At 37.1% G+C, this 486,702-nt stretch overlaps 10 protein-coding genes and 2 long non-coding RNA genes across 50 annotated transcripts; 6 read left to right on the top strand and 6 right to left on the bottom strand.

Moving 5' to 3' along the window:
- Nucleotides 1-3,591: 3,591 nt before the first annotated feature.
- LOC114872007 lies at nt 3,592-5,844 on the top strand. Its single transcript, XR_006829301.1, has 3 exons — nt 3,592-3,867; nt 4,369-4,459; nt 5,395-5,844. It is a non-coding gene; the product is annotated as an uncharacterized LOC114872007 (long non-coding RNA).
- A 663-nt stretch (nt 5,845-6,507) lies between these two features.
- Nucleotides 6,508-13,987, bottom strand: LOC114871996 (putative sodium/calcium exchanger 7). Its single transcript, XM_046285127.1, has 7 exons — nt 13,943-13,987; nt 13,529-13,749; nt 11,722-12,047; nt 9,159-9,278; nt 8,673-8,965; nt 7,639-7,792; nt 6,508-6,872 (listed from the first exon to the last, which is right to left on the bottom strand). Exons 1-7 carry the CDS (start codon nt 13,985-13,987, stop codon nt 6,508-6,510), a joined length of 1,524 nt encoding a protein of 507 aa, XP_046141083.1.
- A 51,704-nt stretch (nt 13,988-65,691) lies between these two features.
- Nucleotides 65,692-329,031, bottom strand: LOC114872008 (mucin-19-like). 6 transcript variants are annotated; one of them, XM_046285261.1, is made up of 9 exons: nt 325,631-329,029; nt 152,015-152,138; nt 90,639-90,858; nt 84,920-85,071; nt 79,893-84,782; nt 79,222-79,386; nt 77,470-77,617; nt 74,214-74,460; nt 65,692-72,672 (listed from the first exon to the last, which is right to left on the bottom strand). In XM_046285261.1, the coding sequence occupies exons 1-9, from the start codon at nt 327,046-327,048 to the stop codon at nt 72,441-72,443; spliced, it is 7,596 nt and encodes a 2,531-aa protein (XP_046141217.1). In that variant the 5' UTR covers nt 327,049-329,029; the 3' UTR covers nt 65,692-72,440. The 6 variants fall into 6 exon arrangements, with proteins under 6 accessions (XP_046141217.1, XP_046141218.1, XP_046141219.1 ...); XM_046285262.1 differs by having other exon boundaries at nt 74,214-74,457; XM_046285263.1 differs by lacking the exon at nt 74,214-74,460 and having other exon boundaries at nt 72,570-72,672; nt 325,631-329,028.
- LOC114871602 lies at nt 175,019-179,830 on the top strand. The gene is made up of 2 exons (XR_003788600.2): nt 175,019-175,346; nt 175,837-179,830. It is a non-coding gene; the product is annotated as an uncharacterized LOC114871602 (long non-coding RNA).
- A 348-nt stretch (nt 329,032-329,379) lies between the features above and the next one.
- On the bottom strand, nt 329,380-334,180 carry LOC114871455 (dnaJ homolog subfamily A member 1). Of its 3 annotated transcripts, none has more exons than XM_046285124.1 (5): nt 334,009-334,180; nt 332,078-332,284; nt 331,699-331,993; nt 331,285-331,624; nt 329,380-331,204 (listed from the first exon to the last, which is right to left on the bottom strand). In XM_046285124.1, exons 2-5 carry the CDS (start codon nt 332,207-332,209, stop codon nt 330,775-330,777), a joined length of 1,197 nt encoding a protein of 398 aa, XP_046141080.1. In that variant the 5' UTR covers nt 332,210-332,284; nt 334,009-334,180; the 3' UTR covers nt 329,380-330,774. The 3 variants fall into 3 exon arrangements, with proteins under 3 accessions (XP_046141080.1, XP_029033210.1, XP_029033220.1); XM_029177377.2 differs by having other exon boundaries at nt 332,078-332,267; XM_029177387.2 differs by having other exon boundaries at nt 332,078-332,264.
- Nucleotides 334,181-334,717: 537 nt separating this feature from the next.
- Nucleotides 334,718-338,001, top strand: LOC114871083 (40S ribosomal protein S24). Of its 2 annotated transcripts, XR_003788492.2 has the most exons (5): nt 334,718-334,816; nt 335,182-335,250; nt 335,392-335,715; nt 336,877-336,951; nt 337,777-338,001. XR_003788492.2 is itself a non-coding variant. In XM_029176550.2 (4 exons), exons 1-4 carry the CDS (start codon nt 334,814-334,816, stop codon nt 337,777-337,779), a joined length of 399 nt encoding a protein of 132 aa, XP_029032383.1. In that variant the 5' UTR covers nt 334,719-334,813; the 3' UTR covers nt 337,780-338,001. The 2 variants fall into 2 exon arrangements, 1 of the variants encoding a protein (XP_029032383.1); XM_029176550.2 differs by lacking the exon at nt 336,877-336,951 and having other exon boundaries at nt 334,719-334,816.
- A 91-nt stretch (nt 338,002-338,092) lies between these two features.
- Nucleotides 338,093-339,764, bottom strand: LOC114871079. Its single transcript, XM_029176532.2, has 3 exons — nt 339,518-339,764; nt 338,616-338,843; nt 338,093-338,501 (listed from the first exon to the last, which is right to left on the bottom strand). Exons 1-3 carry the CDS (start codon nt 339,588-339,590, stop codon nt 338,113-338,115), a joined length of 690 nt encoding a protein of 229 aa, XP_029032365.2. The 5' UTR covers nt 339,591-339,764; the 3' UTR covers nt 338,093-338,112.
- Nucleotides 339,765-339,773: 9 nt separating this feature from the next.
- On the top strand, nt 339,774-346,063 carry LOC114872344. 9 transcript variants are annotated; one of them, XM_046284956.1, is made up of 4 exons: nt 339,774-340,395; nt 340,630-341,109; nt 342,134-342,316; nt 342,634-346,063. In XM_046284956.1, the coding sequence occupies exons 3-4, from the start codon at nt 342,155-342,157 to the stop codon at nt 345,193-345,195; spliced, it is 2,724 nt and encodes a 907-aa protein (XP_046140912.1). In that variant the 5' UTR covers nt 339,774-340,395; nt 340,630-341,109; nt 342,134-342,154; the 3' UTR covers nt 345,196-346,063. The 9 variants fall into 9 exon arrangements, with proteins under 9 accessions (XP_046140912.1, XP_046140917.1, XP_046140915.1 ...); XM_046284961.1 differs by having other exon boundaries at nt 339,774-340,906; nt 341,011-341,109; XM_046284959.1 differs by having other exon boundaries at nt 339,774-340,906; nt 341,001-341,109.
- Nucleotides 346,064-346,583: 520 nt separating this feature from the next.
- Nucleotides 346,584-433,200, top strand: LOC114871038 (ankyrin-3-like). 18 transcript variants are annotated; one of them, XM_029176450.2, is made up of 37 exons: nt 346,588-346,786; nt 348,726-349,076; nt 371,020-371,121; nt 371,918-372,050; nt 372,308-372,471; nt 372,676-372,831; nt 372,926-373,054; nt 373,199-373,396; nt 373,477-373,773; nt 373,993-374,190; nt 374,315-374,461; nt 374,556-374,705; nt 374,777-374,917; nt 375,004-375,159; nt 375,226-375,324; nt 375,433-375,630; nt 375,714-375,897; nt 378,527-378,631; nt 388,173-388,301; nt 389,228-389,333; nt 392,875-392,952; nt 396,828-397,052; nt 397,127-397,287; nt 397,381-397,592; nt 397,873-398,077; nt 400,143-400,332; nt 400,642-400,777; nt 400,897-401,227; nt 401,298-401,501; nt 403,750-403,991; nt 404,085-404,136; nt 405,529-405,756; nt 408,324-421,955; nt 422,829-422,897; nt 423,754-424,851; nt 430,994-431,072; nt 431,429-433,200. In XM_029176450.2, exons 2-37 carry the CDS (start codon nt 348,852-348,854, stop codon nt 431,550-431,552), a joined length of 20,283 nt encoding a protein of 6,760 aa, XP_029032283.2. In that variant the 5' UTR covers nt 346,588-346,786; nt 348,726-348,851; the 3' UTR covers nt 431,553-433,200. The 18 variants fall into 18 exon arrangements, with proteins under 18 accessions (XP_046140908.1, XP_046140909.1, XP_029032343.1 ...); XM_029176439.2 differs by having other exon boundaries at nt 423,754-424,878; XM_046284943.1 differs by lacking the exons at nt 392,875-392,952; nt 431,429-433,200 and adding exons at nt 394,372-394,389; nt 426,555-426,780 and having other exon boundaries at nt 423,754-424,878.
- A 416-nt stretch (nt 433,201-433,616) lies between these two features.
- Nucleotides 433,617-435,513, top strand: LOC114872337. Its single transcript, XM_029179430.2, has 2 exons — nt 433,617-434,863; nt 435,065-435,513. Exons 1-2 carry the CDS (start codon nt 434,590-434,592, stop codon nt 435,511-435,513), a joined length of 723 nt encoding a protein of 240 aa, XP_029035263.2. The 5' UTR covers nt 433,617-434,589.
- A 13,597-nt stretch (nt 435,514-449,110) lies between these two features.
- On the bottom strand, nt 449,111-450,747 carry LOC114871448. The gene has a single exon (XM_029177364.2). It carries the CDS (start codon nt 450,736-450,738, stop codon nt 450,442-450,444), a length of 297 nt encoding a protein of 98 aa, XP_029033197.1. The 5' UTR covers nt 450,739-450,747; the 3' UTR covers nt 449,111-450,441.
- Nucleotides 450,748-450,965: 218 nt separating this feature from the next.
- Nucleotides 450,966-483,671, bottom strand: LOC114871428 (pituitary homeobox 2). Of its 6 annotated transcripts, none has more exons than XM_029177312.2 (4): nt 481,765-483,671; nt 467,996-468,193; nt 464,805-465,040; nt 450,966-451,776 (listed from the first exon to the last, which is right to left on the bottom strand). In XM_029177312.2, exons 1-4 carry the CDS (start codon nt 482,048-482,050, stop codon nt 450,979-450,981), a joined length of 1,518 nt encoding a protein of 505 aa, XP_029033145.1. In that variant the 5' UTR covers nt 482,051-483,671; the 3' UTR covers nt 450,966-450,978. The 6 variants fall into 6 exon arrangements, with proteins under 6 accessions (XP_029033145.1, XP_029033136.1, XP_029033156.1 ...); XM_029177303.2 differs by having other exon boundaries at nt 464,805-465,058; nt 481,765-483,670; XM_029177323.2 differs by lacking the exon at nt 467,996-468,193 and having other exon boundaries at nt 464,805-465,058; nt 481,762-483,667.
- Between the last annotated feature and the right edge of the window lie 3,031 nt (nt 483,672-486,702).

Here is a 486,702-nt window from a genome sequence, read left to right as displayed (position 1 = left end):
CGTGTTACATCATCGTTTCGTTGAAACAACAATTTTAAAAAAAGAAAATGAAAAAATTCACAAGAATATCAATTTCGTTAGATACAGCACGAAAGGTTCAAACAGGAAAAGTAAAGCAAAATTTATGCTACGTTTCAAGGATTACTATGAAAGGACAGGAAGCGCGAGTAAAAAATGTAAGATTTCCTGGGTCGGTTAGACATCCCGTCGTATACATTTGAAAATAAAGGGATCGAACTAAAGGAAGTTTTTGGCTAGGTCGAGAGAAAACGTAGATTTGCCTATAAAATGGCCGACGCGCGGGCAACGATCCAGTATTCGGCCGCGATGTACGGAACATAGCGCAATCGATTCGACGCGAATCTCCAGCGTGGTTTTCGGTCGCTGCCGAAATTGCCAATTTAATGCAGTTAGGAAAATATATTTTCATGCTACGTCTGGCTGAGCGTAACGTATCACGTGGAGTATTTTATATATAATTAAATTCAATTGAACGTAATGGCATGGTACCGGGCTCCCAGCGACCGCCACATTTTTCGACCGATTCCACCATGTTGCGCGAGGGGGGTTGCAATTAATTGCGGCCCATGAGCTAACGTTTTATGCACTCGCGACACAAAATTATTCATTCTGCTTGCATCTCTGCGCGCTATCGATGCGGGAAATGCAATAGATTCGCAGTCGACTGCTGCGAATTTATTTGCCTGATATTCGGAAAGTGTTATTTTCTGTTTACGTCATGCGTGAAATAATAGAACACTCGGTAGTTCCGACATCGAAAAATGTCGTCACCTGTAAGCAAAATTCTACATAGAACTCGTTTTTCTCTTGGAAATCATTTCAAATGGAATGAAATTGTTATTTCACTATATATTTTCTAGTCATATGATTTTTGAAACTAACGTTTTATTAAGTTAAGTTTTAAGGAAGTTAATAAATTCGATAGATATCAAGTTCATTAACATTGCATTAATTTTAAGTTTAATTCGCAACATTTTCGTGTATCTTGATTCAAAACCGTCCGAATTCTGGATCAAAGGATCACCAAAAATATGGTAGAAAATTATTAATTTGAATGGTCCTTGCTTTGATATTTATTAGGTATAGGTTCTATACATACTTATGCAATTAACTAGCAACCAGTTTCCCTATAAATAACTTCTGCCCGTGTTCCTGAATAATATCATGAATTTTAATTATGAACAATATCATGGCTTATCTGTTATCCTTTCTATTATATTAATTATTACCTGTCTGAATTATCAATATCTGTGAAATCACGAGCACATAAACATGCATGGGTTGTATAAAGCAGAAAAGGAAACATTTTTAGTTATTTAAATAAAACTAAAAATTAAAGACATCCTTTTTAAAATACTCTCAATGTCTGAAGAAATGGCATTCATTAGAAAGTACAATCTCCTTCAACAGAAAAGACTGCTTCTTAAGATTCGAATGACAGAAAGCCCCTGGTTGGAGGGGTTGTAATAAAAACTAGGCAGCATCATCGAGGATTTCTGTGGTAACGAAACCTCACTGCTAACAAGTCATCTTGGTTCATTGTCCTATCGGCATTCTGGCAGGTCGGAAGAATGGAATGGATGGCAGAGGTGGTTGGGAATTAAACTTTTGGCCGGAGACAATGAGGGGCTCTGTTGGCACACGCGTTGAACAGCCTGGCTGGGAACAATGCCTTGGCAATATCTCTATACATATACCATAAAAGATAAAATGTCTAGGCCTATGAAAGCGGTGAATCAGCGTTAATGTTACCGTCTATTTCCAGAATTCTGCGCCGCCGGAGACCATTCCGTACGTGTCTTTTACATGTGTAAACGGCCATATTCGCAGCCATTTCCCTCTTCGAATACTTTAAAAGAGATATAGAGAACTGTAAATTTCTAGTATTGCAATAAACTGTCGTTCGGAAAGCACCTCGATATCTCAAGGTGTTTACCGATGAAAATTTATCGCTACATTTCTTGCTCCCTGTTGACACTCTGGGGATTATAAAATATTTTCAAGTTTATGGTTATCGAATGCTTTATTTTTGTGTACTCGCTCACCATCGAATCCAATCACGTATGAAATAGTGAATGCACTTTAAGAATTGAATTCACGAATAAAACAATACAAAATTAATCAGTGAAATGTTCCTCCAAATAACGAGCATAAAAATTTCAGGAACAATTAGTTCACTTTTATTTATACTCAAAATTTACCAAATTTGATCAATTCTGAATGAGACATTTTTAAAACTGGCTTTTGCCTCTATATTCGTCGACAAATTTGTAATTCTTGTCATTAAAAAAGTGTCTGTGATTTTTATTAAAGATCATAAGTATCCTAAGACTTTTGAATGATAATGTACCCTGCCATTGAATATTTATCAGTCGCCTTGAACGCTAAGCTCCGGTTTCCATATTCATCAAAATGTTCATTATCAAGGACGCGACCAATTTATGATAAGTTTTAACGAACCACCAACCTCAGGAGGAAGAAGCGAATAAAATGATTCACTGATAATGGTTCGACATTACGGAGAGATAGGTGCACGCAATACGCCTTATCAAATGGTAGAATCAAAGCTGTTTGACGTGGTGCCTAATGGATCTGCAAGCACGATGTTATCGCAAGGACTAAAATTGAACGAATGACAAACAGCAGCGGTCTTGGCCGATAAGGGTCAAAGGACGGGATTAACCTTTACTTCAGTCGGGAGCTGTCGGTGAAATTGTTTGCGAATGAGAGGGAGATGCAGATAACGCATCGGTGAATATTTACGATCAAACGAACGTGGTTCATCGAACTTCAATGTAACACGTGAACGCAATTTAATTTGTTGAATTTTGTTTGGAAAATGATATTCTATTTGATTTGCACAACTTGGTGTTTCGTTGAATTTAATTGTAACAAAAGTTTAATCTGCTTGATTTGTACAACTTAATATAGGGTGGTGTTGTAAATCATGAAATGTGAAATTTACGATGGTGTGCCATTTTTCCATCGTAGATTTAACTTCGCTTGCTTTACCTTTGTGAAATTAAATGTAGAAAAAAATGTAAATGATTATGAGTATGATTCGAGGACGGCTGGAGACACGAGTGTTTGATCATTTATGGGATGAACCGATAAAAGACAGAGAAGCGTGCCAACTTTCAACGGTGTAGCCCAGCGTGGGCGGAAAACCCTAGAGTTTTCTGTGGCCGTTAAGCACTCCGCGTGCTAGGGTTGACGCAGGTGTCGATCTGAGGCCGTTTCCGACCTCGCCAGGAGCAGATTCCTGAGTTCATGAAGGTTAATGCGTGTACGGAAAGAGAAATCTTTCCGAGGCCGCTAGGCTACCGGCGAAACCGGCAGAGTTGGCATTGTACTTGAGGCAGGGATAATCCCTTAGCCCAAACATTCGGATTAATAGCGAGCGGCGGTAGCCATGTCGAAGCGCGACGATACATTCATTCGTGCTTGAGCTTTCCTCGAGACAGTATCGAGAATAAAGAGATTCACCAGACAAACGACTAAATTATTTAACCCACCGACGATAGCCCAGACCGTAACATTCAACGTCTGCTAACGCCAGAAATATTTAACTATGCGAGCTGGTTTCCGAAACTTTGATAGAAAAACTTTCGATCCGTATGTAAACAGTTGCCGGGACATGTCAATAATAGGCAACTGAACTGCTCTTGTTATTATAACACCACTTGAACTTCAGTCGGTCGAAATTAATCAGTCTCGTAACAACCGCCTCGGAGTTGGCATCAACTTGCTAATCGCATAACGGTACAAGTTAATAACTCGTTTCTTGTCTTATGTGGTTGTGTGTTACCGAGGTGTCGGTGTATTATTACATATATACATACGAGGGTGTGTTAATATTTTTATGGTGTGGCTTCTCATAAGTGTTTTGCATATGTATGAAAATATGTTATGAGACTTTATGAGACAGTTATGTACGTACAGTGAGTGTAAAAGGTGTTTGGATACCGTTTAAAACAGAATACCTAAATGACTTGAGGTTTTTTGAGAATATACAAATTAATTTACTAAGATATGTGTTTTTGTCGTTTCAAAAAATTACAATTTGTTGAAATCGTGAAATATGTCTTTCGTAGATTCAAATAAGTTATGTGTAATGCACTTAGAAGTTACAAGTAATTAAAATTTTCAAAAATCGCGACTTTTCATCTAAGAATATACACTTTTTACACTCACTGTATTTGCTAATATGATTATAATTTTCTTATATCAGTGTATTTCACACATCATTTTGCATGAACGTATTCTAATTGTCTCATATAATTATGTTGACTTTCTTATGATAAACAAGAAGTGGTGTCATTTGAATTATGGCTTTTTGATTTTCAGTGGAAAGGTGATGTAAAGGAGAGTAGTGAACTGTCGGTCAATGTTGATGCAATCTTCAAGATGCAACTGCAGTAGTGCAAGTCAACGATCGGTGAGTCGCATGTTTTATGTTTTCTCCAGCCCCTATTGTGTAAAACAAATGGACTGAAACGATACGGGGTTGTTTGTATTTTTATGCGCTAACTCCTTTGCATTTATGTTAACAATTTTATTGCATAAAATATTTAAATATGAAAGATCACTTTTTATTTGAAAATAGTTTATTTCAAATTTTTTGCGAATGGTTTTAATGAAGCTTATTTGCTGAAAGGACTCGACAAGTTTTGTTCTAAAAGAGTGCGAATACAAGTTAACGTAACTGTGCTCCTTGTTATGCTCGTTTTTTCACACGTTTTGTTTCAAAATTCCACACGGTACGAACAGTACTGCTGAAATTAAGCTCGAAATTTTCCAAGCACACTGATCATAGCGTTCAAATTTACTTTTTTCTCCTTTCCATTCGCTCTTCAATTACATGAATTGTTCTTTTCCTATCGATTTTCGATATTAATTATGTTTGAAATGTTTCAAGCATTTTACGATGTTAATTACGTGTTTTATTTTCTGGATATTATTTCAATCAAATTGTTATTCTATTTACTCATTTTGATTTGATTGATTGTTATTATTTTTTTAACGAAAGGAAATGATTTGTTTTTAAATATTTATCATAAACATTAAATTTCAAGCGATACTGGATATGTCACATTTTTAGATATTAAAAATTCACACGATAAATATCGGGTATAAGAGCAGAGCGTAGAAATACTCGGAGTCCTTTGACTGATCATAGAACACTTGTGCATATGTCATATTCGGTAATTAGCTGGTGGCATTCAGAGCGGAACTCGCACACTAGTCCGAGACGTCGAAATTCTCGGCATAGACGGAAATGAAGGGGTTAACGACGGAACAATACAAGCTTGCTTCAAGCTATCCATAATGAGGTCGTCCGCTCGCGAAATATGGTTAATTATCTGGTTGCAGGCTTGCCTGACATCGACTCGAACAGGGAGACGTTTCCTTAATTTCACGGATAATTAGTGGAATAGAAGCGTTCCTGTGCTCTTTCACAGCCAAGAACGAATGCAAAAGTACGCGCGAAATGTGCTGATTGCATTAGCGGAAAGACGAATAGCCGTTTCGGTGAATGGGTTCGTTAACTTGCACGCTTACAAATTGCCCACCATTTTGGTCGACCGTTCTACCCCTTCAACGCGGTTTTTTCTCTTTTCTTTTTTTCTTCCTCTTTCGCGCTCTGGAAAATCCACTGAGGCTAGATAAGACGACCAGAGATTAGACGTTAATACCAGTGCTGATCTCGACGTTACCTATCTCGCATTTTAAGTCTCGTATCCATACAAGAAAACGTATCTAGTAAATACTGTTGCTTAATTAGCAGGAGTGCACAAAAGTAAAACATGGAGCTCTTTGCTGTTTTTATGAAATACATGGCATGAAATATAATAAATACTAAAATATAGTTTTATCGTGTACAGAAAAATTCTGGACTTCAATTATTAACCTAACTGAATAAAAATATTGGAAAAATTTCTATTAATTAGTTTCAAAATATAGAACAAATGGATTCTACAATTTGAACTTTTATATCATTTTTGTTTTTTCATTATTACTCGTTCGTGTTACTAATTCGGAAGTACCTTATTCTAAAATTTTATATAACAAGCGACGTTGGGAAAAAGAATGTTCTATTATTCGGAAAATCCATTATTCGAACAGTCATGCTTCTTTATTATTTCGGATAATAGGAATTCCACTGTATTCAATGTACATGATAAAGTAACAATAAGAGGCAAGGTAGAGAAGGCTTTTTTCTGACAATGAGTATTTCTACGTACAAGAAAAATAAGGTTATTCGCTCGCTAAGAATAAATGAAGCTCATTTTCGTAGGAAATATGAAGAATGTTGACATAATTGAATTACATTATTATTTGTGATATTTATTGTTGGTTTAAATCTCGTTCTCTGAACTGACATGAACCATTATAAATTATACAATACAAATCCAAATCATTAAAATCACGTTATTAATGTGGAAACGAATTATATTTAGTCTTTCATCTCTGAAAAAATTGAATTCAATCTTCTGTCGGACGATGATCAGTACCGAGAGGATGAATCACTTTAAATTCACTAAGAAATTGAATCATCATAAACGAGAAATAAATGCAATACAATGTATAACCGTATGATCTTCGTGCGATAGCTCCAGTAATATTTAAATAAATAATAGTTACTAATAATGAACATAGAAGGAAAGCTATGCAACCAGGTGCCATGTCGCTCATTCTCATTTTTGTATAAAAGTTTGGATGATTAAAGGCAGCTCTTCCGTATGTTAGACCCAATCCCAATAGTGTATTGAACATTGGACCACCGAAACAAGCTGCGTATCCCATCCGAGGAAATCCTCGTTTAGCTATGGCGAGGTTTGATATCATATCTATAAAGAAATTTCCAGTGATATTAGTGATGGTTAACAGTAAGATGAATTGCCTGGATGAATGGTACCGAAGCAGGGGTTGCTCCCTTCTCATAATTCCCTTTTAAATTATTCGCGACGGGATGAGTGGTATAAAGCCTCCTTCTTTCATTTATCTTTAATAAAACGATCTCGTGTGCTAGGCAGAAATGATGGGAGCGTGCAAGGGAGGAATTGAACAATTGAATTAGCCGAGGGTTCGAGGATCGTCAGAGATGTAATATTTAGAAATATGAGTCTGATATTTTAATATGAAACAAATATGTAAAAATATATATACAATTATTTGATATTATTTAATTTCTAATAAATGCTATTAATATAGCCATCTTCATCAAACATCATAAGTGGTATTTTGCGGTGCCTCTGTATCATCGAATTATGTCAAGCTTTCTATGTTTAGAAATGCAATTGACCATTTGAAATGCAATAACCTGATAGAAGGAGGCTTCGTAACAAAGTACAGATTACATTCGAATTATGCAGCAGCAGCAGTTAATCCTTTCGTCACTAAAGGCGACCATGGTCGATTTCCATGAAGTGATTATAGTATACTGCAGGTGACCATAAGCAAAGGGGTTTAGGGTTGCAAATGGTATAAATGCAATGCGATCATTAATAAACATGTTGTCTAAAGATGTTATATATTAAATTAGATATTTAATATACAAACGTACGGAAATATTGTCTAACATAAAGGAGTGTATTGAAAGAGTTAATTATTTACCTCCTACACTGTTACCCCATGCAAGAAGTGTAATACCTAACATGGCATCCGATATACTGAAAGCGTATCCTACACATTGAAGAACAGCCACCACTTCGCCAGCTATCAAATAAACCATCAGCATGGCAGTCAAGAAGCCGAGAAATGCAAAAACCTGCAATTAATTTGTCGCCAGCAGTTACAAGCAAACGACTGTAGAGAGGGGGGAAAAAAGGAGAACACCACCGAGTAGGAACGGTTGCTGTAAATCGCAGAAAAAACAGAAAAAGTACTCACGTTATGATACTTTGGTATGCGATCCTTGTGGGTCGTTAGAAATACAATTACGCCAATTACAGTGCCGGTACCGAGGAATATCGGGATAATTGAAACGGGGCCAAAATGTGTGTGCCAAACTACGAAGTAAGGGTGAAAATGAGACGGGGTCGTGCTGACTGGACCGCTGTTTCGGCCCATTAACCGAACTTAGGAAACTTTTTATTGGAGTGCATAACAACTGCATTCAGCAACGAAAAGATACTTTGAATAAAATATTGGGTAAATTATAGAATAATTGGCACTTTAAATTGAAACTTTATTTCAAAGGACCAGCTGCATTTAGTAAATGTGTACTTTACGTAAAACAAAATTGATAAATAAAATTGAAGACAGAGGGAACAGAGTCTAAGTCCGGACAGTCTTAATACTTAATGAATCCCATGTCGCATGTATTCGTATTTTGCAAACGACCTTTCTAGTCTTTGGAAAATTTCATGAAAGATGTACACAGTATATCAACACGTTCATTAAGGTTCAGCAAAATAAATAACACGAAAGTCGTGTAAAAATCTGTGCCAGTTTGTTTTAATTTTGCCTAAAAAAGGGCAATTTGTACGTTACAAAAAGTACCAGCTTATATTTCACCGCGTCTGAAAATATTTTCTGGGAAAGCTGGAGCTTTTATTAGAGCGGACAATTTATAACGGCTACCGTAGAAGTCGCGACAATTAATACGACTAACCGTTTAATAGAAACAACGCAAAGGTCGGTGTCACACACAGCTGGAAGCAATTTAGCAGCTTGGACCAGCCCCTCATCGTCGCAGTGGTGTTCACAAGCGGGATAAATAATTGAAGTAGCAGCATGACAGGTGATCGTATAATTAAAATGATTTTAAAAACCCAGTTAGCGCTCGTCCAATCATCTTTGCTTATTGGATTGATATCGTATAGAAATTCTTTGAAAAGCCCCTTTGGTCTGTTTGGGTCTTCTATCTCTTCAGGTTCCTCTGGTAACAACAGATTTCCACGAATTTGTTCACTTTGTAATTCGGTTGCAACTGCAACATCTGAAATATAAAAACACATTATAAAACTTTGAAAAAAGAAAAAGTTTTCGCAACAAATGCCACGCAAGGACCAATATGTCATCTACAAAGCACTTTCGCAAGTGCAAATCAAACATTCATGAAAACAGTTGCTATTCTAATTTGATACAGTTATAGGAGAGCGCTTGGTCAATCGTGAAAGCAACATTCGTACCGAGCTTTGTTCGCAAACCAAAAGCACGTTTCCTCATGGGAATCCTAGGAATACTGGCAGTGTCCTTGTTCGCCAAGTAAGTGCGCAGAATATTTGGATCTGACACATTTGGGATTCTAGCTGTAAAAGCACACAAAGAAAAATTTTAAACACAAAGAATCAGTGATTGCGATGATAGAAAGGAAATGAAAATTTTTCGAACTGGTCAAGATGATTGAACCCTTTAGTACCACAGAAGGAACTTTTCTCTCGCGTTCAGTTCAGAAACAGGTCATTCCGTACGATTATCCTTTATCGAAAGTTTCCTTCTTCTCCGATTACAACGCGTAATTGCAATCAAATGATACCGTTTCCTTAATTAAACCGTGACTTCGCGCAGTTCCTCGAATTTATAGCTCCTTCCATACTTCCCGTTTTCAAGAATAACATTACGCCGCGGTCGCATTAAGCTCGCCGCAGGTTTAAATAGCAGGCACAAAGTTATTCTTTTAAATGGATTCACTTGAGATTCAATGAGAAACTCTCCGGAATCTTTCGGGTCCAGTTTCGAGCGTGCTAGAGTTGATACGTTTCGAGAGAGACTTTCAAGACGGAAAACGCACTTTTCAGCTTCTCTTCGCGGGTTTCGTGCATCTGCATTAATATCACCGTCGCGATGAACAGTCCGTAGCATAAAATAAGGCCTGAAATTAAAATGCATAAGCATTAAAAAGCGTTAGCCTAGCTAGGGTCTGCAGGTGCACGCAAAAGTCAGCGTAATTAATCGTCACACAAAAGCACGATACGACGAAAGAAAAACTTGCAGGTGCATTGTAAATCTCGGCTTAAATTATGAAATGGCATCAAAGAGGCTTATTAATTTTGTTCCTTTTTACGTCACACAATGAAACAGAATTCTAAGAAATAAGGACAAAATTCAGTGCCACGTTTTCTTCATTCAAAATTCAGAATTTTGTTAAGTTCTCTACTTTTAATTAATTATTTGAGGTATTTAATTTTTCCTAAGATGTAGACAAATTCTCATAGCTTTTGAATTTTAACTTCTTAGAATTCTGCATCACTCTCATAAGAGAATTCATTTGAATCACAGTTCTTCTTCGAACGAATAGTTTTCAGGAACGAAAAACGCGTTTAATTGGCGGTGATTTAAAAGGGGTATCTTAATTGTTTCGTGAGGAAGCTTCAATTGTTTCCTTCTGAAGAATTTTACTGTTTTCTTCTATCGATTTCGTTAGCTTCAACAATAGTCCCGTTTTTTCTCTCTCTCTCTCTTTCCACTCTGCTTCTCTTTTCCTCTTTCCGCTGTTAAAAAACTCATCGCGAAACGCTGGAGAAATTCGTCGGTGGCCAGATTGCGAGGAAACCAACGGTAGAAAGATCGTGGCTGTGCTTAATTAAATTCACCCTCGAGTTATCGTTATTACTGAGATAAAGTTTCTACTTATTAGTCCCCGTAGATAAACTTTTGCACTTCCATGACACGTAGCTCATTTGATCTCCATACGCTCTTTGTTTTAATTTAAATGGAAATACGATCGCTCGCCATATACATATATGTATTTATTTCTGACCTACATGCTATGCGTGAGATAGTTTTCTTGAAAATAAAAATGAATCATTATTTATTTTTCTGTACTCTATTTTTGAATTTTTCATTAAAAATTTTCGTTTGAAATTCCTATAATATATCAATTCTACAAACAAATTATCGTGTTTATTAATGTTTCCCATACTGCAAGGAATCGTTCTCGTTTTATACAATTAAAAATAGCAGTTTTTCACGTATCTACCAAAGTTGCTCCAGTAAACCTGGTAGCGTTGCATATAACTTTACAAGAAACTTTCTACAATTCCCTAAAGTTCACTGCTTCTCGGAATATGCAATGTTCGGGCTATACATGGAAGTACTCCTACGTAGGAGTTACGCGAACTACGAATTCAACGTTCGAGTTAGATAACAATGCAACGAAATAAAAGCCGCGATTAGAGTCTATGTGTTAGTTTGCTGAAAACGGAGCGGCCGACTTATTTAAACAATACCTGTCATCCATACGTAACTTTATTACAAATATTATTTATTAATCGACACGTGCTAATTGGAAGATTTTAAATTCCTGTACTTACGACATTCAGGGGCAGTAGGCATTTTTTCGGGTCAAAAACTCGTCTTTTATTATTTGATAGGAGACAATATTCGGAATCAGAAAAATCTTTGACTTAAGTACGTATCACCCTTAATAGTAAGAGCACACCAAATTTCAATTCGATCAATCAAATGGTTACTGAGAAAAAGGAATATGAGTGCCGAAAAATGTGATTTTACAACAGAAGTATTTTTCTAAAATCTTGTCCTTATCAATTCATAAATCAGACCCAACTTTGTAACCATTTTTCGCCCATTTATAGTATATCCAAGAAATTGTTTTAATTATAGATTTTGATTCCAAATACTATCTATTATCAAATAAAAAAATATTAAAAATTTCGATTTTTTTATTCCTAAAAATGTCCACTACCCTTAAACGGGTAGTACTTAAGTACTTAAAGTGAACCGTATACGTACTGACAGCTTCCCAAATGTAAACAGTTTCATCATTCACGACGTAGCTGATCCAACATATCGACATCATATAAAAACAAGCATCCCTCATAAGGAGTTTCAAGGGGACTCGAAAGGGTTTGACCACGGCGATCGATCCAGCGATCATTGTCGTAACAAAGACACCGGCGCCAATTAATTCTGTAAACATTATTATCCCCTCTTCGCTAGTCGATACGAGAGACGTGAAGATGTCAGGTGCACCGTTTCCGAATGCCAATATCGTCACCCCGGCTATACTGTCCGATAGCTGCATTATACTGGCTATCACCGCCAGTGACGGGCAAAAGCTGCACAGATAGACAGAATAAAAAAAAGATGAGCCCAAGTTGGGTGTCGAGGATCAAGTGGAGGGAATTGTAACCCCAAACCGTATATGGTAGTATCCTTCGAATGACCCACCCTAAGCTGATAAATGATGTTTTGTAACATAAAAGATGATCTGGTTATTTTGATACTATTTTCTAAAATATTATTGTCTACTTATTTTTCACAAGCTATAATCCTTCATTTTTTTTTTTCTTTTAATTGGCTCAGGCTGTTCAATAGGAAAATCGAATTTTTTATCATACTATATTCTACCCTAATTAAAATTTCTAATAATTAGATTTTTTATCTACCTACATATAATTATTATAGGTAGATCTACCCAGCCATCATTAGTGTCACATATTCGTAATTTTGAAAACCATCAAGAATATGGTTACTTATTACTCAGGTTCTTAGACGAGTTGAGAATTGTTAAAAATTTTTATCAGACACAAAAAGGAGAAATAGAGAAGGGGGAGGAGATTGTTAGGATTAATCTGCGGTGATCGGTCCTGTTCGATGTTTGATTTCCGGACAGGGAACGGTATCGAACTTGCTCCTCATCGTTGGCTCCGGTTGATATTTTATTTCCGGTCGTATGAGCGAATGTCGAGTACGTTCGCCGACGTTCTCCCCCTCGATAGAGGGAATCGAATTTCGATGCGTCTGCGTTTGTAAATGCAACTGCTGGGTAAATGAATCGAATTAGGTGCTGATTCAGACTTCGTTTAAAGACGAATTTCGTTTGGGATTGAAACTTGAGTGAAAATTCAGCATTCATCTTTTTTTGTAAAAGAAAAAATGGATGTGACCATTCGGTATGTTAAAAATTGTTAAAGAATAAAATGTAAAGCAATAAATCCTTATGCTACGAGCAAATGGTATAAGTCATGTTCAAGATGTTATGGTAGAATTATTGTTACTATCGTGGTGGAATTTTATTACGGTAGAAAGTTGCAGGGTGTCACGTAACAGAGGTGAATCTTGCCTTCTTAATGGTGGAACATAAACCTTCCTCGAGTGTCTGGATTAAAATTGAATCAGTTTCCGCGTGAAAATACGTCGATTCGCACGCACACGATCAGCTATAATTCACCCTTTACTGAACACAATGTGTCGTGAAAGACTTTACGCGGCGCGTGTCCAGTAGTTTTATGGAAAATCGGGGAAACTTTATTTCTGTCGTTACGATTTTATTAACTATCGTTCTGTAATTCTTCTGTGCTTTATTGAACTTGTGTGCAGAAATGGGAGGGTAAAAAAACGTGGACATTAAGACAATGGGAGTAATAAATAGGTTATAAAAATTAATTGTTGGCACTCTTAGCATGATGATTGAAATTTTGTAATTTGACGTGTAATTAATTATGAATTCTTGCTGAAGTTAAGGGTGTCAATAATTAGCGTAGCTTATCCTAACTACCCTTTATTTAACGTGTTTTACATTTAATAAGGAAGTACTTACAAATCGTCTGCTGTGCTCCCTAACATCAGAAACAGATATAAAAGCCATAGTACTAAGAATATCAATCCAAAGCTGAACAAAAATGTATTCTCCGATCTAAAAGTACAAAATAGGACTTCCGTATATTGAATGACGGAATCAGTGTTACAGTCTTCAGTTTTTATAACCCATTCACAACGTTTTTCAGCGGGAATTTGCCAAACGTATGAACAATCATCCTAAATAAAATTAAAAATTCGATAAATTTCGTTCAAATTGAATTTAACGAAACAAAATTATTTGATATTAATATTAATATTTTTGAAATGCAATAAAAAGCGAAAAATATTTGAAGCGATGAAATCATTCTGTTATTAATAATTACATAAAAGAACATAGATTTACAAATTTATTTGGTGATTTTAATCGTACCTCACGTATTGGTAAATATCCATGTCTATAATATCTACGACCCATACCAAACTCGTATCAATCCTTGTTTTTTCGCTGAAACGTCAATACAATTTTTAACCTGTTTTTATTCAATTGAAAACCATGCTGTCATGAATTCCCGTATAAATAAAATGATATACAATACACTGAATTCAATTGTTTAGTGGAAAGTGTAGATTAATACGGATGGTGAATAAAAATGAAACTATAGGAATCAAATTTCTATTAACCCTTCGTCTGCAATTTTATTTTCACTAACACCGTCTACATACTGGGTCACTTAAATTCGTGACTAATTTTTTTACTTTCTTCAGTTTTAAATAGTCTGCAAAAATTCTGGGATACTTTTAGTGAAGTTAGATATTCAAAGGATTAAGTGGGAAAAAGAAATATTTGGAAGGAAATTCAGAGAAACTTGGAACTCGCTTCGGACGTAAACGACCCAGTGTGTCTATAGACTCTACAGTGTAGAGGGTCAATTATGATGAAGCTTAGATTATTGTAAAATTTTATTTTATATTTTTAATCCTTCCTCGTTTATATAATGAATACTAAGGCAATCTCTACATAGGTTAGCAGTTAAAAGTGCATTTTCAGTAATGAACCATTACATTTATTGGGTTAAATTATTGTTTTTGTTATCGAATCACCTGTGAATTGTTCATTATCAATTGTGACTACCGGTTAACGTTAGACTGGAGCGCAGAGATTTGTTCGGTTACCACAATTGGTGCTGTTACATTTGTAAATCTTTCCCCGCGCAATTCAACGCAAACCGGTACATTTATCTAAGTACAATCAACAAAGGCCGATCAATTTGTTACTGTAGCCGAAATAAATAGCGTAGCCGGTGACCATATGCCGCGCAAGCTTGGATCATTTGTAACATTGAAAATAGCAGAGTTCATTTTTCCTTTGGCACGCGTTCTGAATCCAAAAAGCTTCCGCGATCAAGATGTACGACACGATGTTCACACTTTTAACATTCGGATTTATTCGTTCGCGAATGCGACTTTACCTCCGATGTTCAGGTGAAACTGAAAGGGAGTAGCCATCAACGGTTGAATGAAAACAAGAGGCTCATTAGGCAAAGTCCACCCTCTTCCTATTGTTTCTTGTTGTCGAGGAACGATGAAACCGGAAGTTCAGTTAATGAGCACGACACAAAGCAAACCTGTCCACTTTTCGTGGACTTTCATAAAAATAACCCTTCGAGTACTGTCCAGCAATTAAAGTCGAATGATTAATTAAGGTCTCGGTCGCGATTGAACTTATATTATCAGTACGATTAATACTGATAAAAATTTAATATTAAAGAGACTGAAAAAAAATGTTCTTTCATTTTTAAAAGCTAAATCACCCTTTGTGAAAAGATATTATTAAAATACAATTAAAATCTGGAAAATTGTTATACTATTCGGACGAGTAAAATAAAAATTACAAACTCACTTGAATCGTGCTAGCGAGGATAGGTACGTTGAATTCTTTAATCGAGTAAAGTTTTAATTAAAAATATTGAAACTGCATGCCTGGTGCTCGTTCCGAAACAATTCTATTGTCGCACTCGAAAATTAAAATTTCATCGAATTCCTGTTCATAACATCGCCGGAAGAAATTAGGTCGATCGGAGTGAAAGAAACATGGTGAAAGCTCGCATTTATAGAACGGTAGATACGATTTTTCTTTGCTCCGTTCCGCTTTGCTTCCACCTTTCAAAGCAATTCCTTGCTACAATAAATTATTTTAACATCGGCTCCTTTCAGCTCTTTGATTACCTTTCTGTAAGTTCGGTTTGCCAGTTGATGAATTTAAACGTTTCACAGTGGAAATCTATTAAAGCGAAGAGGGTCACTCGGTGCTTGCTACTTTTATATTTTCCATTGATACAATACATTTAAATCTATTAATTCAAGCATGAATAAGTAAATACATAATGGATAGAATCGACTGGAAACAATGGAAATGCTTTGAAACGAGAAATGCTAAATCGTGTCTTTATTAAAGCAGAAAGTATGCTTTTTGTTTTATTTCATTCCTGCAGGTATTTATTTGAAATTCTCCCGTTAAAGCATTTTATTTTAAAATTTAACTGATATTATGCAAATTAAACATTTACAAGATGAAAGGTATCGCAATTGAAATGAATTTTTTTATCGCATTCCTTTGAAAATGCTCGTTGCCAGATTTATCGGACACCGTAAAAGTCTAAACACTTTATTGGATTGCATTTGGAATCGTAAAAGAGACACGGTTTCCCCCCCAATTTATAACTGAGCTTTTATTCTCTCGACGAGAGTCGCGGCCGACTTTTCCGGCTTCCTGTTTTGCTACTCCGCGTCCGTGTATTATATAAAACGCGAGTGATATAATGTCGGAATATGCAAAAGCTTCTTTTCGCTGGATAAAGCAGTTCTTGTAACTAATATAACGACGTTCTCCTCGTCTTTGTTAGAGCAACTGAAGTTCTGCAGTCACGGCTTTTGTTGTATTTAATACAGGGCTTATGCAGTGGTGCAAGAAGTCAATTTGTCACAAGAATCTCTCGAAACGAATGATCATTGCCTCTAATAATAATTTACATTCTTAATGACTGCAGTTATTTCAAGAAATAAAAGTACTTCTCTCGGTTGTTGTTAAAAATATATCTCGCTCATTATTATAGGAGAATAAATATGAAAAATATTCTTATAAATGGTCATTTAATTTCAGTTAATAAACAAGTGTATATTCCATTGAATATTAGCAGTTCTTCAGAAATTTCATCAATTTCGTAATTTACAATCGTGCTTTAATATGCGAAGAGCAGCGCGTAACGTGACGCTGAATGAAATTTCTTACGCATCGATGCTCATCTATCACGCTGCAATTGGAATTAATTTTCCAAGTTTAATAGACACTCGAACGGTCGTACCGGTGACAATTTACCGTGAGATTGGAATACATTCACTTAGAATTGCAAACTGAAACCTGGTGACGAGCAAAATTATCACCATCTATTCGATGCTAAATGGCAATTATGCCTTCTATTTCCACTAAAACAAGAAACAATTAATTTTCTTGTTACTTTCAAGTATTTTATGCATAATATATGTGATCGTGCAATCACTTTCCATACAAAAGGTTAATATAAATTTGTAACGGGACAAACGGTTATTCGGGGCTGGTAATTCACGTACGACCGATTCGAAAATCGACGTTGAAACTCGATTCGGGTGGTACGCTTATCGCGAGTCGATTGTCATCCGCTCCACGCATCCTGCCAATGCAATTGCAGCGCAAAAATATTTCCATGATGGTACCTTTATCTGAAGGGGGGGCGAGAACGTTTAATCTCCATGTTCATAATTTCTGGTCGACGAAGCGTGTATATTGAATATTTTACATCGGACCGTTTGTACAGCATTCTTTGATATTTTATTAAAGTATTGCCTTCAAAATTGTTCTACTCTTTTAGTCGGTTAAAAATACAATTTTGCACTTTTTTAATTTGATTTTTATTTTGAAACATTTTCGATGGAGCCATATTTCCAAAGTATTTGTTAGAATTAAAGTAAAATGTATAGTGATTATCAGAATTATTTCAAAATGGGGGTACACGTTTAAAATTCAATGCAAACATCAGCGTGGTTATCGGCCTGGTACTATTGCTCGGCAAACACAGATAGCCGGTGTAAACGAGCCAACGCAGAAATCTCTCTCTCCGTTTCAACCCTTCGTTTCCTTTTCTATCTCTACCACGAAATTCCCATTTGCACGAAGAACGGAGATTCTAATTACCTCTTGTTCACGAGCAGTTCGTTCGATTCTAGCCCGTATGAAAGTCGACGGTAATCCAACTGCACAGGCCACGTCCCTTTTTCGCGAACTAGGTCATGTTCAAGTGCTGATCCTCAGACAGAATAAGAATCGTTACTTTGCAATAAACCGCTTTCTCCCTTCTATAAAATCTACATTTTATGCGTGGTAAATAATCATATAAAATTGGTACTTTAACCTAATTTAACCTATCCTTGAATTACTTTCAAAAAATAATATCAATTCTGTTCCATAAGCGAATTAATCCTTGAATCGCGGACCAGGGAGAGAGACACAATTTCATATTATTTTCATTTTATAAATTTTACATTCTTCTTTTAAAAATTATTCTTTTTCGTTTAATAATTTCACACTTAACTTTAGAAATGGGAAATATTTTTGTAGATGTTTTGTTCAAATGACTAATTAACATAAAAAGAGTAGAGAATTGTAAGAATGATGAATGGAAATTGTACAACAATAATGCAGTGCATTACAATTCACTTCGAAATAGGAACGAAGGAATAATTTGACGATATTCGACAAGTATAAGCACATTTGTCAACAATGTTCCGGAGCCCGCTTGTGCATCTGAATCAATTACTTCAGTTGCGATCGTTTGCATACAAAGCGATCTGATTGCTAACAGTATATGACATGGAACGTGCGGGTAACTCGCGTGCAAATTTGGATCTATCCCAAGATTTAACCTAGACCTAGCCTAAATTCAACCCCGATTCGCACATTATTCTCCTCGTCTCGTAATTCACCCCCTCTATTTACGACGCGGTGCACCCTTGAATCATATGGGATTCCGTAACGTTTCGAACGTGACGCGCAACTCGAATCGTACGACGCAGTAAAACACACTTCTGCTTTCAGAAACTTCGAAAACAATTTGTAAACTCTCGTTATCTAACGCAAATTGATATTGAACGAACGTTGATTTTCTCAACTGAGCTGTTTATCCATTTATAACTTCTAAATCTTCTTTCCTGAAAGGATATTTGTACAGAACATTTCATGTAACTTTGACACTGATATTACATTTTGAAAAATATTAAAAATTCTTCCTTTGAAATTTTTATGAGATAATTTAAAAAATCGAAAATCTTTTATTTTCACTTATCCACTTCAATTGTAAATAATGCATAAGTTTATCAAATTTTCTAATAATCTATTAATTAGTCTATAATTGAGCCTAAAAATTCGTAATTTCATCGAATAACATTAAGAACAAATGCGATCTAAATTCTGCATTTGAGAAGATCAATTTGCTCGTTTTTCTTACTTTCAGTTCTTCTGTATGGGAAACGAAGTAATTTTCAGGAGGTAACCTCAGAGGAAATAAAGTTCCAACCTACGTTTGGAGTTTTATTTCTCGACCACAGTGGTGCACTTAACCCGATTTTTCGAAGTTCGGAAATTAATTCGTTCTTACACATGGCACACCTGTGTATATTTTCTTTCAACGATGTGTGTACGTAGAAACTGTTCCATTTAATTTTATTACCTAAAATATCTCTATCCTTTCAATGACACAAGAAAAATGTCTGAAAGAAGAAATACACAAGTACTTGTTGTGAGGATACAAATAATGAATACTTCAAAACAGTGCTTTTCTTTTCAAGATTAAAGTTTTTTAAATTCATGAAATTTCTTAAACAGAATCTGTACCAATTTTAAGAATTCAATCCAAAATAGCATAAAGGATGAGTTTCTATTTAATTATGTTTTGTAAGATTTTATCTAAATAATATTATGGTTAAAAGGGTTTCGCTGTCAAGAAAATTAATCTCATACAAGTAATATCGTTCAGGAAGTTCAAAATCCCTGTGCACTTTAATTTCGAGTACGTATAGGGTTTGATAGAACAGGTCCTTTAAATGACACATGAGGGTAAAAGCACGATATTCCTTTCTAAATTATGAAGAAAATTTACTGCTGAAATTGAAATACTCTACCTGATGTGTCATTAATGTAACATTTCAAGTAGAGTAAAATGAAAAATTAATCGACTGTCAGAATTTTCTATGATACATCTAAACCCTCGGAAATTCATTTTTAATATCAATCACATTAAATATTATAAAGGAATAAATTTTAAAAATATTTTAAAGTTTAAAAATATCACTTTTATGGCAATTAATATAAAAAGCTAAATAATTTTCAAATTGAAACCAAATATTTTATATCACTGAATACATATTCATATTATTTGAAAGCACTGTAGAAAATTAAAAAAATTATATCAAAAGTATTTACCATCAATCAAAGAGAATTTCTGAACGCCTGTGTGTTTTATAAAATCAAATAAAAGGGAATAGTATTAACAAATATAGGTTACCATTTTTCCAATATTTGATTTTATACTTTCGATACTTCAACAATTATTTTCTCTATGAAATATTTCCTTTACGTTTTTCATGTCAAAAGCATTGCAAACTACTTTGCGATCGTTATTTCCATTCCATTAGATTTCGTTTACATTCAACACACGTTATTATTAAAATTAATTGTTACGTTCAAAATAGAATCATGTTTCTACGAAAACAAATATGTGTATTACTACAGCGAATTATTATTGTACAATTATTCGTCAGCTACTTGTTTCAACATCAAAGAGAGCAATGTTTCATCAAATATGAAATTTCTGGTATCAGATATCCCGTTGATATGTTGTATCGCATAATAATCTACAAATCAGCAATATAAATTTACATAATTTGCATTATTTTGCTTCTGTCAAAATTGATCCGTAGCTGTGATTTATGAATTCTGCAAGCGCCTTCAAATAAAATTAATAGGTATACAGAGAGATCCAATTAAGGTATCAGTTACGTTTCTCTTCTTCCATATTCGTATCAAGTTAAATTAAAATCTACGTAGCGATCGAATCATAAATATTCAATTCCATGAAACGAGAACAATTTTTTTTTGCTACAGATTTGATATCACGTCGGACGTGAAACAGTAGAAAACGAATTGTAACAGCCGAGATTCTCGGAAATTACCTTTTATTTTTATGCATCTTACTTCACCGTAAGAAAACAACTTACTTCTTTTCTTTCCTTACCAACAGGTTCGCTCTTCCATATCCTTTTTATACGTATAACCAAAAGCGTATCCCTTAAGCCATGAGATTTTAGATACGAAGATTGCAATTTAAGATAGCATTTTTCATAATGAATAAAATGCTAAAATCTACAATTGAACAAAAATGGTTTACGTTTTAGATGAAAGAATGAATTGGGCTTGTAAAACTTCAAATAGTAAAAATTTTGGAATAATCTAACACTTTGACTGCCATAGTAAAAATTCAATTTTTTACCTTATGTTATTAGTTTAATATAAATTGAACAATTAAAATAATAGGAAAGTTGATTTTTTTTGCAATTATGCAATTGTCGAGGTAGAAGACTTTTTGAGCCCAATCTTGAAGCATTCATAGAATTTTTGCCATTGTTATCGAATAATGTTCAGTCAATAGTGAAATTTTGTGGGTACCAATAAAACATGTGAATGATATGGCGAACTGGCTATGCTTATTCGATGCACTTAACGCTCTTGAGTATTTTCCCTCTGAAGCACTTTCACGGTATTTGCTCGAATGCTCTGTAGAAAGCTAGGAGCACCTGTTTCAGAAGGGTGAACAAGTCTATTTGCGATCCTAGACTAAAAGTAAATAACCCCATCCTCGCCACGGAGAATCCTGAATACCACCTAGTTCTTTAGATTCTGATGCCAAGATTCTCGAGTATCGAATATCTCTTCGCTAAGATCAAAGATATGCTTGATCCTCGGATGTCTGTTCAGGTAGATCGTCACTGAGATGTTTCCTTGCTATTTCACGACTCGAGTTAAATCAGTTTTTGAGGAGAAATGAATTAAACTTGCTTATAGTTTTATTTTTAACCATTTCACTTGCTGTTCAATAGAAATGTTACTACTAAATAGAAGTAGATAGTAGACAACAGTTTGATTTTATTTTTCCAGAAAAACGTGCTTGACCATTGACTATTGTATTTTTTAACGATTTTTCAATTCAATGTTATATCGCTTAAAACGGTCACGTATTCAGGCTTTATTTAAAATTTTCGAACGATTTTTGGCGAGGATTGAAATCTAAAATGCGAGCAGCAACAGAATGTATTTACAGCATTTCATGGAAAATATGGAGAACGGTAATGGCTCTTACTTTTATCGACATCGGAATTTTGTTTAAAAATGATATTCTGCAATAAATTATTAGATCAATTAAAAGGAAATTAAAATGTTAATATTATTGAATTATTTATCCGCATTCTTTAGCACACATGATATTAAAATTTATTTCATAGTGATCGTGAACTTATATATGAAATCTGATTTCAAAAGTTATTCAAAAAGTAAGTACATAATACGGTTCACTTGCTTATATCTCCAATGAAAGTTATGATTGGTCGTAGTAAAAGAAAAAATAAAAGTTTATCCAGCATTAAAATTACGTTAGAAGAACTCCAATTTCGAAAAACTTGGCAAGTTTCATTCGCTGCTTATTAATGCTGTTGAACTTCGCGCCAACTTTATTTGCTTCACTAATCTTATACCAATACTTGTACCTTCTGTGCAAAGTTTTCCAAAATAATTAAACCGTCTTTGAGATTTATGCTTTTTTAAGTAGAAGAGGTTCTTTCGAAATGAAGACATTTTAAATGTTTTGAGAACATTAAATCTTAATATAATACATAGCTGCTTTACTTTTTAAATAATTTTATAAATAGGTCATTCGTTTTTTATGCAAGTAAAAAGTAGATTTTAGATGTTAAATACGTACAATTTCTTTTAAATTCCTTATACATAATGAAAAAGTATAAGGTACGAAGTGAAGTATGTTTAAAAAAAAAGTAGTTCAATTCAGCAAATGTTAATTCTTAGTGGCAAAACAAATAAAAAGTAAGTGATAAATAATAGAGGTGTGCGAGTACTCGAATTTCGAGTCAAACAATGATCGGTCGAGTAATTTGGCAAATTCAAGCGCTCGACTCGACTCGAACAATCGAAGCGAGTTCAGCTCGGCTTGTAAATTACGAGTACTCGCACACCTCTAATAAATAAACTGTTTATTAATTCTACCACCGTTAAAAATAATTATTATAATCTGGATGAAGATGAACCACCGTGAAAGAGGCTTTCAGAAAAGGGTCACGAGGTCGTCTTTGTGACGCACTTTCCTCACAAGGCAGCCTTATCTAATTTTACGGACGTGGATGTCACCTCGAGTCTGGCAAGTGCGCTCGACGCTATGAGACTCGAGGACATGACTAAATGAATAAAACTGAAAGTACCATTGAAACATGACGCGCAAATGTGCAATCCGGTGTTAAATCCTCTGAGATAAAAGTGATTGTACAATTCAAAGAGAGCTTTTCGTCGGCCACTTTGCACCTACTTGTTTCATTCACATCACGTATTATTCGAAGACAATGACTCGAGGAAGTAACGTCATGTGATACACTCTAACTTCCATAATTGATTTGAAATAATATTTAGCAATTTTTGAAGCATCCAATCCTTTCGATACAGTTAAAATAGTTAATTTAGTGTAATTAAATTTCGTTTCTAGTTTTTCAGTATAATACAATGAAATTGGACGACGTGTAACGCGAGGATGAAAGGTTGTCAAATAATTTCACGGTCGTGATACTGATTAATCGTCTCGTTTCACCGGCAAAGTTGAGAACGCGAATTACAAGCGGCTCGTACTTTCTCGTGCGCTAGATTAAAATGGTTCATTATTAAGAAATGCACCGGGGAATAAGAATGGTATGGCAAAGAGGTTGGAAAGGAAGAAATGAAAGGAAACGCAGGGTGGAAAAGAATCTGCTATTTAATCCATTTATTCTCGCGTTTAATTCGACTGGAAAATACGCCGATTTCAGATTGTGTTTGCGATATCGTTCGGAAAATTTCTTCGATAAGATATAAATGATTCTTTCATGATACGAATACACAAAGATCTTTTAAGCTTTCTCTTTGATTCAGAGGTCGATATATTAGTTTAGTGGAATATTTATTTGTCTCAATTATAATTAAAACAAGTAACTTTAAAATAAGGATATATCACAATTTCTAGTTTTTATTGTAATAGAAAGGAGGATTCTATTTATCGTGAAACATCGTACTCTCTTGGCAGAATAGAATTACATAAAGCTCAGCGCACCCGTAAAAAAGTCATTAGCTTTTCAATTCTCCAAACGCGAGCTTCATAAAAACAAATCGTCCGTAAAATTAAGGGTTTATTTTACTCTTCCAGTATTATGGATCAAGTTCGTTTTCAGCTGACTGCCAATCGACTCAAAATATTCAACGATACGTTAGCTTCATTTCTATTAATGATACGATGATTTGATAATATTATATTTGCAACAAAAACATTTGCAAAACAGGAATAGGGATTTGTGCAACTTTTCGATTTTTCGAAAACTGTATCTAATATTAAAATATTAAAATAAAATATTTTAAATTTATTTCATCACGAAGAATCTTATCATTTATAATTGTACACTTAGGTGCAATGTGGATGCCTCTTTGGTCTTTAGAAAACTTTAGGAAGAGCTTAAGGAGAACTTAAGGGGAGTCTAATTTAGAACCTCTTATCCTCACACCTAAAGAACGTAGATAAATAGTGCAAGTGGTAGAATACTTTTACTATTACATTTTCTCTTAACCAAGATGCACCACCATTAAAAAATCAATTTTGACTCTTTATAATTCCAAAATCCTTCAAACCTAACATCATGATATTTCACTATACATACCATGGTTATTATAAGGTTCAAGGTCAAAATTTTCTATAAATTTAATCAGCGTATTCTTCCTGAATTATATATTTTTTTAAGAAAAGAGAATCAGGATTATAGAGAAACTTATGCAAATATGTATATACATAAAGCGGTCAGAAGATCTACTTCCTCCTCTAACCGTGTCTTAAATCGGTCTACAAAATTAAGTGGAACCGCCCTGGTAATTGCTCCCTCTTATTCTGTGCTTTAATTAGTCGTCGACGATATCGCGAAACTTTGCTGCAACGCTGGTGCGAGAAACCCCTGGGAGACAAGGAGCACAACATTCTTCTTACAGGGTAGCACTTGAAATTCAGATAAGAAAGGCTTTACCGTCATTTTCGCTGCTCGCCGCATCTTACCCTCTTTTTGCTCCTTCCGTCTGTAAATGCTTCGGGTTGTTCCTTTGTTATTGTTTCAACCCACTGTATTTGCGAACTTCTTTAACGTTTCGATTGTGAGTGTGCGTTTCACGTATTATGAATAAAAACTTCTATCTTCTTGGAATGAAAGATTGAAGCTGGGAATATTTCGAGGTAATTTATGACAGTGTACAGTATCGAGCATGGTGGTTTTCCTTAAGGAAAATGGCGATGTCCCAAATTTTACTTCATCAGAATTCCACTCGTCCACATAGACGGTCCATGAGAGGATGACAAAAAAAATTATATTATTTTCTTTCTAAACCACTTTTAATATTAACATCGTTAAAATTACAATTTTGAAAATGTCTGCTTCCCCAGTAACGCCATTTTCCCTAAGGGAGCCTACTTTTCTTGCTGCTATACAATATTTGGTAAAAAAGAAGATAATAAATAAAAGCTCTTTAAAATCTAAGAATCATAATTGATTTTTGTTAATTTTTATGAAACAAGAAAGTTGCACTTCATTATTGCAACGTACGTTCGAAAATTTTTACTTATTCAGGTGAAATTGTCTCATATTTCGGTGAAGATATACGTAACATCTTTCAATCTTGAAATAGTCGAAGAAACCAAAGTGCATCTATATCCATAAAACAAGCTCGTGCAAATCTCTCAGGTGTCTCAAGGCTTGGGAAGGAAGAATTCCAGAATGTAGTACGAAGAATGCGAAACGATGCAATACTTTCGTCAAAAAGCAAGCTGAGAAAAAGACGAGGAAAATGATGAAGCGCATGGGAAGCTGCAGTCAAAAGATATATTGCATTCCGTGATCTGTTCTCTCAAAAGAGCTCACCGATTTCATGTCTTTAGAAATTGTTGTCGTTTCTGATACTATCACCCAGCAGATAATTAGATATATTTAAAACTGCAATAATTTTCATTTCAATTATAGTACAATTGTACAAAAGAATCCTCTTATTAAAAAATACAAAATTAACATAAAATGATTCAGTAACAAATATAAAAATAATGTAAAAGCGCACTTTCTTATCACTCTAATGAGATACTGAATTATCTAAAAGAAGCTATTTTTAAAATTTTAGAAATTTCAAAAATTATCTAAAATTAAATACAGCAATTTTTAGAAAAACTTGTTGAATCCAATTCGAAATGTAATTACTTTCTCTAATAAGTGTCTAATACGTTTGAAAACATTTGGAAAATTCTGTAGAAGGTAAAGTTCGTTTAAAAAACAAGAGCCTAATGGTACAGTACTAGTGAAACACAAAAGTAACTGTAACGTAGAGACATGGTTAAACATGGCACATGTTTTCAGAACATTTTTCATTGTTTTCATGTCCTCCGTCTACCACTGAAGTAGAATCTTCATGTTATGAAACAACGTGTAGGTCTTTGCAGGTTCTTGCTCGAATTTCACGGAAGAGAAGTCTCGCGGTCTTTACCTCGTAGTTTTTATTACATGATACACTCTACCAGAGTTCCTTCGCGCCATTGCAAACAGTAACCGCGTACTAAATGCAACACGTTCGTGCTCGGTGTACTAAAAATGATCATTTCCTTCTCGTGCAACCACCGTCGAAAAGAAAACTTACATTAACACGACATTTGCATACGCGGCGCGGTGGAAATCTAAAAATACATGGACCGTAATGTTATTCTTTCCAAGTAACAGTTTCATTAACGATCACTTCTTTTTATCATGCTTGTGTTTCAACGAAGCGTAAATGAAAAATGACTCTTACATTTCTGATTCCTGGAATACGCGGGTTATACGCGGTTTAAAAAGTTCATTCGAGTGCATTAATCATGCTGCAAAAAAAAACACATCAGTGCATTAGACTGTTGCATATGAAATGAGGAATTAAAAAATATAGAAATGTGACATGGTTGGTAATACAAAAGTACTGAATTATTTTTAATTTAAAAGTTTAAATTTGAAAATTAATCAACCACATCCATAGTAATTATAGTTTTAATGTGACTGATTAGATATGATCATTTGCACTTTGCCAATTAACGTGTTTAACGACAGTTGTCACTTATTTCTCATTTTCATGTTTAATGTTTCACATTTTTATCCTTCGAAGTATTCTTATGTATTTATTAACCTTTAGTTGCAATTTGAATGGCCAGCAGACCTAATTGAAAATTAATGAGAGCTCAAGGATGGACGAGTGCTCATTATGACATAAGTGGTACCGTAATCGGTGCGCAAGCTAGCAAATTAATTTGATTGCTAATAGATGAATAAAAGTAATAATAATTGCAATTTGAAAATTATTGTAATAATTTTACAGCGTACGCTAAACGAATCATTCAATTCTTAAAGAATTGAAATAATAATTTGATTAAAGTTCAGAATAAGGTGTTTTCTTTCAACACTTGGTGTAAAAGTTATAGAACATCATTTCCACGAGGAAAATTTCTGGGTAAACTTTCATTCCCAGAGAATCATATTTACCTAAAAAGGAAAGTCGTCATCCTAAAATCCTCAGTTTCCTTCCTCTGTAGTTTTTCACTTTAGACAGTACAGTTCTCGAATTCTATTGCATGCACATAGATACATATATACCAGTAATTACCCCTCGACGACAGTGGAAATGTTTCTCCCAGTAGATTTACCGTGGAAACCGAAAGGGCAAGGAACCGTATACCCTTTTTACCGGTTGGCAGGTGAAATTCGAATAAAAAAAACAACTACAAGCTTCTTCGTTTTTGCTCGATAGGGTGGTGGTTGGACTACACGGGTCTAACTTCCTTCTCGTGTACATAGCGCGTTGAACGAACGACTTTCTTCGGCTAAAGTTTCCTGTGACACGTCCCAATGAATCTCTGCCTTTGTCTCTTGAATATCTATGAAACACCGTGTTCCAGAAGACGGTGGATACCTTTTAACTTCCATAAATTATTTACGAGATTGAACCCTGTCCTTTATAGATTCCCTGCTTCCTGAAAGTCTCCATGCGAGCGAGTGAACTTTTACTTCAAGCAGTCGGAGGCTAACCATGTAGAACGAGCGTTATAAAAAAGAAATTAAATATTGATTTAAATATTGTTTAACACGTTGACAAGCCACAAGTGAATGAATGATATAAAAATTTCTTAAATTCTAACACATGATAAAGTAAAATTTTAATGTTGATTTGAAATGAAGTATAAATGCTTTTCTCTTGAAAATTCAGATTGGAGACGATCGACGATAAGTAATCTGTAAGTTTCATAGAAATACCGAGGATGGAATGAATGATTTTCGAAAGATTCTTTGTCTCTCACTTCACTCTTGTGCCTTTCAATTATGATGGCTATTAATTACGGGACGTTTGTTACGGGAGAAAAGGGAGCTTGAAAGTGGCAAAGTCACCGAGCAAGCTTTTCCACAGAGGAAAAACAAGAAAAGCTTCTCCCTGAGAAAGAGTTACAAAGGGAATCAGCTGCGCATTTTTACTGTCGGTAATCAACGAAAATCTTGACTTATCGCTGAACGTTGATTTTAATAAGAAAAGTATCACAAAGGAATAGCGAGTAACGTTTATTTACAACATTTCTGTTCTGCGTCAATAAATTGTCGAGAGTTATACACGAATCGGAATGTTCGTTGAAATTAAAAAGCGAAACATTATTTTTAATTAACGTCACTCGGTAATTTGAAGTGGTAATTTTCTCTCGTCAGCACAGTATTTCGCTTAATTTCTCTTCAATAGAACGCAATTAAATGACCAGCTGATTTACAGGTTGTAATGAATCATGTTCAAACATGGCTGCCTAAAATTACACTGCATTGTGGGTTCAAATTGTAGTGAAATAATTACATTATTACAGATACTTACATACACTCTATACAACCATCCATATTTTTCTAACAACAAATTAATGAAAATTGGAAATTGCAAATGAACGATTTAGTCAAAAAATTCCACATAATCATGCTTCGATACAAGCATTGGTTACCTACCCTTGTTTTAAACGCCCTAGTATCTCTAAACACACATTTACCACACGCTTTCCGCTACATTCATTCGACTAGATCTCGTCGTCAATTGCGTTCGTAGGTGAACCGTAAAAGCAAAGGAAAAAAGAAAAAAACATCGAGTTCGTTTTAATGAAACGTTTACGGATGCAGCGTGAGGTTGGTGATCAAGTAGGATCCCGCAGACAAATCTCTGCCGTTGATGCGCAATCGAGTGACCTTATCCGAGAAAAATCACGGAACGACGGGCTCTCGTGTTAACCGAACGAAAGCACACGGTCCTCGTTCCGTGGTAAATTAACCGGGAAAGCCGAATAGCGAGGAGCAAGTAGGGGGGATGACGAGGGTGTGCAGTACTATTTGCGATGAAACGCGAGTCATGGGCAAGGCTCGTTAGAGTTTCGTCGGTCGCTCGTTACACGCCCGTCACGGGGAATTGCAAAAGGGCTTTCGAGGAAAAGGCATGCTCGTTTTTCTCCCCCTATGCCACGTCCGAGAACGCTGGCCTTCCAACATCCGGAAGCGTCCGATCTGTCCATTTCCAAGCGGGCCGGTTTCATCCCTCTCGAGTGTCGTGCGTCGCTCATTACCAGCGTCGAACAAAAGCCGAGACCCCACTTCTGTCTTCGGCCGGTCCTTTTCCCCGAGGGACATCTAAAAATACACGTGTACCTCACTGTCACCTTCGTCCGCCGTCCTGTGGCTAGAACCTGGTCATGCGAACAGCCTGTTGTACCGAAGCAAGAATTTCTATTGTTCGGATGGAATGTCGTTCTTAATTAATGGCAACGCCAGGAATCTTGGGAACGTATTTGTTCCCTTTGTCGGTGCCGCCTGTGTCGTCGAAGTTGAATGTACACGATAGACGTGAAGTTTGATAGACAGCTTTTATCTTGGAATTCGAGCACGTGTAATAGAGATTTTGGGGAGGAATATGGGAGGCATTATCGATAAAATTATTTCGCTATTGGTTATAATCAGGGGGTATAATATTGTTTTTGGAAATTATAAAATGAACAACAAGATATTGTATAAAAATTTGTATAATGGGATATTTATAAATATGCAGAAACTAAACATTTTGTAGTGAATTAGAGAGTACGGTATCCAGTGCGTAGAAAGCGAACTATTTTCCGGTCAATTTAAGAGAAATCGATGGAAAATTTAGAGGTGTCTGGTCGTTCACACAGAATGGACCTAATGAAATTGACCATGATACCGTGCGCGTGGAGGTGTTCCTTTGATTTTAGGGCGGTAATCGAGGAAAGTGCTAGCCGAAGGGTCGTGGTAACGTTGTAAACGAGGGTGAATCTCCGCAGAGAAAGGGTGGAAATGACTGGTTCTTTGATTATTCGATATTTTATTTTTACACGTAAATATTCAGTATTGTCAATAAAAATGATATACCTCTGCAAATTAACCCTTTCGTTATTAGAGGTTGATTATAATCATTAAAGACTAATAGCTCGTTATTACATGGAAGAAATAATAAATGAAGAAAAACGGCAATGGAATAAAACTGAATAAAACGTGTAAAGTAAAATGAATTGAAGTATGATTATTAAATGAAATGTAGCTTTTATCATACAATATTTACGACATTTCGATTAGATATTGGAAAATATGGAACATAATTTGAATTAAAATACGTTTGCAATAAATTCAAATAGATTTTTATTCAGACACGACCGCAGCCAATTACTTTTATCTTTATTTCCGTTCATTTTCATTTTGTTCGGGAAAACAATTTTCACCATAAACACTTGTTTCCTACGCAATATCCAATATCACTCCCGCTAATTGAATTTTTATAAATTCAATGTTGACCGGCTCCATTAAACCTTATCGAACGAATCGATTGCTGGTCAAATCGAAAAATAATATCTGACAAGCTTTATTCGATTTCGAGTGCATTTTATTGTCATGATAATTGTCGTTGCGAAACACAAAGTTATGTTTAAAGAAAATGTTTCATGAAACAACTATTTTCATGCCAATTATTCTGTTTGTATCATTCACTATTGAGTTGATAATTGATTAATAAAAAATTAATACAAAAATTCCATTATCGAATGGAAAAGTTCCATAACATCTGGAAACAGTAAAAATTTAATTACAAATAAAATAGAGAAAAAATTGTTAAATCAAATCCCAATTACCCTTTAACATCGCAATACGTCCTTTGCAGTCTTTAGTAGTTTCATAAAAATTTGTTATTGATTAAACTTTTCATAAAGCGCGTTCGTTTTTAAAGGTAATAATGTACAATAACGTCCTTTCATATTTTCTGTCAACATTTTATTTTTTCAAACAAAGCTTGTTCTGAAATATTCGTTATTTTCAAAGGCATCCAAAGTAATTAAACTATCGCCAAAAGTTGTCGAGCATAAATTCATAGAAATAACGAATTCAATCCAAGCAACTGAAACATTTTCGTCTGCGAAGCACAGTTTCTGCTCGTTTCACAGTTGAAAGAGGGGCAAGCAATCCGGCAAGAAATTGTCAGAAAATAATTCATCAGTACAGCTCTTTGAAGCAGGACGAAGGACAGTCGGAAAATCCCTGGCAGGCGTTTTCCATTCGCGGGGCTGGTAGGTGTCCTGGCCGGCGGCGGGACGTACATAATGAAATTGGCCGGACGAGCGACCAACAACGGGGTGTCCCTTTGATTTTAGGAGCGTATACGAGGGAGGCAGCGGGATAAAAGGAACCCCAAGATAATTCGGCGAACGAGGGTGAATCCTATGGAACCCTAACCGGCGACGAATGGAAAAGAGAGGTAACGGCGGTGAGAGAGTTTTCGGTCCTGCCATTCACTCGTAATTCCACGCGTGCCCACTTGAGATAAGTCTTGTTAAGCAAGCATTAATGACGCCCCATCCGGTTGAACGGCGCTGGAGAAACCCCGATAACCACGTACAGCCTTCTACGTCCGATGAAGACGCTTCGATGAGACCCTGGCTATCCACCTTGCTGACTGCACACGTTTTCCAAACGCTCGCCTTCCCTTCTCTATTCCAGCAATAAATCCCGTTCAGCTGGAAGCAGAATAATCTCGATATAATCTTTCAAAGTTTCTCGGCAACAGACCTCGTGAAAATTTCGTTTGAAGTCGTAGTATCTTGCCGATATTACACGCGTTCCAGTTGCAAGCATAAAGAACCCTCGATCGGGCTGCTTCGAGTGAGGTTCTTGAAATACGCTCAAAGATTCTGGAGATTGTGAGGAGATTTGAGGTTACTTCTTTCTTCAACATTGATTCCGCTTTGGAAATATAATACATAGAAGCCAGTAGAATGGAATTCTCTAAAATGTCGGATTTTTTGAACTGGCAAGGGTGTTCAATGTACGTTGACTTTTAAATTGAAAATGAAATAAGAAAATAAATAAATAAAGAATGAAACATAAACTCAGTAATTCTTTATCTGAACAAAAGTCAATGTATATTTCGATAACAGCACTTGAATAAATTTTATAATTTAAAATAAGAAACTAGGAATGAATTTTTTGACTCTTAGGTAGTTCTATTGTTAAATACAAAAATTGAGGCAGTGATAAAAAAATTAATTTATGAAAATCTAAAAACAATATTATTATGTACGATAATCGCATCAATTTGGAAGAACGAAGGGGAATTTGTATAAAATTTGAGCAGCCGGCGCGATCAAAGAGAGATTTCCAATTTGCTAGTGTTCAAAGCCGCGTTTCATATACCCGTTGACCTTTCCGCAATTGAATTCAATTAGTGTTGCTCGAGTGAAAGAAGAAAGGTACCGGGCGAAAGTTTCTTTTCTGCCAGGCTTACTTTTCCCTCTTTGTTCTTGGCTTGCCCTCCGGGGGAATGTTCTTGAAATTAGTTCGCATTGGCGTGATGCACGGTGCCGGATCGTTTCGAGAAGAACTCTTCTTCCAGCTGACAACGGGATTTAATTCGACTTTGGCTCACGACCCTCCTACGACTCTGCCAGCCTTCAGACGAGATGGAGGGGTACTTTTAATTCTCTTTTAATTACACCAATTAATTTTCCGCCAGCCGAACGAACAGTGGCGTATGCCGCTCGTTAAGCAATCTTTATCGAATAAATAATTTAACGCGACTACTACACAGTTTCCCTTTGACCGAACAAAAAACGTCGCGTCCTTTCCTCGCTTCAGACGACCATCCTCGAAACGCGACCGGTTATAGTTAACCATCCTCGTTATTATCTTTAACGCGTAGCTTGTACCGTAAAATAACGAACCGCCGCGCCGGTAGGGGATGTACTTTTAATAACAGCACACGTCGAGTAAAGTTTAATCGTTATTTTCTCGAGTGACTGTTATCTTCTTAAGCAAGTGATTAATAATAAATGCACCGTTAGAGAAAACAGTAAAAAGCAATCGAATTATTAATGTAATTAATTCAGCTCTTACTTGGTTAGATGGTTTCCTGGAGCAATTTTTAAATAATTACATCAACACATAAGTCCACATAAATCCAAGAAGGATTAAATAAAAATTATTTTACGTAATTACAAAGAAAGGAAAATAATACGTTCTTAAAATTATTTTGCACCGTGTTTAAATTATATACACAAATTTCGTACTTATAACAAAAGTGAAGGGGTGCAGAATCAACTGGCTCGATGCCCATCAATTTCCAGCCGGCTCATCGAGCGGAGACGAGCACGATTTATGTATATTTGCGATGCACCGGGTCCGATCTGCAATATCTACGCGTATCTCGATCGTGATCGAGTTCACCATCCTTCGATAGACACGAAAAACAGGGGACGCTGGCAATTTAGCGTTGCCCGGCGCGTCTGGTTTCCAGCTGCAAAGTCAGGCAACGAGGGGGTAGAGGGTTGCGTTCGGTCGGCCTCTCCTCGTGGATCGGCCGCGTATCGCGGCGAAACAATCGGAAGCGGGGGAGGTAAACGTTCAATCGCGAAACAATGCGCGGCCTAGCGGGCTTTCCGCGGCCCCGAAAACTGCTTTTATCAGCCATTTGACAATTCGCGGCGGAGATTTATCTGATCGCAGCGTCCAGGCACAATTTAGTTTTTACCGGTAAATTGTCGCCATTCCCCGAATTCGATATGCTTTATGACGATTCCCATGAAATAAAAAACAAAAAATGTCAATCACGTCGATCTTGACTAATTTCGTGCATCGTTCAGCGAAACGCACAACTGATTTACCTAATGCATCGCTTCTATTAGATTGCTGCACTATTAATGACGAATCGCGAAATATAGAAAGCTTGACGTTATTCGATGACATAAAATTGCACTTACGAAATACCACTTTAGAGTCTGTATTTTGATAAAAATCAATACGTAAAGAGAATATACAGATTGCAATTAAACGCACTCTTCAAATCAAAATGTTTTCTAAAAAAGAGAAACGTGATATAGGTGGAAATTGGGTATGAATAGCAGTAGATATACTAGATGAATAGCAAACTTAAAAAGTAAACAATTGAAGCAGTATGGCGTACAGATTGCAAGTGGCAATTATATTTTTTAATAACTTACTTTCCTTCATAGAAGAAACAGTTTTAGTATTGAAAAATTACTTTTTTTCAATAAAAACGACCTCATTTATAAAACTGACGATATCTAATTAGCTTTGATGATTAATACCTGAAAGATAAGCCTGTAGAAGCATGTAAGAACGACCATACGAAAGTTGTTCCAGTTTTATTCCTCCATCCGGCGTAAATAAAGTTTTCCAGTAACGCGATTCAATTTAGCAGGTATGAAGAATCGCGGGAAACCTTTGAAACTTGTTTTACAACTCCTTTAGAAATATCCGTGGTGCTTTTACCTGCTCGTGACTCAAGTTAAATCGCGAACTTCAGCGATTTTTACTAATAAGCTCGTCCCAGTTACGTAAGAGCGGCACTTCTATTCTCTCGTAACCGGGCAAACTTTTCGTCCGATTTTTACAAGACCCAGAGACGTCTGTAAATTTTCATCTATAGGGTCCCACTTCCGGCCTAGTAAACTTTTCCCAGGATATAATGGATATTAGACGTCGCTTCGTCGATGCTTTTTAATAAACCACCTCGAACGAATAATCCTTTTCCGTACGGTTTTTCAATTTCATATTCAAGCTCACTGATCAAAATATATGCAAGGTAATTTTACATTAATTAACTACCGTTAATTAACACGTTGAACCTCGCAGAAGCCGTCGATGATCGCCACCGTAAATTTGATATAGTTGGATAATTAATATAAATTAAAGAAAATTTTAAATAACAGTGATATTACTCTAATTTTATAAGATACCAAATATAATACAAAATTCAAGATGAATTCAAGCATTATGGTCCATCCTGTTCAAGCATGATATAGATAACGTAACCCTGAATTTCAACTAATTTATCTCGAAGACTCGAGTTCTTTCAACGATTTCATCGTGGGCAAATTTCCATTTTCGAGTTGAATTGTTAAACGTGCGAAACGATCGTGAACGTTCACAGTGGGAGCGTAAGAAATACGGTTTAATCAATGGGACGTGCGGACAATCTCGAGATTGTCACGAGGAAAGTTGCGTGCTATCGGTGAAGATATTCTACAAGAGTTTGCCCGTAATGGTGGTGGTGGTGATGGTGGATCGAAACGTTGAAGGAGAAGAGACAGAAGTTTGGAGACAGGGGCTGCGAATACAAGGGAGATGATATCGTTGCCCAAGCCAATTAGCCCGGATTTACTAGACGTTAGCCAACAAGCACGTGGACCTTTTTCTCGTCCGTCGGCACTTTTGATTGTTCTTGCCGAAAACAATCCCGAAAATCGCCTGGAAAACTCGGGGGCCAAAGTTTCGCGACTCGTCGAGATTCGGTAATGGTGTGTGGTTTGTGAACGAGATCGGTTTTCTTTGATTCGACTCTGCTTTCCGACTTCTATGCGTTTTACCATGACGCTTTGTACCTCGAATCTTTAAATACGCCAAATTACATTTAGAGCTCTTATTATTCATGTTCCAACCAATCGATGTCCTTAGAATATTATATTTCTACTGTTCCCTAGCCACTGTTTGGTCTTTATATTAATCCTTGAATAGCGGAGCCTGGGTCAATCGTGACTCAGATTTACAAAATATATACAAAGATACTAACCTGAAGTTGAATATATAATTTTTAGAAACAGTGGAAAATTTGGAGAATTAAAATAACATGAAATACAAAATTAAATTAAAATGTGGCTCTCTCCCTAGTTCGCCGTCGAAAGGTTACTTTACAACAATTTGAGAGAATAATTTTTAAAGAAACAGTGTTAAATTTAAACAATGAAAATAATATGATATACAAAATTAAATTAAAATTTAGGCTTTCTCCATGATCCGCCGTCCGAGGGATAATAACTGGTTATCCAACGTTTCAATGGTAAACTGTAGTAATTGTGATGCACTAAATGAGAAAATCAGATCCAATTATCGAAACAAATCTGTGTTATCGATTTCAGCTCACGAATTATGATACCCTGTTGAATGGTATCAAACACATGGGTACCAAATAGAACCATTTGATTCGTCTATAATGCTATTAACATCCATTTACTACTTTTAGGAAAGTATCGACATTGATTTAATACTTCATAATACCTATTCGATAGTTCTACGAAATTATTAACACTACACAAATGCATCAATATCTGTTTGCCGCTTAACCAAAGTATCAATATTCAATCGATACCTTTTGTAATTATAAATACTCCTTTGTTGCATCAAACTGAATGTATCTAATTACCGTCAGCTCGTGCTATTTCGTAAAATTCATAATGGTCCTCTTAATCACTCCAATTATAGGATAAGTTGAATTTTACAACAGGCGAGGAGAATGTTCACCGTTGTACAAACTCGTAAAGTGTTATTATATAACTACGTAAACTGAGAATCAATTTGTCAGCATGATAATGAAAGGCAAACATGACGATTATGACATAATCGACCATTCAACAACAATGAACAGCTTGTTTGATCAGAGAAATTTCCATTCCAAGCAACACTCCTATGATAATCGCTCGTAAATTACTCTACAAGCGATATTACAAGGTTCTCGATTATCTACGTATCCTCCGTTTGATTCTATATTCCATATACAGTTAGCCTTATTACTCTATCAATTAATACATAGACGTAGATGGTATTTTCTTGAAAGAAATAATACGAAGTGCTGATTAACAAAAATATATGAGCAACTTGGTATAATATGCCACTTTTCAATTATTAATTGAAATTGAAATTTATTGGCGATAATTTTATGTTTAATTTGTATTATTTAATGCAACCACCTGCTCAACAGTAAATATTTATTTTTATTTTTGTTGATTTCTTTAAAATTTAGGGTAAGTTATTACTGAAAAACAATATATTACCTACAGTGGCATCTTACATTGAGTTACCTTAACAAAATAATTGACAAGGATATTAACACGTTTGATACCGTGCCAATTACACACGCCTGAATAATTAAAGAAAAACATTGGTTTAAATAATATTGCTATTGTACAAATAATATAAAATAGTAATTAAAAATCTTGAAATTAGAAAATTAACTATTTCTATTAATAATTACAACTTTAATATATTCCGTAACAAATGTCCAACGTGATAATCAATTTTATTGAGAAAAATTTTAATTTTAATTAACTTTTACCAAACTAGCCTCACCAAAGCATTTATGACTAACTAAATACAACTATTTCTATTGTTGCAGTCGACGTACTAAATTCCATAAATCGAATACCTTTCAGCAAAATATTCAAGCCCTGTGAGGGAAACGCAGACGCGTAAATTTTGCTAAACAAATACGCGGCTGATTAACAGGAACACAGACGGGGGTGAATTTAGCCGATCTCGTCCCGTCGAATGTAAAACGATTGGCCAGCACGCGGTTCAAATAAAAAAGGGGGGATCGATGCAAATTCGCGAATATTCCGCTAGGCTATTCGTAGTATCCGCGTCCAACGAGAGATCGATCGACCGATGTGACATCATACGCTGCTACACAATGGGAAACAAATTACGAAATTACCATACTAAGCGACTTCCTGCAACGACACAATAGAACCCAAACCGTAGAGCAGATTGAACGCGATCCACCGACGGAAGATCGCGGCTCGGATACATTATTTGCATCTAGCCAGAATGTTATGGTGATTACTCGGTCGATCCGCCAATCGGATTATATAATGTGCCCCTTTCTTTCTGCAAATTACCGATTGCACCCGCCATTTGCTATCGTCGTGCAAAATTATTCCATGAGGCAACGTGTAACTGCTGGTTCAAATTGGACAGCAGAAACTTCTTTTCACATGAGTCATTCTTTTCAATAAAATTAATTTGCAAAATTCGTCTGGCAGTATAAACATCAATGAAATTCATTTTCCATCTAATTCAATTAATTTGACAATCAACATGTTAAAAAAGTATTATACAAGTTGTGCAAATTTAAATAATAAGCTGGTGAATCAAAAAACAAATAACATCATTATACGATTTTTATATCTACTCTGATTCTTTAAAATATGGGGATTAATGTTACAAAAGAATTATTCATATCCGTTCGCTTTGAAAATTAGCCGCCTTCTATCATTGTTCCTCGCAGTCGATCCGATCCGTTTCAGAATCGCAGGGTTTTACGTTACTGTATCGCTAACAAATCGTCCAACAAAATGAAACTTTTAATTATATTCCAATAATTGGACCGTGCAAATTGTCGGCCGGTTTCTTTTATTTCCATTCCAGTCACCGCTTCGTCCGCGAATATTAATAACACGGTCGTGGAACGTTTCAGCCGGAAATATCAAACTGGCAAGACATCTCGGACGAAATATAATCTTTAACGAAATTAATTAACGTAGCTCTCCGCGAGCCCATACAGAGACTCGTCTTCTCGTATTTTCTTTTGCCTTTAACAATAAAATTATACAAACTTTGGATTTCCATTGGAACGTTGGCGGTATTCTCGATTCATCTCGTTCCGTTTCATCCCCCTTCCCACCCGATTTGGCAACAATCACAAGCTAAGCGGATTATTTAAGGACTTTCCGTAGTGCATATTACGGGGTAGAAACCATCGTCGCCACTGTTCACCCTGATGCTCGGTTTTCTGCGGGAAAAGGCCGCTACGGTAGGGAAATACTTTCAGCAAAGTTTCAGACAAATCGCATTTCGCCGGATCGGGAGGAAGAGAGAAAAATAAAACGTGATTTTAATCGGCATTTTAATTGCACCCCCTAACCCCCACCTTCTATTAAATTTCGTTGACCTGCCGTTCAGTTTAATTAACGATCCGTAATCAGACGCTGACATTTTTCCTCTTTTTTAACTGAACTTGCTTATGGAATTATCATTTTTATTCAACCTGCAATGTATTCGTTTCATAATATTATTAAAAATGAACGTACGTTTGAATAATTTTATTGTTCTTTATTATAATAAGCAGAATTCTTATGGCTGTTTAATAAATAAGCACAGAGGTGTTCCGAGGACACTACCATAAAAACAACGTGCACGCGGTGCTTACTTACATCGTGACAGAACGTAAGTAAGAGGAATGGATACGACTGCAATGGCGGATCTAAGATGGCACGTAGACGTAGAAACAACATTTGTATTTCTATCTGCATCCGCGTCCTCGCGTCTGAAAGTCCTAAGTGCAGTCATTCCCGAGCACATCTGCTCCTTTGCTAACATTCTCCCCTTCGACAGACAGAGATTGCACCACGGTGCTTCTGTTCTTACCAACAGGAATTTCGTGTTCATTTATTTGCCAATTTATTCCATTATTAAAAAAGAAAGTAAAATAACATAAAGTAGTAAAGTAGAAACTGAAATGTAAAAATTAAACAATCCTATCTTTCAGAATAATTTTACTTTAATGTGTTTTATCACGCATAGCCATTTTCTCTCTGACATTCAATGGTGGAAAAATGATTCTGATAAAAAAAAAAAATGGGAAAAACAAGCTGCAAATAACTAAGTTTGAACCGTGATAAAAATAGTGTCTCTAACGAAACTGGAGCGAAACGAGAGACAAACAATAAAAGTAACGTTAACAAGAGTACCGGTAACAAACGAACCTACCAATAAAAAGGAAGCAAACGGGTCGACACCGAAGGGAGCAACTAATTGGCCCATTGAATGTAAAGCCTGCCGAGAAAAAGTAGTCGCCGCGCAAGAAATGCTTAAGAACGATGGCCCGAATAATATAGCACCCCTTTTTCTTATCCCACCCCGCATCTTCTTAGGCATTTCTTCCTTTTTTATTTCTATCCCTTCCCCGAGGACATGCTTGATAACGCTACGAAGAAGGAAGCGTCAGCACCGCGGCGTACGTCGTCTGGAGTGGAAAAACTGATTTATTGCTTCGCAGCGTCCCAACGCTTTCCCAACGGTGGGAAGAAGTAAAATAACTCGACCTCTGCGGAACGCGTGAGAATTCGGGAACGTTACCTTACTATGGAACAGTCGGATTCGCAAGGTGACTTTTTCCCGGAAGCACTTTGGAAGAAAGAAAGTGGATGCTTCACTAGTTCGAGGTTGCACACTAGTCTTCTGTATTAAATAATATTTTTTGAATACTTTTTGGAAGAGAAATGCTTAAATACGTGGGAGAAAAATTGAACATGTATCAAAATAATTTTATTTTGTGGATACTTCTGTTCAAATTATTAAATTTCAAGAGAGCTGTGGAGTAATTTTATGGATTATTTCAAATTATTCCACATTCTAGATCGTTTATAAAGTCGCTTGTAGAAGAGGGATTTGAAACATTGAACTTAGTTTGAACTTTCCAATGACCAAGGGAAAGATTTAGAAAGCATTTGCCCTGTTCCCACAGAGATTTAAAACGCTCTTCAGTCGGTATGCAATCGCTTCATTGTTTTAAAGTAACAGTCTACTGTAAAATTACGAAAGACCTGAATAGCTTGCTATTCTCATTCAATTTTCATCAAATGATGGTTTGTGTTTTGTAAAACTATTATTGTTACATGAACGGTAACTTAAATACGTAAAAATTAATTTCCCTTAAAAAATGAATTATCATTTTACCAAGTTTATAAATTATTCAATTTCATCTCCCAAATATTATTCTTATTGAAATCATAATTTTTCTATTATGATTTCTTTAATATGTCGATGATGACTTAATATATAAAAATAATTTTTATGAACCCCTATCAAAGTTAATTAGCTCAACCTATACATAGTACGGATGAACAGATTGACGCATCTTCACAATATCACTGTTCGTTATTGATTTATACCAAACTATCTCGTTTCTACATGGACGGTTGCTCATCTCCTTGATATTTTGCTGCTGCGAACAGGGGCAATATATGTCGCCAAAAGTATACCGCCCTAATGCATGAACTCTGACCCTCGCGATCTTGCTCATGCCACTGGAACATTCGTCTTCTTGAATGAATGGATCTAAGTACACGATTTTTCCAATGGCGGAAGTACATCCCACCATGAAACGGGCGTAAGTTGGGTCATTTTTTCTCTGTACATGATAAGTTAGTAGCTTTGAAGGATGACATGGATTCTATGCTACTCGGTTAGAAAATAAGCCCCTGCTTACAAGAGTGAAAAGAAAACTTGCAAAAATGTCGAATCAAAAGAAAAATTATAAAAAGTTAATAATTTTTTATATTTGAGTAATTATTTTAAATGTGTATCGAATATTGTTTTGTTTAGTTAATTATCATGATTAATATCCACGTAATAAAAGGCAGAAAAGTTAAGATTATTGCAATTTATTTCTATTGCAAAGTGAAAAAGGAAAGGAAAATTTAAACCCCTATTACATCGGTTTTCCTTATTTGGAAATATTATACATGTACGATAAAGCGGCTTATTCAGCTACTTCAAGCTAGTTCACGATACCTTGAACAGCAAAGGCGAACAAATAGATTGTTCGGAAAGTATGTCAGTTTATGTTACGATAGCTAAAAAAGAAAAATGAAGCATTTCCTGTATACGACATTATATTTTATACTGTACTGATTTCTTTTCTCCCAGTTCAAGCTCTTTTCTGAAAGGGCAGAGATAAAAAAGAATTTTACAATCGTGACACCATTATCTTTGAAGAATAATGAAATAACGTTATTCTTTCCTTTTGAAGTGAAACATTTTATGGAAAAGAATTTATTACAAAGAATTACAGAATGCACCGTAATAATGAAATGAACCAAAGTAAAATTAATTAACAGTTCTTTTGTAGAATAATTTATCGAGCTCCTTTGTTTTGAAATTTTGATGATGAAATTCATTTTCGTTTATTAAACTGTTACAACACCTACTGTTACAAGCGTCAAAAGTTATTAAACTTTTAGCATTAATATAAGCAAAATGAATGTTTATTAAACCTCCTTAAGACTCCAATCTTTCTCCTTAAGCATTCCAGAAGAGAATGACAATATAGGGGTGGAGGCCCCCTATACATATATATATATATATATATGTATAGGCCTGTCGCTTCCCACCCCTTGCGTGTAAATGTTTAAGCGGAAAGATTTGAATTAATATTTACTTTGTTATTCGCACTTTTCAGTTATATACCTTTATAATATTTGATTAAAAGTTGTGTTATTTTTTTTTAAATCTCTTTCATTATTGATATCATAAAAATTAAGATTTTGAGAATTTCTATTTCACACCTCTGCAATTGATTATTTACCCCTTTGAAAGTCAGTTCGAATAAAAAAAGAACACCGTCCGAGGTGGCTAAATTTCGCAGACCCACACGTCGAGTCGAACTTGAGACCTGAATAAAAAAGGGAGCGGAAGAAAAAACAGAAAGAGAAACAGAAAAGTAGCAGGGTAGTAAGAAAACGAAAGAGAACAAAGGGAACTGGTGTCAAGAAAGCGACTTGTAGTGTGGCTGTAAAAGAAAGGGTTGCAACTGGACACATAATAGAGCCGGGACGAGGCTGTTGAAACAAAGAACCTTCGCCCGGAAGCGTGCTTCTTTATGTATTTTACGTTTTTAAAGAACGATAGGATTAAAGGTCCGTGGTACTTGTTAAGAAAGGCAGCGTTTTCAAGGGGTTGTCATTGAGTTTGATCAAAAGCTGGCTATCTGAGTAGAATCGTCCAACAAAACACACATTACTTTCGAGAGGAAACAAGGAGACGGAAGCTTTGTTGACTTCGTCGATGCTGTTAATTGCTAAAGAGATCACTGCAGAAAATGGCTGGATCGTGATTTCTCATAGAGATCCACGTCAAAGGTAATTACAATACAAAGCATTCGTTCTTTCGTGAAACACGATCGATTACAAGAATTAATCGGTCAAAGTGACGGAAATTTACCGCAGGCAAATGGCTTCTCGAGCGGATCGGGGTTAGTTTTCCATGGAAAGTTTGCAACAATGCCGAAGGCACAAGTATCGAGGTTAAATTAGCACGTAGATAAGTTTCAGAGAAAGAAATTGGCATTCTCGGCCAGCCCCGTTCTTCCGGAAGATAGGAAAAGAAGCAAGAAAGAAAGTAGGATTCTTCTGTGGTATTAAAACGGCCGGAATATCCAATTAGGGGAAGCTTAAAAGATCTTCGGTGCAGTTTCCGCTTGATACGCGGGAAGGCGATTAGAGGTACGTCCGAAATAAATTGCAGAATAAAAATCGTTGACTCAGCTTTATCGACGGCCGCGATTAAAGAAGATGTTTAGAAAAAGACGGATTTAAATTCATGACGTTTTGCTAGCAGCCTCGTCAGCATTACCGTTTAAGCGATTCCTGAAGATCCTTCTTTTTTTTATATTTTCAATGTGAATATTTAAAGTGTTGTGTAATTTTTATAAATATCTAAAGTGATGTATATTATTGACCAGCAACCCTTTATACTTGAGATAACAGGATTCTGTTCAATTACCCGAACGAATTTATAACTCAACCTAATGTATCTCCTTGGAAAGAGAAGAATGTTTTCCACTGTAATTGTACTTATTTTTCTCTTTAATGAGATCACCGAGAGAAAAGCTTAAATGGTTCTTTTCTTACTCCGTCTCTCTTGCTCTCGTTTTTTTCAAACAACTTGATTTCTAGCAAGACGAATCCTTTTTTCCGTAATTCAAGAAAATTGTTGAACTGTAAAAATGTGAAACAAGCGAAATGCTGATAGCAGCAAGGTTCCATGGAATTAATGCTTCTCTCCTGTCTATGAAACGATTTTTACATAACTTTTTCACGAAATAGATTATTTTTCATGCAATCATTAACAAACATCATTAAACAAATTTATTGTAACATATAAAATGGAATAATTTTCTACTCTTTCCAAGTATTTTAATAGAATCTCTACACTGAAATTTTCAGTTGTACAAATTTATAACGAAGCTTGCTTTTCCATTATTTTTACATTCATTCAAATTTAAAAGTAAATTTGCATTAAAGTTGAAATATTTTTGAAAATTAAAGAGGTCTTTAGAAAAAGAGGATTCTCAATTTATCACCTTTCAAAAACGAAATTGTTCAACTGCGTGAAACAAAAGGAAAAGCAGTGAATAACATAGTAAATACTATAAAAATATACTCCAGTAAAGTTGGACAATTTATAGAAAAGCGTAGTTGATCGGTTTAACTTCTGACAGACTCAATTATTGCTTCAGTTGGTATAAAAGTAAATCGAAAAAGAAATCACGGAGCTACGATTTTCTCTCTTTCCCTCTTACATTCATTCATTCTCCCTCCCTCGTTATCAGCTATCTACTCGAATCCTTTTTATCCCACGCTTCAGAAAAATGTTCTTTTAATTAGGAGTCTTACGGTGAAAAGGAGCATAGGAGGTATAGCATTCGCGGCGATCGATCACGCGATTGGCTCTTTCAAGTGTGCCGTGAAAGCGCGGTAGAGAAGAAAGAGGAGAAAAAGGGTGGATGTTTTTCATTAATTGGCCGGTTCTCGGTTGTTTGCCGACCGAAAGACAAAGTTAAACAAGGGCACGGGGCAGCATCCCGAAGAAATTGAGAGGCTTCTATAATCAGACTCGTTATCGGATGAGGCTTGCCCATGTAAGCGTGCCCCTTCGACGCCCGTCGCTTCTTGCCCGTGAAATTAGTTCCACGCCCATTTAGTAATCACCTGCCGTTTCCCTTGATTAGCCAAAACTTATACTCTCCCTTTGCTCGCTTTGCCTTGCCACCCGGCCGCCTCCAACCCCTTACACTTCTCTACTTTAATGGACAATTTACTTGTGCCCCTTGACGTCCTGGAGTTTACGAATGAGCCATTACAAATAGGGAACCGCTCCTTCACCTAACACTTTACTCTCTAATCGATATGTAAATAAACATTTTCTGATGTAATAGTATTACATTCTACAGTATACTATTAAAAAATTGCACAACCCTCCAAATACACCCTTTTAAAACTTCAAAATTAAATGGTACTTTGTTTTTTATAATGGAAAATTAGCACTGATAAATTTGCTACGCTGAATAACACTATACGTTTCCATAATAAATCTCCCAAGTATACTTTAAAATTTCTGCAAACCAGAAAAGAAAGGAAAAAAGAAAATTTAGAGGAATTATGAATTTTTTCACCCCGTATTAAGGCTGAGGGTCCATTTTAACTATGACAGTTTTTATTTAAACAAAATCTTTTGAATCTAAACAAGAAAAGTTCAGCTGCTTCTCTAACGCAAGGGGTTGAAATGGGTAGCATGCGTTATGGAACATCCTGTACGTTCTTAACAAGAATTCCGCGAGTAGCGAAACCAAATTGAAGCGACGCCCTTGAGGAGAGGAGATAAGCCCATAGATGACCGAAACGTTTAGCGGAATTCGTTCGTGCCGATCGATGCTTTCCATCGTCGCCGCTGCGGTGGGGTAGAAACTTCTGCGACCCTCTCTACGTGACTCGAATCAACGATCACAATTAACGCAATAGGTACGTTGAGGTGTCCTGCATCCCGTCCAGCCGCCTCTCGCAAATCATTCGGCCTGTCGTCGTTCGACTACTATCCGAGCAAAAAGCGGAAATACTCACTGAACACGCCAGGGTTCGATGGTCACGTAGATTTTTCATGGACACACCACGTACGACTGAGTAATCGGGATTGAATGGTATCTGCTGGATTCTGTCAGCTCCTCTTACTTCCCTCGCTTATCATAAAAAATCCAAATGAAAATATCATTTCAAAGAAGCTATTTTTAAGGATATTTTGATATTCTTTCCCCTTCTTTCTATTATTTTTAGAGACACGGCAAAACGTTTTTTGTGTATAAGATATATGGTATCAGAGGGGGTTATAATATGCCAGTAATCATTTTTTCTCCGGATGTAGGCGTATTCAACGTCTGAAAGATCACCTCCATTTTTTTGAATGGCATATCATACTTTCCTCATTTTTCACGGAGGGGAAAGTTTGGCGAAACGCGATAGGTGGGTCAAACTGAGTTTTATTGTCTTTCTCTGATCATAACTGCAATATAGGATCAGTGTATAGTGTTATACAAGGTGGGGAAAAAGTCGCAAAATGATTGGAAAAATTCGTAATTCCTATAATTTTTCTTTTTCCTTTTATTTCTTTGCAGAAATTTTAAAGTACACCTGGAAAGTTGTTGAATTTTATTTTGAAAATCATCGCTCAGTGATACTATCACGAAAAGCTTATATGCGATATCCATCCTCTAAATTCCAGATATTTGAAAGGTCACCGTACTGTCGAAAACGTTGCACTAAGCATAGAATCATCGATTTAGAGGGTGAGGGTTTAAAAGGTTTTCACGTACTAAAATGATGACCGTAAGCTTTTTGGGTCAGCATCACTGAGCGATGATTTTCAAAATGAAATTCAACAATTTTGGTACATTGAATAATGCTGTACGTTTTCATAATAAATCTCCCAAGTGTACTTTAAAATTTCTACAAAGAAAAAAAGGAAAAAAATAAAATTTGAAGAAATTACGAATTTTTCCAATCGTTCCAAATTTTTCCAATTTTCCCAATCGCTTAACGTCCATTTTCACTGTAACAGTTAACGTATTGATAATCCATATTATCGTATGCCATACTAGACACGACTATTTCTGTTTCGCCAATGTATGTCATTTTTCGTGATTGGTTGAAACTAATTTTCACGCGAATTCGTCCGTTGTTAATATTCTACCGTGAACTTTATCGTTTTCCTCGTTGGCATTTGCACATGATGGGTGAATCACTTGAGCGATATAGACTTCAGCATTATCAGAATAACACAATTATCTTGACATTATACGCGTATACCTGAAATGGATTTGAATTGTTTCACGCTATAAAGTGTCTGTCCTATATTATCACCCTGAGCTGATTATCTCTGCAGCATCTGGATTGATCATTGGAGAAAAACAATATTCATTATCAATGCTGTAAATTTTATACGAATTAATTATTCATTAATTGAATTCAGATAAGTTCGAAATTGAAACGAAGTGAATATCGACCATTGTTATTTAACTTCGTGGCAGACGATAAGAAAAACGAAATCTAAAATTCCAGATTCATCGCCATTGTGATTCTTCTTTGTTTTTACACTAAAGTTGAAGTTATGCTTTCAGCAGTGACTTAGAAAGAACATCATTCGTGTGTAGCTTTGATAAACGTTGCACTCATACGTTATGGAATAATGCCGCGATCTGTTTGAGCACTTTTCCGTGTAGCAGGTGCAGCAGAATAAATAGTTCGATTACCTTCTTTTATTTTTTACGAGCGATCGATTTTGAGGATCTGTTTCGTTTTTTATTAATGAAAAACCGAGACAATGATTTACAGAAAGCTATAAATTAATGAAAATTAATGATGGACGCAAGGAATTGTGATTGTAAAATTTAGGAAAATTCAAACTGCATAGTACCATTCTTCATCTGGGTCCGAAAAGACCCAAACAGCACCTAACGGAGATTAACTCTTTATGAACAAGTAATTTTTTTACTGTTTTTGGCTTTTAAAAAATCTGAAAAAATTCTGAGGTATTTATTAAAGGCTCTACTTTATACAATCATTAATTGAGTCAAATGTTTAAAGTATTAATTGGGAAAAATAAATATTCAAAAGGAAGTTTCGAAAAATTGGAATTCGTTTCGGACATAAACGTCCCAGCTTATCCATGAAGGGTTAATATAACATAAATTTACATACATGGAAAGATCAGATACATAGCAAGAATTATTGCACCAGGTGGAATAGCTTCTGAGTAATATTAATGTTTTGATATACTGAATTGATGGAGCGTTAAAGATAAGCACTCAAGAAATCATTCATAGCAACACAATTATGACACAGTTATATAGCCATAACGATGCTTCAAGAAATATTTAGTAGCCTTACAACCCTATAAAACGTTTTATTCCCCAATTAGAGGCATGTAATAAAACTTCCTTGATTAAAATTTATCCTTCTATTATGTAATTCAATTCGTCTTCGAATTTTATGCTTTTTTCATGATTAGACTATCAGAATCAAGTAATTGTTCGATCATTTTTTTACAACACCATAAATAATCACATTTAACAGGATTCTTTTATATTTGCTCTTTGATGTGATTAATTGTTGAACATTTTATTTGCTGGCTCATTTAATATTGATGCTCCACTGTTCTAAAGGCGCCTGCATTATGAAAGAGCATAATTAAATGTTTATTAATTCTAAAGCAGAATAATATTACCCTTTGTCAAGTTTATTTCGCGTAAATTAAATATTAACCGCTTTTGTGTTTGTTAATAATTTATTTATACATTTAATATTAAACATGAATGATAATTCATTTTGAAGTTATTTACATTATAATAACTAGATCATTTGCACATGAAATTTGTAAATATAAATAATTTTATTGTTCCATCATTGAAACGCTGTATTTCTTTTTTGATATAGTATAAAATGATGGTTTAAACAAAACTCGAATGTCGTTGAAAGTCGAACAGTTGAGCTAACGCTTTAGATCAGGGTTCGAACGTACTGTGAGGGTTAATTAAATCTGCAACCGCCGGTTCAATTCGATGCCACTAATCCAGCGCCTTGTCATTGGGAGTCTTGATTACAAGACTAGTGCTAATAACTGGCAATGCCGTTCTAATAACTGCAGTCGACTGCTCCGTAATTGTAGCAAACTTTCAAAATCGAACGGCGACACGTTTTGCGAGCTACGTCTGTTCTGTTCTGTTCTAGTACAAGTTCGCTAAACTTGCCTGTTAAAATCAAATCAAAACTTATAATCAATATGACACTTTAATCATTATTGTTCGAAACCTTTTATCTACAATATTTAGTAGGACGACAGGAAAATTTTACAATCAATCGTTTACGCTAAAAATTTCTTTATGGAAGTAAAATTTGCAAGTAAAGCTTGAAATTATTTGAGTTAATAATGATAGTGAAATTACCATTATATTTATTTCATGATTGATTATTAAAAGTTCATGTTATATTAAAATTAGGATCACAGAGATTATTGCCATTAATATTAATATTTTGGACATCAGAGTTTATTTTATTAACAAGAACGAATTCCTGTGATCTAAATTTGAATATTAATACTCGATAGAGGCAGCTATTTTAAAGGTCCATGAATACATAATAGCAATAGTTGTATGAAAAAAAGGCAGAAAGAGGATTTCAATCGAAACTGTTTTCACATACTATACAAACTGATTCAATTAAAAGGTAGACACATATTCCACTAGAACATTTTTACAGATTGATTCAGCTACGAATGGTCGTTCATTGAAATCGCTATAACACTGTTATTACCCCCATAGAATGAACACTAATCCATTTTACGTTTTACAGATGTAATTCGTAAAAACTTCGTTTATTCGGTTTGGAGTTACGCTAAAATGATTTTATACGTAAAACCAGGAAAACAATATCCATCTCTCCTATCTGCTGAATAAAAATGAAAATATTTAACTAGCCAATTTGCATTAAAAATATTGGTGAAATATTTTTGTAGGCATTTTGTTAAAAATTTTTGCTGTAAATTAATATGTGTGTTACTGGCAATGTATAAAATGCCTAGGCAATACACATATAGAATGACAAATGCTATTTAAGCAAAGTATTAAAAGAGAGCCATGAAGAGGCTTTTATTGAAAAGACGTATATGAAGAAGAAAGAAATACAAAATAAAGTATAGAACTCTCTTATTGAAGAAAACAAGAGAAAATAAAATATGAACCTACTTGTTGCAACAAGGCAGGAAAGAATTTAATTTGGAATTGCACTTAATAGTCTTCCTCACAAAAAAGTAGAACTTGAAAAGGGAGTCATGAAAAGGCCTTCATTAAAAGCATATGAATGAAAAAAGAAAGTACCAGGTGACATTAGAAACGTCATTAATGGGAGTATTTTACTTTGCCAGTTTGTCTTTTGGCATTACCTGTGAAATATTAATCGTCTCATACTTTGCTCAAAAACGCCTGGCATTCTATACAATGCCTTTTCATACATTACTGATAACATGTGTATCATAAATGCTATTTTGAGGTAATTTTATGTCATACGAGTGATTATGTCGATGAAACAATGTTAAAATAATTATTTATTTTTTCCATTATTTTGTCCATCCTCGGCTAAATCATAATATGGGACAGGTGGTGATCGAAGATTTAAATTGTCCGGCAATGGTGCACCGGTCGAGCATGAAGTTGCAAATTGCAAATGACAATGATTACGCAACTCGAGCGTAATAATTCCTGCTTATAGGGTACAATCACCAGGCAGCATCTGGCTGGAGCTTGCGCAACGCAAACTTTCACAGCGCTCTTGTTGATCTTAACCCCGGGGTTCAATTCAACCATGTAAAATCTAAATTGCACGCAGGAGTTTCCAACGTTACCCCGTTACTCACTGACGGGCCAAGAATTCACGAAACTACAATTCTGTTGTTCTTTCATTAATGCCGCGTTAGCGGTATGACTGTACGTAATGTTGAGCGAAAACAAGTTAACAAGCTTGTACATATATGCACGAGAAATAACGGGATGCACGATACACTGGAAAACTTTCAAACGGTTATTTTCATTTAATTGTTCCGTTTTGCAATTGAAACGGCACTTGTCAAATCGTCGGTACGACTTGAAGAGTCCCCCCGGTAAGTGGGATACGAGTGCATGTAGTCAGATGATACTCGGCTTTGAGTACTATTACCCAGTCGAGTGCCGTTGTTACGAAGCGCTTTTATGCAACATATGTAATAAAAAAAAATAAAAGATGAATGAAAAAATCAAGAGAAACGTGGGAGGATAATAAACGAATAGCAAAAGGAACGTTTTTATAAAAGGAACCATGAATGATGAAGTGGCTGAATTTTCTTTGACATCAATCGACTGACTAATTGTTTTGCTACGATACTTCATTAAAGTATCGTTAGCAGCTTCATGAATTACAAAGTTTTTGTATTAAATTATTTCACATCAAATGATGCATTTCAAAGCTATCGAACTGTGAGGAATACAGACATTGATGGGATTTTATCAAAGAAATAAATGTTACTTTAGGCGTTCATTTAAAACCGACGCGTTAAATAGATAGGCAATTATGATTCATTCAGCATTTATCAGGATCCATAATGCGTGTCATGATTTATGACGATCCTCGGTTGTGTTCCATTTCGGGTATGATCCAACAATGTGTCAACTGGTTATTGTGAAGCAATGACAACGTTTAGACGTGGAAGACAAATTGTATCACTTGAGAACAATGATTGTAATTATGGCAATCGTATCGTGTTCACTGATCTGACGCAATTGATGAAGGCGTACGGTAACAGTCGGGATCAATAAGTTATTAATACCTGATTAATTGAAGTGATAACAATTTTACAATTTTTCCGGAGTCTATGTGAAATTTACTAACAAAATATGATTGATTTATGCCATAAATATAATTAAGGGTGTGCGGGTACTTGAAGATCGATCGGGTCGAGTCGAGCGAAACCTTGAAAGTTCGTCAGTAGATAAATTCATTCGGGTACCCGTAATTTCGGCACGTGAAATTGACTTGAGACTCGAAACTCAATTCGGAAGCCAACGTTATATTTTGGGCACAATTTTTCAGATCTATCTTAAATTTTTTAATTTAACAGTGTTTTCATATATTGTCGTGTATAATCGGATGTAATTGAGTTTCGGGTACCCGCACACTCCTCGATATAATATATATGTTGAGGTGAAATTTATTGAAAATCTCATATTATTGTTCATATTACATGTTTGAAACGTTAATGCCAAGGTTGATTATGTTAAGTCGATTGAGAGAATTGTTGAACAGTGATTGAGTTTATTTGAATGCAACCGGAGCAGTGTTTCTGTTTAGAATTCGCTTTTAGACTAACTCGACTTAGGTTTAATGTGGACTGGCAAGGAGTTCGGTTATGGACTGCTTCGAGTTTGATATTGTACCTCGTTCGGTAATGGACTGCTTCTACTAGCGCCGATTTACGATTTACTTGGATCGCATATAGGGTGTGCTATATTATATCGTACAACTTCGGTGGTGGATTGAAGTATGACATAGTGCACATGTAATTATAAATGATTTAAGTCAATATCTAGCTAGTTTCAAATTTGTTTAGAAAATATAACCCTTTCAATTTTTCAATTTTTATTATTTTCGCAAAAAGGGGTTGTAATTTTAAAGACACTAGACACTTAATGAAACCTGAACCACTTAAGGGGTTACATACCTTTGATATCGATTTTTAAAAATTGTATATTCCGTTAGTTCGATTCTTCTAGAATACTTTCCCAAACTTTCATTTATGAATTCGTAAAACTATCGAATTCATAGCTTTGAAAGTTGGAGCGTGTCGCATGTACTTGGAAGGCAATTGAAACTTTAAAGGTGTTTCACTCGAAATGCAGTTTCCAAAATCGGTACCAGAAATATATAAAGGACTATTGAACCAATTTGAATTAAACTTTATGGTAATATTCTTAAGACTAAAATCTCTGCATTGATTCAAGTGAATTTCTGCATTTTTTTCTCTTTTTATTAGCAAAAGAAGTTGAAAATTTATATCAGTTTCAAACAGTCACCATTTTGTGAAACATTGATATTTTCAAAATCGACTTCGACAAAAATATATCTGGTACCGAAAATGGTGTTTCGGTGACGGGGGTTAAAATTAAATGACAGTCATTTTCTTCTGTTGGTAGATAAATGGTTCAAATTTTCAGAAATTACTAAGGAAATATTGATTTTTTAATAAACAATAATTCCGAATCTACGAACAAATTTTTAATATTGCTTCTTATTTAGCCGCTCGAAGGTATGCAACCCCTTAAACAAAAATCTCAGTTACATCAATGACTACCTGTTCGGCTATTCTATGCTTCGGCACATACCACTATACTTCAAGGATTAAGCGATTAAATTCAGTTGCGTAATAACAATAAAGATGTGCGTGACGAGCGTCGTATCCGTCGTAATAATATGGCCGATGAGAATTCATCCTACCCCTTATGCACCTGGTACCGGTAAATCAATAGTAGATACCTGCTGTCGCGTAATTTCTGCGCGTGCCGGCTTGCACGTGTTCCCTCTCCCCCCTTATTCCATCCCCCTGTTGCAGATCGTGGCCTGTTCCCGTGCCCCTTCGACGGGCTGCAACCCCTGGTGGCGCCGTAAGATAAATTCTCTTTGGCACTAATAGGCGTTAAATATTGGTTATGTATCCCGTGGCTCGACAAACGTGGTCGCGTATACCGGGGCTCACATAATTCGGTAATCATATCGGGATGATCCGCTAGACGAACTCGTGGTTAAGCGATTCAGCCAGCGTGAACCAGCTTCGGCGAGTGAACAGCTTATCGAGTGTGCTCCATACGATAGCGGAGGATCAATTATTATTACTATTTGCTCCTATGTCACGTCATCCTATAAATAATAATGCTATTCATCTTAAATAAAATATCCTTTATAGTTTGAGAAAAAATTAATTGAAAGTATGAAAATTAATATTTGAGATAGGAGGGTTAATTAAGGGGAGTGGGCATGTTGCTTTCTCTCAGAATCTACTGTAGTTATCAAATTAAAATTTTTACAGCATCTCGTATTATACTAGATTTGTAGTTTGACCAAAGGGAATGTTGAAATACCGATTAGAAAAAATTATACAACCCTATTAATATGTAGACTTTTTTGTACTGTTACCTCCAACATAGAATATGCTGCCAATCTGGCTATAGATTGAATTTCAAAGAAGTCTTTGGCTAAAATCCGTATTAACCGTGGTAGTAAAGGCACACAAAAAATTCAATCAGTCGAATGGTTACTGAGAAAAAGGAGTATGATCACTTATAGCACCTGAAAAATTGTTTTAATCATAGATTCTGACTTTAAATATTGTCTCTTATCAAATAAAAATTTTTTAAAAATTCAATTTTTTATCCCCAAAAAATGCCCATCCCTCTTAAATTGAATAAATTGTATTAATTAAAAAAATACATAGAAGAGTGTGATTTGATATATTTTTTCAATCGTGTTCGTAAATGCGTTCCTCAATTCTCTTTGTCATACGCTTAGGGTTGTTATGGTGAAAGATAATAATCGACCATTCAGGACTTAATCCCTTTACGCTATGATCTAAATTCTCTTTCACAATATTAAGGTAAATATTCTGATCCGTAATCCTATTGATAAATTTCCAATGTTCCAATCCTCTGGCAATCATACACCCCCAATTGTGACTCAGCCATATACGCGGGTCGCACCCATTTGTAATTGACAAGTTCTGCCTACTACATGATATCGATGGAAAGGGATAGAGTGACAAGTCGAAGCGTCTAACTTCTATTACTATTCTGTGACCTAATTAGGTCACTGAGGTGAATTAATGATCCTTGGTTTATGACAAGCTACTAAGTCACTTTATAGGCTTATCGGCACTGAAAAGGAACTGGGATTAATGTATAGTCAGAGCTGATTATTAAATTAATGATGATGTGTCGTAACCGTAAATTGTTAACGAACTTTTCAAATTAATTAATTATTTTACTTCATTCTTCCATTCCTACGAATCAATTCTCAAGCTTCTTTAATACAAAATACAAATTCGCTAAATACATCTTTTTCAAATGATGGTTTCAGTCACCAGTGACCCCCGCGGCAACAGCGTTAATGACATTATTGTATAATTTTGTTATATATTTTTAACGTTAAGTCTGGAACCGAGTTTGTGAACAAAAGTTCCAAACAGTAGTTTGACCTAAAGTTAGCGAACTAGCTATCAAACTTTTGACGTAGTAATCGATATAGCATGGTAACTTTGACAAGCTTGCCTTATTCTATTGTATTTTCTAAATAGACAGTTGCTCGATCGAACACAAAAGCGAAAACGAATGGAAGTATTTTAAAAATACAGTGAAACTCTCTCATAGGTAATTAATGTAGTACATATTAAAATGGAAATATGGTTCTTGTTACATACAACCATTTAACTATGTACCTCCCTTTATCAGGCGACTGTAGCCGATGGAAAATCAATTTTTCGATAATCGACACTTCACCCGACAGGGTATTTAAACATAAATCAATCATTCAAGAGAAAATATATATGAAAAGATGATAACTTTGGTTTGCCAATAACTCATCGTCAGTGAAATACGTACACTGTAATTGTTAAGATTTATCAAGATTAAATGACAATCTTTCGTCATCTGGTTGTTAAATTTTTATATTATTTTATAATATTCCTGGCTAATGTGTAAGAAACGTGTAATTTAAAATTGTTAAAATTAAAAGAGTTTAATAATTATTTTAATGAAATTTCGTATCGATCATTAATTTGTACGAAAATGAGCAACAATTGATGTTTACCATAATAAAAGCTCTAGAGGAGGTAGTATTGAAATCTAATGTAGGTATACAAACGTCAAAGGGCGAATCTTCTTTCATGTTTGCTCGATCGTGATTTCAATGCTTTCGAGCGGAATTTTCCAAATTAAAAGCAGGAAGCAATTCAGCTTGGTCTACGGTTTGGTCCATTCAAGCAGTATAAGGTAAAAGCTTGTATAAGAGAACGGTGCGCCGCAGCTTGAAGACGAACCTCCTTGAAAAGTTGCTCTGGTGCTATAAAATGCCCAAAAGTGTTCGTGCATCCTTTCAACGGTATCTTCTTAACTGTCTGAATAAATCTATTCACTGCTCGTTAAGAAAGATTACCTTCATTTTAAACATATCATAGTTGTTGCTTCATCTATTCTAATTTCAATTAAAAAATTATATTTAAATTGTATTAAATGTTCCTAAATGACTTTATGAATGAAAAATTCATTGTATTTACTGCTGGAAATTATTTAAAAAAAGACACAACCTTGCTTAAATAAATTTAAACATTCCATTCATTAATATTCTATTAATTAATGCCTTTAATATATATCAAGATTATTTTATTGTATTTATATTATTATTCATTACTTATTTCAATAAAATACATATTGTAAATGTAACGTATTGTATAACCAAAAAAGTTTTTCCCTAACGAAATGAAACTTTTTTAGGAATCTCTGCTATCGAATATCAAATATTTGATGTATCACTAATTTAATTAACGAGAAAAAAGTATCGTTTCCCATGGGCAAACTATTATATTATTTCATTTTCCTTTCAATAAATGTACCCATAAAAATAGAATACAAAAATAGAATAAAAAAAATTCAATCGATTTCGAGGTACGCTAAAAAGTGTAAAATAATTTATATTTCATTTATACCAATACCCAACAGCTATTAATAAAATCTATTTAACCGTTAAATATTATACTAAACACTTTTTAACTTTTTCGGAGGAGGCGCAAAATAAAAAATTTTCTTCTATTAGGAAGATTCTAGTTCAGGCGTCACCAATTGGCCCATTTGATCTAAATTAAAATAATAATTATTAATAAATTAATAAAAATAGAAGCTACGGAAATTTATATATACAAGAATAAAATGATGAAAAAATGACGAAAGAATAAACAGATTATTAAGAATCATTGCAATAATTAATATAAAAATATAAAAGTTATAAAAATAATAAATTTTAATAAATATGTGAATAATCTAATTAATAAATAAATAAAATATAAAAAATTGTAATAAAATTAATTTCATCGTTAGAATATAACCAAGGTACCTCGGCGAAAGCAATCAAGCGGAACGTAACGCTTGATTGGACACCGCGGTTGTCTATTGTTAATTGTTAACGATTCGACCCTGATCAGGATCATTTCCTAGTCAGTCTTATCGCGACCGCCGAAGAGTGCAGATCAACTTTATACTGATCAAATTTATGTGTTAAATTTATACTGCTACAGGTTGACACCTTAGATATTCGAGCATGGGTTCATCTATGTGTTATCACATCGTTACAAATATTATTAATTTAAGAATCTTCTTTTTAATGTTTGGAATATTTTTTTCATTAAAATATCCAAGACTTTCTTCTTATCCAAGAGAGGAATAACAAAAATTCATCTGAAACTAAATATTCCCCAATCAAACGGTTTGTTGAAAATCAACGGTTAAAAAATGTGCACCTTTAATTAGTTTCCTCCATCGTTTGGTTCGACGATGGAGTACCGAGTGTATTTGTAGAACGTCTGGGTTCGCAGATGCACACGCAGCCGAGCTTTATTTGAAAATATATTACGTGCAGGGGTTGCGCAAGTCGAAACCTTTAAAATAGTTAGTCAAGTATTGTGCAAACCCTGACAAGTACAGTTATGTTTCTACGCACGAAATTTCCTCGATTAATTACCTCACAATTTTATTCGGATTTCAACGTTTCACCGTTTTTGCCCACTCGATTGATCGTAACGTTTCGAAAATTCATGGCTCTGTTATTTCTGTTTGGCAACCCTCGAATCGAGCTCTCCTCGTCAACAGAATTTTTCATGAATTCTTTTTTGTTAATTAAATACAATACGCATTTGAATAATTCAACGATGACACTCGGTCGCTACAACGATTTTATTTGTGATACAGCTTTTTCAAAATTGATACCTCCACGAAACGTTCAGGATAAAAATTGATCCAAAAATGATAATGAAATTAGCAGAGCAAAACAATTAAACAGAAACTAAAAATAATATTATCATTCTCAAATCAGTTCCTCATTAAATAGATCAAATAAATCATAATTAAACCGATATTGCATTATCAAAGGAATCGTAAATTTTCCACGTAATTATGCAAAATTCGATGTATAATAATATCTGATGAAGCTCTGTACACAGATATAACGCACGGAGCAATAAATATGACATCCAAAATGAATGTAATTTTAATGACATTTCAACTGATCTCGATTAACCAGTAAATCTTCATTTAACTGACCTGTTATAAAACTCGATTGAATCGATTTATCGAACTTCAATGTTAAATAATCATTATTCGATTACCTCGTGTGATATCTATATCTACATTAGATAGGTGCACACAGCTTGGTTATGGTTATTTATTAAAACTGCCAGATGTAATTTTGATTATTATCTTCTATTATTATTATTATTATTATCTATTATTATTAACACGTTGAATGCCGCATGGGTTACTAGTAACCGACATCGCAAATTACTCATACTTGAATAATTAAAAGAAAATAACAGAAAAATATTATTTTGAATAATATTGCTATTACATTAATAATGTAAAATAGCAAATTGAAAGCTTGCCATTTGAAATTAAACAATTAATTATTCCCATTCTTAATAATTAAAGCTTTAATACATCTCCTAACAAGTGCTCATTTTTACTGTGGCAATCAACGTGTCGATACTTGAAAAAGGGATTTTTAGTAAATCTATGTTACTTGAAAAATTGAGGGATCGATGTCGGGAATGTTCCGACTCGAAGATTAATTCGAGAGAATGGAAGATATCAGTAAAGCCGAGGGATTTGACAATATCGCGAGCATCTTTGTGATTTCTACTATCATGGCTGGAATTTTCTGGATTAACGCAATCGGGCTTGCCGGTCCCTCCATCCTGGAGTACCATCGAACCTCATTCAGAGTGCAAGAGGAGCAGAAGAGAGAGAAAAGGTAATTCAAGAGCCAAACTTCCGAAAGCCGCGTTTGCATTTAGCATCGGGCGACATTATTTATGCAGCGCTCGGATTGAATGATTCCGGCGCCGGTAGTATTAAAATTACAAAAGAGCTCTCGCATCCGTGAATGCGATGCATTTTGCCGCTTGGATTTCCATAAAAAAATAGAAACTCCTTCTTTGAGTCAATAAATGTTTCGGCTAACGAAATTTTCAAAATATTTGCCGAACTCCAGAGGCGTTTCTCTGTTAAACGTGTTTATGGAGTACGTTAAACGGAATAGCCGATAATGCTGTCCGTGCAAATGAAAAATATTTGCAGCTGTTATAAACTTTAGTCCAACGTGAATCAATATTTTTTAAACGTGATTCGTGAAACTGTTCCGTAATATAAATACATTGATACTATACAAATAAAGAATGTGAAAATAAAAAAAAATGTTATATACATCGCTTTATTATTCATTATTTGTGGGTAAGATTATTTAATTTTTTAATATGAATCAATATTTTTTAACGTGATTCGTGAAATTATTTTGCGTGAAAATAAATGACCTTATTATTCGTGCTGAATTCTATATAATTTATGTGTAAGATTATATAATTTTTGTTTATTAGGGTAGGCGAATGAAATTATTCCGTTGTTCTGTAAACAACCTTTCATGATTCCCTTCGTAGCGTTAACCAGTCGTTTACAGAATCCATCTCGACACCCTTGTGGCCATTTTAAAAACTGTTCGACGACCTTTTATCGAGCCCTCGATTCCCAAGGAGTAGGAACGTTCCACTAAACACCCTTCTTCCCCCACGTAACCAATTGTATAGCGGCGAAGGAATCTTGTTCGGATATCCTCGTTATCAGCGTAGAATCTCCTCTGTAGATGCATAAATTGGGGGACGAAGAAAGACACCCCTGCCACCTTTTGCGAATGGAATGGGAGCCACCTAGCCTTTTCCGCTCCGACGTTCATTAGGAAACTTGTAGGGATGCGACCGCGGTACACTCTGTCGAGATACGCTCGGCCTTGCGTTTATGAAGTAATTTCACCTTCTTGAAGAGGGGAAAGTTCTGCAGCTGGTAATAAATTTACGTTACAGTAGCAGCCTTCAGACATCGACGTCGACGTCGAGATGGGATAAAAAAATCAACGAATGAAATTCTTCCGAGAGGGGTGACTTTCGGTGGACGAAAATGTCGTTTGTATGTATTCCGTGAAACGTCGCGCAAATGATAGCGTTCAAACGAATATTTATAGCTACTTGTACGAGATTCTTATCAAAGTAGCCTCCGTGTAGGTTTAGCAATGTGTGGAATGGTCGAAGAGATTGAATATTCATGATTCGGTCTCGAGCATCTTAAATACAGACGAATGAATATTCCTCTTAATTAATATGCATGTATGTTAATGCAGAAGAAAAAACTGAATACACTTCATAAATTTTTCCGAAAATATTAATAAAATTTGTATAGCTGTAATATTGTATTACACATATTTGAAGGAACGTTTGAAAGACAAGAGTATGTTACCCCATTTGTTAACCCTTTCATTACTAAAGGTTTATAGCTATAATATTATGTTACAAACAGTTAAATGGATATCTAAAAGATTGTACGTTACCCCATTTGTTAACCCTTTCATTACCAAGGCTGATTATGGTCACTAAAGTACATTTTAAAGCTATAATATTATATTACAAACAGTTAAATGGATATCTGAAAGTTAACTGTATGTTACCCCATTTGTCAACCCCTTCGTTATTAAGGGTGGCTATAATCACTGAAGGTTTCAATTTTTCAATATTTCAAAATACATTACTATTTTATTTACATCTGCCATATTATCCTACAAATTCGAATAATTCACTCTACAAACATTCATCGAAGATATTATAAGAATTCAAGATTCCTCGAGTACTTACAAGTGCTATGCCACGTGCACAGTCAATTGAAACAAACGGAAGAGAAAATATGAGGTAATAAAAAAAATAAGTGCGCGAAGAACGTGACAAACAGACTCTGCTTTCGTTTCTCGTAAACGGAGCCAGAGAATGAAAAAGTTTCGAGTCGATAGCTCGAATGCAGCCGATATGCAACGAGGAGGGTAGGAAAGAGGGGGTGGAGCCGCTAATCGTATTGTTCGAATTCACGCGTCCCACAGTGTGGCACACACAGATTCACGTCCTCGGCACGGCATTATTACGAGTCTCGCAATCGTGACACGCCGCTATGTACTACCGATCCGCTCATTACGTTTCATTTGTCCGGGTCCGTGAGCACCATTTATGCACGCCAGGCATCATTAACCCTTTTAGCGACGGATGAGCGAGCTATCGATCGTTCGTAACGTACGCATATTCGTGTGCATCAAGGGTATCCATGTGCGCCGAAACGTGCAGCATCAGGATGTTTGGCAAGCTTCTAGGAAAAATATTGTAAATTCCTCTGGTGAAATAAACGGGGGCTGCAGTCGAACTTACGGAAAAAGCGTACGATGTGGGGTAAACTTTACGGAGGGAAGTTTGGCAACTTGGAAATTGTGGAAAATTTGGGACTTCGTAGAATTTTTGTTCAAATAATACTAATAATGATATCATTTGTTTATTCGAGAATGATAGAATTCTACAGATAAAAATACCCCTTTAATAGTGGGGGATTTAAATTATCACAAATATAAATTTAACGATGTCATATGAAAATGAAAAAAGAACATCATGTTATTATAACGTAATTAATTTTACAAGTTGAAAATGTTATGCAAGCATTGTATTTCTGTTCCATATTTTTAGTTCCATATTACTGGGTGCTTTGAAAGTGGAACCTTCGATGCCATCTAACAGTTAGCAGAGAGACTAATGAAACAGAAAGCAGTGACTACAGACACCGGGGTTAACACAGGGGTTGGCAGTCTTTAACAGTATCTCGTCGGTTTCCCCGTTCACAGTTAGATCTGCATGTACAGAACACAGTCGGTATGATAACCGTGCCTGTTTTACCAGTCCCTCTTTTACCGCACCTCACACAGACTATTGAAAAGACAGAAGTTAATCAAAATTAGTACAAGACCGAAACATTATTAAAATAATTGTAAGACAAACTTGTATTCATTTCGTGCACCTTGGTAAATAAATCATTTTAAAAAAGCAACTGAGTTAAAGTATCATTTAATTCACACAATTTCCTTTCTGCATCCCTGACATCCCTGCATCTCTTACATCTCTGCACTCCCTATAAACCCGCATTATTTACATCCCAGCATTCCTTACATCACTGCATCCTTTACATCCCTGCTTTCTTTATATCCTTGCATCCTTTATAGCTCTGTCACTCTTACACCCATGCATTCTTTACATCTCAGCATCCGTTACAACCCTGCTTTCTTCATATCCCAGCATCCCTAACATCTTCTCATTCCTCACATCCCTGCTTTCTTTATAACCCTGCATCCTATACAACTCTATTCCCTACAATCTGCGTTGCCTTACATCCCTTTATCACTTACATCCTTGAAATGACGCTTTCGGCGTTCATGACAGCGCCCTCTAGCGGCGAAAACTGGAACTACAATTCCGACCTCGAGTCAGCGCCATCTGGTTTTAAAAAAAGGAACTAAATCATGCGGAAATTTTGGCCCTCTAGCGGCAAAAATTTGAACTAAAATTCCGACCTCGGATCAGCGCCACCTGGTTTTTCAAAAAGGAACTAAATCATGCGGAAATTTTGGCCCTCTAGCGGCAAAAATTTGAACTAAAATTCCGACCTCGGATCAGCGCCATCTGGTTTTAAAAAAAGGAACTAAATCATGCGGAAATTTTGGCCCTCTAGCGGCAAAAATTTGAACTAAAATTCCGACCTCGGATCAGCGCCATCTGGTTTTTAAAAAAGGAACTAAATCATGCGGAAATTTTGGCCCTCTAGCGGCAAAATTTGAACTAAAATTCCGACCTCGGATCAGCGCCATCTGGTTTTTAAAAAAGGAACTAAATCATGCGGAAATTTTGGCCCTCTAGCGGCAAAAATTTGAACTAAAATTCCGACCTCGGATCAGCGCCATCTGGTTTTTAAAAAAGGAACCAAATTTTGCAGAAATTTTGGCCCTCTAGCGGCAAAAATTTGAACTAAAATTCCGATCTCGAGTCAGCGCCCTCTAGCGGTAAAAATCGGAACTACATTTGTAACGATTTCTTACTCAAAAAGAGTTTACAGGGGTATAAGGGATACAGGGATATAAGGGATACAGGGATATAAGGGATGCAGGGATATAAGGGATACAGGGATATAAGGGATACAGGGATATAAGGGATACAGGGATATAAGGGATACAGGGATATAAGGGATACAGGGATTCAAAGGATACGAGGATACAGTGATTTAGGAGTAGACCCTGCCAGGTCAATGAAAAGAATGAAAAAAATAAATAACTTCAAATGGAAGACTTGGTCCATAAAGGGTAGGAATAGGATAAATAATAAGTAGGAAGGGTGATCTCTGCGAATCCCATAATGAGAAATAAAATAATAAATAATTAAGAAGTATGGATTTGTCCCATAAAGGAGAATACAAAAAATAATAACTGAAGAGGGTGGACTTTAGTCCATAAGGAAGGATAAAATAATAAATAAAGCGTGTGGTCGGCCGAGGCTTAGAAAAGAGATCAAATCTTAAATTTTATTCCTCTTTAATGAGCTTGTTAATAAGCGGATAATAAATATAGCAATATATATAATAATATATAATATATAGTATAATATATATATATATTAGGGACCCCTTAGCACCGGCAACACTCTTTACATACCGACATTATGGCATCGGGGCATCAGGGACCCCGGTATACCGATGACGCTCTCTACATACCGACCTGAAATCATCTTGGGGTGTTAGGGACCCCGAAACACCAATGACACTCTTTACACATCGACATTATGGCATCCGGGGCGTCAGGGACCCCGATGCACCGGTAACTCTCTGCTTACCGACCTAACGTCATCCTGGGATGTTTGGGACCCCTTAGATCACGAGTCTTCGAAAACAAAAGCAAAAGCTGCATAGATGACACTAAGATCGAATTTTATAAATATTTAATTCATTGCGGTCTTTTTAAAATACAAGTTTGTCAAACGTTTATTTTGATAGTTCTTTGGTCTCGTGATAAATAAAAGAACAGTTAGGCGAGGTACAGAGAAGAAATAAAATTATCACAGGCATTCCTTTAATGAGTTTATTGATTAAGCTAAGAAGATGTATACAGCAAATTAAATACACACAGAAAATAGAATAAGGGTGTTTATATGTTTAACAGGAAGATCAGCACCCCTCGGTGGTCGCTGTAAGACTGAAGGAGTTTCTCTTTGCACGATGGTTGACAATGGTCCCCAATCAGCCATGACGTTCCCCTTCGCTACCGCGGGCAGCTACCTTTACTGCATTGTTTTCAAAAGACATCACTTGTGTTACAAAATTTAAAAATATAAAAGTATGTTTAAATTCATTCCTTCTTGGTAGTATGATTTTCTCTTCTAATGATACACAGATTAATTGAGAAAACACTATCACTGAACGGTGACGCAGACCGTCTGTGTTTAAACTAATGCTAATTACTGATAAATAAGTATTGCCTAGGAAGCCTGGCAATGTTTCTCAGTAGTGAGAATTATTATTGAGAATTATTATACGTTGCATTTGTATTTAAAAATTAAAAGCTTGTTGCATTTGAATTTTTCATCACGCTTCGATCATTTTTATAATGAACAAAATTCACTTCTTCTAGAAAACGATTTCATGTTCTATTGGAAATGAAGAAATGAAATAAGAGAATTCGAAATGATACTAAGAATAGCATACAGGAATTGTATATGTCACACTTTGTAATTATTTCATACAAAAAAGAATACAGTGGAACGGATAGAATAAATAATATTTAACAATGGTCGACGATATAACAATTCGAAACTTCACAAAATTTCAGCTTTCTTTTTTTCCTTCTTCTTCTCTAAGTCGTAATGACGAAAAGGCACAGCAGTACACATATTTCACAAATTATGTAACTTCACATGTTAATGATTTTATTAACTTATTTTTCACATACAATAGTATTATGCGTGAACGATCAAACATTGTATAAACAAAATTTACAAAATAAAGTATAAGTCTTTACAGCTAAAAGCTACTAGTAGTAGTGGATCACATAGCTTCATACTTTTCTTCTCGGTCAAGCAAATATTGCTGTACCGAGACTATTTCACTTGTATTTTTATTTGTTTTTTATTTTATGCTCTATCTCTCATTTATATTCATATTTATAATCATATTTATATGCAAATATACATACATATGTATACATTCGTATGGACATATACATATACATATATATTTTATTTTTTTATTTTTTTTTATGACAAATATTAAATAAGCTAGCTTCCCTAGTTCTTGTTCTAGAACGGAATTTTGGGAACATGAAGGATGGGAATGGAGGCGCAGAAAAAAGGTGTTTCGCAAGTGGATGGTGTACACATATTTTTTTGTGTATGTGTATCTAGGTGTATACGTGTGTATGTGTTTTCTTTTCCTCATAGTACAGACGTATATTACATTCATTTAGATTCGACGATCTTGTAAATATAAAATTATCATCTCTTATTGTAATACCACTGACAAAATGATATAATATGTATAGGTATTATCTGCATCAATAGTCATATTGTACACCAAGAAGTGCATTCGTCGCTGTTTCCTAAGCTTATTTATTCGGTAATCGTAATCACGGTTAAATCGTTTGTCCTACCAAGTTTAATTAGTTTTCAGTTTCACTTACATTCTTCTTTTTTTCTTTTTTCTTTTGGTGCCTCTTAAAACTATATGTTCGTTCGCCAGAAATTTGCATTTTCGTACGTTTCTTTTTCTCGTTCACATTCTGCCACTCTGTTTCTCTTACTTTTGTTTTCACTAACATCTTCACTCGCATCTATCACACGCAGTCTCTTTCACTGTACAATTACGCGACAATGAACAAAAGTCGCCGCGCGCATTTTTCTCTTAATCTCTTTGAAAATATAACAAGCGAACGAAACGTTCCGTTAAATATAACTACAATTTTTATTTTCGTCTTTGATAAATAATAATAAATATCTGTCGAAGAACTCGTGCCTCTTTCAGTCACACTTTCATAACTACCGATATAATAGAGTTCTCGAAATAATTTCTTTCCCGCGGTTAATAAAACGCGTATCAACGAACTGTTTTTTCATCGTACCCGTTCGCCAGTTGCAGAAGAACTAAAATTGATAACGATACACAGTGTCGATCAACATAGGCCTTTCTTTTCCCCAAATCACCGTGATGGCGATTCTTTTTTGCGTTCGTTAATTCGATGCTCGATTCGATTGAAGAAAAAGCAACGCGGGTCAAAAAAAGATTTCATTCCGATCGAAACGAATTCACGCGATACCCCGACGAACAACGATACGCCGAATAGAAATAAAATTACAACAGTTAATAATAATGTAGACCTGTGTGTTTATTGCATTTATTTTCCGCTAAAAATTGATCCTCCCTACGAAAGAAAAAAAAATAGAAAAACAAATTTCAAATCCAAGAAACACATATCGGACAATGATTAATTAATCGGATCAACTAACAGCTAACAAAACGATCAAATTAGACAAATTACAATAATATACAAACAATAGCTACGAACTACTCCAACCGTTTCAAGGTACCAACACGATAATGGATAAAAGAGAAACGTATTATGTACAAAATTGATGTTTGCAAAATTGACAATTCTCCGAAGCAATAGGAGAAAAGAAATTAATAATAAATTCATCCACAACGGAAGCACTCGCACACGCATCTTTCTCCAATGAAAGCTTCGTCCCCGACGCGCGTCGCTTTTTCCGCGATTAATATTTCTTTATCTCTCCGGGATCGCATAAATATTAAATAATGCGCAGGTCGACGGTTATCGTACAGCAATAATTACCGGATAAGGCGTTATGTATAATTATTTACAGTACGGAAAATATACAAAGGACGTTGGCTCTACATTTTATACGTACACTCGATTCATAAAGACGTTTGATTCTTGCGTACAATTACATTATATTGAGGTAAGTCTTTACTGGTTTCATTTTATATATAATATATATATAAATTTCGTGTTCAATCGATTCCGTTCGGGATCGATTTAACGAAACTAGCGAAGATACCACGAAACGGAATCATATCCCGCCACGTGGGCCACCGACTGGGCGAAGAAATCGAGTGATAAAATTAGAATTGTCTTATTTTTAAAACGGTCCCATTTTGTGTGTGTGTGTGTGTGTGTGTGTATGTATGTATGCATGTGTGTGTGTATAGCGATGCCAGCCGTTTCACTTTCAAACGATCCCGACAATTGCTTCGACAACTCTCCTTTCATCCCCTATTTTGCCATTTACTTGAAACCTTCACCCCCGAATCGTCATCCGCGGCCGGTGATATGTCTTTCGCCACTGATCTACGAATCTGACTCATGATGCTTTTGGTCATTTCCAAGGTTCTCTAATGGTAACCTCGGTGGTTATTTTGCACATTGCTCTTCTCGTCGTTTACGCCTTTTTGGGAACCTACTTTTGGATTTTAAACCTGCACGAGGAGTGGCCCGACGACACATCCGTCTTTGTCGCGAGCTTTTGATTTCATTTGATGTACCGTCGTTCGTTAGAGGCGCGTGAATAACTTATTCAGATAGGAAATTAAGAAGAAGAATGTGTGAATTTTTTGCGGATTCAAATCCTGACGATTACTCGTTGCTATGGGGAAAAGGGAACGCGGTTGCACTTTAACCCTTTCACTATTACAGTTTTAATAATAATCGCTTTTGTACGTTTATACAAGGTGTCCTGTGTGATTGAAATAAATTATAAAATGAAATTATTAAAATTATAGATTTGATTATTTTTAATTGATGATCCTGGAATTCTTAACTCCATACGAATGATAATTCAGACAGCGATATAATTAATGAAACTTAAAATTGATGTAACTTTTGAATTAATAGTTTTAAGGCACAAGTATTTTAGTAGTTGTTTTTATTAGAGTAGCCAGAAACATCTATAAGATTTTGTTTAAAGAAAAGCTGCAATTGCAGCATCGATGCATAGGAATGCATTTTGATTGGATATCGTTTCACTCTATCATGGGAAAACTTGTATATTAAATTATACTAATTTAACACGTGAATAAAATAATTTTGCTCGTACAATTTTATTTACAGTGAGGTATATTGTTACTGTACCCGTTATTTCTTTTTAATTGTAGTTTTAGAGATATTACATGTTTGCTATTTATCGAAATGTGATAATAGCGAAAGGGTTAAAACACATTCCAATTTTTTTTCATTTGTACAGCATAAACGTTAGTGGTCCTTGCATTTAGAATTTTAGTGGGCTTATAATGGAATAACTTAACTCATCGTGGAACTATTTGTGCAGGATAAAACTGAATCTACTATTGCTTGATTTTCCTAATTCTATTAACCATTGAAAGAAAAAAATTTGTATCTATAGATATTTTATATTCTGTTCATGTTATTCTGGTCATAATTGTACTGAACTATTTCGTCTAAAATATAATTTCGAATAATAATTCTCAAAGTTAATGAATATATTACCATTTTCTTTTTTACTATGAAAGCAACATTTGTCATTGAGTGATTGATTTTGGTCCTCTGTAGTTTCGAACATTTTATACGAGAATATTATATTCAGAAACCTTTCAGGTCCTTTCTATGATAAAATATTTCAAGCAGTTACAAAAGACAATCTGCAAAATACATATAAATTTTGTATAATGTACGCTTTCTTTCTTACAAAAGGTCAATTGTTCATTTCGCACATATTTATAGTATTAGCAACGAATAATCGACAGCATCTAAAAAACTGTTCGAAAATCCTTTGGATGTTAAATAAAATTCGCGCGAACCTCTTTGTCTTTTGATACTTGCATCATTTCTTATTGTCTGTCTGTTATCTGTTCGCTTTGAAAACACTGCTTACTAAATGTTAACAATTTTTAAGTAATTTTAATAGCAAAATGTTGTAACCAAAGTTATATAGATGCCATTACTGTTACTAATTTCAATTACTTGGTTATTTCGAATACTTTATTAACACTTTGGATACTTAACCCTTTCGCTGTGGAATATACTGAGTAATAATTGCATTTTATTTAATACCTGTTATGGTTCAACGTTAACTTATATTTTAAATAATATGAAACCAAAAATATTATTACTTTGAATGCGGTAAATGGGAAAAAGAATGCAAACAAAATTTTTTAATTAAAAGGGAAACAATTCACAGGAGCAGGGTTCTCCAAATCTCGATTTTGACGATATTAATATTAAATGTGATTTAAAAAAAAATCCTAATTTTTAATTATTAAACATTATAAAATTTAGTATACAACTTCAAATTCCGAATAATGTTCTCTGGGAGAGCCTGATCTGATCAGGAGTATACGTCGTCCGCAGTGAAGGGGTAAAAAATCTTGAAAATAAATCTGATTAGTAAGCAATGCGTTGATTAAAAAATTATCCAGGATCGAATATATCTTATCCTGGACAATGGGTTCCCGATCGGTCAAAAAAAAAAGAGGAAAAATATCTATTTGATATTCGTTACGTATATCCTACTATTTTTTAAAGATTTTCTCTGTATGCTTTTGTACATATTTATGCGTACATGCTTGCAAAGGAACATTTATCGCGTCTTGGAGCTAAATTGTGCGATGATTCACGCGGTGTAGTTTGAAATGTTACAAAAATAAGGGTGAATTACACGCTATCATACCTCTCGAAATACGCTAAAAAGAAAACGCGTTCGTAGTGAACGGGAAAGTAGGGTGTTTCCACGAAGGTTTCATTAACCTTCTATACTCATTCCTCCATTTTTTTTATCTTAAACAGAATTCACGTCAAAACGCATCGAAAAAGTGTCGTCTCGTTAAAAGTGAAGATTCACCGTGTGTTCGATTAAAATTCTCAATTAATTGGTTATTTCTTATGTACAAGAATCATTTTGCTTTCCCTTCGTTACGCTATTGTATCGTCTAAGAAGTATATTTTGTTAAAAAATAATTACGCGGATCAAAAAGGCCGAATCCATGATCGGCTACAAGGATTAAAAAGAATTTTAATTTGACGATAGTATTTAACCCCTTTGCTATAGTGTCTATTTTGTAATAATGCTAAGATTTGATGAATCATTTCTTTATCACTTTATCTTTGATGACCTTGAAGAAAATCTGTCTGTCGTTAATAGTTAACTTCTGATGTACAGCACTGAGCATGGTAGGCTTCCCTTTTGCTGGGCCCTCCATCCTCCTCCATAGGTGGCCCCAGGGAGAATGACAATACAGGGGAGAGGGCCCCCCACCACTTGCGTATAAGCATTTACGCATGAGGATTTGAATTGGTATTTATTTTATTATTCATATCTCTTAATTATATACTAATTTCTTATAATATTTAATAATTAAAAATGACATAATTTTTTTCTAAATTACTTTTAATATTAATATAGTCAAAATTAAAATTATGGAAATTTCTCCTTTCCCTATATCGTCATTTTGTCTAGGGAAACCTACTTCGTTGGATACTGTACATTTACGTTGATCATAGCAAAAGGGTTAAACATCCCCAATAAAAGAATTATTCCTCCTCGTACATTATGTATAGCCATCTAAAAAACGACCGTTTGGAAATGGTGATTCTCTGTAGGTACTCTGATGTCGCAAAAATATTTAAAGTACGTGTATCACACGTACTTAGTTTTGTATTATGGGTGCAAAAAGAAATACAGGATTCTGTTTTCGTCGTTTTGAAACGTAACACCCAATCGTAGACTCTAATTTGTTATGCAGGGTGATCCAGAAGTCGCACAACCCATATAGTAAATTATTATCATAGCACAGCAACAAACAATTCTAAGGGTTGCACGATTTTTGGATCATCTTGTAAATTACACGCAAACAAAGTCTTATTCCTCTTCTCATGCCTGTGAATGTTAATGTAACATTCAAAGCAACACCTCTACTTCGAGAGTTGTAATTGCTCGCATTATATACTTTTTCAAATCCAACAAAACTATCACAAAATCTGATCGACGAAGGGCTAAGGTCGACAAAATTTATAATCTGCTTTTTATGTTTACAAATGACTGAAAGCATATGTCGTTCTTTGAATAAAAATTTGTTATAGTCGCTTATTTTTTATATAAATTGAAATGTAAATAATGTAATGACGCCTAATTAATAGGTTCAATCCATTGACTTTTTCCCCTCCTCAATTGACAAGACCTTTCAGCATTCTACATACAAAGCTTTCTTTGCTGCTTTCACCGTTTATGTACAAGAAAAAATGAATGTCTATCTTACGGGGAAAGCGTGTCAGAAAAATTATTAACATTTACTTTCGAAGTTTTTTAATTCTATCGGAGCAACAGCAAATATATTTTTCTTTTTTAAGTCACAAATCCATTCTTCTAGATTTTTAATCAAACGGGTCACAATAAACAAATTTTCAAATATATTTCACTTAATGCCCTGTGCTTATAAATTTGATACATTTGCATTGCTCCAACAGAAGAGAATTTTTACAACAATTAGTTCAGTTTATTTTACATTTCTTTTTCTAATTAGATTTAATTCTAATTTCAGTAAAGCTTTAGGGAAACTTAGGAGTTTTACATTGAGTTCGATAAATATATTATTTTTCAATAATAATAAATAATAAATATTAAGATCATTTTTAAACCTACATGTAAGTTTCACCTAAAAGATATAAAAAAAATAATTTTAATAACAATAACATGCATCATAACTAATGACAAAATTGTTTCCTGATGAATTTAGCACGTTAATCAAAGAATCAAATCCTTTATCCATTTTTTATCAATTTTAGCGAACCCAATCTAAAACTTCTAGGCAAAGATTGTTTTATGGTCTCAAATTAGTACGGTCATTTGCTGCAACAAATCCAATAAAAACAATGTAAAACTCGATCACTAACGCAAATTTCTTCTTTCAAGGACAACCATCTTCAACACATTGACTGCCATAGTGGAAATAACGACAACTAAATACAGCATAGGATAATATAAACCATTAACCCCTCCAATTCAATGCACATGCGCTTTAATTTATAAAATTAATATCAGTTTGTAATAGTCATATCAAAATTTCTATTACGTATTTACTATTTTGAAATATACGACTATAGTCGTCCATAACACCCACTAATAATTTTACAATGGGCAACTATAATCGCCCATAGTAACAAAAGGGTAATTCATTTATTAATTACAACTAACAATAACGTAATTTTGATAGCATACAAAATGTTTCATTTTTTAAAATAATTTTATCACCATGACAATCAACGTGTTGGTATCAGCTCAACAATAACATGTCATCATGATCTAAGCTGGTTGGTTCAAAAATCGATCAACGTGGATCACCGACACTGCTTCTGTTCCGTCGTAACAGGATTCACAGATCCAACAGATTTCTTCGACGACCTCTTTCCTTCCGACTTCGATGCTCCGCCGCTTTCGGAACCCTTACTTCCGGTCACTTTGCAGGACCTACCAGTGGTCTTCTGCTCCTTTCTCGACTCCGTCATCTTGTCTAGCTCTGACATCGCCTCCTGTATGGCGTTCTCCAGTTGCATGTTCAATTTACGACTTCTAGAAGAGGAAACAGAGCAAACAAGAAAATAATCGGGTTAGTCGTGATGGAACAACGAACGTAACCGGATACGAATTCAATGAGCAACAGCAAAGCCGCGATACATCTAAGATGCGCTACGCAGCTACTTCACTACTTTGCTGATCGACGATTGGCTAAGGAGAATCAATAGCTACTGACCCCATCCAATCGATTTGCGATCAATCGAAACGAGAAAAGTAGCGGTAAAATCTTTGCACGTTAGTGAAAATCGCTTTCTACAGAAAACATATTTTTGGATATATTATCATTTTTGTTGGTTGCATCAACCTCTGTACGGGTTATTAGCAACCATAATTAAAAATTCAATTTTAATTCAATAATTACATATTAATTAATATAATGTATTCAAGCTTTAGTTTGTACATATTTATTTGAAAATTTCTTCTGCTTCGGTATTTGATGCAATCTGCTATTACTGTATTGGATATTTAAATTTGGAATACATCAAAATTGTAAGTAGTATAACAAAGTAGCATAATGAAAATTTTAATTTTCCAATTTATGTATCATATGTATTAGTCTAATGAAATAAAATAATATTATTTAAAACAGAAATTTTGTTTTTGATTAACAGTGAAAATTGTTAAGTTTTTAAATCGAAACAGAAGTAATCTGATAATATTTCACCATATAAAACGAACATTGCATCGTACCACGAAGGATTGAACATTAAAGAAAAATGCAGAAAGTTATATCTAAACAGAAATATATTAAGCGATTAAAAGTTGCACATACGTTTGCAAAGTGTAACGACTAAAACGCGCAACTGCGATCAAAGAGAGTCGGAGTAAAGGGATTTTCCAGTAAGGGTCTTTTTAAAAAAACGTACGTTAAAAGCTTTCTACGGTTAAACTGAAAATCGCGAGAGTAAAAATCGCAGCTACGCAGGGACTTTCTTAAATTTAACAGAGACTCGATATCATTGGCTGTTGGTTTGCTAATAAATGCTATACTAAACTGATCCATTAACAAATTTCTTAAACACAATATGTATTATAAATTGAAAGAAATATAAAGCAGAAAAATTGTTATGGATCAATTTTGTAAAGCATTTATCGATTTTAATTCTTGATACCTCTTATGTCTTTTGGGTATAGTTGGACTAATAATGATTATGTACGAAATAGAAATCACATTTAACCCTCCATTGGCCGGCAAACTGGGTCTTTTATTTTCGGGCCTGATTTTATATTGTTCTAAAAAGGTCTGAAAAAATTCTGAGATATTTATTAAAGCTCCTAATTTAACTTACAAGTGTCAATTAAGTGAAATGTTTAAACCTTCTTGGAATAAAAATAAAAACTAAAAGACAAGTTTTAGAACTCATCGATCCAGTATGTTGGTGGTGGTTTCAATTTTTATCATAAACTTTTAATATTTGTATTAATGTCGTACATTATCACGATTTGTCCATGGAATACCCATTGTCTGAAAGAGGCTAAACGAGATGACTCGTCTTTTGATACTTGGTATCCCTGTACGAGGTGATTCGACTCACTTCCTAAACTTTTTTCGAGCACGGTGGTGCGCCTCGAGACCTTCGGAGAGGGACTTGAGAGCCTTGACCTCGACCTGGCTCCGACCGCCCCCGCCCCCGTACCAACGGACCCAGACCGTCATGGTGCCCGGTGGGCCTAAAGACTCGACCTTGCCCGGCCATGCCGGACTTCCTCTTGCGGCGCCCCATACTAGCTCACCCACTTCCAGTTTCCTCTGGTTCTTCTCCTCTGACTTTGCCTCTGCTACTGAGGGTTTCAAACAAGGCACGGTGTTTTCTTTCGATTTCTCTATTCTCCTATCTCACGCTATCTTTCTTTTTTTTTTCTTAAGCACCAAAGGGTGATTTTGATTGCGTGTGAGGAAATCAAATTCCTTTTTTTTTTGGAAAGCAGGGCGAACGTCGCGGGATCGTGAGATGAATTTTTTAAAATCGTTTAAAGCAGTACTGTCCATTGGAATGCTTTTCTGTGTATTTTTATTTTATTTGACAATGAGATCCATCAATAGTTATCCGAATGATTTGATATACTGTCGACTTCCCCAGAGATAATAATAATATAGACGAAAAAAATCCTATCATTCATTTTAGTACTAGAGAATTACTATGCATTATTATTATTATTCATTTCAAAGTGAGTTGATTCATTTAGTAATTAATAAAATGGGTGATAGACTCGATTTGATACTATTATGTCAAACAATCTACTTGCTATTTGAAAATGTAAACGATTTGTGTTACAATTTAAAATATTATTTCAAGTGATTACCCTGATGTTCAACTCTAGTCTAAATGCTTTTTCCCGTGAACAGTACTGATTTAGAGTCTTAATTTTCTTTTCGTAAAAATATTCTTAACAACGTTCCTCAATTATGTAACATAATTTCTTATTAACTCTTGAACAGCGGAGCCTGAGCCAACCGTGAATTTATAAAACTCATAAGAATATTAAGTTAATATTAAATGTATAATTTGTAAACTAAAAGGTTTCATATATTGGAAAAATAATTTTTAAAACAATAATGTCAAATTTAAAAAATGAGAATAATATGAAATACAAAATTACATTAAAACTGAGGCTCTCTCCATGGTCCGCTGTTTAAGGGTTAAACTGATCAAAGGAGAGTTGAATATAATTAAGTCAAAAACATTATTAAATTACCACCACTATTGAATTAAATTTTATACAAAATTTCTTCTATTAAAATACCACAGATTAATGAATGATTCTATCAAATATCGAATCGGAATAATTGCACACGATCCCGCGAGCTTCTGTGTGGTTAATTTTGTGTGTTAATCTTGATCAACAGGTGCAACGTAATACAGCGAAACAGGTATGCTGTTGGTGCGTGCCTTACGAATTGGATTATCCTTAAATTTCCTAATTGATGATACCACTACGTCTGTATTTGTTCAGCTGTACGTTTTGAGATGTGCTTATTGCTCGCGCGTGTGCTCGTTAAAAAATGATTAGTAGCTTCATTCAAATGGTGGTAGGCGAGATCAGTGACAAAATGAGATATATCAGATGGTTCGAGCACATGCAATAACTTTGTCCGTTTCTCTTTTCTTCTTTATTAAATTTCATTCAAAGCGATAAACTTCATTTTGATATAATTCTCTCCCTTTCCTGGATTGAAATTTCAAATCGAACGAAAAGCTTTCGTTACCTCGACAATTTCCCAATAAAAATCGCAGGTTCTCGCGTTTAGGAATTCTTTCCTATTTCCAACGGATCCCTCTTCAAGATTATGCGCATGCGACACGACAAATCGTGAAGGTGATTATGTACAAGAGAAATGTCACGATAAATAAAATCGGTGAGCCACAACCGCGACGAAATGAACGTATGACTGATTGAAGCCCCCTGGACCCCGTTCGATGGTACGTGATAACTGCGTGGACAATGATATTAACAAACCTGACAGCCAATTAGTAGGAAAACAAAAAAAGTGGACGCAACAAATCCTTTCGGTTGTGAAATTATGTACAATTTATTAATTAAATGTCACCACCGTTACTTTTGTGTAGCAAAGCATCGAGTCTCCTGGATTTTTAACGAACATAAAGATGTTTAGTAGTGACATCACTTACCTGCTTCGGTCTCTTTTCTTCCCGATTTTGTCGTTCTTTCTTTTTTTTTTTAACATCGAAAAATTACGATTTGAAGATGAATATTTTTCTTGAGCTTGGTAATTTTTGAAAATAAATTTTAACAACGTATACAAAATTATATAAGATTTGCACAATAAGATATTATCTTTTAAAGTCTTCTTGGAAGGAAATGTATATTTGCATAAATATTCACAGTCTTAATGAAAAATCACGTGTAGTGTTCGTATTCGATTTTTGGGATAAATAAATCTTGCATATTGGTTAAAAAGCATCAACAAAGCGTATTCAATGCAACAAGCGATAATCAATCATGTAACTATGCCACTATTGCATGCAAAAGCACATAGACAAGAAAATAAGCAAACCATACACAAAAACACATATTGATAAGTTGATCGATGTCACAATATCATGCTTGTAGAAACGAACATGCAATATGAAGAGAAATAAAATGATAGTGTAAAAACGTGTATCCTTAAATTATAATTGATAGTGTTAAAGCCAGAAGCGTTTATAGTGCTAACAATCAGTACGTAGTAAATACCAACAAACTGCAATGCGAACTTCATTTAATTAATAAAAAAGAAATTGTGATATATCAAGTTCATTTTTCTGAATATTTTCGTTCGCATTGCTTCTTGTCGAAGTACCATCATTAGGTGCCATTTTGATAAAATAACTTTCATAATGATTATCTCATCAATGCAACAAATACTAATAGACAAAAATTTGTAATACAGAGTAGATTATAAGTCACGAAGAGATTTGGAAAGCTAATAAATTTATTTCTAATTTCTTTTTTCAAAATTTGATAAAGATCCTTGAGAAAATTCATCAATCGATAATTCCTGAATTAATTACTGATTAATTACTGAATTTACGTTCACCAATCATTTTCTTCGATCACTAAGAATCTACAAATTAACACTTGAGTAAAATTCTAAAACTTTGACAATGATTTAAAATTGACTTGGCCATCGTCGTTCAACAATTAAACCTTTTCGTAACCTTTATCCTACCCTGTATATAGATATATAAATAACAAGTTAATTATCAAAATGTGATTCGATAGTAAAGCCGAGCTAATTATATATAATTAATGTATAATTAACATCTAAGAATACCATACAATACTGACCATCTTGGTCTTCATGCAGGGTAGAATGCATGGAATCGATGGAGTCCAGCTTTCGCTTGATTCCGCGGCCGAGGGCATGTTCCCTGCCCTCGCACCTCACTGTGCTCACCACACCTTCCGCTTGCTTCAACGTCTCTGACGTATAGATCTGTCAAATACAACTCGATCAACTCAGGCACAAGCCTACCAAGTCACATGCTAATATTCATAACAATCTATTCGAACTTCCAAACCGCTCACTTTCGATTCAATAAATCCCTTTTTCTCTCTGCCTCTCGCGTATATCTCGCTTATCTTCCAGCGAGATCCTCATCATTCTTTCGATCGAGCATAACGTAACGTAAATTAAACCGAACGTTACGAGAATGAAAAGAAATAAACGAAAGGTTTTGAAAGAATGACGCGCGACGAGTATTCAGAGAGCAACTGGAAAACATACGTTTTCTACGCAATCGGTGGCCGAATCAAGTACAAGTCGAAAATTTCATTCTTCGAATGCATGCAAACGAGAAAAATGATATAATACCAAGGTGACAAAAAAAAAGTCCAAACTCTGATTACGCATGCTCATCGCAAGATTTTCATATTCTTTTCTTTTTCTCTTTCGAATATTTAGGAACATCAGATAATTTTTATCAAAGAATATGTATTGTTTAGCAAAAATTTATTTTTTCTCTGTTTGCCATTATAAAGAATTATAGTTATTATTATTTTTTTTTTTCTTCTTCTTAATTGACCCGTTAACACACGGTCGATCATACAAGTTACATTATTGCAATGTATACGTTATATAAATAATAACGCTAAAAGCGAGCTGAATGATCCGCTCGGCCCACGAATGTGTCGGCCACGCGAGCGTAAAACTCAATAACGTTAAATACAAACTAATTACAAACTTAATAGGTATCGATCAAAAAAACGCGTATCCAAGCCCTTGCCGAGCAAGGTTAATGCCACTGGTGTCCAATTGAAAAATGTACAAAAAATCAATGAATATCAACCCGTACGAAAGAAGGATGCTCATTCGTCCGATGATGAGTCTGTATCCTCACCCTCGTCAGCCTCTTGCGCGTACACGAATTGATTGTATACGTATGGATTTATATAGGTCTGTTTGCTGGGCGAGTAATTAACGACAGCAATGCCATTAGAATCAGACCTGTAATTATACAAATGCGGATAAAGACCAGCCGGCGCAGCTATATCGACGTTTACATATTTCTGATAATTCTCGTTCGTAGGACAATAAGAAACACCGACGTTCTGATTATCTAAAGATTTCTCTTCCAAATTCTGATCTATATCGTCCTGACCGACGACGTTGTGACCGATTTCCGCGTCAATCTGATCGGTAGTCTCTACGCAAAGCTTTGGATCATCGAATTTCGTTTGCTGTAACGTCGTGTAATGCGCATGGTCTGGCACTAAAGTTTGCTGTCGATAAACGTTTTCATTATGAACGTATTGCTGGCTATGATAGAGGATCGGCTGATAATGGCCGTGACCTAATACCGGCAACGTACTGACGTCCATCTCCGTATAAGAGACATCCGTCATTTCTTTAGTAACGCTTAGTTGATCTTCCACGAGGGAGTGGTCCATTGTGTCTGAATATATGGAATGATTTGGTGATGATGTGTCCATATGCTCCTGTGAGTCAGCGTATGTGTTTTCAGGGTGTGTCGTATCGGCTGGCTGGTGCATGTCTGTTAAGGTTAGATGACGGTTCGCTTGATCTACATGGGTACCAACCTGGATCCCAGTAGTCACCGTCGATTCCACATATGTTTTCCCATGAAGACCCGGCTGGCTAAGAGTGATTTCCTTCGTAGTGATACCTTGAATCCTCCAATCCTCCGAGGCGATTGGTACGTCGCCTGAATCCGGCTCGCTGCTCGACACGCAATGAACCATTGGCTGAAAAGTAATATGTCGTTGTATTCGATCAGACGCGATTTATTGTACCAAAGATGGCTAACTCTTGTCTCCTATCTCTACTATATCTATCTTGGTCCATCGAATTAGGAGAGGAACGACCACCGCCAAATATTTACTTGTGCTCTGACGAAATGACGAATGAATCTTCGATTTAACACAAGGTATACATGAAGTGGCGGCTAGGCAGATGAATTGGAGGGGGATAGAATGACGGATGGTGATGGGGCAGAGTCGCTGGTGAAGGGGACCGTACGGCTCCCGTCAGAGACGAAGTTAGCCATCCCTGGATCGGACAATTGTTTTCTTTTTTTAACACCTTATTCTGAATAAAATCAATTCTTATTATCACCATGTTAGAAATAATTACAAAAGTCTTCAGTAGTTTGTAATCTGGGGCTTTTTTTTCAATTTTTAAACTATTTAAAATGGTTGAAAAGGATGACAGTAATATAGGGATCAAAAGGTAGTTAGAAATTATATATTACCGTGGATGATGAATGATGTCTAGCAGGTGGTGCTGGTGAAGCCGCTCCATGCGTTGTGGTATCCACAGCAGGACTGTTTGATCTCTGACTGTTCCCTGGACTATGCGTGGTGGTGTCCGGTGGAGATCCTTGCCTCATCATCGCTGACTGGGCCATATTCGCTTGATTTCCAGCTGTCTGAGTGGATACCGAATGTCTCGCCATCAGCGGGCTGTGCTGGTCATTCTGTTGGGCTGTTTTCTCGACAACAGTCGTGCTACTGCTAGCAAGAACATACTGTTGTTGTTCAATATTCTGCTCCGAAGATGGAGAATTGACGCTGCTTTTTGGAGAGTTAGGCGGCTTTCCTTGAATCATTCCAGAACTTAAAATATACGACTGATTGTGATCGATGTTTAACGAAGGATCGACGGTCGTCCCGTTGGATGCTGCAGCTTGAAAGTTAGGTATCTGATTGTTGGATACCATCGTCGTTTGCTGTTGCACAATCGTGGTGTTTTGTTGAACGAAAGTTGTGTTTTGTTGATTGGGTGCCGACGATACAGCAATGTTTTGTGCAGTCCCACAAGGTACCATTAACGTTTGCCCGTTCATTTGGATGAATTCCTGTTGGCCCTGCATGTTAGTCGGCCTAACTTGCGAGGTATTGAAAGTCACTTGCTGATTAGGGCTAACGTTCGCCACTATCGGGCTCAATTGATTGCCAAACGATGTTGTTCCGTTTACCAGAAACTGGCCGCTGTTCGGCGATAGGAATTGTGCGCTTGGACTATGCTGTTGAATAATTTTTCCACCGGCCGTCTGCGGTGCACGGATGACCATTCCAGCAGGACCAGCTGCCAAAATGCTTTGACTCGGATTAAATATTCCGCTGTGACTTTGCACCGGAGTTAATACGTTCTGCCCGTTCACGTTTTGTATCTGCAACTGCATACCGATGTTGCCTGTGTCTTGTAGCAAGGTCGCTGTACCGTCAGCAGACATGACCATGCTTCCTATGCCAGGAACGATGAATTGCTGAATGGTAGGGAAATTCTGAACCATTCCGGTAGCTCCGTTCAACAGATTCACTGGCTGAAGAAGATTGATCTGCTGGGCCGGTTGAGGATTGGTGATAATTTGTTGAGCATTGAACTGTGCCGATGTTGTGCCAGCCTGCCCGTTCATTACCAATTGGGCGGGAGCTCCACCTTTCCCTGGCACGATGGTCAACGCCTGCAACATCGGACCGCCTATGCTCTGAGTCTGGAAATTTTGCTGGGCAAAGTTCGACTGCGACTGCATCAGCATGCCGGTGTTCTGTTGCGAGGAAGCAATGTGCAACATCGACGCTACTGTCTGCGGGTTTGCCTTTCGCTTTTTGTACGCTTTCTTTTTGCTCATCGCTGATTCGGGTGATAGCAGCGCTGGTTGTCGATTCACCATACCCTGGTTCGCGCTCACGTTTCTCGCGACATCCTGATTCGCATCCAGAATCGACTGGGCATTTTGTATCACGTTACCAGTCGCGACCGTTAGATGCGGTATCTGAACGTTCTGACCTATACTGTCCATCGTCATCACGCCAGGCTGTATAAGTACAGGAGTTTGAATGGTGTTGACCAGCACCGTAGGTTGCCCTATCACTTGTTGCGCTACACCAACAGCTGGGATGACTTGACTAACGGCGCCCGTAACACTGGTAACCATGGGCGAAACCGACAAAGGTGGCATCGAGTTGGAATTAGAAATAATTTTCGGAGGAGGAGGTGCCATTACTCCATTGATACCTGATCCCGTGCTAGCCATTATCAGTTGCCCACCGTTAGACACCAGTATATGACCAGGAGGTAAGGTCGATCCAGCAGGATGTTTTAGTATTCCACCAGACGTTAGAACGTTGTGAACTTGAACGTTGGACTGAGGATGCTGCTGCGTTTGTTGTTGCTGCTGTTGCTGATTCTGGGGCTGTACCGGTGAACTGGTACTGGCCTGAGGTACTTGGATGCTACTGACGACGCTCTGAACCATCTCTAACGGCGACTTCGAGACACTTACCGCTATCGATGGTTGACTACTCGGAAGCGAGGAAGTCGTAGTCACGGTAGTAGTTGGTACATTCGTCAGACCCGTCGACGATGCTTGATGCTGAGGTTTATTCGAAAGTATGTCTGGTATAGCGGGGTTCGGTATCCCGGAAGGCGTGTTGATCGAAACAGTGGCGGTATTTGCTCTTCCAGCTAACACGGACGTGATGGTATTACTGCTGACCGTGTGTCCACTCGCCATTGTGGTTATCACCGATGATGTACCATTGAAATGAGTCATCGGCATTCTGGAAACGGCGTTCACGGTATGAGGATGCGGCTGATAACCGTCCAAGGATGACTGTCTTGTAGTTTGCCGTTTCACCATTTGAGACGTCACATTGTCCGAGGTAGAAGTGGACGTTTGCGAGGACGACGTGCTAGAAGGAACTACGTTTGAGCTGGTTGTAGCGGAACAAGGCGTTTCGGAACGCTGTTCCTGTGCACCGGTACTCATCGAAGACTGCGATGGCTGTTGGGCCTGAGGCGTTAGAGGTTGAGATGGCACTTGACCAGACATAGAATGCGAATGAGGTGTTGGCGGTTGCGAGTAACTGTGCGGCGTCGAAGGCTGAGACGAAATGAGACTTTGCGGAGTGGCCGGTTGCGATATTCCAGGCGTAGACGAAGCTGGTGTATCCGAATTCGCTGGACTGTTCGTGCCGATAGGAGACCCATGACTGGTACTCACGGTACCGCCTTGAATGGGTCTTGAATCGGCTTGCTGCTGATTATTCTGATACTGTTCCCCGAACGTAGACGACGTGACAGGATCATCGCGTTGATCTGAATGTATCAGGTACTGGCGTTGCATTTGCTGTTTATACTGATCCTGCACGTAAGACTGAGTGTCAGCACTGGTAACGCAACCTTGGCAAGGACTACTTTCCGAATCTGTCCCTCCGCTGCTGGACGTTGGTGTCATGCTGCTGTGCACAACAACGGGGGAGGTCGCGTGATTTTTCACGGAGTTAAACGTTGACGTACTAGTCGGGCTGGTGCCGGAAGAAGGCTTTGGTTGTGGAAGATAAGAATTGTTAGGCAAGTGTGACCCGTGATTCGTCTGCGGTGGTTTCGAATTGTTAATCATTCCTACCTGAGAACTACTGACACCAGTCTGCCTCGATATCGTGCTGTTCAGCAGAGCAGTTTGCTGCGCGAGGTAACCACTAGGATCTTCTAAGAACGATGGACCACTGCTGTTAACAGTCGAACCTATCTGATTATTACTTTGTTGATTCTTCTCGTTGAACTCGTCGATCGGACTCGGCGCTGATTGATCCAAACTGTTGCTTCTGATATCCGTAACGCTATGCTGACGTTGTTTCTTCACCATTATCTTACTGGATTTCGCCTTCTTACGTGCCACCTCGTCGGTCCAGGTAGAAGCTTGTGGAATGTGATGATGCAGAGGTGGCACGCGATCGAAGGAATTACAAGTGATGTTCTGAACTGTTACGAGAGAAGGCTGATGAGAAGCCGAAGCAGATCGGTTCTGTTGCCAGGGCGGTGTTCTCGAATTGAAATGCATGTTACCGGGCTGCCCGTTTGGTCCCATTCCAGGTTGCGCTTCAACGGCATGATTGGTGTTCGGGCTCCTTCCCGTTAGATTAGACAAAGCGTATTGCTGCTGATGTTTAACATCGGCAACGGTTCCTTTCGAGGTGTCGAAATTCCTTACAGGATACTGAACCTGATTCTGCGTGTACATACGTTGCATATTGTCGTGCGAATTATTTGGTAAGTTTCCGTTTTGTACCACGTGATGCCGTTGTAGAGTATGATTGTGCAACAGAAGTTGTTGTTGCTGTTGTTGTTGCTGCATCTGCTTCGCGTTTAGATCCTCGTCGGTAACGGAGGGAGCACGATTGTGCCTGTTCTGAATATCAGCGGCGTTCATCACGGCACCCTGTTGTTGTTGCATCACATCTAACGAATGATGATTTAACTGTTGATTAGGATACTGAGGTTGCACGCACACCTGGGGTACTTGTTGCTGAAGCTGTTGCTGCTGCTGCTGTTGCAACTGCTGAATCTGCATTTGAAAATGATCTGCCGATTGAGCCTGCATCACGTGTTGATTCGGTTGATGTTGCTGGGCTTGCTGTTGCATCTGATGCTGATGCATCACTTGCGCGGACACTTGCGATGACTGCATGTGGTGTATGTAATTCTCCGACGAATGTTGAGGATTGTAGCTCCCTGACTGTTGTTCAACGTCTTGGGTCATGTGCTGTTGCGGTTGTTGCTGCTGCATCTTGTGTTTCTGCGTTTGCTGCATATGCATTTGTTGTTGCTGTTGCTGTTGATTCAAGTGCTCCTGTTGTTGCATCACGTGTAGCGATTGTTGATTCAATTGATTAACATAATGCGGGGCTTGTTGTTGCGTTAACTGATTGACAACGGTATTTTGATGTTGCTGCTGTTCGTGCTGATGTAGAATCTGCATATGTTGCATCTGCTGATGATGAGGTAACAACTGTTGCTGTTGTTGCTGCTGCTGCTGCTGCTGTTGGGATATATGCTGTTGCATAAGCTGTTGCTGTTGTTGTTGCTGCTGCTGCAGAATAAGCTGTTGATGTTGCTGTTGCAGCAGCTGTTGCTGCTGCTGAGTCATGTTGTTAAAATTAGCGCCCTGCTGATTCATGATCAGCGAATTTCCCATTAGCATCCCCGACATGTTATGCTGACCTAACCTTTGCTGAGGATTTCTCGTTGCACAGCCGTTTACGTCTTGATTCTGCAAGGGTGAGTTTAATGTCTGATGACAGATCTGCTGATTGCTCTGCTGAACTTGCAAATTCGGAATAGCGATTGGCCACACCTGAAATACAAATGATTTTTCTGTGTCAGTATTAATAATACAACATCATTTTCTTGTAGAAAAAGATTTCTGTAAACGAATATTATACTATCTCAATACGATATTTAATCTCAATTTATTATAAACTATAAAATTACCTGCGATCCATTTGGCACCGGTGACCCTTGCACTCCGGATGCCGCAACGATAGCCCTTTCGCGTTGTGCCATAAGTTGTGAGACCGAAACTCCGGAAAAAATGTTTCCTATTCCCCCCCCTATTTTTCTCTTCTTTTTCTTGTTGAGACCATCTGTCGGATAAAGGAAAATTCATGTTCGTTCAATCGTTCGAAAAACTCCAGTTTATTATGCGCTTAACGTACTAAGAAAATAGTTCTTAATGGAATGCCTGAGGCACGGTAACTCTTGGAGGTCGCGGAAAATTAAAATACAACTCATTTCCCTAACCCTAATTTTAACCCTCCACTTATTATTCAAGCGCTGCTTCAGCCTTCTTAATGAACAAGCGTTCCATTTGAAGTCCCACCGCAAGGTTAAATCCTATTTAGCGTAACAATTTCAGCATTCGTGTCCCTTTTATTCGCCAACCTTCGTTTTAGACAAATTTTTCTTACAAATTAATATTTTCTTTCTTGATCATTTAACTTTATGAATTTTGTTTTCAAATAATTAATTTAATTACTTAAAATTCAATACCTACAATATTTTTTAAACCAAGTAAAATTTTCACTGAACGCCAAATTAAAGTGAAACTAAATTTTATATATGACACAATATTATAAATCTTTGAATATATAATTAACAAATTGAAGCGTAACAAACGACTACAGAATATTTCGAGAGGTATATTGAAAAGAAGAAATAATTCATATACTTGAAATCGAGTAAAATTGTATGACCCTTTACGGTGAATGGTCGACAAGCTGCCATAACAAGCGTTCACACTGCGGAATTACCTTGATTTACGAGGATAGCAGAAAGCAGAATGGTGAAAGGGCGGCAAAGGGGATGATTTTCAATGGCGGTCTTTTATCCGTAAGCCTACAGCGGATAATTATTCTCCACGGTTACAACGGGGGTAGATAATTCGGAAGCGAGAGGAAGAAGACGAAGAGAGGTAGGGCGGAAGTAATAATGAATCTACCGAGAAGAAGGGCAGCTTGTCTGCAACGACGGTAGTTTAACCCGACTTCCAAGGGGGTGAAGATTTACGTAAAATCTTTGAAGCATTTCGTGGCTTTCGAAGGGAGGTTCGCGTGAACGCATCAAATCCTTCTCCCTCTTTAACCCTACCAAAAATCTGCAGTCAATGACTTATAACTATAAAGCTATAAACCTGACAAAGAAAGGATATCACAGCAATTGCGAAATATATCACAAGGAATTAAAGTATTTATATATATCTAAAAGTATTATAATACTTCACCATTCATAATATTCACCTGATTAGTCCCCGACTAATTATTTTCTATCTCCAAAACTAAAACTAAAACTGAAGTTAAAAGACACTCGTTTTAATACCTGATATTTTATACCATTGAAAAATCCTCTATCTACTATTTGAACATTTCGAATAAAAAACAAAGAATGTAAAAATCTCGAATTTATTTTATTTATAATTTCAACCGATTGCATTGACCTTCAAAGAGGCTACGTATTCGAATGAAACGTGCTAACCAAAAATTGTTCCCATCGCTTTCAAGCGTGTCTCGCGATACGGATCAAAGTTGCGGCCTTAATAGTTGCAGGTTTCGATACGGGGGCCAAAACGGCCGGGCCAACGACCATAATTATAGCAATCTTCTCGTGGAGTATCCCTTCTCGCAGAACTTCTCGCTACGATTGGACTAGCGAAACAAGCGGGGACTCCGAAGGCACTCGAATTACTCGAACCCAATTGAACCTCGGCCAACGACTAACTTCTTCCAGCTCCGTTCATGAGGATTCCGAGCCGTTGATCGTACGTAACGACGTGGCCGAGCCGTTGATGCGGACTAAAACGGAAACAGGGTAGAATGCGCTTGCGCGACCACAACAGGACGTCGGTCGAGGACGAGCCGAAGGGTGGTTTGCAACGGTATCGGCGGGGATGAACATCACTTCGGGGCAGGCGCAAGAATCACAACCGGACACGGTTCCTCTCTTGGACCGCAGCTTCCACTTCTCTCTCCCTCTTTACCCTATTTCAAGCGGCGTCTGCTGCTTCTTCGTACGAAATTAACCCTTATCAACTCTCTGTCTGCCACTACTACCACCGGTACAACTACCCCTTCCCGTACCTCGATCCCCCACCAAAAACGACCACCCACCCCGTTCAAACTAACATCGTCGCGTTGACGTAGATGGCAGCGAATAGTGAGCGAATTCTTTCCTCCTCCCCGGACTTATTGATCGACCCGACGATAAGAAGACACCAGCCGGCCGATTGGTTCCTCTTCCGGCCAGCTCGCGGCTTTTGCCGCAACCCTAACGCGCCGATGAAGGAGAGTGTCGTCCCGCGCCGGGGACTACTCTAGCGACAGGGATAGTTGAATGCAAATTTGTGGATCGTCTGAGGGTTCGACAGAGTGGGCTTTAAAACTGTCTGGGATTCGTGCGAGGAACGTGCTTGAAAGATCGCTGGCTTTTTAACCTTTCGCGATGGGATCACCTTTTCCAGATGTTATCATTTTCAAGAGTTAAATATCAATATACAATTTCTTAACCCTTTGAGGCGTACATTTTTGAAATCGAAGGTTATCTAAAGGTTCTCGGGGTCGCTGATTACGATTCTGACGTCAGAATTGCAAAATTCAAAAATTTTTTTCGAGGAAACTGGCATGGGAAAAATTCCAGGGTTAAGAGTGAACGAATGACTTGAAAAGTTAAATTATACATTTTAACATTTACTTCGTATCAAATAAAGAATTTTGAAGTATAAATTGTGATAATGGCGTATCAACTTGAAACTTAAAACTTGCTGCAAGTGATAAGATATTTTTTCATAAACAGCGATTCTGCAAAATTTTACAAGAAATGATTTTCTTATCTGTTGTACTACAAATTACGTTGCACCGTGCGTATATGTCAGCGGCAGTGTTTCCATGGAGGTTTATAGGGTCGTTTTAACATCGACTCGAGCGTTCACGGGCGCCGCTTCGATTCCAATTTTCCGGTGATATAAAACGACGCGGCCCGAGAAAACGTCACCCGTGCTTTCTCTCTTTCTTTCATTTTCCTCTTTCCTCCTCGCTCGCCGGGGGTATTTCACCGGCAGAGGTAATACGTTCGCGTGGTGTGCAAACACACGCCCCCGGAGTCGCGTACGTAGAAGGAAAATAAAAGGAATAAACCACGTAGGGGGAGTGGGAATCGAATGAATCTTTATCGTCGTCGCCGTTCCACGAATACGAGTCTCAATAAGGAAAGTCGATTTCATTTCTCTTCGGTTTTACTCGATTCTACGCGAGCCTGGAGCAGTTTTATACACCGAACGCTTGCCAACCCGACTCGGCTGAGAAACGGGAATTAATAGAGATTAATGAAATTCCAACGGCTCGTTACTTCCATCTGGATTTTACTTTCGTTTTTAATATCCAGTCGAATGGGAGAACGTTTGAATCGAGCAAACAACATTTCTCGCATTTATTCCGCAATTTCAGCTACCGACTGTTGACTTCTACGCTTTACAACGAGACACCCTACCGGCGAATTCGTTCACGCCTTGATAAATCTTCGCGTCAAATGCGATCCCGTCGGATCGGTGTAACCAACAGCGCGTATCGACGAATCGAGTCCCGATAACAAGATCAATTATTCGCCGCTATGTTATTATTGGGCTGTTAAACAATTTTCTTTTCAATAAACAAGTTCCTTACGTTGATGATATCAGAGGAGATAACGATTTTTTAAGAAGTGCGACCTGTTATCATCCATCTCATTATTCCTGCATATTATTACAAATCATAAATCATTAATAAAAAAAAAAGAATGTAAATTCTCAAAGTTAACCCTTACTGTACACTCCACATACCATGATAATTTCAAACAGCTATCACGTTTTAATTATTTATTATTTTGACAATTAAATTGTTGAATAATTTTTCTTTAGACAATTATAACTTACAGGTACCTAGTAAAAGAAAAATAAAACTTAAATTAATCTAAATTATTGAACCTAAACTTTCATTAGGGTTTCATACACCCTTAGAGTACAGTAAAGATTAAAAATTTTTTAAAAGTATTATGTAACTGCAGATTACAAAGAACGACCAAAAACAGCCAGAAACTCGAATAAGGAGATGATAAAAAATAACCGACCTTGTCCCTAAATTCCAGAAGCTCAGAAAGCAGAAAGAGCGACCAAAACAAGTCGACGATTTTCAATGCACCGCCGCGCTATTGTTTCTTAACTGGCCGGTTTCATTGGAGGGTGGTACGCGAAAACAGTAAGGCACCCCTTGCAAGCACGGTCGTTTAATTAGCGACGCAACGAAGAAAAGGGGATAAAGAAAGGGTAAGCAGAGGAAGAAAAACGGACGGTCTCGGTCGGTCGGTTATAGGATTTAGTAATGAAATCCGGACGGAGAGTTTAGCCGGGCACGGTGATACATCATTCCACCCTCAGCCGGTCGGTCCAACACCTTTCCACCGAGACTTCTTCCCAGCATTTGCCACCTCCGCCCATTTTTTTCTTTTTTCTCTTCACCGACATCGGGAAGTTTAATGCCGTCTCTTCTTAAGGAAAGAAGAGGGGTGGCCAACAGAGAGGCCGCTAATGTCGCAATTTCGTCGTTCCTTTTCTTCTTCCAAGAGACTTTTTTTTCCCGTTCGTTGCGCCCTAATGATCACCGTTGCCGCGAGGCCCGTTGCACGAGGAAAAACTTTTGGTCGTCCTCCAATAAAAGTTTCCGCCGCGTGTTTTCTGCTACGATGGTGAATAAACGTTCCTGGCGATTATGGCGCGCCGCTCTGACTACCGGCGGAACTTTGTTAATACGACGGATCGATGGGAAAACTTCTTCGGGGTATATATTGATGGGCGTGATGTGTACGTATGTACGTCTCCGTGGTACGCGTGTCTGTGTATGCGCGTGTACGTATGTGTGTGTAAGGAAGATTGATTGGCGAGTATGTATAATGCGATCGAGAGTTCGACGAGTTCGTGGCTCGTTTCAGCCTGCCAAGAAACTTTTCCCCCGGGGAAAATTCTGATTTTGATCGATCAACCGACCCAACTCGGTGATCATGATAGGATATAACTCTTGCCTGGAAAAATTCCTTCTCGGCGATTTCCCTGCTGAGGGAAGAATACCTTCCCTAATTGTGCCATTTGGTTGACAATTTCTGATCCTCTTTATGATATATCTTTTCGAAGTTGGAACCGAACTTTTTATTATCCATTTGTTGCAATCTTTGTCATTTTTATTACGAATTAATAACTGAGCTGATATCATACATTGAATGCTGATTTCACATAAATAGAAGGATTTATTTTTTTTTTAAATTATTAAATATTAGGTATCTGTGATTTTTCTTCTTTTTGTTTGAAGATTTATTTTTTTTAAATAATGGTAAATCAAATTATTATTCAAATTTAAAATATTAAATGTATTACATTAATTTGTGTACCTAATATTTTGGATCAATTTAATCAAAATAGATTATTAAAAAAAGGAGAGATATTCTCTATTTTCAGCATTCCCTCAGGCATCCCGTTCTCGCGCAAAACATACCTATGCAAACTTGAAAAATATGAAAATAAAAAAAGAACAGATCGTTGGCCCCAAGGTTATCGATACAAAAAGGATAGCAAGGAGAGCAATCCGATAAATTGAAATTAACCAAGAAGAATGAACAGTGAAGGTCACGTTCTTACCTTTCCTGGCTTTATCCGGCGAGGTGGGCGAGTCTGCGTTCACGTGGATCGCCGTGGCGGCCTGGCCAGAAGATAAAGCCGAAGAGGAAACGGTCGGTGTACAGGATGCGACAGAACTGCCGGCCGCCGTTGTTGGGAGCAAAAGTTTCCTCTTATGGTTGCACAGCTTGGTCATCTCCCGCGTCTTGCCCTGATCCGGACTCCAAGGTCGCGTTGCAACCTGAAACAAGAACAAAAATCTTTCGTTACTCACCGAAGTATCGTTACATTTAATTCCAAAAATATTTTATCATTTATTTTGACAAAAGATAAAAAATTTCTACTTATATATTATATATAAATTTCTATAAATTATATAAAAATTTCTATTATATATTTTAAAAATGATGGTTTCAATTTTTTAGGGGATAAACGAGTTAATTCAAACATCGATTGAATTCAAATGAGCCTGCGTTTCTTGTTAGTTACTCCTTACATTCTGAAGTATGACAAACTCACACATACAACTCGCAATCTAGAGATCCACGGTTCAAATCCTTGTTTCCCAACATTTTCTTTTTTTTAATGATAATTTGTCTCTTTTTGAATAACTATTACATAAAAATTATCATTAAAAAAAAAAAAAAAATTGTTGGGAACCAAGGATTTGAACCGAGGACCTTCAGATTGCGAGTCATGGATCCGCTCCGTGGTTAAACACATGACTCGTAATCTAAAGGTCCTCAGTTCGAATCCTTGGTTTCCATTTTTTTTAATTTTTTTTTAATAATAATTTGTCCCTTTTTGAATAATTAAAATTCTATATAATTCTAAACTAAAATTCACTTGGGTAGTTCTCCGTATAAGAACAAATTTTTAGAAACGCCGAAGAGTTTCGTCGATGACAATAAATTCGCGGGAGGAAAGAAAAAGAACAAGTTAGCCGAGTGTTTTAAACGTTACACATTTCGGTCGGTTTTATTGCGCGCCACGAAGTACACGTAATATCGATGCCAGCTTCATAATTCCGCGGTTTCGTCGTATCAGTTCGTAAAGAGCGGGACTCGACGGGAAAGAAGCATCGTAAAAGGCCGCGCTCCCACATTCGGGGTATAACGTAGCAAGTTTACGAGGGAATAACCTTTGGCATTTGTTCAAGCGGTCCCGGTACAACCCCCGAGACACGGATAATGGAGATTGACTATACGAGCGCGGACATTGAAATAAAGAGGCGGAATCACGTAATGAAACGGGTATTCCGCCTACGACCTACTTTTCCTAGCACGAAATGAACCCCCGTGCCGCATCGCGTGTTTTCCATGCGTTTTCCATCGGCGTTCCAACGACGACGTGTTACGCATTCGACGATTAAAATTCTGCTTACCGAAACAATTTCCACGAATCCTTCGATAATTATCCTATTATTGTGCGCCAGTTATCGGGCAATTCGATTCGATTCGCAAATTGTTTCCTGTTTATTCGCGCTAATTGAACGTTATCGAAAGATAACAAAACATGTGGTAAATTAAGATAATGTTGAACTTTGGAAGTGGCTCTCGAAGGCTTTATTATTTTATCAAATATTGTGTTTCACTTCGATCGATAAATATTTATAAATACGTATCATTTTTAATAAGCTGTTAAGGATCGCCACCCTTAGGTGTCGGTGAATGAAGTTTCAAAGAATAAGGTGTTTCTTCCAGGTCCGCGCTGCGAAAGGGGGCCAACAAAATGGCAGCGGTGTCGGATCGAAAATGAACGACGCCCACGCATAATGAGCGGTTAAAAAAATGATGAACTGCCGCGCGGCGTACGGTCTGTCCCAGGGCACGTCGAGCGGCATCGGCTTATTTACGGTGCGTGGTAATGGCACTGTGTACGCAGCCGTAAATTGCCACGGAACGTCTCACGAGCTGACACGTAACACGGTGAAGTCCTGAACGACCATTACCGGCCCATCGTACCGTGGCCTTCCAACTTGGACACGTTTTAACTCCGTGAGCCGAGCAAGCATCGTGCATCGATCATGAGATTCATGAGCATCGTCGAGCGAGGCCATTTCTTTTCTCCTGACCGCGCTCGTTTGCCCTCGTTCACCGGCCCTTTTCGACGTTCCGCGCCGGGACGACGCTGGCCCGACGGTTCGCCAATTACGGCGAGACAGCAGCGGCGAAATCGTCGAGCAAACGAGCGGATTATCTCAAGTTTTAGCCAGCCCGATGCTATGGTGGCCCATGGATTTTCGGGACACTTGCACAAGAGGATCGCTCGAAGTTGAGGATTGCGAGATTCTCGTGGATCCTTACGGATGGAGAGATTCTTTATTGGCGGTTTCGTTGCATACAATCGAATCGAAGATATAAAAACAGGATGATGATTGGGATTTATCTAATATCTGCCCGATTGTAGATTGATAATTTTGATTTGTGTTTACACGCAAAGTATTCGTTTGTAAAATTACTGCAATTTATTTAATCTCTCTTTTTGCTATTTAAGATTTAATTACAAATGTAGATTAAGAAAATTAGAATTTAAGTTTTCCACGTATTTAGAGGAAAAATAATTAATTGTCCACGAAGGGACATAGATATCGGTAATCAATCAAGCAATTTTTTTTCATTTAGGAGAGAAACGTATGTCATCAATAAAAAAATAAGACAGATATATTCGATTATTATTTTCATTCATATTTCAAGGTCTATGTTAAGTATGCAAAATATAAAAATTTAAAGAAAGTAGAAATTTTGAAATACCACATATTATCAGTGAAATTTATTTTAATGTTGAATAAAATTGAGGGTGATGTTGGTATAAAAAAAGGAATGACGCAGTGTCGCAATTCTAATGTGATGAACATAAAAAGCAGGAGACTTCCCTGGGGCTCTTTGTTTAATCGATAAGATCATACATCTGCATTTGCCTCTCAGATTTGCATCTGCTCAACCTCAATTTTACATAACTCCTCAGCGAACCATACCTATTACTTCATTCATAAATAAACCTAGCAGATTATCAGTCCTCCAAGAATTAACACTTTCAACAATACTTATTGTATTTGTAATTCCAAGTAACTTTAAAAAATGTCTCCAATTCAATTTCATCCTAAATATTATATAATTAAAAAATGATCCCTGCATAATACACTGTTGGGCAATACCGACTTTGAGGGGAGGGGGAGTTTGGGTTACCGCTCAGGGCGACGAACACCCAAGGGTTCCTTAAGTCTAATTATTAAAAAATGTACCATCTTCGAGCTAAACAATTTTTTATATGCATACACTATTATTGAGCAACTAGAGGGGGGATAGATACGTTAAAGGCAATCCCGCTGCTGGGATCAAAATGACCCACCCTCAATACACTATTGAGATAAAACAACCTTTTCTCATTTCATTTTTTATCCAAAACTTCTCGTACAAAAAACACAAAGTGCTAAAGAAGAAACAAATCAGAAAAAAAAATGATTCGTTAAAAGCAACCGTGAATGATCGACGGCGAAACATGTCGAAGTATGGATCGGAGAACATTGGCAGGTTAATTAAGAACGACCTGAATACGATGTCGAGATTATACGTACTCGCGGTAGTCGGCCTTGGCGTGGAGAACCGACTCGTCGGCGTATAATGACGTATGCCGACGGTTAACTCAATCAGAACGTGTTCCATCCGACCGGTCTATTATTCATTCTCCTTATGGCGAGCCGCTCTCATCAACAGTGATCACCTTAAATGCTACTCTTGTCCACTTACGCGACACGAAGCGCTACGATATTGAATAAAATTGCTGGCCGATCGGTTCGTTTGCCACTCTCTCGCGATTCTTTCGAAACCGGGTCACGCGATTCATCAGTGTTCAACGATTAAGGACACCCGTCGCGATCGCGCGACCCTCGAATCATACTCGATGAAATTTATTGGCCTCGCGTTGATCGGCTATGTAACACGAGAGACATCTTCAGTTACGGTGATATTAACCGCAAATGGTGCAACGAAATTGATATCGAGGTATAAGAGGAGTTGTCCGAGCTGTTATGTACGGAGTGGCCGTAAACGAAACGATTCTACCCTCCGAATAAACGTGTGCTTGTAAAAGAATTTTTCTTTTAAGGCATATCATCGTTAAGGTTTTACGTACAATACCGAGCTAACTAGATTCGGATAACTAAAAAATCTTCTCTTTTCTCTTTTTTATAGATCAGTTTAACACTAGATTGCCGGAGCGAGTCAATTTAACTCATTTATGATTTTATTGCTATAACATAGAAAAACTGAAATTATTTTTTTAAAACATATGTTGGTTTTTAATAGAATTATGAAATGTATACAAATACTAATTCCTTCCCCTCCCTTAGTTCCAAAAATCCATATGTGCTATATCTGTTTTGACGGATCTATTTGTCCGGCAACCTAGTGTTAATGTCGCATTAAATGGAAAGGTTGTTAGTATGCACTGTTACAATTAATCATAAATCAAATATTAATGAATTTGTATTTTTGTATTCTGTGAAGAATTTTAGGAAAATACGACAAAGTGCGAAGAGGCTCGATAATCCTGGTAAAACAGAGAGGTGGTAAATCGGGTCACGCTTTTCACAGAATTATTCCTCATCGCGCACCGTCCTTTGCAGCCGGTATAATCACGCCAGTGCGACGGAAACCACGATTTAATCCTTTTTCCCGACAAACTAGACATCGTTCCACGACAGAAACGACCTTAATACGACGGCTTTAACCGGTGTTGCCCACCGCTCGCCGAGGGACAAACGCCGCTCTTTTTTATTATCCTCCTTGCTTTTCGTTTCGTTCGTTCACGGTGCAGTGGATAATTGAAAGGCGAGATGCAAGATGGTTGCACAATGGAATTCATCGCCTTTTCACCTGGGTCCCCGGGTAAATGAAAAATAGTTAATTAAAAGAGACCATCTTTTCGCTCGGTCGTTGTTACATTAAAAAAATAAACGAATAACAGATAAATTCGTTCTTCCGATGAAACCTTTCTCATGTTTCTTCGATAACGTATAATTACACTGAATGATGGAAATAAAGTGGATTAAATAATTTACTGTGAACTGTAATTTTCCATTTTATTCTGCCTGTAGAGGAAACGAATTTTATTTATTGATTATTATAATCATTTTTACATTTGAAGAAAATGAAATGGTTGGAATAAAACTGATTACTCTTGCAATTTATTTATTTTCTTTTTATACATAATGGAAAAAATGTTTGAAAGCATTATTTTTTATTTATTATTACTGTAAATATATATTTACATTTGAAAGCAATATAATGGCTGAAATAAAATTTATCACATTTACAATTTTATTTTTATTATATTTAATAGAAAATATTATGTTTAAGAGTTTTATTTAACGTACCAATATATCAATTTTTTAACTGCAATTGGTATCTGAAGAACAATAGCCCAACAAATTAAAAATGGAAATAATGTATAATAATTAATATATGTACAGGAAACGTCTGAATTTTCAACTACATAAATTTATCTCCTTCCAACATGATTAGCATAGCCATGAAATTTTATGCAAATTCCAAAGCAAGTCTAATTGTCAAAAAATTTCCTCAATAAACTATTTGCATATTTCTTAGCCGGATCGGCATTCCTGATACGTCAAACACATGTCGAAGATGCAGCACCGCGATCAAGATTCACCACTTTTTATTTTCTTGAAATAAATCGTTCGCCAGACGGAAAGATTCAAGTTCGATCAACTCGCGTTGACTCGAATTATAATGTATCTGAATCTAATTATACCTACGCAAACATCTCAGAACGATTGCATATTATTAACACTAAATTCTACTTATCTCATTCGTTGAACACCTATTGGATACTCGCTACGCTTTCAAAAATAAAGTACAAATTTTTACGAATGTAACCTGGCAATATTACCAGCAAAAAGGGTACCCACGATAATTATCTCGTTGCGTTAATATCGCATCGGAGTTTCTTTTCGAAATAATCAGCGGGTATCACGAACTCGAAAGAGGCGGAGTGCAAACGATCAATTACGTTTACGTCAATTAACGTCCGCGAAGTGATCGTGAAATTAAAGATGCCCGTTTAACATGCTAATTCGACGCGTTTGCATTTGCAGTGCAACAAAAGCACGTAACACGCTTGATGCGTTTTCGTGCATATCCCGTCCGCTCCTTTTTTTTCCACCGATGCAACGGCTGGAATTAATGTAACGACGCCATTAGTCCGCGATTTTACGACTTTAATTGTGACAGCCGATCAGAGGGAGAATCCGCGCCGCAAATTGGAACGAACCTCTGTACAATGCTGTTTCGTACACGCGTGTGTTCGCTCTACAGTCAATTAAATTCTCGTATGCTCGATCGCAAAGAACGTTTTCGGTGGGTTGCATGCTGATCGAGTGCTCGGCAAGCCCGATTGTTTTTAGAGTTCCATGTTGGCTATGGCATTACGTAACGCGATTCGATCCGCACATGCCGTGGGAAATTTCGCATGCGACTACGGTTCTGTCCTTCGGCGAATCAAATTTTACGCACGTCCGTGATTTCGCGCGATAAAGATGCTTTCTGTGGACAGGAAACGTGATGACTCGTTATCGTACCATTTTGTACACTTTAATTTTTCATTCTGAATTACTAAATTGTTGACTGAATTATTTAATTTTATTTTTGATTTTATATAATCCTCCGTCGCCACACTGGATCGTTGAGTACCAGGTGAAATTTTTATTTTTTAAAACTTGTCTTCGAATTTTTATTTTTATCGTGAGAAGGTTTAAACATTTCACTTAAGTGTCGCTTGTTAGTTAAATTAGGAGCTTTAACAAATATCTCATTGGTTGGCTGCGTTAATAAAAGATATTGCCAATTGCAAATTTAAATTTAGATATTTGTTAATTTCTAAGTGGAAATTATTTGAGATAATTTAAATAATGATGTTTCGTATAATCATTTAATTTCTTTGATTACTTCAATGTTTAATCACGGAATACCGTATACAGTAATCAATGCCCGTAACCAAAGTTTCTCGTAGCAAAGCGTGAAACAACATTTATAGCTTCCAATTACCAGAATGGCCGTAACATTACGAAACTATTATCGAGAAACTACTATCATTACTATCAACCGTGGCGAGCGTTTAATGATCCTTCCCCGGAATGATTCGCTAGGTCGAATTTATTCACGGTCCCCGAGATAATTAAACACTGTCGTTTGCTCGTGACAGAGCCCGATCGATTACATTTTTTTTATTACCTTCGTCCGAGTAACGATTATTTGCATCCAGCGAGAAAGCTATCAATAACCGCTATCAGGTCCAGCGCAATGATACAATCGCGATCGTCGACGATAAATAATCGTTCCCGCCGAAAGGAATTACGACTAACGAGCCGCTGCCAACCAGTTCACCCACAACTTATTATACCAATTATCGAGCCATAAGTAACCGTCCGCAACAGTCAATCCCACGTTTCGCTTTCAAACTGCGGATCACCTTCTCTCGTCGATACGTATTCACTGGCTGATTGACCGGCAGGCAACCCTTTTTCTCTTTACCATCCCATCGTTTCGCTTTCTTAAGCTGCGTTCCCACTCAACCTTCTGCTGATGATCTAATTGGAGAATTTAGGAATTTCGGTTAAGGTGGGTCAACTCCTCTAACTTTCCTAAAAGTGTCAGGTGTCTAATATTGCCTAATATTTTCGAGCCCGATTTTGATTGGGTAGATTCACCCATATTCGAAATTTTTACTGATTAACCATCGATCGGCGGACCATAGAGAGCCATAATTTCAATTCAATTTTGTATCATATTATTATTATTTTCTACAATTTTTGTACGAAACTCTTTTGCTTGAAAATTATACATTTAACTTTAAGTTGATATCTTTGTATATATTTTATAAGCTCGGGTCACGATTAACCCGGACTCGAGACAATTTCCCATGACTCTAATACATCAAGCACGTCGTCTTATGATAACATCCATGCTGACAGCTTTTATTAGAGTCAATTCTCATTTTAAAGATAAAAGAAAAATATTTATAAGATTTCACTAATGATCTGAATTCAGTTATTCAAGAAAACCCGGGGAAGAGAAAATTCAGTGAGAACGTAGCTTTATGTTTCGCAAGGAGCTCCATCCTGGCGGCGTGCAATTAATTTCATCGGTTGCCTAAATTGCACTCGCTAACGAATAACATAAATATCGCGCAAGAGCAGCGCGAAACTCACGAGGTCGTCGTCTGCTCTGCTCGTTAATTATCCTGCGTTCGACTTGTTGAAGAACCGAACGGGCCGAAGCCACGAGGCGAAGTGCGTGCGAATCGGCGGAGGAAACTCGGTAATTCAGAAGTGATCGCGTGGGCGACGTTATTTTATCATCGGTACGATGAAGAGAGCAGCTGGGAATAAACGGGACGACGAAAAGAGTGTCATAATATTTTGCCGAGTTAACGATACTGGTTCGACCGGTCGAAACTGGTGCACTGTGTCAACGACTCGGATTTTTGTTGCTTCCAATGGTTTTCGTTGGTGAGAAAGAACGCATTACCAGAGGAGAAACTGAAGAGTTATAGTTTGGTAAATGTGCTCTGTGTGATATATTGGAGTGTTGTGAAATAAATGGCTGGTTGTGGAATAAAATAGAAAATGCTTTGGCACCAGTCGATGATATGAAAATATCGCGTAATATCATTTTCTTTTTAATAGAAAATTTTTAATTACCGAGATAATGAAAATTTGCATGTAATAAAGGAAGAATTATTTATGACAAGCTGTAGTATAATCGAATTCATTAAAATGATTGTATATGGAATAGATAATAGCATTACAAAATAAATGCTATTAATCTGCGACTAAAACCATCCATCAAAGAGCTGTTATTAAAACCATAATCGTTGTGTACCAACCTACTACAAAATAGCCATAGCAAGCGTTTCAATAGAATTACTCAACCTATTACCCTCTGATCAACAATAATTGATAGCTAATTAATGAACATCGACATACAAAATCACTCACGACTAATTTGCCCGCTCCTTCAATCGATTAATGAACAACCAACGTGGCAGTAATTCAATTTTATAACCTGTTCGGCTACCTGTCGAGCGATTAAATCTTCAAATCTTCGCCTTACGAAGAACAGCAACAAAAATTATAGATAAATATCTATAAAATGAACAAAGAAAAAGCTGCGACATACAGTGCGTTGAACGAGGAAGGTTCAGGGATACGAATCAAGTTTTCAGTGTTTATAATTCGTTTATACTTTAAAGGAAATAACGAAGTTCCAAGGATCGAGTGAAAAATTCATCGTCTCGAAATTGTTCGTTGCGATAATTTCATCTCGAGCGAAAAGCGCGCGAGCAAAACGACGGTGAAACGGTAAAAAAACGAAGGAAAAGATAACAAATGGGAACGCAGTACGTGCCATAATATTTTACGATTCTCATTTATAATGTCGGTAATGTTCCGCTCAGTATGCAGTATTCACCCCGTTGTAGAATAGGGAATGCAGTCGTCGTACGACCAAACGTCGCTTTCTTTTTCCTACCCCTGCCTTGGCGACATTAATTTTCGTATCTGGAATTTATCGCGAATTCTTGCTCTCCTCTTTCTTCTTTTCCCAGACGATTCGCATATCTGTTCAATTCAGAACATAAACGTCAATTTCATAATATGAATTTTTCTTTTATACAAAGTACAACTTCTTACTGTGATACGATATATTATAATGTTATTCAAATTGATCTAATATTAGAAATATGCAATTTTTGGATAACTTTTACTTCCTCTTCATTTGTTCTATTTTGCTGAAATAAAAATAACAAAAGTGATGGGTTAATCAACAAATGAATAATTAACTCTTGAACAGCGTATTCTGGGTCAAAACCCAACAATCATGACCTAAAATTAAATAATTAATCATTTTTAAGCGAAAGAGTTTCATATAAAAATTTAGAAAATGAAAATATGAGATTCAAAATTAAATTAAAAATGCGGCTCTCTCCATAGTCCGCCGTTGGAGGATTACTTTATAATAAGTAACTTACTACCGCTGGAAGGGTTTCATATATTTGAGAAAATAATTTTTAAAGGAACAGTGTAAAATTTTTAAAAATGAAAATGAAATAAAAATTGTGGCTCTCTCCATGGTCCGCTGTTCAAGAGTTATATAAAAAGTAGCTTATTATCGCTCAATCACGAAACGTCTTATTTAAAAGAACTTGTCGCTGATGAAATTATCGAGTTTCCTATAAAACCGCCCTCAGAGAAGTACCCCTATAATAGCTTCATTTCAATGCACTTCTTCTAGGCTGATTTGTAACAGGGAGCAAGAGAAAGAGCGGTTTTCTGTAGATTCAATAAAAGAAAGTTGAGCCAAGATGGTGTTCACTTTCATGACGTTATCGAACGACGGTCGGTAGAGACTTTCCTCTTTCCAGAGAAAAGATCGTAACGATAATACGGACCGTAAGTCATGCACGGCCAGGAAAAATGTCTCGGTTCTCCTCCTGTTTCTTACATTTCTTCTATTCCCTTTTTCTCCTTGGACGTTCAACGAACCTGAAGAAACGACTGCGATTTCATCCCGTCGAAAGAATTTTCCTCTTACGATCTTATCTTGAATTTCAACAATCACAGTCTCGTCGTCGGATTAATTTTTATTGATTTAATTCTCGTAGGTTTTTCCACTGCACTTTTCTTTTTCATTTTGAAAAAAAAAAATACAACTTTAAAATATATTCAAAATATGAATGATGGAAGGTTAAATAACGTACATTTCGTCATAGCAAAGAATGGAAAGAAACAACAATTGCCGAGTGTCAATATTTATGTATGGAAATTCTGCCGAAGGAAAAGAGTTTCGTAAGAATTTACGACGCCAAACGACGATGAAAATGTAAATGGACAAGCAGTTTCTGTGCCGAGACGTGTCCCGATGAATCGCGAGGAGTGTTTTCAAGCATGATAGAATCGAGCTTCGCGAGTGATTCACTCTCGGGCAGACCCTTATTTCGTACCGCCTTGGCACCAAGAAATAATGTATCTCGGTTGAAACTGCAGCCCGTTTTACGTCACGACCGATCTGATCTGGCTGAACGCCCGCATTTTATGGACACTTTTGCAGCTCACTGCGGCCGAGGCGTTGCATTGATTTACGATAAACGTAGAAGGAAAATCAATTTCTAGGTGAACCATAGGGGGGTATGTTTCGCGTAAATCTGTTCACTAATGTACCTATGTATAAAAATTTATCGTTTAGATATTCTTCTATCAACATTTGTGATTTTCAACAATTGTCTAAGTATAGTCTTCATTAACAATCAGAGCGAATCAATTTTACACCACAATAATGGTTTATTCATCTCTGGGTAAATTAAACAGCATATGCATTATGCAACGCGGTTCTCGTTACAGAGAACATAATTGTCAGGGTTGCACCTGTTTTCTTGTTGAACAGCAAACAGTTTCGATTACGTATTGAATAAAGGGAACAATGAAATCTCAATTATCGAGAATAACGTCAATATTGCCTGCTTGCATAGTTAATCACAGGCTATTGATTTCTAATTTATGTGGACGAATCTGAATGAACGCACGATGCATTATAAAACATTAATGAAGTATCATTTGTACTTGTGAATTGAAAAATATATAATGATACTTTCTATTCTAATCTATCCTTATTCAGTGTTTTTCTTTTTATTTTTTAATTATTAGATTATATAATATTACATTTGAGGCGTAACAATGCCTCGGTCATCAATGACCATCATTGCAATTAGTGTGCTTATTAATTAACAGAAAACAATAGAAAAATATTACTTTAAATAACATTGCTATTGGAAAGCTTGACATTTGAAAATTAACTATTCCTATGCTTCCACAACAAATGTTCATTTTCACCGTAGCAGTCAACGTGTTAAATGTGTAAGTAATAGCTATAAAAGAGGAAGATATGACGTGAAGATTTCTTTTCATTTAAAAATATCACCAAGGGGTTCAAGAAATAGAAAATAATCGCGTCAGTCACGCATCGTACGTAATCACCTATGAATGTTTTTATCGTGCAACGAATACTAGGCGTGCACCGTTAGAGATAAATGCTGGCAAATTGCAAGCCCCCGGCCTCGGCAATTTATTTCAGGAGATTGTTTGATGCAACGATGCCGCATTAATTTTCAGGAACGATCGGCAAAACACACGTCTCGATCGTGGTAATTCCACATCGCAGCGACAATAGCCACGCGGTTGTATTGTGCTCGCTCAGTTTTATCATTCGCATTACGCTGTCAGCGCATAAACCATATTGAGCCCGTTATAGAGGCCCGGAGGTGAACCATGCATTATCGTTCGTCCATTATCGATTACTTCGACTTTCCGTCGACATAGACTCGCGACAAAAAGCTACTTTCTACCGACTATGAGAACCGAACACGTCAAATATCCATCCATACGTCAAATATCAATTGAAAGTTTAGCTCGAACTTGTACATCAATTAACCTTTGGACGACGAACCATGGAGAGAGCCCAAACTTAATTTAATTTTTAATCTCATATTATTTTCATTTTTTACCTTTTTATATAAAACTTTTTAATTTAAAAATGATACACTTTAGGTTAATATCTAAATACATATTTTGTAAATTTGGGTCACGATTGACCCAGGCTCCGCTGTTCAAGGAATAATTATTTTCCAAAGACCTATAATTTCAATAAACGTCTACGCAATTTTTGGATCATCTAAAAATTAAAAATTTTTACATTTTTATATTTTTTCGAATAACGAAAACCCAAGGATTCTCGATTAAAACACGATTTCCTCCACCAATTTGCATCGATTCAGAAGAATTGCCAGTTTCGTGTACGACATACATGAACTTGGGTGTAAACAGTTTTATGACGTTCCGTTGTCTCGCAATTGCGAATTCCAACGCGGCAAACGCAATAAGACCCGGCGAACAAGCGTTCACCGTTGCAGACGCTAAAAGCCAAGCAAATGCGCTGAAAGCCGGCGCATCGACGGGTTAATTAAATTAAATCTAAAATCAATTACCCACGTACACGTCGCTTCCGTGCTGTCGTCTGATCACGTTGTACAGACTGAAGGAGGATAAGAAAGAGATGGTACGAAATACTTGGCTACGTGGCAAAAACATAAATCCTCGTAAAGCAACGCACGTGAGTCCATACCGGTTACGGGACGCCAGCAATTATGTAAGTATTCCGAGCCAATGGTCGACGATTAAATCTTCCACTAACTATGCGTGTGTTTCGTTGCCAACGTTTCTACACGTGTGTGTGTGAGCGCGCGAATGTTTCTACGTATTTGTGGGTCGTTAGTCCAGAAGATAGCGTGGGATCTCTCGAAATGCTTTTTATAGAACTGTTTAGAGAGACTGTCCGTGACACGAGATTTTTAACGGCAAATGATTCAGCTTAGCGTATAAATGATAATTTACAATGACGTTCTGCTATTAGAAACTAGAAGACTGCAGAGGAAAGCGGCTAAAAATGGAACAGTGTATCTAATATGGAGAAATTTCATAAATAAGTATAATGTGTCAAAAGGTATTCTTTAAATACCATCAGCTTGCAATGATATCGCATCATTTGATATTAAAAATGTTTCTATAAAATTCATTAGCGTTCACGTTGATTATTTCAATGTGCAACCGTTCCAAGTGGATCGCTTAATCCCAGAAAATCCCGTAATTAATCGCAATCCATGGAATAACGTAGTCGTTGTAATAGCACTTCCGTGGTAGACAAGAAGCGCTATTATTATCGTAAATCATGACTAACAGAAACACCGCGTCCCGTATTTAATTAAACGTAAAATCAATTACCGATCTGCCGTACTGTTTCCGAGGATCATACGATCGGCTGAAAGAGACGAGCAAGAAGAGTGGGCACCGATTGAACGGACTTCAACTCGACAGCAAAAAAACTTTGATCCTCGTATAAACCAGCACACGTGACTCTATATGGATGCCAGCAATTATGTAACTATTCCGCGGCGATACTCGACGATTAAATCTTCCAGCAACTATGCGAAACGCAGCACAAATATTTCTCTGTATACCGGGTGTTCCAGAATTTAAATTTGCTATATAGAAAGGTAATCATCGTGAATTACGTAGATTTTTCGCACTGGACGGACATTTATAAAAAAAAATTAAAAATTAATTAGACCTTCCAAATTGAAAGGCAAAGTATTCTTTTTAGCTCTATGTATTCGATTTATTAGCCTTTATAAAATATTATATAATTAAAATAAATTAAAGAAAATTTTAACGAATATTAATATGATAGATGGCAAATTATGAAATACACTTGCGATCAGATCGGCTTCCCCAGGAAAAATGGCGGTATCTTGGGCTCCCGCCCTTCCCCCTAGGTGAGCCGGGGAAGAATGACAATGTACGGAAGAGGCCTCTGTATATATAACCTGTGGCCCCCCACCACCTGCGTATGAACACTTACGCGGGAAAATCTGAACTGATATTAATTTATTATTCATATTTCTCAATAACAAGCAAAATTTTACAATATTTAATAATTGCAAATTAAATTATTTTTTTCTAAATCACTTTTAACATTAATATCATCAAAATTAAGATTATAAAAATTCCTGCTTCTCCTATATCGCCATATTTCCTCATGAAGCCTGATCCAATTCACTTATGATCGTCAGTGGGTTAATGCAACAAAATGATCACAAATTTTCGACCACTGAATCGGAAGATACCAGTAGAAAAAAAGAAACTAAACACCTCTCACTCGTTCGAGCAACGATAATTGCGAACATCCTTCCCGCCCGGTTTCGTAATGCTAAGAATAAACGAACGTCGGGCATGGTTTATTTATCCGGCGATTAAATCGATTCCGAATAAAACGGTCCACCCTTGGGTAGGCCGTTGATTGGCAAGAAATCGAGCGCTACCCCAAAAAACCAGTATTAGTTACGGCTGAACAGATAAAATCGTCTTTCGTTCGGGCCACGAATGAAACAGCGGAGGCCGCGAGCGTATGGACAGGTTTTTCTGCGAGTTATGGCAGCCAAGGCGACGCGGGCATTTATAGGTTTGCGATCAACGAACTATCTCGCGGCGATCGAGGTTGCACGCAAGAAATCCGCTTGTTTTCAGACACGCCGAAACAAACTTCTTTTTTAAAATTTCTACATACATTTGCCGACAAGAAAAATTTTTCTTAAAAAATAATTGCATTTTCTCTCTTTTTTATTTTTATTATATAAATTTTTAGATAGAACAAAAGCAGAAATATTAATATTAATTCTTTACATTTATGAGAGCCTAAAAATCATTTAACGTTGTTAATGTTTCACACTGGAATAAACAGCAGGAGGAATAACAAAACGGAACGGAAAACAAGACGGTCCGACACTTCCGTTCCGCGGCTCGAGTGGGATCATTTTAAGATCAATTTATCCCTGATCGTTTGCACGAAACCTTCAACTCGCCAGTTAACCGACTTTATAGAATACTTGAAAGCGCGACGTGCCTTTTGCAATCTACATTACGATTACGAGGTTGTCGGTTGTTCCAACGTTAACGTTATTACGGCTAAATGCGAGCAGCAACGTCGTGAACACTAATGGTCCCATAAAAATTATTTTAAGTGCGCTTTGGTAATTGTTCTGTCCACGCAGGCTGTATAATAAACTTTTACATACTTGTTCTCATGAACATGTGTCTTTTTGTGTAGAAGAAGTAAATAAATTTCCGGCGTGGTGGAAGATTATGATGAAAAGAGAAAAAATATTTATTTGAATTTTATATAAAAATTGAGAACATAATATTTTTATTTTCGTCGACTCCTATTATTGATTGGAAAGCAACCCCCCTCGTAGGGTTGGAGTTAAATATTTTCCGGGAATCACGTCACTGACTCTTCTGTTTTTATCGCAGCGTATCAAATTGTAACGATGCAGTGTGCTTGCAAAAACATCGGCGATGCGACTGTCGATGCGGAAGTTTTTGAAAACAAATGGAAATCGAGTAGTATCGCCGTTATTTGAAGCATCCTGCTAGTAGATATATTTGAAACAGGCGCGGTTGTATTTGTAAAAATTCCTGTAGAATTTTCTATTGGGCGTATACCGTGAGAAAAATATTTTCGAAATTGAGAGAAAAGTGAGCATTTAGAAATTGTTGTTTCGGAATGCTTTAAAAATCAAGAAAGATATTTCTGAAAAAATTATTAACCGTGAATAAACAGTAATGTTATTAAAAAAATTATTATACTTTTTATTGATATGATCTAAAAATGTTTAATAAAGAAAAGCTATATTACCATCCTTATAAACAGCACAGCAGGAGATAAACAAAATTTTAATATGTTTTGGAAAAAGTTATTGTAACAACATTGAAACGTGCCATGCCAATAAATGAAAATAGGAAATTTTAATTTCGTTTCCTGTTGACTGAAACAGCGAAAAATATTTGTATTTACTTTATCTTTTAAAAGCATCCTCGTCAATTAAAAATCGGTAAACATATTCCAGGGGAAAAAGTTGAACGATTACATTAAAAACAGAAAAAAATTAACATTTCGATTTTCAAATTACACTCTACTTATGATTACCTATATTCATTCCGTAATATGAATTTTTAACGATGAATGCTTTTAAGAAATTGCTTTTAAAGTTCAATTTCAATAACCATTTATGTTTAAGCACTGCACGCTTAATTGTACTCATTTAATTAATTGAAACCGTGCTATAAATAATTTTTATTCCCCCAGGCATGCAGTTAACATGCCCCTTGCATTTTGTACGAATTCTGCAGGATCCTTGAGTCTTTCAAGCACCTTTTTAATGTTTAATTATTAGGGATATGCAAAAGTTTCCATCGTTTTAAAGGCAGTGTTGTTTATTAGTATTTTATAGTAGAGAGAATATTTTCAATTAAAATGTTTTGCCATTTTCCAATTTAATTTTTCACAATTAAAGCGAACACAAGCATCGATGAACTGTCAATAAGTTAATCACTATAATTTTAATTATTACTGGCTCGATCATGCTTTGACTGAAATTAAGAGTTGAAATTTCGCAATAAACGTATTGGAAGAATATTTTAAAAAATAGTTCAAAGTTTAGAAAATGAAAAACAATCTGCGTTTTGCGAACGCAGAAATGATTGTCATTTTAATTTATCTCAATTATCATTGACAAGGAAAACAATATACAAATCAAAATTTTATGTTTTATTCAATTATGCTGAATATTCAAGATTGAAATAACTATTATGTTCATGGAAATATTATAGAGCTTTGTTCACGAGGACAATTTATTTCTCTCATAACTGATACACCTGAATTACAGGTAATAAGATTCGACCATGAAAGTATTTATCGCTTTGCAAACGAGGAACAATAACTCTCAATATCTCCATGCGTATCGATAAATTCAGCTGCAAATGAGGCTATAAACGAGGACCAAAGTAGCCTCGCTAATTTAAATAAAAACTTTATACCATACGTTATGAATACTTAACTACCTGTGAATGATATTAAGTTATAAAATCTTGAATGAATTATGCCGCAATAAATACATTTTTTAAGTACAAAAAAGCCATACATTAATTTCTTTATTTTTAACCATTCATTTAATTATTTCCTGAAAAAAAAAATTTCTAAATTTAATCCAGAACTACTATGGTACAGAAATGTATATAAGCAACATTTTATAATTTTATTATTTTTCTATCTTGACTAAGTTTTCGTTTATCAATGTAAAATTCTAGAATTCAATCGAATATGACGAATACTGAAAGTCTTTTGAGAGGCAGCGTATGTACATTCATCGTACCAAAAAGTTTCACGAGCGGATCAAACAGCCTCGAGACAGGGCATAATGGAGAGTTGCATTCAAATTGAAATGTCTGTGGACAGAACATGAACCGGCAGAGATACGGAACAGCTTCGTAGGCGCGTTAATAAATACGACGCTAAAAACGCGCGGGTCATTCTCGTGACCCTAGCGAAACGAAGATGATCGCGCGAATGTTCAAGAGCAGGCCAGTTATTGCATTCGTGCCAGCGAGATATTAAATGCATCGTTTATTTTAATCTGCGACGCCGCGGTATCGTGTTATATACAGGGTGTTAAGAAAATAATGATCTTGTTAAAGTAAATAGATCAATGAATTTTTTCAAATTCAAAAATTATCTGAAACTAATGATAAACGGTACTTTTCAGTTATACACTAAATGTTTTATCATACAATAATTAAAAACTGTATTACTCTGTTTCTAAATTACTTTTAATAAATTAATATCATCAAAATTAAACTTCTAAAAATTTTTACTTTCCCTATATCGCCATTTTCTTCATGGAAGCTTGATTTAATCACGAATGCTGTTTTACAATGCTTTTTATGTCATCAAATCATCTCTAGATATATTAAAACAAAATTCTAGAGTACACGAATCGAGAAGCATATCTCTGCCGCGTAAATAAATCGCTTGACCAAAGCGAACGTTGAAAAATCGTTGAAATCGGCTAATAAAGTTCGGCACGTCTGCATTCTTTTCCCCGCGGAACGCCGTTTATTTGCGACGGCTCAACTCTGCGAGCATTACGCAGCGCGTTCAGAGTAAAACAAACGGTGCAGTAAATATCCATCTGACACATCTATAAACCCAATAATTGCATCGGCCTTGAAGCTCGGCTGCGATCGTCGCGGTTCAAGCAACTCGCGGAACGAGTGCTCCCATCGAAACGTCAAATTTATCCCCGTGGAGTTGAAAGACGAGACGACCGCTGTTCGAACTGCAGCGAGTTCCTTCGCGCCGGGTGACAGCCAAAGTTAAAATTATAACGAGCTTTTTGCTGCTCGATTACTTTCGCGTTAGTAAGCGCGTCTACGCGCGAAACCGCTTCAAAATATTGCCCTGCGCGTAACAGTGTCGCACGCGGGAATTACACTGTTCAACAAACTTTAAAGGACGAGTAGCTTTTTTCATAACTTTTTATATTTTCCAGTTAAAACTTTCATACATGTGTCTGTTAAAATGTGAAAAATTGTAAAAAACCTTCGTTGAATGTAAATATAAAAATAATTCATATTTAATTTTAAATGGAGAATCTTTCGTAAAATTTCATAAGTCAAAGATGTTAAATATGGAAAGCTTACAATCATCAGATTATAAATACTTGGATATATTTTAACCCTTTCATTACGGCATGCTCGCGTGCATTATCCGTCCGATGAATCAGGCTAAAATAGAAACCGGCTCGTTAGCGGTTGCCTTTTAAATTGTAATTTTGATTAAACCAGACAGAAAACAATTTCCAAATACTTCCTAGCCTCGGTGTGTATTTATGGAAGTTCGTTTTGGAAGAGTAATTACATTGTAAAGATTTGCTGGAACGATTAATCCTCCGCGGATGAGGAAATAAACTTGGCACTGTGTACTCGTGGAATGGTCATCGTCTAACACGTGTGCAGCGTGAAATTTATGATTTATGGTAAATATATGAAAGTAGCTCCTTCGGACAATTATACTAAAGAACGATGTTCAATTATAAAAAAGCTATCATTATACATGGATAATTCAAGAAGTTCCCTCTATTTCTGATTACGATCACGGTAATTTAATTAAATTTCTTTTTTTTTAATTATCCTCCATTCAAAAATCCCATCAAATTAACCGAACAAAATTCACCATCATCAGCAAGCCTGCAAACCATCGCACCACCTCGATTTACCGCCCATCGAACCGTAACACCATTCACGAATTGAATCCACGCCGATATACGTGCGAAATAAAAAATAAAAAAAAAAACGTTATTCCATAAAACTCGCGACATTATCCTGCCATTATGAAAATCGGATAAAACTGTCGAATCGACATCTGCCGCCCAAGATCTCTCCGAAGCATCAGCGAATCGTACGAAGCTGGTGGAATCGAGGCCCAGTTCGCGGTGTCCGTGAGGGTATTTTTATTAATAATGTGACACAAAGGAGGAGGAAGAGTTTACGGGTGTCGTTAAGGGCCCACGGGGATCTCGAGGGGTAAAGTACGAGCGGTATAAATATCGACGATGCACGTCCCTGTGGAACGGGCGCAATTAGAGACAGAGACGCGAGTGAAGAAGCCACGAACTACGGTGGATGGGGGTGAGAAACAGAGGGGAACCAGTCAACACCGCGAACAGTACCACGAAGTCGTGACCCAACGTTGGAATGGAGTTATCGGCTATGAACCGGCTGCTAGAGAACCCATCCCGCGGCAGCGTGGATCTCGAAGGCGTAAATTGGTCGAGGAGGATCGTTTTATTATGAGAGGGAGGATGCTCAGATCGGAAGGGGGATGGAGAAGCAAGGAAAGGAAGGCTATGGGTCTTCGGGCACGAACTGGATGCTCACCATGTGCGCAAGCCTTTCCTTCTTCTCTCTCTTCCTCACGTTTTATTTGTCGTGCGTAGTACAAGGACGAGGAGGTGACCGGACACCGTACTGTACCATGGTATACCATGGTATACCATGGCAAACCGTAGCAAACCGTGCCTCCTCCGAGGAATCTCGCTCGCTTATGGGTTCTCATGGGTTCTCGTACGAAAATCCTGCGAATATCATGTTTTATGCTATCGATGGATTTTCTCATTTCATCTTTTATTTTTTGTATTTTGAAGTCGTAAATACATTCTATAATTCTTCTAAACTGGTAATTTTACTAAAGACTGTTGTCTTTTATTACGAAAGACAAGTGAAGATCCTGAAATGATTGATGTCAAACAGCGGATAATTAGCCTGTTCGTGTTTCAAGGCAATTTATCAATACTAATAAATGACAGCAACGTTGGAAATCTTCCAGTTATCCGCGACAAATCGTCCTCTGTCCTTCGTTTTCGATGAAACATTGTCTCAATTATTGGTCGACATTAATGACTTCAAAGTGTAATTCATTGTTTGATATAAAAGATGCCTTTGAATTCCTGGTATCGCATGAAATAAGTAAAAATGAACATGCACATATACATGTGTATATACATGGGAAGGAGGTGCATGGCTGCTTATGCGGCATAAATACTGCCCGGAATGGGCAAGCGCGGAGCTGCTGGTTATGGGAACTGGTTTTGATCATTAACCGCATTTAACAAACTAAATTCTATTAGAGAAACGATATTATTTAAATTCTGAATTGAAACATCATAATTTTTGTTAATTATATCAATTACTATGCATTAGCTTACTAATGAGCAAATGTATTCTGGATCACAATTGACTCTGCTATTTCCGTTTTATGAAGTAACGATAATTTTTTATTTTATTATTGCAAGATTTTCCAAACTCATCTTAATACTGTCTACTTATGCCAACAGCATAAAATTGAACTAAATATTCTCAATTTACAAGGGACGAACAAAGGGTATTACATGCAAACGTTTCCCATTGTCTGGCGTCAGAATTTTACCATCGAATTCATCGGGATTATTTAAGCGCTTAACAGAGTGTCGGGGAATCCAGCGAAGCGACGACACGTTTAACGAAATTAATTTCGCCTGCAGCAACGAAGCCGGGATTGGCCGCGAACGCAATTTGCAGCGCGTCGAAATAAGCGAGGCGGAAGCGGGAACACGTCGCGAAACACCTACCTATCGTCCCGCGAAACGCTGGGATCATTCGACGCGCGTAAACGTGACAAAAGAAGGTCCTCTATACCATTCCACCTTCAGCTTGGCCCATAAATATTCTCCAGGGGTTTCGTCCCAGTACGGCCACGCACGCATCGCTGAATCCGAGCTATGTGCAGACGTGCTAATAACGAGCCGATTCTGTTCCGCCGTGAATTCCCTCCTTCTATTACACGGCACGCTTGCCAAGCCAGAATTTATCGAGCCTGCTATACCGAGCCAGACATTCCGATACACCCGTACTTGGAAATCACGCTTTCCTGCATCTTCGCTTTTCCCCTCAAACAATCTTTCTACGAAGCTAGTTAACGCGTTGCCGGTGAAACGAGTGGACAAACTGAGCTAATTAAGGTGGTCCCCTTAAATTGGGGGTAAATTACAGGGGAAGGTTATTATTTAATAATTTTTCAATTTTTCAATTTTGCTGGCATTCTGAATCGCTAAATTCCGGGTGAAATTCTCATTTTTTTCGAGTTTTTATTTTTATAAAACTTCACAATTTTTTAAAACCTAGAACAATATAAAATCAGGCTCGAAAATGAAAGGCTCAGGCCTCGTTAGCGACAAAGAACATTGCCACCGGATGGTTAATAGTCCGTCGTTAGAAAAATAAAAGAATAGAAGAATAAATGTAAAGGTAAAAATTATCGATCGTTCTAAGAAAGAGATGCTGAACTAGAAATTACATTGATGAAGAGAAGGGTAAACGACGCGACACGTTGTTCACGATGCAAACGAGCGCAAACAAACAACGTAACTGTCCACTCGGCGACACGTTGTCGTTTAACTAAACTAATACATACGCGCGACTATTAGTATAATCAGGAACGATATCCATCGATAAACCGGACCACGGCTAGTCACAATTCAGTATACGAGTCAAACGTTTTCTGAACTTAACAAGTAGGACTCGTTAGAGGCGACGATAAGATAGCGTGAAAATTAATGCGCTGTTTAGTTTGCTCCCAGCGATGGTTTAATGTGAAATATAACAGTTCGCCTATCTCGCGACCATTAAACGGTTCAACGCTGATGTCGTGCTCGTAAAATATAGTTTCGAACGTTCAGCGTTTCTACTAACGATCCTATCCAACTATTTACCTGTATATTCAATACGAATGTTTTGTGCTAAGCGTTTAACTCGGTGAACGAGCGAATTTCCATCGGAAATATTATTACACGATTAAGTGATAACTAGGGTGTATTATCGGTTTTAATGCCTGCTTATTGTATCGCCATTGATTATTACAAATGGTGTCCATAAAGCTGGATCTTTCGTATTTTATATTCTCGAACACGTTTGTGGGCTATTCTTAGAGAATCATTGGTTGCACTTATAGTTTTTATGAACTGTGAAATTTTTTAAATAATTTATACTATTTAGGAGAATATGAATACACTTTCGATTTTATATCAGAGGTCGTTATTTTTGAGAGGTGAAAATGACCCTGCATTCAATTTAAGTGCAAGAGTCAGAGATACGAGTTCTAAATTGACTTTCATGGGAGTCGAACTTTGTAGAATTAGAAGCGACATCGTGGCATCGAAATCACCGAGATAACATGGAATGCAAGTCACAGAACATGTCGACTGTTCCTACTGTGTTTAACAAACGGAGCCATTATAATGACATTTAAACGGCACTGCCACAGATTGTACCACGACGGGCATAACCTTTCCTAACCGGCTGATTTATTTGGCACGATGTTGAGCCAACAACAGCATCGTGAAGAATTACGAGGGCGTGATGAATCTAATAAAATGCCTCTGCACTCTGGCCCCTAATTCGTGACGCTTTTCGACTCCCATCTGACAATACACTATTGTGTAAATTAATACCAACACAGTGATTAGTTTTTATTTCTGGAATTTATATTGAAGATAAAACAGTAATTTCATTATTGTTTTCTAATTATATCTTCCATTCACACGAATTATTCTTATGTAACAAAATGTATCCTTTTAATTGCAATTAAATGCATGTAATTTTCTAGAGAAACTGATTAAAATTAATTACCCGAAATAATAAATATTTATAAACTGCTGAAGATGAGACTGTAAATTTACAAAAATTGCAAAAATAAAAAAGGAAAGTTTAAATTTAAATTTTGTCTATTTTGTTTAAAATTAATGCGAATAAATTATCGTACGTTATCGCAGAGGTTGTTCAATCTTAAGAGATTAAAATCTTCAAATTCCTTTAGAATGGCAAATAAAACAGACTCGTGTAAACCTAATCACCACTTGCTGATTCTCCACTAATTCGTTTTCACTTTCTTCTACACGAGACGTACAACCGGAGAAAAAGGAAAAAAGGCAATATCCTGAAGCATCACGGTTTCAATTCTCTCTTTGTCTATCACATAAGTAATTAACACGATGCTTCTGCAGTGGCGTATTTAAACATCATCCAACCTGTTCTAGCTAATGATACCACGGTCATTTTTCACGTTTAACAAGTGAACGCTTGTCGACGGAGTTTTCTAATCCGGTTTCCGCTGAATGAGATTCATGAAAGGAACGAGAAGAAATCATTTTGTACCGGTACCTTTTTCTCAGAAACAAACTTAAAAAAATTTTCTCATTAAAATTAAACACTCAAATTTTTAACGAAAGATTTTTATGTATTAGAAAAATAATACTTTAAGGGATCAGAAAATAAAAATAATAAGGAATTTAAAATTAAATTCAAATTGTCGTACATTTTATAAATCTTTCGCGCCGTCTGAAGATTGAAAAGAATGATGAGGTCTCTTTTCCCCTAGAAAAGACTATCATCCTCAGCACCGTGATAAGTGCACCCTCGAGTAATAATCATTTTCCTCGATCCATCATATTTAAACATCATCAAACTTTAACGTTTAACCATCCAGAAAGTTCAATTTACACTTCCAACCCGCCACAACAATCCACACGGTCGATTATCGACGTTTCTCGCTGGGAACACTGATTCTACACGTTGACACACGCGTATTTCTTCAGGGGGACCAGCCGAGTACGAGGTTGCATGAGTCGGTGACCTTGAGTCACGCACGATGGAGCACTCGTTTGAGCGTTGAACGAGGAAAGCACGAGAGACCCCAGGGACGAAGGAAACGGGAAAGAAGAGTGGAAAGGTGAAGAATGGAAAGAAAGAGTTGAAGAATTCCGTGCGAGTACGAGGAGGATGAATTGAACTGGAGAAGAGGAAGAGGGTATAAAGGGGCCGAACAGAGGGGGATGAAAAGGATGTTGAAGAGGGAGGAGAATTTTATGGCGAAGAAGCCTAACTAACCCGCCTAAGTATCCTCGTGTGTACTCCAAGGTGCAGTTTCCTTTTTCCTGGCTCAGTTTGAGCGTGTTTGGTCGTGTTTGATCATCTTTATGTCTGGCTTGTATATGTGACTTGTTAAATTTTTTTAACAATTTTTAGTGAAAAATAATATACAATAAATAGGAAGAGAGGAACAAAGTCGAATAAAGTTGTTCGTCAAGAAACTATCGCATAGACTCTAGGACCTAGAGTCATCCAATGATGAGAGTTTACACTTGAAATTAACAATGACAATTAAAAATAAAAATACCTCCTTAGGTTCTTCTTGGATCCTCTCAAAATTCAAGGCAAACAGTAGAAGGTTTTCCTTCCCTTACACTTATTCTTAACCCTCGGACGAAGGACCATGAAGAGATCCACAATTTAAATTTAATATCTCATATTATTTTCATTCTCTAAATTTGTATATGAAACTCTTTCGTTCGAAACTTTAAATTAATACCCTTGATACATTTTATAAGTTTGATTCACGATTGACCCAGGATCCACTGTTCAAGGATTAACTACTAAAAAAATTCTACGCTGCACCCAAGTTTATCAATTAACTAGTCAATTAGTTAAGCTGATTAGTCCACTTTCCCAGGCTCGACCCTCCACTCTACCCGTGCAAATACTTTCCCATTCGGTTCACAGTGGGTTAGTAGCTATCTTGCAAGTAAGTGGTATAACTAACCCATTTGCTATAGCAATGCAAACCCGGTTTAACACGGCTGGGTAACGTTTCGTCTCGTCCACGTGAATCCGGCACGGTTCGTTGCATCGCAATATATGGAATGGCTTTTATCGAGATTCGACGTTTATTTGTTCGTCTTGGTTGAAAATGAAACTCTAGTTACAGCAGGCAAACGGAGTTTACGAACCGCGAAAGAGGTGGTCGGTTTCGTCGGAAAGTTAGCTTCTACCGTTCCACTCGGTTGCACTTCCATTCAAGATTACCCGTTGCTTTTTGCCGAATAAAAATCTAGAGACTGCAAGAACGTAACTTGGCCAAACGAGCCCGACTTCGTACTCGTTCTTTTTTTCCCTTCTCCCGCATTTTTGTGCGTTTCCCTTTGATGCAGCTGCGAGCTCATCTCGGGCCAGTCGTTTGGTTTTTGCTTTCGACATACGAGCTTGGTGTTAATTGAACGAGAGCACACACGCGAGAGCAATCGCGCGTGATTACGACCGAATAACGTCGCGATGGAGTGTAACGCGCGCTGACGAGTTGGAAACTGAGAAATCGCAAAGCTCTTTCTTCCGACGGACGTTCGTCGCGTAAAAGCCCGATGAATTATTCAAGCGACACGGGTTTGAGAACCTCTGCCGCTGGTGTTCCTTTGTAAAACGGGAAGCCAAACGTAATCCCAATCAGCTTTCGTAACTACAAGAGAGGATCTTCATTGTTGGCTAACAGTAATTCATCAATGGCTTCGGGGATTAGTAGGAAAACGAGGAAATCAAGTGTATAAACAGGAATGACTTCGTTCAACATGATTATATAAATTAGAGTATATGTAAATTTGATGTTTGTATTGTAATGAAATTAGAATTGTTATTATAGAATAAATTCAATTATATAATATTATAATAATATTCAATTTATTAACACTAGAACCACCAAAGGAGTCTGAATGACAGTTTTCAAGTTTCTTATTTTGAATCATGAAATTTTTAAAAGTATTTTTCTTGAAATAAAGAATTTTCAATTTAAAATTCGGTGAATATAAACTGGTAATAAAACGTTATCAAATATATGAAGGTTTAACAAATATTACTCAAACTCTGCATGAAGAAAATGATTTAAGAGTTGATAACATTTAAATCAATAATTCCCTAAATACTAAATACTTTTTCACCATCCCAATGCAATAACACAAAATGATTCTATGATGAAATTAAATTGAGAAACGCTGATCTAAGCAAACAAACGATCGAAAACCCCTGACCGTCTGTGTCACGAGGTTATCCTCGCTGTTTTACACGTGACACCATACACTCGTAACAAGTGCTAATCGTTGGACGGCCAGTACTCTTGCTTCTTCTCGTCCTTTGAAATGGAGAGTCCATCGACTGGAAGCGTGCAAAACCAGTCTCCGGGGGACGAAACTCCCTGAACGAATCGAAAGTGAGAGAAGGATGGAAAGAGGTTGAATTTCTTTAGGGAATCATGTTTTCCTGTGGCAACATGCTTTCGACAGATCGAGCCTAACCGTTTCGATCGACCGGTGATTGCGGTTAAACCGAGCCAACCGATCGCTGGACCGAAGAATGATTTCCAAATGGTTTAGAAAACGCATGGATGATTCGAGTAATTCTTGTTTGACTTCTTTCATTGGATTATTTCTAGCACGTGACACGTATTTACTGCTGAATCACGTACTCCTTGTAGCAAGTACCTTTTTTTTCTTTTAAATATTAGGTGTACAAATCATTCTTTAATAACTATTATTTGAATGCAAATTATGACTGCTGTAAATTTGACGATTAAATCAACCATTTCATTCGTAACAGATTATAATTACTCGTTGTGAATGAAAATATTAGCGCAATGAATTCCAGAATTATGCCTCGTAGTCGGTTGTAAAGCGTGTTAAGGTTTCAGTTTTAATTAATATAGGAACTACGGAATGAAAAGGGAGTATTATCGATAAAATCTTCGTTTGCCGTCAAGAGAAATGCTCGTACGGTGGTAAAGAGTATACGCGAGTCATAGTTTCTCGGTGCAACTCATTTTCAGAGGTATTTAACTGCATCCATGTTGTATAACACTCAACTTCTAATCCGGAGTCGACTAAATATCCTCGGCTAATTGAATGTACACGCTCTCGTCGTGATTAAAGTTACTTCGTCGACATAATCTGGCCGTACCAACTTCTCGTTATCTTTTTACCCTGGATAAACCGGTAAACGTGGCAACCCCTAATTAACGGGCGAAAACCATTAAGAATTCCAACGCGCTTTTTATTCACCTTTCCAGCATCAATTTGCGATAAACAGATGGAAAAATTAGTACGAATGATCGAAGGATGCGAAAGGGACGGCTAGCTGGTTAAAAAGGAAAAAATGAAAAATCTGCTTCACTTTGAAATTTTAAATCAGCATTCATGGATTCCTTTGATACCTTTTGTAAGATATACTAAAATTCTAATTATCAGATATAAGAATGATTATTTTTCAAATTTCAAACTTTCAATTTGCTTCATAGCAAAAAAATGGTAATTAAAAGATGAACGGTTTGTTATTTCATGTTCGATTAATTTTTGTTTGTACAGTAATGACGTTCGTTTTCCATTTCTATGTAAATCTCTTTACATTTCATTCGACAAGCGACGACATTCGGATGTTTAATGTGATAGAGTGAAGAATTAATGGTGTACCATCACTGTGGTACTTGCCCTTTGAAATGATTTATTGACGTCGCATAGAGAGAATGTCAAATGAAGTAACAGATGAAATAAGAGAAATGAAGGATCATAAAGTGTAAATAAGACAGGAAACCAACAAGGTAGACACTTTATTAAAAATATTAACGTGAAATTTCAAACGAAAAAGAAAGTAATAGAAAAATATTATTTTTTGAATAATTTGAAATTTGAAATTTGCAAATGAACTATTCCAACTTTTTGGTATTGAACGTATTAAGGGTAGAGTAAAATATGTAAAATAGAACCAATAGTATCGTATATTACAATATTTCTATTAAACGAGCATCTGTGAACAAAAAGAGAAATGCAATGGAATGATATACCGATATGAAATGCATCGTCCAATTGAAATCCCATTACACAGCAATCTTTTATTTCAAGCAGGATTTCTTCTTGAATGAACTCTGCTTTGAATAGAAAATACGACTCTGTGCCGATATTTTTATCGATTTCAAAAGAAAGATCGTCTCATGAATAAGGTATACACTCTTCGTTGACCACTTTGTACCAACAGCAAGGTCGTAGCGAGAGTTAAACTGTGAAACCATTATAAGAGACAACTGGTTTGAAGACATGATTTATCCTTGAACTTACACCTGCGAGCAAACCTACACACGAACGTTCAAAGCGACCAATGCTAATTTTGCTTTGTACAACAATGCTTATTCATCTCTTTTGAGACAGGTCGAATTCCATTTATTCAATGCGAAGATTTGCTGCGGAAGTTTAACGACACGGATATATGCAAATAATACAAATTAAAGGAAGATGTACAAGATGCTTCAATATTGATGGTACAACTAAAGATGGGATGATTATATACGAAAAACATCAGTCGAAAATATAGAATAAAATTTTCTCATGTGTGACTTCGTTTTTGAGAAAATTACATTTAAACATTCTTTAAATATATTAAATTTTATAATATTTAATAACCAAGAATTATATTATATTTTTCTAAAATGTTTTTAAGATTAATATCGTGAAAATTTTAATTTTGAAAATTCTTACTCTCCCTATATCGCCATTTTCCCTAAGAGAGCCTAATTTGATTTTGAATTTATTACCCAATTGACAATATATTATTTAAAAAATTTTTAAATGTAATTTTGTACACTCGCGATGAGGTCACATATAGGAAAAGCAGGAATTCTCAAAATCTTAATTTTGAAAAAATTAATATTAAAAGCGATTAATGATTAACTCCTTTCAATCGCAACTATTAATTAATCAATCAAATTCAAAGTTTTAATTATTCGATGGCAACACTGTATTAAAATTAATTATGCTGAAACAAAAGCCCAACAAATTTAAGGTAATCATAATTTTCCTCTAACATTTTGCAACAGAATGAAATTTCATCCAACGCAACGCGTATAAAATGCTGAACAGTTATTAAACTAAATAATTCAGTACGTATAATACCGTAGGTAACATAATAAATAAGAGGCGATCAACTGATTTTCCAGAAATATCTGATTTACACATGTGTTTAATTAAATACGCAGGAAATCGATTATCGAATTATACCAACACTTGTAGATAATTTCACTGGAAATCATTAAAATGCAATGGCATGGTTTCGACGATCAGCTTCGTTTAAACTTCCATGAAATATTTCCTGCTTCGGAATTAACCGAATTTTCCTCGGATAAATGTATTATTCGAACGGTTGCAGTATGTTTCATTAAAATTTTGCTTTGCGCTTCGCTACGCATAATACAACTCCAGAAATTATATCGCACTCCAACTACAGTAATGTTGTAAATATAACAACGACATTTGTAAGAGCCGAGAGTTGAGCGTGAACCAAGGAAAGAAGATACGTTTTAGCAAAGTGCAACAGATTTATTCTAATAATTACCGAGTGATGATTAATGGTGTAAAATGTAAAATGATAAACGGCGTGGTCTGTTACATTCGACCGACGCGTTTACACTAAGGAGAATAGATCGGCAGCTATACAACAGACGACTTTATTACACGATTACACGTATACAGAAGAAAAACGTGTTAACATCGCACAAAGGGAATCTTATACTATGCCTAACAACATTATTTCGTATCTATACGCATTCATCAAATAATATCAAACATTAATTAATTATAGAAGAATATAATATGAAAAGGACAAGAAAACTCTTCGACAATAACTTACATCCAACGATTAACAAAAAAAAATTTATTTTCTGCTTATTTTCCATCTTTGCTGTGTTTGCTTACTTTGTATCAAAATTGTATCATAAATTCTATTCTCCATAATGAAAATGTCCGACTGAAATTAATTTATTTGCCATATTTACTAATGTGTTAACTTTTAAGTTTGACTTTCGTCATACAACCACCTTAACTCGTTTTACACGAAGGAGTTTTGAAAGTGATGAATGGGCCAGGTAGTGATTTCAAATATTTGCCTTGAACGATCTGTGGCTCATTAACATTCCGATAGCCCAGGTAATTGGTAATATCAAGTTCTACGGAAAGTTAATGAATAAATACGACGGTATGAAAGGTTCGAAAGATCGCCAGTTCGTATTTCAACGAATCGTAAAACACGGGTAGCGCTAACGCGATAAATATGCATTATTTCGTGCGTTCCCGTATTTACGTTCCCGTACATACTCGGAATCTTGGCTGCACGTGCATGGACACCATGGATGCACACCATAGTTGCACACGATGGGGCTAACAGCAGCGTGGAATGTCGTCGTAGTGGCGCTCAACTCGCCTCTTTAATTCACACGTGCCTTTCGTGATTCGAACGAAACGTTTGCTCGATTAATTTAATCGTTTAAATAAAAAATATGAAAAACTCTCTCGAAATAATAAACGACCTTCCAAAAATCACGGAACATTTACTGATTTCAACTTTACATTTTAATTTATATTGGATTTCCCATTATATTATTTCTTTTCTAAATTCGTCAAAATTAAAATTAAAATTATGAAAATTCCTGTTCTCCCAAATTTCATCTAATGTCTTTTTGTTTCTTAGAAATTATTCAGTATAAAATTTATTGCACAAACACAAATTGATTTATTTCTACTATAGAACGTATCTTAAAAAAGTTGATTAATTCAAAGATAATTTGTTACTTTCTTAAACGCATCAGAAAGTTAATTAATTTCTATGTAATTATTCTTTGTTGGACAGGAAAAACTTTCTCTTTACGACATATCTCATTGTCCATTAAACATTCCAACCAACACTTGACATTAAAACATTTTGACGCGTCTACTATTTCACCGAGTCATAAAACCTTATACTACAGGGAATCATTAAGATGATCGTAAAAAAAGAAGAATCCTATTTTGCTAAAAAGTAGGGCAGGGTGAAAGGTTAACTATTATGGGTGCCATTCATGTGATATATGTATACCAGAAAACTACCTAAATAATTGGAAAAATCTAAATTGAACAACTCCTTGATATTGTATTCAAAAATTTAATTTCTTTGATACGATTTAACCCTTTCACTACTCTGGGCGATTATGGAAGAAAAATTTCAGAATAAAAACTAGAACAAGAAATTCATGGACCGATTGTCGGTGATAAAACGGATTTCTCCTTTGTTTCCCGAAAATTTGATCGTTTCTCTCTCAATCTTCGACAAATATCGTCGTCTGAAGAGGATGCTGATCGAGGATAGTTGAACGCGTCAGGGTAGTCACGGTGCCGACAGCGAACTGCTCTTCAATAAGATTCCAGGGATACAAGGATAGGAGCGGAAACGATTTGCCTGCCAGGCAGAACTCCCTTTCCACGTCGAGAAAATCGATTACTAGCCTTTCTTCTCCTCCGGGCTGTTTCAAGCCTGTTCCTCTACGGATAGATTGGCATCGAGTTCTGTCGCATAAATAGATAAGGTATCGATACATTATTCGCGAGCGATGGCTGCACGGTCGTCGATCGACGGGCATCGCCGAGAGACGAAGAGGAACGAGACTTCCAGCGAGTTTCTTGCACGCTAAAGATACGAGACATCTTGACAAGGAGAACTTTGTACGTTCTTGCGGGAATTTTTCAAACCGGGATCGATATCAAACCCTTCTCTGTGATGCCTTTCAATATTATTTTTACTCTTTCGCTTCGAGGGGAGGATGGAGTGGAGTTAATTGCAAAACTAGTTTCTTGTGAGATTGGTAACTTGTTTGAATTGAGCATTTAGATTTCAGTGGCAGTTGCATTTGCATTTTATGATTTTAATATGAGAATAATAATTTTCGAAGGAATTTTAAATCAGATACTAAGTTAAATTAAAAAGGGGGCTCTCTCCAGGGTCCGCCGTCCGAAAGTTAATTTCTAATAATATAACTTTTGAACAATAACGTGACTATGATCACGTTCGATGATGTAAAATTCATCGTCGAATTGAGAAGTTTCTGAACTGTAAGATAATTGTTTACTACGTTGACGTATCGATTCCATTTTTGAAACTGTTCTAAATTACATAAACGTCGGTTAAGTTGAAAAGTTGGAAGCGAAAAGCACTTTAGTCGAGTGGTCGCGCCAGAAGTGTTCACGCTAGTGAATGGACGAACAAAATTAACTCGGTTAAGTTTACAAGGGAATTCGGAACTCTAAATAGAATATGAATGCGTCTCTGCTATCAAGTAAGTCTACTAAATTATTACAGCCTACTAATATAAGTATCCAACCGAAAGAGAAAATTTAACCTCGCCATAATTAAAGGGTTAAAGATACCTTCAATAAATCACTAAAAGTGACTCGAAACTTTTCCAGTCCCAGCAACAAATCAAATCAACAGAATCTTTCGTTGAACACTAAAATGATAAAATTAAAAAGAGTTCTAATTTCCCTTAAAATTCATTTAACCACAAAGGTCTGTGGAGAAAAAAGCAGAAAGAATAGGTGACGGTAATCCGGAAATACACGGCGCGAACGCTACTGTTCCGGGTTGAATCTCGACGAAAGCAGAGAAGGCAGGACGATTTGAAAAATCAGGAAGTCCTGGTGTGCCGGAGGGTCGGCGACCGGGCGTTTGTCGCCGGTACAAATCTAATCCGTGCGTGGGCGGGAATTCATAGCGGGATTCCAAACTCCTGGTAACCTGTGGCGCATTGTTACAGCCGGTAGGAGCAGAGATTGTCCCCACGGACACAGAGAAGCGCCGGTTCTGTCGCCGGCCGAGATTAATTTCGCACGCCGTTGCAGCCTGACACCGTACTAATACCACGTAAATGGGATCACAATGGCGGACCGCAGTTTCCAATCATGTCTCGTCCGTGCCGCGTCTCACTCTCCTTGTATCCGAGTAATCGTGACCCGCCTCTCTATGTATGCCCGGCCAACTGCGTCGATATAATTAAGACTTGACTCGAACAGACTGCCGGACAAAATTAGTCTTCTCAGAGTCAGCCTACTTCTCGATGGATGTTCTGTCTCCTCTAACCAAATTTCGATATGATTATGATTTTTTTTTTCTTATAATTTTTTGGATGGGTGAGGCTTAAATTTTTAGAAGAATCCATTATCCAAATTATTAGGAATTCTTTCATTTATCTAATTAGAAACAGAATAGACTTTTGATAAGTTTTCACATTCGAGACTTTGCGAGAGGAAGTTTCTGGGAAACTGGAACTCAACAAATGCTATCTGCCCTCATCGGGTAGCCAGCGAAACAGTTTAGGGGCAAGATAATAAGCAATTCCTAAACAATTGAATGCTCAAACAAATCACACGCGTGGAATACAGGGTGCTAGGGAAATGCGAATAGTATTAGTAAAAATAGGTGGGGAGGGTAATAAGAAATTTTCCTATAATCCATACTAAAGAAATATCTACATTATTTCTCCTATCTTTTTAACAGACTTCGAAAAAGGAGGTTACTCAATTCGATCAGTATTTTTTTTTCCAGTAGACCATTTGAACAACTCTCGACCATTTCTCGAGGTGAAATAAAAATCCAAAATCTGCTAGGAGCATCGTTTTCTTAGCTCCGCACGAGAGAAGAAAGATCCAGCGTCGAATAAAAGACTGTCTGGTATCCCTTCAACACCTCGAAGTGCAGCTTATAAAAACAGCGTAGACGTTTGCTTTTGTCCTGGCGTTGCCCGAGGCCTCGCTCTGTAGAGCGATGAATAATAAAAGCACTTTGCCACATTACGTGCAAGCTCGCCTCACCCTCGGTCCTGCGCCAACGGGATCCGATCGAATCTGCATAATTTCGGATCAGCATTTTCGCCCTCCACGAAAGTGGATTTTTGTTCGAATACCGAGATCGTGCTCGTTCTCGCCTCTCCGGCTGCTTCCATTATTCGATTGATTTCGCATTTCATTAGCTGTCGACCGGTAACGAGGGGGACAAATATGAATTGAAAAATCGCAGCTGGATTATTCGTGCGAGCATTAGAAGCGTTCATTCTTGGCAGCGGTTTCAGATAAAATATCACTTGGAAGTGAAACTTTAATTTTATAATATTAACACTTGGACGACGACTCATTTCATAAAATTTATAATTTTTATAATCTTACATTCCCCTTTTTATCTGAAATGAAGTTATTGCAATTACAGGATTATCCTGTTTTACATAATTCCAATGCAAATATTATAATAAATATTTCTGTAATCACCCTTCTCATTTAACGCTGTATAATATATCTGAAAGTATTTCCTGTAATTGCCTGCAAATTAGTTTTGTTCGCTAATTTCTTGAAATATCATTTTTCCCCTTTATTACTTCGTCCCGTACGCTTTATGCATTAGTCAGAAAAATATTTCCACACGTTTTCAGGCAGACAGAAGTAATTACATGAGAAACTCGAGCGAACGTTTGGGAAACAACGTCGGAGCCACCCTTTTCCCTGAAGACATTCAGTGGCATCGTCGAGAGAGTGAAAATAAAACAGGCATCCGGCAACCGGCAAGGTGAACTGAATAATGGATGCTCGCACAAGAAGCCAGAAAACACGAGGTATACCTTCTTACTGACTGAGCATCGGTTCCGAGCGGCAAGAAAAAATAAAATAGGTGACGCGAAACAAGAAAACAGGAGGGAGCTGAAACGTGGAATTTCAGATCAGAAAAGGGTCGATGTTTATCGCGTATTCGACCAATGATCTTGATTTTTTTATTATTTTAACGTTCACGAATTAATGCGTAATGCTATACAACGATTCAAAAATACAACTTTCGAACGGCGGACCATGAAGAGAGCCCCAATTTGAACCTACTAAATTTTACACTTGTTCTTTCGAAAATTATTCTTCCAATATGTGAAAAATTATAAATTCAACTTTAGATTAATACCCTTGGTACGTTTTCCAAATTTGGGTTTCTATTGACCCAGATTTCATTGTTCAAAGATTAATAGTAAATCGCAAGGCAACGCTCAAGTAAATCAATCGAGTAGTAATTAACTGGTAGCAATTCTCTCAGCATACGAATTCGAACACGAGGCAGCAACGTAACATACAGACAGACAGATAATGAACGGATTTCGATAGAATCATATGGTTCGATTTCTGATTCGCTCCGCTGCCAATTGTTGTCCATTAATCAACAATTAATTGTAACAGAGGCTCGCGTGTCTATCCAGTTTATCGTTGCCGTTCCAATTAATCGATAATTATCACGGCACTGTTAGAAACACGAATTTTAAATTACTCGCCTCGCAAACGTACACCGACATAACGAACAATCGTAATTTGTTTCGGTATCGTGATAATACTTACGGTTTGCGTTCGAACAAGTCATTTAAATATTTAATTCTTCGTTTCGATTAAAAATTTTAATTAACCGAACGTTCTGCTTTCAAACGAATTTCCATGACCTCCGCACGTTATTACCTGTTTTTCAGTCTCCTTTTTTGTTCCATTTATTTCCCTTTTTTTATTTCATCGCGTATGAAACGGTGCTCGGTGAAAATCATGACAGCGGTGAAGCATGCGCGAGACGTTTAAATTATACAATTTTTCATTCGTACTTTTGTATGGATGAAAATTTCTGCCTCGGTTTTATAAACCGACTGTGTAAGATAATTTTGCACTCGGTTTTATCGACGTTTATTCCTATGTTTGCCTTCATGTGTTTCGTTTTGCCTTCATTTACAAGGTTTTATATTTCAAATGGCCATTTATTTGGTAAATTTAATTTGAATAATTTTTCAGAAAATTTTCAACATAAAATCGTCGAAAAAATAGTGATAATAATATTTTAAAAAATTAACTCTTGCAATTTTATAAAACACAGAATAGTAATACTACTCTATGTGAAAATTTCTTTGCTCTATCCTCTAGTATTTGATTATTCAACTATATTAAATTACTAATGCCAGTCACCGGCAATCTCCGTGACAATAAACGTCCTAACGAAAAAATCATTCACTTCATGGATAAACAAGAATTAAAAGTATTTATCACGTCGAGTAGTATAAATGCTGCCGTTTCCAATCTGGCCGCAATGAAACTGCATAATTCGACACGGAGTACAGTCTGCACCGATTTCCATCGATCCGCGACAATGGAGCGTTACTAACTGCCAGTAATTGTCCGTTCAACGATATAAATTGATGCATTTCCGCTGACGACTGACTCGTGACGATTGAACAAGTATGCGTGCACCGCAACGAGATTTTATTATCGATATTATTCTATGCCCGGGCAGACAGTTAATTTTATTATCCATACGTATAGGGTATACCTATGCAACGTTCATTCACTGCAGTTTCTCTCTAACGTTATCTCTGATGCAGATCTGCGTGATGCATCGTCTAGCTGCAAGCGTTCGCGTATGCACATTTTAGTGAATATAAACGTTTGCACGCGTTTCGATGAATTTCTATTAAGCGACGCTGTGCTTCGAGTCAGCGTTGATGGAAGGCTCGCGGAAGCGCCGTTGAAAATATGCGGAACAAAATTGCATCGTGATTCATGTTTATACAGACTGCCTGGCAATTTCGACATTTTTCTATTTTCTTTCCTAGTACGCGCGGAAAATTCGCGGATAGATTGTTAGCAGCGAGTTGAATTCTACAGCGTCGAGCAAAGTAGGCTTCTCTAGGGAAAATAGTTATATAGAGGAAGCAGGAATTTTCAAAACTTTAATTTTTATGATATTAACACTTAAACGACCGCTCACGATTTCTTGTGTTTAAGTATTAATATTAAAATCGTCACTCTCCCCGGGACCACCTATGAGGAGAAGTGGGAGTATCAGGAAGGAGAAGCCTGTAAGAAAAGGGGACACTACCATGCTCGACACTGTACACACTAATCAAACGGTGAAACTGAATTATAATTGATTAGATTGTTAGATATCTACTGGACGATTTCGAAACGTATAATAGAAAGTCTGCTACGATTTCATAACGTAAAAATATCATAAAATAGCACTTGTAATGTATCAATTTGAAGCTTGAACTTTGATCAAAATTACTATTCAAAAGTCTCATTAGTATTCATAATGTAAAATGACTAGTTGCTAAATGCAGTAAACAATGACCGATTTCGCAATGTATGAAGTCTGAAATAAATTAATGACATTACTATATTATTTCTATTTTTTATTGGGTGCAGGATCCTTTATCCCCTTCACGCTCAGTAACGCATACTTGTTTATTAATACTCTCCAACAAAAACAAACTACGAATTGCAGTTCGCAATGTGGATTACCATGAACTTGTTCCAAGAGTAAATTGACTCGGACCAATAACATGTCCGTACTGCGGAGACGTGGGAGGGTCATTATACTCTAGCCAGTTGTAACCACAACGTTCGAGAGGATGGCAGCAGTTGAAGACGTGGGATCAGGAATTGCAGAAGCTTCCCTAACCAGCTGTAACGTTTCTCTAATACCGTATTCAACTCTGTTCCGCCGTCCAGCGAATCGTTCCGGACGGAACTGAATGGAAAATCTATTTCGACGCGGTTATAACCAGACCGTGCCTCCAATACTAGTTCTACGGAACTGGATATCTTCGTGTGTAACACGGCCATTTAGGATCTCCCCGGGCTACGGAATTTCGTATTGTTTAACGAATCACTGGACACGGAGAAAGTATGCGGACAATGCGGCCAGAGTTTTGCTTTGAATTTCGCGCCACCCATCGGCTTCCGGTGACAATCTCCGCGAGTAATTTGCCGGGGAAAACAATGATCTCCGATGGAACACGGTTGAAAGGAATGTCAGGATACCGTACGAAATGAATTTTTCCGTAATTTCGACGGTTCGATTGTTCGACTTGTCCGCGGCTGACTTTTATGATTAATTTTCCGTTTTGTTTTCAAATGAAATCTCGATAAGTAAATTTTGGAAAATTCTATGCTAAGGGGAGTATGAAATTCTCTTTGATCCAATAAGACGCGAAGATTTAAACTTGACTCATGCGCGAGAAAATAGACGGTAAATCGAGAAGGGTAGGAAACTGGGGACAAAATAAGCTCTCGGTCTGGAAGTGTAAGGGATTAATGATAAGCAAAGTCGAGGAGGGACGGCCCTCGAAAGTAGACAAAGGGATGAAAATTCCAAGTGAAGTGTACGCATGGAGCCTAATCGTCTCGACTCGTGAGGCAAAGAACCGTAGGAAAAGACTGAAGAATGAGAAAGAGAGAAAGCCACTTGTGCCCATGGTCCTCGAGTGAACCCTGTGCTGGCAACCCCTGTACCACTAACCCTCCAATCCTACTAGGGATTTCATTGTCTCCCCTACGGAATTACTCTTTAAAGCTTCTTCATCGTATGTGCACATACCTTCGTAAAACTTCGTTCGACGTAAAATGGCGGATAACACTTACCTGTAACAAAAAAGGAATGATAATAATTAATGAGAGATGTACTAATTTATCTAATTAATCGTAATAAATTTTTCAACATGAAATTAAATTTTATTTTCAATACTAAGTACGTTATAATTGTCTATTGCAATAAAAATTTAATAATCATCATCCACCAATCCCAACCTCAACCCACCCCGGTTAAACGAGAAATCATATTTCTCCCTTTCCCAAATAATGAAACACGGTTGTTTAAGGGTATAGCATTCGTCGGCGTCGAAATCGCAATTAAATCGCGCGTGTTTTAGCTCGCCTCAAAAGTCCATCAAATTAATTCATTGAAACAGGCGGGCGCAACATCCTCGCGCGCTCCTCCAGTTGCCGCTATGTTTCCGGGATAAATTGCCGTCTACGCGTCCCCGGGGACGCTTAATGACAACGGGGAAAGTATAATTACCGGGAAGCACCGGCGCCAAATTGACACGCGTTCAAATTATCGCCGGACTCACGATGCTCGACTATCCCGCAGAGCGATCTTATTGTTCTGCTCGTACCCTCTTCATTTACAAGGAAAGCATCCCTGTAGCCTGGAACGTCTTCGAACAAACCCGTCCTCTTCCTTCGACCGATTAATCTTCACTCAATTGCACGGTTAATTAATGACGTTAAGACGTCCTCGCGCGCGCCCCTGCCCTCTCCACTTAGCTTATTGTCCTCCACCGGTTGAAATTATCCACCGTCTATGAATCAGTTTCTTGCCTTCCCCGTCTTCTTATCCTTATCCCCTACCCTCCTCGAATTCTGTTATTGGAGCCACGTATAATGATCGGCGGATTAAGTGCGCCATTACTCGACGCTCTGTTACCCTCGCGCGCTCGGTTTATTAAGCGAAGCTCTGATTGAATTCGGCGTTACCCTATTCGCCATGACTAATGCGAATAATCATTCTTCGAATACTCATTACGTCTAACATGATGTTGTTACGAATTTGTTTAAAAATATTATTTACAATATTTTAAAAATTATTCTTACCCTTGGCAGGTTGAAAAAATTAAAATAATTCGATGAATGAAAAAATAAAAGTTCAGGAGGATATTCTGTATCCAGGCACTTGTATCCTCGTTTTGATGTGTATGGCAATTCGCTCGCGTCTCGTCTCGCGTGAAATTAACCGCGCTCGAGGGACTAAACTAATTTGTCTATAATCGAATATTCGCGATATATCGTGCAAGTTTAATTAAATGCGGACTGACCGGATGGGGTAGAGTCCCTCCCCGTTGCGCCCCGTTCCTCGCGTATTTGCGCTTCCCACCAGCCACACAAACGCATCTACGCGCGAGCGAACCGAAGAGGATTCCAGCCGTATGCGACACGCGTAATCGACGTTGGAACGTCGATAATTAACACCGACACTTTTCTGTTTCATACGCCGAATCGTATGTCGAAATAGCGCGTGATAATTGCACCGCCCCTTAATAATCACGGCGATCGAATGATGCCGTTTAATGTTTCATCGGCGTCGCTAAATAATGAATAAGTCGAAACGATTAGTATAACTTAATCGGGATTATTCGAGCTCGAATATCGTGAAATTTGTCAGGGAATTTTATCTCTCATTGAATTTCAGGTTTTTGAGTGTATCGATTCTTTCGTGACGATTAAATATTGAAATTTCAGAATAGTATTTTAAGAGTGGTATTGAAATATTTTAATTAATTCTTGAACAGTGAAGTCTGGGTGAAGACGAAAGAGTTTCGTATATTAGAAGAATAATTTTTGAAGTAAAAACGAAAATAATATGAAATATCGAATCCGCCATCCGGAAATTAAAGATAACTTAATAATATTATTATTAAATCAAAGATTAAGCTTTAAATTGATACAATTGCTATTTTAAAATACTTTTATGCGATCAAATGACGAATTTTCTATGTTTCGAAATTGTCTGTTTGATATGCAACAATCCAATGCACTTAAATCCCATTTCCATTGAAGATACGCGAAGCAGCTGAACCGAGTCCGATAATCGGGTGACGGACTGTCACTGGCCATTTTCGCAGCAGTCGGTAGGTCAGAATGGTCCCTGGTGCAACGTGCCGACAGAAATTACACATGGCACAGGTGAATATATGCCGGGTAACAGATACGTCCGGATAAAGTCAGCTCTCGGTAGGCAAACTGTGAGAGAAGCGGGTTCGTCGTGACGCGTTTCAACTGTTTATGCGTGTAAGTACGACCAATCAGCCGGCTAGCTCGAATTGATTGGTCCGAGGAACGGAGGAATCGAATCGATATCGGGTCTGCGTCGACCCACCCACGCATCAATTCGTTCCATCCGTTTGTCCAACGTTTCTATCGGTCGATCTGGCCTATACTGGCAACCGTCACTCCTCTATCCGACTCCCAGGACAATTTCCACCGATAATTAGATCACCTGCTATCGCGTTTCGCCACGATGTACACAGAGGAAAATTTATCGTTTGCACGGCTAACGAATATCAACCATGAAAGGCAATCTTAGCTGCAGGCAAATTTGCGGGGAACTTTGTAAAATAAATTATTATTTCGCGTAACCCCGGGCAACCAGTTAATCCTATTTAATCATCGCGCAATCGGGAAACTTTGAAACATGAAATTGAGGATGATGTATCGGGGTGGATTGTATCCTGTGGATATCATAATATCTGCATGATTTTATATGATAATATATGTATTAAGTTCTTTTGCGTTTTTCAAGAAAAGAAAGGAACATGTTTCATTCACTTCAGCATCGAATTTATGGAAAGTAAAAAATTTGTGCAAGAAATTACTGCATCGAATCGCGCAATAAACCGTTCCGTCTACTTACATTCATTTGCCTAATGGTTGTATTAAAAAATTAATTAGCCATGACTAAAATACATTCACGCTTCGATTGTCGGCGTATATTCTACTTTTCCAATTCATGTTCCACGACGAATTAGCAGGTTGACTACGATAAAGATCACCGCTGCCTGGCGTTACGAATTTAATTAACTCGATAATTAACACATCGACTGTCGCAATAAAAATAAACGTGTTTGTATTTTTTTTAAACTTCCTACATATTCGCACGTTTAAATCTCAATTAAATAAGATGAACTTTCGCGTCGCGAGAAAAACGGTCCTCTAAGATATTTTTATCCGTCGTTTTTACTACCCCGGAAAGATGAAATTGCAATGCGACGTATGCGCGGTATGTGACATTCAGTCGAGTCTGAAATTCGCGACAACTGGCTCTTTTTAGAACGTTTTATTTTTGTCGAGGCAGCTTATTTTACAACATACTTTCACTCTCGCGTTGCGAAAAGTGTAAAATATGTTAACTATATTTCTTGCAATATGAGGAATTTTATTTAGCAACTCAGCTGCAAGTGTGTACGAGAAAAAATTAAATTAAAATTAGGACTATTTCCATGGTCCGTCGTCCGAGGATGAAATAACGGGCTTGAAATTTCATACAATTAATAAACAACAATTCATCTCTGTCCAAGATAACGGTACAACATTTTAAGTACAGAACTGCAGTGTACCATGTCGCAGCTGCAACTGCAACTGCAGTTCCAAACGGAACGAAATTGTTTCCTACGATTAATATCAGCTCAACGATCCGACTGGTCGATCCATATTTCCTCCGCGAAATTAACATTTCAATAAAGCCGATTTAACCAACCATCGCGGTGCAAAGAAATGATGGAAAAGCTGGATTAAACGGATCCAGATCAGCGCTGATAACGCGCTTCACCTCGCGATACAAATCTTTCTCTATATATATACGTTCATAGAAATAAGGGATCCGCGAGATGGGGGGAGAAACACGGATACAAGGAAGCCAGGAGGATAGGGAGCGTTGAATTAAATTGCTTTTCAGAGGTATGAAAGTGGTGTTTTACAAGGCGCACGAAGTAAGATCAAGCGCGCCCTGGCAGGCTGCCACGCAGTCTTACCCCGATAATAAATGCTCATTCAAGAAAAGGAAAGGAGCCGGAGGAATCGGTAAGGGACTAGGGAAAGGGTGGATAAAGAGGAGGAGGGATACCGGTTGGCCCTGAGACGTTTTTCTCCTATCGTGGTCAAGCTCGACCGTAAAGTGCAACGAGTCGGCCTCAGTGAGCCCTTGCACTTGGTGCTGGATCGCCGGTTTCTTCTTCTTTTTTAACTTCCTATCCCTTTCATCTCCTTCTTCGTCCTTTGCCTTCATTTCTTCTTGTTCTTCATCGATGAGCCTCGATTATTTCTGACCATGCGATTCAATCTTGTTACGACACACCTTCTTTTCGACTTTAACGAGTAATATGGCTCGTAATCCATTTCATTTTAAAAATTATACTGCTTCAGTCTTAAAAGTAATATTTGCATTTATTAATTGTCTGTAATTTAAAGGTTTTTTATTTGGACTGCAAATTGGTGAGATTCACTGTTCATTAAAAATCTCAATAAACTGCTTAAGAGATTTGTAAAATAATTATGATTAAATTGCTTCTTGTTAAATTGTATATTAAACAAAAGTTTAACTAATACTAGAGTTGGGCATTATTTCAAATAATCTTCTGATACATATTTTAAATAAGAAATAATTTTTTCTTTGATTGAAAATTTATTTATAGATCTTTGAATAAAAATCTCCAATAAAACCAAATTATTTTCAATTTAAAAACATTTTTATTTGAAATAAGCTGTTATTTCAAATAAAATTCCTGATAGTTTCAAATAATTAATTAAATGTTTAATTATTAATTAGTTTTAACCAAAATTTGTATCATAAAAAATTATTTGAAACAATGCCCAACTATGCCAAATACACCTACATGCCTGTTAATTACTCCTAAAAAAGCCCCACGCAGGTTCAGTTAATAATTAAAAGAATACAAGCACCGTGCACCCTTTCTCCCCATTCAACGGTTCGCTCGTTTTATTAGAACCAGCAGAAATTTTTAACATTCTTCCACTAATTGTGGAATGAAGAAACATTTATTTATCGAGCAGCCACCTTTCCGCCCCTTTGTCGTCCTCGACCTGATATCTACCGCAGCTTTTCATTCCACCACCGTCAACCCTCTGAGAACGCGACAACGACTATTATTAATCTCGCTGAGCACAATGTTACATTGTGCCCCAACACCGCCGGTACAGTTCAATTAATTCGAAATGTACGTGAATACCAGATCACGAGCAAGGAGGGGGGTTGGAAGCGAAGGGTGCTCGAGGACAAAGGGGACGTGGGTGAAAGTTACAAAAACTGGGAACGTGGTGCGCAGCTGCTGGAAAGCAAAAGGCGAACCTTGTTTCCATCCCAGTTACATTGCGATTTTTTTCTGTCGATTATCATTTTCCAGGGATTCGAAGTTACACGAAGCAGAATAAAGCTTAAAAAAGTGTAATGTGAATTTTTATTAAAGAATATTAAAGAACCGAATATTTTCGGAAATCATAAAGAAGTCTTGTTTCATAATTCAAGGGATCGTTAATTTCTGCCTCAGAACAGATATAAGATACGAGATGGCGTTGAACTTTGACAAACCTTCGACCATCAATTTTTCACTTAAACGCTCGCGAGACCCGGCCCCGCCGTTCGCAACCATAAATAACGCGTTCAAGGGGAAGAGGAAACTTCGTCTCGATATTCCGAAAGAAAAATGGGTCTCGCGAAAAAGTCGCAAGATTAACACCGATAAACTTGCACGGTCCGCGCTTAATCCTCTTCGCGGGGCAAACAAATCGCGCTGGCACGTGATAAAAGCATCGCCTCGTTCACAAAAGCGATACCACGTGGTGTCGGGACGTTTAAAGTGCCATTAGCCGTACACAGCCGGACGCGAACAGTCGAAAAAGAAGGGACGAAGAAAGGCTGATGACCCGACACCACCGCCACCCAATCCTGATACCCCATTCGCTGATGAAACTCGGCTTCCTCGCATTCGACTCTCCCGCTTGGCAATATTTCCGATACAATGAACTAGGCAAATATACAAACATATTGAAATATTCCGCGTCTCCTGCTTGGCAAATACGCCGAGGGGATTGTGGACCCTCTTTCATAGTATACTGGGTGGATCTGATGAGAAGCAGGATATTCTGGCTTCGAATGATTTGATTTTATGTTGATTTTAAGGATTAATTCATAGACTGTTAAAAAATTCAATATAAATCAATAATAAAAAAATAAAAAAATAAAAGAAAATTAAGGGTCCTTTCCTTAAATCTAATATTTACTTTCGTAAAATTAATATTTTAAACTTCTTTAAATTTCTGTCTTTATGATAATAAGAAAATTACCAAAGGGGGTCATACTTCTACCCTTTCAACTATCATATTAATTCTGAAAAGTATCATGTGAAAAATTTCAATTTAAAAATAGTATGATCGCAAATTAAATAATTGCAATTTAGAAATAAAGAAATTTTTGCAAAATATAGTAGCGCATAAACGATTGGAAACGCCTGAACCACCCCGTATGTAGGAGCCGACCATACGGAAAAACGGCGGCATCCTATCTGTTTTCTCCTTTTTTCCACGGTAGATATTGCGAAAGTACATGAAACGGAAAACGCATGCAAACGGTCTCGTACATTTCCCGGTATATAGGGAGGCGAGTGTTGCAACGCGTTTCGCAGGCGTAGCAAGCGAAAGACATTCGAAGAGAGCGACGTCTGCGCGGCGCTCGACAATACCGGATCTCGCTGAAAACAAAACGCAACGAAACAAAATATACAGGAACGAACGGCAAACAGGCGAACAGGATAGGGTGGCGGTGGTACACCGTGGCATTCTTTCGCCCTACCCCGTCCGCCAAGCTTCGCCCTTCTTATTCTGCGGGACCTTCGCGTTTACTCGACTCACAATGCGATGCACTCTTTTTCCCTGAGATACGACAGCCTGTTTCGAGCCAGTTCCGGATTACGGCCTTTACGATCCTCCCCGGTATGCCGCTCGAAAAGCCAGCTACGATCGACAGAAGCGAAGCGCGATAAAAACTCTCACCCCCTTACCGTGCAACGGAGATAAACTCGTCCCCCTCTGTTTTCTCTCTCGACTCGTGAGAGGGTGGGATTAGATTTTTCTGCGTACCTCTGCACGCCGACGGAACTGCTTTCATTATCAAACGAAAGATTGTCGTGTATTGGAAGTATAATGTTTAGAAAATCATATGCCGCGTCAGCGAAGATTCGAATCCTCGAGTTAAAGTTTAATAGAAAGGATGATAACAGATCCACAAATCCGACTTTTATTGATACTGCCAGATATTTCTCGAGGACAAATAATAATGGTCTATCTTCTTTTTATCAGATTACAGCAGGAAATAAAGTTTCTTAAATTTTTATTGGAATAAATTATAATTTCAATGGCAATATTAATATTTTATTAAAATAAAAAGATTTTATTTTAATAGCATTAATCAAGAAATTTATTATTGAGATCTTCAGTCGTCTTTTCCCAGCCCTATTTTACTGATATTTTATTAAACTTTTTTCTCATTGCAATCGTTGCTCCATGCTTCGTACCGATGCAATAAACTTTTGCAGGCAAGACAGGACAAGCTACTCCAATCTTTTCTCGAACGGCGCGCGTTCGACGATCTGCATTCAATTCGGGGAATAAAGCGAATCCGTTGTATTCTCGTAAATTTGTTTCGAAGGAAAAACAACGAAACGCGACAGAATGAAAAGATGCAATGGAAGAGAAAATGTATGCAGGTTGTCTCAAAAAAGATGCACACCAAAAGGTGTAAATGTTACATGAGAGAAGAAATAGAAGTAAACTTTGAACACCTAAGGGAGAAATGATTAAAAATAATTTAGAAACAAAATAATATAAGTTTTGATTAATTATTATCATAAAATTTAGTATATAGATAAATAAGAAATATTTTGAAAAATTTTTGCAATTAATTCATGTTCGTTGCTGAGGATGAAATTGTTGAATAAAGCATTAAAAATCAACGTATACATAAATTTGTTCATAAACATATTAAACATAAAAATTTATATTCCTGCAATGACCTATCGGTTTGCTTTTATAAATAACGATCACTCGTGTCGTACGATTTAAACGCGTTTCATATTTCAAAGGTGTTTCGCAAAGAACCAATATTCAAAATGAATATAAACTGAATGTGTAAATTAAAGCAGAGAGTGGGTGGTTGGAAAATATAGGTATACGCGTTTACCGTGAATTTTCCAGCGATATGAAAATATTTACTACGGACATGTAATTTCTCGACGTTATATCGTAAACAAGCAGCGCGAACAAATTATTCGAAATACAACACGCATTCTCGTCCGTTAAACTTTCATTATACGGGATTTAAACGTGATATCCGAGAAATTTATGCGGAAAATATCGATGAAATTTTATCGAACCTCATAGAGTTTCAACTGTCACGAGATACGACTGTTAATGTCCAATCGGCTGATGGGTATCATTGGATTATAAATCGGTTCGTTCGCGAGCTGGACAGTGACATCCTCGACAAAGCGATATTTAGAAATTGAGTACATAATGGATTATGCCTGTCACCTTTCATCTGGATCGATATGACAAATATTGTCGATTTAACGCGCAGCTTCCCAGTTTATTGCACACAACTTGTGTAAATTGCGTTTACTTTCATTATACTGACTTCTATCTTTTCTATTCTCCTGATATGTGAACGTATATTTTATAATAAATAAAATATTTTGTGTCATACGAAATTTAAATAGAAAACTATAAATTTCTGCAAATTGCCTTTAAAAAAATAATCAATGAGAACCTAGAATTAAAAATTAAATTTACCTGGAATAAATTATTATTTCAATGGCTAATAAAAATTCTATGGCTCGAATCACGATTAATTCCGTTTATTGGCAATTACCGATTTACCGAATACTAATGAACTCTATCAATTTTCCTTAACCACGAAAGTAAATCTTGAGGAACGATCGGCAGAACGAAAGCGAGAATAATCGATTGAACGCGTGTGCATGCTCTTTGAAATTTCATCCATTTCGTTCTAAATTTAGCCGAAACGCGGGACATCTACGACCCGTAGAGGGAGTAACTCCAGCGTGAAATCATTTGTCCAGGACGAAGGGGGCAGCGGGGCGCGAAACGGCCGCAAATTGAATAGCTGGCGGAAATACCGGTGGAACGAGCCAACGAATAACCCGTTGCACGCATCCCCCGTGTAGAATCGTGTATCCAGCTCGGTCTCCGGCTGATTTATTAGGGCCAGCAGCGTCAAAGAAAACTCGCATCGCCTCTGCCTCCACCCTATCCTCCCGTTCCCAGTTTCCGGCTGCTTGTGCCGCACGGATTTCACGAGCGATTCGGAAAAACGTGGAATTTTCAAGAATCGTCCGTTCCGTGCTCGTTGAACACCGGATTAAACGCGTTCGAATCAGACGGACCGTGAAAAATCGTTTCGTTCGCTGTATCTTTAATAAACGGAGGGTATGGAAAGTCGCGAATTCATATTCCACCCTGAAATTGCTTTACGTATTCAAATTTTCCGTTTCTCGAAAGAAAATACAGCAGGATGCAGAAAATTGTTACGGAACCTATCGCGGATGGTTTCGTGGTTTAATTTTTTATTTTTCGAATTCGTGGGTTTGAAATTCGAATTTGTAGAAAGGGGATCGATGCGAGGATATTAATGAAACGTCAGTCACATTTGCGTATCGCGATATCCAATTCCTGCGAAGAACAAGGGAGCCAAGGTGGAAGGAGCAGAAGTCGCGGTCGGCGGTCACGCGATAAAATAATTAAAACGTCCCTCCCTCGTTTCATTTGGCGTTGGTGGTGAAAAGGTAATTATTATTCCGTCCGGCAGAAGGGGAATTATACGGGAGGGCAAGAAAGTGAAAAAATATTCCGACCAGGGTCTCGAGAAATCTTGACTTTATATCATGATGGACGGTCGTGAAAGGGGCAAGATAAAAAAAATACAAAAATTAAAGAACAGTTCGAATTTGAAGTTATAAATAAATATTTATAATTATTAGACACCTGTACTAATGAAGAAAATAATAATAAAAACAAAAATCCCAATTGTGTTTCGTTTAATTTAAAAATAAAAAATTCAACCAAAGACAACCCTCGCTCACTTAATTAAAACCGTGGCTCTGATAAACGCCGTAAACCGGTGAAGGAGCGCGTTAAATAGAAGTCGAGCCGCACGGAAGTGGAGAAAAGGCAATCGGTGACAATGAGAAACAATCCCGAAGGAAAGCACGAGGAACGAGCCTGAATAAAACTGTCGGGTACAAACGTCAACCGAGACAAATCCGTGAAACGGAAGGTCGAAACTGTAGAAAGGGTAACAAGACGGTCCAGTCCGACCGAGAATTTAGGAAGCCGAATAAACTAGGCAGAAATGTACGGAAGAACGAGCAGCGGAAAGAAGTAGAGCACGTATAAAAAGAAAAGAAGAAAAGAGGTAGCGGAGAAACGAGGAGTAGCGGAGGCTAGTGGCAAGGAGAGAAGGAGAAGAAAAGGAAGGGCTTAATATCGTGTAACGTAATTTAAAAGTGTAATTGCTCTTGTCATGCTCGACGCTGAAGAGGAGAGCCACGGGAGAGAAGGGCCGACAATGGCTCGGCCCTGGCCGAGCTACCGGCAGCGTAATAAGTTTTCATGCAAAGCGAACGTGGATTATCCAACCGTGAATGTGCCTGGGAATTATATTTCACGGGAGGAAGCAGACTGTTACTGTTGCTATCCTCCTCCTTCTCTGCAACCCCTTTCGCTCACCCTCTTACCATGTGCCAACCCTCTCTTTTCCTCTCTGTCTCGGGCTTGTCATAAATTACACGGACAAACCGGGGGCCACCGGCAGGATTTAGCAGTATCCTATACGAGCTTGTACCTTTCTACCCTGTCCCGTTTTGTCCCGCTTCACGACGTTTCTGGTTTATGCCCGCTCATCTCCGCCAGTCCGACTACAGGTGAACCAACGAACAGCGTCTGTCGGCTGGAATCTGCCGACGATAGATCACAGCCGATTCGGCTGAATAACGATTCGTCGGGAAGTGAGCTATGAAAGGGGTAAAACCGCGTCCAAAGGGTGCGACACGAGAAAGATTTCATTAATTGATACGACGCGAGTCCTTCATTATCCTTTGTTTACTTCCTACCAGTTACAAATTGCCTGGCGATACCATTGCAACAAAATATCATAAATATCCAAATGTTATAACTAGAAAATTGAAATTTCTAATAATTGTTAATTACAACGCGATCAGAATATAAAACATCTGAAGCAGCCATCTGAAATCCCTCCTACCTTTCCTTAATCCGTGTCTCGGTTTCAATCCAACCGTCTAGCCGCATCGATATCCCGGAGAATTGAATCGCAGAAATGGCCCCACGTATCAGAACAGCCCGGAGCCGTTCTTCTTTGCTCGGAACGTAGGAATAAATCGAAGAGCCGAGGTGGCCGGGAAAGGGGCGTAAAGCCGGAGTGGCGCGGCGGTCAGGCTGGGCCAAGCAAGTCCCGGGAGTTTAAAGGAGAGACGTTCGGTTAGACGGGTCCTCGTACCGAGTCGTCGGAAGGGTGGCGAAGGAAAGAGCAAGCGGGACAAAGCGTGCTGGAGAAGTGAAAAGGGAAGAAACGGATCGCCGTAGGGTTTGCGGACGGAGCGACGGAGAGGACAAGGTGGGGGAGGAGAGGTGAGACATATGAAACGGACATGAACTTTGAGCGGTGCAAGAGCAAGCCTCTTGATGTCGGTGGCGGTGAAGGCGCGCGCTGGTGGTGGAATCACTCTGTTCCGGTGGTGAATCGTTGATGGTGTGCCAGCGGTGTCCGTGGTGGTGGTGGTGGTGGTGGAGAACAGTAGAGGGGGTCGAAGGCGGCGGCTCCAGACTCGAGACCCAGGTCGATATCAGCCTCGAGCAAACCAGACATCTACCGACCATTCGCAAAACATTCACCTCAAGTGTCCCCGGCGATACCCTCCTCCCCTCCTGCTCTCTCAATACGCTGCGATGCAACCCTGCCGGTGCAGCCGCGGGGGTGCAGTCGCGCCAGCTTCACCCTCTGCTCCGTGTCCCGGAGATAACCGCCGGACGCGACTGAAATCGCATTAACGATCGCTTCACGGCTCACTTGCTCGTCAACTCTTCCGACGCCGTTTTTTAATACCGTTTCGTAGGCAACATTTAATTGTCCATCTCCGCCCCCGTTCGTCGGGGTCGAACCCTTTAAACGAGTAATATCGCGATAATCCGACGAATCGTATTTACCGTTGCCCGTTCTCATGGAATACTTTCATCGGATCGGTTTCAATTAGATTTTCCAGCGACAGCATCCAGGGCGATAATGAAAATCAATCTGTTGTCCGGAAAGCTGTTCGGTAGACGTGATCGATGTCTAGAACCGGTGCAACTAGTCGGCTGACAAATCGCCCCGTTGCATTACTCAAGCGTAATAATGCTTTTTTAAACGTCTCAGCGTATCGGTTTTTATCGGCTTCTTTATTGCTGAATTATGTTTGACGGCTGTGTTGACACCTGTATACACTCCTGGACATAAACCATGGGACACTTACTGGTTTCATTGACACTGTTACCACGTTCACTGCCACGCCGAAGCTAATGAAATTTTCATCAGCTAATGGTTTTATTCGTACGATATTTCATTATATTTATTATCCATAATTTCAAGTATCTAATATCAAATTTCCTAAATTAGATTCATGGAAAAATTTTAATACTATGAGCGATGGACTTTTATGAAAATTGAAGTGTCACGCATTGGCGAGTAAACTTGGTGTCATTATTGTGCATAAAGATGAAATTATTATCAATAATTTTCTTCCTGGATGAAACAAGCAGATAACTAAAAAGGTTTCCTGTGATTTATGCACGAGAGTGTACATCGATGATCTAAGAATAGATAGGGTACACGGTTTTCTATATTGTTCGACTTTGTAAGAATGATTATATCTTATTGACACTTGTATGGTAGCTTATTAAAAGTGGCAAAAGGCAAGTGCAGGTTTCCAATGTAATTACGTAAGTTCAAGCCTGTCGTCGGTCAGAAAATGTGCTCAGCGTAATTGGCAAGTGAATACGGATGATTACGCGCAAATAGGTAACCTCTGTTAACTGGCTACATTTGCATATGAATGGAACCTCTGCGACCCCAGCCGTTTCGAAAGTGTTGATACTATTTATATTTATTCCATGAGCTTTTTTGAAACATGAACTATACACGAAGATCTAGATGTAGCGATAATAATATAATTATCATGTTTAATTACTGGAACTATTTTAAAACAAAATTCTGTAATAGCAAAATGATCCCAATGAGCTGTTCAAACAGCTAATACAATTACGATAACCCTTATGGGGATCCATGATAACCGTAATAACCCCCAAGTGAAGGGGTTAAATCCGATTACACATATTCAATTACACGCTCAATTCTAACACACTTCATTTCAAAACCACATCAATTCGCAATAGCCTAACTCAACAATATTGATTATTAACGCGTTTCCATTTATTTTTAATATTAATTTTTTGAAGAGGGAGTATCCCATTCTTCAATGCAAATATTATAAATCTTTACTTATAGCTGTGCTTTGTATCAATAATATAACGCAATATGTATAGAATTATAAATTATTATAACAATTATATTTGAACACGTAAAGAGTTAACAATCGCACACGCGATATCGCGTGATCGGCCCTTTAGCCGTTAATGCCATCAAATTATAAGACGAGGAAGGTATTAATCCTTCCAATTTTTAGAATTAGAAAACGAATTATAATTTTCGAGTTCATGCTCCTCAAAGGGCTGCTATGAATTATCGTATTGAAAAAGACAGAATTGAAAATCAATCACGCCCGTGACGACAATAGTTGAACGGAAGACCAACAGAAATAACACAGAGGATTAAGGAAAATATCATGGAATGGTTTCTCTTGTTAATGTCGCGGCTTGTTGTCGACGCTAACAAGAAGCCTGTAATCTCACCGGGAGCGATATTCCCGGCCGTCTTCCGCAGATCGGTCTTGTCAGATGGGATTTTCTCAGCGCGGCGGAGGAACAGAGCGGAGCGGAGCAAAGCGGAGCGGGAACGAGTCACCGTCGCGTGAGCGACGAGCGAACCGCGGTCTTATTCACTGCGCTCGCATTAACGTTCATAAACTTTGAGCGTACCCGATGCCATATTTCAAGCTAATGAGCGCAATAAATTTATACGTCCAGGTAGACTGGCAGGGAGACAGGGAGATTGAACGGCGAGGAGAGGGTGGCTGGGTTGACTTCGTGAAGAAGAAGAAGAAGAAGAGGAGGAGAGGACCGACTGCAAGTGGGCGTTCGGAGAAAAAGGAGAAAAGTTACGGTAGACAAGGGTAGAAGAGAAGCAGTCGGAAAACAGGGGGATACAGAGAGGTTGAAAAAAGAAAAGTGGAGGAAAGTGCACCGAGAAGCGGAGGTAGAAATTGGGAAAAGAGGATGTTGAAGAGGGTGAGGTAGTGAGTAAAAGTAATTTGAAATGAAGAAAGGCATTGTGCCGGTTGAAGGGAGAAGAAAGTTCAATTTAAAGAAACAACCGTGGAGAATGTTAGGGCGTGGAAGTAAGTGGAAATGTGAATATATGTGGTTATTAAAGAGATGAAAGTGGTAGATATAAATGAGAATGATTTAACCCTCGGATGGTGGATTACTAAGAGCTCGACAATTTAAATTTAATATTGAAATTCTTTGTTACTTTCAATTTCCAAGCTTTAAATTATTCGTACCCGAATCCTTCGTTAAAAGAATTTCCACGCCTAATTTAACAAAATTAATTTCTTCTTTCATCGAATTCAACGTGTTGACGTATCGAACGATGCATCAACCGTTTCGACGTTTCATACCGAAGGAATTAAGGTCGCTACGTTTTCATGCAACGAAATATCGTCGACTCTCATGCTGTGAACTGTGCTTGACGGGTAAAACGTGCTCCGGTTATAGACTACGTATACAGGTATATACACACGATGGTGGACGGATATCGTACGATCTCGATAATTCCGAGGATAATTCGATTTTCTCCGAATTGCCGAGCTTGTTCCACTCAAATTGAATTTCTATTAATAAAAACGGATATCGGTCGCTTGTATGCGCACCCACCCTTTTCCTTTCTCCTTAACTCGCAGTTTCTCCCTACTTCGCCAGTCGGAATACCTTTCCATCGTTTTCACTTTGCTGATGTCTGTTAGAAATCAACCTTTCATTTCCTTTTTATGAAAATTCTACAAAATTCTAAATTCTTTAATGTATAAAGCGCATTGTGCCATTGTATCTAACAAAAATAATTTTCCAAATTTCTATTTAAAACCAAAAATATAAAATATTTTTACACTTAAGCAGATAACTTTATTAGGGACCATTTCTTTTATATTAACCCTCCGTTGGCAGGGTTTTTTTAATTTTCTAGGTCTTTTATTTTATATTGTTTTAAAGCTTTTAATTTAAGAGAAACGTTTAACCTTCTTGCGATAAAAATAAAAAGCAGAAGACAATTTCTGAAAAATACAAATTTTACCTGGAACTCAGCGACGCGGTATGCCAGCGGAGGGTGAACATATATTTTTGAAATACATGGGTGAAGTAATTCTCCTAATATATCAGCGAGTAGATACACGATACAGATACGAACATGAATACAAACCGCTCTAAAGCAGCTACGAAGTGCAATCGAATGGGCAAGAATTCCAAAGACATTCCATCAAGGAAATTCCGAGAATACTTCATCTGTTCATCCCGAGTCGAGATCTAACAAAGACGCAAACGTACCCGATAGGATTCTCTATTCGCCTATGTGCTACGCGAACAGTCATAAAGTTCCTACTGAACTATCAAAGTCGAACGGACTTCTTCGCGGTGCTCTTCATCTGGAAGCAACCGTTTGCCAATTACAAAAGGGATCCGTCGCGAATTCCACCCTCCCGTTCCCGATAACTCTTCCTTTTTCTCCACGAAAACTTTGTGTGTTCGCCAGCCAGCGACCGGATCCTTTTCCACCGAGACACCGTACAAGATTACTTTCTTTGTACAAGCGAAGTTCGTTTCCCTGCCGATGGCTCCGGTCGATTACAAAGAACGCTCTTTGAGGTTGCCTCCCTTTTGTGTCGCGGCTTTTCGTCGTCTTATTCGCGAAAGTCATACCCAGTTTCCCGTTCGAGGGAAGGAGACGAATTCGCAGTCTCTACTTTGCGGGAATTAATCGGCAAAGGATGGTTGGGAAGCTCGATTGGAAATTTAAAAAATCGACTCGCCTAAAGGGCGTGGAACTCTGAAGAATCGAATTCGCAGAACGGTGCAAGAACAGTTCAATTGTCTCTTTGTCGAATTAATGATTTATTTCGCGTCTAACGCGTTGGATGCCATGGGAGTCATCGCAAATTACATATACAAGAATAATTAAAATAAAATAGTAGAAAAACATTATTTTAAATAATGTTAGCAAATAGAAAGTTTGAAATCTGAGATTTGAAATTTGAAAATTAATTATTCCTATTCTTAATAATTAAATCTTTAATACTCATTTTCACTGTGGTAATCAATTTGTTAATTTTCTATGAAAGAATTACAAGCTTTGAAGATATCAGTTTGATGATTTGAAAAGAAATCAATGAAATAATTAAGAATTCACGTATGATGTGGTAAGTGAAAGGGTTAACTAAATAGCACCAGAAATAAGAAAATTAACATGTACCAGTATATCAATCTTCGAGTCGATCATGAATGGAGGTTCGTTCGAGATGACCCGCGGCCTAAAGAGAAAGAGCCACGAGGGAGGATGGAAATTCATTAAAGCAAATTACTTACGCACCGGCTTAAACAAGACGAGCTGCATGTAATAAATGGGTACTCGCTTACCCTTTGTTAACGTAACGGTGTAACTCGTGCGTTCGTTTAAGCACTCGCTAATACATCCACCGAGACAGAGTCGAGCTATTCGAGCCCGTGGTGGTGATAATGAATAGCAACAACTCCATAAACTAACTCCTCTCGAGAGTAGGGAACCGTCGTGTTCGCGTTTGGCAACTATCTCTACACCGTCGAAACCTGGACTTGAGAAATTAAAATCCTCTATAAAGAGATAATATTTTTAATCAAAATATCGTTCATTCGTTATATCAATTTTCATTGTGTCGAGCACCATTGTCTACGGAACACCTTTCAGCAATTTGATTTCCTGGATGGAAAATAAAATCCCTGAGCGTTTCCGTGGAAAGAAAATCTATTTGCTCTATCGCGCGACGTGATTAGATTTGACCTACGATCTATTTCCTACGGGAAACCGAGAAATCGTTTCGTGGCTGGATGATTCCCGTACAGCGTACACGCAACAATAGGCGGAAACGTGAAGCGCTACAAAAGGAGCATCAGGAGGGAAAGAACGTCGGACAGGAACACCGGTGGTGGCTCGATAAAGAATCGGAACGAATCAAAGGTTCTCGTGGAAACGTTAAGGCTTGTCTCCTACGTACGTTGCTCAGATCGAAAGGATAGTTACGCTGTCTGACCATTGTAATTGGGTATTCGCGAACAGAAAGCCCGTTGCTGCTGCACCCGATACGATCGATTTGATTTTTCGGCGCGGCTGTGCATTTAGCTCTTCATTGCTGCACGTTCACGCGTTCCGTTTTAATTGGCTCGGTTCACTGCATTGTAAACGGATACAGTAAACGATTTAATTGTAAGCAAGAATCACGTGACAGATTAATTGATGCGGAAGAAAATTTAGTCAATTCGGATCGATAAATGTTTATTTTCTTTTTTTTTTTGTGGAAGAACTGAATTATTAAAATTTAAGAGGTTCACCATTCAACGCCGAGCATGGTAGGCTTCTACAGAGAAAATGGCGATGTCCCCTTTCCTAGGTTTTCCGGATCCCTGGGTGCCCTCGGGTTCCTGGACCTCCCCCTGGATATTCACGGGTTTCCAGATTCACGGCTACCTCGGGTTTCTGGCCCTTGCGATGGGTCTCCCCGTTCCCGGACTCCCACCTTTCCCCTTGGGCGCCTCCGCGCCCAATAGGAGAATGTAGGGGAGGAAACACCCTATATATAAGCCTGTGACCTCCCACCGCTTCGTCCAAACATTTTGTATTTTTCAATTATATATCAAATTTTATAATATACAATAACTAAAAGCTATATAATTTTGTTTCCAAATCACTTTAAATATTAATATCATCAAAATTAAGATTCATAGAATTCCTGCTTCTCTTATATCACGATTTTCCTCAGGGAAATCTGATTCGAACGTACAGTTAACTCACCTACTATAAAACTGAAACAATAAATTGCACCCTGAAGAGATAAAAAGTTGTGGAAGAAGAAAGGCAAGGGAACGGGTCAAAGATTAATCGAATAACCATTATCAATCCAAGGCATGTTCCTACGAGCGATCGTGTAGCAACGATTCAATTAAATCCGTCATATATCGTTGACCGAGGATAAATGTCTGACATGTTGGCGAAGGAACGAGCCTTACCACGATTATGGTAATCCGCTATCTTTCCCGCGGGCATTCGTACCTCAACTCTCCGAATGTTATTCAAAAGCGTCCAAAGGCGCACGAGACGAAGCCAAGAAATCTTTTTTTTTTTTATCCAACCACTGCCAATTTCACTCGACACACACCGAACTCTTATTCTTCTTTCATCCTTTTTCCTTCAAATCGTGCAATGTCCAGACTGACAGTCTCATTGTCCATGGCTAGATAGGAAGGTTTGCATTGCAGATTCGAGTCCGATACAATCTGGCCGGCCTGCTGCCAGAAACGAACAACCAACAGCCTTGGTTACCTGATTGTCGATGGGAATTCCTCCCGCAAAATGAATCGTCTATCTACTTTTACATACGTAACTGAAATTGTTTCGTTGACAGTTCTAATTTATGAAACTTACGTACGGTCAGAGCGGATAACGATGTTCGGACGTTCTAAACTAGAGCTCAGAAAAATAAGTATTTCAAATATGTACATAAAAAATGTTTTTCTATCTTTTATCATCCTTTCTCTTGAATGAAAAAATTATTGTAGTTACTTTAAATGTAATGTAATAATTAATAAAGAAGAGAGAAATAACATTTTGTACGAGTTTCAACTTAATATGAAAATCCTCCTATCCAAATTAAAATTTAAAAACTGCTGTTCCATAAACGATCCCTAAGATCCTTGAACACATGAAAGAGCGTTCAAACGTTGTAAAAGGTATCTTAACATGGTCATCTCGGTGACCGACATTACTAATTTAATTCGCTCAAATAATTAAGAAATGAAAGCGATAGAATAGTTCCAAATACTATAAAATTACTCGAATAATATAAAACAGCAAATTAAAGTACTCTATTAAAAAATTAATTTCTAGTATTTTAATAAACCATTCTTTTGTTCATAATTTCAAATGCCTAACTAGAAACACTACTATTAGGTAAGAAACTTGAAAGTTGAAAAACTCCAAATAATCTGAGTGATGGATAGCTATGGAAATTCAAGCGTCACCCGCATACGGAAAGATGTATCAACGTGTTAACACGTAAAAGCTCCCATAAAACGTCGACGCACCACGAAAATTTCGAACAACCATTTTTATCAGCAATCACGAGAACATACATAACGATCAATCCTGTTAACCACGATCCTATTAATCCGAATGATCGATAACTCGGTCGGATATATCGGTCGAAAATCATCAAGCAGGACAAGGATGAGAGGAGAGCTGCAGGCGATAATCGGTCGATAAAGTGATCTAAACTCGGCTCGGGATTATATTGTAAGCACCGCGTCGTGTCAGAGATATGCAAATGATTATTAATTATTAGTCGGTTGATCGGCGTGTCATCGACAAGGCGGATACAGTCGGATCGATGCTTCTATGAATTCCTGTCAACCGATGCCGGATGATAAAGTTTAATTAAGGAACGTATTAACGCATCGTAGGTAGAGGATATGGTAAGCAGCGGTTGAGTGAGTGGTTAGCAAGCAGGTGCACGGATAATTATACGTTTTCCTCGTATATCGTCGCATGCTACCGGAATAATTAAGCAAAACTGATGAGCTCGCGTTCGGTCGGGACGTTGGGACGCGGTCGCCTTCCCCTCCTTGTCCCCGCTGGTTTCGTGAATTTTTTATTTCAACACCACCGTGCACCCTCCAAATTAACGTTGTTAATGCTCGGCTTGCGCATTTTCTTCGGGCTTATTGGCGAGCCGATGATAATTACGCTCGGTTAACTCGGCGCTGCAGAGTAATCGTTCGTTGACGGGCCAATTCGTTCTTCTTTCCCTGCTCCTTTCTTTTGCGCCCCGACGAACAATCGTTAGACGCTTTTTCGCATGAATTATTAAAACGAGCCGGATAAAAAGCGGAGGCACTCTCTCTCCCTCTGAGAAATTTTTCATTATGCTCGTGCATGCATAATTTCGCGATCTTTCAACGAGTTCATCGATGCCGTGTCCGAGACAGTCCGCCACTTTAACCACAGGAATAACGATTGTTGCTAATGACACGGTGAATCTTTTCGTCGGGTTACACGATTTGCATGTGTATAGATTTAACCGAGAACTGTTGTGTTGAAATTTGACAAACCACATAATGATCTTTTCACAAATAGACTGTGACTTCAGTGAAGAGATACGTGTGGTTTTTTCTTTAGGGAAAGGAGACGCTGGTTTCTTTTTATTTTGCTCGTGTCGGGTAAACATTATGCAAATGATCGACTAACATTCATCAATAGGTATTAATTTGCATATGTATGTTCCAGTGGACGTGATATGATTATATTTGAGTGTTGCTTAATTTAGGAAATCGGAAATAAATATTAGTAATTTTTATATATTTCTTAGAGGGTGGACAAGTATCTGGAAATAAGGGTCGTGAATTTTTTTCGGGTTCGGGCAGGATCCTGAAAGTTTATACAGTATATTTTGTTATGGACCCAAAATTAATAATAACATTAAGAAATTAATTGATACGTGTACCGTAATGAATTTATGTGACGGACAAATTTCCGTGATCCTGCCTAATTCGACCCAATTACTATCCGATCGGCCTCGATTACTACTCACCTCGACCCGCTAATGAGCGGGCAATGACCCGACCCGACCCGAGTCCCGAATACCCAAATTTTCTGGTACCCGGTCATTACCCGACCCGACCCGACCCGACCCGAGGCTCGAGTATTCGAATTTTTTGGTACCCGCACCCCTCCCCAAATATTTATAATAAAATTCTCTACTTCTAAAAAATGAATGCACCCTTTCAATATACTAATTCAAAAATGAATTATCGAGCATAAATGAGGATTTCAATGATCGTACAGCGAATCCTGTTTATTCTATAGGATTTTCACGCGGCGTGGGATCATCTGGACAGAAAATGCAAAACGAATTCTAAACGAGCGACGTTGATTCGACATGCCTGCCGTTTTGTTCCTCCTCTATACGCTTCGCACGCTTTAAGTGCCTCTCCCTTTCGCTGGACATTGCATGTGCACGTTTGCTCAGCATCATCTCGGCCAACATATCCAGGTATTGACTCATTGCACGAGGAACGCCGGCCACGAAGATTTCTCAAGCCAGATTACGACAGGAACATCGTTGCTCTTTTTGCTACACGACCTACGATTTACTCGCGACCAGCTTTAAGCCTCGCTCGTTTCTCCGATTCGAATTTCTCGTTGCGGATTTATTGAATTCTTCGAACACTACGGCCGTGTATTCGCGTCCTACGAAAGACGTCGATTCCACAAGAATATATGGATCCGATGGAATTCCATCGTCATGAATCGTTCAATGGTATAATATTTTCATTGAGCCAAAAATTATAATGTTAGAAAATTATAATTAAAAAACATCGTATATAGAAACATTATTTTATAACTGAACCATACTGAACTATACAAAACTTAGTTCTTAAAATACTCCAAAAAAAAACACCAGAATTTACATTGAAAAAATAAATTTAAAAAATTGGTTCTTCATTTTAGTTTATTTGAACATTTTAAAGAGCCAAAGAAATGAGGATGTATGAAAACATAAAGAAACCGAATCCTTCTTTATGATCCAAGCTAAAGTTCACCGATTCTAAATATCATTTATCCAGCTTCTTTATGACAACATTCTTATGAACAATGCGCCGATGTTTGAAATGATTAACAGACGGCGCACACGCTCGTAGCGCAATAATTGCAGCAATTTAACGAACACGAAATACACGAAACGGTCGTGACTGAAGAACCACGATAAAAATGACGGTGAACATACCTTAGGGTCGAAGTTGAAGACCTGTTCAGGTCTTAACGGACACTCGAGACCGCATTTGCAGGTTCCCACTGTCGTCAGGTACTCCTTCAGCTGATCCAGCGAACCCAGCGCTGTGCTGCTTGGACTGTAACACAAAAAAGAAAGATAATTAAATTAAAGATTAATTAGAAAAGATAAGCAGTTGACTCGTTGTTTGATAAAGTATCTTTCAATTTTAGAAATGCTGCTAATTAAATTAATTATAACTGGTATATCGTTAGCACCGTCATTAATATTTATATCACCTGTTCCATAAAGGAAGCAGTTTCATTTGATGAATTTTATGAGCAGTGACAATTTTATGATCGAATGTGCTAGAGTATTAATTCTATAATTAACCAGAATAATTATTCAGCTTACGTATCTAAATTTGGAAAAATTGATGGATATTTAAAAAATTAGTCAAGTTTAATATAAATAATAGAAAGTTGAAAAGCACCCTGTATATCTTTCATGGTCAGCAAACTGACAACAAACAGACAGACGACGTTTTGTACATCAAGCAGATGATTAATAACGCATTTTCCTTGACTGAAAACGAAAACTAGTTTCCCTGCTTCATAATGTAAGGCAAAACGAGGATGCAAAGGTATTACTATAATCTTCAATCTCGACCACGACAGGAGGAACGACGATCATTAAACAGAGCTCCCTGTCGAAGGTTGTGTAAGTGAAGAAGAATATACCATGAAAATTAAAACGTCTCTTCTTCTTTTGTTTTTTAACGTGTTTACACATACCAGTGACGTTGCGAAGGATGCAGAAGATCGATATCAAAGATAAATTAACTGAAGAAACTATGGTTGAGAAAAAGGAAAGCACCAAATAGGCTTTCATAATTTCGCATCAATCAGGTTGAAAGAGATTGTTTATTACTCATCTATGTGGTTTATTTTCTGAGACCGAATGATAACAAGTTGATGACACTCGCATACTTTCTAAATGATGACAGAGCAGTCAATTCGAAAACCAAATTACTGTAATTATAAAAGTATTTTTGAAAAATACTACGAGATTCGTACACTTAACTTTTTAACTGGGGAACCAATTTATTAAAAGCGCATTCTGGTAAATTTTGACGAGTTAACTCGTCATATCCAATTAAATAATTAAAAATATATTGAATTTAAATTTACGTGGGTCACCTTTAAAGTCCTCATCGTTAAGGCGCGTCTCCATATAAGGGTCGATACATAACAGAAATATTTTCCACTGACCAGTTAACTCGTCACTCTCCGGTTAAAAGATCCATTAGATAATTTCTTCGAATTCCCCATGAACCTATAATTATTCACACCAGTATATCTATCTATCATCTATCGCTCTCTGACGTCGAACGGTTGCCAGAGCAGCGGCTCTGCTTTGCAAGCAACTAATTCGACGAAGGGATCTCCGTCGGTGGTTCAAGCTTGAATCAACGAGCTGAAACGGAGGCTGGATCGCCGCTTGTATATTGATTACCCTGCAGAGAGACAGAGAGACTTTGTTTCAGGGTACTTTGCAGCTTCCTAAACTAATAACCTCGGGCGCTTCATCCCGGCATTATAACCCCGAGGGAAGGAGGCTCGCCTTTCCCGTCCGATCCCCGTCCACAGGAATCCTCCTGGCAATTATTTCTCGTGACAACAAGACGAATTCGCACGCCCACGTTCCTGCTAATTTGCGCCGAATTCGATTTGTTCACGGTCCACCTGTTCTATTCCTCTTTCTCTCCTTTTGCTTTCTCTTTCTTTGCTTTCATATCAATTATGAAATATATTTTCACTCCACCCACTATTGCCTTTGAATTATTATTATTATCAGCATTCTATGGAAAACATTATAGACATTGTGATGTATGGTTTTCGAAAGCAAAGAATCAAATCTTTGTGGACAAAATATTTCTACTCATTTATTAATTCCTGGATAACATGTTACTGATTGTGAGACAGTAGTAAGTTAAATTTTATTTGAAATTCTATTTCAGTTCCATCTTCTAAATACTAGACAATCCTTTTAACCCTTCTACTGATTATGAAAACCATAGTAATCCCTTGATGTAATTATTTGAACATTTATATAATCTTCTATTGCTATAACAAATTTTTTACAATGCAAGGCAAATTCAATAAAATATTTAAGCGAAATAATGACTCTAAGAATAGATATTTGTAAAAAGAAATTTGTTTACCGCAAGGGAAATTATTATGGGATATAATTGGAATATCAAATTCTGCTCTAATTATGCAGAATTTCATAGAAATAAATTAGCACGTATTTTACTTTAGCTTGAATTAACGCTGCTTCACGAGGAAACGAAATGTTCGAGCGTAGTTTGGAATTTATAATGCACTGTATACCCAACTAGATTATAAATTAAACACTATGGGAAGCGACGAGATCGTGCGCGAAGCGAGTTTCTGTTGTTGCCGGTTATCTATGCGAATTATTTGATACAGTAATTGAGAATGCGGTTGAATAACTTCAGAAATCCTCGAAATAAAATTTATATTCTATCTTTGCACGACAATCTTCTACTACGATAACCGTAACAGTTTGTACTGTACCTAAAATGAACAAAAAATAAGAAAATGCGTGGAAAGTCTGTTCCAATGAATATTTCCTTTTTTTCACTTGGTTCTCGTACATATATTTTCAGGAATACCGACGGGAATCAAGCCATAACCAGGCGAAGCGTGCTTCGCAAAGCAGACTTTTCTATGCCACCCTCTTATCCCAGATTCGAAATGCAAAATTCTCCACTGTATATATATCAACATTCACGGGACCATAGACCCAGCTTGGAATCCCAACTGGCGTGCTCATGGGGAGAAAATAAGAATTCCAGGGTGGTTCTCCATGTGGTCGCATATTCGGTGTAACCTTCCCTCGTGCAAGGCTGGAGGGTTGCTTGTACCGCAGATAACGCCGCAACATTTTTAAGGAGAGCCAGGAAAAAACCGCGGCTGTATGCGAAAATGTGCATACGATTCGATAAATAATGCAAACGACGTGGATATCTGCGAGGGTTGAATATCTTGTAGCGAGAAAGTTTTTCCTCCAAGAATTTTGAAATACTTTCACCTTGAATTTTCTGAACCTGACAATTTTCTCCGAATATTTTATATTAAATGTACAATATTTTTCATATTTCAGTATCTTTTAATATTATGAATTGTATAATGAAATTTAAATCTTTATAAAAAATATTAGAACAAAAAATTTAGACGCGTTTTTGGGAAATATGAATTACTAGTCGGAGAGTCGATTGCGAACAACAGGTGCAGTGAAGTTTCGAAAACAAGAATGATCGCGCGATTCGACAAAGTATAAGGGGGTGGAGGTCGAAGGGCGGAAGTGTCGTAAAAGCTGAGGTCGGTTTCGTTGGCAGAATTCACTTTACGAGGGCAAGCAGCTTAACCAGGCCCTTCCAACCGTATAATTCATCTAGTGTACCTCTTTACTCTGTGCAACGTGTCTCGACGCACTTCACGTGCTAACTGAAAACAGGGAGGAAGTCCTCGCAACCCTTATTTATGGAATCACAGCTGTACCGTAGTCAGATACCTTCTGCGGTTTTGCTGCGACATAACTTATCATGCTCGTTGGAAATTTTGATACAATGTTTCCCAAATTATGCACATTTATAAAATTCTTGAATGTATCATACCATATGGTTGATTTTGAAACATAGAATATCTAACATTCGAATAAAATTTCTGTGCAACACTTCTCTTACTTTAAAATTCCGTTTCTAGTTAAATAAAATAATTGGCAAATAATCAGAAACGTACACTGGCTATCAAAGTAGACTTCCTCAGGGAAAATGGTGATACCTGATTTCCCACCTTTCTCCCTAGACATTCCTAATATTTAATCATTAAAAATCATATTAATTTATTTCTAAATTACTTTTAATCTTAATATCGTCATAATTTTGAGAATTCCTGTATAGAATTTCCAATATAGCCATTTTTCTTAGGAAAGCCTACTTTGATCGCACAATAGTTGCACAAAACAAAAATAACAACACCGTACAGGATGGTAAAGAAGGTGATAACTCGGAAGGAATTGCACACGTTTTCCATGTTAAGATCAAGTTGCACGCGTGCTGCTGACAAGGAGTGACATTAGAACGGTCAGCTTCCCATAACCCTTGACTCGTGTCCGTTCGAGTACCTGAAGCTGAGAATGTTGTCCGCGCGTGGACTATACTTATCTATGATCTATGAACAGTTTACCCTTCGCACACGCTTTTCCATGGTAATATGCACACTAACCAGAACGTGTCTTTACGTTCCTCGAAACCGCTGGTACCTGGACCTGAACGTGGGAAGGTGAAATAAATCGTTTCTTCAACTATGTTGTATTTCATGATTCGAAACCTCCTGTGTGGGATACGATAAATATAGTAATAAAACTTTGCTGTTAGTTAAATAAAAGATGTCGGAATATTATGTTTTATCTTAGGAAGAAAAGGATTCTCCTTGATGAAAATAAATGGTGATATAGCATAATAAAATTTTGTATTCAGCAGTATCTATTTTAGCCTTGGATTTTGAACCAAAATGTATTATTTAATTTTCTATTTTAGAATGAAATATCTGTTAAATTTTAAGAGAAATTGTAGTTGTTTAATTTTTCAATATAAAATTTTTCAAGCTCACAATATAAAAATCTTAAAAAAGAAAGTGCGTCAATTAATAGCACCATTCACGGATGACCACCAGCGTAGTCGACCGACTTCCGAGTCGTACATCAAAAAGAAAGCTTCGATTCCATAAATTTCAGTTTACAAAGGACTTACGTAACGCTCACCAACAGGAGAACGTTGAATCGAGATTATCGTACAGATTTATTCGGTTCTCCTTGGTCGTTTGTGCAATCGTTTCACTCGGCATTCCAGTCACCGGCGTAATTGTGCAGGCAAACAATCGCGAGCATCCGAGAGCGGAGTATCCGCAAAGCAATCGAAATTGTTAAGCGCGCACGAAGAGAGAAAGAGGCTGTATGTATATGTATATGTGCGAGAGAGAGAAGGAGAGAGAGAGAGTAGAAACGAAGATCACGGGTGATAAATCGTCGAAGGTAGACCGCAACGCTAGATGTACCGAGCCGTACCAATTGGAATTGGCTCGTAATTCGCGGCCATTCCGACGGATGGCTTCACCCCGATAATTACCGTTCCATGATAAATTTATGACAGCAATAATTTACGCGGAAACTGCGGCCGACTGGCTCGATAAAGAGCGATTAACTATAAAACGAAGCTACATCGAAACGATCCTCTGACGCGGTACACCGGGCCGCGACCATCACCCATCTCCATTATACGTGATCAAACTTTGAATCGCTGGTCGAAGTTTGTCCTTTACAGAAGCGAACAACGATATCCAGCTTCGTTTCAGAGCTGTAACGTTCAGAATCGTACGATAAAATTGCAAATTGGCTCTCACAAATAATTAGCAAAGTCGTTTATAATCGAATAAGACTGTCACTTGTAAACAGATGATTAAGAATTTGCGGAAATTCGTGTACTGAAGGTGCTAAATAAATCATCACCGCTGGACGTATACCAACGTCAATATGTCATCGCCTTCCTAATGAAACCAGTTGCAAATGCTGGCAAAATGTCAACGCGCTTTTCCAGAAGAATACAGCATACACCCGGAAGTCTGACACAATATTAATTACACCTGACCTTTCATTAACTCTAAAGTGCAATTAAATAAGCATGCAATTATACTGTCTGAAAATTATCTCATTTCTGCTGATAGTAATATTAAATTTAAATTGAATATTATAATAGACGAATTGAAAAACAAAGCAGTATGAATGCAATGCAATCACAATGCCAACGTGGAAATATAATACGAAGATTTATACACAACGTGCGGCAGTGAAGATAGTTAGCAAACATTCTGTTTACCAGTTAGCGACTGCTGAAGCGGTCGTCTATTAGAAACTTTGAACAATGCAGCATTTCCTGCATGTAAATTTACCATTTCCATCAGGTATATACAGCGGTGTATCATCTACGAAACTTGAATACGAACTGTCTACAAATTGTTACTTTAAAATTTCATATATTGTAGAAATAAAAATTTGTAAAAGTACACCTACGATCAAAGTGACGTTCGAGCTGCCACCCTTCCCCTTCGGTGGCCGGGAGAAGAATGGCAATGTGCCATTACCACTTGCGCGTAAATGTTCACGCGGGAAAATTTGAATCCAATTAATTTATACACCTAATTAAAGGGTTGAAAATCGGCGAGGATAACGCATAAACGAGTGAAACTCGTAATGAAACGGTGGTCCGGAAGCGTTCACGGTTTCCCATTGAGACGAAACGTGGCGAGGCTGCGTTTTGCCGCGGCACGAAAGCACCCGGCCCGAATACCGCCACAAATCAATAATCCCATTCGCAAGATCGTTCGTGCTCGATCAATTTCGGTGTCCATTACGCTTCGAAGAGAGCGAGCGGTCTCTATCCGCGGCCAGGCCTGCGGCACGATATTATCAGGCAGAACGCGCACAATCGTTCGTAGTCGAAGGAAGACGACGCGAGGGTAAAACGGACGAGGAAAGAGAAGGTCGAATAATTTTCGACCACGAAAAGTGAAACGTTAACGGCGCCCGATCACGAACCGCTCGTTTCCTTCGGCTGTTTTGCACTTTTGTGCATGCGAGTCGAAGCGATCAGCCGCGGGATCCTTAGCCAGACAGAACAGACCGATCGAGGAATCATTTCGCAAGGTTGGATCAGGCGCAGATTGCAGTCATTTGCCGACATAAATTGCACGGCCACGGGGTAATCGTCTCGCGCCGGAGAAACGACTCGAATCGAGAAAAAATCCCAACTACCCGACGGGAAACATCCCCTTCGTTCTCTTTACAAAATACCATTTGCCAAATAGTTTCCTCGACTGAAATTAAACTTTCTACCAAAAAAAAAGAAGAATTATTGATAATTAAACCCAACTTAAAACGAAGGTGATTTTAGGATAGATAAAGTATGCTAAGTTTGAAATAAATTTAATTTCTCAAAAAATAAAATTCGCTTTGTGAATTATTAATTCCCCCTATAATTTAATACATCGTTTGGTTCGTTTATTTCTGCCATAAATACAATTTTTCTTCTATTTTTTTATAATTGAACTTTGCGACAACTGAGCCACAACTATCAGCAACAATGTAGGTACGCATTAGCGGATAAGGTTATCAGGCTCGCGTTGCAACTCCGACTGATAACACGACATAGCATGAACTTTTACCGAACGTAGGCATACCGAGTGTGTAACACCGAAACCATAAACCCTTCTATGTAATCTGGAGCTTGAAACTGCATGGGAAAACTATTCGAATCATTTCCATGGAAGGAATAATTTAAAATATTCGACGACTGGTTCAGAACGTAACGTTATCAGAAATGACTTTTTATCTTTTTCCTTTCTTTCCCTTTGTTTTTTCTTGCGTGACAAAAGCTGAAATATATGCGCGTTTTACACTTGAGATCAAGATTAAATGTATGTAAACCGTTTAATAGCTAAAATACACGCACGAGATACAGCCGGTAATAGTTTTCGATGGGTGAGTTCATTTTGTAGATGTATCGATTGCACGTAAATTCCTGTTTATAATACAGATCAAACATAAATTTGCATATTTACGCGCACGAACTGTACGCTTTGTTTGATATAAAGAGCAGCAAATCGTCACGTTAAACAACTGTTTATTTGGATAGAAGAGAATGAAAGAGTTATCCGTCGAAATAAACAATGAGATAATGTTTCACGGATAATTTATTTAGGTCGTGATATTATTAAAATGAATTACCCGGGGAGAGCAAATTTAAACGTGGAATATGCTGTTCCAGGAATTATAAAGGTAGCATCGGTTAAATTTGTGAACCAGCTACGTGGAAAATATTTATTTCAAAGAATTGCTTAAAATTGCTACTAATGAAAATAAACGCGCCGAGTTTTAACCGTGAGAAAAAAACAGAGAATTTTGTATGAAAATTAGTTAAACAAGCAATATTTACGCATCGTATCGTGCAAAGCTCTTGCAAAATATTTGAAATGTTTCCTGAAACGTTTATTTAATTAATAAAAACATTCGGTGTATATGTATAATAAATGAAATTAAACGCAAACATGGGTGTTTATAATCGATAATTACTTTCAGTGTTTATATGTATAGTGACTGTTAACATTTCCGCAATTAACATTTCAAACGATTTAATTTTATACGAAAATTGAAAAGCGTTTAAATTTCAATAATTTTACAAATATATCAACCCCCTTATAATTATGGTTAAAAACTAAGTTTCTCTTTTTTGGTTTCAAATATGATCTCAAAATTGATAAAAGTTGACACACTGAGAGGGTGAAATTATTTTAATTAAATAGGCACTAATTATGGGAGTCCCTATATATAGACGAGCTACTAGTCAAAAGTATTTAGCATCGAAAGGGTTAATCGACGATGACAACATTGAAAGGAAATTACGTGATAGATGAATCCGCAAGAAACGGTATATCGGCGACAGAAGGATCGAAGTCGTTAGTTTGCAAGAGACGCAAAGGGAAGCGTCTGTAATTCGAATCGTTGTGATCGTTCGCGAGACGCGATTAAACTAATTTCAGGACACGCGAGCACGAGGTGTCGTATTTTATTCGTGAGATTCAATTACTGCACGCCACGGGGGTCGGGCTCGGCCTAGCCGGCCTACATAATTCTTCGGCGAACGGAAGGCGGAGTTGCTTAAGCGTGAAAACGGCATAATTCCTGCGACAATTTAGGGCTTTATTTACTCGCCGCAAATGGAATTTCCCTGGTTCCGTGCGCGGAAACGGGCGTGCTTCAAATAAAAGAGATTTTCCAGCGTCGGCCGAGCCAATAAATAAGGCTTACTACCAACTTTACGACTCAGAGCCCAGGTGCTTGAACCACCCACCCCCATCGCGCATCAGCCTCCCTTGTTCCAAGGAGCTTATCAATCGTTCGAGATGCAAACCACCGTGCCTGTTGGAATTACGACAAACGACCGTGCAAATCAGCCCTGATTCTCTCACCAGCTGACTTACTACCCCATCATAGGGGACCATTTTTATGGACTCTTTAACGATTTCATTAATGACTAATATACAGTACCCTTCGTAAGACGTGAGATACTTGAGTGGCATTTTATTATATTTTAAATATTTTTTCATAAACTTCTTAATATTGTATTATAAATAATTTATATTTATTATACAGTACCAACTGTACTATTTTTCGTTTTCTTTTTTATTTGTGGTTCTAGAAATAATTATATATTCTATCTTAAAATTTGTAATTCATAGTAATTAATATTATGTATGCAATATAAAAATTATTTCCATCACGAAACATAAAATAGACAATATAATTAGAATTACCCTACAATGGACGATTTTTTATATGATTTAGGAAGAAACAGACCAAGTCCAGCTGTCGGAAGATTCAAATCTAAGACACAATAATTAATTCAATTAGGAGAAACAGGAAATTGCGGTGTTCCATTTAGCTACGTTTCGACCGAATAAACAGGCTTCCTCGTGAATATAAATCACGCCTAGCATCTGTTGTTTCGCATCAATGATGGAAGACCCGGTTCTCGAATCGTCAGTCCGAAATATTGGGTCAAGAAAGGAAGATAATCGATCGCAAAATATTGGTAGCCCGCTAATTTCGCGTAATTACCGGCAACCTCGTCTACGAGCAGGGCTCGTATTCTACCCTCAACCCTCTTCCTTTCTTCTCCTTTCTTCCATTCTTCTTTTTCCCTTTTTTATTCAAAGGTTTCGCTGTGGATACCATGATTATGCTCGGATGAAAAATACGACCAAGGTAGGAAGACGATAAGGTATAATTATTGTCGAAAACGAGTAGCTAGCAGCGTATTAATTAACCGGTAACTTCTTGTTATCACGATACCCTTTTTCTTTCAAACAGAATTTCTATAAACTGTAATGAGATTATCAGACAGAATAGGCTTTCTTTGTATAATATTAAATATTATTTATAATATTAATTTATAGATTAATTTTTCTAAATTATTATTTTTTTAATTCTTAATAATTACAAATTATTAGTTTTTCTAGATTCATTTTAATATTAGATATTAACCATCAAAATTAGAATTTTGAAAACTATCATTTTTTTTTTAATTTGTCTCGAAATCACATATTATGAAACAGCCTGTATGAATAAAAATAATGAAAGAGGCAAGAAACGAAGAAAAGGAATCATTATCGAAGGCAAAGAAGCATACAAGCGCAGTGAACGAGACGAACGCTTCGTTTTTCACATTCAATCCCTTTTTCTGCTCGCTCGAGTATCTTTGTTTGTGAGTCTCGGTAAATCTGCGTATTATTAGCTAGCGTTATTGATTTATTATTTAATGGACGACGGTCGCGCAAGCGCGGGTTAAATCGAGGTTAAATGCTCATTTGCTGGAGGTGCATTATGGTTTCTGCGCTTATGGCCCTCGCGGGAAAGGAGCACGTGAAAGACGGGGGAAGAATGAAGTGCTCTCTGTGAGTAACGCCCTTCTAATGTCTTTTCTCTTACTATGCAAATAACACTGCATCGTTCGGAAAATGCTATATTGTTCGTTGCATTGTTATTGTACCGTTGTTTAATTTTACAATGGATAGAGAGGCATGTGCTTGTTACTCGTTTAAAAATTCACTACTAAAGATGAAGCCTCGTAACCATTTATTCTTTCACCCCCTGTCTAATAATATCCTTACTGAAACAAGATTTCTCGGTACTTGTATAGAGAATATAAATGAAAATAATTGATGAATAATTTTAAAAAAATTTGTTATGAGAAGTATATGTTTTTAATTAGGATAATTAATAACTCTGTTCTTCACCCTCATTCACAACCCTTTTATGAATTATTTATACCTCATATAATAGAAATAAAAATGGAAAAAGAATATCTTTTGCAACTATTAAGACTTGAAAAAATATTAAAAAATTACAAAATAACTTGTGAGAAGAAAATAAATAGATACCATGGCTGAATTAACCTTCACTCTGTTACCCTTTATCTTACATAATCTATACCGTGACATTTTTATATTATGAATATTATTGGTATTTTGTTGTACGCATTATTTACACCGTAACACGAGATTAAGAGCAATGTAAGACAAGGCTATGAAAGACGAGGGGAGAATCAAGGTCTTTACGAATAACTACGTCTACTCTTTCCCCTTATTACCTTTGCTAATTTACATATCTCGTAGCATTGCACTGAGACTATTATAGTAATCAACTGATCGCTTATTACAGTATCGAATTACATATAATTTATTATGCAATCAGCAGACACTTCCTGCGACCGGAGTTGTGCAAATGATTCTAGAATATCGTTTACAAATGTACATTAGTAAAGTGGTTATTAGAAAATAATGTCGCAAGGTAAATTGATTGTCGCCTATCTAAGAGATTGGCGAAGTTCATTTATATTCGCCACGAGAACCAGACTCCTGAAACCGATTAATGATAGGTTGACATCTATGCTATGCTGATCGTTTAGAATATTCTATCTTAATAAACTCGAGCTAAAGAATTCAATAGAAATTTAACCTTTAAATATTTTCAACATTGAATGCTATAATTATAGAAATTTTTTTACAAATACTTGAATACTGTGTCACTGCAATTGTAAAATATCTTTCCAATTAATCGTGATAATTTAACACTAGAACTACCAAAGGGATCAAAATGACAAGTTTCAAGTTTCTTATTTTAAATAATAAAATTTATACCTATACCTATATTAAACGCCAGTAATTCTAGTGTTAAATTTAATTTTAATTTTCTTCAATCTTTATAAAATTTCTTTAAGAATCTGAAACATCTAATTTTATTCGAAACATCTTTTTGTAGAATTTTCCATGTCTGAGCCAGGAATGTTCCAGGATCCGATTAAACCGAAGCTATCGATAGAAATCAAATTGTCATTCGTAAGTAAGAGGCCAGTAGAAAACGGAATTGCTCAGCAAATATCTGGAATGAAATTTTTCGTAAATGCACTCGTTCCACGACGCGATTCACATAGGAAGGTGGTATTAAGCCGAGTCACGTTCCAGCAGCTCGCTGCTATCGGGAGAGTTCACGATTCAGAAGGGAGAAAACGGTTTGTTAGCCGAACAGAGAACAATCGTCGTCGAGCGGCGATATATAGAACGGTTCGTCGGTTCGCAGAGTTAATGGGGATCTCGTCCCAATTCCGATACAATGTGCTCCGTCGAGCAAAGAGGGCAACTTCGATGATGCGAAACGTACTGGATTCTTTTCGCAATCTGTTCGTATCGGTTGGAAAAGAAAATTCGAAATAAGAGAACTCGTGATAAAGAGATTGCTGGCAAACAAAATGCTACCGTGGAAATAATCCATCACGTTTCCTGCACGATGGACTGATTTCAATAAAGAAAATGGATGCAACATGCTTCAGATTTTTTCCAAACAAATTATTTTATTTAAATCTCTCCTGATGAAATTCATTTATTTTTCATTTTGGAACTCCTATATATCTTCTATAATTTTAAAATGAAACCAGGTAAATTACTGAGTTGATAGCCACGTAAACCCTATTGAAAATTTAATTGCAGTATTTCAATTTTCAATAAATCTTATTTACTATTCTTCGAAATTTTTGTTATTCCTATTAGCTGTAATTTCAATACAAATATTTCCAATTAGATAAATAAAATAATTCCTAACAATATGGGTAATGGTTTTTAATGAAAATTCAAATGTCATCTAAATATAGGTGACACGGCAGTCGGCCTGTTAAAATTTAATTTCTTTTCTTGTTTCTCAACTTTGCATACTTCGAAACCCTCCACTTGATATGCAACGCCCTAATACAATAGCTTCCATGAATTCCGCATATCGAAACATAAGTCCAGCAAACAATCAAAATTACTTAATCGTACAACAATTTTTCCGTCATAAACGACTATAATCGTGATTAATATTCACAAGTCGTTTCACAGAGGACGGCTATGGCGAAGTTTAGCGAGGGAAAGGGTCAAGCGGACAAGACTCGACGACACAGTGACGGGTACACCTCGTGAATCACCGACGACCGACCGCCGCTTAATGGAAAATTCATTTTACACGCCACGCACGCTCGCGCGACACGCACACGGAACCCTAGTTATGATACCGCCGATTCAGATAAGCGGCTCCAAGGAACAGGTTTCCTTTTTCTTTCCTCCGTACATAAGGAGTCTCCTCGCAGAGGCTCTACCGGTTTAATTTATTGCTGGGCGCAACGTTATCGGGCGACGATTTGCCCTATTAATCGAAACGCGACCGTCGATCGAGCTGACAAGAGAAATCGGTGAATCTTTATCTCTTCGCAACCGCGTGCGTGTTCAATAAGTTGCCCATAATTTGAATAATTAATGGGCAACACTGAATTTTTCAGCAAAAACCATTAATGATTATTATCACAGATTAATTCTAAGAATGGTATTTGAATTATTAAAGTTTAATTTAATTAACTTTTAGATAATTATCATAACATTAAAATTTAGTTTAATTAAAATTTAATTAAAGTAAAATAATTACTTCGTAAAATTTTATTTTTAAATTTTCCATTAATAATTATACTGTTAAAATATTTTTTGGTTTATTTAACAATCACTAACGGTAACTTCTTTTATCTACTAATGGAGAAACGAAGGTTGATCGAGACGAAGAGGTTCATTAGTCATCGCGGTATATTATTAAACAGTAAACCAGGTTAACCTATTTACAGAGTATACCGGTAACGATACGATACGTTTTCTCCCGAGACGTGAAACTGGAGCGGTTTCTATTTTTTCTGCTCTCCAGAGTAGTCCAAAGTGCGTGCATTAGTTCTGTAATTTCATTGATCGTGCACCCAATAGAGTTGGCCTCGAGCGACATTATTACGTTTTCTCTTCTGCCATGCGAGTCGAGACGAATCGTTCGTGTTTTTATTGCAATTACACTTACGTAATCTGCGAGGCTGTTAGTCTAACGCTGAACAGAGCTAACTTGAATGGGAACATATTTGCTTTGAAAGGAGATTCGAAATTAGTCACCGTTTTCCATTTTCTCAAAAGAATGACAATTCGAAGAATTATTTTAATTTTAAGTACATAAATATCGAAGAAGCTTATTTTTAAAGAATTCTTTTTTAAAATAATTGTTGCAAACATTGGCATAAGTAAGTAGTAGTCCCTAAAATATGGACTAATCCCTCCCCATTAGAAATTATTAGAATAATAATACCACTGTTATAATTATTTAGAGTTTCCAGGTGTAAATGAAATATTTTGCAATTTATCACGAATGTGTTATAGAATGCAGGAAAATTAAAGATGAATTATATGGAAAATAAACAAATACCGAGTAACGTTCAGATACTATCCAGTTAATTCGAGCATATTTGATCGCATGGTATAAGTTAATATCAACATTAAATAGAGAGCTCGCATGCGAACAGATCAGATCGTATCAGGCTGCATAAATCGTGTGCAAAAGTGGCCGAAGTTATGAATAGGCACAATTGCTCGTTGAAATTGCGAACGACGAGCAAACATGAAGAGCCATCATCGATAGGAGGGGAACAGAAAATGGACAGAGATTTTTCAAACTGCGTATAAATAATGCAATGCCGTCGAAGACAAGTGAAGGCATGTAACGATAATTTGTCAAGCACGATTCTCCTAAAAATTACACAAAGTGGCAGACGAGCCGGTCGGCCTTGGGTGCTTCGCAATTACGCTTCCACCGCAAATAAGCCGAGATGACATCACGTTTTCATGTTTTCGCACGTTCCATGTGGAATTCGTGTGATCCTAACTCCGATAACACGGTTCTGGAAAATTCGAGAGCAATGGTCATTTGGTATTTTTTTTGCTAACTCGGTGCAATTTTATGAAATTTTTAATAGATTGCAAATTCTAGGATGATATTGTTATATTTTTCAAAACTACAAAAGCGTTAATATATTTTTTATATAATTAAAGTCAAGATCATTTTATTCGAGAAAAAAGGTACATATATTGTTCATCATTCAACTCCAAAATTCTTTCCAAAGTACTCTGAAGCAAGTAAAGAAATGACAACGAAGATTTATGAATCATAATTGAAACAGATCAACATCAATCACAAAGCAATTCGCAAGATGACTGGACACAAATGGTACAATAATTCCCAGACAGTAAGAAATTGGCAACGTCGAAATACCTCTTTACTCGACAAAAAAGGAAATCGTGGTACAAAGCTTGCAATTTGAAACACTTAGTCTAAATGATAAGTGTTTCAATAACAATACTCGATTGTCCACGGTACAAATATAAATTATCAAACCTTATTATGAAAATATAAATAACTTTGATAATAATAAAAATTCCTATGATTAGTTCCTCGAATTCACAACGTAATTACGAAAAGCAATTAAAAACTTTTCTTTTAATTAAAACGATGAGATAAAAATCGTATCTGAAACGACGCGATTCTGACGCGCAGCAGCTATTTTTAAAGCGCATCTTGCAAGGGAGAACGTAATTGTTACTTCGACCAGTCACAATTTCCAAGAAGACAAGGAAAATTAATCGGTGTATCGTGCGTCCGGACACGTAGTCCCTATAATATAAACTGCAATTATCAAAGAATTATTGAAATTCTGTATACTGTTGAACAAAATATATAAAAAGAAAAGATATTCTACAATAAATTCATAAAAATAATATTTTTAATATCGATGGCTTTTAAAGGATGTCTAGATTGCACGCGACTGTATTTATCCATGTCAGAGAAGATTGAATCAACTGTCTTATAATTTTGTCCATCAGTGTATTTAGAAGTTATCAGGAAGCAAAATAGGGGAGAAGGAGAGTAGCAATCACGCATCGATACGGGGAAGGAAAACAGGCCTAATTGTTGGTAAGTTAACGATGATCGATGATAACGGGTCGCGCTCCCCTTATCAGAAACGGTTGATGTTTCATGTAACAGGAGCTGTTGCGTGCAACGTCAAGTCTCTTATATCCTGACGTGTTTGCAAATTTTGAGAGGCAAATAATCATGGAACAGGTCTATCACCCTCTCTTATTCTGATCCAGCAAGAGAAATCCCAAGAAAATGAAATTCAGAATATACCAATTTTATTTATTTTAGATTTATTTTAAAATAGTAGTGTCCCAAAAATAATTATTACAACAAAGTTAATTTTTATTAATACATTTTTTCCTCCTGAACGAATAATTTTTTCATTACATACATCAAAGAACGTTTCTCGCAACAAAAGTTTTAATTTGTAGAATAAATAATATTGAAATAAATGATTCATTAAAAACCCAGCATTCTACAAATCACTGAGAAAGTTAATTACTAGCAATGAATATTCATAAAAGCATATAAATTTTGCAGGATATTAATAAACGTGAATTTTACCGTATTTCAATACCGTACGATCGTTCAAACAGGAAAAAGAATAAAATATATATAAAAAAAAAAAAAGTTTTTCGTTCGCAGATAGCGCGAGATTAAAAAGCGCTATCAATTTTCAGCAGTAAATTCAATAAACGAGGGAGTACGAGCGAAATGAAAATTTCCATACGTATTACGAGCACGACAATCACGTTGCAACGTCCCTGGTGCAACGAGCACTGTCACGATTATTCGATTATTTTATACAATTATCTTCGCGCGAAGTTTGAGGGCCGGTTAAATAACCGCCGACGAAAATGCGACCGTCCACTGCGATGTCAGAGAATTTTTCGTATAATCCGATTAAATTTTCACCGATTCGCCGTATCTATGCACGCGTAAAAGTTGTTGCATCGCGGATGCAGATATATGCAACGAGCAAATGCGATGAAACTTGATGCACGCCGCGATACAGCGAAGCGTAATAATTTTTAATCCTGTCGAGCGTCTCGTTGACGGGTAATAACCTGGATGCAAATGCAATAGCTGGTTGTAAAGTTCGCTTTTTTTTTCTCTTTTAACTATCAATTTCGGAAAACGATCAACTGACGGAGATCTTTAACGTTGAAACAACCGGCGTTCGATTTATATCTATTTTAATGTCGAAAATAAATTAATGAAGTGTAAAAGATAAACAACCATGATTATTCTTTATCTCGACAAGAGCAGCTCGATAATTGCTATAATTTAAAATAAAAACTTTGAAATCTTATCAAATTATATTTTAACTGAAATATATCGTGTTCCAGAAAGAAATCACCCGGAGATCATTTATTTAAGATACAGTGTTGAAAGAAATAAGAAAGAAAAAATATCTGGTCAAGGAAATATAATTTTCGTTAATTGCTTTCCGTTCGTATATTTAGTGTTAACATCTTGAGAAGCCTCGATCGATAAGAATTAACTTTCGAACAGGCTTTCCGAGGCCCATTTCCAGGCAGACTCGAATTAATTATCTTTCCAATCACGCATTAATGTCTCATGACGTAGGGAACGCAATTAAAATTACACTTTATCGTTCTCGATAGTCCTCCACGTTTAATTACAATGATCCAATATGATAAAAGTACAGATACGTAGCAAGTTACCCTAATATGTATATGTTTACCTTGAGACATTTTCAATGTTAAATTTGCCCCATTTTATTGATAATTAAATGGTGAACGAGGTACAGGAATATCGGATCAGGTTTTAGTACATGTAATTATAGTTAATGTTTGTTAGCTCATTTTGTAATTTTAACATATAAAAACTAATTAAAGTACTAACTCGTTATAGTAATCTTAACATTTGATTCAAATATTTCCTTAAATAGCTTGTCAAAAAAACGAGACAACATTTTTCCTTCGATGACTCGTTAAATCACGTAACATCAAAGTGGTAAATAAAAAAACGATCCTCCTCGGCGTAATTAAATTTACCACCGTCATTCCAACCACCGCAAAAATAAGGACGGTGTTTACCATTAATTAATCTTTTTCCAGGCCGAGAGCGTGGCGAGATGAAAGGAGTAGCGAGCATGAAAGTCTCCGGTCGGTTATTAAGAAGAAACGACGAAGAAAAAAGGAACATAATTAATAACCGAGAGAGCCCGTGGAAAAAAGCAGCATCCGGAAGAAAGTTCAAGCGAGATCCATTCGACTGAACCTAACAATCAGATCCGGAAGCGTATTTTTATAAGCGTTTCGATCGATCCGATCCATCACCAGTATATGTATCTACGCTAGTGATGTGCGGCCGTCCGAGCCCTCCCGATTTTTTCTGAGCCCGTAATATCGGGTACCCGCACACCCCTAATCTACACGCTTTTTCATGCGGTTAATGTAATTAAAGGGAAATCCTATTGGAGCCGGTCACGATTATATGAATCTCCATCGGTGAAACGTGAAAGGAGTAACGCTCGAAGTGCGTACTCGACAACGTTTGCTTCGCAAACATCCAGCGATAAAGCGCTTTAACGAGTGCGTCGAGTGCCTCGTGAGAGTTCCTTCTCCCTCTCTTTTTTTGCCCTCCCCTCGAACCAGAGATCATTAATTAGCTCCGTCGAATGAAAAACAGCCTCTCGCCTATTCGGGACCGCCGACTAGGCCGACAATAATAAAGCGGGGCAATTAGCCACTTTTAATAACATCGTTTCATCGGACGACTTGTTTGTACTTTCTTCCTTTTATAACGATCCAACCTCATCGGCATGCTTCTTCTTTTTTGGTCAATAACATCCTAATGATTTCGTGCACGTGTCGTTGCTCCGACGTTAATTGCCGCTTAATTGACCTAATTTTCGGAATGCTATCCAGCAACCAACGATAAAAGGATGAATTGAAATTTGCGAACAGAGCTGTTACAAATTGTTACAATGCTGTTTCCCTGATTAATCGAAGGGAATTGATGCGCTCCGGTTTGGGAGAATGGAAGAGGCAATATACCAGTCGTTAGAAACTGAAATTGACCGAGTCCGGGAACGAGGAGACCGAGGTAAATTCATTTAAACGGGACCCTTGCGGAGTAACTTCGATCGAGGAACGAGGATATTACTTTGGTTAGTTAGAATTGGATGATTACTTGAGGTGATACAAACAATCTTTGTGTTTAACTCTTGGAGAGCAGAACCTGGGTCGATCTTGTCCCAAACTTACAAAGCGGTATACAGGAATATTAAACTAAAGTTAAATATATAATTTTTAAACGAAAGGGTTTCATATAATTGGAAGAATAATTTTTAGAGCAACAGTGAAATGCGAAATTAAATTAAAAGTGGGTCTCTCTCCATGGTCCGCCGTCCGAATATAAATAACATTGTCATTCTGAAGGGTAGCTTTTGCTTTACAAAACGAATTTTTGCAAATAAATCAAATATTACCTATATCAGTGAGTGATTTACTATAAATTTTTAATGATATTTTGAGAAATAAATATTTTTCTCCAAATTGCCTTCACAATTCTGTGGCTACAATTACGCCTGCGGTTATTGAAAATCTATCACTCCATGAAATTTCATTAGGATCGATGAAGAACACATTCGGAGAGGCAATGGAAGAGCCTTCGATCGAGAAAGACTGTAATTGAGTAGCGACGTACGAAGGAGGGGCACGGCTTCCTTTGTACGAAGACAGTCGACTGCAAGCGTTGTAAAGTTGTGCCATGGATCCCGGCGAACAGCCGCTCGTAAATATGCACGTCGCTTCATGAATATGCATTGTTCGCGGTGCATACGCGCCTATACGACGTTGCGGTTCTCTACCTGTACTCCTTAAGACCCGACGAGTTTCGAACATCAAGCATACGAAATATGAGAGCCGCGTTCCGTAGTCCGTGGCCCGAAAAAAGGAGGCCACCGGCGTCAGACGGTTCGCCGGTTAATTAACCAGCGAATTATTATCGAGAAAAAGGAGAATAAAGGGGAAGATGTATTGCCTTATCAATCGCGAAACTGTCGGAAAGATAGGACGCCTTCCTCGTAGGCGAAGGCCACCCAGAGAAAGTCAACAGACGATCGGGCCCCTTGTGTAAATGAGAAATTTTTATCGGATCCCTCATCCGATCGGGCTTCCCAGGCGACGACGCCTGAAAATTCCAACCACGATGGAGAGAAGCATGTTAAACTATTAGCTCTGTAAACGCTAAAAGCTACGATGAAAGCTCCGTTTCGCGGGACCGGGAAATTTCATTAGACCCGCTGATTCCGTTCAAATGTTTAATCTGTCTGGATATAATCAGTCGGCTGATCGAAAAAGAGCAAAAGAAGGATGGTTTCGCTAAACGATCCTCCGATGAACTGGAACGGTGAATATAACAGATCTGATTTAGTTATTCTTATTATTTAATTTTGGATTCAAATTAATCGGGAAAAGAAGATATAATTATTCTTACGGCTTAGAGATACGTAAGTGTAACATATAAGACATGGCAGCTTTAAAATGAACCCTGAACCCAATTATGAGTTAATTTGTATTTGATTCATATTAGATTATCGAATAACTAAAAGGGAAAGGGTTAAAAAGATTTTAATTTAAATTATAATATTAGCTCCTTGAACTCTGGAGATGCCATTATAAATTATTTTGTGAATTTTTAAAAAGTTATAAGTAATAATGTTATACACCTGGATACAAATGATCCTATCGTTGCTTTTAAATTAACAACACCTTTTATCTTTCTACAGTGTTAAAATGATCTATTATCCTGAGACTTCCAAACTAGCTTTCCCCCTTAAGGTATTAGAATTCATTGATCCAAATTTTTGATCAATAACGTACACCTATATTATAGTTCCCTACACATAACGTTCACCTCTATTATTATACCATGTAGGTATACACGTTCCTGAATAAACATGATTTGCCCGCGCGCCACCAGGATTACATATCCTGCACCTTGACTCGGCGAGATGTGGAGCGTCTTAATCCATATGCATGCGAGTCCGAGGCGAGAATACCGACGTGGTCAATCGCTTCTTTTGTTCTTTTACACCGTTACGTGAAGAAACGTCCACGAGGTGTTCCCGCCGATCAGGGCACGTTTTATGGATAAACGCCGAATACGGAGGAACGAGTTGGTAGCTCGTTTTTTCGAAGCTGTTAATACCGTGCTCGAACGCATGAATCATTTATGAACGATTCGAAATAACTCGGCTCGATGGAAATAGATCGGGAGGCCGAAGAAGCGCGTGGAGGAATGGAAATGCGTTATATAACGCTAAGAGACTGTTCACCGGAAGTGAGTGTGTGTATGTACAATACGTACACACGCGAGTACGTATTTCGCGTTGGCACGTAATCAATCGTCAATTATAGGAAACAACCCTGTGAATGATTATAGTCCCGACCGAGACTAGAAACTCTGGCTACTGGTTGATTACGAGTGTATTTTCGTTGCTCCTTGACGAAATTGAGATACATGGTCGTTAAGATTCTCCTTTCGACACCTTTACCCCTTTGTTACGAGATGACTTTTTGGTTTGAAAAGAAACGTTTTGGTCAATGAAGAATATTTTTTTATCTAATGAAAAATGGCATAATGATAAAAATTGTTAATATTATATAAGATAAAGTTTATAATTACAAGTGACATTAAGACAAATTTAAATATTATCAAATAAAAATACACGCAATCAAACCAAGTTTCGCCAGGGTTCCCACTCATGGAGAGGAAGGACTCATACATATAGATCTTTGGTTTCCCACTACTTGCATATAAACTACGTGGGAAAATTTGAATTGATATTCATTTATTATTCATATTTCTCAGTTATATACTATATCATATAATTTTCTAAATCACTTTTAACATTAATGTTATGAAAATTAAAATTTTGAAAATTCCTATTTTCCCTAGTAAAGCTTGGTTTGATCACAAATGTACTTTTATTCGGTACCGATAAAAAATGATTATATGCGATAATTTATCCTCCATTTCAAACTTATCTTTCCAAATTATTTTTAATATACATTCTGATACTTCTGAAAATAGTCAGAAACCTACGAGCAACGCGATGAATCGAAGAAACTCGACGCTCTAAAAACATGCCACAAGCATCGGAGCTGATACAAATATATCCAGTCATGTGGATATTTAAGTGGCACGATGCATATTTATGTCCGAGCCGCGAAGACGAGGCAAGGAACGAAAGACAAACGGAACAGATTGGTTTCCGGCAGCACGGCGACCGAGGTGGCAGCTGCGAGGCTGGCCGTTTCGAGGCCTGGGTTTGTCACAGGAGGCAGGAAACGCTCGCACCCGTTAATAACCCAATTAAAATGGACAGGAAACGTACTCCTGTGCCGTTGGTCTGGCCGATGCCACACGACGCGACGCGTCGACAGCGTTACTATTATCACCGCTATTACTGCCACTACAGGTGCTGCCGCATCCAAAAAAGACTTGCAAATGAAACTAGTTCACTAGACTATATTTTCTCAATGACCTCTAAATAAACAGATAAGACTAACAAAAATACTATGTTCAAACACTAAGTTAATCGTCAATTAAAAAAATTTTTATAAATATTTATGTTACTTAATATGTATTGCAAATAATACAGATACTAATATCAAGGGATTATGATCGTTAAATTACCAGGAAATATGAGATAAAAGTTGAAACAATTATTACACAAAATAAATGAAATTCCATCACGATAAAAAAAAAAATGATAAATCTTTATCTACCTTTGGAAAGCTTGATTATTATGCGGAAGAGTTTCAACATTTCCAACGTGCTTGATCGGTAATCGAAAATCAATAACGGTTGAAAAATGAAACAGTCTAGAACCGGCAATCACGACTAATAGTTCGATCGAAATATTAACAGCGTTCGACGATACAGATACGATTCCCTGGACCAGTTCAAAGTCCGTGTATTTCGCATCGATTAGCAATTAATCAATTACGATAGTAGGCAGCCTTCGGACCCATCTCGTGGCCATAAATTCCCGATAATATCGGGAAGGATTAAAGCTCATCGTCAAAGCGAAGATAACTCGCGAAATATAATAGTCGGATCGATACGATCGGAATTCGAGGATCAAAACCTATCGCGTTTATAACGAACGACCGTGTAACCCGGGCCAGCTGGAACAACCAATTTCCTCCTTTAATCGAAAACGCGCAATTACACTCGATTACCTTTTTCCCGTGGAATAAACAATAATCGTGCAACCTGGGATTCGGTATCGGTCTTACCTGAAACAGAGAAACGAAGGAACAATTTAATACGATGATCAATCGGTTGAAACGAGGACGATACGAAAGGCGGACAACGGGTTAAAAGGATATCATAAAACGAACACGAATAATTCAAGGTACCAAGGAAATACAATAATAATAAATCAATTCGTTTCAACTTGCAATTTGTCGTTTGTGAAATAAGAAACACAGTGTCGTTGTGATATAATTTGATGACATAACAGTACGACCAAATGCCACTTATGGCACATCATTTTGAAGCTTAAAGTTCACTGAAAATAATCACACAAAGCTTTCATTAAAATTTTTAATTTAAATTAATTAATTGTCTAAAAATTATCTTATGGATTACTATATGATATACAATACGGTTCTCTATCAATCGTTCAATTTGTATTAAAATTATTAATAAAAGGAATATATAATTATTTTCAGCAATCTTTCAGCTGTAAATTGATATATCAGAAGTGCCATTTTGTAACACTTTTATGTCATCAAATTATGTCAGCTTTTGTATATTTTAAAATCAGTCATTGTTTGTTGTAACTGGTAATCAGCCATTTTATATTAAGAATATTAATGAATCATTTATATAATCATTTTCAGTGAACTTTAAGCTTCAGATTAGTATAGACTGAGTATTATTTTATGATACTTTTATGTCATCAAATCTTATCCGACTATTGATGTGTCCAAATCGAACATTTAATATTCAACGTAAAATGAAGTTCACCGTTACTAGAATGTCAAATGAAACGGCCATAAACGTTCGACAAATATGGACGAAGCAATTACCGATTTTCCAGTGAAACACGAGCAGGAATATCGGGAACGGAGAGCAAATCAGTTGCGCGTCATCCGGAACACGAACGGAGCGGATGAAAAGATGCAAACGTGTACGCAGGGAACCAGTAATTTGCCGTATCGATTGGCATCGATCTCGATCGCGTGAAATCGAAGGGATCGTAACCGTGGCCACGGTTAAATGAAAACAGCTACCGACGCCGTTGAAAATACACACTCTGTTACACGAAGGGGAGTTAGATCGTTTCGAAAAACCGACCCGTAAAGCATTAATTAGGTGACTTCCGCGCCGAAACTCGTCGGCCCTCGTATGCACCGAGGATACGCATAAATTTGTAAGCTGCGAGAAAGCAACGTGTACACCTCGATCGATCTCCCTTTCAGTACGAACAAGAATGATTCACGAAATTAATGTACCATACAATTACCTACTTGTACCATCAATAGACATGCGTCTTAATTACCCTCAAATAACGAACCATGGAGAGAGCCCCAATTTTAATTTCATTTTCTATTTCATATCACTTTTATTTTCTACATTTTACAATCCTCCAATATATGAAATTCTTTCGTTTAAGAATATTTGTCTTAAAATATTTATTATTAGTACGGTCGAGTGATAATTTCGAAGCGGAACAGTTACTCTGTAATCAAAATTTCATTCATAAATCAGATACTTCTTTTCTTAGATTTATTCCTCGATAAAATACAATGTAGACAATCTTTTTCTCGCAAGAAATTTTTTGTTTCAATCATATTTGCGGATTTATGCGAGCATAACATTTTAATTCCCGCTCGAACGAGGCATTTCATTAATTATAATACAATTTGAATTACAAAATGATCAGAAACGAAAGATTTAAAAATAAGCAATTTCAACATGATTATAATCTTATTATGTTTGAAAGAAATGTATAGAACAGAGAATATTCCACGTGCATTTGAAGGAATCTTTATCTTGGAATCTTTGTAATTATTCGCTTCCAAACACAGGGAGTCATTAATAAAGCTGTTCGCTATAATATACATCACAATCTCGTGGCCATTCTATTAAAGCTTTAATCGGACACAGTGAATTTATTGCGAGGCGAGAACGAGCAATCCGCGAGCAGTTTCACGAATAACTGTATAATTGCTGCGTAACGACGGTGTAATTGCCACTGGTTGTTAACTACGACACCGTGCGTCCATATAAATAACAAAGAAATCCCTTATCCGCACACCAGTTACAATCACGCGAACGCGGTGAGCGAAAAAGCTTTTGCCTCCTCTCGTTGGCAAATTATAATAATGGTTTAACCAACGGTTTACAGATTTCTGTCTCTCTAATGATACAATCTCTCAAAGGTATCAAGCAAAACACCCGAGGCTAAATAAAATAATGGAAATGATTACTATATCTGCAGGTGTTTCTAATTAACACGTTGAAAATAACAAGAAGCAATTATTCAAATTGATAAATAAAAACTTTTTAAATTCAGAAAACTTGCATCGTAAAGGTTTAATGAATCTATTATAATTTGTCTAAATTAATCATATTCAGACTGAAACATCTAGCAGAACTAAATAAAAGCAGGCATAATGTTTACCCATTAGGTCTGATGAAAGAACAGACAGTGAAAGAGGAGAATAAAAAAACGGAAACGTACGAAGCAAAAGGAAGGTGTTCGAAAATAAATGAGCACGCGTCGTCGGGCCAGGAAGAGATCGGCACCGGTGATACGATGTCTGGAATAAAACCATAATATTGGGAAAGAAAAATGTAAAACAGTGCCATTTAAATGCGTGTAACGAGAGGGTGTGCGTGGAAAAGAAAGGGTGACTCGTAGAAGGACAGGGGTATTCGCGAGATCAGGGGTCACCGGACACGAGGCGATCGCGTCAGATTAAACCCTTTCATGTGTGATTCATGCCGGCAGGGAAAGTAAATGAGTGCAACTGCACCGGTACTTCTCCTTCTCTCTTTTTTTTTTCTGCTCCTTCTTCTTCAACCTCCTATCGGCGACCATGTTTCCCCCTTATTGCACCAACCCTTTCACTTTTTTTCACGTGCAGCAATCGCGGCATTAACTTATCGCCGGTCACACGCATGCTGATCGAGTCAGGGGAACGCAAACCCGTAGCCTTTTCTTCAGGATAAATTAACCGACGCTTTGTCTGTCACGGCTATTCTATTGTTACAAAGCAGTCGTACTTTCACGAAATTGAATAACTAAAAATTTCTTTAAAATAGTCAATTTCTAAGGCTGTACGAAAATTCGGGTCTGACTTAGGTCTGGAATTCTTTCCAGATTTAGGGGGGATCCCGAAAATTTGTCTAGCGCCCAAAAATTCGGGTACCCGAGCCTCGAGACGGATCAAGCCTGATTGTGCAGGACTCGGAAAGTTCGTCCAACAGATATTTATTCGGATCCTGAAATCACGGGTACCCGAGTTGATATTCGCATCCCGAAATTACGGATAACAAAATACGTTGGATGAACTTTCGAGGACCCGTCTGACCCGACTCGAAGCTGGGGTACCCAAAAATTCGGGTACCAACACATTCCTATTAATATCAGTTAATATTCTATTTTTAATCGAAATTGATTTTTTACAATTTCAATGGCCAAATACCTAAAGAAACATGGCTCAACACTGAGAACGAAGACGATGTAAAATTAAACGGTTTATTGGCGGGTATCGAAGCATAACTGAAAGCCGAAGAGCCGGCTTGAAAAGGCACTGCAGGAAGGCCATATAGGAGAGGCTCATTAGCTGTAGACAGTTGACAGGACAAAGCTGAATTGTTCTTTCCCTCTCTTGTTACCGATCCCCCTATCACCCTTCAGTCATCTGTCATCTACGAATTAAGGATCTTGCTTCTCGAGCTCGATGTCAGACAACGATCCAAATCAGGTAAAAGACACTGTCATCGTGCTTTGCTACCGATGTTCTTCCCGTCCATCTCTTCTCCCTATTCTTATCTATTATTTTTTGTCCCTGATATATATATATAAAGACGGTCTTCAAAGAAAAATAGATGAGATCTTTTCTTGTTTCTCTCACTGTGCTTTTTGTTTCTCACCTGATCCGTAGAGATATTATGACACCTTTGGTCAAAGCCATTTTAGTGTTAAAATTTTCTACTTTACTAAATAGTTAAAAATGTATAGTAGGATTTATCAAAAATTTACATCTCATTAAAGTTTATTCGAGTCGAGAAATGTCTTTCGATCGAGTGGAATGTACCTGTCGCGGTTGAAACAACGTCGCATATCACGATTAAAATGTAAATCCGTGAAACAACACGAGCCATTGATAAAGCGTGACAATTTGCATTGTCAATAAACGGTAATGAACAATCTCGATCGTTTTCCATCCGTTAGAAAGCTATTTCATATAATATGGAACGATATGCTGCTCAACTTTTCAGTGAATTCGAGCCTCAAATTAGCATTATTACGAGTTCATTACTCTTTAAAATCTACTGCTGTTGTGGTGTAATTAAATTTCACAGCTTGATAACGATGACTTTAAAGATTGCACTGCTTGTTGCGCTGAATTAGTATTCGACCCAAATCTATTTTATTAATCAAAACAGCGATAATTCTGATATTTTATAGCATTAATGGAAATGCATTGTGTGGCCAATTTCACCGCTCCTCTATGTGTTAATTAATTTAATTTAATTAGTTAAATGAATAGAAATAAAGGAGAAAGGAGATTATAAATAATAATGGATTTATACTGAATTTATGTATCAAAAATTTAACATATAACAGTTTTTAATTAAAATAAATACCATTTAAATTAATGAACTTTCTTATAGTACAATTTGGTAAGTAATTAGTCGTGATTCCGAAGCAATTACTTATCACGAAGCACTAAAACACGATTGAATTTTACATTTTGAAATATTGAACAGATAACTTTCTAATTTATAACTGATCGACGTTCTCGTATTTATCGTGTACCATCGATATTCAACCACACCTGAACATTAATATATATCGTTCATTAACAGCTTCCAGCGCGTTCAAACATGCATATATTAATAAAATTTGCACGGCCATGTATCACCAACAACTGCAACGATTAAATTGCACCGTTTATCGAACGAGCCTTCCTTCAATTAATTACAGCATTAAACTTGACGTAATGGGATCAAATCTGTTCGATACGTTTGATTCATTACGTTTTCCTCATTATGTATTTTCCACTCAAGCGAAAAATGACGTCCATTCGGCAAACTAATTATTAAATCACACGAAGATACTAATTATAAGATCAAGTAGTTGGTTCACTTATGTAAATTACAGAAATTTAAAAAAATTATAAAAAAGGAATTATGACATTAACTTTTTATATTTTGTTTCAATTTGAATAGCAGTTTAATTATTATTCATTGATTTTGCGAAAATAATTCATTTTTTTATATAAAAGGCAACTAATCTTATAACTTGCAAATTTCGAAAAATGTTTAATTCTCACAAGAATGACACGTCTGCCGAATATTTATATCAAGTTTAAAATAAATATGCCCATTCATTCTTTTTTTCTTTTCAGATACCACGAAGAATGTTACTATTTTATAATATTTTTATGGACATTCTTAAATCAGACTTTCCAGAGGAGAAGGTAATATCCCGGGTTCTCGCTCTTCCCCATTGGGTTCCTCGGGTTCTGGGGTTCCAGAGTTCAAGGGTTGTGGGATTCCGGGGTCCCAGCAATCCTTGCCGTGGGCCTCCTCAATGAGGAATGAGAATGAAGGGGGAAAGGCCTCACATGTACATCTGTGCCCCTCCCGCCACTTGCGCGTAAATGTTTACGCGGGAAATTTGAACCAATATCTATTTACTATTCCTATTTCATTACATACTAAATTTTGTAATATTTAATAATTAGGAATCATATTATTTTGTTTCGAAATCACTTTTAATATTAATATCGAGTGTACGTCGTCAAATCGTGCAAGGCATTATCTAACATACAACATTTCAAACGCTACTTACTCGAAGGATACGAAACATTGTTCTCGTTAAACTCTCAGTATATTTCCATCCAAACAGCCAACTATAACACGGCTACTTCAAAGATCAGACAGAATGGCAGTAAAATCTGTGCACAGTAGTCGGGATAAATCTAAATGACCGAACGGTTATAAATAAGAGGGCAGAAGACAAGGAATTTAGTGATCCTTGAGCAAATAGAGACTGACGGAAATTGAACTGAAGGAGAAAGGATGAGCCAATTCGTTTTCGTCTAGACACGCCAGCACCGAACTCCTAAGATAACCGGTGTCCCGTCTAATTTATCGACATTTTTCTTTTTATTTCGTCGGATCGACTCGAAGGCAGCAGACTGGAAAGAAGATCGCAAACGTTAGTCGGTCGGCTCATAATTTGTTCACAGTTATTTTTAGGACCGTTTCCAATCCCATCTCGTCGTGTCGACGTGAAGAGTGAGTTCTCGACGCCAGTAGCACCGTCACTTGTAACAGCGAACAACAAAAACCGACCGTTCGACGACGAAACGAAAATAAATCCGTCGATGGTCCGCGCGAAGAGCCACGGAATTTCGAGACACGTGTGCAAACAGCACCGCTAACCTCGTTATTGTTCTTTTGCACGATTCCGCGTACAATGGATCCTTTATTGTCAACAGAATTCCCTCTCGCTAGATGATATGACATTTGTAAGCCGTCAGCTTTATGAAGATTAAAAGGAATTAAAATAATAATCCATAATTCTCTTGCTCAATATTCGTATCAGCAAAATAAAGAAAAACGATAAAAATTCCTACCTAAATGTTATTTTAACCCTTTCTTGTGTAATTTATTACAATTACACGAATCTACATAACTAAACAGCGTGTAATTATGATAGATTAATATAATTACAATAAATGATCGATGACCACCTGTCCGACCACCTTATCTACTCGTCTGACAATCACCAATCTCGTCCAATTACAAGATTGCCCCCCGAAGAAAGTTATATCCACGGGCAGCAAAAAAATGCTATTGCAGATGAGAAAAAGGGGAAAGAAAAAAAAAAAGGAGGTTGGTGAATGGAGAACGGTTTGGAAGAGGGTCGCGACTAGTCCGTCACGTGGCGCAAAAAAAGGCCAACTGTTTCTTTGAAGATGAATCGTTCGGGGACACTTGTCGAGTGGAACGTCTTCTCCCGTGAGATTAAACCTTGCTTTGCCCTTCTTCTTCTGTCCCGTCGCCGCCTCGTTCGGCACAAAGGACGGGAAACTCGTCCCGGCTGTGATAATGGTCCAGCGCATCTCACCGATAAATCTCATTGTATTAAGGCCTTCTGCTCGGCCGAAGTTTCTTCGGCCCTTCTGTGACCACGTCCTCCCTCGACACGTGTCTCCAGCTGCACCTTCACTCCTCTTGAGTTATTGCACATGTACGACAACCACGTCCTTATGCGACGTCATCCTCGATTCGATTGATTCAACGTACCTGTCACTTTCTTTTTTCCTTTTTTTGGGAATAATTTTTGGGACACAAAAAGAAATATTCCGCACTTTCATTAGTTAATTCATTTTACTCTCTCAACTACCTTTATCAGAATCTATCCTGATATCGCCCATACTTATCAAAGTCTGTGTAATTTTACCAGCTTTGCACAATAAAAAATTTGGCAAGATTGTCGGTTTATTTTTTTTAAATTTATGATATGAACCTCTAAATCGATATCATTTATTCTCATAAAAATCTGCCCCAATAACATGGGTATTCGAGCAATTGGATCGGATCGGATCGGGTCGGGTTAATTATTTATCAATCGACTTCAGTAATCTCATAAACAACCTAACTTACTATACAAAGAATTGGAAATAAATTTTTTCAAACAGCAAAAAGGTAGTAAAGTATCACTTCTGAAAGGAATAAAATAGATTCATCTTTTCGGAAGAATAATATTCATAGCTGAAGAAAAGGGAAGATAAACGACAGGTCTATATTGTACGAAGATGTTTTATGTACACAAAGAATCTGTCCCATGTGGACGGAAAAAGGAATTCTCTTAGAGGCGCAAAACCCTCCGATTTTCTTTGCTGAAAGTTTCACTGTGTGAAGAGCATCCCAAGGGTTCTGTAAAAGGTGGAAACTTCACCCCTTCTATCTGAACAATTGATACACACCGAAAAGGAAATCGCCCTCTTTTAAACTTTCCTTCAATACAATTGACCACGTCGAGAAGACGATTTGGAAAAATATCATGAATCACAGAGATCCTTTGTAATTTGTCAATAAATTTATAAACGATATTCGAATTTCTAATATAAATGAAACTGTATTGAAACTGACATAACACAATTTAACACATAATAAAAAATAATAAAATGTATAATATTTCTTATTTTAAACATTCTATGCTAATAGAGAGAATATTATAAACACAAAAAATTGCATTAATCATTAAATATTAAATGCAAAATTAATTCGAATCGTTAGAGTATCCATGCCTTATACAAACACGACAGGAAAGGGTTAAACTTACAATGAAACATCTAATAGTTGTGTACAAATAGACGAGTAGAACCGATAAGGGTGGTTATTCGGTGCTAGAACATCAATTCACCGTTAAAGTGTACACAGACAAGATAGAGACAGACAAGCCTAGCCAAGCCAAGCACTCCTGTCATTATGTCGTTTGTTCTCGTTTCAACAGCTAGCAATTTGCATCTCTGACATTCTATGTTTCGCAAATTACTAGAAAGAGCGTGGGAGAGTAGGAGGGAGGGGGGAATTGGTTTTTCGTTCGCTCGTAGCCCGGTCGGAAACAATTCATAACCCTGGTGCTGATCGACGCCAGGCGTCGGCGACGATAAGCACTGCCGACGGGCACTGATACAGCCACGGCTGATAGCACCGATAAGAACGACCAGTCCACGTGCGTTCGGTGCACAGTGCAGCCGGCAATGCGTCACGACAACTCACCCTCGTGCTTCTTTTCGCATTGTGTGGCCGGCCATAACGGCGTTGTCGCGTGAACTTTATTTCGATCGTGATACAGCCGCTTTTCGAAGAAAACCTTGCGGTACCCTCGACTATGATAAAGCAGAGTTGAGTATTTATTACCTCTGCTAAGCTGGCAGGACCAAACCAGCAGAATCAAATCGGAATTAGTGGAATATTTAGTATTTATTTTATACTAATTTGTACCACAAACAGTAATTTTCAAAAAAATCGTGGCGCTGCTAGCTTAATATTGAGCTAAATGAATAAATCAAAGCGGATACATTTAGTGCTGAATTTGTACTAATTTGTACCACCAAAAGAAAATGGCACGAGGTACAAAATTACTGTTTGTGGTACAAATTAGTACAAAATAAGTACTAAATATTCCACTAATTCCGATTTGATTCTGCTGGTTTGGTCCTGCCAGCTTAAGAGAGGTGTATTTATTCTTTGGATAGAACGTTTTGGAATAAAAATTTTGGATAAAAGCACTTGTCGCGATCGTGCTAAACGTTGCGATATATCGTCACGTGAAAACGTTACCCTTAGGTAGATAATACCATACACTTTGCGCTAGCGTCGATTAATCACGGCTAGCATCTCGCATTATTATGCTTAACAGCTTCTGTGCTCGTTAAAAAGCCCATTTTACGTGGCGGTCGTTGAACAGGGTGAAAAAGAAGGTGGTAGATGGGAAAAGCGGAAGACAGCTGGGTGCTAGGTGCGTGTCGCGTGCGGCAAAGCGCGCGACAACAGCTCGCGTCGCTTGGGTAAGCACATTAGTCCCGACAACCGTAATTAAAACTGTTACGTGACAACGCTTGCTCCTGCTATCGTACCGTTTCCATCGTTCTCTAATAACGATATTTTCTCGTGCGCGACACCGTCGCATCTGCAGTGCGATTTATGGGAAACGGCTACTGCTGACAGACAACCCTCCCGCGTACGCGATCGGAATCCTCTTAATGGCCAACAGGATTTCGCGAACGCGAAAAATACCCGTTTGGAAAACAGTAACTGCGTTGGAATACAAGCGAAGTCGATAAGTAACGTAGCGATTCGATCGTGCAACGATGGAAAAGCGAACCCCTTTGAAACTGATGCGCTTTTTCTCTTTTTTTTTTTTTTTTTTTTTTTGATATAGAACTCGACAGCTTTCGACGAAATGTATTTCCGATGGCTGGTCGGTTCAGGAATTCGGGAAATTTCGAGGAAAATATTGAAAGAGACACGGAAATTTTTACTCGATTCTGAAATTTTTGTATCCGATATTTGACTGTTGATTGATATAGTGAAGCTTTTAAATTTGGTAGTATTTCTGTCTTTAAATTATTCACCTCTTTTATGGCAATTAAACTAACCTTAAAATTTTCTATGCTCCAAAGTATACGATACCATATCTATTGTATCAAAGTTAAGCAATTAATTTTTTATTTTTGAATATCTTCGTTTTAGTCGAAATTTGCGCAGAAGATTATTTGAAATAATGTTTAACTTTGATACACTTTGGAGCATAGTAAATTTGGAAAAAGTTCCCAAGCCGTACGCACATTATCGTATAATATTAACGTAAGTTATGGCTCGAACCATAACAGTCACAACAGAATGAGCGCATGTGAGAGCTTTAAAGCGCATATTTTAACTGATTTAATCGTGATTCTTTATTGTGATCTAACCTAACCTAATCTAACTTAACGAATTACCGAAATTCGAATATTTTCTGGAATCGATAAAAATGTTGTATACAAATCGTAATTACTGTCATTACTAGTCTTATTCAGTCAGGAATTAATAAAATATGTGATTATTATTCATAAACGATGTGTTTCTATTTCTTTATAATATGCGTACGGCTTTGGAAGTTGTCCCTTTCTATCTACGATTTAACTTTGTTTGCGTTACCTTGTGCAATTAGATGAGAATGATTCGAGGGTAGCTGGTGACAGGGATGTTCGATCACTTATTGGATAAACCGATGCACAGAAGATAAAACACATCACAACGATTGTAGTCAAACCCCGTACGCGGAAAACTCCGGAGTTTTCTATGGCCGTCAAGCCCCGCACGTGCTCGAATCAACGCAGGTGTCGAACTGAAGTTGTTTCCGACCTCGACAGGAGCAGGCTCCTGAGTTTATGAAAGTAAACACGTACACGGGAAGATGTGCCGTTCCGGCGAAACCGGCAGAGTTGTTATTGCGCTCGAGATAGGGATAATCCCTTAGTCTAAACATTCGGATTAACGACAAGCGGCGGCAGCCATGTCGAAGCGCTACGATACTGTGCGTCAGCGAGAAGTTGTCGCTTTCTCGATACATCGACTGCCCCGCGAGAAGCTGTCCGCGAATCATGACGTAAAGCTATTCTCTTAGACAACCGCGCGTTATTTGAATATTGAGAAGGTGTCGAGAAACCGACGCGAACTGACCTATTGAATTGTGTTCTAAGAAATTGCCTTGTATTTCAAATATAAACAGTTTAATTTTGTTCGTTATTGTTGTTATTGCGAGCACTTTATTCTACGAAAGAAATACCTACGTAACATAGATTCAAGATAAAGATTGAAATTTCCGATTCTCCAAAGAATCCTCAGAGAAAAAAAGTGTTTCAAGGTGCAACAGTTTCCTTTACTGCAGAATAATTTTCCTTTAACAGTGGAACAGGAGGTTCTGTTGAACAACAGCAACACGCTAGCGTGATTCACGGCACCTGGGCTTTGCACCCTGTGCATTCGCCGCAAGCGTTAATGCCACATTAGCAGCTCACTTTTCCCGGAGTTAATGTACCAGCAAATTCGCATTTAAAGTATCCATTCACTGACGTAGACGCCGTAGTCGGTTCATGCTTGAATACTGTTTAAAACGACGCAATCTATGCAGACGTTCGAAGTGGAAAAAAAAAATCCCGACATTCGACGATTTGTTGCCGAGGAAATTGCCAATGGTAAATTCCTTTGCCACGTAATCAGCCGGCAAATTGTTGAACCGCGTTCCCGATTCAAAAGTTGCGATTGGTTTTCTACCTTTTTTTTTTCTCCGATTGAAAACTCAAAGCCGGGTTCTGATACACTCTGTTGCGTGGCTTTCTAGTTTGCTCTTTGTACGATCATGAAACTGGTACGGGAAAAAGGGTTTTCAAACTGTTAATTTCTTGATATTTTAATACTCTTTTAGAGAGAGAGAGGAACTTTCAGATGAAAGTCAAAAACTTGACACATAAATTGAGTTTTAGCTTTTAAAGCATTCTTTTGAGCTCGACTGCTATTTGTACTAATTGTAATTAATTAACGAAACTTTTTAATGAACCTTTTAATCTTCTCCTCTTTTTTATATTTGGATTTAAAATTAAAAATTCTGATGCAAAAAAGAAGTAATATTTACCAAAAGAGTTTATTTTGGTAGCTTTCATTTAATTTAGAAATGAAAAATGAACTGTGCAGAAATCTTCACTTCTATTATGTCATATTTTTTCTATCTCACAATAAAAGATTGCAAGTGGGAAGATATTGGGCGAAGAGATACAGATCCGAAATAATTAATAACAAATTCTGTAATGTATAAAAGCAACATAACTGACGTAACTGCAATATGATACAACCAGTTTCACGAATCATACAAAGTTTACTTTGCGATGCATGTTTCAAGCCACGTATACTGCGTAGATATATCTTATATAATACACCGTCACAATAATTAACGTGAGTACATACGGAACGGAATCATAGATGTAACGTTGAATCTCGATTATCCGACTAATTGGATGACGTGCAGCCGGAATGATCAAACATTTGATTAATCAGTTCCGTAATCAAGATTTTAACGTTTGCCCTGTTTGTCCTGTTACATAAATAAGAGATTATACGAGGGAATGACAGCATAAATGTTAAAAAATCTAGTGAGTTACGAAACTGTATTAGGGAAAATGTGGAAATGATTTTTTATCTTAATTTTCCTTAGAAAAATTTCAATTTTCGACTATATTTAGCTTCATCATTGTGAATTAGTTTTATAATTTACAGTTAATTAAAAAAAAATTTTCATATAAGGAAAAAGATGATGGCCTTGAAATGTCTTTAAAATAGGGGTGTGCGGTTACCCAAAAATTTCAGTCGGGATCGGGTCGGGGCGGAACTCGGAAAGTTTGAGTTTCGAATCCCAAATTAATATTCAGATCCCGAAATTACGGATACCCGAGTTGATATTCCGATCCCGAAATTACAGGTTCTCGGATTGATATTTGGGTCTTGAAATTGCGGATACCCGAATTAATATCCGAGTCCCGAAACTACGGGTACTCTAACGAATTTATCTGATGGACAAACTTCCGAGGTCCCACTCAACACAACCCGACCCGACCTGACCCGAGACTTGGGTACTCGCACACCCAATATGAAACCTTCACGTATAAGAAAATCCAATTAAGCCTAAAAGCTCATCTCATAAATTAATTAAATTTTTCATAAACACCTTTTCCTACAGTACCAATATTTTTCTGATAATATTTAATTGTCAGCCTGCACGAAAGAATCTCTTCGTTTTACAGCAAATATACTGATCGAATAAAGATTCTTGCAAACAGTATCATTTATATTCGATCCAGGCTCGTAATAAGATATAGCAAAAAAGGAAAATGAGAAGTGTACAGAGTAATAATTTATCCACGTAAAAGGCATCGCCTCTGGCGTTTGGTAAATGTTCGCCGATAGGTCACGCCTGTCCAAATGAGAGGCGAAAACATGGCGTAAGGCCACGTTCGCATGCAGCAGAGCCAGGTAAATTGATCGGAGACACGTTAAGCGACACGATCAAACGTCTGAGAAGCCGATATTTTCGCTCGTTACGAATTATGCGCCGATTGCGTTATACTGGGCCACTTTTGTTGCTTCAAATTACGAGGCCCGTACGTTAATTTCATTATTACCTACGGCCTGTTATTCGCGGGCAATTGCGGTTCGTGCAGCAATATTCGATCGGCTTGCATGAATCAGGGAGCAGCATGGCAGTGAGCGTGTGACTAAACCGGTACTAAAGAATTTTTCGTTCGTGGGAGACATTTTCTGCTGTCTGATCGAATTAACACGTTACCGTCTGTTACGGGTTTATTCGAGGACTCCCTCTGGGATCAGGTGAAAGGATAATGCTGGAAATTGACCAATATTGGACCTCGCGATCAGGGAAAGAATTTCAAAACGATATGTTTTTACAGATATGAAAAGTTGCGTAATTATTTACTTGGAAGACGATGAGAAAGTTGTAAAAAATACGTGTAATAAATTTAATTAAAAAAACTTACGATCATTTAATCCAAAATTGAAAGTAAATGCTTATTTTCAATTTTATTAATTACCTTTATACCGGCTTACGTATCCTGGATTTCAGAGTATCATTTCGAGAGGAGATTCACATGTTTATCCTCGAATAATCTTTCTCGTTAAATTGTTTAAGCTGTTCAAAGTTTGTAAATGAAATATGCAATCGAGCGATGGAATTTTGGGGCGGTGGCTACTTTCGATACGAGTTTGGAAGCCTTTCACTGATATATTACACAATGTTAATCGTACAGTTCGAACATAATGCAAATGGGCCGAGGCTGAAAAGGGTCGCTTAATTAGACATTTGTAAATCGAAGCTGATAAGGTTGTATAGCCGCTAATTAGCTGGGCTTGTGTAACAAGTTCGACCACCGAAACTCCATTTCACACCTTGTACTATTTGATTTGAAATCCCAAAACACGATCAATCTTTTGAAAACCAATATTTTATTAAAATGAAGATTTATTGGAACTGTAATTATTAAGAATAAGAGTAGCTAATTTTCAAATTTAAAATTAAAATCTTTTAATTAGCATAATAGCAATATTTTGTTTCTAAATCCCTTTTAATATCAACATCGTCAAAATAACAATTTCCAAAATTTCTTCTTTTCTTATGATGCCACTTTTCTTATAATTTCCCTAAGGAAGTCTACTTTGCTCGACACTGTACCTTGTCCATCAATCTGTCGTTCGAAAACAACACACGTTTAAGAATCCTGAAAACTGGCCATTATTAGTTCGAATTCGTGATTGAACGAAAAGACGAAGAAGAAGTAGATCAAAAAAGAGGGGACCTTCGAAATCCCAATTACACCTTCGGTCCCGAAGTAAGCGGGCCAAGAATCTTCGAATTTTATTGGCAGAATGCGGTGGTTCGCGAAGAAGGGAACTGCGAGAACCTGACGAAATAAAAAAAAGAAAATAAAAGAAAAATGGTCGCAGGAGGCGCTGCAACGGCGAATTGCTGTGCCCCACCTGTATAATGACGGTGTTCTCCGTTCCTGAAGAGAGGAATGTCGTGCAATTACGGTCGGTGGCCCTCCGCGATTGCTTGTACGTCGAATGACTTAAGCGGCATTTAGTGGTTTTCGGTGTCACAGCCGTGCTTCGCGGAAAAGAAAAAAGAAGTTACACGAGATAGTAATCGGTGAACGACGAGCAAATTGCTCCTTTCACGGCCTGTCTGATGGGATTACCTGATCCGCGAATAATCAGCATAGTTACGGAAGTCTTTGAGACCCGGTCGAAGGAACAATGCCATTTCGAAGTCGAACGAACGAGAGCGAAAAAGGATTCCAGATGACATTTTGATCAAGTCAAAGAATCCTTTTGCTCGTGTAACGTTAACGGGGAAAGTTGAGACGTTAATTGAAACGTTAGATTTGGAATTATTATTTGGAAATAATTACACGTGAAAATTTTGACAATTTTCTTTCTTTTAAAAGAGTTATTTTTCAACGAGCAATATTCATTATTCCTGAATATTAAAGAATAATCAATCTGTAAAGCAAATATGTGTATGAATTGCGATCTCCATTCAGCTGTACGGTATTCCGAAACTCTACATGAAATATCGGGGAATGGAAGTTATTTTAATCGAACCGCTACGTTGCAGCACGCAAAAATATTACTCTGTCTAAATGCTGGTGAAAAAAGATTATCGAAACTCGACACGTCCGACCGCCGATTGGATTTTTCATCAAAATATCACGGCATGATATTGAAGTCTGACAGAAAAATGACACCTCGACGTACAAATTGTAATTTATCGACAGGTACTAAATTTCAAAACGGTTTCATTTTTTGTATCAATTTTACGAATACATTTTCTACATTTCGACAGCTGAATTAAAATAAGCCTTCATCCACTATGCAAGAGTTAAATCAAGTGATTTGACGTGAAAACAATTTTTTTTTTAATTTAGTTCCTTTGTTGTCGAAAAGGAAACAAGACACATTCAGCAGACTTATAACAAAGATTTTATAATTTCCATAAAACGGAGCATGGCATTTGGGATTCAACCTAAATCATCACCGCCCACTAGCTGGTATCAAAGGAAAGATATCCAAGCATCGTCGTCCATTTCCTACGATAACTCAGTGGCCATCAGACAATATCCACGGCGGTATAAAATCGCAGGAAGTCGGATCTCTTCTCCGCGAGAGCAGTGGCTTTAAAGATAACGTCGGTATTCGAAATCATCGCTGGAATAATGAAGTCTTCTGGTCAAGTTCGTGTTATCCGGTGAAATGCGAGGTAGCTTAGCGTACAATGGCACGATAAATCTCTGGCCAGGCTCAATCATGCCACTAACGATCTTCTTGGACAATTTCCTGGGAGTACGTGAAACTCATTCGAACGTACGAGAGCGCGGGTTAAATCCGCCGCATAAATTACCAACGTCCGGCCCGTTGTACACCCTTTTACACCGCGCTACCTACGTTTTACAACGTCGAAAGGACGTAAAGTCTCCGCGGCGAAATAACTTCTCGAACGGGCTCCGGTACCGGTGTAATTAATGCCGGCCACGTCGATAAGTTTCGCTCCGAGTCTGCCGGAAGAAACGACCGCGAACGGTACCTGGGGGGGTATAGGGGATGGTGAAACGGGAGGAAGGTGCAATCGAGTTGGAAGAAGTATAATGCGAAAAACGTGCATTAAAAAGGGGAGAAAATAGCGGGAAAGAGAGAAAGTCCAGGGAGTAAGTAAATTAAGAAAGCTTCCAGGGATGGAGGAAACGAACGGAGAGTTCAATGGAGGGAAAACTGGAGACCGGTGTTTTTTAATCGTCTAATTGAACAGCTCTTTCGCTGATACTTGGGCAAACAGAGAACGATACTGGCGATTGATTCTACATTGGAAACGCTTTTAGATAATTTCTTTGTTTTCTTAATGAATGGGGTGGGAGGTGTTTCGTATCTTCTTATTTAATGATGATAGGTGAAATAAGAATATATTTTTTAACATTATTAAATAGGAAAATACAAATCTTCCTGAGATGTTTGAATTTTGGAGGCTTTTTTTTTTATCCCATCATTATAATCTGATAACATATGGTGCGTAATTAGTAATATGCGTTGATAAGTTTTATTTGATTATAATTAAAATATACGATCAAAGGGTTAAATTCCTCTTTTGTAATTTTCAATCCGGCCAGCTTCTTTCTTAATACTAGAACTACCGACGTTTGATGCATACTTGTTTTCAAATTGAAAATAATATAAAAAATTAAACATATGAAGGATGAAACCTAATTTAAGACATACATCCATCCTTTATTTCGACAACACCCAAAATACATTTCAGCAAAAATTCCTCGATAAAATTTGTAATTTAAAATAATGAACTAGAAACCAGTCATTTTGATAGTTCTAGTGTTAAATAATCCAAGTTCGAATTCATTTCAGAATATAATCAAACGAGCATCCGCGATGATGTACCGGTTGACCAGAGCGTAAAGTAAACTGGAACAAGCCCCAGTTCGATCATCGGCTACAGAAAGCCCTGTCCGCGAAGCGGAGGCAATAACGAAGGACCAGGCGAAGAATGATGAAAAAGAGAAGGAAGGAAAAACGAGGTAGAAAGACAATGAAAGATAGGAATGGAGAGCGTGTAGCATGCGAGTCAGTCAAAGTCAACGACCCACGTGCCGCGAGAGAAGCTGGCCAACGTGGGCAGAGACTAATGGGAAGATATATACCGGCGACCGAACGTGGATGGATAGACGTAGGTATTACCGGCATCAGTATCATCTGGCACATCGAACACTTACGGTAGAAAGAGAGAGAAATAGAGGCCACGTTACACACGCGTGGGTGTAGCTCGTTTCGCTTCCATAAAATAGCCTTCGAAGGCTCGCAGGCCGAATGTTTCTGCGGTTCAACCGCGTGGGCACACACGCCGCCAGAGAGAACTGTATTACTACCGATCCCTGTTACCTTAACACTGACAATGAAACCAGCACGTGTTGCTTCGACCAACACCATCAGAGACCCCCGCCAGAGATACGTGAGAGACACGTTGCGAAGTCGTTAATGTTTTACGAGCTTCTCGCCTATTAGCTATCTGGATACATTCTGATCGGTAGTAAAATTAAAAAAAATAAAAAATAAAAAACGATCTTGTGCGCTATTATAGTCAGGTTTACTGATTTTTAGACTTTCGAGTGAGGTAGCTGTATCGGTTTATTGATATTAGAAACGAGATACGTTGATTGATTTTATGGATACTGGTGTTGATAAATGGCGATTATAGTCACTTCATAACTAATCTTCGTAACTAAAAATCAGAGCTCTTCTATTTATAAATTTTTAAAATTCTAAATTTAGAAATCGAAGTCAATAGTAACGACAAATATTCTTTTCCACTGAAACCTGGGCAGATCCCTATTTTGTCTAGAAATAAACGCGGCTCTGTCATGATAATATTATTAATTTTTTTTTCTTTTTTAAATTCATAAGAATCATAGATTTCATGAAATGTTCAGTCGTCAAATTTGATCTAGATCTATTATATGCATATTATAATTATAATTAAATTTTAAGTAATATAATGATTGACAGTAAGATATCAAAGCAAATGAATACATCGTTACAATAAAACATTCACAAAAGCGTGATTATAAGGCTTTATGTATTTCTACCACGGATGTAATTGATTCATGGGAACTGATTAAACGATTCCACGAATCATTTACGTGCAACTAAACGCGAGCGTGCAATGAAGTAGTAACTAAACACAAAGCACAGGCAAACGATTGAAGAGTACTGTAAGGAAATTGTAGGGAACAATTTTTTCGAAGTTCAGAGATTAAACAAGCCTGGGCATTGTTTCCCATTCGATACCACCCACTGAATGGATGTTTCCATCCTGGTTTACAGGAAAAAATATCCACCCACGCGACACTAACAGGCACCGGGGTGCTAATCGAGCATGGTCTTGTGACAAGCCGACCGCGAATCAACCACTTCGCGTGTTTGATTCTTTATGGCTGAATCGGTTTCAAACATTCTCCAAAAAGCATTTGTCGCGAATAAAATACCGAAAAAAATAACGAAATGATTTGTAAATAATAAATTAATGTTACAGAGATTAAGTGAGAATTACTAATTATCAATTGATTTCATTAATGTTAGAGAATTAATAATTATTATTTCCAAAGAATGTAATGCTTATAAGTAAAATAATTAATTTTATTAAATAAAAAGACGAATCCCTTCAAATATCTCGTGCACCAAAAACAAGATATAAGTAATTGGTAAGTTAACGATAGGTTGTCGAGCAAAAGATTTTATTAAATGCCAAAAAACTATACTTAAATACACTAAAATTCATTAAAAGCCCACCAAAGCTGTAAGAGGTCATTATCCGAAAAATCTGGATACCCTATTACCTTGTATATCTTTATTTCTGTCCGTGACTCGAACAAATTGTGTAACAGGGACGTTTTGACAAGCAAGAGTCGTCAGAAGATTGCAGACGATTGGAGGGTACTCGACAATTATCGTCAGACCTCCGAGCTTCTCCTCGGAGCGGATTCTTCGAGCGGAGACGAGCCGAAAACGGAGCTACGAAATTACCAAGCGGTGTACATGGTAGAGCTAATTGAAAATAATTGGTCGTTTGGTTATGCGCGGCTTGAGACACGAAGCGAGCATAAATCTCTGATAATTTGTCGTATAAAGAGGATACGGATAATGACGTGTGTCTGGCTGCTCGTAGAAGGTCGAACAAAGCGAAGACGAATTAAAAGTGAGTCAAAGATGAAGGAAATCGAGAGAAATCGATTTGTTTAACGAGCGGAAATTGTATTTTCGTTTCGTAAACGAGCGACACCGTGACGATCAGTTTGAAGGCGTGAATAATTGAAAATGAGAAATGATTGATGATTCCGAACGATATCCGGTTGGAAATAATAATCGAGAATAATACAGAGACTTTCTTCCTTTGTGAATTCAATGAGAACATGTGCGATCAAATTAGACTTCCCCAGGGAAATGGCGATATAGAGAAAATTTTCAAAATTCTAATTTTAATTATTAATATTAAAAATAATTTACTCCTCCTTATTTTCTAAATTTAAGTTTCTTTGTTAATTATTCTTTTCTTCTGGCTTCAATTACTACTCTAATTATTATTAATTAATATTACCTTTTATCCATGGAATAGATAATCGAGCAATCATGTATCTGGGTATTTGAAATTCGGTATCGTTCTTACCTGAAACAGAAATAAATGAACAATTTAAATAAACAAATATAAAAAATATCAACATTTTGACTGGTTACCAGCTCTACTGTATACGATAATATTGCATGTTTCAATGAAATTAAAGTGGCTGTTAAATGCACGAGATTCATGCACTTAAAAAGGACAAGTAGATTTTTCATAGCAGAGTATTTATCTCTACACTGTTATCTTAACATGTAAGGTAACGAGGAAAAATTTATTATTATATGGAAAACAGATCATCACATTAATGCGGGAAAAAGATATAATCACAGGAAGTTACACGTTAACAAACCGTGCTACGTTTTTCTCAACCACTGTATTTTCATTTTCATACATGTATGTAAAGAGCAATAAAATTTATCGACCATTACAGTTGCGTGAATGCTTAGATTAGTTTATGTAAGAAATATAAATAAACAAATGTAAGAAATATTCGAATGCAGATTATATCAAAAAAGTAATATCACTTTACGATATCAAATAGTTAAAAAAAATTTCTTTTTCAGAATACTAATTTTCCTTTAATTATTCGAGTGCATCTAATTTAAAAAGAGCGATTTCCTCCTGCAACCCCACCTGGTAAACTTGCGATCAACATTCCCATACTCAAGAAAGTTGAAATCAACCACCATGGTTCGAATTCTGATGCGTATCAACCATGTATAATTTTATCATCCGGATACGGGACGAAGAAAAATGAGAATCCGCAAGAAAACCGCGATGTACCACCCGCACGACCTAAGGGTCGCGTTTCCCTTAAAACCGCGTTAGAAAAGGAAAAAAAAATCCCCGCTTCCCGTGTCGATGATAAACGATTATCCTCTTTGGTTTACTAGCTCGAATATTATTCGGCCGATTATCGTGGCAAGGATCCTGGTCGTGGAACTCGCGCCTTCATAAAGCAAGCTGCGAGAAAACGAGCAGACTGGATGGATTAAACGCGATAATCGGTCCGATAAGAATTTAATTAACGCGTTATATATCTGGCAACACGATACACACGAGCAACCGTAGTTCGCTTGTAACCGCTTAGAAAAGATACCACCGAGATTCTGCACGGCCTGGCATGCGTGTCCTGCGGCCGTGTAAAATATCACATGCTCTTGCTTTTCTACCGACCATCCTGTTCCCCGGCCTGTCTTTCTCTTTTCCTTGCCTCGCCTCTTATCGGGCGAAAGATATCGGACCTGGCATTACCATATTATCTTCAATTCACACCTCTCTCGCCTATGGACACCAACGGTAGCTGTGACCGATACCGATCGGTCCGCAAAAAGCATTTATAATAGCTGGCAATTAAAAACAGGCCCGTTTGTTCAACAGCGTCGCACCTCTCTTACTTTATGGACTCGTTACTCGATTATATTGCGCCATACCGGCTCTCTGCTCTCGGCTGTTCGATTTAAGAACGATCTCGACACTCGATACTCGAACTTATACTGACTACAGATTTGTTTACTGTTGAGAATACTTTTGCCTCAAATTGATTGAAAAATTCATTTTTAGAATTTTATTTAAAAAAAATGCAATACATTGGCAATAGAAAATTGTCGACATTTATTTATATATAAAAATATTTCATTTTATTTAGTATTTCTGTTTTAAATATAGTCATATGTTTTCGTTTATAGAATTTAATATCCATCTTACGATAGATTCGAATTATGTGCAAAACTTTCATTTCCTCGTTTTATTACTTAAACATATTACCCGTGTGAGGAATTTAACAGAGGTATAAAATGATCGTTTGAGAGCTATTTTATTACGTTAATAAATGATAATTGTTCGTGCTTACGTACAGTTGAGTAACGTTTATAGCAATCTGTCTCTTGAATTCTACAATCATAATGCATGTACATATGTATACTTCGGAAGAAGTACCTGTGTTTTGAGTGAAAATTTACATTCCAGGACTATAACTGCATTCTTAGAAAAGTGAATACATAGTGTAGAATCTAAAAGCCATACTTTGCTGAATATATTAAATTATATGATGAAATTATTCCTAACTTTACCTTTTGTTATATATTTTTTAAGAATATATAAAATGGAAGATTTATTATTGTTTTTTATTTTTATATTCAAGAATGTTAATTTCCATTAAGTTTGCTAATTTTACTTTTTTTAGAAGACAATATCTCAATAATTCAAAATTTAAATCTAGAATAAAAAATTCTGATTGAAGAAATAAGGAACAGAATTGTATCTGAAAAATGAATGATTTATTGCAATTTATCCCAGTAACTCAGCAAGAAAAGTTCAAAGATAAACGAAGAGTTGATCGTGTTTTAGACATGGAATTTCATCTCAATCAGACGGAATATGAATAACAGACGATGTGGGCTGTGCTCCAAGAATGAAGTTACCAGGCCGGATGTGCATGCAGTATGCAGAGATATATCATACGTACATTCATGCGTGACACGCAAATCATCGGGTTTATACAGATTATTTGGAATATGAATCATCATAACCACAGAAATTTCAGGAATTGATTATTAATGGATTGAATAAGTATACCTCAACCCATTGTTAATCAATTTGTAATCCATGTGTGTGGCCATTTCAATTGATACATTATTAGTGTCTGTAATTATCTCCATTTAAATATTTTTACTTTATCATTTTGGAGGAATTGAAACTATTTTGGACATTTCGAATTCAGAAAGCCTTTAATGTTTAATTGCAATCGATGCACCATTCTACACGTTTCATATATCTGGGTGATGATTAGAGGTGTGCAGTTACTAAAGATACAAAATTCGGGTACCCGAGCTAAACCGAGGTTCGATTCGAATTCGACCCGGAAAATTTATCTATGATATAAATTTATTCAAGTACCCGTAATTTCGGGTTCTGAATTGATATTCGGTTTCTGAAATGACGGGTACTCAAATAAATTCACGTGTTAGACAAACTTCCACGGTCTCGCTCAATCTTGAGAAAAATTTCCAACAAGAATAGTCGAGTATCTGCACACCCCTTATCATAATCGACCTGCTACCATCATTCGAAAATTAATTATTATAGTGTCACTCAAATGTCACAGTCTCGACTCGACGTAAAATTTAAAACTAGCTCCTTAATGATCCAGCATCCGTCGATTTAAAAGCGCCTACCAATTAGCCTGCAGGTTTTTATCAAATTCTTCATCTGTGAATGCATCATTGCATCGGCGAAGAAAAACCTTCTGCAACGACTTTATTGCAAGCTAAGCACGTATCTCCGGTGCTCCTTACAAATTACCGAACCGCTGGCAATCAGAACCCGTTCGTAGAACGCAAGCAAACATCCAAGATATTCGTATCTTCTCCTCGCTCGAACGTATTACATTATAATCAAGGAAGACGAAGTATCATCAGTGCATCAATGGCAATTTCGCATGATCAGCGGCAATACTCGCGACAGCTATTTATCATTTGAAAAAAGGAAACAATCCACGCTACCATTTACCGTGAGTGAATCTGAAAAGGCTCGGTTAAGGATCATTTTTGACGAAAGTACATACCTCGCGGACGATCGTTCGAGGCGAGCCTTGAACTGCTCAATTATCGAACACCTAAAACGGCTCGATCGTACTGAAGGCAAGGACAGAAAAGAATATACGGGCGACAATTCTCCGTAACGATAATTGAACTGAAGTAAACACGACGATCAGAAGGCAATTGGGGGACAAACAAGTGCCTGTTGTACGGCTACAATCTCGTGCAATTTAGACTTTAGTTACGGAGAACTGTCGGGGAACAAATGTCCCATCGCTTGTCTTATTTCTTCATATCCTTTACCTGTAAAGGTAGAAGGTACTCTGAAGTATCTGATACTCTACCTAACACTTTAAAGTAGCCTGATCTATACCTAATACTTTACCCAATATTTTAAAGTAGCCTAAGCTCTCCCAAAATCAAAAGGAAATCGAGAAACCTACAATAGACCTCTCTCACCTAGATAATCAATGAAACAAAGAAACTATTAAGAAGACACATATGTCAATCACGCTCGATGATTCCCCGTTTCTTAAAAATTTCCCTTTCTAAAAAATCTTCAGAGGCCAAAATACGAGGAATTATCGAGCGCTATTAAGCACCAGATATTTAACATTAATACGACGTACTTACAACGCACCTTATTCTATCAACACGGTTTCTGCGAACGTGTCCAATAAAAGAAACAGTTATCGTCCCGTGGATCCGGAATTAATTAGAATTCCAGTCGCGATGTGTGCGTGTTCGCCGTTTCGTGGTTTAAAAGAAAAAAAAAAAAAAAGAAAACGAAAAGAAGGAAGAGGCGTGCTCTGCGCCCTGTGGCACGATGTAACCCGTTGAATGCTATTTTCGTCGATCCTGAAGAGATTCTATCCATACATGAGGTGACTCATTATTACCGCAGAGGTCAAAGAGGAGAGAACAAGGAGGAATCATGTTTATTGAGAACCGCGGGGACGACGATGGCCCCTTTCGAATTATTGCTGCTTCACTACTATAGAAGCCGGGATACGTGTTTACAACCCTTTCAGTTTTTCTTTTTCATTCTTTCTTTTATCCGTAATAATTTGCCGATAGAAGTACTTGGGGTATAGAGTAACAATTAACAATTAGCTTTGTAGCAATTAATACAGGACGAAAAATTTCTTTTGTATGAAACTTATTGCTTTTTAATTATTATATCTTTAAGTCCTGCTTCCTTTGTAGCACCATTTACATTCGATTTGATAAAAACATATAATTAAAAGATAACGAGTGATCTTTATACCAACAATGATTTTCATTTTTATAAGATACCGAACAGATTTAAGATTGATAGGTACAAGATTTATCAATTATCTATATAATATTTTTTTAAAACTCGCGAATTTAATTGTCATAATTCTCATAATTATCACCAGGTGCCACAAATTATGCCAGTATGTAATTACTTGAGGTAATATCGTTAAATAATTATGAAAAAAGATAAATGAAGAAGATTTGAATAACATTACCAAGTTAACGAAATCAAATGATAAATTAAACAAATTAAATAAATGAAATGATAGCATCTTGCACAATTTCTCTTACATCGTGCTAATTGTTAGGCTATAAAATGCATCCATTTAGCCCCATTTTCTTTCAGTGCACGTGTAACTCGCTAAAAACTGAAAGCAAAGCTCGTCCAATCAGAATAATGATATTCAATTAACCCGAGGAAACGTGGTCTTGTCCGTAATTTTCCGTGGTAACGAGTTCCACGAACCATTTACATACGCACGTGCAACACTGCGCGACGAAATGAAGAACTTTTAGTACGCGTTTCCGGGACAGTTTAATTAATTTTGCCGTCTGAAAAAGACGATAACAACGTCTTCTAGAGAATCGTCATCCAGAAACTCTCGGAGGTTCGCCCGAGTCTGTCAGTTGATTGGTGCTTGACATCGAGACGCGTAGACGACGTCCCATCCATTTCACCCGTCGCGTGTCTCCCCGTCAACTTAATAGTCTATCCTCGATTCTTGGCACCGAATCGATAAAAGATCTTGACTAATTTCCTCGGCGACGCGACGCGAGCTAACGTGTACCAAGAATCGACGCATCTTCATTTTAATTAACTGCGGAGTCGCCTCTCCGCAGGCTCCGCGAAAGTGGTCGTTTGCTGTTTATATCTTCCACGTAACTGACGAGTCCATAAAATGATTAATAAAAATTTCCATTTTACATGATATTCTCGTTTACTACCATAAATTTTATAATATTCTATATTATAAGTGATATATCGTAATGAATGTACTATAAAGAAAATTAATGTATTAGGGGTGTAGAAAAATATTCATTTATTCTCTTAGTTTAGAGCTAATTTAATTTCCACAAATGCGATTGTCAATTCTCGCTATGCTGAAGGTATTTTTATCAGAAAAATATCAAAGTTTTATTCTTCACGGTGGAATGATCAATGAAACAGACCAGTGAGGTCGAGAATACCATAACAAGTCACGTAATCAGTCAGTTGGTGAATCAATGCTAATTCATAACTGTCGGTTCAACCGAAACAATACGCGCATTGTAAGCTTCACCTTGGTCGGGTTAGAAGGAAGCATTCAAGTGGCCGAGCAATAAAACGAGTACCAAGATTAAGTCATGTCAGCTCATCCTTGTAAATATGTATATGAAATTATCGAATTACAAAATGAATAATTTTCATGAATTACATAAAGTAATTTTCCTCGTGCTCGTCGAGTTACCCAACAGTTCAACACTGCCAAAATAACTGCTCCCAAAAATCAGTAAACAAGATGTATATATTTCCTTATTGATACTGTTGAATAATTCACAAGTGACAATTTGCTAATAGTTTTTAAACAGCACACGTTCTTCCTAATCTTACGTGTTTTCACTTCAAATATATTCCTTCCAGGTAAGTCTACCTGTAAACGGAGAAATTTAAGATGTTCCCAGGCTCGTGCTTTCATTATTCATTCGCATAAATATCTTCTTATCTGGTCTTGAGTCGTGTGTCTTCTATATCCTCGCGGAAATCATCCATTACGGAATTAATAAACGTTTTAAGAGTTTTCGCGTTATCAAACTGAGATAAATCATAACTGGTAGAGAAGTTTAGCCTTGACGAATCGAGAATCTCTTTCAATTATAAATGTTGCTGTTGTTGTGGCATTATGTAATTTATGTCTATCGTTGATAAGCAACAAAATAAGCGCCAGAGTTATCTTAATGGATCTATCGTTATTGGAACGATTACTTGGGAGATAAATAGCCTAACTCGAAGACAAGTTATAGAGATCATGTAGGATGAAGTCACTGTGAAAATTGTGGAACATTCAGTTATTAATAGGTTCCATGAAAATTTGTTGCGAAGTTTAACCCTTTCTCTACTATGGATGATTATACAGTAGACTCTTGATAATTGTCCGCTCGATAACTTTTCGGAAAAGCTTATTGTCCTTCACATATATTATACTTTAACCAATACTGGTGAAGTATTCAATTATTTTGGGAACATTTTGTTATGTATTAGTTTTGAGGTAGAGGCATTTGTTAAGCGCCCGTTTGCCAAAAATTTCATCCTCTACAGCCCCGAATGCGAAAAGTTATCGAGGCACTATAATCACCTGACATTTAATTGTGTTATGAAGATATTCCACCGTATCATTCATTAAGAATCTAACATTTCCCATAAATAAATTTACAAACCTGTTACTATTCGATGTTTGCTTAATTTTACGCCATGAATATTTAATTAATGAAACAGTTAGTGTAAAGTCAGATTTGTATAGCAAGATATACAAAATTGACGACTTCCTGGCAATTTATGATACAAGAAAATTTCATCCGATTGACAATTTCAATCAGCAATTAATTTGGAAACACTACGGTACGACAGAACGTTTCCTTATGTTTACTCCAAGCTATGAATATTAATATTACCTAATCAGAAGAGTGATTTGTATTCGTGTTTCAGAGATTGTACAAAATGTTCGCCGCAAAATTAAGTCTTTTAAATTCAAATTTTTCTTTCATTAAAAATTATAATATCATATTAAAATGAAATATTATCTAATAACAAGAAATACAAATAAAATAGGTCTGATTATTTACATATATTTATGGTTATTCTACTGGAAGGGTTAAACCTAAATCAATTGCAACAATGGAAAAAAAATATTCTATCTACACAACGTATGGTTATTAAACGAAAGAAAAGAAGAATGGAAATACTCCCCTTTTCACGAGCAAACAATCCCAGCACCGATATAAACATCAGATCAATCCTGCTACGAGAACACGTTTTCCACTGAAAACACTTTTCATTCTCAATTCCGTAACAAACAAAAGAGTGTCTATCACAGTGAAATATCGTCGTAGACATACACTTTGTACATAGGATGGCGGATGCAATCGGTGTTCCAAACTAACTGCCAATGTTCGCTTTCCATACAATCTGCCAGAAATTCGCGATTGAGTTTACGATCGACCAGCCCCGGCCCTACGGAAACTTTTATAAGTTCATTCATCGGTAAATGCACGCGGGAGGAACGATCGATCAGAGGAGTCCCGAAGGGTGTATTCGATACTTCCGGATGAATAAACTGGCGATGGAAAAAGAAAGAAAAAAAGAAGAAAAAAAGAAGAAAAACACAGAATCACGATCCTGAAAGGGCGTGTTCTGCTTTCAACAAAAGTTCAACCTCCAGATATCCATGGTGAATAGCTAACAATTTTTTTTCAACCCTCGAACAGCAGACCACGGAGAGAGCCCCAGTTTTAATTTAATTCTATATTTCGTATTATTCTTCCAACTTACGAAACTCTTTCGTTTGAAAATTATACGTTTAACTTTAGGTTAATATCCTGGTATATGTTTTGTAAGTTTGGATCACCATTGATCCACGCTCCGTTGCTTAACCCTTTGACTGATAAGTACTCTAAACTTAAACGTTTTGTGTGTACGAAATAAAAATTAAGTTTTTTTTTAAATTTTCATTTCTCAATTAATTTTTTTATCACATTATTATAATCTGATAACATATGGTGTGTAGTTTTTATTTCATTATGATTAAGATATACAAGAAACATATGTGCGTCCATAGTAGTCAAAGGGTTAAAGTATTAAACCAAACACTTCGAATAATTTCTATGAAATTTATAAAAACACAGCTCTCTCTAATTACTTTTCTAAAAATAGCCATCTTAATTATTCCTCCACCATAAAATAAAAAATCTGAAATTCGTCGTTCGGTGTTCCATCACCGTTGGTCCGGATCATTCGGCGCAAAAGTCGAAATCTTCCTGATACGCATGTCATTGAGAGGGAAGGGGAAAAAAATGAACGAAAGAGTCGTCTTCACCTTGGGTTGGCAAACGGCAGCGGACAGAAGGAGGAAAAAAGGAAGGAGGAAAAATTCTTTTACATGGTAACAGCGCGTCAAGATGACGCGTGGGGTTCCAATGAGAGGTCTTTCTTCGATTCCCTCGAAGTTGGTCCCTCTGTTCGACTTTAACGCGTGTGTCACCGCCACGTGGCACTTCTCCGGTCGACCTTGAATAGTCAACGAAACACACCGTCCCGATGGAGATGTACGTGTACACGTTTCGGAACGTGGATACGTATTAGCCGAGTGGAATATGCAAATCACCGAGTTCCACGAATTCGTCGATGCTAATGTTATGATAATGTATGACGAGACCCTTCAGCTATTTCGCCGAATAAAGATCGATGAATCCGAACAACCGAGTTACGGATATTATGCAGATGTTCCTTTTGCAGCCGACCGCGATTACGGCAGAGGTCGTGGCAAAGGTACCACTTCGTGTGACGTTTTACAGACACTTTATGTTATACCTGTTCCTACCGTGAGGAGTCAAATGACTGGTTTAAAAAAGATATTTCTTAATATAGAGTGAAGATCATGATTAAAATTATGATGAAGATTATTTAAAAATAAATAATGTTTATTTTATTCTTTTTCACCGCATCTTTTTTACAAATTATAGAATTCTTGATTGTATATTTTTCACATACGTATTTTAAAAACGGTCATTTGTCCGCACGTGGTAGATTTAGTGTTATAAGTCAACTTCTGACTATTGTGATACTGTACAGTAACGAGCATAGTCAAAATGGCAAAAATGACAATATAAAAGAAGAAGATAAAGAAAAGTCTAAAATGTATTTCAATAAACTTACAAAAAATTTCAAAGATACTAGAGAGACTCCATAAGACACATGCCTGGTTTCGCATAAAATGTGTTGAAATATAGGATTGGCAATCTTTCAAAGCTGATTTAGTCAGGATCCATTCCACGGCTGGTAGCGGAAATGAAATTCGAACGATAAAGTTCACGGGCGAAGAAATTACCTTGTCCTATCCAGCAATGATAAATAACCGAGTGGAACGGTTGGAAGGGAGAAGAAAGAGAAGCGGCGAAATCGAGGGAATAAAAATGTGGGAAACGAATCGCCGTCCGGGGAAGAATCAGACCGTGAACAAGTACGGACGGAGTACACGAAGAAGCAGGCACATTTGGCCGTCGTGGGTACTGACATTGCCGAGGCAGCCGAGCAGCACAACCATCTGATAGACACGACACCGTGCACCGTCTGGAGGTTAAACCGTGCGGCGAACCAGGGACGATGCAAACAGCAGGAGGGATTTACGGATACGGAACACAGTTAGGTCAAGGATTCCCTGCATTTTCATGAGAACTTGCTAGTCGAAGAAGACCAACATCGTAAAGAAATATTTCTGATCCTGATGGATTAAGATAATGTAGGAGGTGGTCTAAATAAATAGGTATACACTTCAATTCTAACTGTTCTTTTCGATCGCGCCGAAGGGTAAAAAATTTGGGCCCATTTCAAGGTACGTTGCCGAATCGGACATCCCTGCATTCGTCCTGTGATCCTACGAGGGTCTGGACTATCTCTAAGGTCCCAAAGAGGCTAATTGGAGGATAATGAATTAATAGCCTTCTCGATAGGAAGACTTATTAGATGCACAAAAATGTTACCACTTAGAAAGGCAGTGCCGTGTCAACGTTGAGTGCGAATTGGCCGAGAAAAAAGCATGCCGGTGACGTTAATTTATTCGCGACAAGTGACGCCGGGTCGTCTGGAGGTTGAACGGAGAAGCGTCGCGGCACCGGCTGGAACCTCGAGCGTCGTTCGCAGACATAAAATGCGGACCCCCGATGTCGAGTCAAGGGTACGAGAGAGTGATGCACGACTTCCATACGACCTGCGCTCGTGTTGGGTCCGTGATGTGCTCGCTCGCTCGCCTGTTTGCTTGAGGCCGCTTCACCTTGAACGATTCCGCGGAGTTTTATGCCTTACGAGCCACGCGTCGCGTTGGCGAGGAGTTTGCCTCTCGAACGCGTGGGAGTGGACCGGCAATCGGTGAGAGATCTCTCAAGGTCCGTTCTCGGAAATCATTTTTGAAAACACAACAGTCGCGTTTGCCTTCTTCGCGGAGGGCCCGTGGACGCACCTCCACCTCGCAGCTAAGTGGCGCAACAATAAAAAAGATAACGATTTATTCCTTTTCGAGCATTGTCTTCCCTCCATTCGACTCACGCCGGTGTATTAATTAATTTCCATGGGAAACGGACCGGTATCATAAACGACGTTTAAATAGAGTGCTCGAAAGGAACAACGTAATTCAGTGGCTCTGTCTCTTTCATTCGTATTTTTCCCCTCTTTTTCTAATGTAATTAAGGAGCTGACCGATCAAGATGGTATTTGTGTGTTTTACAAACTCGCGTACACGCGAGGCCGATCCGAGATGAAGATATATACAGTCGCATATGGTCTTCGCTGTTTTTGCCATGGACATTTTTCCCGTGGAGTAATATACTGAATTGAAAACACCGTGTTCCTTATTAACACGTTTAAGCCGCAGGTAACAGGCGGAAACCATTAGAATGCGACGCTCGTTTGACGGCGCCGGCACTCAGGGCTGTATGTACTATTATTTGTTTTAAGGTGCCATTTTGATACCTCGAATAAAGCACACCTACGCTCCAAAATTCTTGTCTTTCCTTCAAGGATTAAATTTTGTGTTCCTCCATGGTAGAGTAATTTTACGATCTTGAATTTTAATTTCATCGTTTTTCTGACGTGAGTAGATCTATCCAATTGGGCCTGAGGATATCAAACTTTAGGTTTGAGGTCCTTAAATTACATTAACCCTTTGGGGACAGATCATTCTGAACAGAGTATTATTAATTCAAAATAAAACAAGCAATAATTCCATTCTTCAAAGCATGTGTTATAAATTTTATAGCTGCATTTTGTATAAAAAATTTAAATATAGAATTATAAATTACTGTGACAATTATGTTTAGACACCCGTATGCATCGATCGTCCAAAGGGTTAATATAGAGTTCGATAAAAGACGAATTCGAAATTACCTCTTGAATAACCTAACCCCAAGGCTTAATCACGAAACTCTGTTACGCTAATTTCATAGCAATAAATCTCTGTCTGCGTGGTGCATAAAAATGATCAAGACACATTTGTACATACATAAAGTCTCGAGGAGAAGCCCGATTCTTCTCCGCTCCTCGTCCTCCTGTCTCTGTCCTTTCGACGATAATAAATTCATTTTTAATCCTTCTGATTCTCGGTTAATATATCAGTGCCCGAGTCAGGCCTGACCGTGGCGCACATTTGCGGTAAGAAACAAGCCACGAAGTCCTGTTCAAGCAACGCAGGATCGTTCGTTTTTCTACAAGCGTAACCGCACCGTGAAAACCATCGAAGAAGGAACGGGGATAGGAAAACTAAAGAGACCGCACGAGGGAGGTGAATTACACCGGATACTGGTCGGTCAACGCTTTGAGTTATGATCCCTAACGCTCTATAATCGTTAATTGAACACCACTATGATCCTGTTTCGTTCGTCCCTTCCGCCGCAAATAATTTTTTTCTTTTCCCGCCAGTTTTATAGAGGTAGTTTATTGGTGAAGGAATTCTCGACCCTTGGCGCTTCTGTGATTACTATTTTATAGAGATGCTGGGGAAGATTGAAAGCCTAACAAGATGAACTATAATGGAAGCGACCATGCTAGTCAGCAATGTTATAATTAGAATTTCATTTACTTTCAGCTGATAACTCACTGAAATCTACAAGAGATATTTTTAAAATTTTCATTAGACTCATTGTCAGATGAAAAGGTAACTATTTTTTTTTAAACAATGGGAAGAGATGATCTAATAAATTAATCAATATCTCTTGGTTCCTTAATTTTTCAAATGAAGGATAATATTTTGGGCATTAAGATGAGTGAGAACTGGGTCTTTACGAATGTCAGTTTGTAAAAGAGGAACTGGTAAAACAGGTACGATAATCATACCAGCTGGTGCTCCCTACATGCAGACCTAATCTCATCTGGGGGTGTCTGGGACCCCTGGAACAAAGGCATGTCCAGTTTTTTTGTATCTGTAGTTACTGGTATCACGAGATATACGACCTACGATTGGCATGCACTAAGCGTTACCAGTTACATGTACACCGTACATCCGCGATCTTCTTTTTCTCCTTCGGTCTCGACCCTTTCTAACCCTCTTTCTCTCGTCGAACGCGTTCTTCGTGGCCGCGACTTGATAAAAAGAGATCGGCCCCAAGGCGAAACGATAAAGAGCGATACGCCGGGGACGGTGTTCGGAATGCCGTGTGAAATCGTTGGGAAAAAGTCAACAACGATACGTTGCATTCGATAAAGCATCGGTTAGGGAAATCGTGATATCGAGACCGTTTGCTGACTTTTGCTCTTTGACTTCGAACACTTCCGCTTTGCTGCAATTTCCTTTCTTTCACTGATAGATACTAGCTTTTCTAAGTTGGTGCCTTTACTTATTGTTAGATATTATATTCTAAATTAGCAATGATGATATCGACTGCTCATTTTCAAATACGGTTAATTTATTTATTAGTCTTTGTACAGAAATATTTTTTGGTACCTTTTAGGAAGGTTCACCAAAAGAATTATTATTCCACGCCAATGAGACCGAATTAAACAGGTACGAAATGTGCGTGTATATCCAAATTAGTCACATGGTGTGACTCGTCACGGTCTCGAACGTGTATATACGCATTCTAATTAGATAGACGCGCCAGGGTGCCCTCGTCTATGAAAGATATCGCGCCGGTTGACGCATTCAGCTCGAAGAATTCTCAACACGCATTATTCAACGCAAAGACATTGCCTATCGCCGTGACAGCGGTGGATTAATTAAATTTATTAAGACTGCCCCTGCACTTCCGTAACGATCGTGTGAAAAATGAGACTTATACGAGCCTATAAAATGTCCAGTGGAACGTTGCTCGTTGGCACTATTGCGTGATCAGGTCGTGAAAATTCGTATCTGTTGGGTAACGGAAATATGTACAAAGGAATGCCTTTATTTAATCACTGTTTACGATGGAATCAATTACTTTGTCATTAGCAATTTTTGTGGAAATAATAAAAATCATGGAGTTAGCTTTTTTCTACAAAAGTTAATGAATATGTGTAGTATTTCTAAAATACTATATCTAAAAAATATTTCTAGTAGCAAGATTTAATAGATAATTAACCCCACCTAACCCTAATTTAATTAACCCTTAATTATTACCAACAAAGTAATATAGTAATTAGTAAATTCGCTAATATTAGCTAACCTTCGGACAGCGGACCATGTAGAGAGCCCCAATTTTACTTGGCCGACCCAGCTTGATGGTGACCCAGAAGAATAGTATTAGAAATACCAATAGTACTTCTACTAACATTAAACCTATCAATTTTTAACTAAATAAAAAACTATTATACACTAAAAAATAATATTTAAAGAAACAGTATAAATAGCTAGAATAGGAAACAAGGAAATGTGCACTGAAATTCTCCGATGATGTGGTAACTTTTGAAAAATTCATTTCAATTCTAACAAGTGCCATAATACTTATGAACGGCAGTGTATTACACGCCCTTCGTTAGCGAAAGGGTGAAAAGGCACCCTTGACGCGGCACGATAACGTGGCTCGTTTCGCTCGAGGCAGTACGGTGCTCGTGTCACGAAATTAACGTTGCACCTGGCCGAATGAAATTAACGCCCTACACACGATGTACGAAAAAAGAAGAACGATCGTAGGGAGGAAAGGGAAAGAACAACGACGACAGCACGCTCGATTCCATCTGCCCAGCCATAGTGGCTGGTCGGTGCAATACTGACGTTGACATTGGCGTCGTGTATGGTCGCCATGCAGAAACAAGGGAGAAATATCGCATAATATGATAAAATTGACGTCGTTAAAATTGACCGCCTTTAATACCTACCTATCGTTACCATGTCGCCTGTATTTTTCAACACTTACTCACAAAAAACGATTTATTAGTTTATTGAACAGCAAATTTAGTCTGAGATTATTTGATGACATAAAAGTTTCCTAAAATAGCACTTGTGGCACGTCAAATTCAAGCTTAGGGTTTAATAAAAATAGCTACCTAAACGATTCATCAATATTTTTAATACAAAACGACTGGTCCTTTTTTAAAACACATAATGTATCAATCGATACAGGGCATTCCAAAAAAAAATTGTATAATGCAAAAATTATAAATTTTCACACCAATGTCGTTATTTTATACTAATTTGCAAAAATTCCTTTGAACTGAATAGATTAGAAATTTTCTGTAATGGAAAACAATTGAAAGTATGTTAATTTTTAGCTGAAAATCTTTCGACCTCAAAGGGTTACACTATTAAGAAATTGATGGCACGAAAATAAGGTGGATATATTCAGCGTATCATTTAACGAGGCTGAATATAAACGCTCAACACACGATTAGCCTGTGCGTGTAACAAATAGCAAGCTTGTCCGCTCCTCTAATAATACGACGACCGAGATACAAACCCCTTTTCATTCAACTTCTTCGTTTGAGCTGCCACTCAGCCGTCACTATCAACGTTATCATTAAAAAGATCATCGGCTTTGATATTCTATAAGCAGCTATTCAATTTCTGGAACGAAACACGTTGCAAAAGGTGTTAATAGACACTTGTCGGAAGTAAATGCAGGTGCAGTACTTTGTTCGATGGCTACCTCTACCGTCTCATTTTTTCCACGATTTTCTTGTTTTTCATTAAACCTATCGCGAGACGTCGATCACACATCGAAAGGATGGAATTTATTCATCGACGTGAAAAGATCCTTGCGAATAACATTTATGCAATCGATGGTAATAAATAATTGAAATTTCAACAAGGAGAAATCAACTTTCTGTTGGATTATCTTGCATAATAATTTATTAACCATTGAACAGCGAAACCTGAATCAATCGTGACCCAAATTTACAAAACATAATTTAAATGTATAAAAATAATATGAAATAGAAAATTGAATTTAAAAGGGGGCTCTCTCCATGGCCCGCCATCTCAAGGTTGAATAACGATATTATTGAATTTGCAAATTGCTTATTTTGTTAATTTCTGTTTTATTTATATTTGCAGTTATGCAAGAGACGTATATTATTGTTTATAGGTGTTCAGATTTCTTCCTTCAGGGAAACACAGCGTTGATAAATCGTTCGTTTAATTAATTAATCACTGACAGCGCTGTTGGCCTTTTCACTACCGTCCTGCGGCGATTTGTTTCAGCTTGCTATTAAATTATTAATCTGGAAATATACTGGCGAATTGTCGAGCGAGGTTCGCATTTAAGCGAAGTTGAAAGTGAAAATACGTATACTGAAGATGAGTTTCGCCTTTGAGTTTTGCCTGATTTTAGGAGAAATGATGCGTTTATAAATTTTCTTTTTACAACTGAATGTCAAGAATTCGAAATAATGCACAGTGTAGACAAAAGTCAGGAAAAGGGGGAAAAAAGAAACGAACGCGTAGAATGTTTGCTCAACTGGTAAGCAGGATCGAAAGGGTTCCCGTGACGAGGAACGATTTCGACCCAGCCTCCTTTTCTTTTCGAGAACGGACAAAAAAGACCCGCGAAAGTGATTCCAGGCACGCGTCCGCCCCTTTTGTCGATTAATTTCGCTGCCACTGCAAGACGAAACGACAAGTTAGTCGACTTTTAACCGCTGTCTGGCCGACCTAACCGGGCAGGTGCGCGATCTTTCCTTTTTGAGGAATCTGAGGAAGCTACGAACCGGTGGACGAAAGAAAGAGATTGAAATCTGCGGTTTCGAGCCGCCTGCGCGAGAATGAAATCATCCGTTATGTCAGCGAACAGTATGCTGCTACCAAGGTGGTATAACCAAGTAACAAGATGTAACTCGTGAAAGTTTTGTACAGAGTGCCTCAAAAATAATGCATCACCTGTAGATTCTTTGTATCAAAAAGAAATCAAAAAATTTTCTACCATTTCTCAATAAGTCGATTCAATTGCAAAATGTAAGCAATTAAGAATTCAATGTAAAAAATTTTACATATAATATAGAAAATTCTGAAATACTATGAGATAGAAAAATATGTATTTTTCCGTACTGATTATGAGAATTAACGTTATTTCCTGTATCTTTTAACAAATTGAAAGCTACCCAATTTTTTAAACAAATATTAGGAAAAGAAACTAGAATATACTTGTGAAGAATTAGAAAAACTTTTGGAGCACTGCAGATATGAAGGCAAAATCGCTGAATTTTCGTCAACTAATTTTTAAAATTATCAAAATACTGCATAATACAATAATATGGGACAATTTTTATTTAATACAATGGTCCATTCTTCAAATCATCCATCATCTAACGAAAAAAGAGCCAAACTGCCCAATTGAATTATTTGACCGTATACACGGAGGTTCCAGAGAAGAAACGCAAAAAGGAAGTAATGGGCATCGATCGAGTGGCCATTTGGGAAGCGGAGGTCGATAATAACGGCGTAACAGGTTCTATCGTTTCATCGCAGTATTTACGTTCTATTATTCTTCGAGCTGACTCGTATATCGTTGGTCCGTGAAATTCCTGAACGTGTACGAACGGAGGACATTGTAGCATAGGCAGCCTCTCGGCGAAGTAATGGGCCATTTATTTTCACTGGTCGACCCCCGCCGAGACTAATGTGTCTCAGCAAGCTTTTTCGCGACCCTTTTGCCCACCTCACGAGTGCTCCTTACCAGGAAGGTGGCCACAAAGCTCTGAAATACCGACGCGGAAGCTCCGGGCCAAAACGAAACCGGAGAAAGTAACCGTCTAAGCGTCTACCCCCGTGCAGTCAGGAATCTCGCCGGTCGACGATTCAAAGTAAACGAATGGGAATCCGCTTTGAAGACGCGCGACCAACTTCCTCCCTCGACGACGAGGGCTGGACGACTCGTCGCGAGACGCTCGAAAGAAGTCGTCGGATAAAACGCCGGTGATAAATGAACGCTCGGAAACGAGCGTTCAACTCGCCTGGTATATACTTGAATCGCGTTCACCGAGAAAATTGGTACGTTCTCAGGGCAGACCTTTACGACCTAGTCGCCAGTTACGATCAATAGCCTTGTTGGAAAGTGTACTGAACAAGTTTCTTTAGAAATACGTAAAATTAATCAATACCAAAAATATTTACTTTGGAGTTAGGAGTGTGCGGGTATCCGAATATTCGGGTCGGTCTTGGGTCAAAAATTTTTCTCAAATTCGAGTGAAACTAAAAGTTTGTCCGGTGCATAAATTTATTCGAGTACCCGTTATTTTGGATCCGGAATTGATATTCGGTTTCCAAAATTATAAGTACCCGAATAAATTTAAGTGTTGGATAAACCTGTAGGATCCCACCTGACCGGATTTAATAATTAGTCGACTCAACTCGACCCGACCCGAGGGTCGAATACCCGAATTTTCTGGCACCCGTGCACCCCTATTCATGGCACACAAATTATGTGTAATCGCCAAAACAAGAAGTAATTTTTAAAAAAAGTTTGCAAGCCAGTGATAGGATGATGTGTAAAGGTAGACTCCCGCTGGATTCTGATAGAACGTTAAGTGCATTTGGCCAGCTTCCAGCCAAGCGACGACTTGCACGACTTTCTTCGACGTAAAATCACCGTGGCACACCCTTAACTCCACTCGTCTATCCCTTTTCTTTCCTCGATCCTTCCGGTACGTCTGTCGCTGTCCTACCAATGTCCGAACCCCTCCACAAGTTTTCCCGAAGCTTTTTCACCGGATCTCGTCTACTTGAATTCTCTCCGCCGGTCGTTGCTTCTTCGTGGTGGTATTCTCCCTTGCAGAAAGGGGTTGGGGATGTCTTTCAAGACGGCGAGAAGGTTTGTTGTAAAATCGTGTACCGTCGGCGATCAATGACCCAACGAGTTGGAGATTGGAAATTTATTCAATCGTTTTTATTAAAAAAGAAGAGTGGAAATTTAACACCATTTTTGTTAAAAAAGAAGATGATTTTATAAACCCTGAAGAGTCATAAATTATTATACATTTTTAATGACGAGACACTACTGAATTAAAAATCCTATTAAGACTATAGAAATGTTAATTTCATAATACATCCAAATTCTTAATTAAATTCCATTATAAAAACAATTCCGAGTGAACCGTGTTCAAACATACCGAATTCGAACAGATAAAAGAGCAACAAAAGAAGAGTTGCACAACACTGATCAACGTGGAACATCCGGGAACAGCAAAGTTTAGATAACCCTCGTATTTACCGCAAAGGGTGTCTAACATCCCTCGACTACTTCGAACGATTTCTCGTTTCGCGTAAATAGAAAAACAGAGATAGAATAGCGAAAGCATTCGTAGCCAACCCCCGAGGAGATCGAAGAGAAGGTCCACCCTCGAGTCAGGGTGTATACTTTACCACCTCTGACCGGCTGTTGGAAGCCACTTCGCAGAACAAAAAGACAGGGGCAAACAGGGATGACGTTTATCGATTTCAGCGGGACACAAGGTCGAGATAAAAGCGATTTCGAAAAAAGTCTGGGAAAGCGGAGGTGTGCTTTGATCATCCCTCGGATAGCGACGCGGTTATTTTTCTTTCCTCTGTTTATTCGGTCGATTTACGTGTTTACAGCGATGTGTTCCCGCTGGAAAGATACACAGATGTTTGAAGCGATACAGGAAACACGTTCCCTTGCTGGGAGGAAACAATAGTGGAGGATCTGGGGAGATTTGTAACTTTGAAAATGAGATTTTTCCAAACTCTTCGTGAAAATCGTCGAATAACAACATAAAATTGCAATTTGGAAATTAATAATTTTACGATATACATTAACGGAATTTTTTAAATATATTCCTATCAGCTTTGCTTAAATACGAAAAAGAGAAAATGAAAAAGATCATAGATTCCACGAAACATGTTGTCATCGAAGCGTTAAGACTAATTGACACGGAGATAAGGAAAAATCCATAAAAATGTTGATATGAAAGTAACACAAAATTCTGATAATAAGAGTGTTTGATATAGTAGTTGAGCAATCTAAAATATTTCAAGTAATTAAATAACTCTTATGTCATATATCACATGATAAATTTTTATCTACACGACACATGATACGTGTACACGTTATTATCATATTTGTTATTGATATATTAATCCCTCGAACAACTGTTTAAACAAACAGAGATATACAGTCTAAACTGCTTCAATATTCAATTAATACTTCACTCTTAATTTGAATGATTATCTTAATAATGTATGTTTATGTTTGAAATTATTCTGTTGGAAGTTGTTACAACCAGTTCAAAATATCACATATTTCTTTTACATTTATCGCATTACTGATAAAAGAAATATGACATACACGTTATTTAAGACCATTTAGAAGATTAGCTAATCAGTTTCTCATTAATACATACCATAGCAAATAAAAAAATAAATAAAATTGGCATTTGATATTCAATGTAAATGAGAAAATTATTCGTTAAAATCTTATTTTCAATCGCAAATTACTATCACCTGAAAGGTAGATACGCGAATTCTTTTTATCCGAGAACAGGTAAATTGGAATTCTCGTTTAATTACAGCCGAAGGTAGTTGTAAACGAATTTCGCGCGTAGTATCGACACGCGGAAGCTTTCCCGCCAATTTGGCTGGAATTTTAAAGAAACTGCTGCTTTTTTCACGGGCGATTTATTTAACGAGTCTTCGCGAAAATGAGCAGACAAGGAGGACCGAAGGACTTTGTTATGGATATTGCCTGGAGCTCGAGCTCGAGTCGAGCGTGAAAACCTCTTTGGATAAAACAGGAGAAGAGTGGTAAATGGGACGTGACACTTACAATCTTCCTTCCTCTTCGCTCCTTCCACACCGACTATTCTATCGTTTTAAATCACCGCCCCGCGATTTCCCTTCCACTCGTGAAACTTCGTTTCACCATGATTTCCTGCGTTGCGAAAATAGGGTATCAAACTGATAAGAGGATCGAATTTAACGAAACTAAGTAATAGCTATTCGACCTCTGGAAATTTTACGCGACGAAGAGGATCATTGAGAATCATTCAATTTATGGTTCTTCTAGAAGAATTTCAAAAGATCTTCGAGGAAAATTTTCATGAATTATTCTACGAACCCTGAGATTTATTTGAAGACCTTTCAATTGCATTCGAGTTTAATTTTATATTTATTTTGTAAAAACGATACTATGGAGTATTTATAATAAAATTCAGTTCCCCAATATTTGTTTCAATATAAAAAAGAAAAAATTAAAATGAATAAAAAATCATGTAGATGGTTGGAATCCTGTTATTCCAAAGAAGTTACGGCACAGACGCATATTTTCCCAGATCAGCAGGCTATAGGAAGAAATGAAATATGCGCATGATATTCGCGTAATAGGAGTAGAAAAGGATTGGAGCAACCGGGCTAGATGATCCGCGAATTTCGAGCGAACGAGAGACCGGCTGTATATGCAACAGCTTCATTCATTATTAATATCGACACACTGCACACGTGCAAAGATACATACGTGATCGTAGTGAGAATAGCACGATCGCCAGACTGTCTATATGTCGGCTCGCTGAGAAATGCACTGAACGTACCTGCAACAAAAAAAGAAAAGAACCGATAAAATGTGTTTATCTGTACGTGTGGAAGCAGTTTATATGTGATATTTTTAACACGTGTTATGTGGAACACCTGGTGGTCCGTGGGATTTAGTCAGAACTATTTTTGTCAATTATCACATTGTTTATTTATGAAAAGCTTTGTGTAGTAATTTTTATTGCGAAGAGAAGAAAACATTAAGTACAATTGAAATCAGGTTATTTTAATGGATGAAGTTTCTTTTTGAGTATAAATTCTCATACCTCCAGCATGGTTTATTATCAATAATAAATTTTTCTGAAGGATCATTAATAAAGATTTATATTTGGGTCTGTTTTTCCAAAAAGAACCTTGGCTATTTGTGTATTAAATGTGTTCTAATTTAAAGCTACGTTATTTTGCTTATAAAAATTCAGGTATTGAAAATTTCTACTACTGTCTGAATTTATTTTAAATAAACTTTGACAATGTCGCGCGCGTGCATCCTTGTACGAACATACACAATGATTTGAGGAACACGTATGCAGTGTATGCAATGTACACCGTGAATCAGGTGTCCGCGTGATTTAATCACTTCGCTTTGTCTGGCGGGAAGGCGTTTCCGGTATTGAATTATCCGTGGCTCGCGTACCGTGGTGTAATTGATTGTTGCGAAGAACGTGTTAACGTTTAGCGTTACAATCTTTTCTCTTTCACCGGGTGAAACGAGGCTGAAATAATTAACATTCCGTTGCACGCCGTATTTTCATTTCATTGTTCAACGTGAACTAAATATCCCCGAAAAAAGATAATTAAACATGGAGCATCTCTTTTCTTTCACAAGCATCCAAAAATGGTTATAAAATTAGATATTAATTGAAGCTGTAATTTTGTATCTTATAAATGTTTCAATTAAATAATTGTACAGGTATTACAGTAGAACAGATCTCTGTATTGCGTAACAATCTTACAAAATCCTTCACCTGAAGCAATTAAAATTGTATCACGTCTTAAATAAAGCTGCAATCAATAATAACACCTTCAGATTAAACGAGGCTATTTTTAGAATTCTGTAACAGACATTTTTAGAAGCTTCCACGATCAGAGAGATTGAGGCAAGTGAGAGATTGATAAAAGTGAAGCAAGTTTGTAGCAATCCGATCGGTTTGTTAAAATTTACAAACGATTTGCAAATAATTCAGCCGCGCAACAACGCTGATATTTCCTTCACGGTTTAGCGGAGTTGAAAAAAAAAAAGATATTTCCACGCGATTCGACGAGCGCGAAACTCTTTCAATTCGTTTCAACACGGGGCACAAAGAAAACAGGGGAACGCGAGCTGAAACGTAAAAGCCGATCGGGGAATCGGAGATCGCGAAATAATCGAATCGTCGACGGTTCGATCAACGATACTACGATACCAGCCAGTATACACAGAGGCACGCACGATTCTACGATGCTGAAAGCATGCACCAAAGTCCCTTTTAGCGTTGCTTTCAACGCTTTCCCCGCTCAAGCTGTTCCGGCTCGTTCAAATATTAAAATAAGCGAGCAGGAGAAGCGGAAACATGCTCCAGCTTACAAAAGAGATTTTCCACTTTGCCGTGACCCGAAGCTTGACGAGGGAAACGCAGCAAGGAAAAGGGGTTGAAAGATGGTTCCGCGTTCTTCCGACCGCCTTTACTTCTGCAGCAAAACAAATTTGCAAATAGGAAGAAATAATTCCGTTTAAGCGATCGCTGGTAATTTTGTTTATTTTAACAGATGAACCTCCGGCGTGCGTCAGAGTAGACGTTATAAATAGTTTAATGATCAACACGGTACTGATCATATTTTTTTAATTGATTTGTACCGTTTGAAAATTTAAAAAATTGAAGAAAGTTTAGATCATCATTTTGTTCACTTCGAAATTTGCAAGTTTCTTTTATTTTTATACAAATGGGTTGTAGATGGCTTTAGATTAACCCTAAAATTACTTACAATAGTGAAATCATCAAAACTTATTTTACATACTAAGATTGGTTTTGTATTTACTATCACAGATACACACACGATCATCGACACACGTCAATTCATCGATACTCTAAAAATGTCGATTCGTGGAATCACGTGGTTCCTTGAATCACCAAGTCAAATATAAAATGACGCAAAACGCGGTGTTGATCATTCGTAGCATTAAAATAGACTGAAAGTACGACCAACGTCTTCGAGAACACGCTACATCGCGTGTATCATTTTCTGAAATATTCGAGAAATTCTATTCAGTCTATTTTATGTAAATATTAAATATTATTCGTGATCTGGATATTTTGATAAACATGCAAATTTGGTTTTAATTAGCAGAAATAATGAACACGAAAAAATTTCAAATTAATTATAATCGTGGCTCTCTTCATGGTCCGTTGTCCATAGAATTAATCAAACCATTTACACGGCAAAGTGATTAACTTCACTTTTTTAATTTCAGTGTCGAAGCACTTGATTGATGCTTAACTTTATGTATTTTATCAGTTTCCCTACTTTTTGTTTGTTGAGAATTAATCAATTTGACAAATGGGCAGCTCAATTAAGCTTGAAAATTTGAGTTACAATTAAAAGGCATCATATTTAAAAAATAATTGCTACTATCCATTACGTGTGAAATTGTTTATAAATACTATCTTATAATATTTTTACGTTATCAAATCATATTTGTTCCCCCATTCATTTTGATATACAAGAAGCTAATAACAATAATTCATTCAACGTATCTTCACACGATACCGTACACGTGTGAATCAGGATGCACGAAACACCCCTCGATCAATTCCCACAAACGCACCCCAATTTCTCCAAACAGGTCCCCTACGACGCAAAACAAAACAAAACAAGGGTTGGAAGCGAAATACGAAGGAAGAAGAGCAGCAGGTTCCTTATTCAAGGAGGAAAACAAAGTTCGAGTAGAAATTAATCGCGCCAAGAAGCCGAGCGGAATTTCGACGTGAAACATCAGTAATGCGCGCTAAATTACGACCACTGAATTAAATTCGCCGAAGCTAACGATATTCAAAGAAGGCTATGGTTGGAAAGGAAGGGGACCCGGTGACTCAGCCAGTTCTCGCTTTCTTCCTGCGGCTCGATCCGCAGGAAACTCCGGCTTCGAAATACAAGATGCTAATTGCTAAACGGGGATGTACACCAGATTCTAGACGGCTTATCCCTCTTGCCTCTGGATTTCCTTCGCGCACCCCTTTCTCCACCCTATTCTACTTCACCCCCCAACGCGAAACCACTGAATATTCAAAGTTCGCCGTGGAAAGAGCGATAAACGCAACATCGTTCGTGCTACTTCGACTATGAACAGACCAGGTATATTTGCTTGGGTTCATTCGAAATCTTCTTGGATAAAAGATCTATAAATTGTATTTCTATTTGATTTTCTACTTTTCATTTTCAATAAATAAACTTCTGTATATTTTTCTCATAAATTTGTACAAACTCTTTTTCCTTCGATTTCTTTCCGTTCTACGTCACAAAATTTCATCTATAAAAACCAGCTCCCACCGAGCAAGAACGAAATCCCTTCTCACGTTAAATGACGTAGCCTGACCCCATTTCTTCTTGGCGGGTCGTGAATAATAGCGGCCGATTCACTTAGCTGACTTCCGGCAGCCGATTAATAGATCGATTTCTTTTAATAGCGCAAATAGAAAGGAAAGAAACAGATTATTCAGCTAGGATGGATAACATAAATCCTTCTAGTCGTACAGTGTTTCTTTTTATAAAGCGATGTTTTTATTAGATTTAAACTATAAGAATTTTCGTTGAACTTTTAGAAATATTTTATAAAGATAGAAAAATTCATATTACACTCTTTTAGATATGAAATCAACTTATTTTTACCGTTTCTTAAATCCAGCCTCGTTTTCTTTCAATAAAAATCCCATCGTCGAGAATTTTTTACGAAAAGCAAATCAATCGGCAAAATACGTCAGAAAGGAAAGCGACCAGAGGATAATTGATCGTACCTTTGACTGTTTCGCAAGCCCGAATCGTAATGCGAATCAACCTTTAATGTGCCGTATCTATTATATAATCTCGGGTATTCAAACAAACCCGTGGCTGGTCCCGTGGCACGCTGTCAGAATTGCAAAACACCGATCGTAAAGAAAGGGTTCGCTGCCTATATTCCCAGCGCGAGAACACGCATATCGTTAAGTGAGAACAAGCACCTGAAAAGGTACGTACGATTCTCCTTACGACCTTCGAGAATGAAGCCCTAAAAGAACTTATAGAAGGAAGGAAGAAAGGAAGAGTGTTTCGAAGAACGTAATTTCTTAACCAGGTACGACGACGTGGAAAGCCGTTTCTGACCTCTTGCTAGAATTTCTGCTGTAACGAAGTCGTTATTTCTTTGAACAAAGTAGCCAACAACTGGTTGGTTGTTACCTTACCGCCGCCGCTGGCGAATGGCCCCTTTTCTGCCTTTCGTCGATAATGGTAAACTGAACCCATTTGGTCGAAGAAGAGATTTAGTTAACATTCTTTGAAAGTTCGTTTGATCCTTTGAGTACCGAATAGAAATATTTTATTTCATTTTATAGCAGACGGAAAGGAAAGGGTGATATTACGTGTCCTTGCTGGTAATTTGGCCCCCAATGACATTTTTATTACAGTTACCCTTATTAATTTATTTATACGACACTCGTTTGACGACGTCGGCGTTTATGACCGTATGTACTACTATTTGTTTTAGGGTTCCATTTTGACACCTACGCTCCAAAGATTTTATCTCTATTTCAAGGATTCAATATCGTGTTTCTTGGTACTTGAATAATTTTACGACCTTTTTAAATTTCACCGCTTTTCACCCAAATGGACCTGAAGATGGCAACCCTTGAACTTGAGATGCTTGCACAGAGTATTATTAATTTAAAGTAAAAGAAATAATAATTCCATCCTGCAAAGCATATATTATAAATCTTTACAGTCTACACTTATAGCTGTATTTTGTACCAAAAATATAACACAATATATATGGAATTATAAATTACTGTGACAATCAGCAAAGGGTTAAGGAAATTTCAAAATAGTTTTAGGAAGGGTAAGATTCTCTGGGAACATATTATAACCCTTTTCTCTAATTACATTTTATATTCAAAATAACAACCTGCTCTAAAAGCAAACTGATATTTTCCTAGCCACACTGAACTGATATTTCAATCGCCATGTCTAAACAGTAATTGCACCCTATTAACTGAATGACACCAATCTGCCAATATAACGTTGTCGCTGGTACTGGTTTTCAATCAAGCTTTGTTCCATGTTGTTTCGATTTAATTTAGTCACCTATCAGCGTTACCCGATCGAACACGGCCACGGTGAATCAGTATTTTCTCTCGTAGAAGGCGTCGATCGATTTTCGCATAATCGCGTTCGATCGTGTTCCTCCAGCCGCGTCCTCGCAAATGATCGCTAATAGCCCGGTATAACTCGAACGAAGGTTCTCAACCGCGACGAACGCGTGGGAGAGCCACGTAGGCGTCGCATTACGCAAGCAAATTGGCTGATCGCAGAAACTACCGCTTCTGGTGATACAAGTCCGCCGATGAGTTTACCATCGAACAAACGAGAGGACACAAAATAGCTGTACGATCATTCCACTGTTCTCGCTAAAAAATCTACGATCTATGATCTAATTTTCATCCCATACATTGTTCAACAGCTCTTATCTTTTTCTATCTTCAGAAATAACGAAATAACGAAGGACGAGAGGAATGCGGAGAGGCGAGAACGTACAACACCGATCGCATTAAATGACACGCGTTCTAAGCCACTAATCTTTGGCGGGAATTGCATCGGAGACCGCGGACATAACAACGAGGGAGACCAAGAGAGATGTAGGTAACCGGGAAGCGAGAAAGATAAATAGTCAGAGATAGGAAGAGAAGACAAGGGAGAGTGAGAGAGTGAGAGAGGTGTACAGCAGATCGGTCACACACGAAGAGATTAGACGTAAACGCGTTTGTAATCCGCTGTAAATCCCGGCGATACAGTGCCGCAGAAACACGAGAACCGTCGTTGCAGCCGACAGAATACCATTATCAGAGCGGTAAACAAGTTTCTCTAGCGTGCTTCTCGACGAAATCGAGTTGTCCGACAGATTTCCAGGTATCGCTTTCTGGCTTCGCTCCAAATCCTTGCCACGGCATGTCCCTGTCCTCGCCTCCTTGCGGATACACCTTCTCAAACGACCTTTGCCGAACTGATCGAAGATCGTAATACAATGTATCCGAGAAGGTTGCAATCAAAAGCCACGAATATGTACCGTCCTCTTTAATCAAAATCTTCTACCTATCATTTTTTAAGATATTCTAAAATATTTACAGACATTTACAGATTGGCAATGTTAGAATATCACACGTGGTTAAAGATAACCCTCGAACACCAGAGTCTGGGTCAGTCGAAACCCAAACTTACAATGTAAAATTTTGAAAATAAAAATAATATAAAATGCAAAATTAAATTAAAACTGGGGCTTTTTTCGTGGCCCGCCATCCGAGAGTTAATTTTCCTCTGCTGAATTATTTATTTTTTATTATTTTTTACAAACTTTTATAACTCAAAATTCAAGATCCCATCACTTCTAAATTATTCTACATTATTCTGAAATTTATTTATTATTTTATTTCACGTGCTCGAAGTTCTATTTTAAAATTTATGAAACATCACAGCTAGAAAATATAACAGAAGGAGTTAAATACGAAGTCTGCAATTGCAAAATGTATTTTTCTACAAATCAAGCATGGAATTGTATAAAATTGATTTACCAAAAAGCACTTATTTTTGCAAATATTATCTGCAACAAGGAGAAAGTTGAATATTTCGTCATGCCTTATCCAGTAACAGCAGATTAAGAGCGTACTTTCAAAAGTGTTTTCACGATCTTTGATTCCACAAAATACTACCACAAACACCCGACGAGAAGTTGCTGAAAATATCGTGGAATCCTATCAACGTGGAAAAGTTCTGGCCAGGAGAAACATTTCGAGTTCGCGGAAAACTGATTCCGACAAGAGAGGTTACACGGTCTTCGGTAGCGTTCGCAATCGTGAAACTCGTTGCCGGCAATATCCGCAAAGGCTCGAGGATACAGTGGAAAACCGATATCTTGAAATCACTCGAGAAACTTCGTCAAAAGGCACTTTTGTTCCCGACAGAATTTCATCGGGCTCTGTTTCGCGCCGAACTTGATTCACCAACCTCGTTTCCATTCGCAATCGGAAACTACGGAATGGAAAATGTCTGCAAATAAAACTTTGCTTATAGCTTATCGTTTAAATTTATCCTTTGTGTGCCGTTTGATTTGAAATTCAAATAATAGAAGAAACGGAAGCAATTGATCAAGGTACAGAAATAAACTTGCTGGTCGTCGAACGACAGATTCTGGGTCGATTGTGATCCAAGTGTACAGTGTCGAGCAAAGTAGGCTTCCTTAGGGAAAATGGCATTGTAGGAAAAGGGGACGATCTACGAGAAAGGCGGAGAATTTAGGAACCGAAAACCCTGGGGAAGTCTACTGTAGGCGTTTAGTGGAGGAGGAGAAAGGTTTCGTCTCCCCGGACGTCTTTGGTTGGGGGTGGGGACCGCTAGGTGGCGGTGAGATGATCGCTGGATCAGTGTTCTCGCTGGCGGTCGTATGCAGTTCGAATATATGGGAGTTCCGAATTGCGGTATGTTGGGTGTCTGGGGCAAGGATCGTCTGTTATCAGCCCCACTGACGAGTCTGACAGACGATCCCGAGACGAAACGCCTTTATCTCCCCTCTCCTGCACTACGAAAGGGGTGGAGGATAACTCGTGGAAACATCTCCATTTTTTTCTGAGGAAACCTACCATGCTCGGTACTGTACAAAATATACAAAAGATTTTGTTTGCAATTAAGCATTTAAATTTTTTTAGCAAAAGTCTTTGCATTCAAAGAAATCGTTTCCAAAAATTTTTAATTAAATTTGGAGAGTTACTGTTTCAACGTTTGACCTACCAAAAAGGATCTCATTTCTCTGAAATTAATTCCTTTCTGCATTTCATTTTCGAGACAGACAAACAGTGATGGTTTATAAAATCGAATTCTTTGACCCATTCAATTTATTTACTCGAAACGCTTGTCCGGTTCGCAGCAAATTAACGACAAGAATCGGTCGGCAACGACCCCAGGCAAACATGAACTTTTACGCTGCCGTGTAATCGTTCAATTAAACGACGCTCAAATTATAGGTGGAACTCGATTAATTTCACGATACGGTTCATTTATCGTCGAGTCAAATAAACTTGATGAAAAATAACACGGTATAATAAAGGATGTTCAAGTATCGTTCAGATAATACAAATTATCAATAATAAGTTGTTTGTACGTTCGAAGCTCTTGTTTTAATTCGTCCAAGTTACTGTGATAACGTGCAAACAACACGAGAAAAATATGTACTATTTCTGTTGCGCTGACGAAGCGTAATTATCGGTCGAACGGTAATTTCAAATGTAATTATAAAATCGTTGCTGTTCGTGGAAGAAATTTTCTTATCGATTTCCGAGAAAACCGTACGACGTCAATTACGAATGCAAATAATTCATGTTTATAGGTGCAAATAAAGAACGACTTTTTCACTTAAAAATGAGTGTACTCGTTGCTCTTGTAACGCGTCGTGTATTTCAATTATTTTATAATTATAATAATGGAAAAAATGGAAGGCAGGAATAAATTACGATAGCAGAAATTGTCACGATTGGAGAAGTTGCGTGTTGCTTGCGAAATTAATTACAAACATTGTAATTTAAGTGTTACTGTTTGCTTTGTTACGAGCGTTGATGACAATTAATAATTAAAATTTCCATTAAATCGTTGTATATCAAATAACGAATTTCGAGACATAAAAGTGTTATAAAATAACACTTGTACCATATTAATTTAAACATTAAACTTCACTGAAAATAACTAAATAAAGATTTCATCTATATTCTTAAAACGAAATAGCTGAGTGTTCGTTGAAACAAACAATGAATTTACCAATTTACAGCTTAATCACTGTTTACTTTAACTGGTAACCAGTCATTCTATAATAAGAGCATTAATGAAGGGTTTGTATAGTCATTTCCTTCAGACTTAAAGCTTTAAATTGGTATGCCATGAAGGCTATTTAGCAATACTTCTATGTCATCAAATGAAATTTATATCTCCAAGAATTATATATCAAATCAAAAATAATCAGAAATTATTTAATTTATTTATTAAGACATATGTTTGATTTTCTTAATGCAAAAATATCAAAGAAACGTGACAACGTGATACACTTTCACAACAATCCTTGATTCTGCGATATCCAGGTATCGTGGAAGCCGCCAAGGCCAAAAGTGTCTCGAGTTACTTGGCGATTTTCCGCCATTATAGCGGACCTCCAAAGTAAATAGTGGTATAATTGCAGTCGTTATTAAACGAGCGAGTTAGCCGAAGAAAATCGACGAGGGGTGGCGAGCTCGTTTAAAGTTTCTCTTTCGTTGTCGACGATGACGTCGTTGTCGTCCTGGCAGGGGGATGAAGAGAGACGGGGGCTTAAGGTGTACACACACTCGGCCAGGAACGATGCAATTATCCGAGTAATGAAGGAAGTTTCCTAGGAAGGTTATCTTTCGTCGAGTCACGGCCGGTTGAGAGGCCAATGACAAGCAGGCTTTTGCCCCGTGTTCCAAGTTTCACGCCTTATCGGCACCGCATATCTCGTCTTTTGTACTGACAAGCTTTATTTTTACCGACATTTCACTCCCTTAAATCGATCCCTTCTTCTCTTCTATCTTCCACGGATTTAATATTGTACAGTATCGAGCAAAGTAGGCTTACATTGCTCCCCTAGGAACAATATAACGAGGGAAGCAGGAATTCTCAAAATCTTAATTTTAAAAAAATATTTATTTTTTGTCATTCTCCCCGGGCCACGTATAGAAAGGGGAGGGAATATAGGGAAGGGAAAGCTTACGCCGAAGGCCAAGAATCATGGAATTTATGAAAGCCCATGGGTGGAGAAAGTATCACCATTTTCCCTGAGGAAGCCTACTATGCTCGGTAGTGTACGTTGTTATACACCAACCCCTGATGACACATCGTGTTTCCAGGAAGCTTAATCAATGCCTTCTTCAAGGGGAGGAAACAGAAGAAAATTTCATTGGGTGTATTACAATATTCTTTTGTTATATTTATTCAGATATTAATTTTAATGAATCTAAGATTCCCTATTTCAAGAATTAAAATTTTCAGTATTCTATTTTTTGATTTATAAAATAAATCTCTTTATCCCTCCCCAAATATCACAATGCTGTAATTAACTTCCTATTAAAGCTAATATTTCCCATTGTATACAATGCATCAATAATTAGCAAGAATTCAATATTACTGAATTTAATTTAATTTGATCTTGAATCAACATCAATTTAATTCAAACCAACGGCAGTTTCTCAATGGAAATGTTATTTACAAGGAAAGCATAGAAATCGATTGATTCTATTAAAACGAATGTATTCGTGTTATTCATGAAACATTGAGAACCCCTGGCTGATTGGACGGATATAAATGGACAACAGAATGACAGTACGGAATGAGACTGACCTTGTGAATCAGACGGCAACCTGAATTTAATTCTTCAGGGCTATCAGAGTGTACCGGACGAGCGAATAACAGTAATAACACGGTAGCGGCCGTCGTGAGCCACGACATAATTACACGTATAGATTAATACCCGATAGGAGTAATCAAATGCTTCAGAATAGATTGCACACGTAAAGACAAGATTTCGTTCCATGTTCAAGCAACTTCAACGAATATCTATATAGAGAATTGATCTTAACTTGCGAAAGCAAATGATAAAAGTAATTATAAATATTTTATAATTTAATTTTGTAATTAAGCTTTGTATTTGATATCATCAATGGTTACGCAATATTTAATTATTGGAAATCGTCTGAAAATCATTTGATATCTATCGATCTGATTAGGAGATTAGAAAATTTATAAACCGTTTCGACGAAATGATTAGTTAAACGCAATTTGCTGATTCAACATCGCGTGCCTTACGTCGAACTTTGAGTAATTAATTAATCCTATGTCACTGTAACAATACGTGTCCTTCAACGTTTTCTTATTCATTTATTCACATACTTTTTTTTTTTTTTTTTTTTTTTAATTTAAAAATGTAACAAAGCCACTCTTAGATTATTTTTTCTTTAAACAGCTATTCAATCTTTCATCGACAAATGGAAAACACAGAATCCATTAAAACCACCAACGCATAACCATAGATGAAATCGATTAGATTAGTTAAACAATGAAACATTTAATCTGAATTTCATGAGTACCACCAGCATTTACTCGAGCATCATTACTGTTATTATAATTGTTAAATTCGCGTAAGATAATTACCGAATCAATTACATAAACATTAATTACATGTCTGCATAATAACACTGTTAGAGCGACGTTTGAATAACAGGTGCTTGAATAACTTACTATTGTACACTGCTGGTCTTTATAAAATAATCAGAGGAAAAGATAATCGTAACGATTTAATAGGCTTTTTAATCCTTTGAATAATCATGCTGTATAGTTGTTAATTAACTTTACTCTAAATTATAGAGTTGCTTGTAAAAATGGAAAAGATAATAAAACAGGTAATCAAGATGATATTAAATTTTTATTTCTTAATTAATATTTTTATTTCTGTGTATTTCTATTTATCAAAAGTATATGCGAATTTTGAAGTCACCATAATGACTTTCTAACAGAGTTAATTATTGATTATACCATCTGGAAAGAAAGAAGGAAAGTTAACTTTATTCAATTTACATTTATTAACTTTCTCCCTATGGACGACTAATTAATTTATAAAGAGCTGCATAAATACGTTTCGCGTTATCTTTCGATCAGATTCAAACGAGAAGGTTTTGTCGAACAATTTGCTCGCGACCGAGACGGTATAAATTAGGCCTGTAAATCCCTGGTACTTTGCTAACTCTGGCCACGGGATGCGGTTAACACGCTTCATTTACTGGCAATCACGACCGAGTTAAGAAATCGAGCAAGTACTCGGCTAATTAATACAAACGACCGTCTTCGCCAGCGAAGATAGGCATCTCGAACTATTATATCCAATTTTTGTCCCAACCCTCATGCAACCTATCTTGCCCCTTGATTATCCTTACTGACTCGTTCTCCAAACGAACGGAACAATAACGAAAGAGAGAAATTGTCACAATTAACTATTTTCTCCCTCGTTTGCTCGCAGTACTTTCGTGTCTCAATTCCTTTCCTTCTCAAATGAAAATATTATAATTAATTATAAAAAAAATTGATCATTTCTGTCTATTTTGCAACAGTATTATTAAAACATGTATAAGGATACAATTGTATTAATTATACAAATCAACTATTGACAATACATTAGCAATAATTGATTTTATCAGGCGACAAATTTTATTATACTAATATCGGTGGACAAAAGATTGGTCAAACAGCCCAGAGCTCGCTTAAATATCGCTGGTATTTCAACGCGCTCGAATGTTTAATTAATTAGCCGAATGTAAAATGAGAATTAGCATAATACGCCTTTAACTGTCCCGCGTATCAACACGACGCGACGGTATGTATCCGTTTTCAATCTGGTATCGCTGATAGAGAAATATGAAAATTTGCAAATTCCCAACGAGAGTTTCCCTCACGTTTCCCATTACGCTAATCATTTTCCGGCTCAAACAGAAATTTCGTGGTCGATTAACTGGTAATACGAAACATTACGCTGATGAACCTTCTTCGTTGCATTTTATGCACCTCAGAAATAATTACACCACGAGAAATTTTAAATAAGAGATTTCCTATCGAAAATAAAATAGAAATTTTAAAACTTCGAAAAATTTACAAGAGAATTTCTTCCGCATTTCGTGCGACAGAAATTCAATAGATTAATAAGGAACATCGTTTAAATGATTTTTCATCATTACCTATATAAGTACGGAGAGTGTATTTAACCGTACGGGGACCCGGAATTTTCTTCGATTGCGAAACGTGCTAGCAATTGAACAATTTAAATTCTTTCCATACCAGCACCAATGATCCCCGCCCCGACACACTGTAATTTATTCCCCCGTTCCGTTTTTTTTTCTCCCCCCCTCGATATTCACCGACACGGGCAAAGGTATAACTTTAATAACTACGTGTCCGTCGTCTAAACGAAAGACCACTTTCGAAATATTCAAATCAGCCTTCGTGGAAGCGACACGCACACGATCGTGGTAGAAATAATTACGCGAGTGACGAATAATTTATACGTAAACGCGCCGCCCGCGGCTAATCGAGCCACCACAGTCCGCTGCTGGCATCGGTATGATAATCAGATATTATTTGGATCGATCAGCCTCCTCTATTTTTATTCCTTCACCACGAAATACGGTCCATACGATCGGCGAAGACATTGTAATCGGCTCTTTAAACGGGTTGCGAAGGGGAAGGATGAAAAAATGAAAATTCGTCGCGAGATCGTATGATGGTGAATGAAATATGAACCTTCATTCTCATTCCTCTTAGGTGATACATTATTTAACCCTTTATCTTATGATCTTTTTAGTACGATCATCGATGTTAATCGAATTTTTATGAGACAAATGTTTAATGTTAAATTTTTATCTCATTTTCAGTTATATACGAAATTTTATAATATATAATAATTAAAAGTTGTATTAATTTGTTTCAAAATTACTTTCAATATTATCATCGTAAAAATGAAGATTTAAAAAATTCCTGTTTCCCTTATGTCGCTATTTTCCCCTTGGAAGCCTGATTTGATCGCGAGTATACATGCAAAACGAATGGACTTTATAAATATAAATAACACGTTATTAAAAGCTCATGTTGAATAACAGAATTATACCGACGTTCTGTTCGAATCACCATCTGGAATAATCGTACACGCGAATCATGAAATTATTATTGCAGCTCAAAAGTTGATGGCCGGTCTCGTTTATTCCGACGAATGCAAATTTGCCGCGAATTTGAACGTAACTTGGGCTAAATGGCGCGGCGTAGCTGCAAATTTTGTCGTCGGGGTATAATTAGAAAGTTCGCCAACAGCGAACCACGAAGCTATTAAACTATAGTTAAATTAGACTGTCACGTGTTGGTATCGATAAAAAGTTTTCGTGATTGTTAGATTACATGCAACGATAGCCCGAAACACGATAGTTTCCTTTTTTTTTTCAAACGTGAAATCAGGTCGTTGTGACTTTGAACGCAAACGTGTCATTTCATCCACGACACGTATTTTAATATTTTAATAAACTTGTAAACACGTTTGGGAAAGAAAGAAAGAAAAATCATATTCTGTCACGGGTTCTATTAAAAAAAGATTGATGGATACTCGAATAAATGTACGTAGCTTTTAACGTTGTTATCTTGAAATTCCTTTTACGATTACGTGTACCATGATTAAGCAGTGAATAGATTAAATCTTAAAACGCCTCGTAAAAAATTCAATTGTTTGAAGAAATTATGTGAAACTTCAATTATTTGCACTTTATTAACCATTGACCACACCAAATTTTAGTAAAGATTCATAATATTATTTTTTCAAATATTTAATTTATTTATTTTTTAATTAGCAACAGTGGCAAAAATATACAACAATAATATTTTATTTGTCAAATTATTATGACAAAATTAAATGGTGTCGAGCGATGCATATTCTGAAATTAAGTTTATGCATTTTTGTGCATCGGTGCATCGGGAAAGTGCAACTGCATCTTGCTTTTTAATAAAACCTTTTTGCCTACTTTTGAAAGCACTAATTGATAATTCTTCATCCTTAGGGTAACGTTAAATCCTTTCGATCAATTTTATACTTTTTCCTGTTTCCTTCACTGTTGAAGGAAGTCTGTGTTCAATGTAAAAATGGTGATTTATGTAAATAAGCTCGTTATGAAATCGTATTACAAGGTATTTCTCTCTCTTCTTTCATTCACCATACGATGTAAATGTGAATGTGTACAAATCTGTTGAATAAAACATTTTCATCGATTTCTTCCATTAATGCAAATCTTACATTCAATGGGACTAACAGAATTATACGAAACTCGACACCACATTCAAACTTAATATTCAACGATCTATCACGATCAGAATTCATTGCGAATTATTATTAAAATCTCTTTTTAAACGGTAATACAGAATTAATGTATTCTCAAATATGTAGAATCAGGATTTAAAAATCAATATTTAAAAATCGCTTTTCAAATTCTACATATGTAGTAGATCAAACCGTGAATTGTAAATAGAAATAAAATATGGGACATTAGCGCAAAATGTCGCATATCGAAGTGAAAGTATGTATTCAAATGTAAATGCTTTGCATCAGGGGCGACTCGAGTTGTCTATACCAGCGAAAGAGTTAAAAATTATTATGTATTTTGATCGCCTGTCGACTAGACTCAACCGTGAAGGAAAGGTTAATTCAATTATATTCAACAAGCTGTTATTCTATAGACTGACCATGTTTGTGGACCGCCCATGGCGTTTGTGACCCTACATAATTGATGAAGCAACGTAGAATTATCTAATGAGGATACTTAAACCAAACGAGTAGTCAGTTCGACACTCAGTAAAGATAAATACCTTGAGCCGTTTCCTTATATCGAGTTGTTAACCATTTCCACGCGCGTAGTTGGACATTTACTTGAAGATTTACAATGACATTCCCGATAATAACGTATGAAGCTCTTCTACATATGAAATCGTATACTTTCATCATTACGCCTTCGACGAGGACAACAATTCACTAATTTTACGAGCTGTTCCCCCATTCGATTTTCCCTTCTTCGTTTCACTATCGTTTTATGTACCGTCAACAACATTGTTTACCAAAGTCAACTCAAGACTTTCATAGGGAAAATAGGGAAAGTTGTAATTCTCGAAATCTTCATTTTAAAAATATTAATATTAAAAATAATTTAGAGAAGAAAATAATATAATTTTTAATTATTAAATATTATAAAATTTGGTGATATATGAGACCTTATCATCTGTATAAATTCAAGCCCAAAAAAAATTTTAAAAAAGAAACAAATATTTATCGTGTCACGATAAATATTTAAAATATAATTTTTAAAATTTTCTTGTAAAATATTTGCCTGCCCAAAAAATTTGCAATTAATCAGACCAGTAATTTTCCATTCACAAAATTATAAATAAGCCCCTAGAAAATATAATGAATTCATCTAAATCAATTTTCACAGTCGCTATAAATTTTATCAGTGCATAATTATCAGCCCGAGGGGTTAATTAACCGCATAATTCTCCTCTAGCAATGAAAGAGTTAAAAATCTCCGCAAGATACGCGTCACGAAGAAAAAAAGGTACAGGTAATTTTTAATCAATTTCACGATTGTCCGGTTAATAAGCGAATAACGTTTGAATCCAGTTTGTTTGATTTGCACGCGAAACGAATCGAGCGAACGATAATTTCAACGAGAATTTACTGCCGCCGGCTCGCGGATCGTGTAACAGTTGCTCTGTAACAATTTATTGCGACATTGGGTTACATTCGTTTCGCTTTTATGACGACAGTAGCGGGTAACGAGACCGTGATCAAGCATTCGGGTCAGAGAGCAAAGAGAATAACTTATCTGACGGTGTTTATAGTTTAAAACCGAGGCTGCTTCCACTGGAGCGTAGCTGTTGCTGTAAAATGCCGCTTAGGTCCCGTTCATTAAAACGGGCTTTAGTTTATGAATTACGCGCAGCGATACAGGCCGGCCAGCTAGGGCAGATCGGTTAACAAGATTAATAACAGAGTATCCATTCTGGTCGAAGCGCTAATGTCCATAATGGATAATTAATGTTCAATACTATCTTTCAACGGTATTACGTCTACGATCCATCGATCATTTATTTTCATAATACGCTTTGTTCGAGCGTGTACCGACCGATGCTTTCAACTTACTGGGGATCAATGATGCGAGTTGTAAATAATAGAAAATTCATTATTAAATCATCTGTGAATGAACGCTTGAAATTACTCGATTGTCTGATGATTTTCTATTAACAGTAACTCGTATTAATTATTGGGACACAAGAATATTTCAACATTTCACATGAAAATTAAATTAAAAATTAAATTTCCAAAATAAATATATTCCAAAGAAAATTAAAAATTAACCAAATATAAAATTCATTATTAAGTCGTCTGTGAATGAACGTTTGGAAATTACTCAATTATCTGATGATTTTCTATTAACAGTAACTCGTATTAATTATTGGAACACAAGAATATTTAAACATTTCCCATGAAAATTAAATTAAAAATTAAATTTCCAAAATAGCTATGGTCTAAAGAAAATTCAAAATGGATCAACTTTCCGAGGAAACATTCTGAAAAAAAGGAATAGGGTGAAAACGAGCTCACCTCGTGATTCGATAAAGCCGCATAGGCGATTGATTTTTCAACGAGCGTCAGCCAGTCTTGGGTCAATCGTGATAGGCGAACGGTCCTGAAAGGTCGTCTAACGAAGTTACGAGGGACGTCGAGGATTAGGCGAAGAGCTAAGCAGTTCTGTCGAAAGACGAGTTGCCACCAGGCTAGATTGTTCCGCACGGGGTTACAAGGAGGGAAACGAATGAAGTGGACAGGAACGGGTGGGGTTAGGTTTGAACCGATCCAATTATACCCCCTACAATAGGATTAGCCCTGGCCGACCTTCATCCTCGATCTAACCTGCGCAACAAAAAGCCGATATATATAGACAGCGAAGAGAAGCTGGAAATCGAGCCGAATGTCTTATCATCTTGTCCATTGGCTACCATTATGTCTTTGATCGGCTATCGGAGAGTTCTGTCTAGTGATCGATCGTCATGGGAGAAGCAAATCAACTGGTTGATTTCGTCGACCGCCTTGCCACCTTTCGGGATACCTCCTCGCCTAACTGGTTTCCTCTGCTACCGAATTGCTAACCGTGTCGGAATTAGGAGATAAACGATCGGAAGACAGCGAACCGCTTCTTCGGGGCCTGGAATTAACGAGGAAACGCGATCCGTATAATGCGAATCCTCTGATCATCGAAACAGGGCTAGGGGAATCGTCGGATCCGTGTAACAGCTTTGGCTAAAGGTTTTTCGATAGTCACCCTTGAAGGGATTAAACGAGACAAATCCAATTCACTAGGTTCGCGCATTTGAAATTACAAGAGGTCGGATCGAGATGCGATAAGAAAGCGAAAGCATTGTGGTAGCGATACGATAAAGGTAACCAGCAACGATATAGGAATCCATTATTTATAAACGAGTCAATCTTGTCGACAAAAGCAGCTTTCCTTCGAAACAGAAGCAACCGAGGCATCGAAAAACGCGAGAATCCTTCTTGATCTTCGGAACTGAATTTTTCAGATAGACCGAAGAAAAGGATCGGTGTAGGGTGGAAGGGGGATAAAGGGGAGGACTTTAATCTTCCCTGGTGAACGACGGGGAAACCTCAATTCCTTTTCGTGCCCTTCAATCCTGTACGTACCTTGTCACACCAGGCCGCGTGATTCAAGACATGTTGGAAGGGGCAGAAGAAGCCACTCCGACAGATGTTCCGCTCTTCTCGAGAGCCACTCGAGAAGAACTGGTAGCCATTTTAATGCCCATCTTACCTCGCTCTTCGCCTCTCGACGGAAAACAAACGTAAAAATAATTCTTCGGTATAATGCGATCCCGTCCCTTCGAACTGCATAAATAATGCTTCACCACTTTACCGTTACTGTTATCGATGTTGTACACTTGGAAATTTAATTTCGAGCTACTAAAAATGTATGTCTGACATTACTTCAAGAATCAATTATTGGTAAAGATTTGCGGGTACCCGAGCCTCGCGTCGGGTCGGCTAATGATCGAGTTGGGACGGGTAGCAATTTTGGGACCCGAACTCAACTCACCTCTCAAAACTCAATTCAGAAACCGACACTGAATTCAGGGCATGATTTTTCAGACCTACCTCAAATTTTTTGATTTGAAAGAGTTTTCATATTTTATTATGTAATTAAATTTCGGGTCCCAAAATTATGGATATTATCTGTTTACAACAAATCTTTGGAAAATTTTTCATATATAAATCACGACAATATAATTACAAGAGGCTGAATAGCAATTGAAAATGTAAACTATGAAACGTGTAAAAAATAATAAATTTTAAATCCGACTTGTAATCCATCTATCTCTCATTAAAAGTAATTATGCTCGAAGCTCATTGGCATCAACTCGTCAAAATCGAACTCTTTTTTCGCAAATGCATTAGAACGAAAGGTTTAGAAAAAAATCCGAAGTCGATTAACGTAAAATTTAATACCAGCCTCATCGTCGTTCGATCGCGGTTTCATTTCCTGTGATCCATTTAACGTGCTGGGTATGCGTTCGACCGTACAATGTAGCGTGGGTAATCCCGGGTCACATTATATAGTAGAGGTAGCTAATTACGGTGTAAAGCTCGATGATAGATACATGCATGCCAGCGTTGCATCTCGTTCCTTTCATCCGGACGGGCTGCATTCCCGAGAAAGGAACGAACTATGTACCTGCTCTCTCGATCTCCTTTTTATCCGAACCCCTTCGTTTCCCGCGGATTCTTCGACTTCGAACGAGACGGCCCGAGGAGAATTCTCAAACGGAGAAAAAAAGCTACGCATCTGTCGGGTTGTTTTCATAACGATATCGTCCCTGATTGCCCGCAATTTGTCGATTTATTAACGCTTCCATCGTGGAATTTTACGAGCAACCTCGAGAAAAACGAAATAACTTGGCGAACGATCGCTGAAGGATAGTTGCTCGAAGGAAAAGGTGAACGGCGCTACGAGCGAGTTTATTCGTCGGAAGGCACGGCAACTGGGAAATACGTGGTAATAACTTAATTGGAGGTAAATGGAAACGAGCCATTACGTTTTGCTCTCAGTATCGCGCCGCGTTACACGAATAAAAACTTCAGAATTTATAGAATTTTTATTAGATGAGAAAATAATTATTTCATCGCAGCGTTTTTTTCAAAATTAAAAGCGCGGACCAGATAGAGAAGCCAGCCTTCTCTTTCAATATAATACCTATTATTCCAAACAATTGTTCTAATATCCAGTCATGGATTAAAGATACCGATCTTCAAGTTTCCAACCGGAAACGTTCCAATCCAATAATTATCCAGGAACGACGCAGAACGAAATGAGAAACGACAAGGGAGGCGGAGAGGAAGTGGTTGGCGAAGAGTAAAAAGAAATGTGCATCTGCCAAGTCGCTCTCATAATGGCTACGGGTGTGATTACGTGCAATTACCGCGAAGAGTGGCCTCGAAGATCGATGAACGCTGTTTGGTGGAAGAACAAGAGACGTTCGAATGATGCAGGTGAACGAAGGAGAGCAGCCGCGGTGTGGATGAGGCAAAAGAAAAAAGCAGCGACGAGGGGAAGTGGAGTCGGTCGAAAGGTGGATATTTGCGCGATGCAAGAGTGGCTCCGCCGTAAAGACCATGACGGCTAAAACATTTTAAGCCCATTGACCTTAATAACAGGTCTACAGTTGCCGCTGCTTCGGCTACCAACCAATAGCGCTCATAACTGACATTTCCCTTTCTTTCTCTTTCGACATCGAAATTAACCCTTTAGCTATGGATTTTATAAAAAAAAAATAATAATATTCAAAGGAATGGTATGAAATTAAAAAGAAAAAAAAAAATGAATTGAAATTGAAATGTTCTTATCCGAAGGGTCCGCCGTCCAAGGGGTTAATTTTCGTCGAAGAGGAAAATTATAGAAGGTCGATAAAAAAAGAATGAATTCGTTTTATCTGGTCGCATGGTCCCGTAAGGGGTTAATTTACGATTGGCCGTCGAGATGCATGCGGAAAGATTGTTGGGACACGGTGGTGCTCGTAATTTTTCAGACGTCCACTCATTAGCATATCTTATTATTCGTCGGAAGTTTCGCTTATTGGACGCTCGCGTCGTAAAATTGTTTGTAGGCTGGTTCGCGTTGCACGCACGCGTGTAACGTCGAATTTTCGAACGGTTCCACCTGCCACTGCGAATCGACGATATACGCGTCCGGTAGGGCTTATCGTCGTTAATGGTGTCGAACAGCGTGGAACAACACGTGAGCAATGTTCGTGCCACGGTACGGGCCGACCACCCATTCGAGCGCTGTAATAATCCGAGCCGATAATAATTAATCTGCCAGCGAGACGGTAACCGTGCCAGGAGATGCTATAGCTAGAACCTAGACACCGATTGCTCATGCCCGTAATAATCTGCGGCGAATTAATTGTCGCCATCCCGAGGTCCACCTTCTGCTCGTTACATTCTCGTCGAGATATTCGCACCCGGAGAGTTGATCAACGAAAAATACTTAAGAAAGAAGGTTAATTAAGAAGTTGGTCATTTGAAAAGTTCTATGCAAACGGGTTTCAAAGTATACATAGTACTTGAAGTTCAATTAGGAAATGCAATGATCCATAAATTGTTTCAAAGTCTATAGAATCCAGGAAAGTTGTACGGGGCAAATAAATTGTTGCTATACAAATTGATCTATGCAATTTGCATAAGAGAATAGTTTCATAACTGAAGTTTGCATTCCATGAAACAAAGTTTCTTGTCTGGTAATTTGTTTACATTTGCCTACATTTGTTTTTGTATAATTAGAAAGAGTATAATAATGATTGGTCGTTAATGTAAAGAAATATACATGTATGTATATATTTTATAAGTCATAACTTTGTCGTTTTTATTACACCATTAAAATGGTAATTGGCATGGAGGGTGCTTGATATTTTATACTAATCCATCAACCACATCATTAACCCTTGGGTGGCGAACCATAAAAAGAGCTCCAATTTTAATTTAATCTTGTATTTCATTTTCTAAATTTTGTACTGTGTATATATTTTATAAGTTTGGTTCTTGATTGAACCAGACAAATAATTAATCAAATTAATTTTCTTTCTAATCAAAGTGTTAATCAGAGACCCAGAAAATTTCTTAAATTCAACTCCAAAAGAACTACCCTTAAATTAATATTCCCCCAAAGCGATGAAACCCTTTATAAACCACATTATTCACCACAGACCCTTCGTACCTTAAGGGACACCAAACAGCCACAATAGCAGCATCGAATAATCGAATGAAAGTCTTCTCAGACCCTAAACAAAATAAATCTAACCTTCGCCCTGTCTACCTTGGTCAGCCAACGTTTTTCTTCATTATCGTTGACGAAGGTGAAGCAGCCAGTTACATTGTCGACGGAACAATTAAGGAAGCCTGTTGTTAATGAACGGAATTGTCGGCGGAGTCGCGGATCGTTTCGCATGTAACCGAAAGGAAAACAGGACAAAATGACTGCTAAATGGGCCAATTATACGCGGAAACAACGAGGGTGCGAAAAGTGGACTCCACGGGGTGGTAATGTCTACCATCCCGTGCAAGACGAGGACAATTTCGGTTCAAACCACGGGGGCTACGAGTTTCTTGGCGAATTTCGGAGGACGAAAAGTTTCCTCGTCGTTTACCACACGCACCGTGGGCCTAGCGAGGAATCACGTAACTCGATTTCAACCCCTGTAACACGCGCATGCAAATACGAAACTTAGCAGGCAAACGCGGCAACACTATTTTAATTACCAACTTCTCGGACGGCACTTTCTTAACGCGAGTTACGTTACTATACGCGTAATTAGCGATATTAAAACAGCCGTCCTGCATCGGCTGGATGGCTTCTTGCCGTCTCGCTCAACTAATCTACCGATTAAATTTCAGTATTCAAACGCTTTTAAACGAGCGGAAAATCGAAAGCGTTTAAGCGGGCTTTTTAAATAATCGTCGGGTTTAACCCTTTCACCGCGAGAGACGTGAATAATATACAGGATATCTCATCTATCTCAGTCGTCCTTAATTAGATACAAATTTTTCCTAAAAGAAGCTACTGTATTTTAAGAAAGAAAATTTTAATTTTAACCCACAAATGGTGAAAATTTCTAAAATAAACCTTGGAAATCATTTTACAATTCGTTTAAACCCTTTTAAAATAGAATTTTTGGATTATAATTTCAATTCTTAATTGAAACGTGTTCTGTGGAAAATTAAAATGTATCTACACTTTTGTATTAACTTCAGAAATAAACTTCCTACATTTTACACATTTTATTTTCATACCTGAGACAAAATGAGCCTGCAATGATCGTGCGAGGATTAATGAGTATTTACCAACTGCAGGATAATCATTCTATCAAGAATTACAAGCATCCAACGGTATTAATTTCGCTGCTACCAAGAAGCAGGAAAGTCAAATCGAAAGTGGGTAGTATTAAATATAATCGTTTCCCTGTTCAGGAAATCGAACAAGCGTAAATTTTATCTGTTCCACTCTAATTTTCCCATAATTGCCGGGAAAGAACGGGAATATTTTTGAAATTTCATCGATTGATAATCGCTTCATCGTTGGGTAACCGTGTCTCTCTGTCCGCGCGACCGATCAACGAACGCTTCTTCTTCTTCTTCTTCTTCTTTCTCGGTTGGTACTTGATCGAGCTGGCTGAATTATAAAACAACCACGGTGCTCGCGTGTGAGCTTCGTTCAACAACGGCGTCCCAGCATCGTGACAAGCCTTGGGCGTTGATCGTCCGCCAGAAAACCAGTTCCCAGCTCTACTGGTTTTGTGCGTGGAGACTCTCTCCGTTTACGAAGATTAAAGCCTGATTCAGACTATAGGTACACTCCAACTCCAAACGAACTTCAAACCGTTCGAATAAATCTTTCTTGATCTGTATTCTCAATTGCAAAGGAACGTACCGAGGTGTCGCGCATCTCCAACTTTGGGGGTTGCATTTCTGCATTCACTCCTTCAAAGTGAATATCAGCAGCAATAACAGAAATATGTGTCGAATATTTTTATGAAAAGTATATTGTAGAGAAGTTTCATCAAAATTCTTTTGTTAGAAGCAACCCCTTTCTACAACCCCTTTGTATCTTTAGTATAAATGATACTCTATGGACACAATGTGTAGCAAATTTATTATTATGCTAAAGCTAATAGAGCTATCTGATATTTTATTGATGAATATATTCTTCGAATCCCTTTCAGTTTTTCATAAATAAAATATTTTGTTAAGAAACTATTACATATTAGATCTTGATTTTGGCTCAATTTCATTCAAACAAATTAATTGAAAAATTTTATACTAAATTAGAAAATGACAATAACTGTATTACTACAGAAGACTCGTTAAATTGCCACGTAGATTTTAAAGACTCCTGTCATCATTCTACTATCATAGTCTATCAAAATGATACATTTTTATCTACCCTTCTCTTTTTAAATGAAAATTTAGAAGCTTGAAAAATTTTTCACACCAGTCCCCTTGGTGGCAATATAACGAGAGTCTACTGTATTGTGATACTTTTATGTCATTAAATTGTATCTTTCTATGATTTGATATGTAAATACCTCAATACGAATATTATGTTGTATAAGAGAAAGGAAATCGATGAGATACCCCGTCGCTTTATTATGATAATGCCTGCTCAACGGACCATCGAAAACGTAGAAAGAAGAGACACGAACCGGTGCAACGACTTCGACGATATTCAAATCGTGATGAAATTCACGGGTAAAGAGAGAAGGAGACCCGTTGGACACTAAGCACGTTCATTGATTTACGATAAGAAGCAACGGTTGCACGAATGGTGCAAATTAGGAGGCATAAGTTATAATTCTGGCATTCGACAGAACGTGGAGTAGCAAGAAAATTGCATCCTTAAATGCGCGCACGAGTAATTTTCGTCCATTCGAATGTCGACTCGGAAGGATTCTCCCGGTGCTTTTCAGCGAGCTTAATGACCCGACGTTCTGCCACCGCTCGAAATGGAAATGGAATGCAAATCGGATTCATTGCGTTTGGAAATTGATGAGCTACTCGACTTCCGAGAAAAGGAATGCGCTCGATGTTTCTGAAGATGTGGAGCAACAGCTCTGGGTCAATTCTCATTCAAATATTCTGTCAGAATTACACGATAACACAATTTTAAAATGATTGAATCGCGATAATTAAATGAAAAAATTAATATAGTTATGATTACTGTAAAAATTATACTAATAATGTAAATTAGCAAACCAAAGCATGGTATTGAAAAATTAATTTTTAATATATTTAATAAATTAAGTATTATTATATTATATACATACTGTGGAATTTTCACCTTTCTGCACACTACACTCTACTCTTTGCATGTTCGTGCTTACCTGAGAACAAAAGAGAAAATGATCAGATTTAATAATGAGACCAAGGAGATAACAAGAATAAATATGCTTGTTCGTGAATCATACTTTTCAGTTTTTGAAAGAAAGCGAAAAGATATGAATCACTAATTTATTTAGGTGCTTAAATAATGATATGAAACATGACGGAAGAAAGAAGAAAATCAGCGAATTTCACAATTGTAAACCTTGAAACGTCGATACGGAAATCCGGCGCATAGTTTATTATTCTGCAGGCGGAAGTTGGTTCACGGTTCGCGTTTTAGGGACAATATAAATATTGATGTATGCATATAATAACTGTGAAATTCCATTGAAAAAAAAAAAGTTACTATATTATATATTATAATCTGTCAATCATTATTTTAAATATTTCAAACAGAACTAGATCTACTATTTGAAGGGGTACACTCCTCAAAATATGATATTAATATTAAAAGTAATTTAGAAAAAAATAATATAACTTTAATTATTAAATATTATAAAATTTGGTATATCACTGAAAATAATTAATAATCCAAATTTTCACGTGTAAATGTTTATACATAAGTGACCCTCTCTATGCCGTCCTTCATCCTGTGGCCACCCACGAAGGACAGGAATCCAATATATTACCATTTTCCCTAGGGAAAACTGATTTGATCGCGAGTGTATCTCGACATATTACAATCTCGAAGACTTCTCTAAAAATTCATCAGAATTTCAACTCTGATTGTATAAAGTCAGTCGTAAAGAATTTATTACCACGCATAATATAAAAATCCTAGATTCCACGAAGCCTGAAACCATCAAAGTATTAAAACCACCAACACCCACTTCTCTCGATGATGTCACTTGTCCGTCGATTGTCGGATGTTCCATGAAACGGAGATTCTATGAATCGTTCTTCTGACGAACTGAATTCTGGGCCGTGAGTCAAACATTCGCGTCGGAACACCATCACAGTGGTCGAAATTAAGCATCGACGATGATCCAGCAACTTCGGAATTTCTAGACTGTGACGCAGGCTGCACTTTCAGTCATGAAAGAGCTCCATTCTCGATTTTCTCCGTTCCATTAGAACAAGATTATACATACAGGCATAGATATGTACTTTAACAAATATGAAAAATAAAAATGAAGACACAAAGCTATTTATAAAAAGTAGACAAAAATCCAGGTACTATTTTAACAAAAATTATTTAATTCAATAGATGATGAAATAAAAAGCAGACAACCATGGATGTGAAAGGGTTAAGGCGAATGCTGACTTCATTTTAAAACCCTATTAACGATAATTCACCAATTACTACTGTGGCAATTTGTAAATAAATTATCTATGATTTCAATGGATTTTATTAAAATGGTACCCGACCTTTGGTCCATCCTGTACGTTAAAAATCGATGTAAAATACATCCTGTGTAATTCAGAGTCACGGTAGTTAATTGAATTTATCGCGAACGATGAAACGATGATCGGTCGAGGGGAATCCGGAAAATTGGCGAATCGCCGTTTAATGGCACCGTTAGAATCACTGAATTCGCAATCTGGGTCACGTGTCGTAGTTTCAAAGGTGAAAGGGCTTCGAGGAGGCTTGATCGTATAGCTCTATTAGAAGCACGCGATTACAGGGCCTCCTTCTCTAAAGGAAGGAGAAGCGGCAGGAGAATTAGGCCGGTCAGATCGTTGGGTATGTTGTCGGACGGGTTATCTTACAAATGTTCGGTCGAAAACCTGCCCGGCTAGGTTACAAACGTGTTTCTGTAACGTCCAGCCACAAATTCCTGCCTCACACGGCGCCGTATCCTCTGCTCCCTTTATAAGGACAATCGAAACTTTGAAGAAGCGCGTTCGAAATCAAACCTGTAATTTCGACGACGTTATACCTCACCGAGCGCATACAGTACCTAACAAAAGTATTCGACCATTTGTCAATAATAATATGCACTTTAATTAATTCATGGTTTAATCACTGATTTATCAAAAGTAACACTATATAATTCATTTATTTCATTTAACTCTTAAACAGTGGAGCCTGGGTCAGAGGTGACCCAAACTTAAAAAACATTTAATTTTTAAATGAGAAGGTTTTATATATTGGGAAGAATAATTTTAAAAGAACAGTGTAAAAGTTAGAAAATGAAAATAATGTGAAATATAAAGTTAATGTACGTTAAAATTGTGGCTCTCTCCATGGTCCGCCGTCCGAAAATTAATGAATTCAGATGTATCTTCCAAGGCGACCGTGAAAAACTGACCAGATTCACCCTGACAACTAATAAAATCAGCAAACACACGCAGGTTAAAGTCACAACAATACGCAACGGCTGTGTTTTGGTCCATAAAACATTTGCCGTGACAACGCTCGTGACCATTTGCATGCTATTTCCATGTAATCCAGCCCGCCGGCAAAAGTCAACAAGAGGAATAAAGAAGCTGGCAAACACGCGTTGTTGCCTAAGCGCTTACATTCTACTCCTGCCCCGAAACGATCCGTCCAAAGCATACCTCCAGCCACTTCAAAAGGAAGACAATCGTTTATTACATCTTCACGGCGAAGCCATCGCTACTCGTACGTTGACTCTTCTTCACGACTAAAACTCCGACCGCATGCTTCTCTAAACAAGTTATAAATATCGAACGAGACTTACTTCGGTATCTCGTGTATGTAACTTCATCTTACATATGCATACACCAGACACATTGTACACACATGCTTTCGCGCGGGATATACAACTTGTACTGTTAACTTAGTTCAACGAGCCTTCGGATTCGATTCAATTATTCACGATCGAAGATACCTATGGTAGCGCGACAAATGTGACTTGAAAGGGGCAAGCAAGTTCTATCGATTATCAGTGCTTTGATGTTAATACATTTTTTGTTTCGAAGAGGAATTATTTTAACAGTTGATATTTTAAAAGATGAAACTAACACGTTCGCTACCAGGGTCTGAAAATGGGTCTTATTATCTTTTTATATGTAATTATCTCTAGACCAAGGACATCCTACACCTCAAGAAATTAGAAAAAATTAGAAGAAATAAAATTAAGAAAATTATGTATTGAGTTCTCGAGTTTTTTCATCTTTACTAAAAATTTCATCAGTCTGATCTGTTGCTTGATTGACTGATTAATTTAGAGACTAACGTAGAATTTCAAATTGCGATGAACAGGGAACGGTGATATCGGGTAATTTATGCGTGGATAAAATCGAGACAGCGGACGTTCCGTCGACTTGTTCAATCGAACTCCCACTCGATGACATTGGGAGCGAAGGTTTCAATGGAGGCCCCGATTCGTTCGTTCCCCTCGACCCGTGCTTTGAATTTAGGTCATGGCGCGGTGATACACGCGTTATTCTTGATTCAATGCTTTCCATATGGCTCGACTGGCGTCGCTCTTGCTCGATAACACTGTTAACGATGAACGATCAATAATTGATTCCCATTGAATTTCAATTTTCAATATTAAATAATTTTCTGAAAAATTATGATATTTTTCTGTTAAAGGTAGGTATGACGAATGTACTCTTAAACCTTTGGAAAAGCTACCATAGAAGGCTAATCTGAGCGATAAAAGTAAGCGAAATGGCGACGCTCGTAAATTTCTTTTCTAGTCCGCTGACCGACGGACAACCGATAAACGAGGGAATGCGGAAGCGAGCGAATGCATCGCGGTTCGTCGAATGGCCGAGTGAAATCGGCATGAAAACCGCAAGGATTTTATTTAACACCGTGAAAGAAGCCAGACTTTCGGATGCCTTCGCTTGTGGTCGTCGAGCTGATACGCGCCTCGCTTCTACTCGTACGGTCACTTTCAATTATCGTTCCAATGGCTTGATGCGTAACCGCAAGATTTTACGCGAACCGCTTTGCTTTGTTTTGCAGCCATTCGCCTTTCGTTCTTTCGCTCTCGTTAACTTTCAACACGCTCTTTTTACCTTGCTAAACGATCACAAGGTACGTACCCGCGGTTTCCTCCAAAAATAATCATTCTCCTCGCTTTCGTAACTTAGAACGATTATTTTGGCAAAAACATAAACGAATTACGAAATCTTGATTCCGTAGAAGTGTTTATTTTTCTTTTATTTATAAATCGCCTATGATTCTTTCAATATAGTTTAGCAGAGACAGAGTTGAGCATAATCTTCTCACACAAATTTCAACTAATACGAAGATATTCAAGAATAAAAAATACATTTATTCGTTAATTACAATAAGTAATTAAAAATTTAATGAGCAGAGATTGACTTAAATGAGGGAAGAACAGTGGTACCCCTCGAGTACCCTTTTTATTTAACGTGCCCATCAAATTTAAATTAATATTTTTATTTGACAAAAATTTTATATACTTCTCAAATGTATAAAAATGAATCTATACGGTTAGATAATTAAGAAACTGAATAATTTGCTTTGAAAAAAATTCCTTTTCCGAATATTCTTGAATCTTCTTTAAATATAAAATCATTTGTATACATATCAAATAAATATTTTCACCAGGCAAAGATTTTCGTGCTCGTGTAATCGGGCAAATTGGAATGGAAGCTACGAAGACCGGGAAAGATGCGAACAAAAGCTCGGTCTTTCGTGTAACGAATGTGTGAGAAGTAGCCTGAAAACGGGCCAACGGATTTCGCTGGTAGTAAACCCAGATTGCAAACGTGCATTTATTATACGTCGCTTGGCGAGGCTGAGGGACGAGGAAAAGGTGAATGCACAATGGAAAACCGGGGCCACGTCGTTTCTCTGGCGCTTTTTAGTAGAGAGGTGACAATGTCACATTGGAGATTTACATCTACAATCATCCCGAAATTCTCTTCTCCTCAACAGAGTCCTGTTTTGTTTTACAATGAAACGCGATAATTGATGGTCGATAGAAAATTATACTACTACTGTTGATTAATTAATATGCAAAATAGGGCACACCATTTATAGGTACCATTTTCTTGCCTACTTTATTTTTTAATTCAAACTCATTGAATGGCACAGTAAAAATAGGTACTTGTTGTGGAACGTCCTGAAACTCTAATTAATAAAAATAAAAATAATTAATTTTCAAATTTCAAATTTTAAATTTCAAGCTTCCTATTTGCTATTTTACATTATTTTTTCAGTAGCAATATTATTTAAAATAATGTAATTCTAATTATCCTTTAAATCTCATGGTATTCAAGGAGGAAATATTTGAATTTTATAAAGCAGCAGATTTTTCCAATTTTGCCTATAGTAAAAAAATAGCCTTCTGGCAAACTCTATATTGCAGTTATTATCACACAAAAGAACGATAATACCTCGTTTGACTCCTTATTCTATTTTACTCAAGTGTTAAGAATATCTGCTCTTCCAACTACGAAAAATTAATATAAATGATAAGCATTTTATTCATGCTAAGTTTATCGAAAAATCCACAGGTAGAACTGTTAAGAAGAACACTTGTACCCACAACGATCATGGCAGTTTCTAAACAGATACGTAATAGTTATTAAGTCGGATAAGGCTGGCAGTTGGTGTTTATCCGAAGGCTTACGGCGAGCAGGTCTGTTTGCGGCGCAAATTAGTGTTTGCCTGCGCGCACCTTTGCTTTGTCGCATAATTGTGTTTACTATCGGGCCGGTGCTAATTTCCTGGCGTTACCGGACGCGCTTCGCTCCGCTCCGCACCGCTTCGTCGTCGCCGTCGTCGCTGCGGTATTCCTTGCGGTCGATCGAGGTTGCCAAGAATCCTGAATTCAGCAGAGAGTATGCATCCTCTGGGGTGAACCGTTGATGCGCCCACTCACGTTGCGCCCAAGTCTTAATTATCGAAAACCGATGCAACGGTGGGTATGCTTTATTAAATCGCGCGCGGACACACTCCTCTAATCCGTTATTAAATCGGCCATGAATCCTGAACTACGATCGTCGATAGTTTCCGCTTCGTTGTATCGAAAAACATCGCTCGTTGTACGGGAAATAATATTCGATCGAAATTGATATTCCCAGATGAATAGGGAATTTGATGGATGAGCTGTTTGTATTTTAAGCGAAAACAACTTTTCAAAGAGTTTGCAGGGGATATGATATTAGAATATTTATTTTTAATCTTTCGATATGATTAAAAAATTTTAATGGCAGGAAATATTTGTTAAGTACCATAGGTGATAGAATTAATTAGTTGTGAATTGATTGATTTAATGTTTGTTCTAATGAAGAACCAATTATTTTTGTAAGTAATTTTTTCGGATCTTAAACTTTAAATTGGCCTATTTAGTCTATATAAGTGTAAAAGTTAGAAAATTAAAATAATTGGAGCTTTCTCCATAGTCTGTCATTCGAGCAACTATCTGTCTGAAATGATGAATATTATATTTAATGAAACTTTGGACAGCTTTTGCATGGTAATGAACGTGTTAATATACAACGAAGCTAATACATACACGCAATTACATAATGGCAAAGGAGGGTGTTAAAAAATGGAATCGAGGAAACTGTCGATCGCGAATCATAGTGGATAGGTGTGAGCGGTAGGCCGGTGGAAGACCGCGAAGTGCCGCGGTGCGACCGCAATGCATTCGCGGCTTCGCCAGGTACACCGGCAATCACAATGTCACAAATGCTAGTCGGCCGCCATGCCGTTAGGTTCACCGGAGGGCAATAACCCAGGCCAGCTAAACTTATTTAGAATAGCGTATCGCCCACCAACAGCCGGCCGATCGACTCGATCCAGCCTGCACAATGCAATGCTGTTGGCGCAACACGATCGATGGCTTTCTTCCTTTCCCTCGATCGTTCGTTTCTCAGACCTTTCCACCTCGTTTGATACGTTCATCAATCCCACTACTCTAACGATCAAGTTACTAGGTCATCCTGATAGTTATCACGGCTCTTTTTTTCAATTTAACGATATTGCTTTCTTTGATGACCATTAAAAACATTTAATCCTCGGACGACGGACCCTGGAGAGAGCTCCAATTTTCATTTTCTAAATTTTTCCCGGTTTCTTTAAAAATTATTCTTTCAATATATAAAACTTTTTCGTTTCAAAATTATATATTTAACTTTAGCTTTAATAAGTTTCAATCGTGATTGACCCAGACTCCGCTGTTTGAAGATTAATTGAAAAATCATCCATCATAGACCACTTTTGTTATTTCTAGATTATATAAGAGAATTTGATTTCCATCTATTTCAAAGTATCTAGAATGAAAATGTCAACAGTTTCACTGTAGCTGTAAACACGTTAAAGCGAACGATTCAGAAGTACAGGAAACTTAAAACAACCGAACGCAAAATCCTAGATTTCAAGAGTAAAACGGAAGCCATCCACATTGTCCTGTTGCGACAACGACGATCCGAAGAAACTGGTTAAAAGAGAAGGCCAGTATCGCTGGATAGTAATCTGAGCGAACGCCAAACCGTTCGAACTCTGCCGTGCAATTTCCATAAAAACGCGAAACAATCGTCGCCGTGAAAAATGTATTCCCGTGAACCGAGCACGAACAGAGTCGTTGCGAATGGCAGTGTTTTTACCCGGTCGATCAAGATAGCGGGGAGGGAAACGATGCTTTTTCGCTGCGCGTTTCACACGGCAGCCTTAACTTTAAATTACAGGCAATTTCAACGAATCCCTGTTGTTGTATTTTTCTCTCTCTCTCTATGTTCGTTTTATCGCAAAAGCTCGTCCGCTATTGCCACACTGAGTTGACAGTATCGACTGTCAATAATTCCGCGAACGGTTTCGCGTCAATCATTCTGGCTTCCGGCTGGAAAGCAGCGGAGGGTCGTTGATCGGTCACTTCCTGTACGGACTGCATTCCGATCCGACTCCTTTCGCCGGCTCTATGCGCTACGAGTTATTAACTCTCGTACGAGGGAGGGATACGGTTCAGAGAGGTGGAAATTGCCGAGTTTCTCGGCTGCTAAACGAGATCTAGATTTTCCTCCGCTTGGAACAACTGTCACGTACCCGAGCCATTTCGCAGGCCTGCAAGCCTTTAGATCCCTTGATATTCTATCCCTGAGGCGAGCTAGCTGTTATCTACGACTCTCGTAACCGTGCTCCTTCATCCCTCCGGCTGAAAAAAAAGTTCCCTCTATCCAACCCCCTCCGATGCCATTATGAATTCTGATCGGTACTCGACGACCGACCTTTGATTACCTCCCGTTTACCGACCATCCAGTTAACACGGTTAAGCAATCGTGACAATTTGCCCACTTAGCGGAGAGAAGAATTTCGTCCCATAATTGATAGATCGGTGTAATAAATATATGAAAAAATATAAGAAATATATGAAATTCCAAATATTTTAAAATATCTTGAAAAATAAAAGAACGATAGAAGCTACCATTAAACAACTGCATTCTTTATTTTTAATTTTCCAATCTCTTGTGAATATGACAAATCGAAAGATCGTTCGAAGAGAGACATCTAATTCTCTCATAATGGTATTCCCAGGCTGATATAATTCATCGGAGAGAAAAACTAGCGAGAGTCTCGAGTGAAAGATATCCAGCACGTTCCGAAGCAACGACCGACATAAAATATTTCACCGTCAGAGGAGAAGTGAGGAAAGACCGCGAAAGAGACAGGAGGACGCTTTGGTATGAGAAAGGAATAGCGGAAGGTTAGGAAGGAGAGCTGGCAGCAAGCTCTATACAGGACAATATTATCGCGCGATACGATCTCAGATGCCTAGCTAGGCCTCTTAGGCATGTCACATTGCAAACAGTGGACAATGAGGCTATTGTTGCTGCATAATGGCCGTTCGCGACCTTACGTGGCCTCTTCCTTTTCTTCTTCTTCTTCTTCTTCTTCTTCTTCTTCGTCTACGTCCTCTCCAGAGTTTCACTGGTACACCGCTCCTCCCTCTACCTTGTATTTCCCTTTATTCACGCGAAATAAATATTGGAGCGTTGACCAACAGATAGGAAGAAAGTATTCGATACCATCGGTGAAATCTCGGAAGCAGATACCAATGGGCGTTGTTTTATATAACTTTACGCCTATGATGGTTCGTATCTTTCTACCTGGCAAATCGTTATCCGAATGAATCTAAAACTATAGATTGAAAATGGTAGGTGGTATTCTGTGCGAAGGCATGTGAGATTAAATGAACAGAGCTCTGGAGCTTAATAATTCTTAAAGAGGTATAATTTCTATTTCATGAATGATAAGGTGGAGTTAGATCCCCAAAATCAATATTTATTAATAATGATTTATGATTTGAAACGTTAGTAATAGATAAACTTTAGTGGAATTTTAAACGAAAGGGTTTCATATACTAGAAGAACTAGGGCTCTCTCCATGGTCCGCCCTCCGAGGGTTAATAATATGTATAATCTATTAACCAGCGAAAACTCATTAAAATCTAGGAATACTTATTAGCAATAATAGTGCTCGCCGAAGACTTAATTCATATCTCCTATAAAAATTATTATATCTCAAATATGTCTTCGTCATTTATATAAAAAAATTATGATAATTCTTCCGACAATTTTACTACTACATTCCAAACGCATAGCTCTGTACGTAAACATTTTCATTAACGAATCACGACAGTAGTCGCCGCTTTATTACCATCAAGAACAATCACGGTGGTTAACTGAAATCCTTATCGTCAGCGACGCGACGCGACGCGACGGTCTCTCGATCTCGTTACAAAGGGAATTATTTTATTCGTAGAACGACGCCGCAAGTACTATCGTAATAATGGACAGTGAACGATCAAAGTGCACGGTCGCTATGAACGCGGCATGGTACAAAGCAGCATTGCGAGAACCCCTTGGAATTCCTCTCTGATGTCTGTCAGTCACTCTTAATTTACGGCGATAGCGGAACGCTGGAGTTAGACGGGCCCAGGTAACCCTATCGAGGTGCAACGATGTCACGACTGCTTTCAGATGGAAAGCTAAACCATTCGACGAACACCATACATCCACGATATCGCGAAACGTTCGCCGTTTTCACGACGCAACGTGGTATAAGAGAATGGCAATCGGTGTTAATTAAACGTTATATGCGAAAATCTGAGGGACACTGTTAATTAACTCCTTCGAAAATATCAACTTCTTGGAGAGACACAGGATAGCTCTTATGCAGCAATTTGCATGCAATTTTCTAATCACTCAATGAACGCTTTTCAGTGTATTTTGATAGCTTGATGGAATTAAATATTTTGTCGTAATTAATTAGAAAATAGGTAAATGTGATATTCATTTTTTAATTTTAATTATGACTGATTTTGATGCCATTAAAGTATCATTAAATAGGACTTTTGATATATTAATTTAACCCTCGGACGGCAAACCATGGAGAGAACCCAAATTATAATTCAATTTTGTATTGTCCGTATTATTTTAATTTTCTAAATTTTACTATCCTTAATTTAATATCCTCATATACGTTTTGTAAATATGAGTCACGATTGACCCAAGTTCTACTATTCAAGGGTTAAATTTGAAGTTTCAAGAAAATAGCCATATTAAAATTTATCTCTATTTAGCTCTATTAAAATTTATTATAAACTTCTAACTGATAAAATGTTTTTCTGACGTTTCTAACAATATCGTTGCAACATTAGTTAATTCGTAGGTATCATAATTACCTCGTAATATTGGAACCACTATCGATACGCAATCATTACGCTTTCTAGATAGCATCCAACAGCAATAATCGAACGATCGATTACCGATCAATTTCAATACAGGCTTCAGGTTACCGTTCTTACGGTTAAATATACACCTCGGTAATTGGAAATTTATTATATTATCCATAAATCTTAAGGTTTTAAATCTTGTAAGATATAATCAATAGCAAAATCATGGTGCAAACGTATGCGTGTAATTTATGCAATTTATAGCAGTGCAACATATTCATTTATCAAACTATTATTGAAACAAACTGCTTGTTGGAAAGCTATTTCACTCAAAATAACATAGTAAAATTGAATTGTATATCCATCGTTAAATGCAGAAATTCCAAACCAATTAATTTTATATTAATTATTTTTGAAACAACTAAACCGACTTCGAGATAGGTTAAATCCAGCTGCGTATCTCGTTAATAATTTCCAATTACTAATTCGAGATCATTGTCCGCACGCGATATCTTGAACTAGCTTCTTGCGGGGTAGTTACGGACGAATAGCTTGGCAATCTGCATGCAGTTGCCCGTTTCGTAATTGCACGCGTGCACTTGTGAGCCAAGACGCTTAACCGAAAGTGCAACGTCTAATTTTCCAGTTAACTAACCAATGCAAACTTCGGCTTTGCCGTCGGCCTTCTGTTTGCTTAACAATTATGTCGAGAGAGGGCACAAGGTCAATTGTTGGATTAATTACGAATAACGTAATGGTAGTTTAGCAAATAGAGTAAGTAACACGAAACATGTAATATAAGATCCAATCTGCATGAGATTGACACTCTTACAACAATTAAAAACAAAAAATTATATAATTTTCCTATAGTAAAGCTGTACTGTTTTAATTAAAAATTAATGAATAGAGATTCTCCTAATTTGAAAATATTGTAGAGGTGTCCGGGTGCTTGAATATTTGGATTGGAAATTATTTTCAAGTTCAAGGAAGACCCTGAACCACTAGACAAACTTTCAGGATCTCGCCTGACCCGATCCGAGGTGCGAATTTTTGGGCACCCAAACATCCCTAAAATATTGTTCAATTTAATTATCATAAATAATTTAGAAAATTCTTAATTAAATTAATCCAAACTATCAACTATTATTCTCAAACTGCAATCATTATAGAACCTGTTTACTCGAAGAAATATTATCAGAAGCAATAATTGCCTATTAATTCCCTGGATATTAAAGAATCATTTAAAATCAATAAAATCGTAAGATATCAAACGAATGTAAACACCTCGACAATTAATTACGCTATCTAACCTTCTAAACAAAATGATCAACGAAGCAAATAACATGGCTGCTGACTGCACATTTTTATCACAGCCTACTTTGTTTTACAGAACAAGATACGTCATTTTAGTTTATTTATCCATATACTACTTAACGTACGGAAAAACTGAAACAGAATCGTCAAGTAGCAGATACTTAAGTATACCACACTGCCCATTTCACGGTACTTCGCCACGCCAGTCCTTTCGTTTATCACAATTTAATTAAATTCACGCCAACGCTCACGGGCTTGATCCAAAGTGCAACGTTTAATTTTCCAGTCAACCAACCAGTGTAAACTTGGACTCGTTACTCAAGCAAGATCATTGGGCGGTCTCCAATATTTGTCGAGCAATCGTGTTGCACTGCACTAAGCAAAACCGTAGCTAAGTTGGAACATAAATTTCAATTTCAGTTTCTCAAATTTCGATTGTCAAAAAGGTAACGCTGTTTTGGTACCGCCGGATTCTACGCGAAGATTAACAGATTCTAAGTAGAATTAGTATTTGCTCTCGCAATTAAGTTTCATAAACTTTTTTAATTTTGTTCTAGAGCTCAAGGATCTATGAATAATTAAATTTACTTTTTCTATAATTGATAGAGCTAAAGTAGGAATTTAATTTGAACTTCAAATTGGGTACGATTATATCAGTCGCTACAAGTTCTATCGAGAAAAAGAAATAATTTTCAGCGAATTTATCGAGTCCATTTTGCGTGTCCTGAATTCCCCTTACGGAACAAGTAAAATTTGCTGTACAGACTCGATCACCGTTGATAAAATACGCTTCGAAACGCAGCCGATATGTGAAAAGCTTTTCACGGAGGAAGGAAGATTATTTGAATACGTGCACCATTGACGAGATACCAATATTCAGAGAAATATACGGCATTCTTTGAAATGCAAGCTTCAACTGAAATATCTCGATTCAATGAATTTTGCTCTTTTTTTAACGATCTCTTTCGATTTGATTTTCTTCGTATCAATTTCAGCATTTGTTCAGTGTTCACTATTACAAAATTCACGGGTTTCTAGTTAAAAATGTTTAAAAACAATATTCCTTTAATTTTTGTACATGTACAGTATCAAGCACGGTAGGTTAAGAAATTTAATTACATATCAAGATGTTGATCGTTACTTTCTCTGATTTATAAAATATTTTCCCTCTCGCAAAAGATGACTCATTCTTAGAAAAGATGAAGTCGTCGATGAATATCTTGAATTCCAGTGAAACGTCTGCTGAATAAGACCAATGGATAGAAACCCGACAGCGCTTAATCAGCCGAATAAATCCAACGTGATAAAACTTTCCAACTTAAATGTGAAATTGTGCTTTTCATCGTTTTAGAAATGTGGGTTCTTGCACTGCAGAATGTGCTTTGTCATTCAGATCAAAATCACCAAGTTTAAAATGCTGAATCGAATAACTGCATACCAGATCGCTTGCAGTTCTTTCAAGAATACAACAAATTGATTCTTTCGCTTCTTTGGCAACTTTTCCTTCTTGAAATTGATAGAAAATATAGTATTCAATTTTCAAACTTTAATGACCGCGATTGTGTATTCATGGTTTCAATATTTAATCTTTTGCCACCTCATACTAATTACATTTTGAAACTTAGCAATTTTGCAGCTAAAGTTAAATGAAATTTTCTCTGTATGAAACACAAGATTGAAAATTTGAAATATTAACAAATTTTACTATTATCTCTTACTATTATCACTCGTCAGAATTCAAAAACGTATTTTATAATCAAAATTTAAAAAATTATGCAACGAGGGTTAAGATTGAGTATTAAAAGTGGTAGAATGCACACGTTAAATGGGAAACTACAGCTTTCGATTCGCAGACAATCGAAAGAGGAAGTCGTGAAAAATTTATTTGGCCACCTAATAATATATTGTAATGGCATTCAGCTTGATCCTGTTTCAGCGGACGATCGGGTTCGATCGCGTCCGTGGCTACGGTGCATTTTAATCGAATTCACGACTGGCACGGTGTTGCTCGTATCAGGCTTAGCGAATTACAAAGGTAAACCATACGCGCTCTTTCTTGTCTGCCGTTACATCTCACAGGGTCCGGCCCCCTCTCGACGAAGGGCTTCGTAGGGCATTACTCTGGTAAGCCTGACTTGGCAAGCAGATCCCGCGGGTTACAGTTAATTGGCTTCGGTGCATTCGCGCGGGGACGTGTGCACCTATCTTCGGTGCAAGCGCATCCATATTGTCGTATCTTTAAGAACTTGACAAATTTTTCCAGAAAAACCTACAAATTATTGCCCTTCCTGTTAAATTAACCCTCGGTTGACAATGTTCTTTTTCATTAACGCGACCGTCAAACTCGCGTGCCTGATTTTATATTGTTCTAGGCTTTAAAAAATTCTGTTAATTTAACGTACAAGTGACATTTAAATGAAATGTTTTAACCTTCTTGCAATAAAAATGAAACCTCGAGGCAAGTTCTGGAAAATGACAATTTCGCCTGGAACTCAATGATCCAGTATTCTATTTTATAAAAGTACTGAGATTTTATAGTATTCGAACTATCAACATCATCGTTGATATTACCGCTTCAATTCGTCAATCGCATTTAATTAATTAATTACCTGCTTGGCAAATCAAAGTGGCAATTTTCTGACTCGCGATTATTACACGCTTGTCACGGCTTATCCTTCGCTCGAGATTACGGTGAATGCACCAGCCGAGCAGACAGGACACGGATCTTACCTTAAGGAGGCGTTAACACGCGCGGCTGTCGAACAAATGCCGTGAAACACGCGTTCGAACAGTGTACGTGTACGTAGAAAGTGATCGGGCCTGCTAGGAGGTACGAGAGATCATGAGAAAATGATTGCTCCCTTTCATGTAACATGCTGCAAAATCTAGCCAATCGTGACCCGACGTCACGAATCGAAGATAGTATATGTAAGGTCGTTTTAGAAGGGTTTCCATTTACGTTTTTATATTTATTTTCCTTACTTAGTTAAAATTAATGAATTTTTCTAAATTGAATTTCATTCTCCAAGACTTGCCTTCGAAGTTTTATTTTTATTGCAAAATTGGTTAAACATTTCGCCTACCTGACGCTTGTACATTAAATTAGAGACTTCAATAAGTATTTCAAAATTTTTACAGATTTAATTGCAGCCTGAAACAATAAAAAATTAAACTCAGGAATAGAAGACCCATATCCCCTGGCGAAGGGTTAATTACCATGAATTTTATTAAAAAATCATTAGCTATTCTCCGGTGTAAAGGAATGATTGTTACGTTTAGACAAATAATTGATCATTTTCTTCCGACACGATGCATTCGATCAGGACGAATGGCACGTTCTACTCGAGCTATGTCGGGTTCATTCTCCTTCGATGGACAAATAAAGGATGAAAGGGAGACGCGTGACGCCGATAACTCGTTCGACACGAAGAGGTCGCGCGTCCTGCGGCGAGACTATGATTAACACGAACCGAACCTTTGAGCGTGTAATTTATACCGTTTAATGTACAAGATGGACTATTAACAGTTTAACTATCTTGGAGACTTTTGCAGTTAAAGGAACGTAAATGCAATAAACGATATTCTGCCTTTCATGACTGGGCCATAATTATGATTACGTATCGTCCATAGTATTTTAATAAAATCAATAATAGTTCTTAAATTATAAGATAAAATTTTGTAGAAATAATATTTAATAATTATAATTTATTAAATAAAATTTCTTTTAAGGGAGAAGACTTTTTTCACCTATGCTGTTATTGTCGTGCAATTATGTAAAGTTAATTAATGAGCTGTAAGTTGAATTTCTAAAAGCAACAATAACAATGGCTAAACAAATCAACTCTGTTCGAGTATAAACAGCGCAACATTTATCTGCTCGAATAGAATAAACAGCTCGCGAACCTTCCAAGATGAATAAGTGGTTACGCCGGTGCACGAACGCTGTTGTATTGATCACTTGGATAGAAACTGGGTTAACATGGCCTGTCCACCCTCTTCTATCCTCTTACCATCCCACTTACCACCAATCCGCCCATTTCGCAATACAAATCCAAGTAACTACGCTCGACGCCGCGCCGTGACTGCGAATCGAAACTTATCCGTTAAACACATTACGACCGACTAGGGTTTCGATAGGATAAACCTATCCTAAACGTAATCATTTTCTCGTTAGCTTCCCGTCAATCGATTACTCGTACAAAGATCTTGATATTAACGCGAGGATGAGATCGTGAACTCGTGACGTTTTCGGTTAATCTACTGAATTCTAATAAGGTTTCGACCTTATGGAAGAGAAAAGATCAAATGTTCCTAAATTTATTTTAGTATTAGATACTTTAGAATTTTCTTTTAGGAAAAAAAGTGTAAAAAAAAGTTGTTTAGGTCTTGAAAATTATATAATGATTAAATGAGTAAAAACTTATGTGGAGTAATAACTTCAAAAAAAAAGAATACAAAAAGTAGAAAAATTGATAAAATATAAAAGTTAAATATTAATAAAGTGCTTCGGCATTGAAATTAGGAAAAGAAATGGGATTAATCATTTTGGGGTGTGAATGACTCAATTGTCAGAAAGAAAAAAGATACTATGGATTAACGGGTACTCGAAAGTTTATTCAACACATCCTGAAAAGAATTCGAGCCCCGAAATCAGGGTGCCCGAACAAAATGTGCTGGATAAGCTTTCGAGATTCTACCCGAACCTGAAAAAATTTCCGACCTGAATTTTCGAGTACTCGCACACCTCTAACAAATACCTATTTAAAAGAGATTTCGAGATGCCTTAAACTATCATTAAACACCGCAGTTTACTGTGATCGCGATAAAAAAGAGAGAGAAATAAAAGGCGAAAGAGAGTTACGAGGGGAGCTAGGCAACTGCGTAAATTCGCATTACCAAGGATCCCATTGCGCGAAATTGCCTGGCCGTAAAAGTGTGAAAGCTGCGTCAACCGTCGAAATATGGAATCCCTACGGAACCCGGTATAATATCGGTATCGTGTGAAATCGAATACACGATGTTTAGAATCTTGTTTCGTAAATAGAAGCTTATATTATAGAAAATGTCCTCTCCTTTTGTAATATCTTTCGTACGCCTATGCTTTATAAAGGGTATCCCATAACCGATGATATAACACGTATTTAAAGTAAACTCATATGAAAAAGAAAATAAATCAAAATTCGAAATGATACAAATTCGTACTCACAGAAGTAACATGGAAAGAGTTATTGCTCCTTTTGATCACTTACCTGAAACATAAAGAATACAATAAAATGAATAAACGAATGAATAAAAATATTGTAAAATTGATTGGTAGATCTACGAGAGGTTAGGACCTCCCGATTTACCTTGCAGCGACCCATCTCGTGTTTCGAAGGGGGCCTGGCAAGTGGCAAGAGGTCCTCTCGGAGCACTATTCGCGGTAAAGAATAAAACCTTTGCTAAAGGCAACACTTTTATTAACCTTATTTATGTATTTCACAAAGTAAGACGTAACGCGAGGAGACAACGCAACAACGAAGTAATGGCGACGCAACCACCTTCAGAACGATCCGGCACCGGATCGGTTGCCGCGCGCTGATTGGCTCCCGGCTAGTGACCCGAAGTAGCCACCGGATATAAATTGATAACTTGCCGTTCGACCAATCCGAACGGTCGATTCAAAATTTGAAATTTTATAAAAGTGATTACATTTTGTTTCAATGCCTACTATAACAAATACTATAAATTATAGTCTATAATGCATCCAGTAAAAGTAAAAACTCTAATTTTTAAACAAAGGAATTTTATTATACATAGAAAGATAATATCTGAAGAAAAAGTCTAATTCCATTCCCTTTTTTAAACAATACACCCTACATTTCTTTTTACTACCTGAAATGGTAAAAATCGAAAGCGAAACGCGTTCACGCGAGTTTCCCATTACCCCCTGCCGACCAATAAACGACACTTTTAATTACGATAACCCCGGATAGAAAAGAAGCTCTCGGAGCACAGTAAAATTATATAGCCTACGTTTCCTTTACACCGAAGAACAGTGATTTCAAACGAGCGGACGACCGTTTCTGATAACGACAGATAACAGACCGGGTACAAACCAGGTGCAACGGTCGTTATCGAGAAATGCAAAAAGCACGGCAATGGGGAGGCGGAATGTAAATCAGAAAAAAATTTACATGACGGAAAGGCGTAGCAGAGCCCGTTCGAATAGGAGTACCAATTAGAAGAAGGTTCGCGTGGCACCGATTAAAGGAACTTTTATTCCGCGTTACGATTTAAAAGGTACATAGAGTTTGGTTAAGGTTTCGTATCTCCGCGCTTCCAGCTTTTATTATGCAGATCAGCCGCGCCTTTATTCCGTGATATCGCGCCGTTTAACTTCCAAGTCAGATATGTGTCTAGCGGGGAAAACGAAAAAAAAAAAAGAAAATAATACGAGGAGACAAATAAAACAGGTGATGAAAAAGAAGAGCTAGAGGATAGAGATAGATAATCTAATTTGCAATCCGGTCTGGGATCACGCGCGTCGAACGCGGAATTAATGCCGTCTGAGCTGATCCGATTTAAAATTCATTATCCGTCGATAAAGCTTGAAACCATTATTTCATTTGCGCAAGATTAACGGATGCACTCAGCTGGACAAATACACCGATCGATGAGATTACGAGTGCGCATTCCAGAATCTAATAAATTAGCAAACCTCTGCTCGTTCCCTCGTGTAACTCCATTTTCGAGCCCTGCGAACAACCCCGCCGATATCACGGTCACCGTTTTCTGTTTTACGATACCGTTGATTCGCTATAAATTACCGCTGATACCCACCCACCCTCCATATACTCGCGCAACCCTCCGCAATGGAATATTCAGGTAACCCCGCTGTGTAATAAGTGGTAGAGGTTTTAAACGTATGCATTCAATTAATTCTTAGATCGTTTCAGTGAACACAGGTAAAAAGAGAATTTTTACAGCAGGCCTTGACTTATGGAAATTTCAAGGCAGTGTTAGACGACTACCGCATTGTGTCGTAATACGAGTGTATTTCTCATTATTATTCTAATCTTCTGAGAAATTAATCAACGTTACATGTATCATTTTTAAACGGAAGGATTTTACATATTGGAAGAATAATTTTTAAAGAAACAGTGTAAAATTTAGAAAATTAGAATAATATGAAATATAGAGTTAAATTAAAATTGGGGCTCTCTCCATGGTCCGCCGTCCGAGAGCTATGTTGAATACGAGGGAAGTCACTGATAACAGAAGTTTCAAATTTAATATAATAACTGAATGATTAAATTAAATGGGGGAAAATTTGAAAGAAAATTGTGCGTATTAATTTCATAGGATACCAAGTGGAAAATTTAAATAGGGAAAATAAAATTAGGGTTGCAAAGTGTTTTAATATAAAAATAACATTCAACAGTTTCTCGATTAAATACTTTATCGCTATTTTTCAAAACCCTACATCCCCGTTGAAATTCGTTCGGGTAAATATCGCGGAAATTATCAGCGGGAGTGTAATCCCGCTGAAAATCTGACACGTTTGAAAAGCATCCGAAAGTCGTATCGTCAGCAAGAAACCTAGTCTCGGTGATGTTCACAATGCGAATCATCCCCGTGGTCGTTTTATGGGGTTACAGGCAGGGTTCTTTGGTTAGAGGCGGAAGAACGAGAGGGTGACTCCGTCGCGAGGAGTTATTGATTCCCTCGGCTTGAGCCAACCTCGAGAAGAAGAGATGAGGGAGCGAGAGACGTATGCGAGCAGGCGTGAGAGCTCATTGCGAGCTTCAGTCAAAGTCACCTCCTCTTGTCTCACCGTTTCTCGAAGAATATGAAAGGGGAGCGGCAAGATTTACGGTATATATTCAGAAATTGCCGCGTACTTTAAGCGCCGCTAGAAAAAGGAAAAACGCCCGCGCTCTTCGAGGACTTTTCAAATTCTGCTCCGCGCAAACGCCGCGAATTAATTTGATCGTCTCCTCCATTCGGGGAAATTGAAATCTCCAGACGGGGAAGAACAAAGATTTATATAAAGATTGCGGCGGAAAAATGACAGAATATAAAACAGAATTTTATTTGACAACCATCAGAACTTTTCATCCGCTAATAACGATTGCCGCAGACGTTTATCTCTTCTTAAATTAAATCGCGCTGACATAAATATACTCGAGTCGTAAACTGGGAAAAATTTTGATTACTTCAAGACTGCAGACCAAATACCTTTAGAATTTACGACCCCAGTATCGCTTGGAAATATCAGCGCACTTGCAATTTTCAATTGTGAATTATGTATTCGGGTAAGTAGGGTTTCGTTTATGCTCAGATCGAATTAATTAAGAATATATAGAAAATTTCATGCACCTATAATTCTCGGTGCAGAAATTTTAAGAGCAGAAAGCAGCGGTCGAAGAAGAATCAGAACGGTCTGTCGCGAATGGGTCGTTTCGGCAAACGGGATAAAAATTCTGCCCGTCGAATCAGGAAAACTATTTGCCAGCCGGCTATAGGCATGATTGCCGGCTGAACATTTGCCTGGCGAAACGCTGCCATGGAATAGGGATGGAATAGGGAGGGAAATGGCGGGAAGGAAAGGAACAGTGGAAAGAGCGGAAGGGTAGAAGGTGGTGCAATTTTAGCCTTTTACCCTTTTATGAATTCTAGAACTACCCCGACGGGAGCCGGGGTCCGGGTTATGCGGTTATGCAAAAGCTGAGTCAAGCGCGATCGGAATTACGCTCGACGGCGGCCAGCGATAAAGGTATACAGAAATTGCAGTTTCTAAAAGTTTCGACCTCGAGGGGAAGGGGTTTAGTCACCGGCTGCCCGATCCACCTTCTCTACGTCTTTCTTTGTGTAAGCTTACACGCTCCGCCGGTAAAAGACTCCGGAAATGCGACTGCGACGTTAAGAAGAGGGTGAGTTCGAAAGCGGAGGGGTGAACTGACTCTTCGCTGTTTTCGTATTCCAACATTGATCCCGATATACCAGCGAGGAACGTCTCCAGGCCCTGTCGGATGTCACGGAAAGGCGTTCGCCGCATTTCCTGTGCTCCGATACGACGGGATTGCAAAGATTACGCGTCGGAATCTCTGATTTCCGAGAAATTGGCGCCTAGCCAACTGATTTGTAAAATGGTACGCACGATCAGTCTTTTATTCGCAAACTTTTAAGTCAACAACGAAGGTAGGGTCATTTGACCAGTGAATGAACAAGAGTTGATTTTTTGGTGTATGACAGAAATACTATTTTATTAAAAATAATGATTTTAAATTCAAGAGAAAAGAAAATTTATTTTGTTAACGGCAACAATATAAGTGCAATAGTTGTTTCAACTGATGACATTATCAATTTTCAATTTTAGTGAAAGAAATTGAATATGGTTGAAATTGAAATTTAGTGTCCAACTACTGGTCTACAATTTTTTTAGACTTTTGTAAACCCTATTCTGTTAGAAAATCTTGTTTGATTAATAAATTAGGATATCACATAATTTTTATCTTTGTTTGAAACTGAAGAAGAGCTTAATTTTTGATGAAGTCACCCTACGTTCAAAAAAAGATGAAAGGTGAAGCTAATTAATAATTTCTATATTAATTTAATAAAATAATTTAATTAGTTAATTTTAATAAAGTACACCATTTTCAACTCAAAAATAAGTGTGCATTAAACATCAGTAGTTCTAGCGTTAAAATAAATTTCCCATTCTTCTCATCTCTGATCCTCCGAAAAGGATTCTATAAATAAATCACGTACCAGGATAATCATTCGGGTGAAATTAGTCAAGTTGGGAAAAAGGTAACGAAGCGTGGAAAACCCGTGTCAATTATCATCGAGACTGAAGCCATTTCGCATCTCGTTACGGGCTGGCAGATTAAGGGACTAATGTTGACTCGCGCCGAAAGGCCTGCCTAACAGTAGCTACCCTAGCGAATACAAGGCGTGTACCAGGCAGGAGGAAGATATACAGAGTTTCCTTCCTGTTCTCGTTTTACCTCGTCTTGCCAAACGTATACATCCCCGGAACTCGAGGTTTATCGACGAGGTTGCTTGGTTTCGGTTAAAGGGTCCGCCCTCGAGGCAAAGGGAAAGATAAGCTCGCCCTGTTTACAGCCACCCTTTGCGAAGAAACGATCAGGGACGAGATTTTCATCGTGACGCGTCTATCGGATCCTCCGTAACACCGTGAGAAGGGCATAGCGAAGACTTTTGGTAATTTTTCTTCGCGATCCCTTTGTTACGGATGAAAAGAAAGAATTTCAATTTTCGAATACCATATTGGTCGCGCGAAAAGGAAAGCCAGCGAATGAAAAATTTCTCAGAGAAAAAGAGAAAATATACAACGTCTTCTTCTTCTTCGTTTATGAGGATAATATTTGTCAGGCGGAAAGAGAAATTTAAATTTCAAGATGGGCACCGCTTCAGGACCTCTCCACCGTCTCGAGTATAATCCACTTATTCCCTTTAAATTTCACCCACGAAAGAAAAGCGATGCTTGCAATTTTCGAAGGTAAGTAAATCGTGAATACGACATTATAATTTTTAACGAACAGCGTCTCCGCGCTGTGCTATTCAGCGAGACGAGAACCGTGGCCAATTAGGTGGCGAGATTTCTATCCGGATATTTCTATCCAATCTAACGTAACATCGCGAGCGGAATAAGGATTCTTTACGTAAAGGAAGAAATTCAATTTTAAGATTTCCTCGAAACCTCTTTATATTAATAATGCAAACTACCCCGCTAGAAAATTTCCTTCTCGCAAACAAAATCGAAAGAGGTGGATGGTTTGCGTTGAGGGATCAAAAGGCGGTAGAATTTTAACACGGAAACTATCGCATCGGTTAATTTTATTAGAATCCAATTTTAAGGTCAATAAGATTCCTCTCATCGTGCTTCTTAAGTTACTACCGGTTCGCTAAGTTGCCCGGTGGAAATCTAATTTACGGGGTTGGAAGGAAAGGAAAAATAAAAATGGAGCGTCCGGGACGTACAAACGAGGGTAATCGAGCGTCCAAATATTATCATTTTTAATGGACGCCGTTCCATTCGCCGGCATTCCACTTAAATCCAGCGAAATTAATCTTCCAGCAATTCAGGCCAATAAAATCAGCCAGCCACTCGAGAGGAGCTTCTCCCGTTCCCCGGGGCCGTACTGTTCCTCTGTTTATTTTACCTTTTCACCTCTCTATTCCGCTTCTTCTTCGCGTCCAACCCCTCCAACGTACCGGGAACTCGAACCACTCGAGATACGCCACTAACCCTAATACTATTACCCTCATCCCCTGGTTAACAGAATCTGCGGCTGAGTGTCCCCGATTCCAGCAACAACAATTTGCAGCTTTCCTTTATACCGGGGAATCACTGGAGAATACAGTCGGCTCTCCTTCTGTTTGAAAACTTTTAAACGGCCCCCGTCGTAAGTGAATAACAATCGCGAAGCGAATCCGTGGTTAGAAGACCCTCTTCCGACGGTACTATTCCCTGGTCGACGGGGTCGAATAAGCGAGGACCAGCCTCGGAAGATCGAATCTCGTACGCGACCGGAAGGGGTACAATTTCCCTTGGTTCGTCGGTAATTTCACCGCGATACCTTACGACGATCTTATCAAGGGCAACGGAATGATCAACAACCTTGCCGAGCCCCATGATGAACACCGAAACGCTCTTAACAATAGAGGAGAGAAGGCAGTTTCGGTGGTCCTTTTAACAGTTAATCGGTCCGTCCGGTCGTTCGTGATTCCTTGGCCTAGTGATGAACACGTGGTTCGATAATTACAGTAGGTGGTAGATAATTCGTAGTTTTGAGGGTAGTGGACATTTTTGGGAGACAAAAAAAGAATTTAAAAAATTCTTTATTTAGGGTCAGAATCTATCATTGAAACAATTTTTTGGTTGCTATAAAGTTGTATTAAAAGAGTATGAGTTGATAGAGGCAAGATTTTAGAAAAACATTTCTTCTGTAAAATTATGTTTTTCGGGGCTTATGTTCCTTTTTCTTGACTGATTGAGTTTTTTGTGTACCTTTACTATTAAACACATCTATATGATATTAGACACTCTAAAAATTTGAAGTTGATAGCTGCAATAGATTCTGAGAAAAAGGAACAAAATTGGCTTATTTTCTATATACCTACTCCTCTTAAAATATATGGGGGTAGGTCTTTCTAAGAAACGAGGAATTATCCTGCGTTCTCCACAATTCATTTGATTATTTAGGTGATCTTTTAAGCGAGCATTTCTAATATTTCAAATTAGGGAGGGAATTATCAAATGGATACTATATTGTTAAATGCAATGCAACCTACACCAATATTCGAGGCTTATCTAGAATATTAATTGCAAATCATTCAGAAAATATTACTCTATCAAAAACAGAGTATTTAATTTAAAAAAACTGCTAAAGGTCATAGATCACTTTTCACCTTTCAAATTTGATCATTCACTCAAATCGATCAGTATAAACAGAAAAATAAATCCGGTTTCTAGAGAGCGTCTTATAATAAAATTCCAGCTTTGAATCGGTCAGAAAAGAATCATCTTTTCGAAGTCCGTCAAGCAGCTGGCGAACGCGCGTTTCCCGCGCTCCTCGGCGTCGACTGCTTTTCATTCGAAACGGACAGGAACCCGTCGAACGAGTATCTCGAATCGATACGATCGAGAAGAAACAATGGCGCGTTCCGCGGAGCGAAACGAGGGGGAAGACGAAAACGCCGCTGGTTCACGATGGAACGACGGATAATTGCGTTAAATAATCGACCGTCGTTTGAAAGAGCCCAGCAGCAAACCGTACAATGGTTACGCGTGTTTCTCTGTCTGAGTGTATACACACACAGGGGACTTTAGCTAGGACAGATCTAACGCAAAGACAATGAGGGTGGCAATGGGTACGGTTCCCTCCATTGTGCTTTGTTAATTAAAGCCCCGCGCAATTACCAACGAGGCAACTGTTTCTTTCGGTCCTCGTAAGGCGCCTGTGCCGCCGCTCTGCTCGGCTCCCCATAGTTTCGTCCTCCCCTTTACCTTCCCTATACACCGGGACACCATGAGAAGCCATCCTCCAGGAATCGTGAAATGCCACCGTTTCGCCTTCCGGCGAAATTTACCTTCCCGATGCACGATTACGCGTCAATCAGCAAAGATACACAATGCTTCATAGAAAGTGTTCACATCGTGTTTAGAATAATTAATAGCTGAACGATAAGGTTTATTACACTGAAGATTTTTAATCAATAATCGCAATAAGATTTGCTTATTGTATATTTTACAGAAAATTAATTATTCTGATTATTAATGAATTATTGTACTATGAATCTACTAATTATTATTACTATGTTAACAATACAGTTTTGGAGAATAATTAAAATTTTCGCGGGATTCGATAATAATTCCATATTTCGTAACATGTATGTAAAAGGGAATTAATCAATTTATAGGAACTATTCCGGTGATAGGTGATTGTGTTAAATACCGCATAATATGTCCTCGCTTAATTGCTTTATTAAAGCAGTGAATCGATCGAAATAATTGAACCATCCAATTACTAAATACCCGGCCAAATAATACCAAGCTAATAATAATCGATCTATCAATAACATTAACGTTTCCAATAATAGTAATTTCGATGAATTCCATTACATCATTTTGCTCACTAACATGTTGAAATTTCAACGTAATGGATTACCCTGCAAAAGCTGTGAAAATTATAAAAATCCTAAATTCCATAACAGGTATAGCCATGAAAGAATTAACTAGCAAAATGTTATATTATTAATGTAATAAAAAAAAAAAAAAAAAAAAAACAGAAAATTAAGATTAATTTATGATCTAAAAAATTACAGCTTCGAAGCTGTCAGATTATTTTCCTCTTAGCAGACCCCAACGATCGTTTATTCGAAACGTATTCCAAGCTGGCAACCCTCTGCTATTTTTTCCCAGCCCCGGAGGAAGCTCGTAAAACGTTATCAGTCGAGGGTAAGCGTCAAAGATACGTCCGAACATCCACGATGGATAGACGTGTAGAGATGCGGCAAAGGGAAACTCGGAACGAAGGTTGCACGCAATCTTATTCGAACGAGGCAGCAACCTCTCAGGGATGAAGATAAGACACGAAGCGCCACGTAGGTAGGTGCCGACTGATTTGCATACAGAAGAACGAAACCCTTGATAGAGACAAGGAAAGCACCAGGTGCGGGCGTACGTTCGCTCGGAAACCGTTCTACCGGAAAAGCTCATTACCTTCTGCCATTGCAAACATCGTTTCGACCAAAATACATTTTTCGCTATATTTTATAGCTCGTTAAATTAACACAGAACACTTCAAAAAGTTGCCGTTAAATTTCAAGAATTTATACTATAAATTTACATTCGTAAAATTTATAAATATTTCCTAAATAAATTTTCAGTACTCTAAATTGTGTCAAGAGTACAATTTAATATTACAAGGGAAATGATTAAAAAAGTGTTTGAAAAACAATTCATCTCTCTAATTAGATCCACGCGAACGATTCGATTTACCCGTACAATTCGAAAGATTAATTCCAAGTGGCGAAGGGGAGCAGACTGATGAGCATACGAACAGAGCTGAGCAAACACGTACTAAGTGCAACGTGGTGTGGGTGGATAGGAAGATTAGTTTGCATGCGAAATGATTGCATTGTGCAGCGCTGCAAGTGACCCGGTTTCGCTAATCATGCCGCGGACAATGAGATCGCGTACAACCAAGCGTGACCACACACGTCAGCTCGTTGCTTGTATACATTCAAGCCCGTGCACACGTGTAATACGTGTCAATTGAAATGGCTTTATTGTTATTGAACAAGTTGACACGCTCGCATAGAAAGTCCAAGGGGGACGAATCGAATCAGCTTATAAGATGCATATAAATTTCGTTCGATTTTACGTTACGCGAATCAAGTGAATGCACAATAATTCTTTTCATTCTAGGAATCTTTTTTTCACAATTCTATACTTCTGGATTCAATGCCAAGAACTGTAGACTTTTCCAAGATTTTTATTTTTAATTAAAATTTTAATTCTTCTATATTTAATATTAAAATATTAGACAATCGGAATAATAAGATATCAAAAAATTTAATAATTAAAAATCGTATTACATTTCTTAAAATTAATTTTAATATTGATATCTTCTAAATTGAGATTTCAGAATTTTTCATACATGATATAAATCTTTAATATTTCAAAGATTTAATAAAAAATAAAAATTCCACCCTTGGATCATCAATTCAGGAACCATCTGTGTCACCCTAACATTTCCAAAAGCACGTTTTACTCAACAATAGAGAAGAGAAATATTAGAAGAAAGAAACAAAGAAAAAAGAGTCTATTCTAGAAATCCCTCTTCCTCCACCTTCACATTTATTCAACCCTTTGCATCGGTGCATCCTCTGTGGCGCGTATGCATATTTCTCCCTCGCTCTCGGTAAACACTGGCGCGAGTATATTACAAGGATCGTCGGGGCTCGATCGCTTGCACTTTTTCACGCGTGCCGTTGTTTGAAAAAACTCCGTTCCTCGAATGGGGGCTACGATACGCTTGCTTTGCCGGTTGATCCGCGAGAAGGGGTGAAACAAACTAACGGATACACTGGTCGAAGGCAAACGTGGGCCGAGGGAGACGGGTGAAAGAGCAACGTTTACTATACGTATAGGAAAAACAAGGGGTGAAAGGGAACCCACGCGACAGAGAGAGAAATGATACGGTGGAAAATGTCGGATGGATGGAAAAGAGACGAGAGGCGAACAACGCGTTAGGGTAAACGGAGAAAATAGAAAGAGACGGCTGGCGTCTGACAGCATTGTTGCCCTTCTTGGCGCCAGCACCCTTTCGCGCCCCCGCATGACACAGGCGTACATAATGGAAATACACCACGCAAGGTGAGGAAGGGCGATCTACCCTTTGCTCTATGGCTCGGCAGGTCGGCTACGTCGGGGATCGACGTCTATCACGCTCGAATAGATCTTTATGTCGAGCCAGTGATCCATAAACAAAATTCTACACGGGGATACGTTCGCGTGTGATCAAACTGCCGTGCTTTTTACGCAATGCAAAAACTAAACGCTCGTATGTAAATGAGTGACGAGTTAAATCGCTGCAAGTCATGGAAAACTATAATTTGCAGGAACGTAATTAATAACGATTCCATGATTCACGATTCTTACGATAAAAAACATATTTTTAACTGTGCTATAAAAAGTATTCTTTCATTTAATTTTGGAACGGAACGATGGAAATGAAATCGTAACGAGGGCAGTATCTATAATTGCAATTTCCTATAATTAAGCATTGCGATTTAATTAAGCATGGAAATTCTAAGCGGCGCTACTCGACTTTTAAACACGAAAGGGGAGCTATGGATAATTAACGCGGTGTTAAGGCAAGGTACACACGATGTACCTGAGAAGTTTTAAGGACTGTTTCAACGATGTAAAGCAAAAAAAAAATGAACAGTACAATGTGTACATGCCAATTATAGTTATGCACTCGTTACGACGATCCGCTAATTACTGGCAGCATTTTTTCAGCCGTTTTCACTTTTCTCGCCAGCTCGCTTTGAATATATCGTTAATTTGAGAGTAGATTGAATTTCAAATGAGACAAGGTGAAGATGAAGGCCGCGTTAGATGACTCGAGATAGCTGCACACGCGATGAAAGGATTAAGAAGGAACGCGTTATAAACGCATAAATTTACAAAGAAGGAGATGTTTTCAGGAACTGTTGAATATTAAGATGTTGCCACTTGTATTCATTGAAATTATTTAGATTCTTTTAAACAGGGTATCGTATACAGCTATTGATCCCTATATAATAATTGACCCTTTTCCTAAAAAAGAAGAAAATATAATATAATGCCTTTCTTACATAACAAACTATGATTTTATTTGGAATAAAAAGTATTCGGGCTATGAAAGATAATTATACTTTATTATTCAACCCTTGACCAGCGGAGCCTGGGACAATCGTGACCCACATTTACGAAACATATACAACGATATTAACCCAAAATTAAATATATAATTTTTAAACAAAAGAAAATGATATAAGATACAAAATTAAATTAAAATTCTTGGTCCGTCGTCTCTCTCCGTGGTCCGCCGTCCAAAGGGTTAAGAAACGCATTATATGTTTCTTTTTCTTTTTTTTAAGAAAAGGGTCAATCATTGTATACAGGTTAAAAACGGTATAAGTTATCCTATACACTTCTATTTAAAAGCCATAGATAAACGGTTAATATTTATGTTTCTTTAATCCATTCCATATAACATTTTTACATCTTCATAACCGAACGAATCAATTGAAAAACTTTCAACGAACACCATCGCTCGTAAAATAATTCTCCAGCCCAAAGGCATCCTGTGAAAGACCATAAAAAAGTCATCTCCTCAGAGCAGATTCGAGAGGTGGGTCTTGGCTGTCCAAGCGAAGGATCAACTCGGTTGTTCGGGAATTTAGAGAGGTCGTCGATCTGGCGATACGGCCAGTAAGCAATCACCGATGTTCACGCAGCAATAACGCGGCTGTAAACCGTAAATAATATACTTTATAGTATGTATAGCAATAAAGCAACGTAGCCTAGCATCTGGTTTTGCCCGGCCGGTTTGTCATCTTGCACGCGGGACAACTTCCTTCTTCTTCAGACTTTTCGCTTCGCCCCTTGTACTCCTTCCTCGATCTAAGTCCTGGTTTTTTGCCAACGAGATCGCGCGACCCACGCTTCATTCCCACGCTTGTACTCTCGCAAATCATCTCTTGCCAGCCTTTGATTTCGTACGCGTCCGGGACACGTTTGAATACAGCTGATCATGAGAATGAGACAGCAGGAAGGCGACGAATCAACCGATTGAAGTATTAGATTTTCTCTTCCTCCTTTTTTTCCCCTTGTTTTTTTATATAAATGATTAACACATTGACTGTCAGGTCATTTGTACGTGGATGACTCTTGAATTTCTATACAAGTCCATCACTCATAGCATTAGGAATTTGTCTTATTAGAAATATTGATATTAGAAAATCATCTCTCAATTTATTAGATATTTATCTAAATAAAAATATCGATATTAAGAAAATCATCCCTCAATTTATTAGGAATTTATCTAATTAAAAATACTGATATTAGTTTTTAGAGAAATTCATTAGGTGATTGCAAGTTAATTACACATTCGGTGCTTCTAGTATTACGCCTTCTTAATTATGTACTATTTTAAATTTGAATATTTTCCCTGGCTTTTGTGTATTTGAAAAGTGGCGCGAGAATATGACAACAATAAAAATTACTTCAATAATTGGAGATACCGTGACATTTTAAAAATAAATTTTTAATTAATAAAAGGAAAATTCACAGAATTAATTTGTACATCTAATTACACTGTGAATGTTACATTTTATTTCTCACGTGTGATAATGGGAAACTATACATCATGAATCTAAACGACTTTTTAAATTGCTTCGTGACTGCTAATCCAGTCAGTATTTTAACGAGCCAAAGGAACCGTTCGGTTTCACGAATCGCTCCTTTAAATTACATTGCAAGGAAATCTGCTCTCTGTTCGCGAAACTCGTACTCGCAAGTCAAGAGACAAACATCTCTATTAACCAGCCAATATCTCCAGGAAACGAGGCCCGATTCCTATCTTAATCGTGGAGAAATCGTAATTACAAAACGAAGAAACCGCGAATGAATCCGTGTTCCGTCGCGTGGTGTACATCGACGATCGTACAATGTTGGTTCACGATTGTGCAATCGCTAAACCGACTATATTCCCAGAGGCACGCAAGTAACAACGTCGAGAAGAAGGATTGACATTTGCGTGAAACAGCTGTGTGTTGCGGTGTCCGATAGAAAGTAAAGAAAAGCTTTCTAACGGATCCGACACGATCTCCCCCTCTGGCTAAATTGAAATTAGATGGTTGATCGTGATGATCAAAGACCGCCTGGTACTGGAAAACGTTCTAACAAGATTGTATTTTTATACCAATGAATAGGTATTCTTGTTTAATCTATCCTTCTCTGATTTTTTGCTATAATCGAAGAGGATGAAGTCAGCAGTTTTAGAAAATAGAAAATCAAATAATATTAAAAGGAAAGTACATAGAATATTTTAATAATAATATTTATAAAACTTACAGAATAATGGAATATTTAATAGTAAATTCACAGTTTTATTACTGAATATAAACCTTGCATTATCATAGTATGTACAAGTTGAAAGCGTATCATAGATTTCAGCAATCGAATAAATTCGTCTTCGTTCCGAATTACGAAATTCTAAAATAAACAGGCCCTCGTTCGTGTCCAAACGAGAATTTCTATCAGAGCTTGCGAAATTCTCGTCGACACGTTTACAAGTATCTGTAGAGTAACAGATGGTAATACAGCTATTGAATACAATTTAAATAACTTAGAAGAAGACTAACCGAGAAATATTCTAAGAAAGCATCAAATAGTGTATTGAGATAAATCACCTTTAAATTAGACATAGAAGAATGTGATCGTTTGAAAGTAGTTATATTAGACATCTGCATAATTATTCAAAATATTAGTCTCTTTAGTTTTTTAGGTAAATTAATTTTCAGATGTAAATACAAATGTTCATGATAAAATTATTAGATTCAATTTTAATATTCTTGGCATAGGTTGCACTAATATGAAAAGTATAGTGAATTATCACAGAACTGAAAATCGCGTTTATTTGGCGAATATCTTTAAATTTGTCCTGGCCGTGTGTTTTCCGAAAACTTCGAAAGTTGACGTGATTTTCCACGATTAAAAATTCATTTTGTTTCATTGGCATGTATCGCGTTTCAAAGTGTACAGAAACGGTATCACTTTATAGAGGCAAAGTCACCGAAAGTGGGCTGCATAGTTAATACCTTGGCTCTTTGGAGTTGCTCGTCGTCATTGGAACGATTAATTCGATGTGTCGTTAAAAAAACGAGTATCGTCGTGACTAAAATACCACCGGGAGATCCGCGTCCGACGTTCAACCTTCGATTTTATTTTTAAGCCAACCGCTGACATTGCCATGGATCACTCTGAGAACCGTTTTAGCGATGAAATCCGTATCCAACGATTTTGTTATGAACACATTCTTTGTTTAATGTCTACTAGAAAAGACGATTGAAATTGTTGAAATTTTTCTATATTTTCACAAACTATCATCCTAATATTTTCTGAGAACTGATACCAAGCCTTGAACTATCATTTGAGAAACTCTGATATATTCCATTTGATTGTTTTCATTGGACACTTCGATTCCTATTAACCACTCCGAGGCACACACCATGTGTAACACCTCGATTGGAAATTGCTTAGACACATAAGAAGTTGTATCAGTTCCAACTAATTTCCACATGTTTCATATGAAATATAGTTATTATCTTGGCGTTAAAATGATTAATTTATGTTACAGAGGATATAATAAATCAGGCTTCACATAAAACATCTTGGTGTGTATTTAGAGGAGAATTATTTATAATAGAATAAAATAAAATATGTGTTAGTATTTAAATTTACACGAATAATTCTTCCAAAGGAATTCATTTTTATAAACCTATTAGGAAGTAATAAAATGAAATTATTTATTGGCCTCGTAAAATTTCACTTTACATTACTATTATTGATAAACGATCCCATACTTTTACCGGTAGTGTATCTGCATATACTCATTTCCCGTTTTTAAATCAGGGAAATTACACGTTTCGTTCGAGGCGCATTTCTACTCGTAAAGCTAATCGTAATTACATAGAAACAGCGAAAAACTATGAGAACGATCATCGTCGTGTTTCTTTTAGTGCATCTGAAAGCAATCTGCACCGGTTTCGTGAAATACTTGCATCAACGTGGAATCATATTCGACACGTGCTCGCGCTTTTACCATTCCCTGACATTTCGAGGGAGGCAAGAATCGCGTAACTACCGTTTCCAATGCGCAGTATTCCGATAAATTGGATTCCAAAGTATTAAAGGACGCGTGTATCTGGCTTCCTCCGTTTGCAATCCTCGTTTAAGCTTCACTGAACGCGCGAAATTATTTAACGAACCTTACCACCTTCCATCGGTATGCAATTTCTCGCAAAAATATTTTACGCGATACCGGTAACTAACGTTGCACAATTTTGCAATTATCTTATCTGTTTTCCACCTTATTAAACGTTTCTAAGTGCTCCGCGGGATATTATTCTAATTGTGATTGAAAGCAAACATTGCAAATATTATGCACATGCCATTGCAAGTAAACGTTTTATGCGCTGAATAGCTGTCGGTTTTCCTTTTAATAGCTCGACTGGATACAAGTGTTCTCGTGGATTTTATATCAGCATCAGGAAATATTTGTTATGTAAATGTTAGAGTGAAGTTATAATTAAGACTGATAGATTGCGTGCCTTTACTTGTATACAGGATGTCCCATGCAAATGGGCCAAATTAAAATTCTATTTTATTTTAATAACTTTTTATTTTATTTCATGAATCTACTATCATAAATAGCCATCAGATTCAAATAATTCCAGAGTCACTTCCATCACTCTGTGCCAACAGTAATTTTTCTTCTGTTAATTATAATATAAAACAATCTACCAAATTTCAAATGAATCTGTCCACTAGTTTTTGACCAAAAAATTCCCCCAAAATTACCTAAGTACTTGATCCAATAAGATAGAACCTCGCCAATAAATATTAAAAGATACTGTGAGATAATTATTGTATTAATTATTGAAAAAGTTAAGTCACTTTAATACCTCTTCATGTAAAATTGTACAAAAGAATGAACGCGTTCGATAACATTCAACAAGTGCATTGACATTATTCCTACTCTGTATTGTTAGCTTTTCCTTCTTTCAACGATCCATACAAACGTGTAGGAAGTACTGACACGAAACTTTTGTTAGAGAGAGTACGTATGAAATATACGATCACCGTTTTCATCGTACGAACACGGTGAAATCACGATCGGCACAGAGAAAGCTACAGTCTTCAGTACGCTCGTTTATGGCCGGTCACAGACAGCTGGTTACCTCAAACCGTCCCTCAAACAACAATCATTCGAACTTCTACAATACGTCAAGTTTTCTCGCTCTCTATTGTTCTTTTACAACCTGGAAAAATTGCGAAACTCATCCTTCTTCCGAAGAAGTAAAATTTTTTAATTGACTTCGAAAAAGGAGGTTACACAATTCGATCAGTATATATTTTTTCACCAAACATGATTAAACAAGTCTCGAAGACAATTGTAGAGTTAACTGGTAAAAGGATAAAAAATAATTTTTAATGGAAAATGTGAACTTTGTGCCATTAGAAAAAAAAGATTCATTTTTAAAAACGCATGGTAATTGCAATTATTGCAGTAATTTATATTGTTATTATATTTTCGCGCCACTTTTTAAGTCCACAGAAGCGTGTTTGTACATTTAATGTACAGAATTAATTTGTACATTTAATATTCTAATTGCTAAAAACGAGAAAATTGTTGATAATTCTCGAAGCAATAATTCTTTTCTCCGTTTTCCCCGTATGACAAATAAACAGAAATCAGTGCAATATCCCACTATATTTATTACCTTATCTTTTATCACCAGTTACACGATACCTTGTATAATAACGATAACTTACAATTAGATAAAACAACACCTGATCATTACGTTCGATCGGATATTTAACGATGAAAATTTGATTACATAAATTGCAGGAAAGATGTGAGATAACGTTGCAATTCTAATGCAAAATTGAATAGATAAGAGAGAATTTCCTATGACGCTAATTACGCTCGTTCCGTGTCATTGATTACCCGCGTATCAGATCTTCGTTTCGTTATCGATACAATTGATTTACATACTAACGTATCGATGCTCTAATATGTACAATTCGATAGGATAATTGTCCGATGCAAAGAATTGAGTTGCACCTGTCCGCAAATGTGCGGATAATGAGAAGAACGATTAACACAGTTTGCATGGAACGTCTTATGCTATCTTGGGAAGATAATGACACGTAAAAAAGCAAGGAGTGGTCGTTTATGATCGAAAGGGCGTTTTTTACTCACTTTCCATCGATTACGAACAGAAAAGTACCGATGGTAATTGATGGTTTTTCAAGAAATGAAACTTTTATAGACCTTGGGGAAAGGTTTTAGGAACCATGAGAAATTGCAAATGCATTATTATTTATGGCAACTGTAATTACAAATCTATGTAAAGGATTCTTATAATTTTAAAAATAGATAAAGTTAATGAGCAAAAAAAAATTGAAATATTAATAAAAATTTATTCATTTTTTTGCTAATTTTTATTAAATTTCAAATCAAATAATGTCAGAATTTTTATATTTAAAAAGTCTAATGTTAAAACTTTACTAGCGAAGTACTGAATGATTGAATTAATTGAAATTCAGCAATGATCGAGAATAAACGAACTCGTTCTCTTTAAGCAGAACTTTTAATTTCGGAGAAAGTAGGCTGTGGGTGAAGGGACTAGGAGGTCACGGTTCTGTATGAAAGAAAAGAAGGGGAACCGAAAAGTAAAACCTTCGGCCAGGGATATTGTAATACTGGCAAGATTCCATTTCGCGACGCGTATTTACTTTCAACAAAAACACTCGGAAGCATTAATTAAAGAGAATGCAAAACACTGAAATCTGCATAAAAGGGTTGCAACAATCACGTTTTGGCAATTTAAATAAACTTAAAAAAAAAAACAAAGTTAATCAATATTAATATTAGCAAACATTGTCATTTAATATTCTCTAGTTAAAAAAAAAAACATCTGCGAACATTTTGATCATTGATACAAAAGGACACAATCTGTCTCCCACTCGACCAAATCATTCTCTTATCATCGGTTGAACTTTAGATTTAACAAGAGCGTAAAAGCATGGTATTAACGGTGTGTTCGACGTTACTAAGACGTCATTACAAAGCATGGTGCAGCGTGCTGAGGCCCCGACAGCGCAGCGATATGTAATTAAGATAGGTACTCGTCAGGACCAAGATAAAGTACGCTAAGTCGTAAAACCGACTCGTGTGTTCCATATCTCCTGAAGGATTCGAAGAGTGTTCGGCCAGGTGCAACGCACTCGGCATAGATGCAACGAAATCTTTCGTGAAATCTCTTGTCGCGAACTTTCACGTGTCCACGCCTGTCCCAATTACCTGCCCGTCAAAAGTGCAACAAGCGCGTCGGCTCCTACAATTTATCATTATCAGGTACAAGAAAATATAACAAATTATATGTTCGTTAAAGTATGCAACTCGAATTGAAAAATATACTGGAAAAGAAAATTGATAAATATGCAAATCAATTTGATCACAACGCACTAGTGGGTGCTTAACAAGATTATTATCGTTCCTCTTAATAAAGAAGACTGGTTTTACTTCCTCTAGAATGAATGGGTTCGTGAAAGTTGCGGAGGAGGATGAAAAACACGAGATCTATAACTGTTCCAACTGAGACTAACAAAATTTCCTTCGTTTTAGTTCGAATATATGAACTTACTTTGAAAATAATTGGATTCGAATGAAATGGATAAATGCTGAAATCTACTCGCGAGACACTCGAGTCCATCGCTAGCTCCAAAATATCATCATAATTCATATCTGATAATTTAAAATCGTTCGAGATTGAACGCGATTACATTGAAAGCGTGATGTATTGAAATCGTAATCGAGCGATTGAAAGAGAAAAAGCCGGTTTCAAGCGATCCGTTCCTGCAATAGAGTCCAGCTCGGTACCTGTGCACCGAGTGTGTGCACCGTGCACTTCTCTCCCTTCCGTCTCATCTCTCGCTCGTCTCTACCCGTTCTCTTCGTTCTATTCCACAGCTCGTTATTGAATTTGTGCGTCGGCCGAGCGAACCGACGATATCGCCTTTCAATATCGCTTCATTTGGCTCACGTTCATTCGATTTGCAGGAATATCACTGACTGTCCTCTCATCCCAGTTCGTTGAACGACAGCGGGAGCCCTCTTCATAGTTGCTCTTCCTCCTCGTCATCGTACACCTCAGACTAATCCTTTTTAAATATTCCATTCGGAATCAAGCGGAAATTAATCGGATCTTCGGCTCACCGTCGTCGTCGTCGCTTCCCCTCCGCCTCCTCCACCACCATCGCCTCATCGACCAACCCGCTTAAAGCTTTGTTCCAGCTTCAATTTGTTCGGACTCTCGTAGCGACGCCGATACGTTCGTTGAATCGTCAGTTAATTAAACGGTTTGTTACCGATCACGCCGATACGTTTGCTGCAGATAGAAGTAAATTGGATTTGCATAACCGAAATAAAACGATACGTTTGTATTGGCTCGGTTAATAATCGGTAATTGACAGATGGATTAATCTTCCATGGATGGATTAATCTGCGAGATTTTATACAAATATTGAGCGGTGACGTCTTATGACGACATCCAGACCGAAAGTATTAAACTTCAAATTTATTTTGCAAGTACATTTATCTGACATTCCCAACTTTGTCGTTTGATACGACGGAAGAATATTTCGTATTTCTGTTGAACGGAATATTTCTTCGATCGAAGAGAAAGCGAGAAAAGAAGGAACACGTCGCGTCGAGGTATTCGATGCGTCCCTGTAGCTCCGGATCGGTATGGTATCGAGCATTTTGTTGGTCGTTTTGTTTGCCTTCAGAAGGTATTGGTGAATGCGAGCGAGCTCTCTCGCATCCCGTTGCATCGCGTCCTACCCACAATGCTTTGTGTCTATCGGCCGGTTTATCCGACGATCGATCCGTGCAGCCCCGGCTGCGACTCGCTTAAAACCTTCCGGAGAAAATATCGTAAGCGATCTCGCGTCGCCGCCAGCAACGACGTCGCTGCTATTAGCGATGATATCGTATTCGACGTGCAGAGTCAGGAGAGAAAGAGAGACAGACCGAAGAACGAAAGGGTTCGACGAACGAGAGGGAAAAAGAGATGGAACAGAGATGGCGAAGAGGGGGTGAAAAAAGGCTGGGAGGGCGAGGAGAGCGTGCGAATATTGGATCGATTGAACGAGCCACGTACATGCTTCCATTAATCGAGCAACAAATCACGGGAATTGTGTCGCGTTTCTATTCGGAAACCGGCAGATACGATGCTCGCTCGAGCGGAAATTGATAATGAAGGGGAGAAGAAAGAGAAAAAAAAAGGAGTACCGCGGTGTTAATAAACACCGGGTTTCGTTTTAATCACCGTATTAAACGGACTGATACAACGAACAGTAATTCCGCGTCGTCCCTCACCGAATAACGTTCACGCTGTTACGATTCGTAGCCGGTAACGAATGTTATTATCGTATACCGTGTACCACCGAAATTACCGCCGGAATAATCCGCTCTGAAAGTTTCGCCGGAACGTTTATCAGACTCCATTTGTTGCACGGATGAAGATTATTGACACTGTACTGGTTTTCAGATTTATTCATTATTTTAAGAGAAAAATTATCGCTTCATTTTTCTATGTCCTGAAATCTTGTTGGTGAGACAGAAAAAGTGTTACAAACTATTATGTATTGGTTTATGGGAGATTAAATCACACAGTTTTATTTTAAAATTGCTAACTTTATTTTACGGAACAGGAAAAACACGTCTAGCTCTTCTAAGATTTTGACTGCGAGTGACTCAACTCCCATAAGAAAGTTGGGGTCCGCTTTTCCAAACAAAAGTGTTTATGACCCTGCCTGTCGATGCAGTCCCTTGACTTGGTGACGAAGACCAGACACATCTGGTCGTCCTTCTATCGCCTTTGTTTAAATTGAACGTTAGACATTTTTGCTTACAATATAGAAATATTATCCTAGAGTACCTTAAGTAATATTTCAACACGCCCCCTCAAAAATGAGTCAAACGTTTTTAGTCATTAAACTAATAGGTACTACCGTTACTTATTGAAAACGAATTCTAAACTTTAATATTAATACATAATACAAATATAATATAGTAGACATGCTTTTCCTTGCCGTGCCCTGGGAAATTACACATGGTCCAACATTTGTTGCAAAGGATTAGGAAAACCCAGAAAAACCTAATCAGACCATAACAAATACTTATCAATTAAAGCTACAAATATTTTTCATATATATTTTTAATTTTTATATATATATATATATTTTTATTTTATTTTATTTTTTTATCTAAAAAAAATTTTTTTTTTTTTAAATATGCATAATATATATTGAGTTCCTTCACTCCAGACCCATCCTTGTCCTGAACTCCATAAATTTGGGCGCTGGTAATGGTTTGGTAAGCACATCAGCTACCTGACTTTCTGTGGAAACAAACTCAAGCTTAATAACATTTTTCTCTATCTGTTCTCTTGAAAAATGATATTTGATGTCTATATGTTTCGATTTCTTGTGATTGCTCGGATTATTTGCAATACTAATACAGCCGTTATTATCTTCATATATTAAAATCGGCTTTGAAATTTCTATATTAATACTAACTGCTAGAGACTTTAGCCATAATGCTTCTCTTACAGCTTCAAACAATGCCATGTATTCTGCTTCAGTAGATGAAGCAGCTACCGATGCTTGTCTCTTTGTTGACCAACATATTGTGCATCGTTCAAATAATTGAAATAAATACCCTGACGTACTTTTTCTATCACTCTCATCATGACCTCCCCAATCAGAATCAACATAACCATTTATTATTTCTTCATAATTACCTCTCACATAACTTAATTTAATCTTTGCCGAACCTTTGAGATATCTTAACACCCGTTTCAAAAGTTGCCAAAGTTCCTTATTATTTTTATTCGTATATCTACTTAAAATATTTATTGCAATACTTAAATCGGGTCTTGTACATAACATTATGTACATTAAACACCCAATCAAATTTCTACACGGTGCCTCATATTTCTCATCTGAATTTAAAGCTGAATAATTTAATTTACTAGGCAAAGGTATGCTAACTGGCTTACATTCTTGCATATTAAATTTTTCTAAAACTTTATTAATATAACCAGTTTGATCTAGCGTAATTCTATCGTTTTTACGTTCAACTTTTATTCCTAAGAAAAAACTAATGGTATTCAAGTCGGTCATTTTAAATTTATTCATTAAATATCTTTTAAAATTGGTCATTGTTTCCATATTTGCAGTAACAATCACAAGATCATCTACATATAGGACAACATATATATTTTTATATATATTTCCATTATCTAAAATATAAATACATCGATCAACTGATGAACTTCGGAAACCCATATCTACAAGACTTTTCTCAAATACTTCAAACCAGCACCTTGCTGCCTGTTTTAAACCGTATATGGCTTTATTTAATTTGCAAACTTGCTTACTTTTGCTTTTTACTCCTTGAGGAACTTTCATATAAATCTCCTCTTTTAATTCACCATTTAAAAATGCAGTTTTTACATCCATATGGTGTATTAATAAATCAAACTGATTTGCAAAAGCAACTATGAATCGAAAACTAGCCATTCTTGCAACTGGAGCAAATGTTTCACTATAATCAATTAAATATTCCTGACTAAAGCCACGAGCAACTAGTCGTGCCTTATATTTCGATGGATTTCCGTGTTCATTATTTTTAATAGTAAATATCCATTTACAGTCGACAATATTTATATTTTCAGGCTTCTCTACTAAGGTCCAAGTTTTATTTGTTAAAAGTGAATTTATTTCATCATTAATTGCTTCTTCCCATTTATCTTTATCTTCTCTACTTTCAATTTCTTCAAATGAATTGGGAATTTTATTAATGAAAGATTGTGCACACATGAGAAGATCATGTGTGTCATTTTCACTATATGACATAGGCGGACGCTGCTTAATCCTATCACTTCTTCTAAGCTCAGATTTCTCATGTGTTTTATCATTATCATTTTGAGACAAAGACTTATTGCGCGCATCTGTTTCTGTTACAGATTTATCAAGTTCATTACCTGATTTTATTTCCGAACTTACTTTTGTACTCGATTCCACTACATCTGATTTATCATTATCAGATTTATGAGACTTTTCACTTATTTCTACTGATTTTGACTGTATGTCAGATGCATCAGTTTTGTTATAAGTGTTTTCATTAACCTTTTCAAGTCTCAATACTGGTCGAGTTTCTAAGTAATTTGTTTCGTCTACTATTACATCTCTCACTACGAGAAATTTTTCACTTTCCACATCCCACACTTTATAACCATTCGGTTCATAGCCCATTAATATTCCTTTCCAAGACTTTTCATCAAATTTAGTCTTTCTTACTTTATTATGGACATAGACTGTTGAACCAAAAATCTTTAAATACCTTAATTTAGGCTTCTTACTATGCCACAATTCGAATGGTGTTTTATTTACATTTAAAGCTCTAGTCGGGGTTAAATTAATTAATTTCGTAGCAGTGAGCACTGCCTCACCCCAAAATACTTTATCTAAACTAGCACCACTTATCATTGTGCGTGCTTTTTCTGTTATTGTTCTAACCATTCGTTCTGAAACACCATTCAATTGAGGGGTTCGTGGAACCGTTAAATGAAAACTAATACCTCTTTGCACGCAATAGTCCCTCATCTCATTTGATAAGTATTCTCCACCATTATCACAATACAAATTTACAATCTTTAAATTAAAATGAGTCTCACTTTTTGCAACAAAGTCTTGGAAGACTGAAAAAAACATCTGACTTATATGTTATCAGATATGTAACGCAATAGTGAGTAAACTCATCCACAAATAATACAAAATAATTTTTATTATTAATAGTAGATGGAGTGATAGGACCGCAAACATCAGTATGAACAATAAACAATGGTCGTTTTATATGACTTTTATCCTTGGACTTTTCAAATGATAGTCTTGCTTGTTTGCCATTTATACAAGCTTCACATAAACTGTCAGTAGGTACAATTTTATTAATATATTCTATGTCATCGACCATTTGTTTATTCCTCAATTCTAAAAATTTCGATTTACCGATGTGGCCTAAGCGTCTATGCCACAATTCATAATTGTTACTAGCTGCGTTGTAAGCATGAATAATTTTATTACTAACCCTTTTTATATTAACTTTAAAATGAATTGCTGTTAAATTGTCTAAGGGCTTACCAATCATCACAGGTTTACCGTTATTGCTTATGGTGACTCCTTCCTCATTGAAAATAACGCTTAATCCAGCCTGCTGCATTCTTCTCACGGATAGTAAATTATACGGTACTTCAGGGCAATAGAGCACTTCTTCTAGTATTCCGTCCACTCCCATATTACTCGTCACCTTGATTAATCCCTTTTTGGTTGCTGTAATATAATGTCCATTTTTCGCCACTGAAATCTTTAGTGGTGGTTGTAATAGGATGAAACTCGAAAACACTCTATCATCTTTAACTATGTGCTCAGATGCACCAGAATCCAGCAGAAAAGTTAGTTTATCAGTCACTTCCTCTTTATGGTCTCCAGCCATAAATGCAAAACCGGACGTATTTTCTTTCGAAGAACCTGGCTCTGCAATTTGCACAGTCTGAACCGTACGTGTTTTTTCTTCATTATATTGTACATTCCTTTTATGATAAAAACAGTCTTTTATTTTATGACCTCTTCTGCCACAATGGTGACATTTCATAACTGGCCCCTTTTTATTATAATATTTTTGTTTTTTATTATAATTGTTCTTCTTAAAGGATTTGTGAACCCCTTTGAAATTTTGTACATTAAGTACCTTCGTGCTTGTACAAGCACTTTCAGTTTTTAATTTCACTTCATGATCGAGCAGCCTTGTCTTAACAAAAGCCACTGTTAAATTGTCCTCGGATAATGTTTCTATGGCTGTGATCACTCCATCATATGCCGCAGGAAGAGTCAATAATAAATGTGATACTTTATCAGTTTCTTCTAACTTCGCACCAGCTGCTGATAATTCGGTGATTAAATCATCAAAAATTGTGAAATGCTTCACCAATGGCATGTCACTTTGCAATTTTAAGCTTAGTAATTTTTTACGTAAAGCTAATTGAGTAGCTAGGCTTTTCCGCTCGTAAATAGTATCTAAACTTTGTAAAATCTCCTTCGCAGTACTACCGGTTGATGCAAAGCCCAAAAATGAATCTGATAAGTATTCGACAATTATATTTTTAGCCACACGCTCAGCCTTTATCCACTCGACAGTCAACATATCAGGAGCATCTTCATCTATCACTTTGATTACGTCCATTTCACTCATTAGTGCGCGTATTCTCAACTTCCACACACTATACCTTTCACCGTCAAAAGGCTTAATGTTCCTCTTCACTTTCAAGTTTTCCATATTTATTATTACGTTTACTTATTTTATTAATCACTAAATTACTATACACTAAATAAAAAAAAACAAATACACTATACTAATAATAGCTTAATTTCCGACGTAATTTCTAATAATTGTTTCAATTTAGCTTAGACACTATAATACACTGTTTACACTAATTATACAGTTTTTCAGCTTCTTAATAAAAAAAATTAGTTTGTGTTGGTAATCTGGGCCCATAACCTATTGGTTTATGGGAGATTAAATCACACAGTTTTATTTTAAAATTGCTAACTTTATTTTACGGAACAGGAAAAACACGTCTAGCTCTTCTAAGATTTTGACTGCGAGTGACTCAACTCACATAAGAAAGTTGGGGTCCGCTTTTCCAAACAAAAGTGTTTATGACCCTGCCTGTCGATGCAGTCCCTTGACTTGGTGACGAAGACCAGACACATCTGGTCGTCCTTCTATCGCCTTTGTTTAAATTGAACGTTAGACATTTTTGCTTACAATATAGAAATATTATCCTAGAGTACCTTAAGTAATATTTCAACAACTATCTCGGAAACTATAGCAGCTATCGACCTAATTTTATTTTTTAATTAAATGGTGTGGTGTATATAAAAGTTTTCTAAAATGGCTACCATATAGTCAGAATCGACTGATGTCGTCTTTTTTAAATGGAATGCTATGGCAATCAACGTGTTAAAAGAGACGTACCTTGTCTTGAAATTCATTTGATTAAATATTGAAAATGATGATTATTTAAATTCTCAAAATAATAGTTTGTAACACTCTATTTGACTCATCCTCTATGTCCCTACACGAAAAGTAATTTATACATAAAAAATCTTTTGAATATTTTAAAATTTCTTTCAGTTCTTCAATTACATTATACTTATAATACCGGTCACTGATGAGCCCACGGTATTCAATAGATTAATATCTGTGCGAGACTATTGTGAGGCTTTGCAAACAATCAAAGAGCAGCCGGCAAACAGTGTTAACATTGAAATAAAAGAGAAATCTGTAGGAACGGTATCATAAATTTCACGGGATCCCTAAACAATTGGCAAATGTGACGGATTCGATACGGTGATCAATAGAACGTTCCCGATACACGGGGGCGATCGGAGCTGAAAATTTACGATGAATACGAGCGAACAATTGGATCGTTCGCGGCGCACAATGGATCTCTCGATATATGTATAACAGCACGTGAAACCGTATCTCCAGAAATCGCTATTTGAGTCGTTTCCGGTCGCGGTCGATCGTGACTCACCGCGACACGATTTTTAGTCGCGAGCAAACGAGGCTGACGAGAGACGCGTGTCACTGGCCGCGGAGTTCCGACTTTCTCCTTCGGAACAAATCATTAGCTTTCACTCACACGAGTTATCCCCGTTTCCACTCGATAGGCGCTTATTAGAGAGGCAAATTCCCGGTAGCGCAACCATCCAACTCCGACCGATTCATGAAATATCACTCTCTGATATTTGGATTTTCCTACCAACCACGGTTCGCTGTGTCGATTAAAATCATTATTTGCACCGTGGAGGAATATTTATGTATACGAGCATCCTGATAAGCTTTTATTTAACGTTTCATAGTAAACAGGACATACGTGACACGCTAATATCCCACTGGTACTCTACATTGTATCTCAATAATTATATTGAGTTATTCAAAATATTAATTAAATGAGCCTCAAAAGTATGATAAAAATACTCAATTTTATGCACGCAAAACTTTTTAACGGATGAACTCCTGGAATTAAAACTTGTATTTTTGAAATTTTCTCGTCGAATACTATTAGAATATATCAATAATTTTGCATGCCCCAGAATAAAGTTCAGGCTTTAAAGGAATAGTATAAGATTGAAAATAATTCATTTTTGCAAATATAAATAATTTGGAGTTTACATTATTCTACAGTATTCCCGGAGTTGAAACTAGTTGAAAATTTAATCATTCCATAAACTCTTTGAAACCTTCAAGGTAAGAAATAAAATAAAACTACGTTGAAAAATATGTATAAACTTAACCCGTGACTTCGCTGCGATAATAATCAAATATCTAACGCGTTTCCAAGTACTTTGGTGCACGTAGAAGCACGATCAGCAACGAGAATCATAAACGCGGCCCGTGATAGCGGATAAACGCGTGAATTTCACCGCTTACGCTAAAATCTGCAAACGTGCCCATCTGGCGTGCAGAAACGGTAATTGACGGATATACAAATGGCGCATCCACGGTCTCGTAGTCGTAAGGTGAGAGTAGCATAACTGTCAGCCCGTTGATGCATCATCGCGACGCGTTTGCTGCAGCACGCCTCGCCTCTCTCGGGTACTGTAAAACCCTCTCGACCGCGGTTGTTTGACTTCCATTTTCGATTGTACCTCGCGCCCGTAGCCTGTCGCGCTAAGTTTATCGCTCGTTTTATTGCCGATCGTAAGACGTCAACGATTCATGGTAAAAGCGCCGGTAAATAACGTCGTCGGCGCAAAAGCGAAGCTTCGGAGTCCTGTAACCCGCACGCTTACGCTGCCTTTCGCAGCCCGGCCCGCTTCGTTTGTGGGAAAGTCAAGCCGGTCGACGTTACAGGAAATTGTAATTCACGGTAATCGATATCCGGATGAGGGGAGCGCGACGATAAACCCGGCCACGGCTGTAATCTCTGCGCCGTTGATGAATTATTCGAACGGGGCTTGCGTTATTTCGTTTTCGATGCTCTGTGAAGCTTGGCCAATTCGTGGCCGAGCATATCAAAGCTCGTCCTTAAGCTGAGCTTTGGGCAACACTCGGGGGAAGTGACGTCAGAAGATATTTAGAATATTAACGAGAATAAACTTTGTTCGTTACTCGCGTGCTAATTGACATAATGATTTCTTCGGACAAATATTATGCCAATTAAGATGATTCATAGAATCAATATTATTTTTAATTTTAACCAATTTATGAATTATGTAAGTACATACTTTCAGGCAGGTTTTCATCGGGCTTTAGCGAATCTCTAGGTAGATTTATGCTTACCTGGAATTAAAAAAGAAAACAAGTTAGATTTAATAGCGAATTACAAAAGTAAAAGGAACAAATATACAATTATAGAAATAAAAAGAATAGATGAGCCGTTTAATGCAAGAGTGGTGTAAGTCAATTTTTTGCCTATTTAAATTAACACGACATTTCAAAAGCTTGGTCATTATTTTGCTTTTTGCAAAAGTGATGCAAGCATATTTTCGAAGTAAATAAGAACAATCTATCGAAATATACATTACAAAAAAAAAAATGGTGTTATTATCACAAGTTTGTTGTACAATAACATGAATTTTCCGTTGAAAATCTGCTGCAACGAAAGGATTAAATGAGGCTGACTCGTCGAGAGACGTTTTACATGAAACGTTCAACAATCTCGCGGTCTCTGCTGAATCACAGCGAAGCAGAAGATGAAGCATTCCCTTCGATAGGACGGAATCAGCGGGTTAAAGCGTACCCGAGCTGTCTTGATTCATCAGCGAACAGAGTCGAGAATAGCGAGGTCTGTTTGCAACTGGCACGACTGCTGCGCCAGTCGTGGCCAAGCACCAATAACACCAAGTTAATGATGTTTGGTTGACGGATTTATGAGGGCAGTGCATGCGGTGCACTGCTGGAGTAAAGGAGTCATTGCACGCGCTATAAAGATACGACCTCGGGCGATCCTTCGATCGTATCGCGGAAACCATTAGCCAGACCGCAAAAACGTCCCGGCGAATCGCCTACGTTTTCCTCTGACGTGCCAGGACACCGGGAAAATAAGATTGATGCGAGCGAACGATTGATAAGAAAGAAAATATTTGCCCCGCACGCTCCAAGAAGATTGCCTGCTGCCTCGTAAACACCGTCCAGAGGCTAGGATATATTTTTCTGCTCGTAAACACGGATCCTTAGGTGAAATAGAAAAAAATAGGATCGATATGAAACTTAAATTCATGAAATTGATATTTTTTTCTGTTATATAATTCACTGTTTGCTTTTGAGATAAATTATTGTTTGCGAAGAATCTATTTTTATTGAACACTTTAGCAACAGAACTACCGATGTTCAATGTACATTGATTTTTAAATTGAGAATGAAATAAAAAAATAAATAGTTAAAGAGTGAATCATAAATCAGCCTAGTCATGAGTTATCAATTTCTATTGAATATAAAAATACACAATGATACACGCAATAATTTTGAAATGCTCAATTTACAATAGAAGCTATGAAACACAAAAGAAGCGATAATACAAAAGATCAAATTTCCTCGAATCTATTGGAACAATCAATAAAATAAAAAGTCTGGTCAGTCCAGCTGACCATTACGTCATGCTATAACGATATTACGAGAGAAACAACGTCGGTGTTTCCTGTTGGTAGATAAAGGTTCGTTAAAAGCAACGAGGAAAAGCGGCGGAAAATCACAAAGGAGCAGAAGGAAGGGCAGGATTTTTGCAGCGTCCCGGAATACACGGCGACGATATACCTGGAAACACGTGCAAAAGCGACCGCGCACACCTTTATAAACGTCGCCGGTTAAAAGCGAACGAGAACAAGCAACAATGGAGCTTATCGTGGTGGCCCGTGAGCGGTCTAATCTCGTTCTGCCAATCGCGCGTCGGCTCGAGGGGGCTGCAACGCCACGATAAACAGAGTGGAACGCAAATCGTTGCCCTCGTTAGCATAACTCTGCGTTCGTCCTCTTACATTCTCGAGTGGTTTCCGCACTCGCGACGTGTATTACGCCGATCCATTCCCATTCGAAGCTGATTTCCGGAACGGCTACCCGTAACAACCCTTTGGAAGAACGTTCAGCCGGGATCTTTTCCTTTCGAAGCTTATGAATTTGGAAAAAAGATCGTTCAGAACCGACTGTAAGTTTAATTTTTATTTTCAGGAAACTACCCCCTACTCATTTATGATGAGTATAGATTGAAAATTTCATAATTAACCCATTGCACACTTAGGACCTAAAAAGGGTGAAGATAAGAGAATCTGTTAAATAAATTTTCTCATATTTTATATAGTTTTCTGTAATATTAGAATGTACTAACACGTGCAAGGTTAATAAAGATTTAAGTAGAATAAATTATCTGAAATGTAAAAATATTATTTATTTCTTCTCAAAATATTCATGCGAATTCTACTTTTGAATATATAAAACTGTGAGGCCCAAGGTATACAATGGTATAATTTTAATTTAGGTGTGCATCATGGGGTTAATAATTAGTAGTTAATAATAATTAAACTATAATAAAATAGTCGTATAATTATAACCAGATTTAGCTTTCCGATTAATAATAAATTTTCAAAAAAAAAATGATGTCAGTGGTTCAGTTTTGCTACTCACTGTACACCCATCTAATATTACACTACGTGTAATAACCCCTATTAACCTAGTGCCATAAAAGGGACAAAGAGGCCAACGATAGTAATTGAAACAGGATACCATAATACGATCGCATCACCTTGTCCCTAATAAACCTGAGCACGAAAAATCAGATTACATATCATCCTTCGATCACCGGTATCTGTATTCAAACGAGCTAAGGCGACGAGCTAAGCTGCCAAAGGGCAAATACGTGTCGCCTATCGACTCGTCTCTCGGGTCCATTTTCTGCCCGCCCGCTGGGTGAACATCTTGCAAGCTGGTAATGTAACTCCATACGCGATATCGTCGTTACGACTAATCGACGCTTTGTAGGATAATGTCGGATCGTACGCGTGTTTGCGGCATTCTTACGCCCTTTTTCGACCCCCTCCGCCCATGGCGCGCTACCATTTCTATTCTACCCTTTTCGTTATTTTCGCACTAAAATTATTCTGAATCGAGTAATTCATACTGCGTCCTACCATTTTTATTTCACCCTTTTCGTTATTTTCAAACTAAAATTATTCTGAATCGAATAATTCATATTGCACCCTATCATTTGTATTTCACCCTTTTCGTTATTTTCACACTAAAATTATTCTGAATCGAGTAATTCATATTGCGCGTTATGGAGTAAAATTCCTGAGGTCATAATAAAAATTATTAACCCTCTAACCTTCTTCCAAATAACAAGAGAAAATCTGAGAGCACGCGATGCACCGAAACAAAGGTAGAGAACAATAAGGTAAAGAAAAATAGGATAAAGATTGCAGGATCCACGTGAGGTAGACGTTACGAGCAAGCCAATTTATTTAATGATGACGCGTTTAGCAATAATAAGAATGCCAGGAGCCCGGAGATATTTTCCCGCGTGAGCAGCGCTCGCGAACGCCACCACGTGTGCAACACGTGCGCAGGAGTGCACACACTCTGCTGTGCCAGATCGTTATTGTATAGGTAAACTCGTGGTCGGTGCGGTACGAGCATCAAGGTGAGCAAATTGCTCCGGCGAAGAATCGCGATGAGAATAACGTTGTTTCGTGATACAAAAGGAGGAGAGGGGAATCCGCTCGCGGATGCGTTAGGGGAGGTCGACGAGTCCTTCTTCTTGGTGGATTTTTATCAAAGAACGCGAAGCAGCACGGGAAAGGGGGATAAAAAAAAAAAGGAATAAACAGTTGCGAAGCTCCAGGAGCCGTGAACTGCAAGGTGATTTACCGGCGGTTTCAAGGCGAGCAAATTGCTTTTGCCGCGAGCTCGTATGAGTTTCTCGAAGACGCGCACGGATAATGATTCCTTCTTTCTTTTTCTACGAACCATCTCGAGAGCAGACCTTGGCAATGAGATTGATCCGATCTGGACGGCGTGTTATTAATTTGTACCGCAAGATTTACGGCTAACGTACACCGGGAATAGATAATGGCATCGGGATTAATGACGCGGATAACGCACTTTTTGTTTCTACTCCAGCAAAACCATCAATTATTTTGTACGCGCCTGTAAAAATGAATCAGGTGAATCGTATATCAGTGTACACTCGCGATCAGATCAGGCTTCTACAGGGGAAATGGTAGTTTCCGCCCTTCCCCGAAGGCTTCCTCGCCCGTTCGCATCCCCCGGGAAAATGACAATGCAGCGAAGGGGGCTGGCCTCCCACCACTTGCGTATAAACGTTTTCACGGGAAAATTTGAATCAGTATTTAATTTGTTATTTTTACTTTTCAGTTATGTACTGAATATTATAAAAACCATATTTTGTTTCTAAATCGCTTTTAATATTATTGTCGTCAAAATTACAATTTAAAGAATTCTTACTTACTCTATATCACCATTTTTAACTTTGCTATTTCTAATAATACACAAATCTGTACGGTGTTATACAAGAGCAAAATTTCATATTCAACGTAAATAAAAATTCTCGTTTACTCATTTTGTAACGTTTGAATTCCAAGTAATAAAAATAAAATAGTATGAAAATCTAGAAAAATTTTGAAGTAAACATTACTAATTTTCATCTTTATTACCATAGAACCCGAAAATGCATTCTCAATCAACAAATAAAGTAGTAGAAATTTTAATCCAAAAAATTCTTAATTAATTCCTTTCAGTTATTAGATCACATTAGATTTATGATGGCTATCACCGATGACCCCCCACTGGCATTCAACGTGTTAACATTCAATCGTTCCATTACGCGAAACAAGGAGGGTCTCTCATAAACATTCAGGAAGTAAAATCCATCTAATAAATCGTACTCGAACGATCAATGTGATAATTCACCGTCGATGGATGCACAATTGTGTATCAACGACGATGTATGAGTTGCATGCACCAAGAGGAGAGAGACTGCATTACGAGTTGACGCCTGATCCGGGTAACGTGCCGGCCACGACATTGCGCGCGTGCTATGAATAGTTAGAGCCAAGTTAGCACTGATTATCCTGGTGTTTGAGCGTCTACTATAGAACGGCGACGTTACAGGCCATGGCGCTGAAATTTTCTGATCAGAGACGGCCCTGTACGAACAGCTAATATTAGAATCGAGCGCATACCGGCGTTTCTGACTCTGTTCTTTGTTGGTCACGCATCTGTGCCACGAACAGGCGATTGTGAATTCGTCGAGGGCAAAGGTCAGAATCGTACCGACCAGTCAGTTGGTTAACGAGCCTTCTTCCTTTCCAAGTGATTTAAAATCTGTTTCGAGGAGGGTACCGTCGTTCACCGTGTAAACCCGATTAAATGAAAATTAACCGTGGAACAAACTAATTCATCAAGATGATAGATGGTAGGTTTAATAAAAAATATTTAACCCTTTCAGTGTTCACTGAAATAATAAAAGGTGGTAGAAGAATGGTCTACCATTTCTATCTACTAGTTTTATAATTTTATGTTATTTCTGGTGCAGAATTATTGATTTGTAAATAGCAATTAGAGATTGATATAAGAGATAAAAATAGAGTGAATAATAACATATCAAAACTAGAAATAAAAACTAACCAATTTTCCATTACTTATTTATGTATTTCTTTTAATAATTATCAATCCTGAACAAGTTGTTCTATCGTTAAATACCAGCTACTAAGGTATATAACCTGTGATTAAATGATTATTTTTTTCGGATTCCACCTATTGGTTTCGAGATAAGGTAATTAAAGAGTATACGTTTTATCGTATTACCGTAAAAACTGGAATCTTTTTATGTGACGTTTCATGTTTGAGTCAGTCTTTAAACGGGATCAGATTAAACAAGGTGCTTAAAGTGGGTCTAATTAATGACTGTAAGAAGGTCGTAGTAATTTATCAACGCGAAGCAGATTCACATTACAGGCTGGTGCAACCTGATATGATGAACAACAGATGGTTGCAATTGGATCTTAGATCGGGCATACTGTAACTCGAAAAAACCGATGATGCAATGAGAGCAATATCAGCATATGCAAATAACTAATCAAATTAAAGTACACCTATTTTCACACTTCAGCAGTTTTTGAAAAAAATTTTGATTTATTAAAAAAACAAAATTCATGGTAAAGAACTAAAATTTCAAATTTTTATTCACCCCAAATTTATGATTAATAATTATATAGCATTAATAGGTTTATATAATTTTGATTAAAAACGTGAAAATTTTAGAATGCCAATAAATTTTGCCAACGCAATGCTTTAAGAGATAAGAATATTTAAAGTTGTTCGTTCGCGATAAGAGTTTTATAATTCTGAGGTCATCAGACTTTACGGTAAACAAACTATAATTAATTCCTTATATAAGAGGACGATACCGTAATTAATTAGTAATAAATGTTTGCTTAGTTGCGTGCCAATTGAAACGAAGTCACAGGATGTTATGTTTGTTCAGATTACTTTGGACAATCGTGTATACGTAAAATTAATCACCATCGGAAAAGTACAACGATTTATCAACCGAAGGGTGATTTGTTCGAGGTTAGCTCGATTCAATACGATGAACAACGGATCGGCATGATTGGATTTGGGTCAAGGAGAAACCTGATAGAGCGACTGCAATCACGGCGTGCCAAACGTTTGGCATCGTTTGCATTGATCACGCGACAACACCAAGGAACTATGTACGATCAATACAAAAGAGCGACATAGTAGATCTATCTTTGTACCGATACGACCGATATCATTTCTTAACTCTTTACAACCCAAATTATTTATATTTGCAAAAAAGATTAATTTTTCAATATTATAATATTTCTTCAAAAACTAGATTTTACTTTGAGGGACACAAAATTATATTCTAATAGTATTCGACGAGAAAATTTCAAAAATCCAAGTTTTAACTCTAGGAATTTATAAGTTAAGGTTAGGTTAGTTTAACGCCATATTAATTTCTACCCATAATTCACCCAATATGTCAGATTAGGTTACCAATCAGACTACAGATAAAAATCAATATGGCGTCAAACTAATCTCAAAACCAGGATAAAAACGCCCAATGTGCCCGAAAGTAAAATTCAACCTTTTTATAAATATTATTTTTCTAATATACAAATCTGAGATTAATAATGCAGTATGCATTTCATAAGTCCAGGTCGCAACTGACCCACGCTCCACGTTTTATTATTCAAGGCATAATAAAACGTTCTAATCCTCCAGCAAAGCTCATCAATTTTTTCCATCAAATTTCCTCGCTCTCTGACAGCGTAATTCATTTGAAAAGCAAAGAATCTTGCTGCGAGATTGCCTGTTGTGCGGCGAGTAATTCTAATGGCAGAACAATAGGGAACAATCAGGATTTCAACGATGTGAAACAGCACGCACGCGCGTCTTGGAAATGCCAAGAGGCTCGACGAGGATGAAGACGAAGAGATTAGGCGAGAATAGAGAGAACACAGGCATCCACACTCAATCGAAGGCGACTCTAATTACCAATGGTGCCTACAGAGCAACGGCATGGTAATGCAATCTGGTTCGTGTGCTCTCGTTAACAATTACCTGTACAAGGAGAGTTAATGCAGCCCATGATTACGGTTATAATTAGTGCCGAGAGGTATAGAAAGACCGATGGCAAGGGGAACGGAGAGGAGGGATAGAGAAAGTGATAGGAAAGGGTAGGGCTCGGTACAAGCCTCGGATAATGAGTTTGCGAGAGCAGCAAACGGGCCTAGCAACTTCTGATTCTCTGCCAGGCATAAGCTCCTAACCAACCAACCTCGATCAACCGGTCTTCCGCTCCTTTAGTCGCGTCAATGCCGATAATTAGTCATAGGGTGGTTTACGAGCCAAGCCGGCTAATTCGCCAGAGGTACCCCTCGATTTTTCCTCCTCCACGCTGATTTTTACCGACGATTCGTCATCCCTGAGGGTTTACAATTGCAAAAATTACGCTTCTCGAGCAGCTACACGCTTGCAACGAGATTGAAGCAGAGTACAAATGAGGACAACTTCATTTGGCTCGAATAGATGCATGTGGGTAAATATCATTCTGACTGGGTCTCGATTTATCAGCAAATTAGGGAAATGAAATTTAACCCTTTCAAAAAGGATAATTAACTTTGTTAATTCAGAATATTTTTACTATTCATTTCAGCAATTGAATGTTAGGATAATAATATAAATAAATGAAGATTTTGTAAAGATTTAGTAATTTAATTAGTAATACTTATCAAGATTATTTTCATATGTTTAATATGCCCATGTTATCTATATCCGAGTAACATCTTAAACATATCATTTATCGTCGTATAATAACACGCCGAGGAGCATGCAATTTTCCTTCGTTTATCAACTAAATTGCAACGAAAATCTTTCCATTTAATAGACGCAATTCTCGAAGTCGATTAATCTTGATTTCGCGCGATTCGTCACATTCATTTGAACCTCAATTACCCCCTGCTACCATGGCGAAACGAATCGATGAGGTCTCGATCCACGGTATAATAATTAGACCGATGGTGTGTAATGAACAAAGAGGAATAGAGCTGATATTACTTGCAGGTAGATCGTCTGATCAATGGTGGTCTAAGAAAATTTTCAATAAATGTTTACTTTCTCCTTTTCGTACTTAATCATTGAATGTATACCACTAAAATATATCAATAAATAAAAGAAAAAAACGGAAGTTTCAGATTAAAAAATCTAATGAAAAACATGGTAGAGTGCATATATATAGTTGAATGGGTTTTCAAACAATTTTTATAAAAATTTTAGAAAGCTTTGATACTGTTGAAGATGAGTAAACTCTCGACTCAAAAACCTATTTACATGCTTAGGACCCGAGAAAATATATGAAGTCCAAATTCATATATCATTCCACCAGAACCGAATGGGTTAATTCTTAAATCCTTCTACTCTAACAAATTACATGAAAAAAAGCCATGACTTTTACCGTTACGTGGAAACGTCCTCATAGCAAGATCACCCGAATTGCGACAACATCTTAAAATGAACATCTTCTATTTCCGATAATGCGTCTCAATTGACATTTTCTACACCCTGACCGTTCGTCAATGTTCTCCCTGGGCGATAGTAGACGTGGGTAGACGTGCGTCGAAGAGACAGCTAGAGAAACCGATGGAAAGTCTAGGGTAGGGGCGTTATTGTTCTTCAAAACAATTTAAACTTTAATTACTTCGGTGAACTGCAGAAACGGCGTTGCGACAGTCTCACTGTTTGCCATCGTAAAATTAATTGGCTTTCCCTCCCAGCCCTCTTTCTGTCCTTCGACCACGCTCGTACGATTTTCTCTCTCTCTCTCTCTCTCTTTCTCCCCCTGTGTACCCGCAGCTTTCTCTTCTCGTTCCATCCACCTTTCCTTTCTCCTGGACTGCCAGTCTCCTTTCCTACACCCCCCTTTTCCTCGTGAACCAATTGGTACGTTGCTAGCAAAGAGAAGCGGAGAGATCGAACCGTTTTCCCCGGCGTTCCGAGCGTTATTCCGATGCAATTAGCGGCCCTAGCTGTCTATCACGTTCCGGCTGCAGCCGACCGGATATATCCGAATATCCGTGGCTGCAATTCAACCGTTTCGTGAAATTCGATCGCGACAAACCGACAACGATGAAAACGCGAAACATCGAATGCTTTTAGATAGCTTCGTGAAAAGAAATTATTAATTGATCGTTAGTTGGATTGACGTAATTAGAATTTCTATCGGAGGGTAAATGAGTTTTCTCGTAGATTAAACCCCCTTCGCTACCAAGAATGTATATACAGGGTGTCCCATGTCGGGTAGTATAACTAAATAGGGGATGATTTTATAAACGAAAATTAGTCGAAAAAAAGTATAAAATTTTTTGTTTGAGCCTTTTAAAAAAATGTTTCTTTTTATATATATAAATTAAGGATGCAACTTTTTATTTGTTCTTTTATGACAAATAGTTTGCCATTGATTTCATTAAAAAATTCCAATTCCTAACCCATGATGGTGGTTTTCAACCCTTAAATGAACGAATTAGCACGTATAAAAAAATACGTGTCTAATATTTTTTTATGTACTACAACATAACACATGACAAAAAATGTTGTCTTCTTCTTTGGCTTATTTTTGCTAATAGAATCACACCCTACTCAATTGTACTAATCAACTTAAGACACCCTTTATACGTTCTTGAAAAATAGATACTGGCGTAAAGGATGTCGTATTAAAATAAATTAACTATATTAAATAGAAAATATGCATTTAAAGCGATCTTAGCATCAGCCATCGTATGATTTTATTTTCTATTCCGGGTAAAGGTAAAAGAAGCCTCTAACAGAGATTTACCAAGCATTCCGGTCCGCTCATCGCATTATCGTAACGTTTTAAGCGTTCCCTGGAATTCCACTTTAAAAACCGAGTATACCGGTGCAACGGAGTCTACATCGTTCAGGGAGTCGATAGAACGGAGTAGACGAGAATGGGGGAGGAACAAAAGGTGGAAAACGAGCGGGCGAGGAAAGAAGAAAAGAACGGAGGAAGAAAATAAAAAGCGTTCGCGTTATGTATCCGCGAGCCGCATCGCGCCACGCCCGCGGAAATAAAATTCTTTTCCCTCTTCTCTCGTCTCTCGTAGTCGTCTCATCTCATCTGGAGGCTGCGCGCTTGTTGATATTCATTTGGAACGTCACTTCTAGCCGTGGTAAGCAGCCGGGTACTTGCAGAGGAGGCTGCGTTTGGCGGAAACGATTCAGTCTTCCCCGTTTTCTCCTTCAACCCCGAATCCGCCCCACGGCGGACGCTTTTCCACGACGAGCGCAGCCGTAATGCCGGCGGCCAATGCTCGCGAAAGGCTGACTCAGGCACCGCCGTATGGCCGGGACGGTGCATCGATCGCCTTCTCTGCTGCACCTTCTTGCTTCAACCCCTTCCTCCTCCTACTTCTTCTTATTCTTCTGCTTCGCGCAACCTTACCTACCACCCATCTGCTTCGCCACTTTTCTCGCTCCCACCTCCACCTCCTCCACCTGTCATCCTCTGTTTCTTCGCTATACCATCCTTATCCCACTCGTTCTCTTATATACTACCTTCAACCAACCCCATCGTCATCCCCTTTTGCTCGCGCCTTACGTAGTATTGCCGGGAAAGGCGAGACGAGGGGTTGGGGTTGCGCAAGAATACCCGATTTGACGATGTTATATCGGAGACGATGCTGGCGCAATAAAGGTTAGAACAGCGGTGTAATTGAGAAGCCGGGAGTGCGGCCGGGGATACGCGAAATTGAAAGAGTACAATCGATCGGGAACGAACACGATGTATAGACGGGGAGATCTGTATGTTTCGGGACAATTGAAAGGGGAAGAGAACTAGCTATAACCCGACGACGACTGTGCAACCGTGCTTTTTCGGTAAAATATTCATGAACGAATCTTGTAATTCAATTACGCTCGAGTCGGTCGCGTCGATCGACGTAGCAAAGAAAGTGGTCGGAGAAAAAGTAAAGGAAATGAAAGTTGACTATGATATCGATTTAACCTCTCAAAGTGATTGTATCGAGAAAGTTGAATACAAAAGTTAGCGAAAAATTAATAACAGCGTTCTCGCGTTGAAATTAAAAATTGTCTATAGCAAATAAATAATAATATTAGTATTTCCAAAATTTTTTCTAAATTATCTCCTAACATATTTATATAAATAGAATTTTACTGTATTATATTATGTTATATACATACATAGTATGGAATAGATTTTCACCTGCATTTCACTACACACTACTGCTTTTGGAAATTTGCGCTTACCTGAAAACAAAAGAGATACAAAAAATTAGATTTAATGAATTTTTGAAACGAACAAAGCATATATGAATTATTCATTTAGAAGTGAATTGAACAAACTTGTTGAACAAGTTAATTGTCAGAAAACGCGAACGCACAAGAAGTTTCAAGATTTTATCTTTCTAACTTCCCTCTTTAAAAACAAGAAAGGATAAAGGATTTCAAAGAGAAGAAACACAATGATGGCGCATGAAAGAGATACGGAATACGGCTCTCAGAATTCTCAGCCACAACTGCCTCAGTTACTGCGGCAAAATATGCAGAAACGACAAGCACCTAGGGGTGGAGAGAGATGAGAGTTGGTTAGAGGGAGGATTTTAAAGTGGTGGAAAGGCTGACGTCGAACGCCACCGCTTCGTTTAATCATTATTTTATGCGACCAATGGTAACACTTTCCTAACATTTAGTTAATGGCTTTTCGAAGAGAATCAAAGAAAGAAAAAAAAAGGGAATCAATTATCTTTCTATCCATCTAACGGTACTGAAGGCCAATAATCTAAGTTCCCCTCGAGATAGAAAGAATAAAATCTAGGTTTCACTTCAGTTCCTGATAAATCAACTTGCATTACCGTATTCTAAAAGGTTGGACTTTTAAAAAAGTGCTATCCACGCATAAGTCGCCCACTATAAATAAATTCTTCAATGCGATATAAATTGCAAATCAACTTCATACGATTACACGAATGCATTTAACATATGTTCAAGTTTATTTCCGCGTACGCTGTTATTATTATATAAATGACAATTGAAATAGCTCGTCTATAATCAGCACACGCGTAAGTGTTTGAGTCACGCCCCGCATGGATTAACGATTAAACAGAAACAGAGAAGCAAGAGTACACAGATAAAGAAAAAAATGAACGTTTAATTTATCTTCCAACGATAAACCTGTACAGAGTAACATTAGCCTGTTAGCTAAAGCAAATACGTTCCAGAACTCGCACCGTTGGATGCATTGCGAATTGTGCATTGTGAGTCAGCCCACGTACGAGTATGTTATTTTCTAACGAGGAAAGACAGCTTAAACGCATCGATCCAACTTGTAAAACAGCTCTATCGTTAAACTCCTTCATTCTATGGCAATGAAAGGCCATTCATCGCAATTATCATCATGAAACCGCACACAAGTTATTCTAGGAAACTCGATGCGCAGTTAAACTCAACTGAAACAACCTTAAAGAAACGTTTTTCACGCGTTCAAGAAAATTGTCATTCGCGTCAAAACAGACTTACACGACTGTGTTATTCATTCCTCATTAGCACAATGCGAATTAGATGTATTAGTTTAGAAAGATATTTTCAATTGATATACTGAAAATAAAATAAAATTGAAATAAATTTTGTTCCACCTATTTTGACTGTAATCAAGAAAATACCTTAAAAATTATGATAATTTTTAATTGCCAAATGATGATTTTATTTAGCCATTTTAATCAAGCTTCAACCCTTGAACAGCGAAGTTTGTTAAACTTACAAAACATATACAAGTATGGTTTAATGTACTGGAAGAATAATTTGTTAAAGGAACGGTGTAAAATTTAGTAGATGAAAATTAAATTAAAATCCAGGCTCTCTCCATGGTCCGCCATCCGATGGTTAAAATTCAAATTGACACAGCATAAACGTTACTTCGCTATATTTCTCTGTCATCGAATGATGTGAATGGAGGGCAGTTGATACGCAACAACCTAATAACGCGATAAAACGATGAACTTAAAGTGCAAGCAGTAATGTCGAGGTTAATCGTACTCTACCTATGCGAACCGCCCACCTGGGTATAGCGTGCCACCAGCAGATAGCTATGATGAAGAGAGTCAGTCACTTTGCCAATTAAACGAGCTTTGAAGTTAGCTACCGTGATTGATCTCGTTGAGAAGTTGCTCGTTTTCAACGACACCGTGGTCGTGATGTTTCGTCTAGCGCTTCGATGACTCTCCTGGTAATCGAGTCAACGTGTGAAAGCTAAACGTGTAACACACACGTCTCGATAATGGAGTTACCGGAATGCGTAATTACATCTTTCCCGGATCGTAAATAGCGAATAAATTGCTGAAAACCTGTTTCCTTGCGTTTCGAAGCTACCGATCGATCATTTACTCCGGTAAGATGCAATTAATGGGATATCTTATCCATCGTATCGTTCTCGATCCCGATTTATTCACACCGAACACTGGCCGTAAAAGTACATTTTTTAAAATTTTAATTTAAATCTTCCTGGCATTAAATCGAAGAAAAAATGACTACGATCGCGAAAAATTAATTGTTAATTAATTAAAAATAAGTGTATCGTATTATTCGTTTAATTTTCAGGATCCAACATCGAATACGACGAGGGCGTATAAATTGTTAAAATGGTCGTAGATCTTCGCGGTGTGGTTATAGAGACAAGAGATCCGTTTAAAGTTTGATAGATCGATACTCTGGTAAATGTTTGTTGAGCGAAGTTCGACGTCGAAACTGAATATAGATATCGTGAATATTTTAATGCGACGATATGTCACGATACGTGCCTTTAGCTTTAATCGACCCGTCCAGTACACAAATTCTGACGTTTAAATAAATCAAAAAACGTTACCGATACTCGTAACAATACACCAGGGACTAACGTTGCTCGCACACGATAATAAAAAAAGGTCCAATATCTCGGGAAATGTATATACACTGCAAAAAATGATTGGCATTTTTCATACATATGCATTCGGATATTCATCTGAATTGAACCCGTCAACGATAGTTTGATGTATTCCGTATTTGCGTGGAGAAAAAGCAGAATAATTAATTCGTCTTGTTAATACGTCATGGAATAATGTTTACGTGATGTTTATTTTAAAATGAATACGAATTCTTTGGTCGAATATTTGAATTGAACAAATTGTTATTAACTGTGTTCAGATATTAATCATTTGATGAGTACCTATTTACAGATAGCTAAACAGGATTTAATATTACATAATTCTAAAAATAAAATAATATAAAAAATTATTAGCAAATAAAAACAATTGAAGTTAACTTCTCTTTTCTTCACTTATTATTAGATGTTTGACGAAGAAAGCTACCTAATTCTAAATTGAGAAAATCTAAATGATCACTGTTTCAATCAATGGATAATTATCTTCATATATAATTAAAATCTGTCAAAATCGTGATTGGAAATTAAATTGACTATTACATGTACACGGAGATGAAAAAATTATTTAAAACTTTTCAATTTCCGCATAGAAGATGTTAGTATTGAATGAGAGCGTGAGAAAAATATTTCTCGTGATTTAATTATTTTTTTAGAAATACCATTTCTGTTTACCAACACACCGAATCAATGGTATTTCACTACCATCGATATAAATGGAACATCAAAACTCGGTATATTGTAAAAACTGCAATATTTTCTCGCTGCATATGCCAAGAGGGATCAACGAAAGCAAATGTGTATTTTTCTCGATTTTATTCCAACGATATTGAAGATTAATTTTAACGCCAGTGGATGGTATAACAAAAATTCCAATCACAACTTTTCAATATAAAACATATTCTTTATTCCTGGAATTTCTTTTGAAAAAATCCAACGTACCTAGTAAAATAACGTGACATATTACCTAATGTCAAAAAATTCAGCATTTTTTCACCAAATGAACGTAAAATTAAAAATTTCAAATTTTGAAGATATCACAAATTAATCTCATTGTAAGGCGCATTTCAATTATCTTTTCAACTCTGTCTGCGTCAAATAAAACTGCTTTTTTTTCGAATCATCCCCTCGACGAAAGGGGTCTCGTTTCCAGCAGATCACTTCGAAGATCAACGTGCACGCAAAAGGTGCGTCAGAAAAGCATCGCAGAAGCATCGTCATAAGCGATTCCCCGATGCGTATCCGGATCAGTGAACTTGCAGCCACTCGGCGAAAGAACGGGTGCATATAGATTCACGGCGAACGAACGAGCGAATAGACAGACGGAGTATTCGATAGATGTACGGAATAGAATAATGCCTAACCTGCTGTTAAATCACTCGTTTATGTCGTCTCCTACCTGCCCTTGAGTGAAATCGCGGCCATTGTGTTCGCTCCGCGCCGGGGAGCACGCGAGAGGATTTCCCTCCACCTTTCTTTGCTCGCAAACTCCCGTTTCAGCTTTTCCGCAAAATCGCCCGGAGCCTGGCACCGATTCTAAATCAACCCCGCATTCTTTCCTACGCACCCTTTTATACGTAAAACGTGTATTCGTACGGCGAGTAGGTATGCGCTTGTAACCCGGAACAAAGCACCGAGGTAGAAATATCACTCGCTGTATCTTTATGATTTATGCTTTACTTCTTCGATATGACGAGAGTACATGTGAAACATTGCATGGAGGGGTTGTAGAAAAATGGTAAGAGTTGATTTTATCATTGTTTAACCATCGAATAATTTTCACCGGGTCAATCGTGTACAAGATGCAGTAACTAAACTTTGATATATTGGGAAAATATTATTAATATAAAATTTAGAATTACTTTTCTAGTATGAGCAAATCTACCCAAGTGGGCTTAAATTACCTATTATGATTCCCAATTAACGTTACTAATAAACAAAAAAAATGATTTTGCATAATTAAACATCAAATCATCCGCATTAACGAGCCCCTAACTATCTGCGCTTTATACAGGAAGAGTTTGATTAAAAAGTAGCTAATAATAAAAAGGTTGGCAACAATTGCTGTCCCGGGCAGGGCTTCGTAATTCACGCGATTCAATATCAACGAGACGCTGGCCGGTTAGCGTAAAAGGGAAAAAAAGAAAATAAGTTTGCAAGCGGTATAAAGCTCTCTGGTTGGATACATAACGTTCCAGGATTAATGCTATAAAGAAATCTCGAGCGGCGCGCCGCTCCGAGTGGATGCCAGAGGCGAAGCACGAAAACACTCGTATATTCCCGGTACATTCTCTGTTTACGGGCTGTTAACTGCGTGCGACCGTCTCGAGTTACATCAATAAACACGTACATAGATGCGCGCGCACGTGCAGCAACCAGGGGGGAAGTGACGTGAAAGGTGGAAGATGTTGAGGGGGTGGGTGGGTGTTCGACGAGGGGGGTAGGGTCAGAGAGGGAGAGAGAGGGAGGTGAATGCAGCGACTGCAAGGGTGCAAAACAAGTAGAAACACTGGAACGTTTTATTATTATTCACCGTCTCGTCTTACGTCAATAAATATTTATTGACGGTAACGCGCATGCGCGGCCTATGCACAATGTGCATCGAAATGCATCCGCATAATCGTCGATGCAGATCAGTGGCAGGCGCAAGCGAAGCTAGTCGCTTCGTCTCCCCCCACCCTTACACCTCTTCGCCCTTTTGTTTTCAATCGCACTATTCAAGCTGGTGCGCTCGTCTATCTATCTCGCTCTATCCCTTAACGTTCCTTGGTATCCACGCGAAACCTCAGTGTAAGGGACTAATTGGATTTCGCCCTCCTCGCCACGCTAATGACCGTATTCCATTTCCGCGGTCCGACCCAGTCGACGCGGTGCATCTTGTTGCACGATCTTCCAATGAGAATCGCATTACACCAGTGTACACGACCGAGAGATCGTGTTTCGTTCAAGCGACTCCACGCTACGATTGCTTCGAAAGCCCGTTCGTATATAGAGGACCATTCGCGATCTCTCATCCCGTAACTTCGAAATTAATCTTCCGTGGAGGAGTTTCTTTTGCATAATTTACCTACGTGCCTCTTACACGCTTTAACAGACCTGAACATACCGTGTCGCGTGTTCTATTCTATATAAATAGGAATAAATGATTTTTTTCTGTTTAACTCTTGGACGGCGGACCATGGAGACAACCCTAATTTTGATTTAATTTTTGTACTTCATAGTAATTTTATTTTCGAAATTCGACACTGTTATTTTAGAAATTATCCTAATAATATATGAAACTCTTTTGTTTAAAAATTACAAATTTAATTATATATTTTTGTAAGTTTGGGTCCAGGGTTAATGGAGAGTGTTATCAAATAATTTTGCCGCTGTGGATAAGGTACTAATAATAGATATTATATTTTTAATTAAATTTAAAATTAATTTTTAAATCAAATGAATTTATAAAACAATATTGAACCTTATGTTCACCTTGGAAAACGACATAAATTTTACTCTAAAGAGGAAAAAATCGAAGGTTCTTATTAGACGAAAATAGTTCTAGTAGTATAATTCAATAATGCTGTGGAAACAAGTTTCTCATTGATCGAGTGGAACGTACTCCGTGCAATGTCGACTCCACGATGCAGTAACCATTATCGACGCGAACTGGCGCAGTCGACGTACACATGGGTGACATTACCGTCGGTCAATTGACGTATCCTACCGCATTTTCCCCAAATCGTGGATATAAGTCAAAAGCAACATCGATAACATTAACGTCGCTAAATCGCATCAAATTTTCAACGTTGCAAAATCCACCATCCGATACGTAACGATCTAATAATTCACACCGCACCGACTCGTTAATAATTCACCTAACATAACATATCAAATAAAAGAAAATGAAAAGTAACAGACCTATCATAGGAACGTACTGTATGAAAAATTGAACGTATTTAAAGCGCAGTGTATCGTACATGCTCCATTAGAATGTATCTGTTTTGTTAGCCGTATAAAACTGTTCCGCAGTAACGGAACACAATAATTCACGACAAATACTGTGCTCACGTACGGGTCCATGGAATCCGTCCATTTAGAGAAATTTTGAAAACCGGTACCGTTTTTCCCCTCGGTTCGAATGAAGCACGGCTTTCGTGCTAAACAGTCGCCGAGCGAAATAGCTGGGAAAAAAATTTCCCCGAGGGAAAAAACTGTATTATTTTTAATTAAAAAGAACTGGAGCGCTTTTTTCCCCATCAGTCGGAGGAAGAATGTGTTGGTGCAACAGCGCGTACGTGTATTCGTATTGAATAGCGAAAGCACCGATGGATTCTACCGCCGCCACATGAATGCACTTTGACGGAACGCGTGTCGAAACGTTACGTTTATTTCGCGATACGTGTGCGCGTGTATCGTGGTAGGAAAGACCTGGGCTAAAACGTGGCTGGGAAATGCAGTGAATTTAAAAACGTGCATTTTAAGGTTCTACGACAGGGTAAGTTTTGTATAGGAGCCATATACGAGATCACACTCAGTCTATGCAAAGGAAAAAAAAAATATGTAAATGCACCCAGACAGCATTTCCGCGAATTTCCACCAGACGATTTCTCCTCGGTTAAAAAAACAATACACAAAACTGTAAATCGACCATTTTCTATCTACCGTTTGCTTATAATCTATCGAATAATTGTCTTCTGTCGTTTTACATTGTATTTTGTTTATTACTATTTATAAGATAAGAAATCTTTGAACCTTGTTGAAGTGCAAAATACGAGCATATAAATTAGTTTAAAATATGTGGAACTGTCTTGTGTATATCAGTAGAACTTACAGAGATTCTGGCAACATGTAGAACAGTTATAAAACACACCTACGTTACAAACTGCACGATGTCACTGAAACGACTGTTACAGTTATGAAACACTTATTATAAGTGTTAGTCATATGACTGTCGCCGAACTAATAATAACATCAATTTCTAAGCAATAAATAGTAGATTATCTTTAACTCTTCCAAGCTGTTTATTTTCTGCTCATTGTATATTCATTGGAAAACAGCTTCTATTATTGAAGTAACTAGTCATTCTTCAGAGATAAATAAATTCCTTTTCTGCTTACTAACACTTTAGAACAATAGCTTGGCCTAGTTGCATAATGCACTTGCGATTAAATTAAATTTTCTTAGGAAAAATTTTGATATCACGGATTCTCAACCTGCCCCGTAGACTTTTTCGAGTTCTGCAGTTCTGAGGTTCCTGGCCCTTGCCATGGGCCTCCTCTTCCCCGCACTCCCGCCTTCCCCCTTAGGCGTCCAGGGTAAGACCCATACGTATAGATCTGCGACCCCTCCCTATTACTATTATTTAGAACTATTATTTAGAACTATATATATTCCTCAATTTTATACTAAATTCGATTAATAATTATTATTTTAAGAATTTCCTAGAAAAGTCTGATTTAACCACAGGTATACCTACTGCCACGGTTCGATAAATAATTATTCCTATTATTATTACCATTCCTTTAAAATCTACAATGTCACCGTTGAAAGCGAACAACGAAGTGTTTTCGTGACTGGCCATAAAGCTCGTCTCCGCCGCGATAATTAATTCCGAAATCTTACAAAACTTTCTACCGACACGCTCGCTCGTTCGAACGCCACGTCTGTTTCGAACAGGGTGACAATGAGGCCGTCGTAAATTTCACCGGCACGAAATTATTTGTCGAAAGATTTAAAATACTCGGTCGTATCACGCACCGTTGGGTGTTGCGTGACACGGGCAAAGCGATCGGTGAAAGTCGCTACCCACCGAGGAGGATCAACAAAAGAGCGAATCGCGAACGGAATCAGAGGCTGGCGTTGGTGAACGGATAAATTTCATGAAACGCTCATGGAACGATAAAACGTGAGAAATTTACGCGTACCGGTGTTATTGAAGACTTGGCACCGGTCGCGGAAATATTTTTCATTCTACGGCCACGCGTTTCTATGATCTTTATACGCGCGGTTATTGAGAGCGACGATGACAGTCACTTTCAGGAATGCTTGCATTAACGCCGACGCCGATGAAAACACCCTTTTGTACGCCTGTTTCACGGCAAAATACGTACCAGCACCGTGGAAACATTCAACCGAGGATCACAATTGTTTTCATTATTAGCGAATCGATATAACTGAAGAGTTCTACCGAAGTCGAAAATTGTCTGCTTTTTATTATTTAGGAAGAATAATCACTGAATTGTAGACAAATAATGAAATTCTAAAAAAGATTTAATATTAACACATTGAATATCGTGAGGGTCACTAATGACCAGCATCGCAAATTACTCGAATAATTAAAGGAAAATAGTAGAAAAATATTATTTTGAACACTATTGCTATTATATTAATAATGTAAGATAGCAAATTGAAAGCTTGACATTTGAAATTAAAAAATTAACTATTCCTATTCTTAATAATTAGTCTCATGACGAATGCCTACGGTAATCAACGTGTTAAATTTGATATAGAATTAGTACGACTACAGCTGTAAGGAGATTTTTCGATTCAGAATCATGAAAACCGTGCATCGATGCTTCCAAAATACTTGACAAAGCACGACAATAAATGCAATACAATTTCGTGGATAAAATTCAAAGCTTTTTTTCTCGGATATCGCGCATTCTCCGCACGAATAAACGCAGCCACGATCTCTCTCTCCCTCTCTCTCTCTCTCTCTGCATAGAAAAAGAGAAAAACGAAAAAAAAACCCGAGAGGACCTGTTCAGATGCATCGGTCCGTTGATTACACGCGATCCCCGAAAAATCTGAAACGAGAACCAGCGTGCAATGTTGCAGCAAAACCAGACGAAAAAGAGGCGGATGATCAATGTTCGCGGCGCCAAAATGCACACATTCACGCTCCTGTCTCCATCCCGTCGACCACACACGCCACTCCTTTGTACGCTTTTCCCGATCCATCGTTTCTGCCCGGTTTTCCATCCAGGTTTCAGCAATAACCGTGTGCCTAGTTGAAACGTGACGGCTACACGTGACGTAAATACGTGTTCCATGCAACCGAGCGCATCCATCGCATGCGTATGCACGTGAACACGCGTCTACACATGTTTGTGCATCGTTGTTGAACCCGCCCCTTTACGTGCGTGGTACATGTGGTGACACTTGCGTTGCCTCTGCATCATATGGCAGTCGTTACACTCTCTTACACAACAGCGTGGTCGCTGTACTTTTCTTATTCGTATATTCCTCAAAGAAACACGTGACAGTGTTATAAACATTCAGGATATACAGTTGAATGCAATGTAGACTTCTTTTAAAATGAAAATTCAGAAAGATTTTAAGTACAGCCTAGAACCTCCTTAAAGTCTTTTAATTTTCATATTTGTACTGCTGCTAATTATCCAAATTTCACCTCCTCCCTTTTTTTCACTAATTATTTTATTATACAAAATTTGAGGGATTGATCACTAATTACTTATCATGGCAGACAACGTGTTAATTAATGGAAATCTAAATTACACGTGATCATTTAGGTATAGTACTGAGCATGGTGGCTTCTCTAAAGAAAATGGCGAAGTCCCCTCCCCTGTACTTTCTCGAATTATCCTCCACCTCTAGGTAGGCTTTTTCAGGGTCTCGGATTTTCAAATTTTCGGCCTTCTTCGTAAACCGTCCATTTTTCCTAGAAAAGCCTACTTTGCTCGATACTGTACATAACAGTGTTGAAATACGTATTTTACAATAAAGTCACACGAGGAATCGATTGGGTCATTTTTAACTGTTTCACGGTCGACACGCGTTAAAATGCCTCGAAGAGTGGTTTCCCCTGATTTCCGAGAGTGTGTGCAAGTTGCGGCAAGTGCAACTCCTGGTTCGTTCTTCCGCGAGGGTGTAACCGTACGCGCCGAAGCATTAATCGCGACCTCACGCTTGCCGTGTTATTCACGGAGATTTATTGTCGACGATTTTACGCAATGGTAAATGATCAAGCGATGCGTTTGCAAGATTCTAACGCGGCTAGTTCCTATTCAAACGTCAACTTCCGAGGCCAATCCATTTATTTCTTTTCCTTTTCTACTGATAGTAAAACGAGACTTCCTTTGAGCTTGAATATTATGTTTAAGACTTTCATGGTCAAGACTGACTGATCAATTTAAAATAATATGATACAAGCTATCACTTAAAATTTATAACTTTATTCTTCTCAAAAATAAATAACACTGTCTTGTATTACTATCTCAATTTCTATTAAATAAGGATAAGTAAAAATTTAATAAAATCTAAAATGTCGAGATGGAAAATGAAGGGTAGTACCCTCTAACGGTGTCTATGTTTGGAAATCGTTAGAAAAGCTGTTTCAACCATAAGCATTACTTTTTCAACGCTCTGTATAAAGGTCCCATGTATACATATTAGCAGCGTGGGTGTACATGTTCACGTGAGGTACAAGCCAGGCCGACCTTGCATCCACCCTCGCCCACCGACAAAGCCGATCTGCCTATTGATTACGGGGACGCACACTTGCCAATTTATCCGTAGGCAGAAAACAACACGCTCGCGTGCCTGTACGTGACAATGGGAAAGCAGGAAAGCCCGATTTCATGCAATCAATGAGTACCGGCGGCAGCGTCGACGGCGACGCCGAGACCGCCACGGATTAATCCGGCTTTACGACGTATTTTTTTGTTCACCCTATCTCTCCTGTTCCTCGTTCGATTCCTCTGCTGCTCTCCTTCTTTCTCTCCTGACACCCTCTTCTCGCCTAGACAGGCTACCTACTCGCTTCGAATCGTTTCTCTCCCGTTTCTCGTCGTCAACCCGGTTACCGCCCTTTTACACAAAACCATCCCTCCCCTCCCCAACGAAGCCAGTTCACTCGCGTCGAAATACTCTGTCGAGAGAAAAAAGCATTTAAAAGGCGAATCGCAAAGTCGGTTCGTCGCGCCAATTACTTTCGAGACGATTGTCGTTTTCTCCCGATCCTTTTCGTGTTTCCCTTGCCTCGCTTCCTTTTTTCCGACACGAACGCGGATATTTTCCGCTCAATGCTCGCCCTTCTCTCGAGTAATTATCACGAAACTGCGTCGCCGCGTCACCCTAAAAATATCACCCTCCACCTTCTCCACTCTCTACGTTCGATAAACATTTAAACGTCGCATCGACGAACAATGCGTTTTACCATTTTCCCGCGCCGATTGTAACAACCTGAGCCCACGCGATGCAATTAACCCTCTGTTAACCCTTCTATAACGAAATGAAACTTTCAAGCTATTCGTTGAAAATTAATTATAATTCAATGCAATTGTCAGAAAAAAATGAGTGTTAATATTTTTATATTTATATTGTAATTTACTTTACACACCCCTTTGATTATATTTTCGTTCTCAAAAGGGGTAGATTCTTGCACGAAAGGTTAATGTTTCTTCAAGGTAGAATATGAAAAGTCTATTCTACTGAATCGTGAAAAAAATATCATGGATGAAGAAATGAATATCTGATATGAAAGCAAACGTGGCGTTTATGTTCCCATCACGCCTCTCGACACATTAAATAGAATTTGAACCTACTATGAGAACGGATCGTGATCGTACCGCGACTACATGTGTGCCATAAATCAAGTCTGAAAGCAAAATGCGTTACAACTCGTGCAGCAAATGTGAATTTAATCGCGTAATTTCAGAGCTTGCTCTAGAATATGTTGAAGACATAATCGAACCATTTTCGCAGCTACAACACGTCTATGTGTACGAAATTACTAGCTGTCGCTAGTTCCAGATGATGTTTTAGCAAAATGCTAATGTAATTATTATTGCTTTCAAATGTAACATACACATATGCACAATTATTTTGTTAACAATTGTGTACTGCTCGAATACCTTTTCCCAACTTTTATCAAATAAATTGCTGGAATAATCAGGGCCCTCATAAGACGATTTTGTGTCTAAGAATGCAAGAAGAGTAATGTTTATTTGAATATTAATTGATGTAAATGCAAATCTAAATTAGTTGTACAAGCTCTAATGTTAATTTTATAAATTTTATTTGAGTTACTTTTTTATGTCAATGTGAAGGGGCTCGCCTCGGATCCCCGAAATCTCAGGGTCGCCCCCGGAAATAATTTAAATAAATTACTATGATATTTCGCTTCCTCTTTAACGCTCGTTTAATAAACTTTCATATTTCCTAGCGGCATCCTCGCGAAACCATAGCGCGATAAACTTAGTACCGTTTGAAAAATATCACGATTATCGAAAGTTGAAGGAAACTCGTAGGAGAAAACGGGGGGTGGGAGAGGAAAAAAAGCTAGCGAGGGTGAGAAGTTAAACTTCCCACGAGGGAGCGAACAGACGAGCCGGCTGAACTTTTACGTAGTTATTTCCGGTTATTAAATAACGCGACCCGCGTACACTTTCAGTAAATAGGGCCGAGAAAATCATGGTCAAAGGCAGCCGTAAAATTGCGAGGAAAGAACGGAAAATTTGCTGTTTTACCCGTCTATTGGTGGTGAACGTGCTCTTTTTGCGATTACGGGAATAAACGTTCCAACGGAACTTCTGTGTATTTTTATTTTATCGTTGCCCGTTGAAACTCAAAGGATTGAAATAAAGTTGAAAGCACGGCTCTGCGAACATTTTCAATTAAAAATACTCTTTTATGAATTTGTTGATCTCTTATTGATTCGACGGCAGAAATATTATTTTTATTGATATCAGAAGGCTTTTCTGTCGACCCTTTCGCTACTGGAGATTAAATTTCGCCATTCTAGCAAACAATTTTATTTTTTCTTTGAATTTTATCATTAATATATTTCTATACTTCAGACAGAATGTTCCAGGCAAGTTTCCTATGATTTTTAAATGGGATGCACGTCATCATTACCGAAACTTAATGATTTTATTTTTAATTATCCCAACAATTAAGCAAAAGTTCTCGAATATCGAGATACAAACACCATCGCGTAATACAAAAAGGGAGAAGCTTAATAGAGAATTGCTGGCTCGTTTCAATTAAAAATTATTTTCGCCTGAATATCCCGTTTAATTTCATTCGATTAAGAAACGTCGGTAGGAGAAGAGGGAAATGGACAAGCCAGCTTGCGCGCAATTTGTACCGGTGAAAATCAGCGAAATATGCTCTGCTTTTTTGTGCACGGCAATCGAAACGGGTTGAAGAGAGAAAACTCGCGAGGTACTTTGTGCCAATTGAAACTAAATTGAATTCGCCAAGCCAGCAGAAGCAAAAGGAACGAAGATGCAGTTCGACTTTCACGTCGAAACTATTCGATTATAAGTTATGGAAACAATTTAATACAGAGAGAGAAAGAGAGAGAGGAAAGATTGTGCACATAGTGGATATACGTAAACGAATGAATTTATGCGTCAACAAGCGATAAATTCAGATCGTGTATCGGTAAAAACAACGAGCTCGATATAGAATAAATCCCCCTTGGTTTTGTCATATCCCCGATACCGAAATGTTTTCCTTCCATTCTTTACGCTATTAAAGTCACGTCTCGGTGGACAGCATGGAAATCCGCTATTTTGTGCTTTAAATGCATGGCAAACAGCCACATCTAGTCGCGACTATGGATCACTGAATATGAGAGCTGCAATTCAGAATTACGATTAACCGAACGAGAGGAAATAAACGTGCACTCGTTCGATCGGTTTCCCCTAGGGAAAATAGCGATATAAGGGAAGCAAAAATTTTAAAAATCCTAATTTTGACGATATTAATATTAAAAGTGATATAAACAAAATAGGTTTTTTTTTATTATTAATATTCAGAAGAAGCTAATATTGGAAATTGAATAATTTTGAAAAGCTGTTTGAGTTGATTTAAAGTAAACACTTTTACAGGTAGTAAACCTGAAACCAGGAAGGAGTAAAGATTAATCCTTCGAATTCATTACCTGTTTGTGTTTCTCTCTCGTAAACAGAAATACGATACATTAATGTTCGAAGGACAAATAATAACTTTATTCATTCTTGAAAGGAATTACGTAAGCTGGTATGACTTTTCAGCGTAAACAATTCAAAGTCAAACAATTTGGTAAATGTCTACATGAATACTTGATTATTAATAAGTGCTTTATAACTATAATTATTTAATAAGAAATCTTAATTTAAGGGAATCTTCAGGGAGAGATCCTCCCAAAATATTTTTTGAACTAATCAATTTTCTACCCAAATACTTTAATACTTTTTAATGTAAAATTTAAAATACAAGCTTCGAATTTTAGAAAGTAAGGATAACGTTGAAATCGTTGAAACTCTAAAGTCATGAGACGCTCCAATTAATTTTGCCTAATTAAATGTTTATCTATCTTCTAACTATAATTTGTTCCAATTATATGGAACATCCTGTACGAGGCAACCGATAAAACGAGAGCGTAACGATACAGTGTTACACGTAAAGCATAAAAATTCACTGCTATAAATCGTAGGCGAAGCGAACGGCAAGAGTTTTATCGTCCCTCCTAAAAGGCGCTTTAAAATTAAAAGCGACATTATCTGAAGTTCGGTTAAACGGGGCTCATAGAATTTTTACGAGGCACGCCGATACCGCCGTAAATAGTTGGAATATCAAAGATCTCTCGCGTTGTCTGCCATTTAAAATTAATCCCGGCGTACGTGTATCCGGCCAGAGCAAACGTAGTTACAGGCGATTATAATCGCTAATACGGCTGGTTATTCGTGGTCGGAGAATATTAATTTCCGGGATGGTAACGGGTCAAAATATTCCCGGTTAACCGTCTAAAAGCAGTCACGTAAAACCGTTCGTAATCGATATTTACAATGTCAAATGACCCCCCCTGCCTACATCTCGTTTTCTCTCCGCTCTCGTGTATGAAAGCACGTCGAATTTATTCACCAATTACACACCGATAAAACGATCGACACGACAACGTGTAAATTATACTAAATTACTACGTATAAACATCACGAGATAAGCTGCATTATCTTTCTACACTTATCGAGCACCATTTTGAAATTTTATCACGTTAAAGTATGTAGAACACGAGGGCGACACAGTTGTTGATTAAACGAAAGAGGAACGAAGAATTCTTGCGACCAAGCTTGTAAGGTTAACGCAATTAAGAAACTATCACGAGCATTCGTGAAACTATACAAGAGTATTCGAATATCGGGTACGTTTCTATGCGGACGCACGACATTCGTGTGGGTGGTTCGTTATCAGCACAAATTACCTTTGCTCCTACGCGTTTAATTTAGTTCCCAGCGTGCAATAATAATGCTCACATGACGCCCGTAATTGCCCTGGATCGATGATAACGATTCAAGATCAAAATCACAACCTGTCGACTGCGATGGCAGAAAATCGACGAAAACATTGGAACCATGAAAATAAACACATTAATCCCCCGTTGCGCGATCTCTTTTTCAATTCTGAGAATATTTTTTATTTAAATACTGAAAATTTTCAACATTGTCCAAAATAAAATTTATGATTACTAAATTGTATTACTGAACATTTTTTAATTCTGGGAATTAAAATAAGAAGTCATAGACTTCCCTTGGAAAAATGACGATACCCCCTTCCCTAGGCTTTCATGAGTTCCCAGGTTCTCTAATATAAATAAAACAAGGAATCTTCAATTTTTCAGTGTACAGTATCGAGCACGGTGGACCCCCCGTCCCCTAAAAAATTGTATGTAGGCTTCCAAGGATTCCAAGATTTCTGATCTCCTTCGTAAGCACCCTTGAATCCCCGAGTTCTGGGATTTCGGGGTCTCTGGCCCTCACTATAGATCACCCTTTCCCCAAACTTCCGTCTTTACCCTTAGGCGTCTCGGAGGAGACTGATGACATAGGGGAAGGGGGGCCCATATGTATGTATAAGTCTACGTATTCATTTCATTAGATATTTGTGTTATCATTTAAATTTCCATTAATTAAAAATTACATAATTATTTTTCTAAATTACTTTTAATATCAATATCATTAAAATTAATATTTTGAAAATTCCTACTTTCCCTATGATACAATTTTCCCAAGTAAAGTCTACTTTGCTCGATACTGTACAATTTGTAGCGTTTAAACACACATATGAAACTGGTAACGAGAATCAATGTTCGAGGCTGGTGTTAAAAAAATACATTACATCAACGTAACGAGTGAAAAATCATTTCGCAAGCGATCGCGAGTAAACGAAGATTTTTCAAGTATTTAACCAAGACTTATCGTAACAATGTTTACAAAGTATCTTTGTTTAATCAGAATGAAACGTCGAGCATACGATACACGCGCACATCAGGCTACAGAACCAGGTGCGTATCCTCGATGTTATCGAGTCAGAAACACGCCACGCGGCGCCGTAGTGCGTACAATCAGCACAGCTATAAATTACCCGCCGCGTGTACTCTTACGGGTAGATCTTCGACGGCAGAAAAGAAAGGGAATAAGAGAAAAAGAGAAGAAAAAAAAAAAGAAATCGAAAGGTACAAGAAACACGTCAAAGAAACGATAACAAGTTGGCACGAATAAGGAAGTAAAAACTTCCGATTCTCGTTAATCACTGGCTAGAAAAGTAACTTTATATCAGAGAGAATATTAATTATCAGAAAATAGATTTAACCGATGTTGTTCAGAAGTGAGATTCAAATTGATTCGAGGAAATAATTTAAAAGCCCGTAAACTCGGCACAGTTCAAGAATGTGTTTCGACGATCGAGCCAGAGCTCGTTTCTGAACAAGTGGAAACTATAATTAGCCCCATTACTCAATACAAAATGCGTCTCGAAAGTAATTCAAGACCTTGACGAAAATAGGGTCAACTGGCTCTCTCGCGTATTACTCGCCGAAACTTCGATCGAACGTTTAATGAAAAGACATTCCTGCGCGGCGGTCGTTAAAATCAATGCCACTTTACCATCGATTAACATCAATTGCGGCAAACTTAAACGAGACATGAAACTGCAATTGCACGGTTAATTCTACCTTACGTAATGAATGAGAAGGGAATCCATGTCTCGAGATGGAAAAATAAAATGAACGAGCGAAGGACAATTTCTAAAAAGAATATTAACAACGAAGCCCTCAGTTTTAATAAACGGACCAGAGTCAGATTAGTCTGAATTGAGTTCCGTCCCGACCTCGAACGTACACGAAATACGAGCGTGAATAGGAGGGACGGCTTGCAGATTGTACTGAAATTGCGAGTCGCGGGAATTTCCATCGGTATGACCGGCCGACCTCCGCCAGTTTCCCCACCGTTTATACTCTCGTATTCGCAAGGAACGAAAGTTGCTGAGGAGAGGAGGAACATCGGAGACAGAACTCCGAAGAGGAAACGTGAAAATGAGCGAACACTACGAAACGGGGGATAGGGAGAAAGAGGAGAGGAGAGATGTGGTTGCTGGCGTCCACGGTGGATAGAGGCTGGTTTACCGCTGTTTCTGGTTTCCCCGCATCCCATTTACGGGATCGCCCTTCTAGAGGCATCCTCTTCGAGAGAAACATCGAAGGAGCGACTTTATCTCAGACCTTCCCGAGGTAGAGCATCGCGGTAACTAAAGTACCCCGGCCACGTGTACCTCCTCTGCTAGATTGAACCCTGGCCACAATTTATTTCATTCATCATCGGGCGACGACACGGAAAACTTTTTATTAATTTTCTTTTTCTCATATCAGAGAGACAATATATCGGGAAAAATGAGAGACGATTGGAAAATTCGCGATGAAAAATTGATTCGAGTTTTTCTGCTTGTTGATAATGGACGAAAAATTCGACACCCCCCAGGGAGATTTGAACACGCGACCGTCGGTTTCGTAAGCAGTGAGATTAACTGTTACGCTACCGACGTTATGGTGAACAACTTTTTATTTTATTTTATTCTTCTACCCTTTTAGTCATCGATGACATATCATGTAATATTTGTGTACTTATAGATCAAAGAGTTTTTAAAACATGTCCTTAGTTGCCTGTAAGTATAATAATATATCACAAACAAAGTTGAAATTGAATTCTAAATTGAAGTTGTTAACTGATATGCAAATTATTATGCTCATTTTAAAAATTATTGTAAACAACTCATTACCATTGCAATTAACTTATCATTAGCATGAAACGAATATTAATTATTGCACACTCTAAATAACCTTCATTTTTAATTAGTAAGAAATAAATGAAACAGTAAATAATTTGTAAATATCAAAATCCTTATTCAAAAATAATTCATTTATTATTTATCATGGTGCTCGTTCGTAACTGTACAAATACATCCTGTACCCACGATTTCCTTATAAGTACTTCTAAGAATACTAATTAAAATAATAATCAAATCTTTATTCTATAGACTGCGTCGATGATTTCCGTCACCAAAGCCTATCGGTAAACGAAATAGAAATCGATTGGAAAAAGAACTGTATAAAAAAAATACCCAGAATATAAAGAGTTAAAATGAAATTTTTAAAAAAATTGCAATTGCATCACTAGTTTTAACAAGCCACAGTATTTTAACGACGCCGATAAGGAATCGATGAGTCAGAAATATCGTTCCACGAATCGTTGCATTCGAAATGCACTATAAAGCCAACGAGGCGCGACGCTAAAACCCCTAAACAACTATCCCGGAGCGAGCGTGGAGCGCAGAAAATGAGTTCGCGAGAAAGGTACCGGTCGCGTTGTGTCGGTGAAAAATAAAAGTAAAAGATGATCTTGTCGCTAGAGGTGGTTATGCAACTACGCCGTGGAATTAACAGCTTCGACACGGAACGATGCACCTGTATAGCGATTTTCGTGACGTACCGGTGATTTGGCGTGTTTAGCAAACGACTTGACGAGTCATTAAACAGAGGAACACTGGCAATTAATTATCACGTTTGCGTAATCGCCGCTCGACGGCGGCGGAGGTGTGGTTGCGCAACTATCGCTCATTCTGTTCTCTCCTCTCGTCTCTCCTCTCCTGTTAATCTCTCCTCACCCCTTTCGTGAGCCCCCGCTGACCCATCGTTCATCGTCCCCGCGCCACTTCCTTCTCACGTGCCTTTCAGAACCCACCGGCCTAGCCTAATCGTTCGTGCCGGTAACCTTAATTTTTCCACCTTACGCGCCATCCTCGCTGAACGTCGATCCCTCGTTACTTTTTTTTTTCTTTTTCTTTTTTCTTTCCTTCGATCGATCTCCATTGATTTTTCTAACATAAGTACCTAATTTTCCCCTGGAATAGCATGCACAACACACTTGTCGTTGTTTGCCTTACAAACGAGCAGCCGATTCTTCGCTCGATAATAGACGTCGTACATCAACACGCGCAGGTACGAGGTGGAATACGCTTCTATCGAAAGACAACGCTTGCAAATGAGAAGGAAGATTAAATGCCGTGGCGAGAGGCTTTTTAGAAAGCGTAATTACTGTACAGTGGTGGAATGGCATGTTGCAAATGAGAATAACAAGAGGGTATATGAAGACGAATGAAAGCAGAGCGTTTGGATTATGGAGACTCGAAGAAATTTTATTTGAAGTTGAAATGAAAAGTATTTTTCTTCGTTATGTTTAATATTGTTGTTTGAGAATGGTTTCGAAATTCAAGTAATCGATAATAATAGTCGAATGATTATAAAGTTGGAGTGAACAATGGTCATTTGCGCCTGGTTAAACAGCTATCGAAAGCGTCCACGTGGTTAATGACTTGTTTATAACAGTGTTATGCAACTAGGTTTCGAGATTATTTGATAAAGCAGTCATTTACAGTCAATGGTCAATACTCAGTTAGAAATTCAATACACATTCTAACTAATGGTGTACCTAGGATATTTTGGGGGGTGGACCAATTTCCCTAGCTTAATTTCACCTAATAATGTATTATTTAATTATAATGTTTTTGTTAATCTCAATTTTACTCCATTTAATAAGTAGTAAAATTTTGAAATAAACAATGGTGCAAATCTAAAATTCAAATTGCTATTCCACAGGGAAGAAGATATTCGAGCACTATCCTGTGTTTCAACCGGCAAAAAGAAAGGAAATAAAATACAAATGAGAGTGTATCATGAAAATGTAACGTTTAAACGCATTCCGGGTCGTAGAATGAAAACCGCGTATGGGATTATCCTTTACCGTGGTACAATTACAAATTTCATACTGCCACTTAGCGCTATGCAAAGTAAGTATCCGAATGAATATTCAAAAGTGCTCCGGCAAGAATAATTGCAATTCCAAGTGTCTGCGCTGAATCTCGCAGATTGCGACGCAATAGCGTTCATTTAAATAGATTTACATTGAAAATAAACATGCCGAAACATCCATCAAAAGTCGGTCATGTATGAACGCATCGCGAAACACGAAAAGTGCCCGCATTCAATGATTATCTATTTGAATTAAAATTGTAATTGTTATCCGTCAGTGAATATCTCACAGCTGCCCTTTTAAATGTAAATTTACTTAACCCTTTGTATAATAATTCAGGTGTTAACCTAGTCAACTATAAAAATTCTCTGTTGATATTTGCATTCTAAATATATTTTATTACTTCAATTATCTATCATTTCAAGTACAATCTATTATCAATATTTCTAATTAGGTTATCTATCTATTTCTCAATTAGTATTTAATTAGTAAGAAGAAGAATAGATAATAGATTATCTATTACTAGTATTTCTAATTACATAATTAAGAAAATATCTAATCCATAATATGAGGAAACATAAGAGACACAGCATTCAGAGTGTTAAAAAATGAATCAAAATTCTAAAAAAAAAATCAAATAAATCCTGGTAGATCTAATAGTAACTAGACATTTACGACTTGAACGTAAATAGCGGGTGGCAGATAGCAGTTGGACAAAATACAAAAAAAAGATGAACAAACGGAGCAGAGGAGAAAAGAACGTCAATGCTGAACCCTCAAGTTGATACCAGCCAGAGAATACTGGTGAACAAGGGAAGAAGAGAAAGAAGGAGAAAAGAAGGTTAGGGGAACGAAGTCTGAACACCTAGGAGGTATGTACGAGCAGAGAGAACGAAAAGAGACAACAGGCCTGTAGGTATTATAAATCAAGAAGAGGTCTGTAAAGGGAACGTCGGTGGCGAAGGCGAAAGAAGATCGAAGAAGAAACTTGCAATGGAAGGACTAGGGGAAGGTACACGCAGGGGTAAGGGATAAGGGAGGCATGGTCGTACATCACTGGCGGTATTTACGACGTACCATCGTAAATCAATGATCGCACGAACAGCGCGGTTCAACGAAATTCCTGTTCCCTTCCTATATGCTCTCCCTTACCTTTCATCCCCTTCCTTCCGACCATTCCTTCGCTTCCTGTACACCAGCCGATGTGAGAATCTGTCCCGCCATACATCGCCTCGGACGACGGATGCTGAAGTCTAAGAATCTTTGAAGGAATCCTTGCCCCCTACACAACGGGCCAAGATATATCGACGATTTATCCGACAAGACAAAAACAATTTGTCTTGGGTATCAGAATTTTCGAGCGTAAGACGAATTCATCGAACGTGCCTCCTTTCTATCGACGATTTATGCAACTGGTTCTATGGAAGAATTCTGGGGGTCACTTTTGATTCGGCACTTCAGGAAGTCGATACAAATTTTGTTATACATATTTTTAATATTTAGCTTTGTAACTCCGTGCATTACCATTGTAAAATTCAAAAAGTGAAACTTAGGTGTGGTATAATTAAGAGGAAATTGAAATTTAGAGTTACTACTGTTACTAATTCTAAAAACTGGTAATTATATGGAGTACAAGAATTCCCAAATATGATTCTCTCGGTAATATTTTTTCAATATACAAAAGAAATCTGAAATTTCAAATTCTATTAATTCCATAATGCAACAATCAAAGTATTAATATTGACTGAAAATCAAAAGGAGTACCTGACCCTTAATTTAAAAATAAACAAAATTGAAAATTTCCAAGAAAAATTTATGTAAGATATTTTATTATTTTCTTCGTCGATCCCACGTTCAAATAGTGAGAAACTAATCCTAGCATACTCAATTACTAATAAACTCCTAAACCAACAGATTAAACCGTATGGCTTCAACCACCAGCCTTCTCCCACGGTTAACAAGGGGTCTCTTCCTGTTCGTAACATTTGGTAAACAGAAACGACCAGACGCGAAGCACTCGAATCAGTTTCAAGAGAAAATAAAAAAGGAAGAAGACGAAAGGTAAAGAACGAATCAGAGTGTATAACCATGCGCCTCCCAAAGAGAGTTAGGGAGATACGGTCAGTCGGTGTTGCAGACTGCAAAGCATTGTTTGCCGGGTCCCTTTAAACATCATTTAAACCGTGACTCTTGCCAGGCCAGGAAGGATCGTTTTAACGAGGTTTGGGACAGAGCAGGTCAGACCTCCTCTACCAAAGGCACGATTACGCCACGAGGCGATGCCCTTTTGAGTCTTACAGGACACCTCGAGGAATCGACTTCCCTCGTTCCGACACAAAGGTGGATGTATCTCGTCACAGCTGATCCCAGGTGATCCGTATAAAATCACGTTGCGAGATTGTCGGGACCCCGTTGCTCGCCGAGTTATTCTCCCTAGAGGATCCTCACGACCATCTTTTCGCTCGCAAAATACTTTTAGATCGCGTGGATTGATTTTAGAAAACCATTTGCTTCTTTTCTTAATCCTAAGAAAATTAATTCTACCACTTACAATAGATTGTGAAATACACGTACATATGTATATTATTTCTCTTATTGAATAAATTTCCAGAAAATCATTTCATGATTATTATTCAAAATTACTACTGATGATTAAGAGACTCGTCAAGCTCATTAATTAGAAAAATACTATTCCTTTCAATGCTAGCTGAACCCTCCGTTGACAAACTGGGTCTTTTATTTCCAGGTCTGATTTTATATTGTTCTAGGTTTCAAAAAAATTTGGAAAAATTCTGAGATATTTATTAAAGGTTTTAATTTAACATACAAGTGATATTTAAGTGAAATATTTAAACTTTTTTGCAATAAAAATAAAAACTCGTAGGCATATTCTGAGAAATGAAAATTTCGTCTAGAACTCAGTGACCCAGTATGCCTGTGGGGGGGTAGAAAGAAACAAAACTCGTTATTTAATTTCTTTTGCAACCTAATATTTTGATCAGGTAACGAATTAATTGTTATTCGTCGAAGAATTCTCGTGCACTAATTGTCAATATGGAAAAGTTTATCACTAAATGATTTCTAGTCGGTAAAGTGTTCAAAATAGGAGAAAAGCAGAGGAAGGAAAGCAAGGGGACGCGTAACATCTTTGCAGAGACAGCCGTAAAAAAGGCGCGGTGAAAAAGATGAAAGTGACCCTCGAACGGACTTTGAAAAGAACCATAAAAGTACAATGAGGGGTTAGAAGGAAGACGCCTTCGCTTTTCCACGTGCTGCTGGATGACGACAGGAAAGAGGGCGTTCAACGGAGAGCCCAGAAAATTCGTGTTTTTCACTGGAACGTCGGGAAAGATTACAAAGGACAGAAAGGGGACGAAACCTTTCTAATATCTTCAAGATCCACCGAGTATCTTTGCTTAGGTGATGAGACTTTCTCACACTCGTTACGTTCAATACTTTGTTATCGATACAAACGTACATTACTTCTTTATTTCTTTTTCTTTTTTAATGATGGAAAAATACTGTCACCTTCAGGCTTCTCTAGAAAAAATGGTGATTTACCTAATTCTCGCCTTTCCCCATAAGCAACTTCGGGGGGAATGACCATAAATATGGATAGCAGCCTGACCCTACCACTTATTATTATATTTCTTAGTTATATACTAAATTTTACAGTATTTAATAATTAAAAATTATATTATTTTTGTTTCTAAATCACTTCTAATATCAATATCGTCAAAATAAAAATTTTGAGAATTCCTGCTTCCCTATTACCATTTCTCCTAGAGAAGTCTGATATGTTTAGTTTGAAAATTTGAGGGTTGCTCCGATCTCATAATCCGAAGAACCATAAAAAAATTCTGATTTGCATTAATATTATAATTAGAAAATAAAATCAAAGTGATTGGAACAATTATAGCTACTCCATTAAATATAAAATTTTCTGTTAGATTTAAATATAGTATACACTATTCATTGATATGAAATGGAGTATTCTAAAAACATTTAATACAAATTGATAAGCAAAATGCTGAAAACTATTCGAAAGAACCAACTCATCCCCTGGTCCTGTTTTCTCGGTGACTTTTCCTATTAGGGAATATCGCGTGCCGTAGTGTCTCTAACTTTTTATCCTAATTTACTGGTCGCTTTGCTAATCTTATTTGCTCGAACTGGACGCAGTTTAATTCCATTAGCAAAATTAAAGTTCGAGCTGGAGTATTTAACTGCGGATCGATGCTACTAACCCACAAACCATTAAGATAAACCCTGATGGCGAAGTCAATTCTGAATATCGCGATATCAGAGAACTTTCTCTGTCCTACTCGTTTCATTCCTTACAATACGTAATGAATATAACTAATGTACTCGGTGCCATTTTTTCACGATGTATAGAGGGTGTCTTTTAATTACTGATATAAATGGGAAGCATAATTAAAAAATAAGAAATGAAGTTTCGTTATCTTCCATTTCGAATTATTTTCTCTATTCCCGATCATTAAATTATTATTTATAAATAAGCAATAATTTGTTTAAATATTTAAATTTGTCAAAATTTTCATGTTAAATATACATCTAATACAAAAATATTCCTTTATAATGTAACAAATGTTCATTTCAAAATGACAACACAGTAAACAAAATTATCTCTTGAATATATGAACTGTCAACCCTTTCACTACCAACGTGATGCAAATATATGATGAAAAATGGAAAATAAATAAAAAGATATATACCAATTAAAATGTAGAATTAATTGTGAATCACAACAGAATATAAATTTTCCTCAAAAATATTCAGATAAATATCGAACGATTATCTGACAAAATGTTGGATTACATCATGCGCAACAGACCGCCATAGTGAAAGGTTAGGTTTCACAGAATGAAAGAGGTGAAAAGAAAAAAAACGAGACTCACCTGATATAAATGATGACCCCGTTGGTACATATCCTTTTCCATCCACGTGGCACGGTAATCGTTTGTTGCTGCTGTTGCGTAATCACTGCACTACCGTTCATCGTCAGCACCACATTTTGTTGCACGGTATTGTTATTGTTGTTGGAACTGTTGATACGCGGCAGTGGCGGCTGACGCGCAGCCTGCTGCGCGCACGAACCACCGCCGTTAACCGTCGCGGTAGACAAACCGTCGTGTGCCGATTGACTTTGACTTTCAGGACTGCTCAAGCTACTATATGTCGACGATTCACCGGTATCGGATCGAACAGAGTCACAGCTAGCCACACCACTACCACCACTACCAACAACAACAACACTACCGCCACCACTGACACCGACGTTAGACGAGGACGAAGAAAGCGACGAGCCGGCCTGATTATCGTAACCGTCTTGCTGCCGGCTCTTTTCGTCCATATTGACGCGTTGCTCGACACTATCGCCTTGATAAACACTCGCGGACGTTTGCGACGTTTCGTTTCCCTGACGCGCGTACGCGACACAAGCGTCGTCGCTCAGAAGACCGACGCAACTCTCCCCGGCATTATTCCCTTGGACGATTCTACCGGTATTGTTGTAACCGTCTGCCAGTCTCGCTCCGGGAGGATAAATCTCACCGTGAATCCTCGATGAAAACAATTTGTTTGGTACCATTTCACTTCCGTTCACCCTGCCGATCGGTTCTACGTTGTTCGCCGCGAGACTCTCGGTACTGTTAGCATCGTTTTCCAGCGGACTTCGGTTCGTTGGATTTTTATTGTCGCACGTCGACACGGCGCACGTCATCGTCGTGGTTGCGGACGTGCTGATCGCTTGAACCAAATTGGTCTGTCTGTAGAGTAAACCGTTGTTCGAGATGATCGTTCCGTAATCCTCCTCGTCTTCCGCGTTAACCGTGGACAAAGATCGCAGCGTTCGACTCGAGTCCCCATCGGCGGACACATATTCGAGCGGCTTTAGCCGGCAACAGTTGTTAGCCGTGCCTCCAACGACACCGCTGTTATCATTACAGTATATGGCGGTTTTGGCGGGAAACGTCGCCGCCGCCGTCGCCACCTGCGGCGGCAAAATGCCGGCGTACGTCGCCTGCTGCGGAGACTGATAGCCAACTGCGGTAGCGGCAGCAGCAGCGGCGGCGGCATTCTGACCGACCGCCGTCGCGTACGCAAAATTCTCCCCCGAAACGTAGACTAGAACGCTATTTTGTTGAATTCCTTGTGCGTGCTGAGGATGCACTTGTTGTTGCTGCTGCTCTTGATGTTGGTGTTGTTGTTGCTGTTGTTGTTGTTGTGGCTGTTGCTGTTGTTGATAATGATGATGATGATGACCGTGATTCGGGGGAGCAGGGTGCGTGGACGGCTGCTCAGGCTTGCCGGCCATGGTCCAGGTCCAGCAGCGCTGCAAGTAACCCCGACACCGACATCACTGGAACGCAGGTAGAACGCCTACGTGTAGATACCTCAAGGTCTTGCCGCATCCTCCGTAAACGGAAATAATCACGCGCTTGCCACTGCCGAAACCCACCGCGTTCTCTCGGTCGTTCTTCCTGGCCACGCACGCTCACCGATGCTTACAATCACGCAGCTGTCGTGCAGGTTCTCGTTGCTCCTCGACATCCTCGGCTTCACCGCGTAGGGCATGCCAGATGGATAGTTCACCAGCTGTTCTTTCACTCTTAACTATTCTCGTTGAAAATTTTTAAGTTACACATATGCTCGGAAACACTTCCCTCGCAGCTGATCGCCGCCATACGATAACGGTGCTAAGATTTTGAAATTGGAGAATATCCGACGACGACAGACACCAACTATTCACCGGTCAATGCCCGTCTAACCTCTCTTTTCGGATCGATACACTTTATCATGCTAGTAACCTTGTTGATTGTTTGAAATTTTGCTGAATTTGAGATTATAAGAAAAATTTTGATGTTAGCTTTTATTCTTTGAACGGTTGAAAAATGTAAAAAAATAATACAGCGCGTCGAAAACTCTTCGTTTGGTCAATTTATTTTCATTCTGAAACGATGTTTTTATTAACAGCATTAATTCATGTTCCTCTGGAAATGTTTATACCGGTTCACAAATTTCTATCGTAAACGAGCACTGTGCGGTCGAAGAATTACTTATTTCAAGTATATAAATCATATTTGTTTAAATAAATTTGGCGATATTTACAGTAAAATCAATGGTAGAAATAAATTCCTTGAAACTTTTATACCCTGCACCGCTTTGACGGATAACAAGCGAATAACACTGTTTATTAGGAAATTACGCTTCTGCTTTCATTCGCAAGGTCGATTTATAAAGCGACAGCTCACTCGTTTGTCTTGTTCACCAATCCGGTCGCGTCGGAACAACACAATGGGGCCAAGCATTCGACTAACCTAAACTCTTGAACACGCTGTTACTCGTGACGCGTGTAGATTACACTGAAAAATTATCTTGACCGTAAGAAATATCTGAAACGTTACGGATGCCGACGAGCAACGTTTCACTTCGACTTTGGTGATGAAACTTAATACTTATAAAGAAGAATTATTTTAACGTTACAAGAAAGTCAAGTCGTTAAGGTCGTTGTGTCATTGCCACGGTCCCGTCGCGTTATTCGCGGTCGCAGTTCTGATTGCTCCGTTTCACATGTACGCACTTTTCAACGAAGGAACTATGAATGACACACAATTATGTCATCCATAAACCACTGTCACTAAAAAAAATACGATACTCCAAATCTTCGTTCACCCACTACAAAATAAAAACCATCATCTTCAACACTGAATAAATTAAGGTTAATCGTGACCGAGCCACGACTTGCTCGATCGGTAATGGCGCGAATGCACTCTCGGTACAAAAAACACTTTATATTGCCGTAACAATTCGCGTTAAATCGCACGGACGGACGTACGTCGTGTTATGACGCTGTGTCATCGTCACAGCAGCAGTAGCACCACCACCACCACCTCCGCTACCTCCACCACCACCACTAGTATTACCACCACTACCACCGGTCGCGGTTACGAACTCGGGTTAAGTTAACTAACCCTCTTCTCGACTCGAACACCTGCGCGGGCCGCGCTCATCGTTTTCACCGAACCTCACTTCTTGATCGCATTGAAAACGTCGGCTTATTATGTTCTGACTAGCACAGTTGCCTTGCTTTCTTGCACTGATCTCTCGTCGTCTGGCTCGTAATCACTTTCTTGTGTAAAACACTGCCTCGACACAGGCTACTGAACGAAACTCCATTCTGCAGATGCTATGCGTACGCTGTTTTCGCGTAACTGATATTGGAAAAATATGGCTCCCTCCGCATACCCAGAAACCTTTGCGGCATCTCGACGGCTGGCTTTCGGCCACTCTCGTATACGCACATTACAAAAACATCGACCCTCGCTGCGATTATATCGCCATCGTTAGGCTATTCTACGTAACTCAAAGGCACGTTAACATTGTTACCTCTCATGAACGATATTAAATGTACTTAATTCCCGTCTATACATCCACGATGAATTATTACTCTTTTTCGTAAAGAGAAAGAATAAAAACAACATTGATGGAACAATTACTACAGTGTTAAAGAATAAATATTTGTATAGATGTAATTCTGAACTAACATTAGACTAAATTAGAGAAATTAAATAATAAACGAAACAAAAATTTAATCATGACAAAGGATTAAAAGGTCAAGTGCTGTAACAATAAGTATTTTGATATATTTGACATTTTACTTTTTCCAATTTATTTGAGACGATTCAAAAACGTACTAATCAATCACCAATTTATCTATAATAAATAAGATTATAATACGCGTCTATTTAAATTTGCTATAGTAATTGCGGACGAGTACATGACCTTATATACAGTAAATTATGTGAATGTTCGAAGGCGTATTTAATTTAATGCAGAGACGATTCATTAAAATGGACATTTGTTCACGCGCATTACTGATTTAGTAGAGAAATGAACAGGCGAAATATGTTTCATTTAGAAATGTTATACAAAAACCAGCTTTCTGCTAACGTTAGTAAATAGAATTTTAAGAAAATCAATCATACTTTCAGTTCCAGTATCGTAATTATAATCAAATATTGGAACGTTTTTTTTTTTTTTTTATTACACAAATGATATTTGCAAATACGCGCAGTAGTTCACTCACACATACAGGAACCTGTGATTTCTTTTAATAATATTGACTAACAAAGTATCTTTTTAGCGTAGTCATATGCCAGTGATAAATACCTAAATAAACTGAACATTACATGTAATGGAATAATGTGTCTCACTAAAAAAAAAAGCGGATTTCGAAGTTTGTAATTAATATTACGAAAAATGTTATACTATTTATTTCTATTACATTAGTACGTTCATCACATTTCATACTACTTCCATGACCATCAACGTTACTTGTGTAAACATTGAATTAAATTAAGAAAAAAAATGTAATCAAATGCTGAATAATTTAAAAAAACATCAGGTTAGCCAAAATACAAATAATGTACTAATTTCACTCGACTGTCTAACTGTATTTCTAGCATTCGGATATGCGCGTGTCAGTGTTGAAAAATTGCTAATTATAAAGAAATAAAATCACAAATAGACGAAGTTAATTAGAATGTTTAGCATTACAGGATACAATTGATTATGTTTTCTGTTCACTACTAACGTTACACGATGTTGCATTAGATGCTGAGTAAATTCATCATTTTCTTATCACTGTGTTTAATGATAAGTACATTTTTTGTTTCAATACTTTTCTACAGCAAGCAATGAATTAATTGTAATCAGTTTACTCGTTTCCACCAGAATTTATAGTTCAACTCAGGAATGATGATAAATATATCATCAACGGTACTAGCAACGGTCTCCTATACGATTCAGTATCCGCGTTGTAATCTTTGCATTAGAGTCGTTGGTGATTCCATAAGTATGGTTCTTCACAGTGGTGCACATGTCTAAACGTTTCAGGTTCTTTTCGTTCATCTTGAAGAACTTTTTATATGCCCGCATTTTTTCGTTCTTCTCTTAATACATACGATCAGAATCGAGCGAATGGGATAGAAGTTAAAAATGAAAGAATGACCATATTTATTGTAAAATTGATGTAATCATTTTAATGTGTGGCACATTGGACTCGTGAAGGACCACTTTCGTCTTCTTCGTATGCTTGCCGCTGATCTCTTCGCCTAGCTTCCTGTTCCGGATCCAGATCCGTAAGCTGACACTCTTCCGCACCTTCTGGAATAATAACCTCTTCTCTCGGAGGTAGACATTGTTCAAGCGTCGGAATAACAGCAGCGTCTATAGTTTTTGGGAAATCCACTACGAATTGAATTATAAGTCTGCCATGTGTAAAGGGATCTTTGTAAACCGGCATTCCCTCATTCAAAATACACTTAAAGTCTCCGTGTTTTATAACTTGTCCTGGATATGATGTTATTACTAAATCTCTTCCATCTAAAGTACGTATAACTTTCTGGAACCCGCATAGGGCTTCCACGAGTTCTAGATGCATCCTCATGATTAAATCGTTGCGTGTACGCCTGAAATGATATATCGGTAAACATGTAATTAACGTAAAAATAATATAGTACCATTCAATTACAATGACTAAAATACTAACTTAAAGACTTCATGTTCCTTCTCTTCGAGAAGAATAACGATGTCTCCTGGTTCATAGTCCGGTTCTTGATCACCTTCTCCGCTGAAAATAATCTTCTGTCCATCTACCATTCCTGGATCAACATGAACTTCCAAAATCTTCCTCTCCCTTATTGTTTTCTTGCCACCACATTGTTTACAACGGTCACGTGGGTTTATACGTTCTCCTTGACCTTTACAATCTGCACACATAGTCTGCATATGCTGCAGCATTCCTGGTCCCAACTGATGCACCTGAACTTGTAGACCTGACCCATGACACGTAGAACACTGTTCTACAGAACCTTTCTTTCCACCAATACCTAACAAAAAGATGAAACTATATTTCTTGTTCTTACATAAATATTGTTAACAGATCGAGTTCAACGATACAAACCTTCACATTTATCACAAATAACGTTCTTTTGTAAAGCTAACTTGCGAACAGTGCCCTTGTACAGCTCCTCCAGTGAAACAGATAATTGATGTATAACATCTTGACCTTTGCGTTCTCTCCTTCGATTACCTCTTCCGAAACCGCCGCCAAAGAACATATCGAAGATATCCATAGGCGAGGAGAATACATTGCCGCCGCCACCACCTTCTTTCAAAGCTTGTTCTCCACCTTGATCATAAATTCTTCTCTTCTCAGGGTTCGATAATACTTCATACGATTGCGAAATTTGTTTAAACTGTAATCAAAACGAAGTTTAGCAAAATAATCTTCATAATAATTAATTAATACATTATGTTGTCAATGATTAAATACTACTAACTCTTTCTCCTTCATTGGGATTTTTGTCAGGGTGAAACTTGAGGGCAAGCTTCCTGTAAGCTTTCTTCAAATCTTCTTGTGTGCATCCAGGCTTCACACCAAGGACATCGTAGTATGTTGTCTCTTTCACCATTTTCACTTATGTGTTCCTTACCAACTGTGCTGATGTAATTACACTAGCTTTGTTTCTGCTAATAACAAAACAAAACTAAAATATTATTTCAATTTTACTACATGTACTATAATTTTATTACAAATTAGAGTTTTTACATATTATACTGATAGTTTCTTAAAATTAGTAGAATTATTAATGATTTCATATTTCATTTTAATTACAATAAACCTTTCAGTACTTTAATAATCATTTCTGATGTAAACACAAAACATATATACATTTAAAATAAACATTATATATTAATTACATTATACCTAAATGGATTAGAACTATATACCTAGTAGCTAGAAAATATTATACCTATATTACATAGTGTTTCAATTTGTAAACAAAACTATATGCTATATTTTAATATATGTACAAATGTAACATTTTATTTAAAACAAAATAAAATCCTAAGAACTCTGCAAAAGATAAATTATTCTCTAAGAAACATCAATAATTTTATATTTAAAACAAAATGTTTACTTTGCATTAGTGATCAAATCTTCTTCCTAGAAAAACATTAATGGAAATGAAAATTCAAATGCATTACAAAAGGCATTGATTATCATTCAATTTAGGAATTCATGAAACACATCACGAATCTATTGTATATATAGCATGATTTAAAACTCATTCAATATATTAATAATTCAATACAAAATGTAGCATTAAACTGCAAAATAAATATGTGCATCTTGTATTATAAAAAATACTTTTCTATCATTTACGTTGCTCGTAGATATTAAAATATTGCAAATATATAAGCAAATTATAACGCAATTTGAGAACGGAACTGTTTTGTTCCGACCTTGAACTTCAAATACTTCCCATTTTAATTATATAACACAATTAACATATGTATATCCATAAAATTTTTTTTAAATGTTTAAAAATTCAATCTTTACAAACAAATTTAAGTTGAATCAAAATATTTTCATCAATACGTATTAGACTCGGAGTAATTTCAGCTGCAGGGTCTCGATACTCAAGTAAATTGTATCCATGTGCGTCTTTGGTTTCAAAATGGCGGCGACATTCACTTTAAGTCGATGAAATATAATTAATTGACATAAAAAAGGAAATTAAATTCTGATTTCAACGTATCGTACTGTTCCACCGTGGCATGAACAAAGAACACCACACTTTCTAGATCTTTCTGCTAACCCGTATACATATACACACATACATATATATTTACGGAAGACATGGACTGCCGGTTGAAGATCAGACAAAAAGACAAATATTAAAATGATAATTTTATAAGGTGAGAAGATCGATATCAGTACATAATTTAAACTGTGCAAGTAAAAATGAAAGCTATGAATACAAGTTAATACATTTTAACTGACAGATATATTTGGCAACTTCAACCACGTTTTGTACTGACATGAGTAGGGCAATAGGAACATCCACCATTTTTCAACGTAAAGTGCGAGTCATGGACGAGCGCAGCGTATATGATAAAATTCATTGAGGCATATTTCGTAATATACAATATGCTTAAGTGTACTTAGATCTACTATTCAACCTTCAAAAGACTACTTCAAGTTTAATAATCATTGAGGCAACTTTAAAATCGTGATGATATTCTTCAATATCTTTAACTATTCTGCTATAATTTGTTTTTGCATATTTAACGTACTGAAAATTCGTATTTCGAGAAATATTTCAATAGCTTGTAATCGATCGCATGATTCAAAAGCGAAAATTCTAGCCATCTGCGCATATTTTTTACAAGTCTTCAATTCGTAATGATTAGCATCCGATCTTACCTGTATCAGCAGAAAGTTGCTCGTGGAAAATATCCGTGCGTCAAGAACGCTCGTCTCACTCCACGTAATAGTATTTGACGAACTATTGCAAGCGCATAGAACTCCCACCAATATTACTGTTCGTATCCGTTCTCGAAACTTCCTAGAAGAGTAATGGACGTTACTCTAAAGAGAACCAATCAGATAGACTGAAAAGTGCAAACAGCGCCAAATATAATTACGGTCTTCCTGAGAATTTCTAAAATGAATACGCCTGTATTCTGTCGATAACGTTGTAAAACATTTATTTTTATCGTAAAATAATAGTTTATCAGGAAATTAATTACAATTTTTATGTATTCTAACTCAATACGAGTTGGTGAAACTATTTATATTAATAATAAGAGTTGTAAATGAAAATAAATCTGTATTTCAAAAAAATACATATATGCTAACAAATTTTTAAATGTTACTTTGCAATAATTAACACTATTTCCAAGTAATATAAACGTATTTTAAACGTTTTTTAAACGATTTTAATGATTTTACGGTAAACGATCCTAAAATCCCTAAATTGTAGGGAACAAGAATAGGTTTAAAATTGTAATCATTTTACATTCACTTAGATGTTCAATTCTGTTAAATAATATCTTATATTTACTCAGATTATATAAACTGCATTATATAACTGAAATGCAATTGAGAAAGGTATAAAAATTGTTACTATTTAGTTATTGTATTGAACTGTTGTGAATGTGTTCGATCACAGATAGCGCAACACGCTTCCGCATCCGTCCTTTTGCTGGCGGTACACTAATCAAGCAAAATGGTATGTAATTTATATCGCAAAATTATTTGTTAATCATTGAAAAAAGTTAATATTATTGGTTTATAAACTTATTAATAGTACATTACTATCTACTTTTTATAAATATAATTCACAAATACCATTTCTATTAGTACTTAACATGCACATGATTATAATGTGGATATATCTATCCAGAATACAAATGTTATTGATAAATAAAATGAAAATAAAAATATAAATGAAAATATGTAGTTTAACTACGTTAATGAACTCTTAAAGAAAACTATTTTTTACATTTATTTATTCGTTACAGTTGAAAATAATGAAACTGTAACAAAAATAGTATTAAACAAAATATAACCTTATAATATGGTTCTATTTTACAGACGGAAGGCGCGGTGACGATTAGAACCAGGAAGTTTATGAGCAATCGGCTATTATGCCGAAAACAAATGGTAAGTATTTGTATATATAAATTTTATTTTTATTCCCCGAAGATAGTAATTTCTGCTATTACATGGCGTTAAGTTCGAGTAGTAGTTAGCTAATGGTTATCATAAATTCTTTAATTATAAAGCAATGCGTTTATTTTATAGGTTGTAGATGTTTTCCACCCGGGCCATCCGTCGGTCCGTAAAACAGAAATACGGGAAAAGCTTGCCAAAATGTACAAAGTTACACCAGATGTAGTCTTTGTATTTGGTTTTCAAACAAACTTTGGGGGTGGCAAATCAACTGGATTTGCGTTGGTTTATGATACATTAGACTTTGCGAAAAAATTCGAACCTAAGTACAGGTTAGCCAGGCATGGACTATATGAGAAACAGAAGCAAACAAGGAAACAGCGTAAAGAACGTAAGAACAGGATGAAGAAAGTTAGGGGTACAAAGAAGAGTAAAGTAGGAGCTGCATCTAAAAAGGTAAGATTGTCTTAGTTCTGTTATTTTAATTATGAGCTACATTATTTATGAACAAAAAGATGAAAGTTTCTTATATTTGTACATTTATTTAATTTTTCTTTATAAATGATAAATTGGTGATGGAGTATGTATTGTACATTCATTTGGTAATGGGTTCTTTATTTACTTTTTTTTTATTCTAATATGCATCATTGCGCTATAATTTTTAACAAGGAATCATTCATTTAGGTCATTTAAAGCATTTTATTTATGTTTATGCTTCTAAAGTGGAAGCATACATATTTTATATCTTTTTATTAACAACTACATTTATTCTCTTAAATTATTTTATGCACCTGTAATATATGTAATGTGAATTACTTTCAACCAATTGGAATCATTTTTTAATTGCAACATTTTAAATATATTTGATAAATAAATGAAATATAGTTTTGCTTATTTTTATTAAAAATTAGATTACTACACATTATGTATATTTCAGTCAACGTATTAACCCTCGGATTGCGGAGCAGAACGTATGATTTAGAGTTTTTGATCCTAATCTTAATCTGGAATTTGTTTACATTTTCATCTTATAGGTATTATACTGTTTCGTTAAATAAAATTTTTACGATGTATGAAAGTCTTTCATTTGGTTATTTGAATGTCTAATTTTAATCAACGCATCGGTGTGCACTTTTCATAGATGCGGGTCACGATTAACCCGACCACCGCCGCTCGAGGGTTAACGTCTTAAAGTAGTTTTAAACTTTAAGCATATCCAGTTTATTGCATTCAGTTTCAAATCTTATGTTTCGATATTTATCGTTCAGTTAAATAAACCTCTTTTACAATGATAAACAGAGGCTCCACTGTGCATTTTATTATTTTACAATTACATGCCATATTATTATTATACTTTGTTTTATGGATAAAAACAAGTTTAGTATTTTTAGGGTATACGATTACTTTGCAATTCTTTAAATTGTTGACTGGATATGTGAATGATCAGATTTATCATTTCTTATATAATTTAAAGCTTATAATAAAATTATATGCGTATATAATACATATAAAATACATTTGATGTTTAAAACATATTAAATATATTTTATATGTATGTAAAATACATATAATTTTTGCATGCCTTTCAGTGGTATACGCTTATTATTTACATTCTAGGGAAGGAAGTAGTCAAATGCTCATCATTTGCACTACAAGCTTCAAGAGGGAACTTAATTATGATGCTCATACATGGTCAGCATGCAAACTTCTAAGTTTCAGTCTCCCCACTTTCATATTGTTTTATTGCTTCTATTTTCTTAATACTTTTGCATTGTGGTGCTTATAGAATATAAAATATAATTACACATTTTTAGTATATATTTTATCATATTAATTATTATAGCATACATTTAGTTCATTTTCAATAGGTTCTTAGTTGCATGTAGTATTTATTTTATATTACATACACATACATATACCGCAGTTCACCAGAGTGCATAACTCCGAAAAGACCAATTTTCGTTCTTTGCGCATCTCCAGTACGCATCTTCGCCCTGATTGGCGATACCCCCAAACGAAGTGTAAAGCGATTAGCAGAGAGCTTGCTGCGTTCCCCCACCATCTTCCAACCTGCGCGTCGCAGTTATGGACTCTGGTGAACTGCGGTATACATAGTATACTTTTGTGTTATAATTTTACAAGGTATCTTAGTATAAAAAATGTATCATATAAAAAAACATTAAAATTAATTATTTGCATCAGTTTTATAGTTACTTCAACATAACATGTGGACAAGATATTATACATAAATAATAGTGTGTTTATTATTAGGGAATAATATATAAGAAGAAAGTGTGTTGTGGTTGAAGATAAACAATATCAGTGCACTTTGTTACATATCACAATTTTTTTTTTCTTTGTTTGTTTTCAAAGTTGTGTATCGTTATTCGTCATCATTTTGGGTTTCATGATTTTAGTAGAAATAGAAGACTTGTGCATGTAGGGTGTAACACTGATTAATATTAAGAGATAAAACTTCTACTAATATTTTTGTTTCTTTTTGTTTTTGCTTTACAGTAAAATGAAAAGACATCATGAAGACCACGCTTTGTTCAACACGGACGTAAAAATTATTATAATAATTTATAACTTTAGGATGATTATGATAAATTTTACGGAATAAACGTGTATTCTTCTTGATGAAAAAAAAATCCACTGCTGTACCTTTTTTTTTACGCCTTATTGCTGATATATTATGTATCTATAAAGGTTCATTGCAATAACAATGTATGCATTTGTAAACACGAGTATTTTAATTGTGAAAATGTTTATTTTGATACAAAAACCGATCGTATTCTAGTTACACAGTATAATAAAAGTCGCATTTTATTATTCATAAGAACGTATACTACATTATCCTATTAAAACTTCTACGGATCCTTTCTGAGTAAAATCCTTAGTGATTTTATCATCCTCTACCGATACGTACGTTGATGAAGAACTTTCAGATGAATAGGTTTCCATAGAGTTTTGTGTTGTTACCAATGGCATCTCACTTTGTGTTATTGTTGTTGATATAGCTGACGAAAATTCTGTTGTCACAAAGTCGTTTGTAGTTTCAAAAGTCTCCTCAATGTTTACTTCAGTTGGATTTTGCGACTGAACGGTACTTTGACTCGACTGAAAATCCGATTCGTCAAAATCGTTTCCAGATCCATAACGATCTTTAAATCCTTTCCGAATAAAATACCAACTGCCGACGTGGAATCCCCAATCATGGTTAGGATCAAACGTTAAATTAGCTGTATTTTATAAAAATAAGTTTAATACATTTTTACCAGAAAGTTAGTTTTGTAATTCTGTAATCGAATATTGATTGTTTATATAATTTTACTATTATAAGACATGGTATTTACTTAAGTCTAAAAGAAACCATTCACGATTCCTTAATCTCTTCTGTAATTGAAATTTATCCAAATTTAATATTTCTATCGGCAAAGGAGATAGTGTTGTCGTTGTCGTCGTTGTCGTTGTCGTTTGTCCAAATAATCTTTCGTTAATGTGATTTTTTAAATCTCCAAACCAATCCCCAATTGTCTGGAAGAGTTTACCATGATGAAGGTCTCTTAGTAGTCTACCATTTTCTACAAATAGAAAGTATAATTTATAATGTATTTTGTTAGAAGGATGTGCTTTATTAAGAATTAATTATATAATTTTATTGCATAATAAGATTTTAAACGCAGGGTAGTAAAAGGAGTGCTGTCCTGAAGAAAGAAGAATTGAAAAATCATAAATGTTATGTAATAACATAGTTCAAGAATTCTATAGGTAAATTAGCTATCTTCGAAAAATAAAATAACGTAATACTGATCTGAGAGAAATGGAATTATTCGAATCCTACATCCACTTCATCCAGTCTATGCACCTGAACTATCATCTACAGATCATTAAATAATTTTTTAACAAACTTCGAAAAAGAAGGAGATTACTCAATTCGATCAGTATATATTTTTTTTTTTATTTATTAAAGAGAAAACATGCCGAAACCCAAGGTTATGCCAAAAACGGTTTTAAGGCATTGCATGCTTCCAGAAAACTGCATTCCTGCATAAATGAAATAAAGAAACTAATTGTTCCTCGGCAAAGTGGCCTTGAAACAGATACATTTTAAGTTGGTGATAAATATTCACGCGCGGATGAATTATAATTGTTAAAAATTCGCAATTTAGAAGTAATATTCACTAAAAATGTACAGCTCTCCTTTGTGTCCACAGAGCTTTCTAGTAGAACAATATTAACAAATTAACAAAAGCACCTCTATCATAAACTCCTAGTGGCGTTGACAGCTTGCAGGTAGTAAACAGTAGAAAGACAATAAGGATTTGCATCTTTTCTCAACAAATACTGGCTAATACAAGAAAATATTCATGCCTTTATATGCATTTCGCCGGAAATGAATGTTCATTACTACAACAATTTTATCGGGTACAGAATCAGGTAGATTTTGCGCAATGCTGTTATTCAACAGTGATGACCTTCTTTGATTTGCTTGAACGACACGTCTATTATGTGAATGCAGTCAACGTAATAACGAAGTTGTAACAAATATTTGTTAAATGTATGTTATTTAAAAAGAAGTATTTAACTCGGAAATGTAGGATTCAAGGGTAGTTCAACGTTTTGTTGAAGACTGATCACTGTTAGTATCAAATACACATGAACAGATATACATAGCTTAACATCGGTAACTCCTACTGAAATATCAGGTTTTGGATCATCAAATTTTCGAACATTGAAAGTGTTATATGACTATTTAATATTAATACTTTTCATTGATATCTTCACCTTACATAAGTCTAATACGTTCTCTGCAAGAAAAAAGATGTACAGTTGTGCTTTAAATTAACGGTATATTATTATTGTAGAAAACAGACATAGTGCTGCTGTCACCAAAAGTAACCTGAAATGTGTCTGGCATATTAAACTGTGAAACTGAATCTTATAACGACTCAATACGTCTTTTCCTTCGTAAATTAAATTTATTTTAAAGTAATATAATGGTTGCTTTGGTGTGCTGCTTTCCTTGGTGTCTTGAAGTAGACCAGTACTTATAGTAGATTGTATGTCTAGTGTAGAGCTAGTTTGCCAATATGATGTGATCTTTTAATAAGTTTTTTTAAGCATCAAAATTAGGTAAGCCTTTACCAAGACTCTAATGAGATTAGTTTGGAAATTACGTTTTCTTTATCAACTATATTAGGTAGATGCATAAATCCCGTCCATTTCGATTTAAGTGTCTTACAAAGTGCCCCTTACTCATAATCTTATGGATTATATTCCCTACAATGAATTTATTAAAAGAATTCTCGTTTAAGGAGCATTGAATGAATCCATAACTGGTTAAGTGTAGATGTAATTCTTAAGTAGGTTGGAATGGACAGACTACAGACTTCGATCATAGCTGTGGATTTGCCTACTGTCGTACGCTTAGAGAAATCCTTCTTGAAATTTGTATTATTCAATATTTAAAACTTTAGTTTAGCTAGAAACATATGTCCAAGTGATTCTTGTTCGAGTAAGCACTATTATAGTTGAAAAAGATTTGTTTTTGTGTACGTTTGCCTGAAAAGAACACCGTACTCAAGAGTGTATACCACATCGCTAGCAGTTCAGTTGGGAGATCGAGCTTACTGCTTCGGATTGTGTAAGAACATCGTACATTATGGATTTTTAACATGCTACGACATTTGGAAACGAGGTACATAATGTGTGTTTGTTCCTTTGTATAACTAAAGCAGTTTCGAACAGGTTAGAAACCCTAATTCTCAAGAGTTGTGGTGTCATAACGCGACCTACCGTCTGGGCAAGAGCAGGCAACAGTACAGTTACAAATAATACACAAGAAAGGTATGTTGAATAAAGCTCTTTAAGCACATGTTTAACATGTCCAGAGTATGTGATAAATAATGTTATTCATATAAATAAATGGATGAATTGAGTAATTCCGAAACGTTTCATGCGTCGTCCAAGATGGATACTTTTAGACCTTGTTGGGATGACGCCAGTGACGAACGACTATTTACAAGATCCTTTTATAGGATCTTATCTAACTGATTTTATATTTTTGTAAATTCAGAGATTTGCCGGACAATTGAATAAGATTCAAAACAAATGAATCAGTAACATTCTTACTGACTTAAAACACTTCAGGACAACTTTCATTTCGAATGGATCACTTACATGTCGACTATAGTGAACGGACTCAATAGATACCATTATGTTAAATACATAATTAGATTTTTATTCTATAAGATTAAACTTAAAAAAAGTGCAAAAATCTTCTATTTTCTGTAACACTAATAAATATTCTAATTCGATATTTCCTATATATCGTATTACATATTTCATATAATAAACTAACCTCAAATTAAAGTGCGTTTCATTGGGTAGGTATGTATGTTCGGTTTCTGAAATTTCATTCCAGTATAGTTGTATATTAAATACAAAATTGACTTAAAAAGATGTGAATCTACATTATAATATTTATTCAAATACCAATTTCTATCTACCGTAATTTAATACTATTGTTTAATAAGTTTTACAATGTTAACTTGCGTTTAAAAAGATTATTTCTATACTTGTATAATAATTTTTACAATCAATGATATCATCAATTGCAAAGTGTTTATTAAATCAGTATTGTATATAATTGTAAGTTAAAAGATTAGGTCAGAATAAAACAGACGTTATCGACTGCTACCTTTTCCTTTGTAAGGCAATGACAATAAAAGGTAAAGGAGCAGTGGAAAAAACAATTAAAACAGTTTAAATAATCAATCGAAATGTTGGTTTACTTCACATATATATATATACATATAGTAGGCAGCTATGTTCGTATCACACCGACCTTGAATTTTCGTTTACATTTCAGTCTCCCGCGTTTTCGCTTAAAATGTTAAGTAATGAATCTTATGATGAAACAAATCCAGATTATGATGAAAATAAAATTGATGAACAATTAGAACAGAAAATATGCATTACAAATTTATGTATACCTAAGGTCGAACCTTGTTATCTTAATGTATCTAGATCAAGTGAAGATACATTGAGTGCTGTAAGTAAATACTATACTTATAAATGCATAATTGATATTTTTTCTACTAGCGATATTATGTATAATGAAATTATAATTTAATTGATATATAAGATTAGAGCTATTTTTTTATGTAATAATTTTTAAGTTAAATAAATATTTCTAGATGTAATGTAATTAAATTTCATTATGATCTTTCTAATCATTATGTAGTTTATAGTACATCTTTCATTGTTTTTTTAAAGCATGCACGTACAGTTTATAAATAATCTTAAAATTAATATAAATTGTTTAAAAAACATAAAAAATAATAATTGTACGCATGCTTTTGGTTTCAGAGCGAATTAATGACATCATCAATCCCTTATAGCGTACCATATAAAATTAAGGATCCTATTGTGTTACTTGAAAGGTGTGATAAAATATGGGAAACATTGCAGCTGATTAAAAATGCTCAAGATAATTCATCCAGTGAATTATCACCAAAACAGACAAATTCAAAATCATATATTAAATACCACCCAGTGTTGTCTAATGACAATGCTGCATTACCAAATTTTGTATTTTCAGTAAAAACTACTAAGAAATTATTTCAGTGTTCAACTTGTGGAAAACTTTATACAAAACATTTAACCTTGAGACAGCATGCAGAGAAAGTACATAGGATTTTTATGAATCCACTGCGAAATAAGCATTGTGATATAAATCTAAGAAGTATTGATAAAGAGGGGGACAGAGAAAGAAGGAAAAGAAAAGAATGTGAAAGACAAACAGAGAGAGAGTCTAATGTGATTGAGAAAGAAAAAAAGGATAATGAACAAGTTCATTCAAAGAGAAATGAAAATATATTTACAGATTCTTTATCACGATCTACAATAGTATCTTCAACAGAGCAGGATATATTTAATCATAAGAGATTAAAAACACGAACAAGTGTTTTAGTTCATCCTAATAACAATGTAAATGAGACTGAAATTTCACATAAGAAAGAAGAGAAAAGAATATCAGGTGCAAATTTACAGCAGAATGAGAAACAAACTTCTTTGCATCATGATTCAGCATTGGTGACATGTTTATTGTGTAAGCAAGGAGTAAAGAATATTGGAAAACATTTGATTGATTATCATAAAATTGAATATTCTGATTTCATGAGAGAATTGGAAAAATCATCTTCTAGGTCAGAATTTGAAGAACTAAATAGCTCGACTGTGAGCAATAAATCTTTGAAGGAACGCGGAACTGTCCCAAAGTATTCTCCTGTTCAAGAAAAAGAGAAACGAAAATCAAGTATATCACCTGTAGATTCGACAAAGAAACGTAAAATCGATAATAATGGTACATTAAAGGTACCAAGCGTATGGCAAAATAATAAGAGACAATGTGATATTTGTCTTGGAGTTTACTCTAGAAACAGTTTCTATAAGCATGTAAATCGTCATCGTCTTCGTGGAGAAACGAAAGAAAATATGCAGTTGCTTAACAGCAGATGTTCAAAATCTACATCTGGATTAAAACAGAAGGAAAGTTTAAATTTAAACAAGGATAAATACAGTTCAATTTCATCTAAAAAAAAAGAAGTGAAAGGACAAGCACTTCAAAACTTGAATAAAGAGAAACAAGGATGTAATACAACCAGTAATGACAACTATGAAACTCGATGTTCTTGTGGAAAACTGTTCAATACTCCTCAAGGATTAGCTATGCATAAAAGGAGTTGTACTTTGAAAATGAATAAAATACCTACTATGGAAAATAACTTAGATGAATCAATTCTACATGATAAACAACAAGGTAATAAAGATTCCAGTCCTGGGATTAATATAACGATAAAGAAAAAGAATAATTCTTATGAAATTGTTGGTAAAGACAGTGAAAACGAAAGCAATTTACAGGGTTCCAGCCAATCAAAAAACACTGAAAAATCAGATATTTCTCGGGATAATGAACAAATAAAATCACCTGTTCAATCACCTGATCTAGCATCATCTAAATATAGTAAATATCATAGTATTGTAAAAATACAGGTCGTTGAAGAAGACGTCGACATTGATATTGAAAATGAACTGCAGACTAAGTCGTGTAATAATAACATTACTGAAATGAATGAATTGGTAAATGAACTTCATAAAGAAGAAGAAAATACAGAAAAAGTAAGCACACTACAAAGTAAAGAAGTTAATTCAAATTGGACTCGGGAGAGAATTCTGGAAATGAAACAAATTAATGCTAATAAATTTAATATGTCTAAGAAATATATTTGTGTATGTGGAAATAAATTTTACAACAAAAAAGCTTTGGATGTTCATATTGATAAACATCAAACAAATTCAGAATTAAGGTGTGCTTATTGTAAAAAGAATTTTGTTGATATCAATATATGGAACAAACATGAATGTTCTGTTACATGCTGCAAGAAATTTATTGATTTGCCAACAGAAATACATTGTTATTATTGTAGCACTATTGCTACAACACAAAAACAGTTTGATGACCATATAAGGCTCAAACATTTTGATACTGTAATGCCATATCAATGTTTTGGATGTTCTCAACGTTTTCCTACTGCCGCATTACGAAAATTACACTTTAATGCAGAACATGCAATAATTATTTGTTCTATTTGTCAAAGAAAGATTCCAAATTGGAGTAATGCAAAGTCTAAGCATGAAGGATATCACTATGGACTTGGATTTCCTTGTCATGTATGCAAGAAAACTTATTCCAGTCAAAATAGTTTATCGAGGCACAAGATTAATGTACATTGTAAGATAGTAAATGAGATAATGAATTCCAGTGAACCATTTTTTATAAATTCTAAAATTCAGTCCTTAGATGCAAAGAAACAATTGGGTAAAAAATCATTAACGCACTTTAGCAAAGATATTGAGTTAGAGAGTTAGAATACATTTATAAAGAGTAACAATTGCATTAGAATCAGTTGAAACAGGATTTATATTTTATTTTTATGTTTTCTTATTAAAAATAAAAAATCATATTTTTTTACATAATTATAAACATTTTTAATTAGTGTGTTATCAGTTATGTTGTACTAGACACGAAGGTTATACTTTTAAATAATAAATATGTATATAAAAGTATAGGTATAAACATTACAAAGTGCAAGGTGAAAAAAAGGTGTAAAATATTCACAACATTACGATTATATTTAATTTTTTTTTTTAGAATACATCATTTAAAATGTGCTGTTAGTTGTAAACAAAATTTTGTTTTAAATATAAAATGTTTATTGTAAAAAAGTATAAGTAATGATATCATATTTATAGTTATAATATTTTCATTAAAAATTTCGATATTTGTATCTGATAAAAATTAATGTTTTCGTTTATTTTAAGTATCAATTTAAAAAAAAAAAATTTAATGAAACCAAAGTATAATCCATACTTCGAATGTACTGTTAATGTACTTAACGTTATGTTGCAGTTATTATTACAAATGTATTTTTGTTATGACAACTTATGTATGTAGATTTAATTTATGCATCTAGCTTGTTTAATATTTTAATTATATAAGTAGATTTTGTTAATTGGATAATTACCGTGGTTTCTTAAATTTTAAAATAAATACCCTGAATACATTAATGGGAAAGGATAAGATCAAAAGAATTCATACAGCATTCGGGATGATATTATCATAACATTGTAATTTATATTTTAATAAATATTTGGTCTAATTATTGTGTAATATCATGATACAAAATCGTACTGTAAGAAACATGTAATAAACCGGATAAACATAAAAGTACAAAAATATTCTATTCGTCAAATTGATATATTATTAACATTTTTTATAGTAAAAATGATAAAGACATCGTCATAGAATTATAAAAAACCGTTTTAGTATTTGTATTTTTATAAAAAAAAAAAAAAAAAGAGAACAAACAGACGATGTTTACATCTGTACTATTACTCATTTAACTATTTTTAATATGATGGTTTAAGAAGTGTAGTCAATACTTCTTATGATATTATCATAATCATCTTATGATATACATGTTTCTGATCACATAAATATTGACTGAAATTAACAAAAAAGAAATGAACATGACTATAATTTAGTGAATATTTCATTTGAATCTCTTTAAGTTTTGGTACGTTTATTTAAGAACTCGTTTTTTTTAAGAATCCACGACTTAAGATCCTTTATAAGATCCTTAGAAGAGTGGCGGTAATCGGAAAATTCGATTAGAGAGTGGGGGGTAGCCGGTGTATTTGGAACATGATCGCCAGGCGTCGCTTCGAACGTAACCCGTCGCCATCGAAGTTATAAAACGGATCAAAGCCGTGCGGAGTTTCAAGGAGGGTGGTCGCGTTACGCTCGGAACTTTCTCAGACTATATCCTTTTGAGTAACAGAAAGATATATAATACATGGTTCGGTTCGCGTAACGGCAGACGTATAAAAAATGACGGAACGTCGTGTGATTTGACAGTGAAGAAACATTTAATGAGAAAAAGTGCCTCGGTATCTTGTGGTTGGTATTTGGGAATTCAAAGTATCGCCTCAACACCCTATAGCTCCCTGGTTAGTCGCGTCATTTTTCGGTGCATCAGGATTCGATTACGAAGCGATTATTCGACGAGTCGACTCCTTTGGATAGATCGTGCATACGTAACGCGAATACAATGAAAGTAGGACAAAATAAGTCTTGAACAAAACGTCAAAATATTGGTCATCATATGTAATATATGATTTTATAAAGTGTAAGGTACTAAAGGCCGGTATAGTTGATATATATGTGTACACAGTGACTCGGGCAATAGCCTGAGGCAGGAATTTCTGCTTTAGAGAAATATGGAGGGACTATTTCGTATCGATCATGTATTGCTTTAATTTATAGAATCCATTAGCTTATTTATTTCTTTTACACGAATGTGTTTAACAGTGATCTCATAATTTTTACAAGTTTCTTTAACATATCAGATCACCTGTGTTTGTTCTGTTTACTCAAAGGGCTATATTTAATTCAAGTCACCAATGTAACTTTAGAACTTGTTTCTTTCAAAAATATAGAACATATTTTGTATATCGCATATGAATCTTCTGCTTTGAATTCATATCTCATTTTATCTCGATTTAAGGAACGATAATCTCTTCTTCGCTTAATCGATCGAGGTATCGGAGTACATTCTTTTCTCGGATCATTTAAAGAGATTCATTCCAATAATAGCGATCTATTCGATTATCTAAGGGTCTTTTAGGGTTCGTATGTGTCGAGTGTACGTTACTTACGTATTTCGGAAGTCTAAACGATGGTCTCGCGCGATTTGACTGGTTTTATCGCGGCGGTTCCTACAGTTGAGAGGCGCGCAGTGCTCAAACGGGCACGGCCGCATCGATTTTCCCTGGTTCCACTACTGGCGATAGAGCTACACGTATGATTACTCGAGGAGCCGTTTGCAACTGCCAGAAACTATTTTCAACTGCAGAATAACATGTTTATCAGTTCCTTTACCGGGAGTGAATCAATCGACATCACGTATATTAGTCGTATCGTTGGATCGATGGAAATCGAGCCTGCGGGATCGTCTAAAATTAACCGCGGTCGAAAACGGATGTAATTTGTGGTACAGTTGATGCAAACACAAAAACGCGACATCTATTTCTAATAGCGATTCATTATTCAATCTCCAGTGTGTGCTCGTTCCGCTAATCGATTAGTTCTCGATCAGCATGTGCTTCGTGAAGTCGGCTTACAACGTGCTTGAACTAGCTCGTCATATACCGTTATACCACCCGTATCGCGCCTCGAGAATCCTAAAAATAGCGGCTACCAGTGAACGAAAGTAATTCTCTTACATTTTTTTAATGAATTTCGGTAGCGTGCCAGTGAAAGGATATGCTTAAACGTCCACCGCGTTAACAAGGTCAGATCGCGAACGAATCTTTGCTCCATTATGTACCACGTCGTTTCTCGATGTTTACGTAAAGAGGTATAAATTAACCGGGTATTTTTTTCTTCGCCTCCGATACTATAATCGACCGATTCATTTACAACTATTCCTAGAATTTTTAGCAGAGTTCTTAGCTTTTCCGGTTTCGAAATTTCAGCGATTTTGTTAACTTTTCAAATTCGATACATTATTTATTACTAAAATCGATGATCTCGAGTAGTTGGTCTTATATTTCCATATTGACGCGAAGAAGGTTAAGTTAATCTGGTTCTTAATCTACTTTTAATTTAACATCGGTAAATGTATCGACACACGAGTTGATAAAATCATAGCGTGGCATCTTAGTTAGTTTCGTTGTTCTTAAAGTTACCTACCGTTCAAGTCGATGACCTATAAAGTTGAGGGTAGGAAGAATGGTGACGGTGAGATAAACTAGGGAGACAGTCGGCAATGAGATTTGAAAGAATTATCCCAGTTCCTACATTGGCCCGTTTCTCCTGAATCGTCTCGTTCGAGCAGATATCCGGATTCTGGCCAACGGACCGACATTGGTAATCAGTGAACGGAAGGAAGGCTTGAGGCGCGGAACGCGAAAGGGAGAGACGACAAGGGTGGAAACCGGCGGCGGAGGGTGAGGCCGAAGTGATGACGGGCGAGGAAGGAAAGTGCGGGGGTGGTACTGGCGGGGGTGCCGGTGTGGGAAACACGAATGCGAACACAAACGTTACCGATAACATGAACAATGTTAACGCGAATGTACACGCGAACGTTAATGCCAACATAAATGTCAGCCAACAAAATGGAGGGCCGGAAAAAGCGCCTGTCGTCGGCGGTACCAACGTGGAAACGTTACCCCGCGCTGGAAAACAGGTAATATAGCTTTTACATGTTATTAAGAGTAAGATCCGTGTACAATAGTGTTATGATAGAACGAATTGACAAAACGGGCAATACCTAATTTAATAAAGTTATATTATAAAGTAAAAATTTTGAATTCTCCTTATTTAAAATCCGCAATCACTTAGTTACCAACCCAATAGTTCATTATAGTATTTCTTCTTCCTAGTATACATTGAAGTATCTACAATATGTAGAACTTCCGCGTGTAGGTGTACAGGTTGTTCACCGCATAAAGGCGGCATTTTATTATATATATAATAAAATTTACTTTTATGACATTATTCAAGGAATTCCAGAATTATGCGACAAAGGCAGGAATCTGATATTCCTGGATTGTTATTAAACTGGAAAAGTTATGATAGGTTTATTTTTTATGGTGGTAATAATGGCGACATTTATTTCCATTGAAATAAGATTTTAATTTTAATTTAATTTAATTTTTGTTGGGGAGAGGGGTGTATTTATTCTGGTCCCTATCTACAGTACTCACGCCAATGGTGATGGGTCCAAATATTTTTCTAATTTTTCTATTATATTTTCTAATGTTGTATCATAAAGCTTATTTAGCATATTGCATTTATCCCACACATTTTTCACGCGTGTATTGTTGCCCTGTTCTTTTTGCAACACATAAGCTAGTCATCGGTTCAAGTTACAGAGCATTTACCGCGTGCAAGTTTATCTTGACGGAAAGATTAGAAAACAGGGAATTTTGATGAAATGGTGTAATTTAATATTCATGAAAGGGAGAAAGATGACACTAGAAGCTGCGCATCCGGTTTTCTGTACTTGCGATGCCGTACGGAACCTACTGGTTATTACAACCCCTTTTCTTACCGTGTCTAACAGATATACACGTAAAACGATAGCCAATGGATATTATTCATCCGAGAGAATAACAGTACTCGTATAAGGTTGTTAATCGTGTATTTGTTCATCGATGCGTGTTACTTTGACAGTGACTTGCGATTTAAATGCCGCGAAATACTGAACGGACAATGAACTGCTGTTTTTTCAAGCATAGCATTCAAAAATCAAAACTAGACAGATTAATTTTAATTTGTATTATTAATTTTCTGCTTATTAAACTACACCAATCAAGTAGTACACAATAATCAGCAAAATGATTCTCTAACAAATAGTTAATTTGTATTAAAAAATATTAATGAAAGCTTTATACAGTCATTTTCAGCAAATTTTAAGCTTTAAATTCATATAATACAAATATTATTTTACGATAGTTTTATGCCATCAAATTGTGTTTAAACTTTATATGTTCTGAGATCGGTTATTCTTTGTTATAATTAGTAACCAGTCATTTTATATTAATAATTTTAACGAAGAATTTAGGTAGTCGTTTTCTTTAGATCTTAAACTTTAATTTGATATAACATAAGTGCTATTTTACAGTACTTTTATGTCATCAATTCGTGTCAGACATTGTACGTTTCGAGATCAGACATTGTCTGCTGCAACTGGCAACCATCCATTGTATATTAAGAACATTAATGAAGGGTTTATATAATCATTTTCATCAAATATTAAGCTTCAAATCGATATGGTGTAAGTGTTATTTTGTGATGCTTTTATGTCATCGAATTGTGGTAGACTTTATATCTTTCGAAATCCCTTATTTGATATATTAAACTTATTAAAAGCGTACCTTTTCTTTTCTCCTGGCTTATCATTTTACGAGATCTGAATTGAGTAACCTCCCATGACGGTCAACGTCTTAATTACTTTGGGAGTAAATACTTATGGCATGCGAGATACGAGACATTATGTTAGGCGTAATGACTGATTGTTCCAACTCAGAGGTCACGGTTAACATAGGACGTAGGTTGTGAAAGTGGTACCTGGAGGACATGCGTGGTGCCTTCAAGATCTTAAGGTTTACGTATAATTTATGTTACAAAATGGAAGATTATTTCTATTCGTGTTTCAATTTTGTGCTTTAAGAAAAATTTTTGAACTGAAAAACAAATTACAGTAAAAATGATAGTAATTTTTTGAGGTAGAAATTGTTGGCTTATATTTAGTAATTCTTTGAAAACTTATAGGAGGAAGATATAAAAAATAATTTTAGATATTTCTATTGGCACTACCAATAGGTAGTAATATGCACACAAAAGTGTAGAAAAAAGTAATTTCTATTTTTGGTATGTTTAAATGAGTAAGATTTATTTTTATATGAATCGTGCTTTTCGTGGTTTCAAGAATAAACCAACGAACCAAAGCGTATTTCCAGAAAAAGTAGCCTTCTACATTCATAAAAAAGCGCATATGGATTCGAGCCAAAAACTTGTATTTTTTTTTTCTTTTAGTGAAGTACATTTTGCCTGAGAGATGAATTTAAATTGCACAGAACTAAAATACTTACAAAAGAAAAAATAATTGAGAAACGTACTAATTCGAGTTAGGTTCATTTCTAATTTTAAGTCTTTGTGTCAGTTAAATATTTCTGAGTGGATTATCAAGTACTTTCTTAGAATCAATTCACGAATTAAAAGTATTTTGTTTGCTCTTGATAAAGTGCACTTGTGTTCCGAGTTAAAATATCAAAATGTATATAAGATAATATTAACTCACGCTAAAACGTAAAAGATATTCCTTTGTATTAAATATATTGCAAATGTTATGTTGATTAAATTTTGAATTCATTTTTCTAATACTTATTCTGTTGGTGGAGCATCAGACATCTTGAGTATAAATTAAAAATTGTAAATAACAATTCATACATCTCTTATCATAAATTGCATTAAGTAATCCTCAGATGAGCTCCAATTTTCATTCCCTAAATTCTACACTGTTCCTCTAAAAATTATTCCCTTAATGAATAAAACTCTTTCGTTTGAAAATTACATATTTGACTTTAGATTAATATCCTTGTATACGTTTTGTAAGTTTGGGTCTCGATTAACCCAGACTCCGTTGTTCAAGGGTTAAAGTACTCCGAATTTCATTCAAGAATTTGATGCACTTTCGATGCAATTCAGTGATTAAGAATGCACTTCAGGGTCTCTTACTCTTAATAACTCATCAAAAGGGTTGTTGTTACGTTACGTATGAAAATTCTTCGTGTTACCAAGAAGTTCTTTAATGCTCACTGAGATTATGCCAACTCGGATTACCATACTATCCAACATCTGCGATCCGTCTGTACGTGCCACTGTTTATCTGCACGGCATATACACTTTGGGCTCACGTAAAATTACGTCATAATCCTATCAGTATGGACCTTGTAAATGAATCTTCACAAATGGACCTTCATTCATACCGCGAGGGCATGGTTACTATCGTCGATCGTTTCATGCGTAACTATGCGTAACTATGCGTAACTATGCGTCTACGTAGATGAAAAATTGTTTTCTTTCAACTAACAGTGTAGTCAATTAACACATTGTCTGCTGTAGTGAAAACACGCTTAAGTAATATGGCATATTAGAATAACAATAACGAGTTGCATTACCAGTATAATAGTAATATTATTAAAAACCTTGTTTCTGTTCTTCTTTTTCAATTATTCTATTTGAAGTTTGAAGCTTTAGTCATTGGTGACCCAAATGTATTCAAAATGAAAACAAAACATTTGTTACTAAAATCCTTAGGAATTAATTTCATTTAAAAGCACAGTGCATTCATAAGGATTTGAAATAATTTCATAATCACTCGAATGAATAATTAAAATTTATTTAACTAATCACGAATTGCATTAAGCTACGAATGATGTTGCTTAAGTATTTACATAAGGATGTAATAATCTATCTTATAATTTCTCTGAGTTGATTGACATTTAAGAGGAGTATGTTAAAATTTCTGACGTCTGCAAAGGGGAGAGACCGGTAAACTCATTAGTCATATGGTAAACATATGAGCGAATGCAGCGAGGACATCGTGAAAATACAATGGTGGTAAATGAAAGTCCAAGCACTGTATTAAAAAATTAATACGTTAAATCTAGATTTTATTTACGAAATTATCGTCGCGTGCAAATTCAGGTTTGGTGGTTTGATTTTTATCGAATTTTATTACAGTCCACATATAATTCAAGTTCGCGAAGGATAAAGGGCGTTATGGCCCTGTAACAGTCGGCGATGATGAATGTAGGTCATTCGTGTACTTTATGAGAGATGTACATCTCGTTACTTCTGACATTCAACGGCAGGATCGCTATAATTTCATGGCCGTCGTTGCAGGGTAGCATTATACAAGTATTGTTCACAGTATGACGTGTCTTGGCGTGTAAATTTATGAAAGCCGGCGCGTAAAGATAAGTGTGACGGGGCTGGCTAACATCTGATTGCTTACAATTCGATCCCATGCAACACACGCCCACGCTTGTTAAAATTACGTGCGTTTTTTATATTACCACTCATCCGGTTTTTAAAACTGATTAATATACGTCCAGTGTGATTCTTACGATAATAATCAGAGCAAGAAGGATGAGCTTTAGGACGAAATTTTACTTTCAAATTACTCTTCTGATTTATGTAATTTTTTACAAAAAACATTGAAATTAATGCGTCATTATTATCAGGAATAATAGTTGATTATTTCATTTATAATAGAAAAATTCATTACGTATTCTTTTTTCAAGATTGTTTAGTGAAATGAGAAGATTTTATATTTGTAAGTACTTGAAGATTAGTACTAGACTTTCTGGTGAAGATGCTACTATCAGTAACGTTATCAATAAATACATATTGATATTATCGATAAAAGTATCGATAGCTGCATCCCCGTTATCGAGGTGCTCCGTTTCTCACCGAGTTTTGTAAAATTTGATAGGATAGTGTAATTCTAATTTTACTCACAGATGTTAAGTCAATTTTGGGAAAAATATGTATTAAATTTAGTAAAACGTTTCGATGGGTTCGCATTCAATAGTGTAACAGCAGACGTACAAGATTAAAAATTTAAAAAAATCCATATTTCTATAATTAAAAGTAATTGTTGAAATTATTATTTTGAATCCTTTCTATAATTATTAAAATTATTATTAAAATTATTATTTTTAACAATTACTTTATTATAATTTAAAATAATTAAAAAAAAGATAGTTACCTCGCTGGGATTTGAACTGGCGATAAAACTTGTGAACTCCTCATTTACCCCTATGCAACAGTCATTATTGAACGAAACAATCAAGTATTTAATTACGCTTTTTTCCAAATGCAAAATATATTTTTCTTAAAATTGACGAATTCAGTCAAAATTGAAATCCACGCGGACCTGATCGAAGATTCTCTTTACCAAAATACTGCACATAAAAGGAGCAGGTATTTGAAGGGTGCGAAAGTTCTTTGCTAAGGACGTACCAATTAAAACTGTCTCTAAACGGTCGTTGAAACGTAAGACTGGCACGTGGCCACCGAGTTTAGCTAGCATTCGTTAATTTAGCTACGGCTATCCAGCGAGGTATGCCTATGAGTTTTCAACGCAGTACGCACGACGTTCTTGTTTTCCATTTGTCGATTTTCAACCGCATGGAAGTGGGTTGCGAAACCGCATAATAAAGAGATGCGCGAACGCAGACGCATGCGCTAGCTTAGTGTAAAGTTCCTTCCGTGGTGTGTAAAGGTAGACTGAAAATAAACGTTTTCGCCTCGACACGTTACCGCAATGGTGTTCAAGCTTGAACGGAGACACCTTAATACGTTTAGGACCAAGCAGTAAAATGATAAAATTCTTTAGGAACGATACAAAATGTATCATAATAAATTTTTTATTCTTTCGATATTGGAAAGCATACCTGGAAAAATTAATTTAAACATTACTTACACATTTGCAAACTCTTGACACAAAATTAGCGGATACAATCGACCAGTATCTTCAAACCGGAGCTACATTTTATATTCACTAAATTTAATTCACTCTATGCAACCTAGATTGTTTCCAATAACTGAAACCCCGTTTCGCATTTAAATATAGAAGCGTTCATTTGAATATAGAAATCCTGGAGTTTGATTAAAGTCAACTTTTTCCGTTAGCCGCGGTACATTGTAAGTTCTAAGAAAACGCGTACTTTCTCGATAAATTTGAACGTTTCTGGATGAAATTTTGGCGACGTGCCAGCTTGGTACGCGGTTGCGAATGAAGCGTAATGTTGGGAGACGTCAGTGATTGACCCACTTTAATAACGTCTCGTGAAATAGCCCTGTCATTAAAAGCATCGTAGGTGGTTAGAGTTATTCGTCGCGTTCAACAATCGGCTGCGATGTGTCACGATCGTGTAAGGCTAATTTAATTATTAAATCGTGGCCATCTCGAAATACCAGGCGTCATCTTGAAGTAGCCGTTTAATAGAGGCGGCCGCCCCAATGACACATCGTTTCGGCACGCCACCCTAAAACGCGCGATCAAAAAGTACAGTAGGGTGGTTAAAGAAGAAAAGGGCTTCTGCTCTTTTCTTCTACGCTCAATACTTCCTCTTCTTTCGCTTCTTCCGCTTTTTTTTTTTCTCCGGGCTCGTTCGACCCGCTAACCCGACCGCCACCCTTTTTTTTCTGACCCTCTCACCGCTAAACTAGGGTTCATGGCACCCCAACGTCATTTAATTTAGTCTCGAGAAGCGGGAGAAGTGAACCTCTTCGTGTAAGTGAGCACTCTCAAACGATTTTCGAATACATACTCCTGCGTTGCCGTTTTGCTTCTAATTAAAAAAACTCGAAATCTAGTTTAAGCCGACAAAAGGGAAGGTAGAGAATAATTTGCTCGTTGGGGATGAAAAAGACTTTTTCTAAAAATATTTCCCTTTTCGTAATCAGCTTGTGAAATTTGCTGGTTTATTTGATAAACGTTAAAAACGATTATAAAAAAATTCAAGCACACATTTTTATCGAATTTTATGCCTTGAATTGACGTGGAACGAGTTCCATTTTGCGGTAGTTTTGTGTCGTGAAAATCGGCCATTTGGTATCAAACGATCTAATGCGGTATTTTCACACAAGTGTATTATTCCGTTCGCATTTTTCTTCGCTTGGTTAATAGCAGAGGAGTGCTGTGTGTGTGTGTGTGGGTGCCTTTCTGTAGCAGTCAGATCGATCGTAGTGACGTCGATTTCAGCAGTTGATTGAATGTCTGTCGCCAATTTGTCAATGACAGACATTACTAGGTTGAATGCATCGGGCTTAGAGATAAAACAGGGTATAAAGAAAACAATACGAAGAAACATGGGATGAGATTTATCATTGACGCTCCAATTCTTTCTCTGCTAACGACTCGTGTAATGTAGAGTTTGGTAATTTAATCTGTTTATTTGGAAACCGCATTGTCAGGAGCTTATTTTTCTGTCAGACATATAAGTGATTAATATAATAAATTTGAATTAAATTATTTTCTCTGGTACTTGATAATATAAAGACTGGATTATAATAAGATATTATCTCTTAGTTACTGATTAATCGGTGCAACAACCTATATTGATCACTATCAGAAAGGTTAGGTATAGCTTGGAGCAACAACCTGCATTGATTATTGAGCACTGGGTTAGGTTGGTTATTTTTTTCCCCCTGTACGTGAACGTAATCGTAGGATGCTATCGAGATAATATTAACCTTCTATCGCGATAGTGGCAGGGAAATTTTCAAATCAACGAGGCCACATCGAGGTAATTTAAATAATTCTGATTTACTTTTCAGAGAATTTTATTTTGAATCGAGGTCTTTCGTCTCAGGATCTATGTTTAATCTTCAGATCGAGTAATTTTAAATTAATTTTACATTGTTTTTCATCTTTATCTTATCGTTAGATATTCTTTTTCTAATATAGGAAAGTCTTTCGTTAAAAGATTTGAGTTTCTAATTTTAGTCCAAGCATCGTTGAATACATTTCGTAGGTCTGGGTCACGATTGACCTGGTTCTGGTACTTAAGAGCGGATTTATTGAACTTCGTATTTCTGCAGTCATTAGTATTCAGCTAGTACTAAATATTTGAAGAAAAATTGTGTATTTGAAAAATCTGATGCATTTTACTGTTCATTTTTTCATTTTTTCTAAATTAGTCTCACAGAAATATAATTATGGTTTTAATCAATTTAAAAAAAACCATCTTAAAAATATGAAAATGAATTTCGTTTAGCAATAAAAACTCTTCTGGAATAAGCTTTTGATACCTGAGCGAGTAACATCGACTGACGAATAGGTAGATGTAGTTTTATAGAGTTTTATAAACAGATGATTCGCTCTGATTCGAAGCCCCTGTTGTCTTGATCATATTAGACAATTTGATTATCGAAGAATCCAATTGCACGAATTTCGAATATCTCATATATTTCGGTTCAGAACAATTCGTATGCAGTCGAACGTCCACGTTAGATTTCTCATTCAATGAAAAAAGCGGTGGGTAAAACCGCGATGAAATTTCATTAAACCTTATAACTATGTTCAACAATTTATTCCATACAAAATGTGAATTCCATCAGCATTCTTTCAACGTTTCATAACGTCCGTGCCATTTTGGTATGCAAAAGTTCACTGAAACGAGATATTAAAATTGAAACTGGCAAGGCTAACTGGTACATAAAAAACGTGTGCATCTTTGCGTTATATTCGACGCGATTGCCGACAGCAGGATTTTTAAACATTTTTATCTGGTATATTTATAAAAATATATGTTTCATTGCTTTAATAAAATATGTTACATGCGAAAGGGTCACGGACGAGTGCTGAAAAATGAAAGGAACTGAAAAAACAATATCGAGTTTAATAAAATAATGCGAATGTGTATGCCTCGAATGTTATACGTGGCACTGTGCGTGGAGGGTGTGGCGAGGGATGATTCGTCGATACGTAAGAAGAGATTCACTGATCCGTTCCATGGATCCATCGAATAAATGAATTTTTATCAACATTTTATCTTCCATCGAACGATATCTTGGCGCCGGTTTCGAGTGTATCGGGATGTTTGTACCGAGCAACGTTAATTAAGCAACGGTGTCGATAGCGATTGAATGATAGGCAGACGAGGTGATAAGGGGGGTTGGTAGAAGGAGGGAAAAAGAAGGAGGTAAGCGGAACGACAGGAATAGGGGGCGGTTTGCTGCAATAGCGCTGCCGCGTTCATATCGACCCGAAACCTCCAGACTCCATCTTGCTTGTCCCACATATACCTATGTACTGTACGTATACATATACCTATTACTTGCTCGCGTATATGTATACATATACATGTACCACAGAGGCTTGGCTGGTTCGTTCTCTGAACGTGTTTTCCTCTTCCTTTGCCTCGATTTTCTTCTCCATCGTCTCCCGTGCCCTTTTCTCTTCTTTGCCTTTTGCCTGTACCACCGGCACCAGCCGAGGAGTGTCTCGTTGCAGCCGTCTGCAATCGACATACAATACACCGATTTCTACGCTCGCTGATAGCTACACGAGCTGGAATACATTACACTTCCGACTTTCTAAGTATCTCTTGTGGTGCGCCGAGAAACCTTAGATTCGAACACTGCCAAATGATTTTTTAGCCCGTTCGTTGTTGCATGGTAGCCGACATGCTGGAATCAACCTTCTGATAACGATCATAGCGAATGTCATTTCAAGTTAGTAGCAAGAAGAAAATAGAGGGATGTATTTAACCCCGGATCTTTTTTAACACATTACATATGTACCATGAATACCGTTCTCGAATTTTCTGTTTATGCCACGTTAAATTTTTGCTATTAACAATTCTTTTTCCAATTTTTCCTACTGACAATGGTGCACGCGATATCGCGTGGGGGAACCTTCAGCCGCTGACGCCATTAACTGCCGACTCATGTGGCAGAGAACGCGTTAACCCTTTAACGAACGCGCCAAAATTCGCCTCTAATTAAATTTTATTTTATATTTTCTTAATTTGTTTAAAATTATAAAAGTAGAATTCTATCAAAAATAGAACTTTCATAGTATTAATTAATTTTTAATTTATTGCAAATTTGAGATAATTATCAAATTTAAATTGATCTTTTTAAATATAAAGTAATTATAGCAGAAGGTTACATCACAACGGTTACAGTGATCTACTTTATGATTGAAATCATGTCTGACCCTAAAGTTGAGTGTCTCGACATAAGTGTTACACCAATTACAAGCGAAATACTGATTTCGCCGTTATCGATCATTAGCCTAAATATTTCGTCATTTCTTCTGACATAATAAACCGGAAAAAAGAAGTTAGGGAGATAAATAGCAATTGTAATCGCGTGGGTCTAATGTGTCCTATCCCATTCGTTTAACTCATAGAGACGATTTATTATGGTTTAGTCTATCGACTGCAAGGTTAATGTAGAAAGTTATTTGGATTTCTTCTATTTTACTAAAAAATTCATTCTGAGAATACGTTGGTGTATAATGGATTTACTGTTTACCAGCGTGGAATTATCCCACTTTAATCCTTTCGTTGTTAATGATGCAATTTTCCGTAATTGTTATCGAAATACCATACCACTCTGTGTATAGAGTTATGTTACTTTAATCCCTTCAGGGCTAACGATGCAATTCTCCTAAATTATTATTAGTGAAATACTATATCATGGTACACTATTGATTTACTGTATATGTATTTGAAAAATTGTTTAACTAAAGAAAATACAACAAAACATATTATCTTTAGTAAAATATTAAATTGCTTTTTTTTAAGGTACTTAGGTGTACCTACTATTAAGTTGCTGCATGTTTGATATCAGTAATGTATATTTAAGTATACTATGGGGTGCACTATCTGTTCCAACAAAGTACCTGCCATTTTGTATCAAGAATATTAATGAAACGTTTATGTAGTCGTTTTTACCAAACGTTAAGCTTCAAATTGATATACCACAAGTGCCATTTTATGGTACTTTTATGTCATCAAATCCTATCAGACTCCGAAATTGGTTATTGTTTAATATAATTGATCATCAACCATTTTATATTGGAAATATTAACGAAGAGTTTATGTAGTCATTTTAATCAAATTTTAAACTTTAAATTGACGCAATTTTAGTGCTTTTATGTTATGAAATTATCTCAGATTTTTTATGTTTCCAATTCCATTCTATTTTATTAATAATATAATAGAACTTGAAATTAAAATTTTTAAATTAACCATTCCTCTCTTTAATATTGTAGAGTTTCAATATATGCTTTACAACAAAAGTTCACTTTCACTGTGGTAATGAATGTGTTAATTGTTCAAGTTTGGTAGTGTCGGTTACCGATGACCCCCCAGTGACAGTGGACGTATTAATACGTCATCTATTGAATGGAAGAATTGTTCCGCAATATAGATCGTAATATGAAATAAGAAAGAAGAGAATTGAATCGACATATTCTAAAATATCCGCGTTTTGTTCGGAACGCATGCGCTACGAATGCGACCTCGACCCTTTCAACTAACGCTCTTCATTGGTCCCCCTTCGGTCAAAGCTGGAGCTCTCCTGTTCTCGTTTCCTCCGGCGTGTCGACCATACATTTAATTAAGCCCCAATGAAAAGGACGCGTTGGCGGCGATGAAGAGATTACGTTACTGGCTAAAGTAAACTGACATATATTCCAGTTTCAGGAACAAACAGAACATCGCACATCAAAAGGCGTTTCCTTTTTAAAAAAAAATGTGTATCCATATTTTGCAGCGCTGACTTTTGTTCCATTTCATCGTCGTTGCACAGTTTCCATATGGAATATTTATTGTTTTATTCAAGATAGAATGGTGAACACTTTTGAAAGAAATAAGGGTATTGTGATAAATAAATTTTCTTTTCTTGATTAGAAATAATAATATTGCCAGATTAAGGATGTGCATTCGCGATCAGATTAAACTTCCATAGGGAAAGTGAAGATATAGGGGAGGCAGAGATTCTTAAAATTTTAATTTTAATGATATTAATATTAATACTAACGATATTCAATTATTAAACATTATAAAATTTAGTATATAACTGGGAAATATGAATAATAAATAAACATTTATACGCAAGTGGTAAGGGGTTACGGAGTTACACATATATGTATATAGGGCTCCTTTTACTATATTGTAATTTTTCCTGGGAAATCTATGGGGAAGAGTGAGAATCACCATTTTCACTGAGGAATCCTGATTTGACCGCGAGTATACTGTAAGGTGTGAATTAGATGATTTGAGATGGAAAAATTAAAATTTTTATTTTCTTGATTATAAATAATGATATTCTAGAGTTGGAAATAGATTATAGTATTTAATGAAGAGTAGGTATTATTAAAATGATAATACAGGGGTTGTAATGTTTTAGAAATATGTAACTTGTTGAAACATTTTGTTGACAATTATTGTTATATAAATGATATATTGGAGGTGAACTGCTTTACATCGTGTGATACAATTAGACTATGCCCTCCAGCGTAATATAACGGTACAACAGGTTCAGGGTTCAATCGTTTGACATCAGCATCTAAACTCGTCGTTTGTTCACGGTATGAAGAAGAAAATTATTATTTTGTATCTCGTGTATTTCCTACTATGATGTAAAAATGATCTCACAAATATTCCTTTCTTCCTTCATCATTTTATGAAATATACAGAGTATCGTGTAACTGGTAGTACAGATGACAGTGTGACTAACAATTTTTCATTTTAAGTAATATTTTTCATAAAAAATCCATTTTACTACTTTCATAAAATATGTTACATGTAAAAAGGTCATGAATGTATACTGGAAGTGAAAAAACGATATTGATTTTGACAAAAGATTCTGAATGATTGTGATTGGATGAACAATGAGGGATCTTATTCGAAGTATTGATTTCAACAAAAATTGGATGCGTAGATGTTAAGTGTTACGTGAAGGGATACTTAAAAATAAACTTAGGGGTGAATCTCCAGAAGATTGCAGACATGTATCTATATGCATATAATGACTGTGTACAGGGATTCTATTTAAGTCGACAAGGAAGATAGAATTAAATGGTGTGCGAAGACGTTAATTGCATTGAAACTGACCTTAATTAATATACACGTCCATTGAAATTTCAACTATGCAAATGTAACGAGTCATATAATGCTATGTTAAATTGTCGATACGATTAGCAACATTAGATTACAAATCGTGAAAAATATTTTGCAGTATAGGTCAAAGGGTAATTCGAGGTATTAGAAATAATGACTGATATGTCGAGGCATTAATTGGCAATCATGTAATTAAGACGTAACGTATGTTATTAAGCTAGGTTGGTAATGACAATTCAAATTAATTATATTCAAATGTAAATATTTGCAACACATCTATTACAATTTTTCAATTTTAATTAATTACAAATTAATTCAAAATTTTTACAAAGTCATTGTTTACACGATTGCATTCACCTTAAATTTTTGTTAATTTTAAAATAAGTGATAGCACATTGAATTGTTTAAAAGTTTTCGATGTTCAACGTTATTTACCATTTTCAAGAACTTTTTCACGCGACGACACGATGACTCACGGCTGCATTTACCTCTCACACGGAGAAGTGCAAAAATTGGGACGCACGACAAAGAGGAGACAACAATTCGTGACCCAATTTTCGACGGTGCCGCGACGATACCGTATAAATCGCACGATTTACCTTCGGAAAGGTGCAACCGAGTATTTTTGAATAGGTGCTTGATTGCGTGGCTACCTCTGTCAATCACAATAAATCCCGAATGTCCCGTCAAGGGACAGAGGAAACATTTAACCGATTTAGCGGGAGTGCTTCCGTCCAACTGATTCTACCAGACTGACATCATACTATCATCTTGAATTCTGTCAGCCTGAAACATCACTCCAGTCACGAACCAAGAATTTTCTTAACATTCTAATGACCTTACGTTTCGTAGAATACATTTCTTTCCAAAGGAATTGGATAAAAATAAACGTTATTTTCGATTCTGTTTCGTAAACGACTTTGCAGATGATGTATCTAATTCTTTTTTAATCTTTCATTTCTGGAATTACTAAACTTTTCGGTTTTAGACTACGAATTAAATTTTATCATAAATAAAAGATAAAAATGAAATTTTAAGTAAAAATTGTCAAGTAGGTTCCTTATTTATTCTCCTAATAAAATAATAGGTATAATTAAAATATTCCTACGAATTTTCAAAATGGACAGAGATCCAAGAATTCATTCGCATCATCTAATAGAAAGGATCCTACTAATGGAATTATATTTCAATGTTTCTCTGATGTACGCTGCAAAATGACAAATGACCGAGTCTTAATTAGTACCCGATGCACTAGATAATAATGGGGTAAAGAAAGAGATCGCAAAAAGTTATGTATGAAAGTCACGAATAGGTGATACCAGTGATCAAAGTATTAATATCTTAACGCATTACCATCAGTTTACATATTTGTACATTTTTCATCGACTGCTCTTTATCTGTTGGTTCCGCATAAATAAGTACCTTTCTGCTATCCATATATTTGAACATTCAATTCCATGTTTTTTGCAGTTTATTTTATATTATTATTTTTACTGATCTCTTTTATTTTTCAATTAAAAAACTAATATACTCATTAACTCGGAAGTCCATAGTATTTTTTATTTCTTTCTTGGTAAATACAGTCATTTATCACTGCGATGGTCAACCCATCAAGTACACGGTTGTTTTTAATCTTTCCTATTCACGAAGAAAAGAAAGTTTGAATGTTAAATTTTACGAGCTATCTTTGGAAACTTTAATAATTGCCTAGCTTTTTGTGAGGCAATCTCTTATAGTTCCATGAAATTACTTTATTATTTGTTTCAAGATACTCTTCGAAGGATGGTACACAGAAAATCGTTAATCAATTTTTATCGCGTCAAAGGAAATAATGTGTTTTGAATGAAATTGGCTAGTTGCATTTTCCTTTGTACGGTGTCAATGGCGATGTAAAGAGGAACTTTACAATTCTTGGGCAGCGTCCAAAAGCAAAGAGGGTATAAAATTTTGGTGGATGTCTATGAGTCAGTCGTGCCGAGGAAGTAAGTGCTTCTTGAGCGAATGTATCCGGTACTTGAACTATTATAACGGTAACGATACAATCTTCAGCATCCTACTGTTCGTGCTAGAAAGTACTAAATCCATTGAACGGTACATTTTGAATACAATGAATTCAATCAAAGGATGAAATTAAAAAGAGACATAAAATATAATAAAACTGATCATAGGTATACTTTTGCTTTCAGTCGCCAATTACCAAACACTTTATAAAAAGCTGCTAGAATTTCAGATTTATTTAACAATTAATAGAGGAAGTGTAAATATTTATAACGCTTATCCCTTAAAAGTATACTCGCGATCAAATTAGATTTTCCCAGGGAATATTGTGATGCCCCGAGTTCCCGCCCTTCCCCTTAGTCGTTCACGAGGAAAATGACAATATAGAGGAGGGGTCCCATATATTTAAACCTGTGATTTCCCACCGCTTCCGTGGGAAAATTTGAATCAATATTTACATTGTTATTTGCACTCTTTAGCTATACTAAATTTTCTAATATTTAATAATTAAAAATCACATTATTTTTATTCTAAATTATTTTTAATATTAATATTTGGAGAATTCTTGATTTTCCTATATTGCCACTTTCCTTAGAGAATTTTAATTTGACCGTGAACTATCCTTTATTTAAATTACAAATAGCAGTAATGAAATTTCTTTACACATCTCTAAAAAATTTCCATTAAATGCCAAAGTTCAAGGTATTACCTTTCTCATCGTCCAACTATAACGCTTCAACAAATAGAAATTTATCAGCTTTAAATTATTTTCTTACAAATAAACAGACAAACGTAAAAAAACATCATTCGCTCTATATAAATTAATAATTTATTGACATTTCCCGAGGCTTGGTTTCATTTTCTATTTATAGAGTGTTGTTGGTAGTACGTACGTAATCGGTCTCACGTGTATATGAAGGAACGTGCCTTTTAAATCTCATTGAAAAGCATGACTCGAGGTTCAGCTTTTTCAGTAAATCGGCCGCGTCTGTATACGCGTACAAATGTGTCGTCATCTTGGTCCGAGCGAGGCCGAGGTAAAATCATTGTAAAAACCTGTAATATCGAGGCAGCCGACAGCACCTGATGACTTCAACGCTTACAACGTATGGACGTGATGTCATTTTTGTCGTCTCTAATGTATTGCGATTATGCAAGCGGTTCTCCATGCGTGATACCATGGCCAGAGGTGGAAAGGTTATTTGATTCCGAAAGTGAAACTCCGTTGTATTAATTTGATAGACACTTGCTTAATTGGAATTAATTGCATCCTTTCATTTGGCTATTCAAAGTGCTTACAGAGTACCATTCAACGAATTGACTCTCGTGATGCACAGTAAAATATTTTCATTAAAAAATTGTTCAAAATTTGAATTTTGTTAAAAATAATTATTAGGTATTATTGGTAAAAATAAAAAATTAATATTGTTAAAAAAATATAGGGTGGTTTTCATTTAATATTAAAGACATTCGTATAAGATTGAAAGAAAAAATAATAATTTTCAAGATTTGTAATTACAATTATAGTAACGTTGAAGTAAACAATGAAATATTAATTTCACGTCGAATCTCAATGATACGCAAAGCAAGTGTTTATCAGAGCACTGCATGTCCTGTTCAAGTCATGTTTCGCATATCTCTGTTCCCAAGGCTTGCATACGATCGTCCAAAGTATTCCGTGTCGTCTTCATTGATAAACGACATTAACTCAGGAGAGATCATCGTCAAAGATATTGTTTTGCAGGAGGGATGGACTCGTTCGTGGGAAGTTCTTCCCTGCAGGACTCGCGGGAACCTTTCCGTAAGAGGATTCTCAGCGCTTCTCAACTGATAAATTTAATTAGAATTGCGAAGAATAAGGGGAGTTCTTTCGTTCGAGAAAATAAAAATAAGTGTTGTACGATGCAATTTGCGGGCCAAACATACGTGCTTTGCTTCTGACGCTGCCTTTCTCATTTTGATGTTATTTTTAACTATTATGTTCAGCATAATGGTGTATAGTAGCTTGAGATCACGATTAAAAATGTGTCGTTTCAATTTTATATTGAAAAAGCTGAATTTAATTTAATCGAAACATAATTTCAGAGTCTTGGTATTCTTCAGGCTTCATCGTGAAATGAAATAATTCAATAATTTAAATAACAATAATAAAAATACTAGAATTGCTTACAATTGTATTTTCAATATATAACAACGTAAAACATAATAAAATAGTTAGTCCAAGTTATTAGTGCTCTTACTTGTACATCAAGTAGAGCATGATGGTGTCCCGATAAAGAGAACATACACGACGTAAATTAGTACACTTGTCGGCATCAATGATGTTTCATTCCAACGACGAGTTTAAAACACGGTATTTCAGAAATGCTACCTTTATCATACACGCGTTGAATGAATGAAATAGTCTTTAATACGTAGCTATGCGTATCCTCCTACATTTATACTTGTAATTTCTTACTACTACCAACGTGGCTGGCATTTCGTTACTACTACTACTGTCATTACTAATTATACAGTTAGTGGCAACGGCCGACGAACCGTTTCGTGAAATAGTTATCAGAGCCAACAATCAGCTTGCCAGATCTTCTCTGTTTATTGACATCGTAATAACAGCTATAAGATAATTACTTTCATTCTAATATATACCATTCAAGCTACTGTTAATTAAGAAAAACATATCCTATCTATTATGTAACCTCGCTAACATTCTATTAATGTACCGTGTAAAATAGTTGGGCTAAAATAAATATGACAGTGAAGCACTTTGGTAAATAGGAATCCTTGAGATTATCCTAAAAGAGCCAAATACATACGTCATACATAAAATTACCATCGTTCGCAAATTCTATATCCATCGACAAACAATGCCTTATTTTCGTCAGTTTCATCATCCCGATTTTATTACAGATATTACTTCTTTTTACGGGCAGCACGGTCGAAGAGGATTCCTTGTTACATTAATTCAACGATCAGAACACGAGCCATTTATTGTAAGCTCGCTCGATCGACTGCTCGTTCGATTAGGTTATTTTTCCTTTTCTTCGTTCTCTCGTCCTTGCTATTTCATGCATGCTTCGTTTCTTCGGCTTCTTGTTATCCTTACTCCATCATCTGTTACCCGTTTCTACAGTCAATGAACTCGGCCTCCTTTTTCCATTGTCGTACTCCTAATTACGGTGTTTCGTGCTGGTCTCTGCGCGGCTTAATTTTTCCGGGATTGAAAATTTTCTGTCGACCGTTCTTCCTGCACGATAGAAACCAGACCCGTTCAGTGAATCTGTTCTTGTTCAAAGGAAAAAAGAAAACGGAGCCTGTCGTTGCTTTCACGATTTTTGTACCATTGGATTTCTAGTTTAGTTGTTGGCACGGTATTTCGCATTTTCAAGCGGAGAAAGAGATTTATTTTTCCCTGAAACTAGAAATTGTTACGATTTTCTGTGTTAAATCAACGGGAAGAATAAATTGGTGGATGTCGAACAGTCTATTGGAATTTGTTCCTTAGTAGTTTTACTTTATTAGTATAATTTTACTATAGATTTCCGTATTATTATTATTTACTCTATTTCATGGTGTGTGAAATCAGAAACTATGAAATAGAAATCTATTACTAGTTTCAGTTTGAATGGGAAAAGGAACGTAAAATTAAATGAGCTGTAGATCCTATGGAATGTGAGGCTTTCAAAGTGTTAATACAAAATTTAACTTATTTATTGAAAAATTAAAAATTAGGTAAATAAAAATCCTTTGCTCTATTTCTAAGACTTGGATTTTTATAGAAATTCAAGTGTCACTTACGAAACATGGCAATTTACTATAAATTTACATTAAAAAAGTGCATAAAATTAAAAGATCAATAATTTCCTAAAATTTGCAGTCTTCATAATTTTACCAGATATAACACGTCAAGTTTAAAAACATTCAGACGAATTAATTGAACATTTCCTCAACATTTTTATGCAGTATATTGATTAGGATTACGTAGTCGAGGGTATTCAAAGCAAATTCGTTCGTGATAAAAATATTATCATAGATTAGCATCTAATTTATTTCCAATGCAGTGGTACATATGTATTGATTTAAATATCTAAATACAGATGGTCAGCAATTAAGAATAGCCGGTGATGTCAGGGTCGCGAATAATTTGCAATATCAACGTACGATCGTTCCACGTCAACCTGTATTTCCGGTTGCAGGCATGCTACGTGAACCCGACGCGGTCATTCGAACGCATTCTACGGCTATAGGAGTCTGTTTGGTGCACGGCATAGCTATAGTTAGCTTGGTACACAGCCAGAAATTGCAGGAAGACGCATAGCTATTATACTTATCGTCATAGTGCTCTTTGAAACGTCGATGCTTAACAACGCATGAATCGCAAAGAGGTTTAATGGAAAAGCGCGAGTGTAAGATCGCCAAAAGAGGATGCGCGCAATCGAGTTAATTATTACGAAGGGAGAGAGTAATTCTAATTGATCTTACCTAATTCCTTGTTAGATTATGCGCTCCTTCAGCTACAATAAATTTGTACCTTAAATATATGCTTTCATTGCAAAATTATTTATTATAATTCAAGAAATAGTAATTTTCAATCAAAGCAGCCTCCATTCAAGATAATAACTTTTCAATTTATTTATGGTAATTTTTCAAATCTAGAATTCTAGCAATTTTGAAGTAAGATCTGGTACATTCGCAATAAAATTAGGGCCCATTAGGGAGAATGGCAATATAGGGGAAGGAGGAATTCTAAAAATCTTAATTTTAACGATATTAATATTGAAAGTAATTTAAAATAGAAAATAATATAATTTTTAATCAAGAAATGTGAATAATAAATAAATATCAATTCAAATTTCCTCGCATAAAGTATTTGTGTCAGACTCATGTATATGTATGGAGCTCTTTCCCTGCATTGCCATTCTTCCCAGGGATGCCTATGGGGAAGGGTCGAAACCCAAGACATCACCATTATACCCGGGGGAGCCAGATTTATTACATATCTATTTTTGTGATTTACGAACCAATTTAGTATTCTCTTTCACAATGAAGTGTAAAAATAACATCGATTGAAGCTGGCTCGCTATTGTAACATAAACGACAGCAGGGTTCTATGTTTAGTCTTCTTTCATCTTGAGCAAGGGGTTACGGAAACCCTTAAAGTGTCCCTTGCCAGACGGTAAGCAAGGGGTACTCATTTGTGCGTAAGTCATTAGCTACGATAGCTTTCTTCGAATGAATCAATCCTTACTTCAGCTTAAAAATAAAGTGACTCATACTTGTCCAATTGCGCATCTTCCAAGTGAAAAATCTTTCCTCACACCATTAAGTCATTGATGTTAATTCATCCAAATTGTTCCTCGTTTTACCATTTATAAATACAGTAAACTTTGACAAGAATATAATACATGGTATTTATTTTTTGAATCAAAGAAATTGAAATACCAATTAGACTTTATATTTCTTTCAACAATTTTTTATATTATCGTAAAAATATTTGCAAAATTATTTTGGATACTTTTATGTTTCCAACATTAAAAATGCAAATGATTTGAAATATTGAAACTGCAATAAATATTAAAGTATATGGTTACTCACACAAGCAATACATAAATGGGTATTACACATGTTTTTGTCAGAAAATATTCCAAGATACACGACGAACAGGTACATCTTGTTTCAATGTTATTCCAAAGCGATTGATGCGAACAGTGGAGTTTTTCTTCTGCAGACCAAGGTATCCAATCAATGTGAACCTTTTAAGGAAAACTATGTCGAGTTTGTTGCATACACCGGTAAATGGAAACCAACCCTTTTAGTCGATGCAGCTGATTTAAACGAGGAAAGTAAACCGGCAACTGGTTCTGTATATTTTAAGATAAAAGAAAAGTGCTGTTATAGTTTTAAAATATGTATTTTAATATAAAATCTATTCTAAATAAAAAATGTCCTTATATTCATCTTTTTTTTACAAAATTTATATTTTTAATATTAGTAGTCCATATTACTATAATATAAACGAGTAAAATACTGAAATATCAATGTACCATGAACTACTATGTATTTTAATATAATTCTAAACAAATTATCGAAGCAAATACCGCGTCTACGCGAACGTATTCCACGAGGAGGGTAATAGTAATGAGTGCAGTGACCGCGGATCGTCTCGGACCTTCGTCGTTATTTCACGGAAGATGCAACACACCTTGAAGAGAAATGGGATGAAGCAGGTTGTTTAAGACAGTGAAAGAAGACGGGTACGACAGACATAGAAGGGACTATCCACGTGTCGGAGTAACGGTTCACTGAATTATTTAAAGCATGACGGAGAACTTTGCAAGCGCAGGAGGTTCTGTACACCAGACTTGCATACAGGATACTACCCGATTTAAGTTCATTGCAGATATGTCACCAGATATAAGTACATATGCATATGATAATATTACACGGATACTTAATGCCATTTGAATATCATTAAAATTCAAGATGAACATCTTTACATTTTTCAAATCTCTATTGTATTTCGACACGAATAATTACTTTAGTTTTCTGTCGAGAAATATCTGTGTTTTTATTAAAAAATTGTAAGAAAAATATATTTTTGTCATTTAGAAATATTTTCCCCAAAATATAATATTTTTCAAAGTGATCAATGTGATTCAACCCTTTAAGAAATTAATAATCTTATTGATAAACGATGAACAGTGGATCAGTTTTTTAATATGACATTTAATGGCTCAATTAATTTGATATTATAACAAGTGTCTCGTTACATCTTTTGCTCAATTGAGCGTATCTGATTGATGGCATGGCAAAACAATCGCATCGAAGAACGTGACGAATGATTAAACACATGTGTAATACTTGATCGCGAAAGAAAGCAACAACACGGAGTTCTGCTATTAATTATTCATTAACCAATGCTACGCTATGCATTTCATATAGTTTTATTATACATTTTTTCTCGTCTTATTTTTGCAGAGTGACCCCAGCACGGCATTTCTTCGAGCAGCTCGAGCAGGGCAGCTGGAAAAGGTTTTGGAATATTTGGAATCGGGAGTGGACATTAATGCTTCAAATGCTGTAAGTTAATAAATCAATGGTTTTTATTAATTTTATTTTTTTTAAATGTTGGATTTCATAAAAGACATATAGGGTGTTTCATGTAACTGGATCGAGTTATAGTTTTACAATAATAGAAAATAGAAACAAAATTTCATTAGACAAAATTAATTAATTTATTAATTCTTGAACAGCAGAGTCTGGGTCAATCGTGACACAAACTTACAAAACGTATCAAAGATGTTAACTTAAAGTTAAATATATAATTTTTAAAAGAATAGTGTAAAATTTAGAAAATTAAGATTATATGAAATATTAAATTAAAATTGGGGTTCTCTTCATGGTACGCCATCCGAAGATTCAAGAGCTAAAGAACGGACTTGGTTTACATTAATTCTTAATTATTACTCATACTTTTATTCTCTCTATATATGATATATAAATTTTCTTCTTTTACGTACCTTATCTTATCTACACACACTCGACATTTCTTACTTAAGTCGCTTTCTATTGTCTTCAACCGTTTAACTACTTTTCCTTTTCACTTCACCCTAACACCTCTTCTAGCGTGTAATTTCCTTTTTCCGTTCCATAACAATCTTCTATTCATATGGCAAGTGTCCCCTTACCGTTACTATAAATTTTACGTACTCTAGCTACTTTTTATTAAGTACTTGTTACACTTGTTACGTCTATTTTTTCTCCTATCCTTCATCAGGTCCATACTTCGGCATAGATTGACTCAGTTGAATGAGACACCTTGTGTTCAGGCTGAGATTTATGGATTGAACATTCATGAGGCATTCATTAATTACAGAATGGCTTAAATGCTTTACACTTGGCGGCCAAAGATGGACATTTGGAAATCGTCAGAGAACTTCTTAACCGTGGCGCAGTGGTCGATGCTGCTACCAAAAAGGGAAACACAGCGTTACATATCGCTTCTCTTGGTACATAAAAACATTAACAATTTCATCTCTTTTATGTCAGGGATAAAATGTGTTTTTTATTATCAAATTTTTTGTTACCATTAGTTTATTATCTTAACGCATTGAAATGAATCTAACGTTAAAAACATAAATCATAGAGGCAAATAATTAATCGAATACCAGTCTAAATGCTTTTATCTTTTTGTAAATAATAATGTGTTGCATGCATTGGGCGAATAGGATGAGCGTTTCGAGTTGAAATTAATATCTCATTGTAGCTGGACAGGAGGAGGTGGTACAATTGCTGGTACAACGAGGTGCTTCTGTGAATGCACAGTCACAAAATGGGTTCACGCCACTCTACATGGCTGCTCAGGAAAATCATGATTCCGTAGTCAAATATCTTTTGAGCAAAGGTGCCAATCAGACATTGGCCACTGAGGTTTGTAAATAAAACTACTGATAAAAGATAATAAAATTTTCAAAATTTCTTCACGGACAATCGCCTCAATAACTTTTCTTCAGCTTCAGATCATCTGAAATATAACAGAGCCTTCCTTTAAATACCAAACATTTTTATTTTTAAATTTCCGAAATTTTATAGATTTCTAACTGGCATTTACGATATGCATCTATGTAATTGTAGGATGGCTTCACCCCGTTAGCAGTAGCGATGCAACAGGGTCATGACAAGGTGGTGGCAGTTCTATTGGAAAATGACACTCGTGGTAAAGTTCGACTACCTGCCCTCCACATTGCTGCCAAGAAAGACGATTGCAAGGCTGCTGCCCTACTTCTGCAAGTATGTCGTAATAATTTGCCACCGTGGCTCTACGTTCAATCCGATGCAATCAGAAACGAAATGAATTGAATCTATCATTTTTTTCATCTCACAGAACGATCATAATCCCGATGTAACATCGAAAAGTGGTTTCACACCGCTTCACATAGCTGCACACTATGGAAACGATCGAATTGCTTCCTTGCTGTATGATAGAGGGGCTGATGTTAATTTCGCGGCAAAGGTATATTTTTAATTATTGAAAGAAATTATTTCTTTCTGGTCCAAATGTATCTTTAAATGAATAAAGAATTTCCAAGATAAATGGACTGCGAAAGATCTTACATTTGTGAAGTATTGCCCTGTATTAAGAATTTCATTTTTATAGCACAATATCACACCAATGCACGTAGCAGCAAAATGGGGAAAAATTAAGATGGTGAATCTTTTAATGAGCAAGGGAGCTAATATCGAAGCGAAAACGAGAGACGGTCTTACACCCCTTCATTGTGCGGCACGATCAGGTCATCACGAGGTCGTTGACATTTTAATAGAGAAAGGTGCACCGATCGGTTCCAAAACGAAGGTAAACATTTTCATTGGATGCACTTTCGTTGAAGGTAAAACCAGAGCGAGTTGGGTTGATTCTTGTTTTTCTGTTGACAGAACGGTCTTGCACCGTTGCACATGGCTTCTCAAGGAGATCACGTTGACGCAGCGAGGATATTATTGTATCATCGTGCACCGGTGGACGAGGTGACGGTTGATTACCTGACAGCTCTCCACGTGGCAGCTCATTGCGGGCATGTGCGAGTTGCTAAGCTTCTACTCGATAGAAATGCCGATCCAAACGCACGAGCTCTAAACGGCTTTACTCCACTTCACATTGCCTGCAAGAAGAATCGACTGAAGGTCGTTGAGCTCCTTTTAAAGCACAAAGCTAGCATTGAAGCTACCACAGAGGTATATTCGCGTTTCTTTATTAGTATAGTTAATTACTATCCTTATAGTTAAATACTTTACGTCATAGATACACACACGTACACGTGATAGTGTCAGCTATACATTATGTATATTCGCCATTTACCTTTAATTAGAAAATGATCTATACCATTCAAAAAGATGACAATACAGGAAAATGTTATTATTTCTTAGTAATAATAGACTCGTTTTATTGCTTAGTCTGGATTGACGCCTCTACATGTAGCAAGCTTCATGGGATGCATGAACATAGTGATTTATTTACTGCAACACGCAGCTAGTCCCGATGTACGAACTGTAAGAGGCGAAACGCCTTTGCATTTAGCTGCCAGAGCGAATCAGACTGATATTATCAGGATACTTCTTAGAAACGGTGCCCAAGTTGATGCCACAGCAAGGGTAAAGAAATAATTTGAATATTTTCAATAAAAAGTAGCATGAATATTTTATTCTCACTTTGTATTATAATTTTGAATTAGATTCAACTGTATTTAAATGGATTTGAATAATGTAAACATTGCAGGAGGAGCAAACACCGCTCCACGTAGCTTCCCGATTGGGTAATGTTGATATTGTAATGTTGTTACTTCAACACGGTGCCGACGTAGATGCCACGACGAAAGATTTATACACTCCACTTCATATCGCCGCTAAAGAAGGTCAAGAAGAGGTAAAAATTTCAGTCCATATTATCCTAATAGTTGTTATTTAATCAATTATTGATAGTTACAAATAACTATCAACACAATCTTTTCGATTTATAGGTTGCATCCGTTTTATTAGAAAACAGCGCATCGCTTACTGCAACGACCAAGAAAGGATTTACACCTTTGCATTTGGCAGCTAAATACGGTAATATGAATGTAGCAAGATTATTATTGCAGAAGAATGCGCCAGTCGATGCTCAAGGAAAGGTTAGGATCTTCCTTTATTTTGTAACAATAAATATAAGTTTGAATTATACAAATCTATTAATTAATTACAGAATGGAGTTACTCCACTCCATGTAGCATCTCACTATGACCATCAGAATGTAGCATTACTTTTACTTGATAAGGGTGCATCACCTCATGCTATGGCCAAAAATGGTCACACACCATTGCATATTGCTGCACGTAAGAATCAGGTACATAATGGAAAAACAATATGAATTAAGTAAAATATTCAATATTTATTATCAGTGGTTCTAACTTAATTTTATATTTGTTGCAGATGGACATTGCAACTACTTTGTTGGAATATGGGGCAAAAGCAAACGCGGAATCAAAAGCTGGATTTACGCCGCTTCATTTGAGTGCACAAGAAGGCCACACCGATATGTCAACGCTTCTCATTGAGCACAAAGCCGATACAAATCATAAAGCAAAGGTAATAGAAACCCACAGAAGAACATAAGTTAAAAAATACGAGCGTTAATGATTTCTATTTATGTAGAATGGTCTCACGCCGCTACATTTGTGCGCACAAGAAGATAAAGTTAACGTTGCCTCCATTCTCGTGAAAAATGGTGCTCATATTGATGCTAAAACGAAGGTACATTCATATAAAAAATTTATTACACGCTATTATAAATTGGAGCAATGCAGTACAATGTTTGAATGATGAAATATATTCATCCAAAAATGATTATTTGTGCTATAGGCTGGTTATACTCCATTACACGTGGCAGCTCATTTTGGTCAAGCAGCTATGGTACGATTCCTCCTACGATCTGGCGCAGCTGTCGATAGTAGTACCAATGCTGGATATACTCCATTACATCAAGCTGCACAACAGGGTCATACATTAGTGATCAATTTGTTATTGGAGGGTAAAGCAAAACCAAACACTACCACCAATGTAAGTGAATTTCACGAAAACTTTGCATATACTCATCAATCTAACTTATTTATTATTACTACATAGTGTTTTGCTTTCTATAGAACGGCCAGACTGCATTGGATATTGCACAAAAACTCGGTTACATTAGCGTTATCGAAACTTTGAAAGTAGTTACAGAAACAGTCATCACAACCACTCATACCGTTACTATAGAAGAGAAATACAGAGTTCAAGCACCAGAGTCAATGCAAGAGACGTTTATGAGCGACAGCGAAGACGAAGGGGGTAAGTGTTTGCTTCTTTTTATTTTGAAACATTTCAGATGTTGCTTCATTATAAGAGGTTATATATTGTGCTGAAATCTAAAATTGAATATTTCTTATCATTGTTTTTACATGCTGTCTTAACATTCTATGATTATTAAATTTATGTGATAGTAAGATGGAGCATCAAGTTATTGTAAAGTGATTAATTTAAAAGGTTGAGAATACTGTAAATTTGATATCAGTGTGAGCTCTAAAAATTGTACCGCTACTGTCATCTAGCGGCGAATGGAGAACGAAAGGCATGTATAGCATCGAGCAAAGTAAATGAAACATATTAAAAGTGATTTAGAAATAAAATATAATTTTTAATTATTAAACATTATAAAATTTAGTAGACAACTGAATAATACGAATAACAAAGTAAATAATTCAAATTCTCTCGCGTAAATGTTCACGTAGGTGGTGGGAGGCCACAAGTCTATATGTATGAGACCTTGTTTCCTATAATAATATCATCATTCTCCCTGCGGTCACGTACAGAGTGGGACTCGGCAACCCAGCGAAGCCTTTGCTCGATGCTGTACAATTGCTTTTTTCTCCATGAAATAAATAAGCTTTGCTCTTCTTGTCATATATAGAGCATTCAATAGACGTAATATAATTTGAATAATGGTATTATAGTTCATTTAATGCGTTAAAATTGATCAAAACAATCAATTATTTTATGAAAAATAACCCTTCATCAGTTTCACTCTATTATTGCCAGATGGCAGTAGTGATGCTTTTATAGCGCCCGTTGATTTAAACACTTTTCAATTTATCGAATCAGTTATTTTTTAATAACACGATATTCTTATTATTGCATAAATTGAGTAGTTATAATATTTTTATTAAATATGTAAAAACGCATATTGAGATGTTCAACAAAATTGCAATAATCTTAGTTAGTTGGAAAAATGTTTCAGTGTTTTTGTCATGATACTAAGTTGGACCAAATTTAATTATTATGCTTAATATTTGTGCTAAGGATGAATTCCTTTTTTAAATAAATTATTTTTATTAAAAATATAATTTAGAAATAATAGTGATAGTAGTGATCTGCTAATATGCTTGTAATGCAATTTTGCTTCTGTAACACGTGCTTCTTATAGATAGAGCAGCTTTTAATATAGAAGAATATTAAAAGATATTTTTTCTTTATTTACATCATATCAAAATTCATTGCATGAAATTATTTTTCTTCAATTGAAATATAACAAAATTATTAATTATTGTAACTAAACAATAATACTCCATCCAGTACCAAACTAAAACAGAACCATTTCACTATCCAAAATACTTTACTCAAACTCGTCTGTAATATAACAAATTCTACTTGAAGATATTCTTTCATCAACTTTAACATTTCGATAGCATTTCGTGAAATAAGTATTTGTTTACAAATACTGCTTGCAAATTAAAGTTTATCACAATCAAATTTTATTTGCACTAAAAGGCGTGAAATATTCAAAGTAGCTCGAAGGACACACGAAAATAGCACTTTCCGTTTTATTACACTTATTCACTGTTCGAAAGTGCATGTATTTAGAGCATGCAACTTTAGAAACTTCACGCATACACTGTGAACCCGAATACGAGCTTCCCAAAACAAATATTATTGATACGCTTCCACCGAAGAGACTACAAAAGTACATTTATTTTTAAAAACAGTTAAGAACACCGACATACGTCATAGATATTTCTAAATTCGATCACAGACATCACGTACGACGCATTTTTTAAATTTACATAAAAAAAAATCGTGCTAGAGAGCCATAATTATTGTCTTCCATATATATTTCGTGTCAATGGTCTCATAGAGTCAAAGTGCTATATGGTAATATTATTTGCTTGTATTGCGTTTATGTTAAATTCATTTTTGCAATGGCATGCGTTTAGCGTATGTTCACTGGGTTGTTGCTATCTTTCAGAGGTGCAATTCACTTTTACAATTAGATGCACTAGCGTTTTAGATGCATAGATAGAATAGCTATATCTAATTATAATTAGTATCATAGAAAGATTTGAAAATTTAGTAGACTCGTTAAAATAATGTAGTTTTATCCTTACTTAGATAATAACGTGCTGTTTTCTAATATTTAAGAGTAATAATCTAAAATGTATTTCTAGCAGCAATTATTTTCTTGCGATGATATTATCGATTAGATATGTATAATAAATGGCTCAGAATTCTTTTTACTATATCAATTTAGATAGAGAATCATAATAGACAGTGATCCAACCAGGTTTGCTTGTTTGCTTGACTAATAAAAATGCTTAATCATGTACTCATTAGCTAAATTTATTTTAACCAGAAGAGCTGAGAAACGATTATTTTAATCGGTCACGGTATTCTGCTATTGGCATAACGATAGATTTCATTAGGAATCGAAAGAAGAGCTTCATGTGTGCAACGCGCTGAATATCATTGAAAAAATTCGAAGCAAACGAACAAAACTGCGCTCGCGGTAGGCTTATCTTCTACGTAAAGTCGGCTATTTAACAACCCAGTGATAGCGAAATTTAGAAACAGTGTTTATGGCGCGAAATTAGCGTTCTGATGAAGGAGAACAAAAAAAAATGACTTTACTCGACGACATACAATGTAGGTGGTGATGAAATCGGCATGGCAGCCATGAATGTGTACGGGCAGCCTCCACACGCGCAACACGTGTACCTTCCTTCTTACTACCAGGGCCAAATGACCTATACCCGTAAGTTGTCTGTACTCTGTTTCTGTCACTCTTTCACATATCACGTGCCCGCAACATTTTATATTTATACATACATACATACATATATGCATACATCAGCACATGGGTACGTAAATTAATCCCACGCATTGGATCATTCATTTTATTCTATTTCTTCTTTCTTTAAATTTCATTTACGGGACTGTTGTATCTTTATAAATTGAATTATTCGTAGTATTTCATATCAGAAGTTACATATTTTAGATTGTTGCATATTAAATGGGGGATTTGGGAAGATGGGAAGGCTTACATGATTTGATGACATAAAAGTAGTGTAAAATAACACGTATTGCATATCAATTTAAAGCTTCAATTTTAAGCTTCAAGTTGATGTAACATAAGTGGTATTTTATTATACTTTTATGTTATGAAATCATGTTAGATTTCCTACAAAATTCACTATTTCATCTGTGGCAATGTAATATGTCCTTTCTGAAATGTATACTTAAATTGGTTTGCTAAATAATATACAGAGTGCTATATAGAATTCCCAAGTATAAATGAGAACATCTCGTGTAAAAATAAGACGGAATTAATGTTTATTTAAGGCTTCGTTTATATTATTTAATAGTTAATCAGCTAAAAATCAATATTACACTAATAAAAGTTGTTCATGAATCATTAATCGTAAGTAAATAGTGGAGTTAATATTATTATAGTTGATAATTTTGTCGTGAGTCGAAAACTGAAAATTTTGATTTTTTTTAATTAAAACCATACAAAATAAAAACATAAAAAAATAAGAAACAAATTGGTAAAACTGGAAGCTTTAAATAAAATAAAAACGATTTTTCCATAAGTTTCATTTATTTTTGTACGAGCTATTATTTTCTCGTTTGTACCAGGAATTCTACTGCACTCTCTATGATCAATCAATCCATGTCGAAATAATTGGAATATTTTACGATAATTACGGTCTCGATTTAACGAGATACACGATTTTGTATTTTAAGTAGGTTTCAACGTATTTTCATGCGTGGAAACATAAATACAGAGACATGCACAGACATACCTCTCCTCGAACCACTATTTGTTCACACTCTGTTTCGTTTACCATCCTTTGTCGCTCCATTTATCCTATATGTAAAATTGCAAACCTCCGTATCGTTGAAATGCCTGTAGTAGCTGTACAAAACCTTCTTCAATAAGATTTATCCTTTGAGTTTTTAACACTTTGAATAATTTGTGTTGTACAGTATATTCTAAATGCTATCGAAATTTAAGTATAATTACGTTTGAAACATTTAATCGAAATTTTGACCCTGTATTTATAAAGAACCCAATTATTTTAACTTTTTTTTCTATTTATAGTTGAAAGAATAATTGTGAGTAAAGTATATTTTTTATTCTTGTTTTTTTAAATTTTTATATTATATGGAATTATAAATTGATGCTACATCAACTGAAAAATATTCAGAAGACATATGGAAGTTATTTTCGATGCTTAAAATTCAACAAGATCATTATCGTCCGTTCATTATTCGTTACATTCAAATTTCTCACAGAATCATTTATTATGTCCAACCGACAAATTTTATTCCATAATTACAGTGCACGCATATAATGAAGTATATTAAGGATACATATATTTGCAATATTTAAGAAATATACGAATTTACAAAATGAAAATAATATGAAAATTGGGGCTCTCTCCATGGTCCGCCGTTCGACGGTTGATATAATTTTCAACCAAACTTCCATATTTTCTTACAAATATTATTAAAAAACAAATTTATTATTATCTCGCAGACTAATTAGAAGTTGAATGAAATTTGTATCCACAAGTAAATATAGTAACGCCGTAAATAAATACTGGTTGGTCACGCGTTCGCGTATTTGCAGTACGAAATTCAGAAAACGTCGCTTTAATGAAGTACGCTGTGTTACTACTGTTAATGCAATTTGCATAATAACGAGTCGTGCGATCATTATGCCAGCTGACAGGAACAGACCTAGGCTTGTGTGTTCTGTTTTGACGTATCATCCTCGTACCTATACGCATTTTACTTCAAGCTGTTATGCAACAGCCGGTGTGTGTCTTGTACCATATTATTCGTGCAGTTAGCCTAACCACTGCTTGCTGGCAACTGGCCAAAAACGATTCACGACCAAAATACCAGAATTTATATAACGATTTTGTTTATCATCCCTTTACCCTTTTTCTTTTACATATTTGGTGTCACGAATTTCGAGTTACAAATTTTAATTAAATGAAATTAATCTAATTAGTAACTAATCTATCAGTGGTGTCTACCCTGTAGATTTTTTTCTGTACTAGTAGAAAAATTTTATTTTATTTCGATCTTCGTTTCTTGCATCCACGTGTATTTTAACTTGTTACCCAATCGTGGCTTCCACTTGAAAGAGAATATTCAAAGCAGTTCAAAATTCCTCATCAAAAATGTTGACAGCAGGGAATCTCAATGGTTGATGGTCTTGAATGAATGCACGCCAGATGTTTCTCAGGTATATAGTTAGGCGTTGCAAAACTTGTTACGCTTGACGATAAGAACCAAATTACGTATGTCAACCTAAGTGATATTTGTTTTCGAAGATAGGGGTTGAACAAGACAGTGAGAAAATGTTAACATGTACCCTTATCAACTCGAGCATAGTTGCATTTGAATTACTATCCTAAAAATGCATCAGAATTTAGAATTAACTTATCTGGCGCCTTCTTCTCATAAGTGGTTCTAATTCAATGATCAGAGCTTTAAGGGTGAATTAATTTTTCATTTTTTAACACGTTGACTGGCATAATGAAAATGGGCATTTGTTGTGGGACACATCGAAGCTCTAATTATTAGGAATAGAAATAATTAATTTTCACATTTCAATTTTTCTATTTGCTATTTTACATTATTTCTATTGTTTCCTTCTAATTATTAAAGCATGTGTAATTTGTGATACCACTCACTGATGACCCGTATGACATTCAACGTGTTAGAAGAACTCAATGATTGAAAGAGTTAAAAAGAGAATGAAAAGTGTTCATCTTGTTACTAATTGTAAAGATATCCTATGACATGCAGGATTCTGTTTCCCGACGATGCACTAAGATTATTGTTGACGGTTACCAATCTATTTTCGACCGTACGATGTCCTGAGTGAACCACTTCAATGCCAACAATTGCATCTTGGTCACGGTTCCAAGCGTGTGTTAAAGATAAAGAACTTGCAAACGTTCGGGATGTAAATAAAGTAGCGGAAAAGCTCGGAGGCAGCTACTATTATAAAATTGGTGATTCATGGAATGAGGTCACGTTTCTGTTAGGTGGTCTTGCGTCGAACTTCTATTAATCTCGAGGCAGTCGCTGTTCCTGACCCCGCCGGTGCTAACACGCGACCAAATAAACCGCGAAAGAGAAAAAAGAAAGAAGAGGCATTCAGGCTACTCGGTTAATGCAATTTAATAAATCAGATCTGATCAGGTGAATACATAGTCTTCGAGGTTGCGTAACGTGGACCTTCTTCAGTGACAGTGATACTCTGGAGTCGTTTCTAACAAAACGAAACGGTTCAGTCGTTTTCGCTAACTTTGTGTCAGTTTTTTTTTTTTTTTTTAAGTGTACGAAGAATCGTTGTGTGTGTGAAAGGTGAAGCTTGTCATCAATGGATGCGTAGCGATAACGTGCGCTAATTGCAATTCGTGCGACCTAACTCACACACCGTCCTCGACCAATTGAGTCGGTGATGTAATTAGTCCTGTACGGTAGCGTACACCGTCAGTACATCGTGTTCACTGGGACCGAGTGCAAAGTTGCCAGCGGTGAATCGAAGTTTTCACAAGTAGTGCTCTTTTTTATATTTTCTCACCGTGAAACGTGATATTTATCCTTTCGACGTTGCGCGAAAACTGTTCAGCGAAAATGGCCAAGAAACGAGTGAAGAGGAAAGAATCGGGAAAGTTGGCGTGTTGCGGGTGTGCACGAAGCAGGAACAGCGACACTTTCTGTAAATATTCATTTTTCTTTTGTGATTGTTATTATGTAATTTCTGAGTGGTTATTGCTTCTAGGAATCACGTGAATGAATGTTGATTCCGGAATAGGTTTCGTGTTTCTGTCGAAATTCCTTTCGTTTGATGAATTAAACTTTGCTCATTTTTTGTGGAGACTTTGATGGGATAGGAAATGGAACATTAATGAGGTGGAATCTGAAAAGGAAATCATTTTGAGTGCATTTTTCAGATCTTAATCCTTTCAATCGGTTCACATAGTCACGTCAGTTTTCAGTATTTTGGGGGGCCTGTTAGACAAGTAGTTTTCGTTTTATAAAATTTTAGAAAAGCGACTAAATTCATCTAATTTTAAGTTATGTCACGTGCCATAAATTTTGTCAGTGCGTAATTATTAATTTGAAAAGTTAAAAAGTCTTTGCATATTCATGGATCAAGAACATAACGTTACGGTGTCACTCTAGTACTCGTCGGTTTAGAATATTTGCCAGATGATCAAAACCTTGGCAAACTTTATTATTGTCGTCACGTGCATTTAATGTGTTTATTATTGCGGAGCAAAAAAGTTATGATAAAGGTTTTCTAGTTTTTTGTTAATACGAACATTGAACCAATTTATGTATTCATATTTATTCAAGTTTATTAGAACTTTTCAGTTATCGATATTGATAAATGAAAACACAGAGTGTTTTTAGCAATAAGTATCGCGTGGGAATTATTATCCTTTTTTTTCTGGCTATTTATGTTGATATAAAACAAGATAATGATTTTTTGAAACCTACCTGCTTATTTCATGATTATTACATGACTGTTTTTGCTATGACAGTTAATGTGTTAAAATCTTAAAAAAATGTGAATACAATAATAGATGATGTTTGTGTGCAATGTTCATCATATGTAGTACACTTAATGTGATAATCGAAGCTTATAAAGCGATAATGGAAGACCCGCCACGCGACATTGTTTTTACAGGCTTGAACATGTTAAGAAAGACTAAATATGCGCTCTACTCGAACGCTTGATAAGCCAATTAAATATTTAAATACTGTTGTTAATACGTAATATTAAGTCCAAAGGTCCATTTAAGAGTTCAAATATCGTTATCGATTTAAACTGCGTGTATCGATCTTTAGTTCCACTAATCCAATATTTAATTACGAATAAAATCAGTAGTAATATTTGTTCAGTTGTACGTGATAGAGCATCGATCAAGGAGGGATTTCATTTTCGGATATTCAACTTATTTTGCATCAATATCATCAATATTCATATCTATCTGTGCTCTAACTTTTACATTTGATTTTCACGATACGATTACCAGTGTTACATATAATATATGTCATTTGAAATTGTATTTTTTTTATATGTCAGTATCGACCATAGTAGGCTCCCCCAGGAAAAATGGTAATGTCCTGCCTCTCCCCTCCTCCTCCCCTGCCAAACTTCCCCGGATTTTTGGGTTCCCAAACTTCCCCCAGGTTTCCTCAGCTGTCACCGTAGACCTCCCTCTTTCCAGACTTCCACCTTAGGCGTTCCCGAGGAGAATGACCGATGAAAGGGTGGCGGCCCCCATGTATGTATAGGCTTCCCACCATTTGCGTATAAACGTTTACGCGAGAGAATTTGAATTGATATTTAAATTCTAAATTCTATTAAATTTAATAATTATAAAAATTATGTTCTTTGTTTTCGAAATCACTTTAAATCTTAATATCGTCAAAATGAAGATTTTGAAAATTCCTACTTCCCCTCTAATACCATTTTCCCTAGAAAAGCATACTTTGCTCTATACTGTACAAACAATTTGCATAGTCCAAAAATATATTATTTTCTAACAAAAGAAGTGATCTATAACTAATTTCCTATCGACTTCTACTAGCAAACGTGTCAAATCTATACGTATATATATTCTACTTCGATAAACAGTTGAAACGCGTGCCAAATCAACTCCAGCACCCTCCTCGATTCGTGTTTGCGAATGCCGAAGCAAAATTAGATTACTAAGCAACGAAGACACGTCGAACGAACCGCGACCATGAAATTGTATCGCGTACAATTGTCGTGGTTCCGGTTCGGAGGTAACCGGTATACCGGTACGTGTCTATCAGCGTAGGAAGCGCATTGCCTATTCGCGTCGGGAAACTTGAGCCGTATCGAAGCGGGATCATCTTTTGCTCTAGGAGTCGTGGTACGGTTCATTGGAACGTGTCAAAAGGTGTCAGTCCATAAATGACAGAACACGTCTACGGTTGCTTTAATTGACCAGCACGAGGAACGTGACTATGATACACGCTTGCGACATAACAATGAGACGGACGCATCGGTGACATAAGATGCGAACGATGATATCGCGAATAACTTGATTGGAGGGGCGACGATCAAGGCCGGCCAGTTTGAAATCACCTACGGGAAAAAGGATGATTTGCTGCTTTCGCGTTCTTTTCATGGATTACCAGGTTTGTTCTTAAACGCGGCCAGAGTAGACGCGCCTTACGATCGAACCTTTATTATAATTGTAAATGCACGTTTGACGTGACGCGAATCGAGCAGCTCTTTGCATTTTCATTAAAAGTGATAAAAGTCGAACGATCGTCGGGGAATCGACACCGTTTCGGGAAGTTTTCTCGCAGTGAGTGAGGATATTTTTGATAGTCATGTGTGATGTGTGCTATAGAATTAGGCATTTCTTTGGTTTTTCTTGACAGAGTTGGTATTTCTTAAGAATTTATAGTTGATTTAATAGTCATCATCTGTTTAATGGGTGCTAAATATAGATTGACTTTGCATATCTAAAAAAAGTGTTACGCGGGATTATGTACAACCTCATTAATCTCTGAACGTTGTGCATAAGAATATAGGCTTCCTTTGGAATAAACAAATTGTTGCACCAGATGTTTTTATTCATCTATATGAACTGCAAAAACAAATTGACCAAAAACCCGATGCACGGTGATTAATTCTTGAAGAGGAAGTCTGGCTCAATCGGGACCTAAACTTACAAAATACATAAAAGATATTAGCCTAAATTAAACTAAATGGATTCATACATTGGAAAAATAATTTTTAAAGGAACAATGTAAAAAGATTAGATTAAAATTGGGGCTTTCTCTATGGTCCGTCGTCCAAGGGTTAATAAGTTCTAGCTTGGGTATGAATGACGCACCAGGTGCGTCGTATACTTCGAATGGATTAATAAGGTATTTCACCTTGGTTCGTGATTTTCAAGATCTTTTTCTCTATTTTTTAATAAGGAAACTATAGTACTTTTTCCATCAGTGTTTATTACGTACATTCAACTATATGTAAATAACAATTGTAAATTTTTTTTAAAGAAACATTATCTCGCGATCATATTTACTTAAAAACAAACGTGACTAGCAGAATAAAAAAAAAGCCGGTGATTAAAAAAATAGCAGAACTTTGGAATTTGGTCATCAGTTTCTTTCACGTTTCTCGCACCTTTTGATTCATGATGGAACGCTCCCTTAACGCGGCTGAAACGTGACATAAACCGTGTCTCGTTGATTATGATTAACACTATTCTGGTGTATGACGTTCGCGGTTAACTGCATTCAACGAGATCAGGCGTGATTACACGATTAGTTTTCACAGGCGCTCGTGTATTCGGCAAGATATAGGTCACTGCCTATGAGGTCAACTATTCGTAGATAGAAGCAGCTTAGGAGGCTGTTTCAGAATCGTTTTCGGGATGGTGTGTCCTTGAATAACCGGTAAAATTAGAATTTTCGCGTTACAGTTTCTCCATGTGCTACCGTCTCCTAGACGGTCAGCTTCCTCGATGTTTCTATTAATTTTAGACGTTACTGATTCCGAGCTCGTCGCGATCCCGAGGTAACGAGTGACATCATTTGCAAACTGCTTTTGATACGTCGTAATGATAACGGAAGAGATGATGAGTGAAGGAAGGAACTGCGGTACTTTCATTAACACGTTAATTCACGTAGTATTATACAACGACGAGCAATTTTTTCTTAGGTGGTTAAAATTGAAAATTCATAGAGGTTGCAATTTGAAAAAACTGGATATTTAATCTTGTTCAAGATTATTCATGTTTAGAGTGCATAGATAAGATAAGATACATACGTCATTGATATAGGTATTTAAATGAAATAAATGAGCATTAGCTGAGGAATGCAAACATAATTTTCGTGGAATATTTAGCGTTGCTTTTTGGTAACAAATTCTGCAGCATTTGCTGTTATTGGTAAAACTATGTTTACTGAAACTCGTATAGAATTTTCCGATTGGTTATAAGGGTGATTTTAGTTGAGCAACTGGTGTGCATTGGCGTAATTAGGATGGTCTAGATTCTCTAGCTTTACTTATCTTACAATGTTAGTTAATTTTCAAATTTTCAAGCTTTAAATTTGCACTTCTAAAATTGTTAAGCTTTTAAATTTCAAGCTTTAAATTTTCAATTTTGTAATTCCAAAGCTGTCAGTTTACAATGTTGCAATTTCCAAGTTTCCAATCTCAATTTTTCATTTGGCAATTTTCCAATTTTCCAGCTTTAAACTCACAATTTTATGATTCTCAAGCTTTCAATTTACAATTTTCAGCTTTCCAAATTTCAAGCTTTCAATTTGCTACTTTACATTGTTAATACACCTAATTAATTTTCAAATTAATATATTTTGATGAGGAAAATCCACCCTGACCCTTTACCCACTTACGCCAATGCTCGTTCACATATTTGTGTGATAGGTATTACAATCGAAATTTGAATGAAATGAAAATATCTTTTTACATGTGGAAACTTATTTCTGGAGATGATAACTCGTAACGTTTCTAAGATAGCGAACGAAACGATACGTTTTGCGTGTGTTAAGAATCGCTCTGACTTTATAGCGGCGCTACTCAACGTATGTAGGCAGTGAATTTGTAGGCTGACCATTTATTAGATAATTGTGCTCTATATTCTTGGCATATCTGATAAGGTATGTTTAAAGTTGTATAAGGTGATTGAATAACGGAGTTGATGTCAGTCTTGTGAAAAATGCGATACCGTTTATACGCGTTCGTTCCATTTTATACACTTTCGTTTCTTCGAATATTTCATTTCTTTGTTTACGGTACCTGTTATTCATTATAACAAAAAGGTAACAGTACAGTGTCATGATTATACACTTAAACATGTTCGAATCATGGATCATTTATAATCATCTGTTACATGAAAACAGGAAATGATAGGTTAAAATTTATTCCAAGATTTTCCTGGTATCAATAATTCGCTTGATTTCAGTTAAACAATTTCGTAAACTCGTGTATGTTTAACCATACGACACTTTATCTAGCTTTTTTTCAGCTTGATTGAAATTCAGTTTCATGGCAATGATTTTTTTTTTATTTGCAGCCTCTCATACCCGTTCACTTATGTTGATGCATCATTTTTTCACCAAGTTTTCATACTGTTCATGCAAGCTCAAAACAGTACTTTAGATTTTTACATTCCTCCTCCTGGTTCTTATCTACTCCTCCTTCTTTAATGATCACTATTATAAGTTGCTTTTTAAATTGATCATAGGTGAAGATCCGATGCTTAGCGACCAACAGCAATATCGATACATGACTGTTGACGATATGAAATCGATGGGGGATGATTCGATGCGTGTCAACGTGACAGACGACGAGAGAGACAATCGACATTCCGGAGGTAAGTTTCTCTAACATATTTATTTTGCAAGTTCTTTCAATATTTCTTCAAATAATTTAATTTGTTTATCAATATCTTCGTCATTTATTTTCTAAAGCCTAGTCTAGATCTACAGTACCCTATTACTTCCATAGGAATACATTCATTTTCTTTTCTTTTTTCTTTTTCCTTTTACTTGTATTTTTTAAATAGGACTTACACTACTTTCAAAACTAATAATTTTAAAAATAGATCTTCAGTATCATTCTACTGGGATAAATAGGATCAATGTTCACATTATTATGTTTTTCTGAATGTTTTTGTTATATTTAGAAAGGAATTGATTTTTTCTTACAATTATTCAATGATATCAATTTGAGTGCCTAAAGTAAATTTGATTTTGTACATATTATTGCATTAATTTGATTGATCCTAAACATCTTCCATTTGTTTATCTATCTATTTCTCAGTAATACGATGAAGTTTCTGATGCAAAGAGCACATGATTTCATAGAATGAATCAGATGTGTGTTCAAGGAAATACGGAAGAGATTTCAAGGCCAGCTTTAATTTCTTATAAGTGGAGTGCTGTATTTTTGTCCTTAGTGCGGTGGCGATTGTAGAATCGGGTTCAACGAGGTATAATAAAAGGTCATTCGAGATGATGGAGGGCCGTAAATTAATGAGTCTTGTGTTATGAAAGATACTATAAGTGTTGTCGTTTGCATGAATGCGTTGTGGTAGTCTTTATACTTATATAGTAAAAAAAAAAATTTACAGGTACTGAAAGCAGCATAATCTTCTTCTAATTGAAATTTATTTTCCATTTGCGAGCAATTTGTTTCTTGTACATTTTTATCAATTTTATATAAACAATATATGGAAGATGTTTATGATGAATCTTTGATATGAAATATATAGTGTATGTTAATAAACGTGATTTATAGCACCAACCATAACCGAGATGATCACAAAAGAAAATTATCAACGTACAAATGCTGCCAATCTCAAACCAGATAATGTTGATATTAATAGGCACCCTGTACATGTCGGGTATGTATTCATTTGTGTTCTACTATTCTACAAACATCACTCATCTAACGGTATCTAAAACAATGATATAATTCAGGGTAGGTTGTATTACTGATCTATGGCTGTGTAATAATAATGGGAATAATATTAGGTTGTTGAATATCAGATGGTGAATTTCGAGACATAGGAAGTCTGATATGATTATTTAAATTTGAAATAGTAATTGAGAAATAAGAGGATCTTGCCCAGGGTGACAGATAGGCAAAAGTCGATCCTGTGAATGCCTGATATGCTAGTAATGTAAAGTAGCTAATTGAAAGCTTGAAATTTGAAATCTGAAAATTACCTATGCGTATTCTTGATAATAAAAATTTTGAAAATCATTTCCATTGTGCCGGTCAACTTATTCTTGATAATTTTGTGTTATTAAATCATATCAGATTTTCTGTGTTTAAAATTTTACCATTCCACACGCAGTAACTTAATATTATCTTATTATAAAATGCAGGACAAAATTTGGTATATTAATTAATGTATTACAGAACAAATTCATCAATTCCTATAAATATTATACAACTTACCCCACTGATGCATATTTGCAACAGTTTTCAAAATATCAGTGTTCATTTTAAACACTATATTAAATAAAAATGAAATAAAATTGTCTGCAGCAAATTAGAATATATTATATCTGGTTCTAATCTGCAGAATTTACAGAAATGCTTGTACATATTTTCTAAATTTCTCTGATCTCTATCTCTTTCGTTGGTTGGATTTCTGAAATTCGCTTTACGATTGAAAGAAACTGCGGATCTGCACTATTCTTTGAACATTGTTTGCAGAGGACACGTAATATATTGCACGGTGAATTAAGAAACTGAAATTTCTATTTGTCAATTTAAATTTCCACTAACTGAAATTACCACGATGACAAAAAAGATGATAGAAAACGATGTTTATAATTTGCATGGTTTGTCTTAATAATTAATCAAAGCGCAACGTTTAAACGAAATGTAAAGAAAACTATGCATAGTTTAACAAGGGACTGAAAATTACAAAATGTAAATTAAATTTATCGGTACGCTTTAAAATAAACAGCGCGTTATTATATACAATTATTATAAATTTTTCATTCAATTTGAAGTGTTACATAAAAACTATATTAATTAAAGTTCGCTATGATTCTTTAAATAGACGCGCGAATATTTTAATAATAAATCGTTTTCATGTATTCATAAATTTCATAAGAGTACATAGAAGTCTATTAAAATAATAATAATAATAATAATAATGTCTCTGTCATGGAACAATAATGTTGTGTATTATAGTGTGACACGGTGTGTGTTGGTGAAAGATTCCTGCTATAATTAACCCTCTAGATTATTGGCTGACATATAATAATAAAGTGTGATATAGGATCGTGGGAATTCACAAGAGCTGTATAAATTCAGCTTCAATTTTCTACCTCATTGTATTTTTCAAATTTTAGTTGGCTTCAAACCCTCTAACCCTTTCGCTACTACAGCCATTTAACCTGAAGCATTTACATTGCAAAATAACAAATCTGCAATCGAATAGAAATTTTCATTCACGAACCCAAGCTAAAAATTTCTTATCACAAATAAAATTTTCACTAAGAAAATAATTTTATTTATATTTTAATACTTTGATATTAATGAGTACAATCAGTATCTACTTTGGGAGATGGTGAGATTGGGTTACCACCCAAGTATAATTTACAAAACGCATAAAAATGCACCATTTTGAATTATTGAGCAATAGGGAAGGATCTGGCCCAGGGTGACAGACGCGGTAAAGCCCGCCCCTGAGTACAGTTAACGGCAAAGGCGACGTAGCGAAGGGGTTAAATAACGCAAAGAAATATATGATAAATCATAAACGATATGAAAAATAATAAAGTATTTAATAAGAAGACAGTGAAGCTGTTACGTTGAATACCGTAAGAGTTGTTGCCTTTAGCAGGAGATGTTAAGGTTGTTATGGGACATTATACGCAATAATTGACATAATTTACTGTTACATAATCGCGTCCATAATGAACACACAACAGCGTAACTGTCGTGGAACATTTTAAATGGAGCCAACGTGAATCAGATCAGTAAATGCGTGTTTTTTTGTTTTTCTTTCTAATCAATCTTCTGTATACACATCATGTCTCTCACAGCAAGCTATTTCGACCTACTACATTACTTTCTTTTAATTCTATTTAAGAATGTTCAGTTTAAACGTTTATGTAATCAGCCAACCAGCTAAACAAGAGGCAATCGCTTGGTGCCCCCGTTTACATCCTGTCTTGCTCGTAGAAAAACTAGATTATCTAGTAATAAGCATGTTGTTCTTGAAATATCTTTGGGATGAACGATTCTTTGACGGTGTTATCTGATTGGACCAAACCGTTCCCTACTAATACTTGGGTGGAGCAGATGAATTGCGAAACTGTGAGTTGTGATGCTAGATGGATAAATACTCTAATGATCTTCTAAGCGCGAAGAAAATTAAAACTCTGAAACAAAATTTACTTTTATAACACATCGATGGTTACGATTCTTGGAATTTTTAGGTTCCTTTTTGTATTGATAGAATTTTTGAAAGTATTAATTTACAATACTTCTAAATTATTATTAATTATTAGCACATTTCATGGAATTTTTGACTTTTGCAATTTTAAATTCTTTTCTATATTTAACAACTAGAGCAGCGTTTACTTATAGTAGCTTTAAACACGGCTCTGATGATAAAAGATTATTTATAGATCAGTAAATAATCGATACACTTTCTTTGGAAATCTAATTATCTAATTGCTTTGAGCAGTATATTACTACGTTAATACACTGTATACAATAATTATGAGGAATGCACTCTCAAGTGACGAATTAATTCGTTTTTCTCGGTTAATGGGTTAGAACATTAAGTGCTACGAGGGTCATCAGTGACCGGTACTAGAAATGTAATTTATTCGACTGATTAAAACATAACGAATGAAAGAAAATTCTGAATTCAAAATAGCAGATTGAAGCATTAGATTACTAGATGAAATATTAAAATAAAAATTCACATGTATAGTAATGTAAGTTATAACATTAATTATGAAGTAATGAATCAAGCGTAAGAATGCGTTCATCCATTCCAATGACGAGTTAATTTTGCAATTTCTATAGACAAGGTAAAATGATCATAGAGCATATAAAACAATAGCTTTCTTGTCTTCCATACACAATGGAGTCTCTCTTCGTGCTTAGTAGAACAGAAAACTTATTTGTTCATCACAAGTTACCTTTTCATCGTGTAGACCTCCTTCGGTTTGAACACTCGAATGTTTTCCCCTTTGTATATCTTTAACCATGTATAAGAGCACACGTGTTTTGCACGCACCTTTATCTGAAAATGTAGAATGGTTTTTCTTTTTCCGAGCGCACAAAAATCCCGTGATAAAGAAGCTGAGAGAAGTGCGAAATGCACGAGAACAAAGAAAAATACAAAAAGCATGCGCATGAAACGAAATTATTATCCATAATCATATTAGATTTTGTTCGGAGATCAGACCGTCCCTAGAGTCCTTAAACACATCGCTGGCAGCTCTTGGTACCATGTCGAAAGGACAAGGAATGTGGAGGGACAGGTACACCATGCCCTTTTTATTATTTTCCCTTTCTATTAAGTTGTTGCTTATCAAATAGCCAATTTTGAAACATAGAAAATCTAACATGATTTGATGGCATCAAGATATTGCTAAATGGCACTTATGGTGTATTAATTTGAAAGTTAAGATTTGGTGGCAGTTAGTACATAAATTTTTGATAAATATTCTGAATTTTTATTTTGAAACGAACCAGACAGAATTTGTTGATATGTATATACATTAGCCTTTGAATGATGGTGACTGGGTCAGTGATAACCCAGACCTATGCAAAGGTGTATCAATAGTTTCATCAAACTTTAAACTTTGAATTGACATAGAATAAGTGTTGTTTTTCGATATTTTTATGTTATCAAATGATTTCGAAATTCGTCTTTTCATATACGACAACCTAATATATTTAGTCACTTTCTGTATAAACTAAAAAAAGCACACTGTATTTATGTAAAACGTAGAAATATTATTTTAAAAATATTCATTAGTACGTCGTTAATATCATATGGTTTGAAGTTAATATAATTTTAAGTAAAAAATAGAAAAAATGGGAAAATTAACAAAGAAATTAAGTGTTTAAATATAGGATAGCATTAGGAAAATGTAAATTAGATAACCCTGAACTGAAATAACAATTTAAAAGTTAAAAATGTTCCTGTAAGTATGGAGAAAGAATCGTTCGTCCTTTAAATAGTTTAAATAATTTTAAATAGAATTCTCCCTTAGTGGCTGCTGCTCGTACAGTTGTTCCCCCGTTAAAAGTTTGAGCTATGTTTTGCATAAGTACCGAAATCTGTACATTATATATTATTAATTAACATATTTTTTCTGCAAGGTGAATAATTATTGCTTTAAAAGAATTTCTTTAACCCTTTCGTGACGATAGTGGTACATTGTACACTTGCGATCGAAAATTTTATTATATTTACAAAACTGAAGTAATAAGATGTAATAAATAACCATTGAAAGGGTTAAAATAAAACAGCACAGATTTCGGGACAATTTTTACGTTGCTGCCCTAATGTATGTCTTTTTTCCGCAGAGTGTGAGTGATGTGGCCTCGTTGCGTCTCTACTATAATACATAATTATTATTGTTACTCCCTGTTTTATGTAGTTTTGTACAATAGACAAGTGGCTTGCGTGTGATGATTGCGGGTTTTCGAAAGATTCAATGAAAAAAGGATTATCGATCACGGGAATGGAAGAAAAAAGAAATAACGCGTATACGTGCTGATTAAAAAGTGTCAGAAGTATTCGAAAATCTGTAAAAGTTGCGTTAGTATTTAAATCTCGACACCATTTATGTCGTCATCTTTCATCACCATTATTATGAACGAATGGATACTAACGCGTTTTTTTATTTTGTTCCCGATCCTCTCTGTTATTTTATTTGCGCTACTCGCAGAATTCCACAGTGGAGAAAGTAAGTGATCTTCTCTTGAAATCTTAGCTTCTGCTACTTGCCGTACCGCGCTTCAATTTTCAATTATTTTCTTCGTATATTTTTGTTTTCTTTATAAATAGTTGCACACACTGCCCGTAGTCGCTGACGTTCGACATCCTTCAATGGAATGCAGTGCACAATGAATATATGATAATCAAAGCTCATAATTAATTATTATTTCGATTATAATTGCGTTCAGTGTGTCATTCCTTTGCACAGTCAGGTGATTTATGGAGGAACAAATTGCATTAATACACATTCAAAAATATTATTAAATTAATTTTAGTGTTGATCATCCAAAAAGTATTTGAATCCCTTTTTAGATATTAGCTCAGACTATTAGCTATATCTGTTCTAATAAAATTTTACATCATTTCAAACTTGCTTTCCAAGAATACGCACTATAAATTATTCCTTGAAACTTCAATCCCCACGAATGTACCATTTAATATTTATCAAACGTCGTATTTCATCAGAGCTGAAACCTATAATGTATTCCGAAAACAGAGTGTCCATTAAAGAGTATCCTTGCATCATCTTCTTTGAGTAATCTTCGTAGAATTTATTTGCAGTGTATTATTTTTAGACTCCGTAATGCATCGAAGAAAAAAATACCATGAAAACTAAGAATATATCTCACGATTGTCAATTAATGTTTTAGCGACCGGAAGCTTATTAACAGAAAACCAATTAACCAGACTTTTATAGTTAATTATTCATCCATTAATCAAGCAAGATAGTTAAATTTAAATATTCTGCTCGATTATCACATCCATCACGAATTTAATATTAGAAGTTTAAATTAAATTAATTATTAATATTAGAAAAAAATTCAAGAAAATTTAATGTGCTGTTAATATCCCGACGTTTAGAAGGTAATTATTATCTCTTTTCAAAGTGAAATGAAATTTTAATTAGCAAAAGTTAGATAAGGTGCTAAACAAATGCAAATAAAAGATTTAAATATTCTGTGTTTGCATAGTATTGTTTTTTATATTCATTGTGCACACTCTTCTTGTTTGTGAATAATTCTCAGGTTCATTAAGGAACTTCACCCACCAGCACTGTCATCAGTTAATAATAGGAAAGGATTAAGCAAGTTTCAGCTGATTTTAATGGATTTTTTTTTATTACTTATAGTGCTCAATGTTAATTAGATTTTTCGCTTGCGGCCGTAAAATATCTGTGCAGCAAACCCCAGACACGAAATCAAGCTCACAAACCGTACTCTTTCAATCATAGACACTCGTATTAAGATTTAATTTGCTCCATTTTTCATGTGACTTATCTTTGCACTTTAATTAATTTATTTTGTTTGATGTTTTTTTTACAGTTATCTTCACACACAGCGTTCAATCTAATGCAAAGCATATAATTTCTTTAACAATTCAGAATCGATGTACATGAAATTGTTCAGTAAAATTGTACACAAAATTCCGAATAATTCCTCTGATTTCTAACTTTACGCTTTTAGTAAAAATTGACCATGAAAATTGCTTCTCGGCTTGCCGTGCTTTTGATACATATGAAATAACTCCATTACCTTTTTGAAACAGCCTTTCAGTATATTTCAATTAATAATTGATTAAATAAAAATTGTACAGGTTTTACGAGAACCCCATAAATTAGTATTGTCTATTCCTATACAATGTATATAGGATTGAAAAAGTTTTAAGGCTGTAAAAATTTTTTGAGAACCTAAATTAGAATGTAAATATTATATAGCAAAGATATTTATTTTCTTTAATTATAATTGGTTTAATTTAAGCAAATAGCATGATTATTTCCTGAAGGGCCAAATGTTCGCACAATATTCGTACACTCGTGCTGAGAAGTTATAGGATATCTGTTAAAATTTTATAAAAAAATATTGCAACTGTGAAAATATTAAAAAAGATTTTGTTTATTTTACAATTACAGATCTATCTAATCATTTACTTAACACTTTATTTACCGAAAGCTTAAATAAGTTTTTCGACAGTATCAATTGTTAAAGAAAATCTAATTAATAACCTTTGTTGATTATTACAAATTCACACATAACTCAGTTGAAATAATGAAGCTTAGATGTACTTTAATTAAGAGGAAATTGAAAAGAAAGATTGCACCTTTCAATTTTTAGTTACTGTTAATTATAAGATGGCAGTAGATTTGTGGCTGGTGGATAAATCGTATCGAAATCATTAATAAATTTTTTTGTTCTCCATATCGTCATACCAAAACGAGTAAATGTCCTATGACTTTTGAGCGAGAGTGTAATAGAACTGAACAACTACCTATGAGTACGTGTCCGAATAATTAGCCCCCTGTCCATGCAATGAACGCTGTTATGTTCAAGTCTGTCAACATATTATAACGCTCCCAAACGATCAGATTCCAAACTGTGACTATAATTAATATTATTATGTAAACGACAGCTTCCTGGTTTCCTTTCTGGTGGATGCACGAGGTGGTGCAATGCGTGGCTGCAGACACAGCGGTGTTCGTGTAATCGTTCCTCCTAGAAAAGCCGCGATGCCGATGCGTGTTACGTGCAGATATTTAAGGAGGGATAAATTGACAAATCCACCCCCTTTGATGGAAGGCGAAGCTCTGGCCAGCCGTATTCTCGAACTTGGACCTGTGGGTGCCAAATTCTTGGGGTGAGTGACACTGTACACTGGACTCTATTTATGGCAACAGAGGAATTAATAATGTAATCATTTTCATCTTTTAGCCCTGTCATCATAGAAGTACCACACTTTGCTTCACTGCGAGGAAAAGAACGAGAGATAGTTATACTTCGATCGGATAATGGAGAAACTTGGCGCGAACACACCCTGGAAGCCAGCGAGGAGGCTGTCCAGGATGTGCTTAACGAGAGCTTTGAAGGAGAAGGTACAACTTCTTTTTTGTAACTCTGGGTACATGCGGGAATTGCGAATTATTTGGATATGTTAATTTTCCGAGTGTATGCAAATGTGTTTCCAGAATTAAGCCAGCTCGAGGATCTCCAAACTTCTCGGATCGTAAGGATACTCACTGCAGACTTCCCACATTATTTCGCGGTAGTGTCTCGTATTAGACAAGAGGTTCATGCAGTTGGTCCAGAGGGTGGCACAGTCTCTTCATCTGCTGTTCCACAAGTTCAGGCTGTCTTTCCACCAGCAGCTCTTACTAAAAAGATCAGAGTTGGTCTGCAGGTACGTACACCTCATCCTTTCATATCTGAGCCATTCCCAGGCCAAAGTAATTAATTCCACTTTTTGAATCTGTTAAAATTTCACTGCCATAATACTGAATTGATGCTTAAATTTTTATATTTTATTAATTTCTTTACCTTTTTTTTGGAGTTAATCAATTTGTCGAATAGGCGATTCATTTCCTGATGGACTAATGTTTTTCTTGAGATACACCCCAGGGATTAATTCTTTCTTCTTTAACACCTTGTTTAATTCAGAAGAAAATCATTTGTATGTTTAGGCACATCCAATACCGGCGGATCTTGTAGCCAAACTTCTTGGTAACCGAGTTGCAGTGTCACCAATTGTAACAGTTGAACCAAGGCGAAGAAAGTTTCATAAGCCAATAACTTTAACCATACCTGTGCCGCAAGCAGCCAACAAAGGAATGATCAATCAATATTCAGGAGATGCACCAACGTTGAGACTCCTGTGCAGCATAACTGGTAATATATGCTTGCACGTAATATTGTAGAGCAGCGTACCGTCTTACTGGAGAATCTCTTACCGATAAGCGCTGAAATTGTTACGCCGCAAACACACCTTTGGTGTATTTATATACATACGCTCTTATCAGACTTCTTACGCATTCGAAAATCAATTTGTAGTTTAGTAGGCATGGCGCGGGGCGGTAGGCATCTTCGTCTGTTCTCAGGTCGTCGGGACTACGTTGAGTGTACTATGCGTCTAAAAGAAATGCATATCATGAAAATAGGAACTTTTATATGCTAAAGGAAATCAAAGGTCTAGTACGATTTTGCAATCTGTGACAATTCATCAGACACACATGGCAAGCTCCAGATTACAAAATAGTAGAAAACTTTCAAGTTTACAATTTTCATGGTATATATTTCTGTTTAGACACCCTCTATACGAGTTTGTGTCGCGTCAGAACACACTTGCATTATTATAGTTCACATATAATTATAATTTGTACGCACTGCCAGAAGTAATGTTTCAATGTTAGAAGCAGAGCTGGGTAGATTTCAAGTAGTATTTGAAGATTTATTTTATTTCACTTTCATTGAAAGTTTTTGTTTGAAATACTATTATGTTATACCCAGCGCTGGTTAGAGGAGACGAATAGCATTTGTTTTGTAAGTTTAGTATTATTGATGTTTCCAAAGATATTCCGAGGCATAAGAAGGTGATACCTTGGTGAACGTCCCGGAGACCTTCGGATAGAGATTTAAAAGGGAGATGGTAGCTGCATGTTTCATAGAAACATTTCGTTGAGTACTATTGTTGTATACATATCTTGTTGTGATTCATTGTTAATGCTTGCATATTGTTAGGATTGAGTCATTTAGGTATGGATTATTAATTAACGTAGATAAAATTTTACTACCTAGCTCATTGTAAGCGTTAACTTCAAAGTTTTTGTTTCAGCACATTCGTTTGACTGGTAACCGCTTCGATAAATTAGGCTTGTAATTTTACAAATTTCTATCAAATTGTGTTCCCGAAATATATGTATTTTTAGATTGTTACATGATGTATATCATACGACACGTTACCGATACAAAGACTGACATTGTTATATTTTTCAATGGTATTGTTTGTTACAGCCACGCTGTTTCCTTTTCTACTATTCTTCTTTCTTTTTTCAACAAAAATATTTTCAGCGTGAAATATCGACTTTTCTTTTTTCCGAGGAAGATCTTGTTATTGATACCGAAGTGTGGAATCTGTTATTGAAATTCAAAATATTCGATACGACCAAAAACAGGAAGATATGTTTTCGACATGCATTGCGCCGCGTTTTAATTATATTTATTTCACACCTATTCTGTTTCTTTAACGCTTACTTATCATTCTACGCATAATCACGAGCGCGTTTGCTTTTTGCGCGAATTTTTTGATGAATGACGCTTTTCATTTCCTTTTGGCAAGCATTATCATTCGATCAGCGTTTATTTTCTTTTACATTACTCACACACACGATACAGCACTTGACATCTACGCACCTGTGGTGACCGATATTAAGTACAAATATAGTCAATTTATCATAACGAAGAAGAAATCAAAGCAATAGTTCAATTTTATTTTTCTATTCTTTTTGGTCAGTTCACTTGAAACAATAAATCTCATTGTATCTATCAATCTAATTGATACTTTGAGCCTGACATAAATGGAACAATTCAACATTATCAGCTATAATAAAAAAAAAATGAAAATTTAAACAAGGTCAATGATAAGATAGAAAAAGTGAGTCAAGGATCATTTTTACCAGTGTAATACAATTATAACATATTTCTAAACCCTTTGATTGTATTTAAAGCTTTTTATAAGCTTGTATTCTTTTTTAATTATTCTTTGTGTTATATTATAAATTTTGTTATTTCTTAATAATCAAGGGGTATTTAAGAATGGTGGGCTTAAAGTGTCGAATTGTAATTAATCTCGGTCGCATTGGAATAATATCCCACACAGTTCACTTCTGCCGATTCTCCATACGCAGCACGGACATATTTTAATAATGTTATTGGACTTGGTATGTATGTCGTTCAGGGGGTCAGTCTCGGGCAGTCTGGGAGGATGTCACAGGTTCAACGCCGCTGACGTTCGTTAAGGATTGCGTCTCCTTCACCACCACTGTGTCGGCTCGCTTTTGGTTGATGGATTGCCGGAATATCTCCGAGGCCACGAAAATGGCAACAGAACTGTACACACACGCGACACATGTACCTTTCATGGCTAAGTACGTTTCCTGGTATCCTAACATTTATTATTTAAAAATTGAATTCTAGCCATTCCAAGTTTGCTTGCATAATACAGGGTGATTCTTTCGTTAAACCAAAGGAGATGTCAGCTACTTAACTATCGTTTTCTTTTCACATAAACGTACCCAAACTAGAATATATGTCCTAGTTACAATAGCGTTCATTTGTGAAAAGAAAGCGGCTCCCAAGTGGTGGTCACCCGGGAGAATCACTTTGTATTATCTTTTATTTAAATATAACTTCTTCTTGCATCAAGTTCTAAATCGCCTGATTAACTTGCCTGGCAGGTTCGTAGTATTTGCAAAACGAATAGATCCTCTGGAAGCAAGGCTACGCGTCTTCTGTATGACCGACGACAAGGAGGATAAGACTTTAGAAAACCAGGAACATTTCACGGAAGTTGCGAAGAGTCGAGATGTCGAGGTAAGACACGTAACAGAGGTATAAGACGAGAGACCAAGGGTGTGCCAGATTCGTCATGTTATGCTGAAGAGAGAATTATTTTTTTATTAATTTCTGTGTTGCGTTTGGAATTATTTAAGGTCCTGGAAGGCAAGACGCAGTACATGGAATTTTCGGGTAACCTAGTGCCAGTATTGAAGAGCGGCGAACAGTTACAATTACCGTTCAGAGCTTTCAAAGAGAATAGAGTTCCATTCACGGCGAGGATAAAGGATCCCGATGCGGCAGACACTATGGGTCGCATTATGTTCATGAGCGAGCCGAAGGTTCCCAAAGGCGAACTACCGCAGACACCTATATGCACGTTGCATATTTTGTTGCCAGAAAAGATATCTCCGGAAGCTGCGGCTTCTGAGGTGGATTTGCTCGAACTTTCAAAGAATTACAGCTTCTTACGTGACGGTGGCATAAGTACGTGAATCGAAGAGCGAATTATGAAACTACGTAGAGGAATTATGTAAATTTTGAATTATTACTTCAGGTCGTCCGGATGCAATTCATAGAGCGACTATACGATTGACTGATATCGCGAATTTGTTGGACAAAGACTGGGAGAAACTCGCGGAAGAATTAAATATCCCACCGAACGAAGTATCCACGATTAAACAGGAATATTCTAATAAACCAGCTCAGCAAGCTGCAGCCATGCTTAAGATCTGGCAGAGCAACGGAAACAAAGCTACAGGTAGGTGTTAGATGCAGATATATTTTATTGGGTGCTGGGTTGTTTAGAATTGGATTTTGAACTTCTCAGAATTAGCTTGTGCACTAATTCAGAATTAAATTTTGCATTGGTTCAGAGTTAAATTTGGAACTCCTCGGAATTTGGTTTTGCACTGATTTAGAATTAAATTTGGCAATGATTAGAGTTAGGTTTTGCACTAATTCAGAATTAAATTTTGCAATATTCAGAGTTAAATTTTGAACTACTCAGAATTAGCCTTTAGATTGCTCAGAATTAGATTTCGGATTACCCAAATTATTTTAGTCCAAAATTAAGTTAGTTTCTGGACTGATTTAACCGACACCTTAGAAATAGTGTTTGTATCACTCAAATTCACAATTTGCTTATCTTTTATCCACATTTTTGGATAATTACGAAATCTCCCCAATAAGCAATCAAAGTTTGATAGCCAATTTTAGCAACGAAATGCCAATTCCTGTCAGTTAACATTTCAGATATCTTCTATGACGCAAGTCAAGAAATGGAATCGTCAGTCACGTTATTTACACGATAGCAATACATTAATTGTTATTGCATCGAAGCAACTAAATTCTTCCACTTGAAATATTTCAAAAATTCTCTTATCCTTCAAACAATTATTATACATCCGCATGATAAACTCAGCGTGATTAACACACTAAACGAAGAAAAATATTATTAGGAAATGTAGGTTGAAGAATGAACGTAATTGTAACTAAGAAATTAGTTCCCATGCCTTGAATGCGTCAGATCTAAGATTGACCATCGGATAGTAGAACAACTATTATCATCCTTATCTATCTTCAAAGATACATTTTCGAGATACGAGCGAATTCTTCCAATTACAGTAATTTGCAGCTTAACTCGTTTCTCTTCCATCGTCGTAGCTATATATAGATCTCCGATTGCATTATCAATATTGTATTTTGTTGTTCCCTCGTTTTCCATTTTTACGAGTCAATTTATCAATGACTTCTATTTGTTTCGCGCGCGACGCATAATCCTCGTCTCATCTCGAAATTAGCATAAGCCGCTGGAAAAATAAATTACGTTTCGAGGCAGGCGCTTAGATAACAGGTGTTTGGGTCTAGTAAGCGGTTAGCGAAATTGAAAAAGAACCTGTTTCCACGGCAAGGCCAATTAATCAGACAAGAACGTTTGACTAAGAAGCGTGGAATCCGAAGAGCAACGTAGTCGGTGATCTCATCCTGCATTATTATGCCTGACATAAACCTATGGACTCCTTTCCCCCTCCTTTTTTTCTGCCAATACTAATGACACTGACACACCGCAAGAAATGCACGTAGCACATCGTTTACTGTTCTGCAATCGGTCCAAACAAACAGAAGTGCTCTCTAGATTGACAAGAATACAGTGAAAGTGATTGTACAATTTTCGAGTGTTTTTCGATTCCTTTTTATTCTACGAGGTGTCTCGTTCATTTATTTATTGTTTTATTCTTGACGGGGCATAAAGATGTACATATCTTTGTATCAAGAATATCAGAACGAAGAGACGAACACGTACGTCAGCGAATTGTCATTACTGTTCAGGAGATCCCCTTGTCAGAGATGTCAGATTTCGATGAGCTCAGGTGTGTAGAGTTTGAAGGACGATCGTTATCAATGAAAAATACGTCCTCGATGATTCCATAGAATGACATAAATGTAAACAGTAATTTCCTTTTGCAATTAAATAATTCTTTGGAAAAATTTAGTAAGAGATTGAATTATTGAGGTTGCACTTTAAATGCATCGAATTTTAATGATTTGGAAATTCAAAATTTTTTCATGTGAAAAGAGGAGTTTGTTATATAGGTGAGGATTAAATAAAAAACACTGAAATTTACAAATGAATCGTTGCGTCAGAGTTATTTTGCAGTTATTGCGACGAAAATATTTTGCCGACGAAGTGACAATTTTTCTTTTTGTCATTATATTTGATTTAGATGAACCTTTAACGACTGGTTCATACGAATATAAAATAGCCTTTTAAATTGCATAATCATTATTTGGTTTTTATATATTATGCAATGATTATTATTATTCATTTAATTGCTCAATAATATATTTAGAAAGTATGACAAATTAGTAATAGTGTTTTAACACACGATAGCTCATCCATAATTTTAACTTAATAAATTAAAAGAGCGAAACTGAAATTAATTATATACTTGTACGAAATTTGAAGAAGTTTTATTAAAATAAAATATTTATGCGCGTGTGTATAGGGAATACTTTGGAGAAGGCGTTGAATAAAATTGGTCGGGAGGACATTGTAAAGAAATGCATATTTAACGTGGAACTGGTAACGGATGACGTAGAAAAAGCAGTAGCCAGAGTTCGATTAGATCAACCAGGATTTGATTCATTGAAAGAAGAATTAGGTCCTTCAAGGGATACTTCTCTTCGCCGTGACGCGACGATGGATCCGAAAATGGATCCTGATTATGACGAATTTAATAAAACTAAGGTTTGTACCTTTAATATTGAAAAATAACATTTCTTTAATATTCACTGTATAAAAATTGCCTAATTAAAAAACAAAAAATTGTTATTTTTTCAGGAATCTGGATCAATCGAGGACCTCAATATTAGTGGCTCTAAGCGAGATACGCGTATGTATTTCAAAATTTTATTCACCTTATTTTTGAAAATTAAATATCATTCAATATAATAAAGAGTATATTACATTTGACCGATTACGACACTAGAAAGGATATATGACATCATTACTAGCATTGTTACTGTGAATAACACGCCGGCTCTAGTTCGTGTCATTGCTAAGAAAAATAGATGAAATCAGAGGTTTCACCTCACACTTCTTAGAAAGCACATTAATATCATCGCTGTATATTTAAACATCTGTGTGCGTAGTATAATTTTAATCGTAATTGCACATTCGTACATTTCATCCGAAATGATTCAATAAAATTCCGTATAAACATTATTCACTATACTGATGCAGAAGGTTCATTGTACAGTAACGAGCATAGTAGGCTTTCCCGGCCAAAATGGCAATGGTCACCACCTACCAAACTTGTTGACTTTCAGGGTTCCGATTTCCCCTGAATACTTTCTCGAGTTTCGAGGTTCTTAGATTTTTATTAAAATAAAATTGTTTTATGTCACACAGAGCTCCTCTGGGACTGAATTTTCGTATACTGTACATTCGCGATCATTCGTTTTCTCAGGAAAAATGGTGATACGTTTCCTTCCCTCTGTATGCTTCTCGGATTTCCGGGTTTTTCACTTTCCCCAAAGGTTTCCTCGGGCTCTCGGCTTTTGGAAGTCGAAGGTTCCGAGGTTTCTGGTCCTCGCTATCAACCTTCCATTCCTTAGACTTCCGCTTTTCCCTTTAGACGTTTTTGTTGACAGTGACAATGACAATGTAGGGGAGGAGGCCCTATATGTATATAGGAGCCTTTTTCTTCCTTATAACACCATTTTCCTTAGGGAAGCCTACTATGCTCGATATTGTACATATTTGTATTTTTAATGTTTCATTTGAAATAATTTTATAATTCAACAGGGTATTTTAAAAAGATCATACAGCATAAAAGATATACGGATTTTCCACATCAAAACAAATCGAAAAGTGTCTTAGCTTTGTGGAATTTATGATCTTGTTTTTGAAATTTAAGCAATTACAAATTGGGTATTCAATTTACGGGGCATTGTGTTTAAATCCTAAATGACTAAACGAACGAAAGATACCTGCTCCTATAAATAACAATTCCGTTTTTTACGTATTTTTATTTTATACTACATTTTGCACAAAATAGCGCAAACTGCAGCTTCTTAATTAATATTCATTATAATGAACTCTTCGATTTTTTTCGTTATGGGAAATAGACATATATAGTATTTAATCATCGTTTTGCGTGCAATTCCATATTGTATAGCAAACGGTTAATATTCTGTTCGCGTGCTTCAACCAAAATACGTACATGTGCCTATTCAGTCACGCTGTTTAAACCACGTGTTTCTTTTTTTGTTGCACCCGACAGCGAAACAGCATGTCACAATCACAAACGGCACTGTATTCAACGGAACCTCGACCCCCATCAAAGATAAATACGCAAGCGACGAGAAAGAGCTAGGGGATGTAATGGCCGATTTTCTCGAGCACAAATGTCACGTATCCGATACGATGAGCAAAAAGTCACGCGACGAAATAGACGACGAGGACAAGAAACGACAGAGGGTGATCGCAGATGCCAACAGAATAGTTTCCGGTAAGTAATTTCAGCAATTATAACGATTAAAAAAAACATGGTGGGTTGAGGGGCCGTGCTTCGGCTAAGCTGTAAATGGAAATAATTAAAAAAAAGACCTAATTAAAAAGCGCAATTTTGATCGAATATCATCATTTACGATATCTTAAAGAATCAGCAATGGCAGCATGATCTATTTAATGCGATAATCACGCTTGGTCTTAGGACAACAACTTTATATTAACCATTCGTCGATAAAGTTTAAGTCACTAGTGCTGAATATTTTTTATTTTCTATTTCAAATTTCGTTATTTTTATCTTTCTTTTTAGTGATATCGTGTTCGTAGTTATAGTATACTCTTGATCAGATCAGGCTTTTCTAAGGAAAATGGCAATAACAGGAATGCAGAAATTTTCAAAATAAATTAAAAGTAATTTAGAAACAAAATAATATAATTTTCAGTTATTAAATATTATAACATTTAGTATATAATTGCCAAAAGTGAATAACAAAACGTTTATATGCAAGTGGTGGGAGGACTCAGGCCTATATATAATATAGGGTCTCCTCCCCTACACTATCATTTTCCTCAGGGACGCTTAAGGGGAAGGGTGGGAATCACCATTTTTCCTTGGAGAGGCCTGATATTCGATCACGGGTGTTCATTACGGCGTGCAAGCAAATATAGCAATTATCTTCGTATCTGAACTATCTCCAATTTTTATTTAACTATTTTTCCTTGTATTTCGATGATTAGATTTTGTTATTTAAACGAATGAGTCAGTGTTTTAATTATTCATAACTTAAAATTGTATTTTGATGCAAGAGATATTAATTTATCCAGTAGTAATTAAAGTAGTTAGTTTAATATTTTAACTAACTAAAGATGTGTTTGTTTTTGTAAAAATAATAATTCAACGTGTAGTGATCATTTAGACTTACGTCAAATTTTTAAATATAACAAAACACGACAAAAATCTTTCCTTAGAAGGGAGATAAATTTTATTATGATTTTTATATCATGCTATTTTGTTTGCTCATTGTTGTTTAAATAAATTTATTTTATTATTAAACAAACTACAAAATTAAAGCTGTACAGAAAAAAAATCTTTAATATGTTATATTATTTTAAATGTTTATATTCTTAAATGTGATCAATGTATAACAACGCAAAAGCTTGTTAATTAATTTTCAAGTCCTTCTTGTAACAAAACTCTTATAAGTACGTTATATTTATAATTTCAGCTTTTTTCCTAAAAATAGCATTCTGTGCTCAGCTCTATTACGACTTTACCTGTCTATGTATATACATATTACACAACACAAATTGGTGGTGTAGTAAATTAAAACATTACTTATAATTATTATTATTATTTTGAAAGCAATAACATTTATACAATGTTTCTTAAATACACTTTGTAAATTAGAAATTTCGTGAATTTTAGAAGTGTAGCACGGCATTGTTTCTGGACACGATTCACACGTGTGAAAATTCTTAATTTTATAGAAAAGAAAAAAACAAAGAAAAAATTGTGGGCACTAGAACAATTACTTCTTTTACTTTATCATCGTTTACTTTCATTCACAGGTTCTGGAGGGCTGTTGCGGATCTCTTCAAACTTATCAGCTTGCTTTTATTTGAATTAAAACATAATGAACCATTTAATTTCTTATTTTTGGCTATCAACATTTCATATCTACTGTACTATATTTGCCAGCTCTGTGTCTTCATTTAATGACCCATTAATTGCCTTCTGTTACTACGACACTTCCTACTAATTTGTTTCAGCAAGGTTCCGCTGCAATTTTTTGGCGTTGCATGATTGGCCAATATGTGTGGCCTAATTTTGCGGACGCACGGAGCAGCTGTCGTTGTCATTCATATTTTTTTCATGATTTTCATTTAAACTAAAACGTTTGAACGTTAGAACGATCAGTAATGATTAAGTAGTAATTTTCCAGGTGTCATTAGAACACAATTAGTTCAATTAATAATATTCTCTAGTCACAATTATTTTATATTAATTAGTATTCTGTCTTAATTAACACATTGATGGCTGCTGGTGACTCGCGTTTTACTGATTTCTGTTTTTAATTCGGAAAGTAGTTATTTTGCAATTTAAAATATAATTCTAATAATAATAATTTTTGTATTAAATACAAAAAAGGAACATAAAATTTCAAAATTAATAGAGTTTACAAAAAGTGCAGTCTTCAAAGTGTTGGGAGAGAATTTATCATTGATCTAATCATCAATAGATGTCTTCCAACTATATTTATCCTTCGTAATCACTTAGTAATTATTCAAATTATTTTCTTATTCTCGTTTGATATGTAATTAGTTGTTCGATAGATGGCTGCTCCACACATACACACGTTCACACAAACACACATACACATACTCTGCGCCTAAACCGCACGAGAGTCTAACCGCTGTTCTAAAAAAAAACAATGAGCAGTATCGAGCGAGCCGGCTTACACTAATGATGATGACGAAATGAAATTAAAAAAAAAAAAAAATCAAAATGTGTTCACTTGATTTTGCCACGTTTACAGATGCCTAAAATATGTAATACTTAATTAACAGGTGTAATAGCAGACGCTGAGAAAGAGAAGGGGAAGTTAGCGAAGGAGGGGTGGTCGGTGGTTTATGATGATGATGATGCGCGGGGCAATAAAGAGGCAGGAGGTGCTGTGATTCAGAGTTTTGTTAGGGAACAATTCAGTGACAAAGAACAGAAAGATAAGGGCGGAAAGTTGGATGAAAGGTATAATGATAAAGCACCGGTCGTTGAACCGATGATGGTTAAACAACGCTACGTTCGCGATGGGAAGGGCGATTCGAACGTTACAGTAATTAAAACTAAAACTATAGTCACGATGAGTGATGACAAAGGAGGTCAGCCACCTGTGATCACTCAGACTATCATAACGAAAGAGATAGACGGTACGGTACCTAAAGAAACAGTGACAGTTTCAAATGGCAAACAAATTCTTACAAGTAAGAAAGAAATGTTGTCTAAAGAAGGTAAGGAGATCGATGAAAAGACAACAGATGCCAAGAAAGAAGGAACCGTCGTTAAAATTAACATTCCAGAAGAAGCTAAACCTGTCACTGATAAACAGGTGTCCGCTTACGAAAGCGTCTACACTATTCAGTATCCTTCTGGACAACCCGATGAGAAACAGGAGGACGAATCGAAGAAATCGAAAGACAAGAGTGGTGGTATCCTCTCTGGAATTTTCAAAGGGTCCAAACTGAAGAAGGGTAAATCTAAAGGGTCGAAGGACACTTCCTTTGACAGCGGTGACGAAGAGGCTAAAATAGTCTCACCAACAACTACGGAACAACAAGTTCCACATATAGTTACTACAATCGAGACAGTGACTGTGACACCTGCAGAGAGTATTGCAGTACCTGATGTAAAGGCAGCTACGATGCAGTTCTTAGACGAATCGAGGCGTGTTGCATCTGCAATGCAACCATTGCCTGAAGTAGATTCTAAGAAAAAAGAAGATGCAAAAATGGTAACCAAGGAACCAGATGTAATTGTGACCAGTGATAGTAGCGATCAAGAGAAAGAAAAAGGTGGTGGTTTCTTTGGAATATTCAAGAGTCCAAAGTCGAAGGAGAAGAAGCTGAAGAAGACCAAAGAAGCGTCCTTCGACAGTGGCGACGAAGAGCTAAGAATTGTAACAGAGAAATTCTTAGATGACACCAAGAAAATTGCTGACACTACTGTCACATCCCCTGTGTCCAAAGATGGCAAACAAGAGTTGATTACTTTCACCTCTCACGTGCATTACGACGAAGATACACCTAAGGATAGGATAAATGGGCATTCCTATGACATCTCGGAGATTCAGAAAAAGTCTGAAGCGATTAGAAGCACTCCTCAGAGGGAGATGAATGGAAAATCTGACGCGAAGAAAGGAAAAGAGACTCCTCAGAAGGAGAGAAGCTTGGAGAGATCTACCGTCTCTCCAGATAAGACAGAAGATGAGAAGGAACAAGAAGAAGGTAAAGATAAGAGTGGCGGGTTCTTCAGTATGTTTAAGAGCCCGAAACTGAAGAGTAAAAAGCGAAGCGCGTCAAGGGAGAAGAGTTCCTCCAAGGAAACCTCCTTCGATAGCGGAGACGAAGAGACGCGACAATTAACTGCTACTTTCTTGGATGATACTAAGAAAGTTGCGAGTAGCATGCACCACGAAGAGCCGAAACAAGGCGTCGAAGTTACTGTCCACCAGACAGACGTGAAAATCCCTGAGGCAGATTATGCGGAGAAAGATAAAGGAAGCGGAATTCTCAGCAAATTCAGAAGTCCTAAATTGTCCAGAGAATCGCGAAGCAGATCTCGCGAAAAGCAGACGGTGCAGGAACCAGAGCCGAAGATAGACAGTACCTTGCGAGAAACAACTGCGAAATTCTTGGAGGACGCGAAGAACCTCGCCAGTCTGACGGTAGAAGTACCAAGTAAGGTGGAGGAATCGGCAAAAGGCGCAAAAGCTGAAGTGAAAGAAGAAACCGATGCGGCGAAGCAGAAGATTTCTTTAGGAATGGATGCATTTGTAGAGAGTGTAGAGGAATCGAAGAGTAAATTATCAAAAGAGGGCAAGAAAGCGAAGGAAAAGAGCGGTGGTTTCCTCTCTGGTTTGTTCAAAGGTGCGAAACACGCAGCTGACGAAGTCTCCGAAGACGTTAATGAGACGATTGACGATGCTAAGAAAGACGCTGCTCAAGAAAAAACACGCGTTCGTGAAGCAGTAGCAGAGAAACTGGATGACATCGATGGAGTAAAGGATAAAGCGGCTGAAGGCATGAAAGATGCAAAGGATAAGACAGTGACTATTATAAAAGACACTAAGGAGACAGTGACTGTTATAAAAGACACTAAGGAGACAGTGAGTACGAAGGTGTTCAAAGGTATGAAGAAGGTAGCAGATACTGGCAAGGCTGTTGGGGATAAAGTAGCTGATGAAGCGAAGCAAGCTAAAGAAGCTACAGATGCTGCAGCTGGGAAAGTAGCAGATGAAGCAAAAGCAGCGAAGGAAAAAGCAGCTGCTGATATGAAGGATGCTAAAGACAAAGTCACAGTAGCTGTGAAAGACACCAAGGATCAGGTGAAAGACAAAGTATCTGAGGGTGCGCAGAAGGTAGCCCAGTCCAGCAAAGATGCTGCAGGTAAAGTGGTCGACGGAGTAAAAACTGCAGAAGCCAAAGTGGAAGCAGCAGCCAAAGGAGTAGCCGACGGTGCTAAAACAGCAAAGGACAAGGTAGTTACTGAAGTTAAAGAGGACACTGAAGCTGTGAAGCAGAAGGTGTCCTCCGGAGTAGACGCTGTTGTGGATGGTGCAGCTGCAGCAAAAGATAAGACTGCGAAGGAAGCTAAGAAAGCGAAAGAAAAAGCAGGCGGCTTCCTATCAGGATTATTCAAGGGCGCCAAACACGCTGCAGACGAGGTTTCGGAGGATATGAAGGATTTCGTGGACGAGGCAAAGAAGGAAGCTGCTGAAGAGGAAGCTCGTGCACGAGAAGCAGCAGCACAGAAATTAAAAGAGGCTGATGCAGCGAAAGACAAAGCTGCAGGAGCTGTGAAGGAGACCAAGGACAAAATTAGCGACAAGGTTTCTGATGGTGTCCAGAAAGTGTCTGATGCAGGTAAAGATACAGCTAAGAAGGTAATAGTTGAAGTGAAACAAATTGGTGAGAGAGTGGATGAAACAGCAAAGGATGTAGCTGATGGTGCGAAAACAGCGAAAGATAAAGCAGTTGAAGATGCGAAAGGTATTAAAGAGAAGGTTAGCGAAAAAGTGACAGACGCAACGCAGAAGGTATCAGACACTGGTAAAGCAGTTGGTGATAAAATGGTAGAAGGTGTTAAAAAGACCGAGGAAAAGGTAGAAGCAGCAGCCCATGGGGTAGCTGACGGTGCTAAGGCAGCCAAAGAAGTTAAGGAAGATGTTGAAATTGTGAAGCAGAAAGTTTCTTCAGGAGTAGATTCTGTGGTAGACGGCGCAGCAGCAGCGAAAGATAAGGCTGCAAAGGAGGCTAAGAAAGCTAAGGAAAAGGGTGGCGGTTTCCTTTCGGGCTGGTTCAAAGGTGCGAAACAGTCAGCAGACGATGTGACAGATGAAGTTGAGGACTTCCTGGAGAAAACCAAGAAGGAGGCAGCTGAAGAAGAAGCACGAGCACGTGCGGCAGCTGCAGAAAAGCTGAAGGATACTGAAGCAGCTAAAGACAAAGCAGTTGCTGATGTGAAGGATGCAAAGGATAAGGTCGCCTTCACTGTTAAGGATGCCAAGGATAAAGTCAGTGAAAAGGTTGCTGCCACTGCAGAAAAGGTTTTAGATACTGGAAAGGCTGCAGCTGAAAAAGTAGCAGATGGTGTGAAACAAGTAGAAGATAAAACAGCTAAGGCTGCTCATGAAGTAGCAGACGCTGCTAAAGCTGCCAAGGACAAAGCAGCTGAGGATGCGAAAAAAGCCAGCGATAAAGTTACCACGGCTGCAAAAGACACAAAGGACAAAGTCAGCGAGAAAGTCACAGAGGGCGCACAAAAGGTATCAGCTGCTGGTGCAGCAGTTGGAGGCGTAATTATGGGTGGAATTAAAAAAGCCGAAAGTAAAACGGAAGCAGCAGCTCATGACATAGCTGAAGGTACAAAAGCAGCAAAAGATAAGGTAGCTAAAGAGATTAAAGAAGATGCTGATGTTGTGAAGCAAAAGGTTTCATCAGGAGTGGATGCAGTAGCGGATGGAGCAGCTGCAGCGAAAGACAAGACAGCGAAAGAAGCTAAAAAGGCTAAGGAGAAGGCTGGTGGCTTCCTTTCTGGATTGTTCAAGGGTGCAAAGCACGCAGCTGACGAAACTTCAGAAGAAGTTAGGGAATTTGTCGATGACACGAAGAAACAAGCGGCAGAAGATGAAGCCAAAGCACGCGCCGCTGTTGATGAGAAGCTGAAGAGCGCTGAGGCAGCCAAAGACAAAGCTGTTGCTGATATAAAAGACGCGAAAGATAAGATTGCGTCTACCGCGAAAGATGTCAAGGGCAAGACCACTGAAAAGGTTTCTGCTGCTGCACAGAAGGTATCAGATACTGGAAAAACTGCAGCTGACAAAGTAGCAGACGGAGCAAAACAGGTTGGTGAAAAAGTAGATGAAACAGTTACAGGAATAGCAGATGGAGCAAAAGCTGCTAAGGACAAGGCAGCTAAAGATGCTAAAGAAGCCAAGGACAAAATTGCTACAACTGCCAAAGACACCACAGAGAAAGTCAGTGAAAAAGTGGCAGAGGGTGCACAAAAAGTGACAGATGCTGGGAAGGCAGTTGGAGTTAAAATCGTAGACGGAGTTGCAAAGACCGAAGAGAAGATAGAAACAACAGCTCATGGAATAGCTGATGGCGCTAAAGCAGCTAAAGATAAAGCGGCAAAAGAAATAAAACAAGACACTGACGCTGTAAAACAAAAAATTACATCTGGTGTAGACACTGTAGTAGATGGAGCAGCCGCAGCGAAAGACAAAGCAGCAAAAGAGGCTAAGAAAGCCAAAGAGAAGACCGGTGGCTTCCTTTCGGGTCTTTTCAAAGGTGCCAAACATGCAGCTGACGACGTATCAGACGAAGTTAAAGAATTCCTAGATGAAACTAAGAAAGAGGCTGCTGAAGAAGAAGCTAGAGCACGTGCGGCAGCTGCAGAGAAGTTGAAGGATGCTGAAGCAGCTAAAGACAAAGCAGTCGCTGATGTGAAAGATGCGAAGGATAAGATTTCCTCCACTGTTAAGGATGCCAAGGATAAAGCAGGAGAGAAGGTTGCTATTGCTGCCCAGAAGGTTTCAGACACTAGGAAGGCTGCAGCCGACAAAGTAGCAGATGGTGTGCAACAATTAGAAGATAAAACAGCTAAGGCAGCTCATGAAGTAGCAGATGCTGCAAAAGCTACGAAAGACAAAGTAGCCGAAGATGCAAAGATGGCTAGTGAAAAAGTTGCTACTGCTGCGAAGCATGTAAAAGACAAAATGGCTGCGGATGTAAAGATGGCAACCGATAAAGCTGCTACTGCTGCGAAAGATACGAAGGACAAAGTTGGCGAGAAAGTGGCAGAAGGAGCACAAAAGGTATCAGATACTGGTAAAGCAGTTAGCTATAAAGTAGTTGACGGAGTCCACAAAGTTGAGGATAAAACTACGGCAACTGCTCATGGAATAGCAGAAGGTGCTAAAATGACTAAGGACAAGGTTGCGAAGGAACTTAAGGAAGATGCTGACGTTGTAAAGCAGAAAGTTTCATCTGGCGTGGATGCAGTAGCAGATGGGACAGCAGCAACAAAAGATAAAGTTGCGAAAGAAGCTAAAAAGGCCAAAGAGAAGGCCGGTGGCTTCCTTTCAGGACTATTCAAGGGTGCTAAGCATACAGCAGATGATGCCTCAGAACAAGTTAGAGACTTTCTGGATGAAGCTAGAAAGGATTCAGATGAAGAGAAAACTAGACTGCGCGCAGCTGCTGCAGAGAAACTGGAAGGCGTGGAAACAGCTACAGACAAAGCAGTTGTTGATGTAAAGGATGCGAAAGATAAAGTAGTATCTACAGTAAAGGATGCCAAGGATAAAACCGCTGAGAAGGTTTCTGCGGCTGCGCAGAAGGTATCAGATACCGGAAAAGCTGCAGCTGAAAAAGTAACAGACGGTGTAAAACAAGCTGAGAGTAAAGTAGAGAAAGCAGCTCATGAAGTTGCCGATGCTACTAAAGCTGCTAAAGATAAAGCCGTCGATGATGTAAAGGAGGTCGGTGACAAAGTTGCTACTGCTGCGAAGGATACAAAGGACAAGATCGGGGAAAAAGTGGCAGAAGGAGCGCAGAAGGTATCAGATACTGGTAAGGCAGTTGGGGATAAGATACTTGATGGAGCAAAGAAAGTCGAGGATACGGCTGCATCCGCTGCTCACGAAGTAGCAGAAGGAGCAAAAATGGCGAAGGATAAGGTAGCAAAGGAGATCAAAGAAGATGCCGACGCTGTAAAACAGAAGGTTTCATCTGACGTGGATGCAGTAGCAGATGGGGCAGCAGCAACGAAAGATAAAGCTGCGAAAGAAGCTAAAAAAGCCAAAGAGAAGGCCGGTGGCTTTCTGTCAGGACTATTCAAGGGCGCTAAACACGCAGCTGATGATGTTTCAGGAGAAGTAAAAGAATTTCTTGATGATACAAAGAAGGAGGCAGCTGAGGAAGAAGCTCGTGCTCGTGCAGCAGCTGCGGAGAAGCTGAAAGATGCTGAAGCAGTTAAAGACAAAGCAGTTGCTGATGCGAAGGATGCGAAGGATAAGATTTCTTCCACTGTTAAGGATGCTAAGGATAAAGTCAGTGAAAAGGTTGCTGCCACTGCCGAGAAGGTTTCAGACACTGGAAAGGCAGCAGCTGAAAAAGTAACAGACACTGCAAAACAAATTGGTGATAAAGCGGATAAAACAGCTCAGGAAATAGCAGACGCTGCTAAAGCTACTAAAGACAAAGCTGCTGAAGATGCAAAAGAAATTAAAGATAAAGTGACAACTAGCGTCAAGGACGCCAAAGATAAGGTGAGCGAAAAAGTATCAGACACTGGCAAAGCAGTTGGTGACAAAATGTTGGATGGAGTAAAGAAAGCTGAAGACAAGGTAGACTCCGCAGCTCACGCAGTAGTTGACAGCACTAAGGCAGCAAAGGACAAAGCAGTCAAGGAGATCAAAGACGACGCAGATGCTGTAAAGCAGAAAGTTTCTTCAGGTGTAGATTCAGCTGTAGAAGGTGCGGCAACAGTGAAAGATAAGGCAGCTAAAGAAGCTAAGAAAACGAAAGAAAAGGCAGGTGGTTTCCTTTCTGGTTTATTCAAGGGAGTGAAACATGCTGCTGATGACGTGTCTGAAGAAGTCAAGGAATTCGTTGACGATACAAAGAAGGAAGCAGCTGAGGAAGAAGCTCGAGCCCGTGCTGCAGCTGCAGAGAAGTTGAAGGACGTTGAAGCAGCCAAAGACAAAGCTGTTGCTGATGTAAAAGATGCGAAGGATAAAGTTACATCTACAGTGAAGGATGCTAAAGACAAAGCTAGTGAAAAGGTCTCGGCTGCTGCACAGAAGGTGTCAGATACTGGAAGAGCTGCGGCTGAAAAGGTTGCAGATGGTGTGAAACAACTTGATGACAAAACAGCTAAGGCAGCTCATGACGTGGAAGACGCTGCTAAAGCTGCAAAAGACAAAGCTGCAGAAGATGCCAGCAAAGTTAAGGACAAGGTCGCCACTGCTGTAAAAGACACAAAGGACAAGGTCGGTGAGAAAGTCTCAGCAGGTGCACAAAAAGTATCAGATACTGGTAAGACGATTGGAGGTACGGTAGTAGACGGAATCAAAAAAGCTGAAGAAAAGGTAGAGACAACAGCTCACGGAATTGCTGAAGGTGCTAAAGCTGCAAAGGATAAGGCTGCAGAGGAAATCAAGCAAGACGCTGATGCTTTCAAACAGAAAGTTTCGTCTGGCGTCGATGCAGTAGTAGAAGGAGCAACGACAACCAAGGATAAAGCGTCAAAAGAAGCCAAGAATGCCAAAGAGAAAACTGGAGGTTTCCTTTCTGGCTTATTCAAGGGTGCGAAGCATGCTGCGGACGATGTGACAGGTGATGTCAGAGAATTTCTTGATGAAACTAGGAAAGAGGCGGCTGATGAACAAGCGAGATTGCGCGCAGCAGCTGCGGAGAAATTGAAGGATGCTGAAACAGCTAAAGACAAAGCAGTTGCTGATGTAAAGGATGTCAAGGATAAAGCCGCGTCTGCAGTGAAAGATGCCAAAGACAAAGCTAGTGAAAAGGTGTCCGCCACTGCTCAGAAGGTAGGAGATACAGCAGATGCTGCTAAAGATAAGGTAGTGGAAGATGTAAAGGATGTTAAGGACAAGATTGCTACTACTGCAAAGGACGCAAAAGACAAAGTAGCTGACAAGATGATTGAAGGTGCAGAAAAGGTGTCAGATACTGGTGAAGCAGTTGGTGGTGCTGTCCAAGATGGCATCAAAAAGAGCAAGGATCAAACTGAAACCATGCTTCAGGATGCAGCTACTGGCATCAAGACTACAAAGGAGAAAGTAGCGAAAGAAATTAAGGAAGATGTCGAAGCTGTAAAAGGAACGGTGTCATCTGGGGTAGATTCAATGGCGGAAAGTGCAACCTCTGCCAAAGATAAAGCAGCAGCAGAGGCTAAAAAAGCAAAAGAAAAGGGAGGTGGTTTTCTGTCAGGATTATTCAAAAGCGCAAAGCATGCAGCAGATGAAATCACAGAGGATGTAAAAGACTTCGTAGATGAAACGAAGAAAGAAGCAACCGAAGAAGAAGCGCGAGCCCGTACAGCTGTGACAGAAAAGGTGAAGGATCTTGATAGTGCGAAAGATAAAGCAGCAGCTGATATGAAGGACGTGAAAGATAAAGTTGTTACCACTGCTAAGGATACCAAAGATAAGGCGAGCGAAAAAGTATCTGAGGGTGTTCATAAAGTATCAGATACTACAAAAAGTGCAGTTGAGAAGGTCTCTGATGGCGTTAAGCAAATTGAAGAAAAAGTTGTCGAAAAAGCGCAAAAGGTAGCTGATGGTGCAGAGACTTTGAAAGATAAAGCTGTAGAAGACACCAGCAAAGTGAAGGATAAGGTCGCAACTACAACAAAAGACACAAAGGACAAAGTTAGTGAAAAAGTAACAGTGGGCGCACAAAAGGTATCAGCCGCTGGTGCAGCGGTTGGAGGAGCAATATTGGGTGGAATTAAAAAAGTCGAAAGTAAAACAGAAGCAGCAGCTCATGACATAGCTGAAGGCACAAAGACAGCAAAAGATAAGGTAGCTAAGGAGATTAAAGAGGATGCTGACGTTGTAAAGCAGAAGGTATCATCAGGAGCGGACGCAGTAGTAGATAAAGCAGCTGCAGCTAAGGAAAAGGCAGCGAAAGAAGCTAAGAAAGCCAAAGATAAGGCCGGTGGTTTTCTATCCGGATTGTTTAAAGGTGCAAAGCACGCGACCGACGATGTTTCAGGTGACGTTAAGGAATTCCTTGATGAAACTAGAAAAGAAGCAGCTGAAGAGGAAGCTCGTGCTCGTGCTGCAGCTGCTGAGAAACTGAAGGATGCCGAAGCAGCTAAAGACAAAGCAGTTGCTGATGTGAAAGATGCGAAGGACAAAGTTGCATCTACTGTAAAAGATGCTAAGGACAAAGCCAGTGAAAAGGTTTCTACTGCTGCACAGAAGGTGTCAGATACTGGAAAAGCTGCAGCTGAAAAGATAACAGATGGTGTGAAACAAGTTGAGGACAAAACAACTAAGGCAGCTCACGAAGTAGCTGATGCTGCTAAAGCTGCTAAGGACAAAGTAGCTGAGGATGCAAAAGTAGCTGGTGATAAACTTGCCACTGCTGCAAAGGATGCAAAGGACAAAGTAGCTGAAGATGCAAAAACAGCTGGTGATAAACTTGCCACTGCTGCAAAGGATGCGAAAGACAAGGTAGCTGAAGATGTGAAGACTGCCAGTGATAAAGTTGCAAGTGCTGCAAAGGATGCGAAGGACAAGGTAGCTGATGATGTGAAGGGTGTCAGTGATAAAGTGGCTACTGCTGCAAGGGATACGAAGGACAAAGTAGCTGAGGATGTACAGACAGCCAGTGATAGAGTCGCTACTGCTGCACAAGCAGCAAAGGATAAGGTAGCTGAGGACGCAAAGATAGCTAGTGATAAACTTGCCACTGCTGCAAAGGATGCAAAGGACAAGGTAGCTGAGGATGCAAAGGCAGCCAGTGACACAGTTTCTACCGCTGCCAAGGATGCTAAGGACAAAGTTAGCGAGAAGGTAACAAAAGGAGCACAGAAAGTATCAGATGCTGGTAAGACAGTTGGTGAGAAAATAGTCGAAGGAGTCCACAAAGTTGAAGATAAAGCTGCAGCAACTGCTCATGGTATAGCGGATGGTGCTAAAACGACGAAGGACAAGGTTGCAAAGGAACTTAAGGAAGATGCTGACGTTGTAAAGCAGAAAGTTTCATCTGGTGTGGATGCAGTAGCAGATGGAGCAGCAGCGGCAAAGGACAAAGCAGCCAAGGAAGCTAAGAAAGCTAAAGATAAGGCTGGAGGTTTCTTCTCTGGATTGTTCAAGGGTGCAAAGCACGCAGCTGACGATGTTTCAGACGAAGTTAAGGAATTCCTTGATGAAACCAGAAAAGAAGCAGCTGAAGAGGAAGCTCGTGCTCGTGCTGCAGCTGCAGAGAAACTGAAGGACGCTGAAGCAGCTAAAGACAAAGCCGTTGCTGATGTAAAAGATACGAAGGACAAAGTTGCATCTACTGTAAAGGATGCCAAGGATAAAGCCAGTGAAAAAGTTTCTATTGTTGCCCAGAAGGTTTCAGATACAGGAAAAGCCGCAGCTGACAAAGTTGCTACTGCTGCCCACAAGGTCTCAGATACTGGCAAAGCTGCAGTTGACAAAGTAGCAGATGGTGTCAAACAGGTTGAAGACAAAACAGCTAAGGCAGCTCATGAAGTTGCAGATGCTGCAAAAGCTACAAAAGACAAAGTAGCTGAAGATGCTAAAATGGCCGCCGATAAAGTTGCTGCTGCTGCAAAGGACACAAAGGACAAAGTCAGCGAGAAAGTAGCAGAAGGAGCACAGAAGGTATCAGATGCTGGCAAGGCAACTGAGGAAAAAATACATGATGGAGTACAGAAAGTCGAAGATAAAGCGAAAACAGCCGCTCACGACATAGCAGACGGCGCTAAGATGACCAAAGACAAGGTAGCAAAGGAGATTAAGGAAGATACTGATGCTGTAAAACAGAAAGTTTCATCTGGTGTAGATACCGTGGTAGATAGCGCAGCTGCAGCAAAGGATAAGGCTGCGAAGGAAGCTAAGAAGGCCAAAGAAAAAACTGGTGGCTTCCTGTCAGGATTGTTCAAGGGTGCTAAACATGCAGCTGATGAAGTATCAGGAGAATTCAGTGAATTCCTAGACGAGACAAAGAAAGAAGCAGCCGAGGAAGAAGCCCGTGCTCGCGAAGCAGTGTCGGAAAAGATGAAAGACCTCGACGCAGCTAAAGATAAAGCTGCAGCTGACATGAAGGATGCGAAAGATAAAGTTTCTACTACTGCTAAGGATACCAAGGACAAAATCAGCGAGAAATTATCCGATGGCACTTATAGAATCGTAGATACTGGAAGAGCCGCAGCTGAGAAAGTCGCAGACACTGCAAAGAAAGTTGGAGATAAGGCAGATAAGACAGCTCAGGAAGTAGCAGACGCTGCTAAATCAGCAAAGGACAAGGCAGCTGAGGATGCTAAGGAAGTTAAAGACAAAGTCGCATCTACTGTAAAGGACACTAAGGATAAGGTCAGTGAGAAGGTATCAGACACTGGCAAAGCAGTCGGTGACAAGATACTTGATGGAGCTGAAAAAGCGGAACTCCAGGTTGAAATGACAGCTCACAAAATAGTAACCGGCACTAAAACAGCAAAAGATAAGGTAGCTAAAGAAATCAAAGACGATGCTGAGACTGCAAAACAGAAAGTAGCTGCAGGAGTGGATTCAGTCGCAGAAGGAGCAGCAACCATGAAAGACAAAGCAGCGAAGGAGGCTAAGAAAGCTAAAGAGAAAGGCGGTGGCTTTCTGTCAGGCCTATTCAAAGGCGCGAAGCATGCAGCAGATGAAGTTTCCGAAGACATGAAGGAGTTTGTCGATGAAACGAAGAAGGAAGCTGCTGAAGAAGAAGCTCGTGCCCGCGAAGCAATGATTGGACATCTTATCGATTTTGACACTGCTAAGGATAAAACTGTCAGCGATATCAAATCCACCAAAGACAAAGCTGTAACTGGAGTAAAGGATACCACGGAGAAAGTCACTGAGAAGGTGTCAGACACCTTGCAGAAGACATCAGATGCTGGCAAATCCTTTGGCGAGCAAATTGCTCGTGAAACAAAACACGTTTCAATAAAAACAGAAACTACTGTTCGAGACATAGCTGGTGGAGTTATGGACACAAAAGATAAGGTAGTTGCTGATACCAAGGCTGCTGCGAAGGATACCAAGGAGAAGGTCACAGAGAAGGCAGTCAAAGGATCGCAGAAGATTACAGACGCCGGTAGAGCTATCAGTGACAAAGTCATCGATGGTGCAAAAGGTGTAGAATCAACTGCTACAGAAATAAGAAAAGATATTTCATCTGAAGTGGACACAGTCGCAGAAGGCGCTAAGACGACAAAAGACAAGGCTGCAAAGGAAGCGAAGAAAGCGAAGGAAAAGGGCGGTGGTTTTCTCTCCGGCCTAATCAAAACCGTGAAACATGCAGCAGATGAAGTTTCAGGAGATGTTAACGAATTCCTCGACGAAACAAAGAAAGAAGCTGCCGAAGAGGAAGCCCGAGCTCGCGAGAAAGCAGCGGAAAAGACGAAGGACGTTGAAAAGACTGTAGAGAAGGTTTCTGCAGACGCGAAGACAACTAAAGACAAGATTGCAGTTGGTGTGAAAGACGCAAAGGACACTGTCAGCAAAAAGGTGTCAGACGTTAAGCAATCTGTCGGTGGTACCGTTCAAGGAGTATCTGATAGTGCGAAAGCTACGAAACAGAAAGTTGTTTCAGTTACAAAAGATGGCAGCGAAAAAGTAGCCACAGGTGTATCAGATGCTGCGAGATCTGTTGCTGCAGAAAGTAGCAATATCAAGAGTAGTATGATGGACTTCCTGGAAGAAATGAAAAGGGATGTTGCATCGGACAAGTCAGGTTTCCAAGGGAAACCTGACGATGTTCACATATACGAGAACGTAAATGTATTCAGCAAAGGATCGATGCCCGAATCGACCAGTTCAAGAATCGAAAAAGGATCGAGATCAAAGATCGTTACTTCTCCAACTTTCGTTACAAACGACCCACTTTCTGACCTTAGTTTCGAGATACAGAGTAGATTGACCGAGACGAGTAGAAAGGAGATCGATCATCCAGAATCGAAATCGACGAAGATATCTCGCATTCCACAGAAAGTTAGTTCCTCGAGAGACGCAAGGATTAGCCCGAGTAGCTCAACGGATAGTACAGTTAGGGTAGTTAACGTAATTAGCGAAGTAGAGCACCTCGAGCCTCACACACGACAGACCGTCACCACAGTCGTAAGAAAGTCTGTGCGGACGGCAGCGACCCCACCACCCAGTCCCGCCGAGTTCATTGACAGTAGAATCGAAGGTATCTTGCAATAATTGCGTTATACATATTACATACCAGCTGTGTGTAACATGATTAATTAAGTTGACGCTTTTCTATAACTTATGTTTTTTGGTAGTCGTACCAAAATGGCCCGAGTAAGGTCATTGCACTATGTCATTCGTAATGAATTCTAACACCCTGATATCAATCACTCTTTAGTGTACTAATGTCTACTGTGATCTTTTATTAAAGCAACGACACTCTGAACCTACTATAAAGTGGAACAGTAATAAATTATCTCTTTTTGTTGAAAAGAAAAAAAAAAGAATTAAATAATAATTATTCATCATTGTAAACGATCACTTTATAGTATGATTATTTTCGAATCAGAAGAAGATCAACCGTAGCGAAGTATAAAGGCGACACGTCTACATTATTACTATTTATTTGCTGTTCTTATTTTCAGTTTGTGCGTTTTTTAACTTTTTTAACAATTTTATTTGATGCATGTTTCCAGGTTTTTATATGCTACTTCCTATATTTTTTTCTCTCTATCTATCTATCTTAACATTAATATTTATCCACGAAGAAACGTTTTATTGTACATCGACATTGAAATTGTCAGATTTATTTGTCATTACTCGTTTCTTTTTATTTATAGCGTAACATAGACGTCATATGTTGTTATTTGTTATACGATATATATATATATTATATCTTTGGTATATATATCGGTGATACGTATATAAATATGAATCATTAAATTAACAGGAAACCACAACTAGCGAAGCATGAACCGAGGTATGCCATGCAGGGATACATCATTCATCTAATCTTTGTCAGATCATTGCTTTCAATGTTAATCGTGTCGTTTCCGTTTCCTTTAATAGATGTGTTCAAATACTTTTTCAGATGTCACTGAAGAGGCCGCAAGACGAGCACAGACTTTAGCCGATCAAGCGTATTCGATGTCGAAATCAGGTAACGTATGGTCAAGAAGAGCATAAAATCTCACGAAAAAAAAAAAAAAGAAAAAACACAAAATCACAGGCCGAAGATCAATATGTTAGCAGATTCTATTTTGGTGCCCTCATTTATATTTAGCTTTATCTTCCATAGTTAGCACCTGCCGACGCTTTCACACTAATATTGTGCGCACGTTTCTTACTAAATAGTTACCTGTTCTTCATAAACGTTTGAGTATGAAAATACACAGGAAAGCTTTATATTTTCAATTAAAAATTAAGTAGCCTGATTAAATTTTAATCACTTTCACAGATTCTCTTCACTGCCAATGAACAATTCATTGCTTTCAATAAATTCACAAAATTCACGCTTTAAAAATTTCTATAGGGAAGAAACAAAAATGAGATTTTTCTAAAATTCTGTTTGAATCGAACGGGATTAATTAATATCTTAATGGTACATTTTAGTAAGATTCAGGCGCCACGACTAGACACCATTTAATTGAGTGTTTCTTTTTGATAAACATACTAATCCTGTTGCAGTATTGATACTAACTAAAATACTGAATGTAGAGGTGTGCTGCACATACACACACACGTAAACACACACAGGCATAATATCATGCGATATAATATGCATGCGTGTGTGAGCCAGCCGCGAGTTAACGTGTGTGTATGCGCGTAAACGCAAGCGCGCATACACACAGACACGCAAATACGAAACGCGTGTACGAGGTCGAAAAGAGAACAGGCTGAATAATTCAGTCCAACTGTCGTCGCAGCTGGGCTAGAGTTGAACAAATTCTTAGTGTGTATCAATGTGCTTTATGTCCTTGTTCCTGTTCTTGTCCATGTCCTTTTGGATGGGTCAGGGCATGATTCGGCTGAGATTGATGGGACTGTAGAGAGGCATGCTACTTCTGCTCCAACAAAGCAATCTGTTCCCGCCCCGCGACACTCCACCAGGTCGTCCATCAAAACAGACTTTCATCTAGACCTCGGCGACACCTCGTGCACGCCGTACAGTCCGAAGCATAAGAAGGAGGAACAATCACCGGAAAAGAGCAGTCCTAAAAGTAAGATACCGGTGAAAATAAAGAAATCCATGGATAACGAAAAGACGGCTAGTAAAACGATCACCGGAACCGATGTACATAAGACGACAAAGTTAGACAACGAGGATGATGAAAGGAATGATGTTATAAAACAGCCTTCGCCAGAGAAACAGGTTCAGAAACCGGAAGATTCTGTAAAGACTGAGCTGTCCAGCGAAACGTTCACCACAATGACGACTAAGACAACCGCGTCTGCTCTAGATTCCGAAACCCTTCAGAAAATAGCTGGAACCATAGAAAAGATTGAAACCGTGACCGTAACTTCAAATGAAGATCCACCAATGGATTTAACGAGACCCGATGAATTGATGACGAGAGAAAGTAAGATATTAATGAAAACTTTAGCGGATAATGTCGTGTCGACGGAAACCATAGTGAAAACGGTCACGACTACTTTGTGCACCACCATGGAGACTGGCGGTACCGATCAGATGGAACGGATCGTGCGGACTGTGACTACCAGCGGTGACTTCGGGGATATTCCTATACCTACTCTGAAGCAACTGCACGAACGCGACATGTTGCCTCTGGGCATCGAACATATGTCGACAAAGATAACGAAAAGTATCAGTAGCGAGGCGTCCGAGCCATGGGCGCACTCGTATCTGAACGATGAGAAGGTGGAGCAATGGGAGAGCCAGCTCTCCCAAGACACGTCCCCCGGTTCCGGTAACGGTGACATTTACGCAAAGAACGGTAGCTCACGGAACGATTTAAACAGCGACACTGACAGTGACGGTTCGCCACGACCGAGAAGAAGATCTCCGAGCAAGAGGCGTACGTTGGGCAGTTCCAGCGGGTCTGATGTAGCGCTGCACGAAGGTGCGGAGCTGTCCCCGTTGGAGGACGACCAAGGTACCGCACTCACAGCTAACCTTCTAAGTAAGCAATGTAAATACTCCCGCTAAAACCAAGTTATCCGAGAGACATGAGCTCACATCCGAGAACGTGATTTCTTTATATCCGTTTATTTTAGAACGCTTTTATCATGGTACGCTTATTTTTATGTGCATGCTATATCCTGCGCACCATTTTCTTTCATTTCTTTTACGTATTTTGCTGTTGCTTGGGATTTCGTTGGCTACAATTAACCCTTATTCGGATAGACGCTTTCCTGGGGCCATTTTTTTAACACTTTACCGGCTGTGGCCAAGTCAGCTGCGTATTCCCTATCAGCTTAAACGAAAACACATCGTTAATAATGACACTGTTGATTTGTCGTGCAAGAATGTATACGATAAGCACTAGTTTCATAAAATTCGAATACTCTGATTCCGGTAAACGTTGGCCTTGAAAATCCGATTTGTTCGGATCCCGGTCGGTAAAGTGTTAAGTACCATTTTGGTAAGTGCAAACGAATTTATATTGTGAACTTTCGAATGATTAGTTTGGAGATTCAAGGGGGATCGCTATGGACCCCGTGATCTGAAGAAGGGTTAATCATATTCAGAGACGTGGAAGTAAACGCTGTCAGGACGAAACTAAGTTTTTCGAATAATTCAACAAAGAATAAATTCAAAATTTATGTAAATGTATGATATTATAGACAGGTTCTTGAAACATGAAAGAGATACAACTCGAACAGAATAATTTGATTCTCTTGGTAATAAGCGGAAACTGTACGTATATATCGCACAAAATGTTGCATGATATTCAGCTTGTATAACCACTATAACTTTGATGTGTATCGCACAAGGTGGGAGGACATAAAATGATGAATAACTCGCAAAGAAAAACAAAGCTTGTAAGAGGCAGTCGTTAATCTGCCTAACATGTGTGGTTTGATGATTCCTCGTGGACATATCGGGGCCGAGTGTTATTTCATAAGGTTGGTGGTGATCGATTCAATGTGCTTCGTTCAAAGGAAAGAAGTATCCCACTTTTTATCCCCTTATCGTTGGTCTTGGTTCAGTGGATATAGTTATGTACGATTAAGTGCTTCTGGGACTAGCATACTTTTCATTGATTTTTCGCTCACGGTCAGACATTTTCACGGTGAAACTATGCATACAGAGATATCTCATCTAATCCAAAAAATTTTCAACCCTTTCGAAAATTATATACAATAAATTTCAATCATACGTGGATCAAATTTGCAAAATCTTATTTGAAAAACACCGAAGCTACATAATTTGGCTATGTTCTTTCATACGCATCAGATATCAGTAAAAAATTGTGACTTCACCTCCGTAAAAATATATGTATTATTCTTTTCAAGCTAAGCTTTATTACTGGGCTGAATTTAACACAGAATCTAAGATTAATCCCAAGGAGAGATACAATCTCGTGAATAACAACAGGTGTAACGCTGTTGTCAGCTTTCTTAAAAAAAAAAAAAACGCGAACGTCATTTGTGGTCATTAGATAATTAAAAAAGAAAAAGGTCAGGCGCATTGGTGCAAATCAAATCTCTCGAATTCTTCATTATACTTCGGCCGCTGTTCCTTCATACTAATCACGGCGTGGGATCGCAGTATTTAATCGAGTCAATGAATTCATGAAAATAAATGAAACGAGTATGTCGGATAGAAAATTCATAGGAGACATAAATGTTTAAGTGACAGAAACAGACAGTTCGGTACAGTCAGTTTGCTCGAGCACGCGGCGAAGTACGGTAGAGGGAACACCTAGGACGACGACTTCCGGTAGAAAAGGCTGCGCATGTTGGATGAGCGTAGCTGCCGCTATGCTGGTGGTCCTACTAGCAATATTTCTTACCTTGGAGCCACGAACGTTCCAACGTGCCATCTACACCCTCTCTAACAATGTCCCGAGGCAAACTGGGTACGATTTACCCTTCATTTTATTTATTTCTTTTTACAAGAAATTTTTTTTATTTTTTATTCACCATGTACCGCGTTTAAGATACCCCATGCCCAAAAATTGGAGAGTTATACATAAATAGTCAGTATTTCTTTTTTCAGAGTGAATATTTTTTTATTATTAACGTAGGCTACACCGTGATTTATGTTATGGTTCTTTTTTTATTAATAATCATAAAGTGGACCTTATTCTATTAAAAGGGAAAGAGTTTTCCTAAACGGATATCTTTTAATTTTTAAGGAACAATTTAATTTCAAGTTCAGGATAGCTAAGTAAGTATTACACTTTAGGGAACATTTCAATTCTTTAGATATAATATTTCCAATAATTAATAAAATTTTAAAGTATGCACAGTCCCAAAGAAGCTGTGTACACTCGCGATCAAATCAGACTTACCTAGGGAAAATGGTGATACAAGGGAAGTATGAATTTTTTAAATAAAATAAAATTAATATTAATAGCAGCTTGGAAATAAAAATAATATATATTTTAATTTTTACATGGTACAAAATTTAGTATATAACTGACAAGTGCGAGTAATAGAGTAAATGTTAATTCATATGCAAGTGGTGGGGGAACCGTAGATCTATATACATATATAATGAGGACTCTACCTCTACACCGTCATTCTCCTCGGGAACGCCGAAGTGGAAAGGTGGGTGTCGGGTGACGGAGGGCTTATAGTAAAGGCCAAAAACTTCAAAACCCGGTAATCTGGGAGGCCAAAATGGGGAGTGTAGTCGCCATTTTCCTTGGAGAAGGCTGCTTTGATCGGGAGTGTACAGTATAACAAAATACAGTCCCAGGGGAGTTCTGTATGACATAAAACAATATTATTTTAATACATTGTTAAAAATATCATTTACAGGAATACAGATGGACAATGAAAAATTAAAATTTATTAGAAAGATACTAGGTACAAATAAGTGACTATCCACGATACACTGGTTTAATTTTGAACGCAAAGCATTAAGTAAATATTAAAAATAACAATTTTATTTATCACACGTAGGGATGGTATTCGAGCAGTTAAACACGATTTGCGCGACAGGTAAAGGAGAATAAATTAATAAAACTTTGAAGAGATACGTATGCAAGCTTTTTTTTTCTGACACGTTTGATTGATCTTACCAAGAGTACCGAATGTGCTGCATGATTTGAGCACAATTTACACCTCGCATGATTTTTAATCGCATTCTTCTATCAGTCTTTAGTTTGTCTCCTGCAGCGTTTTACACGCCGAATAATTATTTTTCTGTTCGGTAGCGTTCTTATTTTTTTTTTTACGCCTGATTGCACGTACCTCCTCTAAAAAAAAAAGAAATGAACAAACAACCGAATAATAGAGCTCGAATTTCACTTTAATTTCATGCGTCCTATATAGATCACTTATTTACCCTTTCTAGCTCTTCTCTGACAATAAGCAACTCAAGATAAAGCTAAAGTGTAGAGGGACCAACAAATCGTGTTTTTTTAGTCATGTTAGGATTGTTAGGCGAATCGTCATGTAAGTAGCCTTTATCTATGTACACGTGCGTGTGAACACGAATTCATCCATACACAATAATTATTTGAAATCGCTCGACAGATTGAGCTTCCATGAACGTCCTAACGCTTCGAGAGCTACTTTGAATGCGTTTAGAATTAGAATACTTACCATTTGTTTTTAGATACTTTGTCCGTCTTCTCTTTGTTTAGAACCGCTAAAATACAATGGCCAAACGATCGAACCTGATCGTGTTCGTTCGCCAAACGTATTTAAGAGTGTAATTCTTTAAACAACAAATTTACACAGCACTTGAAGTAATCCTGAGCTTTTCTTCCGACCGATCTCTTTCATGATTTACTGTTCATTCTTTCAAGGTTTATTATATGTCGTAGTTTCGTAGATATATCTCTATCCTTCTGTGTTTTATTTCATTTTCATTTGCATGAAAATTCTATACATTAACATTGGAACTGTATCCGATTAAATGATGGATCTCAAATTTTTTATTTTAAATTATAAAAATTAATAATGTATGTTGATTTTTGTCGAGATAAAGAACGATTATGTATCCTAAAGTAGCTGACAACCAGTGTTATTCTAGTGGTAAGCAAATGAAATTTTATAAAAATTCTATAAATTATTATAAATTTGTAAGTTATTGTAACTCTAATTACAATTTACCTAATCAAATCGATCGAAACGATCATAAATCAAGAGTTTAAGAATATAAAAATACCTTGAGAGAAGAATTTGTATTCCAAAAAATTGCAATAAACATTCGGAAGAAAAGTATCGGAGAAACGCAAGCCTGTAACGCAGCGAAAAGTTGCCTGTCTATCCCCAGACAATACTAAAATAACTATAAAAAATCGCGTTAATAATTTTCAATTAATAATTGACCGTTCGTCTAACAACACTAACTGATGTAGTTAGTACGCGCCCCTTTAAACTTGTTGCCACTATATATACAGGGTGTTTCAAAGAGCTACGGTCAAAACCAGAGAGCGTTTTCCTCGGTCGAAAATTGTAAGTATGAAACTGCTCTTCTAAAATGATAAAGCTCGAACTGTCGAGAAAGTATGTAATTCTTTGGTACATATTTCATTTCATTCTTCTAGTCGTTGAAGTTACGATTTCTTCTTTAATTCGTATTTATTATCATTGATTCGATGCATAAGTTTATGATAAAGAGTATTATATCATTTTGTCGAGATCTGTTCAACGTATAGCGTGTATTAGGAGTGTGCGGGTACCCGAAAATTTTTAGTCGGGTCGGGCGGGACTCCGAAAATTAATTTAGCACATAAATTTAGTTAGGTACCCGTAATTTTGGGACCCGGATTCGACTCGTGACCCAAGATCCGAGTTGGTATTCGGGTACCCGAAATTACGGATACCCGAATAAATTAATGCTTTGAATAAATTTTTGGGTATCCACACACCCCTAACGTGTATTAAAGGTAGAATTATCTTTTTTTTAGTATCTTGTTTCGTGACGATTCAGCAATAGTTCCTTTATGTAGGTAGATTGAACATTAGCAGTTTCTTATTGATTAGAATCAATTTCGTTACGAACGTTTCCTACTTATTTTCCACCGAAGAAACCCCCCTCCCTTTCAGTTTTTACCGTAGTTGAAGTACTCTTCTGTTGTATCGGACAGTTTCAGTACCTTATATACAGTATCTTATGACTAACTGCTAAAACGCTTTATTATTATTATTATTCAGTAGCTTTTATCAGCGCTTCACACGAGCTCGCTGCGTGCAGCACAGTCCTGCTTGCAAGGCAGGTTTCTTTTGACTTTGATTTATTAATAGAATTTTTGCACAATTATGAAATAATTGAATCGAAGAAACGTCTCATTTTGCAAAAATATCATATTTAAAAAATTTTCAACCTTTGATCATTTGTGACCCCGATCTACAAGATGGTGATTCATTAAAATTAACCACCTAAATTTAATTAAAAAACAGTATAAAATTGAAAAGAATTTTAATCTAACAATTTAAAATTAAATTCTTCAAGAGTTAATTAAAGTTTTACAAAACTTTTTAGTTTCCAATACGAAATAAAAAGAACACGTTATTCTTCTTTTCAATTATTTTCTAAGCAAAGATTTGTATTAATATCAGAGATCAAAGTATCGAAATCTCTCTTGTAAGAAGTGTCTTAAACGTGCCTAAGTAATTATAATTATTCTCGGGTACAATATGACCAATGCGGACTTAAGCGCTGCTATTAGTGCATAGTTATTTCACTTACATGTGACGAAACGGAAAATCGAATTGAACTTCGATGAAGTTATGATTTAACTTCCTGTGACGGACGTTCTGAAATTCTATTATCAAACGATAACTACGATGAAGATGAACGTGTGAAGTATTATAAAGAATCATCGTGAAAAATATATATTTGAGAAGTAAGGAAAAGCGGTTGCATAGTTGGCTGATTAAGTAAAAATGCGTATTATTATTATTATATATATTATGTATCGTCAAATGTATAGCGTTGTTGTTACTTTTTTTATATGTGTCTAGTATTACCCCTTGTTTTGGGCATGATGTAACCATTTGAGAGGTATATACGATTGGTACTTGTATCTATGTGAACCGCTATAATAGTAAGAACACGCATTCACCCTAAGCAAGAGCATGTCTTTTGATAAGTTCTCCTTTGTTACACAGAATCTGACTTTTTGCAACATAGCGAGCCATCCTACATGGAAACGACAACGACGGAAATGGACCCTGAAACTCAGGAAAGGTATCTATTGATTCAAAGAGATTAAATCTCTTCAGCGTTGCTTGGACATCTCAGATCTAGAGTTCATCCGAACCCTTGGACGGCGGACCATGGAGAGAGCCCTGATTTTAAATTTTGCACTGTACCTTTAGAAATTATTATTCCTCTTTCGTTTAAAAATTATACATTTAACACCCGTTTTGTAAATTTGGGTCACCGTTGACCCCAGCTCCGCTGTTCAAGGGTGAATACCTGATGATGGCAAAATTAAAAATGTGATTTATGCAAAATTATTATGAAATATCAAGAAAATAAGACGCTGGATAATCATAGTTTAATTTTTAGAAAATATACATTAAAAAGTTACATTTTTACAGAATAACAAGAACCGTACATGTAATTACAACGACCACTGGTACCGGCAGCGGTGCAGACGAATTGCGAGATTCCATGCAGGAGATCGTCGATCGATTCATGATGGAGGAAAGGCAAGATCAGTGAAGCATCCTAGGTCACATCGGGCGATTATAACATCAGAAAACAGGATCCTTTTGTCAGCCAATGATCGTGCATCGATACGAAAACGAAAAAGCGTTCAAAGAAATCCTCTATTTCGCTGTCTGTCTAGTTTGACGCATCCTCGAGCGCCAAACGAGACAATTTCCAAAAAAGACGCAAGCTCGAAGAAAAGATATCTCTATGTCTCTACCTTAAACAGTAATCTTTTTTTTCTTCGATGCTTAAGAAAAAGTATGCACGACGATTAAAAAAAAAAAAAAACTTGTCACACTCATGGCCTACGCTTCGAATTTGCTTGCCTTTCGGTTGCATTAAGTTGCCTTACAAATATTTACGTTTAATCTTGCGATTAAATGAACGTATGTCGTCGCTAGTCCGGCTAGCTGATCCGCTAGTCCTCACTACGCCAACCCGTCCATGTGCAACGCCTTTCTCGTGTTGTTCAAAGCGAAAATGAGAAGAAATAAAAAAGAAACAAAAAATGAAATCGAGAAGAGAAGAAAGTAAACGAAGCAGCAAGCGCTTTTACATGAACAATGGTGGACGAAGAAGAATAAAGAATAACGAGTATTCGTCTCGGATCCAGTTTCGACCAACACTATGGCGATATATACATACATATATATATATATATATTATAATATATTTGTAAAACGCGAGACACGATCGAAATGAAAGCAAATTTTAACGATGACTTCGCGAAACTCGCCGCTCGTCAAGTTCGTTTCTTAGCTTTAGGGGATGATTGTAATATCTATCCTGCGCAATGCATCGCTTGATAATGGGTCAGCTACACTTCAATCACCTTTTCGACGATGAACTGCACACGTACACGCATACACAGATTCTAAAATGAAAGAAAGAACAAAAAAAGAAAACGGAAAATAGAATTCTCGTTGCTGTACGAAGAAATTTAAGGAGATACCGAGAGGCGCGCTCTTGATTCGCATAGCAACGAGGAATCGATGTTTTTATGAATCGCAATACAATGTAAATTTAACTTATTTAAAAAAGAATATTTCCTAACAATTTTTAATTGTATATATGATAATTTCTTAGCGTAACTTATATAAATGTACTATTATACGATTGTAATAATTGCAAGATTATAACCGTGAATATTTTATTTATATAGCGAGAATCATTGGAAAAAATGTTACACGCATAAATCTTATGATCAGTGGGAGGTGAAATGTTAAAAGAGCAAAATTATTATAGTTATTCTAAAGAGGGAGAGAAAGAAAAAAAGAAAAGGCATAATCGCTATAGAAAAAATGTGTTGTTTAAACTTCTACGACTCCGAAACACGTATCGATAATTTAAAACAACTTTAGCTTTCAATGTATAACACAGTTTTCAAAGGCACAGAAAGGAATCGTATAGTATGTATTTAAAAAAAAAATGAACAAAAATATATATATATACATATATAAATATACATACTTTAAATAAGGTACTCTATTAATGTATAATAATATTGAAAAAGATATAATTATGCATCTGAAGTTTATAAATTATTATCTATAATGACTGTTATTCTATGTTTAATAGACTTGCCTAGAGCCTATCTGACCTAAGGACCAAAGGCACAATCACACACGCATCAAAAATAAACTATTATGCTCCCATGTACTGTCGTATACATTTATTATAAACTCATTAACGGACGTTGCGATACTGGCGTTTAAATATTTTCAATTGTTATAATACATTATGTATTATGAAACAAGAGAAACCGTTCTACGTTTTAAGCAGTACGCAAAAAAAAGATGCTAATGTAACGTGACTCGAATTATTGTTACAATCCATTTTACGATAGAATTTTTTTATTCACCGTCATTTCTCTCCAGTGTATTAGTACATTTTTTACTAACAACTACGATCTATACTCTATTGAGTACGTTTAATAATAAAAAAGAAATTACTATATGCAGACCACGTAACTTCACTGGCTAATTTTCAGTCAATAATTGTTTAAACTCAAACATTAGATTTAAAATTGAATTTTTCTTTGTTTATAAGGATAATTTTAAATTTATATAAAAATATTAAAATTATTTATTATTATGAACTGTATGAAAATTTTATTTGAATATTTTAGTCATAAATTTATTTATTTAAGAGAGGAAAATGAAGTAATTTATATATTGTGTACAATTCTACTAATATTTATTTTAAAAAGTGTGTTCATAAGGCAGTGATAAAATGTATAACTGCTAAAGTTTCTCTATTTATTTATTTATTTTATAGTAATTGAAGTTTTGTTCGCAAATATGTTCTCTAAGCCAGTAATGTTACGCCATAAGAACCTCTGTATACATTTTGTAATTGCCTAAACTCGTCACCAATCATATTTTTAGTTTAATAATAATGATAGGATAAACCTGTTCGATCCTACGCCACGAAAACCTTAATGCGAGCAAATTAAACGTCTACTCGTTTGTTTTATTCTAACGTTTACTAATATAACATTTCACCGAAAACTTTGTAATTAACTTTCTTAACAAAATGCGTGAAAGCTACAGTGTAACTCGGTATAAACAGGTCTTTTTGCGTTAGATAAACACCAATATTGTTACAACAATATCTAATGAACTGAACATTCGCTTTAGTATTTTATAACTACACTTTAACTCTAACAATCTACTTCTTACGACATAAAAATAAGATATGTAAAGATCGATTCACCGGAGACGTGCGTCTGAACCAAAAGTGTATTTAACATTCAGTATCGCATCAGTGCGCTTTTAGCTCTGAAACGTAATTTTCTACCCTTCGTGGTTCTGTTTTTTTCTGAATAACGCGTTATTACACGACATGCGTCCACTCTAATTTTCCTCTAATGCTTAGCCCTCCGTAAATATTAACGATGTTACATTAAAAATTATAATGCCATCGTATGGCGTACGATATCAAAAGTAACAGAGAAAAAAATGAAGATATGATTTTATCATGTACTATTGTGTGATAGGGTTATTAACAACGATGTAATAAATAAACTGTTGCATCACAATCCTCGATGTACAATACCGAGCATGGTAGTCTTCCTCAAGGAAAATTGCAATCCCTCTACCCCGTGGATTTCCATGAGTTCCCGGGTATCTGGCCATCCTTAGGTTCTAGGGTGCTGGGGTTTCTGGCCCTTACAATAGGCTTCCTCTTCCGTGGACTCTGGAAGTGCAGCGAAACGTCACGGCTGATGGGACAAAGCTATCAACCATTCAACCTAGAGCGAAGTGACACTTCCTCAGTTCTACAGCGACCGCCGACGGGAGCGGATGTACCAGTTAAACGTATATATACCCTTATTTTATTTTTTGTGTTTATTTAATTTGCTGTATTTATCTTCTTAGCTTATTGAATAAACTCAGTAGGAGAATGAACATGTTGTTTTATATCTCTGCATCCCTTATATTCTTACATCCCTTTATTCCTTACATTTCTGCATCCTCTACATTTTTTTTTCTTATTTTTTACGTGGTGGAAATTTTCAGAAAGACACCTCCAGCCTCCCTGGGGAGGGGCTGGAGGTAGTGTGGAATTTTTACCCACTAAAACCACCACGGTAGACTGCACTGAGGCTATAGGGAGGGTCCTTGGACCTCTTACGAACACGCCTGGACCCCCTATCTCGAGGGTGAGTATGACCTTTGACCCACCCCCATGTGCCAAGCTCCGCCGACATCGGGAGCCATACCCGATGCCGGCACTTCTCGGGCCGCGTATAGTGGAAGCTAGGGCCCTTCGACCCAGCTTCATGCACTATATCCCTGCATCCGTTGCATCTCTGTATTCCTTACACCCCTGCATCCCTTACATCCCTACATCTCTTACATCTCTGTCCCTTATATCCCTGAATTATTTCTATCCCAGCATCCCTCACATCCCTGCATTGAGCCCTCTAGTGATCAAAATCGGAACTAAATTGGCACATAATCGATAGCCCTCTAGCGGCAAAAATGCGAACTAAATCTTTGACGTCGAACTAATAATTTTTCGTTCTTGTGCAAACCTAATCTCAGTTTGGGGTGTCTGGGATCCCGCAAAGTGCTCACTGCATGCAGATCTAATATCAGCCGGGGTGTCTGGGACCCCGTAAGAGGATGATCCCTCGAAAACAAAGGCAGGTCCAGTCTTTTGTATCTATAGTCACTTGTATGTCCAGTTTTGTTAGATCTGTAGTCATTGCTATTACCGACTGATGGTAGTTGAACTGGAAGGGTTGCAAACAGTTTCTGTTAGTCTCTGATAGATGGCGCGGTCATACAATTTAGAGTCGATTTGAAAAATAATTTTTTTAAATAAACTACAATTAATAAATTCTCAATATTACAGCCACTAACAATTGTAAATTAATGAAAATAAGTTTTTTCTATTTATATATGGTTATCCGTGCAAATATAACTGTACTTTTTGTTTAAGTTTAATATATTTCTTCAATTTTTTAATTCAATAGTTTAATTTCCTACTATTGCGAATTGTAGGTAGAGTTTATTACTAGTATCTTTCTTTATTTATTATGTTTTCATTAATCAATTATCTATGACTTTATTAAATTATTTATTGAGGAAGATTTCATTATAATAAAAACGAAATAATATAAGTTAATTTTTATCAAGTATGCAAATGATTATGGACGGTAGTGTATTTCATTGAAACGTTACCGGCCTCTTTTAGACTCTGAAGAAGAACTTTCGCTTTTTCTTCGTTACCAATACGTTCAAGGAAGATAGAGAGAAAGAGCGGGACTTGGTAAGAATTTACGTAGCACTTAATCCCACCGCTTAGAGACCCCAACGGAATCACCCTACTTCGCATTCTTGCTTACCTATTATTCTCCGTTTACTCCTGCACCACTCATCATCGCGAGCCTCTTCTTACATTCAAACATTTTCACCTGAACTCTTATTTTTTAACAAGGGAAGTCCTTAAACTGGATATGATAATTTAGGGAAGCAACACTTGCTTGTGAATTTATTACATGACTGCGTGGAAACATTTTAACTTGTCCTTAGGGATGGTGCTTTTCGTTAGGGATGTCTTATTCAAACAGAAAGATGTTTTGAATTTTGTAATACTTCTTAAACGGCCGAAGTATTATTTAGTCAAACTCTATTGTGATTATTTATTTATGTGGAGCACATTACTTGCACATTATTAACAAAATTAATAAACAAAGTTCCAATAGATATATAAAGTGATGTGAAGACCGCAACCAATTTCCAATTCTATTTTGCACCTTGCTGTCACTTACAGGAAACAACAGTTCCTGGAGGCAGGGTGACTCGACATAGAGATGACACTTCCTTGCTATCAGAAATGAATGAATCCCGGTGGAAAAGGTCCTGATCAAGCTCCAGCAGAAAAAATAGGATTGAATGGACGTCGTGGAGATGGGAAAGATAAGGCAGGCAGACGAACATGACAGAAGAAGAGGCTGAGAATAAGAAGAAGCAGCGGAGATATGGAGTCGTAAGAACGAATGAAGAGACGGAAACGTTATAAGAAGAAGTGTAGAGAGGAGGAAAGAAATGAAAGAGGAAAATTGAGAGGAAAAAATCAGAAAGAGATGGTTCTCGGTACACGGGCGATGAGACGAGACCAGATGAGATGAGATGATAGTGTTGCATGTAGCGCGTGCGCGAACCGACTCAATAAACATCCGGAGAAGCCTCGGTAAGACCCTGGCCTGCGCTCTGGATTACCGTCGCTACTTTCCTTTATTTTCCGGATGCAATGCCTCCCACTTTCGACCCATCTTTACCCGTGACTCTCTCACCATGTCGAGAAAGAGACGGGACTTGTCATTCTTTACGTACTTCTTCCGGTGCCCTCCTCTTCCTGGCGTGACTGGATCAAACGTGAGGGTTGGATTTCAGGAATTGCTGTCTGATTACTGCTGAATGAATGATTCATTTTTTTCGTCTATTTGATATTGTATTTATGGTTTGATTTTAGAAATAATATTTTTTGCAAAGTATACAGGGTGAAGAATTATTTATTTATGATTGTATTATATTATTTCAGAGGGTAAAATTATTTTTGTCGAGGTCAATTTTTCGACAAGACTTTTTTCATAATATTTTAAATAACGAAGAACGTCTCAAACATAGTTGTAATATTCTTTCTATGTACTTGTATAAAATAGAAAACAGTTCTCAATATAGAATTGCTGATATAATTTTAGTGCCTAGTGTTTTAAAAATTGTGTCTTGATTTGACTAATATATTGGTAAATCGTTTCACAGGGCAAGGTGATAAACTCTACTTTTTATATTTTATCAATTTCTCTACCTTTTATTTTGTGCAGTGAATTGATCTGACAAATGAGAAAGTAAATTTATAGTCGGCTTGAAAAAAATGCTTAAATTTAATTTGTCACATCATTTGGCAATTTTGGGTGTAAGCTAAAGCTATAGAGGATAAAGAGGGTTTCTGAAATTCGGAATTGATCGCCTATAGTTCATCGACGCACGCGCAGACACGCTGGTACCAATAAAAGGCAGTATACATCAAAGAAATTAAATTAAAGCGAAACTGTTGCGCCTCTCCTTTAAAACAAACACAACGAATCTTCATACGTGTACTTCTCACTTTAAAATCATAATCGTCAGAGTATTTATTCGTTTTTATAAAATGAAGTTCGCCGTAATCATTCCATGGTTACCATTCGTGAGTTTTAAATTAAAAACGCTGATTCAGGGAAATGTAATCACCTGTCCCGTTTAAATATTTACCTACAGCTGTACGAAAAGTGGCATGAGTGCTGCGTAAATAGGTGACCAGGCCAATTAAAGCGATAGAAACTGCGATTTTCTCGTTACACTATCTACGCGTGGGCGAAACATGTTACAACTGTCACTGTACTTTTCGCATTATTACAATAATCTTATACGTTGTATGCGTTAGTTATCAACGAGTAAACGACCCCTTCAAGGGCCAGTCAATTGCACGTGTTTCAATTCAGACTTTATCTGCTTGTGAGGTTTGCGAGATTACACGGATTTTTGTTGAAACATCTCTTCCTTTTAATTATATCCTTGGAATTTAATTTGTCAATGATACAAAGCTTGATAAAACAATTCGCTTCTAGAAATTAATAAATTCATATCTGCTAGGTTGAGAAATTTTAAAGACCTGATTAATCGAGTTATTTGAGTTATTATTTGTAATTCCCATTGAGAAGATATTTGTTATATTTGTAAATTAGGTAGAAGGAAGGGTGGTATTATAGAGCCCTGCTGGTGTGTCTGACTAAATACGTCTTACTCTACTGTGCCAGTCAACCTTCTAAATTCTAAATTAAGTTATAAATAAAATACTAAAAAATTTCTATTAAAAATTGACAGAAAATGATTCCTGTACAATTAGCAGGAATAATATCCTTCAGAACAGAGTTAGGCATTATTTCGAATAATTTTCTGATACGTATTTTGAATAAAATGAAAACGTTTTCAATTTAAAAATAAGATTTGGTTTTTTTATGTACTTTTAAATAACTGATTGAATCTTGAATTACTTATTATTTTAATTGTTCGAATAAATAATTTATTTCATCTTCTTAAATGTCTTCGTTTTAGTCGAAAGGCGCATTGAAAGACTACGTAAAATAATGCCCAACTTTGCTTTAAAAATATAAAATCAGAATTTCCTATCGTTTGAACCCATCAACCAAAACAGGGACGTAAGTTCGTTCCCTGCGAAGCGACATCCACTCACCCTTTACTTAATTGCGAAAATCCAAGAGTCGTAAGGTAGACCAAGCTGGACTTTCGAGCGTTGGGTTCGGTTAGCAAGGAAACCCTTAGGTACCCAGCAATCTTCCTCTCTTTCTATCATCCTACCCTCTCTTCTCCTTTCGTTCGTCAGAACTGGTCGTCCAGTGTTCTCCACCGTAGAGAATTAGAGACGCACAGGACAAAGAGAACGACAACGACGTCGACGACGAGGAGGTTCACTTTCATCTTTCTCCCTCGTTCGTTGGTCTTCGACTCTACGTACCATCTTGTTCCGTCCCTCTTATTCTCCAGCTCGGTTCTCAATTCTCCTGCTACTCTACGCCGGGAAGCCTCCATTAAATTCATTAGGCCATTAGTGGCTGCAACCCTCCAAGATGGCTCCCGTCGCTTGGCAACGCTCAGCTTCTCCACGCTCCTCTCGATGTCTCTCCTTCTTCCTCCTTGCGAATTCACCCCGTCGCCTTGCCTCGTCCCTTTTCCTCCGCCTGTCCTACGGCCTCTTCTTTCCGTCCCTCTCGACCGGGTGGGTCTTGGCGGGTGTAATTAGATTCAACGAGCGAAAAGGGAAGGCGGTGGGTAGGTTCGTAGGTCGGTACAGGCGGTGGTGGTGACCTAGGAGGGTAGCTCGCTCGAGAGCTACCCTACCGAAGAAGGCCATTGCCTTTGGATGTCCACTGTCTTTTCCTTATTCCTTCCTCGATTCCACTTACACCTCCTCCAGCTCGTACGTTGGACGTGTGACTCCTTTGACGCGGACACCGTGGAATGCCGGGGAAAGAAGTTTAGTCCGTGGATTATGTTGTTTGAGAAAGCACTGAAAGGCGAGGAACATCTTTCTCGGCAAATATGAAGCTACGACTTTAACGTTGAATTACGAGACATCGTTTGCGTTTAGAAAAATTGCTGTATTATTTACGCGGCACTCGGGAAGGGACCTTTGTTCCGCGGAGTTATTTATTAATCAGGGGTTGAATCTGTTGTTAATTTTTGGCGAACGTTAATTTAATCAAAAGCTCCCAAAAGATTCTGAATCGTTATTCTAATTTTTGGAAAGATAATCATTTTCTAATTGAAATTTTAGAACCGAGGGGAACTATTTTAATTTTAACTTCACGTTTTGATTAGTTTTGTTTTCGTACTGTTGAAATTTTCTTGTTGCATATGGAAAGAAAACAGTATTATTTTCATTGGAAGATTGGGTACACTGTACGGATAGGGAGTTTTAGTTACTTGGTAGGTACAATGGTTCGTCGAACAGGCTCATTTTCCGAGACCGACTATGAAGTCTTTGTGTTTCTACTCACGTTTCCGTTGCTCCTCCAAGTTCTATTTCGAGCCACGTTCTTCCACCGGTCCAATCTACTAAAGGCGAAATGTATGGAATTATTCTGGTCACTTCTGGGTATAATATTTGGAACACCAACGTTATTTTCATCCTAACTGCAATTATTTAATTAATCCTAATAAAACTATGTGATTTCGCTTTTCAGCTCTGCTGCAAGTAGATCCTGCCCGTTGGTGGTCAGACAGGCTGATTAATACGCTACTGGCACAGTAGTAGGAGCCAATATAGGACGACACTGTATAATACGGGCTATAAAAGATATTAAACATTTTTTTAAATACACCACTTCAGTTTGTTATTTTAAATTACTACTGTAGCGTTAGTTGTGGTTTTAAAGTATCCTATTATTTTTATTTTTAATTATTTGCTAAGTCGGATTAAGGAGAGATCTAAGGGAGATTACAGCCCTGGGCCATACATCACCGAGGGCCCCACATTTTAAAGAATATCGAATGAAATTTTGTTATACTATTGCCGCTTTTCATTTTATTTAGAGTAAATTTCAATTTTTGAAACAAGGGAGTTCTCAAAGATCTGACCCAGGGCTCCAGAAATTTTAATTCGCTCCTGATTATTTGGCTGTATTAATTCTTAGTATTGCCAAGGTGTTTGAAAAATACTAATTTGCAAATGTTGCATATGTCATCTGGTATGTTATAAATACATAAACATTCACAATCTAATAACAAATTATAAAAATACCAAATATTCAATGTACCAGTTAAAAAATAATCCAAATACCCTCTAAAACTTTTGTAATATTACATCATGTCTTCGACTTCAACCTCTACCAGTAGGATTACTCGTCTACTCGATCACAGAGACAGCATTGAACAATTTCGATGAACTCTCCGAGGAGGATTAAGAAATCAGAAACGACGTTGGTTTCGTTGTTGCATTCCTGTCGTGAGTCCGAGTATTTGTATGCGGCTGTTTTCGGGGGTGGCAGAGCAAAGGGGACTCTTAAAATACTCCAAGAGCTTCTAAATCATGGAGGCTTAGTAGCCGTCGTGCGAGCAGGGATTACCTACCTTACTTCAAAGTGCCCTGCAGGTGCGGGCTCTCCGTTTCGGATCCTCTTCCACGACAGAACGTTGAATCATGCGTCAGTTGCATTTAACGATATCGTGCGTGCCTACTCGTCGACTCTGATCCTTTTCTGTAGAGACATATTTTTCGACTCCCTGTATCTCTGTCTCGAGATGTTGCTTCCTCGTGCAGGGTCCGTTCTACAACGTCGTCTGATTTTCGGACGACATTTGAAATTCAAATATCACTCATATAGGGACGTTGGCGTAACTAGGATTTACTCTAGAGTGAGCTAGGTTAATTTGGAAATTATAGAATTTTAGAAGCTGGGAATTTGGAAATTTGGAATTTGAAAATTGAAATTTTAGAATTTTAGAACTCTAGAATTTGGGAATAAGGAATTTTGGAATTTTGCGATTCTGAAATTATAGAATTTTAGAATTATAAAGTCTTAGGATCCTGGAATCTTAGAATGTGCGAAGGGGTAAGTTCTTGGCCCCCTTCCCCCTAGGATCCAGCCCCTACCTAGTTACACTACTTGTTCTATGTATAGTACCCAATTTATTTAAAAAATTTCGCAATAAACATTTTTATCTAAAAGTCTGAATTCTCAGCATCTACTCGATTAAAGCAAGAAGAGTGTAATCTTATGGCGGAAACGGGTACAAGGTTAAGTCTTTGATTCTATTAACCACCTCGAAACTTTGGTTAGTGAAAATACTCAATTACGGGGATACAGGAAAGCCAGCGGGCAGCGAAAGGACACGGGAGAGAGGAGGAAAGGTGATCGCGTGCTGGGCGGAAAATTCGAAAGCAGGAATAGTGATTACCATGAGAATTAAACGAGCGTCGGGAATAAAGAGGAGCAGAGTCGGCCATCTTGAACGGTCGGTGTCATTTCATTTTCGCGGCGAACGAAGCTGTTGGAGGAAGAATTCGGCTGATTCTCTAAGTCCCGGCTACCCTAAGCCCTCAATTTCACTAGAGTAAAAGCTGAACGGAGAGCGTGATAAAACGGCTTTCTTATTCCCGCGTTTATATTCAATCTCGACCGCCGACGCGGTCACAAAGGGCTCCATTTGAAACACGTTAGTCGATGCCGTATATGCGGGATAGATACACTCATGGAAAGGGAGAGAATCGCGACTATGCATTATGGAGTACCAGCCTCATCTTTGTATGCATCTATGCATGGAGCTGCGCAAGTATGGCAACTTCATGGAATTCCTGTACCTATAGTGGTCTGCGTTAATATTTCGACAACGTGATATTTAAGGGTAGTAGGCATTTTTTGGTATCAAATAATCGAATCTTTTTTGTTTTTTTATTTGACAATACCCTGGACAATATTCAGAATTAATATCTATAATTGAAATAATTTTGAAGCTTAGCCAAAGACTTTTTTTAAATTCGATCTACAGCCAGATTGGCAACATTTTCTAGGTTGAAAATACGAGTACAGAAAAGTTCACACAAGTGATAGGGTTGTATAATTTTTTCTTTACAATATTTAAAAATTCTTTTCAGCTGAAGCTAAATCTGGTATGATACCAGATATTCTAAAAATTCGAAATTGATAGCTGCAATAGATTCTGAGAAGTAAACTTGTTTTCTATGTACCACAGAAAATGCCCACTGCTCTTAACCCTTTGAGGACGGAGCATTCCTAAGCTTGCACAGAGTGTTGTTAATTTAAAGTGAAAGAAGTAATAATTCCATCTTTCAAAATTATTTAACATACAGGTTTGCTAATTTGTAATATTAAAAATTGTACCTTGAATAAATTTCTAATTGAATATATTAAGAATATATTGTTTGAATATCATCGGGAACCAAAGGATACCAACGATTTGAAAAGCATTAATGCACCCCATAGTGTACACGCGTGAGCACACGCGTATTTCAAGTGTCCCCAACGAAAGTTTGCCAGTACTCGAGATTAGTTTTATCGTCTTACTTCGGGGCGTCGTTTCGTAAAAAGTTTCGGGAAATTATGCGACTAAGACCGCGTGTGCCCCGACGCGCAAGCAGCCTTTTTAACTTTCCCTGAAACTTTGTCGAGGCCGAGCTAAATTAATATCTACACGCGTGGCATTCACAACGATCGCGAATAATACCAGACTCTGTTACCGAAACTATGGATTCGATTTTGTCATTTTTCTCTTCAACCTTCGACATTGTCCTTTTAAGTAATTCCGAATGACAAAAGTATTAGAAAAAATAATCATAATTTTTTGGCACAATATATTGCGTCTCCTTAGTGTCGACGTTAATGCATTCTACTAGATCAATTACTCACAATGTGAATTCGTAGCCACTTTATTTAAGAAGGGTACACATTTCAGTTTGATACTAGCGTTCATACCAAAGTACTATCACGCTTTGCACTCACGTTGATTGCGACTCACCAATGCTGTCTAGCGTATTAAATGGAGAACAATCGTTGCATACAATCGTAACTGCTGAAGTGAATAAAACAGAGGAGCAGTTAAGACTGGAAATGTTTGTTCGATTTTTCAGCAAGAATCAAATGAATTTTTTTAACGTTCCATCGACGACTGGATCATCAGGGAATTTTATTTCTTTATTACTATTGATTAAAATAAATTGTCAATGTCATGGGAGATATTTATTTTTCACGAACAAATTCGAACGAGTCAACAAAGTGGAAGAAGAAAAACTGTTGGTTGGTTTTGGCTCGATTCAAGCCGGCGTACCGCCAATAAATAACGAGCTGCCCGAGATCCACTCTATAAGGTATATACGGGATTCACCGTGGTATAACTTGTACAAGGGAGATCCGGAGGGGGTGAGAAAAAATCAAGGAAAACTGCGGGAACTTTTATTATTTGACAACGAGTTACGTTGAAGTCTTAAAGACCTCCATAACTTGGATTTTTTGCAATGATGATATATAAAACATCTGACTTTGAATAATATTTATTTCATTATTATTTCGGTTAACATTAGGAGAAAAGAATAAAAAGAATATTAAACTTTAATTAATTTCAAGAAGTATCAGTTCTAAAATTAATATTGATATTTGTGGAAGGAATAAAATTATTTTATAAATAATTGTTGTTAAGGACAGCTTGAAATAATAAATTTAAGTAATCAGCAAAAGGAGAGCAATTAACATTCAATGTGCAAAAGGGTTAATCACTACCGAGTTGATAAATATTGAAGCCAGTGTTCAATAAAATGAAGTGACCAGGAATACAGTCATTTTAATTAGCGGGATGAATGAAAGTTCACCAATGAAATTAATAAGGAAACTTAAATGGAATCCAATAAGTGAGTTGTACAAAACGGAACCGATGGCTGTTTCGATTAAGTTGATTAAACTGGAATTAACTCGATTAAAACGAGGCGCCTTAATAACAAAGCCGATAGCATTTAATTAAACGGAATAACTCCAAGTCTACCTATAACTGGATCGTTGAAATTTTCAACAGACAATTATTTATTAGGGGAAATCAGGAAGATAAAAAATTTCATCCCTTTTCCTAAGCTGTTATCTGTCATAGATTATTTCTTCTACAAAAAATGAAATATTGTTTTAAAAACTAAAAGTTTATTAATTGAATTTAAAATTTCAAAATTATACAAGTTAAACAAGCTGATAATTATTTACACCAAAGAAATTAAAATTTTCATTATTCAGGAACAAAAGTTTGTTATCATTTACAAAATAAAAAAGAAACAAAAAATTTTATAAATGAATTTTTGAAGATAAAAGTCAGATATCATTTGCAATATAACAAAAATAAAAAGTGAAAAATTTGATAAATATCTAGATCTTTTTAAAAATAAATCGAATCAGCGAATTTCCGCGAAAAGTGATATCGTTAAAGAGGGTTTGACATTACTAACCTTGGTCAAAGTTGATTTGCGAAGAGGTTGTCATACGTTCGAAGGTCGTGTAAACGCGACCAGATTCTACGCCAATGGTCGCTAACAATGATAATGTCTCTCGGTGATGTTAGCGCAGATACCGTGGCACGGTATCTTTATTACCCTACACGAGACACGTTACTCAAGTTAATATTAATTGCCGTTTTATCTTGCTCAGACGCCTGATATTTCGAACGAGTAATCTTCGCGAATTTTACGACGCTTTAACCAGCACGGAACTAAACCTTCGAATTTCGTGAACAAACTTTTCGACTACGTTTCACCTGATTGTTTACAGACCCTCTGTTTTCCGTCAACATCCTCCTACGCCTTAATCAAGGATATTAATCTAAAGTTAAATGTATAATTTTTACACGAAAGTGTTTCATACATTGGAAGAATAATTTTCAGAGGGACAGTGTAAAATTAGAAAATTAAATTAAAATTGGGGTTCTCTTCATGGTCCGTCGTCCAAGGGCTAAACGCAATCATCCCCTATTAAAATTGCACCATCGTTTAGATATGATTATCATTTATATTTAATTAAATTTTAAAGTAACCACCTTGAAATCAACTCTGAAGAAAAGCAATCTTATAAAAAACAAAGTTTACCTCATTTTCCCTTGTAACTCCAGTTCGTTCTACAGTGATGTAATCAATTTCCGTATTACGAGTCAATACCCTGGGCAACCGTCGAATAGACAGCAGCCGATCGTGGAAACGTAATTTTAGCTGGAGAACGAGCTGCGATATTTGTTTCCGGCGTGAAACGTCAGAATTCCAGCGATCCTCGAGGGAGGGAACGGCAGCAACATATTCACGAGGCTGTATCGGATTTTATTTCCTCGCTAAATCCTCGAATCTCAGCGGACTTGGAATCTCTTCCACGTGTCTGCAGGCCGCAGTTCTCTCGATACGCAGTCGAACGAAAAGTCAGAGAGAAGTTTCGGGAGTTACTGCGACTCCTCGTAAGCCGACGTCGATGACGACAGTTCCGACCAGTCTTTTTACGGCCGAGGGACACCTCGTTGCCGAAACGACGTCGGAGGACACTGTTCTGTCCTGATACGATGCTATCTCTATCCAAATGTACGGATTCTTGAATTACCTAACTTTGATCCTGTAGAGAAAAGAAGAACTTGATTGATGAGGAGTCAAATCGAGGAACTTTACAATGGATGTAATTTCATTTTAATTTGTAAAATTTGGTGATTATGAATTTTGAAATTTTAAAAAATTTTACCCGGGATAGGTATGTGATGATTTCTTTGAGCTTAGGTACAGTGCAAAAATTAAATTAGAAAAGGTAATAGAAATTGGCATTTCAAAATAGTAGGATTCTATTTAGATCTGTGTATCCTAGAAATTATAAACTTTTAAGCTCTTTTAATTATGGTTTCTTGATTAGTTTAAACTTTCAAAGCAACTAATGATAGACAACGACTTAGTAAAGAATAATAATAGTATTGATAATCTAGTACTGATAGGATAGATATAAACAAATACTTTTCTATTTTATATCTTTTCATCTACTTGAAAATGCATCCCACACAAAAAGATAATCAATAAAAGAATTTTTCTTTATAATGGATGAAAAAAAAAAAGAAATTCAAGAGGCACGTATCAAGGAATAGTAAGGAAATGAAACGAAGTTCGTAAGAAATCCTCTTTAATTTTTGGTGTAAGTGTGTCGTGTGCCACTTCGGTGATAAGATTACGGAAGAAGATAAGTTCCACAGAGATAAAATATTGTCTTTGTACATTGGACTTGTAATTAATAGATGTTTCGAAGTGTCTATCAAAATTTCAATGAAATGAGTGTGTTATAGATACCACGGTTCCCTTTGCCTTTTCCCTTCGTCAATTCTGAAAAATATTTTAGAATTTATTTAATATAAGATTGTATTAAATTAGCAGATGGTAAATTTCAATATTTCTATATTTAAAAAAATACAAAGTTCTAATTTTAGAAATATTCTACTTTAAATAGGGTGTTGATTGAAGAGTTAAAACATCCTACAAATCTTTGCAAAGATTTATAATTTCCAAATATTGATAACACGACGTTTAAAGTGTTAGGAAAATAATAAAAAATTGTCCTTAAGTACTTTTTTACTTTTCAAGTGGTTTCAATTAAAATTCAGTAACATCGTGAATATCCCGTGGGTATGATTGGTAGCATACGTAGAGTAATATCTTACGACTGCCGTACCATTAATGGCACAACGACGATCATCGTAATATACGTTTAGTTTAGTTTAGCGAGACGAGGGGTTGCGAGGCGGCGACCCTTCGCATCCCACCGGTGTTAGGGTGCATAATTTATCGCTTTTCCCCGACCACCATAATGCAACACGTTACACGCTTGGTATGCATGTAGATTCCGAAGGTTATCGATGCTCCCTCAATGTCCGAGAGGGTATAACGGGACGCCTAACTGCCGATAAATAGCCTAATCATTGATCGGAATTCATTGCCCTGGGCTTCTGTCTTAATTCAATATCGACCAACCGTAATTAGAACATCCAACCAAACGAGGAAAAAATGAAGATCATCTTGACTGATCGAATGATGGATCGTGTAAAAATCAGATTTTAATGTTTCACCCTCGGACGACGAACCATGGAGAGAGTCCCAATTTTAATCTAATTTCATATTTCGTATTATTTTCGTCTCCTAAATTTTACTCTGATTCTTTCAAATTTATTCTTTCAGTATCTGAAACTCTTTCGTTTAAGAATTACACATTTAACTTTAGATTAATATCCTAATATATGTTTTGAAAGTTTGGGTCTCAATTGACCTGAGGATTCTCTATAATATAAGCACACCTAAATCTTTATTAATTTTATGAATCAATAATGATGAAAGCTTCATTAATAGATAATGGTTTAAATTAATAAAATTTCAAATTTTCAACGTTTAATTTTCAAAATTGAGGATGAAGTCTAGTGATAATACATGGCTTGAAAAACTTATGTTCATTTAATTAATTTTGGGAGGACATAAGTAATAAGATGATTGAAAATTCGAAAAGGGTTTTGCTTTTTAATTTGAATGGTCGCACACATTAATACCATTACAAGGTGGAAAATAGGTTTTTCATACATAATAAACCTACCAAGAACGAGCTACGCTTGCTACGTATAAATCATGATAACCTATTATGATGATGTCGGAATCAAGTACGGTTTCCACGTTAAACAAACCTAGTTAAAGATAACAAAAATAGAAGAAACACGAATACTCGGATTGTTCTGAAAATTTCTTGAAACCAAAGGAATTATTTTCTCGTCAGCTCCAAATTTTCGGTACTCTAAAAGAAAGGAACATAAATAAAATGAATTCATTTTTTAAAAAATTCTCAAATTTAAAAAAAAGAAAATTTACCATACCTCACAATAAAATATTTTTGTCACGTTATAATAATATCATTTTTCATTTATACCCAATGACAGTCAACGTACACGTGATTTTAATGATTTCCAATAAACGAAAGAAACGGGAGAGGGTGAAAGATCGTCACGGCTTCGCTTAGAATAGAATTGTTTTTTATTGTGACTAGATTACAAACGGGGCCTTACGGCGCTCAATATCGCCCAGTAGGAACGTTTACGCGTAGTGAGTGAAACGACAAAGGGAATGAGAACATTCTTTACGGGCATTTCCATATCACTCACCACGGGAACTGGGATATGTGATTACGATGAACATTTGTACGACAAATAGCGGTCGTCTCTTACGTCTAGCTTACGTCACTATTTGTTCTCTATAGCGTTATGCCTGCATCGACTTTCGAAGTTGATCAATTCATAATCTCCTCTACATTTCCATTTTCTTGGCCATTTTTATATTTCGACCCCTATCCAATTTTCGAACGATCGAACAACCGGATCAATTGATGTTCTAATTCTAACTAACGATTAGTTAAGTGAAAATCGAAGAGGATGAATCGACACACTTCAAACGTCCCATTACACATGCCCTGTAAAGATATCGAATACAGTTTATTAATTACTCCAGTAATGTTAATAATATTTATAGCATACGCCTAGTCGATCAAATGATTTCTTTATCTCGTTCACTGTACAAAGCATCGTCCGCGACGACGGCCTCTTTTTTTTCGTTTACTTACAGCCTGTATATCTTCATTTCTTTTTGGTATTCATCTTAGGTAATGTTATTATTATCGTTACAATATAACAATTCTGAAAGATATTTACGAACCGCATTAAAATCAGCGTCTACTATACATGTATCTACAGAATAGTGAGTACATAATCCCCAGTGGATCTCTTTATTAATCGTCTCGTTCGTTTCTCCCTCTCCTCTAATTACTTCTTTAAATTAGATCGTTCGCACGAGTCGTGAAAGACTGTCTGTTTGGAAACGCACGATATCCAGTGACACGCACACGGTAACGAACGAATATTGTTTATCGAAAATATTATTGCACTTTGGCTCGAGTATTTGTCAATGACCTAGGTGTTTCCCTTGAATCACGAATGAAATGAAAATTCGTTAAGCTCAATTGATTTTTTTAAGTAACTTCTCTTTCCATGCACCTCGAAACATTAAATACGTATCGATGCAATCATTCGATCCGTGCATTTACAATCGTCATATGTACAGCACTGATTTATTTCGTTCAGTTGTCTGGGAAGGATTTCGTTAAACGTCGAACAAAATTGGACATCGTTGTTGTCGCTACGAGTCCCCGTTGAACCTACAGTACTTGTTAATTTATATAATTTTTAAATGAAAATGAATTAAGAGGAAGAAAGATACTTAAAACGTTCGAATTCGGTAAGGGAGATACTCATGGGTTACGAGGACAACGTTACCAAAACGACGACGTCCACTGTTAGTTCTCGTCTCTGGGCAGGGAGAGGGTCTGCGAAGTGGAAGCGATGGGTGGCGTGGTCCAGCAGTCGAGTAACGAGGGCCAGTAACCGGTGGCGGTAGTGGCATGCTGCCAGTAACCAGCCAACCCGGCGCCACCCCCGTGTCCAGATGCAGAACCACCGATTCCAATGCCAACGCCTACGCCAATGCCACCGTGCATACCGACAACCTGTTCACCATTGATGCCAGCCGCATCGATCGCGTTTCTCTCATCCTCGATTTTCTGGTCCGCCGTGGTCCCATCTTCGTCGTACATAAGATAGGGGGGCTGCGAAGCGGTCGACGAAGGGGTGGACGACAGTGTCGGCGACGCGGCGGACCTAGGCGTGGGTCACTCTTGCGACCTCATCTGATTGTCGCTTTGCTGACCAGTTGCAGCTCCCACTGCTACCACCTGACTGCCACCTCCCAAAGAGCTCCCGGATCCAGCCAGGGAGCTTCCAGAATTCGCGGTTACAGTGTGGTGATGGGGGCTAGAAGTAGCCCCCGCTTCACCTCAGACTTGAGCCCTGCTGGTCGCGTTCACGTGAGCCTCGCTGCTAGGCGAATGGGGATTCGCCTCGCCGGTGCTCGTCAGCGCGAATTGACACGCGCTCAGTCCACCGCCAACCGAAGACGCTCTGGAGCTAACCGGGCTGCCAGCAGCTGACACGGACGTGCTGTCCATGTTGAAGGAACTACCGCTCAAGCTGCTGTAACCGCTGCTGTGCTGCCTAGCCTTCAATCGTAACGAGGCGATGCTGCTCGACGTCATCACGGTACAGCTCTCCGGGGCTGCCGCTGTTCTATGGTGTGGCGTGTACACCGGTGGTCCGTAAGGGTGGTGGGGCGCTGCCGGAGCCGGGTAAGGACACGCGGCACCTGACGCCGCGACCGGCGAACCAGCCACCCCTAAAGCTGATCCCATTCCGGGCAACATCGACGTGGCCGCTTGCCCTACCGAGACCGGCATACCGCCCATATGGTTGCCAGCGACCGATGTCGCCGCCGCGTTGAAACAATTCACGGGACTGACTTGGGTGTGATGGTGATGGTGGGACGCCGTTGGTACTACGGAGCCCAGAGTGTTCACCCAGGGAAAACTTTTACTACTTAAGGGAGAGGGAACCTTGGCCGCCCAGTTATTGTACGTGCTATAAGAACTGTACAACGCGTCCGGATCGGCAAACGGCTGGCCGATGAAACCGTTCAAACTAGCCGCACTGAAGCCGGTCTTGAAGTCCACCGCAGCTGCGGCTGCGCTCGCATTCCGCTCCTTCTTCCGCCATTTCGCTCTTCTGTTCTTGAACCATACCTGAAACACATCGAATTACCCTGTTAGATCGATGTATTGTATATGTACAATAATACAGAGGGTTCTGTTCTGTAACTTCAAATTTTATTTAGAAAATTCTCAGCGCATTAATATTCTATAATTAATTATTCTTTCAACAATTCAACGAAAAAGTGTAAGTCGAATACTCGGATGGGAAAAATCCCGGCACATAAAGATCAAGAAAACACACCTAAGCACGTCAATTATTGACAATTATCTTATCTTATCAGCGCCATGAAACAATTACGTTTCGATGGGAGAGCAATTGCTGCACGTCCAAAAAATTCCCTATCTAAACCGCGCCTACTCAAATCACTGGTCTTAATCAAACCCCGCCATTATTTATCTTAACCAGTTCCCTCCTCGCTCTGCGACCATCTTACGATACAACCACCCGAAATTCATCATTAACGAATACCGAGAACCATCTGAACCGTATGTTTCGCTCGAGATTTCGCGAAAGGGCCCAGATATTATTCATGTAGCAAGAGTGCAAGACACAGATGGTTACGCTCGAAGGAAGTCTCGGGACAAATGGCAAGAAAACCCCAGCGAACTCCTCCATCCTGAAATATGATGGCGTTAATTCAAGGCGGCCCTTTCTCGCGTTCGATACCGTACGAGGGCGAAACCTCGTCAGCCGTTTCCCACCCCCTTCCTCTTCTCATTCGCCCTTCAACCTCGACGCCATCCCTTCGCCGGTTTCCTCGTCTCGTTCTACCGCGTTGCTTTTTCCACCACGTTCAACCGGCTCGCCCCCAACAATTATACGGGTGGTTGCACTTAGATACACGTCCCTCTCGCGTAACTGTAAGGCAACGAGCGCGCACCCCGAGGGTTCCAGCTATCTCAGGGGTAGTCGAGCCAAAAAAGGAAGGAGGGAGGGACGATATCGGAGGGAAACAACGACCGAGCCGGTTGGAGGATCCTTCGCAAGATGGATGGCCCCACGATCACGCCGTGGAAACGCTAAGAGGCGCGACGAGTCATTGAAAGAGGGGAAGAAGACTGGCTAATGAAGAATAATGCTCTTCCGGTCCCGATTATTCTTGAAACGATACGTAATCGCCCGCTTCTTGACCTTACGATACGTCGAATTTACGGATTGCATTTATGATTTTAATAGAGATCCTTTATGGAAGATTTAGAAACTTTCTATTTCAGATTTAGAAGATTTCTAATTCAAAATTTCTCATTCTAATTATTCTAGTAATTCATATTTACGTATACTTCAATGTTTCTATACTTCAACCCTTAAATTAACCAAAACGTCCCTTTGTCATTCCCCCTGTTTCTTAAATCCCTTATTCCATGGCGAATAACCATTCGTCATACGATCGTCCGCGCGTTAAGCGGCTCATCAAGAATAATTCAACAGCGTAAAATACTGGCTGCGAGGCCTGAATTTGAAAAATATTTCCCGTACAAGCAAAGTTTCTTTCGCGGGGAACGTCGTCGGGTCTGACGAAGCAACCCCGTAGACATGACACGGGGCGACGGTAAAGCAAAGAGGGGAGCAAACTCGATAGGACAGAACGGTAGTACGGTGGGCGAAAGATGCCGTGGCTTGAGAATCAATAAACTCTCGGAAGGCGCGCGCTAGTCGTTCGTATACACACAAGACCGCGCCCATAAACTTTAACAGCATCGCAGAATCTCTACGAGGTATTCTCCTGGAACCGAATACAAGATTCTTGCTTCATAAACTTGATGGACGAACCTGCCGGCAAAGGGACAGAAGTCAACGAATTAGGCGATGCTGGAAATCTTTAGATTATTATAGGTGGTGCAATCTATGATTTAGATTTATTTTTTAATCGGGTGAATACATAAAAATTTATTTTACTTGATAGTGATACAAGTAGTGGTGTAGATAGGATCTTTTGGGGGTGGGACAGGTTCATTGAATTTTAGGATGTTACAATGTGGTGATGTTAGAAAATTAGAATCTTAGAATATGGAGATATTAGAAAATTAGAATCTTAGAATTTGTAAATTTTTTGAATTTGAAATTTCACAAGCTTAGAATCGTGAAACTTGGAAAGTTAGAACCTTAGACTTTAGAAATTCTTGAAATTTGGAATTTTAGAACCTTAGAATCTTAGAACTTTAAAATAGTGAAAGTACCAATCCATATTTTGGGGAGGAAGACAGGCCCGCTCTAATTCCTACCTACTTAATTTTCCTGCTAAAAATAATATTTTATCAGTCTATTATAGAATGAATAATATCAATCTTTTGACCCGGTAATTTTCAAGTTATTTTATAACGGTATCCAGCAGTGTACATCAAATCCAATAATTGCTTAGCCATATTGATGAGCGATTAGTTGATCGAATGATGCTTTAATGGAAGTATCCGCGATGCAATTTGAGCATTCGAGTCGATCCAGCAGACGCGATAAATCGAATCCAATGTTTTCCGCCCGACAACCGCTTGAACAATGGCTCCCGTCACGTCATCCAAGCAATAAAACCTCATCAAATCACGACCCCTCGCCACCGCGTAAGCCTCCGTGCACGGCTCAATCTACGAAAGCTTATATAAATGTAATGAGACCGTGACCGGGGCTACCTCATCAATCAAGCCCCCACCCTGACCAACTTCTACTTCCCCAGTTCGTGCACCATTCGTTTTCCCTTGCTCTTCTTTTCGGCCACGTATACGTTTCGACTTTCTATAGACAGGCCCGAAAACGTTGCCCCATGCAAGCTAATCCTACCGATTTAACAACGGTCACTGAACAATCGGATCAACTGATTCGTTTTGTGCAACTGTTACTTGGTAATGTTTTTGATGTTATGTTGTAATTCTATGTAGTGAGAATTTCAATTTTTATGTATATGGTATATTTTGCTTCACTTATTCTACTGAATTCAGGGAATCGAGTGGCTGGTTTGCCTGATCGCCTATCTGATACTACTTACTGCAGCAAACGAAAACTGAGAAACTATGGAAAAGACGATCACATGTGGTATCAATATTTCTATTCACCAACGATATGGTTAAATTTACATGTAAATGTAAAATTATATAACCGCATTTGAGCCTAAGCTCGAATACATGATTAATTGTACATTTATTACCGTCGGCGTTTGAATTATTACTGACGATTTATAAAAATTTTGGTAAAAGAAGAAGAAATTTTAAGAACTCTCAAGAAACATGACTTAGAAAATGAGAACAGAATAAAATGAGTAATGACCCATTTTGAAATTAAATAAAATTAAAATCAAAATTAGTATGTAATTGCATACATTCTAATAATTAATTTCAATAGTAAGAAGAGTTCAGTTCTATTCGTATTAACGTAAAATGTTATTACATAAAACATTTTAATTAATAATCCAATTTTGTTCAAATCTGAAACCATCACCTCTTCTAACTGGTCACATCTTCCTAGAAACATTCCAGAAGTAACTCTCTCTATAAAAATTCCAATCACTTAAACCATCGATCCATCAATCCGTTTCAATTCCACCTACAAATATGCATCGAATGAAGCCACAGTTGCTCGAAACGACCGGCGCCTCTCAGTTGATATAAGAAGAAAAAATCAGTGTTGCTGGCAATCAACGAGACTCTTGTGCTTTCTATCATGATAAACAATGCTTGTTCGAGCAGATGCCGGCGTACGCATGTGATCGAGCGTGTCGAGGCATCGCGACGGCCTAGCAATTCGATTCGTAAGACGAGAGACGAGGAGGAAGCGAAGGAGGGAGAGAAGGTCGACGTTGTAGGGTGGAGACGTGAATGGTGGTGGTGAACAGGAGGAACGAGGGGAAACAGAGAGGAAAGAACGTTGAAGCAGAGGGGTTCGGAGGAGGCAAAAGGAGGTGGAGGAGGATAATATTGATCCCCTCGTAGCCCCGCCCCTCCTTGCCCAGCCGACGCCATCATTATATTATCCACCATCCCTCCGTCTAACCGACATATGCGCACACCTACGACCTCGAACTCCACGGGACCCCTGGACCAACCATATCTACACTTCCGCTCAAAATTATTTCTCCATTGTCAACCAGATTATTTGTTTATTATATCTGGAGAGCGTTGATCTTGATTTTTCCGACGTTCCTATTACATTTAATAAATAAATAAATAAAATAAGTAGAATTTTTAACCCTCTGATTTCCAAGTTATCCATGACACTTAATTTCCATGGAAAATCATCACGCTATATTATTAGGAATTATTTTACTTATTTAATTAGAGATATTCCAATTTGGTTCGTGAAACTTTGGACGATAGATGTAATAAAATGTTGCGAAAGGTTCCGGCATAGCAGTCAACGTGTAAACGCATGAAAATTCACTAGAAAAATAATTTGTGGAATCAACGACACGAGTTAGTAGTTTTCGAGGATGAGAAAGAAGCGAAAGTTCTAACTCTTTCGCCTCGTTTCGTGGAGAAACGTGTTAGAGGACACGGTTATTCCGTGGCCCAAAAACGACCGAGAACGCCACTTCATTAAAAATAAATTCCGTGAAACAGCCTCGCCGGATATCCGGGGTCTTCGCGAGGATTTCACCGTTGCAAGGATCTGCTTCCTTTTCCTTTCCACTGCTGACACCATCTTTTCAACTATATACATCTTCGACTACCACGTTTCTACACGATTACCACCTTTGCCCTTACTTTCATTTATATTGTTAATGATTTCTATGGTTGTTGAATGTTTAATGGTTTGATGGAGAATTTATGGAAAAGGTGATATAATCTCTTCGACTTATGGAATTTATAATATTTAATAGAACTTGATGTAAGTGCCTTTTATGTCTAATAAATTTAAATATTTTAAATTAAAAATTTGTATAAAATTTTTGAACCCTCTAATTCTCCCTTTTTATTGAATGTTAAAATTAATTTTCATTTTAACTGCTACAAGTTGTTTAAGATCCTAAGTAAATATCTGTAATTAGAATTTTAATAAAGAACGTTATACATATAAGTAATGCTCAGAAATTTTTATTAAATTTTCATTGTTTTTTAATCAGAAATATAGCTCAAGTTTAGTCACGAAATTTGCCTGAATAATTTCAATCTCTGGTCCTCATCGTCAATTTACTTCTGTACATATACTCTACGTTTCTCACCTCTGGGAGTAGGTTCGTAATAAAAAATGGGCGCTCGTTTGAAGAGATTTTATGGTGTGTCGCGAAAACACCGAGAAGGGCACCATTTCGTTAAAAATAAGTTCCTAAACGGTGTGGTTGGATATACTGGGCTTCGAGAGGATTTGATGCAGACAATTTCCTTTTTCCTTTCATTCACACTCAACTAGATCTCTCGACGAGATAGTTTTGCGATGTTCCTTTGTCGTACAATGTATAAGTTAAAAATTGTATAGTCAGACATTAGAAAAATTAAATTTCGTTTTAAAATAAGAACTCTAATGCAAAATTAATGAAGGAATTTTTTAAAACACACAATTCGAATTAAATTAAATACCAAATTTTACAATATGGAAAAATTTAAACCATTGGAAGTTTTATATATTTATCATCTTCGCTCGTATCAGTTTCTGTCATTCTTAAACAAAATTTTGACATAACTCTAATATATTATTAGTCCCCCATAATTACTCCCATGAATCTCTATAATCTCTCAATTTATCAAATACGAAAATGTTAATTAGAATAGAAAAATTAGCATAAAATATGCATGAAATAACGTTTCGAAATTCAGAATGGTGTCTACTGGAGAGAAGGACGAAGAAAAAGCAAAAATCATGGCTACCAGAATAAATCCTTTTTGTCTTTCGTCTCGTTCTCCGCAATCTTCTTTTTGCGACATTGGCTACCATCCGCCCTCTTTTCATGCATCCACGCGTGCTTATATCCACCCCTCTCCCCCTTCACTCCGCCATACACCTTCCTTTTTCTTCTCATTTCTCGCTCTTCCTTTTTTCACCCTGTTCGTCCGTGGAAAGAGCAGTCTCAGTTTCCAACGGCACTGTCTCCATAAATCTCACTATAACGGAGAGATGGATCAGCCGGGATGGTCACATCCAGGATGGAGGGAGCCAGTTCGTACTTGTATCGTGAATACGTATGCACACTTGGACAGCGCACGCGTGCATATATCCTCAAGGATTGCTATGAATACGCGAATGCGTGCAGAGAAATCGGCCTGTCGAGACTGGATATCAAGGGGAATCACCTTTGGTTACCGTCCAACTTGATAATTACGAGAAACCTTTGTCGAAGGGAATTCACACTATTCCTCTATTAGATTAATACAAAATTAACATTTTACCTATTGGAAGCCTATTAATAAACACCATTAGTTGTTGACTAAAAATGAGGCTTCCCTAACGAAAATGGTGATACAGGGGAAGCAAGAGTTTCCCAAATCTTAATTTTGACGATATTAATATTAAAAGTAAATTAGAAAAGAAAATAATACAATTTTTAATTATTAAATATTATAAAATTTGCTATACAATTGAAAAATATGAATAATAAATAAATATCAATTGAAATTTTTCCATTTCAACGTTTACTCGCAAGTGACAGCACTTCTAAATGTGAAAAATCCCTTTCTCTATATTATCAGCTTCCCCGAGAATGCCCATAAGGAAGGTCGAGAATCCGGTACATTACACGATTACCAGTTTACTTCAGATTGATATAATTAAAGAAACAATGACAAACAAAAAGAGCATCAACCACTGGTTCTATTTAACTTCGAATTAGGTAGTTCTTTACAGCCAGACATGTAATATTTACATTCTGCTCGCAATAAAATGCTGTTATCAGAAATTTCGTCTCCGAAATTACTGGACGGGGATCACGAGACCGGGGGGATCATAAAATTCATGTCACCTTAATGCTGCTGGCTCAAAAATAAGAATGTTCCCAAAAATCCATCAACTGTAATTTCAACATATTTAATCCCCTCTGTTTGTATTTTTCTTAAATATTTATATGCCATAAAAATAAAAAATAAATTTCATCGGTCCCGAATTAACCGTTTGAGAGATGAAACTTGTTGCGACGATTAAAATCTCGAAATCGGGATCAAGCATGGCTCGTAGACGGATTTTTGACGATCGTAGAGATGGGAAAAAGAGGCAAAACGATGGGTAACGAGTATTATCGTTTGTATTAAAGCGGTCGGGAGAGCAACGTTGAACGATACAAACGGCATATGAGCCGGCATACGACATGGAATGGGAAGCTGGCCACCTCTCGGTGTGAGGCAGTTTTATGGATTTTTTTTCCCTCATCGTTGTGGTAGTGAACTGTACAGCTGCAGCCAGTGGGATTCGGATATTCAATGTTGGCGTACCTGTATGGATATTAAATTAACACCCGTAAGCCGCGAGTATTAACAACTTTGCAAAAGATTATACGAGATTATGAGCTCAAGCGGAACACGTGATTTTTAATGCCGTCCCGCCTAGCTCTCGTGCCTCCTCCGTTCCTTTGTAATTTATAAATAGTTACGGTTCATTTGCCTATAGACTCGTTATCGATTCCCGTCGAATTTAATGCGCTCTTCTCCGTTTCCCCGTTTTGTTCCTCTTTCTATCTTTTTTACTTTTTCACAACAGTCAGAGATGCTGTTTTCGTCGTTAACGCGATCGATCGCTTCAAAAATTGGTTCGAACGCGTTTTCGCGGTAAAAGGGTTTACTGGAATTGCATATTCCTTTTATTTTCGTATAGTTTCAGTGAATCTCGAAGAGTGATTTATTACAGAATTTTGGAAAGAAATTCTCTTCTATTCAAAGTTTTCAACAAACAGATATTACAAAATTAATAAAATTTTTAAAATGAATTAAAATTTTAATTCCTTAAAACATTTTTAATTTTGTTAATCAACAGAAATGGATAAAATTAAATTGAAGTGTAATAAAAGATTTAAATGAAAGATTAATAATGAATGATTAATGCTTCCATGTGCTTATGATTAGCGACCATTTTGTAAGCGGTCGTTACTCGCACGCAAACTGATTAAGAAGAGCCATTTTTTGAAATCAAAGTTCAACGACGAATGATTAACGTCCATGTGCTTATGATAAACAAATATCTTGTGAAACGATTGTTCCCGGAAACCAGATTGATTAAAAATAGATATTTATAGAGATCAAAGATTAGCGATCGACGATCAACGCCTGTATACTTATGATTAACAAAAATCTTATAAAACCATTGTTACCGGAAGTTGAATTATTTAACAACAATTATTATCTTTGCCATTTCTGAAGTTTAAAAAAACAGAAAATATGATGAAGTTAAATTCACAGATGGTTGATCGCTTCTTTGATAAGTTCTCTGTGTTCAAATGGAGGATAATGTTTTCTAAAGTCGTGAAATAAATTTGCAAACTCGATATGTTACTTCGGGACTACAATTCACCGTAAAAGGTTAATATTCGCTGTGGTAATCCAGCAACGGAATATCGCAGATCACGCGCACCGGCCTTCGACGTTTTCCAACCCCGTCCGCAACGGTATTAACTTCGCGCGCGATTTACAGCGTACCGGCTCACCACCGATTCCGGGCCGCGCGAAATCTCTCGATAGAACCATCATATCGTTTCATGAATGAATGCGTGCGCCCCAAAGTCCTAAAGTCTGTCTTCTAATCCTTTGCTCGTATAAAAGAATCTGGTGAAAACGCAACAACTGTAGACATTACGTTAGTAAATAAGCGTCTTTTGATTACTTTTGATTAACTTTTGATTAATTGAAATACACCAAATCTTGATTGTTTCACCTGAATTATAAATGAATTTGTAATAATATTAAAATATTATTAATTGGTTTTTTGTCTATTAATAGGCTCCCGATAAATAAAGTGTTAAATATCTATTCACATCAAGAATCAATCTTCCATAGAAAACGCGTCAACTGAACACTAAAGCGAAAAATCCAGAAGAACGTCTTCGAATGAAACAAAGTACTGGAAAACCTCTCGGTTATCCCTAAATCCGTCGTATCACCGTAACAGATATCCTCGCCATTATAGGCTCAATCACTGGCTCGTTAATCTCCGGATCTTTCCTCGGTCGGTGAGCTTCATAACGCTCTGTGAATCCGCGTGTTCGCCGGCTAAAATCCCGAAGACAGCCGGTTTGAGCCTTTGTGCACACGAGAACTTACGAGGTGGCAAGTGCACGCGCCGCTGCCAACGGCGGTTCCACGTTAAACCCGCGTAACTGGAATGCTTTCCAGCGGATGGGGTTGCCGGGAAAAAGAGGGGAGGAGTAAAGGGCAAAGGACGGAGGCGGTAGACTGGTTGCATATCGGATGCAAATCGGCCTACGGAAGAGATATGCTACCGGACGACCGCAGTGCAGTGCTGCAACGCGTGCATCGGAATGCAACCGGCCGTTGCAATGGCAAAGGTAATAATTGATATATAGCGATGGTATTGGCCGCTGACAGCCGCTAACCCGGCCGAATACGGATGACACTCGGTAATCCTCACTCTCATACCGGTTAGTGTCCACCTATATTCCGTGGCGTCCCATTTCCCATTCCCATGGCGTGTAAGCTCGTCCCATCTCTCTCTCCTCCTCCCTCGCCTAAACATTACGCGTATGTATCCCCCCTCTCTCTCTTGCTCCGGGTGTCTCCTCGCCTATCTCGTTTTCGCCACCGGGTATACCAATACGGATCAGCGACGTGTGACAAAGCTAGGCTGTTCGAGAAAGACCGAGCGATAGGAAGCGGACGGGAATCGGAGAGAGACAGAGGGAATGCACCGATAGGAGGGCGCGAGAGCAAGGGGACAAGCGAGAGAGAAGGGTGCGCTTGCAGCCAGAAGCTCGTGCGACGACGCCGCCACGCGGTGTGCGGTGCAACCATACTAATCCGCCGATGGATTTATGGTCTTAATCACCGGCGGATTATCTCGGACAGCCGCGCTCTGCTGCCACCGACCGAAACATACGCCTGCCTCTTTGCAGATAACTGTACCTAGCTTCCCTCCCCCCTTTATCCTCTCTGTCCCTCTTCCTCCTCGTATGTCCCTCTAGTTCCTGTCTCTCTCTTTCTCCATTTCTGGAACCTATCCCTTCGTATGATGCCCGGAGAATCTTCCATCCGTCGCATCGCTGCGAGACTGTACGAAATGATCGACCTGACGGGCATGGACATCCTTGGACAAAGCCCGCGTGATTTCTCGTTCATAGATTCTTTGCAAATCACTGTTTCAAGATTTCTGAATGAAATAATTATTTACTAGAAGATATTTTAAGCTCGAGATGCAAGGATGAAAATGAAGATCCTATTCTTTCAATGGCAGAGTTGACTGATGGTTATAAATTACTGGTTGTGCATCGGCATCCAGGTATTACTCGAAACACCGCTAAATCCGCCGACAAAATAGATAAGCTTTCACGCATTTATCGGCGAACATTAAATGTTGCATCGGGATTAATTAAGCGTAATGCAACGACTAGAATTGAGTAAATGCGCTGGAATCGTTTTGCGTAAATTTCACCGTTCGGAATTTTGTGGAGAAGTATCCAGGGAAGAATGACACGATGCTGTGATACGGTTCAACAAATTCTACAACTATCCTAGATAATACTATAAATCTGGATTTTATGTAAAGTCAAACGGAAACGATCTATACTTTGATGTATCAGGTACACTCATTGGAAGAGGTGAAATCTATTTTGTATTTTTAAATATTCTTTCCACGATTTAAAAATATATTTAATAAATTTAATTTTATTCAATGAATAAGGAATCTATAGTCTCATTATTAAGAAAATTAGATTTGTAAAATCTATGTACCGATATGTAAAATTTCTATGTACCGTTTGGTAGAACACTCCATCTTAGAATTGAATTATTTTGAAAGAGAATTGAAGAATTCATGCAAACCCATTAATTTAATAATAAATATCTCGGTCGGTGGTTTTTCACTAAAATTCTACAGCTTGGATCCGCAGCATTTTGGTACATGGCGTATAGTAGCGTGGCGGGAACACCGTACCATGCTCTGTGTGGTTCCTATAAATCCAGGAGGGCTTACCGGCGCAAAGCTTCCCTTGTGAGCTGCGCAACCCCACGTGACCTCATACCTGCCCACTTCCATCCCTGTTTCCCTTCAACCCCGATCCCAACGTTTCTCGTCCGAGTTCTCATCTGCTGATACGAGCGTTCCTAAAGGCCTTGCTGAAACGCACGAAACCACCGGGATTGTCAAGTCGAGAAGCATGCCGTGAAACTTGATCCAACTCAAACTGCAGAACGAGTAGTCACAATCTGAACTACTTCCACTGCATTTGTCCTTCGTTTGTTCTATCTGATACCGCTATTTTTCCCTTTAAAACTCTGCTTTGCCATTTCGCGTTACGTTATCTTTGTTGTTACAATCTGTACAATACTGTATGTTACAATAAAAATATATGTATTTTTCAATTTTCTAATTCTTTAAACCTGCCTTTCAATATTGACGGTATAATATTAATAGTAATGAAATTTTTATTTTGTTTCTGAGTTTTCAGATTTTAATTAAGGAACTAATTAAGAGATTCTTATATTATTTCTTTAAATGTTTGTAGCTACATTTGTATTCAATTGTTTATACAATATAAATACGTTAACCCAATATTTACTGAATAATTAAATTTTAACAAATACACTGAATTTCATTTTTAAGTAGAAGAAAGTCCAAGACTGTCATTTTGTCGAAATTATTAAAGCATACAAGATAGAAGAATGCCATTTTCTGGACATGACATGATATTCATGTCTGCAGTGAGTCCTCGAGGTATCAGCCAGAAAGAGCATGAATTGTTGCCTTTGTAATCGATACTCGAGCCATCAATGCGTCCATTGTAGCTTCCTGTTGCTACTTTGATCAACTCGAGTTTCAACTACGATTCGAGTACGATCAGGCATTTTTATTCACCAAAGAAAACGATGAATCCAAATCAATAACGACTTAATATGAACGAACAATTTTCCCTGTTTGATAGACCCTTACTTGATTCTAATTCTGAGAGAAAGAAAAGAAAAATTTAAAGCAAGGAGTATTAATTTATTTAGAATTCTTAATGGTAATCTATTCGTCATCGAACAAAGTGATTTATAGCATAGATTTATCGAAAGTATTTTTCCTCACTTTTGATGGAAAGTAACAATTTAATATCACCGATGAAAATATAAACATACTTTGATCACTAAATGACGTTAACTTTTATAATCTTACGATTGCTATCATTGTGCCACTGCAATTGATTGATTGATTGATCGTTCGATGTTTTAGTTAAGTTGTTAATTGGTGTAGATGAATTAATTCATTATGTGCGGTTATCAGTGGTGATAGCGATTTTGTCTTTAACTAACAGTAAGCTGATTTATGGATAATAATTGCATCATCGTAAAAGTTTTATCGTGATTAATATCTTCAATGCTACAGCGAAAATTTAATAATATACATTTTGTAAATTCGCGAAATTCAATTTTTAAATTTAATTCAGAAATATATAAAAAGGCTCCTGTTTTCATCTGTATGCCTAGGGCTCAAAAAGGTTCTAGACGCGATCCTGCTTATTTATATTTAACATAACGCTGGAATTATAATTGTTTAATTTTTAAAATATTCTACATATTTTCTTGGTAGCTTAGGTGTCAAATTTAAGTATTCAAAGTTTCAGATTATTTTGACATGTACCACTACGTTAATTAGACCACCCAGATTAATTATCCCTTTTCGAATTATGGGGCTACAAAATTTCCAAATGTGTTTACTCCAATAAGTCATTCAAATATTGCAAACATTGGCTTAATTAGGGGGTAAGATAGGTCCACAGAATTTTAAAAGCTTAAAATATAAAATATTAATATTAGAATTTAAAAAATTGTTGAATATTAGGATTTTAAAACCTTAGAATTTTTAAATTGTAAGAGAGCCAAACCCACCCCGGCCCCTATTTATAATAGACCAATGATTGTAAATAAAATTAATTTGCAGTTAATTAATGGAACGAAATCCGAAGAAGGGTTTAAAAGATTCTGAGTACAAAATTCTAACTCACCCTGACTCGTGCTTCCGGAAGATTCGTGTACAGACCTATCTCTTCCCTGGCCGTCATATCCGGATACCGATTCCTCGAGAACAAAGCCTCCAGTTCCTGAAGTTGATACGACGTGAAATGCGTCCTTTGCCGTCTTTTGCTCTTGTTCTTTTTCCCGTCTTTATCGTCCGCGTCGTTCTCCCCAACACCACCGGGTGAAACCACCCCTCCGCCAGCGCCCAATTCGTGTTTCACTTCTGTGGGTGTCCGAACACCTGAAACGTGTTAAGACATCACATTCCATACGAAAATGGTGAAGCTCATAGGATTATGAACGCGACTCCCAAAATATCATTTCCAAGGCATACCACGTTCTGTTTGTAACGACGAGGCTTTATAACCGGGAAGGGATTAACAATGTTTGTTATTGGCATAGTAAAATCTTTTAAAACGTTTACAATTTTGTATAAGAATAGGTAAACAACAAAATCACCATCAAAGATACCAGTCATAGCAATACTTTTTTGTCTTATTAAATATTTGAAGTCCTAGAAGTCCTAATTAATTAATTTAAATAGAAAAAAAATTGATAACTTCCTAATCTAACTTGTGAAGAAGGAAAAGACAAAAGATGTCTTTTTATCAAATAGAGAAATTTTCATGATACCCAAGAGATTTTGTATCAAAGTCCAAAGAATAATGAAGCATTTGCGATAAAGTTTCATGCAGAAGGTTATCGAATAGCAATAAAAGGGTTAATTAAGGTTCGGTTAAATTAATATCGTAGTTCGAAGCTAATATTCGAAGCGGTGCATCAAGGTTTATCCCTTGGAGCCTTAAAGAACTCGATAAATATTGCTTATATCTATTCCTACGTGCGATAAAAATTAACCTTTTAATGATAAAGAAAGAATTTTATCGCTGATAAAATTCACCAAGCTTTCCCTTGTAACGAGCCACCATTCGTCCCGGTGTTTCGCACCTCTCCGCCATTGGTCCGAAATGAAATGACGAAACAATAACTCGAGATTTCATCTTGAAACGCAATCGACCTCTTTCAACTATATCTGCCGTCATCGAGAGATATTCAAATCGGTCGATAATCAAATTATAAACGAAAAACACGGTGAATTTAGCGGATAAAAGGAAATGATAATAAAAAGGAATTCGAGCTCGAGACAGTGATCAATTGCTTCTTTATGAAAACCACTTGATAATTAATGCCACAGAAAGATACTTCCAGTTCATTTGAAATATTTTCAAAGGTTCTTAATTTACAAGTCATTGTTATTAGAAAATTGATCAAAATGGCCAATATGGACATATAAAAGTAAAAATGTTCATAGAAATTATTATAGTATACTTGCAATCAAATTAGGCTTTTCTAGAGAAATTATCCCTCTTGGATAATTAGTTCAGCCATGCCCTATTATATCTTTTACAGTTAAGAACTACTTTAATCATTAAGTCTCCATATCAAATCTTATTATTTATAAAATTCGCAATGTGATTTTTAGCAACCTGACAAAAATACAGAAACTGTTGCAAAATAATAATTGCTAATCGTTTAGAATTTCGGGTGGGTAATCTCTGTCAGGCTATACTATGCTGTTCCATAATAATGCGACCGATGTTTGTCACGACGGTGACAGTGACAGGTGAGGGTAATTTTACCCCTGACTCCGCAGCAGCAAATCGCTAGGCTCCCTTACTCCTATTGACAGGCCAGTGATCGATTGCCTCCTTTTTCAAAGAGCACCGCTATCACTGCGTCTGATGATGCCGCTAACTATCTTACGGGTCGAAACGACCCTGTCTGTTTACAAACTTACCTAACGGACATGAGGTCGCTCTGATATCGACTACCAAGATCGTTCGATCTTTTTATCAATGTTTTTCAATTTATTCAACATCATCCTAATCTGTAGGATTGGGACACAACCTATTTCTATGAGAAGATATTTCTGGCTTCTTCGGGGCCTAAATTTAGAAGTTTTAAAGGATTGTTGGACAATTCTATTTTTCAGTTTAAACTTTTCACTTGCTTAAGCAATTAATATAATATTAGTGTTAATTAAAATTTTCTTTAATTTTGTCTTTTCTCATTTATTTGAGTATATTAGTGGTGTTGGTCATACAGCCCTAAGTGTTCTCATATAAGGACAAATAACCGATTCCCGTAAACCCATTAATAGGCCCATTTTTGCCGATAATGTCACCTCGCTGCATTACCCGTGTCTACCCCAATTAACAGATAATTAATAATCCCAATAATTATCTAACCCTCGAATCTCTCAGTGAAAATAATTCTAAATTCATGGGGTAGAGTTGGAAAAATTCAGCTCAACTTGCTCGAGTCGATGAAGAATCTTAAGTTCGTAACATCTTTAGAGTTTTACCGGCAAGAAGAGGAACGTGCTGGACCGGAGTAAGTAGAAGGACGAGAGGCCTCGTCCTCGTCTCGGGATTACAACGAGTGAAGTGAGATCCGTCCCCGGGGTTTGTTGTTAACCAGGGCCGTAAGACTCCGAGAGATATTTCAATTTGAGGGGATTTGGGGCGGCTGCGAGAGTGCCGGCTAAGTGCCGAACAAACGTGCAAACAAACGACGACAGCATTTTCCTCACCTTTCTCGCGTTGCACCCGACGACACTCTCTATTATCATTTGATTTCACAGTCCGTGAGAGTAATCAGAAATCGTACCCGTCGAAATCTCTATGCTATCTGGCTTGATTGATGCGCGAATCTGTGTCTTCGATTACGCGGATTCCAAGTAAATTAATTTAATCAAATTGCCAAATTGCCAAATTATCATTTTTATCAAGAAAATTGCATACACTGAGATTAATCATTGCTGTAAAATTCAATTAACATAAGAATGATCCTAACATGGTTTAATTTTTATTAATTTTGAGTATAAATAAAGCAGAAGCAAAACAATAAGCGACATAAACTTAACAAAGCATAATTCAATCCAACGTGTCTCTCGACAAAGCTTTTTCCAATCATTCCAATTCATCCGACAACAAACATATTTTCTCAGTTGTTTAACGAAATATTGACACTTTATTTCTAATAATGAGATCCGATTCAGAGGGAGCTCGTTTGAAGGCACGATTCGACGGTGGGGTAAGAAGCACCAGTGGTTGGAAGTTAAAAAAGGGAGTTCGGGGGATAGAAAAGTTGGTGGTAAAGTGTCAAGGCGTTTTACCTTTTCGAATATCCGGCCTGTGTGTCGTGTTCGTGCGGGACCTGGGCTGTGCGGTAGAAAATCCACCGGAGGGTGTCGTGGGTGTCGCACCCGGTGTACTGGGGTTGCTGCCACCGGGGGTGTGAGCTCCGTGACCCGTCAAATCGAGCCTTGCCAAACCCTCGTTCATGTCTTCCCGGAAGTCGCCCTGTGCCCATACTGCAAAACGCATCACACCCTCTTGCAACGTCGTCTAAGCTCACCGTAATCTCCGCTATTTACTAACTAATTTTTCTAATCATTCCCAAACTATTCGAGAGACTCGAGATTTTTTTCAACTAATTCTTAACACCCGATGAATCATTTTTGAAGAAAACGAATCGTTTAGAATATGGAATTAGGGTTGAGTGTAATAAAAATAAGGATACGTGCCACACAAAATTTAGAAATAATTAATTTTCTAATTTCTCTACGTTCTATTTGAAATTCACCAATTTCATCCTAAGAATAATAAAAAGAAGATTAATTTAGGTTTCGTACGAAAAATAATGAATTGCACTACGACAAAAAAGAAGAAAAATAATAAATAAATAAATAAAGCAAGATAGATTCGATTATACTGTGACGGAGAAAAAGAAGAATTGACATTACAAAGTGGTAAAAGGAAAGAGAAACGTTCTTTCAAATTGGATCTGTGTGTCGAGAAGAGGGCTTGGGAATGTGGTGCTGTCGGTGGTAGCCAGCGAACGGTGAAGTTAATCGGCCAGGCCGTTTAGTTTCGCTCCGTTTAGTTATATTTGGTCGCCACGGGGGCGGCAAAAGAGGAGGGACGTGGTTCACAATTAGTCGGCGCGTAACTCGGGCTGATTTAGTGGCACACTGTCGTCTACGAACCACGAAGACGCGCGTGTCACTCTTCCAGGATATTGCCAAGTGTGTTACCAGCTAACCCGCATGTTAATCGTCTCTGAAACGCGCGCTGGCGGCTGCAGTATGGGGACCGAGCAGGATATTATTTACGAACGTTTTGCATCACATTTTCTTTAGACTTTCAAAATAGAAACAGCGACAGAGTAGCAAATTAGTGGTTACATTTCGAATTATTTCTTCCAGAAGGGACAATGTTTTGTCTGTTTGAATTTTTCCCCTGATTCAATGTATCATACACGAGGGAATTAAGTAAAGAAATAATAGGAGAGTAAATATCACGAAGGACTAATAAAGTTTCTTTTTATGAGTTCTCTGCTGATAAGTGAATCAGAGATTATACTGAATCAAAAGCTTCTTAGAATTTAAATTGAGCAGCTTCACTTTTTGTGAGCTACTCAATTTCATTTTTTGTGAATTAGAATAATTAAAAGAATATTTAAAAGAATTAGTGTCCCATAAAAATAAATTATTGTAAATTCGAAATGAATAGCAAAATTAATTTTCCTATTTAGCATTAATTTTGTAATAAGTCACCCTTTTAAGGGGGTAGACACAGTACGTGACGTCACCGATTCGGGACGTCGATATTACAGCAGTTTTTTCGTTGCGCCTGGTGGAGCCACTTGCGTGGTCCTTTACGAACTTGAAAGGTTTAATTCTCAGCTAGCGAGCGCGCAACACGATCTAGGAAGGCACAGCGCCTCAAAAATTTTTACAAACACATTCAAACGCTCATCTCGCCAGAGGCATAGCGACGGTCCGCCTAAAGAACGTAAGCGAAACATTGGCGCGTGGTTAGAGTGAGATGTAGGGTGATCATGCTATCCTTCTTTCAACCTAAATGATAGAATTGTCCCGCTCCGGTATATTCTGACTGACCAAACGCGTGGATTTTATATAGCGCACTGTAGCACCCTTCGCTGGTGAAAACTATATGCCTACTCTGAAGAACCGAAGGAACGTGCTATCTGAGAATACTTTTTAGAAAAAGTTATTAATTTATTTGAATAAATGTTTTTTAATTAATCAAAGTATACAGGATACATCATGCAATTGGGACGGGTTATATCTGGAATTTGGTAAGAGATAGGAAAAAGCTGTTTATGTAAAAATTCAATGGTATGATAATGTTTATTTTTCTATGACTTCATTTTCTTGGTGAATGCAACGATGCACTAAAAAAATGCAGATGCACTTTTTGTCTAAATAGAATTGCATTTCTTTCTTTACTCGTATCAACTTGGAAAATTCTGGATAAAAAAGTAGTATTAGAAGTAATAAATGGAGGGGCCTCTCTCCTTCTCTCCTTCTCTCCCCTCGCTACTATTCCCTCTCACTATTACCTATCACCTATATCTAACAGTACAATGTTTAAAAAACTAATATTTCGTGAGATATCTCATATTTTTCATAAGTCATACCATTCAACTTTTACATCAATAGCTTTTTCCTATCTCTTACTAAAAAGATATACTTCGTCCCAATTGCGTGACGCTTGTATTTCCAAAAACCTATAGTAACTTTGTTTTTCGAAACTAATAAAAAATACAAAGGAGTGTTAGTCAATATTCTGAGTGAATGGAAATAATTTAAATAAATAAATATCTTATATACAACTTATGTATGAAAACATTTGCAGAATTATTGCAAAGAGGAGGTATATTCTTCTCTTGTTATACCTTCTCTTTGAGCGAGGTTTGTTATGGGCTGCTGTGAAAAATCCAGGCGGGCGTCAGTCAAAACTTAGCGAAAAGGGATGATCTCAACATTCAGAATGAGAGAAGGACAGCATGACTGTAGTTTGTCTCAGTCAGCGTTCGGGCGTCGTTGCCTTTTTCCCTTGCCTTCGCTGACACAGTCGAGTGACGTAGCCAAGCTAACGCCTGATTTTGGCTACGATTCCAAATTGACAGCCTTCTTAATTAGACGCCACCTTATAACTACTAGCAGAACTGAATTTGTCACATGACTTGCTCTGTATTATCAACAAAATGGCGGAACTAGTCTGTGGGAATGCTTTTACGGGACTACACTTTTCGTCCTTATTTCGCAACAAATGAAGACAAAATAGATCTTAATTTGCAGGTAAGGGTTGTGGCTAGAGCGCTGCACTCATGATTTTAATCACAGCACTCTTTTAGTGGCCTAAAAATGCTTCGATTCCGCGACTGCATTTTGTCAATTTTTTCCTCCACTTTGGACGCTTATATTACTAAACATGAACATAATCCTACTAAAACATGAGTGCAGCGCCCTGCATTGGACGTTCCTCTTTCGAATAAGCTCTCACTCACCCCCAAATGTTCTCATATAAGGACGAAAAGTGTAGTCCCGTAAACCCATGTTTAGGCCCATTTTTGTCGGTAAAGTCAACGCGCTACTATTACCCGTGTCTACCCCCTTAATGAATCTTTGCACCAACAAATAAAGTATATAAAAAGTATGTACGTAACCCGGTGATATTTAAAATAATCTGACGTAGAATAAATTCGAGTGCCACGAAGGAATTCAAAGAGAAAACAGATGAAATTTCCGAGGCGTGTAAACTTTCTTCATCGCCCACGTTTCTTGTAACCGTGTTAAAATCTTCAAACTTTTACACTATTCGATTAAGACAGGATACCCAGGTGGATTGTTGCCACGCAGTGTACATAAAGGATCTTCCAAATTCTTAAAATATTCTTTTATAACAAAATATGCTTTTTTCTTTAATTTCTAAGAAATTTAAAAATTACAACCATTGTCATGCATAATTGTTTCACAATATCAAATTGAATAAAAGTTCTTTTCTGAAGATACACGTCACGATATTTATAAAAATAAGTTATACCCAGAATGAAATTATTTCACAGAATCGTAGCATAAAATTAAATGAATATTTATGTTTAAAATTTATTTTAAATTCTACCACTGTAAAATGGATTCAACTACAATAGAAAATCTCTGAGATATTTCTATTATAGAATAGAAAGACATTTAAAAATTTTTACTTTCTTATCGTTGCATATAGTTAAAAGTTTCGACGAATTTGCTTAGAAAGATTCGGCCCTTAAATAAACCGCACCGGAATAGTTTCTTAATCTACGACGTGCAAACAGATCGGTTACCTATTTGATCGGTTAACCGAATAGAGAACACGTGTAAAGAGCTACGAATGGCCATACGAGGATAAGCTTCCACCCTGAAGAGTGAAGAGGGTGAGTCGGTTTGTTTGCCAGGGCAGTCCCCGAGGAAAAGCGGCCGCACCGCAGTTGATGTCGCGTTATCGACGATACCTCTCTCGACAAACAACATCCAACCTCGAAACATGGACTCCGTGTTACTTATCACGATATACGGAACAGAAGAATGTGAACGACGTAACACGTTGTAAATAAACGGCTGTAACACGACGGACAAGCGATGTTGACTCGATATCAGACGGCAATGATGTTACGTTAATTAGCACCTTGAAAGTTGACATTTTTCCTATGAAACTCCGGTTAACACGATGTAAAGTAATGAAAAATTGCGGAGAAATATATTTTTTTGAATAGAATAGGATCGCACTATATTTCTGAGCTCAACTATACAGAGCTATTAAAACTATACATCAAATGTTTTCTGATGAAAATTCAAATTTGAAGCTTCATATTTTGAAATTGTCGAATTACAATGGTCCAATATTAATTTAAAAAATTATCGAATTTACAGAAATTTAATTATTATACTCCATTCGCTAAAAATTAGCATCACTCCTTCGTTGCATATTTTCTTAATTTCGACTAAAGAAATGATATTTTTTAACTTTCACGATTAGTAATAATAAAAGAATGAAATTAATCAAATTTTAAATAAAAATTTTGTAATATTACAAATTTGCAACGACTACAGACTAATGATTGCAATGTAATATTAGTATAACAAGATCTACAATATCTGAGGTGTTCCCAAAATAATGGAGATAGAAGATAAAATTTTCTATTTATTTTTTACGTCGGATTTCGGAAACGAGTTCCTAAAATAATAAACGCGAGCCATGACAAATAACCATGGGGGTTTCGGTCACAATTACCCCGTGTAGTTTCTATTCTTCGCGCTTGTCGAATCATCGTAAATATCTGGATAATCCTGTGCATATCGAATAACAGCGTGAAATTTCGAAATTCACCGACAAAACTCAACAATGTTTCTCTGCTCGAAAGCACTAAAAATCTCTATTTCCTTTCTGTTTTGTCGAAACACCAGTGTATACACCTCTCGAACCTCCACGTTTCGAAGCTTGTATATTATTTCAAGATTAGAGTTAATCTTATAATCTACATTCTGATCCTACACGCGTTATTCCAGCGACCTACTCAAGCAACACGAAATTTATAGATCACTATTTTTCACGTTTCGATATTCTGTTACTCGACGACACGCTAACACAGTTTTCTGTTAAAAACATGCTTGCTGTTGTGAAATGTTACCATTTTGTGCCAATTTTGAAAATGGAAATTGGACAATTTATAAGAGATGCGATCGAAATTAATCATCGAGGCGATGAAAAATTAATAGATGTTTGTTTGAATAAAAGATTTAAATTAAAATAGTAGGGATGATAAAAGGATATCGAAAAAAAATTAGAATTAAAATTAGAAATTAGAATTCTAATATTTTAAATGTGTTAGAAAATTTCATCCCAATTTTCCCCTTCGAATTTTAATGTCTGACACGTTTCACCTGTCTTGAGAAGATATGTGTTTTTCTTCGAATTTTGCAACGGTCAAGGATCAATATACGATTTTCCCGGTAAACGGAGAGAACGAAATATCTTGGAGCCAGTGGCCAATATGGGTGTCGAATGTTTGACAGGAAAGGGTGGGGTAGTTCTTGGTCGCATACCACCCTTCGAGGATCTTCCGTTTTCTCGTATCGTGTAACTCTGCCACGAATCCATAGTACAACCGTTAAACGATACGACATCTTAAGCCTCCAAGAACTCTGCAGGGGATCCCGTGGGAACTATATTGGAGAATATATCGGACAAAATAGGAAGAAACCATAATGGCTCTTTGTTTCTGAACGTCAACATTTTATTCGTATTTAAGGTTCCCAAGTAAGAAAAATTAATTGAAAAATTAAATAATTGTATTTTGCAATACTTCTCTTATTAATAATTTTCTTAAATAAAATATACATTTTTATAAACTTTTTTCGAAACAAAGGAGGTTCCATGTTTTCACATACGTCTAGGAAAAGAATTTCACGTTCGGACAGGACAAATATCGAAACGAGAGAAGGGATGCGAAGAAATAAAGAAAAAGGGTGGTTCGAGAGGACAGGCTGTAACTCACAAATTTATTACTTTTCCTTGTGGCTTCGAGTTATTTTATGCCAAAGACAAACCGGCCATATCCGACCGGGATGCAACGAAGGAACGGGGACGACGATACGAATATTTCAGCTGCTTCGTCGCGTTTTTACACTAGCGGGATATATTAGTGGAGCCGCTAATCCGCATGGATTTTACGGGGCGGCTGTGCATGCTACCGACGACGTCGACCAAGAAGACGACGCTCAAGATGCAGTGTGCTGTTTTCGACTCGAATAAACCCCATTGACTTTTCTCAAGATCGAAAGAATTCGCTTTCTTATTTCTTTTCACTGAATGTTGAAAAGACTAAAATTGAAATATTTAAGACATATTATTTAAACGTGATAAAATTGTTTAATTAATTTGGAATTATTGTATAAAGCATAATGATTTTTATAAAATTAAGGTAATTTGAATTTTAGTTTTGTTAATTAAGAAATGTTGTGAATTGCAAATTGTAATTTTAGATAATTTAGTTGCAATTTTCAATTTTCAATTGTAATTTTAGAAAAATCATTCACTCTTAATTGTTAATGTAATTATCGATAAATCATTTTTATTAATTTTCAAATAAACTAGCATATTGACGAATTGAGTTCTGAAGGGTTTACAAGCTGCACTACTGCATCGTAATCTTTGAATATAAAATTATCGATGAGAAGTTATTTCAGTACTGCTTTCATTACTCGGAAATTTTACTCGTCCTGTAATAAAGCTTGGACCAATATCCACAGCATCGATCAAGACATATTTGGCGAAGGCTGACATTTCTCGCTTGTTGATTTACTATTACGGTAATATTTTCTTTCCCAATACATTCATTTAATGGTTTTAATAATTCAGCATGTTAAGCGACACTCATACAACGGGTCTGATTAAAAAAGGGAAATCAAACCAATCATTTCCCTTTTCGTTTTCACTCGTAATGAATGAATTTTAAGTTATAATTTGTTCGAAAATTATTAACCTAGGCAAAACGAAAAATTTTTAAATTATTTCTATGAAATAAAATAAATCTTTAACAGCTGTATGTACAGACACAATGAAAATTTCGCATGATTGAACATTCATGATTAATAGCAGAGCGTAAAAAAGACGTACACAGTGGAAAAAAATGTTTTATGCCTCATGAGAGCTCGTCGGTAATCGACGATGGCCAATGAGAAGCTAATGTGCGAGTATGAATAAAATGACATGTGCTGTAAAAATTGTGTGTGTTTAGTAGACCGTGTCGCGTTGTAACTCAACGATGAAGAGGGTTACAAGGGTCGCTAAAATATCCGTGTCGTGCAGCTGTGAGGTCCTTCGAAAGTCGCACGAAATTAGTCATTCACGCGAAATTCTTGTACCTACTTTGTTTTGAAGATGACTCTCATAATTAATCATGTTGAGTTAAAAAATATCATCTTTAATTTTTGTGTCTGCGTTATTCTCTCTTTTATGTCATTCAATATATTGAAACGAATTTGATCAATTATGAAGATACACTAAATCAAAATATATCATCGTTATGCACTTCTATAAAAAAAATAAATAAATAAATAAATGAAAGTGTTAAAATATGCTTTACAATCACAAGTCATATACAGTAATCCATTTCAATAAATTAAACCTTAAAATTTAAAAACAATTTTAATTTCAATTTCCTGAGTGCACTATACCTTCATTATTTTACATTCTTTTAAATCACGAATAAATTAATAAAAAGAATAATTAAAATTGAAAAATAAAATCCACCATCAATCCTTATGTCTTTAATTTTTTAATATGCTTCGCATTTTAAGAATCTCATCTATTTTTTGGACCACAAATAAACCAACACCGAAACCTCGTCTCCTCCATTCATTCCGTCACAATCTTCCAACTTTCCCAAGAAACTGACCGCGTGTACTTCCTGTCCCCGATAGAGAAAAAGCAAAGTGTGTCACGTAGCGAAGTGTGTGGCGGTCCTGATCGAGGCGATCTTCAAATGACGAACGAGCACAGCCGCGCGGCCAATAATTACCGCGGCGGTTACCCCCGTTTGTCGAGGGAAAACGTCAGGGGTTGAAGCACGACAGTGTGGCGAGAACACCTGTGAGCTCAAAGCTGCGCACGATCTCCAAGAGAAAGTCGCAGTCTGCTGCTCGGTCTCCTCTCCTAATCTCGTAATCCTTGGCTTCCTTAGGAAGTCGTTTATTAGTCGAGCGTGCTGGGCGATGCTCGTCATTGGGACAACGACCAAGCCGAGTATTTTGTACAAAGTCTTAAGATACTTCTACGTTTATAAATATTCGGAAACGTGCATCGATCAATGATATTTTTGGTTCAAGTTCCGTCGAAAAAAGACTTTTCTTTAAAAATAAAAAAATGGAGCTAAACGGAGCAAGATTCTTTTTTAACTATCGTTCTTAAAGTTAAAATAAATTCTTTGTCATTTGAAATGATAATGAAAAATAATTGCTTTTTAATTTTAAGTAGTAAGTAGAGGTGTGCGGATACCGAAAATTCGCGTACTCGAGCCTTGGGTCGTGCCGGGTTGGATAGAACCTCGAAAGTTCGTCCAGCACATAAATTTGCACGTACAAAGGATTACTATTAAGGATGACCGGGTACCCGTAATTTCGGGACCCTAAATTATGGTTACCCGAACAAATTTATATGCTAAATAAATTTTCAAGATTCCGCCTGAACTTGACAAAATTTCCAACTTGACTTTTCACAAACTAATTGCACCTGGTTTAAGAAAATTCCTGTTCTGGGAACGAAACTAGTACCGCTGCACAAGTGTCAAGGAAAACAGGACGTTTGTTTATCCGTCATTGACACGTCCAGCGGTTCCATGGATAGGGTTCGCTTGTCAAGCAATTTGTTTAGTTTCAACTTGACAGAAAGGGCGAGCACATGGAACCGATAAGTAATCCGAGAAGCAGGGTGTCTTTCGAGTTTAACACGCGTGTCACAAGCATTTCGGAAAAGTCTACGGATAGAATGTCTTTAACAGGATTTCAGACAGCCTGGCGCTACCTGGGACAACCCCCTGTGTCCATTCTGGAAATTAATCATCGCGTTTTCCTTCCCTTTAACGTTTCTCATTTTCATAAATGCAAAATTGTAATATCAATTGTCAATCGTTAAATTGAATTTTTCTAAAACAAACGTCAAACTATCTTATAGCTAAAACAAAGAACACGTTTTTAAAAATATAGTTGTAATTTTTTAACGTTTTCTTTAATGACTTTAATAATATAAGAAAATAAGGGGTGATTCTTTATGTAAAAATAAATTCTCTATAACTGAAACTAAAGAAAATGAACTTACAGAGGAAATATTACGATTACCAAAAAAAAAAAAAGAAAAATATATATTCCTGTGCCTACCTTCGCTTTAATTTTCTCTGAGAATTTATTTATTAACTGCGCAAAAATTCACGGTGTCCAATAAATTTAATTACGAATGATCGCCAATTTATTTCATGAAGTGTTATGAATTTTATAACGAAATAAAATGAAAATTATGACTGAACGTTTCTCGAAGGGTAGAATGAAGTTCGTAGAAAGACCTGCCGTATTTTGAAACACTTCTAGGATTACACTCCCGAGGAGCGCAAGTTTTGCGATGGTTTCCTTTCGTTTCTCACACATCGGCACGCACAGAATTTTCCACGGGTGAAACGAACCCCCCAGCCCACTTCAATCGAAACCCACTGAGTACACAAACCTCGTCTCCGAGGTAGGCAGCCTCCAACCTTACCACGGCAGCTGAGATAATGGGAAGGAAATCAGTTCATTTCTATGTTGATCCTACCGGCTTGGTTCCTGTCGCGCTTAGAACGCCGCCGATCGAGAAAATCGAGCCGGAAAATCGGCTTGATAGCTCGGCTCACCAACCGCTTCAACTGTCTCCTACCAGTCTATAATCTGCACTCAGCTAACAATGATTTATCATCAGTTTAGTCCTAATATTTATGTAAATAAAATATTTTTTGCCCTCGGCTGATTTAAATTAACATTGCAAATAATTTATTTTATTTTCTCCCGTTTCCTTCAAGCACACGCATGTATTTCACCCTTTCGTCTGGATAATTCCCCGTTTCCTAGAAATATCCCTCCTCAGCGGTCCAAATGCAGAAAATTATCGAGCAAGGTACAAAACAGTGTGAATGCATCACTATTCACCAACCATCCCTTCGGTGGACCAGTTATAATTCATAGGGTCCAAGAAGGGATATGTCTCATTCGAATGGCGCAGTGATCTGAAAGATTGCAGGTCTAAATGCCAATGAGTCTGCGGCCAGAAGAGTTTTATCCGTGGCTTCCCTAGGGAGAGCTAGCGGCTAGCCAAGCAATTTGTCAACACCATTAGACGAAGGCAACAAGGGTTGACTTTGGCGCATCTGCCAGACCCGATCGCACGGAGCTGGCTATAATAAAGGGGTAGTTAATGACCACGGGGGCTCCGATCGAAAAGCCAGTACGGGCCGTATGCCAGCCTGTTGACAAAATATTGGGATACTCTCATTGACCGAAAGGGATAACAGATTTTCCGAAAGGGTGCTCTTTCAGGTCCGCCTAAAGGAATCAGAATTTCATATCGCATTGACTGAACCTTGATAAAATGTTTATTTTTAACAAATCTTGGTACCACAAATTTTGGAAAATAAATATTAATGAAGATCCATAGCTACCGCATCAAATTGCAATTAGGTCGGACGGATCCAATTATGGAAGCGGGTTCGATCAAAATTGAACGCGGAAGGAAGAAAGTGCATACAGAGATATTCCAAAGAATCGAGTAGCTGCGGTCTGGAAGTGGGAACTATTAGCTCCAGGAGTGAAACTGAAAGGGGGATAGGTGGGATGCCATTGGAATAAGATCGGGTTTAGCCGCAGTGTCGGGATCGAGCCCCGGATAAGTCTGCCTTATCCCGATAAGCCGGTGAGTTAATGAATCACAAAACAGGTGGTGGCGCCACTGAGAGATCGTCTTCGTCCTCTAGCCGCACTACGTGCAGCTGAATTCTTCCACGACCAATGAAATAGCGGCTTTTCACCGGTGAAAACACCGTCGGCTGATACCGAATTTCACTTCAATGTTTGTTCACGCAGTCATTGCCTTGCTTTTTATCTCGGCCTCGACGCATCGTACGTCCTGTGGCCTCATATATTGTACTTTTAAATGAGAACTTAGACCGTCGTGCACAAACACGAATTAAAGTTGAAGGAATTCTATGAAATTTTCAATCTTTCCCTCCATCCAAGTATGGATAATACCGATTTATTTCCCATTTTCCTGATGAACACGGAGGATCTAGTTTACACCCCTTATCAAGTTAGAAATATGGTATTTTAATTACTCGAAATATCTAACTTAACATAATCTACCCTTAAACACTTTAAAAATTAATTTAATTGAATGCAGAGAATTTTTATAATAAAATATTACCAACATTGAATTAGTAGTACAAAAATATTAGAAATAAATGGAAAGGTAAAGGGTTAATTTTTTGTATTAAATTAAAGTGATAACAACTATCAGCCTTATGGTAATCAAGATGTTAATACTTCTGACTTAACATAAGAATAGGTACGTGTATACGTGGATACATGAACGAGAGCTAATCAAGTAGTTCATCGAACAGTTTTATTCCATTCCAGATAAATAGTTAATTCCGGCTGCATTAACACGAGAACGAGTCCGAAATTTTATTCGTGGTGCCGTATCAGAGGCTCGATGGGCGCGGTGCTTATCAACGCTATTCGTACTAATATTTTATCTGTGCTTGGCAGCACTTGACAAAAATCAACGAACAATGTCGCTTTATCGCTCGACAACGTTCACCGATATTGCAATAAAATCAATATATCTAAATTATTAACCACGGTGGTTAATTAAAAATGTATGACACAGATTTTCCCCGAAAACAAGCCGACTAACGATTCCATCCGAAGTTCTACGACCAAGTTTCGGTTGGGTGATACTCGATAAAAAATGAACAGTCATTTTGCTTTGCAACGAAGAAAAGTTGCAACAAAGCATACCGTGGAGGTTTCAATCTTATTCGGTGAATGCGGTACGTGTAAATTTGCTGTGTCAAGTGACACGAAATTTTCTAAACAGATGCGTGATAAGATGAACGACACAGTGTGCGATTTCAAAACAGAAAGGCGACGAGTATTTGTCGCACGAATGATGGAATATCGATGATATCGACGAGTAACAAAATCACATGAATTGACAAGCTCGTAGAACCACGATTATCGAATAAAGCAATGTTTCCTTCTTATCGGATCTCAATCGAAAAACACAACAGAAACAAACTACACTTCTAACGCATTCTGCAAATACCGGTACCGATGGCACTCGTATTAATTAGAATCGACGCTGTACCGAATTGTTTTCGGTAATTTATGCGTACGGATAAGGATCCCGGATATATATGTCGCAAATAATAAATAAAAGAGAAATCTAACGTTGTTTGAACAGAGAATGATAATCGTCTTAAAGAGCCACTCGTGTTAATAACACCGTTTTAATTACAACAACTCTTATTCGATTGAGAGATTAATTGCAATGTATCGTTTGTATTGCTGTTGAAGGTTAGTTCCGGTACACCTTATGTTAATGCTATATATTTTGAGTGTCTTGTAGATTGATAAGCGTACTTCAATTGGAGTATTCGAATATTTATATAGAATCGAACATAAGCGAATAAGGTGGTTTTCAGTTGTAATTATTAATTTTTTTGAATAATAATGATATAACTCATTCAATTCTCAAACGGCGGACCACGGAGAGAGTCCCAATTTAAATTTAATTCTGCATTTCATGTAATTTTCATTATCTACATTTTACACCGTTCTTATGAAAATTATTCCTTTAATATATGGAACTCATTTGTTTAAATATTATACATGTGACTTTAAGTCGCTCTCGATTGACCCAGACTCTACTGTTCGAGGTTCAATTGAAATTTAAAGTATTAAAAATATGAAAGTTATAAATGATATTTAAAATAAACATGTGCCACAATAATATTTTTCTATTCTTGAATTTAATCAGCTAAATAACTTTCAAATCAAGAAAAATATCATTCGTATCAGCGGAATTTTATTCAGATCCTACATCAATCGATCTAATCACTAATATTTAAGTAACTGTTTTCCGGTCAATTAATTTTTATGCTTATCTTTGAGAGAGGAAGTTTAAACTAATTTCAAAGATTAAAATGAGGCTTCAAATAAAAATATAAGAATGGAATCTGTACTCTTTATCATTGATAAAAATATTTATGTATTTCAAAGTTCCAAAACAATTAGGAAAGGTTTATTCATTAATTGTGAATATAACTTCAATTTCATTAAAGTGTTTAAATAAAAAATTCAATAGGAAAATTTGAACAACTGAAAACCTTTCATGCCACAGGAATACCAACAATTACCCCGTGTCCCAACATCCTTCTCCCAAGTATAAAGCCCCTGAGCCAACCGCCGGATGCAAAAATAACGCGAAAAAGGCTGTAGTATTGTGACCGACTCACCACGTTTAAGTTTCTCCAGCGGCTCGTGCAGTTGGTGGATGGAATTGTGCACCATGGAGGTGTCGTGGTGCGAGTTTCCATGAATATCATGATGATGCATCGTTCCTTGGAGATGATCACCGTGGAGACCGGCCATGGAAGCCGTGGCGGCCGCGTGTTGATGATGCTGGACCGACAGACCGGTCGTCGATCCCGTAACGAGATCCTGAAGACACAAATCCGTGTTCCCGCCGCCACCTCCGCCACCGGCTAGTTCGAGGCTCCCCCCGCCACCGCCTCCCCGCTCCATACTATAGAAGGTTAACGTCGTGTTGACTGATCTGTACAACGCAACGCAAGATCAACTAGGCCTTCGGGAGGCCAGCTACACCGCGTGATATCGCGAGAACCAGTTGTCCTGTAGGACACTCAAAGCTGAAACGTCGAGCTGCTCTCTTCTCGGTTAAAAGGTTCTATCGGCGACGGCCGTCGGCAGGTATTCGTTCGCGCCGATATCGAAGACCATGAACGAACTTTCGTTAACGCACTGGATCGCTTTTCCAAGGACACTGATAATCGCCTGCTCCTACCAGTTGTCGTCATAAGTTTCAATGGATCAGAAATGTTGTAATCAGACGGACAGATCGTCAGAGGCCAAGTTTCGGGACTATTCGTAACGTGCCGTCGCTTCGCGCTGGCTCAAACTCCGCGCAACTGTTCCTCCTCACACTTTCCCGAACGTACACACACCCGGGCTGTAGAATCGAACGACGATCGACGGAGTTCCTTTCCATGGATCGAATCCGAATAGCGTCACCAATACGGTGTGAACCCGTCGAAGGATCCAGGCGAACACACGTGCTTCGACACTTAGGTAGAACTGATAAATTAGATAACCACGGATCGACGAGTAGCGACGACGACGCGTTGCGTTACGTAAAGATCGAGAGACAAGATCCGGATAGTGGGAGATTTAGAATCAGCCACAATGGAAAATAGGTTAGGTAGCTAGCACTATGATCGTAGACAGAGCACACCGCGGTTATTGTTTACTCTTCCTTCCAAAGTGGTCCTCGGCTACTACTTTCTATATTATCTACGTCTGATTGCAATAAATACGCTCGAACGATGTTTGATCCACAGCCAACGCAGGGATCCGATTAGTCAGGTACGAAAGATGATTTTTAGCATTTGCTTGCCGATTTTCACGGATGACTTCCTTCGACTACTGACACGGTAAATCCCGTCACTGCACTCTTCTCGGCCGGTAGATCACAAAGAACTTACTTATCCAATCTTCGCGATCACCACCCGCGGGTCACCGGGAACCGGGTCGATGCAGGAACACCTGCGACGTAATACTCTGGTCACTCGAGTCGCGATCGTTCACGGCACCAAGGATATTTTCATCCACGCGAATCACGTATCGTCGTATAATAGGAAGCACGATGAAAAGTCAGCACGAACGGAACAGAACGGAACGGAACGTCGCGTCGAAGGTGGACGTCGCGCGAGGTGGCTCCTAACCTCGTCGCTCTTCTCACCTTAACGGCGGCCAGTTAAGGAACGACGTAGGGACAGTGAAAAAGAAAGAGAGAGAAAGAGGGAGAGATCGGAGGAAGCGTAAGAAAGCGCGAGTGGTGCTGCAGGTCGCGGTAGTAGTCGCCGGTTTTCGTAGTAGATGGAACGTGTAGTGGCCGCGCGTCGGTAGTAGGTGGGTCCGCCAGGCTTAGCCGGTTGAGCCTTTCGGACTGCCTGCCGGCTTAAGTCTCTAAGTCGGTAAGCCGAGCGGATCTAGTGGTCTTGGCTGGTGCACTGGCTGCCTGCTAGCCTGCCTGCCTGCCTTCCTTGCTTGCCGGGCGGCTTGCCTGACTGTCTGACTGCGCCTCTCCCTGGCTCGCTCGCTCTTACTCCCCTCCATCCGTTCATTCTCTCTTCTGCTCTCCCACTCTCCCTCTTATTATCTCCCTCGATGTCTTTCTCCCTCCCTCCGCCGCGATTGCTCGCCTTTCGCCTTCGCGTTTCATCCCTCTGGCTACCATAGTTACCCTCCTTTTCTGACCAACCTTTCCTCCCCACTATTTTCCCGCTCATTTTCATTCCCTCTCTATCCAGAACGTAACGTTATCTTTATCTATACGTTTTCGGTCTCTTGCTCCAACTCGCCCAGTTCTACGATCTCTCACGCCTGCCCCCCTCCCGGCACCCCTCGAACAGTCCTATCTCTCTCCCTCTCGATATCCCTACCCGTTATCATCGAACCGTCCTTCTCCCTCGCTGCCACGATCTCTCACGCCTATGTCTCTCTTTTCGTCCCGTTGTGTGTTCGAAACAGTCACCGGTTCGCCTATATTCCGTATCGTCGACGCACCTCTCTTCATCTACACCCCACTCGACCATGTTAGCCCCTCCAACGATCACCGCGTCGCCCCTCCTACGTGAACACCAACGTGTGCTCTCCCTCGATCGCACCACGCACCCTTCGCCGTTTCCCTTTTTCGCTCTTCAGATCCGCTTCGTGCTCCGACAGCCTCGCGCACCTTTTCATTATCATTTGTTCCTTCTCGTTGACGTTTGTCGTCTTCGATCCTCATGCGTGAGCTTTAATCTCTGCCAGACTGCTCAGGACGGTGTTTTTGATTTTTTTTTTTTTTTTTGGAATTTCAGTAAACAGCTTCTTCGGAGGGTTCCGAATTTCTTTCGTTCGATAACGTGATTTGAATTCGAGAGGAATTGGGATTACTTTTAATTGGGCCTTGGTAAATGGCTTCGTCATGCTTGGTCATGCCACGCTCGACGCACCGCCATCTTTCTTTCTTGTACATATTGTAAAATTCAGATATAAAGTGGAAAATCTCTTTCAAGATACCGTGATTCGAGCCACGAGTGTATGCAGTTATCGCTTGTCTTATCTGTCGAAGCAAATATCTATCCTCATAAACTAGACTCTGCCTCTGTGCCGGACGATCCGAGCGGAGCGGAAAGGTGCTTCGCGTATTTCTTGCATATTTTGACGAAATGATGATTGCACGTTTAAAAGCAACGAAATTTTTATTGCTTTTTTAAAGCAATAAACGTATGGATATTTGGAAGACGAGTGAAAATTGTTTTCTTTTCAATCATTTCAATCATTTTGATTGATTCCTTGATGTTATGCAACTCAGACAAATCCTTTGACCACCCACCTGAGTATGAGATTGATTATCTGCGATTAAAAATAACAATCGTTACATTTGCAATTTTTTACCGTGTAATCAGATCACAAAAAATTCCAGAAGCTGACGATTCACCTAATTCGGCCATTTTCAAGCACTCTTTTATCTATATTCGCCTTATCTTCGTTACAATCGTTACAGGTGACCATGCCGCCCAACCTGTTTGTCAAAATAACTCGGATCGCGCTATTAAGAATTACTAGAAACCTGATTATTATTGATAGGAACATTCTTGATATTCTATTTTATATTCAGTTATTGGAGCTAATTTATGAAAGCCATAAACGTTTATATAATATCAAGAATGGTCCAATGAAATATCTATAAAAATTAAAAATTATGTGAAATGAAAAGCGGATTAAAAATTATATAAAACTTGTATACATTGGAACAAGTCTATTTAATTAAAGACAATAATTAATATTTCAAGAATTACACTGTTATTGACTTTTTAATCTGCTCTAAAATAATCTTAGAAATACAAGTTTGAAAACCTGAATCTAGAAATCCAAGAATTCAATTCATAAAGAATGAAGTAACCCGAATAGAATATCACCAATGATCAATTACCAATCAATTGCAAAACTAGGTGTATCGATACACACCTTTTAGATCAACAACACCTCTTTTTCACGAAAAATGATAGAAAATCTTAGAGCATATCAATATGTTCCAAGCCGAGAACAAACTGCAACAGATTACCGTTGCCATAAAGAACAAGGATGTACCAGCGACAGCATAAATACCCATAAAAACACAATTACATAAGTGTGATCTAGAAATGAGAGTGGAGGATAGTACGGACAGGAAGCAAGGGCAGCGATCCGGCGAGGAGGGTAGATCACAAGCCAACCGAAGGGCACGAGGAAAAAGATAAACGCGGCGAATGACAAAGCAGATCATTTCGTGCTCGAAAAAGAGGGAAAGCCTTTAGAGACGACGTTCAAAGTAGAGAGGATCCACGGAAGAAGAAGAAGAAGAAGAAGAAGAAGAGGAATAAAAGGAGTCGACGAAGGAAGAGGCTACAAAGAGGAAACGAAGAAGAGCACGATACGAAGGGAATTGTAGAGTGGGGGAGGTTGTACCGGCAGTACATACGTCAAGTTGGGAACAGACCGCCATCCCCGGGATCCCCTAACGCCTCGGGAAAAGTAGAGGAGACAAATGATAAGGTGGCCACGCCTACGCGTCGCGGCGTGGGCGTCCTGTGCCAGTGTATATGTGTGACTTCGACGAGACGGAGTGGGAGCGATGTTGGTGCTGGTGGGATCCCTGATATCCCAGGGACGCGGGGCAACGGGTCCAGCCTGTTTCCTGATTTTTGAAGCGACCGACCGAGTTATGGACGACCCTGCCTCTGCCTGGAATTAATGGTCGATGTCTGTTAAGAATGCGACCACCAACATTCAGCCCTTGTCACTCGGTGAAGATTTTTAACTGTACAAATGAATTTCTTGGGATTCGATAAAAGTACTCGATGAGAGTAGAAACAGAGTGTAATGTGGATTATTAGCATATTGAATTAGAACAATTGTAATTATTTAGAATGGCATCCATGGATGAAGCTTGCGTAATTGATGTAATTTTAATGATATTTAGAATTTAATTTTGTTTGCTTTTAATTGTTTGATTACATTAAATTCGTGGTGCCAATTATTGGTAACCATGACAATAAAAGAATTGATACAAGAATAAATAAGAAAAATTGTAAATGTAATAAAAATTCGAACGGTGCATAGAAGTTAGG

The sequence above is a fragment of the Osmia bicornis genome, chromosome 3, assembly GCF_907164935.1.
Source record: "Osmia bicornis bicornis chromosome 3, iOsmBic2.1, whole genome shotgun sequence".
Lineage (NCBI taxonomy): Eukaryota > Metazoa > Arthropoda > Insecta > Hymenoptera > Megachilidae > Osmia > Osmia bicornis.
This window is presented reverse-complemented; position numbering and strand designations above follow the sequence as displayed.

Bases quoted from the DNA above. Each gene is read 5' to 3' on its own strand.
- LOC114871996 (XM_046285127.1), bottom strand. From the start codon at position 13,987: ATGGGTCGTAGATATTATAGACATGGATATTTACCAATACGTGAG. The intron at 12,048-13,528 runs AGTACTTCCTTA...CTATCTGTGCAG, and splicing joins AGCACAGCAGACGATTTGTA to CTTTTGCCCGTCACTGGCGG. The intron at 7,793-8,672 runs GTGACACCGACC...AATTAATTGCAG, and splicing joins TAAATTGCTTCCAGCTGTGT to GTTTTTGCATTTCTCGGCTT.
- LOC114872344 (XM_046284956.1), top strand. From the start codon at position 342,155: ATGTTAAGTAATGAATCTTATGATGAAACAAATCCAGATTATGATGAA. The intron at 342,317-342,633 runs GTAAGTAAATAC...TTTTGGTTTCAG, and splicing joins GTGAAGATACATTGAGTGCT to AGCGAATTAATGACATCATC.
- LOC114871079 (XM_029176532.2), bottom strand. From the start codon at position 339,590: ATGCAAATCCTTATTGTCTTTCTACTGTTTACTACCTGCAAGCTGTCA. The intron at 338,844-339,517 runs GTGCTTTTGTTA...TTCTATTTGTAG, and splicing joins ACTAGGAGTTTATGATAGAG to AAAATGGTAGACTACTAAGA. The intron at 338,502-338,615 runs GTAAATACCATG...TATAAAATACAG, and splicing joins ATGGTTTCTTTTAGACTTAA to CTAATTTAACGTTTGATCCT.
- LOC114871455 (XM_046285124.1), bottom strand. From the start codon at position 332,209: ATGGTGAAAGAGACAACATACTACGATGTCCTTGGTGTGAAGCCTGGA. The intron at 331,625-331,698 runs GTTTGTATCGTT...TCTTTTTGTTAG, and splicing joins TATTTGTGATAAATGTGAAG to GTATTGGTGGAAAGAAAGGT. The intron at 331,205-331,284 runs GTTAGTATTTTA...ATATCATTTCAG, and splicing joins AAGGAACATGAAGTCTTTAA to GCGTACACGCAACGATTTAA.
- LOC114872337 (XM_029179430.2), top strand. From the start codon at position 434,590: ATGTACAATACCGAGCATGGTAGTCTTCCTCAAGGAAAATTGCAATCC. The intron at 434,864-435,064 runs GTATATATACCC...GGAAATTTTCAG, and splicing joins AGCGGATGTACCAGTTAAAC to AAAGACACCTCCAGCCTCCC.
- LOC114871083 (XM_029176550.2), top strand. The intron at 335,251-335,391 runs GTAAGTATTTGT...TTTATTTTATAG, and splicing joins TATTATGCCGAAAACAAATG to GTTGTAGATGTTTTCCACCC.
- LOC114871448 (XM_029177364.2), bottom strand. From the start codon at position 450,738: ATGTACGACGAAGATGGGACCACGGCGGACCAGAAAATCGAGGATGAG.
- LOC114872008 (XM_046285260.1), bottom strand. From the start codon at position 327,048: ATGGCCGGCAAGCCTGAGCAGCCGTCCACGCACCCTGCTCCCCCGAAT. The intron at 152,139-325,630 runs GTGAGTCTCGTT...TTTGTGTTACAG, and splicing joins GGGGTCATCATTTATATCAG to TCCAAGCAGCACAGCGCTGG. The intron at 79,387-79,892 runs GTAATATATAAT...ATTACTTTTCAG, and splicing joins GACATCATTCATCATCCACG to CCAATGGTTCATTGCGTGTC.
- LOC114871428 (XM_029177303.2), bottom strand. From the start codon at position 482,050: ATGGAGCGGGGAGGCGGTGGCGGGGGGAGCCTCGAACTAGCCGGTGGC. The intron at 465,059-467,995 runs GTAAAACGCCTT...AACACGTTTCAG, and splicing joins CAGGCCGGATATTCGAAAAG to GTGTTCGGACACCCACAGAA. The intron at 451,777-464,804 runs GTGAGTTAGAAT...GATGTGTTTCAG, and splicing joins TTCCGGAAGCACGAGTCAGG to GTATGGTTCAAGAACAGAAG.
- LOC114871038 (XM_046284940.1), top strand. From the start codon at position 348,852: ATGACGGGCGAGGAAGGAAAGTGCGGGGGTGGTACTGGCGGGGGTGCC. The intron at 375,160-375,225 runs GTAATAGAAACC...CTATTTATGTAG, and splicing joins ATACAAATCATAAAGCAAAG to AATGGTCTCACGCCGCTACA. The intron at 389,334-392,874 runs GTATGTATTCAT...TTCGGAGATCAG, and splicing joins AGGCACCCTGTACATGTCGG to ACCGTCCCTAGAGTCCTTAA.